The sequence below is a fragment of the Asterias rubens genome, chromosome 4, assembly GCF_902459465.1.
Source record: "Asterias rubens chromosome 4, eAstRub1.3, whole genome shotgun sequence".
Lineage (NCBI taxonomy): Eukaryota > Metazoa > Echinodermata > Asteroidea > Forcipulatida > Asteriidae > Asterias > Asterias rubens.
The window spans coordinates 15,625,846-16,118,645 of record NC_047065.1 but is presented as its reverse complement, the minus strand read 5'-3'; the positions used below and the strand labels follow the sequence as shown (position 1 = coordinate 16,118,645).

Sequence of the window (492,800 nt, the reverse complement as noted above, 5' to 3'; positions counted from 1 at the left end):
GGCAGTGTCATTTAGTTAACTGCTGGTATGAAGAAAAAGACAAATCTTAAAACTTAACTAATGACTTTTGTAAAAAGTGTGTTATGGACCCCCCCCCCATATTAAATTAAAATTAAAATTAATGGTAAACTGTTGCAAATTTGGTTATTACCGTACCGCTCGTTGAACGCGCCGTTGTTGACTCAACATCACGATACGAGTTTGAAAGTGTCCTAGAAACACGTGGTTCCTGCGGGTAACGAGCGGTATCTTATAAAATGTGGAAACAAATCACAAATTTCATAAAATGTTTTCTTAATGCTGAATTAGCTAAAACTGAACCTTATTTGCAGTAAATCCTAACCAGTGTTACGGATAGTTTACCCTGCCTGACCTCAGTGATGATAATAAAACCTGAACGGCGTTCAACTTTCAAGTTGTACAACATAATTATTTAATCTAATGGCCATTACCTTAACTTGTTAATGTTGATGCCTTTTACTGACTGATGGAGCATGGAGATTATTCTCTACGATATGTCGTGGGATAAACCACTGGATTATAGCCGTCTGTCTATGATAGGGCTGTAATTCTTAAAGACACTGGACACTATGGGTAATTATTCAAAATAATTGTTAGCGTAAAAACTTACTTGGGTAACGAGCAATGGAGCAATGATGGTATAAAACATTGTGAGAAACGGCTCCCTCTGAGGTAACGCAGTAATTTTTGAGAAAGAGGTAGTTTATCACTTAAATAATACAAACTTCAGCTGAAGTGTTATATTATGCATCTGAAAGCACACAGAATTAATGTGTGCAACATGGGTGTTGATGACCAAAGAGATCAAATATCACAGGTTTGTTATGTTGCATATTGTGGATACACCAAGTGGGAATACTGGTCGTTGACAATTTCCAAACGTGTCTAGTGCCTTTAATAACTATTTCAAGTCAATGTTATTTCTTTTTTTATACGGGGCAGGATAAATAAATAATGCGGCAATCAACTCATTTCGGATTATAGAAGCTGTCACAGCTGCGAAGCTATCATTAATTGCTTCACCTTTAGAGGTCGGGTCGGGGCAGCTTGGCAAGCTACTAAGGAATGACAATGTGTGAAGTGACAATCTGTTTCAATATAAGGAATATGAATATTATATTTTTTTTATGCCGATGCTGGAGCTATTTGAATGCATGCAGTCAGCTTATGGGGCTGTGACCTAATTAAAAGGTATCCATTCATGATAAGTATTGAATTTATGATACTCTATTGTGAACTTAAAACTGTGCCATCTCAGCTCATGCAGCTGTAGGGTCAGAGACCTTGACAGTGCCAGTCTCCTCTCCATTGGGTTTTGACTTGAAACTTCAATGATCAATTGAGTCCAAACTTTCACAATTTTTATTTATTTATGCATATTGTTGGAATACACCAAGTGAGAATACTGGTCTTTGACAATAACCAAAGGTGTCCAGTGCCTTTAAACAAAAAAGGAACACAAGATAATCAATTTCAAGCTTCCATTCATGTTAGCAAGCTAATACTATTCCGTGCTGCAGGCAATGCGTGCCTCCAATCGGATAAAGATATCAGACAAACAAACTCTTCAAAATAGACTTTATTGCGCTCCTCAGTCGGCAGTGTGGGTTACTGCGTAGTGCCCCCAATTATAGAATCGCTCACACCACGGGGCAGCTCGTCCTTCCTTTGGATGTGAAGACACTGTACCAAGACGAAACAATTACACTTTCACTTTCTTGCCCAAAGCAGAACCACCGGCGGGTCATTCAACTTCCCGATTCAAGAGCCCATCCTAATCACAGATTGTTGGCTCCTATGTATAGACATTTATCATGCGGCCTCGTCATGTTCCTCGCATCCAATAACAATAATGAATGCTAATAATCATTTTGCAATTAGGAACCATACTATTTTGTTTGTCCAGCCTCGGTTTGGTAACATTGATATCAATGGGAGAAATTCAAGATGGCTGCACTGTGTATTGGTCTGTATACAAGGAATGGTTATTGGTAGTGATGACAGAACCTGGATTCGGCACACAGATTTTATACGGCCTGTATACATCTGACGTCACACTTCTAGGCTCGTGAAATAGGACAAAGATTTGTCATGAGTCAACGTTAATCCCCCCTTCCGTAATTATCTTTGACCTCGAATTCATTTTACATAGAGATTTGCAGTCAAACCATACGTACATAAAAACAAATGCTCACTACTGCATGGCTACGACCGAAAGTGCAGCTACCAATTATCACCTCGGACAAATAAAAAAAAACTGATAAATAACGCTTGTTTATCGTCACTGCACGTTGTCCATAATAAAATCGTTGTATCCGAAGCAATATTGCTCTGTAAAACCAATACCTGCGTTCGATTAGCTTCCCTGCGTCGACCCGATCTTCTCCTGGTGCGTTCGAAAAGCTTTGACGTAATTCCAGTGGCTCACCCGGGTCGGCTCCCAGTGCCCTGCCTGTGGAGTGGGTCACTTGGGGATGGCCCCAGGTGCATGACGTCACCACGAGAGGGTGAATGATCGTTCAAGTATCTCTTGTCAAGGGCTCACCCAGATGAGCACAGCGGGGTAGGGAAGCTAATCGAACGCACCCATTGTAATGAGAGACTTTGGAACGCTAGGTGGCAGCAGACTTACCAGGTAAGTTTTCATTGTTAGTGGTAGTTGTGAGCATGCGCACACAACCAATAACAACTTTACCTTGCAAAGTCTGGATCTGGATCTGGATCAAGAGTGAAAGCAATCCTCCAATTTGGGATGTGGAGGTTGCTGCCATGTAAAGTTCTCCATGGTTATAGATAAACAAAACGTTTGCAACAGCAAACAAATTAAAGGATTTGGATACTTTTTCAAAATGTCCATAGATTTACATTAAACTTACATTAAACAGGGTTTGATGATAATGATAGTGGAAAGCTTCCCTTCAAATCTTACTTACTGAGGTGCTGTAGTTTTTGAGAAATGAGTAAAACAATGTCATGAAAATACGTTTGTAAATGATTGAAATAATTTTGACATTGTATTACTCATTTCCCCAAAACTACAGCACCTCAGCAAATAGTTTTTTTCAGGGAAGCTTTCTACTATCATTATCTTCAAACTGTGTAAGTTTAGTGTAAATCTGTGGACATTGTGTTTTTTGTCCTACAAAAGTTACATAAACCCTTTAACTCAATATTTTTCATGAAACGAATAATATAACTTTTTATATGTAATTGTTACGCAGGCACAGAGGGAAGAAAGATTCACCGCTGGGGCGCCAAGGTAAGATCTTTCTTTGAGCTTCGTTCGATTGAATTTTAAGATGGAACCACATTGTTTCCAATTTTGCATAGGCCCCTATGAAATTAAAGAAAAACGTACATTATTTTAATTTGAAAGCTCAATATTGTCCGTCTGAAATGTGGCAGAAAGTTGCTTCCAGGACTGAGTTTTTCGATTTTGAGTTTGTATTTATCCAATCAGGTGATATGAAGGTGCACAAAATCCTGTTAAGAAAGTGCTGTTTTCACAAATATTGTGATTGCCCACTTCCATAAAATTAAAATCCTTTTGAAATGAAATGTCCACAGGTAAATGTGGTATCTACAACTTGTATTTACCAAATCAGGTTATATAAATGTGCGCAAAACCCTATTAAGAAAATGCTGTTTTCAAAAATATTGTGACCGCCACCTTCTATAAAATTATCCTTTATTGAAACAAACAGTGGGTTCCATACCAAAACGTATACAGGCCCAAAAGTCCCTTTAAATGGATAAAATCCCTTTATCCCTGCAAGCTTTTGTGGCCCAGACCTTCGTGTAGGTCCATCCTACAGTCTGAATAAATTATCGAAGAAGCCAAAACCCAGGGATTGCGAGAGGATATAAAAGGCGGAGTGGGTTATTACCAAATGGGCAGCCGGCTGGAAAAGGGAAAAGAGAACGGTAGAGCAAGACGTGAGCGAAATAAAAGAGGAGAGACTAAGGAGGGTAACGAGACGTGTAAAACAACGAGGGCATCGGAAGTTGATCTGCCCTTGTGCCGTACATCACGACTTGGTGTCCAAGGGAGAGGAAACAAATCTGGGGAAAAAGCCGAAGAAGCGAAATCCCGGTCTTTCTGATGAGCCAGTCGGCATCTTGGACATGACTTTTTCTAATAATAGTAAATGCTTCGTGACTCAGAGTTAACCGGACGAATTTTATCGATGCTTTCTAAGTGTCCCGAGTAATAAGCTCGCCACATGAGCACGGGTCGCCTCGAACTGCCGTGCATTGTACCCGGCCCCGAATACATCTCTCACACAAAAAAAACATGAGTGGTTTTGATGACATATTTGTATCGATTTGGTTTTAGTAAATTACTCGCAGTCAAAACAAAACAGGGGATGATGCTGGTGACAGTGTAGATAGCAATAGGTCTACTGCAAGTGTCACTCATAGTTATTTTGAGAACCGTGAAGAGCTAATTGTATATATCGTGCCATAACTTGCGAACGGTCGATAGGTATAACTTCCGCTCTGGCTATTAAGTACTGATTGAAGCGTATTGCTGACAAATAAATAAAACAGAATATCTCTCTCTTAACATGTACGTACACGATAAACCAAAACCTGTCGTGTACGCACATGATCATTTATTGAGTGTGTGTGATACACGATTTCTTATCGCATACGAACACGATAACTTATCGCGTACGTACATGATAAATTATCGTGTATATGTACACGACAAACTGCAACTTATCAGGTACGTACACACAGTTACGTACACGATAAGAGCGAGATTTGTTTTCAATTCCTGTGGCACGATAGAACCCCCTTTTATACAGGGGATAAATATTATAGGCTTATATAATATGCTATGGCACACGGTGGCTGATGTAAATGGCTGAAAACACCTCGGGATTCTTTTGAGCAGCATGACTTCAAATCCATTTCTGCCCCGTCTTAGCCTTTGGTCATACGTTTTAACTAAAAATAGAGCTTAAAAGACATAGGGGAGAAAGTCAAAGCTTGTTGTGGTCAGTGGCTCAGTTTGAAAGGGAACGAGTCGAATGAATTAATATCAGAACACTGAAGCTTGTGGTTCCCGAGGAGACAGAGTTTTCCCCGGGGCCGCGTAAGAGGCTCGGGATGGGTCCTGTCCTGTCCGTGGGTGTTTTGGAGCGGAGAGCAGGGTTGTTTCTCGGTTCTTATGTGTTTGTCGACTAATCGTGTCCCACAAACCTATCAATTTTTGTCCCTTATGCATTCAGTCTTATTAGTTAATATAATGGGTCTAGTTGTAAACATGTGTCGTATGACTGAGTGATGGTTATGACTGGAAGCTTAAAAGTGGCTGTGGAGTTCTTCATTTTCATATTGCAAATTCATATACAAACCCACGTCTTCTAACCCTGGCTGAAAGCGGAACCATGCAGCCTCAAGGAAACACCGAGTTGCTTATATCATAATGGAGGTACTGGTGATGTAAAGCGTCAACAAGGATTGCCAGGTATCCAGGATGTATTGAATGCAGGTCCCCGGAACACTGACATACAGTTGTTGAGAAAATGGTGGTTGAAACACCTCCCTCATACAGGAAGACTTTGCGGCCAAGACCAAGATCTATAGAGCTGTCTCTGCGGTTGGTGGTCGTGTAACACTTCACATAATTCAACCCCGCCGCGAATACCAGTGGACACTATTGGTAATGACTCAAAATAGTTATTAGCATAAAACCTTAATTGGTAACAAGTAATGGGGAGAGGTCGATAATATAAAACATTGTGAGAAACGGCTCCCTCTGAAGTAACGTAGTTTTCGAGAAAGAAGTAATTTTGCACAAATTTGATTTCGAGACCTCAGATTTGCACACAACTTCGTCGACAAGTGTTTTTCTTCTTTTCTTTTCCTTTTTTAACTCGTAACTTTTACGACCAATTGAGCTCAAATTTTCAAAGGTTTGTTAACGAAGTGAGAAGACTGGTATTAGACAATTACCAATCGTGTCCAATGTCTTAAAGTTAGAACACATTCACTGTCTCTTTATACTGACGTGGTGATAATGTATGCAACATTTAATATTAAAAGTGGGCGAAACATCAAAGCCAGACGAATATAACCCGTGAATCATTCAACGATCCGTCAACTGTTCTGACGATGAATTACTCACAGTTTTCTGCTTAATTGGACAAAATTGCGCCAAAGACATGAGTCTGATTATTAGCGGCCGCGATGTCACGTAATGACAGTGCACATGCTCAATCTCATCAAGAATGAGCAGACGACAAGGGGATATCACTTTCCCGCCCAAAACAAGAAAACTCACAAGCTTGTTTTTCAGCTCCGAGATTTACGAGGTTGTCAGCGCTTCTTTAGATTGAAACACCCCGTCTTACGGAGGAAAATAATCATCCTCTCGCTCGTAATATCTTCTGGTATTATCAAGCTGAGGTATTTTATGGCCATCTTGGGGAAAAGGGTCACTTGTTGTGAGCCGATTGGCGGGGGGGGGGGTGATATAGACAAGGCAATGACTCACAGCGTATAATGGAGATTTTAATCTGATGAGCGAACAGAAAGATAAAGATAAATACAACTTTTTTTATGTTTACGAAGTGTCGGATTTTTACGACCAGTCATCAATTTTGATCAGACTGGATATTGCACCAAACTGGAGAGACTCCAAACTCAGATTGAATCATTGTGAATGTGAGTGAAGTGAAGTTGCGTGTTGTACTATGTGCATTTATTTCCATACATTTTTTTACGTAAAGCCCCGAAAGTCATTCATGCACAGCAAAAAGATGACATCTGTGAACAACTATTAAATGCACTAGTTATGGGCGCTTTTTTTTGGCATCTTATTTTAAGTGAGCTCATCTATATCAGATTCCCTTATCGTGTTTTACAATTCAGATGTCCGTTTTTTCCCTTCAAACTAAAGCCTTCTTACTCACCATCTTCAAACACAAACAGTGAAGTGAGTCTGAAATCGAAAAATAACAGTGCTCCACCTATTTTTATGTAACCAATTTCTGATCATATTTGTGTGTAATTATAGGAACTAGCGAGACTCTAGAAACCCCCAAATCAGAATTGACCCGGATTTTGGGTCTCTGGGGATTGACATATTTCTCGGTTAGGCTGACTGGAATTGTTTTGAATATTTGGTGTTATTTTTCATTCGAACTTTTGCATTTTGATGACCGGTTTCGGGTTAGTTTGACATAGACTATTGGTCACACTGACCCAGAAATGTGACCCGGAAACCGTTTTTTTTAAGAGTGTAGAAGAAGAAGTTAGGTCTGAATTATTCAAAGGGGAGTGAGAGATAAAAGACGGTCCCGTACTTTTCAGAGGGAGAGGGGAGCTTTTGTCGAGTACGCTACTGTTGGTGGCCTATGTGTTGAACAAACACTGAATGATTCCAAAATTGGCCGCGCACATAATTTGAACTAATTCCAGGCCCATGAAACGTCCTACAGAGATCATGTCTTGAACTTACGGATTTTCTGTTGTTTGAACAAATAAGGCTTACAATGATTCTTTAAGAAAAACGTAAAAACCCTATCCAAAAATGGTTTACTCTCCCGTTTTGAGTATAGGTTGAGGGTTTCAACACTAATGTCGCAAACAGTGGGGAGGGGAGGGGGGCAACTTTGGGGGGGGGGGGGCAGAGGAACCCTTGCTCCTCCTCTATAGGTGCTCCACTAATGAGGTTGGGGGAAAGGGCATACAATAGTGAAGAGGGGGAAGGAATGATTTCTTAGCTTTCCCTACTAACCTGCCCCCCTTCCCCCACACATAGGGGGTAAATGGGAACAAAGGAACGTCACCGACCCTCTACAAACGCACCCCATTCTCGTCGCTACCGTCATTTATAGAGTGAAGCTATACGCTAATCCACCTCCCTCATACAAAGAAGACACAAAATTTACTAGTGGTCACGGATGAAATTCACATGGGATTTGACAAAAAGGAGAGCCCCACATTCGCGATGGGAAGGGTTTGACTTCATTCCCATCTACTCCAATCTATTTTTATTCCATGTAATGGAATGGAATTAGTTTATAGTGAGATTACGGAATGGAACCAGAAGTGAATCAGTTTAATGGTTATATGACGTGCGTAAAAGAGATATTCAAGATTGTTGACTGCATGCCCCATCTCCGCCTTTGTCATGAGAACTCTTCCTTTACGTTATGCCCTGGACACTTTTGGTCATACTCACAGTATTTTGTAGTATAAAAACTTACATGGAACTAGCAATGGAGAGCTAATGATAGTACACAACATTGTGAGGAACGGCTGCCTCTGAAGTAACGTAGTTTTTGAGTTAGAAGTTATTTTTCACTCGGTTATTAAAAGACTTCAGGCTTGGAGCCCTTTTAGGCGTCTGAAAGCAAACAAGTTTGTGCAACAAGTTGTTTTTAAAATTATTATTCTCTTTCAGCTTCGATTACCAATTGGGTCAAAGTTTTCACAGATTTGTTATTTTATGCATTATGTTTGGATACACCAAGTGAGAATACTGGTCTTTGACAAGGTGTCCGGCCGTCGATTTCACAAAGAGTTAGGACTCGTCTTATCTCGAGTTAGGACGAGTAACTCTTCCTAACTTAGGATTGATCTTAAGGTCTGCATGCTACAGTGCAGGGTTGGTACTCGTCCCAAGTCCTAAAACTAGTCTTAAGTTAGGAAGAGTTTTGTGAAATCGACGGCAGTGCCTTTCAAGCAATGTGAAACCATCTTACATCATGGACTGACTTACATTCTGATCAAAGAGAAAGGGCTTTGCCTTCCTTGCCTTGATTACTCAGCTTCAAGCTCACTTCACTTTGTTTGCATTGGTATCTCGCCTTCCTTTCTTTTGGGTGTTTTCTTCTCAACAACCCCCCGAATCACGGCCCAGCAAATATTAGTCCATGGCTGAATAAAGCCCTTTAGTCCTCGGCGACATCATTTTGGGCGATAGACATGACACCTTTGACGTCACAGGAGACATGTTTGGAAGTTTGGTAATTCCTCGTCCAACTCACAAGGGTGGTGTTCCCTTACACCGAGCCTGGGCACCACTCCTCGCGGCCCGTGTTTCACGCTCCGGTCCCCCAGGTGCGCTGGAATCAAACCCGGGGATTGGATCCACATCAAGATGGGTAAACAACGGGTCTCTGTTTGCGGTTTGCGGCTTGCGGCCAGGGCTGTGCCAATTTTCTCTCAACGGAACAGCCTCCCCTCCCATTAATATAGTGCTCGCAATTGTTGTGTTTGCATCTTTCCTTGATGTATCTGTGGCAGTACTTTTGACATTTGTTTTTCATCAGGTTGATGTTGTTATGCAGTGGAGAAAATGGTGTCTCCATCATTTTGCGTATAGATAGCCGACATCTTGTTTTTCCCCGGTATGCACAAACTGGTGAATATGTTTTTAGTTTTGCTTTACTTTTAGAAAAAAAATTTGTTAGCATAAAAACTTACTTGGTATCGAGCAATGGATATCTGTTGATGTAAAACATTGTGAGAAACGGCTCCCTCTGAAGTAGCTATAGTTTTTTGGAAATGTAATTTCTCACTCAAATATTAAAGTACTTATTGCCTGAAGCCTTTTAGTAGGCATCTGGAAGCACTCTTGTTAAAAACAAGAGTGTTTTATTATTTGTTTTATTTTCTTGGAACTTCGATGACCAATTGACTGAATTGAGTCCAAATTTCCACATGTTTTTTTGTATGCATAATATACACCAAGTGTGATCTCCGTTGTGTTGTATATCGTAGCCGCCAGCTTGCTTTGTTTTTCCTACACGCAAACATAGTGAATCTGTTGTTGGCTTTGCTTTACTTCTGGGCATTAAATAAAAGAGTTTGTTATCTCATTTGTGTATATATCGTAGTAATCTTTCTTTAAGTTCTTTTTCCTGTGCGCAAACTGCTGAATCTGTTGTTGATTTTGCTCTACTTCTGAACATCACAGAGTTTGGTATCTCCGGTATTTTGTTTATCGTAGCCGCCATGTTTCTTTCTTCTTCCTGTACGCAAACTGCTGAATCTGTTGTTAGTTGTTGCTTTATTTGTTGGTTGTTGCTTTATCTCTAAACAATGAATCAAGAGTTTCCAGTTCCATATTTTGCTCGTCATGATGTTTTTCCATCCAAATAAACGTTGATGATACTCACTGCTGAATCTGTTGTTGGTGCTTGCTTGATTTGTTGGTTGTTGCTTTATCTTTAAACAATAAATCAAGAGTTTCCAGTTCCATATTTTGCTCGTCATGATGTTTTTCCATCCAAATAAACGTTGATGATACTCACTGCTGAATCTGTTGTTGGTTGTTGCTTTATTTGTTGGTTGTTACTTTAAACAATGAATCAAGAGTTTCCAGTTCCATATTTTGCTCGTCAGGATGTTTTTCCATCCACATAAACGTCGATGATACTCACTGGACAAATCAATCAATATCAATCATATTTATAGGTACGATACATCATTGTATTTGTGAAGAGTTCAATCAATATCGACCATATTTAGAGGCACGATACATCATTGTACTATTGAAGAGTGAGTCGATCATTCTAGTCCCCTGCAGGTTTTCAATAAACAACAAATAAGATGGCTAGACAATTTCCAGTAAATGTTTGTGTTTTATTGGGGATATTTTGCACGTTCATGATATTATTTTGTACAAAAAATGTATGTTTACTAGGGAAAGTGTACGTTTTGACTTTTGGGACATTTAAAGATAATGGCAATAAAAAACTTACTTGTTAGCAGTAAATAAGCTTTCATTGTATAAAGTATTGTGAGAATCATTTCACTGACTTTGAGGTAATGTGGTTATATGAAAAAGGGTAGCAGTGTTTATCCCCCAAATTTGACTTACCTCGAAGAGAAATGTTTCTCAAAATGCTTTATACTACCCGAAGCTGGTGTATGGGCTTCTATAACTAAAAGTTGGTATAATAATTGCCATTTATAATTTTAAAGGCAGTGGACACTATTGGTAATTACTCAAAATAATTGTAGGTATAAAACCTTACTTGGTAATGAGTAATGGGGAGAGGTTGATAGTATAAAACATTGTGAGAAACGGCTCCCTCTGAAGTGACGGAGTTTTTGAGAAAGAAGTAATTATCCACGAATTTGATTTCGAGACCTCAAGTTTAGAAATTGAGGTCTCGAATCAAGCATCTGAAAGCACACAACTTTGTGTGACAAGGGTGTTTTTTTCTTCCATTATTATCTCGCAACTTTGATGACCAATTGAGCTCAAATTTTCACAGGTTTGTTATTTTATGCATATGTTGAGATACACCAAGTGAGAAGACTTGTCTTTGACAATTACCAATAGTGTCCAGTGTCTTTAACAGTGACCTTTTGTAGATCAAGTTTTTGGCAATGACATAAATCCCGCCTCACTGTGAATGGAGATGTATGTAATATGTATATAGAAGTTTCAGCTTAATAAGTCGTCAAGTTTTTTAGAAAAAAGATGAAAATCACAGAGCGATCTTTTCAGGGGAGTCGCGTCAGTACCAGTATGCCCTATCTAATGGTAACTTCGTTGTACATGCACAAATAATGTTCGTCTCCTGTGACGAATAATATTTCGTGACATTTAATTTGAACTCATTTCTCAAAGACTACAGCACCTCAGGGGACGCCTTTTACCATCATTCTTCAAACCGTGTATTGTTTAATGTAAAGCTGTGGACATTGTGTTTGTGTCATCCTACAAAAAAAGCACCCAAACCCTTTAAAGAAAACTCTCAACGAAGTTATCGTCCCATCCTTGGTTTAGTGAGAGTAACAGTCTTAAGTCCGGACATTGAATGAAAATGTCAAGACTGTAGCCAGAGGTAGGAGGAGGAAACCTTACACCCTCGTTCTCAAGCAGTTGTTTTTAGCAGTCCCATGTTCGTAATACTCCTCTGTACGTTATACAGAAGCATCCGCCCAAATCCTCAAGGTACAGCCCTTTACATCACTTCCTTGAGCTTCTCAGCCAGAAAAAAACCCATAAATGTCACGAACTGTGCTCAAAATATCCCCGATTGGGATGTGGTATCCCTCGATCGGGCCTTGTCTTGCTGAGTTGTATCAGCCAAAAACACACAGATGTCACAAACTGTGCTCATATCCCCCGATTAAGATGTCGTATCCCTCGATCGGCCTCAATGCCTTGCTGAGTTGTTTCGGCCAAAAACACACAGATGTCACGAACTTTGCTCATTTACGATTGGGATGTCGTATCCCTTGATAGGTCTCTTTCTTGTATAGACCTGTATCAGCCAAGATAGTCTCGTCAATATATGCATAAAAATGGCTTGATCCTGACAAAATTGCAACATTTTTTTTTTCGGCAATTATTTCTTGAAACCCGCCCAAACATAATATAACGGGAAGTAGGGGATATTATCATCATTTGCATATTCATGTAATATTTAAACTGCAGTTTTTTGTCGCCTCGACCTAATATCATCGAGCTGCTTTAAAGCAGATAACATTGTTCAACGTAAGTTTGTTTTATGGAGTACTTTGCTTAAAGCAGCAGAGCCATGGAGTTGGGTTCTGAAGTCATGAACAGTCTCTTACTTTGTATTTGTTTTGTCGGCTAAAACAATGGGGAGGAAATGAAAACAACAATGACTGTCAACAAGTGGAGACTCACGCGTCGGTTTATCTCTTCGGATAAAATTCTTTGTTTACACATCACTTCTTAAGAGTATACCTCTAAAGCACGAAGTCGAACAGTCTTCAGGGAGACGCGAAAGTGTCTCTTCCGATGTTACAGGGATTTTTGTTTATATCAAAACCTAGTTTTAGACAAAAAGGTAAGCTCTGTTACGTTTTACTGTATCACCCAAAGGGCCCTCTTAGATGTAGTTTAAGAGATGAAACGGCGCTGATAAATAACTCTTGAAACGTGAAAACAAGGTGAAGAGCGAGCCGGCGTGCGACACATGATGATCTCTGTACTTAAGGGGTCTGAGTGTTTTTTGTAGGACACAAAACACAATGTCCAAAGATTTACACTAAACTTACACAGTTTGAAGATAATGATAGTAGAAAGCTTCCATTAAAATATTACTTACCCTGAGGTGCTGTAGCTTTTAAGAAATGAGTAAAACAAGTCACTGAAATTATTTTATCTTCGTGACATTGTTTTACTATTTTCTCAAGAACGCTGGTTGCGTTTTTGAGATAGGCCTACTCCTGAACTAATAATAATGTCAAAACAGAAAGAATAATCTATATTGGAATATCAATCTATAAAAAGCGTTACCTTATCCACATTATGGGGATAACAAGTGATATTTTTTCACATAACCGTAGTACTTCAATGAGAAATGTTTCTCAAAATGCATTGCACTGTCCAAAGCAGATGCATTTTCTACCACTGAAGTTTGCTTGCCCATTAAAGACAGTGGACACTATTGTAATTGTCAAAGACCAGTCATCTCACTTGGTGTATCTCAACATTTGCATAAAATAACAAAACCGTGAAAACTGAGCTCATTTGGTCGTCGAAGTTGCGAGATAATAATGAAAGAAAAAACACCCTGGTCACACGAAGTTGTGTTATTCCAGATGCTTGATTTCGAGACCTCAAATTCTAAATCTGAGAAAATTACTTCTTTCGCGAAAATTACTTCAGAGGGAGCCGTGTCTCACAATGTTTTATAATATCAACCTCTCCCCATTACTAAGAAAGGTGGTATGCTAATAATTATTTTGAGTGATTACCAATAGTGCCCACTGCCTTTAATTTTCAGAGTCATTACCAAACGTATACAGACCCTTTAAAGGGATGCTGCAGTGAATTAAAATAAAACAGTTAATTTTGCTGTCATTTATTTCTGATATATGTATTGAACCTCAATAAAATGTGTTTTGTTTTTTCCCCGACATATCTCACTTGCGTAATTAGCGAATAAGTCATACCCCCCCCCTTTTTGTGGATTATTACCGCCCCCCTACCATCGACGTCACGTCGGGAATTCAAACATATCGTCGGCAAAAGAGTCTGGTCCCTAAGTACACGCGCCTAGGTACCAGGCCACACAGTGCACACGTCTCTATATGCACACAGCCAGGGGGTCCGACGGCTCGGGTTCCCGACATGACGTTACGTTTATGCCCCTTTTAGGGGCGGGGTGGGTTCCCCTAATCTCTTGAAAACCATTTTTAAAATACTTGCGCATTTAATAAAAAATAGATACAAATATTTCAGGTTTAAAAAGTCATGTTTAATCGTTTAAATTATTAAAAAAAACACTTCAGCCACCCTTTAAATATAATATGTTACTTTCAAAATAAACGCATCACACAAAAAAATGAGAGATTCGATACTTTGTATAATGCCGGAACTGGTATTCTGACACCAGCGGATATTACGTATTGCCCAAGGAGCGTCTTACTGACCAATCAGGGTCGGTATAGACTCTTTCCCAATGCTCCATCAGTCCTATAGCTAGCCACTGATTGGATCAAATCGCAGGCCCCTGGGGCATGCGCAATTTCCTTAAGCATTATAGACTTGCCAGTGATCACTCTCTCATCCTTGGTTTGTGTTCAGTTGTTCGTCTCTTTTTCCGTATTGCAGATTAAGCCCCGAGCATGCGAGGGGTTGTACTGCAGCAGGATGGCTCTCGCAGATTTTTAAAGGAAAATTTTCACAAGTGATGAAGACCCTAGCACTTATCAGAATCCTTCCATTTGCAGTTGCCATTGCTTATTTAATCCCAAAGAATACACAAGAAAGTCCATCTGAATGCGCCGAGGCAAATGCGCGCTGAAAGCTCTCTAACAGCACAACGTCAATACCGAACAAAATACAACGTGTGGAGAGTCCGGATATTTTGTCCACCAAGCGCGCCAAATGCCCCAGGTGATAAGGCAAGCCTTTCAGGATAAAAATACCTCCTGTGAAAACACTTCATCTTCTTCCTTTCCTCTTCCCTTATAATTGAGATTGACCGGTTGTGAAGAAGAGAGAAGAAGAAGAAGAAGAAAACCTCACGGATTTCTAAAGATTCTTCTGACGTTGCTTTGAGATCGTTCTACGGTAACCACACACGACTGCTCTTTATTCGATACGGCGCAATTGTTACCCCATCTTTGCAATATTTCCCCTTGATGTGTTTGATACTCGGATACAACGAAGTCAGCTTGCGATTTTCAGAATCGACGTTTTTTTGTTGGTGGCGCTTTCTTTCCGGGGGATTCTTGCACTTTTTGGGGATTGTGATCCGAACAAGCACATGAAGGGGGGTCTGTGAGTCCATAGACTCAACCACGTTCCATCTGTTATTGTGGTGGTAAAGTGATATTTTCCAAAATGTAGGGGGACACAATGCAATCTTGGGTAAACATATCATCGGCTTTGTGTATCGTCTATCGGGTATCGATTCTTTGCAAATGCCACAACAAAAGCTGATCTTTTGTCAGCCGTGTGTCTCATCAATGACCCATTGTCCCTGATGAAAAATTGCACCAGAATTTGATATTTTCCCCTCCTAATAAAATAGACATAGACACGTGTGTGGGGTTCCTTTCGGTCTGATAAATCTTCAGAAATGAACTGCAGACACGCCATCTCTCTAATCAACCGGCACTAACCATAATGATACACCCAATGTGCACGGGCCGAGGGAAAAGTGTGATGAAATTCACGTTTTTATAATTTATTTTATGTGCTCTGCCTAAGTAAAGCCTGATCCTGATGTACTAATGTAGGCTAATAGTATTTACATTAATTTTTAAAGTGCGGTAAAGATTCATTTAGCGTGCACGTACTTCATAATTTAGGATTGTTTTAAAGTGAAGGAACCCTCGTACTTATACTTTTGACATCAACTAGTTTTTAATGGCCAATGGTTCGCCTTTTCTGTTCAGCCACTTTGAACATAGCAAAACGTACACCATTGATGACGATTCAAGTTAAAAATAAAAGATGTTAAATTTGCAAATTTGACATCTATCATTGCTGTACCCGTTGACAAATTATATGATTCGAACTGCCTCTAGCTACCGGGCAATCTAGGTAGTTTAGTTGGTAAGACACTGCTCTAGAATTGCAAGGATCGTGGGTTCGAATCCCATCCGAGTATGCCTGTGACAGTTTTTCACAGGACTCGGGAAAGTACTGAGTATACAGTGCTTAAACACACATCGGTGTATGGGTAAAAACCAAAAATTGATATTCAAGTTACTTTCAAAGGATGTTTTCCCTCTTTAGTTTTGAAGTTTCTCTTTTGCAATCTTCCGCATCAATCCGGAGTGAAACCTATGGTATTAGTTTTCTACAACGAATAAGTGGCGTCTCCAAAACAGCACTTTTAAATCCAGCTGCAGCTTTGCGAATCGTTCTATTCCTACATGCAGATGGTCCAGGTAGGCCTGTATGATTGATAAAAATCAATCAACAATTTTGACTATCAATCGCTGATGATAAGTCCATTCAAGTACCAACCCTACGGAGAAAATCGTGATTTTGAAGTCCACCCAAATCACGATTGTTTTTCCGATCAATTGAAATGATCATAGGGGTTATCATGACCCAAAAGTGGCGAAACAAAACTAATATACGTATACTATACATTGTTTACTTCTAGTGTACGTACACGATAAGTTATCGCTTGTGTACACGATAAGTTCTAATGTTTGTACATTATTGGTTTTGCACTTCTAGTTCGTTATAAACGATAAGTTTAAATTGATCGTGTGCGGACACAATAAGTTATAGTGTACGTCCACGATAAGCTATCGTACGAACATTTTTGACGGTAAGTTTAGATTTAACGTGTTTGTACAGGATCAGTTTTGGACTAGTCTCGTACGTACACAAAATAAGCTATATTATACGTACACGATAAGTTTTCGTGTACGTACAACAAGACAAGAGAGATTATTTTGTTTTCATGTGGCGGCAATAAGCTTCCGTAAGTAATCCCCCCCCTAACAACAACAACAACCGAAACACTTTTTAGGACCCCTTCAAAAAGAAAGGCTCTTCTTGGAATGGTCAGGCAATCAATGATGCGGACCAATGCCGTGTATCTCTTTCAATCCATCTCAGAGAGAGAGAGAGAGAGCCATCGGCCTACCGATAGAGACTATCACATTTCCTCCCTTGAACAAAAAAATGGCTTCCACACCACACGATGAAGGGCCGGACCAGGTGCACCTGACGCTTTGCTTGTGTTAGGTAAAGGAGAATGATTGACTGACGATGAAAATATTTGGGATTGCAGCATCACCTCATTTTGACTAGGGGGTGATCACGGATGTAGTCACTTAGACTGGGGGAGTTTGGTGGGGAGGATGATGATGATGATGCATGGCATCTTGGGAGATGGTTCGGTTGTAGCTCCATGGTTTGGGGAAGGCAGCTTTAGTACAATGAGGGGTGAGGAGGAGGAAATGTGGGTACGGTTTGAGTGTCGGCTGAGTGACGATGGGTACGGGGTGTGTTTGTTGGGGAGTGGGTAGGGGCAATGAAGGTTGTCTTACGTTAACGACGAGAGAATGGTGTGGGCCTCGTGATTAGATGCTGGAGCAAGGTAATGGTGGAAATTGGGGATCTTTTGAAATGTTGGCTGAGTGACGATGGGTACGGGGTGCGTTTGGGGGGGGGGGGGTTGTGGGGTGGGGCGGTCAATGAAGGTTGTTGGGAGATGGTTCGGGGAGGCAGCTTCGTACAATGTATGGTAGAAAATGGGGTACGTTGTGAGATGTTGAGATGTTGGCTGAGTGGCAGTGCCTGTGCATGGGTGTGTTTGGGGGGGGGGGGGGAGGTTGTCGCAGTTCATGCACGAGGGAATGAGGTGGGGAGTAAACGAGGGCCGTGAAAGTGTTTGAGGTTTGAGGTGGGAAGTGGGGGCCTGCTATCGTGAACATAACGGTTCATCATGGGAAACACAGAGGAAGTAAAGGGTCACCATGAGGATGCTTGGCATGAATGATGGGGGAGGAGGCATGGGAGCAGATAGGGGAAGCTTTTATATCATTGGATGAGGGCCGCTTATGGTAATAATTGTGGCGACGATGCTCAACAGAAAGGAATGAATAATTAAATGAGCATGAAGGGAATGTAAGAGATACATAATCAGACTGAATGAGCTTGCATGCGATAAGGGGCTAAAAGGGTGGATTGATCACTAGGTGACGGCTGTCTAGTAACATCCGTGCGCAATAAGCTGATACATAAAGGCACTGGACACTATTGGGAATTTACTCAAAAGTGTTATTAGCATAAAAACTTACTTAGTAACGAGCAACGGAGAGCTGTTGGTAGTTTAAAGTGTTGTGAGAACGACTCCCTTTGAAGTTACATAATTTCTGGGAAAGCTTTAATTTTTCACTCAAATATTATTTGTGTTAAAAGACTTCAGGCCAGAAGCCTTTTAGGCATATGAAAATACACACATTTTGTGCAAAAAGGGTATTTTTTATAAATGATTTCTTGCAACTTCGATGACCAATTTGAGTCCAGAATTGTCACAGAGTTGTCTTTATGCATTTTGGGCACACCAAGTGAGAAGACTGGCCCTTGACAAATTACCAAAGGTGTCCAGGTGCCTTTAAGAGAAAGCTACCCGTGTAATAATTAATATCTGAACTTATACAATAATTAAAGAGAGACTGATAAAGTCGGTCTCGCACGACAGGCCAGATGACCAATCACTCTTCATCTATAATTCAGTCTAGAACGTTGATCACTCCATTATTAACGTTAATGGATAAATAGCAAAATGTACAAACCGAGAATGGCATACATAGCGTGGAACGGTTTTTGATAGTGGCTTGTGTTCGATGATTATGAAATGTTCCTGTAAACTTGCTTGTGGTGTGAATTTTTACTACAAACTTGTCCTGTGGTATCCCCCTATCCTACTTGAGCTTGAATGGTGATTTTGCCAATTTCCTACAAACTTGTCCAGTCATACTGTATCCCCTTTTCGTACATTGTCTGCGCACTGTGCCCTTTCGACAATACCCTGTCCGGTTTCCTATACATTTGCCTTTATCTGATGATTATGCCCTTACAAACTTGTCCAGTGATTATGCCCTTTTCATACGAACTCGTTCTCCTCTTGCCAAAATGGCACAAGTAAAAGGGTGTCAATTGGAATAAACAACAAAATAACATAGTCGAAACATAGCCATGGTATTGTTAGGCCTAACGGTGGCGTGAGTGTGTGTCCGGTGCCGCATGCAATAATGTCATCTGTGCAATACTATACGGAGGACATTATTGCATATGACGGTTTTGCATATGCAATCGTGTCCGTCCGGACGCTGCTGCATAACGCAATTGTGTCCGCCCGGACACATTTGCATATGCAGTTGTGTCCGCCCCCGTGCAAAGCCGTCCTTGCAGTAAATTAAACGCCCTTGGTCGACGGAACACGTTCGCCATTTTTTTTTTACAAGCTATATTAAAGTGCATGTCATGAATGACATGTGAAATGTTCGGCCGTTGGGTATTCGCTGCAATCATAAAATACGTGAACATTCATGCTGCATATTATACGTTATATTATACGTTATATCTGCCGGACGATTTTGCATAGCCCGGACACGATTGCATATGCAAAAGTGTCCAGGGCGGACAGTATTGCATGGCAGACATAATTGCATCTGACACCGGCATATACACTTTCTGCATTGCGGTCCCGTGGCTGTATTCAAGCTCTTTTATTACGAACACCCTACAGCCAGAATCAAAGGGTACGGAAACCCCATAAATACTAATATTATTTTAAATGTTTCTTATAGATACGTAGCCTTACTGGCGATTCAGATTGGTCGCAACTGGTTTGATTGATCGCGACATGTTTGATTCAAACCTATACTACATTTTTGACTGAACCAAGCCCTGCCCACTGGTTGTTCACATGAAGGTAAACCCGGCGCGAGTATTATAAAGTCAAGTTTGTTGAACCGCCGCCTGGTCCGTGGTGCATAAAAAAACACGATTTATGTAAACTTGGGACCTGGGAGTTCCAAGCAAATCCTCAAATGTGTGCATCCCGAGCGTGCGTCATTCGAGGGAAAAACTTCCGCGTAGAAAATCGAGCAAAACAAAATTGGAATCAAAATATTCGCTGATAGCCTATATGAGATGAGGGTGGATTAAAGGATCGAATAATTGGGAGCAATTAAAACTTGGGGGATGTGAACATAATTATAAGTAGTTGTTTTCTTTTAAGCAATAATTAGTAACCAAAAAGCCATTTGGTCAATCTGGGAGAAAAACAAAGTTGGAAAGAAACTGATTTCAAATGCGGGTAGGTATGGGTATAATCAGTGACAAGCCCCCAGAAGTAAGGACAGATAGGGGTGGGAGCGTTTATTTACCGGAGGTCCTTGAAGATTGACATAGCTTATGCTCTTAGTATGGCATTGCTGCTACTGTACAACTTCCAGTAGTCACCCATGACAGAAGTACCAATATAAGACTGTTCAAAGTCGTACATTCACAACCACAGAAAATAGCGCCCTCATGCGGTAGTTACTTGTCACTAGTGGGAGGGGCAGCGACGGGAGGGGGAAATCGCTGGCGTACATTGTTGTTTTCTTTAAACCTAACCTAAAACTCACTCGAGGATCCAGTAAAACAACATTAATTGGTGGCAAATAAAATGAAACTAAACGGAGAGGTACAGCGATGGGGTGGGGTGGGAGGGGGGGGGGGGGCGTAGCAAACGGGGGTTGAAGTTAAAGAAACAAAAGCAATAAACTGTCACCCTTGTGCATTAGATTTTTCCCCTCTTATGTCATCGGCGACTGCTCTTTGTACCCCAGTCTGAGTTAAATTGTGGATGAAACTTCATTTCAATTTATTATTTGTTCCCTCATCTTATTCCAAACATTTTCATTAAATTGCAGATGCGACAATAAACAGCAATAACCAACCAGACAATAAACAGCAAATCAAACTATTTGGCTACCTAAATTGCAGAGTGGTTCACTCCTTTATTTTTTACGTCATAAAATATACTTTATATCCATTAAAAAACGTCCCGTCAATTCCTGTTCTCATTATAACATTTTGGCACACCCAGAGGGTGAAATGAACATTCAAATAATAATAATAAAAATTGCACATTTCCAACATTTCCAGAGGGTTTTGCCTTTATCTCCCGCAAAAGCGAAATTGAAAATTCAGAAACGGCAATCCAGACAAGTTTACTTGATGTTAAACCGCCACTAAAATATCCCTAGCCGCGAAATCTGATTTCATTGTTTACAGTGTCTGCTGCGTTCTGGTTAATTCGGTTATAGTTCTTTGCGACACGTGTTTTATGTTCCAATTTTTGTTTCGCCGTCTGCCGAAGTACAGTTATTAAGAGGGGCCGTTATGTGTGCTTATACTCGGGGGAAACACCATTGTCATAACACAATTTGTACCCGTTCTCTGTGTGTGCCGCATTATGACCGCCAGAAACAACGAGACTACCCCACAAGCGAGAATCAGCTGTTCCAGTCGGCGGCTAGTCTCTTCCTCCAGCATAAAGGAAACAATGTCACAAGAGGGCGCTGTTTAGATTATGCAAAGGTGCAACAGGAATTTCTTGGGGTTTTTTTTGCATCTGAATGCCCAATTTCATAGACGGTATTCGAACCGGGACCAGGTGGTCTGAGTTACTGAGACAGTCCCTTAGACCACTGCGCCACGATGTTGGTGATTAAGGACGGGTCTTTACATGGTCTTAACCATGGATTCCAACGGGGCGGGGCAAGCCCAACTAAATGGGGTGAAACGTTCAAACATCAATAATTTGTAGTCCCTACCAATTTTCTAGGTAGATTGATACAAGATTTATTTTAAACAAAATAATGTGAAAGTTAAGTGATATGTTATGCTCAATTTTTAATATGGGGAGTTACAGTTATTCGCCCCTTATTAAAATACCCCTATACCAGTGTAAGTTTCCGAGCAGCAATCTTAAAAAAAAAAAGTCCCTACACCTCCCCCAGGGGACCATTTTTGTTGTACGGCCTATGCCATCCACAATACCTCAAGTCACTATTCAACATTACTATCATTTTTTTTTTTTTTGGGGGGGGGGGGGGTGGAGATATTTTTGTAACTCCACGGGCCTTGTCAAATTGCCCCCCCCCCCCACCCCTCCCCTCAGTTCTGGCACATGGACAATGTGTATCGTGCTATGCTATTTTAATAATGTATTATCTTTATTCATAATATCATGATTATTAATAAATAACCATTATTTTTCATAGCCGGTATTTATAGACATCCAAATGGAATGCCCCGAGCAATAAAAGTGACAAGGAAAAGTTGCAATGCAAAAAAAGAAAGATAAAGAATGACAAGTAAAAATTGGACTGGGGGATGCAATTGGGGAAGTGAAGGTTCAACACAATCAAATCAACAAGGTTTACAGATACAAAACAAATACCTGAACACAAATCGCTAGTTTTTTATGTAGTTTATTAAATGAATAGACAAGCATGCATGAACATTATTTATAAAAGTTACTATATTTACACTGTACATCGTTCATTAAACTGTTAATTATAAAAGGCACTTTGCATCTTTAATCGTGTCACATGATACTATCACCTCAAGAGATAATAAGACTTAAAAGCAGTGGACACTATTGGTAATTACTCAAAATAATTATCATCATAAAACCTTTCTTGATTACGAGTAATGGCGAGAGGTTGTTAGTATAAAACATTGTGAGAAACAGCTCCCTCTGAAGTGACAAGAAGTAATTTTCAACAAATTTGATTTTGAGACCTCAAGTTTAGAACTTGAGGTCTCGAAATTAAGCATCAGAAAGCACACAACTTCGTATGACAAGGGTGTTTTTTCTTTCATTATTATCTCTCAACTTCGACGACCGATTAAGCTCAAACTTTCACAGGTTTCTTATTTTATGCATATGTTGAGAAACACCAACTGTGAAGACTAGTCTTTGACAATTAACAATAGTGTTGTCCACTGTCTTTAAAGGAACATTACAAAATTGGTAAGGAATAAAACTTGTCCAAGATCACAGATTTGACATAAAACTTACTCAGTCTATTGATGATGATAATAGAAAACATTCCTTGAAATATTTCTGTCTGAAATCTCACATTTGACGAGAAATAAATAAACCGACATCCCATTCAGAGTTTATCGCTCAGTGAGTGTTTAACTTTTTTATTTTGTTTAATCAGTGTCATGCAAAAATGTGTTACTAGTTTTTCACAATTTTCTCCTGACCCAGATGGTCGATCAATCTGAAACTTCTACAGGTTGGTCAGTTTATGTATTCGGTGGATTACTAGAAAAACCAATTCTGTAATGTCTCTTTAATTTGCTTCAGTCTTGAGATTCTTCAAAACACCAAGTTGTTTATTTTTAAACTTAACTACCCCAATTTGGAAACATAATCTACCTCAATTGTTAGAATCCTCCGAGGATGTCAGTGGTTTCAGCAGCACATGTAGGGTAAAAATCATCTGCTTTCCTATTTACGCCCATGGGTCACTTAAAAAACTTTTTTTTTTTTTTATGAGAGCCTAACATCACAAGGCCAGACGGCCACTTTAAGGTGAGGGCTACACTTAACTGATTTTGGCTATTGACCCAAATAAATGCAACTTCCTAACTGCCCAAAAAAAAAGGAAATGGCCGATCACACTTAACTTTTGTACACTGTTTTCAAGTTTTCTATGGCACTGTTTTGAAAAGAAAAAGAGGAAATCAGCTGATCAGCGGTAAAAATGTTTATGTGAGAGATCAAAACATCACAAGACAAGATGGCCACTTCAAGGTGAGGTTACACTTATTCTTTTAGCCCTGAGCAACTTTTTAAAATAATTTTCATTAATGTAATTGGGGGGCTTATCATCCTTACTCGCAGCTAGAGCTGAATTGCGAAGGACGCGGCTAAAACGTGTTTGAGAAGCAGGCATGCAAGAGCCCATTCAGATGCCAGCCACATCAACCCATTATGACCACGGAGCACGATCAAGATCGAAAGTATTTGATGTTTTCCTGAGGGAGGAAATCTGGACAGTCTGGAAAACCCTCGTGGCACAGCAGAGAACCAACGCACAACTCAACTCACATATGGCCCTGGCCGGGGATCGAACCGGGGTCACCTTGGTGAGAGGCGAGCGCTTTACGCACCAGCCAACCGTGCCGGCCAGGATTACATTTATGAGTTATTGCCTGACAAACAAGGCTACTTTAAGGGTGTGGTCTACACTTAACAACTGATGCTGTACACTTGAGTATAGACCCAAATCAACTGTCACCAGGGGCAAGCTGCCACCTACTCATGGGGCTGAAACACGGTTACCCCCTTCACAGTCTGAATGGATGTAGGCATGGGTATCATCAACTAGGAGCCTGGCTGTCAGAGCAGAAAGCAATCTTTCCCAACTTTTTGCAAAGCAAATATGGTTAAGTGCATAAGTGTCATTACTGGGATTCAGCCAACACTCTTCTGCTCTGTATGTAAAAGAACCTGGTACACTTTGTTAAGATGAGGTGTTTGCCGTGGAGATTCTGGCATGGTTGGCTGCAGATTTCTACACTGTATATGTATACCTTCTAATCTAAATGCCCTGAAAAAGGTTTCATAGCCTGAATTCTGCGCTTTTAATATGATCTCTTCCAGCCCAGGGCCCACTTTCATGGCTCTCCTTACCGACAAATTCTGCCTATTTGATTTGGACAAGATGTTCCTTTATTAAACACAAATGTAACTTTCTCACTTCAACTTTTGTAGATTTTGCAATCTGTCACTGACTGCTATCACACAGTCTTTTAAGTCTCTCAACAAGCAAAAATAACGTAACATCCACTCTCCGATATATTTATCTATGTGTCACCTTCCCTGAAGACATACTGTGTATCTTCCACCATGGCGTTCTTGGTGTCTGCTGGTCCATTCCATTGACTCTGAAGCTTACGGTTGATCTCACTTAAGACGACGCAGTAATTAAAGGAGTTCTCCGTGGACAGGTTGGAGTACATGTCCTCCTCTTTGTGGTCCTTGGCATCTGAGGTGAATGCACAGAAGGAAAAGAAACAGTCAGTAAAATACAATCCTACTATTTCAAAATGAAAGAACCTAGTGAGGATACAACTATGCCAACCCACCCCTTATTTTTTTCGTGTGCAATTTGATTTCCAAAATGGCAAGCATGGAAGACAACAGACTGCATGCAATTCAGGATTGATACTTCACAGAGGCAACAAAGGCAACTGTCTCCATGCCTCTGGAGGCCCTTCAAATGCTCTAATAGAAATATAACAGTTTCCTCATAGGTGCCCATTACCATAAAGAAAATGCCTCGGTGCCCTTGCCATTTCAAAAGCAAAGCAAAGCAAACAGGACTTACTTAGTTGAACTATGGGCAACGATAACCCTTACATGAACTTAAAGGCAGTGGACACTATTGGTAATTACTCAAAATAATTATCAGCATAAAACTTCACTTGGTATCAAGTAATGGGAAGAGGTTGATAGTATAAATCATTGTGAGAAATGGCTCCTTCTAAAGTGACGTAGTTTTCGAGAAAGAAGTAATTTTTCAACGAATTTGATTTCGAGAGACCTCAACTTTAGAATTTGAGGTCTCAAAATCAAGCATCTGAAAGCACACAACTTCGTGTGACAAGGGTGTTTTTTTAATTTCATTCATATCTCGCAACTTTGACGATCCATTGAGAATAAATTTCAACAGGTTTGTTATTTTGTGCATAAATTTTGAGATACACAAAGTGAAAAGACTGGTCTTTGACAATTACCAAAAGTGTCCAGTGTCTTTAAGCCAATGCTTCAGTGGAGCCGGAATCAGTGACCTTGGTATAGCACCAATACATCAAATCATGAGCACATGCATGACCTTCTTTACAGTCTACAGCCCTTTTCAAAACCACAGCTTCGGCTTTGAATTCAGCTTAAAGCTGTCCTCGCGCCTGAAGCCCTGAGCCCATACTCAAAGCCCCACAATTGTCAAACAACTGCGGGCACCAAGCTAGCCTTAGCCGAATCTGGAGCGGAAGCCATTGATTAGAAAAGGGCCATTGTTTATACTGAGCTGACCTGCATTTGAACTCTCCCCTTTGACCTTTGTCTTGGAGCTTTTATTCAGTGTTCCTTTCTTTCTTGGACGTCCTCTGTGTCTCTTCTTGGGACTTTTAGGGACGGAGCTAGTGCTCCCACATCGTTCAGCCTTATTGGACAACTGTAAGGAGCACAATAAGAAGTTAATATTATTTCCAAAAAATGTTACCACAGTAACTGAACCAAAGAGTAAATTAAGTCATGTTCAATACTTTTTGTAATAGCACAAAGTAATATATTTTCTGAGTTTCTGAAACACATACAAAAGAGGTTACCAGTGGATGTTGGAAGACAGTCGATTTTTACCTTCTGAGCAAACAAATGATCTACTAATTCTTTTTGAATAATAGCATTATTTTGTAATCACTTTTTTTTTCTGAAGGTGTCGTGGTGCAATATGCTACCAAAACCAGCAACACCCGGGCGAACCCCATCTCTTTTCGGAAAGTGCACTGGGTCCAACGGCTTTACATCCCATCCGAAGGACAAACATCATGGTTAAGTGCCTTGCTTAAAGGACACCGGTGTCACAACCGGGACTACAACCCACAATCTGCTGATCAGAAACACCAGAGTTTTAGTCTGGTACTCTTAACCGCTAGGCCCCGACCGACCAAAAAAGATTGTAAAATGACTGAGTGACTTACCCGACGTAGCTGAGTTTCAAACTCACTGGCGCTGTAATAATCTGGCCTCTCCCTCTTCACTCTACCTGTCCTTCTGTTCTTGTTTATTTCTATGGAAACAAACGTCAAAACAAATTATTAAGATGCAAAGCTAAGCAAAGAGCGTCTGTATCCTCTTTACCTCGTGTGACTGGGAAGAGAAGCCCCCACCTGTCTCTCTAGTCTCTACAACACCTACAATTTGAAAACTTGCGGTTTGGATATAAAAGGGGTGTGGTTTTTTTTCCAAAATGGTTAGTTCATGTCTTTCAGTGTAAGATCAATGAAAACATGAAATCAGGAAAAATGGGCAACTGAAAAACTTTCATTGGCCCAAAAGGAAACATGAGGTTATGAGGTTGCTGATTTGAGTAATTTACATTTTGCCGTATTAAAACGACATCATTCTCTAGCAATTTCCATTTCTTAAGTTGAGTTGCTCCCTTTTGCTAGTCGTTTGTTGATTGTAAATCAGGGAGACTACCAAATGTATTGTATTTGCCTGCACGAGACTGGACTTGGATATTACCTGATGATGGTGGGTCTGGTTTGGCTTGGTAGACCCTTCTCTGGAAGAACTCATAGCCACAATAACAAGCCTTACACGCCACTGGTACCTGCAATCATAGATGAAGGAAATTAAAAGATTTTTAAAAATTAATTAGGTGAAGTTTCGGATTTCACCATCCATCTCGACAACTTTCTTTTGTATAGTGTTTGTTCTGAAAAGAACCGGTGGTTAACGACTCAACCTTCTCAAGTATGCTCTGATCGCATTCAAGAGAATGCTGGACTCTGTTGCTTGATTTTGCCCCGAGTACGTTGCACATGCACACTGCACACTTGAACAACCTTTCATTGGTTAACTTTTGATCCACTTCCATTCACAAAAGGAGGATCAATGCGCGATCATACTCAAGTGGGAACACGACCACGATTCACATGAGCAGCTAATCGTTTTGCGGGGTCAGGATCTCGTAATTGTCGATCCCTTGAGCTGGTAGCTGGGACTGACAACACTGGAGCTGGGACTGACAACACTGAACTGGCACTGGCTGCTTTAGGTTTTTTTTTTTTTCCCCATGAAGCATGTGATATTTTTATGATTTCTTTTTACAACAACCATCTAAACAAATTGTCTTAAAACTTTAAGAAAGGGTTAGCCACACAGTGTGTGTCCCTTTCATTTTTTAAGCCTGGTTCATCTCCTGTTGAGTTTGCATGATCTAAATTTGCTTGGCTTTCATTTCATAGTTTGAATCTTCACACCTTCCTCAGGCTTTCTAAATTTGATTTAGTACTGTTAAGTTATTTGTATACTTTTTTAGGTGTTCAGGCAACTCGGTTCGCTAGACAACTAATAGTTCGGACCACTCGACGGTTGAGACAGCTCGACCATTCGGCAACTCGACAGACGTTTTTTTTCAACTGTCAGACAACTCGTCTTAGGACCAAGACATGTCGACGGGAGGATGGCTGTGACGGGGGCCTCAGCATGGGGCTCTGGAAGGGTGCAGGCGGGTTAGGGTTAGGGTTGGGGTAAGGGTTCGTGTTATAGGGTGAGGGTTACTCTGGTTAGGGTTAGGGTTAGGGTTAGTTGCGATAACGTAACCCTCCTCTTCACTGTCGAAGAAGGGTTACGTTGTTGCAACTAGTTTAGGGTTAGGATTTACACTTTTATATCAGGAAATTTGTGTTTACAAGTCAGTAACTGAGCCTTGAGGTCAAACGTTCAACCATCCACTTGTCTTGGCTATCTGTCGAGGTGTCTTAAAGTCGAGTTGTCTGAACCGTCGAGTTGTCTCAAGTCAAAGTCTAGTCTAGGCTGTCTGAACCGTCGAGTTGTCTGAACCGTTGAATTGTCCGAACCATTGAATTGTCCAAACTGTTGAAGTGCCGGACAGTTGAGCTACAACAGTCTCAATATGGAGCTAAATCATGGTCTCAACCATCGGTTTGTCCAAACGGTCGAGTTGTACGACGGACGAGTTGTCTGACTCTAACAACATCCCTCTTTCTTTTTTATGTACCAACCTGTTGGTCACAATCTGGACACTGTTTCATCACCATCGTGCAGCAAGAATTGATCCCCAAACTGCACCACACTCCTCAGGCACCCGTCCGGGGTCACACCTCTGCTGTGTTCGGAATCACAAACTAGCATTGATCAATCTTGTCCATTTCCCCTGATTGTTTAACCAATGAATTAGACTTAGAGTAAACAGTACATTTTTAAAGGACACTGTCAGATGATGATGCAGAGCTGCTAAAGTGTTTTAATCCGCGGTGTGTGTGTGTGTTTTCCGGTTTGATGATTTACGTCTGACCATGGCACGTTTCATTTTTTATAAGGGTAGGTTTTTCGACCTCCATGGTTTTATATACTTCTCCTTTGAAAGTAAAAGCCTATTTGGAGCGTATGCTTTGAATTATATTTCTATTTGAACCTTATGCTGATTGAATTGCTTTATTATAGTTTGCCACATTTTAAAGAAATTATAGGATTCTCAATCATTGATGTGTAATTAATTAACAAAGTTTATAGCAACCCTATTTGTGTATTGGTATGGTCCAAACGTAGCCGCTTATCTAGCATAGCGCCCCCCCTTCCTCTCGCGTCCGCGCACTGCCTGCAGTTTGCTGATTGTTTTGGTTCGTCCCATTTTTGAGCATCCACCAAACGGTAGAAATTGTGTTGTTTTGTCATGTTATGACCACTAAACTACCTCAACAAGCTAGTTCATCAGAAGTGTAGTCATCCTAGATCATATACGCTTCATTTTGGACGTGTACTCTGGCTAACTACCCACTTAAATAGCGTGTAAGAGTTGGAACTGAGCGAGAACTTTCCACGGAGTTTTATTAATTTGTCTACCAAAAGGAGCTAGTATCACGTGCGCAGTGACCCCTACCGACCCGACGGCCATTATATTCACGCGTGTCAGTTCGGTGAATTTCAACGTCATTCGATCCTGCATCCTAAAGAATAAATCGCGCCACCACGAAAAAAAAAAAAAATGCAGCGCGCCATTCATGCCAACCGGCTTGTGAGTGTTATATCACCACCGTACGGCGGCCAAGCAGCATCCTGGACTCGAACCAAACTACCGGCATGCTGTAGACCATTTCTTGTCGGTGCAAACATGATGGCAGGCGGTATAAATGGAAGCCAGCCGCCGAGGCGAAAAGTGCTTACGTTAGCCACTATGAATCCCCACATCAAGGTGATGGAATACGCCGTGAGAGGACCGATTGTGGCCAGGGCGACGGAGTTGGAAAAGGAACTCGAACAGGCATGTGTGCTTAATTTTGTTACATTTTTCACCCCATCGCGTGTGTGTGTGCATACTTCATTTTAACACCGATAAGTGATACCCATCACCATGTTTTATTATTGCATACCCATGCAACTACATTCAGTAATAAACTAAATAAGCTGGTGTGATGTGCGTTTAGACATTTTTTTGCCGGCTCATTAAAACAGATACAGAAATAAATGATAATTAATAATATCTATTTCGTGATAAGCTGTCACTGTTGTGTGTATGTAGACAGTGTACACTGTAATTTAATTACTGAGTGTAAATAATTTAATTATCACAAGTTAAACAACCAAGTCCTAGCTAGAGCATGAAGAGTGTGCAAACTAACTACGATAACATTGTTTCTTGCTCATAATTTTTAAACTGTTGTGGGACACACCTGTTTACAAAAAAGTTAGTAACCAATAATACAATAGGCTACCATAAATACGTAATAATAGTATAGTACTGCACATTTTTTTTTCACGAAGGCCCTTGCCTAGTGGTACCTTACCTGTCCTACCCAACCAAGCAAAGCCAAAGGCACTTAAAAACAAAAATATACTAAAACAAAGTCTTAAGTTGTATTTAGTTACCATATGGAGAAAAACCAAACTAGTTGACACAAATGAATTAATAAAGTGAGATCAGAATTCAAAACAACACTACAAATTAAGCCTTGCAATAAACAAAGCTTCATTTTTTAAACTTGGAAAAATTGTTTTGACATTTTTTTTTCAATATTGGTACACCCGGGTACATTCATTTCAAAATGTTTAATGAGAAAGTTAACAGGGTTGCCTGTACTTTTTCGTGACTAGCCAGCAGAAGTCCAGCAGCTTTTTCACTGTAGAGTAGTATTGACCCCCTTGCACGCGCGTCACACGCCGCGACTGGTGGCACGCTCACCATGTTGGTGGTCAATAGGTTTACGTGTAAACGCCGCGTCGCCTAAAATGGGCACTTCACTGAATAACCATGGAATAACACACGTTGACATTGACCACCAAAATGGCGCATCCAAGATTATTCTGATGATGACGTCAGGTGAAATGGGTCAATACAAATTGCTTCGAGTGCTATGGTAAAAACTATCACGGATCCCGAGGTGATGTCCGTAGCGTTCTTTTTTCCCGAGGCGCAGCTAATGAAAAATGGAACGGTCCGGTCCGGGGATCACAGAGGGAGTCAGCGTTTTAACCGTAGATTGAGTACAAGCAGTCAATGTTTCTAACACACCAACAGAATAACACACCCAACAGACTATTTACCATCCTCGAAATTGTAACGTTTGTAATGTTTCAGATACACAGATGCACAACTGGTTGGGTTGAACTTTTAGCATGTTTACATGATTGATGTATCAAATCCCTGACAACAATTGACAAACAATCATCCAAAGACAATCAAAAATAACAAACAGTTTTTATAAAGCGCCTTATATACAGTAACATGTCAACGAGCACTACAAGAGTGCCCTGATCATTTTGGCCAATAACATTCCTGTAATCTTTATCAGTTCCCTGGAGAGTATACAGCCCAGGTTAAGGGGTAGGGTTGCCATGGCACTCCAAAGGCTTTTTGAAACACAATATATCAACCTTAAGCTTTACCCTCACAGTCACCCATTTATACCCCTGGGTGAAGAGAAGCAACCAGCTATGATATTTGTCCTACTCTTAGTATGTTTTCCGATATATAATTTTTTTCCTTTGGACAAAATCTGAAAAGTTGTGATTTAATAGCCCGAAATGTACATTACCCTTGAGTGAAGTCCTTGCACTCAATAAAATATTCATACTTTTTGCCGAGGACCATGGTCCCAATATCATGCCTGAAGCAATTAAAGTGAAGTGTCTTTCTCAAGGACACTTAGTGTCGTGACCGGGATTTGAACCCACTCCCCAAGTAACTAAACCACCAGATGTTGAATTCATTCTCTGAACTGATGCAAGCATTAATTCTCGAATCTAGAGTAGAACAAATTAGCAGTGGAACTTTCCATTATTTTTTGTATGAACATACTATGAAGTGGCCTTAAATTAATGCAACAACATTCATTATTGTGTGTTATCTATTCTTTTGTTTCTTTCAAAAGTTTTCTTAACAATTTTTTGTTTTGTTTTTCGATGAACCAGGAAGTCTAGCCTGTTGATTGAAAAGTTCTTCAGTTTAAGATTCTATGAATTGTAGCAGTCATAATTATGGAGTTTAATCTCTTGGGGATCAACTTGAAACTGAAAGCTTCTGCCAGTTTGACCAATGATGTTCTTTGATTTATGAAACAGCTATCTTGATAAACCAGGGTTAATCACAAACACAACCTACTCCTTTATTTGGCCCAGACTTGTAAACTAATTAAATGTTTGACATAATGATCAGGCATATTATCACAATCAAGAGTCAGTTTAATATTTTGAGTTACATTACATGCTATATAGTATTAGATGCACAAATAACAACAGATTGCTTTGGTGCCCTTGGAATGGACAATAGAAAATTTTCAATTTCCTCGTAGTCATAGGGTGTCCTTTTCCAAGGAGAAAATGCCTTGGTGCCCTTGTCCTTTCAAAAACGACTCATATACGTACAACTTGACTGCCGGATTTGTTTGGTCTTGAATTTACTGGTCTGATGCTAAAATCACTGGCCTTGGGCCTGCGCTCTTAGTGTTAAAGTTGAGCACTGTGACCCATTGATGCACAGCACGGAACACACCCTCCAAACAATACACGTCTAGTCTACTATCATAATTATTATAGAAATATGTCACGGTATTCAGTCAAAAGAGACTATCATTGAATTGAACTGGTAACTGCTCCCCTTGAGGTGGTCACTATAATTTGGTTGATGATTAGTAGATCAATTCCGTGAACTAGGGCAAAAAACCTTGACCCAAAGTGGTTTATGAAAAAATGATTAATTATAAATGTCCCAGCCAGACATACTGCCCACTCACTACTGGGAATTAGAGTGACGTACTGACTGTGGTGAGTGTACTTGGTTTTGTGTTTGTTCCTAGTGACCCACCCAGCAGACTCAAAACAACCTGACAACGACATAAACGGCACCTACATAAATTATAAAATATGGCACCCAAATGGCACTTTATAAGGTTCTGTCTTTTGGAAAGGTGTCTATCAGACTGACTGACTCAAAGTCATCTCTTGTTTTTCCTAAAAATATTACACTGAGTGTTGTTTTATTATTCAATTGAAAAACACAAAGATTACCGGCTGGACTTGTCCAGTCATGAGTTTACTGGCCCCACACTAAAACCACCAACCCTCGGGCAGCCTGAAAAATGTTAAGCCCTACAGCCTGCTCTCAACTGTTTAAAGACACTGGACATTATTATTGGTAATTGTCAAAGACCAGTCTTCTCACTTGGTGTATCTCAACATATGTATAAAATAACAAACCAACCGGTGAAAATTTGAGCTTGATTGGTCGTCGGAGTTGCGAGATAATTATGAAAGAAAAAACACCCTTGTCACACGAAGTTGTATGCTTTCAGATGCTTGATTTGGAGACCTCAAAAAAATTACAAACTTGAGGTCTCGAAATCAAATTCGTGGAAAATTACTTCTTTCTCGAAAACTACACTGTACGTCACTTCAGAGGGAGCCGTTTCTCACAATGTTTTATACTATCAACCTCTCCCCATTACTCGTTACCAAGTGAGGTTTTATGCTGATAATTATTTTGAGTAATTAGCAAAAGGCAGTGGACACTATTGGTAATTGTCAAAGACTAGTCTTCACAGTTGGTGTAGCTCAACATATGCATAAAATAACAAACCTGTGAAAATTTGAGCTCAATCGGTCATCGAACTTGCGAGATAATAATGAAAGAAAAAATAGCCTTGTCACACAAAGTTGTGTGCGTTTAGATAGTTGATTTCGAGACCTCAAGTTCTAAACTTGAGGTCTCGAAATCAAAGTCGTGGAAAATTACTTCTTTTTCAACAACTATGGCACTTCAGAGGGAGCCATTTCTCACAATGTTTTATACCATCAACTTCTCCCCATTACTCGTCACCAAGAAAGGTTTTACGCTAATAATTATTTTGAGTAATTACCAATAGTGTCCACTGCCTTTAAGTCCAGTGGCCTGCTCTAGACTGTTTAAAAAAAAACATTCAATAAATTATAATCCAAACCGTGGTACACGCATGCATGTAATTGCATAGTTTAGTAGATAATATATCAGTTCTTGTATAACTGTAGTTACGATGCACATTTGTGCCACTATCACAACCCATGCGATTAAATGGTTTCAAATGGTTGGTCAACTTGTAGGAAAATGTTTACCAAGCATGCAAAAGAATGTTAATTGAGAAAAGATGCTCAATAAATTTGTTGAAAAGGAAAATGTTTTTGCGTTGATAACTAAAGTGTTGACATTTTAGTTTTGCTCTGTGGTCGTATTAGCCAGCGTCTAGCAGTAGAGTTCATGTCTGACTCCGATATTAGAACGGTAGTCGTCCAAATTAGTGTGTGCTTTAAATATTGTTTTCAACAATATTGTTTTCCTAGTAGGAGAACAATATATTGTTTTATCAGTCCAGACTAAAATTATAATCATGGAATTAGCATTATATGGAAGCCATGGCAATATGGAGACAAATCATAATAAAGCACACACTAATTTGGACGACTACCGTTCTAAAATCGGAGTCAGACATGAGCTCTACTGCTAGACGCTGGCTAATACGGCCACAGAGCAAAACTAAAATGTCAACACTTTAACAACACGCAAAATCATTTTACCTAGCTGAATTTTTGTGCACAGTGAGCGTATTTGTTATAGTGGTTATGGTACTCTACAAACAGTGTACAGTAAAGTGATTGCTCTCGTGCATCCATCATTTATTATGTCCCGAGTGAACAGTGGATTTAAATGATCATGGGACACATGGATGGGATTGGGACAGACTGTGTGTACATATTGCTGAATTATACATTTACCTTGTCAGATGCAAGACATTAGCAGACACTATCGTATAAATGTAATTTCCAATTCAATACAAAGTTGTGTATTGGTGCAAAAAGGTACGCAAACCGAAAATGTAAAGTTTAAATGGAAGCGTGCGTTTGCTATTCAGCTCTAAAAAGTACAGTGCTCAGACCAACTTGTTCCGTTTTGTGTTTACTGGCCCCACTCATAGGCCTACATGATATGCACCTAGCCTGTGGTCTTGTGTTCATTTTTACCCCTTTAAGATCTTGTGTTCATTCTGGAAAGTGCACAGTGGATCAAAGTTTATTTTATAACTAATTTAACAGTGATAAAAAATTACTGAACTGGTTATATTCAAAATCTGCCTCACCCTAGTTCTTGTGCGTTTGATCCATGACCCCTTAGTTTTAAAAAGCCAAATATTTCTCTTTTAACTTTCAAAGTGAAAATAATCCTATAAAGTATGTGTTTGTAAAACATTTGGCTACAGAACTTTTTCAATTGTGATTTTATCCTCCTAATATATTTACTGGACGCATGTCAGTGTTTCAGTGGGTATATTCAGCTCTGCTTTAATGCATTTTGTACCCAGGTTGAATATTTGAGCCAGATTGAAACCAAATAACTTTCTGATGTTGAACAGGTGACAACTTTTGCCAGCTTATCAGCTGATTTTCTCTTTTTCTTTTCAAAACAGTGCCATAGAAAACTGAAACACACTGTACAAAAGTTAAGTGTGATCGGCCATTTCCTCTTTTATTAGAAAGTTGCATATATCTGATTTAATAAGTAGGCTCCAATACTCCTAGATTATTCAATCCTTTATTAATGTAGATTCTGTTGACGTTTTATTTTGCATTCAAAGAGGTTGTCAGGTTTATTTTGAGCTCTGCATACTTTTTACCCTGAAAATTTGAGTCATAGTCTAGTGAAACAAAATAACTTTCAGATTTTGAATTGGTAGGCTTCAATACTCCTCTTTTTCAATCCTTTACTAATGTAGATTCTTATGACATTTTTTGTTTGCATACAGGGTGCTATCAAACCATTTAAAGACATCGTCAAGTGTAACATCGGAGATGCACATGCCATGGGCCAGAAACCTTTGACCTTCCTCAGACAGGTAAATAAATGATGTAGTTCATCATACATGTAGTTGTCGGTGACGCACAAAGAATTCTATGAGCCTAATAAGAATATGCACAGTATACATACGATAGGGGCTCGGGATTATAGCTCAGAATATTTACTAACTTAATAATCTTTACTGATCCTGGATTTTATTTACAAGACCATAATCAAAAGTGTGAAAAAGGACTAAAATCACAATGAGAACACAGTTTTATCATCTTGTTTCGTTCGAAGAAAACACTAAGATAAGAATTATCTCTTTCTTTTCCTTCCTTTTTAAATTTTTTTTTTTTTTATGCAAGTCACCATACACACAAGGCCTGAAGGCCAACTTCAAGGTGTGGGTACAAATTGTTTTCTGTTTCCAGAGGCCCTTGTCACATACTCAAACAGGGTTACCCCTTTTACAGTCCATACGAATGTAGGCTTGGGTATTATCAGTCCGAATCCTTGCCTGTAGTGCAGAAAGCACTACCCCCCTAATTTTACGTAGCAAGTGTCACCACCTGGACTCGTACCCACACTCTGCTGATCAAACACCAGAGCCTGAATCCGGTGGTCTTAACCGCTCGGCCACGACACGACCTTTTTATGGATGATACTAGGCAGGATTCAACTATATGTGCGAGACTCAAAATCAACATTTCAACATCATTATTTTGAGACAAGGATGTTCAGTTGAGCTTACTGGCCTGACACTGAACTCTTTGGGACCAGTAGTCCGGTGGACCGCGTTCCCACTTGAACCACAAATGCGATGATCGGGATCCCGTAACAAGATAAGTTACAGGCGTGAAATCGCTTTGTATATTTTCGTTAATGGTTGAACGGTTGCTGTTTAACCTTTCGAGAAGTCAGATCCTTGTTGCCGTGCGTTGCTATGAACTGTTTCAGTACGTGATGGGGTGTGACGTCTGCGCAAAACAATGTCAACAAAACGATGCATTCTCCAATGTACCATTCGATATCTTGTGTTGAACGCTTAATTGTTTACTCTGCAAAATGTATCAAAGGGAAAAGTCAGTGATAGCAGTCTATGTCTTCTACTGTAGACACAAATAAACAAAAGCCAAACAGCAGACCTACCTGAGTGATACTTTGTTCCTTCAAGTGAGCTAAGCAATTTGTCCTAACATGATAGTAAAGGGCACCTCTACGTGTAGATATATGTAGAAAAGTGTACTGGAATTGGGGCACCAAGGCAGTGACCCAAATGTCCTTATACTTGGTAGTGACTAGCCAGCCGGACCAGTTTGCTTGTCATTTTCACTAGCACAGCCTTTATCTAGCCCACATGTGGTTGAAATTGAAGGATCATGCTTTTCAACACCGAACTGGCCAGTGGGACCAGGAAAGTGTGACTGGTCCTCAGGTCTTGTTTTTGCCGCCATGATGTATCAGGGCCGAAATTGTTGTGGGGACGTTTTTAGGGTCGCATGAAAACAAAGCAATTTTATTTCACTATCATTAGTCTGTAAGTGACCACAGCAAAAGCACAGGGCACCACAGCAAACGCACAGGGCACCACAGCAAAAGCACAGGGCACCACGGCAAATGCACAGGGCACCACAGCAAAAGCACAGGGCACCATGGCAAATGCACAGGGCACCACAGCAAATGCACAGGGCACCACGGCAAATGCACAGGGCACCATAGCAAAAGCACAGGGCACCACGACAAATGCACAGGGCACCACGGCAAATGCACAGGACACCATAGCAAATGCACAGGGCACCACAGCAAATGCACAGGGCACCACAGCAAAAGCACAGGGCACCACAGCAAATGCACAGGGCACCACGGCAAATGCACAGGGCACCATGGCAAATGCACAGGGCAATACACAGGGCACCACAGCAAATGCACAGGGCACCATGGCAAATGCACAGGGCAATACACAGGGCACTGCAGCAAATGCACAGGGCACCACAGCAAATGCACAGGGCAATACACAGGGCACTGCAGCAATTGCACAGGGCACCATGGCAATTGGTGTGGCTGCTGTGGGTTACTTTGAGGCCTGATCAAGGTTGTCGCTTAAAATCAATTCAATTCAACTAAAGTGGCACGATTCCAAGGAGTGCCACACTTCAGAATTCTGCCAAGGGGACAAATATCCAAATCTCAGTGTGAGAGATACCTATTTACACAATACACTGTCTATGCTCTTATTTATTGTAGGTGACACACATTTAAAGTGTTTGTGTAAGTACTGGTAAAAAAAATATATAAAAAGACATTTGGCACTTTGAACCTTAGACCCTTGTTGTTCATCCATACTACCCTGGAAGGTCCTCAAGTAGGTTTAAACAGTTTTTTTCTTTTTTTCTGGGTGCTAATATATTTAAGTTAACCCCCCTGACAAACTTTTGTTGAAAGTCAAAGTCAAAATAAATACAACAAAATGTAGCATTTGAAAACCCCATTGATAAATCTCTTTTGGTTATTTTGATTGCTGAAATCTTAATAAGCCTACAGTACTATGAACGTGCTCTGTTACATTATTACTTGAAACCTATATTGGATTTTTATGTGGATATCACTTAAAAGGTAATCCCCTGGCTGTCGCTTGCTCCCCAGGTTGTATCTTTAACTTGGGTGTGATCCCCAGCTATATGGCAGCAGTAAACCTTTGTGACTGGCTCCCCAATAGGAGACTTTCCAACGCTAGGCGGCAGCAGACATACCGGGTAAATTTCCATTGTTTACGTAGTTCTGAACATGCTCATAATTCTGAGAACAATGGATTTACCCGGTAAGTCTGCTGCCCTCTATCGTCCCAGAAAGTCTCCCATTGGGGAGCCATGCAGTCAAAACAGTATTTACAAATTTGTTGACAATAATAGGGAGAACGCCAACTAGGGCCACATGTAGATAGCTCAAATAGTTGGGTGCCTGCACGTTAACTTAGAGGTTGTTGGTTTAAATCACTTTAAAAAAAATACTGTTGAATGCTGTGTTCTGATTAAAATAGTAGAAGATTGCCTTTTTTTGGCGACTGTGGATAGGCCTAAATTGACTTAGAAAAATTCCAAAAATTTATACATTTAAGGTAACAACCTATTTTTATTTAGTCCAAAATATTTTTTGTAAGTAATTTGTGTATTTGTTTCTGCATTCTACAATGTTGAACTAGTGTAGTAAACATTTGCACAGCTATGCAGATTCTATCAGTAATTTTCCCACGTACTTGTAGTTGTACAGTAGGTGTATGCAGACCGTTGTAGGATTGCATCAGTGATTCGGTGCTATGCAGGATGATGTTTACCAATTATTGATCGCAGTAACGGTTAACTACACAGCTGCTGACGTGGGTACCGTTGATTATTCATCAGATGATGTCATTGCATCCTTATTAAGTAAAATAAATACAGAAACGGTTCATGTATGCACATGCTTGATACTTCACAGAGGCACAGGTTCAAAGGTGATTGCCTCCATCTGGCAGGCATGAAACTTTTCCTCAGATCAGCTGATTTTCTCCTTTTTTTTATTCTCACTTTTGTCATTCAGAGTTGAAAAACACTATACAAAATCATTGACATTTTGTAATTTCCTTTTTTTGTTGGTAAAGTGCATGCCTGGTATGGTCATTGCCTTGGTGCACTTGAAGTTCTCTCCCAGTATAATTTCATAATTTCCTCATACACTAGGGTGCCCTTTACCAAGAACAAAATGCCCTGGTGCCCTTGCCCTGTCAAAAACGAAGCATACAGGCATGTATTCATACTCAGCACATGCATGTACATGTACATGGATCTTATATGAAGCAACTGTTAGTTTGATTTCCAATTGGTTTAGGCCTTAAAAAATCTGGGGGTTTTTTAAAATTAAATTTCCTAAAATATTTATTAGCTTCTACACTATGTGTGCATGTATTCCAGCCAAATACAATATTCCTACCCCCCCCCCAAGGACCAAATACAGGGCTGTATGCTTCATTTTTGAAAGGGCAAGGGCACCAAGGCATTTTCTTCTTGGTAAAGGGCACCCTTGGTGAAATTGCAAATTTGTACAGCTCCTGAGCGTTTCAAGGGCACCAAGGCAATGACCAGGGGACACAGAGGCAATCGCCTTCGTTGCCTCCGTGAAGTATCAGGCCTGCAAATATCATACCAGTGCAAGACTTGTAAACAAAAAGCAAACGATTTTGCTCGCGCTGTTTTCCCTGGCAGCAGTTGCTTTATATATTTCATGGTTTCCGGTTGTACTACCAGCACAAATTTATACAGTGACTGTTTTAGCTTCTTCCGATGTTTGTTACATGTACGTGCAGGTCTTATACTACAAGTTTGCTTTCAGTCAAGCTTTTTCCAGTTTACCTGAATGGATTAACATCTGCCAAATTTAAAAAAGTATTTTTTCTTTATTTTTTTTTTTATTTTATAGAGTGAATGAATGTTTTGTAAGGATTTTGTTTCTTGTGTCAACCAAGGTTTTAGCCAAGATTTGATAAAGGGGTATCCAAATTTGCCGAAAGTTTTAAAACTGGGCGTCCAAAGTGTTTACTTGTGTACATAATTTACATGTAAATGACAGATAAAACAGGGTGTCAAAAAGACACCCAGACAAATCCTCAGGCTAACACAGACATGACAGATGTTGTCAACTGAACCATTTACTTGATCATTATTTATGCACTGCCACAAACAATTATGTGCAGCAACTGTTGAAAATTGTTTAGGCATCATGATAGTCTTCCTACTTTAACCTGATATCTGATTTGTTTACCCTTGGGGAAAATCAGAAAAATTTATGAAATGTGAATGAAAGCCTGAAATGTCTATTAAAGCCTACACTGTGTGCAAATGTAGGTCAACCCTTGTAGGCCGAGAAAAAAAAAAAACATGTTTCACGTCCGGGTTTTTCAAAAAAGGAGGAAGAGGGGCTTTTTATTTTTTATTTTTTATTTCAAGATGGCCGCCATTCTTTGTTAAAATGTCAAATATCCATTGTTTTTTCTACTGCTGAAATACACAAAACATAAATGAAACAATTTAGTCGAGGCATTCAGACAAGACATTCAGATTGTTTTTGCTGAGATCATTTAAAATAACCCTATTTAAAAAAAATAATAATATGCATGTGCATAAAAAAATTAAATAAAAAATTAAATAAAAAAGGAGGCGGCCTGTAAAAAGGAAGCGGGCGGGGACGCGAAACATGTTTTTTTTTTACTTGGCCTAATGTACTTTATAAAATACTCCTACTATTTTCCAAGGACACAATATCATGCCTGTATTGTGCATTCTGAGCAAGCTATCTGTGTCTTTCAGAGTTGAAACCAACGGTTCTTTTCAGAATCACCCCAACTCATCAGGGCCCAATTTCATAGAGCTGCTAAGCACAAAAATTTGCTTAGCATGAGATTTCTTCCTTGATAAAAACAGGATTACCAACCAAATTTTAACGTGATTTTCAGGATGAGCAAACAACAGCTGAATACCAGTGGTTGGTATTCCTGTTTTTATCAAGGAAGAAATTTCATGCTTAGCAAATTTTTGTGCTCAGCAGCTCTATGAAATTGGGCCCAGATATAGTCATTACATGGTGTTACCGCAAACCATTCTATATCGTATAATTTCCACCAAGCAAAGTTTCAAATCCTACTTATCTGTGTCTCATTAAAAAACAGCGAATCAAACTGAAACATGAAAACAATGTTGGCATGTTTTGCAAAGCAAGATTTGTGATTTCTGTTGTAACTGTCCGTTATACTTGAATCAATTTGTTCTTGATGATCTGTGAACATTTGTTTACAGCTTGCTGTCTTTTGTGGTTTGGGGATTTAAGGCAAGCTTTCAGTAAGTACTTGGCCAGCCAAGCAGAGAGATGTCTACAATGAGCTGAATGCCATTGTGTTGATGTTCCCTTCCATAGATTGCATGTCCGGGATGCCTCAATTGGAATGGTTTTGTGGGGCGGGAAGTCAATGGTATTCCTGGAAATACCATCAACCAATGTTAAAAGGGAAATACCAAGGGAAGGGAAGATCCTTTTGCTCTGCATTGTTATCATTTCTTGTAGCCATATAATGGGTTTAAGGAATTGTAAACCCCACAACACAGGTAGCTAAAAACATTCATCTTGAATATTAAGAGTTATTCATAAATACCCCAGACAGTTTCGCTATTCCTATTGGTTGAGAGCGTGTCACGTGGGGGCTATTAAAGGGCTGATAAAGACACAGCTAAGAGCTGTTTGAGACCGGCTGGGTTTGCGTGTTGGGCACGCAAGCTCATGTACGCCTACTTAACTTGCGGGAACACAATTGATAGCTATTAGTATACGTCGCGTAATGTGTGTGTACACGCGCCTATTCACACCATCCTATGCACATAAAACATTTTCGCAAAAGATTTCTTCGCAAACTTTTTTTTTAAATTTGCAAAGTTCGCCAAATAGCAAAGGAAACAAGTGGCAGATTGTCTGAAATTGTGAAGCTGTTTCACCTTTTAACAAAAGGGCATTTATGAATGGGAGTAAAAGAGTTTAAAACATTGCAGGGTCTTAAAGGCCCTCGCCTTCGGCTCAGCAGCCGATTTCAAGAAACTTAACGCAACTTCGTAAGTCCATTTGCGCAACGTTTATGTCAGAAGTTGCGCCATAAACGTTGCGCAAGTGGACTTATGCAGTTGCGTAAAGTTTCGTTAAATCGGCTGCTGGCCTTTATCACCGACCACGACCCTGTTTGAGAACTTGCCGTTACCCTTTTATTCCCTTATTTGTATTTGGAAACAACTGTAACAAAAGTTGCATGGCAGGCATTTCATCTGGCAATAAGCAATTTTTAGTTGAAAATACTTTTTGTTCATCATTGACACAGCGATTCTCAAACATACACAAATAACTTTTAGATAACTGCTACATCAGTGGTTTTCAAGCTTTTTGTTCTTAAAGCCATTATACACTTTCGGAAAAAAAAAAAAAAAAAATAAGTTCACAGATTTACAAATTACTTACAGGGTTTACAGAAGGTAAATGAAATATTATTCCATGAAATGCTTTAGGCCTACTTTTTGAGAAAACATTGAAACAATTATCAATTCTCGACATCGAGTATTACAGATTCATATTAAACACATGTCATGACACGGCGAAACGTGCAAAAACAAGAGTGGGTTTTCCCGTTATTTTCTTCAGACTCCGATGACCGATTGAGCCTAAATTTTCACAGGTTTGTTATTTTATCTAGAGAGAATAGTGAAAAACCGATTACAAATTTTGCATTGCATCGATGCTAAAAAAAAAAATGAATAAAACGCTCACTGAGCGATAAACAGACAGAAATATTTCAAGGGTTGTTTTAAACTATCATCATTAGACCGTGTAAGTTTTATGTAAATCTGTGATCTTCACGATTTTTGTTTCTTACCAATTCTGTAACGTTCCTTTAACAAAAAAAGTTTGTTGACAATTTTTGTTTCATTTCCCTTTTTGCTCAGGTGGTTGCCCTTTGTACGTACCCCAAACTACTTGAAGATAAGAACTTCCCTGAAGATGCCAAAGAGAGAGCCAGACGAATCCTTCATTCTTGCAAAGGAGGAAGTATAGGTATGCTGTGTGTAAGAAGTCTAATATGCCTTCCCTAGTTGGTTTAGTGGTTTCTTCCTCTGCCTTTCACCTCTGTGGACCCCAGTTCAAATCCCACCTTAGACCGGACCCTTGCAAAAGTTATTTGGATGTTCAGTCCCAAGGACTAGTGATTTTAGTGTTGGGCCAGTAAACTCAAGACGGGACAAGTCTGCAGCCGATTTCACGAAACGCTAGGATTAATCCTATCTCGAGTTAGATCGACTAACCCGTCCTAACTTAGGATGGGTTAAATGCGTCCTAACGTCTTCGGATACGGAACTGAACTCGGCCTAAGTTCTTCAGATTAATCCTAAGTTAGGAAGAGTTTGGTGAAATCGACGGCATGTGGTCTAATTCTCGACACAGAAATTCAATTTTGTCAAATTCTTGGTTTGTCATGTTTGTAGCTTTGTCATAGAGCTGATTTAAAAGTAGAAAATATTGCTTTCAAGACACAATTCTGCTAAAAGCAGATATGAGCAGGATACCAGTCACAAATTGTTCTATGTAACATGGTCACGGTGTTTTGGCTGGTACATGCAACCTTAGGGCCTTGTCACACGAGGCAATTTTTACAGGCAACGTGGAGGCAACCATTTGCAGTGCATGATAGCGCTACAGGACCACTTTGGTGGGGCACAAGTCTCTTTTCAAATATTGTCTTACGATCAACGAGAAAAATACGTGAATGCCTTTCCTTCTTGGAGATTGCCTGGAACTGGTTGCTTGTAAATTGCCTCGTGTGACGTGGCCCTTACTCTAGTAAGTAAGCATAATTTTGTTGTGCTTAGTTGCTTTTTGTGATAAGCATAATTTTGTTGTGCGTAGTTGCTTTTTGTGATAAGCATAATTTTGTTGTGCTTAGTTGCTTTTTGTGATAAGCATAATTTTGTTGTGCGTAGTTGCTTTTTGTGATAAGCATAATTTTGTTGTGCTTAGTTGCTTTTTGTGATAAGCATAATTTTGTTGTGCTTAATTGCTTTTTGTGATAAGCATAATTTTGTTGTGCTTAATTGCTTTTTGTGATAAGCATAATTTTGTTGTGCGTAGTTGCTTTTTGTGATAAGCATAATTTTGTTGTGCTTAGTTGCTTTTTGTGATAAGCATAATTTTGTTGTGCTTAATTGCTTTTTGTGATAAGCATAATTTTGTTGTGCTTAATTGCTTTTTGTGAAAAGCATAATTTTGTTGTGCGTAGTTGCTTTTTGTGATAAGCATAATTTTGTTGTGCTTAATTGCTTTTTGTGATAAGCATAATTTTGTTGTGCGTAGTTGCTTTTTGTGATAAGCATAATTTTGTTGTGCGTAGTTGCTTTTTGTGATAAGCATAATTTTTTTGTGCTTAATTGCTTTTTGTGATAAGCATAATTTTGTTGTGCTTAATTGCTTTTTGTGATAAGCATAATTTTGTTGTGCGTAGTTGCTTTTTGTGATAAGCATAATTTTGTTGTGCTTAGTTGCTTTTTGTGATAAGCATAATTTTGTTGTGCTTAATTGCTTTTTGTGATAAGCATAATTTTGTTGTGCTTGCTTGGCTGCTTTTTGTGATTTTAGAAGCAGGTTGAGAAATTTGTCAGAAACTTAGCAAGCAGCAATGCTGATGGTAGGCCCTTTACCTGGCGTTCCACGCGCTAGGAAAAAATCCAGACAGGGACCCTATCAAAAGCTCTTGTTCTTTGGACCCGCTGTCAGTAATATTGGCTGTTTGAACTAGGCTCGGCATTATCCTGAGTGTCTAATAGGTCGTCTGGGTAATTGCATTGTGTGTTACGACATAGAGTTTGTTAACAGGTGAAGCAATTACAATAAGGGTCATGACATCCGTATCTTAGATAAACAGATAGATTGGAATCTGTGGTGGTTTAAACCAACCAGTACAAGTTTTAACCTTTATATTACAAATTGTTATAAAATGTTTACCTGCGAAGAGGGGAGTTTTTGTATTTATTTTATTAGATTTTTTTTTTTTAATACTTCTTCACTGGAACATCGTTCCAAGAGAAAAATAAAGGGAAATAATAAGATACCAATCTTCAAAATAATATAGGCATCGAAGTTGCATGATATTATTGGGAAAAAAAACACCCTTGTCTCGCAACTTTCAGGTGTGCTTGCAGGTTTGAAGACTTTTATTATTTGAGTGAGAATTCTTTTCTTTCTCAAGACTATGCTACTTCAGAGGGAGCTGTTTCTCACAATAATTTATACTTCATCAACAGCTCTCGATTGCTCGATTCAATTAAAAAAACAATTACAACAGTAGACCAGCTCCATATAAAGTTATTAAGAGAAATATACAATACACAATAATTTAAAAATATAAAGATTACTTGACAAAGTGAAAAGGCAGATATTTACAAGTAAGTTTCTATGCTAACAATTATTTTGAGTTCAGGTAATTACCAATAGACCCTATGCACCTCGGACAGCGCACATACTCGGCATCTCCTGTCTGCCATTTTGGGTGTCAAAAACACGCATAAAAGGATAGTACACGTGTTTTTACGCATCTACAAACAATGCGCGTCTACCATTTCTGTCTTGTTGGGGGAAATTTGTTACCACAAAATGGCCGACAGGAGACGCGCGTGTATGTGTGCTGCGCGTTGTGCATAGGGTCTATACATTTAAAGGGATGCTGCGGTGAATTAAAATAAAACAGTTAATTTTGGTGTCATTTATTTCTGATATATGTATTGAACATCAATAAAATGTGTTTTGTTTATTCCCGACATATCTGACTTGCGTAATGACCCTTTTGTGGATTGTTACTGCCCCTACCATCGACGTCACGTCGGGAATTCAAACATATCGTCTGCAAAAAGAGTCTGGTCCCTAACTACACGTGCCTAGGTACCAGGCCACACAGTGCACACGTCTCTATATGCACACAGCCAGGGTGCCCAACAGCTCAGGTTACCGACATGACGTCACGTTTATGCAAGCATTTAATCTCTTGAAAACCAATTTTTAAAATACTTGCGCATTTAATAAAAAATAAATAAAACAAATTCAGGTTTAAAAAGTCATGTTTAATCGTTTAAATGAATAAAAAAAACACTGCAGCCACCCTTTAGTGTCCAGTGCCTTTGAAGGATGGAAATCTCTTTTAATAATATAATACGCACTGAACTAGATGTGTTTTTTGTTGTATGTCGTCAGGTTCTTATAGTGACAGTACCGGTCTGGATGTGATCAGACACGATGCTGCAGATTATATCCAGAGGAGAGACGGAGGTATCCCTAGCAACCCTGATAACATTATGCTGTCAGCCGGAGCTAGCGAAGCAATTAGGGTAAGAGCCGTAACACAAACCTAGTATTAGAATTGGAACAATATATCTTGTGCTTATCGTTTAATTCTTTGGCCCAGTTTGATTTGCCCTGTTTTACTCGTGTTTGTGACTGCAAGTGAAGAAGTTGGAAGCTTCGAAAAAGCAGCAGAGTTATAATGGAAGACTTTTTTATTTGAGTTTGGGTGATAGTTTTAGACCTTTGTAATCCTTTACATATTTAAAATCATTTAATTGGAAATGATAATTTCATAAATGATAAAGTACATGTACATATTGGAAAATTGAAATCAGTGTGACAAACTGAATTGTCAAGACCGAAGGGGGGAAGACTGAGTATACAGTGCTCTTAACACACATCGATGTATGGGTAAAACACAAATATTCTCTGTCCCAAATGCAAATTAAAAGTTCTATAAAAATAAAAACAGATGGAAACATGAGTTAGCAGCATGGAGGTTAAACATGCCCTAATTTTATATAGCTTTTTTAGGCAGAAACAAATCTGCAGGATACCATGGTAGTTTGGCTGGTAACCAGTGTGCTTAATTACTTTTTGTTCTAAAGGCCGAGTCACACTGCAGTGAAAACGAAAACTATAATGATCCTGACGTAAAGACAACGCATTCTATTGATTAAATTGCTCATCGCAGAGTACGCACATGCTCATTAAACCAATATAATGCGTTCTCTGTGCGTCGTGATCATTATCTTTTTCGTTTTCGCTGCACTGTGACTCGGCCTTTTAGCAGCTCTATGAAATTTTGCCCAGGCAGTTTGCAAAAATGTATGCTTTGATCATTTCTTGTTTTGTATGCTGTTTTGGGTTTGTTTTTTTCTGGCAGTGTGTGCTAAAGATGCTGGTCTCGGGAGAGGGTAAAGAGAAGAGTGGAGTGATGATACCAATCCCTCAATATCCACTCTACTCTGCAACGTTAGCTGAAATAAATGCCGTCCAGGTAAGTGGGGTGTGTCTAGGATGGGGGGGGGGGGCGGGGTGGGGGAGTTGGTAGAGAAGGGTTTGGATTGACAGTCTACATGTACCTGTAGATGTACAGATGGTGTATTTTTAATTTCAAAATACAAGAAAGACATCAGAAGATTGCATTTAATTTACATTAATTCAATTAAAATTTCAATTAAAATGTACACAAACTTTAACAATACAAAGCAATGGAGGAAATGGACCGTTAGAAGGCACTAGACAGAGTACACTTGTCAAAAGAATAGTCAATCTTAAATCTGTTTTTGAAATTATTGTGATGTTATTAACGAAAGACTTTCTTCCATGTATAATAATATACACCAACAGACAAGATAGTAAAGATATAGTCTGTAGGCACAACAGCTGCTTCTAGTAGTTCGAGATACGCATGTCACTGTACAAAGCCATCAAGTCAAACTAGGCCAGATTATGTTGTGATAATTATTAAGTGTTGTACTACAGAGCAATTTAACATTCAACTGTACACACGGTGTGTTGATTCAATTTTCCATTATTAAAGATATGATTTCAATCTTACTTTTGGGAAGCTAACATCATTCAACATCATTTAAAACAGTACAAAGATATAAAATTGAAAAACACAAAACCGCTGGACTTGTCAAGTCGTGCGTTATAATAAACTGGCTTGACGGTATACTCAGTAGTTTCCCTAGATCTGTGGGAATTCCACAGTCGAGTCACTCGGGTTGGATTGGAACTCCTGACCTTTACATTGCTACATGTAGATGTAAAGCAGTCGCTCACCTCTGTAGTGTTTTGCCCATTTTTTTTTCACTGAACTGAGGAAAGTACTTAATATACATTGCTTAAAGGCAGTGGACACGATTGGTAATTGTCAAAGACTAGCCTTCACAGTTGGTGTATCTCAACATATGCATAAAATAACAAACATGTGAAAATTTGAGCTCAATCGGTCAACGCAGTTGCGAGATAATAATGAAAGAAAACACCACCTTTGTCCCACAAAGTTGTGTGCGTTTAGATGGTTGATTTCGAGATGTCAAGTTCTAATTCGTGGAAAATTACTTCTTTCTCAGAAATTATGTCACTTCAGAGGGAGCCGTTTCGCACGATGTTTTATTCCATCAACCTCTCCCCATTACTCTTCACCAAGAAAGGTTTTATGCTAATAATTATTTTGAGTAATTACCAATAGTGTCCACAGCCTTTAATAATGTATCTATGTAAGGGTAAAAACAAACTTTACTCTTTATCCCCCAATGCAAAAATTAACATCTAATTCTGGAATCGATTCTGAATTGGTTTGCAGATCAACTACTATTTAGACGAGGCCAAAAATTGGTCGCTGGATGTATCTGAACTTCAGAGGTCGATAGATGAGGCAAGGAAACACTGTACACCTCGATGTATTGTCATCATTAACCCTGGAAACCCAACAGGTAAAGTAGTACGGAAGACTCTCTATAAAAATGGCTTGAAGTGTATGAACTTGTTTCTTAAATGGACACGTTGCCTTGGATAGAGCGAGTTGGTCTATGAAAAGTGTTTGTAACCGTTTGTTGTAAAATGCATATGTTTAGAAAGATGATTCATAAATACCCCAGACCGTTTTGCTATTCCTATTGGTGGAGAGTGCGTCATGAGGGATTGTTTAGTCAGCTGATAATGACCAGCTGGGGCTGTTTATTATGGGGTGTTCTCGGAAACCTTTGTGCGGGTTTGCTCACAACTTCGTTCCCAGGGTTGATTGATCTCCCCGTGCCATTTTAGCCCATGGATACGAGGATGCATTACGTGCACTAATGCATATATCCATAACTTAATCTGAGATCTGTGAGAAAAAAAAATCCTCAACGCACAGATTCTCTTGATTTAAGTTTAGTGTGAAAGGGGCTCATGTTAATAACTCTTAATTATTGTAACCCTTTCAGGTCAAGTTGTTAGTAGGAGCAACATTGAAGATGTCATCAAGTTTGCTCACAAAGAGAATCTCTTCATCTTAGCTGATGAGGTATGTATACGAGGAGAACAGCAGTGTTTGATTTTCTCGGGAGGGAGGACAACAGTAGTGCCCAGAGAAAACCCTTGTGGCATTGGAAAGAACCAATGCGCAACTCTATTCTATGGACTTGGCTTATAATCAAACCAAGGCCACATTGTTGAGAGGCGAGCGCACTTAACGCACTTCGCAATTTATGCCACCCAAAACAGGTGCTCCTAGACTTACATGTAGCAAGTAGGCTGCTTACATATGGTTCCATAACGGCCCTTGTCAAGCTTCAATACTGTGTTTCATTATTAATAGGAGACTTTCCAACGCTAGGCGGCAGCAGACATACCGGGTAAATTTCCATTGTTTACGTAGTTCTGAACATGCGCATAATTCTGAGAACAATGGATTTACCCGGTAAGTCTGCTGCCCTCTATCGTCCCAGAAAGTCTCCCATTAGATGTAGATAGAATTTGATTGAAGTAACGCTATTGATATTGTTGTGGCTTGATTCAGGTGTACCAGGACAATGTGTATGCCAAGGGCAGCCAATTCCACTCCTTCAAGAAGGTCTTAACGGAGCTTGGAGACAAGTATTCCAGTCAAGAGCTAGCATCCTTCCATTCAACGTCCAAGGGATACATGGGAGAGTAAGTCCAAGTCTGTTATGTACTTGTTTTTGTTGCACAGGGCTTGAATTTGGGGGGGGGGGGGGGGGAGTCTACAAGACCGAAAGGGATTTTTGCTCAAAACGTTTACTGAGCAAGAATGGTTCTCACCCGAGTAATATGCCTGTGATTGTTTTTTTCACAGAACTCGGATAAGTACTAACACACATTGTATATGGGTAAAAACCAAAATGAATACAGAATTGTTATAATCGGCAATTTCATAGAGCTGCTTTAAACACAAAAAGTAGCCAAGCACAGCAACATTATGCTTACTAGATTACGGTTACCTGCCCAGATACAATGTCACATACAATTTGTTACTGGGACCCTGCTCATTTCAGCTTAGCAGGAAGTTGTTTTTAAAAGCAACATTTTCTGCGCAAGCAGCTCTGTGAAGATGCATATTATTGAGTGCCTTGAGCATCAATGGGTGGCGTATTGTTTACTATATAAGACAGGCCTGGAATTTCATCTTTGAAAGGCCATTGCCCTTTTCGCAGGACCAGGGCATTGGAGGTAAGGGGCACCAAGGCCAAGACCAGGACCTTGGCCTCCTTGAAATTCCAGGCCTTAAAAGAAGCAACAAATCTTAATGTTATTATTATCAAAGCTGTTAAAATACTCAAGGTTTTATTTCTCCCCCTCCCCCTCCTGAAGGTGTGGTCTCCGAGGAGGTTACTGTGAGATCCATAACCTGGATCCTGACGTCAAATCTCAACTCTTTAAACTCATCTCGGCAAAGCTCTGTCCCACAGTCTCTGGTCAGGTAAGAATGAGACATTTGACTTGGAATTTGTAGTACCCTGTTTGTAGGTCATCATGTCACATATTTGCGGCATGTAAAAGGTTTTCATTACTCATAGAGGGTGCGTTCAATTAGCTTTCCTGTGTCGACCCGCGGTGCTCACACGGGTGAGCCCCTGACAAGAGCTAATGGAATGATCACTCACCCTCTAGTGGTGACGTCATGCACCTCGGGCAGCCCTTAAGCGACCCAGTGACCCTTTCCACAAGCAGGGCACTGGGGGCTGACCCTTGTGAGCCCCTGGAATGAGGTCAAAGCTATTTGAACATACTGGGGGCAGACCTGGGTCAACCCGGGGAGGCTAATCAAACACACCCATACATGTACATACATATAAGGCTTTTCTTATTTAAAAGTTATTCTTAAAGCCCTGGAGTCTTTACCAACAAATCTGAAAGGCAAGTCCAAAGTGAACATATACCATAGTGAGTGGTAAAGAGCACTGTACTCTAGCTCTAGCGGAACAATTTTGTTTGGGATTCGCAAACATTGAAACAACTATCTTTGTTCGGATACTGGCTGAGGGAACAATTTTATTTGGGATTCAAAAACACTGTAAAGTAGAAGGAATCTTTTTTATTCTACTTCATGATGCATTTACTATTCCTCTTGACCTAATAGTGAATTTTTGTGTTGATAAGCAGGCCGTGATGGATGTAGTAGTCAACCCACCGAGGGAAGGAGAAGTCTCATATGAATTATTCGCTAAGGTAAAACTACCACTAAGTAATCCTGTATTATTGTATGCAGGGCTGAAAATTGATTTTAACGACCAGTTTTCCCGGGCATGACTTCAGCCACTTATAAAAAAAAACTATTCTGCTTGATTTACAGTGTATTGTTGAAATATTTTAGATTATATGTTGTAAAATTTACCCAAGAATATTTTAAGCTAGTCGAAGAACTCACTTCGAGGTAGTGAAGTTAATAACGAGATATCCCCTCGATCCACTGAGCAAAAGCAGTAGTCCTGGCCATCTGCGGTAGTAGAATATAAAGCACGACAAGTTCTCAACAGAACTAAAAATCTACACATGGTTTAACGGCAAACTAATCACCATGCAACGCCTCAAATCCCATACACTTTCCTTTTTTCCCCATTTATTAATAAACTGCAATTGCATGCCAGCAGTGCATGATTATTTGGGTTCAATCAAATATTATTGTGGTTTTGATTCCTGCAGGAGAGAGCTCACGTGTTATCGACGTTAGCGGAGAAGGCAAAGATTGTTGCCGAGGCGTTCAACTCCGTGGAGGGAGTGACCTGCAATCCGGTCATGGGTGCTATGTATTCCTTCCCGAATATCAAGCTTCCTCAGAATGCCATCAATAAGGCCAAGGTACGTATGAGTGAAACACTATGTGGACTTAAAGACACTGGATACTATTGGTAATTGTCAAAGACCAGTCTTCTCACTTGGTGTATCTCAACAAATGCATAAAATAACAAACCTGTGAAAATTTGAGCTTGATTGGTCAATGGAGTTGCGAGATAACTATGAAAGGAATAAACACCCTTGCCACACGAAGTTGTGTGCTTTCAGATGCTTGGTTTCGAGACCTCAAATTCTCGAAATCAAATTCATGGAAAATTACTTCTTTCTCAAAAACTTTGTTACTTCAGAGGGAGCCGTTTCCCACAATGTTTTATACTATCAACCTCTCCCCATTACTCACAATCAAGAAAGGTTTTATGCTGATAATTATTTTGAGTAGTTACCAATAGTGTCCACTGCCTTAAAGCACGTCCACACAGTTGAGGAATAGCATTTTCCCTAAGTGTACAGAACAAAGGAATGCCCACAGAGTGAATGCAATAGTATGTGCTATGAATGTCCGTTAGTGTAAATTTGGATGCGAGGGCAGGTGGGAGGCGGGCAAGGCGTGTATCTAGGGGTTATAGATGGGTTGTAATATGAGTCAGCAACTGCCATCTTTGATGTAAAACAATGGAAAAGTGTACGTGCTGCGCGTGACTCTCAGCCAATGGTACATGAAGCTCTTCACGCTTGCATAATTCATCAAATATGGCGATTGATGACGCCTATTGCAATCCCTCTACTGCAATCCCCTCTATTCACGAGCCTTGAAGTTTAAGATCACTGCAACAAGCACCTCTGGCTCCCTAGCAAAAGCCACCTACTTTTGCTTCTACTTGGCTGCTTAGGACAATGTGTCCCTTGGCTTCCTTGGATAACCATACCCATTCCAGTCTGCTTGTCGCTAGTTGCTCTGCCTCATGAAGTGGAATTTGGACATCTTCCTGGACTTAATCCTTGCAGTGCAATAATGGGCGTCCTCGTTGGCGTTGTGTATGAAATCATTCAAGTAGACCTGATTAAGTAGCCTGTAGGCGGGCATTATGATGCCATTACAATTTTTGTATTATTTTTTTTGCTTTTGTGAATGCAAAATATTTATTGGTTTTGTTGTTGTGTATTATTAGGAGATGAATAAAGCACCCGATGTGTTCTACGCTGAGCATCTTTTGGAGGAGGCCGGTATTTGCGTGGTGCCAGGATCTGGCTTCGGACAGAGACCAGGCACCTATCATTTCAGGTAAATCACAAAAAAGTGTTGTGCCATATACATTTCTTGTGACTGGTATTTAGCTGTTTTTTTTCTTAGCATAACAAGTGAGTGGAGTATTGTCCGGGAATCTAATTTTACTAAGCAAGGAATTTTTTAACTGAAGCAAATTTTGTGCTTAAAGGATTTGGGTTTTGGAAAAGCGTTTGTAACCGTTTGTTATAAAATGCATATGGGTAGAAAGATGTTGTAAAAGTAGAATACAATGATCCACACAAACTTGCCTCTAAATTGCGCGGTTTTTCTTTTACCTTGTCGTCTAACACGGTTTATGGGATTGAAATTTTTGAATCCCATAAAAAGCCGACTGTGTTAGTTCGCAAAGCAAAGGAAAACCACCCTATTTTGTGGCAGATTTGTGTGGATCATTGTATTCTACTTTTAATTTTTTGTTTCCAACCGTATGCATTGTATAACAAACGGTTACAAAAGGCTTTTTACAGAGCAACTTGTCTGATCCGAGGCAACATGTCCCCTTTCAGGAGCTCTATGTAATTGGGCCCTGATGTTACTAAAAGGTGGAAATGCAATCAATTCAACATACCTGATAAACTTGGATCCTAGTTTTAGACATGTTTTGTTACTAGTGACCCTCAGCCCCGTGCAAATTTATGTCAGTTTTTCTCAGCCAGCTCAAATCCATTTTATTCACTTCGTGATTCTCTTCATAACCATTAACTTATGAACCAAGCTTTATTGAAAAAAAAAAAACGCATTCTTTCAACAACAAATGTTCACCTGGTTCTCTCTCTCTCTCTTGACAGGATGACAATCTTGCCGTCTGTGGAGAAGTTCAAGGACGTGATGGAAAGATTCAAGAAGTTCCATTCCAGTTTCATGGCGAGATACACGGACGAAGACTGAGAAGGCCATAGTAGTCAATCTGATTAAACCACTCTAATGTAAAAACAAAAAACAAAAACAAAACAGACAATTCCAACCAACGAAGGTACCTGTTTAATCTGAACCTCGATTTCGTATAGACGGTAAGCACAAATGCTCAGCATAAAAATAGTGTTAAGCATTTAAGGAAGTTCCACTCCAGTTTCATGGCAAGATGCATGGGTGAGGACTGAGATCTCCATAGTAGTAAATCTTAAAGACACTGTCAGGACACTATTGGTAATACTAAAAACTTATTTTTGCCATAAAAACTCACTTGGTACAGCAATGGAGAGCTTTTGATGGTATAAAACATTGGGAGAACTGGCTCTCTCTGAAGTAATGTAGTTTTTGAGAAAGAGGCAATTTCTCACTAAAATATTAAAAGACGTCACCTGAAGGCACCTGAAACCACACAAACATGTGCAACGAGGGCGGTTTTTCTTTCAATATTCCTTGACAATGTTATGATTTTTTGGTTGGTGACTTAGTTTGTGCTCAGCAAGATTCTTCCATGCTTTGGTTAATAGTTTTGCTTACCAGCTGTATGATTTCTTATCCAAATTGGTAAAAAAAGAGTACTTGAAATGTTCTGAAATGTAGTAATGTGTGTTAAAACAATTTTCCTGAGATAACTGAAGGGGTGTCTTCTCAATATATGTGGAATTGAGTCTGTTAGGGCAAACAGTTTTCTAATCCTGGTGCTTCTTCCATACCATCCACTTGAGGTAATTTTCACAAAATATTTGTTTGGGATCAAAAAGGTCTGCAACTTTTCCAACTTAAGACTTATCTTAGGACTTTGGACGAGTCCCAACCCTGCACTGTAGCAGCCCTTAAGATTAATCCTAAGTTCGGACGAGATACTCAAGATAAGACGAGTCCTAACTCTTTGTGAAATCGACCCCAGTATGTTTTATTGTATATAATGTATTATTTTTATTTTGTTTATTTTTATTGAGTGAAGTAACTGAAATGAAATACACGCTGCACACATTCTGTTATTGTTTTAAAAAACAATAGATCAGTAGTGGTTTTTAAACTTCTATAGCCCTCTCGGGAAGTATGAGGGTTAAATTTACAGATAGGGGCTCAATGGGAGACTTTCTGGGACGATAGAGGGCAGCAGACTTACCGGGTAAATCCATTGTTCTCAGAATTATGCGCATGTTCAGAACTACGTAAACAATGGAAATTTACCCGGTATGTCTGCTGCCGCCTAGCGTTGTAAAGTCTCCTATTTCATGGCTTTGCTTACCGCCAAATTCTGGGTCTATTACGAACTTCACAACTTTTATTAGACCCACAATTTGGGGGTGGTGGCTACTAGGCCTATTGGCTAAAGTCATGCAGAGTGCTGTGTTTCTTCTAATTTCTTTTAATTTTTATTCTTATTATTTTATTTTAAAGTGACTTTGCCCTCTTTTGAGGTCGCATGGTTTGTATTTGTAAACATGGACTTGGATTAGAACAGATAAACTGGAATAGGATTTTGTTGAAAGCAATACTGAATAGTTAATAATTCTGGGTGCTTAAGAGTCTAATGAGTGATGCTACCCCAAAGCCAGGTTCATACTTCCTGCAAATGCACAACGAATTTTGACGTCACAAATTCGGAAGGAATAATTTGCATCAGTTCACTTGTGCTAAACTCCTGCGATACATTCGCTGCGAAAACAGCCCTGTGACCTCAAGATTCGTTTTGCATACCCAGGAAGTATGAAGCGGGCTCTACAGTGTATGTAACTGCAGCATATTTAATATTTCAGTAAACACTGATAAATATTTATTATATGTTTAAACAAATTGCTAATAATTGATAAGTTATGACAAATGATCTCGTGAATGTGCTATCAATTTATTGTGTCAATTGTAAACAAAATGAGCCAAACATTCAATTGTAAATAAGAAGTTTGAAAAGCTCATTTTAACTAAATATTTAAGATGAATTAAGTACTGACAGTATTCATTGAGTTGGTGACCATCAGATTTTAATTCATAGAATTTCATTAGCAATATACATAAGAGGAAAACGTTGCCTTGGATCTGTCGAGATAAAAAGCGTTTGAAACCGTTTGTTATGAAATGCAAATGGATAGATAGACAATTTAAAAGTAGAATATAAAAGTCCACACAAACATGCCTCGTAATTGCACGGTTTTCCTTTTACGTCGCGAAGAAACACTATCAGCCATTTTATGTAGTCAAAACTTTGACTCCACAAAATTGTCTACCGTGTTAGTGCGCAAAGGAAAACCATGCAATTTCGAGTGATATTTGTGTGGATCATTATATTCTACTTTTAACCTATCTTTCTAACCATATACATTTCATAACAAACGGTTCAATTGCTTTTCAAAGACTAACTCGTACGATCCAAGGCAACGTGTTCCTTTAATTTGCATTTAATTTACATTGTCTGTTGCCAGTTTATTTTAATTCTTGTGGTTTATCTCTGTGTCTCCTACTGAGTAAGTTACATGGGATACAGATTAGCATCGCACAAACATATTACATTTTAACTTAATTCTAACAGTGATTTTTAAGAATGGAGTATTTTTAAAACTAAATGCACTGAGAACATTTTATTTAAAGATACATTTAGTTTATTATCAGGTTAATTTGAATGTAATATAATGTACAACATGAAGGGTTTATTTTATTTACTGATCATTTAAGTGATGTATAAATAAAACAGCTCATGATCTTCTGAATAATACATACTTTTTTCTCTTTGATTATTGAGTATCTATGTGGTCTAGTGGTTTGGGCCCAATGTCATACATTAAAAATACAGGGCAAAACTAACAGGTGCAAGACAGAAAATAAAGCCGTTACTGTTTCCATGCTATTTCTACATACAAAAATAGAGTAATTGTTTTTTCAACTGTGTTTTTTGTTGATTTTTGCGGGTTAGACGCTCCATATTTGTGATTGTCTAGCTCCCAAATGCATAGTATGTATTTTCAACCACAGCACGAATAAGAGAACAGACTACGTGTGTCATAGTATAACCTCGTGTGCAGTTGCATTAAAATGATCGATCTCACCTTCATATGTCACCCAACTGTACAGGATCTGGGAACGACGAAAAACTACGTGGAAATTTAGTCGTGTATTTCCCCGTCCCATATGGATAGTGTGTACACTGTTCATTTCATCAACAAAAAGTTACTAAAAAGTGTTGTTGTTGTGTAAGTTTGCTGTTGTGTAAATCACTGAAAAGATTATTTCGTTCGTTGGTTGGTAGGACGTGGAACGATACCTAAAGGTTTGTATACTCATCTCATATTTCTTTTTATTATTAGTAAGTAGAGAGTACTGAATAGGGCGGAACAACGAAGCGAATGCAAAGTTGCATTTTCTTTTTCTTTGCTTAAATTAAAGGAAAAGTTTCCGTATGACGCCACCACTTTTTTATTCGATATGAAATAATACTGTATTTAATTAACCTCAATGAGATATCCCTTTTTGTAAAAATGAGTGAAAAATTGGTGGCGCCATACGGAAAGTTACCCAAATTGAAACTTAATTTATTTATTGACTTGCTTGTTAATTGTTGTATGTTGTGTCAATTTTAAAAAACAAATGTGTGAATTGAAAACATTTGATTGGCCAGGAGTCTGGGAAAAGTTTCCCTATGGCACCACCACTTTTTAATTTGAATCGACGATATGAAAAAATGTGTCTACCTCCTACGGTCGCACTAAATACCGACAACTCACGACCCCTCACGACGACAACTCACGACAACAATTTTTAAATCATATGCACTTCAACAGAATATTTGAACGTAATTCAACCGTTAAATATGTGCACAAGAGTCATGTATGCATCTAAATCACTTTCAAACTGTTGAAAAATTGTATTTTTAACTGTAAAAAAGGTGTTTTTTACCCTGAATTTAGTAACGAACGGAAATATTCGCAACGAACGGAAATATTCGCCATTTTGTCTTTCAACGTACTTGGACGATTCTATTACACCGCAGGGGGCGAGGTAATTTATTCGTTTTGGTTTTAGCTGCTGATTTTTTCTTTCATGTTAGTAACTAAACCGCTATCTGGAATTCAAAGTTAAAAGGGGAAACTTAAATATATTATTTTAAGCTCCATGAAATACATTTTTTAAAAAGGTAAATAATCTTGCATATTGTATCACCCCTGCGGTACAATAGAATCGTCCAAGTGTTTGAAAGACAACATGGCGGATATTACCGTTCGTTACTAAATTCGGGGTAAAAAACACCTTTTTTACAGTTAAAAATACAATTTTTTCAACAGTTTTAAAGTGATTTGGGTGCATATGACTCTTGTGCATATATTTAACGGTTGACTTATGTTCAAATGTTCTGTAAAAGTGCATTTAAAAATTGTTGTCATGAGTTGTCGTGAGTTGTCAGTATTTAGTGCGACCCACCTCCTATATCATGTATGTAGCCCACCTTGTTGAGCTGTAAATGGCTTCGCTTTTAACATCGGTCTCATCACTGTCACCATTACAGCCCACCTTCATACATGTCTAAAACGCTAAGTTTTCAAAGGTCGCAAAATGCGTGGTAGTTTGATTGCAAATTTCACCCATTTAAAAAATTCCTATAAGATACTATTCCAACATACCTCATTTTATTCCTTACATTTGTGGAATTACTATGACACATACCAGGGCTTACTAAATGATGACTTTGTCCAGATGTGATGGATTGAAAATTAGTTTAAAAAAACGTGTAAAAAAATTACATTTCACGTGACTCGTTCTTGGGCGACATGTATCGAAGGTGGGCTGTAATGGCGACAGTGATGAGACCGATGTTAAAAGCGGAGCCATTAACAGCTCAACAAGGTGGGCTACCTCCTATGGTCATGTGATTGTTTTCACTTTCATAGTTTTGGTACAGCAGGAAAATTGTTCACATTCAAAAACTATGATTTTTTAAAATCATCTATGGATAAACTTTCTGTATGGCGCCACCACCTTTTCACTCATTTTTACAAAAAGGGATATTCATTGAGGTAAATTAGATACTATATTATTTCATATCGAATGAAAAAAATGGTGGCGCCATACGGAAACTTTTCCTCATCTATCCAGCCATTGGACACTTTCGGAACAGAAAAAAAAAAAAATCACAGATTTACAAATAACTTAAAGGGTTTACAGAAGGTGGATGGTGAAAGACTTCTCTTGAAATGTTATTCCATGAAATGCTTTACTTTTTGATAAAAAAATTAAAGCAATATCAATTCTCGACATCTAGATTTACGGATTTATTTTAAACACATGTAATGACTCGGCGAAACATGCGGAAACAAGGGTAGGTTTTCCCGTTATTTTCTCCAGACACCGATGACTGATTTAGCCTAAATTTTCACAGGTTTGTTATTTTATATATAAAGTTGTGATACACGAAGTGTGGGCTTTGACAATATTGTTTACCGAAAGTGTCCAATGGCTTTAATGGAGTCAAAGTTTGAGTTCGAAAAAATATGAGGGTCAATAACCAATGACCCCTACGATATCTAATTTACCTTCAAGCTCAATGAGATATCCCTTTTTGTAAAAAAAATTAGTGAAAAACAAAAAGTGGTGGTGCCATACTGAAAGTTATCCATTGTAAATACCAACAAAAGTAAAGAATGTTGAGTACACTTGTAAAAATGTTATCTTTTTTTGTAGAAACTTATCCATATCAAATAACTAACTAATTACTACGGCTCCCCTGTGTCCGCCCGGGTACACCGCCGGTTACTTCTAGAAACTATCAAGGCTCCCTTGAGCCTTTATAGGGGTCTAACATTTTGGCCCTCTACCTTAGGTTGAAGGGCCAAACCTCTTTCCCACTATATCATGTATGTTTTTTAAAAGGTTGTTGATAGGTAAACATTATGCGATCGATTGCCATAAATAATAACTTAAGTTTTCTCCCTTTGTAACTACACAAACAAAACTTTCCCCACATTCTTGATATATACAAACTCTGGTTTTTCTGATCAACAGAGTGTGGGTTCGAATCCCCAGCCGTGACACTTGTCCTTATGCAAGACACTTTTGCTTCGTCCTTCGGATGAGACATAAAGCTGTTGGTCCCATGAGTTGTGTAACGCATGTAAAAGAACCCAGTGCACTTATCAAAAAGAGAATGGGTTCGCCCCGGTGTTCTTGGCTGTGGCTGCTGAATGCGCCGTACCACCTTTTAAACCCTTAGGCCTATAAAGTGCTACATAATTGCATCTCAGAATTCACACTGTTTGGTAGATACGTGCGCTGTATATAAGACTTTGATATTATTATTATACATTGTAATTATTATTATTATTTTTCTGACACATCGCACATTTTTTTGTGCAACGCTTTATTTTTATGGTCACCAATGCTTACTTTTAGAAACTATAAGGCTCACAGGAATCCAAGTCAATTGTATATAAGCCTTATTTTTTAGTATTTTGGCTTTAAATGCTTCAACAGAAAGATGACATCCAAACCAAGTAATGGCTGGCAATAGACCTTATTGCGATTCCCGCCTGGCTGATTTTTCTCAATTGTCGGAAGGCATCGTGGGAAAGAAAAAGGGGCTTAAAAGTCTCTATTTAAGTCAATAATTATTATCAATAACTGATCTTGTACATCAAAATATGATGGGTGTTAAGCTACCCCCCCCCTTTCCAACCTTACATTGGAAACCAGTCAACTCGCCCCCCTCCCCAGCAAAGTCGCCCACTACAATGTCGCCCCTAGCAAATTCGCCCTGTCACTTACAAAGTTGCCCCATCTCAAAGTGGCCCCTGTCAAAGTCGCTCCTTGACAGAGTGGCCCAAGGGCCAAATTTGAGCCCTGTTGTGATTGCATCTTGCCAGGTTACACTCGATGATAGATTTGTACTGAATCTGTGGCAGCCAAAACCAGTTCTCCATTGGGTGTGAATGTGATATTAAGCGGGGGTCTGCAATCCTTGATGATGCACTCCATGTACTTGCCACAAGGAGTGAACCGATGTACGCTTCCCGATGCCCAGTGATTCACAGCAACGTAAATGCTGCCATCTGTATCACAAGAGACACCCGTTGGGGAAAATCGAGAAGGGACGTCAACCGAGAACACCAACTTACCGTTGTAGTTCACCGAAACTAACTTCTTCTGTTCGTTTGTATAGATGAAGTGCTGCCTGCAGACTGTCGCAAAGTCGCCCAGCATCGGAGCCGGAAGTTTTCGGATGAGGTTTCCGTTTGCGCTGTGCAGGGAGATCTCGCCCTTGTTCTTGTATCCCACTGCTATGGTATCTCTGTCGTCCACAGCAAGGCATGATGGTACACCGTCGGTCCCTTTGCATGGTGTGAACTGACGTAGGAGTTGGTAGTCCCTGGTGAAAATCTTCACATCTGGACTGTCTAGAACGACGAGATTGTTATTCCCACTTGTGGTGATCCTAGAGGGATTTGTCAGACCATTGATGTGCAGCCGTCGCGGGAAGTCGATGGTTTGGTCCGATGAGTTGAGAGAGATCAGAATTTTAAACTGAGCTTCTGATATGACTATTTCGTTGTCGGAGAAGGCTGCAACATTGCATGCGTGGCGGAATTTTGTCTTTTCAAATCCGAACGTCTTCACATCAGTTTTGAGGGCCCACTGTTTGCTCAGACACACAAACCCAGGGCTAGGGGGCAGGGCCCCGGGCTTCTTCCCAACAACCAGTACTTTTTTAATAGATGTTGCCAGTCGTTGTATTTCTGGTTTAATAACGGGAGACTTCTCTTCCAGAACCAACTTCCCGAGTGAATCTTCATCTTCTTCAAAGTCCATAAAGAAAAGCATATCTGACACGCCCTCCGCCTTAATATTAGACATTTCTTCAAGGTATTGTAACAGTTTGTTCTTAACGTATTCAAGCATATTGTCGTTAAGATGAGGCATGACTAGTTTCACTTCATCTAGCTTGCTCGTTGTCTGGGTCGTCGTGTTGACGTTTTGAGTAAGGGCCTGTTTAATTGTCTTGACTCTGTGTTTATAACTCTCCTCTGCTGTTTGTTTCAGTTTTTGTTCCTCCTCTCTGATCCTTCCAACTGCCTTGGCAATCTCCTTCTCAGCCTTTCTTGAGATTTTTTCATTGGTGTCGGCGAACATAACGTCCATTTTCTTGCAGGTTTTTTCCAGCTCATCACAAGCGTCATTCAACTCCGAGTTGTTGTTTTCTACCTTGACAACTAATTCAGCGGCCTCTTGCTTACATGTTTGGAGAGCTTCTTTTAGATTGACCAGAGAGTGCAAGGGTTTGACGTGATCTGTACTGCTGCATTTAAAACATGCCAACATCTGACATGTCTCACAGAAGTAGGTGACGTCTTGGTTGGAGTGTGTCTTGCATTTCATTGAGGGTTTCCTCTTGATGCCTGTAGGTTCCCCTGATTGCAAAGGAATGAGTGTGTGGTCCTTCATCAGTTTCATGCGCTGATGCGCACGTTGGCATGCTGGACACAGATAATCATCGCAGTCTACACACTTTGAAACTGCCACGATTTTCTCAGTACACGCTTGACACTTGATACTTGACCCTTGACCCTGTGTTTTCCCCTGCATTCTAATCTGCTCTGCCAGTTCGCTAAGTTAGTCTCCGCCACCATCCAGACTGGACGTCTTCGCACAGTTAGGACAATGAAACTCAACGCTCCTTGGGTCTTGCTTATCTTGCAGCCTTTGAAGACATTTGGAGCAGAAACTGTGATGGCAGTCCATCTTCTGTGGATTTCTGCAAGGTTGTTGGCACGCTGTACACCCAAGACAGTCTTGGTCTAGGGGTGCGTATACTTTTTTATGTGAAGCCATCCTATTGTTGTGGTTGAATGTTGTGTCTGGCTGTAGATGTAACTGTAAAGGGAAAAAGGGTTTTAAAAAGGTCAATCTTTTTGAAAATTTTTTTCACACACTTTTAAAAACTGTTGACTGACGAACTGAAAGTGTAGGCTATAGTTAAGCTGGCATAATCGTTGTACAAAGTTTAAACATGAACTAATCTTTTTTATCTTAAATTTATAACACAAGGCTAAATTTTAGCTCTTTGAAATTTGAACTGAGACGTGTCTTACTTGGGCTGTTCAACATAAACGTCTAAATTCTCGACTGTTTTCTACAAAGGTTGTTTGCACTTTGTACCCCCCAAATAGTCTTGAGCTTGTAAGTGAAATTTTTAACATGAAGCCATCCTATAATTTCAGAGTGGTTGAATTTTTTTGTCATGCTTTAGATGGAACTGAAAAGTGGTTTTGAAGGTGAATTGCTTAAAAAAATTGTTTCACACACTCCATAAAAAAACTGTACTCGGCGAACTGAAAGTGTGCATCAGATTAGTTTATGTTTAAACTTAGTACAACAAGTATGCCAGCTTAACTATAGCCTACACTTTCAGTTCGTCAGGTAACAGTTAGCCATCATGGCTATAGGAAAGCTGGCATAATTTTGTAAAAAGTTGTAAATTTAACATGAGCCAATATTTTATAAAGTTTAAAACATGAGACTAATTTTTAGCTCTTTGAAATTTGAACTGAGGTGTGTCTAACTTGGTCTGCCTTTAACATAAGTTTAAACAAATCTTGACTCTTGACTGTTTTACTGTTAAATTGTTCTTTTAGGGTCTATGTATGTACTTTTTCCTAACACAAAACACAATGTCCACAGATTTACATTAAACTTACACAGTTTTAAGATTGTGATAGTAGAAAGCTTCCCTTGAAATTTTACTTGCTGAGGTGCAGCCTAGTTTTTAAGAAATGAGTAAAACAAATAAAAATGTTATGTCTCCGTTTTAGCAATATAAAAACGCTTTAAAGGCAGTGGACACTATTGCGATTACTGAAAACAATTATTATCATAAAACCTTTCTTGATTACGAGTAATGGGGAGAGGTTGATAGTATAAAACATTTTGAGAAACAGCTCCCTCTGAAGTGACACAGTTTACGAGAAAGAAGTAATTTTCCACGAATTTGATTTTGAGACCTCAAGTTAAGAATTTTAGGTCTCGAAATCAACTATCTAAAAGTACACAACTTCATGTGACAAGGGTGTGTTTTTCTTTCATAGTTATCTCGCAACTCCGATGACCAATCAAGCTAAAATCAGGTTTGTTATGTTATAATGCATGTTGATATACACCAAGTGAGAAGACTGGTCTTTGACAATTACCAATAGTGTCCACTGTCTTTAACCAGTTATGCTATGATTATGGTATTATGTAATATCATAACAGTTAACTGGTTAATGAGATTTTACACGCTAAAATAATTGTTGTCCCACTGAGACGAAAATTATTTTGTGACTTGTTTTACTCATTTTTCAAAAACTACAAAACCTCAGTAAGTAATATTTGAAGGCAAGCTTTCTACTATCATTATCTTCAAACCCTGTAAGTTTAATGTAAATCTGTGGACACTTTGAAAAAGTACCTGAATCCTGTACATAAAGTTTGCAACTCACCTGAATCAAGTTGTACTTGCTGTTCTGTAGAAGCTGTGTAGATGTTATGACTGCTTGCAGGAAGTACATAAAGTACCCCAAATAATACAGGCATGAAAACTGGTTTTTCCCAAATTTTCATTTAGATCCTTGAGGCATTTACAAGCACAATACATTTAACGAGACACAATACAACGTCTATTGTACAGACACTTGGTATACATGTAGTGTGACTTTTTTTGGAATACCTGTTATTGTGTTGATATGAAGGTCATAGTTAAGGGTTAGTGCTTTTTTATTCAATTTCAACAGAACACAGAACATGTAAACGTGCAGATTTCTGCATCGTTGACTTTGAATGAATTAAAGAAAGCATTGAAAATTTGTATGTCTGTAGCAAACAAATTGACAAGCGAATGTATTTAACATCAAGAGAAATGTTTACCTTCCAGGTTCAATTTCATATACATGTAGCCGCTTGAAAACAGAAAATATTGCTTGAAAAGTTTCTGTTTAGTGAAATGGATACAGGATACCAGTCACAGATTGTAAATGAGAAATGGCATTTTGGCTGGTAACCATATTCTGTTAAGCATATAGGTATGTAATTGTTTTTATAGAGCCTACTTGTTGTGCCCTGGCTTGTGATTACATGTAGGATTGGCAGATTGTGAAAAAAAAGCCTGAATGTTGGTGTATACAAAATCTCTGACTTAAAGACAGTGGACACTATTGGTAATTGTCAAAGACCAGTCTTCTCACTTGGTGTATCTTAACATATGCATTTAATATAACAAACCTGGGAAAATTTGAGCTTAATTGGTAGTCAAAGTTGCGAGATAATGAAAGAAAAAACACCCACTGTCACACGAAGTTGTGTGCTTTCAGATGCTTGATTTCGAGACCTCAAAATCTAAATAACTGCTTTCTCGAAAACTACATTACTTCAGAGGGAGCCGTTTCTCGCTGTGTCTTATACTATCAACCTCTTATTTATAATGCTATGATTATTTTGAGTATACAAGAATACAATAATACTATAAATCTATTTGTATATTTTTATGGCAGTGTAAAGCATAATTCATTTAAAACTAAAACAAGAAAGGAAATGCATATAAGAAGATTGTTTCAATGAGAAAGAAGTGTCTGGGAAAAGGAGCCCCTTTGTCATTAATCATTCATTTTTCAATGGTTTCATATTCTGATTACCTGTCTTTCTTTACAGACGTCAACGTCACTTCTGGAGCAATTAGCATCAACTCCACTTCTTGATGGTCAGTCCTCACGATGGACACATGTATCCATGTCTAACTTCAAGGAATAAAGGATGGATCCTACACTCAAGACGTTATTGAATCAAAGTTCACTCAAAGTCCTGTGTTGAAAACTTTTAGTGCTGTAGTGTACTTACGATAGCTGTGTGTAGACTGCGTCTCGTACGGGTATTCCTTGATATACCTGATTTGAAATCCAAGACGCTAGTGGTTTAGAAAGAACAGTCACCATGGTTGGGACATTTCGGAGCCATGTGTGGGACCCTCTTCTACTGATCTCTCAGATCCTCTTCATGCAGTGCACATTCTACATCTGCTATGGCTTCTGGCTGGTCTTTGTGGACTTAATCCTAGATAATCCAAAACTCCTGGATCAAGTATTTAAGTATGAGGTAGGTTTGCCTTCGTATAAGTAATTTTCTAATTTACTTATTTGCCGGATGTTTGCACTACATGTACCTGAACTTTAGTTATAAAACAAGTAACAAAACATAACATCCTAACATAACAATTTGATGAAAATGAAAATTTTGTTCCAGCAATAAGCCATTTGAATTAACAACTTGCTTCAAGTCACAAGTCACGACTAAAGTATGAATTCCTCAAACTGTAGAGACAGTTGCCACATGTACATGTTTGTCAAATGATTCAGGGTAAGCTTTTATTATAGCAACCTCAAGACTTGGGCCCAATTTCTTAGAGCTGCTTAAGCACAAAATTCTACAAAATAATCCATGCTTAGTAAAATCAGAATACCGGCCAAGACTCCATCCATTGGCTATGGGAGTGCCGTGGCCGAGCGGTTAAGAGCACCGAATTCAAACTCTGGTGTTTCTGATCAGCAGAGTGTGGGTTCGAATCCCCAGCCGTGACACTTGTGTCCTTTTAAAAGCAAGACACATAACCATTGCTTCGTCCTTCGGATGGGACGTAAAGCCGTTGGTCCCATGTGTTGTGTAAACGCATGTAAAAGAACCCAGTGCACTTATCGAAAAGAGAAGGGGTTTGCCCCGGTGTTCCTGGCTGGATTGGCAACATATTGCGCCACAGCACCTTGTAAACCATTACATGGTGCTTAAGGATTAGGTCTTTTATCTCAAAAAATTCGCCCCACTCCTGCAATATAATACCTGGCGCTTTGTATCCTTTGGCAAAAGGCGCGTTATAAATACGGTTATTATTATTATTATTATTTTTGCTAAGTAAACAATAGCTAAATACCAGTCACAAGCAATGTATATGGCATGAAGTTTTGGCCAGTAATATATATGTGTAAAATTAGCAAGCTATTTTTGTTGCTTTTAAAAGGACAATTTTTTGTTTAAGCTCCTCTATGAAATTGGCCCCTGGTGAGCAAACCTTGGTACCGTTGTGCCATACAATTCATTCAGAATTGTGTACAAGTATTCATACATGGGTGTAACTACATGTAGGCAAAAGATTTCTTGAATCATGTGACAGAGCAAGTGTCTCCAAGTCTGAGGAATTTAAAGTTGAAATCTTGTGATCAAGCACGAGAAATGGCTAATTAGTTAGACAAATGACTATTTAGTTTTTTTTTTAAATCATCTCTTCATGTAAGGAGTTTCACTAATGTTAGAGTGTGACAATTGATTTACATGCACTGTGTTCATATTGATGACAATTGTTTCATTCCTGCAGTGTCTGGAGTTTGGCAGCTCAAAAGGGAGAACAATTGTCGCAGTTTATGTCTTGAATTCTTTAACATGGTAAGTTTACAAGCAGCAGAAACATGTACATGTATGCTTTATAATCTGTTGGTGCCCTTCTCCACATGAAATTGGGCCGCGTCTTGGCCGAGCGATCTACATAGTTTACCGGACTTGAGCACTTGGTGTTAGCAGCAGAGTGTGGGGTTCGAATTTCAGTCATGACACTTGTGCCTTTGAGCAAGGCACAATTATGTAACAGGTTTGGAAGGTAATGCATTTCGCTCTACCAACCAGGCTCCTTATGGATAATACCCATGCCTACATGTACACATCCTTACATGTTGTAAAGGGGGTAACCCTGTTTCAGCCCCAAGAGTAGGTGACAACGTGCCCTTTGTGGCAGTGAATTTTGGGCCATAGCCTAAATCAGTTAAGTGTATCCCTAACCTTGAAGTGGCCGTCCGATACCTTACCATGCAATGCCTCAAAAATCACATAATCTTAGTGTATCTTAGTGTACTTCCTACTTTTGCGGAATTGGAAGACAAGTCGGATTACTATACCTCATACATATTCATGACAGAGAGTCGAGTTCTCATTGGTCCAATCATCATCACGTGCCAGGTGTTAATTCTGCTAACTACCAAGCGCCCACGTGAGTATTCACGCAAGTGGTAAATGCACATGACAAGTAATAGTTCCGCGGTAGCTATTCTACTTGTCATGCGCACTACCATTGCGCGACGTCATCCCCGGGCGCTATTGATCGTGGCACCGTTTTGTATACACGCACGAACAGCGCTCTCTTAGCGACATATAACACATGAACAAACTTATCATGTGCATTTTGTTTCACAGTAATAATTTTCTGTTGCTCAAAACTCATGTTCTGGTAACTGAATATGTATGAAGTATAGTAAAACAAATATTACATGGTTTATTTCGGGTGACTAGTCGATCTCCCCTCGGTATTGGAAGTTGGCAAACTAGTTCCCTCGGCTCCTCGGCTTCGCCTCGGGAACTATAGTTTGTCAACTTCCAATACTTCGGGGAGCTAATTTCGACTAGTCACCCTCAAACCATGTTATATTTGTATAATATCCACTGATCAAATATTGAGAGAAAACACCCTTCTCCAGCTCTATTCAAGCCTACACTTTGTATACATGTGTATTATGTAAAAGTGGCGTTTCGCATACAATATAGGTTACCAAACATGCCAAATATGCCTAAGTTTACTCTGCACCCAAGTACATGTATGCTAAGCTTCAAGTCTCCGTGTTAACTGTTGCTAAAACTAAAGTAAACTCATACATGTATATTTCTCAAACCTTCTTTCTGCAGTGCCTTAGGATTGTGGGTTGCCGTCCAGAGGGCAAAGCAGTGCACAGATTTCGCCGTGACCGTCCATGTGATCCACCTGGTAGCCTGCTGGGTGTACAACAGACAATTTCCCCACACGTTATCGTGGTGGCTCATCAACATCATCTGTGTGGCGCTGATGACAGTACTCGGAGAATTCCTGTGCATGAGGAGCGAGATGAAGGCCATCCCGCTGTCAGTTGCCGCCAGGTCGGACTTATGACCTAACCTATGACCTTTGACCCCTGCCTTCCACATGAAAAATCCACAAGCCAATGAACCCGCTTCAATTTCATAGAGCTGTGTGTAAGCAGAAAGCACATTGCTTAACAGTTTTTGGCTTAGCAGAAATGAGCAGGATACCAGTCACAAATTGTACACACGTGGTAGTTTGGTTGGTAACGTTATTCTGTTAAGTATAATTTTGTTGTACTTAGCCACTTCTTGTGCTCATCAAGCAGCTCTAGATGAAATGGTGCAGGACACCATCTTATAGGTACAACAATGGTGAATGCACGACACAAAGGATGAGCAACCTTCCTGGGACCTCTAGCCGAGGGCGCCCTACTCATGTAACCTCAAGGATAAACGTGTCTGTGAGAAGTTGCGGTTGCTTTTACTATGTGTTGTAAATACTGAGGGTAGATTTTTCTTAAAACAAAGTCCATTATTGCTATAGCAATTGATGGTGCAAAGGAGTGAAATACACAATTCTTTACCAGTGTTAAAAGCTGACTGTGCAGACCACAAGTTGTGAACATCATGTACATGATGGTTATTATTACATGTATTGTACATCACTTCCGAATAAAACTTCCACTTATAGCACTCCGCACTAATGATGCACTTTTGCTCAAATCTGGCGGTCAGACAAACATTTACCAAGGGTGTCCAGTGCCTTTAAGGACACAAGGGTCACGACCAGTAGTCGAACCCACACTACTGATCAGAAACACCAGGGCCCAATTGCATGGCTCTGTTTATGGCCAAATTCTGCGCTTAGGATCACCATCCTCGGCTTGCACAGCAAGAATCAAATTTCTGCGCTAGTATAGCGTTGGTAGCATAGAATGCCTAGTAAAAATCCCCGCTAACCCATGAAATATGCTTGATGTAAGCGGTGATTCTTTGCTTACGGTAAGCAGAGCCATGAAATTGGGCCCTTAGCTTGTGTACTTGCTTCATGAATTCCCTCAATTTGTTAACATTAAACCTCTGCAAGCATATTTGTTATTAGCACACACCAGTGCCCATAATTATCTGTATTAAAGTGAGTTGACTAAGACTTCATTAGTGGGTGGGGGTTATGGGGTCCATGTTTTTTCCCCTTGAGCCCGCAGAATGAGTACAGGTTTGTACTTTAAAGCCTTAACATTAAGAATTTTAAAACACTATTTTTGTTTTACATGTAAGTAAATGAAACTTGCATACAATGTCAGTGTAATTTATGTTGTGTAATTATGCTTAATTATGCTTAAGCATAATGTACACGCGTCAATGTTCATATTTACTGCTGATCACAGTACAAACATATGCCTTGCGTTGTACTCGAGTTGTACTCTAATTTATCTTGCATGCTTAGTTCCATAAAAGTGGTATATATACGATATGTCACGTAATTTTTATTTTACTTAAAAGTTATGACTTGGGGGAGGGAAAGGCATTATCATCTCCAAGCTTAAATTTCCACGCACTGAATGTGGATATATTCACAGACATATTGTATGGGTACATAATTTGCTGTGGCAATCTGCTCACAAACCATAAGGACCTGGTAAAAATGTTTAAAATAGTCAAAGGCACTGGACAATTTTTGTAATTAATACTCATAACATATTAACATTTATCAAATTACTTGGGCAATGAGCAAAGGAGATACTACAACAAATATTGAGATAGGACGAGTCTCTGAAGTTACATCGTTTTTTGAGAAAGAGGTAATTTCTTACTAAAATATTTGAATCTGAAAAAAGGCTTCAGGCCTGATGCCTTTTTCAATCATCTAAAAATCGCACACAATTGTGTAACAAGGCCCGGGTGTTTTTTCTTTCATTGTTCATTGTTTCATTGTTTTCTTGCAACTTCTTTACCAATTCATTATTGTATGCTTATACTGAGATACACCAAGTGAGAATACTAGTCTTTGACAATTACCAAATTTGTCAAGCACCTTTATTGGTCAACGTGACAAAGTAAAAACTTGCTATGATAAACTTAATTATCTGAACTTTTTATTTTGCATAAAAGCATGCAGTACAATATAAGTTTGTTGAAAAGAAAATAAAACTGCCTTTATATAAACCTCTTATAATTCAAGAGCTGCACAAGTTGGAATAAATAATGAACTATTTTGATAAATGAATGCACATCTTTACTTCTACAAACTGCTGTTTAAAAAAAACCCCATTATTAATGCAACAGTGTCACAGCTGCAATACCAAACATGTTAATGCAAAGATGCAGTATTTAAAGGAACACGTTACCTTGGATCGGTTGAGTTGGGTCTTTGAAAAACGTTCTGTAACAGTATGTTATAAAATGCATATGGTTAGAAAGATATTATTAAAATAGAAGACGATGATCTACACATACATCTCGAAATTGCGTGGTTTTCTTTTTACCTCGGCGACTAACACGGTCGGCCATTTATGGGAGTCAAAATTGTAACTCCCATAAATGGCCGATGGTGATATTAATAGACCAACTCGTGAAAGGAAAACCGTGCAGTTTTGAGTGATACTTGTGTGGATCATTATATTCTACTTTTAAAACATCTTTCTAACCATATGCATTTCATAACGAACGGTTTCAAATGGTTTTAATAGACCAATTTGTCCTTTACAAGGCAACATGTTCCTTTAAACCATTGTTTAATGAATCATCCAAAATGTACAATACTGTTGAGTTCTGGGATCATTATACAATAATATATATAAAAAAAACAGGTTGATTGGATTAAAAAGTGTGTAAGTGTGAAATATTAAACTTTATGTATAATTTGATGTTCCCAAATTACCACCAATCAGCGATATTCTACTTTAACTACTTACCCCCAAACAACCTGGCAAGAGGTTATTCCTCATTTCATGTAATAAAAATGGACTTTGACGGACGCAAGGAAAAAAGGAATACACTGTCCGAGTACAAGGTTTGATTTACATACATGGTGTTTGTCATCCAATTTGGTTTAAAATTCATAAGGCAGCCTTGTGCATTTTGAGACAAAATTTGACAAATTCACAAGGCTTTGTGCATTTTGAGACAAAAGTTGCTAAATTCATAATATAAACCTTGTGCATTTTAGGGCAAAATTTATAAATTCACAAGGCCTTGTGTATTTTGAGACAAAATTTGATAAATTCACAATGCCTTGTGCATCTTAAGACAAAATTTGATAAATTCACAAGGCCTTGTGCATTTTAAGACAAAATTGGATAAATTCACAAAGGCTATACATTGTATATATATAGCCTTGTGCATAGCCTTGTGCATTTTAGGGCAAAATGTTATAATTCACAAATTAAAACATTCAAACGGTTAAAAACAAATCAAAGGTATACCTTTCCTTTAATAACAAATTTGCAGATTTGTATATTAAGGCCCCCCCCCCCATAGAAAAAATAAAACATTAACAAAATAAATATTTTAAACCAGAATCAAATGGGAGGAATATCATGACTAACCAATACCAAATCTCCAGCGAAATGTTTACGTCTGAAATACTATCAAAGTTCAGACCCAACACTTAATACTGTTTCGTTGTATGAAACCAATTCAGAAAATAATTCCACCATTAGAGTATTGCTATTTTAATAGTGAAAGATGAAAATTACCCAAAATATTTCACAAAGATTTAAAACATATTTACATATTATATTTAGCACAACTACAAAAAAGGTGTACCAACAAAATATCAATAAATAATACACCAAGAATACAATAGTGCTGAAAAATAACAACATAAAATAACGTTGGTCTTTATAGTTGTCTTTGTTTAAAAAAAAAAAAAACAGAATTTTTTTTAGTTTCAAGGAACAGAGTAAGTTATGAAGAATACAAAATATTCAAATGTACCCTGCAATATACAACAGTGAAAGTTATATAAAATAAAAACATAAAGTAAAGGGTTTCATAAAATATAATATAAACTAGCCTCGAGCGTCAATACAGAGATAATACTAAAAAAATAACGTTATTCAAATGAAGAAAAGAAAAAAGGCTCAATAAAAAATGAATATAATTTGGTTTTTACCCTTATACACCGATGTGTATGAAGCATTAAATACTCAGTGGTTTCTGAAGAAGGAAAAAAATCCGCAGGCAAATCACTCGGGTGGGAAATATTGAAACTGACGAAGTAAACGTTGTCAGCGAATGAAAAACTTGTGCCAAATAACAGGATAGTATACTATTGACCCCTTGCACGCGCGTCACACGCGGCGACTGATGCCACGCTCACCATGTTGGTGGGAAATTTGGTTTGCGTATATTAACGCTGCGTCGCATAAAATGTGCACTTCCCTGCATAACACACAGCATAGAGTTATATATATAAAAACGTACAGTGAAATTGCCCACCAGTTTGGCGAATTCCAAATTTTTCTGATGATGACGTCAGGTGAAATGGGTCAATAACAAGAACTTTGCATGAACAAAAACCGACAGAAAGGCAACGGTGCAATTTGCTGTTGATAAGTTTCTAATGAACAAAGGAGCAAATCACCAACTCGGTGAGATGGTGAATACAAATCAAAGGCACTCAATGAGTTACTTCATCAAATGTAAACTCAAATTACAAGTTAAAAGGCACTCCCACAATAAGGCACTTCTGTTTTATATCTACATGTATATGCGGCACTGATATGTGAAAAAAAAACATTGCAAAAAAAATTACTTCATAGTTACAATTAGTTCAAAAGTCTGTCAGTCTTGAATTTGTCAATTGAATAACAATACCTCACTGTGTTACCAAGCAAAATGAGTCATTTGTTGACCCAGGTCATTTAGGTTCTAAAAAGAGCATAATCTATGCTTTAATAGTGTTAAAATCCCATAATGATACCATCTTGGCTTAAATGTCGAAACACAGAGAATTGCCAGGCAATAAAACAACTGTTTCTAACAATTACAGTTCAGTCACGCCTTCACGGACAGATTGCATAACAAAGATATCCTTTTTAACTGCATTAACATGAATCTGCATTAACATTAAACTGACTATACAATACATTACCCTTACAGCCCATTTTCACACAAACCCTTGTTTTGGACATCTGGGCCCACTCTCATGGCGCATGCTTACTGCAGACTTCTGTGCTGTCAGCACCCTTTAAAGTATGTAATTCTACGAGCTGTAAGCCTAGGTCAGAAATAATAATAATGGACATTTGTAGTGCGCTATATCCGTCAGAAAGACACTCCCGGCGCATAGAAAAGGAACTCTGCTGATGACTGTTCACTTAGAAGGCAGTGGACACTATTGGTAATTACTCAAAATAATTATTGTCATACAAAACAATGTGAGAAACGGCTCCCTCTGAAGTGACGTAGTTTTCAAACAAAGAAGTAATTTTCCACGAATTTGAGTTTGAGACCTCAGATTTAGAATTTGAGGTCTCGAAATAAAGCATCTGAAAGCAAACTACTTCGTGTGACTATATGGAGTGACAAGGGTGTTTTTTTCTTTCATTATTATCTCGCAACTTCGAAGACCGACTGAGCTCAAATTTACACAGGTTTGTTATTGCATGCATATGTTGAGATACAACAAGTGAGAAGACTGGTCTTTGACAATTACCAATAGTGTCCAGTGTCTTTAAGCCCAGACTGAACAAGTGAGATTTTAAGTTAGTTTTGTAGCTGGAAAGAGTGTCTACTTTGGAAGAGCATTCCAAATAGATGGTCCAGCGTGTGAAAAAGAACGGTCTCCCAAAGTGTGTTTAGTGTGTGGGTATTATTTTTAGGGGACATTCTTTGTGGCAGGACGGCTTTGTAGAGGTGCTGGTCCCCTGTTCCTCCTCGCCACTCACTGGCTTGGTATTTTTTAGCTATTTTGCTTCTTTGTTTCTTATCTTTATGTATCGGCTTGTTTATTTATATTTTTTTTGCCAGTGTAAAGTCTAATAAAACTAAAATTATAACAAGGGATGTTGAGGAACATGGTGTTTGTAAAACGAAGCTGCCTAGTAGAAACGCTTAGCTGTGATTGATCCCCAATATCAGCTGTAATTCTGCAGTAAGTAGCACCATGAAATTAGGCCCAGGCTTCTTTTGCTCTCAGTAAACAGATTTTTAATCAGCAATTAATACCAGGGTTTGTGTATGTCAAAAATACCACAGTAATGAATAAACTAAGCAATTACTAGAGGGCTTAACTTTCTGAAACATCTCTACAGGACCAACAATCTTCCACTTTAAAACTTTTCACTGGACTGAAAAATTAAACCATCTTTTGTGTATTATTGCCATTTGATAATTTTTTTGAAAGCTGCATGGACATGAAAACTTAATATATAAATAAATGATCCTTAAAAGGTACTCGCTTATGGAAGGAAAACACTTCATGATAAAATTTGTTGGGCCATGAGGTAACTGTCATTCCATTTTAACACTATTTGTTGATGTACATGTTGCACCCCCAAAACAAGTGTATTTGTCCAGGCCTGATACTTCATATAGGCAATGGAAGCAACAGCCTCCATTCTCCATTACCTTGGTGCCCATTGAAATGAATAGAAATCCAATACTGCCCCTGCACAAACAAGATAGAAGTATGCCCTGCACAGGAACAAACTTTTTATAGGCAATGATGGCAACGGCCTCCATTCTCCTGCTCATTGCCTTGGTGCCCATTGAAAAGTTCAAATAGAAATACAATCTTACCTCATACAGATGTCCTTATATAAGATAGAAATATCAGGCCAGAAAATGTCTACAACATGCCACCGTTACTGGCAGCTTGATGTACACTGTTGCTGTCTTGGTCTTTGAGAAGGCCCTTCAACTGACTTGAGGAGTTCTCTGGCAAGAAGTCTTTGGCACACATTCCCTCCTGGTTAGCGAGGTGCAGAGTTGCTGAATTCTGGAGAAGGAGCTGGGCCATCCTGTGGTTGTTGTCCATCACAGCAAGCATCAACGGCGTGTTCTAAGTGTGTTGTAGATAAAAAGATAAGTTCCAATGAAAAAACGTTCGATGAAAATGTCTAGCGATATTCCATGAGTTGAACGCAGTCTGAATTCTTTCCTTCTCTATCGTTCCTTTTCAAGTTGTTTTCAGTCTACCAACTTCCTTCAGCCTTTGGGCTGCTAGGTTAAGATGGTTGCACACTGGTGATTTGTTGGTTTCCTGAGGACATTGCCGAACCAGTATCTTGTTTTATTTTCACTTCTTGTCGTATGTTACAAGTTTGAGTTCAGTTATAGCTGATACAATAATATGCCAACATCAGATTTGCATTATTTGTTTAAAGCATCTAGTCCAATCAATATTTTGAGCAAAACTCCTTGCGGATTTTCCCTCTTAAATTTGTAATAAATAACCAACCTGTGATATCTCATCTCTGATATCTGGATCAATCTTAGCCTCTTGTAATAAATATTCTGCCACGCTCATTGCGTCATGATGCACAGCTTCATGTAATGCTGACGTCTGCCTATACATGAAACCCAAGCTGACACACTGGTCAATGTGTAGACGTTTCACCTATTGACAAAAATATCCAACAAAATACTTAGAATTTCTCTTTTGAGGAGCTGTGGTGGTATGTTCTAACAACTCAACATTTCCATTCGCTCATCTTCACTATGCTCTGATTGATGATAGAGTCAAATGAAGATGATCAGAGCATCACTGGTTCTGTTCAGAATCTTTAATGGCTCAAATAAGACATGGGGCCAATTTCATAGAGCTGTTTTATAAGCAAAAAAATTGCTTAAGCACGAAAATAGCTCGTTTATTTTACACATGTTACTGGCCAAAATTTCATGCCATATACATTGCTTATGACTAGTATTTAGCTGTTGTTTACTTAGCATAACAATTGAGTCTTGGCCGGTAATCTGTTTTTATTAAGCAATGAATTTTTTGCTTAAGCAGCTCTATAAAATTGGGCCATGGTGTCACCATCATTGGTCTTCAAGATTGTTCTACCCACTATGCACAGTCCAAAAATCTACTTTAATAAATAATAAATAAAAGCTAGTGCTTATGAAGCACATTATGTTCAGTAAGGTCTCGTTGCGCTTTCATTGGGCCAACAACATTCCTGTAATCTTTCTCATATCCGTGGGGAGTATACAGCCCGAGCTGCCGTGCGCTCAGAAGGCTTTTGCAAACAAAATATCAACTTTTTACGCTTAAGCGTTCTTTGAAATTGGGCCCAGAACTGAACCGCTCACCCATAAACTTTAGAAATAGCCTAGTACCTGAGCTAAATCATCTTTCTGTACAGCTCCCCACAAACATCTCATGTCCTCATCATCAAATATAGAAACAAACGAGGAGGAAGGTGACGCTATCTCATCGTCATCGTCACCATCGTCATCGTCACCATCGTCATCTGGACTTGGAGATGAAAACGTTGCATCAGAAACTATTACCTCCGGGATCCGGTTCGACAGGGTTTGGGGGTAGGAGTCTTCGGCTGGTTAAAAAATTAAAGAAGAAAACAAAATGTGGAGTAAGTTATCATGAGATGAATTGTACAAGATTTTATACAATTGATTCGGGGTTGAACAACAACAAATCGACCAGAGCGGGAACTGGACCATTGACCTTCAGATTCCATATTGGCGTTCTACCAACTTTTAGCCTTCTAACCTTCTAACCCTATGTTGGTGGTCTCCCTAGTTTGTCAATATCTTTTTTTTTCAGGTGTGCCAGTCAGAAGCCATATAACTCTCGGCTGCCGTGTAGCAATGGTAGGGAGGGATCACACCCAAGTTACAATACAACTTGTGAAGCGGCAGCTGGGGGACCACCAACATAGGGCTAGACAGCTCAGTTGGTTGAGCGCTGGTTCATTAATCCCGAGGTTCTGGTTCAAAACTCACTCTAGTCAATTTATCTTTGTTCAACCCCCAAAAATGCCTATATTATGAGAGACTTCTGACCTACCAGTTTGACACATTTGAGAGTTATTGTTGTTGGCGAGTTGCATTTCCACTTCTTCCTTGTACGCTTGTAGGAACTGCGACTGACGTTCTTTTACCAGAGGGCGCTGTTCGTCTGGGAGATGGAAGATACGTCCTTCCACTACGGGATCCACAGTGCACTGAGCTCTCTCTGCCAGGTCTAAGTTTGCCTGCCGTAGTAGACTGTGACGCCTGCCAGAGATACATAATGTGACATGGTTATTTACAATTATCATAACAATTAAAAGTTACAAGGTGCTATTCCATCAAGATCATAGTGCACTTGAAAGCAATTAACATGGAAAAAGGTGAGACAGTAGGAAGATTGTTCCAAATCATTGGACCAGCTACACTGGAAGCTTTTTGACCTAGAACTTTGTTTGCTCGGGGCGAATGATGTCAAGTGTGGACCGAAGAACTAGTGGAGGAGTGTAACGTGACAGTAAACTGGGGTCGAGTTCACAAAGAGTTAGGACTAGTCCTAACTTAGGACTAGTCCTAGGAGATATACAAATTGCATGGATAGTCCTAAGTTAGGACGAGTAACTGGTCCTAACTCGAGATAAGACTAGTCCTAACTCTTTGTGAAATCCACCCCAGGAAACATATCAAGGAGCATTTTAAAAAAGCAATCTTGAAATGGTAGCAAAAGTTCCCTATTAGGGATGGGATAATATGTTCTCTCACAGCTGTGGAACATATTAAATGGCCTGCACTATGGTTGATGTCCATGGGGAAGAGGTATGTTTAGTTTCACATGACCCTGGTATTTTGTCCGTGATGGTTGTTGTTGACCGATAGACTGACTCTTCTACTCTAACATACCTGCTGAGACTAATAAGGCTCTGTCTATGTCCCGAGTGACACGGCTTGAGCCCCTTGACTATGTTGATGGAGAGGAAATGATTCTGGACGACGGTGGAGAGGACGGGACCTTCCTCTGCTGATGAGAGCTGTCTACAAACCCTAAGGGTGTCGTAGCCATCTTTACCCTGGGCTATGTAGTCCTTTGTACAGAGTCTGTACACCTGTGATGAAAGACAAGGTTGTGACAATCAATCAATCAATCAATCAAAGGTCATTTTGTAGAGCGCCAAAATCAAGAGTTTGTTCTAAGGCACTGGGGCACATTTGAATGGTTAGTTAAGCCTGCTGGAACGTGAGCTTTAAGGAGTGTCTTGAATGAGGTGAGTGAGCTGGCATATCTGATCTGGGTAAGAAGCTTATTCCACATTTTGGGGCTATTAACCCATTTCACCTGACGTCATCATCAGAAAAATCTTCAATGCGCCATATTGGTGGGCAATTTCACTGTGCGTTTTCATATATAACTGCGTCATGCAGTGAAGTGCGCGTTTTAGGCGACGCGGCGTTAATACACGTAAACCTAACTGCCCACCAACATGGTGAGCGTGGCATCAGTCGCCGCGTGTGACGTGCGTGCAAATGTATATGAAGATCTGGTCTGTCATGGTTTCTTTGGGCCCTGGTTCGAATCCAGCTTATTACACAATGAAACACAATGTTACATGTATTATTGAACAGAACTGGAAAACACGTGATCAACGAGCTTGTCCGGTAAAGCCGATCATACTTCCTGTGAATGCGAATAGGAAGCGAATGTTGACGTCACAAATTCGCAATGAACAATTCGCAGCAGTTGAGCTCTGTTCGACTCAATTACGAATATCGCTGCGAAAGGGGGGTTGTGACGTCAAATTCATGTCAAATTTGCTTCGCATTCGCAGGAAGTATGAACCGGGCTTACTGAGCCCAAAGCTAAAACCACTGGCCTTGAGTCTGTGGTCCGGTTTTATTTGGAGCACTGCCATGTGAGTAACGCTCATTTTGTCTGTAAGCAATTACAACCTCAGGTCAGAATTTTCTGTCAGCCCAGAGTCGTCTTCAGTCAATTTAACAAGGATCCTACCTTACTCGGTGAGATTGGTTGATCCCCAATACTGATTGAGTAAGGATCGATTCTACAGCCAGGTTCTGCATCAGGATCGAATCCGAACTTCATCCCGCTGACTTGAGGGAAGCGGCCCTCTTTCTTTGGATGCTGGGAGACGCCATTCTCCAAAGTTTGCCACAACTGCACACCTGTAAAAAAAATAATAACAACACGCAAAAAGTCAGAAATCAGTTTTAAAAGGGAAGAATATCATGGCAGAGATTCTCATTGATTTAAAGCTCCATTCAAGAAAGAGGCCAGAATAATACATGTTTTTCATCTTTACCAACTCACACCTGTTATCTAAATGCAATTCCTTATCCAAATAGTGGACCCCAATCTTTTAATTGGATCATTTACAAACCAGCAGTGCTGCTGACTGCCCCAAATAATTTCTGAGTTTTGGCAGCCAAAGTCTGAATTTCTTTATTGGAGCTTTCCTGTGATGCTGACTTACAATTAGTTTGGAGCAAGTCACATGACGTACACGCTATAAAGTTTAAAATTGTGCAAATCAGAGAAAGAATCTCTCTTGACATTAATATGTCTGCGTGATTGCATAGGAAAATATAAATATATATTTTTTTTAACACCATATGATATCTACTTTGCTGTGTGTTCTTTTGAGAACTTGTCTTGCTATTTTAGTTTACTGCCGCGGAGTAGATTTTGGGAACTCAGTAGACCTCTCAGTACTGCTTATAAATTCTGATTGATACCTGTTATTTGAAGGACGACTAAGACGTCTATCATTGGAAGCAGACACATTAAATCTCTCTTCTTGAAGTCCCCAGCCTGGTGGATGGTGTCTGATCGAAACGTTCCCGAGTTCAGTAACGCTATGTCTGCATTGCTGGTCGCCAGCATAATGTCAGTCACAAAGTTACCTGCAAAACACAATTTGTTGTGTATATAAATATATATTTTATGACAGAAGACGCCTTACTCAAAAGGCCACAGACGGTCACTTCAAGGCGAGGGATGCACTTAACTGTCACCCAGGCACCACAATCCACAAGCAAATCACGCGGGCGGGAATCGAACCCGTGGACCTTTACACTGCTAGAGCAGACGTCTTACCACCAGACCACCAGTTTTTATGCACAAAAATTTGAATCTAGAACAACGCTTCTCAGATGGTGTGTTTCTATCTGGGATTATTCTTCCTGCATGAACATATTTGCTCTGGATTGTTGGCTTTGTATCAAAAAACGTGACCGCCTTTTGAAATGTATACGTGTACATTTGCATAGGATTAAAGCAATCAAATGGTCCAAAAAACCAAAGGTACAGTTTGCTTTTAAGATACTCTTTGAAAAAACAATTATTGCTTAAAAGAGATGAGGGATACAACTGTACGTGTATGTTCAGCCTTTACACTGATGTAAAAGCAAACTAACAACTACTAAATATGCCCCCAAATAATTGTTGTTTTTTTAAGCTTTTTTTTCAAAAGTGTTGAAAATATGCCCATAACCCCCCCCCCCCCCCCCCCAAAAAAGAAAAAAACCCCAATAATATTAACTATTTTTTTATTGGTTTTTAATTTTTCAGAAGTGTCACTGCAAGACATAAGTTGTACCTACCAATGTTTGTTTCCTGAGTTCTGATCAAGGCGAACCTTGCATCCAAGTCCACTTCAAGGGTCCCTAGTTTGTCCTCTAATTCCTTGTTGATAATCTCTGTGTTGGTATACGCAAAGTACCGTAAGAAACATGAAACAACCAAAGTATACAGTGTAAGTTTTATTTTTAACTAAACCCAAACCCTTCACTGACTAAAATAGACATAACTCAACTCCTCTTAGGAATGATCAATTTCTTTCATTTTTTCCCCATTTTTTTTTTAATAAGCAGGAGAGAGTGATTGTTGAATATAAACTTCACTGAACTTTTGAGTGTCACTTGTTTGTTTTGAAAAACATCACCAATCCCTGTCAACTTCTTTTTGACTTGCCCTGTATTTCTGATAAACTGCTCTTTAGACTGCCAAGTGGCATGCTGTGGCTGAGTGGTTTAGAGCACTGGATTCAAGCATTTCTAATCACCAGAGTGTGGGTTCGAGTCCCAGTCATGACAATTGTATTTTTGAGCAATATGCTTTAACCCTCTAGTCACTGCACCGCCCGAGTTTCTGAAAACCAATTTTTCAAGATTCTTGCAGTAAACAACTGGAATCGTAGTTCAATTTTTAAAAGATAGCTTAATATTTATGCACAATTTTTTACCCTTTCGGTAATGTTTGTATAAAAGTACAAGCTCCCATTGGGAACAATAATCGGCTCTCGAATATTTTTTTGTAAAGATAAAATGGACACAATAGCTTTTCAAGGCTTTTATCTGGCTCAATGCTCATACTAATTAAATGCGAAGGCGTTTTCGACAATATCATCATTAATGATGAATAAATACAGTTTCCGTTGTGTTTACTAATTGGTATGAGCTAAATTATTTCATCGAAGCTAATGACGATGAAATAATTTAGCTCATACCAATTAGTAAACACAAAGGAAAATGTATTTATTCATCATTAATATTGATATTGTCGAAAACTAACGCCTTCGCATTTAATTAGTTAGATAAAAGCCTTGAAAAGCTATTGTGTCCATTTTATCCTTACAAAAAAATATTCGAGAGCCGATTATTGTTCCCAATGGGAGCTTGTACTTTTATACAAACATTACCGAAAGGGTAAAAATTTGTGCATAAATATTAAGCTATCTTTTAAACATTGAACTACGATTCCAGTTGTTTACTGCAAGAATCTTGAAAAATTGGTTTTCAGAAACTCGGGCGGTGCAGGGACTAGAGGGTTAATACCATAATTGCTTTGTCCTTTGGATGAGATGGGGCATAAAGCTGTAGGTTCTGTGTACTAGGGTTGGTAGTATACAAATATTGACTGCTTCGAGTGATATGGTTAAAACTACGACTCCCGAGGTGATCCCCGGAGCGTTCTATTTTCCCGAAGCACAGCTGAGGGAAAATGGAACGGTCTGGGGATCACCAAGGGAGTCATAGTTTTAACCATAGCCCGAGTTAAAGCAGTCAACATTTGTTTTATTACTCCCCAACAGACTATTTATCATCTTCATACACGTAACATTCGTACGCGCATATCAGATACACAGATGCACAACTAATTGGGTTCGAGGAGGGTGAAAAGACGTCTGGGTACTGCACGCCGTGTGATAGTCGTCGGACTATCACACGGCAAACGATGCACTACCTTACGGCCGCCGGCTAGTAAAACTAAGACATATGATGTGACGCGCTTTAAACCAATGAAAAGGCAGAATATTTGTAAGGGGTGTTAAAATACACATTAGCTGCACACTAAAACTTCCTTCATTGTCTTCTCTACATTGTTATTGGCTTGTACAGTGATTCAGTTCGCTTTTCTTTGAGTACTTGGCTTCATAACCATAATATGAAATGAAATGACTACACCCCACCCCAAACAGAAAGAGGACTTACTCTGGTATTCACTGACAATCTCTTTCACCTCGGAGTCTTCTTCAATCTCTGATGTGATATCAATTTTCTCCACCTTGACACTGGTCCTGTCAAAGTCAGTAAAGGTCACTTCCAGCCTTGATAGAGTCCTAAAGTCGGATCCGCTCTTGATGATATATGTACCATTCTTCTGCACAAATGAGATATGTTGAATTAAGTGTCACTTTAAAACCCTTGTCCTTATTTGCAATGGGCCCTTCCCATGAAATATATAAACTGCACATAGCGCCTGCGCACTAGTATTTTGGTTGGCAAAATGAGGAAACATCGGGCTGTTTTTAACACGGGTAATGGCTGCGTGACGCAGACGCAATTGTGCAACATATGGCGTTTGCCAATTGTAGATTTACAGGCCTTAGGACATGTAGGACATTGACCACAGGGCAAGTGCCACTCTTCACAATATATTTACCGTTCTTCTGCACAAATGCTACATTATAAAGAGTCCTTTCAAGTCCTTGCCCCTATATACAATAGACCTAAATTGCACATGGCTTCATTTTAGTATGGCGCCCTCGCATAAGCGTCAAAAGGAGATTGTTCATAGGCCATCCTGTGCACCTTTAATAAACATCAGTGCGTATTTTTATTGTTTCATCGTTGGTTTACCTCTAAGATGGCGGCTGGATGGATTCAATGCATTTAAGGTTCATTTTACTGTGTCCAATAAATCTGAATTCTGTATCCTGTGGCCAATGTCCTTAGGCAGGGCTGAAATTCATAGATCTGGGTGGATTTCACACAGAGTTAAGACTTGTTTTGTCTCGAGAGGAAGAGTTACTTGTCCTAACGTTGGACTAGCCTTAAGTTTTTGATATCTCCTAGGACAAGTCCTAAGTTAGGACTAGTCCTAACTCTTTGTGAATTCGACCCCTGCTCTTTAATAGAGATATTTCTCTGTATGACATAGAGCATTAAAATCGATACCAATAAATTTGTGTTTTTAATAACTCCCAGTATAACAAAGTACATTTAGATTAATATCATAACGGGATGAATATTTCATTACTAACCAGCATGAGATAATGATTTTTGTGCATGTGAAATTAATTTATTAACGAATATCCTGCTGGTACAGTTAATTACAGGATTTGAGCTGGCCTCAATCGTCACCGACTGAACAATCAATGATCTAAGGGTCCAGACATATGGGCCAAATTTCATGGTTCGCTTATAGGTAAGCAAAGAATTTGCGGTTCTGGAAGCAGGAAATAGCGTGAAGCATATTTCAGGAGTAAGCATGGAATGTTTGCTTGTGCGTACTCTAGGTTAGTAAGCTTACACAGGTAGCGCAGAAATTTGGCACTTGAACATCAGTAAACAGAGAATGGTGATCGTTAACACAGTATTCGGTGGTAAGCAGAGCCATGAAATTTGGGTTCATGGAATGCATGGCGCTATTGGCTTTCCCTGCCAGGGTTCTTGTCTTTTGTTTTGTCTCCAGTGTTTTGTGTTCCACCCCCACTGGAGGTGTTTCCTACACAATCCTTGTATCTGCCCACGGCCAGGCCTGGTTTCTCAGTAATTTGCTAGTGTTTTTACATATTTGTATTCTTATTATAACCATTGCTTGTTCTTGTAAATCTTTGATGTGCAATTTTTTAATACATGTGTTTGTTTTTTTTGCTGGCAAATAATATTAAATAATAATGAAATGAAAATGCAGGTTTCAAACCTTCCCAAACTTGCCAATGGTTGTTACTTTGTGTCTGCACTATAGATTGTACCACATATTAATGTCAGGATAAAAGCAAAATACTAGAAATCTGTTACTTACCTCAATGGCTTCATAATCGTGGTCGTGTCCTCCGAGTATCAAGTCAATATCCTCTACATTCTCTGCTAGTCGTATATCATTAGGCATCCTCATGTGTGTTAGAGCTATCACATAATCAGCCCCCTATCAAGAATACAATCAATTCCAGTCCAATTTACAAATGGGCAAGATCAGATGAGGTTTGTATATAGTAGGTTTCATATAGCTCATTTTAAAATAACGTATTCAACGCACTAAAGTGTGCCATTTGTGCCCTGGTCATTGGGCCAATAACATTCCTGTAATCTTTATCAGCTCCCTGGAGAGTATACAGCCCTGAGCTGCCTTGGCATCCTAAGACTTTTCAAACACGATATCAACCGCTACTCATGCAGGTACCCATTTATACCCCTTGGTGACAGGAAGAAATTGTAGTAAAGCATCTTCCCCAAGGACACCAAGACATCAGAGCTTAAAGGCAATGGACACTATTGGTAATTATCTCAAAATAATTATCATCATAAAACCTTTCTTGATTACGAGTAATGGGGAGAGGTTGATAGTATAAAACATTGTGAGAAACAGCTCCCTCTGAAGTGACGTAGTTTTCGAGAAAGAAGTAACTTTCAACGAATTTGATTTCGAGACCTCAAGGTTAGAATTTGAGGTCTCGAAATCAAGCATCAGAAAGCACACAACTTGGTGTGACAAGGGTGTTTTTTCTTTCATTATTATCTCGCAACTTCGACGACCGATTGAGCTCAAATTTTCACAGGTTTGATATTTTATGCATATGTTGAGATACACCAACTGTGAAAACTAGTCTTAGACAATTACCAATAGTGTCCACTGTCTTTAAACTGGAAGCTCTAAACCACTCAAACATGATACTCTTTCTGCACTGCAATTTCCACTAAATATTGTTCAACGGCTGCAGCCCTTGAGTTTCATTAACATGTGAGAGGTCAATGCCTTTTTCATTTGGATCAAAGCACACTTCAAGTTGAAAACCTCAAAGTCTATGGCAATATCTGAACGGGAAGGGCAGGGAAAGACCGGGGCATCAAAAACCATGGCTTTGTGTGATGCCAGACCTGCTGCTAAACATCATAAGAGTAAATATACCACCATAGCCAAGTTGTTTTTGTACGTCAGCAGCCTCATTAAAGTCATTTCTAATTGATTCAATTTTTATTGGTTGCAGAATTCCTTGTAAATGTCAAGGACAAGATTTCATCTTGGATTATTGGTGTTTCTTCCTTTACACTCGCTTTTACAGGCAACTTAGAGGCAACTTAGAGGCAACCAACTGCATACTGCATACACAGACTGCATACACAGAGAACACTTTGGGAGAAAATGATATATTTTTCTAATCATCATTCAGCATAGACTTGCGTCCGTGGCCGCCTAATCCTCAGGTTGTAATGGTGGCACACTCATGGAGTTGCCGCCATCACCTGGTGTCTTTCAATCGCTGCACGTCTCAGTTCTTTGACACATCTTCCACTCCACTTTGTGACGTTGTCTATCCAGCGCAGCTTAGGGTGGCCTCTGCCTCGAATTGTGCCTGTAGGCAGACCATCTATAGCTGCGCCGGGTAGGCCTCCCTGTCTCATCACATATTTTTCTAGCACTGCCTTACTAATCCCAACAAAAATTACATCCAGAAGAAAGTAGGTATGGTTTCTATTTCTAGACTGCATGGGACGGGTTGCCTGTAAGCAAAGACTGACAATCATTTAAACTTGTACGCTAGTTCCTGCAAAAAATTTTCACTTACCTGTTGCTTGAGGACTTGTGCAAGTTTATTGCCTTGTGTGACATAATCAATGTATGTAAGATTCTCTCTGTCAATGGTTGCTAAGGTTACGAGCCACTCCTCTTCCACTAGACCAATTAATCCAATCTAATAAAGAAAAACAATTTTCATACACTTAACACAATTATGGGAACAAAGAAAAACTGACTAGGACAGTGGCTTGAACCTGTGACCTCTCAATTAACGTACCAGAGGTACCCTCTGCTAAGATATAGGATTCAAACTGCCTCTAGCTACCGGGCAATCTTGGTGGTCTAGTTGGTAAGACATCTGCGCTAGAATGGCAAAAAGTCAGGGGTTTGAATCTCACCGGAGCTGTATGCATGCGATTTTTTTTTGCACAGAACTCGGGAAAGTACAGAGGATAAAGTTATGCGCCTTGAACACCCAGCAGGGTGGATGTGTGCGCATTACAAGTCTTATTATTATTATTGTTATTACAATAACCAGGGCTTTTCACACCCAAAGGGCATATCAAAGCGCTTCCACTATTATTACCCCTGGTCACTGGGTCATGTAATTTATTCCTGAAACCATCTAGGGTTCCTGGAGAGTATACAGTCTGTGCAACATGCACTTCTAAGCAATTATCAATCACAAGAACCATCTCTGCCCTCACAGGTACCCATTTACCCCTGGGTGGAGAGAAACAATTATAGTTAAGTGTCTTGCTCAGGGACAAAAGTGTCACGACCTAGAGTTGAACAGACACTCTGCTGAACAGAATCACCAGACTAAAGCACTAAAGACTAAAGTACTAGAGTACACACATTGGTGTAAGGGTAAAACCAAATAATAATTTGGGAAAACTTATGGATTATTCCAAGATGCTAAATAAAACGCCTCACCTTCTTGCCCTGGCACGTGATTGTGCGCGTGACCAAGCCATCAGCCAATGGTTGTCCAGTAAAGTTATCAATGACGTTGCTCATCATCCAAGGGAAGTTAGTATCACGGACAATGTCTTCAAGCTCATCCACGCCAAAATCTTGAGGGGAAACAAATAAATAAATAAATAAGTATATATTTCTTTCAGTTTTCTATCTCTGATAAACAAGTTTTCATAAAACCAGCAATGTATTCTTTCACACAAATACATAAATTTATAATTTCACTGCTGTTATGTTAAGTGTACAACAAATTAATAACTGTGGCTTAACATAATTGAATTTATACAGTTCTTTATAATGAAGCAGTTATTGTCAATTGTTGGGCCTGACAACTTTTAGGTTTTGGGTTGACGAAGCGTACAGCTTTTGAACCCAAGGCAAGACTAACACACTAGGGAATAGTTGGAAGTTGAACGATTTTTTGATTTGAAATCTCTTTGAATTGGGATTATTTTTCTATATACCTAGTATTAGAGATGGCCTTACATTACAATACCAAGAACGGCCACTTCAAAGATAAGGGCTCCAATGAACTGATTTGGGATATTGACGCAAAGCAACTGTCACCTGCCATTGATTCCATCAAACTCTTCCTAAAACTCAGGATTAATCTTAGGTCTTAGAACGAGTCCCAGCCTTGCATTGTAACATATAAACCTTAAGATTAATCCTAAGTTAGGACTAGTTACTCGCCCTACCCTAGCATTTCGTTTAAATCGGCTGCAGGGGCATGTGTGGCTGAAACAAGGTTACCGGCTTAACAGTCCTTAGGGATGTAGGGCATGGGTATCATCCAGTAAGAGCCTGGCTGGTAGAGCAGAATGCACTACCTTCTCAACTTTAATCCACTCAAACTTTCCTGCGTTGTATTTAGTCATACATTTGTACCGTCACAACGCTCCTTAAAGCCATTGGACCCTTTCGGTACAGAAAAAAAAAAAAGTTCACAGATTTACAAATAATTTACGGGTTTGCAGAAGGTAATGGTGAAAGACTTCTCTTGAAATATTAGTCCATGAAATGCTTTACTTTTTGAGAAAACGGTTAAAACAATCCAAATTCTCGTTAGCGAGAATTATGGATTTGTTATAAACACGGCGAAACACGCGAAAACAGGAGTGGGTTTTCCCGTTATTTTCTCCCGACTCCGATGTCCGATTGAGCCTAAATTTCCACAGGATTGTTATTTTATATATAAGTTGTGATAAACGAAGTGTGGGACTTGGACAATACTGTTTACCGAAAGTGTATAATGGCTTTAATTATTCTGAGTTATGAACTCGTGGAATTCTCAAATATTGAGCTAGTTGCCTCTATGTGTAAGTAGGTATGAAGAGAAAAATAATCGATGCGGTAAACAAAACATCTAGGAAGACAGTTCTGGGAAGATGTGTTTAAATTAGACAGTAAAAGACAAAGAAGAAGAAGAAGCACACAATAACAAGAAATACAACAATGAGAATGAAAAAGAACAAAAAAATACAAATTTGTAACTTTAATATGATGACTGTCATGTCATATAATGATTATTGTTATTGTTTATTACCAAAGTCGTGGTTGCCATAAACTGCAGTGTTGACTTTCATAGCATTCAAAACTGGGACCATGTGTTGACCTCTTGTGACGTTACTCACTGCATAAAAATGAGTTAAAACAGATCATAATAGTGACTAAAACCAATCCTCAAAATCATCCTTTACCCTTTAAAGGGAAGGTACATGCCCTTGGTAATGACTCTAAATTAAGGGCCAGAACTAAACTTTTGGTTAGATGCCTTCAACAGCACCTTTCAATATAGTATAAAGCATTGAGAAACATTTTACTTCGAAGTAAGTGGTTATGTGAAAAGATACCAGGTTTTACCCAAACATTTTTTGAGTCTGAGATATGATTGTTCCTGTAGGGGTTATTCTTCCTGGGTGGACATATTCGCTCCGGACTTTTGGCGATATCTCAAAAGTGTGACCACCTTTTGAAATGAAATGTTCATGGGTTACTTTGATTGTATAAGATATATAGGGTTAAACAATCAAAGGTTTACGTTCCCTTTAGCCAATTTTGATAAAAGTTAAACAAAACAATTCTTACTGATGGACGGATTCAGGGCGTCTCCACTGAAGAAGACAAGTGGGTTCTCCGGCAGGAAACTCTTGATGATTGTAGCAAAGCGCGCCGCCCCACCCACTGGCTCCCTGTCCTTTGGCTCTACGTTATACACATCATTGAAGTGCAGGATGGTTATGGTTACCATTGCATGGGTGGTGTACATTGCTTTGATTTCGGCTGAGAGCTTGCGCTGGTAGGAGGACTTGCGGCTGAGGTTTGGCGTCGAGTCGTCTATACCTTTTTTTCACAAATGAAAATGTGTACTTATAATAATCGCAATAATAATAATGGACATTTGTACTGCGCCATATCTGTCAGAGAGACATTCCTGGCGCATAGAAAAAACTCTGCCAATGATAGTACTCAAAGCTAAGACTAAACAAATGAGTTTTCAAGTTAGTTTTGAAGCTGGAGAGGTTTGTCTACAAATCTGAGGTTCAAGGTTGTATTTGAAACTTTACACGATGGAAGTATTTACTTAAAGAGGTTTGCGGTAACACAATGTGATAATCTCTTTTGAGTAGTGTTGGTTCTGAAAAGAACTGGTGATTAATAACGCAAAGTTTTGATCAGTATGCTCTGATCCTCTTCAAGAGCACGCTTGACTTGTTAGATAAACTGAAAATAGATTTCATATGGTGTTACTGCAAACCACTCTTAACTATCAAGGTTTTGGCCAGAATTTGGTAAGGGTGTCAAATAGACACACAGACAACCCTAATGACTAACAATATGGTAAGCTCAGTAGTTCATGATCCGGTGTTTGTTATCAATGCACTGGAATACCTGTACAATTGGGGCTAGACAGTTTTTATTTTAAAAAAAGTCTTCCCACAAAAAGGACCGAGTTATAACAGTGTACAGTTTTTACACACCATGGTTTTTTTTCCTTGGATTTTTGTTCAGGAAAAAAACTTAAATCATTACTTGCACTAAAAATAAAACTAGAAATTTATTTAATTATTTTTTTTTATATTTTTTCCTTTTCGCCCAATGTTTAGTTTTATTGGAATAAAAGCTACAGCATAATAATTGGAATACTGTAGGCCTATTTGTTTAAATAACACTAATTATTTTTTTTCCATTTTTTACGACTAGCCTTTACACCAAGAATGGCTAGTTTTAAATTGATGCATGGCTTCTCATTTTATATGCTGACTCCCCTTCATAAACTGGCTAACTTATTGATCACCCTTAAAGGCAAAGTGTAACTTTTTGGAACCGTTTGATTGTTTTAATCTTATTTACTGTAACAGGTTAGTTTTATTCCAGGAAAAAAAAAATCTCCATACCAATCAGATTTGATTTAGAGTATTTGTTATAGTTTACTTTGCCTTAAAAAAATGTATCATACACGACTGAAATTTTAATTGTCCACAGTCCAGTGGATTTAACATTGGGTCATCACTCATCACTAACCCCACTTGTTATGCAGACCCTAGCAAAATATAGTATACCGTATAAAATTATACACACAAATTAATCATGTTTGTTTCCAAATGCATGCACCATTTCCCATAAAACAACTGTTGTTGACAACAACCGCTGTTGGTGACAACTATTGCTGCCATGGTAACAGTCATGGCTCCTCTCCCAATCTAAGTGCCATTATGAATAATTAAAGTCTTGAATTGACTCATAACGAGATGGCTAAAAATTAGTCAATTGGTATTCGTTTAGCTTCAATGGCTATTGACAAGATCATTTATAAACATTAATATACTTGCCCCCCCCCCAGTCAGCAGAACATTGTGTAAACGTGCATGAAATGCTACAATGTAGGCAATTACCTACTTCACTGTGCATTGTTTCTTGAAAAAATACAAAGGGTCATGTGCATAAAGACTAGTATTTTCTTTTACTTGAAAATTTCAAGTGTTTACTACCATCCATATGAATATAAGGAAATAAAAGCTTTTACTGGAAAGTATTTACTAAAATGCTAAAAGTATCTACTTTTAATGAAAAGTAAATCCTTTTCTTTTTAGCACTTACTTACTTTCACATGAATAAAAAGGAGAAAATACTACAAAATGCTAGTAAGTACTGGTCATTTTTCAAGGTAGCTCCAGAGCTACCTTGGACACAGAAGTAAAAGGCTTATCTGAAGAAATGACGGTGTTTATGAATGTTCCTCACAGGATAAATGTTTTAGTCCAAATGAAAGACATCACTGAAATATTAAATAGACACATGCACAGTGTTTCACAACAGAAACAATGCACACAAACTCAAACTGCTTTTAAACAAGTTTGTTTATATTTTTGCTGAGGATAAAATAAAACCGTTTGTAAAAAAAACGTTTTGTATCAGTAAAGCAAGCATTTTTAAAGATATAAAGCAATTTTTTTGGCTCAGAAATGAATGCCTCGGTCATTAAGGCTCAGAAAAGGTAATTTTTTAAACAATTAAATGCATTTCAATAGAATGTTGTTCATGTTACTATTAAAACTTCTAAGTTTAAATTAAATAGCTATGCTCATATCCAGCTCTCATCTTCTGTATATAGCACTGTAAGTTTCAAAACCTTAACAAAAACGTTTTGATTCTGGGTGTCCAGATGAGTCGTCTTCATCAAAATGTTGTCAGAATAAAAACCTCATGGCTGACTTGAAGATTTCTATGTTTCTATTAAATCAAATGCTGCTTAAGCTGTGTGGGTGTGTGAGCGCGTACGTAGACGTGAATAGGAGTTGTAATACAAAGGAAACCTTTTGTTAAAGAGCCATTCAGCCATGGTATATCAGAAGTATTTACTCCAAAGCATTAAGTGACTACTTTGCAGTAAAAGAATAGGTTTATTCATACGGAATTCAGAAGATGCTTTTACTGAATGCTTCTTCTTGGAAGTTTATGCTTTTACTTTTTGCTAGTACTTGTCAGTAAATAGGTTTCTAGGCTCAAATTAAGCAGAAAATTTAACAAGACCGCCTGCAGGCATTCTAACTCAAAGTGTGTACTGAACCAAACAAATTATTTTACAAGACCAGGGGTCGATTTCACAAAGAGTTAAGGCCGAGTCACAATGCAGCGATAACAATAGCGATCACAATCAAGATGCAAAGAGAACGCATCGTATTGGTTGAATTGCTCCACGGAGAATAAGCACACGCTCATTCAACGAATGGACTGCGTTCTCTTTGCGTCGTTATCGTTATCGTTATCGCTGCAGTGGTACCGGGTCTTTAGGACTAGTCCTAACTTAGGACTAGTTCTAAAAGAGATATCAAAAAGGTACAGCTAGTCCTAAGTTAGGGCTAGTAACTCATCCTATCTCAAGATAAGACTAGTTCTAATTTTTTTGTGAATTCCCCCCCAGAATCTTCATGAGAGAGAGCTTTATACAGAATTTTTAATCACGTTATTTTTTTCTTTTTTCGTTTCCTTTTAGCAAGCACTAAGAGAAGATTATCTCATTTGTAAACTTTGGTACTCATCGGAATTGCCAGAAAAAAAAGTCAACATCTGTTAATTTTCTTTTATTCAATTGAAAACCACCTTGAGAATAATCTTGCACAAACCAAATCTAGCCTTATGTTATGTTGACATTCTCCCTATGAAATATAGGGCTACAGTTTAGATAGCTCAGTTGATAGAGTTCTGGCATGTTACTCTGGAGGTCTTTCGTTCAAATGCTGCTCCAGTGAATTTTTCTTCCCCAAAAATACCATTAAAAGTTGTCCACAGCCTTTTACCTACCCCTTATATCATTTGTGAAAATTCGAAAACATCTCAATATTTTTTATTTTATTAACTCTCTTTCAACTTCTATGACCAATTGAGTCCAAAATGTGCAAAGATTTGTTGTTATTTTATGCATGTTGGGATACACCTAGTGAGAATACTGGTCTTTGACAAAAACCACAGGTGTCCAGGGATCTATTTCACAAAAGATAAGACTTGTCTGATCTGAAGTTAGTACCAGTAAACGGGCTTAACTTACATGACTTAATACTAGTAGCAGGCCTGATACTTCGGGGAGGCAACAAAGGCGATTGCCTCCATGCCCCCTGGTTACTGCCTTGGTGCCCTTAAAACGTTCTGTTAGAAGTTTTTCTACATTATTTCCTTATAGGGTGCCCTTTACCAAGGAGAAAACGCCTTGGTGTCCTTACCCTTTCGAAAACGAGGCATACAGGCCAGGGCCCAATTTCATAGAGCTGCTAAGCACAAATATTTGCTTAGCATGAAATTTATTCCTTGATAAAAAAAAGGATTACCGACCAAATGTTTTTGTTTGTTGCATGCTGGTTAATGGTATTCAGCTGTTGTTTGCTTATCCTGAAAATCTCGTGGACATTAATTTGGTTGGTCCTGTTTTTATCAAGGAAGAAATGTCATGCTTAGCGAATTTTTGTGCTTAGCAGCTCTATGAAATTGGGCCCTGGACTAGTCCTATCTCTATTAGCATTTCCAAGGACTAGTCCTATAGGAAGAGTTTTGTGAAATCGACCCTAGTGCCTTTTTTACACAATGGTATGAGGGTTGAAAAACAAAACTATATTATTACCATTTCCGTAAAGAATGTGTCCCCTCCATCTAGCCACCTCTTGTTCTTGATCTTTGACGGCAGTTGACCTCAGTGAGCAGGTTGATCCCATACCACCCCCGGCAGCAGAGACTTTATACAGTCACTAGACTCAACATGTACATTGTACACACACTATCTAACCATCGTCAGCCTGTTGTCATCTTTGTTAACTACATAGTGTACTACATGTTGACACCTGTGCAGATAAATGAGAATAAAAAAGAAAACTGTATTTTAATGTCTGGTTTAGGTCTACAAATCTTCAAATTTATGAACTCTTTATCAAAATTACACTTTTTGCACATAATGGACAATAATACAAATTAAGAAACAAATCCAGATTGAGAGAAAACAAAAATCCATCAGGGCTGCTGATCTTCAAAAACATTTTGTTTGATTCAGGTTTGATGTATATAAATAATGGGCAATAGTTTCAGGGCTTGACTTTGGGTGAAGACTCCACATATTTGCAGCTTAGCATTTTTACTTATTAGAATTCTGTTTACAAACCCAAATTCAAAAGCAAAACGAGAGAAGATACTGAACTTTTGTTTGAACAAGCAAAAAGAGAAGATTTAACTCACTTACGAGGTCACATCCAAAATTGCTGGAAATTTCAAAACTGGATGTCTAAATTGTCTAAAATTATAACAGGGAGTCCACAAGACAGACTAACACCCCCTGGCTAACACTATGAGTACAACAACAAAAAACCTGAGGAGATTCATGGGAAATTTTGTATCGTTTGAATATTTATTTAATTCAGCCCCAATTGTACATTTACATTATGAACCATTCATGTAAACTGTACAATTGGGGCTGAATTCCAAAAATATTCAGAATTGGTACCAAATTCCATCTGCTTTTAAACACATCAAAATTATGCTCACCAGAATAAGATTACAAGACAAACTACAATGTCACATCATGTGCAATTTGTGAGTGGTGTCCTTCTACGTGTAATTTCTGCCCCAAAATAGCAGACAATTGTTAAGTAATATATTTCTGTTGAAGCAGCTCTACGAAATTTGGCCCAGGTGTTAAAACAGGCTGAACAGTAACACCAACCTAAGCCAACCTAAAACACAAAACAATCAAGCCCTTTCTCGTGTTGGGAGTCTCTCACAGCAAATCCTTATCCTCTACCCCCCCCCCCCCCCAAGACCCTTCATCTCCTCTAAGAAGTAAGGAGCCCTCCGCTCTATAACACAATCCTCCCCACCAAAGGTATTCTTTTTCCTTGTTCTTTGAAGTGACCCACTCATCACCATGGAGACTCACACATCAAGCTCCCTCTTGATGACTAATTCTAACTGATTAAACTCTTGTGATGTCCAATCCATTATTTTTTAATCCACCCTTTTCATTTCATCAATTGGTGATGGGGTGGTTTTTGATGTCTGATGAGAAATTTTGCCTTGAGTCAGCCCATTGAGTGTACAACATTTAAAAACAGCCCACTGAAGTCACTAGGTATAATTATTAGAAACATAAGTCAAGAATACCGCCAGGCATTTACAAAATCAAGTCAAAAATGCTCACATGATATTTAGACTTATTTTAAATCATTCTAAGTAAAAATTTGCATGTCCATGTACGTACAGGAGTTTGTTGTTCTAAAAGCAAAATAATCGGTTTTTTTGCAGCATTCTCCAAACAATAACAGATATTCTCTTACCGGGCTCGAAATGTACACTGGACTATAGGCCAGAGGCAGGTGAGACTCACACATCGAGCTTCCTCTTAGCGGCCAATTCTAACTGATTCTCTCCCGATGTCACATCCACTATTTTCTAATACACCCTTTTTATCAATTGATGATGGATGGTTTTGATAAGAATTTTTGCTTTGAGTCAGCAAAGTGACAGTACAAAGGGTTTAAATAACGGTGGTAGAAACCTCCTGAGGTGCGGTTGTTTTTGAAATATTACTAAAACACTCACACAAATAATATAGTTGTTTCTGTCTCAGTGAGACAACAATTATTTTAGCATACAACGTGACTCTTCTGAAAACATTGCTCTGTGATTTCCACTTTGTTTTCTCAAAACCCTGAAAACAGATGAATCTGAAACTTCTACAGGTAAATTTAATTGCATTATACATCTTTATTCACAGTGAGTAGGGATTCATGTCATGGCCAAAAACTTGATCTACAAAAGGTATCAAAACCCTTTTAAGCCTGATACTTCACGGAGGCAACAAAGGCGATTGCCTGTACTTGTTGCCCTTGAAGTGCTCTAGTACAAATTTACAACTTCCTCATAAGGTGCCCTTTATCAAGGAGAAAATGCATTGGTGCCCTTGCCCTTTCTAAAAGAAAACAAAGGACGCCCTTTAAATAGTCACTCGTTACTAGCCAGCCATAGTAAAAACACAGGTAAAAAATGCTCTGCAGGATTTCCGGATTTGCTCCTTTTAAAAATGAAGTCAAAATTGTTGAAATCATTCTGTAATATTAATAATGTAAACATTCACAGATGATGTACAGTAATTCATTGCTTTAAAAGCAAAATAATTACTTTTTGCAGCTTTCTCCAAACTTATGGATTGCTTACATAGACAGTAAGCTCAAGTCCTGGGGTCTTGCCTTTTTCAATTTTGATATCTTCATCTAAGTTTTAAAAAATGATGCTCAAAATTTTGATTTTGGTAAATCATTAGATAGGCCTATCTTTCAATCCTGGAAGTCTACTGACCCATAAACAAATGAACAAAAAATCTATAAAAAAAACACCCACCAACAACAGCAACAACATCAAACAACTGTGATGTCGTTTTAACTATGAGCTACAATTGAGCTAAGCTTGTGAAATTTCTCCCCTAAATTCAAGTTATTGGGTAAACAACAAAACTAGGTGGGGCTAGTCTAAATGTAATGTTTTTGTTTTTAATCACCTACAAATCATGCTGACATTTCATTCATGTTGTTGTTGTAACGAAACAAAGGCAGACACTAATGAGGAAATTTTACACTCTAATTGAACATTTCAAGGGGCACCGAGGCCAGTGGCAATTACCGTTCTTGCCTCCATGAAGTATCAGGCCTGAAAAGTCAAAGCATCCCTAATTGGAAATCCCCCTAATTAATACCAGCACTGGTCTATTCCTGCCATCTATGTAATGTATGTAGGATAGTACGCTAAAAGAATTGTACTTGAAAATTCAATTTACTTGTTCTGCCCAACATACACTCGTGATGGAATTCACTGTGGCCTCGGAGAACTTACGGAGGGCTGAAGGAACGGACTATTTTTTCCCAGCATGCCTTTCTGCTCACACCCCCTGGTTTAAAAAAGGGTCTTTGGCCGATTAACTCTACACCCCTAAATATAATTTTTTTTTAATTATATGTGTTTTTGTTTGGTGAATCGGCAAGAACTAGTGTGTATCGGCATGTAATAGTTTGCGCATACCAGCTCCAGCCCCCATGCTCGATTGTGCATGGGGAAAAACTGAATACAATTATACATGACATGCTTGATCAGTGTATTCCTTTCCAATGTCTTGTTGTACATGTACTCAAGCCCAGTAATGAGTAGACTGTAAAATAAAAATAATAATTAATTCTGATGAAATGACCTCCCTTTCCGAGCCAAATTCAAGCCTGGTAGACACTTTTACAGTAAATAATTAATTTTTAATGAATGCCACAAGGGGGCCAACACAAATGGACACTTTTCACCATGACCACGCTAATGTGTTGTGGTTGCTAACTAACTGCACCTGTCAAGATTACACCTTCAATATGTTTCTCAAAAAGTATCTCAAAATTTTGTTGCACTTTTGAATCGAATTCACCTGTCTATAGAATCCAAATAATATTAGTGTTTACATTATATTATGGCCTTGGTCAGTTTGAATTATTGGCCAGTAGTTAGGCCGTGTAAAAAAAAAAACATGTTTAGCGTCCGGGGAGGAGGAGGGGCTTTTTATTTTTAATTTTCAAGATTTAAAAAAAAAGGAAAGGAAGAGGACCCTTTTTCTTTAATTAATGACTGCCCGACACATTTTTAACGTAAAAGTATTTTCTTGATGAGACCGTTGAAATACATCTCTTTTTATCCATTAAAAAAACATCATTAATTTTTTAAAGGAGACAGCCTCTTAAAAAGGAAGTGGGCGGGGACGCTAAACATGTTTATTTTTTTGCTTGGCCTTACGGTGTCGGGTCAGTAAATTGTTGACTGGACAAGCCAGCACGCTGTCTTGTGTGTGTTTTTATAATGAAATAATTTATATATTATACATTCTACACAAACATCTTGAGCAAAAGATAGTACATGTAAGTTCAAATGTTGCCTTTGAATCTGATGAAATACCACTTGATATGAAGTACTCAATACCCCTAAGGACAAATCTTTTCTTACCTAGTGCCTCCTGTTCACAATATTAAGCTGGGTCAGAAAGTTCTGTCTTATTTTAATTTTGGTCTTGTACAAAGAGTTTTTTTTTTTTTTTTCAGGGACCCGGACACTAGACTCATTTTTTTTTTTACTCTGCATAATTTCTTTGAATACCTCTCATGTAGTTTGTAGTATACATTTTAAATCAGAAAATTAAAAACTCATAATCTGACAACAGTGAAATATATGTTATAAAAATGTTTGTTATCAGGTATCCACCTGTCTTGCTTTGTAATATTAAGACGGGATCTCCACTAGCAGTAGTAGCATCATCGAAACCAACCATCCTCCTACTGACAAGTGAGGATTGAGGTTTACGATGATCACATTTTAGTTTTTTTACCTTCAAAATTACACAAATATTTGGGTGCATGTCTGCGTTGGCAAACAAAGTTAAATTTCAAGAAAATTTGTTCTGTGTGGGAGAAATTCTAATTGAAGGGAAACTCTAATTGAAGGGAAAACCATTGCTCGTGCTCAGTAAAATAAAATCATTGCAAACTTGTAAAAATTGTAAACACACAGAAAAACATAGCATTAAAATAGTTATGCTCCAAAAATTGTAAACTTTTAACTTTTGTACATTAGTTGAAACTTTACCACTAAAAATGTATATTAATTAATCTTTATTTATTAAACTATTTCTGTGACGTCAGTCTATTGTTGAAAGTGTAGAGTATTTTTACGAATTTGTAACATAATCGTAACATAATAATAGATTCATTACAAACTTTAGTTCAACTTGAAAATTACTCTTTCCAAATTGAAGGATAGCATGAAGTGCAACAAAACATAGCTGAAAATATGTTATCTTCCAATTTAATTAGATGGAAATTAGATAGACAAACTAGTGTTGTTGCTATTGAGAAACCCAGCTCATTGAAACTGTTACACAACCCATGGGGGAAATAGAATAGACTCCATAAAAGTGTAGATTCATGAATACAATGTACTCGCCTTCGGCTCGTACATTCTCTTCACGAATCTACACTTTCTCGTCCATTCTCCTTCACATAATAAAAACAATGGACATTTTTAGTTTAAATTTACTCTTACTCTAGTAACAACCAATCTTAAAATACAAGCAATATTTTTTTTTTTTTTTTTTATCTTCTAAATCTAAGTTTTAAAATAAAGTAGAATACCAAAACAGCTTTATCAGGTAATTACTAAAATTAGGACACCGTTAATTAGTAAATTACAATCATAATTCAATTTTCTAATGACATTTCTCAAATAAAAAACATTGCAATAAAAGCAGTTTATACTCACAAACAATCCAATGAATAATATGCACAACCTAGTGTGAAGGTACGTCTGTTCAGGCTGGCCGACTGTGTGCAGACGTGATTTGTTGCTTTTGATGTTGTGCGGTGTGTGTGTGGTGATGATGTGACTGCTGTAAAAGTGTGAGCGAGAAAAGATCCAAACACCAAACGAAAAACAACTCGTCTCACGACTAGGTCAGCCCTTAAATTCACAAAAGGGTGAACATCCGGTGATTGTTTTTGCCCTCCATGAGTGCTTTGTCAACATACAAAATCATTGTCAGACTAGAAACAGAGAGAAAGGTGAAATTTAAAGGGGAGATCAAAAACAGTCAGCAGACGACCAAACGTGCGTGACGACCACCGCAGCAGAAACTAAAGTGAGCGAAAAAGTTTGTTTGATTCAATATTAGGGCGCCCTCAACTGGCAAGAATTTGACCCTTTGAACAAAATCACGGGGGGGGGGGCGGTGCGGGGGGGGGGGATTCAAGCTTTGTTCAAAGAACTGCCAAGAGGTAAACAGCATTTCTCATGTGGGCCAAAACCTTTTTTTTTTTTTAATAAAAAAAAAACAGGTGCATGAAGTGATTAACAAAAATATACTAAAAAACATTTAAATCTATCAAAACCAAAAACCATAGAGCTATAAAAACATATCAATATGCCGTAGCGTGCTTTTATCGAGCGCCGTTGTTATCCACTATCAATCACTCCGTCTACTATAGTGGGTCAAGCTCCTTCCAGCCCCTTGAAAATCGTATCAAAACTATTTTCAGGCCTGGGTCAAGCTCCTTCCAGCCCCTTGAAAATCGTATCAAAACTATTTTCAGGCCACAAATAGCAAAGGGCTAGACCCAGTAACTAGGGCGCTGTACTCATTTTTTCGAAGTTTTGACATTCTCGAGAATGTCAAAATTTCGAAAAATGTCAATTTGAAAAAAGGAGTACAGCGCCCCCCGACTGGGTCTAGCTTTTGCATACAGGCACTATAGATTATCTTTTCCATTTTCGGCATTAATTTATCAAATCTCCACAAAAGTTTGTACACAGCGCCCACAGTTTGTAACATACTCTAAATGATCACCCAAAACGTTATTGTAAGAACATAAAATTGGGTTTACAAAAAAAAAAAAGAACACAGCGCATGTCGATGTTTGTTGACCGCGCCCACAAACTTTTTTCCCGATAGCAACCCCCCCCCTCCCCCCTCCCACCCCCCCCCCCCCCCGGCCCTTTGTTGACCTTTGTTGAACCGAACATAATGTTGCGATGCGGCGTGCAGGGGCCAGACACACTTTAACCACGTTATCTATCGGAAATGTTGGTATGGTGCCATTGTACCGTATTTTGACGACCATTTGCTCAGCACCATTGCATAATTGAATGGCAATTCAATAGTGTTTCGTCCTTCTTGTCCTAATCTAAATCCAGTTAATTAGCAAAATATTGTTTCTTTTACTTTGTTTGTCTTTCTTTCTTCGTGAGCCGTTGGATCATGTGTCAAGTAGATGATGGGAATTTTCCAGTGCTGGAAAAGAAGTCAGTGATTGGGTATGTTCGACTTTGTTCTCATTTTCAATCGACCATGGTCGGAGGTAGCCCCACTTGTCATGTGGCCAAGGACAGCTGACCCTTGGCCACACAAGTGGGGCTAGGTCGGAGGTAGCTCAATCAATCTCACAAAATTTGTTTACTTTTTATAAACTACCTCAAAAATGGACAATGTAACAAAACAATGTTCGGAAATGTTCAATACTTGGCTGGTTAATAATTCTTAACCAAAGTTTGGGGAAGTTTGTGTCATGTATTCACTGGGGTCCTACTAAAAGCCGACAACTCGCCGACAACGCCGACAAGAAGTCCAGAGCGCCGACAACTCGCCGCCAACAAGTTTTAATTACCTCGAAAATTGCCAATATACCATAGAGTTGTCGGCGCTCTGGACTTGTTGTCGGCGTTGTCGGCGAGTTGTCGGCTTTTAGTAGGACCGATTCACTGACTATTTCATTTGTATTGTAGTAATGTAGACAGTGTATTTGCTGTGTTATTTCGGGCCTATTGATTCTATATTTGTATTGTAAAGTTTTCTGTTAATCTGTTGTATTTTTGTATACTACAGTTTAAATTATCAAAATTTTTTTAGAGGGCGCACTGTGTTGATGCTGCTTGCACTAACGCGACGAGACCGCAAGGAGACACGAGCTACACATTATTTTTGTAACTAAATGGCGCTTTATTATATTTTTTTCATGTCATTGTTTTTGTTATTTGTTGTGCCTCGAGGATACTGCATTTGCGCTAAATATCTCGATAAGTTACGATGATAATTTTAGGGAAGCATACTTATTAATAATCTTCTTTTTCCCCCTGTTTCTTCAGACCTAATGCAAGAGACTGCATGAAGTGTGGGGAGAAGGCTGTGGTCATTGCACGAATCAAGGATGCTTTCTGCAGGTACAGAGTCAGATCACAGTCAGATTAAAAAGAGATGTTAAATTTGCATTGGGGATAAATTATATTAATTTTGGTTTTTACCTATACCCCGATGTGTGTTAGCACTGTGTACTCAGCACTTTCCCCTGAGTCCTGTGAACAAATATCACAGGCATGTTACTCGGGTGGGATTCGAACAAGGATTCTTGCAAGGGTCGTGGGTTCGAATCCCACCGAGTAACATGCCTGTGAATGTGATATATTTTCACAGGACTCGGGAAAGTACTGAGTATACAGTGCTAACACACATCAGTGTATAGGTAAAAACCAAAATTATCAATCAGATTAGTTTAAGAACTTCTACAAGACATATCCTCTTTCTAGTAAATCTTGACTAGCTTCTTCTCTTTTAGGGAGGGGAGGGTTCATATTTAGGAAATACTAAACAAAATAATGATCATAAAAACTGACTTGATTTAGAAGAGGAGGGCTGCTGATATTATAAACATTGTAGAAAAGACTCCCTTTGAAGTGTAGTTTTCAAGAAAGAGGCTGAAAAAGTGGGTGAGAAAGGCATTCATCTCAGTTTAAATCTGAAAACACACAATTCTTTCATGCAACAAGGGTGTTTTTTCTTGCATTATTTTCTTGCAACTTTAATAGCCAGTTGAACCCAAATGTTCACAGAAAAGTAATGTTATAAATGCATGATATTGGGATACACCAAGTGAGGATTTTGGTTCTTGAATATTACCAAAGGAATATCTTGCCTTGAAAACACAGAATGAAAGAAAAATGCCTGTACAATGATTTACACAAAATGTTGTTTTTGTTTTTTAGGTCCTGTTTCCTCACATACTTCACTCACAGATTCAGAGCAACATTTGGCAAGGCTAGGTTGGTAAGGGATGGAGAAAAGGTATGCATTTGGTAAATCCTTATCCAAGGCGGTCACGTTTTTTATATAAAGCTGAAAATTTGAAACGATTATGTCCAAGAATAATAAGCCGTAATCGGAATACACAATTTGAGCAAGGTATCTAACAGTAACTTTTTCTCAGATTAAAGGGAAGGTACACGTTTGGTAATGACTCAAAACAAATATTAACTTAAAAACTGACTTGGTAGCGAGCATTGGAGAGCCGATGATAGTATAAAACAATGTGGGAAACGTCTCCCTCTGAAGTAACGTAGTTTTTGAGAAAGAGGTGATTTCTCACTAAAATAATAAAAGACTTCTAGCTTGAAGTCTTTTATTCCTACCTGAAAGCACACAAATTCGTCCAACAAGGGTATTTTTTCTTTCATCATTTTTGCGCAACTTCGATGACCAATTGAGCCATAATTTTCACATGCTTGTTACTTTATGAGTATATCAAGTGAGGACACTGGTCTTTGACAATATTTCCAAACGTTTACCTTCCCTTTAAAGCTTGTATCTTTTTCCATAACCACATTACTTTGAAGTGAAATTATTCTTAAAATGCTTTATATTATTAAGTTTCATTGTCGTCAGTTTTATGAGAACCAAACTTTTACCCTCCCTTTAAGACAAGACTGCGTTGCGATAACTTCTGAATCTAAAACATTGTTTCTGTGGTCTTCTTTCCTCTAGGTATTGTTTGCTTTCTCTGGTGGGCAATGTTCAAGTGCAATGGTGAACCTTGTAAAAAGGGTAAGTTACCAGGCATGCTTGGTGGTCTCATGGTTCAAATAATAATAACAATAAGAATAACAAATTCTTATATGGCGCATTTCATATATGGCTACGACCACGGCTACGGCCGGATCGCCGCACCATCATGCATTGAAGTATAGGACGCCCTTAGCCCCTGGCAACGGTCGTAGCCGCAGCCGTAGCCACCAATTCGGACACGGTCTTAAGTAACTGCTCGACTGATACCCAAATACTATTCTCTATCCACATGTAATCCAAAATTGTCACAATTGTTGTACATTCTGCTTTTATGCAGGGTCTGGATCAAAGCACTCACAAGAAACTTAGATTTATCCCTGGGCTTATCTACATTGACGGTGAGTAAGAATTCACTACATTTCATTTGCCTTCGAGAAAGCCTCTGCTATGATCGAAACTTTGTGCCTTTAACTTCTTTCCATTTTGTTGTTCCCAACATAAGATCTTCATTAGTTACAGAAATGGTTTGTTTTATTGTATATTGTATTTGTAGAGGGTGTGGTCACTGGCCAGTCTAAGGAAGAGCGAAGCACTACCTGCAAAAGAGTATCCGACATGATGAAAGAGACTGGTTTCCCATGGTGCATTGCTACCTTGGAAGAGGTACATCACGATTCGACAAATTTGTAGTTGTTGCTGCGCTTCATTTTCTTAAACCATAAATTGACATTTTGTACTATTGTGGGGGGTTTTCATGATAAACACAGTATCATATTTTTTCAGAATATAACAAAAGCATACATGCAAGAGGAGAGATTCTTGACCTTTGAATAGCAATCTGTGCGCCCATTTGGTTGTCGGTGCTGCATACTCCAAAAGAGTTGTCAGGAAGTTTTAGACTAAATGCCAACTGAACAGGGGAAGTAATGGTGTTAGTAGGGCTTGAAATAACCAGCGACACCCTGTCCTTTTGCTGGGGTACCCTTTGCAAAGTTCAAGTGACCCTTTCCTGTTGGAAATTGCTGGACCCCTTCAAGCGGGAAGTTCAAGGCCCCTTGTAAGACACTTTGATCAAAATTGGTTTAAAAATACCTAATAAATACATATAATTAACCACTACCATACCATGTATTTACAGTCGCTAGACGTTCCTCCAAAGACATCGCCATCTCATCCCGAGGGCGATAACACCGGCAAGGAGGGTGACAGTTTCCATAGTAATCAAACACTGACAACAGATGAGCTTTCTGGGAAGCTGGATGAGATAAGTCTAGATACCAGACGGACGCAAGAATGTAAAGACTTGCTGGAATCTATGACCTCTCTCACATCCAAAGAGGATCTCGTCAGGAACTTGAGGTGGGTTCAAACCAAATTATACCGTTGGTTTTGCAGACCGTTTCATTGGTTTTTAAAAACTTTCATATCGTGGTTGTGTTTTGGAGATAATGCTAAAAATCCAGAGAGAATAAGTCCAGACAGGAATATTATCCCTAATAGGAATAGATGATCTGAGAAACGTCACTGCAGTAAAACTTCTCAGATTCATATTTTGGGGCATAACAGCTAATATTCTTTTACATAGTCACTTAACTTCAAAGTGAAACATTTCTCAAAATTACTTGTACTATCAAAAGCTGCTGCCCTTTTAAACAAAGTAATTTTTTGCCATAAGCGATGATCGTTGGAATATGGCACCATATTAAAGATAAAGACGATGGACACTATTGGTAATTGTCAAAGACCAGTCTTCTCACTTGGTGTATCTCAATATATGCATAAAATAACAACCCTGTGAAAATTTGAACTCAATTGATCATCGAAGTTGCGAGATAATAATGAAGAAGAATAAAACACCCTTGTCACATGAAGTTATGTGCATTTAGATGGTTGATTTCGAGACCTCAAATTCTAAACTAGAGGTCTCGAAATCAAATTCGTGAAAAATTACTTCTTTCTCAAAAACTATGTCTTCAGAGGGAGCCGTTTCTCACAATGTTTTATACCATCAACCTCCCCCCCATTACTCTTCACCAAGTAAGGTTTTATGCTAATAATTATTTTGAGTAATTACCAATAGTGTCCACTGCCTTTAATGTTACTAACTAATTGATTAACATCAGCATTTTTGATTCATATCTAGGATCCGTCTACTGATGCACAAGGCTCATCAGATGGGATATCACAAGATAGCTGTCGGCGACAGCGGGACCAGGCTGTCGTCAGGTATTCTTACCGACCTCGCCAAGGGAAGAGGGGCAGCTATACCCCTTGGTATGGCCTTTGCTGATGACCGGTGCGGGGACGTCACGTTGGTCAGACCCATGAGGTAGGTCAAGACTAGTTTTACTGATACAATAATTGAATACAATTACAAGGGTGTTGGTTGGAATCCCCAAAGCTAACCGCTGATTTCACATTGACAATCATAAGTGTTTTCGTCTATTTACTGACTCATAATTTCTTGATTTGTTCAATTCATAATCAATAGACACTCAAATCAATGTTTGTATGAGAGAGATCAGCTGTTGCTAACTTAGTGTTTATATCCCATTCTGGGATTTTCCGAGTTCCCTTGATGGGAAGATCTTCTAAACAAACAAACAAACAAACAAACAAACAAACAAACAAACAAACAAACAAACAAACAAATACAGAAACTGATTTTCCTCCCACCATTTGTAAACCCACAATCATCTCTATTCTAGTGCAGAAAGCCCCGAAAGCAAAGACTGGTACAAGTCAGCAGATGAAGTAGTAGTTGCTGCTGTAAAAACTTATGCATTTTTTTATGTAAACGGGAAGTCTTTATGTGCTCCCACTACCTTCCTTGTTTTATCCATCAGACCAACACAGCTATTTTATTTTGTTATTATCTTTGTGTGCGTATTACTAGGGAGTTCACAACCAAGGAGATTGTGATGCATAATTCCTTTTTCAATGTGGACTCCTTATTTCTGCCGACTCTTTCAACGAAGGCCGGAGAGTATGCCAGCATCGACACACTCACGGAGTCCTTCGTCAACAATCTACAGACTAATTTCCCTTCAACTGTTAGCACCGTGTTCAGGTTGGTCAAGTTTATCAAATCCAACTTAAAACCGATTTTGAAAAAAACATGTGATACCTTGGTTATAACTTTATGTCATTTAGTCCGGTTCATTGTTTAAAAGACACTAGACAGCTTTGATAATCGTCAAAGACCAGTATTCTCACTTGTTTGAGCATTTTTTTGCGGTATGTTTGTTTATTTTGATTGGAAGGAGATAGAAAGTGGGGAAGAAACTAAGGGGTAATTATTACTAATTGTACCTGTACTTCTTTCCTTTTGTGACACAGAACTGGGGAGAAAATGTGTGCTGCTGAAACGAGTAACTCTGAGCCAGACCAATGCTGTAGCATGTGTATGGTATGTTAGTTGCTTGCTTTGTCAAGTGGCTAAGTACTCAAATATAGTATTGCTTTACACCAAAGAACATTGATAAATCAAATTTTCAATTGAATGTTTTTGCCTTTTCTGTATAATATGTCCCAGTGTCACGAAATCCACAGGTTTCCTGATATTTCTAATTAGAAATTAGTCGTGAGTAGTGTCGAAGGTGCGACTATTTGAGGCGCGAGTAGTCGAGTTTCAAATTTCACTAGCCGCCAAGGCCTACTGTTTGGTTTGGGTGTATTGACCCCTTGCACGCGCGTCACATGCGGCAACTGATGCCACGCTCACCATGTTGGTGGGCAGTTAGGTTTACATGTATTAATGCCGCGTCGCCTAAAATACGCACTTCACTGCAAAACGCACAGCATAGAGTTATATATAAAAACGCACAATGAAATTGCCCACCAGTATTGCGCATTCAAGATTTTTCTGATGATGACTTCAGGTGAAATGGGTCAATACAGACAAATTTTCCCCATTGTAATTAGTTATGTAGTATTGTGTCCACCATACCTCAAAAGGGCTTATTTGGATTTGTCCCAATGGGCGTTAACTGGCCCTTTACTAAAAACCACAGGCCTCGGGCCTGGGGTCGAGTGTAATATTTGATTCCTGTAGTTTGTTGTTTTGTTTGCAGTCGGTATTAGACACAGCCGTGGGAAAGTCCTCAGCACTCAGTGCAACCAGATTTTCCTTACGGATGTCAAGAGAAGGATCAGTTGGTAAGAGTCGATGTGGAGCAGATGAGACAGACGATGCAACCTGCAGTGAGTCATCTTCAAGTCAGTGTTGTGGACAGGGGGATGGAAGTTGTCACAGCAACACAAAGAAAGGGTACTTTTCTATTTTTGTTTTAACTTTTAACTGCCAAGGACCCACTTTCATGGCTCTGCTTACCTTTAGCAAAAAATAGGCGCCTAATGAAGGGAAATCCACGCTTGCTTCAAGTGTATTTTGGGGGTTATCTTGTAATTTTTTATTGTGCGCATGCAGGACTTTATTTTTTCTTAAAATGATCTGTGTACAAATCATGCCTGCAGGAAGTCCAGGCTTGTTGATTCTTTTGTAAATAATGTTAAGTCACATTGTCTGTATGTAGCACCTTGTAATGGTAGTATGAAGCAATATGTAGCCAATCAAACCAGAAACATCGGGGTGAGCATTTTTTCGTAAAGATAAAGTATTCCGGGTTCGATTACACGCATTAAAGGCACTGTACACGTTTGGTAATTGTCACTTGGTGTACCCCATCATAAGCATAAAATAACTAGCCTGTGAAAATTTGGGCTCAATTGGTCATCGAAGTTGCGAGAAAATTGTGAAATAAAAAAAACACCCTTGTTGGATGAATTTGAGGGATTTTAGATAGGAATAAAAGACTTCTAGCTAGAAGTCTTTTATTATTTTAGTGAGAAAATACCTCTTTCTCAAAAACGATGTTACTTCAGAGGGAGTCGTTTCCCACAATGTTTTATACTATCAACAGCTCTCCAGTGCTCGTTACCAAGTCAGTTTTTAAGTTAATATTTGTTTTGAGTAATTACCAAACGTGTACCTTCCCTTTAACACAACACACAGGACCTACTGTAACAGCTATACCAAATCCAAAGGATGAAGCAATTAATAGGTCATGTGTTTTGATAAAGGACAACAGTGCCATAACCAGGACTCGAACCAACACTCTAACAACCCCAGAACTTGAGTCCAGCGCACCTCACCACTCAGCCACTATACCCTGTTTGTGTGCCTTGGATATCAGAGTCTAGTTATTATTGCTGAGAATAACATGTCATTTCCCCGTGGTATGGTATTTTTGTTTCAGTGTATCTTTTGAGAGCCTCGGTAGAACTTTATGCTACGGATGCCAAGTCACAGTAAGGGACATGGTAAGTGAAAAGCTTCCTGATGTTGAACTGTACTTTCTTTACAGGCACTGGACACGTTTGGTAATAAGGGAATAAAAGGGTAACGAGGGCGAGGGCCTTTCTCGCACGGCAACGACCCTGCAAGGTTTTAAATGGACGCTTAAGAATGAGTCACTACCCTTTTATTCCCATTCTTAACGGCCTTTTTGGTTAAAAGGCGTAATAAAGTAAGAAACTCTGTAAAACTTTGTTTCCGATGTGCTTGAGCTCTGAACATCAGTGTGTTGTGGCGTTATGACTGAGACAACAGTTTCGGAATCCGTTCGTGCGCATATAGTCTTGGTGCAAGACTTTCTCGTTTTCCTCTCACACACAGCGCGGCCAACTCACCGACAGCGCCTGCATCGCCCAGAACAAGAAATGTCTTGCACCAAGTCTAGCGTGTGATATCCAAAAACAACCAGTTATAAACAGAGCTCCAGCTGGTCATTATACACCGTTTAAACACCCCCACATGACGGGCTCTCCACCAATAGAAATAGCGAAACTGTCTGAGGTATTTATGAATATTGTACAATATATTTTGCAGTCGTGACGATGACATTAATTTTAAGAGTTTGTCTTCTTTTGCCAACAGAAAGATGTTAGCTTACTCCCTAGTCATGTTATAGACGAAGCAGAAAAACTTGATAGAAGGTAATAGTGTAACATTTCATATGGAAGGGGTACAGCAGGGATAATGTCAAATTTCTCTTAAAGAATTTTTTTTGTGTGTTTTAAAATGGTTTGGAATATTTGTGAATTTTGATCAACTCATGAGGTGATTTACTTGTTTGATTTAAAAAGCTTATGACTGTTAAACAGTATTGACTCTGGACCTGGATCTGGTTGGATACTACGTAACACTCTTGGTGGAGTCGAGTACGTAGGGTTGGGTGTGCGCATGCAGTTATTAGTAATGCTGGGTGACGTGCTCGAGAGCATCTGTTTTGAAGGCTTTGTTGTCTTGGATGGTAGTTATGTTGTACGGTAGATTGTTCCTGTGGAAGATTGTTCCAGACTCCTTGTGGCTTGGTGTGGCCGAGCTGTCATGTTCACAGGACCTAAGCTTTGGGTTTGTCAGCAGCTGAGTGTGGGTTGATACCCAATCATTACACTTTGTGACCTTAAGCAAGTAACAAGTTGGGAAGGTAATGCATTCTGCTCTACCGGCCAGGCTCCTGGTGGATCACACCCATATCCTAACAGACTGTGAAAGGGGTAACCCGGTTTCAGCCCCATGAGTAGGTTGCAATGTGCCCCTGGTGGTATAGTTGATTTGGATCAATAAACTAATCAGTTCAAGACGGTGGACACTATTGGTAATTGTCATAGACCAGTCTTTTCACTTGGTGTATAACAACATATGCATAAAATTACAAACCTGTGAAAATTTTAGCTCGATTGGTCGTCGGAGTTGTGAGATAACTATGAAAGAGAAAAAACACCCTTGTCACATGTAGTTGTGTGCTTTTAGATGCTTGGTTTCGAGACCTCCAATTTTAAACTTGAGGTCTTGAAATCACTTCTTGGAAAATTACTTCTTTCTCGAAAACTATGTCACTTCAGTGGGAGCCGCTTCTCACAATGTTTTATACTATCGACCTCTCCCCATTACTCATTACCAAGTGCGATTTTTATGCTGATAATTATTTTGAGTAGTTTCTAATAGTGTCCACTGCCTTTAAGTGTAGCCCTCACCTTGAAGCGGCCATCCATGATGATCTCTCATGAAAAAAAATTGAAAGGAAAAAAAAAAATTTAAATTTAAGTACCTAGAGTTAAAATTTCACCGAGTGGGCAGTATTTGTTTTAGTATTATTACATCAATAAAATATCGTTTTCCATAATTTGTTTGTTTTCAGATCCAGAATGCGCGATGAAATCAGTGACTTCTTGCTGGGTGAAGAGAGTTGATAAATGTATACCAGCCAACCATCTCAGAGGGCCAACGAGGGGTTGACAACTTTAAAAATTTGAGAAACCTGAAAATCGGTTGAACCCTTTAAATTTGCCATGCCAAGCTTTAGTATGGTCATCCATCTCTTCCTTTTAACGTTTGTGCCAATTTGTGAATTCCATGTTTTACTTTGCAAACTACTTTGTTAAAAATCTTCTGTATGGTCCTTGACTCAAAAGTGCCTCAAATCTAAAATGGTTAAAATTCGGGGGGGGGGATTAACAAACACCAAACTAAAAACAAAACGGAGAAAACATATCACCAGTTTTCTTAAAGGCAGTGGACACTATTGGTAATTACTCAAAGTAATTATCAGCATAAAACCTTACTTGGTGACAAGTAATGGGGAGAGGTTGATAGTAGATAACATTGTGAGAAACGGCTCCCTCTGAAGTGACGTAGTTTTCGAGAAAGAGGTAATACAAACACAATATACAAATACAAGCGAATAGGATGTTACAAGACTGAAAACTGTATGGAGGCATGGCCCATTAAAGCAAAGCTTGTAGGCTGGGATTCCTTTACAAAACAATCGAAAACAATAATAAGATCATATAAATTATAAAACTTGTCTTTGACAATTACCAAAAGTGTCTAGTGTCTTTAGTGTACCAGGGTTTTTAAAATATCGTAGACCAGCTGGAAGCACGTTTCAGTTGAAAATTGTTGATCAGAAGCTTACTGCTAGAAAATATATAAACACACGAAACAATCTGTAGACATTTGGTAGCAGAACTTAATGTGATCAAGAGGATACCCTAACATTTTAAAACTACTGGTGTATTTTTCATGAATGTGTTATATTAAACATTCCTGATGTTTTGAAAGTGATATCTGTTGAATGCTGTGCAGTTTCAATTATTTGGTCAGTCTGTAACTTTTCACTACCATCAGGGCCCAATTTCAAAGAGCTGCCTAAGCAGACAATGTTAAATGATATTCTATACTACAAGAATATTCTACTATAAAAAAAAGATTTAAAAGCAATATAACATATCATATATTCTACTAAGCAAATATTAGCAGAATACCAGTTAAAAATTATATTTTGGTTGGTAACCTTACTCTGGTCAGCATCATTTTGTTGTGCTGAGCTACTTTTTGTGCTTGGGAAGCTCTGAAATTGGGCCCAAGTTATAACGGTTGTAATATCTTACGACAAGCATACCAGTGATTTTAAACTGACTGGGTAATGAACTTATAAGAAGTGATGTTTGATTAAGCCTCATGGTGTGGAAATTCAGATAAGAATTTACACCTAGGCTAGTAACTTGTGGGGGTACAATCATGGAGGTAGAATTCTTCCTCCGTGGTACAATCATGGAGTCATAACATCATATTCAGAGGAGTAATGGCTCTGAAAAGAGTTGGTTTCGTCCGGTCTAAACCTTTATATTTATTCAAAAAAGAGTTGTGCTTTTTATCGGTGATGCACTCATGAAGGCAACTTTCATGTTTGTAACGTGATGTTTATAATAAACAGTATTGAACAGTAGCATACGCTATTTACTGGCTCTTTTAAGAGCCAGCACTTATTCCAAGAGTTATTACACATGGTTGTACCAGCAAGTTTATTTTTTAATGGTTAATTCTTATCTTTAGGACTCACAGTGTTCAAGGAAAGTACAAAGCCATGGGATTTTAAATACATAAATATAATTGAATTGCTGGTTTCTCATAATTTCCTGAGAATGTCAATGCTACACAGGATTGGTGATTATTTGTCTTGTCCACGGAGAGGATCATTTTGGCAATAAACTTAATGCCCAAAAGAATTCACCCAAATACTACAATACTGTAACTATCTTTCCTTGAGCCAGAAGGTTGGCCATTTAGGAAACAAAATAATTGAAGGACACTGATGTCTGTAGGCTTTGGGCCCGTGTGGGTATAAAAAAAAGACATAAAGAACTTCATGTCTGTGGTAAAAAAGGGCCACTGTTTACTGGACATGGCCACGCAAAAGTGGGCGCTGTTGCAGTTGTTTTTTCCATGACCTTATCGTGACCTCACCAGCTGTCATCACAAAAAAGGCATGGGCCGGCCAGCAGTGTGTGTGAGGAGCAGATCTGATCAGAGAGCCAGACAACAGAATACACAATCAGCTGGCGGGCTCCCCTGTCTATACTGTACGTATTTATGCGGGGAAATCATCAAGCTGGCGGTTGTTCTTTTGCTGAAACTAGCTCACTGATTTACCATTTTGTTGAATGCTAGTCAGCAGTGAGTCAGTCAGAGTTCTTTTCAGACTTCGTTTTCAACCGAGGAGTGCCTGATCGCATCCAGAGATTTGGGGATTTTGGAATTTGAGAATCGAAGAAGACGGAAGTCTGGAAGTAGCCGGAAGTTTTGATGATCAGGTATGATCACCACTACATTATTATTGAATTTAAAGCCATTATACACTTTTGGAACAAGAAAAATAAATAAAAGTTCACAGATTTACAAATAACTTACACTTACAGGGTTTGCAGAAGGTAATGGTAAAAGACTTCTCTTGAAATATTATTCCATGAAATGCTTTACTTTTTGAGAAAACATTAAAACAATAATATCAATTCTCGACAGCGAGAATTACGGATTTATAGTAAACACATGTCATGACATGGCGAAACGTGCGGAAACAAGGGTGGGTTTTCCCGTTATTTTCTCCCGACTCCGATGACCGATTGAGCCTAAATTTTCACAGGTTTGTTATTTTATATATAAGTTGTGATACACGAAGTGTAGGCCTATGGACAATACTGTTTACCGAAAGTGTCCCAATTGCCACTCTATCTGAGACCTTAATATAATGGGAAAACTTAAGCATGTATGATGTTTACCACCAGGGTTCAAAAATTTGCTTAGCATGAAATTTCTTCCTTTTAATTATAAAAACAAGATTGCCAACCAAATTTCCACGTGATTTTCAGGAAGCAAACAACAGCTGAATACCAGTAAACAAGCAATGCTACAAATGGAAATTGAGTTGGTAATCCTGTTTTTATCAAGGAATAAATTCCCTGCTAAGCAAATGTGTGTGCTTAGCAGCTCTATGAAACTGGGCCCTGTTTAGTGGTGACTCAATTCAAACTGTAAAGGAGTACATAAAAAAAAAACCATACTGCTAAGAGTACAAAGATATTCTATTTTTCCATAACCAAAGTCAATTCTAAGACATAACCAATAACCATAGCGTTATACAATGTAAACTATGTGCACTGGTTTTATCAGCCTGTCTCTTTCTTTTTCTTTGCTCTTCTTATGAATAATTGTATAGCTTTTTCATATCCAAAAGCAACATTTTTATAGCAATACTGGCACAACAAACACTTTATGGTGGTGTACCACAGCTACATGTGTGACAATAATTTATGTCTGTTTTAAATTTACAGTAACCGTTAACACACAGCATAATCATGGAGTCCAACAACAGATCAACTGACAGCGTAGAAAATCAAAACCAGACACTTTTCCAGGACACCGGTCAATCCACTAGTATCCTGATCAACCTGAACAACATGCGAAAAAAGGGTCTGCTTACAGACACAACAGTTCATGTTGGTCGCCAAAGGTTCCCCTGTCATCGTGCAATACTAGCTTGCTGCAGCGAGTACTTCCTTGCGATGTTCTCCAGTAACTTACGCGAGAGCGGGGAGGGAGAGGTGTACATCGAAAACATCAACCCAAAAGTTCTGGAGATGTTGATTGAGTACGCATACACCTCGACGATCGTCATCAATGCTGCTAATGCTCAGGAGCTATTGGAGGTGGCACATCGTCTGCAGTTCGAGAAGATCGTCAGAGCGTGCTGTGATTTCATTGAGAGCAATCTTGATCTGTCCAACTGCCTCGGGGTGCTCCGATTTGCCGACAAGCATTCCTGCAGTATGCTCTATAAGGCTGCATTGAAATTCAGCCTGGAAAGGTTTGAGGAGGTCTGCCAACAGGAGGAGTTCCAACAGCTGTCGTTCACTCAGCTTGCAGAGTACCTCTCCCGCGATGCGTTACACGTAAGAGACGAAGAGGCAGTTTATCGCAGTCTGATGCTGTGGATGGACTCTAATAAGGATTTCAATTCCTCAAGTCTGCATCTTCTGTTGAGATGTGTTCGTCTTCATTATCTAAGCCCGAAACTACTTCAGTCTCTTGCGGACATCCCAGAAGTCTCTCAATGTCAAAGTAACCTTGACTTAATCCGTGAAGCTATAGACACCCAAAAGAGATTACAGAATGGTCTGGATGATGTACAGTGTGTTAGTTGTGCAAAGCCAAGACTTTCCACCATGGAGGAGGTGATGGTAGTCGTGGGGGGTTACGGAGCAAATCACGGCTGCATCACCGACGTGAGATTCCTGAACCCTGTTGCCAAAAAGTGGGAGACCTTCACCAGGATCCCAGAACCCCTGAGCGGTTTTTCGGTCACAAACCTAGACAGCTCCATTTATGTCATTGGTGGCAAACTGAAAACCATATTTTCCAGTTCTGTGTACAGATACGACTATGAGAATGACAAATGGCACACGATGGCGGACATGAGTTGTTCGAGGCAGTACCACAGCTCGGCCGTGATCGGGAAATCCATCTACGTCGCTGGAGGAGAACAAAAGTTAGAGTTTGTCTCTGAGGTGGAAAGCTTCAATGCCAGTACTAACAAATGGACAACCGTCACTAACCTACCGCAGCCCGTTAGTGGTCCGGCTGTGGCAACACACCGTCTGAAATTATACGTCATCGGTGGTCAAGAAAGCCAGTCCACCACCTACGGTCACATTCAATGTTTCGACACCGAGAAAGTGCAGTGGTCAATCATTAAAACGGTGCCCATTACAAGTCGCCACTTTCCCGCCCTGACTCTTAACGGATACATCTATATTCTCGGAGGGTGCGGCCGCAACGGTATTCAAGTCTACGATCCTGACACGGACTCGTGCCTACCACCGATGAACATGAGCAGCACGGAGAGGCATCTGTTCGCCGCCGCTGCAATCAAGAGCCGGAATCTGATTCTGGTGGCTGGGGGGATGCGTAACTACCAGGCTCTGACCACCGCCGAGGCTTTCCATCCCTTAAGTAACTCCTGGTCGAGCGAGACTGAAATGCCACATGCTCTCAGGGTGCATGGGTGCGGTGTGTCTATTCGGAAGTACTTAGGACCACCTTTTTACTGAGGAATTGCCACTAAGAACTAAAACCATCTGTTGAGCTCTGACTGTTATCTTCAAGCAACACACTGAAATCCACACTAAAAATGAAAGGTGTATGTTAGTCCTAATCACGGACTCATTTCGTTTGATGTAGGCCTACATGATTGTGTAGTGTATACAAAAAAATAATTCTGTGATAAGGGCTAGTGGGAATCCATATTCTATTTATTAGACTCAAAAGTCAACATTTAAACGCGATATTACACTGAAGAGTTGTTCTATTTCAACTGGAAAGAAAATGACAAGACCTCCTGACTTGTCCACTCAAGAGTTTACTAGCCGACACTAAAACTACTGGCCCGTGGTCCAATTTCAAATTTGAGCCCTGTATTAAAGCACATTGTATTGTAAGTCGCATAACGTGTATGGATAGTATGTAACATGCCATATAAGCTTGCAGTACCTTGTACAGGTATTTCATAAGAGAAGTTCATTAAAAATCAAGTAAATATTTTGCTGGCTTGCATAATACACAGGGACTAGAGCGTACACTCTTTCCATAAACAGTTTTAAGAAACCTTGAAAATCAGTAGAGCCATAATGGTATAATAGGGATACATGTTCTCGGTTGAACTACCTGAGTAAATGAAGTTAAGTTTTTTGTGAGATATTTTATATTATTTGAAAAAAATTATTCCAAAATATTTATTGAAAAATGAGGTTCTGAGAACCAATTCATATGACGAAGCCCCCTTTTAAAAATGTATTCTAAATATGTATCAAGCTTAAATTAAAAACCTGGTTCTGTGATCCACAATTATTTATTAAAACAGTGGTAACTGCATCAGGGAACAAACCCCAACCATTTTGGTAAATATCTTTTTGCTAGATACATACTGACTAGACTAGAGTGCTTAAAAACTTGCCTTGCCTGTTGAAGTTGAATAATATTTACATAATGTGTGAATTATATTGATAAAAGCTTGCAATATAATTGTGTGGCTGTGTGTATTTGGCAATGCAATGCAGTATCAATTCAAGTAATTAATGTAAGTTACTAATTCTTAACTCTATAATCTAAAACACTGTTATTGACAGCGTGTATGCATTTGTACCATCCATTAATTTAAAGGGAAAGTACACATTTGGTAATTACTCAAAACTCATATTAACTTAAAACCGACTAGGTAACGAGCATTGGAAAGCTGTTGATATTATAAAACATTGTGGGAAACGATTCCCTCTGAAGTAACATAGTTTTCGAGAAAGAGGTAATTTCTCACTAAAATTCTGGCTAGAAGTCAATGAGCCCAAATTTTCACAGGCTTGTTATTTTATGGCTATGATGGGATACACCAAGTGAGAAGACTGGTCTTTGACAATTACCAAACGTGTACCTTCCCTTTAAAGGCACTGGACATTGGTAGCCTAAGAACTCAAAATAATTTTAAACATAAAAACTTATCTGGAACGCGTAATGGAGAGCTGTTGATAGTATAAAACATTGTTAGAAACGGCTGAAGTAACGTAGTTTTAGAGAGAGAAGTAATTTCTCACAAAATATTTGAATCAAATTCGAGACCTTAGCTGAGTTTTCGAATTCAAGCATCTGAAAGCACACAACTTGTGCGACAAGGGTGTTTTTTCTTCCATTATTCTCTCGCAACTTTGACAACCAAATGAGTTCAAGATTTGTTATTTGATGCATACATGTACATTGTATGTTGGTGATACACCAAGTGAGAAGACTGGTCTTTGACAGTAAGATGTCAATTGCCTTTAAGAGCTTGCAATATAAGTGCGTGGCTGTATGTCTTAGGCAGTGTGGTGTCAAATCAAGTAATTAATGCAAGTTTATGATGCAAAATACCGATATTGACAGCACATTGCATTTGATCCAACAATGATGTGCAGCTTTGTAAACAATTCTTTGAAAGAGATTTAAGTGCAAATAAAGTGCCATGAAAGGATACATTCAATTATCATGGTTATTTTAAGGGATTATGCAAACTATGTAAGAACATTGTTTTCAGATTAGAATGAAAGTAATTCTACTGATTTTGTGTGTGTGTGTTTTTTTTTTTATCTTTCAATACAAAACTTTCAGCAGTAAACTGATTTAATAATGTTATCCAAGAAATATGATTTCTCTGTAAATTTCAAGTAAGTGCCTGATGTACTTAATTCTGAAAAAAATATATGTAAATCATGCTGGTAGTAACTTATCAAGTAATAATAATTATATGTAATCATTTCTTTTGAAATAAAACTAAATCTACGCAAATAAAATAAAATAAAAGTATTAAAAATGTATGTAGGCCTATAAATTTCATTTTCAGTTAATTACATCATTGGTTTTTGGAAGAGTAAATTTTAACTTGGCAAGTTTTCAATACGCACACCGTTATCAATATTATGGAAATGTGGAAATTTCACTAATATTGTAAAATGATCATGGTTCTATACAGGATTGGTAGAGCTTGGAAATTAGTGGCAGACAGTGTTTATGTTTTGTGTGATTATGTGACAAAACACACATGGTGAAAATTTCAGCACAGAAACACATTGATCTTGTAAAAGATGTTAAATTTACACCGGGGATAAATGATATTAGTTTTGGTTTTTTATTCAGACACCAAGTGTAGTAGCACTGTATACTCGGTACTTTTTCAATGTTTTCAATTCCAACTAGAAATTGTGGGGTTTTTTTTTGCTTATTTTAATTTTTTTTTTTTTTTTTTTTTTGGGGGGGGGAGGTTTTCAAATTCTATTCCATGAATTTGAGAATATTTTATATGGATCTCTACTCTGGTTAATTGATACTAGTTTATACTGTTACATGTATGGTTTTCAAATTCAATGAGCTTTCAGATTACAGTTGATCAATTATTTATTTTTTAATCTATAAATCTACAAAATTTCTTTCACATTAAAAATTACAATTGATTTATTTATATAGAAATGACCAGAACTCAACCCCACACTCTGCTGAACAGGAAGCCCTGTTAACAGCAGTAATGTATGGCACAGCACTGTTTGATACACATGTACAATGTTTAAAAGTGCCTTCTAAATGCACTAGGTTGTTTATTGAGAGGTCTTCAAACTCTTTGTTTTTATTTTTTAAAGATGACGGTGAAAAAATGATATGTTAGTTATCTCTCCCATTGAACTTCAACAATTTGTGCAACTCAAATACTATATTAATTCTATATAAAATTGCGTATTATGTTTTGTATCCCTGATAAAAACCTTTGAGAAAGGCCATAAACAATTTTGCAGCTATTTTCATTTACAAGGGCAACCAAACTTTGAAATGTATTAATTTATGGGAACATAAATTTGCTTTTACTAATTTTATAATTCATGATAATTTCAGATGAACCTAGATACTTTATTATGCAATTAAAGACATGTGTTTATTTGTTATTGTCTATCATCGTGAAATTAAACTTGAACAAAGAGCAGCTAAGATTAAAGATTTCATAAATTCTTTTCTTGATGTAAGCGGACACCCCTTCCATGGCAAATCACCCTAAAACTCAACAAATTTCATTTTGAGAAAAATAAGTACAAGTTAGAGCTGTTTTGCTTTTAAAAACAAGATAAAGTGTAAAAAGAGGCCAATATGTTATATTCACATCCATGCATACATGTATAATGCTTTTAAAACTTTGAAATGGAAAAAAACACCCTAAATTTACTCAGAAATGATCTTGCACCCCCCAATTTGTTTTTTTGAGTTGGGGTGAAAAAATTAAACATGCCAAGTTTACTTCCTTGTCTAAAGAACTCAATAAGCCTTTTTGAGATATGGCGGACACAATGCTACAACATTATAAAGGTTTGGGTAAATTTGTGTGTATACACCCAAACAAAACAGTACACTCCTATCACGTTCGCGCCATACCTCAAAAAGGCTTAATGTACAGTAAAAGAGTAGAGTCTAGCTTTGTCAAAACATGTCGGCTATAAGGGGGCCTTTATAATACCTATAGGAAATGTTGAACACTGGAGTCTGTGGCCTAAGGAACTTTGGTGCCTTGGACACTTGATCCAACTTTGATACAGCCAGTATAATTTTTAAGTATTCTGATCCCTATCAAAAATTGATAGCATTTCCATTCTTTGTACAAATATCTACCCTGTAGTATGATCATTGTCTGTTACTTATCGACAGCCAGCATAATTATAATTTTCTGGAGTCTCAATGTCTGGTGCACGTTGAACTCTTTGATTTAAAGGCACTGGACACTATTGGTACCGGTAATTATTTAAAGGATTTGGGTACTTTTTGTAATACAAAACACAATGTCAACAGATTTACATTAAACTTACCAATTAAAGATAATGATAGTAGAAAGCATATCTTAAAATACTAGTTGCTGAGGTGCTGTAGTTTTTGAGAAATGAGTAAAACAATGTCATGAAAATACGTTTTTTTGTCTCATGATCACAGAGACAACTTTTTTTCTCATGACACTGTTTAACTCATTTCTCAAAAACTACAGCACCTCAGCTACTAATATTTTCAGGGAAGCTTTCTACTATTATTATCTTCAAACTGTCTAAGCTTAGTGTCATTCTGTAGACATCGAGTTTTTTGTCCTACAAAAAGTACATACATGTATATAGTCCCTTTAAAATGATTGTTAGCATAGAGAAATGGCTTCCTCTGAAGTATCAGAGTTTTTGAGAAAGAAGTAATTTCTCACTTGAATATTAAAAGACCTCAGGCCCGGAGCCTTTTATAGAGAAAGCACACTACAATTTGTAGGACTACAATGGTGTTTTTTTTCTTTCGTTATCCTCTTGCAAATTTGATGACCAATTGAGCTCAAATTTTCACAGGTTTGTTCTTTTATGCATGTGCTGGGATACTCCGAGTGAAAAGATTGGTCTTTGACAATATTACCAAAGGTATCCTTTGCCTTTAATCATACAACACAGTTGGGGGAAAAGCACAACTCCTCTAAAGAATTTATATTATATGAAAACCAAAAAAAGTGTTCCCTTTGTGGCAACCCTCAGATAAATGAATGATTATTTTTTATATATATATATATTAATTATTTTTCTTTTCTCAAGTGATATTACATACAATTCAAACACATTTAAAATGAAATGGCGGAACTGAACATAATTTGCCTATAGTTTTAAAGGGAAGGTACAAGTTTGGTAATTGTCAAAGACCAGTCTTCTCATTAGGTGTATCCCATCATAACCATAAGATAACAAACCTGTGAAAATTTGGGCTCAAATGGTCATCAAAGTTGCAAGAAAACGATGAAAGAAAAAACACCCCTGTTGGACAAAATTGTGTGCTTTCAGATATTAGAATAAAAGACTTCCAGCTAGAAGTCTTTTATTATTATAATTAGAAATACCTCTCTCTCAAAAACTACGTTACTTCAGAGGGAGTCGTTTCCCACAATGTTCTATATTATCAACATCTCTCCAATGCTTGTTACCAAGTCAGTTTTTAAGTTAATATTTGTTTTGAGTAATTACCAAACGTGTACCTTCCCTTTAAGAGACACATTATATTTTTAAGTCCTTGCCACAGAACAAGAATTTCTTACAACTCATCTTAAAAGATTAACTGTTTATATGAAACCCATATTCTTCTACTTGAAAGCAAGACTTGTGCTCTTTCAGATAATTATTTTACACTTGTTTGTACCACTCCAACAAGGGGTAGGCATGGATGCAATAGTCATTGATTAACAGAGATTATATATCAAGGTTCAATCAAGGCTAGACATTGTACCTTTTTTCTCTCTGATTAAACATGTCTTCTCTTTCGCTTCTCATTTTCATTTTACCATATAGACATCTGTTTTATCAACTCATAGCCATTACTATCTAACATATTGTTATTATTCATCTAGCATCTTGTTACAACAACATCCACAGCTGGCCCATATCAAAGGGATCGTGTACGGAAATTGGACCCAGTGTTTGTTCCAATCCCATGTTGCATATCTCAACAGCTATGGGCACACAAACTGCCTCTGAAATAAAAAGTCTCGACAGGGTTACCAACACCACGTTGTACAACATCAGCCACCAAACTGCATTAACTCAGACCATCCAAAAACGAGAACTCAGATGGGTTGGACACATCCTACAGAAACCAATGAGCCACCTAACATTGTGCTCAATACCCCCCCCCCCCCCCCACTGCATGGCAAGCGCAAACAAGGTCGTCAGCACCTACTTGTACCCTTTAATAGATGACATGAATTTGTTAAAGAGAACACGTTCATTTAACAAACATGTTTTTTGGTTGCTTAGGAAAAAAAGTAGAGAAATGTTATCGAGTACGAGGCCTGACCTACATATTTGTTCACATGGTTTAGGCTTTCAAAGACTCCATAGACATAGGAGCTTCAAATTTTTCCTAAGGGAAAAAAAAATAAAATTGAAAATTAGACTTAAGTAGGAGGATTATAATGGTGCTATGGCTACACCTATGGCTACAGCTCCAGCTGGATTGCAGTGTCATAATTAACTAAGGGACCACCTTAACAGTTTTGGCTGTATATCAGTCACCAATTCGGATACAGCTTCTGTTACAACACTGGGGTCAAAGGTGAGGAAAGATACACAGATGCCAAAAAGCAATTCCATTTCTGTCACAGCTTAAAGCTGGATTTATTCACACGCACAAAAAATGTCAAACACTCCTCTAGCGGACTTAATACGTAAGGCGATGAGCTGGATCTGGTACACATGGCATACTGGCTAATATAATGCAGACAAGGAAAGTGTTGCGAGGGTGGGGGAGGAGGACGAGTGTGTAATAAGAAAGAGCAGATATGCAGGCTTGCTTCTTTCGGCGTGTCGAGCATCGGACCCAAGTTCTGATTGTTAAAACACCCGAGTATGGGTTCAAATCCAAGTCATGACACTTTTGTTCTTGAGCAAGGAACTTAACCATAATTGCTTCTCATCACCCAGTTGGATGAATGGGAACCTGAGAGGGCCGAGATAGTACTGCGTTTTATAAACCCCTTAGAGCTAATGTCAGCAGCTTGGGGTTGTATATTCCACAGGGAGTTGAGAAAGTTATACAGGAATGGTCTAAGAATTCCCGGTAGACAGGGATAATGTTGTAAAGGATAATATTCTAGTTTGTATGATATGTGGGCTATAGCGCATAGATATGAAAACCACATAAGCCCTTTTCACACGGCCAAAACGTAGCAGGGTCCCTTGCTACAAAATTTACGAGCGTGGATTTTTAATTTGTTATCACCGTGTGTGACTGATTTTGTGAGCTTTCCCACTGCAACGTTAAAAACTAACAACCCTTGTGCGACATGAGAGTGATATGACGAATTGGTAATCCTGATCACCTTAGTTGGACAAGATAGCACTCACAATAGCATGCGCTGTATGGGCATTTTCACCTAGGACGTCGTTCAATAAACAAGGATTCCTTTCACACGATGATGTAGCCCACGTCCTTGGTCAAAACTTCCGCTAGTGTAAGATTTTGTCGTAGGTCCGGACCTCCAACAAAATGTAGCAATGTTGGACAAGATTTGACAATGGACCCTGGACACTCCAAAAAATATTGTCCTTTCACACGAAGTGCATTTTGTAAAATCTTACAACCATGCTACAATAGCAAGGGAACCTTACTAAATTGCTCTCGTGTGAAAGGGGCTATAGATGTCATAGTAGTGTTATTACACTAAAAAACAACATTGCTCATTTTCGCTTAGCAGAATTGTTAAGCAAAGTTTCTGCTAAAGCAGCTCTACAAAATTGGACCCAAGTTTAATGATCTAGTTTCAGTGCTCTTCTAGCAAATATTTCTGAAACTTTGGGCAAGATCGATTGCAAAATGAAAATAGCAAATATAAACTACGTTATTGTGCACAGAATGGTATTTTTCACTTGAAATGCATAAAATATGAGCAAAATGGCACTTAACTGAACCAGCAAAAGCAAAATTAAGCAAAATGTGAATTACTAATATAATAACTTTTTACATCTTTGAAGTTTCTTCTGATAGGATAATTTACACATTTACACAAGTACTGACTCTGATGTTGACAAAATCTTAAGAACTTAGCATGCAGCATTCAACATTGCAAGAATTGTATAAATGCAGGCATGTTATATTTTCATCCTTGAAAAAAGTAGGAAAATTGTTTAGAGTAAAAGGGCTGACCTACATGAACATATAGTCTTTTCGTCAGTCTCAGGCCGTGTCCGAAACGACGACTTCGGCTACAGCTACGGCTAGATCGCGCGCGTCTGCCTATTCTTCAACACTGGTAGACGCGCTGATCTAGACGTAGCTGTAGCCGAAGTCGTCGTTTCGGACACGGCCTTATTCAGGGTTGAAGTTGCATAGAAGTTTTAAGTATCACCAAGACTTCACTCCATCAAGGATCCCTACTGCCAGGTCTCAAGCTAGAGGCGCCAGACTTTCCTTTAGATGACAGACTTGACACACTTGTTAGAGAACTTCCAGAGGCACCTGATGGTTCAGAAAACATGAAATTTATGTATGTCCGCATCATTAAGAACAATTGCTTGTTAAATTACTTGTTAAAAACACCCGTTTCAGACAGGCGCTCCACAGTCGCGCTGAACCAAATTTTGAATTTAGTACTAGAAAAGTTTGACGTCTGAAACAGTTATTGGCAACCGGACGTGCTACAAGTACAAAGATCTCTGGAGCTGAAGCCTTTTATTGTTAATCTGAAAGCACAAAAAGTAATGCAACAATTGTGTTTTTTCTTACAGTATTCTCTTGCAAATCCGCTGACCAATTGAGCCAAAATGCTCACAGATTTGTTATTGCAAGAAATGTTTGACGTCTGAAACAGTTAAGAGCAACCGGACGTGCTACAAGTAAAAAGATCTCTGGAGCTGAAGCCTTTTATTGTTAATCTGAAAGCACAAAAAGTAATGCAACAATTGTTTTTTTTCTTTCAGTATTCTCTTGCAAATCCGATGACCAATTGAGACAAATTTGTTATTTTATGCATATATTATTGGGAAACACCATGTGAAAAAACTTATCTTTGACAATTAAAGCCCAGTGTCTTTAAGATTTAAAAAAAAAAGAGTTTCTGAAATGAGTTTTTTGTAAACTCACCTAGATCTTGCTCTTCCAGCTCTCGGCTCCGTCGCTCAGCGGCGAGTTTCTCCAACCCCTCCGTATAGAACCCGTTGAAGTCCAGCCTGTGTATGATGTTGGTCATGTTGTGTTCACAGTCCGTCGTGCTGAACAGGCTCAGCTGGTCCAGCAGGCTCACCAGCAGAGTGGAGAAGTTACTGTCAAAGTTGCCGATGGTGCTGGCGAACTCCTCGCTGCCGATTAACTGGTCCACGTGCTCTGAAGCGACCTGAGTTGTGGAAAGACAGAGAGGTTGACAGAATGGACAACGGTTTGAACGCCATTTGCTAAAAACTCACTTAATCAATGTGTTTTATTTAACCATCATACTGTCTGACCTTTCAATATCATCCACTATGATTTTGAATGATAGCTGAACTTTGCCAGTTTGAAATGAATGTCAACCCTCCTACAACTTATTTATACATATCAACCAATAAGGTGCTCAAGGCGCTTGCACAAAGAGAGACTCTCTTTAAGAGGTTTTGAAGTTTTTATGATCTACCGGTATGAGACATAGTCACAGAGCAAATTATAAGGTTTTTGCAAGGTGCTGCGGCGCATTCGGCAGCCACTGCCAGGAATGCTGGGGCGAACACCTTCTCTAGAGATAAGTGCACTGGGTTATTTTATGTGCATTACACAACGTACGTAACTATGGCTAATTGCTTCTCTTCATCTAGCAATGATGTTTAAGTGTCTTTGGTTAAGGACTAAAGTGTCATTAGCAAGACTTGAACTAGCACTCTGCTGACCAGAAACACCAGAGCTCAAGTCCGGTGTGCGCGCTTGACCGCTCAGCCATTAGTCTTTTTCCCAACATAAAGTGGTACAATGGTACAGTACCTTGGTAGCAGCTTTCCATTTCTTAGACTCTGTCTTATCCTTGTCCTTGCCTTTAGGATCTGTAGTATCCACCAGGAAGCTGGCCTCTCCCTCTACGTTCATCGTCTCCGTCATTCTCTGAACATTGAGAAGAAAAGGAAATTTTTTGCATTTATTTGCAAAAATAAAAGTAATGAGTTTTGCATCAGGGTAAAGAATATAAACCAGTTGCAAATTATGAGGTTAAAGAACATAATATTCATTTGTAACCTGATACTGATCGGTTGTATATGGGTAAAAACCAAAAAATTTATATTCTTTATCCCCGATGCAAATTTAACATCTATTAAACACAGTATGTTAAGTACTTTCTTGGGTTCTGTAAGAAAATCCACAGGCAACTTTTAAACCCCAGGATAAAAACAAGCTATAGTGATTTTATATGGTATAATTTACCTGGATGCAATTGGCAAATGTGACACACACGAGCATGAGTTTACTGACGATCTTCAATAACTCTGGGTTGGTCAGCATGCAGTCTTTTAGACATTTGTCTAAGAAGTCAGTGTGAATGTCCAACACATCATCAATGTTGGATATCTGGATGATAGAGAACCACAAACAGAGAGTAATTAATAGGAGTACAAATTGTGCACCATTTTAGAAAGACTATATGAAAACTGTACTTAAACATTTAATTGTTTTGGGGGCAAAAACAAGTGTGTAAAAAAAAAAAAAATCTCAACAAAGTTGATCATGTGAGTTATTTTGATTGATTGAATTAATTTGAATAAAATACAGAAAGAGCATGAACAAAATACATGTACAAAAAGCAAGTAAATAACATAAGCCAAAAGAGAAAACCAGAAAGAAAAACGGCACAAAATTATGCAAGGTAATTATGACGGGACGATTACCTGTACATACAAACAGACAAACAAAACCTTCTTAAAGGCAGTGGACACTATTGGTAATTACTCAAAATAATTATTAGCATAAAAACCTACTTGGTTACGAGGATTTGGGAGGGTTGATGGTACAAAACATTGTGAGAAACGGCTCCCTCTGATGAAGTGACGTAGTTTTCGAGAAAGAAGCAATTTTCATCGAATTTGATTTTAAAACCTCAGATTTAGAATTTGAGGTCTCGAAGTCAAGCAACTTTGTGTGACAAGGGTGTTTTTTTTCTATATTTTATTATTTGGCAACTTCGATGACCGATTGAGCTCAAATTTTCACAGGTTTTATATTTTATGCATATGTTCAGATACAGCAAGTGAGAAGACCGGTCTTTGACAATTACCAATAGTGTCCAGTGTCTTTAAAGATACAGTAAACAGGTACCTGTCTGAGCTTGGTCTCCATGACCTGCCAGTTTGGCTCCACCACCTCAAACATCATATAGTACTGGAGGTTCTGCACTAGATGGAGCATGCGTTGCCGAAGCGCAAAGGCTGCTGCGTACCACTTGGACGAGTGTAGTGTGTACTTCTTAGCAGCCTTGTTCAGGACCCATAGACTGTGGGAGGGATAATGACAGTTATCTGTGTACGGTAGTCTCTCACAATGATATAAGGGTCATTTTGTGCCAAATCGGCGTCTCAGATTTTACTTACTGTTTTTTACTTACCGTTTTTCAAAAACAATCCACTATGGGTAGCATGAAGATACACAAACTTTTTGGAATCCTACTCCTTCACATTTTTGAGATCAACTCGAATCTAGTATCAAAGTAGCACAGGCCATTTGGATATCAAGGTAATAGGCCTTCATAAAAACTGAAATTAGCAAAACCTTGGTGAGTTGGCATGGACTGACCCATAACCTTTGGCCCTAAATCCACTCCAAGTACAATTTATTTAACCCCTTAAGGACCATAGCTGCCAGAAATGGCTCGTACCGAATTGCCCATAGTTAGCGGACACAAATGGCAGCAAGACTTGACCTTCTACAACTCAAACAACAAGGTCAGAACAATCATGTCCTGAATTTACATTTTCCAATGTTTCCCATGTTACCATAGTATCTATGTTTCTGCAACAATACCGATGTCATAATATTATTTTAGACACTATTACAAACCAGAGAAAGCTTTTACAGAAAAAGCAAGGAAGGGAATGTTTACAATGAAACTAAATATAGTGTGTATAAATACTCACTTGCATAGTATTCTCTCGACGTGCTTGCAGTAAAACAAGTGTCTGAACAGCATTTGGTATCGTGTTAATGCCTAAAACAGATGGAAATGTAAAGATTGATCAACTGAAATGCTTTTGATTGATTAGACTTCATTCACTTTTTGGAGAATAAATGAATAAAATTGTTTATAACTAAGCATTAGCTAAAGTGAAAAGTGTGGAAACAGTTTTAAAATCATCTATATATCAATATAAGCAATCTAAACATTGCTTTTTTGAATGCATAATTCCGCCTGATGGACAGCAAAATACCGGATTTGGAGTCGCGCTGAACCAGATTATTGAACTAAGTGCTTGAAAGGTTCAATGTCTGAAAGAGTTAAGAGTGACTGGATGCGCTTGTAAGTTGTTGTGGTCAAACTCAGAAATTCTTTAATGGAGCTTTCCCTTATTAATGAGGTTACCAGCCAAAAAAACAGGGGTGGATTTCACAAAACTTTACGCAACTTGGTAAGTCCACTTGTGCAATGTTTATGGAGCAACCTGCGCCATAAACATTCCACAAGTGGACTTACGCAGTAGCATAAGGTTTGTGAAATCGGCTGCAGGGGTGGATTTCACAAAGAGTTAAGACTAGTCTAGGACTAGCCTTAAGTTTTTAATATCTCCTACGACTAGTCCTAAGTTCCGACTAGCCCTACTGCTTTGTGAAATCGGTCCCATGTTACACACATTGTTTGTGACGGGTTAATTTTTGCTTAGCAATAGTTTTACTGCTCTTATAAAGCTCTAGCAGAATCCTACCTTTCTGCTGAGAATGAGAGATTCCGGCCACCTGACAACGTAGTCAAAGGAAAAAGCTTCCAAGCATGAGATGTGGATCTCTGTTGGGTCAATCTCCTGAATGATAGCTGCGAAAAAAAGAAAGAAAAAAATTGGTATATACTATTATATTACTAATAATGAGTAGGGTAGATGGCCTTAGCTTGCGATCCAAACCGGACCTTCTTCAGAGGCATAAAACAAGTACAAACAAATACAATCCCTTTACAGAAAAAAGAGGGGAAAAGGGTTCAGGGAAGGATCCAGGAAAAAGCGAGAAAATATTTTATTTCTAATAATATTTTTCCAGCCCTCCCTTAATCCTCTGCTCTTCTGTTTGCTATAAATGGATATGTTATTGATTGTGCTTGTTTATGCCTCTGATAACGGTCTGGTTTGGATCGAAGCTAAGGCCATCTACCCTACAGACCGTATTGATAATAATAATAATAATAATAATAATAATACAGTATCCCTTAATTTCTCGATAAAAAGAAACACCTACTTACATTTCTCAATTCTTGATTCAATGGAGAGAATTCTGAGGAGCTGTGTGATGAGATCATATGGAAGCAGCTCCACCCTGCAAAGGTACATGTACATTGCACAAATAATATCAATTAATAGACCTTAAACTATTATCGAAATCCGAAGCAAGGCGAAGGACAATGCAAATTTCTGATGAAACTTTCCAAAAGACATCACTGCAAAAGCAATAGGCACCCATGGTTTTGTGGTCTAGCAATGCAGAGGTAATTTGCATAAATTCCATCCAAGTGGTGTGACTGGTTTTCGTTTTCACAGGTTAAAAAAGTACTGAGTATACAGTGTTCAATACACATCAGTGTAAGGGAAAATACCAAAAAATACAAAAAATATTTTGAAGCAAAATTGAAGCAGCATGCAGATTTATTGGATCAAAGTAAAATCAAACTGCCAATGACAACAACAGTTAAACAATACAAGTTTTACTGATCTTCCAGCATTTTACGAGGCAGTACATCATAGTATGGTCCTAAATCACACACAACCTTCAGATTATCATTACCTCAAGTCATCCTTGAAGGCATGAGAGTTGGCCTAGCTGGTGCGAACAGCAAGCTCCAGGAGAGATTAAAACTGGCTGGGGGGGCTTGGTCAAGCAACATTTTTAACCACAAGCCCCGCAGTTGTGTGGTTCCACCCCCAAAGTTGGCACTGATCACAGCTACATGTTTGTAAATCACAGAAACCTCATCTTACCTCAAGTCATCTTTGAAGGCGTCAGAGTTGGCCTGGCTGGTACGGACAGCAAGCTCAAGGAGTGATTCCAGCCGGCTTGGGATGATCTCATCCACTTGTTTCTTCAATTCCTCGGTCGTTATGTCCATCAGATGGACAAAGAAGTCTCCTTGCTCTAGCAGGAAATATCTCTTGATGGACCTAGTCAGATTCAGAGAGAAAAAAGAAGCCCTTTAGATGGATCCCGGTCCAACTTCATGGCTCTGCTTACCGTAAGCAAAGAATCAGGTTAACAGAAGCAGGTAATTTCACGCTTACAACGACAAGCGAATTGCACAGGTTAGCAGTGGTTTTGTTCTTGTTCGCACTTGCACACTCCACGCTGCTAGGCATTCTTCCCTTACCCACATAGCGCAGAAAATCGGAGGTTTGTGATCGCGAGTGCAGAACTCAGCGGTAAGCAGAGCCATGAAATTGGGCCCTGGTTGACTTCAGTGGACTTGATGTCTTGCATGTGGATGAGCAACCAGAATAAGATTATAAGCTAAAATACCATGTCACACGTACAATTTGTGACTGGTATCCTGCTCATAATTTGCTAACCAGGAATTCTTTAAGCAGTATTTTCTGCTTGAGCAGCTTTATTAAATTTGGCCCAGATATCAATTATTTCCATTTACCTGAGCCTTGGCATGAGGTCTCTGTCCTCCATGATGTGATCCAGTAATACCTTGCTAGCGTACTGATAGGCATGTTCAATATGATCTACATACTGACGCTCCTTCAATGTGTAAAGTATCTCTTCAGCCTGAGGACACTTGGGATCACGACCTTGGCAGAAGAAAAAAACAATTCACAAAAAATAATTCACACTACGAAAACCTCAAACACCTCAAATCTCTTTCTATGTGTAAAGTAATGTGTGAAGTAGATATTCAGCTAGAGGGCACTTTGGATCACGACCTTGGCAGAAGAAAAAATCATCAAAAACAATTCATGTTATGGAAATCTCAAACACCTCAAAACTATTAAGAAAAAGGGCAGACTATTTACCTTTATATCAGTATGACTGAACAGGTCTGGAAGGGCCCAGGTCAAAATTCCAGTTGAACCTAGTTAACTGGGGTCAACTGGTTTAACTGGATAGTGATCAAACTCGTCCATTTTCCATATTAACCAACTGGTTTGGACTAGGTTTAACTGTGTTCAACTAGGTTGAAATTATAAACCAGTTGGTCTCTGTCCATTTTCCATATTAAACCAACTGGTTTTAACTGTGTTTAACTAGTTTATCAACTGGTTTCAACTAGTTCCAGTTAAACCCAGTTTAACTAGGTTCAACTGGAATTTCGACCTGGGGGGGGGGGGAGATGCTGTTGATATTGTTGACTTTTGATTACCACTGGAGTTATAAATTTTAAGGAGCTTTTAGGAACAGTATCCTAAGTACTACATAAGTAGACAATTACGACTGATTTTCCTCACTAGGCTAACTTTAAAAAGTGTGGATCCAGATAATAGTGTACAAATATTGACTGCTTTGAGTGCTATGGTTAAAACTACGACTCCCGAGGTGATCCCCGAGGCGTAGGGAAAATGGAACGGTCCGGGGATCACCGAGGGGGTCGGAGTTTTAACCATAGCCCGAGTTAAAGCAGTCAATATTTTTTTGATAACACCCCAACAGACTATTTATCATCTTCATACACTTAAAGTCACCTGGAAGTGGTTTATTGTCAAAATAAAGCTTTTGTCATTAATATATGTGTTTTGATGAGTGGAATGTGAATAAACAGTTAACTAAGGTTTTAAAAAATCAGTTCTTATGTTATTTACAAATTTAAGAGTAGACCCCGACCCGAGAGGGCGCTGTTCGTGACGTCAATCGAGGCAGACTTTGCCTGTAATGCGTAGAGTAAACACAATTGCAAAGCACATGTACGGACCAAGTCGTGAGTTTGTACGTTTCAAAAAAAGATTTTTGGGGTTTTTTTCCGGCAATGCAGACCAGGTGTATTGCTGCTGAATGCAGAAAAACACTTTTTGAAACGTACCAACTCACGACTTGGACGTACATGTACTTTGCACGTGTGTTTACTATACGCATAACGTACCAACTCACGACTTGGTCGTACATGTACTTTGCACGTGTGTTTACTATACGCATTGCAGGCAAAGTCTGCCTCGATTGACGTCATAAAAGGGGTAGGCGGAGTCAGCCCCCCAAACAACTTTATGTATTTTTTAAACATATAAATCGTGACAAACAATTACTAAAAAAATTGTTTTATTGTTCATAAGCATATACTCTTATGTTTGAAAGAAAAAAAATTCTATTTCCAGGTGACTTTAATGTTTAACTGATTGCGTTCGAGGTGGATAAAAAGATGTCTGGGTACTGCACGCCGTGTGATAGTCGTCAGACTATCACACGGTGTGATAGTCACACGGCCGCTGTCTTGTAAAACTAAGACATATCATGTGACACGCTCTAAACCAATGAAAAGGCAGAATATTTGTAAGGGGTGTTATAATCTAAAATGTCTCATCCCTGGTTATTGTAACCAGGGTAAAGTTCTACACAAAATGACCAATATAAGTGTCAAAGATTGGCAAACACCACACTAAATTCTTTTGAGTAGCGGAGGTCTGGTGGTTAGACTGCATCCCTCGAATCAACAGGTTGTGGGTTTGAATCCTACCAAGCTAATTGCTGATTTCACAATGAACAGAATAAGTATTGTCATCTAGTTTAACGAATCACAATTTCTTGATTAATGACATTCAAAATCAAAGACACAAAACCAATGTTTGTATGAGAGAGATTGGCTGTAGGTGTTTATATCCCTGTGACGAGATCACTTAACAGGAATATCATCTAAACAAACAAACAAACAAACAAACACAAAGACAAACATAAGGATGTTCTCACCACACTCCCTGATGACGTTGAGGTATTTCCCCGTCCGTAGTATTTTGTCGGCGACATTCTCCAGGAAGACCGGTATCCTGTCTCGGCAGACGGTGTAGTGCTGCTCCCAGTAGGCATCGTTGTATTCCTGCTGTAGTTTCTCCTTGCGGTATGCTTCGTGCTCCTCTATCATGAACTGGGAAAGATAAAAAATAAAAATATAAGTTTTGTTAAATCGTTGCAGTACTAGCTGCTAAGGATTCAACAATTAGAATAATGACAACTATAGTTCTTACAAAGTGCATTTCACAATAATGTCCCAATGGACTTTACATTACTGCCCTGAACCCAATTTCATAGAGCTGCTAAGCACAGCAATTTGCTTAGCATGAAATTTCTTCCTGGATAAAAACAGAATTACCAACCAAATTTCCATTTGTTGCATATTGCTTGTTACTGGTATTCAGCTGTTGTTTGCTTATCCTGAAAATCACGTGGAAATTTGGTTGGTAATCCTGTTTTCATCAAGGAAGAAATTTCATGCTAAGCAAATTAATGTTTGTGCTCAGCAGCTCTATAAAATTGGGCCCTGGTTATTGGGCCAATAAAATGACTTTCATCTTTCTCAGCTCCCTGGGGAGTATACAGCCCTGAGCTGCTGTGAGCTACCCTCGCAGTACATGTACACCCATTTTCTTGGGCATCTTGCTCAACAAGTGTCATGACCAGGATTCGAACCAACACTCCAATGACTTAACCACCAAAACTTGAATTCAATGCTCCTTACCATAACACCCTACAACCCTGCCTCTACACCTGATCTGACAACATTCAAACGAAACCTTATCTTTTCAATCTTTTCAATCTGTCGTTCGATCAACCACCACAGGGACTTGCTATCAACCAGTGCCTTTGAATGGTCTTCAGATACTGTGAACCTCATAAATGTTAGTTATTATTATTATTAAAGGGGTAGAGATAGTGGGAGTATACGTACCTCGCAGTATGGGTCTTTGATAATTCCCTTGTAGATCCACTTCTCTAAGACTTCAAAGTAGGGTGCACATGCTGACTGAGTGAGGAACAGGCATAGGTTCTGCGCCCTGGTGTCTCTATACAAAAGAAACAAAATGACAGTCTAGACACAGCACAGAAAGGACTGTACGTATTGTAAGAATGAATCTTGGACAGCATAGCAATTGGCCATATATTTGCACAAGAACTTTATCAACTGGCAGCAGATGTTGCCTGGGCCCAATCTCATAAGAGCTGCTTAAAGGCAGTGGACACTATTGGTAATTACTCAAAATAATTATTAGCATAAAACCTTTACTTGGTGACGAGAAATGGGGAGAGGTTGATAGTATATATAACATTGTGAGAAACGGCGCCCTCTGAAGTGAAGTAGTTTTCGAGAAAGAACAATTTTTCCTCGAATTTGATTTTGAGACCTCAGAATTAGATTTGGAGGTCTCAAAATCAAGCATCTGAAAGCACACAACTTCGTGTGACAAGTGTGTTATTTCTTTCATGAGTTACCTCGCAACTTCAATGACCAATTGAGCGTAACTTTTCACAGGTTTGTTATGTTATGCATACATGTATGTTGAGATACACCAAGTGAGAAGACTGGTCTTTGACAATTACCAATAGTGTCCAGTGTCTTTAACCAGACAATTTTGCTTAAAATTAAATTAAATTTCAATTCAATTCATTTTCAAGACATTTATTTCCATTCCAACATACCATTAAATATAAATGAACAGTATTGAGGTTAGTCGGAAATGGCAGCATAACCAGAAAAGCCAAAGCTTGTGGTAGGCATGTCCAGACAAACAAAAATACAAATGGATTCACATGACCAACAACAAGTATAGCGAGAGTATGGTAAGATATTTCAATAGCAGGATACAAGTCAGAAATGGTGCACGTCACATGGTATTTTGCCTGGTAACCTTATTCTGGTAAGCATGATTTTGTTATGCTTAGAGCTACTTTTTCTGCTTAAGCAGCTCTATGAAATCGGGGCCTGGTACTCAACACAATGTTTTTGAGCATGACTACCAGATGATATCAACCGCCAGTCGACAAATGATCATTGCGCAAACTTGACGCTGGACATCTCCTCCCTAGTTTGATACCGAGCATGGACAGAAATTCTCTTACCCGATCATGGTGACCGTCCTCTCATGCAGTAAGCTGAGAACAGCGCCCCCTGTTGATGCCCCTCGGTCTATGGATAGTGCTATCGAGGAGAGGATCTCCATAGTCTGCTTGCAGGGCTGGATGTAGAACCAGAATCTCTGCAGCGGGAGTTGGCCCTGTCGGAACTGGTGCTCAAGCTGTGCTGTGAGAATGTAGTACTCCTACAATGAAGAACATTGTTACACTTATAGGATTTGAGGCATTGCATGGTGAGGTATCAATATATATTTGGTTTGCGGTAACACCATGTGTGTATCTACTTGCCAGGTAGAGTTGTTCTTAGTGAACTGTCTTGCTTTATTCTACTGCCGCGGAGTAGATAATCGGAGGTTCGGGAGACTTCTCAGTTCTGAAAAGAACTGTCCTGCTTTTTAACTATTACCAGGGCGGATGGTATAGAAAATAGACTGGACTGCGTCTTTGGCTTATAGGATCGTAATTAACTGTACTGCCGCGGAGTCAGTTCTGAATAGGTCTCAACAGTTCGACTAGCTTGCTCTAGTCACTGCAGGAGGCTGTAAGCCAAAGTAGCAGTCCAGTCTATTTTCTATACCATCCGCCCTGGTAATAGTTAAAACGCAGGACAGTTCTTTTCAGAACTGAGAAGTCTCCCGAACCGCCCATTATCTACTCGGCGGCAGTAGAATAAAGCAAGACAGTTCCCTAAGAACAACTCTACCTGGCAAGTAGATACACACATGGTGTTACCGCAAACCAAATATATATTGTTACACTTGTGACAGGGATTAATGAAAAATGATAACAAGCCTCAAATTATTAACCAGGGCACCCACAGCAATTGCAGCGGTGCACTGTGCTTTTGCTGTGGTGCCCTTTGCAAGGTTTCAGTACAAATTTATATTTTTCACATAGAAGTGACCCTTACTAGAGGGAAAATAAATACATTACTTTGAAGTGAAATGATTCTCAAAAGTCAAGTTCTGAGTGATTGAGAGTGATTAACAAATGCTTATCATCCCTTAAGGCACAGCTTCGGTAATTGTCAAAGACCAGTATTTTCACTTGGTGTATTCAGCATATATGCATAAAATAACAAATCTATGACAATTTGGACTCAATTAATCACCAAAGTTGCAAGAGAATATTGAGAAAAAACCCTGTTTGCACAACTTTGTGTGCTTTCAGAAGCCTAAAAGATGCTCTAGGCCTTAAGTCTTTTATTATTTGAAGGGTAAATTACTTTCTCTCTTGAGGGATTTGTTTCTCACAAAAATGTTGTATACTATCAACAGCTCTCCAAGTAAGTTTGTTATGCTAATTATTTTTTTGAGTAATTACCAAAAGTGTCCAGTGCCATTAAGACAGAACTTACCTTTATAAGGGTCTTCATAGCTCCACACAAGGCATGGTTCACCACGCCGTACTCAAATGAAGATTTGTCCTCAATGAATCGTACCACAGAAGAGTACATAGTACATACAGGTAAAATGCGATTGGCTACTTCCCGCAAAGAGATGTCCAGCGATTGGTCGATGATGAATGTGCGGCCTGACGATTGGTCAGTGGGTGGGCGAAGCAGAATATACTTTCCCTCTGTCCCCTAAAACAGAAACAATATAAGAAATTAATTTAAAATTTGACAGAGTAGGGTTTGAAACTTTGCATGGTGGGAATATAATTAGGTGAGGTTTGTGGTAGCACCAAGTGTGAATTTCTCTTAAGTAGTGAAACACCAAAGATGGAACTGTCCTGGAATTAATACAAAATCTTAAACTTTTTAAAAACCAACCCAGTCACCGGAGTGTGGCTTTGAATCCCGTTCATGACACTTAAGCAAGATACTTTAATATAATTGCTTCTCTTCACCCAGGGGTTTAAGTGGATACCTGTGAGGGCAGAGATGGTTCTTGTGATCGATTTAGTTTAGTGCGCTACATATTTGGTAGCACAGGCTGTATACTGCCCAGGGAGTTGAGATGGTTTAAGGAATGAATTAAATGGCTCAGTGACCGGGGGAATAATGTTGGAGTGCCATGAGCATCACTAAGTGAGGGACCTCATAATCTTCAAGTCAAGCGCCAAGCCATCCTAGTGATATTTGTCCAGATGTTTCAACCCAACACGCAGGAGCCTAGTCCCTCAGCACTGGCCAAGCCGATGTCTTGTTTCAGGGTGTCTCCGAAGGAAAGACATCTTCTCCCACAAGAAGCCTCGCCTTGTGCGGGCTCCCCACAGGAGGGTTAGGCAAGCGACAATCTCCGAGTGGCTGACACAGTGACCAGCAAAAACTTGAGGCGGGGTTCTCTGTAGCCTTCGGCCAGCCAGCCTACAGGTTGCAGTTTCTTAAATGATGGACCTGAGCGCTATAAATGAAGTCAATCCTATACATCACAATGAATTACAAGTCCATCAACTCACCGTCATGACCATGAGGAGATCCTGAACAATGGCCATTTCCTGCACTCCTAGAGGTAGAGTCCCGAGGGCCACACCAGGCTCCGAGGCTCCAGGACTCGTCACAAAGTCTCCCGATAGGTTTGGCCTCTCAAACACCCAGGCAGACAGCTCCGGCAACTTGAGAGACACTGAAAATGGAAATGCAAAACTTGAAGCATTGGTTTCTTTTTTAGCCTTAAAAAACACAGATGAGGCAAATTAGTATACCTTTGATTTTTAATCCTATATGAATGTACATGTATACAAATTTAACAATTTAACGTTTTTGAAATATCGCCAGAGCATGTCCCTGCAGGAAGAATAATCCATAAAAGGAATACACAATCTGAGAAGCGTTACTGACAGTATGATTGTGTGAAAAACAAAATAGTGATATCTTTACCACATGCTAATGTTGCTTACAATTTTTCCTGGATTGTTTTTCCCTCATCATTTTCTTGAAGACTTCAGATGCTTGACTGGTGGTAGCTCCACTGCTCGCTAAAGTTAAAAGCTGGTTCCGAAGCTACAAAGAAATAAAACAAGCTTTCACGTTTTTTTTGGTTTTTTTTCATAACTAAATTAGAAGCTTACTACAGCATCAGCATTAATGAACAGTAAGGATATGTAACTTGTTAGGTAGTTTTGGGGTTGGACAAAGAAAAATTGACTAGAGCCTGCAAGATCTGATTGAACATAGCCCCATGTTGGCGATCTCTCGTATGGTGTATTGCTCAAAATTTGCAACAAAAATTCACGACCCCTTATGGTGATGCCTCTGCTGTCACTACCTAGGTTGTATCTTAAACGTGGGCGATATCTCTGGCTAAATGGTAGTTACAGGTTGCTACATGTATACAGTAGTTAAAAGTAGTGGGACCCCTCAAACAAAGATATTGACAAAGTAGGGAGACTAACAACATCAGGTTATAAGTTGGTAGAGTGCCTGCATGTTTATCTGGAGGTTGCAGGGTTAAGTCCAACCCTAATAAAATTGTGGTTTTTGACTTAATTCTCTTGTATGACTTTTTAGGAAGTTGTTCTAAAAATATAGGGAGAAGTCATCAGATTATGCTTACTACGAACGCAACTCTCTAAAAAACTAACACAGGCATGAAATGTTCAATCAATAGATTCAGAGTAAAACTTCCAAAGGAATGAACAAACAAAAATAGGTGAAAAAGTTTTCATCCTACAAATAAAGAAAGCGTTACCTCTGAAACTTCTTGTTCAGACATTTTGGAGCCAGACGCCGGCAGAACAGCCTTGTCCATTGCCATCTGCATAGCCTGGGCATTCTGTTGTAGTATGTCTACTGTGTCTTTGTCCTCAGATAACTTGGACAACAGGTAGACAAAGGCATCCAAGTCTCTGACACTGTTGGTAAAAGCATACTCAACGTTTGACTTGAGAACAATCACACATCAAAATCCTTCTAAATATGGTCGGGGAAAAAAACCACTGAGACAATGAACCGATCCGGCCTGTCAATCAAACTGTGCGCGTTCACCCATTTGACCAATCACAGCGATGATTGTGGTCGGACAAACTCGGTCATGCGTGCGCGTATATTTGGCACGCGCGGCAGAATCGTGCAGAATGTCATTGGGAGTGCTCGTGCACGTGTCTTGCTCACGTGCGCGGTGGGCGGAGCTTAGTAGAAAGCCGGAACGGTCCATTGGAACCAGATAACCTTTTAGTGCCACCTCTCATGTCAGTAAAGGTTAGCTTATAATAGTTCTGTTGAATCAACTTACTAAACTCTGACAATTTAAGGGTGTGAGAATTTTGGTTTTGGCCACACTTGGCTACACTCAGCTTATTAAAAGTTTAGTACTAGTTTACATGAATCTAATGTGACAGGTCACACCATGATCTGTATTCCCAGGAATAGTGAACAAAATGATTTTTTGTTTCCAGTATGGCAGCCCCTTTGAACTGTGTGTTTATTTATCATCTACAATCCCACGCGTCCACCAAGAGTACTCATTTTGGGGAGGAATTGTATTTGATCAAATTAATGAAAAGTCCCTTTGAACTGTGTGTTTATTTATCATCTACAATCCCACGCGTCAACCAAGAGTACTAGTTTGGGGGAGGATTTGTATTTGATCAAATTAATGATGCTATGTCAGATTTTTTGCAGATTTGACCAAATTTTGATTTAAAATTCAATAGGAATTTGATGGGGGGTCGAGAAAGTTACAAGCTTTTATTTGAGCCATTGCTCGAAAAAAGTCTGCCAATTATTAGTAGCAGTGAAATAAAGTGCTCAAAATTAGTTTTTGTCGGGATCCCGACAATACATCACGACGTGAACAATTCTTATGTGTTTTATAAGAAACGATTTAATTTTTTGTCATAGTTCCTGACCATTAAAAGTAAAAAGTAAACTTTTTTTCATTAGAGCGGGTGATACTCTTTGAAATACCATTCACTCAAAAAAATCTATTTTTTAATGTTTGGGGCAAAAAATCTGACATAGAATCTTTAATAAAAAGTTCCCCCCTAGCAGCTTATTAACTTATCCTCAGACAGTTCATCGGGCCCTAAAATGTAATCTTGAAGGGGCACAGCAATTTTTCCTCTAGCAAGGGACACTTCTATGAGGAAAATGTAACTTTGTATCGGAACTTTGCTAAGGGCACCACAACCCGAGCACAGGGCAACACAAAGATATAATAATTGGGTCTCAGAATTCATCACTGCAATTTTTACCTATCTTTCTGAAGGTTTGTATATACTCAGCGCTTTGAGTACCTTGTTAGGTAGATATGTGCGCTATATAAGACTTCGATATTATTATTATTTTTATAATAGCAGTGGGTGCCGTATTTCCAGGCCTGAGTCCTTTTCCTTGCTAGCCAACTTTGCCAACAATAAAAAGGTGCTTATCCTCCAAACAAAACTGTACGCTAGATATTTCGCACATTTCGGTAACTCACTTTTTTGACTTCAGCTCATCATATTTCTGGAGAAAATCCACTGGGGTCTGAGAGAACTCAGCAATCTTGCGCTTAGCGCTATGTGCGGACACCTGGGTGGTCACATACGGTGTGCGGTTCTTCACCAGTAGGTCTACATACAGCTCGGGGCCATCCACACCATGCAGACTACATTGGGTGGAAAGTAAAAACAAAAAGATGGTTTAGTGTTTTTATACTCGAGTCATAAACAATAATGAAATGCAAAGTAAATTTGAATGACCCATATAATAACCACTACTGTAAAAAGAAAGAAAATACAGAATGCTCAGCTCTATCTCTCGATATGGAACAGTCCAGAATCAGGGGCTTTAAATTTCCCCCTCCACAGGCACACTTTGTTTCTGTTTTCTAAGAATAACAAACAAAGGTAACAGGGTTTTATCTTACAATGAATAAGTGTTACAAATATACGCCCTTTTCGTACTACATCTTTTATCCCTAGGGGAAGGCCCCGGAAATTGTTTTCCCCTTCGTTGCCCCGTCACACTTTCACCCTGTCCTCATCTAGGTTCCTAATCCATGGGTTCCGGTTGCAGGTTTCAAGGCGTTTACCGCTTATATGTATAAATACCTCTACTCCAGAACAGGGGTGGCTATTCTTCTTCCTATCTAGTGCAGCCTTCATGATTGAAGATAGTCGCACTGCGAGACACATCGGGGCGAACCCCTTCTCTTTGCGATAAGATAAGTGTGTACTGGGGTCTTTTACGTGCGTTGATATCTGTTTATAACAACACACAGACCCTACAGCTTTACGTTCTATCCGAAGGACGAAGCAGTGGTTAAGTGTTTTGCTTAAAAGGACACAAGTATCACGACTCCCGAAGTATCACGACTCCCGAACCCACACTCCCCTTAACAGGACAGAGTATGAGGTCAGTGGCAGTGCTCTTAACGGTCTGCCACGACATTTACCGGGGTAGATCCGGGGTAAAGTGATCCGAGTATGAAAGGGCTCGTCATTTAGCCCCCGGGGTTGCCCCTGAGGAATAGAGTAGTGTAAAAAGGGATGTCCTTCTTATAAATGCAGTGTAAAAACAATGGCAAAAACCATACCCCAGAATCTTGATGAGTTCACTGACTTGGTGATGCACACGGAACTCACTCATGTTGAAGTCCTTTTTATAGAATCATCTGACAATGAAAGGTTGCACCTTGACAGAGATTGACAAAAACAAAATCAAAGGTTTTATTAACAAACCCTTTGCATGCTTTGCATTTTTTGCATTAGTTATAGTTGCGATAACGTAAACCCTCCTCCCAGAGGATGGCTTATGTTATCGCAACTACCCGCGCATATGTTGCACAACGCAAGCCTAAACAGCGCCCTCACAGTGTGGTCAAAAAAAGACATATCACTGGCTTTGCCTGTACATCTGTTCAAGGCTCGTGATTCCATGAATAAGGCCAGATATCAGGTCCAGATTTCTAGAACCTGGCGAGGGTTGAAGACCCAAGTTTAGGTCTTTGACCCTCGCCAGAGCAGAGCTTTAATTAAAAAATAAACAACATTATTTATAAATTATTGTTAACTAGTTCTTTAATCTTTTACCTCATATTCCATTCTAGTTGCGATAACGTAACCCTCCTCCCGACGGCTGCCCGGCCTTCCGGAGGAGGGTTACGTTATCGCAACTAATCCCATTCACACTTGAGGAGGATAGAGCCCCTTGAATTTGAATGATTTATTCAACTAAAGGAATCAATGTGTGGTGAAGAGGTTTTCAACTAGTGATTTAATCCCAACCAGGCTTGGTTCTTGATAATTTTACCTAGACGAAGTCGAGGTAAATTATCAAGAACCAGGCCTCAGCGGGTTTAAACCACTAGTTCAACACACACCGATTCAACACACTTTGATTCCCATTCATAAATACCTCTTCGGTCAAAAAACATCAACACTTTTGGTCAAAAAGTAAAATAAATGCAAAAATTATAATTGTTCAATGATTTCTTTCAACACAACATCCCTCCAGCTATGAAATGGTATGGCCCTCCGCCGCCCTCGGGTAAACAACTCCTTATAAGGGAATGCTGAGCGCGTCGCGCGTATCGCGTGATGTGGCACAACTGTTTAAGCCAATACTCTCGAACAATAGGAATGAAGAAACTGTCTTATAAGAACAGGTGCAAGCTCACATGTCACGCCCATGAATTAACACTTTTTACCGGTCATAAACAAAGGTTTATTTATACACACCCACATGACGTGCTCTCCACCAATAGGAATAGCAAAACTGTCTGAGGTATTTATGAATAAATAATAAAGCTACTTACTTGAGCCCCCCAAAAGAAATTAAGCACAACCAAACAACACGAGCCACCAACAAATGATTATTGTGTTGTATTGTAACAGCTGTTAGGTTGTTATTTAGTTAGTGTAATTCAACATTGTGAATTTGTTCATTGTTGCTTGTGTTTTTGTGTACTTGTAAAAAAAATATATACATCATCACATCCTCCTCTTACCAGTTTTCACGGTATTATGCCTTTTTCTTTGAATTGGGAAAAAATAATGATGCCATATATCAACCGATGCCCTAATTATCTTCATTTGTTAATATGAAGTATGCAAACATATATTAAAACTTGATGGACATTGAAATGTTCACACCACACACCGATCTTCGATGACTTCAACTGGCCCCATTTGTTTTTAGTTTTTCCTGTTTTCACGGCAAACAAGAAAGTATGGTTTCCCGGTGAAGCCATACATGCATGGAAGAAACATCTGCAGTGACTACAAGTGTTCTTTGAGACTCTGTCTATGACTCTATAGCCAGCAGTTGTCTTCATTTTATTCAAAATATTTTTTTATTAAATTTTAAAAACTACCATGGTATTAACTTGCAAAAAATTTTAAAAAATTAAAAAATAATAAAAAGTGTGAATAATTACTGGCTTTCAAATCTGATTTAATTTTTTTTTCTTCTTAATATAATAAAGCATATAAATAAACAGTGATAATTGAATCAACAAGCTGATGTTTATATTTTAATATTAATAATAGTATTGGTATGATTGTTAAAAAATAAAAATCATCAAAAATATTAGAAAATGATATAAGGCACATGGCTTCTTTAAAGTTATGAAATTTTTCCTAACAAAAAGCACAATGTTCACAGAGTTACATTAATCTTACACAGTTTGACGACTATGACAGTAGAAAGCTTCCCTTGAAATTTTACTTACTGAGGTGCTGTAGTTTTTGAGAAATGAGTAAAAGTAAAAATGTTTGTATCAGTTTTAGCATGTAAAAACGTATTAACCAGTTATATGCTATGGTTTTGGACTTTGGTATAATATCACAACTGGTTAAGAGGATTTTACATGCTAAAATAATTTTGGTCTCATGAGACCAAAATTATTTTGTGACTTGTTTTACTCATTTCTCAAAAACTACACCACCTTAGTAAGTAATATTTGAAGCGAAGCTTTCCACTATCATTATCTTCAAACCCTGTAAGTTTAATGTAAATCTGTTGACATTTTGAAAAAGTACCCGAATCTTTTAAGCCTCTGTATTTTTTTTCCAGAATGCTCAGCAATATATTCAGTCACATGATTTGATCATCGTGAATTGTGAATTGAAATAGTGTTTGATGAAACTTTTTCGGTGGGCAAATATTTTTATAATGCCTAAAATACCAAACTTTTTGCATAATTACAAGTGCAAATAACCAGTGGAGCCTTACGTGTTTCTAAGTTTTGGTCAAGGGAGAGGAGACTCTTTGCTTAGCAAATAAAACCACACAATTTTTATCTAGGGTAGGGACTGTTTACATCGCACACAGAGAGGTAAAAGATTTGCCACGATTTTAGGGACACCTCGAAAACAGGACCTCCTACGATATACTAAAATCTTTAGTATACTACATGTATGTAATACTAAATAGTAAAAAAAACCTGTTGCCTGGTTGGTTTCCTGTCGGGACAGTATGGCTTGCCATGCTTACTTACTGTAGGCCTACTCTAGTACGAAACTACACTAGTCCATTTATACTAGTTAGACGCTTAAGCCTTAGGAAGTTAGCATAATTTTAACAGCTATTCAATAACAAATGCACTTTTGTTTGTGGCTCAATCAAATGTCATATTTTCCCTTGATTAATTTTAATGATGGCCGTATGTTGTGTTATTGTTCAATATTTATCGAAAGCAAAGCTGATCCACTAACCTGATGGTGTAGTGTAATTTACAGCAAGTTATGTTTCTGTTGTGTCCAGGCAGCAGTCGAAAGAGCGCGCCCTATTTTTTATATGATCTGTCCAGAAAAAAAAGGTACGCATGCGTGTAAACAGTACTCTTTCGATATTTATAAATTGTATAAAGACAAAAAATATCCTTATTTTAAATTTATCAAGCAATTTAAGGTCTTAAAATAATATTTTTGTACAACAAAATTATTTTACGAGGGTTAAATGTAGACTAATTATTTTAAATATGTTTTCAAATGTGTATGTTTATTTTGAGAATATTGACGAACCAAGCTTTCACTGTCGCCATTTTTGCAGAAAATTGTTTGCGAAGTTGAGGAGGTAAAGGAAGGTAAGCATACGATAAACAGCCAACAAGAACAACGTGAACATCTACTTTCATCTGTTACATAAAGTTTAGATATTATAGCACAAATTATGCGATAACAGAATAAATAACAACGATTTGTTTTGCATAAAAATGGGTTGGAAAACAGGGATGTGTCGGAGAATTTGATCGGGCTTCCAATGAGCGAGGGCTCGGGAGGATCGTGCACAAACGAAGGGCTCGATCAGCCCATGGAGGTAGAATTAGCGTCGTGTGGTGCGGTAGTGTGGGCGCACACGTGTTTTCCGACGGATGACAAAACAGTCAGTGGTGAATTTACTTTTCCAATAGTTTGCCTTGCTTGTGATTGTAGTTTGTCCCAGTCAATTTTTTAAAATTCTGGTTACATATTTTTTGGGACATGTTGGAGGAGCAAGTTTTTTGCTGCATGCTGATCATTTCTCAACGTCTGCCGCTAGAGGGCGCTCTGCATGGTGGATTTGTTTTAGGTTTTAAAATCCAGCTTTTTAAATGGCAGTCAGCAGCATGACACTTGGCTAGCTGAATACACATTTGATTTAAATTGGTTTTGGAGATTCTTGATGAAAGAATTTGTCAAAAAAAGAAGTAACTCACACAAAAGACTAAAGCTACAAACCCCGAGACGGATGATTAGACTAAATTTGGTTAACCATTTCGACCCTACTAACTAGCAGAGTCTTTTTTTTTTTTCTCTCTTTTTTTGCATTTATAGTACATTGGTTGGTAAGTCGTTTGCAACAGCTTATTTTATTTTCTAAATTTGGTTAGTGTAAAAAACTTGAAAGCCGTCTCATTATTTTGTCAACCTTGAATTGAAACTTTCTAGGTCCATTTCTCTAACTTTTAAACCTTTGTTTCTGTTGATAATGAAAAGCAAAATTTTTCATAGAGAAGAAGCAATATTTTTCATAGAGAAGATACTTCTGGAAGTAAATGATACTTTGAATTTGAATTCTCTGCAACCAGGCATTTCTCAATAAATGGATAAATTTGTAAATTAGGCTAAAACTGTATTATTAAATGGGGCAAACGTCTTCTGAAACTTTATATCCCAAACTTGGCTGTTTGATACTGCCCTGTTTCCACAACCTGATTCAACGAAAGGAGATGTATCTTTTACAGCCGTTTTACCATTGTGGACACGGTAGGCCTACATGTTAACTATGTACCTTACCTCAACCATCTGACATACACAGGCCTACACAGCCAGTTGTTCTTAATGCGAAGGGAGAATCATAACCAATTATGCTGACTGGTTTAGCCTGGATGCTGGATGCAACAAGATCAATAGATTGAACAAAGCCTTTTTGCTCTCTGCCAAGAACAAAATCCAACAATATTTTATAGTTGGTTGTTGGGTTTTGTTTTGTTAAACCAACCTTGATACAATCTTTCCAACTTCTCAAATATTAAGGCAATGTTCTCAATCAACAATTTAATAGCACACTAAACTTGCTTGTGCCATTCGTGGTCCTTTCTCTATGCTTATGCTTAACAAATCTGATGTTTTAGTGTAATGGCCGGAGCATCATGAAACAAACCTCAAGGAAAGGGGCAAGTCAATTTATTTCAAATAAAAAATATACTGCTGCAGTAGAAGTAATTCAAGACAAAGACACAGGAACAAAACAAAAATGGCCTCCTAGACCCTGTTAGCTTCGAGGCCTACAAACTTCTGGATCTTTAGGAAATAAGATCGGCCTAACTGCAAGCTGGTAGAGATATACATACAGACAGTTGCATTGGAGGCGTTTCAAGAATAGTTATGCAGATCTTTTTAGGAATTACACACATAAATGTCATTATAAGCTATGAACACTGCATACATTACGTACTGAACACAGCACAAATACATAAATACAGCTGAACAGAAAATCATACTAAGTTCCAGCAGATTGCAAAGAAGTGTGACAGCTTCCGTTTAGGTTTTGTTTTGCACGTAAACTCTACACTTAACTAGTAGTGCAAACGATACAAAAGTCTGTTAGAGGTTTTGTTTTGGATGGTCAGGGTTTTTCTTTTCTGTATTTTTTCTTTATCATCCAAGAGATTTTCCTAAGTGCTGCAATGCTTATAGAATAATACATTCATGGAGGAGAGTGGTGTTAAATTAGACTGCAATTTTCTTCAATCTGTAGTGTCCCGAAATCATTGCAATATAATGGATTCAACTTTATTAAATAATCTGGAGGAGGACACAGTGAAGTCAACGAACAAGGATGTATTTCGCAATGTTAAGCAACAATTAAAGTATTGTATTTGACCAAGGAAGATAAAAGAATATCTGACATTGACAACAGACATTTCTCCAATGGCAATGTTAAAATACAGTTCAGTGGAAATGCAGTTAAAATTCCAGCTTGTGATCGATTGATATGCCCCCAACGAGTGTCCGTGCTGATATCCGTGCCGATATCCTAATTGCAGTTTGTCAATCTTGACTAGTTTCATTTAAGAGAGAGAACTACAACAGGGTGAGTAGTGACAAGACCAATTTTCTGTTGTTGATCGGAACACGCCATTTTGAGTTCTGAATAAACCATAACTATCCTGTTGGTAGATGTGACCATCGCAACTTACCGCTTCATGCAGACGAGCTCTTCAAACAGGCCTGGAATTGAAACTTTGAGAAGGCAAGGCCATCTTGCAAAGGGCACTTTTTATTGGTGATACGTAAAAACTGAGGGAAAGTTGTGAAGGGACACCAATTGAACAGGGGCAAAAAAGCCATAACATAATATGTGGTCTCTGTGTGATTCTAGGCCTGCCCCAATTGGTGTCATACCAGACTGAGGCTCATGTACAAAGAAACACAAATTCTCCAAGCTTGACATCCACACTAAAATTTATAATTCTGTATTGAGACTACCGTCTTTCAGGGCTGTATGCTTCGTTTTTGAAAGGGCAAGGGCACCAAGGCATTTTTTTCTTGGTAAAGGGCACCCTATGATGAAATTGCAAATTTGTACTGGAGCATTTCAAGGGCACCAAGGCAATGACCAGGGGACACGGAGGCAATCGTCTTCGTTGCCTTCTTGAAATATCAGGCCTGGTCTTTAAATGATAAAGAAAACGAAATAGGCAAAGTTATGCAAGCGTAAATTATACCGCAGTAATTATACCAAGTTACAACCAACAGGATAGATAGATGGTGGATCGCTTGACAACTGACATCACATGTTTACAAAAAAGTCTACAAGGTAAACTTTAATCTGTAGCAGGCAGAATGTGTGCACAAATGGGAGCAACAGTAGTACCATGTAATCAGTGAGCAGCTCTTAAGTTTTAGTCAACTGTTTCACTTCTGCAATGTACTACTTAATTGCAAAATGCAAGAGGGAAATGACAATTGTCCTAACCTGCACACGGACACTTACATTAGCTGTGATCTGAACAAGGCAAACTTATGTAAACTGTGAAGTCAATGTTGTCATTCGTGAGTTGCTCCAAATCCAAGTTACCTAACAAAACCTACAGCACTATTGTCATTAGCCTTGCTCAAGGCAGTCGCATTATTCGCTCCGAAAAGACGCCGCTGTAAACCCACCCGTATACCCTGTACGTGGTGCGTGCGATCACACCGCATGACCCACCCGTATACACACTGTCACATCGTACGACTACTGTGCACACAAGTCATCCGCACTCGAACCACTAACCGCATGCGGAGGCCGTCAGGCTGATGGCCTTGTCGGGTCTGTGACTTACGGGTTTAATGTGTTTCATGAACAAATTTCCACTAGTGGAAAAAATGTGGGGGCTCTCGGATATGCTAGTATGCAGCCCATGAATATGTATATCTTTCATCAGACCTATCAGACAACACAGGATGTGAGGCAAATGAGTTATTCATTTTGACGTCCAATCACGCACTTCCCTTATCACGACCTTTGAGCGTCCGTGGTGGTGATGTGTGATGTAAACATGTCTCGTCTTTTCGCGGGCATTATGGTAATGAGCTGATCCTGGGAACTCTTCGCTTATTATATAGTAATGAGGTCAGTGGCTTCAACACAGACCCCACAAGGCTGACGGCCGACACATGCGGATAGTGTACGGGGGCATCGTGTCGTGCGATGTTACTCACAGTGAATACGGGTTGGTTTTTCTACAGCGGCGGTCTTTTTTCGGAGTGAATAATTCGACTGCCTTGAGCAAGGCTATATTGTCATAGCCTATCGTATCGGACTATCATTAAAGAAGCCAGCAATTTCCCATCCCTCAAACCCACATTTTAGATTGGGAAGTTTGCAAAGGGGTGTGCATGAACATCATGCAGGCCATTGCCAAACAATAGACTTGTCCACAAGTTGTGATAGCCTAATGCACTCAGATCACTGCTTTCGTATATGTGTACATGTATGAATGCTATCACCACGACAAACGTTTTACAACTTTACCAGTTCACTGCTATCACCGAGTTGTATTTATGTATATTGAAGACCTATTTCTATTTTATATTATGTTTGGACTTTGATTGATTTGAATAATGGATGTATCAAACCATTCATTTATGCATTTTGTTCGACCTCCCGGAGTTTTTTTTTTGGGGGGGGGGGTGGTCTGGTTACTTCACTGGCCAGAAGATTCCTAACATTCACCTTTTGACTAATGACGTTCCACACTTGCAATGCACGCAACTGTACATTATTCTGAAAAATGTAAAGGTTCATTTTGCAGGAGTGTGTGAATTTAGTGGATATTGAAAAGGCTATTTTTCCACATACACTCGGCTACTGTATTTTTTAGGTTGTGCTTCTTGACTGTGTAAATAGAAAAATTGCAGGTGCCAAATTTATAGTGGCTTCTTATATAGACGATATGACCTATGTTTACATTCAAAGCGCCCTGTGTTGACAAAACACTGTAGTCATCACGTAGTTGTGGTAAGATTGCCCGGCGGTATGCGCGCGAATCATGTTATGGTTTCGAGCCCTCAAATCCATCACTCTGTGACGCTTACCTTGTTATAATTTATCCTGCAAGGTACATTATTGTAGCACCATGTAATGGTTTACATAGTGCCAGGTGCTGTGCACAATATGCAGCCATTCAAACCAGGATGGTCAAGTGCCTTGCTTTTAAAGTCTAATAAGTGTCAAGCAGGGTTGTAGCTAGACCAATTTTAGTGGTGGGCAGTGAATCCAATTTTTTTTGGAAGTCCACTGAGGGCAAGGGGATCAACAAAATTATTCATGTTTAATTATGGGACCATTGTTGCTGAAGTGGGGGCAGGTTCCCAAGCTGTTCGTGTTATGGGGCCATGCAATTAGTTGAATGGCCTTTGGATTGTGTTCTTTCTCCTTATCAATAGCTGTGTCTCAGACCAATGCAAAGTGGACAATATTTGAAATCTGTGCCGGGCGACATAATGTATTTTTCTCAGAGTACTGGGCAAAAATTGTGAGTCCTGGCTCCTGGGCAGGCCCTCCCAGCACTGCCACCGTGGCTACAACACATGTGTCAAGACTTGGACTCAAACCCGAACCCACAGTCTGCTGATTAGAAACCTCAGCGCTTGAGTCCGGTAATCTCATCCGCCTCCGTGTAGTATACCAGTCAGCAACACAATCTGATTCAATGCTCCTTTAAAAGGCAACAAAATCTACTGAAACCTGTCACCACAAAGATCAGTAAGTCACAGTGTTGGAAGAAGTCAGGCGTACCTATGATACAAGAATCAACAGATTTTTAATCAAGTAGCCAAATAAGACTCAAATTTTTTAGATAGAAGGAGGTGAAGATGCTGAGCCTTTTTAACATTCTGGACTTTTTCGGGAAAAAATGGCTCAAAGGAGTTTGCATTAAGGTGAATTTTAGTTGGATTTATCACATAGATAACTATAATCATTCGCAACAGAGTAATTAAAGCAATGTAAATTCTTAAACGTAAAGGTAACCAAAAGAAGACTCAACCTAGTTTGCTGTTGTCTAGATCGGCGACGTTCATTTAATTAGCGTCAATTGCCGATATCGCAACACAAATTACCGGAAAAGAGATGTCTGTTTCACGAAAACATCGGGATCAAAATGGACGTCTTGACATTGATGGCTCTAGGACCCGGCCTCATTTGTGAAATGACGTAAAGAGCCTGCATTGAACAGTGAACACCTGTGCAAGCCGAACAACCCGAACATGACAACTGTCGTTACCAAACCAACTCGTCCAGATGGTTATAAGCGCTTTACCCATAATACAATACATACACTGTACACAGTTCCAGTAAACATCACTTAACCTCAGTGTAGGGCTAAATGTAGGTACATGGACCATACACAAACTCTGTCGCTGAACACTTCATTATATATTTTGCAAATTAGCCTCGTGTTGATCTGCCTGGTCTTTTTTTCTGGGGAGCAAGTGCAAAATCGTCAAGACCCTGTTTGGATCCAGATACATGTATGTAGATTTGCCCAGTCCTTTTGAGTCAGCCTCCAAAACGGCAAATGTAACGCCCTCTTTAGTGATTTGAATATATGTAAAAAACAGAGTCGCCAATCAGAATTAGTTTGCTGTCGATGTGGTTGATGTGCTTGGTTTAACTGAATTCACTGTTATGAGAAGTTTTGAATGATAACCATGCTGCCATGGTGTGATCTCAGTCATGCTGTTTGGATTTACGCCATATACAGTAGACGTTTGCGTTTTAAGTTTTAAGTAGACTTTGCAAAACCATGGGGTTTTAGCGCCCCATGGTAAGGAGGTACATGTAACTGGGCTAACGTTATGTAAGCTCATTGTTTTATCTCAAATACGGCTGAAGATGTGCTTTCACTGTGACCTGAAAATGTCTATTTATGTGTTGAAAATCTATCATCACATTTACATATTTATGGCTCAAATTGGGGTGGGGGAAAAATGCCTAAGACTTCGTAACTCAAAAAATTGTCTGGCCGGCCTGGCCCTGAAGTTATTCTACAAGATGCGTTGAACAAGCACTAATACATTTGTCTTATTGTAAATATTCAGATTCAAAGAAAAAAAACTTCCATAAAGATATTCCACAATGAGGTGTTATTAATTAGTTGAATAAAACCCCACCAGACTGTCGGTCGGACTTCTCCGGTCATGAGTTTAATGGCCAGGTCCACGTGCTAAATTCACTGGCCTCGGGCCGGTGGTCAAGTGTTAATATTGATACCTAATATTGTAGTGGTTCAGTGAGATGAAGCTTTTCAGCTTTTAAATCAGTAACACACAAACATGTTCAGAGTTGCAACAGTCACTGAGCAGGAGCATCCTTAACGAACACTATTACATGCATGGCAGATACTTTAATTACCACATATTTGGTCTTGTTTTTTCCCACACACAAAATGGAGCATATTTAGCAATCTCGTATGCACTAATTAACCAAACAATTAACAATATGTCCTATTATTAAATTTGTAATAAGACTGCTTGATTCAACTGTGAACAAGTAAAAACCTTGATTATAATCGAATCACATCATTCCCTGTGGATATTAAATTAAAAATTGATGTGGATTTAATTTAATTTAACTTAATTATGGCTTCTTATTTTGTGCTCATAACTGTCACTTAGTGACGCTCAAGGCGCTTCATTATTCAGTATTTTCCTGCAAGTTATTGTGGATCTCTGCTTTTAAAGTATCATTTATGATTTACAAGGTGCTGTGGCGCAATATGCCGCCAATCAGACCAGGAACACCGGGTGAAGCTCTTCTCATTTTGATAAGTGCACTTGGTTCTTTTTATTTGCATTACACAATACACAGGACCAATGGCTTTACGTCCCTTTCATGATGGATGCAGCAATAATGGTTAATTGTTTGCTTAAAGACACAAGTGTCACGACTGGGACTCGAACCCACATTCTGTTGTTCAGCAGAACACCAGAGCTTTGAGTGTGGTGCTCTTAACCGCTAGACCATTACACGCCACACTGTTCCTTCACTATAACTGTTCCAAAGACCAATATTGTGAGATATTCAACTAGCTGACTCACACTGAGTTCTTCGTGCATTACACAACAGCTTTACGTCCTATCTTGCTAGAGGACACAAGTGTCACAACCAAGGTCGAACACATACTCTGCTGAACAAAAACACCAGAGCTCGAGTCCGATGATCTTATCCACTCGGCCGCGACACGTCATGTGTGATACTCAATCGAGGGGGGATATGTTTCAAAATCAAACATGTAAGGTTTGGAGTCTTGGAGAGGGTTGCAGATCAATAGAGCACTATTATACTGACCACAAACATTACAAAGAAGACACACATCAATAGTCTGTTCATTGTTTTTTGATTTTGCTTTTTGCCTTTTAAGTCAATGGAGGACAATTACAGTTGTAAGTTGGCTGATGTTAAAACTTGACTTAAAGGGTCTATGTAACTTTTGTAGGACAAAAAACACAATGTCCACAGATTTACACTTAACTTACACGGTTAAAAGATAATGATAGTAGAAAGCTTCCCTGAAAATACTATGTGCTGAGGTGCTGTAGTTTTTGGGAAATGAGTAAAACAATGTCATGAAAATAATTTTCGTCTCATGAGACGAAAATTATTTGAATAATTTACAAACGTATTTTCATGACATTGTTTTATAACTCATTTCTCAAAAACTACAGCACCTCAGTAAGTAAGATTTGAAGGGAAGCTTTCCACTATCATTATCTTCAAACCCTGTAAGTTTAATGTAAATCTATGGACATTTTGAAATAGTACCCAAATCCTTTAAACGAAAAAGAGAGCCTTGATCAGGAAATGGAAATATAGAAATGTAAACTCAATATCTGAACAACACTTCGATACATAACTTGATACTTGTTTATAGTTTCTCAATTTAAAGACAATTTTGATATGTGACCAATAGATCACTAAAGGCAAATTTTGAATGGAAAAAGCACACTCTTGAGAACCTGATCTGACAATTTAACACTAGCACATACATGAAGATGCATTGTACAGAAACAATTTCTACGTTACACCTAACTGATCAGAAACACCAGAGTTGAATTCGGTGCTCTTAACTACTCAGCCACGACACTTCCACACACTTGTTTACAATCTGACTACATTCTCAGAGTCTAATCAAAATGTAATAAGCAAGGCTCATCTTCTAATGCTGTGGGCTATATTGAATCAAGCTTCTCAATCACTCCTCTCATCTCCTCATGATGGTAATAACAATACTGGCTTGGCTTCTTATCTAGAGCTGATATGTGAACTCAGTGACGCTCAAGGCGCTTCAGTATTAAGTATATTTTCCTGCAAGTTATGGCGGAGCTAGGTTTTTCATTAATGAGACCAGTTTCTTCTCATAGCACCTTGTAATGTTTTTCAAGGCGCTGTGGTGCAATATTCTGCAACTGGCCTATTGGGAAATCTGTGTTGCATTGGGTTTGGAGTCGGAGCATTTTGATATGTCTGGAGTATCAACTTTTAGTGACCGAACTGTCATGTAGCTAAAGAGGAAATAAATTTTTGGGTGGCGAGACATTCTCTTCTCTTGAAAGTCGTTTGATTCTATAAAAAAAAAGGCACATAGCTTGTTGTAGATCTTGTGCATTATTGATAACGTTGTGACAAGCCTGTGAAAGCATACGGGCCTGTATGCTTCATTTTTGAAAAGGAAAGGGCACCTCCTTGGTAGAGGGCACCCTATGAGGAAGTTGTAAATTTCTACTAGAGCATTTCAAGGGCACCAAGGCAATGACCAGGGGGGCAAGGAGGCAATCGCCTTCGTTGCCTCCTTGAAGCATCAAGCCTGAGCATATTTCATTCTTTCTACTTGCGTTTTCAAACTAGTGGTATAGTGATAAAAGGAGAGTTTAAAGAATTTAAACATCTTTTGAGTGTTAAATCCAGTTCTCCCAAAGCATGAAGGCCAAGTCATGCTACAGCGATAACGAGAACGATAACGATCACGACGCACAGAGAACGTATTGTATTGATTGAATAGCTCCACGCAGAATACGCACACGCTCATTTAACCAATAGAATGTGTTCTCTTTGCGTCGTTATCATTAACATTCTCGTTATCGCTGCAGTGGGACCGACCGGGCCTTTAGTTTATCTGTTTTACAACTGTCCAACACTTCATACTCGCTTACACTTTTAAATCTGCCACATCAGAATTGACTTGGAACTATATGTAGGCGTCATGGGATTTGACCCATCGAGCCATGTTCATACTTCCTGTGAATGAAAAGCAAATTTTTACATCACAGTTTTCGCCGCGAATATTTTTGCTGGAGTTGAACTGTAGTCAACTGAATTGTTTGAGGCACATTTGAGACGTCAAAATTTGTATCGCATTCGCAGGAAGTATGAACAGGGCTTTACTGGGTCAATTTGAACTGGACGTTGTGTAAAGCTTACCCTGAAATGGGTCGAAATGACTCAGAATCCTAACTTGGAAAAAGATCAGACCCCTTGGTCGCGGAATCTGAGTCAGTTTTGACCTGGGAGTTTTTAGAGTGTAGAGTTTTAACATGTAACTCTGTTATTGTTGAAACTGCTTTACAGTGTTTTAAGTATTAACTAATAATAATAAAACACAGCATTTGTAAGGCGCACTTTCTCTGTAAACATTCAAAGGCCCCGGTCCAGGTCAATAGAAGAGATCTCAACTAGGCCCTATGTAATTAATCATTTACTTTTTCCAGAAGAGTAATAACAGTTTGCATTTTTATGAAATACACAAAAATTATTGGCCGAAACTTTCACAGGCATTTTAATTATGATTTGGGGTTGAACAAAGACAAATTGACAAGAAGTATGCTCTAATAAGTGAGTCACATGTATCAAGCCCTATTTTGACAATATCTTTGCTCTAGATCTCAGTGGTGGGTGGGTTGGTTGGGTGGTGGGTGGGGAGGTCAGGGGGGTTGTTATTCAGAAGCCATTCAGTCATAAACTGCCATGTAGCCAGGGTTCACACCCAAGTTTTTGCGATGGGGTATCAGCAGCCAGGGGATCAACTTAAAGGGAATGCGACTATGTTTCAAATAACAAATCAGAAGGGAAACGGACTTGATAAACTTGAAAATTTATGTTTAGACAAAACAAACAGACTACAGTGGGATTTGAACCAACGACCTCCGGATCAGCGTGCTGGTGCTCTACCAACTGAGCTATGAGCATCTCTTGTAGTTAATATAGACAAGAATAGAAGTTATCTCACCAATTTGACTTATTTTTTTAGAATAAGTCAACTTCTATTGATTTTGTACTTTGTTTTTAAATTCTTTAAGACTCGCAATAAGTCTATCTCCGGTGACCATTTGACAATACCAGAGGGTATTGTCAAAAGGTCACGGGAGATAGACAAAATCTGTTGTCAGCAGTAACAGACATGCGCAGCTGCAATTCCGAATAGGCTTATAGTTATCTGTCCCTCAAAAAACGTCTCTGAGACCTGACACCCCCCCCTCCCTTTTACATGATGTAGAATGGCCCAGCTTAGGATTTCAATGAAAATGACTCCCCAGGTCATTGCACTTTTGAAAAATGATTAATTTAGTCATAAGAGGCAAATTTATTATTTGGTAATCAATGGATGGCTAAATAATATCCTTTTCAAACTTAAACTAATGGAACAGTGTAGCAAGGTTGGAGCCCTGATTTTAAAGAGAAACAGAAACAACTATTATGGACCCCTTGCATGAACCAACCAGTGAACTTACACACGCCTATCCTGCCTGCTATTTTGGGTGTCAAAATGCGAAAAGGAGCCTCCCAAAATGGATGAGGCGAATTGTGCGAAGGTCTTTTCTTGAGTTTTATAAAAAGTCAACCTCCGAAAAGGCACTAACAATTTTCATCATTTTCGGGAGTCTTTCTTGTGTACATTTCGACTCCCAAGAATGACTGGCAGGATAGCATAAGGTGCGAAGTAATGTGCTCTTACTGCTAAAAATTTGTTGACTGCCCAACATTGTCTTTTGAGGTTTGGGAGGGACGAGTTATTTGTTGCATATAATAGAGGTTTTTGTGCTCTTAAAGTAAGCCAATGTTATATATTTCATCTTAACTTTGGACGCCACCTTTATTATCAACAATCAAAACTCTGCCATTGAAGAGAATGTAAAAAAATTTGTGGTTATTATTATGTGGGCCATTTAACATGGTCTAGATGCACAAAAACGACGGGATACGTTGGCTTGTGTGCCTTTTGGTGTGAGGTGAGCCTGCAGTACCCTCTGAAAAGACTGATTAACTTTGGCATACTGTACCTGAAGAATAACAGATTTGTGACCTCGCATTAATAATTTCACCACAAAAACAGTGGCTTCATGAAAAGAAGACCTGCCATTGGCCGATAGTTATGTGATGTGTACACATGTATGAGTTTCCATTGTTCTACTTCTTTGGTTGCGGCCAACCAAGGAGTCTGTACGCAAATTTCATCGACCGTCTCCATTCAATAGGATGACTACAAAAAAAGTGGGCACGAGAGAGGGAGGGTTGTTCTGAATGAGTATCACTTTTCTTTTTCCGAAGCATTTACGCAACCACCACTGACCAACTTTTTGCAGTCTGATTTTTTTGTAAGTGTCAACTTCGCCGTCGCTCCAAGGTTTCAAAATAGTGTCTGTGGATAATCTTTAACGTTAGCATTTCGAGGGAGGTTACGAAGACGAGTAGAATTCATAATCGCCTAGTGTGGAAGCCGACAAATAGGCACCATTTACAAAATAACTACAGATGTTGGGTTAGATTGGAAGATCAAACCTACCTAGCTTTTTGTCGCGTCTAGAAGTATTTTTAATTATTTTTGGCTTCACCTCTTCAATATCCTTCCAACCTGATTCTACAAAATATGCTCAATCTTTATAAGCTTTTGGAACAAAAGCAACTTTTAACTAATTAGTTGTGGACCATCTAAAATCAACAAACAAATTTTTTAGAGGATCACCTCATTTATATTGTAATGAATGGATATTCTACAAAAGCCCAAAATGTGCCACTGAAGTAATAATTATCAGCAGGTAATTGTTTCAAATTAGTAATCCATTAAAATGAATTAACTCAGTATTGCGAATTATTAATCCATTAAAAAGATCTAACCATTTTGTTTAGGTAAACAAAATGACTAAATCGTAATTGTGAATAAAGAAATCTGTTGTTACAAATTAATGAATCTGTGCTAAGATTCATTAATTTGTTTAAACAAAATACTATTTGATATTTATAACAAATTAACAATTGGCCTACCTCCATGGTGTGATTGTATGTCCATGTGTGAATTCATGACTTCGGCAGTATCTATGGCCAAAAAGTTATGGCGGGCTATAATGCCGGAATGCTGAAATGACACTCTATAATTCACACTGGTTGAAGTCATAGCAATCGCCCTAGCCGTACAGTCGGACCATGGAGATGGGTCAATTGATAATACATCAAAACAGAATTGAATTTAAAAAAAAAAATTGATTATTTTCCATATAATGCTAATCTGAAAAATCAAATAAATAATTCCTTGATTCAATGATTCAATATAATGAATAACTAAATTGCAAGACGAACTAGTAGTTCGCTGTATTAGATAACTACTTCATAACAACAGATTATTAATTCGCAATATCAACTTAGTGCCTGCAGATAAACTTGAGGGGCTTGATTGGACTTTCGTAGATGAGCTTTTGCAAAATGCCTTGAGATTCTGTGAAAAAAAAATCAATTGTGCTGCTAATTTTGTTTCAGAGACCACCTTATGTTATAAATTATTTTCCATAAAAAGAACATCGTCGTTTGTCTGCATATTTCTACAGATTTCCTGAACCACATTTCCAGCTACCTACCATCATGACAATAATTCTCAGGATGCAGAAGCTGCCATGGTCGGCAACGTCCATGGACATCCGGCGATATTTCAACGGACTTAGTATCCCTGATGGCGGTGTTCACATAGTCGGCGGAGAGGCGGGCGATGTCTTCATCGCCTTCTCATCGGATGAAGATGCCCGCAGAGCAATGCAGACACAGAACCGGCCTCTTTGCGGAAACAAGATTGACCTGATGCTGAGCAGTAAAAATGAGATGCAGGAGATAATTGCCCACAATAGAGCCGTAGCCCAAGTTAAGTCAGATCCGTTCCAGCATTCTCAAAGCCCTGCCCCTTCTAATCAGCCTGCGATGCAATCTGTTGGAGACTCCCTTAATCCGACCAGAGATCTTCCAGGTTTTAAAGACCCCTTGGAGACTCAACATCATTCTAAACTAACCCTCCCAAGTGAACTTGTACTCGCGCTTGGTCAAAGTTCCCAAATTGGAGAAATTTTCCCCGGTGGTTCTCCACTTCCAGGGAAAATCTCTGATCTTTTATCTAGTTTCAGCAGGAAAAGGGATGATGTTCCCCAAAATGAACAAAGGGAGCCAGAAGGTATTCAGCGTGGAACACCAATGCGCCATGATGCCAGGCCATTTGTTGGCGATAAGGATGTGCAATTTGCAGACCAGGCGAGGGGAAGCGCATTTAGAAACCCTGAAGAACTTCAAAGGAACATGGAGGGCTCCGGTGACATGGATTCACGTATTCCATCAGAGAGAAGGCCACCTCTTCTTCGTGAACCTGGCAGGCCATCAAGATTTCAGCAAGGCCCTGATGATCAGTCGAAAATATCTAGGCCACCATATGGACAATACAATGAAGAAGAGGATGATCGTCGCAACAAACGATTTAAGCCGGGAGCTGAGCATAGTCCATCACCACGTCCTTTTGATCAGGGTCTTCCACACCTTAAAGAAGCACTATTGAGTGACCCAAACCAACCACAGGAAAGATTCGGGGACAAGAATTGGGACAGACCATTTGATAGACCTGAACCAGGGTTTCAAGATAATTTCAGAGAAAATGCATACTTAGGAAATTCTGGGCCAAGTGATCACAGAAGCGGCTTCGGTCCAGGTGACCAAGGAAACCAGAGAGGTCAAATGTTCGAGGATGGCGGTTTATATGGACCAGAGGGTCGCCGAAATCAGAAGGACTTAGGTGTTGAAGGGGGACGACATGCTGGAGATCCATTCGGCCTGAATGATCCTTTCAATGTTGATAATTCCAGAGGAAGTAGTAGAGAAAAGGGTAGTGTGGAAGATTACAAGAGGGACAGTGGACCTTTTGATGGTAATGATCGCAATCGGAAATCAGCAGTAGGTCAAAGGGATAACAGACATCCAGCCAACATGGGTATGGGAGGTATTGCAGGCCCTGAACACCAAATGGGTACAAGAGATTATTTGAGGGAAAGCAGCATTTCATCTTCAGTTGAAACTCGAGGAGGCTCATCAGGGCGTATTGGTCGAGATGACCGCAAGTATCCTTCAGATCCTATGGGTTTAGGGAGTCTAATTGGACCTGGTGAGAGGAGGGCTCCTGATGATCGCATGGGTCCCAGTGATAGATGGGGTCCAGGTGATCCCATTGGTGTTGATGGTCGCCTGAGTCCAAATGGTCGCATGAGTCGAGGTGGTGTAGATGACAATGGGACAGGTAGACTCATGGGTCCTGATGGTGTTCATGGTCTTGTTGATAAAAGAGCTCCCAACGACCGTAAAGGTCTTGAAAGTCTGATGAGTATGGGTGATCGCATGGGTCCAGGAGATCGCATGGGTCCAGGAGATCGTACGGGTGATTGCATGGGTCCAGGAGATCGCATGGGTCTAGGAGATCGCATGGGTCCAGGAGATCGCATGGGTCCAGGAGATCCCATGGGTCCAGGAGATCGCATGGGTCCAGGAGATCGCATGGGTCCAGGAGATCGCATGGGTCCTGGAGATCGCATGGGTGATCACATGGGTCAAGAACATCGCATGGGTGGTCACATGGGTCCGGGAAATCACATGGGGCCTGGAGATCGCATGGGGCCTGGAGATCGCATGGGTCCAGACGAGCGCATGGGTCCAGGAGATCGCATGGATCCAGATCGTCCAATAGGCCCAGGTGGTCCTATGGATCAAGGAAGTCGCAGAGGTCCTAATGAACGTATGGGTCCTGTTGGTGATATGGGTGATCGAGGTCTTATGGGTCCTGATGATTACATGGGTCCGGATGGTCAAATGGGCATTGATGATCGCAGGGGTTTTCGTGGTCGCATGAGCCCAGATGAATTTAGAGATGTTGGTAATTACATTGGAGCAAAGGGGCCATCAGATTTCAGGGGATCAACAGAGTATGGAGATCTAGTTGGAAACAGAGGACCAAATGATCGTAACGACCATAGGAGGAGGCCAGGGCCTGAGGGTCAGTGGGAACCAGTTAGAAATAGTGGTCCAGGAAGGTTGGGACCTGATGGACGCTTTGAGCCAGAAGAACGTTTTGGTCCAAGACGTCCCTTGGGTTCAAGGGAATATCAGGAATTTGGTTCAAGAGATTACATGGAGCCTGAAAAGAGACAATTTGATTTGGAAAAAAGAGAAGCTATTGAAAGACCCTTTGAAGAACGTCCTGGACCCCATGATAGGATGGGAAAAGATGAGTTTATGAGATCAAGAGAAGGTGTGGGACCCGAGAATCACTTTCAACGACAGAGTCGTTTCGCACCTGCAGAGGGTCAAATGCGGCAAGAGAATCTAGGTCCAGGAGGGTTTAGAGGAATGGATGATCAAGCAAGGAGAGGTGATGACATGAGAAGAGGTGAGCGTGGCACACCAGGGCCATATTCAGATGAACCAAAACTCCCTTCTTTGCTTGGTGACAAGTTACCTCTGTCCAAACACAGTGAGGAAAGAGAACAGCCTCATGATAGAAGATCAGGTGATGACTGTTGTGTCCGCGTAGTTGGTATGCCGTTGGGTGTCACAGTAGCTGATGTTGTCACCTTTTTCAGTGGTGTACGCATTGCTGATAACAGCATACGGTTAGTTGTTGATAACTTGACCAACAAGCCAAATGGTAACGCTTTTGTTAAGTTTGCCAGTGCAGAAGATGCAACCAAAGCATGTAGACTCCCTCGAAAATTTATGGCAAACAGATACATTGAAGTAGGCCGATGCAAAGAGTATGACTGGATCAATGCCAAGGGTTACAGAGTCCAACCTGAAGCTCTCCCTTCAAAGTTAGAAAAACAAGGAATCCATAGGTCTCGTTCCCGCTCACCACTTCGTTCTACCTGTGTTGAACTAAAGGGGATACCACATCACACTGAAGTCCATGGCATCAAAGACCTTTTTTATGGCACTATTTTATCAAGTGACAAAATTGTAATTTTGACAAGTAGCGATAACACATCTTTAGGAAGTGCATTTGTTGAATTTCCGGATCATCAGTCATTTGATAAGGCACTGCGCAAACGTGATTTGTATATTGGTAGGCATTCAGTGGACATTAGACCAGTCGCTAAAGAAGTGATGAACACACGTATTCTTGAACACAAGAAACGAAACCCAGACAAACAGACAAGATCAGCTTCCAGTTCGAGAGACCCAAAAGATGGCAGCTCCAGAAGTAGAAGTTCTGCATCATCCAGAGACGCAAGGAGTTCTGGAGCAAGAGACCGCGACACAAGGGAACCCAGCTCCAGAGATAAGAGCTCACGCGACCAAGATTCAAGACAGTCATCTTCTAAGCATGGCAGAGACAGTCAAAGGAGCAGTGATAAGGAGCCGAAATCTAGAGACCAGGATTCTCGACAGTCTACACCCAGAAGCAAAGACAACAAAGAAACTGGATCAAGGGTCTCAGATTCTCGAAGTCGTTATTCAGGAGAGTCAAGCAGCTCACAGAAGCGTGATAGCGATCCAAAAAATCAGGACACTAGAAAGTCAGGATCAAGCTCAAAATCAAGTCAGAGAGACTCTGACCAAAAGAACCTGGCAATGTCCTCAAAATTACCAAGTTCTCAACCAGCCATGAAATCCCCGCCAGTCCAGTCAGGACACATTGTTAAGAATGTGACTCCAAAGAAAGAACCCCCTAAGGTACCTGATCACGTTATCCCTGTGGAGATTCCCATCATTCCTGCCAATGAAATGAAAAAACCGAACCCAGATGAGAAATGTTGCATCCACATGCGTAACATGCCGTACAATACATCCGAAGATGAAATACACAGTTTCTTTGATGAGATGAAGCTCAGACCCCTGATGGTGCATTTCTTAATCACACCGGACGGACGACCAAATGGACAAGCCTACGTAGAATTCGCAAATGCTGCTGATGCACACAAAGCCATCGCCAAAACAGATGCTCGCATCCAGGACCGTAGCATCCTGATGGGCATTTTAACAAGACGCCACCTAGAAGAGTGCCTCGCTCAAGGTAGACCTCCACATCCACCTCCTCAAGGGCCACCTGCTGGACCAAGAGGACCACCATTTCACCATCGTTCTCCAGGTGATTACAGACCACCCCTCCTTAACACCCCGGATGGGCGAAGGGATGGACCACCATTTGGAATGAGAGGACCTCCAAGAGGCCCCCGACCTTCTCTACCCCCTATTGAGGTCCTCATCGGACGAAGGTGTGTGGTTGGGGCCAGTAACCTGCCCTTCGATATCCCAATACCAGCCATTATTGATTTCTTCAGTAACCATAATGTTGTGCCTGAAACTGTGAGACTGAAGACCACTGAGCGAGGAAGGACTACTGGAGAAGCCATGGTTGCCTTCAGGACTGCAGGGGATGCTAGTCGGGCCATAACAGATCTGAACGGCAGTGTCATTGGAGGCAGGACACTTCGCTTGCATTTGATGTAAGTAATATTTGTATTCCTCAAACCACCGTATTTTTGACCTCATGAGGGTGCTCTCAAACATGTTTGTATCACTTTCTGGGGTATATTCATTCATACCCAAATTAGTTATTAAAGACCGGAACACATTACCACCACAGACCTCATATCCATTACAGACATGTAGACCTGTGCAGGACTGTGCAGGACTAAAACTGTGCAGGACCAATCGCGTTTACCCTCGGAAGTGATAAAAATACTATTGAGAAAAATACAGCGCATTGCTTTGATTTAACATCATTGTGGTAGACTTTCTTATTAGCATCCTATATCACACAGTAGAGGCTCCATAAAAAAATCATTCATTTCTATGCCATTTGGGTTTGATTATGCATCCACAAGGTTTGTAAGATATGTCATTGGTGCTGTTTAAAGCCTCATTTAAAGCCATTATACACTTTCAGACCAGAAAAAAAGGTCACAGATTTACAAATAACTTACAGGGTTTAATGGTAAAAGACTTCTCTTGAAATATTTTGCCATGAAATGCTTAACTTTTTGAGAAAACGTTAAATTAATTCTCGACATCGAGAATTACGGATTTATAGTAAACACATAAAAACGTGCGAAAACAACGTGGGTTATCCCGTTATTTTCTCCCGACTCCGACGACCGATTGAGCCTAAATTTTCACAGGTTAGTTATTTTTATATATAAGTTGTGAAACACGAAGTGTGGGCCTTGGAAAATACTGTTTACTGAAAGTGTCCACTCGCTTTAATGGGGTTGGCAGGTGTTTTGTAGCTTTCTTGCACTGTCATCATGAAAATACAGTCATCTATCTTCAATTATGCAGATGCCCTCATTCAAATGTGCAGCAAAAAAATAGATAAACACCATCTGTCATGGTGTTGTATTTCGCTATAAGGAAGTTCTGTGAATTGTTGGTGTAAGAAATGTTAACCCTTTGTTTTGATAATATATCTGTACACCTTTGGGATGTTTAAAGAAAATGGACACTATTGGTAGTTGTCAAAGACTAGTTGGTGTAACTCACCATATGCACAAAATAACAAACCTGTGAAAATTTGAGCTCAATCGGTGGTCGAAGTTGCGAGATAACTATGAAAGAAAAAACACCCTTGTCATACCATGGTTGCTTTCAGATGCTTGATAGAGACCTCAAATTCTAAATCTGAGGCTCTTAATCAAGTTCGTGGAAAATTACTTCTTTCTCGAAAAGTACATCACTTCAGAGGGAGCTGTTTCTCACAATGTTTTATACTATCAACCTCTCCCCATTACTCATAATCAAGAAAGGTTTTATGATAATAATTATTTTGAGTAATTACCAATAGTGTCTGCTGCCTTTAACCAAAAAGTACAAATAATAATATTGACTGAAGCTTTAAAAACATATCTCAATCTGCCATCCATGTACATGTACATGTATGCATGGCCTTTTTGTTTTTCTTTGTTTTGTCTTTTTTCATATAGATCATAGTTGTTCTGTTTTATGTATTCAAATGTTATGTTCACATCCCACAGGAAACCATAATTATCTACGCACCTGTTGCGATAGTGAGCCTGGAGCTGTAAAACGGAGAAGAATGCTCAAGTGAAAGGGCCACTCTTTCCAGTGAAATGTACTCGTCGTTTAAAACTTTCATTTTTTTAAAGTACTTTTTTAAAATGTGATTATGGGATGGAAACTTTATCCAAATCAACCCTTGCTCTCTAAAAAAGTTATTAAGTTAAACCATTGCCAAATGCTTCACTGTAAACAGTTGTTTGCAAATTCAATGGTTAAAGCCATTATACACTTTCGGTACAGAAAAAAAAATTCACAGATTTACAAATAATTTACAGGGTTTACAGAAGGTAATGGTGAAAGACTTCTCTTGAAATATTATTCCATGCTGTACTTTAAAAAAAACATTAAAACAATATAAATTCTTGATAGCGCGAACTACGGATTAATTTGAAACACATGTCATGACACGGCGAAACGTGCAGAAACAAGAGTGGGTTTTCCCGTTATATTCTCCAGACTCTGATGACCGATTGAGCCTAAATTTTCACAGGTTTGTTATTTTATATATAAGTTGTGATACACGAAGTGTGGGACGTGGACAATACTGTTTATCGTCAGTGTATAATGGCTATAAATCGTTTACTTTAAACGTTTCAGCTTCCAAGCTCTTTGGTTATTCTTTTATAGCATACATATATGTACATTCTTTTAGAAACATAGGTGCTTCAACTTTTTGCTTACCCAATATACCTTTTGTATAAAGAAACAAGCTTTCGATTAATGTCATTGCAGTAGTGCTGTACAAAGAATTTTGTTGTAAGACTTACATGTAGTAGTTTAGCTCACTTGTATATTCTAGTTTTGGCTTCTTTGTATGACTCTGTGAACGAAGTAGTTAACGAAAAAGAAATCATATTAATAATGTAGTAGGGATTCCGCTGACATGTGCATGAAAGCTGATTCCACAAAGTGATATAGAGTTGGGGTTCAAGTTGGAGTAAGTTTTTAATTCCTTAATGTGGGACAATTTTGTCCTGTTTTTTTTGTTTGCTCATTTACATTCAACTTTAATAGAAACAAATATTCATGTTTTCAGCTAGAATACTACACATTGATGACACTTTGCATTATATCTTCCTACATGTACTTGCCGGTATGTGTTTTTGTACAGATACTTTAATGAGTGTAAAAAGCATTCTTTGTTTTATAATTTTGCAGGCAGGTTGTCTTTTTAATTTGTTTCTCTTTGCCTTTTAAGAAAAAGTAACAGAAATTCAGTTGCACCATGTTTACAGGTGAAAACAACCATACAGTTCAGCCAGAAGTAATGATAAGTTTAATAGTTTCCTTTGCCTTTTAGGAATTCTTTGTTGAGGTTTAGGATTTTCAGTTGAAACTTTGAAACAGACAATCAATGTAGAGAAGGTAATTTCTTTCTTTTTAAAGCTGGAATACTAATTTGATGATCCAAGTCGAGTCATACATTTCTTTATTTTGTACATTATTTTCACTAAATATGAGAAATCGTTTTTCCTCCACACTTTTATAAAAAGGGGAAGGTGAACTTTGCTCTCTATAACATATATCATAACGTCATCATAACTTTTTACAAACATACATTTAGTGCATGTTTTTTATTTTACTCATGTAATTTTTTCAAATTGTTATCGCCATACTGATGCAATGGTTACTGCTCTATATTTCGACACCTCTATGGCAACAACAATATTATGTTCTGAAAAAACGATTAGTTTCACGCTAGGGTTAGGGTTTGGGTTAGGAAAATACACTTGACAGGAGAGGGGTGTCAAAACATAGGGTTAGGGTTAGGGTTTCGGTTAGGAAAATACACTTGACAGGAGAGGGGTGTCAAAACATAGGGATGTCGAAACATAGGGGTGTTACCAATGTAATGACCTTTGACATAGACATTTTATAACAAACCTGGTATAATGGGTGCGTTCAATTAGTTTCCCTGGGTCAACCCCGGTCTGTCCCCGGTACATTTGAATAGCTTTGACGTCATTCCAGGGACTCACCCCAGTCAGCCCTAGGTGCCCTGCTTGTGGAATGGGTAATTGGGAGAGGCCTGAAGTGTATGATGTCACCACGAATGGGTGAGTGATCGTTCGATTAGCTCTTGTCAGGGGCTCGCCCATATGAGCACAGGGAAGTTAATCGAACAAACCCAATGTTGTTTATGATAAAAGGTCGATGTACTTGTTAAAGTTTTACAAAGAAATAAGTTTTATTTGGGTTATTTTTATAGTAACCAGGCGTGATATTTGGCCCATTTGGAAAAAAAGTAGTAACATTTTATTTAGCACAAGGGCTAATATGTTTACATGGTGTAGTCTTTTAGCAAGTCTTTTAGCAGTATGACTGGCAAAAATCACCCATAGAAGTGTAGACATTTTTCTTTGTTAACATTTTATAGTTGGCAAAAATGGCAGGTCATAATATGTTTTACATTGCAACATATTCACATTCATTTGTTGTTTTGTCCAATGTGGCATCTGAAACCATTATTCCTAAATTGTTTTTTATTATTTAGTTGAAGTGATTCACACAAATTTAAAATTAAAAAATCATTTGGTATGGATCTTTGCATACTTCATTGTGAAATCAATAGATTAATGACTGTTTAGGTTAAAAATGTGCAGGGCCAAATTCCAAATACATTTAGCTATTATTATGACAAGAAATCATAATGCTTTTGTAAATTCTAGCAAAGAAGTTTTTGTTTGAAACCGTCAAATTTGGGAGCTCAGCTCAAAAAAAGAAGTAAAGCAAGCAGTTGGGTGCTAGTTGTACCGACTTGTGTTCATGGTAAACATTTGTATCGTTAAAAGTTTAGATGTTAGCAATAAATCTTAATTTGTCTTGTTGAAAACAAGTTGTTGATTTGATTTTGTATTTAACGATGATTCTTTGGCCGCTATGATTTATTAATAATAACATTATTAAGAGGTTCTTATTACCCCTTTATCACACCCCCCTAGGGGTGTATCAAAGCGCTTAGTATATTTTCATGCAAGGTATGCGGAGCTACTTTTTGAAGTATATGAGACATATTCCTTTATATCACCAGGCAATGAATAACAAGGTGATGTGGCGCAATATGCTGCTGATCAGATCAGAAAAACAGGGACGAACCCCCTTCTCTTTACGATTAAGTGCACTTAATTTTCTTTTACAAACTGTTTTAACAGAACACATAAAACATAAAGGACCACCGGGGCTTTACCTCCCATCCGAAGGACGCAGCAATATTGGTAAACATACATGTCGCGACTGGGACTCAAACCCACACTCTGCTGATCAGAAACACCCGAGCTAGACTTCGTGCTCTTGTATTTGCAGTCTTCTGGCGGGTAGACCTTTGAAGAAATACAATATATCTACTAACTTTTCTCATTGCTGAAGAAAGTGAAATCAGTTTAGAAAAAATATACCATTTTGTTACTGGGGAATTTGTGATCAGTTTAATTCAATATTCAAATTCCACATTACACCAAAGTCACACATACAACACTATAGCTTAAAGGCACTTAAGTTGTTTTGACAATTAAAACTAGGTATTTTAATACCATAAGTACATTTCTTACAGATGGACGGTTTCAGCAAGTCATATGTCAGAGCCATGATTCAAAATACAGGCCTAAACATTTTAAGTACTGTGCAAGAAAAGACATTCATGAGAAAATTTTAAAGTATTTTGGGAATTTGCTGATTGAACTAGAAAATACATACATCAAGGCATATTTGCTAATGAGGCAATTTAAGCATATAATGAAAGCTTGTGAATTTAAATCCACTTTCCATCTTTGTTTGAATACTCGATAATAGTTAATCTACATTTGGAATACACTGCTTAAAATGGTTGTGCTGCAGCCTGTGCAAACTATATAACTCTATCCAAACTACTGTACATGTGAGTATTTTAAGTTTAAGATAAGTTGTCAATTTTCTACAAATGCTCAAGACAGCATGCTACAACAAAGACATACCATGCAGTGAACATTTTAAAGGATGAATACATTTTAAAATAAAGAGTAATCTTTTGAGGATTTGGTTTCTATCATAAATTGGAATCAATTGGACCAAAAAGACATTGGTTTGTGTAATCTTCCACATCCCTTGCTAAAATAGTACTCGGCAGAAATATTAAATTTATTTACAGTTTTTATCACAGTTAAAAATAAATAAGAAAAATGAAAATGGATAAATAAATTGATATTTGGAAAGAATGTACAGCAATAGTTCATTCATATTTTGCTATAAATTTGAAATTTGAAAGCTCCAAGAATCAACCCCAGAGAAAAAAAAATTAAAAATTGTGTTTCATGTTCTTGCGGAAAGATCGCAGAGTGGTTATAGTGATATGCCTCAAGTAAAGGCAAGAAACACAAACAAACTCTGACCAAGGAGCAAAGTATGTAACCCTCTCATACAAGGGTTCTACATACACTGGGCGGAAGGCCAGAGACCAGTAATTTCAGCACTTGCCTAAAACTTCGCTTTGATCTTTTTGTAAAGGCGCTATATAAATACCTATTATTATTATCATTAAGTACAGTGGTAAGTTCTTTCACACATTTACTTTAGTAAAACTTTATACCTTTTCACGTCATTCATAAACATCGGCAAAAGTGAGGTTACAGATGCTACAGCCAGGTTATCCTGCTGATGAAGATCGTAGTATCGGTCGGAAAATTATAGGTACGGAAATATGTCCAGTTATGATGAGATCAAAAGTTAAACATTGAATTGTATCGAATTACCAACACAGATCAATTTCTATACAATCATCATTCATATTCATCTTCATCATCTTCATACTCGTCATCATCATCGTCTTCTTCATCATCATCGTCATCATCATCGTACTCCAAGTCCTGAATGCGACTGGTATCCTGTCGTCCGTTGCCCGTCGTCTTCTGCTTGGTGGAGGACGATGACGAGGAGGCAGGCTTGCTGCTCCTGCCCGCGGAGTTGAGAGACGTCCTCGAGTTGGCCAGTACAGAGTTACTGCTCCCAAGGGTGGCATTGAAGGGGCGCAGACTGTTGCGGAACTCCTAATGCACATGAATTATGCAAATGTGAAAAAACATTAAATCACTATAACAAACACACTTTTGGTACTGTCAAATTTGCCAAACTCTATTCATATTAAAAGATGCATCTTAAAATGCAAAGCACTTAATATAGGGACTCACCCGAGTCAGCCCTAGGTGCCCTGCTTGTAGAATGGGTAATTGGGGGGGGGGGCCTGAGGTGCATGATGTCACCACGAGAGGGTGAGTGATCGTTCGATTAGCTCTTGTCTACAACTACTGATGATGGCTTACCTCGAGATCGTCTTCATCACTGATAGCATGAAGGTGTTGCCAAGCCTCGGTGTGGACCTCCAGGGCCTTAGCATGAAACAGCATCTCAATCTTGACAAACTCTGATAACATATTCTGTGAAGGTAGAAAGACCACAAGCCTTGTATAAAGACGGTGAAATTATGCTTTGTTAATATGTGATTTTTCAAAGCTCACCACCAACCAAATACTATTAGTTATGATCTTCCTCGGCCTGTGTCATCTTACCTTGAGGTCTTGGAGTCTCTTCCTCTCGAAGGAGTCCATCTGATCCTCAAGGTTTTTATTGGAGCGCGATGCGTCTACGTTGGCCCTCTGTAGTTTAGATTCTGCTTGTGCCTTCAAGATGATACCATCAGTCAAGGACATCAAACAGTACATGTGCTCACTAATTGTTAACAATCTTTTCACTCGCCTGCATCTGTTACACCAGTACACTTCTTGATAGCCCTTTTCACGTGTTACCCCTCTGCACTTTCACACTGTGTCATTATTATTCCATGGGGTTCCAGCTGCATGTTTCAAGAATACCAGGGGTTAAGGCCAAGTCGCACCGGCCCCGATAACGAGAACGAAAACGATATCGATACAAATGCACGCCCTCGATTGGTTGAATGAGCGTGGGCGTATTCTGCGTGGAGCATCTCAACCAATCGAGGGCGTGCATTTTTGTCGTGATCGTTTTCGTTCTCGTTATCGGGGCCTGTGTGACTTGGCCTTTATACTGCTTAATACATACACCGGAGAAGGGTTGGCTATACCCCATTTGTACCCATTTATCGGGGCAGACTGTTGGTAAAGCAATTAAACTGTGAAAAGGCCGGCCAATATTCTTGCCGTCCTGCCTTGTGCAACATCTGATAAAACTACAAATAATTTTGTTTAAAACAAATCCAGCCCATAATGTTTCCCTGTATAGACCCCTACAATATGACGCCGCACACTTGAAACGCCCTCACTGAGGCCAAAAAGCACCATCCCTGAGTCCAAAGGAGTCAAATCATTGGACGAACTTAGCTGTTCTTTGTGCATAAAAACTTGCGCAGACATCAACATCCCTGTAGCGTCATGCAAGGGGTCTATTAGTTAATTTCAAGGATACAATCTGCTGTCTGTTGTTGGGATTCTTCTTCTTAATATTCTCTAATCTCTTCTGCTGGTTGATCTCTTTGGTTCTGGCTGCAAAAGTGGCTTTCATGTCTTCCTGGCAAGCAAATAAAACGCACAATATTTTCAGCTACCATGTAAGGGATTGTGTAAAGTTGTCAACCAAAGTTTAAGATCCGGGACACTTTTGGTTATTACTCAAAAGTAGCATAAAAAGTAACTCGGTAATGAGCAAAGCAGAGCTGTTGATAGCTTAAACATTGAGAGAAAAACACAGTTTTTGAGAAAGAGGTAATTTCTCACTGAAATATTTGAATCTGAAAAAGCCTTTTTCAGGCACTGAAAGCACACACAATTGTGCAGTAAGGTTTTCTCTTTGTTATTTTCTTGCAATTTTGATGACCAATTAAGCCTGGGTTTCAATCAAGTCTGGACAATAACTTACCCGTGTATGTTTGAAGTTCTGACCATACAGTGTCAGCGGATGAACAACCCTTTGGGAAAGTCGATCAACCTGTTGGGATAAAGAGAAGACAATGTAGCTGACTGAACCATTCATAACTCACATGGACATTATTCATCCATCTCATTTCTAGAAGGCCTTGAACCTTGCTCTTGCAAGGGCATGGCAATTGTCCTTTGGAGTAGGGGTAAGCAGTAAAAACCTGGGGTATTCTTGAAACGTGCAACGGAAACCCAGTGAAATAGGGTCCTAGACGTAGACATTGTTAAAGTCGGCTGGGATAACTGTGAGGTAAACAAACTTTTGGGGCCTCCCCAAACCTGTATTCCATGGGGACAAGAGTATACAGTATGTCAGGAACCACTTCTTGCAACAGTGAAATGCTGCAAGCTTGCCTGCCAGGTGAGCTTGCAGCGTTTCTGGTGTGGTCATGTGTCCCATTACGACTCCAAGGAACAGTTGAGGGCAAGCGTCAGAGGGGCGGACATAGGAAGTCCTGGTCTGACAACATCCGAGACTGTACAGGTCGAAACAATGCTGCCCTTGTATGTATGGCGGAGGACAGAGAACTGTGGTGATCCATGACAGCAGCTATGCACCCATTATGGTACCCCAAACACCAGCTTGACAGTCTCGGAATGAGTGAGAGAGTAATTTGTTACAACACTAATCTTGAAGAGGCTTGGCTTAAGTACCCACCAGATCTAGAAATCTCATAGTATTTGCTATCTCACCATTGCTTGTCTGTAATCCTGCACAGACGACAGCCTCTCAGCAAATCCAGTCAGACCTGACTTTGTAGACGACGCTTCACTCTCTGCGTACGCAAGGACACCCTTGGCAAGCTGGTCTCCCTTGTCTCGTAGCCTGGCAAGCTTGCGTGAGTAAGCACCAAACAGTTGGCACAGATCGGAAAAATGCCTCTCGACATTATTAATTCTCTGCTGGATGAATTTGGCTTGATTTTCTCTGCAAAATATAAATTGTTTTATATTTTTAAAAATATTTAGTTACACAAACTGTAAATCTGCTAGTTGCGATAAGGTAATTCTCCTTCCGCTGTCGAGAGGAGGGTTACGTTATCGCAACTATAAATCTTCAAGTTATCGCTGTTGTGGGTATTTGTGATACATATATAGGCCCTACAGCATGTTTTGTTCAATTTTCAAGGGGGGGGGGGGGCGGTTGGGGGGGGGGTTGTGAACTAGACTGCAGTCGTTTGTTTTGGTTGATATTTGTGTACAGCCCACATACCAAAGACCTTTTCGCAAATACCATTGCGGAAGCGCAAACTGTTGAGTGAGGTGCATTGTGGGATAGTAGCTACGGATCAATACTCTGATACTGATCACCAGCTAGACCACCATGCACCTTTATCCAAGCTTTACTTTACGCGCACCCAAGACCAAGACAAATTTCAACACACCATGAAGTGTAAGTGTTATTGTTAATAAATTTGATAGATGATTTGAAAAAAAAAAAAATTAGTTTTTGATTGTGAACAATTTTCCTGTTATCCTACTGAAAACAAATGACACCAGGATATTTGCGAACCGGTGCCTACCCCTACCCGTACCACCGGGATTTAAACTACTGACTAGAAAAAAATAGAATGTTGCTTTCACAGTATGGCACGGAACGTCTACTGGAAAACAAAACAAATCCACGTTAATAAAATGAATCAGAATTAATAAATATAAATGACTTTGATTTTGAATTGGATGGTCAGGCATGTCATTGTCAATGTCAGGCATGCACTGCAGTAGGAAAATAAGAAATTCAATTTGTCCTTGTTCATTTTTGGGAAACGTTTCATTTTCAAAATTTAATTTATTTACCTTGCTCGAGCGTCTGCATTCCTAAGACTCATGATGATTGAGGGTTGGCTGGGAGGACAACAAGGAACACTGCCAACTATCGGAATGATTTAGAACACCATTGGCATTTACCTCCATAAAGTAAACTATTAAGGACGTTTGAATATCGCCTGATAAAAAAACTTGTTTACTGCAAAAATGAAATTTTATACGACGATGACAGGAACAGCGCCCTCTGTTGGATTGACCAACGAAGTTTTATTTTTATTTTGTATGTGTATCGACCCCAGAATTCGCTCTCGCTCATTGCATGCTGAATGAACACTTTGTAAACCTCTGGGGACGAAATCGTGTCGTAGCAACATTCAGCATCAAAGATGGCGGCGTACATTTGACATTGGTGATCTAAAAAAACTGTTCAACGAACCGGCTGGGGTTGATTGAAGTTCATTTGTGCAACACTTCGACCGTCAATTTAAGAATACAATTAAGGGTAACAACTTGTCAGTATATTTGTTCAAGTATCATGTATGGAATAAGTTGTATTGTTGTGGAAAAGGTTTTATCAATATCATTCATGTTTATTAATAATAATAATTTAATATTATTAAATATTATTATTATAAATATGGCCTAACCAGTTTTAATTAACAAACAGATTTTACGCTGGGTCGCGCGCTGTATTCAGTCATATAAAAAAAAAAAGTTTATTTTAATTGACAAAAAAGTCATTGCAATGCTAAATTTTTGAATGTTGTTAATGTTAATTCAGATTTATAATTATATAGGGCCTAGAAATTTCAGAGTGATAACTTATTTAATAATAATATAGGCCTATGTAATATACTGGCCTACACAGTACACAAATTAAGTCTTTGTTCGGATAACTTTCCGTATGGCGCCACCACTTTTTCACTCATTTTTACAAAAAGGGATATATCAATCAGGTAAATTAGATACTATATTATTTTATTTCGAATGAAAAAGTGGTGGCGCCATACGGAAACTTTTCCCTTTGTTTAACCCAATACATAGGTTCACAATAAATAATTAATTAGATTTAACAATCTCGTCATAGAAAAGTGTTATGTCAATGTTTATTTTACAATTTTCCAGCTACTTCTAGAAACTAAAAAGGCCCTCCCGTGAGGAGCCTTTTTTAGTTTTATAGTTTCTAGAAGTAGACTGTGACTAAGTGTTGACAAACATAACAAATAAAAGTATCTTGTTTTCTGTTACCCTTTTACAGGTATGGCTAACCCGGATGTAAGACCATCAGACCTTCAGAAACCTTTGGCTAATATTCGCCTCGTCCCAACAGACTACAACCAGTGGGAACGCACAGGGAGTTCCAGACGTATTGCACAGAACACTTCTGCATCCAAGCAGAAAGATGGAGCCAGGATTAATAATGACACAACAGCTGGGCGTGAATCATGTAAGCATTACAGATGCATTCTGGTTAGACCTATAGCACTGGGGTGTCATGGCTGAGCGGTTTAGAACATCGAGTTCAAATTCTGGTGGTTTAGTCATCAGAGTGTGTGTTCAGATTCCAATCATGGCACTTTAGTCCTTGAGCAAGATACTTTACTATGTTGCTTCTCCTCACACAATGGTATATATGTACCTGCGAGGGTAGATGTTGATATTGTGTTTAGAAAAGTCTTTGGTGCGCCACTGCAGCCCGGGCTCTAATAGAATGAAGGAAGTTATTGCCCCAATGACTAGGGCACTTATGTATTCAGCACATTGATACATTATCGTAAAATGCGCTATATATGTATACAATGTATTCACTAGTTATTGTTACTATTGTTATGACTAGCTGTTGAGATGAATAAAGAGCATATTTTCTTCTTTTGTAATGCAGCACCGACCGTCGGACAACGTCCACGAGAGTCGTCAGCGAGGCAGTTCCATCACTTTGCAGGCCCTGCCTGTCCCCATCACCACAAGTCCAGGACGAGAGGAACACCAGCTGAAGAGACAGACGAGAGCATCAAGGAGAAACTGAGGGAAAACAAGGTGCTGGAGCTCCTCATCAAATCAAGGAGAAAAGCTCTCGCCAACTATAAAAGCAGACAGGAAACACTGTATCCTTTGTAGAAGTTTTTTTCTTTAGTAGTTAGTTTTTTGAGGAAGTTGTTTGTTTTGTAAAATGTGAGGGAACCTTTGCCTTCAGTGTTCAACTGTCTAACTTAAGCATTATTTACTATGAAAAGTTCAAATTGGGTCGCAACCTTTAAGATCCTGCTCTTTTCCATTTTAATCACTCCTTATTTTATCAGAGAAATATTTTCATCTTTGGGGTGATTGAATCATTGTCAGTTTGTGTGTGGACGGCCTTGTGTCGTGTTGACCTTTCACCGCGTCATGTACCATAGATTGGAGCGAGTTGATGAAGTGCCCTAAAAGTGAAAAGAAAGATTTTGAACTGAATTCTGGGTTGTACGGGCAGCCAGTGAAGTTGATAAAGTATTGGTGTAATGTGCAGGTCTTGAACTTCACTCTTGAAGGGGCTCAACAGTTGTCCTCTCATAAGGGGCACTTGTATGAAAATATTTAAATTTGTACAGGAACCTTGCACAGGGCACCACAGCAAAAGCCCAGGGCGCCATGGCAAATGCTGTGGGTTATTTTAAGCCCTGGATGTGGTCATACTTCTTGGTTCCAGAAATAATAATTCTGTGATATTTCTTGTAATGTAAGGAAACAGAGGAGTCGTCAAAAGTGTCTTACACTGGAGTCTTAAGGTTCTGTCTGAAGAGAGGACAGACATTTTGATTTTTAGTTGGAGAAAACCAATTATATTACTGAAAAGATTTCCTTTACACAAATCTGTTCAGTCTTGGAGAGAATACCAAACTGAGAGGGGAGATTGAAGGCAATGAGAAAGAAGTGGTAAGTTTTGGGTGGCGTCTTACAGCTGAGCGGTCTGTGGCGCATCGGACTTGAGTTCTGATGAGTCGTCAGACTGTAACCTTTTTGAGAAGACTATGTTCAAATCTCACCAGTCAGTTTGAATTAAAGGCACTGGACACTTGTCAAAACCAGTATTCTTATAAAGAAAGACTTAAGGCCTGTTGTTGAAAACTAAAAGATGGGATTCACTCTACTCTTACAAATTGCAATGAAGTACTCTCTAATGTTGACTTGTGATTTGTTGTGATTTTATCTTCAATCCTTCAGCATGATGAGGTGAAGTCACTCCTACAGAAGTATGAGAGATTCCGGGTAAGTTTAAGGAAGGTTGATTCCGGTAAAGTTTTTTCATTAATTTCAGGGAGTCCCCATTCATCTAACCAACCAGAGAACCATAAGTGGTATCTATCTCACCTTCCACCTCTAGAACCCCAAGTTCTAATCCAGTCGGGAGCACTTTGTGGATAAGGTTTCCAGTCCTTCTTACCGGACTGCGTGGGTTTTTCCTGGAAGAATTTTTTTATGGTTTTTTCCCTTATGCATATGAAGTCGTTTGAGTATTGCGCCCTCGGCTAGGAGGTCAACAGAAAAGAGCTCATTGGCCAATCCTGTGCGCCTCACTTATGTAGCTCTATGTTTTCCATTGTTTCATTATTGATTTACCTCTGAGATGGCTGCAGGATGTGCATGTAGTCATTGCATAAGGTTTATAAAATAATTGTATGCTTGATGGTCCATTGCTTTGTCCTTTGGATAGGACGTAGAGCCCTTCGGTCCCATGTGTTGTGTAACACCTTGTAACTGCTTGGTAGACATGTGTGCTGTATAAGACTTTGATATTATTAACTGCTCTCATTGTGTATTTTTGTCAGGGGGCTGTGTCTACGTTGAGTGCGAAGTTTGAAATGGAGAAGACGCTCGCTAAGAAAGCCTATGATCAGGCTAAGGCACTGCAAGCCAATGAAGTGGAAGGTAAAGTTAAAGGGTAGTGTCAAATGCAGTGTTGATGGTTCTTCTACTGTCACTGAAAAGCCATTATTCAGGAACTTCCACATTCAAATCTGATATAGTCCTACTGTTTTAAATAAATCAATAGGCATGATATTCTTCCTGCTTAAAGGCAGTGGACACTATTGGTAATTAATCAAAAATATTTATTAGCATAAAACCTTACTTGGTAAGGAGCAATGGGGAGAGGTTGATGGTATAAAACATTGTGAGAAGCGGCTCCCTCTGAAGTAACGTAGTTTTCGAGAAAAAATAATTTTCCTCAAACTTTATTTCAAGACCTCAAATTTAGAATTTGAGGTCTCAAAATCAAGCATCAGAAAGCACACAACTTCGTGTAACAAGGGTGTTTTTTCTTTCATTATCATCTCGCAACTTCGATGACCAATTGAGTTCAAATTTGCACAGGTTTGTTATTTTATGCATATGTTGAGATACACCTAGTGAGATGACTGGTCTTTTACGATGACCAATAGTGTCCAGTGTCTTCAAGTCGGATTTCTGATTTAGTGGCCCAAAGTTGCTATCAAACAGCCTGATAAGTCTATAAAAACCCTATACCGTAATGTAAATATAGATTAGCCCTTGTACTCAATAAAATACTACTTTTTTTTTCCAAGAACCAAATATCATGCCTGCAATGTGTTTACTGTATGCAAGCATTTAATGAATTACCCTTTTGGGATCTAATACAAATTGATTGAATTGAATTGTTTTATTTTGTTTCAATAGTTCTTGAGAAGCAAGTTGGCGTCTTAGATGACAGACTGAAAGAAAGACAGACGGAGCTTTCGGTTTTGACGAGCTATAAAGACAAAGAGTATCCGGTCAGGGCCATGAAGATTGCTGAACTCCAGAAACAAATTCAGTATCTTACTGCTGAGTATGAGGTAAGAGTTTGTCTGCAGCTGCATAGTATTTGTTTCCGCCCAACTTTATGGCCTTGTTACATATACACAAGGTAACTTGGAGGCAACCAACATTTGAAATAAATGTCTAAATAAAAAAAATAAAAAAAATAAAAAAAATTAAAATTAAAATTATGCTATATGCCACTTGGGTAGCATGAGTAATTTTCCCAAAAACTGTTTTCTGAACTCCCCCCCCCCCCACCACCAAATTTCTTCTTGGAGATTGCCATGGTCCTAGACTCGTCTCAACTGTACTTGGAACCGGTTTCAACTTGACTGTTACAGTTGTGTGATTGTCCACAAGTGACAGTGATAGTGATGTACAGTTGTAGATATAACCACAATAAGTCAGGCTTCTGAAGTGATTGTTGATACTCTCAAGTTTATCTCAGCTTACATTGTGGATTATGTAATATTTTTGTATACACAATATTTCTCATGCATATTCTAACCTTTTTTTCCTCCAGATAAAAAGAAAGGTTAGGAGATGAAATGGGGGGGGGGGGGGGGTTACTTCGGTACAAGAGGTACAGTATGGCTACATTAGGGAGTTCTCTTTGCCCCCATATCGGGTATGGTTTTACATGTGAAGAAAGCACTGGTTTCCTGTCACTGCTTTCAGATTTCTATCTTGGGGGATCTCATCCATCCAGGATGACCAAGAAGGCATCCATTTTTAAACGCTGTACCTGGTTTTGTTTTGCAGGAGGAGATTACTGAGCTAGTGAGTATAACAGCGATAGAGAAAGAGAAATATCAAGAGGACAGTGCGGAGAGACTTCATGACATCAAAGCTACAGTTACAGATAATGCTATAGACTCTATGCACAGCAGCCTGAAGGAAATGGCCATGCAGAACATCGTCATGAGAAAGGTAAGGCCGAATCCAAAATGACGGCTACGGCTACAACTGTTCGTAAGGGCAGGCCTCGAAATAACCCACAGCACCCATAGCAATACACCGATCCATTAGGCTCCACCCATAGCGCACGTGTGAGCAAGAACACATGAGCCTCTCCAATGCTTTTCTGCACAACTGTGCCACGCGGGCCAAGCATACGCGCATGCATGTTGGACCTTAACTTGTCAGACTTTTGGCTGCGCAATGGGTTGTGATTGGTCAATACGTAATGGGGCGGGGCCTAATGGATCGGTCTATTGCCAGTTGTACCCTGTGCCTTTTCTGTGACAAATGACAACTATGACAAAGGTTTTGAATGGTCGAACTAAGGGGCAACGTAAGGGGCAACGTTTGCCCCCTAAAAATGGTCCCCAGGCCAAATGCCAGTTAAGAGGCAAAAGAACCGGTTGTAATTCTTACCAAGTGGCTAGTTTAGTGTTGAAAAGCATCCCTATTGAGTGTGAAATACATTATGGACTTGAGAAAATGCTGACCAACTGGTGTGAAGTAAAAAGCTAACTTGTCCTACTGGCCAGTCACTGAAACTAAAAAACTATGGGCAAATCTTGAGGGGCCCTTCTCACTCAAAACTTTGAATCCAATCTGAAACCTTTCCCATTCTGCAGGAGATTGAAGAACACGAACGCCTCCTTGAAGAACTAGTTCTGACCAATAAGGAGCTGACGGTCGAGGTGAAGGAAATGCAGCACGATCCAAAGACCAACCCGCGTCACGTTATGTTTCCACATTTATTCAAGGAAACAACCAAGTAAGTACCAAGTTTGTTATCAAACTTTAAAATAACCTCATAACATTTTCAAAATTTACACAGTCAGTTACCCTTGTAGTTTTTTATTTGATATCTAAAACACAAGGCGCATCCCCTTCAGGTGATCTCTCTTCTGCTGCTTCCCGTGTTGTATCAAAAACTTGGGTGGGTGGGATCACTGGCTACCGTTACTTAATAGTTACATAGCTTCTGACTGAACCAAAGATATTGACAAAATAGGGAGACTGCCAACATTTGGCTAGGTAGATAGCTCAGTTAGAGTGTACCAGCACTCCAATAAGCCTTTGTGAGATATGGCGAACACAATGATACAACACTACTGCGGTTTATGGCGTGTATGTACGCGCGGCCGATCTAGGTACATGTATTGTATTCTATATCTATGAGTTGCTCCCGTTTGGGGCGCACACGTAAAACATTGTATGTCCGCCATACCTCAAAAAGGCTTACGTGGTGGTCGCTGGTTTAATCCCTCTCTAGTCAATTTTTCTTTGTTCAACCTAAAAGCTGTGGGGTCTTAATTTGTACAGTGCCTTGGATTTGAGGCGCTTTGTAAACATAGTTTATTATTATTAATAACTTGTGGTTCAAAACTTGATGCAAATGTCTTAATTTACTCAGATGCACACCAGACATGGATGTAGTTCTTGATATTCCAACACAAGAGTGGCTTCCAATATAAATGCTTGGCGGATCGACACAACCAGAATGTGAACCTTCTACCTCCAGCTGGACATTGTTGACCACCAAGCTCCAAAATGCAGTACTTCCAACAGCTACAGATTTGTACTACTGTGGTAACTTCTTTTGACCTGTGGGCGGAAAGTCCGGAGACATTATATCCAACCAGGTCTATTATATCATGGAACGAGTTTTTGTTTTTAGATGATGTTGTTTGATATCCAAATACTCAAAAGGATCGGTCAAAACATAGTCATGTTTGAGGGAATTATAATCATATTTAAAGACTTCCTTCGTATTCATTACGGAAATCTGTTAATATAAATAAACAAATTGTACACAGTCAGTGCTATTACTGACATTTTATTTTGTTGAATACATGTATATGTGTAAATAACAAGAGTTTTTTCGTGATTTTTATTTACCATACAAAAAACCTGTGGTCTGAATGAATAGCTGGGGCAGTGGGTTTGGCTAGAAAAAAAACACAGATCTTTAATGTAGTCTTTGGACATTTGGAAAAAGTACACAAGTGTAGGCACTATGGGGGAGAGTAACTTGACATACCCCGGGATTCCTCATATCAAATTGGGCAGCGGATAACAATTAAGGGGTCAGGGGATAATTCCAAGTATTTGTATTAGCATTTTGTACTGTATGCTATGTGAGTTTATTTAGTGGGGTGCACTGTACCTATACCTCTGCAATCAAGTTGACACCTGGATCGTTCTGCACGATTGCAACATTGTCTGAACTTCTAGAACATGAGAATATTATGGGCAAGGGCATTTTGAAACGGACTGTTCTGGCGTTTCAACAGACCAATCCATGTTCACCTCTTATGTAGTTGCTGGAATATTTTAAATCTATCCACGGAGGCTGACATCGTGGATCTTCCAAACATGATTAGGGATAAACACCTCTGGCGTGACGTGCAAATTTTAGCTCAATTGGTCGTCGCAGTCGAAATTGCAAGATAATAATGAAAGAAAAAATACCCTTGTCACACGAAGTTCAGTGCGTTCAGATGCTTGATTTCGAGACCTCAAACTCTAAATCCGAGGTCTCGAAATAAAATTCGTGGAAAATTACTTCTTTCTCGAAAACTACTCCACTTAAGAGGGAGCCGTTTCGCACAATGTTTTATACTACCAAACTTCCTCCATTACTCGTTACCAAGTAAGGTTTTATGCTACTAAATATTTTGAGTATTTACCAATAGTGTCCATTGCCTTTAAGACGCTCCATTAGAGCAATGGATTACCCTGGTGAGTCTGCTCCCACCTAGTGTCCCTAAAAGTCTCCCAATTCAAGTTGTTTCTGTGATGTACATATTACTCAAATCTTATTGTAAGAATAAAAGTAACCTATAAATCATGAATGATCGATTCTCTGTTTTGTTGGTTGGTCCGAGATGGAATAAATTAATCTAATTTAATCAGTGGGACACTTTCTAAAATAGGGACGCCATATCATGTGTCTTGGCGCCATTTAAAAGCACTACTAACCATGCAATATTTTTGTATGGGCTTTTGACATCAAACATGCAAGGAATCTATAGGCTTCTGGGGATCCCAAGACCAATCGACACACCTAATATGCCAAGTCCTTCTTGAATTCTCACCTGGAAAACATTTCTCATGTTTTAGCTCAATGACATGAACATGTGACATCAGGGGTCAGTACAAAGGCTTCAGGGGGATCCTGGACGCATCTACACACCAAAGTTGGATTTGATAGGCCAAGTACACACACACCCTTACGTTCCAGTATGTGAGGTCCGGCTATTGTTCAATTACTCCCTTTTCTGGAGAAATTATCTGTGGGGTACAACTTAAACAAAGAAAACCTCATTGGGTAGCATTGTTCCATTGTTAAACATATCCCATAAGTTGACGTATGCAAGGGCACATTGCGCACACACACGCACCTAAGAACAAGGCAAACACTATGCTCCTTTAGCTTTGCTGGCGTTGGGGGGCATAACAAGATTTCGAGTGCAACAGAACAGACAAAAAACATCTGTACTCATTAACAACCCACTGGGCCACTGGGTTGTTAACCCAGTGCAAGTACAGACAAGAACAACTTGAATCCAGAATAAACTTTCAATCTTTTAATGAACACTGCATACATACATAAATACCTTCATTTGATTTGTAGAACCACTTCAGTATTAATTCAAAGGACTATTGGTACAACAATAATTTGAATCTACGATCTGCATAGAGAGTGGAATCCAAAATTATCGCACTGTGCCTATAACTGTATGTTATTGTTGCATTGACTACTCAGTATTCATTTATTGAAAACAAAATTAACACATTCAAAATATAGTGCAAACTTAAAAATCACAACTTGATTTGCCTATACTAGTGTTATTCCTCTACTTTTTAAAAACAAAGAATGACATATTTATCGGTTTAGTTTTGTGATCAAGAAGAACTTTTAAGTATCCAATTAATTAGAATATATCAACAAAAGTTTTAAAACCAGAAGTTGTGATTGTTGTCCTCCGTTGTAGTTCATGTGTATATACATTCTAATGGCCTGTGTATAATTATGCGTCAATTTGTTAACAACGCACTAGCCTGGGCCCAATTTGATGGCTCTGCTTCCGCAAGAAAAGAATAAGCGCTTTCAGAAACTTCGGCGCAAACGCCAAGCATATTTCACAGGTTGGCAAGAAATGTATGCTTGTGTCTGTGCATACTCGACATACTAGGCATTGTTTGCTACACAGCTAGCAAAGAAATTTTACAGAGAAAGGCGATCGTCGGCACAAAACTCGGCAGTAAGCAGAGCCCTGAATTTGGGCCTCGATGAACCTTCTCCCAATAACACAGCCATTCGCCTTTGTACATGTTTGCAGGAACTTTGTCATGACTCGGCGGAGAAACAGATGAACCAACATTTGCAACAAAGTCACGCATAAATATAAACAGGCTTTACATCAATTACATCAATACCAAGAGGTTCTACACAGCAGCCCACAACTCCATTTCCAATTCCACTTTCTGTATTCAATTCTTTTTCTTTTTCCCCAATTTGTAATAATAATAACAACCGAGTAATAATAATACTTCATGCTTCACACTTAATAGGACCTAAAACTGAAACTTAACTATGACCTGACGGATAGAGTAGCAGGATGTCCCTTCATCACTTCTTCCATTCGTTCTTTTCGTAGTCGTACTGGGATGCGATGCCGGTGACTGGGTTATTGCGGATAGCGATGTTGTACTTCACTGCCGCCTCTTGCCATTCCTTGGACATGGTTTCGGGGAGTGGTGGGGCTACTACATTGGGGGAAAACATAATGAATGTAAAGGAGTTAGACAAATATCCATTAATCTATGTTTACCTGGATCTTATCCTGCGATGTGGATTAACAGCTGGTGCAAATGCAAAAAAGCTGAATCAGACCCAGTTCAAGATCCTGCAATTTTAATCCACCTTTTGAGGAGGGTGGATCAGATCTGGCAAAGTGGATTCCGGGAACAAGTTCTACTAATGCAAAAGTTGATCAGACAATGCAATTCACTGTGGCAATTTTCGGTTTTGCTAGGAATGGCAGGGAGTTTTGCTTGTGTTTTTGTGCGACTGCTGTGATCATAAAGTGGTATCAGAGCTGGATCAAGCACTGGTGTAAACATGCCGTCACAAGATCTTGATCTGTGGTTGTAATAGATTATGAATCTCAATCCATCTGCCTGAATCAAGTGTTACCTCAGTGAAAGTATGCTGGCATTAATACACAATGTGCAGTCAAATTGTTTACATGTGCTCAATGTATTATTTTATGCATGAACATTAGCCTACTTCCAGAGGCAGTCATATACTTACTAAATTTCTTTTGGAGACCATAGAAGAAGATTGCAACGGCACAAGCGGCAAAGACTCCCCCAACGATATACTTCCACTCCCCGGTAGGTGCCCTCATCTCTGAATAACTCTTGTCGAAGCTCAATCTGTACACTGTTTCCAAACAAAATATAATAACAAAATTTAAGAATAGCTGAAATACAATCATTATGGTAAGAGCAGCGGCCTTAAGCTCTGGTGTTTCTGTTCAGCAGAGAGTTGGTTCGAGTCCCGGTCGTGACACTTGTGTCCTTAAGCAAGACACGTTGCTGCGTGCTTCGCATGGTACATAAAGCCATAGGTCCTGTGTGTTGTGTATTCATGTAAAAGAACCCAGTGCACTTATCAAAAAGATAACCCACTTGCATCGGTGTTCCTGGTTAAATTGGCAGCATATTGCGCCACAGCACCTTGTAAATCATGGCATGGTGCTATGCAAAGGAATTGGTGGTCTCATACTTCAAGATTGTAGCTCCACAATACCTTGCAGGAAAAATACTGAATGTTGAAGCACCTTGAGCAATACTGAATGACTGACATGAGCGCTATATATAAGGAGCAACTACATGTATGAAAGAAGGCCAGAGTGGTCCAAATTTCATAAGGTTGTCTAGCAGAAAAATGTGATAGCAATTCTTTCTGCTAAGCATAATTCAGCAGGGAACCTGTTGCAAACAAAATACATCACATGCTGTTTTGGCTGGTAACTCGTTTCTGCTAAGCAAAAAGAACTTCCAGCATTTTTGCAATGCAATAAACTTCATGAAAACAAGCCCTGCTCTGAAGTCCTAGCAAAATTAAAAACCTGAAGACGTTCAGAACATACTTATCAAAACATTGAGGGGGGAAATGAGTAGTTAACCACCGCTTCTTTTCAAAACTGACACTACTCAAAAGAGATCACATGGTGTTAGTTACCGCAAACCTCTCTTAAGGAAAGATTGTACAGGATCAGGGGTAGTCGTATACTCACAAGCTACTTTTTCGTCTAACGAGAGTTCCTTCCAGTCACCCCCTTCCTTAGTTTTCAGAGCTTGCATATCAGAGGTCAGGTCAGCCTCTGTGACAAACCGGCATGGTGGTGCTGGATAGTCAAGTCGGTCAGCGTAAACTGTTATACCCGAAGATCGCTGACATGAAGTGGAAATCGCTCGCCTGCTCGTGATCCTCAGCATATTGACAGCCATGGTTATTGAGACAAACACACTGTAGAAAGAAGATTAACAAACATTTCTTTTTGAGATCTCATCTATTTTAATATTGGCGTACAAAAACTTACCCATAATATATCCCGGGCAACACCAGTTGCGATAAACGTAACCCCCAGGGCTAAAATGTTCCATTAGACCACTGACCCGAAGCCTGTGATGTAATTTCTAAAATTCAGTGTTTATTTTCTATGCCTTTCTTTGTCGATTTAAAGTGTGTTGAATTTTTTTATTAATGGTACCATCTGTATGGACCTGTGTGTTGACGGTAGTTATTAGTTTTGTCCTCGTGAAAAAATGATCGTGAAGTAGCAAAGCCGTCGGCTGCCATCTTGCTTTTTCACAGAGGTTGTACAACACGGACAACAGAGGTCGCTTTCCGGAAATTGGAATAATCTTAGCCCAAGACGTTGATTATCGGTACCGCTTAGTGTATTACATGTATGTACTGCGCTTCGTGTATTACATGTTTGTACTGCGCTTCGTGTTAATTGATCGCTAGTGACTTGGGTCAAGACTAATCCATATCAGTAGCGGTTGAGTTGACAGCGAGTTGACAGCACAAGTGAGTTGACGGCGAGTTGGCGGCAAGGAAGTAGTAGGACCCACATGACTCTTTTACATATATTTGACAGTTGACTTTATGTTCAAATGTTCTTTTAAAGTGATTTAACATTTGTTGTCGTGAGTTGTCATTACGTTAGGGGTCGTGAGTTGTCAGTATTTAGTGCGACCGATTTGTTTAATGTTTTGTTTACTAAATTTCTTACTTTAGTTTATTCTTAAAATTAAATTATAAACTGATAATAATACCAGGGAATTTGTCTTTTTTATTACGGTTAAATAAACAGACAAAAAAGCTGACGATTGCTAATGTCTGACCAGACGAGTTATCAAATTCTCAACAGCGAGTTGACAGCACAAGTGAGTTGACGGCGAGTTGGCGGCAAGGAAGTAGTAGGACCCACATGACTCTTTTACATATATTTGACAGTTGACTTTATGTTCAAATGTTCTTTTAAAGTGATTTAACATTTGTTGTCGTGAGTTGTCATTACGTTAGGGGTCGTGAGTTGTCAGTATTTAGTGCGACCGATTTGTTTAATGTTTTGTTTACTAAATTTCTTACTTTAGTTTATTCTTAAAATTAAATTATAAACTGATAATAATACCAGGGAATTTGTCTTTTTTATTACGGTTAAATAAACAGACAAAAAAGCTGACGATTGCTAATGTCTGACCAGACGAGTTATCAAATTCTAAAAAGACAAGCATTTATTACTAATAAGGCAAGGGCCTTACACTTGTGGTCCGCCAGCCATTTTTTAAAATAAGGGAATTAACGGGTAGCATCGAGTTCTTTAACGGCAGTTTAAAACCGGCAGGGTTGTTAAAGGTCCGAGTTAACGGCAGTTCAAAACCGGCAGGGACGTTGCCGTGTGATAAAGACCCGAGCCGAAAATGAGGGCCTTTATCGCATGGCAACGATCCTGCAAGGTTTTAAATGGACGTTTAAGAACGAGTCACTACTCTTTTATTCACATTCATAAATGCCTTTTTGTTAAAAAACGTTAAAAAAATACAATAGACCTTATGCATTGACGTCATCCAACCGCCATCTTTGAGGTCAAACGGTGACGAAACAATCAAAACGAACATAGACTGGCCAATGAACAACCTCCTTTTGACCTCAAGGCGAGGGCGCCGTACTGAAATGATGTCATGTGCATAAGGTCTATTAATCCTATAGATAGATACTATCTATGACAATTGAAAATTTGAGAATTGAAGTATTTTTTTTAAAAACTTAGTGAAGAATCTGTTTGATGCGCATGGGTTGTGTGTACGCGCGCGCGCTTAGAAATAGATTACGTGCTGTTTTTACTAATAAATAGCTAGGGTGTCATTATTGCGCATTCCGCATGATAATATTGGCGTACGCGCGCGCCCGACACGCGGAAGCCAGCCGGTTATATAAACAGCTCCAGCTGGTCAATCAACCATTGTCAACCGTTTAATTAAACACCCCCACGTGACGCGCTCTCCACCAATAGGAGTAGCGAAACTGTCTGGGCCCTGGGGTGTTTATGAATGAAAATTAATGGAAAAGTTTCCGTATGGCGCCACCACTTTTTTATTTGATATGAAATAATATAGTATCTAAATTTACCTCAATGGGACATCCCTTTTTGTAAAAATGAGTGAAAAGGTGGTGGCGCCATACGGAAATTTATCCAAATTAATTAACCTTTTACTTTCCTTCCTATCATTTCGTTCACATGTTAATCATAGACTAGAGGTAGAATATGTTCAATTTCAATAATTTTTCAAGTTTCATTTTCTTTTTTTGCCTCTCCATGCTAATCATAATTACTAATCATAATTACTAATCATAATTACTAATCATAATTACTCTATGAACTAAATATATTTTCCTTGCTCACCTCAAGCAAGGAAGAGTCAAGCCACTGCCAAGCTATCAAAAAATACACCAATCCGATACATTTACAATCATTGGTGCTATTTATGATATTTTTAAGACAGTTGTTTACTTAACAAAAATGTTTCATATTCATAATTCTTTTTTCATACTCTTTACAAAAATGTACGAAACTTACCAAGTTTGGTTAAACCCGGCGAATTTTTCTTGCGTGTTCCCAACAAAATGGCGTACGTGCTGACCGGCGGAACCCTGCAACCGTCAAAAGAGGGCGCCCTATCCGTTTATTGGTCGACTAATAATTATTTTGTGTGAAGAGTGAGGGAAGCACCGCACCAAAATTAATTTGGTTCTATACCAAATTTTGCAAATCTGTCAACGACCGTACCCGTCAACGAACGTCAAAGACAGTGCCAAGGGATTTAACTTATACCGAATTATCTTGTTATTACCTAGCTAGCTCCACTTGTGTGCCAAAGGCTAGCTGAATCCTACCCTTGGCCACACAGGTCAGGGGATATGCCTATGTTATTACCTCGTTCTAAATTGCAACATTTTCATTAAAAACGTGAGCAATTTTATTTTGTTTCTTAAAACCATTTTAGCCACTGTACCGCCCAGCCGCCTATAGCGATGCACTGTATGCGGTACGAGGAAACCTCGCTAGCTTGTGTTTGTAGAAAAAAAGGAACATCAAAAGAAAACTCGATAGTCATTGTAGGTCTACGCATTTGTTAATATATCTAGTTGTTATAGATCGTTATTAATTCTCCCTTCACAGTTGACTTGTCGAAGCTAATGATGATGAAATCATTTAGCTCTTACAAAAAAAAAACGCTCATTAGTAAACAGGAAATTGTTCATCATTTATGATGATAATTGTCGAAAATTAACGCCTTCGCATTTAATCAGTATGAGCATTGAGCCAGATAAAAGCCTTGAAAAGCTATTGTGTCCATTTTATCCGTGCACAAACATATTCGCCATAAAAATTACCGTAGCCGTTTAACGAGAGGCTTTTATTGTTCCCATGAGAACTTGTACTTTTATACAAATATTACCGAAAGGGTAAAAAATTGTGCATACACATTAAGCCATGGCTATCTTTTAAAATTAATTGAACTACGATTCCAGTAATTTACTGCAAGAATCTTGAGAAATTGGATTTCAGCAAACTCGGGCGGTGCAGGGACTAAAGGGTTAACAGGATGGAGGATGCTCATAACTCGTAGTTATTTGGTTCGTGCAGCAGAACCGATGAAACTATATTAGCTCATGAGCTATTGCGCTGCTGTACTAACCCGCGTATCAGGAATACAAAACCAACGACAAATTTTACTCCACAACATACCCCTGGCTAGGTCGGCACAGAGCAGTGAATAATGTAGATGATACTAATAGGGCAAGACTTTTTAAATTAAAGTTTTTATAACTATATTATAACTATAGTTTTTTATTTCAAAGTTATCGGGTGCCGACAATTGGAAGGGTAACAACGCAAAGATAATGATTTCAAGAAAAAACACATAATGATGTAAAAAATACATGAACAACTTGTGTGCTAGTAAAGGAGCTATAAATCAAATTTTTCTCATAAAGGCATAATTAGTCACTTTTATTTGAATGCAAAGAAGTTGAAATTCGTTAGGCCTAAATGAAAAAAAAACGCAAACTAGCAGAGCAAAATCATGTTCGAAATGTGGTTAGTAGATATTCAATTTAAGAGTGGTCAAAAGTGTAGTCTCGAATGACCCAATTGAATGCATTAATAGCTAAAACGAAACCCTAGTTTGAGAGGATCAGGGGAAAATGCATGAATTTGAATGCATGTTAATGAAATTTAATGATTTATTTAGCTGAAATTGGCCGGGGAAAACCTGTATTGTTATTATTATAAGGACTGTAGCTGGTTTTAAAAATTTAATCATAATAAGTTGTAAGTTGTTTTTGGTTTGTTTGTTAGTTTTCTAATTGTTTGTTAGTTGGAATCAATTTTTTTAAAATTGTATTACTAGGCCTACTTTTTTGTGTGTGGGTGGGGTGGGGGGGGGGGGGGCTTGGGCTGGGTGGTGTTGGGTGTCTGTTTTTGGTTAATTTGGTACTTTTAATTTTTAATGCTTGTTCAGCTCATATACTATGCCTATGGTAATTTTATTTTTGGATTATGGTAGTTTCTAGTAAAATGTTTACTTTTTTCTTTCTAAGTTTGTGCAGTAAAATGGGGACCATGGCACCGACAAGGCCGATTGGGATAATTAATAAGAAGGGGAAGTAGGGACAAGGTGGGACAGCTGTGGGTTTACATGTCAAGGTATTATGCGCAAAGGAATTTTGTATTGTTTTCTAAGATATCGTTTATTATTATTTATTTGTTTAACCCAAGGGCCTTTTAACTAAGGCGTTTTGCCCTCCCTCGGGCACAAAGTGATCGATCTTTTGATAGAGTGATGCAGATAGCTGCGATAACGTAAACCCTCACGGATCCTCCCGACATCGTAGCCTAGCCGGAGCGCAATGCAGAATGGCATGCTTTGTGCACATAAATTTATTATCCGTGCACATCGTAGCTCTATGGTGCACATCAATAATTTATTATCCGTACACATCACTGGTGCGTACCGTACCTAACTAGATGTAGACTCTTGGACAAGTCGTTAATGGCTTGCCGCGGTGAGATAGTCGAGTTGTACCGCGGGAATCGCGGGGAGATTCGGAATAGAGTCGCAACGCTATCATCGCCGCAGATATTAATGACTTCTTCACAAGTCTACCCTAGATGTTATGTTGTTGTTGTGTACGTAAGGACGGCGGCGAGGACGTCACACAGACCACAGACGCAGCATGGACATCACTGATCAGTTTTTTTTCATTTATCAACAATAGCATGAAAGTGTCAAGAAAGATTAGAAAACTGAACAAACTACGTCCGTTATCACACACATCTGATCAGCTGCAGAGCTAGCTGCACACAGTGAGTTTAAGTTTGTGCAGCAGAAAGCCTGTGCTGGCTAGTTAGTTAGTTCGGAACCATTGGTGGACCATCTATCTGGAGATTCATCTATCTACACTGTGGAGGAGGGGTACTGTCTGTTTGGGAGGCCGACGCGGCATCACTATTTACCGGCCACACTTTTGCTTTGATCTTGATCATCATACCAATTCTACCTCCATGATCATACCGTCCGTATTGTGATGTTTCCCTAGCTAGTTAGCTAGGCCCAGACTGAACCTACCTGAACGAACTGGGACAGAACAACCCATATCTCGGCCATCATCATGGGTATGAAAGGGCGACAGTTTCGTTTGCTCCTTTGGAAGAATTTTGTTCTGCAGGTATGTTCTCAACTGTTTTAAATTTATATCAGAAAGTAATAAAAAAAAAATGTGAGTTTTTATTATTGAGAAATTTGTGTGGGAAAGTTTTCCGTGACGCCACCACTTTTTCATTCGATATGAAATAATATAGTTTATAGTCTCTAATTTACCTCAATGAGATATCCCTTTTTGTATAAAAATGAGTGAAAAAGTGGTGGTGCCAAACAGAAAGTTACCCAAAATACCTATCGAAAAGGCTTTTATTTTCCCATCTTTGCAGGAGGTTGATGATTTTGGTGTCATAAGCCCCAAGTAAGATCCCCATCAATTCACACACTTCTCTGCCAGTGTCCGCTATAATACAAATAAATTACTTTCTATACCAGACAGCCCCCAAGGAGATGAAGAGAAAATTTAAAATACTCTTTAATAAAGGCAATGACTTTTATTACTATTGATGCACATCTGAGCTACATACAAAATACGGTGTCTAAATTGTAAGTCATTTGTGAGTAGATTTGAATAATGTCTGGTACAATGACTTGCTTAAATCTTAAGTTACCACTTACATTTGAATTCCTCACACTACAGTAGACAGTTGCTACAGTCACATGACTCGGGAGAAGCTTTTGTATAGCAACCTCCAGATGAGCAAACCCTGGTACCATTGTTCTATACACATCCATTCAGAATTGTGTATGGGTGTTCACCGTCTCTTCCGTAACTACGCAAAAGTTTGCCCCGAATCATGTGACAAAGCAACTGTCTACTATAGTCTGAGGAATTCAAACTTAAGTGGTGACTTGTGGTGCACAGCTTGAAGCCTCGTTCATACACGTTATGTACTTCATGCGAATCCAAAGCAAACTTTGATGTCACAGGGCTGTTTTTACAGCGAGTGTTCCACAGGAGTTGAGTACTAAGTAAACTGGCGCAAATTATTTGTTGCGAATTTGTGAGGTCATAATTCAGATTGCATTACTCACAGTCACAGCCTAAGGAGTGAACCGGCCTTATATCAGCCCACCCTCCCTACTTTTGGAACCCCCCCCCCAATCACACACACACACACACACCCCCACACAGAGATCTTCTCTGATATTAAAACAAAAATAGTTTACATGTTATTCAAGGTCTCCTCTCCCCACTTACATTGTGTGCCACTGGGCACTAATAGATATGTGTTTTTATGACTGAACACTGTCACTGGAAACTTCAGAAGAAACGTGTCTTGTATTCTGTTACCATAGCAGCAAGATAAATTTGTTTTGAAGAAGTCCTTGATCAACTGTAATTTATGTTTTTTTACTCTGTATACCATGGGCAGTAGTGGGCGTTGTATTCAAGAACTCTTTGTTGCTGTTCTCATATGTAATGGCCATTACGCCTATTTTATGATTTATCATAAAGCGCTCACATATTCAGCACTCTGGCCCTGGTTCGATTCCAAAGGTGTGCGAGGTTTTTTTCTGGGCCTGCAGTTTTCCTTTTCTGGAACAATCTTACTCTTTCAATCTTATAGTAGAATCTATAGACGATGTGACCTGTGACATCACATGTTTACAATAGAGCCACTAAGCCTGGACTTCCTGCAGGCACGATTTGTACACAGCTCAATGGAAGAAAACATCAAATCTTATATTTTATGGAGATTGCACTGTCCAATTCTTTTCAATATTTGATATGATGTAAGGGGGCACATCTCAAAACTTGTCCAGCTTTTACTTTCATAACTCTTGGATTTATGTGGAATTTATGGCACAAAATGTCAACTTTCCCATAGGACCAGTGCAGTATCTTGCCTGCCAGACTAGCCAAGAAATGTAAAAGGTTGTGTTTATTGTAAAATGAAAATACCTCATGCTGTGTTTGATCTGTGGTCGTAGTATTAGGTTTTTATGTGGCTTTGCTGCGTTCGAAAGCCTCGTAGGGACACGCCCTCAGTTTACCTTCTCGGCTGCAAGTAGGGATTTGTAATCAACCAGGGAACAATTTTGTCTCCCAATTTTTGGTAGCTAAATATTTAGACCTTTACAATGTTGTGTGAATGGCAATATAGAGTAGAAAATTAAGATTTTTGAGTAGCAACTGATACATTTGTGTAGCATTTTGCTCTGCTAATGTAATAAAGGGAACTCGTTCGCTATCAACCTCCCTCATTACAATTTACATTGTCCCTTGATTGTCAATGTAATGATGGAGTAAGCAAAACTATAAGAGTAATTGAGATGAATTGTCAGTCACCATTAGTGATTTGTATCATGACATCACGCTTTGTTTTCTCAAATAGCAATTTAGATCAGTCGGCCTTAATAAGATCTTTGTGGAATTCAGCCCAGATAAATCACAGAGACAATGCAGGCAAATTGCCTTCCTGTCCACAACCAGTCAGAGCCGCATGGTCAGAGCCTGATGTAATGTGCAATATAGTTTTACTTTCATTACAAGTTATTGTAGGCCTACTGTGCTTCAATTTTGTTTTACTGTACAGATAAATTTGGGTGAGCATTATAGTCAACTTCCCCCCCCCTCCCTCAATGATATGTAAACGAAAGTTAAAGTTCATACACATTTTGTAGTTCAGATGGCTTTGAACTATGTAGAAGTACGTACGTATGCCCCATATGAATGGGGCCCCGTGTAGAAAGTAATTTAATGATACAACTTTTAAAATAAAAGTGCTTAATAAGTGCAGTGCTTGAACTTTATACAAATGATTCTAAAGTCGAGCCAGTAAACTCATGACTGGACAAGTATCATTGGTATTGTGGTTTTCATCTGAGAACAAAAACAATTGTGTAGTTTTTATTATCAAAAACCAATTATGCTCAAATGTTGACTGTTGGTCTGATATTCTCTTTTAACTTTTAAAAGCAGTATTATGCATGTTTTAAAATGTTTTATTTTTACTTAGGAAAATGGTATCTTTTGTGGCAGAAACTGTCTGAAATTCTCAATAATTGCTTTTGTGTGTGATAAAGTGAACAATGTGGTCAACTGTCATACAATGTTTATGTTTTTTTTTTATCCATTAACACACTTTTGATTTCAATTAATACAGATCCGACGTCCTATTGGAACCATTATTGAACTGCTGCTTCCGTTTTTTGCGACATCCTTGCTGCTTATGGCCAGGTAAATATGCACTTAAAGGCAGTGGACACTATTGGTAATTACTCAAAATAATTGTTAGCATAAAACCTTTTTTGTAACAAGTAATAGTGAGAGGTTGATGGTATAAAACATTGTGAGAAACGGCACCCTCTTAAGTGCCATAGTTTTCGAGAAAGAAGTAATTTTCCACGAATTTGATTTCGAAACCTCAGATTTAGAACTTGAGGTCTCGAAATCAACAATCTAAACGCACACACCTTCGTGTGACAAGGGTGTTTTTTTCTTTCATTCATATCTCGCAAGTTCGATGACCAATTGAGCTCAAATTTTCACAGGTTCATTATTTTATGCATATGTTGAAATACACCAACTGTGTAGGCTAGTCTTTGACAATTACCAATAGTGTCCACGACCTTTAAATATTCAACCCCTTGTTTAAAATTCAACAACAACTTTTAATAATTATTCCGATCCTATTTTTCTGGTTTTTATCACGTGTAATTTTAACATTTTGATACTGTTTCTTAAAATGAAAAATGTGGAAAGTTTCTACAATCTTAACTGATTAGTTTCAATCTGACACTTGATTCGATTGGAATTGTTCCAGTGCCAATCTTCCAGAGAAATATTGCAATCTGATCTGGAGAAATAAAATTTAAAGACCCTACAAAATATTTTTGCTTTATAAATGATCGCCAGAATGTAATGGCTGGGAATTAATACTGTACTTATGTACCACAGGTTAAAGATGCTATGTCAGATTTTTTGCCCCAAACATTAAAAAAAAAATTTTTTTGAGTGAACGGTATTTGAAAGAGTATCACCCGCTCTAACGAAAAAAGTTGAACTTTTACTTAATGGCCAGGAACCATGACAAAAATTTTAAACGATTCTTAAAAACACATTAGAATTGGTCCTGTGATATATTGTCGGGATCCCGGCAAAACTAATTTTGAGCACTTTAGTTCACTGCTACTAATAATTGGCGGACTTTTTCGAGCAATGGCTCAAATGAAAGCTTGTAACTTTGTCGACCCCCATCAAAACACCTATTGAATTTTAAATCAAAATTTTTGGGTCAAATCGGCAAAAATCTGACACAGCATCTCTAGAGGCCAGTGAAAATGGCATTGGGTCAGTAATCTCACAACTGCAATGTAGAAAAGTCTGGCAGGCTGGTGTTTTTCACTTAAAGAAAGTAAAACAAACATTGTTGTTCACTTGTTGTTTTTGAGGTTCATCAATACAGTATCTTCCTTTTGTGTAAGACAAACGAGAAGAATTCACAATGTGAAAATGTGTTGATGATTTGATGATTTTGTTCTTGCATTGTATTAAATTGGTCTTGTAAAATAATTTCTGGTCCATAGAAAATCTTTGAGCTACAAACCATGATTTAATGTAAGTCCCTAAGCCTTAAATGTCAGACCAGTGTGCGTTTTAGTCGCTGAAAATACAAGACAAGCAAAATTACCACTTCATGTTTTTGTTTTTCTTTAATATCTTTCCATTTTTTGCCATTTATTTAAAATGCGATTGAATTATGGCATATATTTATAATAATTGAAAAGTTCTGTGAGTATAATTGGAATTGATCCATTGTATTCAAAAAACAAAAGAGAGATGTGATTGAACTATGATATTTAAAGATCTGACAGACTATGGGCAAATTCTGGTCTAACCTTTACAGAAAATTTTAATAATTTATTTTTCTTTTCTCCCTTAGACTTCTCATACAATCAGAGGACCTCTGTTTCAGTAAGTATTGCTCGTGGCTTGTACTTGTTGTTTTTGCCAAAATGTGGTCATAATGAAATTGTAACAGTGTCACATGTACATGTACAGTGGTGTTTTCGAGGAAGTACAGTGGTGTTTTCAAGCAAATCACTTGAAGCAACTCAATTACCACCCTTGAGTCCGAGCGAGGGGTGTCGGTCGGGTGTTACATTGTACATCATTTTGTCCCCCAAAATTCCACCCAATCAATGCCTTGTGAGGAGTATTCATGCATAAAATCTGACCTCTGGGATTCAGTGTCAAAACCCAGTTGTAGTTGCCTGACTGGGAACTCAGATATTCCGCCCAGCCAGCACAGAGGGCTGATGATAATGAGTCTCAGTCATGGTCAACAGTGTACAGGTACATGTATTGAAAACAAGAGGATGGAACTTTTTTCAGAGAATGCTGAGAGGCGGGCTTGATAATTCATCGAGGTGTGGGCGTACTGTAGTTACCTTCATGCCCCTGGTCATTGCCTAGATGCCCTTTGGAAAGTTCCTGTATACTAAATTTCCCCCAGAAGTCGCCCTTTACCCATAAGGAATCAGGCCTGAAGAAGTGAGATAAGTCTCCATCTTTCAACAAGAGACTCTTAGCCCAATTTCACAACGTTCAGACATGCTTACCACAGAATTCTGTGCTTACAGCTATCTATGAAGCGTGTGGCTCTAAGAACTGTAAGCGCAGAGCTCCAGGCTCAGCAGTGCCATAAAATTGGGCCCTGTTTTTCGTTAAAAGCTACTTCTCATGAAAGCGAACAAAGCGTGCTGTTTGAAATGTATTTCTCAGAGCCCTCCTCCCTGCGAGAAATAATGATTACACAACTTCCATCTATAATACATGCATTCAGGGTTATTGAAAAACAATCCAATTTATATGACGCACTATTTACTGAGACTACATCACACTCTATAGATTGGACTGTTGACAGGTACATGTGGCTGGGCAAATGTAGGTCTCATGGGGCCAATTTCATAAAGCGGCAGCGGCGGCGGCGGCGCCGCTTTATGAAATTGGCCCCAGGAGACTTACATTGTAAAATAGATGTTTACATGATCTTTGATGCACTAGGCTCAGTAAATTAAATGTTTCTTTGAAATTTTGGTTGTACACTCTGTTAAAATATACTTTGGAACTGCCTCTAACCATCGGGTTATCTTAGTGGTCTGCTTTAGCAAGGCAAAGATTGCAGGTTTGAGCCCTACCCTGACGCGTCAGGATTTTTACACAAGACTTTGGAAAGTACATACATGTACTAAGAATACAGGGTTGCTTTAAAAAAAATACATTATGTAATCAATTGTGTAAGGGCAAAAACAAATCAGTCATGACTGCCACATATTTCAACATTTTGCAATAAAATCATGCATTTTTGCCGAGGCTGAACATTAGAACATACAGTACATGGCTTGCAAAGTTTATTGTCATGCTGGAGCAATGACATGTTGCTGTTTATTTTGTACACTTGTGTACATTATAACAAGTAGCTTCTAAATCATATTGACGCACACATATTTTTATAAGCAAATTGTACCAGCATAAATTAACGACTCTACATCTTAAGGGACCCATTAGTAAAACCGATACAATAGTTGCGTTGAGTACATCACTCAGCATGGCATCAGCAGAACACAACTCCTTACCAGTTACCGTGCCGTAGGGCCTAAGGCTTCTGTGTCAGATAGCTTCCCTGTCATTTCCAAAGCAAATTGGACTAATGACATCCCTGACTAGCGGAAATGTGTAGTACGTACATGTAGGGCCTACATGTACAGGTAGCCTTGTCCAAGGCTCTTTACGCAAGCACTGTCCTGTTTTGAATTCACGTACATGTCATTTTCAAGGAAACTGAATCTGAAAACCTTAAACAGCAATAAGCTGATTTTGGTTGTTAAAATTAAGCACATTATGCTGAAAATTGTGCACTGTTTGTCACTCTTTTCTCCTGACTCCTGGCAATGGATTCAGCTCGCATTACCACAGGTTTGCAGTTTTTTTGTAGGTCTTTGATACATACATGGTTGATTACACAAAAACCTCTGTCCGTGACTGTTTTGTCAGCTCATACCAATCTTGTGTAATACCTTTCAAAAGTGTATGGAGCAGTCATTCAAGGTTCTCTTTTTGTCTTTTGGGGAGGGGGGGGGGGCTAATTTGATTTCTTTACATACCATTATTTGTAAATTGACCTATTGACACATTTCATCAGACATTGTGCTTTTTGAGGAGATGGTGTGTTACAAACATTGTTGTGCAACAGGTATTTTCTGTGTGTGTGCTACACAAATGCACGTATACACGCTTACAAAATGGTGCAGTGTGTCTTTCCCCATTGTTGGGGTTTTTCCCTCCCTCATCTAAAACTAAGCATTTCATCTTGATTTCTATTCATCCTGTTATTAAATGGTGTTTGAAGCTCTGCATGGTGTGGAGAATAAGAGCAACTATATATATAAATATTAATAGTAAATTTGCAGGTACAACCATGGGTAAAAACTCTTTTGAAGGAGTGTTGGCTCTGAAAAGAGCAAGTTTGGTCTCGACGTTTCGAACAGTATACTCTGCTCATCTTCATTCTCCCATGGTTGTTCCGCACGTTTTATATTAATATTTATGTTTATAGTTGCTTTTAATCCTGTTATTGGCGCTAATTGTATCTATACTATAGTTGAATGTAAATGAATTAGGTTATACCGCTAAGAAATCAGCATACAGTGTTGTGCAAATTTTACACGATTATGCACTCTACACAAATGTTTACACTAGCTCCCAACATGTTGGGCATCGAAGCATGCAGAAGTTGCCCATGATGTTGGTGCTTTGTGTTACCCATGGTTTTGGGTACTTTTTCTTATTGGTTTGAACTGACTGCATGCAATTTGTCAAGATGATCCGACTTCAGTGATTTGCTTGAACTTGTCTTTTCTAACAAACATTTTGTATGTTTTGTAGTTTTTACCAATGTAAACACGTCAATTTAAGTCTTTTAAAGGCAGTGGACACTATTGGTAATTGTCAAAGACTAGCCTTAACAGTTGGTGTATCTCAACATAAGCATAAAATAACAAACCTGTGAAAATGTGAGCTCAATCGGTCATCGAACTTGCGCGATAATAATGAAAGAAAAATCAGCCTTGTCACACGAAGTTGTGTGCGTTTAGATGGTTGAGGTCTCGAATTCAAATTCGTGGAAAATTACGTCTTTCTTTAAAACTTCAGAAGGAGCCGTTTCTCACAATGTTTTATATCACCAACCTCTCCCCATTGCTCGTCTCCAAGTAAGGTTTTATGGCAATATTTATTTTGAGTAATTACCAATAGTGTCCACTGCCTTTAAATTTTGCGTGTAATTTTGGAGACATTTATTTGGATTGCGGTAACACCATATTGATACCTCACCATGCAATGCCTCAAATTTTTGAAATGTTAATAATAAAACCTAATTGAGTTGAATTGAACTGAATTGAATCGTGTTCCTTTTAAAAACAAGCCATAATTTCATTCAATATTTATCTGAACTTTCTGTGACAAATAAAGCCAAGCATAAGTATTTAGCATTTTACTTTTTCAAAATACATAAAAAAAAAAGAAATACAATGATTTGCACTGATTCCCTGAATAATGTCCAGTTTAAATCTAAAGTACTTTTCTGTTTTGTTTGTTCACCAGCAACCTTTGAGCCAGGATTCTCCAGTCAAGAAACGTTGAGTACTGCGGAAATCCAACAGCTACAGTCATGCTTTGTTAACGGCACAGACTGCCCGGAACTGGCTTACTTTCCACAAAACAATCTTAGTAAGTACCACTGCTGGTCCCCTCACTCCAACTTGCTCACTTTTACTGACAAGTCAAAGAATTTTGATAGTGATTTCAGACTTTACCTAGAACATTTGAGACTTCACCTGGAACATTTAAGACTTCACACAGAACATTTCAAACTTTACCCGGAATATTTCAGTCTTTACTTGGAACAATTCAGACCTTATTGGGAACATTTGAGACTTTACCAGGAATGTTTGCTACTAGGAACATTTGAGACTTTACTAGGAACATTTGAGACTTCACCTGGAACTTTTGAGACTTTACCAGGAATATTTGAGACTTTAATAGGAACATTTGAGACTTAATATGGTCTTGGATCCAGTGTAAATTTTGAGCCCGGTCAGGCATTTCATTCAAAGTGCTGACCAATGTTTGACTGTGTTGTTTTTTCAGCTGATTTGTTAATGGCAGGAGTAGCACTACAGGTGCAAGTTCCTCTCTCACCCTCGAATTTCACCTCGGAGGAAGAACTGGTCAAGACTGCAGCTGAGGATCTCAATCTTTACTATGCAGGTAAAGATTTAATTTTTTAATATTTTTGGAAGAGAAACAGCCTGGACAGTAAAAACATTTCAGTTCAGTGATTTTCTGTTTGGAAATTCACCAAATGTTAAAGGGAAGGTACTCGTTTGGTAATTACTCAAACAAATATTAACTTAAAAACCAACTCGGTAACGAGCATTGGAGAGCTGTAAATACAAAACATTGTGGGAAACGACTCCCTCTGAAGTAACGTAGGTTTTGATAAAGAGGTAATTTCTCACTCAAATAATAAAAGACTTCTAGCTTGAAGTCTTTTATTCCTATCTGAAAGCACACAAATTCGTCGAACAAGGGTGTTTTTTCTTTCATCATTTACTTGCAACTTCGATGACCAATTGAGCCTTAATTTTCACAGGTTTGTTATTTTATGCCTATGACGGGAAATACCAAGTGAGAACACTGGTCTTTGACAATTACCAAACGTGTACAGTGCCTTGAAACTGGTTCCTTATTTCTCAGCCATTATATTTGACCTTCCAATGGATGCAACGACGCTTCCACCAAATGTGACGTACAAGATTCGTCTGGCGCATGACCTGGTGAGTAGAGAGACATGGTACACTGAGCGAACCTACCCAAACTTTCAGCTGGTCGGACCCAGAACGTACAAGTGAGTATTGAACAGTAGGGCAGTTTTGATTTGCCAGTCATGCTGCAGTAGTTTAACCCATCCCTTACCATAGATAACTACACATCCCTTACCATAGACAACTTGAGGTTTAGTTGACCGCTATCTTCCCCCTTTTCAGTACTATAGGTGACTTTAGTCGACTGCATTCATACCCCCTCTTCCTTACCATTGATGACTTTAGTCGACTGCATTCATACCCCCTCTTCCTTACCATAGATGACTTTAGTCGACTGCATTCATACCCCCTCTTCCTTACCATAGACAACATTAGTCGACTGCACTCATATTTTCTATTCCTTACCATAGGCCACTCTAAAAAATTACCTTCATACCACCTCTTCTTACCATAGACAAATTTGGCTTTATTAACTTCCATGCTAACTATCAATGCAATTTAACATAATGTAACTTCCTGCTTATATTTTTTCCCTTGATGCATCTCCAGCATGTACAAAATCCGCTTCCTAAGGCTGCAAAATGCTATAGATTCCATCATTGCTTTCACTCACTTAGTAGATCTGCAGGGAGCAGTAACCGCTTTTCTGCTTGCTCAGACAGTTCAAGTACAGTTACAGGTAAGAAATGATCCAAACCTTATGGAGCTTCTTTACAGAAATTAGCTTAGCACAAAAAAATTATGCTCAACAAATAAAGGTTAAAGGCAGTAGACACTATTGGTAATTACTGTAAATAATAATGTCAGCATAAAACCCCACTTGCTAAGTAGTAATGGGGAGAGGTTGATAGTATAAAACATTGTGAGAAACAGCTCCCTCTGATGTGACGTAGTTTTCGAGAAAGAAGTGATTTTCCAGGAATTCGATTTCGAGACCTCAAGTTTAGGTCTCAAAATCAAGCATATGAAAGCACACAACTTCGTGTGACAAGGGTGAGTTTTTCATTTATAGTTATCTCGCAACTCCGACGACCAATCAAGATCAAATTTTCACAGGTTTGTTATTTTATGCATATGTTGAGATCACCAAGTGAGAAGACTGGTCTTTGACAATTACCAATAGTGTCCATTGTCTTCAAGACATGACATCGCATCAGATATGAATGCTGATGCTTTAGTTGTATTCGATTCTAACCAATGTTCCCCTCATTTATTGTGAAAAGCATCAATGTTTTTACTTGACAAGCTGACAGGTAAAGGAAGTGATTTGAATTGCTCGTTGGCGACTGCTGGTTTGAAACCCTGTGACTTATTTTAGCTTTTGGGGTATCAGAAACATTTGCCATAGCTTTTAGCAAGTTCTCTTTTTCTTGTTTCTTGTCAGATTATATTTTTTTTTAAGCAGTGTTTTTTTCTTTTGCAGCAATTTCCTCATCCGGGCTACTTATCAGACAGTTTTCTGCTAAGTCTAGAGTTCCTCATGCCATTCCTCATCTGTCTCAGTTTCATCTACTCCGCTGGGACTGTCGTCAGGGTATGTTTGAATTGAAAATAATTAAGAATGATTGATGACAATAGCGGACAAAAAAACACTACACCACAGAGAGAAAGTTCAAGTGCGCTCCATGTTTAACTTAAGTTTGACTCATTTTGACTCAAACCCAGGCTGGTCGACCATTGGTTGACTACTGTGGTCGACCATTTGGAACCAGCCTCATAACCATGATTTCTTCCATGGTCCTAATAGCCTGTTCCATGCTTACATGTGTGCACTTAAAGGAACACGTTGCCTTCGATCGGTCAAGTTTGTCTTTGAAAAGCGTTTGTAACTGTTCGTTATAAAATGCATATGACTAGAAAGATGTTTTAAAAGTAGAATATAATGTTCCACACAAGTTTCACTCTAAATTGGGTGGTTTTCCTTTTACCTCGTCGACAAACACGGTCGGCTATTTATGGGCGTCAAATTTTTGAGGTGGGGGGGGGGGGAGAATCCGCTGGTGTAATCATTGCTAGACAATTTCCAGGAGGACGAGTTGTGGGCTGCCAACATTGGTGAACAATATTACAAATATTTTGCCTCTGGTTGATTTGTTTATTTTAGGAGCTTGTGTTGGAGAAGGAGAAGCGATTAAAGGAGAGTATGAAGATGATGGGTCTAGCTAACTGGCTTCACTGGTTGGCATGGTACATCAAGAACCTCGTCTTCCTCATCATCCCGGTCCTCCTCATTACTATAATGCTCAAGGTATGGCAACATCAATTCTCATTGTCTAAAGGGAATGTTATACAATTGAACGGTTCCATAAACCTTCCACTATTAGCTGTACTTTTCCTTTAACTGTGCAAGTAGTTATACAAGTCGTATTTTGTCTCTTGTAGTTTTCTTTAAAGGCAGTGGACACAATTGGTAATTACTCAAAATAATTATTAGCATAAAAACTTACTTGGTAATGAGTAATGGGGAGATGTTGATAGTATAAAACATTGTGAAAAACAGCTCCCTCTGAAGTTGCATGGTTTTCGAGAAAAAAAGTAATTTTCCACGAATTTGATTTTGATACCTCAAAATAAGAATTTGAGGTCCCAAAATCAAGCATCGGATAGCACACAACTTCGTGTGACAAGGGTGTTTTTTCTTCCATTATTATCTCGCACCTTCGACAACCAATTGAGTTCAAATTTTCACTGGTTTATTATTTTATGCATAATATGTTGATAAAGTTGTTGTTAATCAAGATGTTTCCGTGCTTCGCAATTTTTCATGCTTTCAGGTTTTAGTAAATTGGTCCTCGGTTTTTAGTATTGATCAAACTGTTCAATATGTGAACAGGTTTGTTTAATTAGTGTGCATTGAACAGTGGAAAAACCAATGGTTGTTCAAGATTTTGAAAAGAAAAGCCCTTCTGTGCTTCGTTTTTTTACAGGACGAGGACGCTAAACATGTTTTTTTGTTAACTCGGCCTCAACTGACAATGATGGGTTTTGAATGAAGCCATTTCTCACTGCTGTTGTTGTTAAACCTTGTATCATGACTTGCTATTTAAGTGTGTACAGAGGTCAATGGGGCCTTTCACTAGGTGATAATCAATACATGTTTTGTTGGGGTTGTACATGTACATGGAGTTTATGCATGCTTAATGTGCTTTTTGAAATACAGTCTGGATGGGCAGTCCAATGTGGCAGAGGGTATCAAAAATAAAAAACTTGTTCAACACAGAAGATATTTTACTATCGTAAAAGGTTGCACATACGATCTATTTTACATGTATCAGAGTCCAAGGAGATTTTATGAACTCAAGAATTGTCATGAATTGTAATGTTGTGCACTCATGTCACAAAAGAGGGCATTATCACTCAAGAAATATTATGGGGTGAACCAAATGCCGCACAAAATCAGCAAGATACACCTAGGTTCTTAGAAAGACTTTTTGAAAACAAATTTTTACAGAAAACCCCCCCAAAACTACAATTCAACAAGCTGGGCATTTTTAGGTTGAACCCCTGCCCCCCCCCAACAAAAACTGCATTAAAAGAGTAAAACCAAAGCATTGGAAGAACATCAGAATGAAACTCAGTATGGTTGTGACCAACTTTGTCCCGGAAGTTTAAATATACGTAGAGACTTGCATTTAAGTCAACTACATTTTTTTGTAACATGTGGTTATATACAGTCTCCAGTCTCCATACACATGATGTGCATGTAGTTCTTGTCTTTACTGGTTTTAATAAAATGGCACTCCCAGTACATTGTAGGTTTTTATTGATGTTCAATAAACCAATTGATTTTGAATTGCTGTATTATGTAACAGTGCACATATACAGTGTCTGGCATGTTAATACATTATTTAATGTTTAAATAAAGCCAAGTCATACATGGGTGCAAGGTTTTCCATGTACTTATTCAAACAATAATTTTTTGTTCTCGAAACACGCACACTTACATGTATGTTTGTAACCCACTCTGTGAAAATGAGTCAGATGTCGCCTAATGCATTAGTTATGGACAGTTTAATGTGGAAACTATCAGAGATCTTTATTTGCATGGTAAACCTTTATAACGCTTACCTTTAGGCAATAAAGCTATGAATACAACAAATTTGTGATCGTACTTTTGCGCGAAATGGTAGTTTAAAACCTCACTTTACTTGTAATTCGTTTTTCACAAATAATGATGTACGTATACCTAGTGGCTAATTTCAAACGGAACTAACTCAGCAACGCCGTACACCCCAAACCTTAGACATATAGGCCCCTACAAAATAACTGCTGCTGGTGTGTTCTTTCCAGCCATGCATATAACTCAAATCGTTAAATTGTCAACATCTGACTCATTTTTACAGAGCGGTTCACATATTTCATTGTTTCGAGAACAACACATAGACTTTTATTGGATTCACCTCATTTTTGTTTTTAAAAGGTGATGGCTTCTACATGTACATAGTACTGTTAGTTTTATTAGTTTTTCCCCTCTGCATTTAAATTTGTTTGTGATATGTGCAAAAGACCTTTCCATTATTGATTATAAACAAAGTCCGGTTTCGCATGGCCGGCCGAATGTTAGAAAAACAATCAATTGTGTTAACAGATAATGTAACCAAGTGAAACATTTTCTGTAAAGAAATATCTTTTACATGTTTTTATTTATTTGTTTTCAACAAATTCAACTTAATCTTGAATTTTTTTGGGGGGGATCATTTTCACAAACTGTAGCTATCTGTTTTTGATCTGCATATATGGCTTTTGTGGTTTTCTGTCCTCGGTTGGCAAAAACTTGGGCTGTGATCGTTGCAATAGAGAAGGTCTTTAGAGTACGTGTATATTCCCTGTAAGTATTGCATGATATACATGTCCGAACTTATTATGATGGAATTGTGGACAAATGCACATGCGCCACACTCTCAACCAATGGTAGATGTAGGTCTTAATTGACATTGCCTCCATGATAGCGCTGTGGGTCTTGTGACATCATACATACATGTACATACAAGGGGTCTGTTAGAAGACTGGCTCACCTGCGAATGCCAACAATGCGATACAAATTTGTTTTCGCAGCGATTTCAGCACAGCTTAACTGATGTGAAATATTTGATGCAAATTTGTTGTGAAAAATCATATCAATAGGCATTTGGTTTGCGGTAAAACCATGTGTATGCCAATATGCACATGTACTTGCCAGGTACATGTTATGTAGATTGTCTTGCTACTGCACGAACATTCTACTATCGCGGAGACAATTTGTGGATTTTCTGGAGACCTCTCAGATCTGAAAAGAACTGTCCTGCTTTTAACTACTACATGTACCTGGGCAGAAGGTAGTAGTAAAATTCATTTTGCGTTCGCTAATAAGTAAACTGACCATTTTCTTCCCTATGTCCCAACAGGTAGGCAAGGTGTTCCCAAACAGTGACCCGACCGTCTTGTTTGTCTTCTTGTTGCTGTGGATGGTTTGTAGTATCGCCTGGGGCTTTACCATCAGTGTCTTCTTCTCCCGTGCCCTTCTTGGTCTCATCTTTGGCTTCGTTGCATGGTTTCTCAATTATCTTCCTCTGCTCTTCTTGGATTACGACAGCTCCACTTTGTAAGTGTTCTCCAAATAGACCGATCCATTAGGCTCCACCCACGGCTAGTCTCCAATGCCATTCTGCATACGCGCACGCATGTCAGACCTTATTTGTCAAGACTTTTGGTTGCAATGCGGGTTTTGATTGGTCAATATGTAAGTGGGCGGGGCTTACTGGATCGGTGTATTGGTGGTTCATTCTTTGAAAAGAAACGTGGTCTGATGGGGTCGTCAAAAGTTATTTTATAATGCTATTTTTAAGTGTTCTCCAAATTGATTGTCCATTCTTTGAAACGGGATTAATTAAGAAACTTGAGCTGATGAGGCCATCAAAGGTTATTTTCTAATGCTATTTGTAAGTGTTCTCAAAAGTGACTGTTCATTTGAAATGGTCACCCTCAAATAAGAAATTGTGGCTGTTGCCTTGGCACACAGGTTAATTGTAGTGCTATTTGTAAGTGTTCTTAAATTGATAGTTCATTCTTTAAAATGGTACTCTTAAATAAGAAATTTGGACTGGTCTGCCAAATCCTTCATGAGCCTAGAAGAAGTAAAGCAGTATACCAAAAGGGAGAAAAGACAAGTCTACATTGTGTCCAAATTTGTAGTTTTGTCTTCCCTTCTTTCTCCAGAAGACAATCAGAGCATACTGATCGAAACGTTGAGTTGAAACCAATGGTTTGTTTCAGAACCACTCCAAGTCTTTAGAGATAGTCATACCATGTACATGGTGTTACTGCAAACCTTTCCATATCGTATATCCACCAAGCAAAGTTTTAAATCCTACTTCCCTGTGATACATGTAATCTGTACGCCTCCTTATTATATAACATCTGGGGTTTCGGACCTAGAATAAAGACGTACATTGCACACCCAATCAAGCAAGCTATTTTCAAGCATTTGTACATTCATTTAATCTCATCCCTGTTGATATAAAATTGCTGACATTGCCTGTCATTTTACATGCACAAATTAGCAATAGCCTACAGCTAAATATCTTTCCCATGTCATACTCTGACTGTGTGGGAAATTCCAGGCTTGTATGACCAAAGACACAGTCCCATCACCTTTGAAGTGTGATACTTAATGAATTATTGTGATCTTTGCAAACAGTTTGTGCAAAGTTTGCAATAGGTTTATTTTTGAACCTGTAACAAACTATCAAGCAGGATCCTTCAGCATTTATTGTACAAATGTTTTTGATGTCTTTTCTTCTTCCAGGGAAGTTAAGACAGCTGCATCGCTTCTGTCCAACGTGGCATTTGGTTTCGGCGTCAAGGTGATGGCCTTGTACGAAGGCCAAGGTGTTGGTCTGCAGTGGTCAAATCTGGCAACATCGCCTTCTCTTGACGACCCCTTCTCCATGGGAATAGTCTTTATGATGTTCATCCTTGACACCTTCATATACTTACTTATAACTTGGTAAGTGCTTTGCAAATCTTTGTTGTAATTTTTTCCAAGGTGAGGGCTAAATGGAAATATAGAAAATTTAACGGGAGATGTTTCTTCACATTTTCTTTGAACTAGCGTGACAAGAATAGATTGTAAGAATGTTTAAGACACTGGACACTATTGGTAATTGTCAAGGACCAGGCGTTCTCACTTGGTAAATCTCAACATGCATAAAATAACAAAACTGTGAAAATTTGAGCTCAATTGGTCGTCAAAGTTGCGAGATAAAAACGAAAGAACAAAACACCCTTGTCTAATGAAGTTGTATGCTTTCAGATGCTTGATTTTGAGACCTCACTTAAGAGGGTGCTGTTTCTCACAATGTTTTATGCTAAAAATTATTTTGAGTAATTACCAATAGTGTCCACTGCCTTTAAAAACAAGAATTTTAATGTAATTGTGAAAACTGTATAATATCTTATATCACTTTTGAATTGTAAAAATAATAATAATAGTGATGATAATAATGATAATAAAAATGATAATAAAAATGAAGAGAGCGGGGAAGTGCCTAATGCAAAAGCCTCTTAGCGAATAGAGAGAATAATAAATTACACAATGAATGAAAGATACAATTACAAATAAGCAGCTTCGAACAAATGAGTTTTGAATAGAGATTTCAAATGTTGTAAAGAACTAGCTTGGCGAACATGCACAGGAAGACTATTCCAAAGAAACCGTGCTGCGTAAAACAAAATGATATGTGGCATTACAAAAATGGAAGAAGCTCTTGTAGTTGAAAGCAAGGATTGTAAAGTCCGGAAGAGGGGGGGGGGGTGGGGGGGGGGAGTGTTCAGATAAATATCCAGTAGATTGACATGCAAGTACATGATATATTTTGTCTACCAGGAAGTGTGCTTGGATGCATGCAGTCACTCCTGTAATTAATGTTAGAATGTTTTGAATAGAAACTTACATGTAACATACTGTATCTGCATGATTTGTTTTGCCCAGGTATGTGGAGGCCATTTTCCCAGGTTCGTATGGCATTCCCAAGCCACCGTACTTTCCCTTCCAGAGATCCTACTGGTGTGGACAGTCGGCTCGGGGAGCCGGTGATATTGGTACAGAGATTGAGGTAAGGTTCAGAAAGGAATCATTATTCACTTGAGGCATGCATAATAAGAGGCGATCAATTACTCTGGGGTTTTAAACATATGAACTAGAATTTGCAGTTAATACTTCAAAGACCTCCAGCTTAGTTTTCCACTTTTATCATCTTTCACTTTTTCGAAAAGCAGCTCAGCACAAACAACTGCTTACCGGAATAAGGTTACCAGCCAAACTGACATGTTACATGTACAGTTTGTGACTGGTATCCTGATAATTTCTGCTTAGCAGAGATGTGTTTTAAGCAATGAAATTGGGCCCGACATATTTTATTTAATTTATTTATTTTACAAAAAAAAAAAAAAACGGGAAAGAAACCCAACAACAATTCAACAAGCGCAGGTTCAGGGAAGGGCAAAATAAAAAAAACCTGTCATCTTGTGACTTAGGATCCATCCGCCAGTATGAAGCCCCAATTCCCATAACACAGGTTTTCGCAATAAATTACATATATTCTAAGCTTGAGCTCAAGCCAAAGGTGTGGTTTGGAAAAGGACTATATCTCTGCACACCTTTCATTAAAATAATAAGTATTCTGTGAGGCCCATAGGATGATTAAAGCACTGAATAATATTATCCTTGATGATCATTTGTTTTGGTTCCCTCCCTACTACATGTACATGTATATATAGATGGGTCTGACTGAGAATGTAGATTCTGCAAACCATGAAGCAGACCCAGCAGGCGTCCCTGCAGGTATCAGGATCAAGGACCTCACTAAAGTCTACAAGGTGAGTTAACCCTTTGGCACGCAAACTGCCTGCAACCGCCCTGCCTGGATCTCCTCAACTGCCCGCAATCGCCTCGCCTTTTTTTCCTGAACTTGCCCACAACCGTCCTGCCTGTTTTTAACTCGTCAAACTGCCCACAACCGCCCTGCCTGTTACTGCTCAAACTGCCCACAATCTTCCTGCCTGTTTTTCACTCCTCCAACTGCCCACAACTGCTTGCCTGTTGGTGTTACTGATCAAACTGCCAACAACCGCCCTGCCCGTTTCTCCTCAACTGTCTACAACCGCCCTGCTTGTTACACTTCAAACCGTCCCCAACCATCCTGCCTGATACTCCCAAAATCACCCCAACCACCCTGCCCAAAATGCCCAAAACTGCCCTGCCTGTTTCCTCTTAAGTGCCCTGAACTGCCCTGCTTGTAATACTCCTCAAACTGCCCCAACCACCCTGCCTAATACTTCTCAACCTGCCCACAACAGCCCTGCCTGATATTCCTGCCTGCAACGGCCCTCAAAAATGAATTAGCTGTCGTTCTAGGTTTTACACATGCGATAAAATGCAGCAAACAGCCATTGATACAATCTCGAATATAAAAGTTATTACACTGTAATTGTCACCAGAGTTCTGTCGGAAACAAGCTGGCCGTAGATGGTCTCTCACTCAGCATGTACCAGGGTCAAATCACAGCTCTACTGGGACACAATGGAGCCGGTAAGACCACTACCATGTCCATCTTGACTGGACTGTTCTCACCATCGTCCGGCACAGCGTACGTCAACGGCTGCAGCATCGTCAACAACATAGACGGTGTGAGAAAGAGTCTGGGTCTTTGTCCTCAGCACAATGTGCTGTTTGATCGACTCACTGTGAAGGAACATCTCGAGTTCTTCATTTCACTGAAGGTCAGTTCAGATTTTACATATTCTGACAGTAAAAAAAAATCAAAAGTTCTTTGTTAACCTTTCTTGAACTCTTTTGAGATTGTTGGTGTTACATTTTAGTACACTCAGTACTTTCTCACGTTCTGTGAAAAAAAAACCACAGGTATTTTACAAGGGTGGGATTCAACCCGATGACCTTTGCATATCTAGAGCAGTCTTGAATTACTTTAGTATTGTTACTTTTTAAGGAATGAACCACAAGAGAAACTTACTGGGTAAATTTCAAATCATTTGGGGTTAAAGGTACATGTATTATTAAAAAATGTCCACAGATTTACATTAAACTTACACAGTTTGAAGTTGATAGTAGAAAGCTTCCCTTCAAATATTACTTACTGAGGTGCTGTAGTTTTTGAGAAATGTGTAAAACGATTCACAAAATAATTTTTGTCTCAGTTTTGGCTGCCTCCTTCCCTCCCCTGTGGAAGTATCAAGTGTTTCTGTCCAGGAGGATTTGAACCTGTGACCACCAGATTATCATGCCGGTGCTCTACCAACTGAGCTACATATCAGCCCTAATGTTGGCGGTCTCCCTGTTTTGGTGTACCAGTTGGCAGCCATTCATGTACTTTAGGGTGTCGTGGCCGCGCGGATAAGGGCATCGAAATTCAAGCTCTGGTGATTCTGTTCAGCAGCGCGTGTGGGTTCGACTCCCAGTTGTGACACTTGTGTCCCTGAGCAAGACACTTCACTTTAATTGCTTCTCTTCACCCAGGGGTAAATGGGTACCTGTGAGGGCAGAGATGGTTCTTGTGATTGATTTAGCCATTCATGTACTTTAGGGTGTCGTGGCCGAGCGGATAAGGGCATCGAAATTCAAGCTCTGGTGATTCTGTTCAGCAGCGCGTGTGGGTTCGACTCCCAGTTGTGACACTTGTGTCCCTGAGCAAGACACTTCACTTTAATTGCTTCTCTTCACCCAGGGGTAAATGGGTACCTGTGAGGGCAGAGATGGTTCTTGTGATTGATTTAGCCATTCATGTACTTTAGGGTGTCGTGGCCGAGCGGATAAGGGCACCGAAATTCAAGCTCTGGTGATTCTGTTCAGCTGCATGTGGGTTCGACTTCCAGTTGTGACACTTGTGTGCCTGAGCAAGACACTTCACTTTAATTGCTTCTCTTCACCCAGGGGTAAATGGGTACCTGTGAGGGCAGAAATGGTTCTTTTGATTGATTTAGCCATTCATGTACTTTAGGGTGTCGTGGCCTAGCGGATAAGGGCACCGAAATTCAAGCTCTGGTGATTCTGTTTAGCAGCGCGTGGGTTCGACTCCCAGTTTTGACACTTGTGTCCCTGAGCAAGACACTTCACTTTAATTGCTTCTCTTCACCCAGGGGTAAATGGGTACCTGTGAGGGCAGAGATGGTTCTTGTGATTGATTTAGCCATTCATGTACTTTAGGGTGTCGTGGCCGAGCGGATAAGGGCACCGAAATTCAAGCTCTGGTTATATTGTTCAGCTGCGTGTGGGTTTGACTCCCAGTTGTGACACTTGTGTGCCTGAGCAAGACACTTCACTTTAATTGCTTCTCTCCACCCAGGGGTAAATGGGTACCTGTGAGGGCAGAGATGGTTCTTGTGATTGATTTAGCCATTCATGTACTTTAGGGTGTCGTGGCTGAGCGGATAAGGGCACCGAAATTCAAGCTCTGGTTATATTGTTCAGCTGCGTGTGGGTTTGACTCCCAGTTGTGACACTTGTGTCCCTGAGCAAGACACTTCACTGTAATTGCTTCTCTCCACCCAGGGGTAAATGGGTACCTGTGAGGGCAGAGATGGTTCTTGTGATTGATTTAGCCGAGTAGCGCATTTTTTGCACAAGGCTGTATACTCCCCAGGAAGCTGAGATGGTTTAAGGAATGATTTAAGGCCCAGTGACCAGGGGTAATAATGTTGGAGCTCCATGAGGGTCACTGCGTGACGGACCTGAGAAGCCATTATTGTTATTAATATTATTATTAGACTTAAATACTGGCCTTATTAAATTTGAATTATTGCATCTTGACATGAATTTTTTGTGTAGGGTAAGTCTGGTCCGGAGGCTAAGCAAGAGGTGAATACGATGATTGCTGATCTTCAGCTTGTCAACAAAGCAGACTCTCAATCGACTAGACTGTCAGGTGGAATGAAACGAAAACTAAGGTACACTTAAAGATCACCCTTGCTCCCAAGGGTGTATTCTATCTTGCTGCATTATCTTATCCCAGCATGCCATGTTCAGTCATTACCCCCCCCCCCCCCCCTTAGAATTATTCAATTCAAACTCTGGTGTTTCTGATCAGCATAGTGTAGGTTTGAATCCCCAGCCGTGACACTTGTGTCCTTAAGCAAGACACTTAACCATTACTTTGGATGGGACGTAAAGCGGTTGGTCCCATGTAGTGTGTATTGCATGTAAAAGAACCCAGTAAACAGCTCCCTCTGAAGTTTTTGAGAAATCACTGCAATAGCCTATCTTTCTGAAAATTTGTAAATACTCGGCCCCTTGAGTACCTTGTTTGGTAGATACGTGTGCTATATAAGACTTTGATATTATTATTATTATTATTAAGTAAGTGCTTAAAGTTTACTCTGTTGGTTTCACAGTTGCGCCATTGCTCTGATCGGAGGCTCTGAAGTAGTGATTCTTGATGAGCCGACGTCCGGCATGGATCCATACGCTAGACGAGCAACCTGGGATCTTCTCTTGAAATACCGTCAGGGCAGGACGATGGTTTTGACTACACATTTCATGTAAGTGTATGGGACAGAAACTGATTATTGAGTGCGCCACCAGTTGTTTACCTGAGGATAGGCCACATTGCGCAGTCATGTTCCCTACAGCAAGTTTGTGTGCTCACCTTTTGACAATTTGTGATTAAAGTCGAGCGTGCATTGTCCTGCATGAAGGCATACTGTTTTTCACTCATACTCATCTGGTGGATCAACTAGTCAATTCTATCAGAGATAAATTCATGTCATTTTAAACGAAATCTATAGTTTTATGGTTAAACTACATATTAAAATGTTAACTGTGGAAATTTTGTTTGGATTATTGCACTATTTAACATTTTCGTGGCGTCTTAAAAAAGTGGCTTCATTTGTGAATTAAAATCTGGAGAGACTGTGCTTCAGAGCTAGGTTAATCCAGTAGGTCTGGGACCCTGTGATGGTTAATGTTAGAGATATGAAACATTGTACACAGATTTATTATTAATATTACCATTCTCCTTGTCGAAACTATGTCTTGACTGTTGTATTTACTCCTACAGGGACGAGGCTGATCTTCTTGGTGATCGTATTGCTATCATGGCCAATGGGCAGTTGCTATGCAGTGGCTCCTCTCTCTTCCTCAAGAACAGGTCATTCAACTATTAAAAAGCAAACAATTAAAGGGTCTATGTACTTTTTCCTAACACAAAACAAAATGTCCACAGATTTACATTAAACCTACACAGTTTGAAGATTATGCTAGTAGAATGCTTCCCTTGAAATTTTACTTACTGAGGTGCTGTAGTTTCTGAGAAATTAGTAAAACAAATAATTTTCGTCTCACTTTTATTGTGTAAAAACGTGTTAACCAGTTATGCTATGGTTTTGGTACATGTATAATATCATAACTTGTTAATGGGATTTTATAAATAATTTTCGTCTTCCGGAGACAGAAATTATTTTGTGACTTGTTTTACTCATTTCTCAAAAACTACACAACCTCAGTTAGTAATATTTGAAGGGGAGCTTTCCACTATCATTATCCTCAAACCCTGTAAGTTTAATGTAAATCTGTGGACATTTTGAAAAAGTACCCGAATCCTTTAAGGCATTACAAAAAAGCTCCATTAAAGGAACTGGACACTATTGGTATTTACTCAAAATAACTGTTAACATAAAAACTAATGTGTTAACTAGCAATGGAGAGCTGTTGATGGTATAAACATTGTGAGAAACGGTTATGGAAAAATATTTTATTCTGTCCCCTAAAAGAAACATTTCTACTGTCGGATATGTTCCTCAGACTGTGTATTCCTGTTTGGGATTATTCTTCCTGTATGGACAGAGCTGCCATGCATTTTCTCAAAACCGCTACTTTCTTTAGAATAAAACTTTTCAGACGTCATTTTGATTGTACACTAGATATCTAAATCCTTATAGGATTAAAAAACAATTGAATTAAAAAAAAAACCAAATGTATACTTTGCCTTGAAAGCATTTTGTCAAATTTATCTTGTTCACTGCAGATTTGGAGTAGGGTACCATTTAACACTGGTGCGCAATAAGGATTGTGATGTCGATGTGGTGCATTCATTCATCAAGAAACATGTAGCACAGTCCGAGCTTGAAAGTAACGTCGGCAACGAGTTGGACTTCATTCTGCCAAGAGAGGACAGTGCAAGTTTCAAGCAACTATTCGCTGACCTTGAATGTATGTTCACTTCTTTTTCCTTTGGGTGTTTGTGTGATAGATTTTGTTTTATAGTGGATAAACTTGAGTAAAATTTTAACACAGAGTTGCCGTTTTATTCTGTTGTTAAGTATTTATTTTTTGTTATACAAGTGAACCCCAAACACAGCTAAAAGCTACTTAAATATATTAGTATTTCTCAATATTCTTAAAGCCATTGGACAATTTTGGAACAGAAAAAAAAATTTAAGTTCACAGATTTACAAATAACTTACAGGGTTTACAGAAGGTAATGATGAAACACTTCTCTTGAAATATTATTCCATGAAATGCTTTACTTTTAGAGAAAACATTAAAACAATATCAATTCTCGAAATCGAGAATTACGGATTTATTTTAAACACATGTCATGACACGGCAAAACGTGCGGACACAAGGGTGGGTTTTCATGTTATTTTCTCCCGACTCCGATGACCAATTGAGGCTAAATTTTCACAGGTTTGTTATTTTTTATATAAGTTGTGATACACGAAGTGTGGGCCTTGGACAATACTGTTTACCGAAAGTGTCCAATGGCTTTAACAAAGAAGATTTTATGACATCACATTACCACATTGGTGTATTGGCTGTTGATTCCATTGTCTTTCATTTAATTGCTGTTTCACTGTTTCCAAGAAGCGTCAGATTCGGGCATAGGTTGCCACATACATGTATGATGTTACATGTATAAGGCATTATTATTGTCTCATTACACTTATAGATTCAAGGGGTCCACTGGGCATCGACAGCTTTGGTGTTTCCATAACAACCATGGAAGAAGTCTTCATGAAGGCTGGTGAGATGGCCGAGGATGAGCTGAACGGAAATGCCCAGACCCTCGGGAACGGAGGAGCGGCTGCTGACGCCTCTTCAAGAGAACAACTCACACCAAATGCTGAGATTCAAACCAATGGAATAGTTTCCTCTGAAGCCTGGCTGGAAACAGGAGGTTTGTTCCCACAGATAGATAGATAGATAGATAAAATGGTTCTCACAACATTAATTTAAAATTTGAAATTAAATAGGAGGCAAATACTCTCAGAAAGTACTAAGTACTGAAACACACATCGGTTTATGGGTAAAAACCAAAATTAATATTCCTTACCCGCGATGCAAATTTGACATCTGTTATACCGTTGCGGTACCTGCTGGCAAAACATAGGATTTTAACTGCCTCTAGCTAGGCAAACTCGGTAGTCTAGTTGGTAAGACACTGCTCTAGAATTGCAAGGGTCGTAGGTTCCAATCCCACCACAGTAAATATGCCTGTGGTATTTTTTCACAGGACGTGGGAAAGTACTGAGTATACAGTGCTAACACACATCGGTGTATGGGTAAAAACCAGAAAATATTCTTTATCCCGATGCAAATTTAACATCTATTAAAAATATTCTGCTTGAACGTCTCCATTATTCTTCTAGATGTGCACACCGGTATCAGTTTGAAGATGCACCAGTTTGTTGCCATCTTCATCAAGCGATTCCTGTACAGCAAACGAGACAAGAAATCCATCGTCACTCAGTTCATCCTTCCGATCGTCTTCGTCATCTTCGGCCTTCTCATCATTAAGACAAGCGATGGCCTGGTCAGTGACCCCGCCCGCATCCTGAACCTGATGAATATCTCAAGCTATGACCCGTCAATCTCGCCCAAGGTGTTCTATGCTGACCTTCGAAACATGACCAATAACGAGGACTTGGTAGAGGTTAGTGGAATCAATAGAAATGACACTTGGCACTATTGGTAATTGCTCAAAATAATTATGAGCTTAAAACCTTACTTTGTAACGAGTATTGCAGAGTCCCGATTGTATGAAACATTGTGAGAAGCGGCTCCCTCTGAAGTAACGGTGTTTTTGAGAAAGAAGTAATTTTCCACGGATTTATTTTCCAGACCGCATAATTAGATTTTGAGGTCTCAAATTCAAGCATGTGAAAGAGCACAACTTAGTGTGACAAGGGTGTTATTATCTCGCAACTTCGACAACCAATTTAGCTTAAATGTTCACAGGTTTGTTATTTTATGCATATATGTATGTTGAGATACACCAAGTGAGAAGACTGGTAATTACCAGTAGTGTCCAATGCCTTTAAGTGGAGGTCACTAGTTCTGTTAATCAGTTCAAGCAAATTAACATGTATGCACAACCCTAGCTGGGGGTCTTATTTCATAGAGCTGATTAGCACAAAGTAGCCCATCATAAAAAAAAATTTTAAAAAATCAATTTCACTGTCACTTAGGGGTATTCCTTATCCAAATCTAATACGGTCAGCAGAAGTGCTATATTTTTATATATTCGTTTGCTTTTGTGTACAAAATGCATCCATCATTCAATCAGTGTTGATTTTCTAAACTATTTTGATGCAGATTCCTGCAGATGCCTTTGATCCTTTCCTCAATGTATCGGCAGACGACCTGCTCTCATTCTTAAACATATCCTCGGATGCGATTGGTAATAACACACTCAACGTGACGGATTTCGGTAATAATAGCTTCCTGTTTAACGTGACGGATGTAATTGGAGACCAAGATTTATTACAGGTAAGGGGGAATAGTGTAACAGTGAGGTTGTGTTTGAATTAGTGGCTGTGGCTTTTGCTAAAGCGATATCTGAATTGGTGGCTAGGCTGGATCGCTGCACCATCGCGCATTGGAAGTACCAGGTGTCCTTTGCAACAGTCTTAAGCCGTAGCTGTGGTCGCCAAATTGGATATTGTCTAAGTGTAATGCCAGGGCATCCTATACTTCCATTTTATTTCAATTTATTTTAATTTTATTTTTTATACAACATCTAACGGCACAAGCACCAATTACAGGACGGATACAATTATTAATATTAAACATTATAAAAACGGAACAGTCTTAACCGTAGCTGTGGCTGCCAAATTGGATATTGTCTAAGTGTGTTGCCAGGGCATCCTATTCTACCATTTGATTTCATTGTATTTTAATTTTATTGAACACAACATCCAACAGCACAAGCGCCAATTAAAGGACGGATACAAATGTTAATATTAAACATTATAAAAACAGTAAAATTTAACAATAAGTTGAGGAAGTAACCAAAACATAAAAATACACATGCAGCAAGTCAACATGCTATGCTCGAGCTGTTTTGCTTTGAACAACTTTGAAAAAAACGTTGGTTTTCTTTGCCCTTTTAAAGCAAAAAGTTTGCTACATTTCTTATTTCATTCATTCTCCTTTTGTCACTCGTCCTATGATCATCTAGAGCCACTAAACTTGTTGAGCCACGCTCCAAGAAGTTTTGGGACGTGGCATTTGCTACAGCTGCTCCTCGTTTTTGAACCCTAGTTACCACTGCACATACAAATATTTAGTTCCGTTCCTTAAGTACTTTTAAATCTCTACTCAAAGCAAATTTTTGCTGACTTTTGTCTTTGCTAAGTGCATTTTAATTGTTATTTTTTCATAGACGAGGCCTTGAAATATATCAGGCCTTGGCATCCACAGCATTTGTCGTGGTGCCCTGTGCTTTTGCTATGGTGCCCTGTGCATTTGTCGTGGTGCCCTGTGCTTTTGCTATGGTGCCCTGTGCATTTGTCGTGGTGCCCTGTGCATTTGCTGTGGTGCCCTGTGCTTTTGCTATGGTGCCCTGTGCATTTGTCGTGGTGCCCTGTGCTTTTGCTATGGTGCCCTGTGCATTTGTCGTGGTGCCCTGTGCTTTTGCTATGGTGCCCTGTGCAAGTTTCTTGTACTAATTTACATTTTTCTTCTTAGACGTGCACCTTATACCATTATAAATTTTGTGCCCGTTCAAGAGTGACATTTTAGACCTTATGTATTTTAGAGTTTTTGTACAGGAACTTTGTACTGTATTTATGCTATTCTTGTGGGCACATAGAGCATTCTAAGGGTTTAGATGGAAATGTGCATCGTGAATAAAAAGCAAATCATTTGGTTATTATGTGAAATTGTTTGTCTCTTATCCTTCCAGGTTGGACTGACACACCTCTTGGTGACAGTGCAGGCACTTTTTTCAGTCCTGGCAAATCTGGATTGTTGTTGTCTTTCTGTTGTCCTCAGTCGTGTAGTACTTTGTCTTTTCTTTTACTGCCTGTCCTCCTTTTTTATATCTTGATGTGACTCCCTTTTTTATGTTTTCCAATCCAGATTTATATATTTATATATTTAATGTTTTTAAGAGTTTTATCCTTTATGTATACAATTTTTGTATTTTTGTATTTTTATGTGAATTGCCAAATAAATAATAATAATAATAATAATAATAATAATAATAATAATAATAATAATAATAATAATAATAATAATAATAATAATAATAATAATAATAATAATAATAATAATAATAATAAACACCAATGTGTGTTAGCACTGTATACTCAATACTACTTGGGGTGTTTTCTGTGTGTGCAAACTTTTCTATTATTAGAAAACACTGACTGAGAAACCCTTTTTGAACATAATTATAAATCCTGCAGTTTGTACCGGTTGTCCTGGATGAAGTGCCCATCGCATCGATTAATGTGTCGGCAGCGGTTGGTACCCTCGTCAGTGATAACACCGGTAACATGATCAATGGTGTAGCTAAGACCAGCGATCACGATTGCTGCGACTACTCCAATATAATCCTCAACAATGAATGTGCCAACTTGGTAAGTAAAGGCTGTAGAAATAGAGTAAAGGGAGTGTCAAGTGAGGATTCAGTTTAACAACCCAGTTTTTAGAAAGTTTTATGGCATTACGCCGATCTTCTATTAAGCCAAGTTCTCGATTCATGCGTTATTTCAAAAATTGGGTCAAAGGTCACGATAACATATTAAAGATCATAGTGACTTGTACAAAAATAGTCATAAACTTGTAAATTTTGAAGAGCCCAACTGTTTCTTAGTGGATTCTGATAGAGGAAGACATGCTCTATCAAATGATTTTTATTTCGTTGATTTTTGGAATGATACATTTTTTCAAAAACATTTCAGAAAATTTATTTTTGATGAAAGAATTGATTTGAGCATGCAATTCTCATCAATTTGATACCAAATTTGCATATATGTGATAAAAATTGACATGGTTATGACATATTTTTACCAAAAAGGTGGTATTTTACCCTAAAAATGTCAGATTTTAGTGGTTTCTGCCCTGACCACATGGAAAGTCCGATCGGGCTGAAAATTGGTGTGCATTCATTGCTCATTAGGACCTACAAGCACAGCAATTTTTATCAAAATCGGAAGACATGAGGTAAAAAAGTGCGTTGGTCTGACATGGAATGACCCTATAGCTGAAGTAGTAGACCAGGCTGATTTTCTTCTTTCCACACAGGTAGCATGTAGTAGTTAAAATATAGGACAGTTCCTTTTCAGAACTGAAAAGGCTCCGAATTCCGAAAATCTACCCTCTACTCATTGCTTCGTCCTTTGGATGGGCAGAAAGCTGTTGGTCCCATGTGTTGTGTAGCGCACATAAAAGAACCCTGTGCACTTATCGAATATAGAAGGGGCTCGTCCCAGAGTTCCTTGTTTGATTGGCAGCATATTGCGCCCCCAGCACCTTGTAAACCACTATGGTGCTATGTAAAAGGAGTAGATCTCATAATTCAAACGTAGTTCTACATACCTTGCAGGAAAATACTGTATGCAAAAGCGCCGTGAGCGTCACTGATTGACGGATATCGGTTATAAACGAAGCCACTATTTATTATTATGATATTATTACTATTATTATTGATGTTGTGATGTGTTTCTTTCTACTAATTATGACAGCTGTACAACTCCTCAATGGGAAGTGAACTTTGTGCCGACGTGGAATCTTTTGGGTACTACAGCTGCCAGAGATGTCTTACCAGCACCAGGTACTGATCAAGTTGGCCCCTTTTTGAAAAAGTCCAGTTTTGCCTTTGGCTCTGACTACAATGAATAAAACAAGAACAAAGCAAAGAAAAAAAGATGAACAAAACAGCAAAGGATTTATGACGAGGCTGACTGAAAAAGTAGGTTTTGAGGTGTTTTTTGAAAATGGCAGTAGAAGATGATTCCCTGATGAGTTTGGGTAATTTGTTCCATTCCTTCGGCCCAGCCAAAGAAAAAGACTTGGAGCCGGCAGATCGAGAAGGCCTGTGCTCAAAGAGAAGGGATTTATCAGAGGAGGAGCGCAGACCTTCTCTGCCAGGTGTATAAGAAGACAATAGATCAGAAAGATAATTTGGAGCAAGACCCTTGGAGCATTTATAGACATAAAGAAGCAGCTTGGGAAAGTTGTTAATTTTAATTCAATTTGGGGTGAGCAAAGAAACATTGATGAGAACAGAACTTGGAATTGCGACCTTTGGATTAATGTGAGGGTACTTTACCAACCCTAGCTAAGCCGTAATGATGGTGGTCTCCCTATTTTGTTGATATCTTTGTGCGTTGTACCAGTCAGTAGCCATGTAACCTCATTTACACAAGGTACCTTTTTTATTTTTTTATTTTTTAATTTTTTTTATGCAAGTCGCCTGACACACAAAGGCCTGAAGGCCACTTCAAGGTGTGGGCTACAATTATATTTTCCAGAGGCCGTTGCCACCTACTCCTAGGACTGAAACAGGGTTACCCTTTTTACAGTCCATATGAATGTAGGCTTGGGTATCATCAATTCGAAGCCTGGCCGGTAGAGCAGAAAGCACTACCTCCCCAATTTAATGTAGCAACTGTCACGACCGGGATTCGAACCCACACTCTGCTGATCAAACACCAGTGCTTGAATCCGGTGCTCTTAACCGCTGGGCCATGACACTACCTGTTACAACAAGAGTGTTCTCATTATTATACATGTATGTTGTGTCTTAACATATTCATTTGTAGTGTGAAAAACCCTTGTATTGTTTTGTTTTATCAATTTCTAGTTTTGAGGAGAGAATCAGCTACAATGTCACCAAACCATTAACAGGGTAAGTTATGAACATTTCTTTCACTCACATATTTTCATCTCAAAAAATGTTTGTGACTCCCATAAATGGCCGACCGTGTTAGTTCGCAAAGTTAAAGGCAAACCACGCAATTACCAGGCAAATTCGTGTGGATCATTATATTCTACTTTTAAAATATCTTTCTAACCATATATATGCATTTTATAACAAACGGTTACAAACGCTTTTCAAGGACCAACTCGACCGATCCAAGGCAATGTGCTTCTTTGAAATCCATCTAAAGTCTTTGTGAAATTGGGCATGAACCCATTTCTTAAAAACACTTTGTTTGGCAACTACAAGTGAATAAAAGTTCTTTTCAGAACTGAAAAGTCTCCTGAACATCCGATAAATCTACTCCGCGGTAGTAGAATAAAGAAAGACAGTTCTCTAAGAACAAACTTTATCTGGCGAGTAGATACACACATGGTGTTACCGCAAACCAAATATATAATGATACATGTACCTCACCATGCAATGCCTCAAATCCTATCCAAGTGATTTGCAGTTAAAATCCATCTCAGCTCTTTGTGAAACCGGGCCCTGAACCCATCTCATAAACATGCCAAGAGCTTGAGTTTGGTGCGCTAGACCGCTCCACCTCAACACTCAAAAGCTGACTTTTCCATTCTCCAAATTTCTCTGATATAGAACTACAGAGGAGAGCATCGATTGCCCAATCGGCGCAAACACCATGGTCCTGGCGGATGTGAATACCTTCTTCCAAGACTACGTCCTCAATCAGAGTGAAGGTGACAATTTGTTCTTCAATAAGTATGTGGCTGGTTTCACCCTGGCAGACACCAGTGCAGGAGGTATCTTACTAACAGGCTGGTACAGCAATGAGGTGAGCTCTCAGACACTTAAATTTCAAACCTTAAAGAGAGGCACCTTTTTGGGTGCAACTTCCTTTTTGTACATGTACATTGTCAGCAGTGTTGTAACAACCATAGTGGGCAGTGCCGGGCAGGCCTGCCCAGAAGTATCAAAGTTTGCCCAGCACTCTAAGAAAAATACATATGAATGCAACTTTCTTGTGGTACATGTACATTGTTAGCAGTGTTGTAGCCACGGTGGGCAGTGCCGGGCAGGCCTGCCCAGAAGTAACAAAGTTTGGCCAGCACTCTGAGAAAAATACATATGAATGCAACTTTCTTGTGGTACATGTACATTGTTAGCAGTGTTGTAGCTACCATGGGCAGTGCCGGGCAGGCCTGCCCAGAAGTAACAAAGTTTGCCCAGCACTCTGAGAAAAATATATTTGAATGCAATTCTTCATTGTGGTACGTGTACATTGTCAGCAGTGTTGTAGCCACGGTGGGCAGTGCCGGACAGGCCTGCCCAGAAGTAACAAAGTTTGCCCAGCACTCTGAGAAAAATATATTTTAATGCAATTCTTCCTTGTGGTACATGTACATTGTCAGCAGTGTTGTAGCCACGGTGGGCAGTGCCGGGCAGGCCTGCCCAGAAGTAACAAAGTTTGGCCAGCACTCTAGAAAAATACATATGAATGCAACTTTCTTGTGGTACATGTACATTGTTAGCAGTGTTGTAGCCACGGTGGGCAGTGCCGGGCAGGCCTGCCCAGAAGTAACAAAGTTTGCCCAGCACTCTGAGAAAAATATATTTGAATGCAATTCTTCCTTGTGGTACGTGTACATTGTCAGCAGTGTTGTAGCCACGGTGGGCAGTGCCGGGCAGGCCTGCCCAGAAGTAACAAAGTTTGCCCAGCACTCTGAGAAAAATATATTTGAATGCAATTCTTCCTTGTGGTACATGTACATTGTCAGCAGTGTTGTAGCCACGGTGGGCAGTGCCGGGCAGGCCTGCCCAGAAGTAACAAAGTTTGGCCAGCACTCTGAGAAAAATACATATGAATGCAACTTTCTTGTGGTACATGTACATTGTTAGCAGTGTTGTAGCCACGGTGGGCAGTGCCGGGCAGGCCTGCCCAGAAGTAACAAAGTTTGCCCAGCACTCTGAGAAAAATATATTTGAATGCAATTCTTCCTTGTGGTACGTGTACATTGTCAGCAGTGTTGTAGCCACGGTGGGCAGTGCCGGGCAGGCCTGCCCAGAAGTAACAAAGTTTGCCCAGCACTCTGAGAAAAATATATTTGAATGCAATTCTTCCTTGTAGTACGTGTACATTGTCAGCAGTGTTGTAACAACCACAGTGGGCAGTGCCGGGCAGGCCTGCCCAGAAGTAACAAAGTTTGGCCAGCACTCTGAGAAAAATACATATGAATGCAACTTTCTTGTGGTACATGTACATTGTTAGCAGTGTTGTAGCCACACTTGACACTTGACCATTGCTTGGTCCTTCGGATGGGACGTAAAGCAGTTGGTCCCATGTGTTGTGTAACGCATGTAATAGAACCCAGTGCACTTATCGAAAAGAGAAGGGGTTCGCCCAGGTGTTCCTGGCTGTGGCTGCTTAATGCGCCGTAGCACCTTGTAAACCCTTATAAGGTGCTAACTAATTGGGTCTCAAAATTCATCACTGCAATAACCTATCTTTCTGAAAGTTTGTATATACTCAGCGCCTTGAGTACCTTGATGGTAGATACGTGCGCTATATAAGACATCGATATTAGTATTATTATTATTATTAGTAGTAGTATTTATGCCCTAAAATTTGAATCTGAAACGAGTTACTGCCAGGTGTTGCCTTGGTTAACTTGAGTAAATTATTGTTCGCTGAAATAATTAAGTTTTCTAGTTTTCGTTTCATCTGCCATTTGCATACCACTGACATGTATGTACAGACATTTTTGGTTGCCCTCTTTTGACCAAATCACCGATCCTTTTGATTGACAACCCCTCAACTATGAGATGCCCAGTTTGTACCATCTGTTCAAAATAATTTGTTGAAAATAATGTCGGCAAGTGCTGACAGTGGCCCCTCCAGGGTTTCGACATCACATGCATAATGACATCACTGGTGTATTTTGTATATGGGTAAAATTCAAAATAAATGCATGTATTCTTTATCCCCGATGCAAGTTTAACATCTATTAAATCACTGGTTTGTTCGCGGATTTACTGAAAAACAACACTGGAGAAGGATGTTCAGATTTACTTTTTTATATACTTCAATTTACAAACGGTTTCATTTGTGTTTAACTCAATTTCTTCATTGATTTAACACTTGTTAAAAGAGTTTTAGCAAAGATTATTTGTTGCAATTTGTGTTCAAGCTGGTATTCATAACTGATCCTTTTTTCCCCCTGTAGGCTTACCATACTTCCAGTGAAGTTCTGAATGCCATGTCCAACATTGTGCTGAAGTACTTCACCAATGAAACGTACAGTATAACAACCATCAATCATCCACTGCCGAATAGTGCTGTTAATCAGGTAAGGACAGTTGGCTATTGTGAATCCATAGTCGGTACGCACGCATAAGGCTTGGTCGCTAGCTAGATTGAAGGCGAGGAAATAAACCACTACGCTAACCTGACAATCTTATGTTGGCTTTGGGTGTCACAATTGTGCTGTTGAAGGCTATTTGGGATGTTCCTTTATGGACGCCATTTTACTGCAGTTCATTAAGTTACATCCCAACTTTTTCTTTCTCTTGCAGGTTGAGAATGCTGCAGAAAGTACAGACACCTTTTCCTTATCTCTGCTGATCCTGTACGGTATGTCCTTCTTATCGGCCAGCTTCATCCATTTCATCGTCACTGAGAAACAAAGCAAGGTCAGTAACAGATGATAAGCTTATCGTGTTGACTAAGATTTGTTGTAGCATTTTAAAACCAGTGATTTTCTCAAAGGCAAGTTCAAACGCTATTGTGGGATTTGGACTTTGCATGGTCGTAATAAAAGAATACATAGATTCGTTTGTTGAGAACTTGTCTTGCTATTTAATCTACTACCATATAGAGATTTCAGAATTCTGGACACTATATACTTAGTTCTGAAATGAACTGTCCTGATAATGAAGTGCTACCTGGGCAGGAGGTAGACATTTTGCCAGTACTACTACTTTTGCTTAGGCCAAATAAAATAAAAATACCAGTTGATCGTCCGTATTTTTCAGAAAAGAGGAGGATGAGGGCCTTACTATTTACTATTTGCTATTTTTTGTCAAGATGGCCGCTTAGTATTTCAATTCAAACAGGCCACCAATTCTTCAGTTTGAACCCATTGCAAGCTTATTTTACGCCTATTTGTTGCATGAGGACCTGTGTTAAAACTGTTAGTATTTTTTAACAGGGTCGGATGTGTAAAAAGATTTGCTGGTAGGCAATGTTCGAGAGCATCACGTTAGATTCAGAAAAAGCTAATAGGCCAGTCTTCCCCCCCCCCCCACAAAAATCTAAAAATAACAAAAAGTTAAAAAAAGGATGCAGCCCCAAAAAAGGATGCGGGTCGGGAAACGATCAACTGGTATTTTTTTTTATTTGGCCTTAGTCGACTGAGGGGACTTGTTATTAATTTCAATGCTACGGAGTGAATTCTTAAATGTTCTCAACATTTCGACAAACTTGTTCTAGTCATCGCCAGGAGACTGACATATCCCTGTTGAAGTCCCAGCCGAATTCCTGCTTTCCCTGATTGTAGCCAATAAATATGACAGTTATTTTCAGGACTACTGTGTTTTGTCTCCAGAGTTCAGAAGTCTACATCAAGTTATGCAAATTGTGTTGATGTAAACTAAATATATTGATACCTCACCGTACAATGCCTCAAAACCCATCTTATTAATGACCTGTTTTCACACTCGCAGGCCAAGCATCTTCAGATGGTCGGAGGGTTGGATGGCTTCACCTACTGGGTAGCCAACCTCTGCTGGGACTCCATTAACTATTTCCTCGTCTACATTGTCATACTCATTGTCTTTGCTGCCTTTAACGTGGCAGCGTTTAGTGGAGAAAATCTCGGCACGGTGGCAATTATTTTGGTGAGTGTCTTTGCTTTTTGCCACGGCTTTTAGTCTTATTGAAACTGTAAATGATACAGACCACCTGCACAATTTGCAACCCACCTATTCTGTTTTTTTGCATCCCTATGGAAACATCTTTTGTTCTGTCCTTTGTCCCTGTAGTTAAAACTCCTACATTGATTTTGACGCACCCATCCTGTCCGTCAATAAATGTGCATAAAGGAATCGACTCCCAAAAAAGCAGAAATGGTAAATGCACATTGCTTTGAGTGCGTTCTGCATTATACAGGGGGTCTATAGACATCATGCCTCACCCCATTCATAAATACCTAAGGTAGTTTATCCATTCTGATTGGTAATTCTGATATTTTAAGGAAGACTTTTAACTATCATTATCTCCAATCGGTGTACGTTTTATGTGAATCTGTAGACATTGTGTTTTGTCTTACAAAAATTACCCAGATCCTTTAAGAAAAACAGCTGCTATTTTTCCCATTTTTAAAGAAAGCTTTTTGGTGTCATATGAAAGTTGATTCCAAAAGCTATCCAAACATCTAAACCTTTCCCCCCAGAATCATGTATTTTTATTCGGCAGCCGTTTCAAAAGTGTTTAGTTTTGTTGTGAGACACACAGTCCTATTATTAAACTGTGATTTGTTTTTCTCTTATTGCAGCTGTTATTTGGTTGGGCAGCGGTTCCATTTGTCTACCTGCTCTCATACTTGTTCAAGACTCCCGTCACTGCATACGCCGTGACAGTCACACTCCTGTCAATCTTGGGCTTGGTAAGAAAAAAAAATGTTCCTCGGTCATATTTTTCCCCACTCAAAAGTCTGGTAAAGAATTAACTTTTATTTGATATGATTTTGCATGATTTTCTCAAAAGTAATTTTCTTGAAGGAAATAAAGCAATCAATGTTGTTTTGTTTTTCGTTACTGTTTGTTTTGTCCCCATGTTTGTATTTTGTCTGTCTTGGCTGTCTTCTTCAAGCCTATGCTTACCCTGACAGCCTCATACTCTATTTATTTTGGGTCTACATACACACTAGATGAACTATTTTGCTCTCCAGTTTCTTTGCTTGATTATTTTGCTTATCTATGTAATATTTTATGCGTATAAAAATATGTTATGTTTTGAGAAGAGAAGTATGAAATAAATGTTGACTTGAATGAATCAATGAATCACCAAAGAGAAAACTAAAAAGTCCACATTGTGTCTCAACCTGTAGTTTTGTATTTCTGGCGATGATGCACAGAGTCTGTTAACCTCCTGAATTGTAACATCTGGAAGATTCCAGGGGTCAATTTCGAAAAAGAGTTAGGACTAAGTTAGGACTAGTCCTAGCTAGGAGATATTAAAAACGTATGGCTAGTCCCAAATTAAAACAAGTAACTTGTTCTAACTCGAGATAAGACTAGTAGAGTTAAGACTAGAGTTAAGACTAGTGTTGACTCTTTGTGAAATCGAACCTAGGATCCAGACTAAATTGGCCCCTACCCATTTTCATATATCCATGACATTCAATAACAGCACTTATCCTTGCAGTCTCATTTCGTTGATCCCATTCTTAATCCATCTATAAATCCTATCCAAATCTCTTTACCCCACAGGGTACCATCATCACAGTGTTTGTCCTTGAGATCATAGGGACCTACGAAGATGAGGTGTTGATCGTGGATCATGTATTCATGGCTTTACCCACTCATTGCTTAGCAAGAGGACTCATTCAACTAGCAACCAATGTCGCTATAAGGTCCACCTGTACTGCTTCAGACTTGTAAGTCATTGTAGATTAATATAAAAAAAAACTGTATTTACATGCACTTCAGAGGAAAGTCTCTAAGCGCAAAATGTGAGTTGGTGGTAGCTTGTTTGATGTGTAGAGGGAGATTGTTTCATAAATTAGGTGCAGCAAAGTGAAAGCTATGTTCACCATATGTGACCTGTCACCACAAAATGAGCTGAAAGTCAACATTTAAAAAAAATTAGCTATTGTAGCTATTGGTATTTTCTGAATTCTGCAGATCAAGAGCTTTCCAGTGGTATATAACACTTGGGGGTAATAATAATCCTCCAAACCAACAGAGCTTGTGGAAACAAGAGAGTTCTCACTTATCTATTGAGAAAGATTTCACTTCGACCGGCTGTAATGGGAAATGGTACAGTGCGACTTTCAGCTCATTTCTCGTGACAGGTCACATATGTTTTGAATGCAATGTTTTTAATGACAAGGGTGTCTTTGTTTAATGAACGGAGGTTTCTTGTATGGGGTGAGTTGATCTTTCAAGTAGGTTGGACCTCTTCCTCGACTGCATTGAAATGTTTGGAGGAGTTTTTTGAAGATGAGGCAGTAATAGTGTGAGGAGTCAGTCTTTACTGTGGGATAATGACCATGGGTTGGTGGCTTGCTGTTGTTTACTCCTTGAGTACCTGACATGGTTATACGTTTTGAACATGAAATACCAATCTTTCAGTTTTTCTCCCCCGAAGTTCTGTATAATTTGACGCCAACAACAACTTTCGGAAACAGTGTGACATTAACTATTTAGCAGATTTAAAGAGTGGGATTTTTGTCTCCATTTTCAAATGATCCATCTCTCGGGCTCATCTTACTTCATTATAATCTTTGCCATTCTATTTCCACAGGGATATGGAGTTCTGTAAGGCTATCAATGTGACCTATTTTGATAACAACCTGGATTGGGATCAGCCTGGCGTTGGGCAGCATTGCTTCTACCTAGCTATGGAAGGAATCATTTATTTTGCCCTCACTCTTCTCGTAGAGGTTAGACTTTTATTTTGAATGTACAACTTTTTATTATTTTTAAATTTTATTTTGTTTTTTGGGAAGACCAATTTTATACCCTTCCTCCATAAATGCTTATTCCAATTTCTGCAATCAAAATTGATCTCTTGTCACATTAGTATTAATAATAATAATAATAATAAAAAATGATAATGATAAGAAGACGAATTATACATTAGGCGCTAAACAAAGAGCAGAGCGTCTAACAAGGGGAGGGAAACAAATAAGCGAATACCAATATGAAAACAACCTAATGACTAGCCAAGGAAACAAAACATTTAAAGGAGCATTAACTGTATAGATAGTTCCCACTTGACGTTACTCTGGGGGTAATATTAATTGATGTTTTAGTGCAAAACTTTGCACTGTGCAAAAATATCCTGTGTGACACGCCGGAGTTTTATCAACCTGATTGGTTGTTGTGTACCACTTGGCTGCATCGTGACATTCTTGATGGAGGTCAATGCCTAAACCGAAGTTGTCTATAACTATCTATACAGGGTGTTTAAAAAAAGTATACTGATAAAATCCTTTTACTTTTGAGTGCAAGCCAATTAAAATCTGACAAAAGTAATTAGCTAGTGCTCACTCATGGATTTGGTAGAAATTAAAAAGCTATGACCTTGGTCCACCAATTCTTAGAGCGAAATTGTTGTAAACTTCTAAAAAATACAATAGAGATACATTTTTATAAATGTATACTTTTTTTTAAACACCCTGTTTACTGGTATTTATAAACATGTGTCACGGATTATTTTTCACTGCTTTTAAATTTTTTTGTTCTCTCTTCAGATGCAATTCTTCATTCCATCTCGCTCGGCTAAGTATCTGAAGCATCATAGCTCGGCTCCAGAGGTAAGATATTAAACCATACTAAACAACAATTACCTTAAGGTCAATATAAACTTGATATGAGTCCTCTGTACAAAAGTGCACAGACCATATTTGAAATATGGAATGTTTTGGATTGTAAACAAAATTACATTTGAAGGGTATTAGACACAGTAGCATTTTACACTATTTAAACCCGAGGTATCTTGTCCCTCTTATATACAATATAAGACTGTCATATTGGAAATTTAGTGGATCACAAATCTAAAGTTGACCTTGTAGCCCTTTTGTAAATTAATAAGCTGGAGAGTTCTTTCAGAACTAAGTAGTTTTCCGAAGTCTGAAATCTACTCGGTGGCCGCACCAGCAAGACAAATTCTGAAAGCACAAATCACAAAATTAAGTTGATAAATGCAGGTAAACTGAATTTACATTGACCCCTCACTTTTCAAAGCCTTGATTAGTCAGTAAAGGATCTTTTGCAGTTTTAATGGCAGGACTATTTTCACTTGCAGGATATTGATGTTGCCGCTGAGAGGAAGAAAGTGGAAGATTTGAATCATAGGGAAGGTGACTATGCTGTCATTCTTAAGAACCTCTCCAAGACGTATCGAAGCAAACCCTCCCCCGCTGTGGACCAGCTCAACCTGGCTATACCCAAAGGAGAATGCTTCGGCCTGCTGGGTGTGAATGGTAAGACACATCAGGACAATTTTTCATCAGGGCCCAGTTTCATAAAGCTGTTTAGCAGAAAAACTCTGCTTAGCAAATTTCCTTGACTAAGCAAGAAATGACTAAAGTTGCAGCATTGTAACTGTATGGTGTTCACTCTCTGTTAACTTATGCAGGCGTCAATTTGAAGCGTGGACCGACCCTCCTCAGAGGTCGCAAAATATCGACGCCGTTTCGATGCCGAAGCCTGAGGTCAATAATTTGTTGTTATAGTGAAGCCGTAACGTTCTTTTTTAATAATTGGGTGAAGTGTTACCTATAAAGGTAATGAAAAGGGTGAAGCGTTGACAAGCCTTATTTGTGTTTGGTGATGTGACATCGAATCCACGGCATCGGCCGAAAGTATGTCGAAGTCGTGGCGTTTCAAACAACTGTAATTGTGATGCAATCTTTGAAGATGGCCTGTTTTGAAATTCGCGCAAGCCAACTTGGAATTTGCATGCGCGCAATTTTTGAACTGAAGTTTGCCCACACAAATACACACATTCTAACATCGCGCGCCGCACCACCTTGCAAACTGCATCCTGTGGTGCGTTCCACTTGTGAAAACGTTGCCAAGTTTGCGCACGTTTGCTACCGATCTCATTTCGAGTGGAACGAGCTGTGCGCGCCGCCAACGTTAGCAAAAGTTAGCAACGAGGCGAACTAGACTGGTCCCCTGTCTATACCTTATCAGCAAGGAAAGACGTCAGATGTTCAGGCTAGCGATCGCGAACGTGTATGGATGTGTCCGAATTGGCAACTTTGCCTACAGCTACGGCTAGATCAGCGCCTCTGTCAGTGTTGAAGAATAGGCAGACGCGCGTGCCCTAGCCGTAGCTGTAGCAGAAGTCGCCAATTCGGACACGTCCTATGTATATAATAATGTGTGTTGCATGGTGGTTTTGACATGGCTGAAGGCCGGTTTATAGTCGGTCGCGCGATGGTCGCGCGATGGTCGTCTTGCGCGCAATCCTAAGACTGAGGCCTAAAAACCGTGTGTCTTTATGATCGCGTGTCAAGATTTCCGACGCCCGACCATCGCGCGACCGACTATAACTCGGCCTTGACAGTGACAGTGCAACAATAACCGAACGGTAAGCCGATGATATTATTAATATGGTGAAACAGTGGTGAAGCGTCAGACCTGGCGAAAACTGAAAAAGTGAAGCTTCACCTATGGAAATAATTCAAAGGGTGAAGCTTGGACTAACACATTTGCTTATAGAGTGAAGTGGTGGTGAAATCCTGACCCTATACATAATTGGCTCAGGTGAAGAAAGGTGATGCATGAGGAGGGTCGGTCCACGCTTCAAATTGACGCCTGCATTAACGTAGAAATGTATGGACTCTAATAAGATTGGTACATGTATGCCTGCCCTCGTGCTACATTGTAGGAGTGGGTGGCTTTGGTTACACTAGTAATAAGCATCAACTTCAAGCAAAGCCATGTGATGTACATGTACATGTGTATGTGAGAGGACATTGGTTAATTGTTTGTGAATTTGTTTCACAGGTGCTGGTAAAACAACCAGCTTTGGTATGCTGACTGGTGATTTGAGTATTACGGCTGGTAAGACGTACATGGAAGGATACAGCATCCAAGCTGACCGTAGAAAGGTTTGTTTGAAATGTTACTTATTATCTAGAATCTGAACGAATTCTTGATTATATTACTTCTTTAAGAGGCTTCTTTTAAAGGTCCTTGGCAGTTCTCGCCAGTAGTGTGCATGCTCAGACCTACCCGCATGCTCAGAGCCGCAAAAAAAAAGTTACATGTATGTCTAAAAAATGTCCCATTGAGTTGAAGTCAATTACATGGGAAAGCATACCCAGAGTTGTACGCAGGGACTTATAACAAAATGGAACAAAGGTCCCTATAAAATTTTGCTTTGTTAAACTGGGTTTCCACAATGCGATTCTTTAAAAAAGTGAACAATAGAAAAACAGTAGGAAGTCCCTGCGAGTCTCTGTGCAAAAGTAATCGACTCCACACACTGTATTAACATAATGTTTGGTCTGTCTCTTCTGCTTTATTATAGGCTCAACAGAAAATGGGATACTGTCCTCAGGTGAGTTTGGTTCTTTTTTCCCTTCTGTAAAAGTGTTAGATTTTGTGTTCATCCTTGTTTGTACTGCACATATAACTGAACCCTACGTTGTACATGTACTTCTAGCAAGTAGTGTCTCATATTAATAGCGTCTGCTGAAAATTGCAGCTGCAATCCTCTCCTTGGAACATATTGACATCAACAACTAACTGAAGTCCTCAACCAAGACAGCTCTCATCCAGATTCGGAATGACATTGCACAAAGGTCAATTGAGGTCATGAGTCTGCAGCACACCAATACAAATATGTTAGGCCACATAAAATAAAAAAAGTTGTTGATCCTCCCCGCCAGACCGTTCAAAAACCCCCGACCCCCCCTTTTTTTCTTTTTTAAATCATAAAAAACAACCTTTTCAATGATATTTTCGATCAAATGGTTGAAAAAGCAGGATACTAGGCGTGGCAGAAATGTTGTGCAGTAGTGTCAAGGACTGGTGCTGAGGTCATGGTCTGACATTGTGATCCTATATTTTTACCATGGCTGGATTTCTCTTTGAACTTTTACTGCCCAGATTTGTCAGCTGATATTTGTTTTCAAAATGTACAGGTTTGAATAGATGTTTAAAGAAGGTTTTTATTCATGTTGGCAAAGAAAGAACAATTCTTCAAATACTTACTTGGGCTACACTGTGCTTAGTTGTTTGAAAAAAGATTACAGAAAATGTCACCTAGGAGTTGAATTTGTTTGACAAAACTATTGAAAACATCAAAAAAACAAAAACCATCTGTTTTATAGTGATTGTGATGATTCTTTATTCTGGATTTCATATTTGGCATGTCAACAAAACTTATTAAAAAAAACAAAAAAAACTCACTCCCTCCCCATCTGCAAAAAAAAAGAAGGGCAATCAAATTTTTTAAATTGTATGTGGCCTTATAACTAGGGCTCATTTTTTAAAGCCTGATTCATACTTCATGCGAAAGCGATTGCAAGGTATTATTTGGTGACGTAATTATTTGGTGTAATTGGTACACCCCCTTTCTCCAATTGTGACGCGAGAAAATTTGCTTCTCTTTCGCGTGAAGTTTGAGCCAGGCTTTAGCTGGCCCCAGTCTCGAAATTGGGACCAATCGGGGAGCTGCTAGGGCAGAGATGGTTGTGTTGTGACCGTTGTAACGTGACCTGCGTCACGCTTATATTGCACACTCTAAGGAAATAAATCATCTATTGCATTTCCAAACAGTTTTTGTGAAATTTTAGAAAAATTATGGTGTTTTTGGAATTTTTTTTGTTGTGGCTGTGAAAGCCCTTGTCCAAAGCATGCCACCAATTTATATTTATGTTTGAATGCAGTTTGATGCGTTGATTGACCAACTGACCGGTCGTGAGCTTCTGATGCTATTCGCTAGACTGAGAGGTATCCCTAGACACAATATCCAAGCTGTAGTCAAGAGTACCATCACTCATCTTAATCTGGATAAGTGGGCAGATAAGCTCTGTGGCACCTACAGGTAGGTCATCTCGTTTTGAATCTTGTGTTTCTTATTTATTTTCAAGGTTTCATTAGATGTTAATAGATTTAATAGATTTTGTTTCTGATCGGGGATTATGAATATAGATGTTTTACCCTTAAACCGTTGTGTATTAAGCAGTTTATATGTATACTCAGCACTTTCCCCGAGTTTGGGTACTTTTTTAAAATGTCCACAGATTTACATTAAACTTACAGGGTTTGAAGATAATGATAGTGGAAAAGCTTCCCTTCAAATATTACTAACTAAGGTTTTGTAGTTTTTGAGAAATGAGTAAAACAAGTCACAAAATAATTTTGGTCTCATGAGACCAAAATTATTTTAGCATGTAAAATCCCCTTAACCAGTTATGATATTACACCAAAACCATAGCATAAACTGGTTAATACGTTTTTACATGCTAAAACTGAGACGAAAATTATTACTTTTACTCATTTCTCAAAAACTACAGCACCTCAGTAAGTAAAGTTTCCAGGGAAGCTTTCTACTATCATAATCTTCAAACTGTGTAAGTTTAATGTAAATCTGTGGACAATGTGTTTTTTGTTAGGAAAAAGTACATATACCCTTACACACCAATGTTAAGGTAAAAACAAATAATATTCTTAATCCCCCCCAAGACAGCTTTTTTTTAGAACTTAAGTAGCGTCTCGAAATCCAAATTAGCCACGCGATTCTAAGATATATAGCAAAGACAGGTTCTCAAAAACTATCTTCACAGCTAAGATATATACACGATGAAATGCAATGCCTCAAAAATTATTTTCTTGTAGTTTAATCTTTGAACCAAGACTGACAAATTTGTTGAAACACTGATATGATAGTGTGTTGTGGATCAAAAGTAATTTTACTCGGCCAATAAGCAAATGATACTTTTTCCAAAAAGAAAATAAAAAAAATCAAATATTTGATTTTGTTTTTTTTCTTAAGTGGAGGGAATAAGCGTAAGTTGAACACAGCCACGGCTCTGGTAGGAAGCCCACCCATCGTTCTTCTTGATGAGCCCACATCAGGAATGGATCCCAAGGCAAGACGTCATCTTTGGAATGCTCTGACTCAGGTCATGAAAGACGGACGCTCTATCGTCCTCACATCACACAGGTAAAACAGTTGCAAACTTTTAAATAAGACAAACTGTTTTTACTGATGTGTATTAATCACTGTATACATGTACTTTCCTGAGTTCTGTTAAAAAAAATCCACAGGCAAATCACCCGGGTGGGAAACAAACCCACCACCTTTGCATTGCTAGAGCAGATGTCTTCCACTAGACCACAGAGCTAGCCCGGTGGCTATGAGGCAGTTCTAAAATGAACTAACAAACAGGAATGGGAAATAATGTGGTTTTTGTCCATTTCATGGAGTTGCTTATTAAAGCAGAAAATATTCATGAATTGGGGTGCGTTCCACTCGCGCAAATGACTCGCAACTGTTCGCGCAAACGTTTTTATCTTTGAAACGATCGGTGCGCATTACGCGATGTCAATATGACGGCGCCCTGAATGCTGTATGTAGTCCTCTTTTCTACATCATTTCTTCAACTAATTAACTTTGTTACTTTAAATCTTTATTATAAATCACCGAAAATACAATGTTATTATGTTTGTGACATAAAAATAATACTGTATGCTTGTCCGCCATTTTAAAAACCACTCGCCAACACCTCAGAATTATGTTCGCCTAAAGTTGCCAACGTTCGCCAACGGTGGCAGCACACAACTCGTTACACTGGAAATTGTTGGCGAACGTGCGCAACTGTTGGCAACGTTTGCGCGAGTGGAACAGACCCCAGGTTTCTGCTTATAGCAAAAATGTGCAGGATACCAGTCAAAAATGGTTACATTTTATTTTGTCTGGTTTCTTATCTGGTAAGCGTAGTGTTGCTGGGTGCGGTTTTGTGGGTTTGCCTATTTGGGGTTTTCCTCCCACATTTATAACTGAGCATTTCTTCATCTTTGAGAATCTTCAGGCCTACGGGTCACATGGCTGAGTCACTTAGTAGGGTCTCTTAGTTTCATTACCAGAAAGATTTAAAGGCAATGGACACTATTTATAATTACTCAAAATAATTGTTAGCATAAAAACTTACTTTGTAACAAGTAATGGGGAGAGGTTGATAGTATAAAACATTGTGAGAAACGGCTCCCTCTGAAGTGCAATAGTTTTCAAGAAAGATGTAAATTTCCACGGATTTGATTTTGAGACTTCAGATTTAGAATTAGAGGTCTGGATCGAAAAGCACACAACTTCGTGTGACAAGGGTGTTTTTTCTTTCTTTATTATCTCGCAATGTCGATGATCAATTGAGCTAGAATTTTCACAGGTTGAGATACACCAAGTGAGAAGACTGGTCTTTGACAATTACCAATAGTGTCCAGTGTCTTTAAGTGCAAAAAATAGAGGATATAAAAAGACACCCCACGTTTTACATCAAGCATGCTGTATAACTGTTCTCTATTATTGCGATTTACAGTCCGATGTGATATTTTTGTTTGCAGTATGGAAGAGTGTGAGGCGCTGTGTACTAGGCTTGCCATCATGGTGAATGGGCAGTTCAAATGCCTGGGTAGCACCCAGCATCTAAAGAGCAGGTAAGGACCAATGGGTAGACAGGGCTGTTGATCGGGATACCTGCTTTTTAGCAATTTATCATAACAGTGAATTCTCTTTGATGATTTTGTTTACGAGTATTGTGAAAGGGGGCACAAATTGTTCAGGATTTTTTGAATTACAGTTAAAAGAAATATCATTGGAAATGCAGATGCTTACTTCTGTTGGTAGTTTTCTGTGAGTGTTTATCTTGTCTGTCAGTTTTTATTCTCCAAAATTGGAATGAGAGAAGCGTTACCGTCAGTAACAGTTTTGAGATTGTGTATTCCAATTGTGGATTATTTTGACTTGGTGTACATAACCGCTCTGAATTTGTCACTTGTAGTTTTTTGTTGTGTGCATCTGCATTTATATAGTATTAAAGCAATCAAAGGGTTCCAAGAGAACCAATTACGTGACGTGCAACAAAAACGCATGTACCATGGCTAAGGATGCACGGTGCACGTGCGCGGCGGGTAACATGAAAAGTGATGTACATGTACACCGGTGTGCATGTACATCACCTTGATCGTTCCCAGTGTTGGTCGATTTCCAGCGCTGTGTACAAAACACCCCCGGGTTCGAGGGAACAGTCGGGAATTGTTTCTTGTTCGTCTATTATACAATGAAAACTCCGTCATAATAATGTTTGAAGATTACAACGGAACTTCGAGAAGAGGAATATTAATGTTACCAAGGTATAACAAAACAATTGTTGCGCGCTGTGATTGGGGTCCATGGGTTTTGTACACCCTTGGGGGAAAATGGCACGCACAGCTTCGCGTCGGGTGCCATTTTCCCCCTCGGGTGTACAAAACGCCTTGGACCCCATCACAGCGTGCAATAATTGTATAATGTACTTTGCCTCTACATTACTATTTTGATTTTTGATTTCTTTTTTGTTATCAGGTTTGGTACTGGATACACCATGATGATCAAAGTGGATCCTGCCTTTAACCTCCAAGTAGTCAAGAACTTTGTTCAGAGTGTTTTTGCGGGTTCCATCCTACTTGAAGAGCACCAGGTAAGTCAAACTTGCAGTTGTAAATATTATGACTACTGTGATTTACAGTTATATATTAATTTACAGTTGAACAAACAAAAGTTGAGCGGAACTAAGATGGCTCAGTTGGTACAGCGCCTGCATGTTGATATAAATGCTCAACCCAAAACTATTTATTATCGTTGTTACTATTTATTTGACTTTTAAAATAAAATAAAAAGGGAAAAAAAAGACCAATATCAAGTTGGGGCCATATCCAGATACCCATATCAAGTTACCAAAAGTGTACTCAAACAGCGAGTCGGCTAATCCAAACTAGAAAATTGGAATATCACTGTTCATAAAATTTTGTTTAGCTTAATTTTATTAGTATGTTCAAGATTCATATTGCTCATATATGAACGATGTATTAGGCCCGTTATCATGAATGTGCTTGGAGTTAATGATTTGTCGTTAAAAGTACTTAAAACAAAAAAATTGGGGGTGTGTTTTCTCCTTGCAGAGCTTGCTCCATTACCAAGTAGACAATGAGCAGTTGAGCTGGTCTTACATCTTTGGTACCTTGGAAGAAAGCCGTGAAGGCTTGGGCATTGAAGACTACAGCGTTAGTCAGACTACACTAGAACAGGTAGGGCTTATTCTCTGCTGTTCTCCCATTGCCTTTCCAAATATTTAGCAAATTTTGTTGCACTCCTGTCCCAAACATTTCTTGTCCTGAACATTTTCTAGTTCTAAACATTTTCCTGTTGTAAAGTTTTACCTGTCCTAAATGTTTTCCTATCCAAACATTTTTTCTCATAAACATTATCCTGATAACATTAACGTACTGCTGTCCAGTTTGGGCTTTTATAAACTTTTTTTTTAAGAAGCTACATGTACTTGCAACAAGGTTACCCTGTTGAGTGTTGGACTGAGTGTTCTAGTGGTACACCATATTCAAGTCCTGTCATTCACAGGGTATGGGTTCGAACCCGGGCCTAGCTGGTGGCCAGCACCAGATGGGACATGTAGGGTCCACAAACAAGGATAGGTAGTACATGTGAGAGATTTACAAACTCTTATCGTGGAAGAAGAGAACTTCAACTGCTACTTGTACTTCATGTACTTGGCAAAGATCACAAATTTGCAAAGTACATAAATTTGAAGTAGACATTGTCAAGCAGCAAATACAGTTAAGTGTCTTTTTCTACTAAGGACACAAGTTTCAGGATGGAGATTTGAACCAACATTGTGATGGCTTGTCCTCCACAACTTGAATTAGGTTTGCTATATTTGTATAATGTCCATGCCTCTATAAAGAATGCCAGGACCTGCTAGAGAAACAACACAAACCTGAAAATTTAGTTTTAGTGTTTAGGGGCTTACTTCAGTGTTTCTGGTTCATTGCAAGCCCCCTTTTTGTACAGGTTTCTTCAGGTTTCTGAGTTAAGGTAATTAATTTTTGCTTTTTTGTCCTCAAGGTGTTCATCAATTTTGCCAAGGAGCAACACTCTGAGGAGTCCGGTAAAGGACGTCAACAGCGCCCTCCTGCGCCGTACAATTCCACCACTACAGGTCCCATGCCTGCCGTCATTACTTAGGGTAATGGCAATGTGTCTTCAACACACCCAATTCAGAATATTCACAAAACTGGGTGAAACATATCAGTGATTACTGGGTGTTTATGAAAGACCCAATTAAAAATATCTACTCGCCTGATTGAGAATAATGTTATTGGTATTATGGTATAAAATGTCACCTGTTCAAACAAGCATCATACTCGCACAATCCTAATCCTAATTTGTCTTTTGCTCTCAAGAGCCACCTGCGGCTTCTTTAGGCGGATACCAGCGCTCTACAAAAGTGTTCTTTATTATTATTGTTTTTATTATTATTATAAAGGTATTTCAGTAACACACCTTGATATATTAAACTATTTATAAATCAAAGTAAAAATGAAGACCATATTTTTTCAGTTATACTGTAACAGGGTAATGGCCAACTGGGAATGTTTTCCCATCTGAAACTTTTATAACAGGGTGACACTTATTATTACAGCATGTACATGTATATTGAAAACAAGCAACTGGATTTATCGTACTACGTGTACAAACAAGCAACTGGATGTATCGTACTACGTGTACAAACAAGCAACTGGATGTATCGTACTACGTGTACAAACAAGCAACTGGATGTATCGTACTACGTGTACAAACAAGCAACTGGATGTATCGTACTACGTGTACAAACAAGCAACTGGATGTATCGTACTACGTGTACAAACAAGCAACTGGATGTATCGTACTACGTGTACAAACAAGCAACTGGATGTATCGTACTACGTGTACAAACAAGCAACTGGATGTATTGTACTACGTGTACAAACAAGCAACTGGATGTATCGTACTACGTGTACAAATTTGAACAATTCTAAAGAACTTTGGGTCTCTTGAAAACCAGTGGCTATAGTAAGGATTTATGCAGCACTATCTTTATGTAATATGTACACTTTGTCATTTTAAACGTATTTCTAATGTATTTGTAATAAATTGTATTACAAAATAGATATGGGAACAAAAGTTATATTTTAAATGGCTGGTTGTAATCACAGTTTGTAAAATTTCACTTTAGTGCTTTCATTCTTAAGAACTAAATACTGAGGAATATTTTTAATAGATTTAACAAGTATGGGATATATTTTCAACCAATATCTTTGTACTATATGTGTGTGGCTTCATCGTGGAAAAATATTTGAAAGTTTACTTGAGTGTGTGATTGTACTTTATGTTCAGATATACAGGTATATATATATATATGTAAACACACAAAGTCACATTGGTGACTCTGTTATTAAACAAATTTATTGTGCACCATTTTTCGGCATTCTTGTTCAAGAAGACCTGAAGTGGAACATGCGGGTTGGAAGTGATGTGTAAAAAAAAAACAAGAAACTTTTCCGAATGCTCAAATGTTGTAATCTCCCATTGGCTGACCTCGTTACAATTTATTTACAGTATGTCAGGCCCACTCTGGAATATCGCCTCCCCTGTGTGGTTTTGTGGTTTGACAAAATCACAAAGCGAGTGCCTTGAGAGGCTGCAGAGGAAAGCTTTTCGCATTATTCTTTCCGGTGACGTCGTCAATTCTAAACCATACAGTGACAGGCGTGCAACTCTTCAGCGGAATTCCGTGTTTTAAAAAGGATGATCGGCGCTAAAATAATATAAATATATTTTTGTTAAGCCTAGTATATGCCTGGCAACAGCAATGTACAACTACAATCATGTAAAATAAGCCTAGTATATGCTTACCATGCACCTTAGAGCATAATAAACCTCAACATTTTCTAGGGTACCATTGTGGGTCTCGTGTCCCATGGCGTTACGGCTGCCTCGCTCGGCACTTGCGTTGTGCCTTTGAAAATTGTCCTCCTTTTTTTTCAACGGGCAGTTGCATGCCTGAGTGATTGTCTGCCAGACACTTCAAATTCAACCTGTCTTTGTCAGGCTTGAAATGCTGAGCCTTAATTGTGGGTACGCTTTGTTGAAATCCAACATTCAACCTCCTAGGAGCAATAATAACTTAAGAAATTCCGACCGGTTGTCATCTACATGTATGTCGCACTAACTGTTACAAGACCAGCCTTATTCCATCCCTGGTTAATCTTTATCAACAAAACAATATCTTGTATTTTTTGCTGTCCATGTTTTTTTTAAAAACTGTTGTGCAATGTTTTCCTGATCTGTGTAGGGACAGTATTGGGATAAGTTTGTCTTTTTGTGTAATTCTGTGTCATTTGCCCTTTTATCTTGGGGGTTTGGGTTCATATGTGCATTTTATCGTTTACAGTTTTTATCATATCAATACCATATTGCACACTAGAGACCATTGTTCAGTATGTTTACTGCAAGTGTCTTTTTAATCAGTAGTGATACAATAAATAAAAGTAAACCATTATAGGCTAGAAAATAATAATAATACAGCACTTTTAAAGCGCACTTAATCTGTAAAACATTCAAAGGCGCTGGTCAAAGAACAAGAAGAAAATTTCACTCAATGCATAGGCTAATCTGAAGAGATGGGTTTTGAGAGAATGTTGGAATCGAGAGATGTCATGTGTGTCCTTGAGATGTTGATGTTGAGCTCAGTTGGTAGAGCACCGACACATTACTATGTAGGTCGCAGGTTTCTGCTAATTGTACAATTTTCCTTGTTCAAACCAAAATCATTTAACAATTTACCCAGTCAGTTTTCCTTGTTGTTAATTTTATTAATCACTATGATATGAACAATTTTCCATTTGGTAAAAAATGTTTTCCATTTTTAATATATTTTATCCAAGAGTGATGTGCAAACAATTAACTTTCATATTTTATTTTCGACCAGACTTTTACAGTGGTATATATTTATATATTTATGTATGGTTAAAAAGAATGTATAAAAAGTGCCTCGTTTAAGATGTTTTTTGGTTCAAAATTAGAAATAGCCGTTAGAGAAGACAAATGTTGGAAACTAGTGTTAACCACATAGGATTTGTGGCATCATATACATATGTTTTTGGTTTGCGGGAAACACCATGTGTATCTACTTGCTAGGTGGAGTTTGTTCTTAGAGAACTGTCTCCCGAACACCCGAACAATCTACTCCGCGGTAGTACAATAAGAAAGACAGTTCTCTAAGAACAAACTCCACCTGGCAAGTAGATACACACATGGTGTTTCCGCAAACCAAAAATATATAGTTTTAATCAGTTCGTTTTTGGAAGACTCAATAGTAAACAAAATTATTTTGAACACTCAGCGGTGGGCTTATCAACTGGCCTTCCAGTTTCTGTGCGTGTTTAGCGGTGGTCATGTTAACAGGACACGTGTTGGGAGATACTATAGTGGACTGCATGAACACAGATGACTGTTTTATGGAGTCACTAGGGTCATGCTTTGGTGACCACAGTAAAAAGGCACGGCAAACAACAAACAGATGGATTTGTGCCTCGTGCCTTTATTGGACACCTGTTCCTTTCTCATACCATCCAAAATTGTGTACAATATACAGATTATACTGCACTGTCATTAGTTATTTCATCTCTGGATTAAAAACTCTTTTCATGTAGCCATGCAGGATTGTTTTCGTTCAAAAAGGAGCATTTCATACAAAGTATTATTTATCGTACAATACAAATTATTAATGGCTAGAATGGCTACTTTTTCACTGAAAATAATCCTGCAAGGTTACAGGAAAAGAGTTTTTAATTCCAAACTGAACTGGTTAAAGGCAGTGGACACTATTGGTAATTACTCAAAATAATTATTGTCATAAAACCTTTCTTGATTACAAGTAATGGGGAGAGGTTGATAGTATAAAACATTGTGAGAAACAGCTCCCTCTGAAGTAAAGTAGTTTTCGAGAAAGAAGTAATTTTCCACGAGTTTTATTTCGAGACCTCAAGTTTAGAATTTGAGGTCTTGAAATCAAGCATCAGAAAGCACACAACTTCGTGTGACAAGGGTGTTTTGTCTTTCATTATTATCTCGCAACTGCGATGACCGATTGAGCTCAAATTTCCACAGGTTTGTTATTTCATGCATATGTTGAGATACACCAACTGTGAAGACTGGTCTTTGACAATTACCAATAGTGTCCACTGCCTTTAAACTGCATGTAATAAATCTTACTATTTTTAATTAATTATCAGGGACAAATAAGCGGAAAGCCTCTTTTGTGCAACTTCACTTTCAAGGCTAGATAGATTTTTATAAACCTCTTTGAAACAATTTAAGGATTTGTAACCCTTTAACTTTATACAATTTTAATTATCAGGGACAAATAAGTGGTAGGCTTCTTTTTGTGCAATTTCTTACACAAGGCTGAATAGATTTTCTATACCTCTCAAAACAAAGAAAGGATCTGTACCTTTTAAATTTCTGAAAATTTTTAAACATTGTGAGAAACGGCTTCCTCTGAAGTAACCTAGTTTTTGAGGAAGAATTAATTTCACACTAAACCAATATTTTAATTGAATTTGACACGTAGGCTGAGGTCTCGAATTCAAGCATCTGAAAGCACGCAACTTGTGCATCAAGTGTGTTTTTTCCTTTCATTATTCTGTCATAACTTAGGCGACCAATTGAGTTCAAATTTTCACAGGCTTGTTATTTTATTCTTTTTTTGAGATACACCAAGGGAGAAGACTGGTCGTTGACAATTACTAAAGGTGTCCAGTGCCTTTAAGAAACACTCCTTACGATGTTTACTAATAAATAAACTACTTGCACTGGCTGCCATTACCAAGGTCAAATGATGGAAGTGTGCAAGTAATCAAAGCTGTAGAACTCATACATGTACTTGCACTTGTTCATCACAAAAATGAAGTCAATACAAATCTAGGGTTTTATTCAATCGTGTTGATCTAGAAGCTTGAGTGCCTCAATCTGTAATACTTATAGTATATGTTATTTGTAACGCACATAACATTCCTCAGTAATAAAGTTTATGTACATGTAGAAGCACTTTTTCACTTAAATGCTTGGCTCATGTTTTTATTAATGGTTATTCTAATGTTAGTCCATGGCTACGTCATATCATGGCGTGTTGTCCTCAAGTGGTGAAGCTCATTGGATGGCTTATTAACCATCAAAATGTCGTTATTAATTCTTTGTCATGACAGTTGTGTCCTTGAGCAAAACACTTTACCATAATTGTTTCCCTGTAACTAGTAGTTAAAGGAACATTACAGAATCAGTTTTGCTCGCAAACAAGTTGCTTGAGATCGATTGGCCATCTGGGTCACGAGAGAATAGTGAAAAAACGACTACAAATTTTGCAAACAAAAAATAAAATGCTCACTGAGCAATAAACTAGTTATTTATTTCTCATCAAAATATGAAATTTCAGACAGAAATATTTCAAGGGATGTTTTCTTCTATCATCGTCATTAGACCGTGTAAGTTTTATGTCAATCTGTGAACTCCACAATTTTTGTTTCTTACCAATTCTGTAATATTCCTTTAATTGATGTGCACACAGATTTTCTTGGGATGGATCTGGGCCCGAATTTTACACTGGACCATAGGCCCAAGGTTAGTGGTTTTAGTGTCGGGGCCGGTACACTTAGGATTGGACAAGTCTGGTGTTCCTGTGTTTTTTTTTATTAAATTGAATAACATAAACCTCACAGTGTAACACCCACAAAAACAGATGAGATAAATATTTTCTTACATCTGTCTTTAGAGCATATAAAAAATGCATTTTTTTTAGGATTCATTGAGTTTTTTACTCATCTTGGGTCTGGTCTTGTTCACATATTATTTCTGGTCGAGTAACTATTTGAGTTTCACGTATATGTACTGTGTTTATTTTGAGTTTCATGTACAAGTACTGTGTTTTTTCCCCCCCCCTAAACTCAAGCACTGATGGACATGTCAACTCATCACTTTTTCTCCCATCTTTTATATAAAATATTCACAAATAGATTTACACTGAAATGAGTAAAATATAATGATTATGTGACCTCATCAGGCGTTGGTCCAGCCGTCAGCTGGGTGATCTTCTCTAGGTTGTGGTCGACGGCCTTACTGAGGAACGTAAGCCATGTGCTATCCTCATCTTTGGTGATGTGGGATGTCTTGGCTCGGCTTAGGAGTTGTAATAAAACCTCGGCTAGCTTGTTTGCCTGTGGAAGAGGAAAAGGAATTTTAATAAATGTTACCACAGTTTTCAATTGAAAGGAGCAGGGGCATCTAGGCGTCAGGACCGTGTAGGACGGAAAATGGGGTGCCAAGGCCAGGGGTACCAGTGCTTAAACCAATGGACAATAGCACGACCAAGGGCACCAAGGGCACCAAGGCCAAGAGCAGGGGCAACAGTGGCCTCCCCAGCCTCAGTATGATCCTAGGCCTCAATCATATCATGCTTAATAAATGTTAAATTCGCATCAGGGATAAAAATAAAATAATTTGGTTTTACCCCTACACTGTGTAAAGCACTGTATACTAAGTAATTTCCCAAGTACTCTTTCCCGAGTTCTGTGGAAAAAATTCACAGGTAAAATACTTGGTGGGATTGGTACCCACAGGCTTTGCCTTTTTAAAGCAGATGTCTCATCACTCGACCATCAAGATTGCCTAGTAGCTGGAGGCAGATCAAATCCTAAACAATTTCCTATTTAATATCATAATGACTCGCTAGTCCAACAGGTTTCGAGTAGTAACATCTACTCACATTCTGTCTGACATCGGCATGTCTGATTGGTGGATAAAGACACATGACCATCTCGTCAACGGCAGGGCTGATCCGCTGACTGATCTCCCCCAGGTCATCCAGCTGTGCAATGGATTCAGCTTCCTCCCACTGGCCATTGGCTTTTAATGTGCTGGATACCTTCTTGATGCATGATCTGGAGGCCTTGACTAGGCCTGTGCAAGGAGGGAGTAGTGCTTTGTCCTGGGGGTTCCAAGATTCCTGCGAGTCCGAAGAGGGTTCACCACTGATCCTGTCTAAGTCTTCCCAACCACCTTGTGATTCACCGTCCATTGCCTGAAGCTGAACGATAAAAAGAAGGCAATGAGAACACCACCAAAACGAGATTCAGGCAATAGGAGAATGTTCAAAAAGACCCTAATTATACAATGATTCAGGCAATAGGACTATGTTTTTAAAGACCCCAACTTTAAAATAATAACTTTATATAATAATAATTTGGGGGGCTAATCGTCCTTACTCGCAGCTAAGAGCTGAATTGCGAAGGACGCGGCTACAACGTGTTCGAGAAGCAGGCATGCAAGGCGCATTCAGCTGCCAGCCACATCAACCCATTATGACCACGGAGCACAGCCAAGATCGAAAGTGTTTGATTTTTTCCTGAGGGAGGAAAACCGGATAGTCTGGAAAACCCTCGTGGCACAGCAGAGAACCAACGCACAACTCAACTCACATATGGCCCCGACCGGGAATCGAACCGGGGTCACCTTGGTGAGAGGCGAGCGCTTTACGCACAAGCCAACCGTGCCACTCATTTCTGCTTGGTGGACAATTTTGAAGCAGTGTTTTCTGCTTAAAGAGACTGGACACCTTTGGTTATTGTCAAGCTCACATGGTGTATCTCAACATATGCAAAAAAATAACAAACCTGCAAAAATTTGAACTCGATTGGTCGTCGTATTGCGAGATAATAATAGAAGAAAAAACGCCCTTGTCACACAAAGTTGTGTGCTGTCAGATGCTTGATTTCGAGACCTCATGTGTGAGGTCTCAAAATCAATTCAAATACTTACTGAGAAATTACTTCTTTCTCAAAAGCTATGTTACTTCATAGGGAGCCTTTTCTCACATCAACAGCTCTTCATTGCTCGTTACCAACTAAGTTTCAATGCTAACAATTATTTTGAGTAACAACAAATAGTTTCCAATGCCTTTAAACAGCTCTTTGAAATTGGGCCCTTGATAGATGCGTCAGCCTGTCCACTTCTAGATCATTCAATCACCAATCCTATACCTACCCTAGCCCCGCTGTACACCCTAAATGAAGTATACACCAATTCAGGTGCGGAGTGTTGAGCACCGTGCGCCATTGCTGAGGTGTACATGTGCTTAGTTTTGTGCACAGAGACATGAAGAAATCATGTTTCTTTTCACTCTTTGTGGACATGAAATGTTTTCCTCAACGACTATCACATTTTCCTTAACAGGAGATCATGATATACTAATGAAGATCACGTGAAATAGGGGGAAAAGACTCGGAAACTGCATGAAATAGTCACTAAAATGAGATTTTGTCAGAATTTCAGTATTTTCCTTTGAGCTTAATTTAAAAAAAGAAATAGCAAGAATGTAGTAAATTGTCATATCATGCAGCCATGTCAGAGAAATCGCATAGATTGTCGAGAAAGACATTAAATTTCCATAAAAAGAGAAAAGAAACATGATTTCCTTATGTCTCTGTGCACAAAACTAGGCACATGTTACCTCAGCAATGGCGGCCATGCTCAACACTAGCGCGCCGGGTGCGCGCCTGAATTGGTGTATAGTTTGATCCCCACCTCTTCTATTTCCTCTAATGCATCCTTCACCAATCCTCCTGTTGCTCTCATCCCAACTAAGACTGCATCTTGGTTGTTCCTTGGCAGGGTCTTGAATACATCACAACGCTCCCATACATTCCCTGTTGAGCGCAACTGACTGTCACTACTGCAAAGACGCAAAAGTAGTAAAACAAAAGTACGATAGTCACTTCTCAGAGTAATAGAACAAAATGCACTAGTCACTTCTAAATGAAAACAAGTAGAATATGTCAGCAGTTTTATAATAACTACATTTTTCATATTTTAGGGTGACTTTACTTTAAACTTTGGCGCACTGAGGCTGAGCGGTTTAGGTCACCAGACCCAACCAAGCTCTGGGTGTTGTCAACAGCAGAGTGTGGGTTCGACACCCGGCCATGACAATCAGTGTCAATCTTGTGCATTTTTTTCCAGCAGTAGCGCAAGGTTGAAATTTGTTCAATTATTTTTTTAATTTGTTTTACAGGCCTTGTGAAGTGAAAAATAAAATAAAAAATAGTTGAACAAATTTCAACCTTGCGCCACTGCTGGAAAAGAATGCACAAGATGCTTTTCTTCCCTCCCTCCCTCCCCCAATTTACTTCGTAGGTAAAACATTGATTGACTGATGGATCGAATCATGCATTATAGAAGATTACCTTTGGTAGTGGTCTTGTTTTATTTGATGTGCCAGACTTCGTATTCCTTCTATGGCTCCAATGACAGTTTGCCTTGTGCCTTTACGAAGTGTTAACCCTGATGAGAGAATTATATAATATTCATTAATCTTGTTTTTAAGTCATGGCCAGGTAGTTAAGAGATGTTGGGGCTCTGGTGTTTCCGATCAACAGAAGCAACTTGCTTTGAAAGGACACAAGTGTCACAACTGGGACCGAGCTTGAGCTTGCATGCTTCCCATGGATTTGAGAAAAGTTGATGATTGGTTCAGCGATTGATGAACTGGGGGAATATTGTACGGACGGCCAAACCCCTGGTTTACAATTTGGTATAGGTTACCACCAATGGTATAGGTGAGTTCATCAAACTGTGAGAGAAAAAAATCCTGCATCCGGAAGAATGGACTATATAAATAGACTGATCAACCGTTCTTTTCGTGTTAGCAGGGAGATGCTGTCTTGGAGCCAAGAATTCACAGATTGCATTGTGTTATGTGCATGATGTACAATGTAGGCCTAGTTGTGTTCTGACAGACCACATACTGAGTTCAGTGAGTGAGCATTGAATAAGTGCATGTAGTTAGAGAATTGAGTTATTTCGCACAAACAGCAAACGGTTAAAGGCAGTGGACACTATTGGTATTTGTCAAAGACTAGCCTTCACAGTTGATGTATCTCAACGTATGCACAAAATAACAAACCTGTAAAAATTTGAGCTCAATTGGTCATCGAACTTGCGAGATAATAACAGAAGAAAAAACACCCTTGTCACATGAAGTTGTGTGCGTTTAATAGATGGTTGATTTTGAGACCTCAAGTTCTAAATCTGGGGTCTCAAAATCAAATACGTGGAAAATGATTTTTTTCTCGAAAAACTATGGCACATCAGAGGGAGCCGTTTCTCACAATGTTTTATACCATCAACCTCTCCCCATTACTTGTCACCAACAAAGGTTTTATGCTAATAATTATTTTGAGTAATTACCAATAGTGTCCACTGCCTTTAACCATCGCTACCAAAATAGTATAAAGGAAGTAAAGTAGTCTTCTTCTTTTATTGTCTACTTAGGTTAATTGTTGCCATAAACACCCCCAGCATGTCAGACATGTCGACATTCCTTGTTCATGCAATTCTATGGTCAAGTGGTTTTAAAGATGAACTGTCCCGAAGTTTGAATTCAGTTTGAACCAATTTTGTTCTTCCTCTTTTTAAGCCCTACTCACAATCTTAATATTATTATTGTTATTATTATTATTATTAATATTATTATTATTATTTATTCGGCCAAGATACAAGACAATAACGTTCACAAAAATACAGTATTATACTACAAGTAAACAGAATCATGAAAACTAGCATATACAATATTTTTAAAGCCTTTATTTTTTTTTCATTTTGCAATTCTTTTTTAGATTTTGTTTTAACAAAATGCTAAATTGTAGCCAAGGTGCATTTAATAAGCCTTATATAATTACGCACATAGGGCCTACCTTTTTCTTTTGGCAGACCATAAAATACGGACACCAGAGCGATAGCGGACATCTCCACACTGGCAATGAGTGACTGACATTCTGTCGGTTTAGGCAGTGGTGGTTTACTGAACCACAGTGCGAGTTTGGTTGCTTCTGCCGAAACCGACTCAAATACAGCACCTGAGAATAAAATAAAGGGAAAATTAAGTGTACACGAACAAAACTTGAAGGAATATCAAGTAATTTCATTGTGGGTATCCACTCACGTAAATGATAGGAGTAGAATAGCAGAAGTGAGGCTACAGCAAGGTTAAAACCCATTTATCTCTAGAACCAGAAATATAAATCTTTCAAAAGGTCTAGCATTCAGCCACTTTCAAGTGTACGACTCAAAGTCATACATAAGTTGGGACAAAAATGCCAGGGAACAAGTCTTGTTCAAGGACACAAGTGCATGAAGTGTAGGAACAGAGATTCAAACCCACAACTTGATTTGGGTGCGCTAGACTGATCGCCAAAGGCACGCTATGTATGTACTAGTTGCAATTACGTAACCCTCCTGCCGACGGCGTAGCCTGCTACGGGTGAGGGTTACGTTATCGCAACTATGTAGCTGGTGATGTTCTTTAAAAATATACAAACCAAGTTTCTTCCAAAACTCTTCCAGACTGAAATCTGATGATGTTGGTCGTGGAGAGTCTTCCTCTGTGTAGGAACAAAATCGAAAAAATATAAACTCTGTCTAGTCTACTTAAAGCCATTGGACACTTTCGGAACAGAAAAAAAAAAAAGTTCACAGATTTACAAATAACTTACAGGGTTTACAGAAGGTAATGGTGAAAGACCTCTTTTGAAATATTATTCCATGAAATGCTTTGCTTTTTGAGAAAACATTAAAACAATATCAATTCTCGATATCGAGAATTACAGATTTATTTTAAACACATGTCATGACACGGCAAAACATGCGGAAACAAGGGTGGGTTTTCCCGTTATTTTCTCCCGACTCCGATGACCGATTGAGCCTAAATTTTCACAGGTTTGTTATTTTATATAGAAGTTGTGATACACGAAGTGTGGGCCTTGGACAATACTGTTTACCGAAAGTGTCCAATGGCTTTAAAAAGGCTACAAATATTTTTCCGCCAACAAGTTCGAAGCTTGTCTATCCCCATATCTTCCTATACTATTAGTATTACCTGAATACGCTGGACTCCCAACAAGGTCAAGGAACATGAGCAAGGTCCCAATTAGTTGTGATAATGTACTAAGCCGGCTCGATCGATCGCAACTACTGACTGTACTGGTCCCAACCCAACCAAGCAAGGAAGTCAAGAAAGAAGAAGTGAAGGGAGTCGACCTTATTTTGTTTACCACCCTATTCCAAGGGCTACACATTGTTATGACCTTAAATATAACCAATACAGCTCCACGTTATAACAAAGCTTGACGTATGCTGTCTGTGCAGCTGCAGTAGTAGCCCACCTTGTAGCCCACCTTGTTGAGCTGTTGATTGATGGCTCCGCTTTTAACATCGGTCTCATCACTGTCACCATTACATCGGTCTCATCACTGTCACCATTACATTGTAATAGTGACATCACTGTCACCATTACATCGGTCTCATCACTGTCACCATTACATTGTAATAGTGACAGTGATGAGACCGATGTTAAAAGCAGAGCCATTAACAGCTCAACAAGGTGGGTAGTTGCGATAACGTAACCCTCCTGCCGTCGGCAGGACGGCAGGAGGGTTACGTGGAAAAGTTTCCGTATTATGGCGCCACCACTTTTTCATTCGATATGAAATAATATAGTATCTAATTTACCTCAATGAGATATCCCTTTTTGTAAAAATTAGTGAAAAGGTGGTGGCGCCATACGGAAAGTTAGCCAATGAAAATATTACAAGATTATTACCTTTTAGTTTGCTGACCACTAGGTCTAGATTTTCAAGAAAGGTCTCAAAAATATTGTCAAGTTGTGAAGAGGCCATGTTGTTACCGAGCTATGAACACTTGGTGGCGCTGTTCACCCATCTTGCAATCTTCTTCAATCGAATCTTGCATGTTGCAGCTTGCAGTTTGGTTGGGGGAATTCCAACAGAGCATTTGAGTCTACGGAATGTACAGAGAGAGAGAGAGAGAGTAGCCGAACGACAGTATCTTTTGTATTGAACATTTTGGGAATTGTTTGTACGATGATTTAAGACACTTCTCAAATTGTGTGGGAAACAATTTCATTTGATTTGATTGACTTTGATTGATGACCGGCGGTGGAAGTTGCAAGTTGTCTCTGCCGTGTTTGTTTGTTTGTTTCAAAAGTGTAAACAAGAGAGACGGCCTGAGTTGATTGAGTGGGATTAAAATGGCACGGACGTACGTACGTCTGATGGTGGACGTCTGCCATATCTGCAACATAATGCGGTGCACGAGAAAAGAGTAGAAAACCTTTACCATGGAAAAACTACTTAATAAACATAGGAGTGAAATTGAAGTTTAAAGTGTTATGTGAATGTGAGAATGATGTCAGCGGCGAAGCCATGAACTTCTGGGAAGGGGGTGGGGGTGGGGGGGGGGTAGTTCGGTCGTTGGAGGGGGGGTGTAGTTCGGTCATTGGAGGGGGGGGGGGAGGGGGCCGGGGAGGGTTGTTCATGTTCTTTTCCTTCAGAATCTTCAAAAAATCTGTATGAAAACGCCTTGAAAAAATGAAAGGCTTTTTAAACATACATTTCGTCTAGTTGCGGCCGTCGGGAGGAGGGTTACGTTATCGCAACTAGCAGTTTGTCAGAATTATCAATTTGAGCTGGCGTACAAACATAGCGCAGATTGCGCACGCTTTTGCTCTCGCAGCCGAGAATATTTTTGTTGTATTGTGAATAAACCATCCAAAAATAAATCAAATCAATGCCAAAAAGATGCATTTTGTCAACGTGAATCGCCCCCTTCAGATAGTTGAATGTAAAATATACCAGAGTGCTGATGGAGGCCAGCCAAATACCGCACCACCCTTGCCGAAAGCAAGTCATACATTTTGCTAAAATCCCAGTTCCGATTTGAACAAAAATAATTTGTTTTCTACAGTGGTGGTACCGTGATGTGGTAGGTAGTTGGTAGCCATGTCCACGTCCATACAAAATAAATAATGTTTCGCAATAAGTGCGGCCTCAAGAGTAAAACTGCAAAGTCTTTTTCCTTCCTGAGCAAATTTTCCTCGATGTGCACCTTCACCTCCGTCACCCATCCAATTTGATTGTATAGTGCATCAATGGACTTAAATGCACTCAGAGTTAATAATATCTGGCTACGACACAGTTCAATGTTTGGAGACCAGTCGGCATGTTTGAATTCATATGGATCTTTGTTGTTTTAACAATTGTTGTTTTAACGAATTCAAATTCGTTCGTATTTTTCTCACAGTATCGACCGGCGTTGACTTGCTATATCTGGAGTTAATATTATGTGCTTGATGTAATTCATTGTTTTACCAAATAAAATACTGAAAGAAAACCTTCACCAAATATTTGTCTATCAGAGAAAAACCAACTTTCTCGGTTACAAACGTGCATCTGCTGTTGCGAGCAGACGACGCGTTACCAACAGAAATAGTACTCGACATGGCCGACGGCGCGCACAACAAACTTTTTGTGGGGTCACGCAACCTCTCTATAGGATTTGAAGTAGTTTAAATTAGTTGTCTCTTTCACATGTCGGCTGGTATGAGCTTCCGATCTTTTAAAGGGGTAGGAAGCCATTTTGTGGCAGCAATGTTAGCGATCGTTAACTTAATTTGTTTAAATACAAAACTTCATTTTCCTTTTGTTCAACTGTTCATCTGTTCATGAGCAGTGAGCACTGTCACAAATGTTTCCAGAGGGGGGGGGGGGCCTCAATTTTGTTGGGGTGGGGGTGGAGAGGGGGATGGGTACTTCTAGAAACTTTAAGTGTAACTGTAAGGCTCCTCTGTGATCTAGTTTCTAGAAGAAGGGGGTGGGGACCAGCTAAAACTATGATGAGGTTCATTCCGCTATCTCTTGTCTCCCGCTTTCTCTATCGTCTCCACGAACATAATCCCCCCTCCCCCCCCAAAAAGAAAATAAACCCTCAAAGTAAACAGTTAGCCAGTAACGTTTCTATTTTAACTATTCATTCACAGGTTGGGAAGAACCTCGTCTTCTATATGACATCCGATGTTGGTCTAGACTCTAGACATGGCTTCTTACAATCCCTCATCCATCAGTGACTTTGATGAAAATGACGGTAAGTGAGCTATTTGTTAATAGCATTTTTCTACATCAGACTGTTTGTAATGGTTTGACATTGCAGGCCTGTATACTTCATTTATGAAAGGGCAAGGGCACCAAGGCATTTTCTCCTAGGTATAAAGGGCACCCTATGAGGGGATTGTAAATTTCTACAGTAGCATTTCAAGGGCACCAAGGCAATGACCAGGGGCAACGGAGGCAATCACCTTCGTTGCCTCCGTGAAGTATCAGGCCTGACATTGGACTGCTCTATAATAATAAGGGTAAAGTGCACTATACAATTCTTGGGAAATATGTATAGTCAACTGTAGGGAAATACTTACAATGTATGTGATGGGAAAGAAAGTGCAAAAAATAAGTGATGATTTAAAGGAACACGTTGCCTTAAGTTGGTCTATAAAAAGCATTTTTAACCGTTTGTTATAAAATGCATTGGTTAGAAATATGTTTTAAAAGTAGAATACAATGATCCACACAAATTTGCCTCGAAATTGCATGGTTTTCCTTTTACTTTGCGAACTAACACGGTTGGCCATTTATGCCCGAGTCAAAAATTTGACTCCCATAAATGGCGGACCGTGTTTAGTCGACGAGGTAAAAGGAAAACCGTGCAATTTTGAGGCATGTTTGTGTGGATCATTGTATTCTAGTTTTACAACATCTTTCTAACTATATGCATTCGATAACAAACGGTTACAAACGCTTTTTCAAAGACCAACTCGACCGATCCAAGGCAACGTGTTCCTTATAACTGTTTGCCTCTCCTTTAGAAAGTTCAAACCAATTATTGAGACTGAATTTAAACTCTGCCTAAGGGAGAGGAACAAATATTGGGATTCATTTTATTTTAAATGATTCCAATTGGCGTCATCGAGGTCTTTATTCCTTTAGATTGACATAGTCTCCTTAAATGTTTTGAACAAAGTTAATTTGTAATATTTTTTTTGCTTCAAGGAGGCGTATGTGATTTGAGTGACATATAATGTGGGCCTAACAAACATTTTGCCATTGTTGTTAAGCTATTACTGATTCAAGAAAACGCCAGATACAGGCGGTTGAAAAGAGATGAATCTGTAAAGGCCGGTTTATAATCGGTCACACGACCATCACGCGATGGAAATGTTGACGCGCAAAATAGTTTATATAGTTAACATTGAGGCCTACAAACTGTCAAGATTACCATCGCCCGACCATTGCGCAACCAACCATTAACTGGCCTTAAAATTGTGGTGCAATCAAGTTTCCACAGGCTGTAAAAAATTCAGTCAATTGAGTTTCCTCTTTTTATTTACTGTTTGTTTATCAAAATGAACCTGTGATACTCTTTCACTTTCCAGGAAGCTAGAAAAGAAGCAGACAAACCTTACCCAACGGTTCCTTGTTTAAAGGGTTTTGATACCTTTTAGTAGATCCATTTTTCAGAGCAATGTTTTCAGGAGAGTTGCGTAAATATGTAGTCGCGTGAAGTGAGACAAAAATTATTTTCCTGACATTAAGATAGTTACTCATTTCTCAAAGACTACGGCACCTCATCAAGTAATACTTTAACTGGAAGCTTTCTACCATCATTATCTTCAAAGTGTAACTTACTGTAAGCTTTTATGTTAATCTGTGGACATTCTGTTTTGTCAGTTTGTGTCGTACAATAGGCCCGCCTGTGTAATTAAATTGTCCAGAATAATTTGTTCTTGTTGTGTGTTTTTATCGTGGCAGATGAGGAGCTGCAGTCAGTGCAAGTCAGCAATGGCACCATCCTGGATCCTAACAACATGGTTCATGCAGAGATGTTCAAGTCTCTACTGTACCAGGTCTGTGCATCAAATACCAAGAACACTAAGGAGAGAGAAAAAGTGTTCCACTTGATCTGTCAGAAATTTTCTAAGAACAAGGTAATGTTTTGATTGTTGTTATTGTCTATTGTGATAGTTAAAGCCATTATACACTTTCGGTACAGAAAAAGGAAAAAAAGTTCACAGATTTACAAATAACTTAAAGGGTTTACAGAAGGTAAAGGTGAAAGACTTCTCTTGAAATATTAGTCCATGAAATACTTTACTTTTTGAGAAACAATAAAGCAATATCAATTCTCGATAGCGAGAATTACAAATTTATTTTTCCTGTTATTTTCTCCCGACTCCGATGACCGATTGAGCCTAAATTTTTACAGGTTTGTAATTTTATATAGAAGTTGTGATACACGAAGTGTGGGCCTTGGACAATACTGTTTACCGAAAGTGTCCAATGGCTTTATGCAATAAACCAGTCGGGCGTGACCGGTGGCTGGGCAGCACCCTGCGGCCTGGCCATGCGGCAGTCTGTTGTCAACCCAAGCGTGCAGCTGACGTCTATTTATTAGCTCTCCAGTGTCGACAAGTCCAACGGGACTCACCACTAGATTTAGGTTAGGACCTAAATTACAACAGTAAAATATTTTTCCCTGCCAGGATGATTCGTCTTATTTGCCATTTGATTTGTTATTGCTTAAAGGCACTGGATGGACACTATTGGTAATTATTCAAAATAATAGTAAGCAAAACTTACTTGGTAACGAGCAATGGAGAGCTGTTGACAGTGTGAAACATCTTGAGAAATGGCTCCCCTGAAGTAACTGAGTTTTTGAGACAAAAAGTCATTTCTCACTCAAATAATAAAAGACTTCAGGCCGCATGCCTTGTATTTGGCATCTGAAAGCACACTATTTTAGTAAAAATTTGACATGCCACTTATACCTTTCTTACCCCCATGTACATGTACCCATTCCCTTTATGGCAATCAGAATTCAAACCGCACATGAATAAGTGGCAAAATAGAAGTTCCCACAAGAAAGTCATTGAAAAAAACCCAGGGCAAACCTTCAGTTGGTTGTAAAAAAACTGCTATAATATTTTTTTTGTGATTCTTAATCTTTTTTCCTTTTTATGCTCAAATTTCTCCTCCTCCAGCTTCTGCCACCTCAGGAGAAAACGGACATGTTCAGCTCTGTCCGTTTAGCCTACACCAATGCCTTCACAGCCATGTTTAAGACTTCCTTACAGAATGTCCAGGATGTTGAATCAGAGGTTGGTGCCTTTTCAAATAAGCTCCAATCTTACTTAAATTTAGTATCACCATGTGGATCTACTTGCTGGGTAGACTATGCTAATTGAGAACTTGTGTTACTTTAAATTTTGAAATTCCAGAAATTTCTCTACCTCTGTGGAGAGATTTTTGGGAATTCTGGAGACTTAACAATTCTAAAGAGGTTTAATAATTTCTATAGAGGTTTAGTTTATGTTCAAATGTTTTGTAGTAGTGGAGTCTGCCATCTTCCGAACACCTGCGTTTTAAATGTGGGCACCTTGTTTTTAAAACCATTGTAAATTTCTTTTGTAGGAGATTAGCTGGAAAAAAACCCAATGTTGTCTGTGTATTTCAAACAGTATACTATGCTCCTCTTCATTTTTTGTCAACTCTTTTGGGGAAAAAATGCATTTCCGGGGTGAGCTTTTGAGGGTGCACTTTTTTCGTAACACCCTATTATCAAGATCATGGTTTATTGAGGATGGAATGTCATTTTGATTAGTTTTTTGAATGAATCCTTGATAGACAGTAATGGCTCAATTCACAGGTGCACTTGCGATCACTGCCAGCCACAGAGCGTGAACGGACTGCCGTACTACTTCAAATCCAAAATATCCACCGGCAACCCAAGATGCCGCCAGAGGAGATTATCTACAGACACGAGACTCGCTACCAGACAGAGTTCAAGGAGTTACACACACTCGGCAAAGGAGGGTTTGGTCAAGTCTACAAGGTTAGTTTATTACACAGAAAAGGGCTATTCAGAAAAGTGTTTGTTAAAAATTGTTTTTTTACCCACCCATATACCAACCCAAAATTTTGTTGTTGTAATTGCCATGTGTACTGTCAATGGTTAAAAACACTGAACACTATTGGTAATTGTCAAAGACCAGTCTTCTCACTTGCTGTATCTCAACCTTTGCACAAAATAACAATCGGTCGTCGAAGTTGTCAGATAATAATGGAAGAAAAAACACCCCTTGTCACACGAAGTTGTGTGCTTTCAGATGCTTGATTGCAGGACCTCATAATATAATTCTGAGGTCTTGAAATCAAATTCGTGGAAAATTACTTCTTTCTCAAAAACTACGGTACATGTAATTTAGAGGGCGCCGTTTCTCACAATTTTTTATACTAGATCAACAGCTTCCCATTACTCGTAACCTAGTAAGCTTTTGTGCTAATAGTTATTTTGAGTAATTACCAATAGTGTCCACTGCCTTTAAGACTCTTGCTTTGAAGGATACGATGAGTGCCAAGACCAGCTGTTGATTTCACCAAAATCTTCCTAGGATTAATCTTCGGACTTGGGATGAGTTCAGTCCCGTACCCAAAGACATTAGGACGCATTGAACCCATCCTAAGTTAGGACGGGTTACTTGTCCTAACTCGAGATAGGATTATCCTAGCGTTTTGTGAAATCGTCTGCAGGACTTCTGATAAGGTCTCCAACAACAGTAATTTTTAATGGCTTTTCTGACATTAATCAAAGAACTTTGCAGTTAATTCAGGAATGATTCTGATTTTGGCCAGCTGTGTTTTTTTCTTTTCTTCTTTTTTTCTTGTAAATATTTATACATTTTGAAACAAAAATGTTAACTTGATTTTCAGTTATTTCTTTTGGAATATCCACTCGCCCACCGTAGTGGCTGTATACTTCCCAGTGAGTTGAGATGGTCTAAGGAATTAAATATATGGCCCACTGACCAGGGGTGATACTGGTCAAATTGCATCAATCAATTTGTTTTATTGTTGTGCTGTAATTTATTATATAATAATTGTATTTTCTTGGTGGTATTTTTTGTTCAACCAGGTACGCAGCAATCTTGATAGACAGCATTATGCCATAAAGAAAATCAAACTGAAGCATAACAACTGTGACCAGTCATTCAAAGTAAGTTTCAGTGTGGAGTGTATCAGTCAGAAAAGTGACAGAAATTAGTATATATATTTAGATGTCAACTTTGGGCGCTTCAACATTGCCCCGGGTGCAATTTCATAAAGTCTGTAAGCATAAAACTTGCTAAGCGCAGAAAAAACTTGCTGAACGGTAACTGATTACCAGCTAAAATTCCATCAAGTTTACATTGTTGCAACTGGTTCCCCATACAGTTCCCCGTGGGATCCTTAAAAATGTTTCCTTGACCTCGCTTTCGATTTCACTTGAAGATTCACAGTCAATTCACAAATACATGTACACATAATGTATTACACGGATATGGAAAACTCGTGTCACAGCACATTCATCCAATGAAATCATTGGGCCTTAAGACCTGGGCCCAGTTTCATAGAGCTGCTTAGCACAAAATTTTGCTTAGCATGAAATTTCTTCCTTGATAAAAAAAAGGATTACCAACCAAATTTCCATTTGTTGCATATTGATTGTTACAGGTATTCAGCTGTTGTTTGCTTATCCTGCAAATCACATGGAGATTTGAATTTCATGCTTAGCAAATTTTTGTGCTTAGCAGTTCTATGAAATTGGGCCCTGTATGTCTTTATCCTTGCGAATAAAGACATGGGACAAGTCAAGGTTTTAGTTACCCATAACTTTGCTGTGACAAGCGATCATACTATGTAACGTGTACACTTGACCCTATCTTGTCTAACATCATCATGTTGTTCGACAGACTTTTTATCAACTTAAAGGAACGCTACCAAAATGGTAAGAAACAAAAATCGTGAAGATCACAGATTTTCATAAAACTTACACAGTCTAATGATGATGATAGTTGAAAACATCCCTTGAAATATTTCTGTCATGAAATGTCAAATTTAATGAGAAGTAAATAATCTTGAAGTTTATCGCTCAGTGAGCGTTTTATTCATTTTTATTTTGGCTTTGATGCAATGCAAAACTTGTAATGGGTTTGTCAATTAGGCCTGGGCGAATTATTTGAATGTCCGGTTAATGGCGAATAGGTTTTCCTATCCGTAACCGCGAATGCCTTTTTTTTCTTAACCGGATATCCACATAGGGCGCGAATACCTATTTATAAACCGGATAGTTCTGTAATTACAACCAAGTAACCGGATATTCTTTTAATATCCGAATATCCGCAGACGTCGGGCGACAACTGATAGGAATGTTTTGTCTGAGTCCTTATGAAACTTCTATTAAGACAGCATAAAACAGCATAAATTAAGTATTTAACTATGCTCACCTCCGTGAAGAGTTAAAACAATGACATTTCTGACGTAATTTGTTCAAAGATTACGAAAGTTTTCCTTCACGTAGAGTCAATCACGATCAAAAGAAAAAGCATATCGCCATCTTTAAATTAGATCCGGTTACTTTTATGAATGAACCGAGTGACACTGTCTAAAACTAAACTCAATCTAAAATTTATAGCGCCCTCTAGCAGCGAAAAAAACTATTCGAATATCCGGTTAATTTCGGATAGTTGGCCAGCGGTATCCATATATCAAAATTTCACTATTCGCCCAGCACTATTGTCAATATTCTCTCGTGACCCAGAAGGCCGATCGATCTCAAACTTCTACAGGTTTGTCAGTTCATGTTTATGGTGCTTATTACATAAGCTGCCTACACTGCCAACAACGGTTTTGTTAGCAAAAACCAATTCTGTAATGTTCCTTTTAACTATACACGTTCCACCACTAGAAAAACATAACAATTGTAAATGAGTAAAGCTTTCTTTGCACTTTTTTTCTGAATGCAGTTGGTGAATGAAGTGAAGGTATTAGCTGGTCTGAAACATCCAAACGTTGTTGGCTATAATACATCCTGGATTGAGCCTGAGCCGATGAATGCAAGCAACTACCAAGAAAGTAAAACAAGAGGTCTGAAGTGTATAATGCCCTCCTCCAGCGAAAGGTAAATACAGAATGAACGGACTTCTTAAAGACACTGGAAACTATAAGTAACTGTCAAAGACCAATCTTCTTACTTGGCGTATCTCAACATACATTGTGTTCACTAAATAACAAACTTGTGAAAATTTGAGCTCAATTGGTTGTCGGAGTTGCGAGATAATATTGACAGATAAAACACCCTTGTCACACAAAGTTGTGTGTTTTCAGATGCTTGTTTTCGCCATATCCTAAAAAGGCTTATATCAAAAGAAAAGTTTGATTCAGGGAGGGTGGGGCCAAGTTATATCCAGGTAGTTGTTCTTGTGTGGAGGGGGTTGAACAGAAAACAAGCAATGTTTGAACAATTTGTGACTGGCTCTGGCACAACCTTGAATGTTGACTCAAAAGTGAGATTTTTGCATTTATAACTTGTCACCTTCAGAATCTGTAGAAATGTTCTGTGTGGTGGAATGAAAGTTTTTTTAAACATTTTTCTGACTGTTTTCACATAAAGGTAAATGCCAAAAAGTTTTGGGTTTTGGCAGTAGAGCAGGTTTTGATTTATAACTACTTTTTTGTTGTTGTATATATTCAGCCCAAGAAGTTCCAGTGAACACGAGAACTCAACGCAAGACAGAAATAGAGTTTCTCTAAAGGATCTAGAGTATGAGCAATCCTCTACAGGAAGACTGACGGAAAATATGAAAGTGCCTGAATCTGACCAAACCCAAATGAGTTGTACTCCAACTAAAATGGGTAGAAGTCCAAGTGACTCATCAAGCACTATAGTTAATTCTTCGGTTACTCCCAAGCAACTTGATATGTCATTTGATGATAGTGACGGGTTACCGGCCTTGGCAAGTACCACTCAACAGTCTGGTGTTACACATTCATCAGTATCAGTTTCATCAACGACATACAGCTCATCACGATCGTGCACAACATCAAGTTCAAAGGTTGCAGGTCAAGCAGTTACATCTACTCAGACGACTGAAAAGTTGGTTTATTCAAAACACGAATCCACCAAGCAGACATACCAGTCAAGCCAGACGGCAAAAATAACTGAAATGACTGAAAACTATGTTAACGACTTTTCCGCAGAAATTAATGACTTTTCCACAGATATTAATGAAAATCTTTCGGATGAGGAAGAAATGTATGATGATATTTCAATACACTTTGAAGATGAGCCCAACGATTACCAGAGTAATTTTAATGACTATGCCTCCGGTTGGAAAGAAACTGTACTGAATAAAATCAGCGATCCGGAAACTAGTTCTGATAGCAGCCAGTCAAATGCAGCTAGTTTCAACGGCAAGCATCACAAGCTTACAAGCAAAACTGATAACAACAACTTCACCTTCGAAGACCAACCCTGTATTCCTTATGATCCTTTCAGCAATAGTTTAGACGCACTGGTAGGAAAGCTACCCATGGTCAAAAGCTCCGGGAAAATCATTGATTTGGACATGGATGCGCAGATGAAACCAAAACGTGAACGTGAGCGGATGCGCCATCGCTCCAAGAGTCAGGATGGTACAGAAACCAATGCCCATGCCGGGAGAAGAACACTGAGTCTGGAACCTAGCCTACCTTTCCCAGGCTTCTATGTGATTCTACACATTCAGATGCAATTGTGTTCAAACACCTTGGCAGACTGGCTATGGGAACGGAACATGGACGAGAAGGCACAGAGTAAGTATTTCCTTAAGATGTGGTTTAAATCATCAACTCTCTGCTCCTTAATAGCTTTTTAGGACAATCTAAGTCCAACCATGACAAACTAAGTTTCATTCACATTTACAATTTAACATTGAGCTAATGAACTTGGAAATTACTGAGTGTACAGCGCTAACACACATCAGTGTATGGGTAAAACCAAAATAACTATTTGTTATCATTGCGGTACCCGCTGCGAAAATAAAGGATTCAAATTGCCTATAGCTACTGCATTGCACTGGGCAATCTCGGTGTTCTACTTTGCAAGACTCCTGCTCTAGACTTGCAAAGCTCGTGGGATAGAATCCCACTCAAGTAACCTGTGATTTTTTTTTCACAGAGCTCGGGAAAGTTCTAAGTACACAGTGCTTACCCACATCAATGTATAGATGTGTAAAAGCAAAATGAATAATAGGCAAAATCACCTTGATTGTAATTACGTTTGCACTTAATTTGGGGTTGAACAAAGACAAATTTATAAGAGCAGGATTTAGAGACGGATTAATGTTCTTGAACTCTACCAACTGATCTATTTCGTTAATAATGTTTGTTCAGGGTGCCAGTCAGAAGTCTTGTAATAGTAGCCAGGGATCACACCCAAATTTATAATAAAATCTTTAAAGTGGCAGCCAGGGGATCACCTCAAGGGGATGCAACCTTTCAAATATCAAGTAGTAAACATTAAGGGATACTTAATTATTTCATTCAAACTTAATAAAAGTTGACCTTTTTTTCCCCTTCAATTTTGAATCTCTTTCAGATACGTTTGATTTGGTTAATCTGTATAACAACATGGACATCTTTCAGCAGATTCTGCGTGGGATTGAGTACATTCACTCACAAAATGTTATACACAGAGATCTTAAGGTAAAGGCACTTTATACTGGACACTTTTTACTTTTATTTTAAAGGGTCTGTACTTGTTTGGTAATGCTTGTGTTATAAAACGGCAATGAAAACTTACTTGGGAAAAAGTGCAGCCGCTTTTGACAAGTTTGCTTTTGAGGCATGTATGTCATGTATGTAGTTGCATTGCCAGAAACTAATAATACTATAATGAAATAATAATATGCTGATCTAGTGTTTCCTCACTAGTATTTTTTAATAAGCAGTGTTGAGTTAAATGTATTTTACATGATTTGTAAGGATTGAAAACATTGTTTAATTTTGGTCTGAAAGCTTACTGACTGTGAAGTTCACACTGGAACCATTGTTTCTGTGAAATATGTCCCTCTGAAATGAAGTTATTTTCATGAAAATTGTATCTGCATATCTACAATTTTTTTTTACAACAGCTGAGTTTGATTGTTACAACCACTTTTAAAGACAATGTATTTACATGTTGATAATTCTGCATGGTTTTTCATAAATTTCTCCTGACTCGCACAATGGATTAAAGACACTGGACATTATTGGTAATTTTCAAAGATCAGTCTTCACACTTGCTGTATCTCAACATGCATAAAATAACAAAAAAGGCGAAAACTTGGGCTCAATTGGTCATCGAAGTTGCGAGATAACAATGAAACAAAAAAAACCATTGTCACACGACGTTGTGTGCTTTCAGATGTTTGATTTCTAGACCTCAACTTCTAAATCTGAGGTCTTGGAATCAAATTCGTGGAAAATTACTTCTTTCTCGGAAACTACGTCACTTCAGAAGTAGTTGTTCTCACAGTGTTTTATACTATCAACAGCTCTCCACTACTTGTTACCAATTAAGATTTTATGCTATTAAATATTTTGAGTAACTACCAATAGTGTCCACTGCCTTTAATGAAAAGCAGTGTGTATACTTTGTTGTAATTCTGAAAGACCAATTTCCTTACTATGTTTACCCCAATATTAATATGCATAAATACAATAACAAATCTGGGAACATTTGGGCTCAGTTCTTGTCAGCTCTACCATGTACCTGTAGATTGTTTAGTGAATTCTTGACTTTAATTTTCAAACACTCCTTTCAACTTTTCAGCCAAAGAATATTTTCTTGGAGAACACCGGTAGAGATTTGAAAGTACTTATTGGCGACTTTGGACTCTCAAAAAAAGGTTTTATGCCGGAGCGTATGGACCAAAACAATGCATCAAATCTTAAGTATGGGCGATGGGGTAAGTGTTTGCTAACCATTGTGTTCTGTTGAAGGTTTTGCTGAGAACAATTTTGTTTGCACACAATTGGTCAGTCAGTTGAATTCTTTACAAAAAAGACCATGTATGACAGCAATAATAATAATAATAAAAGTGGCTTCTTATATAGAGCGAATACATGTCACTCAGTGACGCTCAAGGTGCTTCAAACATGCAATATTTTCCTGCAAGGTACGTGTATGTGGGACTATGTTTGAATTATGACACCTATCAACAGCACTAGTAAAGCCCGGTTCATACTTCCTGCGAATGCAAAGCGAATGTTGACGTCACAAAATTTGAAAACGAATATTCGCAGCAGTTCAGCTCTGGGCAACTCACTTGCGAATACCGCTGCGATGGGAGAGTTGTGATGTAAAATTCACGTCAAATTCGCAAAATCTGCAAAATGATTTGTACAGTATACTATATTACTGTTAATTAATAACCCAAATTAATATTTTGTTAACCCGATGCAAATTTTCATCTATTAAATTTCCATCTTTTATTTATTAACTTGATAAAGTTACTACAATACCATGACAACATAGAGTTATATAATTCTACTATATTCACTGCTGTCCCAAATTTGAGGCTCTACACGCAAATGGCTGACCACGCAAGGGGCGAAGTGTAGGCCTGCCACTTTTCATTTTTTTTTGTAATTTTATTTTTTGTAAAACAGACAATTTTGTACCAACGAGTCATACAGCAAATGTTGGTACAACAACTTACGCATCACCGGAGCAGCTTAAAGGGACCAAGTGTGATTATAAGGTAAGTGACCACCTGTGTTACTGGGTGCCCTATGTTCTTGTGTTATAACCAAGTTAAAGGAACACGTTGCCTTGGATCGGACGAGTTGGTCTATAAAAAGCATTTGTAACCGTTTGTTATAAAATGCATATGGTTAGAAAGATGTTTTAAAAGTAGAATACAATGATCAACACAACATTGCCTCGAAATTGCGTGGTTTTCCTTTGCAAACTAACACGGTCGGCCAAGTAAAAAAGTTGACTCCCATTAATGGCTGACCGTGTTAGTCGACGAGGTAAAAGGAAAACCATGCAATTTCGAGGCATGCTTGTGTGGATCATTGTATTCTACTTTTACAACATCTTTCCACCCATATGCATTTCATAACAAACGGTTACAAATGGTTTTCAAAGACCAACTCGGTAAATTTTCACAGGTTTGTTATTTTATATAGAAGTTTTGATATACGAAGTGTGGGACTTGGACAATACTGTTTACCGAAAGTGTATAATGGCTTTAAAGGCAGTGGACACTATTGGTAATTACTCAAAATAATTATTAGCGTAAAACCTTTCTTGGTGACGAGTAACGGGGAGAGGTTGATGGTATAAAACATTGTGAGAAATCGCTCCCTCTGAAGTGCCATAGTTTTCGAGAAAGAAGTAATTTTCCACGAATTTGATTTTGAGACCTCAAGTTTAGAACTTGAGGTCTCGAAATCAACTATCTAAACGCACACAACTTCGTGTGACAAGAATGTTTTTTTTTTTTCATTATTGTCTTGCAAGTTTGATGACCGATTGAGCTCAAATTTTCACAGGTTTGTTATTTTATGCATATGTTGAGATACAGCAACTGTGTGAAGACTAGTCTTTGACAATTACCAATAGTGTCCACTGTCTTTAAGCCTATGTTTCTAGGCACTATGGTGCTGGTGTCCTTGAAGACTAAAGTAAACCAGGGCAACATAACCAAATACACATGACATGAAAGGAAAAGTATACCATTTGTTTTTTGTACCAATTGATTGTTTTAATCCTTTATAAGTGTAGATGTACAATGTACATGTATACAATAAAAGGAAATTTCATTTTAAAAAGTGGTCATGATTTTTTAGATATCACCGAAAATTTGGAGCGAATGTGTCGACGCATGAAGAGTAATCCCTAATAGGAACACACTATCGGAGAAACATGACTGCAGTATCGCCTCTCAGGTTTCAAAATTTGGGGCATAAAACTGATATCATTTTACATCATCATATTACTTTGAAGTGAAATGTTTCTAAAATGTTTTGTTGGCTTCCCCCTAAACCATTGATTTTAAGAGTGATTACCAAACGATACCCTCCCTTGAACACATTCCAAACTGAGCCAGTTTTGTCGTTCTTTCTAGTCCGACATGTACAGTTCAGGTATCATCCTGTGTGAACTGTTCCATCCCTTCGGGACGAAAAGTGAACGAGCCAAAGTGATAATGGACGTCCGTAAAGGTGATGTTCCCCAGGAGATCCACACCAGATGGCCTAATCAGGTAGGACTGTGCTTTGACAACTTCTTGAGGAAAAAGGAGCAAGAGAAATTCTCTTAAAAATGTTCTCGTTTATGAACGGTTAAGAGTTATTTGTAGGGTGTCATGGCCGAATGGTTAAGAGCATCAAATTCAAGTTCTGGTGGTTAAGTTACTTGAATATGGGTTCGAATCCCGGTCATGACACTTGTGTCCTTGAGCAAGATACTTTACTACGATTGCTTCTCTTCGCCCAGGGGTATAAATGGGTACCTGCGAGGGTAGAGGTTGATATTGTGAATGAAAAAAGGAGCACTGTAAAATGGTAGCCCAGGTTGTATACTCCCCATGTAGCCGTGAAGGAATAAAGGGATGCTATTGGCCCAATGACCAGGGGACTAATGTGAAGCGCCTGGAGACGGTTATTGTGAAATGCCCTATATAAGAATGTGTTATTATTATTCTTCCTTCACAAGCCAAGGATTATTTGAACAGTCTACTAGCTACCATAGAACTCAGGGAGAGAACTTGGTATACAGTATTTGATGGACATTGGTGTAAAGGCAAAGTCACATAGGCCCCAATAACGAGAACGAAAACGATAACGGTAAAAATGCACGCCCTCGATTGGTCGAATGAGCGTGGGCGTACTGTGCGTGGAGCATTTCAACCAATCGAGGGCGTGCATTTTTATCATTATCGTTCTCGTTATCTGGGCCTGAGTGACTTGGCCTTTAGGGTGAAAACCAAAGTATAGTTTGTTGGTAGTTTCTTTGAACAAAGAGAATTTGAATAAACAGGTTATTCCACTGAATTATTGATTTTGGCATTGTATGAAGTTTTCTGTATATTTATGAAATGAGAGAGAGCGTGATATAGAATCCTTTGGTTGATATCTGACAGTACAAAGCTATTGAGGAATTGACCCACAGCGAGTGTTGCCATCGACCCAATGCTGCACAGGTTCTGAGAGGCCCACTGTTTCAGTCCAAAGAAGAGGTAGGTTTAACTATTGAGACTCAATTAGATAGACTTGTAAGAAACCGACATTTTGTAAAACCACATTTTTGACTCCACAAAGTTATTGAACGTGTTGTAGTTCATGAATTAAAACGAAAACCACTCGGTAGTGAGGGATATTTGTGTGGGTCATTTAGTCACTATGAAAACAGTGCTTTTATGACCCCAAAGCTCCAAGTCTGAAGGCAGTGTGTCCCTTTAAAGGCACTGGACACTACTGGTTATTACTCAAAATAATTGTTAGCATAAAAACTTACTTGGTTTGGAGCAATGGAGAGCTGATGATAGTATTAAACATTGTGAGAAACGACTCTCTCTGAAGTAACATAGTTTTTGAGAAAAACGTAAGTGTTCACTCAAATGTTACGGTAAACTGTTGTCCAAGGCCCACAACTTATATATAAAATAACAAACCTGTGAAAATTTAGGCTCAATCGGTCATCGGAGTCGGGAGAAAATAACTGGAAAACCCACCCTTGTTTCCGCACGTTTCGCCGTGTCATGACATGTGTTTACTATAAATGCGTAATTCTTGTTGTCGAGATTGTTTTAATGTTTTCTCAAAAAGTAAAGCATTTCATGGAATAATATTTCAAGAGAAGTCTTTTGCCATTACCTTCTGTAAACCCTGAAAGTTATTTGTAAATCTGTGAACTTTTATTTTGTTTTCTGTTCCAAAAGTGTATAATGGCTTTAAATTACTTCAGGCCTGAAGCCTTTTAAGGCACCCTTTGCAACAAGGGTGTTTTTCTGCCATTATTCTCCCGCAACTTTGATGACCACTTGAGTCAAAAGTGTGACATATATTTTATTTTATTCATATGTTGGGATACACCAAGTGAGAAGACTGGTCTTTGACAATTACCAAATGTGTCTAGTGCAAATTATAAAAAATAAAAGGTACGCAAATCTTCAAAATAATTTGGTTTTATTTAACTATTTTGTTTAAAGGGAAGGTACACGTTTTGTAATTACTCAAAACAAATGTTAACTTAAAAACTGACTTGGTAACGAACATTGGTGAGCTGTTGAAAACATTGTGAGAAACGACTCCCTCTGAAGTAAGTAACATAGTTTTTGAGAAAGAGGTAATTTCAATCTGAGAGCACACAAATTCGTCCAACAACGGTGTTTTTTCTTTCATCATTTTCCCGCAACTTCGATGACCAATTGAGCCCAAATTTTCACAGGCTTGTGATTTTATTGTTATGATACACCAAGTGAGAACACTGGTCTTTGACAATTACCAGTAGTGTACCTACCCTTTAACACGGGTTGTCCTTCTTGTTTAGGTGATCAGCAATCTACAGGCCAAGCTCTCTGAGCGAGATGAAGAAGTACGCCAACTCAAACTACAAATAGCTGAGCTGAAAACACAGCTAGGGAGGTGACTGACCACATGATGAGGTCAATACGCAAAAAAAGCAAGGTGGCCAAGCCACCACAAATAAATTTCCTGGGACTATATCTGAAAGATACCAACATTTTTAAAAGATTGTTGTTAGTTGTCCACCCTCAGACAACTAACTGCCATTGTTATCATAAAAACCAAAATCTACAACTAGAACTGGGTGCTATTTGGAAAGCAGTTCAGTTCGCAAAAGATCATGCTACCAGAGAAAATAACCAATTTCACTTGGTACGAAGTGTCCATGAAAGGAAAAGGTAATTTTGGAGTCGGGTCGGGGGGGGGGGGGTGTTGGATTTTGAATTCCTGATAATCTTGACATTTTTTTTTTTTTTATATAATAAAAGCATAGCTTTTATGTCGTGTTTTATTTATTTATTCTTGTTGGAAGAGCTGGGATGGTTCTACATTTCTGTATTCTCATGTACATTGTTATTGTTTACTTTTAACTTTATTTGTTGTTGTTTATGTATGTCCATATGCATGATTTGCCAGAAGCATTCGAATCTAATTTTAGATGTCGGTTACTATTTTTCATGAAATATTTATGCACATTTTTAAATGTTTGTTTTTGGACAAGGACCATGTTTCATAAAACAGCTTTAATCTAAGTTTCTGAGTACCTATTGACGGTGATAATGAGTCAAATTTTTTCAACAAAAAATGTCAACAAAAAATGTACTGATCCAAAAGGACCCATGGTTTGCATTGCAAGCACCAGGCAGTGGAAGTCAGGCTGAAGTGTGCTCAACAACTAAAAATGTTTACTAGTTGGAAATTTGCATCAGGTATAAAGAATATATATTTTGGTTTTACCCATATACATTAAAGCCATTGTACACTTTCGGTAAACAGTATTGTCCAAGGCCCACACTTTGTGTATCACAACTTATATATAAATTAACAAACCTGTGAAAATTTAGGCTCAAGCGGTCAACGGAATCGGGAGAAAGTAACGGGAAAACCCACCCTTGTTTCCGCACGTTTCGCCGTGTTATGACATGTTTTTTAAATAAATCCGTAAATCTCGATATCGAGAATTGAGATTGTTTTAATTTTTCTCAAAAAGGAAAGCACTTCATGGAATAATATTTCAGAAGATAAGTCTTTCACCATTATATTCTGTAAACCCTGTAAGTTACTTGATAATCTGTGAACTTTAATATATATTTTTTCTGTACCGAAAGTGTACAATGGCTTTAATGTGTGTTAGCAATGTATACACAAACTGCAGGCATATTATACTCGGGTAAGATTCGAACCCAAGACCTTGTTTATTTGCTTTTTGAAATGTGAAGTTCATGCCAATAAGGAGGGGAAATGGTATTATGTAAATTCAGTACTCAGTATAGTATTATGTAAATTCCTGCCGTATTTAATGGTTGAAGTTTATTTAAACAGCCAATAAAGGATGATCTCAAATATATAGATATTACAGTTTTCTAACAGCTGCAGTCCATCCAGGAAACATAAAAAATATAACGAGCCTCTTACCTAACGTTAAACATGGTAAAAATGGGTTTTTCCAGAACGCTCCATCAAGCCAAATTTCTGAAAAACGTGGGGTCAAACAAGCCCGCGAGACAAAGGAATCGTGACGTCAGTGGCGGCTATTTGGTGTGGAAATGCCAAAGCTGGAGAACTGTGTTCAAAACCAATAGGGGATAATCGTCACTGGCGTCCAGGGTCATTATAATAGATAAGCCGTTTTTGACTCTCGGCTGAAAAAGCCGCGCGGCCGGGTGCACTTTTGACTCGAGTTATTTATTACTAAATGCAAATTTTGAGAGCAAAATGGTTATTAACCGCATCTGCGATGTCTATTTGGCCATAAAAAGGTAATAGTTGACATATTGAGATCATCCTTTAATGGCTCTTTAACCCTTTAGTCCCTGCACCGCCCGAGTTTGCTGAAATGATATTGGGTTTTCAAGATTCGTGCAGTAAGTTACTAGAATCATAGTTCAATCAGCCAAGGCAACTAATTAACTCAGCAATAAGCGTTCAGAAGTTATAAGTCCAAAGGGAACAATGAAGAGCCTCTCGTTAACCATTTAGCCACTGTACCGCCCAGCCGCCTAATCAGTATGAGCATTGAGCCAGACAAAAGCCTTGAAAAGCTATTGTGTCCATTTTATCCGTGCACAAAAATGTTCGCCATAAAAATTACCGTAGCCGTTTAACGAGAGGCATTTATTGTTCCCATGAGAACTTGTACTTTTATACAAATATCAAGGTTCAAATTGTGCATACACATTAAGCCATGGCTATCTTTTAAAATTTGAACTACGGTTCCAGTAATTTACTGCCAGAACGTGAGAAATTGGATTTCAGCAAACTCTGGCGGTGCAGGGACTAAAGGGTTAAAACAAATGAAATGAATATTTATTTAAGGATTTATAATGTCAAATTGCTACAAACTGCTATATGTAGTGGAAGTCAATAATATTATTATCATATTGAACTGTTGTGAATTGTATGTTTGGATGTAAAAGTTACTGTATCTCACATTGCAACCGTGAATATAAAAAATGAATAAAATTAAATAAAAAACATAAAATTATATTTACAGTTGGTGTAATTGTGAAAGGGAAGGTACACGTCTGGTAATTACTCAAAACAAATACTAACTTAAAATCTGACCTGGTATAACTAGCATTAGAGAGCTGTTGATAGTATATTTTGGGAAACGACTGCCTCTGAAGTACCGTAGTTTTTGAAAAAGAGGTAAATTCTCACTAACAAATGCATATGTTGAGATACACCAAGTGAGAACACTGGTCTTTGACAATTACCAATAGTGTACCTTCGCTTTAAGGGCCAGTCTTTTTATGCTGTTCAACTTTTGCATGTGAGCGAATCTCTTACACAAATTTAACCATTCCTATGAGCTTTGGAAATTAACAGCACCGTACATTGAAATACTGTTGGTGATAGTGTTCTGCTTTGCATTGGATTTTGCATTAGTTTCGTGCCCTTACCAGTTACCTTAATCGATGCATTGTCTTTGTGGTGTGTGAGTGAAAGTACCCCCCCCCCTCCCCCCCAAAAAAAAAAAAACAAAAAAACACACACAAAAAAAAACACACACAAAACGCAGTGCGTATAGAACTTACACTCAACGATATGCTTCTTTATAAATAAGAAAACATTTTTATGAGCTTTGAAAATTAACAGCAACATTGTAATACTTTCGATGGTATATATTATGCGCTAGTTCACACAGAGTTCAACTTCCAAAGTAAAATATTAAGTGATAATGTCGATATTTAATTTTTTTTTATTTAATTTTTCTTCACATTTACCCAGTACACAGACAATGTGTTTGTTTTAACATACTAAGGCCTGATTGTCGTTTACTTAAAAGTAAATTATACGCAAAAGGGGCGCTGAAAATTGGCTTATTACAAACAAAATACGAAATAAAAAGAGACAAACGGCAACGTGACAAGATGTGCCACTTAAAAGACAAACATACGCACCCTATGCCCCCAAAACGTTGTCCTAGTATGGCGCTGAGAAAGTGGATCATGTCCTGAGTATGGTGGCCCTATATTCACGACTGGCTGTGTCCCTTCAGGGCCACCATACCTGAGCCTTCCCAAAACATTTTGAGCAAATTGAGCTCAGGATACTGTAGCAATAATTAGCCTAACTCAAAATGTCTTGCCAAAGCGCTTTGAAACGCCATTCTGCAATGATGAACATGTCCCTATATGAATCAGTACATACCTGAACATTTGCCGTGCAAATCATCAGACTATATAAATGTATAGAAGTGAACAACAAGGAATGACCTTCCTTGAACAGTCTACTTCAGCTAGTCGATTTAAGTCCATTAGCTTAACCTTTGTATCGGTGATAATTAGTCATGTACATGTACCACTCTCGCTTTCATTATGTAGGCCTATACATTCTAAAGATAGAAAATCACAAGGTGATTTGTACAACAAAAATCAACTTAATAAATTAAAGGTAATTATATAAATCATTTGTTTTTGAAAAAAATATCCTTCTAAAAAACCGGTGAAATGTGTTACAGTCCATGAGGTCGAGGTGATTTTTTGTTATAGGAATTTAAGCGTGGTTTATGTTTTGGGAGTTTTTGTGCACACCATTATTTTGTGCACAAGGATCGCGATTATGATTGATATTGATAGCGTTATTGCTGAATGGTTCCTATATTCCAAATAGAGATCATCTCTTTTTTATAATGCATAGGCCCTACTATTATTATTATTTGTTATATCTATAATATATATATAGGATTTGAGGCATTGCATCGTGAGGTATCAATGTATATTTGGTTTGCGGTAACACCATGTGTGTATCTTGCCAGGTAGAGTTTGTTCTTAGAGAACTGTCTTGCTTTATTCTACTGCCGCGGAGTAGATTATCGGAGGTTTATTTTATTTATTTTTATTTTAAATCTTTAGACATACACAATAGTTACAAGATGTACAGGGGCTGTCAAGGTTAAAACAAAAGTATAAAACTGTCATCAAAAGATGTGTAAAACCAGACCCCTGCCAACGATAAAAATATAATTATACAATATAAAAAGGAGATTACACTGAAACATTTCAGAATCACACAATAGAAATCATTAAAACACAAGCAAAACCAGACTATTGAAAACAAAAAACTACCCACAACAAAACACCGCAGCGATAAGAGGAAGGGACAACAATTGAAAATAAAAAAACATAGAATGGACTAAAAACCCTCAGAAAAAAAGAAAAAGCAGAGAGCCTCCCCAAACACCACCCAAAAAAGTACAAAGACCCCTTAGACAATTATTAAAGAAAACAACAATTAAAACCACTAGCACTATTAACATACTAAAAATTCCCCCCTCATTGGTTCGGAGGAGAGACCAATTCAGAACTGACTCCGCGGCAGTACAGTTAACTACGATCCTATAAGCAACAGCAGTATACCGGCCTATTTCTATAAAGCAGGACAGTTCTTTTCAGAACCGAGAAGTCTCCTGAACCTCCGATTATCTACTCCGCGGCAGTAGAATAAAGCAAGACAGTTCTCTAAGAACAACTCTACCTGGCAAGTAGATACACACATGGCTTTACCGCATACCAAATATACATCTATAATATACCTCTACTCGATCATGATATCAATAGAGATTATATCACTTTTGAGATATTGATCATGGAGATATCTATTCCTTATTTTGAGATATTGCGAGAGATATATCAATGACTTTATGAGATATCATTATTAATATCACTAGAGTTATATAAATTATTGGTTTGTATGTTTGTGTCAACATCGTATTTTGTGTTTGTGTCGACACTGTGTTGGTGTTTATAATGTCGATCTTGTGATGTTTAAGTTAATTTTTTTTTTAAAGTGTGTCAGGTTTCACATGGCAAAGTATAGCACATTGCTTTATATTACCTCTTCATTGCAACAAGTCTCCACTTTAAAGCCGTTATACACTTTCGGCACAGAAAAAGAAAAAAACCCACACAGATTTACAAATAACTTACAGGGTTTACAGAAGGTAATGGTGAAAGACTTCTCTTGAAATATTATTCCATGAAATGCTTTACTTTTCGAGAAAACATTTAAACAATTATCAATTCCCGTTGTCGAGAATTACGGATTTATTTTAAACACATGTCATGACACGAAACGTGCGGAAACAAGGGTGGGTTTTCCCCGTTGTTTTCTCCCGACTCCGATGACCGATTGAGCCTAAATTTTCACAGGTTTGTCGATTTTTATATCAGTTGTGATACACGAAGTGTGGGCCTTTGGACAATAATGTTTACCGAAAGTGTCCAATGGCTTTAAAATAACACGCTATAATTGCATGGCACACATGCTAAAATTGATTTTCATCATAAGGCAAGTACGAGCGAAATGGAGCGGTTAAAAAAAATATAGGAAACAAAAGCCCGCCCCCCCCTTTTTTTTACACGGCGAGGTGAAGGTATACAAAATTGTGAACAAAACGTTCCGCGTTATATGCATGTCGGCCTTTGCGCATGTGAAGGCCTACCGTGTTAATATTATTATTAGACATATTATAACCATTTTTGTGCTCAGTTAATAAGGATTAAGCTAAAGCCTACATGCCAGGATTTTGAAAATTGAATTAATTTGTTGCATCTGACTTTGCTGTGAGGACACTAGCCGGAAACTTTGACCTTTGTATAATAAGCGTAAACTGTAATCTTTAAAGCGTAGATTTTAATCTTTCTTACAGGGAAAACAATATAATATATTTTATCCTTGACCAGCCTCCATCACTTGTACCTTCACTTAAAGGAACGTTACAGAATTGGTGTTTGCTGACTAAACAGTTGCTGGCAGTGTAAGAACTTTATGTAATCCACAATATACATAAACTGACAAACCTGTAGAAGTTTGAGATCGATCGGCTATCTGGGTCACGAGAAAATAGTGAAAACCGATTACACTTTTTTTTTGCATGACATCGATGCAAACAAGAATATGAATAAAATATTTCAAGGGATGTTTTCTACTATCATCATCTAAACCGTGTACGTTTTATGTGAAATCTGTGATCTTCACGATTTTGTTTTCTTACCAATTTAGTAACGGTCCTTCAATAGAAGCAACCTGTGATATTATCAAGACCTTCGATGATCATTTTTACAAATAATGAAAACTATTAAAATGTTTAATTAATTTTGTTTAGGTTCATGTACATATTTCGAAACACGGCAACCTAACACATGGTATGTTTCACAAGTCTACGGATACCCACATACATCGATACGTCGACACTTTGTGTGTTCACGTGACGCGTATCCGCGACTATCGTATTTTGCACACATTGGCAACGGACACGGGAGCTCATACACGTTGTAGAAAGACGGATACAGTTTTGCAGACTTTTAGTTGTATTTTTGTCCCAGATCAAAAACATTTCCCACGGAATTGCTTTCACTGGTATCGTGCTTGATTTAGATGGAAAATTGTTAGTCATTTGCAAGAAAAACGATACAAACATGCAGTGTATAAAACACGGGGGTCTCCGGTCATGTTTGTCTGAAAAACACTCGTGATGAATGCGAGCGCACTCAAGTGAAACATATGGATTCCGAAACAAAATTCAACACGCGGCTGACGTGAACGGATACGGTTATCATATCCGTATCTGTATCTGTATCCGCACGCTTGCGAAACTTCTCTATTAAGTCGTCTTCGACGGCTGCAGTCCAGATGAGAGTTTGAACGTATAATCAGTGATCGCTTCAGTGATCACATTGAAATGACATCCCCCCCAGATTTCTTTCAATTTCTTACCTTTTACTTGACCGATTATTTTTACATTTTTGTTTACGGTTTTGTTTAAGAAACACGTATCAAATTTTAATGTGATTTTGATATGTGTACACTCATCTGAATTTTCAAGCCCTAACCTAATGGTTTTGAAAAACTAAATACACTTTTTGAGAATGGTTAGGCCTACGTAACGGAGCTTTTTGCAACACTCTCACAAAAGCGCTGGATAAGGGTATTCGAAGTTATTGTTTTTTACACAATTGAAATCTATTTAAAATCATATGACTCGATTTCCTTATTCATTGAAAGCATTTAAAATGAAATTCAGCAAAGTTCACTACTTGACGTTTTCGTTCAAGCAGGTCTTTAAGCTAATCTGAAAGTGTACAATCGCACGGTGCCAAAAACGAAAGGCAAACTTTGCCTTTAGATTATAAAATTAACAATACAGTTAGTATAAACCATTCGCTGTAGGCCTACATAAAGAAAATACCAGACGGAGAATCTAACTGTTGCATGTCTGACATGTTGTGATAGCGGTATTAACAGATCATGGAAGGTACACGTTTGGTAATCACTCTCATACACTTTCGGAACAGAACAAAGATTTACAAATATTGGAAGGTAATAGTAAAAGACTTCTCTTGAAATATTATTCCATGAAATGCTTTACTTTTTGAGAAAACATTAAAACAATTTTCAATTCTCGACATCGAGAATTACGGATTTATAGTAAACACATGTCATGACACGGCGAAACGTGCGGAAACAAGGGTGGGGTTTTCGCCCGTTATTTTCTCCCGACTCCGATGACCGATTGAGCCTAAATTTTCACAGGTTTGTTATTTTATATATAAGTTGTGATACACGAAGTGTGGACCTTTGGTCAATCTTGTTTAAATCTTGACTTGGCTTAAGTAAAGTAGCTTTCAAAAGTAACAAACATATTCAGAATAATTTCACTATGAAGTTGGTTGGTAACTCAACAAAACTGAATCTGAATCTGACAAAATGACAGTACCGTTTTTTATATTGTGTATTTCAATTACGGATTATTCTTCGTGCGTGGAGTGATCGCTTCAGATTTTCAGCGATGTCTCACAAACGCGACCATGAACAATTTGTATAAAATAATCCAAAACATTTCCGAAAAACCAAAGGTATTACCTTGAACCGGTCTTGGTTGCTATGGAGATGGTTGTGTACACGCTAGCAAGATATTGAATAGCAACCAATCAAACTGACAATAACAATAGACAACTACTCTACTCGCTGGAGTCGTCATACATACATTGGACGACTACTCGAATACTCGCTGGAGTCGCCAGTCCTTGGCCAGCTACAGAAAGGTCACAAGATGGACGCGGGTAGATGGTTTACTTTTAATATCATTTTCACGATTGTGATGTTGGGTTGTTGGGTATGGCCTTCTTGTTGTTTATCGGGTGAGTATCACGGTGATATTTTGCAATCTTGAATCTGTTTTACCTTTTTGTTCTCCCAATTAATAATAAAGGAAAACACACGCTCCTTTCAGTAAAAAAAGAAATACCTATTATAGGTATTTCTTTTTTTACTGAAAGGAGCGTGTGTTTTCCCCTAATCATTTACTAATTTGTTTTTCTAAATCACACAGCATAAATTAAATTGTTAAGAAATAAATAAGCAAAGTTTAGAGTAGCTTGATGAAAAAATTAATTCGGATTTTCCCCAGTCAGTTTCCATTGTGGTTATTTGTATTACGACTTTCCCTAAAAATACTTATTAGTGTAATGATTCCATAATAACGCAAACACACCCCTACGTGAAAAAAATGTTGTTCCCAGATATGGTGAATTCCTATGCACTCATTTTGAACCCCTTATGTGTTTTTGTTCTTCTTATTTTTGTGAATGAAATTTAATACAAATGTTGGGCTTACTGTGTACTTTTGCTCCATTTAAAATAACAAAAATATGATACAAAATGTTAGCTTATGCTTCTGAAAGCACACAATTCATTATTCTCTTAAAACTTCGATGACCAAAAGGGGGGGATGAACCCAAACTTTCAAAGACTTGTTATTGTATGTTTTTATTTTGGGATACACCAAGTGAAAATACTGGTCTCTGCCAGTAGGTACCAAAAGTGTCCAGTGCCTTGAACGACACTGGACACTATTGGTAATTGTCAATAACGGCCTAATTTAGGGCGTTATAACGCCGTATAGGGCGTTATAACGCCCTACTGAAGTGTTTATTTGTTGGCGGAGATCAGCCACCGTACAAATTACCCTAAAATGCTGTCAAACTTCTTGTTTGACTCGCCCTGTATAGAACTGCTGAGCGAAGGACGACCTAGGAACCCACGTTGTTCGCTATCAATGACCCTAATTAGTAGGTGTCAAGTGTAGAGTGGATGAATCAGAAAATAACTAGAAAATAATGCTATTCCCCATGCAACTGCTTTTTTATACATATTTTTCAAAATAACGTACTTTTGGTTTTTTGGTTAGGTGTTTCCGTAATTGGAAAGCCCGCATCACAGAGTAGCATGTTCCATACCTACGACGCTAGCAGGGCCATTGATAGTGATCTCAACACATGGTCTGAAACAGGTAAGTCAGACTGTATCGTGCAATAACATCCGACCCATCAACATGCTGAAATTTTGCTTTTCTTTTTACTGATGAAAACAAATAAGAACATTAGTTATTTAGATTAACTCACCTGATAATAATATAACACCCGTAAATGTGAACGAAGGCAATCAAGTTTACATATAGAGAAAACGGTGTTTAATATATTGTTGTGGTGCATACAAAATGAATCATAACACATGAAATGATAAAATGTGAAAAATTCAGCTGAGTCCGTTTTGTAAGTCAGGAGAAATTAATGAAAAATACATGCACAAAAAACCCCGGTTAAAACTTCATGACGGGGCGAATGCGATTAGCATTTGACTTGAATTTGACGTACAGGGGTTGCCTATCGCATCGGAAGAAAATATTTCACACACAAAAATGGTTGTTGTATTTAAGAGCGTATTAGCCAGTTAGCATTCAGACTAAAATGAAACAATGATCCTTTTTATCCTTACCGATGTTATGGAAAGGTTTGCGGCAACACCATGTATATAATGACTACCTCTAATGGGGGTGGTTCTGAAAAGAATAGTTGGTTTCAACTCGACATTTCGATCAGTATTCTCTGATCGTCTTCTGGAGAAAGCTGATTGTCTTCTATCTGGAGAAAGCTGAAAGAAGACGATTAGACCATACTTATAAGCTATCAACAAACTATAAGCTATCAACAAAAATCAGACAGAAAAGGATGCGTTTTTTTGGCCACTGCTACAGGAGCAACAACGAACCAATGTCCAATATCGTTCTGTGGACCCCTAGAAGTATGGGAGGAGGAAACCTGGTAGACCGGCAATAACTTACACTGACATTCTCAAAATCGACACAGGACTTGAATCAGCAGATTTCATGTCAGCAATGGGGGAACCATCGTGGTTCGAGGACATCACTCGACTTATAAGCATACTGATCGAAACGTCGAGTTGAAAACCAAGGGTTCTTTTCAGAACCACCCCAACTCATTACCGCAAACCTTTCCATATCGTTTTTCCACCATGCAAAGTTTCAAATCCTACTACATGTATACCGGTGTTATTTTTCACTCAGGTTCTTCAGACCCACATCCATGGTGGCAAATGGACTTGGGTGACAAACACTGTTTGGGTCGTATCACCATCACGTTATCATCGTACTGCTGTGGTAATTATAAATAAAAACAGAAACTGTTGATACATTTTGCATACGCACGTGTACAAATTCTACGCTTACCTGTTTTGGGTTTCAAGTTGAATCTTGCAAAGTGCAAAAGATAAACTTTGGCGAATACGTAATATATGATCTAAGTCTAATTTTTAAAAGAAATGTGTTTTTATTTAAAACAAAAACGAAAAGCAGATTGTATAAATACATGTATTTTATGAAGTTTTATTTTTAATGTAACTCTTTATAGTTATCAAGATTTCGAGAGTTGACAAAATTACATAGTTTTAATAGTTTGTCCTTTGTTTCAATTGGTAAGAGTGGTTGTCTATTTCAATTGGTATACGGTCAAATGACTATAGCTTTAGTATTGTAAACCGTTTATTAGTGCTAAAATTTAGCAGCCATGTCTTTCTGGTATACTATTGATTTGGTTTTAAAGAATACGCTCTTCAAGAGGGCATAATCACGTAACACAAAACCATTTTTCTGAACTTGTGTTTTCATTTCTAAATGTGTAGAGCGGTATTTCATCGCTGCAGTTGTAAGAGCTGGTCTCAGCCCAAACTTCTCCGACAATCAGCAATGTGGTTTACCAGCCACAGAAGAGCAGTCACAACAGGGAAACACTGTGGAGTTCATATGTGACCCACCGGTGTTTGCGAGGTACGTCAGTGTTGATATGGACCCCACAAGGTCTGGTGCAGACAGTCCCCCTCGGGTTATGGTCACTGAGTTGACGGTCGAAGCGTATACATCCGGCAAATGCACCCCGACAAGTGGTAAGTCATTCGTTAGCAGTTTTTTAAACATCCATTTTGAGCAATTGCAAACATATGTTAGTAAAAGTCACAAACAAAAGGCTTCTTCCAATGCGTCACGGTGAACTATTAACATTATACCCAGGGCAGGTAGGCCTACTTGATGGCGCACTGTATGACAATCTGTCCGTTTTCATAGGGAGTTTTTGTTTTGGACGACGGATGGTTAGTCGACAGGAAAATTTACACCATGGCGGCGTCTGTTGCCTCATTTATCCGTTCCGCGAACAATCCATTCCGATTTTTTGGGACGATGAACTTGAGTTGATCACATGATCAGGCGAGTGCGGCTTTAATGCGCATAAAAATATGCATATTTTATCAGTAGGTTGAATCGATCACTAAACGTCGGTTTTAAGCATAACGCAGAATCATCCCATACTGTCGTAGACATTGAGGGACAAACGTCCTCAAAGTCGAAGCTTGCCTAGATAACTCGATGTGTCGTTTTCACCGTCGCAGAACCATCCGTCGTCCAGAACGATCGCCCCCTTTATAACGCACCAAAATCAAACGAACCTGAAACTAAGGTTTAAACAAAATGCCATGTAGAGAAGAAAGATCTTAACCTTTTATCGATTATTCTTTTTCTTCCTTTTTGCTAGTCTCTGTTATTGGAAAGCCTGCATCACAGAGTAGCATGTTCCATACCTACGACGCTAGCAGGGCCATTGATGGTGATCTCAACACATGGTCTGAAACAGGTAAGTCAGACTGTATCGTGCAATAACATCTGACCCATCAACATGCTGAAAATTTTGCTTTTTTTTTTACTGATCAAAGCAAATAAGAACATTAGTTATTTAGATTAACTCACCTGATAATACCCGTAAATGTGAACGAAGGCAATCAAGTTTACATATAGAGAAAACGGTGTTTAATAAATTGTTGTGGTACATACAAATGAATCATAACACATGAAATAATAAAATGTGAAAAATTCAGCTGAGTCCGTTTTGTAAGTCAGGAGAAATTAACGAAAACACATGCACAAAAAAACCCGGTTAAAACTTCATGACGGGGCGAATGCGATTAGCATTTGACGTGAATTTGACGTGCAGGGGTTGCCTATCGCATCGGACGAAAATATTTCACACACAAAAATGGTTGTTGTATTTAAGAGCGTATTAGCCAGTTAGCATTCAGACTAAAATGAAACAATGATCCTTTTTATCCTTACCGATGTTATGGAACGGTTTGCGGCAACACCATGTATATAATGACTACCTCTAATGGGGGTGGTTCTAAAAAAAAATAGTTGGTTTCAACTCGACTTTTCGATCAGTATGCTCTGATCGTCTTCTGGAGAAAGCTGATCGTCTTCTGGAGAAAGCTGAAAGAAGACGATAAGACCATACTTATAAGCTATCAACAAACTAAGCTATCAACAAAAATCAGACAGAGAAGGATGCGTTTTGTTGGCCACTGCTACGAGGAGCAACAACGAACCAATGTCCAATATTGTTCTGTGGACCCCTAAGCATGGGAGGAGGAAACCTGGTAGACCGGCAATAACTTACACTGACATTCTCACAATCGTCACAGGACTTGAATCAGCAGATTTCAAGTCAGCAATGGGGGACAGAAAGGCTTGGGGAACCATCGTGGTTCGAGGACATCACTCGACTTATAAGCATACTGATCGAAACGTCGAGTTGAAAACCAAGGGTTCTTTTCAGAACCACCCCAACACATTACCGCAAACCTTTCCATATCGTTTTTCCACCATGCAAAGTTTCAAATCCTACTATACCGGTGTTATTTTTCACTCAGGTTCTTCAGACCTACATCCATGGTGGCAAATGGACTTGGGTGACAGACACTGTTTGGGTCGTATCACCATCACGTTATCAACGTACTGCTGCGGTAACAATATAACCATATTTATTTTAATGTTTTATATAGACACAGGTGAATTATAATACAATAGGTCTGTTATTTGTTCTACAGGTTAATTGGTGCAAATCGCAAAGAACTGTTGTCAAAGAGTACATTGTTGTTCATCTGGTCCATTTAGACCTTTTGTTTTTATTTTTTATTAAAAAAATATTAGTTTCGATTTTAAGTCTTGGTACAACCAAGATAAAAATAATTTAGTTTGTCATTTTGTTTCAATTGGTAAGAGTAATTATAAATATTAATTCACACGGACATAGTAAGTTGTCGTAAGTTCTAAAGATTGGCAGCCTGTCTATCAGGTACTTTTTGGTTTGGTACGTGAGAAAAACACCACCCTCAAAGGCATTGTCGCTTTATCACTCTAAAACCAATTTTCTGAACTTGTGTTTTCACTTCTAAATGTGTAGAGCGGTATTTCATCGCTGCAGTTGTAAGAGCTGGTCTCAGCCCAAACTTCTCCGACAATCAGCAATGTGGTTTACCAGCCACAGAAGAGCAGTCACAACAGGGAAACAATGTGGAGTTCATATGTGACCCACCGGTGTTTGCGAGGTACGTCAGTGTTGATATGGACCCCACAAGGTCTGGTGCAGACAGTCCCCCTCGGGTTATGATCACCGAATTGACGGTCGAAGCGTATACATCCGGCAAATGCACCCCGACAATTGGTAAGTCATTCGTTAGCAGTTTTTTAAACATCCATTTTGAGCAATTGCAAACATATTTTAGTAAAAGTCACAAACAAAAGGCTTCTTCCAATGCGTCACGGTGAACTATTAACATTATACCCAGGGCAGGTAGGCCTACTTGGTGGCGCACTGTATCACAATCTGTCCGTTTTCATAGGGATTTTTTGTTTTGGACGACGGATGGTTAGTCGACAGGAAAATTTACACCATGGCGGCGTCTGTTGCCTCATTTATCCGTTCCGCGAACAATCCATTCCGATTTTTTGGGACGATGAACTTGAGTTGATCACAAAATGATCAGGCGAGTGCGGCTTTAATGCGCATAAAAATATGCATATTTTATCAGTAGGTTGAATCGATCACTAAACGTCGGTTTTAAGCATAACGCAGAATCATCCCATACTGTCGTAGACATTGAGGGACAAACGTCCTCAAAGTCGAAGCTTGCCTAGATAACTCGATGTGTCGTTTTCACCGTCGCAGAACCATCCGTCGTCCAGAACGATCGCCCCCTTTATAACGCACCAAAATCAAACGAACCTGAAACTAAGGTTTAAACAAAATGCCATGTAGAGAAGAAAGATCTTAACCTTTTATTGATTATTCTTTTTCTTCCTTTTTGCTAGTCTCTGTTATTGGAAAGCCTGCATCACAGAGTAGCATGTTCCATACCTACGACGCTAGCAGGGCCATTGATGGTGATCTCAACACATGGTCTGAAACAGGTAAGTCAGACTGTATCGTGCAATAACATCTGACCCATCAACATGCTGAAATTTTGCTTTTTTTTTTACTGATAAAAGCAAATAAGAACATTAGTTGTTTAGATTAACTCACCTGATAATAATATAACACCCGTAAATGTGAACGAAGGCAATCAAGTTTACATATAGAGAAAACGGTGTTTAATATATTGTTGTGGTGCATACAAAATTAATCATAACACATGAAATGATAAAATGTGAAAAATTCAGCTGAGTCCGTTTTGTAAGTCAGGAGAAATTAATGAAAAATACATGCACAAAAAACCCCGGTTAAAACTTCATGACGGGGCGAATGCGATTAGCATTTGACTTGAATTTGACGTGCAGGGGTTGCCTATCGCATCGGAAGAAAATATTTCACACACAAAAATGGTTGTTGTTTAGCATTCAGACTAAAATGAAACAATGATCCTTTTTATCCTTACCGATGTCTCTCGCAACTAATGCTCTTGTATAAGACTACTGCTTTGAGCATAGACTACTATGAGCTCCCGCACAACGGCCCGAGTCCAACGAGACAGTATATAGTTGAGAGCCAGCAATACTATCGCAAGAGCAGTAGAATCGCTTGAAGCACCACGACTAACATTGAACGACCTGTCCACAAGTACAAAAAAAACAAAAGAACGAATTTCAAGCAAAATCTTGCAGATAGTGAACAGAACTGTGGTCCAAGAAATGCACATTTTTGTCAAAAAACGAACATGAATTCAGAAAAACAGAAAAAAAGCTAAATATTCCAAAACAACAAATTGGCCTACATGTATCATGCTAGGATAACGCTATATCGAATATTATAGAATATCGAGAGTAAGCAAAACAAATTGACGCAGGGATAAAAAAAAAGGGGAACATAGATTCGAAAGGAAACAGTGGAAACCTAGTAACGTTATCCAATTTAGAAATCAACTTCAGAAATATAATGGATAATACAAAATCAAGCAATTAATTGCATTCCCTGGATATGCTTGCAACTTCGAAGAGATACTTTTGGCACTCGACAAAAATTGTGCAACTTATTTTAGATAATAAGCCAAATGAAAATTATAACCGTTGGCCATTAATTTAGTTAATTGAAACCTATTTGTAATTATGAGGCTTACACTTGGGAATTGTTTTAACAAACAATCCAAAGATTGACAATAAGTTAATGATTTCATAATTGTCTTTTAAATGTTGTAATATCACATGTGAAATTAAGATCGTCTATACTTTCACGTAGATTCTTCAGACCTACATCCATGGTGGCAAATGGACTTGGGTGACAGACACTGTTTGGGTCGTATAACCATCACGTTATCAACGTACTGCTGCGGTAATAATATAACCATATTTGTTTTAATGTTTTATATAGACACAGGTGAATTATAACACAAAAGGTCTGTTATTTGTTCTACAAGTTAATTGGTGCAAATCGCAAAGAACTGTTGTCAAAGAGTACATTGTTGTTCATCTGGTCCATTTAGACCTTTTTTTTTATAGTTTCTATTACACAAATATTAGTTTCGATTTTAAGTCTTGGTACAACCAAGATAAAAATAATTTAGTTTGTCATTTTGTTTCAATTGGTAAGAGTGATTATAAATATTAATTCACACGGACATAGTAAGTTGTCGTAAGTTCTAAAGATTGGCAGCCTGTCTATCAGGTACTTTTTGGTTTGGTACGTGAGAAAAACACCACCCTCAAAGGCATTGTCGCTTTATCACTCTAAAACCAATTTTCTGAACTTGTGTTTTCACTTCTAAATGTGTAGAGTGGTATTTCATCGCTGCAGTTGTAAGAGCTGGTCTCAGCCCAAACTACTCCGAGAATCAGCAATGTGGTTTACCAGCCACAGAAGAACAGTCACTCAAGGGTGCCAGTGTAGGATTTCTCTGTGACCCACCGGTGTTAGCCAGGTACGTCAGCGTTGATATGGACCCCACAAGGCCAGGTGCTAGAAGTCCTCCTCGTGTTATGATCGCCGAATTGGAAGTCACAGAGTACGTATCCGGTGAGTGCAGTTCCTCTTCAAGCACTGACGTCACTGGTGCTTTTCAGCAAACTACGGTGTCTACACCTGCCCATCAAACGACAAAGGATAATAAAGGTTAGTCGTTTATACATAGTGTGGGTTCCATCACAATATCTTGTGATAGGCATTTTTTGTTGGGGGGGGGGGGCGGGGGATCTTCTGACCTAAATCAGTGTAAATAAATTGAAGGCAAGGCAAATATTTGCCTGGCACTAAAAATAAAAAGGTAGAAAGCATGACATATTGAGCTACTCAGCATTTAAAGGATGTGGCTTGTGAATGTTAAGCACTGAGTTGGTCGTATAGGCATATGCATCGTGAGGTGTTTCATGGAAATATGTCCCACCCCCATGAGCCATCATGTGCTGGAGGAGGAGGATTCAAAAGAGGGCGCTATATCGAAAGAAATGTGTACACTGTTCGCCGGATTTTTATTTTTTGTTATTTTTTGGGTGGGGGAGGGGGGGGGGAATCCAGCCACACTGGAGCTAACGCCCGTTTCAGACAGCCGCTCAAGAGTCGCGCTGAATCAAAATTCTGAATTTAGTATATGAACAGTTCGACGTCTGAAACAGAATAGGAGCGCCTGGACGCGCTTGAAGTCGAAAGGTCGACTGTCGCAGTCGTTCGGAACGACTCCGGGAGCGCCTTGGTTTGAGGCGTTGCTTTTGTAATGAGCCGTTTATTTTTAGTTCGCCTGTCTGAAACCAAGAAGTAATTTGGGTCAACCTAGAGTCGCTCCTAATCTATGCGTACGTTCGTTTAGCTTCCCTGGGTCGACCCCGGTGTGTGGAATTTTTTTTTCTTTTCAGGACGAACGTGGGTAATTATCTGCGCACGTTCGTCCTGGGAAAAAAACCGCCATACACCGGGGTCGACCCAGGGAAGCTAAACGAACGCACCCTATTTGGTTCGGCATGACTCCGGCGTGCATGTCTGGAACGGGTTTAAGCTTGACCTGCTGACGTGGAAATTAAAAATCAGCAAGGAACCATTTTGTATTTCTTCTTCTCTCATAACAGAAATGCAAACATTCATACAAACATGCCCCAAAGGCGCTGTTGCACCATCGGCTATGTTCAAGTTGGTCCATGAAGGAAGACGTATTTCAACCAAAGGCCCTCTCGTGACAGTCTCTGCAAGCGCTATCATGGACTGCACAATGATGTGCAAACGGTGCGCAAACTGCTTCGCATTCGATTACGTCACATCCACTCGTAGATGCAGGCTGTTTAGTCAACAGGTACAACTGGATACAAACCAAACTGTTCTTGAGCAAGGGTGTCTGGTGTACATGAAGGTGGAGCAGACTAGAGTGTAGACCATTGTGTAACCGTCAATAATATGTGCCACCAAGGGAGGGTGCTCAACGAGATATGGCCGAGATATTCTGATTTTGTTTTCAGCGGGAACTTTTCTTTCAAACATTCCAAATCAAGGCTTTAAAAAGACTATAAAATTGGGCCGAAAAATGTAAAAAATCCTCAGGTGGAGGCCTGTTAGCCCAGCAAATTAATCCAATTTGAATCCATGATTTAAAAAAAGTAACAAGAGAAACACTTACTCACGCACACACTCAGTCAGTCGGCCCAAGTTGGCGCGTTGGTCTTGGTGGGTATACCGTGGCCGCCCCTGAGTGGGCTCCCACACTATAATTATCAAATGTTAGCATAATTATCAAATTTGGGCCGAATTTAAGAAAACCGTAAGTGAGTAGTCCAACAATGTTATCCAATTTGGGCCAACAAATTCAAAATCAAAAGGGGGTTAGGCCTATAAGTCCAGCATTTTTATCCAATTTGGACCAACAATTAAGAAAAACACAAGGAGTAAGTCTACCGTTTACAGTGGACAGTTCATGTATTCTCCCATTTTTTTTTTGGATTTGTTGTTTTATAATAATGTGTTGAGGTTTTTAGAAAGATACCGTTTACTTGATTTCTGTATTCTGATCGTTGACGAGACAAGGCAGCTAGCTCTATGGTGGCATAAGACAATTGTAAGTTGGTAAAAGAAGAAATTGAGCTATAAGATATAATTTGAGAAATAAACGTTGTTTCAATAAACCAGTTACACCATCTTTCAGAGGCTTAAAGCCATTATACATTTTCGGAACAGAAAAAAAGATAAAAGTTCACAGATTTACAACTAACTTGTAGGGTTTACAGAAGGTAATGGTGAAAGACTTCTATTGAAACATTATTCCATGAAATGCTTTATTACTTTTTGAGAAAACATTATAACAATTATCAATTCTCGTTAGCGAGAATTACGGATTTATAGTAAACACATGTCATGACACGGCGAAACGTGGGGAAATAAGGGTGGGTTTTCCCGTTATTTTTTCCCGACTCCGATGACCGATTGAGCTATGAACTTCGTGTTGGGAGACTGTTGATATTGTGTTCCCCACCATTGAAAAGTTTGGGGCGACATGTACCCATGTACCCCTCCCCAAACCCCCGAGTGACGCCTATGTCAAAGCTCGATGGCTGAAAGCCTGATTTAACTAAACCGCATCTGTTCAAGTAGTTAACCACTCATTCATCTTTTCATAAAAACGTTTGATTTACCCGCATTATGATGCAGTGATAGCCAATGATACAACAGCCGTCTTGTAAAGTTGCGGCGACATTTTCATTGCACGAGCATAACGATGAACAGTCATTGCTATGTGTTCATAGCGGTTTGTGACTGCCTTTTTTATGTAGCTCCACTTGTGGTTCTATTAAAGGGAAGGTACACGTTTGGTAATTGTCAAAGCCCCGTCTTCTAACTTGGTGTATCCCATCATAACCATAAAATAGTAGCCTTTGGAAATTTGGGCTTAATTGGTAATCGAAGTTGCGAGAAAATGATGAAAGAAAAACACCCTTGTTGGGCGAATTTGTGTGCCTTCAGATGAGAATAAAAGACTTCTAGCTAGAAGTCTATTATTATTTAAGTGAGAAATTACTTTTTTTCTCAAAAACTACGTTACTTCAGACAAGGTCGTTTCCCAAAATGTTTTATACTCTCAACAGCTCTCTGATACGCTCGCAACATACAGCACTTACCTGAAAACGATTCATGTGCCATTTTACCTCATTTGAAGATGAGTACACTAGCTGTCACAAAGAAAGCTGTGAAACGGCACAAACCTAAGAAAAAAGCCACCGTGTCCAAAGGATTTTTGGTATTCAATTATTATACAGTAACACTCTGGACGCCATTTCTAATCTAGTCAAGTGCAGTCTAGCCACTCAACCAATGTACAGTCTAGTCTGGCACCTTGACGAGTGTGCCAACACATGTTTTTTCCCCTTTTTGGTGGGGGGGGGGGGGGTTGGGGTTGTCGAGAAAAGGATAGTATAACAAGTTCCGTACACAGCTGGGGTGGACAACCGTCACATTTATTATGGCTTGGTATCGCTTTGTTAACAGTTCTCCGGTAATTCTGACGGGAGTTCTCACGTGACCAATCATTTCTGGTCGATGTTGCACGCACAGTATCTGCGCATCTATCCAGTATCATGGAAAGCAAATTTTTGCTGTATGCGCTTTGAGGTATTAGGATGTGAGTAAAGAAACCAGGTGTTTAAAGACACTGGACACTATTGGTAATTGTCAAAGACCAGCCTTCTCACTTGGTGTATCTCGACATATGCATAAAATAACAAACCTGTGGAAATTTGTGCTCAATTGGTTGTCGCAGTTGCGAGATAACTATGAAAGAAAAAAACATAATAATTGTCACACGAACGTTAAATCTGAGGTCTCAAAATCAAATTGTGGAAAATTACTTCTTTCTCGAAAACTATGGCACTTCAGAGGGAGCCGTTTCTCACAATGTTTTCTACCATGAACCTCTCCCCATTACTCGTTACCAAGAAAGGTTTTATGCTAGTAATTATTTTGAGTAATAACCAATAGTGTCCAGCCATTACAGCCATTATACACTTTTGGAACAGAAACAAAAGTTCACAGATTTACAAATAATTTACAGGGTTTACAAAAGGTAATGGTGAAAGACTTCTCTTGAAATATTGTTCCATGACATGCTTTACTTTTTGAGAAAACATTAAAACAATATCAATTCTCGATAGCGAGAATTACGGATTTATTATAAACACATGTCATGTCACGGCGAAACGCGCGAAAACAGGAGTGGGTTTTCCCGTTTATTTCTCCCGACTCCGATGACCGATTGAGCCTAAATTTTCACAGGTTTGTTATTTTATATATAAGTTGTGATACACAAAGTGTGGGCCTTTGGACAATACTGTTGACCGAAAGTGTCCAATGGTCAATTGATGTTTTCCTTTTTCCCGTGTCAAAAAGTATGCGGATGTAAAGGTTTTTGAAATGTCCTACTGTCTTACACACCGGACACTGTAATGAATTTAAAGTTTAGATTAATATTGGTGAAAGTACATTATTATGCATGGAGTAACATCGCTCATCAATAATAATGTCAGCTTGTGCCCCAAGTCGTATAGATGTAACTATTTTCACCAATATTTACCCTCAACAAATTACACAACTTATAGACGATGTGACCCATGTTTACATTCAAACCGCCCTCTGTTGACAAAACACTGTATACGTCATGTTTCGCCGGGCAAAAAGACGCGTAGTCATGGTAAGATTGCATACACTTTCTAGTTGGCTGCTGCCGAAACACAACGGTTTTGCCCGGCGGTATGCGCGCGAATCATGTTATGGTTTTCGAGTGACGTCAGAGGTCACAATCGTCTATAGTTACGATTTATTTCTGAAGTCGTGACTACTGTCGCTAAGTTTCTCTGCATTATTCGGGAGGCTGTGCACAAAGTCGTGACTCATTACTTCGATTTTTACGACAAATATATCTCGACCAAATGTACAACTTGTATCCGAAGTCGTTATATTGTCACTGTCGTGGATATTGACACCTTGGTGGATAAGTTAAATCATTTTGTGACATATAAGTCACTGGTATGCTTGTTAACTTCATGAAATAGATACCAATAATCAAATAGCCCGTTATTAATTGACAACTGTAGAAACACGGCATAGACACCGGTCCTCCAATTAAATAACGAGCTTTCAGCAACTTACACAAAATGCAAAATCCAGCGAAAACGTTCTAAAATCTAAAGTGATCACCCGAACTTGAACTGATTTCAATTTCCCATATAACAGCACCTTGTACACAATTTAGTAGCATTAACTTAAAGTCACCTGGAAGTGGTATTTTGTCAAAGTAAAGCTTTTGTCACTAAAATATGTGTTTCGATGAGTGGAATATGAATACAAAATTAACTTAGGTTTAGAAAAATAGTTTCCATGTTGTTTACAAATTTAAAAATAAGCCCGACCCGAGAGGGTGCTGTTCGTGACGTCAATCGAGGCGCGATGAATCGCATGCAGTGCCAGAACAAGATGGTGACGCTTGGCGCAAGCTACAAACATGCCCTCAAAGTTGAAACAAAACCTGATTTTTGTTCACGTTAGGCAAATGCTCCTTTAGGTTCGTTCCGTCTTTCAGGTACCTTCTTCGACTTACCCACTAGCTGGACAAATTGTTGGGATGGCGTCATGTTTTAGAAAAGAACTTTTCTCTTCATGTTCTAATGTGTAGTGTATTCCGTACAGATTCTCGAAGCACGACGGCTCGAAGTGGTTGCTGCACAGCGCTGGAATAGACTTGCAAACTGACTCAATCTTTAGTTGTTTTGCTGCATCCAGCAGCAATACACCTGGGGTGGATTTCACAAAGGTAGTCCTAACTTAGGACTAGTCCTAGGCAATGCTAAGAGATAGGACTGGTCCTAAGTTAGGACCAGTAACTCATCCTAACTTAGGACTGGTCCTATCTCTTAGCATTGCCTAGGACTAGTCCTAAGTTAGGACTACCTTTGTGAAATCCACCCCTGGTCGACATTGCTGAAAAATGCAAGAAACAAACTTTTTCGAAACGTGCGAACTCACGACTAGAACTTGAATGTACTTGCACGTACGTATACGATGTTCGATCGAGGCAAAGCTTGCCTCGATTGACGTCACAAAATGGGTAGGCGGAATCACCACCCACACTCAACTGTATTTATTTTTGTAAACATATAAATCGTTAAAAACAATTACTCAATTTTTTTTTCCCCCAGAAACATATACTCTAATGTTTGAAAAAAATAAAATATGTTTCCAGGTGACTTTAAAGGGCTAAAAGTTAACCATAAACAATGGGAGACTTTCTGGGACGATAGAGGGCAGCAGACTTACCGGGTAAATCCATTGTTCTCAGAATTATGCGCATGTTCAGAACTACGTAAACAATGGAAATTTACCCGGTATGTCTGCTGCCACCTAGCGTTGGAAAGTCTCCTATTCATGGCATACACAAGTTTACAAATCCGAGCAGATTTGCCATTTGATTGGAGGATTGTCCGTCACATGATAGCAAATAAAAGTACCATTGAACGCTGAGTCACTCACCTCGCTTTTTCGTTCCATCGATGGAACGAAAAAGCTGAGTAAAAACGTCACTGCGTGCGCGTGTTTTTGGTAACGCAGCAGTGTTACTGCAAGGCATATTAGTAAAATTACTAGCATTCGGCTTCTACAATTAAAAATTGTAAGCCTACGCTTTGTTTCTTTTGAAAGTTGTTACATAAAACAAATAATGAATGTTTTTCATTCGTGCAATGGTGCGAATATGTTCATTCGTTGAAAGTTGGAATGTTCTATTCAACTCGGCTCCGCCTCGTTGAATAGTATTCACATAATTAATGTTTATGAGTGCAATGGTGCGAATATGTTCATGAGTTGAAAGATGGAATGTTCTATTCAACGAGGCGGAGCCGAGTTGAATGGAACATTCCAGCTTTCAACTTTCCAAGGAACATGGCAGCAAGACTTTTGGTAGTTATACACAATTTTAGGGCTACTTGTGTGGAATAATAGCAAATATTGCCAAAAATAATTATAAAATCACTACCTATAGCAGCCGCCACTGCGTATGAAAGGCAATTTCTTACTATAAGAAATTCAATTCCAGAGATTGTTGCTAATTTGCAGAAAGGAGCAGGATTACTAGACACAAAATTAGTGGTACACGGAATATGTTGTTGTGTATGGTAACATTTTGCTGTGCTCAGCTCATTGTGTGCTTAGTCTGCTTTATGAAATTGGCCAGGTAGCAACCTCACTTGCGATTTTACAGCACAGTTTTTTTGTATGGCATTACGTCATAAATAGGTATAAATGTAAATTGATGTTTTACTTTCATTATTCTCTTTGTGTATCTTCAAAACTGTTTAGTGCAACATACTGGCTCTAAAAGTCAGTTAGTGATTAGAAGAAATTATTGTTATCGTTATCTTTTTTTTCCCAAGTGGAACTAAGTGGTAAACTGGAGATGTAATGCTTTAGTCAATTTATGTGTTTTATTATTGCCGTACCTTGGAAATTATTCAGATTTTTTATGCAACAAAGGTGCAGCCTTTGGAAATATTGGGTACGTTGAAATATTGAGTACCTATTAATCAACAACCGAATACACGACGCTATTGAATAGTTTGTAAAGTTATTCCTGAGGGGGGGGGGGGGGGGAGGTATTAATGCATGAACATAATGGTAAATGAATTTTTTAGTTTGAATGTTGCTGATGTCATTATTTGCATTGACAGTTCATGGTATAATGATTGTATTAATTTGTCTTTAAGTATAAAGAGGGAGTATAATAACTCCAGTCGAAAAACAAATACTCAAATTGTATAAAATAGTGTTGTTTCCGAGAAATTTATATTAATAGGCAGCCGGTCAAATAAGCAGCTAGTTTAAACGCCACTATAATCTAATTCCCATTAAAACTAAAGCTCCGCAAAACAATGAAGAATCGGTTATTAACTAAATAAGCAGTCATGCTTCATGCGATACGCAGACAAATTAACAAACCACTCGAACAACAGTCAAAAGCTTTTTTTCATTAGCTGAGCCCTTATCTGCTAAAATTTAATGTTGACTTCACATAGCTAGAACGCCTCATGACTTTAATTGAGTATAGTGCTTTATAAAAAAAAATACCTGCCTCAAAGTATATAGAATAGACGATTTCGCCGGATGCGTGTTCATGGTTTAGTAAAATAGCCTGTGTTGTGCCTAAGAATAATAAGGAAACATATTTTATGGTTTGAGTCATTGGTCCTTTTTTTAAATATATGGTGGCTTTTGGTGTTGTAACAGTAGCCTTATTAAGAATTATAATAACGATGCACAGCATTATCCAAACTGATCGAAGATGAAGATGATGTACTATTATTATTTGTTTTTACCCATACACCGATGTGTATATAAGCACCTCAGTACTTTCCAGAGCCGTGTGAAACAGATCACAGGTATATTACTCGGTTGGGATTCGAACCCTCGGACCCTTGGAATTCTAGCACAGTCTCTTATCAACTAGACTACCGAGATAACCCGGTAGCAAGAGGCAGTTCGAATCCTGCGTTTTGGCAGCGGGTACCGCAACATCTATTATAAACCTGTATTTATTATGTAGGAGGCAGAGTACTTAATGTTGGTGACGATTGAAGGCAATTGTAAGCTCATAGCTTTGAGGGTATAACGTACGATATGTTCGTTAATTTGTTTCCAGCTAACTTTGCCAAACTGATCTTATGTTTTGAAAATACCCCGCGAAATAATAGGACATGGGCTCAATTGAAAGGCTCTACAAGGCAAAACATTACACATGATAATTGCCGTTTTTTGGCCCTGTGTTGTTTTTGAGGCATCATGGGTGCAACCTATGGATGTATGGTCAACTATACAGTAGACAATGAGTCGACAACCATACCTGACCTATATTTCTACAATACAATTATAATAAATTACTTTTTGAGTTTGCACGTAGTTTTATTTTGTCTTTGCACAACAGTTTTTATAATATGCGTGTAGTTTAAACCCAAAGTAGACAGAGTTTAAGAAACTAAACAAAATAATTAAAGTCTTAAAAGTGTAAACATCCGTCGAATTAATATATGTTTCCTGGTCAAACAAGTGGTCAGTTTAAGTCCGACGTATTCTCTTTCTCGCTAATTGCTTAAAGTGTAGGCAGTCGCTCATGCGTAATGCGATTAAAAAATGATACAAAATTACAAACCACTCGATTACAGTCAAATTTGCAGCAGTTTTTGTGTTGTTGTTAAGTCTACTCGCAAACGGCTAAACGCCACATGCGTTTAATTGCATAAAATGCTATATAAATGTGTATGCCTCAAATTGAAACCGAATGACCTTTTCCACTGAAGTAACGTTTTGCTTCAATATGAATTTATAAAAGTGAAATAGGTTTGTTGTGCCTAAGAATGACCAGGAAATCTATATAAATGGTTCGGCGTTATTATTGGTATAGCTATTTAATGGCGTATTGTTATAGTAAAAACAAAATTGAGGTGCACAGCTTGATCAAAACTGTAAAACGAGGATGACCCCATAATGTCATGGAAATAGTAAAAAAAATGAACAAAATATGTTTTGAGGGTGATGTCGTTTGGATAATTTAATCTATATGTGATAGTTATGCTGTTGGCTATACTGAGGTCAGTTGCCAGCTAAACTTTCAACCTTTGAAAACATGTTTGTCAATTTGTCTTCAAATGTTTCCTCCTGGAGGCCATCAGATTACAATGAGCGAAACCTGTGGTTCTTTGAAGAACCATCAGGAACCATGGAAGGAACATTATTTATTGTTTTCAATTTAATGTTTCCAAACTGGTTTTCCTTTTTGAACAAACTCGCGAAAGATTACAACATGAGGTCACGTGCAAGGCTTTACCAAACGTAAGCAAAGAGTTGCAGCTACGGAAACCTTGAGTTTGGTGCTGATTACGTCATGAGTATTTAGGGGGGGTTTAGCAAGGAATTTTTGGTACAGCTACCGCACAAATATTGGCGCTAGCCCTATAAGTGCGTTCATATGCCTTAAAGATATTACAACACTTCAGGACTGAAGCCTTTTAATGTTTGAGTATGGAATAATCTCTCTCTGACAAACTATGTGCCGCAGAGGGAGTCGTTTCTCAAACTGTTTTCTACTTTCAACAATAAGATGTTATACTACCATTTAATTTGATTAATCGCCAAAAGTGTTCACTGCCTTTAGGCTAAACCATATAAATGTGATATTAATCATGTATGAATTCTGCTCAATCTAATGATGAAAACTGAGTCTAGATAATACGACTTTGTACTCATAACAAGTTAATTTGTTTCAGTTATTTTCTTCGTTTGTTTCTTATTAACGTAATGCTGTTGAAAAATTAGGCAAATTGTCTGGAAAATCTACAATAAAAGTCGCCTCGTGAAAAAAATAGATGAACACAAGAAAGTCTAATCATTTACGTTTAATTTATACTTTTGTCGGGAGATAAACAAACATCTTCCAAATAAGGGGCGCCAAACGAGGCAACTTCCATAAAAATTCAAATGTTCAAAAAATGCCTGCTTTTTGTCGTAGAATGACAGGAACAGGTTGCGTGTAAATGACCTCGTGTGACATCGCCCTTATTAGTTTCATGAGAACTTCGAATTAAATCATCAACGTATAGGTACAATCCTGGCCTTGTCTCGTTGCCCCCCGCCCCCCCCCCCCCGGTTCCCATTGTTGCACGGTCTTTTGCATTGAAATCAAGTCTGAATCATGGGCATCACTGCGCTTGAATAATTGTGTAAAAATAAATTCACTAGACAATTTTAGACAATCCCGGTAACGGCGTTGCATGCCTTCCCCTTTTTATTGTTCATCTTTTGGCTCGATGGTACAAAATGCTCGACTTACTCCTGATGATTTTTTCTCCTTCAATTTTTGGTTCAAATTGGGTAAAAAATTCCGCCTTAATTTGATGTAAACGGTAGACTTACCCCTTGTGTTTTTCTTAATTGTTGGTCCAAATTTGATAAAAATGCTGAACTTACCCCCTTTTGAATGTTTAAATTTGTTGTCCCACATTGGACACAAAATGATAGACTAACCCCTTGTGTTTTTCTTAAATTCAGCCAAAATTTGTCAATATTGATGGACTTACCTCTTGCTATTCTTCCATTTATGGGTTCAATTTGGATACAATTGCTGGACTTCGGTCTTCTACTGAAGATTTTTTTTCTTCTTCATTTTACGGCCTAATTTGATAGTCTTTTTTAAAAGGCCCCTATTGTATTGTTTAAGAGATAAATTCACGCAATTTTTTGATTTTTTGAAACCCACCCCGGCCATATCTTGTTGGGCCCCCCTGCCCACTTTCGATAAGGGAATAACTGTCTTAGGTATTTGAATAAGGGAATCAATGTGTGGTGAAGAGGTTTTCAACTAGTGGTTTAAACCCGCCGGTGGGGGGGGGGGGGGTCAATGCTTATTGTCAGTGGGAAGTGGACAGGGAATGATTTATGTAACGTTAGGAATGGGTGGCCCAAGCATTGTGGCCGGGATTGTAGTTGATGACATTGGGTACCAATCGTATCTCTTGAAGTGAGATTGGAGTAAGAACAAGTGCGAGAAGTCAGTCACTTATACAGTTTTTCTTATTTTGTTTGCGGGGGTTCTTTGTGGCAATCTCTTATGTGCAGAGGCAGATCACACGGCAACAATTAATGTATTATGTTGAATCTGAGGACAAACTCAGGCTCAGTGAAATCCCGGAGGAAGTCACCAAAGTCAAACGACAGAAATGCAAAATATCTTACTGTCACAATATGTTTAGCTCAATTATGTCTTAATTTTGTTGAACCGCAAAATCAACGAACAATAGTCAAGGAATGCAGCCGTCGGATTGTTGCATGCATCAGTACGAACTCGTTTACTTGCAAAGCACGTGTACAACATATCCAGGCCCAAATTCATGGCTCTGTTTACCTAGTGTGTTCTATAAAGCACCGTGCTAAGCAGAGCCGTGGAATCTGGACCCTGGGTTTTCTGCACTGACACATTCTTTTGAAAGTCCGTGACATTTTTTTTCTTCGAATAATGATACCACAAAAAAAACAAAAACAAAAAACACTAATGTTTCCTAATGGATGGATATACCAGTGACGTCAAGCACAGATATAAGGGTGTGTCAATCACGTGATCACGTTTCCCAACCCATTCGTTTAAGCGTCAGTAGCCAGAGGTGTTCATCTTTGAAGCTGCGTTGTTTTTACACCACTGGACACAAACATAAAACTTGCTGCTTTCATTAAGGAATCTTGGTATAAACATAGCGGGTTGTCTGGAGTAAGCTCTCTGCTATCATGATCACCCTTCACCACATCAGCCATGTTTTGCCTCCTCTGATGCTGATGACATTCATCGTCTTGTTCGGTAAGTGACTTTATATTTATGATCAAGAAAGCTTAATAATGTTAATGCCTTATTACGGCAAAATGATCGCTGAAGATCATTCTGTTGGATGATAACTTGTGACACTCTTATAACATATAAACAATAAATAAAGCAAATTAAATAAACTAGACATTCAATTTGTAAGAAATCACAAAAACAAGGTTTTAGTTTTGGTGATCCTAGATTTGAGTTTTAGTCATGTCTCATGATTTAAAGGAACACTTTGCCTTGGATCGGTCGAGTTGGTCTTTGAAAAGCGTTTGTTATAATATGCATATGGGTAGAAAGATGCTGTAAAAGTAGAATACAATGATCCACACAAACATGCCTCGAAATTGCACGGTTTTCCTTTTACCTCGTCGACTAACAACGGTCGGCCATTTATGGGAGTCAAATTGTTGACTCCCATAAATGGCCGACCGTGTTAGTTCGCTCAGTAAAAGGAAAACCACGCAATTTCGAGGCAAACTTGTGTGGATCATTGTATTCTACATTTAAATTATCTTTCCAACCATATGCATTTTATAACAAACGGTTACAAACGCTTTTTTATAGACCAACTCGTCCGATCCAAGGCAACGTGTTCCTTTAAGACCTGATAAGTAAATAATACATAGGCCTACTCAGATGAAAAACAAAACTCGCTTCATGAGTCACTGTGTCTATTCAAACGGCTCTTCAGACTCGATTGTCACTTTGAATTCATAAGTTAATGTTGTGCCTTCCCGCCACGTCTCATTAGTTTCCACGTAATATTTACCCCAAAACCTACTTATTTTATTATTATCGGTTTATTATACAACATTTTGTTAAACTTCGCAGCCAAAGGCTGAATTGCGTTTAAAATACAGAGCATTAGAATAATTTTGTTTCTACAGAACAACATTAGGAAGTACAAAATACAAACCAACCCATGACTATAATACAAATAATACTGTCAACTCAAGAGGTATGACTTACTTCTTGCTATACCTACTCGCAAACAATTACGTATTGTTTTTTTCGTTTTTAAATCCTGAAGCCTCCAATAAAGAAGGTATTATTGGTAATATCTAAATGTAATATACACCTTTTGTAATTTTCAACACCAGAATCCTAGTAACGTACTTGGTTTATTCCAACATAATAATGCGTAACTTAAAGGCAGTGGACACTATTGGTAATTACTCAAAATAATTATCATCATAAAACATTTCTTGATTACGAGCAATGGGGAGAGGTTGATAGTATAAAACATTGTGAGAAACAGCTCCCTCTGAAGTGGCGTAGTTTTCAAGAAAGAAGTAATTTTCCACGAATTTGATTTCGAGACCTCAAGTTTAGAATTTGACGTCTCGAAATCAAGCATCAGAAAGCACACAAATTCGTATGACAAGGGTGTTTTTTATCTTTCATTATTATCTCGCAACTTCTACTGCCGATTGAGCTCAAATTTTCACAGGTTTGTTATTTTATGCGTATGTTGAGATACACCAACTGTGAAGGCTAGTCTTTGACAATTACCACTAGTGTCCACTGTCTTTAACATATCCGTCAAAATGTGGAATATTATTGGTTTAACAAAATTGCAAGAGAAAAAAAAAAAACTTCTAGGCCTGAAACCTTTAATTTGTTTTGTGAGAAATAAACGTGTTTTTTTTTTAAAAACTATGTCACTTTAGACAGAGCCGATTCTCACAATATTATTATTAATGGCTTTCAATAGTAATTTGCGTTCAACATTATCAAAATTTTGTTATATTTAGCTGTTCCGACCTACCGTCGGAACAGGTATTGTTTTCGTCGAGATTTTTATTATTTTTATTATTATTATTATTCTTTGTTTCCGCCTAAAACCCCTTAGCGTTTGTACAGCGTTTTTGTTTAGGCCCCTACTCCTTAAGTATTAGGATAAAATAGTTAAATCATATATCAAATTGAAGCTTAGAGCCTAAGCTTTACTCGAATAAAAAAGTGTAAAAATTCTTCATTAATTAACCACGTGGTCTTCATTTGAATTTTTAATTTGTAAACTTGATGCAGTCACTTTCATGTTATTGTGAAATATTCTCTTTGGTAAATGCCATACAGTATGTACCTATCATGAGTTGTGACTTCTTGAGATGAGTCTAGGCGTTTGAACATAACTGGATGCAGTCACTTCCATGTTATTGTTAAACATTCTCTATGGTAAATGCAATTCAGTATGTACCTATCATGAGTTGTGACTTCTTGAGAGGAGTCTACTCAAAGTCTCTTTTTCTTCTTTTTCTACATACGTTCTGGACCACAGCGCAGTGTCTGTTTCTTCGTTTCCTAACCGAGTTCTGGACTAATATGCTTTGTACACGAAGGCTTAGGGTTTTCGTTTAACGAACGTGCGTATATAAATAGGGGTTTTTGACGACGACGACATACCATGGTGTCCACAGAATTACACTAAACTTAAACAGTTGGAAGATAATGACAGTTGAAAGCTTCGCTTAAAATATTACTTGCTGTGGTGTTGTAGTTTTTGAGAAATGAGTGAAAAAATGTCAAATTTAGACTCCGAGGTGGCGTCCTCCGTGGACGAACGTGCGTAATTGAATAGGGGTTTTTGACGACGACGACGTCCTCGTCAAAAACCTCTAAAGGCATCTAATACTACATTTCAACCCTACTTTTAAAATAGTTAAAGGCGTTAGCAGTTCATATTTAGTGACAATGTTCGCAAAATCATGACACGAGAATGATTTCGCCGGATCATAATCCCCTCTGTTGATATACATACATGTAAACCCTCGAGAAATGTACTGGCCCTCATACTCAGTGGTCATCAGTCGCGCTTACTTCACTGATACATGCGAGTTCGAATCTGCGCACGGGAACAATATTTTTGTTATCCCCCAAAACTAAAAAAATATTTCTTTTTGTAATTCTTAAGTTAGATTCTTATCTTTATATCGATAGTGTTGCCTTTTCTTTTTTCTTAATTGTTAGCCCAAAATAACATGTGTGCATGCATGACACGATGATGTTTGAAAAACACAGTAAGCGGAAAATGGTGATCATAAGCGCAGAGTTTGGTGGTTAAGAGTTCTGTGAAATCAAATCGTACTAGATCGAACATCAAACCACCGACCCCCAAAAATGTAAAAAATCGTAATTAATTAACCACGTGACCCATATTTGCATATTTAATTGGGAAATCTTTGTAGCACCATATCTCAAGAAGTACACTGCCGTTTTTTAGACTGTTTGTAGTTAAAGACTCCTTGGGGATTGGAGATTAATTTTGAAAAACCGTGACCTCAAGTTGACCTCTACTTCCGGGTCAACCCAAAGTGTGGCAATATCGATTTTCAAACTGTTCTCAGTTAGAGACTCCTTGGGATTGGAGATTAGCCTTAGGTTACCATGACCCCATGTCGACCTCTACTTCCGGGTCAACCGGAAGTGGCACCATAACTCATTCAGCATTTTCTTCTTTTTTTCAATGATAGACTCCTTGGTCATTTTAGCTCATAATCCAAGCAAAAGAACACGGAACAGCTTTGTGTTTGTTCACAAACACCTAATGTCTAGTTATTATTATTTTTTTACAAAAAAATGAGGTAAAATGCAAGCCTCTCCTTATACATTATTCTTGCGACTGGTGTCCGTTCACTGTTAATTAACTACTTTGCACAATGTTGACGTTATTCCCACTCGTGCTACGCCTGTCCTTCCAACATGCCATGCCTTTTGTCCACTACTCTATCAACATCAACAGGTTTTCACTCCCTTTTACTGGGTCATCCATTCAACCACCGGAAGCAGCAAGCGATCTTGAACTGACATTTTTAATATCGTCATAAGTCTATACGGTAGCGCTGATGAAATTTCCCCAAATAATTGTTGATGTTTTGTTAAAAATGGACCCGGCAGTGTAAATAACTCACTGTTCCAGTCGTTTGAGTTGTTATGACAGCACCAATGATACAATATCGATTTTTCTCAGAGGGAGGCTGCCGCAGCTTGTGTCTTTGGTTCGAAGGCCGGCTTATAAATTGTTTCACTACCAAGCCCCTTTCACACTAAAGGTATTTCCTGGGAAATTCCCGGGAACTTTTGGCCCATCTCCCCGGGAGTTGCCCGGAAAATAGCGTTTCCTGGGGAAAAAATTAACCCTGCTCAGGGGTAGGAAGTTAACCCCGGGCTAAAACGTTTTTCATGAAACGACCGTGCATATTCCCGGGGAATAGTACTCCAGGGAGTTACCAATATACACATATTGACTGGCAATGAGGTAACTAGTGTACGTCTATTCCCCCGATGGACTTGGAGTGACCAGAAGAGGGACCTATTTCCCGAGGCCGAACTCGCAATTTTTTGCATAGTTCCTTTGCAATGACACTTTCAGGGATCGAAGGTTATGGTGCAATAATGATCCTAAGGCAATGATGTCATGATGACGTCATCACCGGTAACGTGACGTCATCTTAAAGGTGTTTTATGTTAAATGTTTGAAAATGTATATCAAATCAGCCAAAAGGGACTGTAGGTTTCTGTTTGCGGAATTGGGTAGGGAAAAATTAGGTCTTCATTTTTTTTTATCGTGTGGTGGTTGACCTAACATGACATCTACTTCCGGTCGAAACGGGCCAAAAACGTAAGTGCCCTGTAACTCAAAAGTGGTAAAAGTTATGAAGTTGCTTTCCAGGACGTAAGTGTCTAGCAAGGGTGGGCAGTTCAAACAAAATATTGATGACGTCACAAATTGCAACAGCGCCCTCCAGCGGCAGGTTGAAAACTCTTCAAAATTGACTTTTTGAAGATGTCTGTGGTGAAATTTGTTGTAATCACTTTAAATTTTACACACACGTTAACTGTCAGGCATGCATCATATGTGTGAAGTTTCAGATCAATGACGTCATCGGGGTCACGTGACGCGGCATTAAATGTGAACTTTTTGAAGTCGTATAACTCTCGAAATAATGACGCGATTATGTTGAAACTTCGTGGATTGTTAGATATTGGCAAATTCTCGTGAATTGTAAAATGACGTAATGATGACGTCATCACATGTTTTTTTAATTTTTTTTTCAATTTTTGCGCCTGTAACACATCAATTGCTATCTGAACATGGTATAATCCAAATTATTTTTTTAATAGCCCGGATTGGTCATAACTGCTGTGAAAAAATAAATAAATAAATTTCAAATTCAGTTGAAAAATTTAAAATGTTATTAAAGAAACATCTATGCTTTTGTGCACATATGCAATTATGTCTTGTTTATATTTATTTTTACTTAAAAAAAAAAAAATTGCCTAAGAGAGTATTTTATATAATTGTGTGTGTGTGCCTCCCTATGTGACTGGATTAACAGGCTTTCGAGCTCCAGTGTTTAATTAGTGGTTTAATCCCAACGAGGTCTGTTTCTTGATGATCTTACCGAGACGAAGTCGAGGTAAATTACCAAGGACCAGGCCTCGGCGGGTTTAAACCACTAGTTGAAAACCGATTATACACACTTTGATTCTCATTCATAAATACCTTGTTGGTAAAAAAATATGAACACTTTTGGTCAAAGGTAAAATAAATGTAAACATAATAATTGTTCAATGATTTCTTTCAACACAACAGCCCTCCAGCTATACAAAAATGGTAAGGCCCTCCGCCGCCCTCGGTTAAACAACTCCTTATAAGGGAATGCTGTGCGCGGGGCGCGTATCGCGTGATGTGGCACAACTGTCCCGGCCGTTGCTCTTGACCAATAGGAATGAAGAAACTGTCTTGTGTAAGCACAGGTGCGAGCTCGCGTGTAACGCCCATGTTTCAACACTTTTTACTGGTCATTAAACAAAGGTTTATACACACCCACGTGACGCGCTCTCCACCAATAGGAATAGCGAAACTGTGTGGGGTATTTATGAATATACTTTTTCTTGATCCTTGCCATCACATTCGGGTTGTTTTGTAATTTCCTGTACCCTTACTGTTTGTCTTGCTTTGTATTCACGTGTGTATTTATATTATTTATTTTACATACTGTATGCTTGTGTTTGTCATTTTTTAATGGCAAACAAAAAGAATAAGAATAAGAAAAAACATTGTGCAGACCCAGACTTTCTAATATAGGTTTTTTCGGTCAATTTCAACAAAAATCCATTCATTTAAACTCCTGACTCATTCATTTTCGTTTTTAAAATGAATGCACTTTGAATCAACATTCGAGAGTCAAAACGAATTATTCAATTTCAAAAGTTAAGCATTCACTGGTCAAATAAAATCATTCAATTTCATTGGGGCGCAATACTCATTCAATTTTTTTTAAAGCCAGCAGCAAGAGCTGGTCAACCATTCAATTTCATTAATTGGCAAACATTTTCCAAATGCATTGTTTGCATTCAAATTCAATGACGTCATCGGGGGTCACGTGACGCGGCATTATAGGTTCACTTTTTGAAGTCGTATAACTCTCGAAGTAATGATGCGATTATGTTGAAACTTTGTAGATTGTTAGATATTGGCAAGTTCTTGTGAATGTGAAAAGACGTCATGATGACGTCATCACATGATTTTTTTAAGATTTTTTTCATTTTTGCACTTTTTACACATAAATAGATATCTGAAGCTATGCATTTGTGCACAAATAAATGCAATCATGTCTAGATGCAATTGTATCCTCCATGCAATACTGTCCGCTCCGGACACTTTTGCATATGTAATCGTGTCCGGGGCTATGCAAAAACCGTCCGGTGGACATGACATGACTGTACATGTATGTGTGTGCGTAAGCGAGCGTGCATGCACTTAACCTACATACTAATGCAGCATGAATATTTACGTATTTTATGATTGCAGCAAATACCCAAACGGCCGAACATTTCCATAGCCATTCATTACATGCATTTAGCTTGTACAAAATGGCGAACGTGTTCCGTCGACCAAGGGCGTTTAATTTACTGCAATGATGCTTTTGCACAGGGGCGGACACAACTGCATATGCAAATGTGTCCAGGGCGGACACAATTGCATTATGCAGCAGCGTCCGGGCGGACACGATTGCATATACAAAACCGCCTGGCGGACATTAGTGCATATGCAATAATGTCCGCCGGATAGTATTGCATAGAGGACATAATTGCATGCGACACCTATCTTAAAAAATAATTAAAAACGTACACTTATGGTTTGCGAGACCATAAAAAACAAAAATCCACACCAATTATCTGGGAACTTTTTTTCACATTAGTCACCTGGCTTATGCAATTTCATATTAAATAAAATAAGCATACGCTTCAGCAATCTACAGTTTGGGGGAGCTGTTGATAGTTTAAAACGGCTCCCTTTGAAGTAACGTAGAAAGAGAAATAAGTAATTTTCCACGAATTTGATTTGGAGACCTCAGAATTAGATTTGAGGTCTCGAAATCAAGCATCTGGAAGCACACAACTTCGTGGGACAAAGGTATTTTTTCTTCCATTATTATCTCGCAACTTCGACGACCAATTGAGCTCAAATCTTGACAGGTTTGTTATGTTATATATATGTTGAGATACACCAAGTAAGAAGACTAGTCTTTGACAATTACCAATAGTGTCCAGTGTTTTTAAACAAATACCGGTCAATATTAAGATCATTGAAATTCACTAAGTTGTAAAGTTCAAGTTTGCCTTTTGTCAGCCATATTTCATCAACATTATTGTAAAAAGCTTTTTTGTTTAAAAGAAAACCCCTCAATATGTGTTTTTCCTATATGCGCAATATTTATTTAGATACGACGAATCGCAACACAGCACATGCCAATCACCCCTGTTTCAGATGCGTAAAATCCGTCGTATCATACAGCAGCGGGCCATGGTAGATTCGCCGTTTTTAGATTTGTTTTAAATAAATTTGAGCTTTAACGGCACTGAACAATACTAGTAATTACGTTAAATAATTGTTAGCATAAAAACTTAATTGGTAACAAGCAACGGAGAGCTGTTGGTAGTATACAACATTGTGGGAAACGGCTCCCTCTGAGTTGTTCTTATGAATCTCACAGCACGCAACATAACGCAGTTAGGCTGTTTGTTCTTTTATTCGATGACCTTGAGCCCAAATTTTCACAGAATTGTTATTTTAAACAAATGTTGGGACACACAAGTTAGCATACTGGTCTCTTGACAATAACCAAACGTGTCAAGTGCCTTTACTCGTCATTGACAATTTTAAAATGCTGCCTTAAAATCTTATTTTGTCAGCTGTACATTTTGTCGGCTGAGACTTGTTTGATTGTTAAATACAAATCCGGGGTGCGTTTTGAGAAAATCTTGGAGTTAAGATATCATACATTTCTGAATGTTAAGTAAATTGTCTAAAGTTTTCAAAACATCTGTCTATTGGCCATTGACAACATGTGCCCCGTACAATGTAATACCATCGCTCATTATAGTTTGTAACCCGAAGGGAGGTATAGTAGTTACACAAAAAGCAGAACAGTTATTTTCAGAACCGATGATATACTCCGCGGTAGTAGAATAAAGAAAGACAGCTCTCTATGAACAAACTCTACATGGCAAGTAGATTCACACGTGGAGGCAAGACCCTAAATAAGGCAGGTAGCTTGTAGCGGCTTGCCTTTATATAACAAATGACATAAACTAAAGGTCCATGCTTATGACAAAACACAGACGAAACATAAACTATGAAAAACCGGTACCCCAAGTTGACCTTTACTTCCGGGCCAACCGGAAGTGGGACCATCTCAAGAACTACACAACCGATTATCAAACCAGTTTTTCAGTTATAGACTCATTGGGCATTCAAGATTAGTATGAAACAACTTTGACCCCACGCTGACCTTTACTTCCGGGTCAACCGGAAGTGGGCCCATATCTAAAGAAAAGTACAAAGCCAATGTTCAAACTTCAGTTATAGACTCTTAGACAATAAATATTAATTTTGGAAAACTGTGACCCCATGTTGACCTCTACTTCTGGTTCACTCGGAAGTGGGACATATATCAAGATCTACACAACCGAATGTTTTAACTTTTTCAGTTATAGACTCCTTTGCATTGCAGATTAGTCTTTGGTAGCTGTGAGCCCATGTTGACCTTTACTCACGGGTCAACCGGGAAGTGTGACCTTATATCAAGAGCTACACAACTTTTTGGAAACCTTTTTTCAGTTAAAGATTTTTTGGACAATGAAGCACATAATCCAAACCAAACAACACGGAACAGCTTTGTGTTTGTTCACAAACACTTTATGTCTAGTTTAGTTTGTTTTGTATTTTAAGATTGACGATAAGATTTGTAAAAAGTTAGATTGACAAAAATCCAAATAAAGCACTTTTGAAATGGTACTTTTTTACGTTATCCTTTAAAGGCAGTGGACACTATTGGTAATTACTCAAATTAATTATTCGCAAAAAAACTCACTTGGTAACGAGTAATGGGAAGAGGTTGATAGTATACAAATATTGACTGCTTCGAGTGTTATGGTTAAAACTATGACTCCCGAGGTGATCCCCAGAGCGTTCTATTTTCCCGAGGCGAGCGTTCTATTTTAGAACGCTCTGGGGATCACCGAGGGAGTCATAGTTTTAACCATTGCACGAGTAAAAGCAGTTAATATTTGCAATATCACACGGCCGTCGTCTAGTAAAACTAAGACATATCATGGGACGCGCTCTATACCAATGAAAAGACAGAATATTGGTAAGGGGGTGTTATAATATAAAACATTGTGAGAAACGGCTCTCTCTGAAGTAACATGAAAGTGACAATCATTATGCTACAACGACTTTGCAAACATCCCTTTTTAATAATAAGCTGTCATGAAACAGAATCCCGTCATTATTTTCCTTTTTTTGTTTTTTCGAACAATATCTTCTTTAAGGCAGTGGAGACTATTGGTAATTAATCAAAATAATTTTCAGCATAAAACCTTATTTGGTAACGAGTAATGGGGAGAGGTTGATCGTTATGTATAAAACATTATGCGAAACGGCTCCCTCTGAAGTGGCAGGGGTACTTTTTGAGAAAGAAGTAATTTTCCACGAATTTGATTTCGAGACCTCAGATTTAGAATTTGAGGTCTCGAAACCAAGCATCTGAAAGCACACAAGTTCGTGTGACAAGGGTGTTTTTTTCTTCTTTATTATCTCGCAACTTCGACGACCAAATGAGCTCAAATTTTCCCAGGTTTGTTTTTTATGCATATGTTGAGATACAGCAAGTGAGAAGACTGGCCTTGACAATTACCAATAATGTCCACTGTCTTTAATAATATCTTAATAAACTTAGTAAAAAGGTTTGAGTATGCGCCTATGAATTGTGTTAGACAGCAACAGAACCAAACCTGCATGGTAATCTAGGGGGCATGAGGATGGAAAAGGGGGGGGGGGACACACAAAAATATATAACTTATTTCTGTACTGCAGCAAAGCATTGACTTATCACTGTGATCTTGTCTAAGCCCTTCACACCTTCGAAAAGTCCAATATTTCAATGAAGCTTTCATTATTTTGAGATGTCTCTCCTTCCATATGACCCCTTTGTGCAATGTTTTGGACGGCCGCTAATCTCCGATGATGTATGCCGTTAAGGTGTTTGTGCGGCGTCATAATGAAGCCCGAGCCCTAAATGTAGCCTGCCGGGCTACATTTAGGTACATGTTTGGGGCTACATTTAGGTCCAGGCTACAATTAGGTACATGTTTGGGGCTACATTTAGGTCCGGGCTACATTTAGGTACATGTTTGGGCTACATTTAGGTCAGGCTACATTTAGGGCTCGGGCTACATTATGGTGTCGCACAGGCGTTCTCGAATCATCATTTGTTCAAATACTAAACTAGGAATAAGTGTATTTCAATAACCGATGACGTGATCATGACGTGATCATGACGTGATCATGACGTCATTCAACATATCTAACTGTGTGTAAAGTTTCAAGTTCGTACGAGTTAAGAAAAAAATGTGTTCATGTTAGCGGACAAGGACCGCTGGGAAGAAGATGTATCGGGGGGGGGGGGGGGAAACAAAAAAGAAGAGGTGTTCCGGGCTGAATGCCCGAACACCTAAAAGAATACAAAATAAAAGTGGGTCTGGGCTGAGTACTCGAAAACCTAATTGGTAAACTTACGGGTACTACCGTGTGTAAGTCTCTATTTTTTTTCTTTTCTTTTTTCTTCTTTCTTTTTTGCTCTCAAAATAGCCGGGCTTGTTGTCATTTATATATAGTTTCTTCCTATTTATCCACAACACTCAAAGGTTCAAATTTGGTATTTCATAACTACACAGTATAAGCAACTGTTGTTCTAATTGCTGTATTTTAACCGTTTAAATACCTAGGTTTACGAATTGTAAACACTAGTGTATATACATTACTAATTTCAAAACTAGAGTTGTGCAAACTCGTTTAGTCAAAACAGTTGCTTAGGTTCAAATATAAAACGGAGGCAAAACTTGTACACAACCACCATAACAGTGTGAATTAGTGATATTAAGCTATTAGTCATGGTCAAACCGAGTACACGATTAGGGATAATTATCAAATTTGTCTCCAGTATCGCCACCATGCCTCTTAGAAATCGACAAGACCGGGATATTGATTCTGCATAACCAGCATGATGAGACGTGCTTGTTTGGTATAAAATTATTTCGGTGGCTGTGTTCTCAGTTGCCTAATAAAGAGTGTGGTGTCTATGACAACAACAACAACTATATTTTGTCCCTCGTTGTGTATGAATAAGGCAAACTGGTAATTGTGGTGTTCTCTCTGGCAAACGGAGACGTAAGTTAATTACCTGGTTCTTGCACAAGCCCCGTCAAAGTGTTTCGTAAAGTGGCTACGAAATTGTATTAAAAGTTAGAATTTGTTTAGAGGCAGTGGACACTATTGGTAATTACTCAAAATGATTATTAGCATAAAACCTTACTTGGTAACAAGAAATGGGGAGAGGTTGATAATGTAACACAATATGAGAAACGGCTCCCTCTGGAGTGGAGTAGTTTTTGAGAAAGAAGTAATTTACCACGAATTTGATTTCGAGACCTCAGATTTAGAATTTGAGGTCTCGAAATCAAGCATCTGAACGCACACATGTTCGTGTGACAAGGGTGTTTTTTTCTTTCATTACTATCTCGCAACTTCGACGACCGATTGAGCTCAAATATGAACAGGTTTGTTATTGTATGCATAATTATGTTGAGATACATCAAGCAAGAAGACTGGTATTTGACAATAACCAAAAGTGTCCAAGGTCTTTAACCAGTGAAATAATACAAAGGAATACCTTTTTTTGGGTCAATTCCGGCACCTTTACCTTCAATGGCTATATACATATTGGGAACTTCTTTTAAGATATCAAAAAACATGCTGCTCATTGTGTACAAACCTAAAGTTTCCCCTTGTCAATACAGCTACACAATGTTTAAACAGCTTAAAGGCTCTAGACAAGTACAAAAATTGTCAAAGACAAGTATTCCCAACTGGTGTATCAAAATATCTGGTAATTGGTTCATTTGGTAATCGAAGTGGCAATAAACAAAACCAGGGGGAAAAATCACCCTCGTTGTACAGGAATGTGTTTGCTTTCGGATTTTAAATAATAGAATGCTTCGCGGAAGTCTTTTCATAATTATTAGTAATATTTTACCGCTTTCTCAAAAACTATTTAACAGCGAGTCATTTTTCACAATATTGTATACCATCAACAGCTCTTCGTTGCTCGTTGCTCGTTGCCAAGTAAGTTTGTTTGTTATTATTATGTAATTTGACTATTTATTAAACGTGTCAAGTGCCTTTAAGATACCAAGACTGAACAACTGTTAAGAAACTGTTGCATTTAACAACAATATCAGACATCACAGATACAGAATACAGAATACGAAAAACACCGTCAAAAGTTCAGCTGTTTAGCGGAGGTTTTTCTGTCCTAACTTAAAATACAGCAGCAGCTGTTATGCAAATGACATGCAAATGACCCCAACCGTCCTCAAACGGCAAGATTGGCATCATGCTAAAAGTAATACATTATGAAACGGCATCATTTTCAAAGAATACCAACATGAAGTTAAAAAACCAGGATTACTGTTGCAATTTTTTGTTCAATAAAGACTGAATTCTCGAAATCACGGGAGAATTTTTTGGAGTTTGTAATAAGACCTTACCGGTGGTGGCCGACCAAAACACAGTTCCACCAACGAGAATGTTCACACGATGTCATGTGTTTGTGCTTAAAGTGTGGTTTTTGCTGCCAACATTTTCACTGAAAACCTCCTGAACAATCTAAAAAAAAAAATTTTCACCTTCAAATTGTTTGATTAGAAAGGGTGCTGTCAGAGAGTCGGCCGACTTCGCGGTCTCCCATGACACAGCCCGATCTCACGCCGTGCACAACGCAAAATCCACGGCGCGTGAGCTCGCTCAACCTCAGTAATTTACGTCGGCAACGCGCAGACAAAATAATATGGTCATGTCACACCAACTGAGAAATCTTGCGCCTGCGATTGGTTCCCGACCGTCGGGGGATCACGTCGTACAAGATGAAATTGTTCTACTCTTGCGACTGTTTTTTTTTTCGAGCGGCGCGACTGTTTCAGATTGTCTTAAAACCATTGCAGTTACCCTCGTAAAAAATCACCGATTGAAAAGTTCCCGATGCTCTAAAGCTCAGGCGCAGTATTTCCTGAAAAGTTAGTTGCCAACTGTTTGTTGTTGACGCAAAGGTCGACCTCAGGCCGGCTTAAGACAACGTGTCAAACTTAGGGAATTTTGTTTTGTGCAATCTAAGGCTATTATGGGAAGAAGCCCGACTCGGGGAGTTATTGGCGCAAATGAAAAAGGTCATCTTTCCCATGCGATGAAATAATAACCATAACGATAATGTTTATTTTGTTTGAGGCAAACCAAGTGTAATCTTAGTTGCTATGTTCGTTGAGAACTGTCTGGCTATTCCACTGTACTGTGGTCTGTGGAGTAGGTTTCGAGACGTTTATAATTGGAGCAAGCCTGTCGACAGGTTAAGATCAATGAAGAACTCACTCCGCGGTAGTGAAGCTATTAACAACAAATCGCGTTTTTCATGAGATGAGGGTAAATTGTGTCCGATGAGCTCACTGGTGCAAATCATTGTGTAAACCATTAATGGTTCTGAAAAGCTTGATCGGTTCGATTATTGAGCATTACCTATTGACCATTCATAGACAACAGTAATTTTGGCACATTTGATTTGTGACTTCGCCTCATTGTTATTCGTGTAGCCAAGTTCAGCAACATGTAATCATTGCAAATGTGGTATCATTTTAAAGAGGAACAGTTCAGCTTTGCATTGATATATACCATATACAAAGAGAGTATTAAACAATAACAAATATACTGGATTGAAAAAAGTTTCCTTACTTTTTGTGAGCAGTTACATCAGAGGCAAAAAACAGTGAAGCAGTTCTTGCCACGAAAGCTTCAGCATTTTGTATGTTATAAGTTGGTCTTCAGGAGCTACTTACATACCTTTTTATTTTATCTATTCAGACTTGCACGGGTATTTTTAAGTATAAAAAGGCAGAAATAATAACCCTTATAAAATCTAGTCTACTCACTTTGGGTATCTCAGCACAATAAATGCACAAAATAACAAGCCTGTAAAAATTTGAACTCAATTGGTCGCCGAAGTTGCGAGATAATAATGGAAGAAAACACACCCTTGTCACACGAAGTTGTGTGCTTTCATAACGCTTGATTTCGGGACCTCAAAACCTAATTCTGAGGTCTCAAAATCTAGTGTAGGTATTCGCTTAGGACAGGCCTTAAGATCGAATGATTACATTTCTCATACCTTTTTGTTTTAGGTGTTTCCGTAATTGGAAAGCCCGCATCACAGAGTAGCATGTTCCATAACTACGACGCTAGCAGGGCCATTGATGGTGATCTCAACACATGGTCTGAAACAGGTAAGTCAGACTGTATCGTGCAATAACATCCGACCCATCAACATCTGTACTTGCTTTCTATACTCGTTTGAAAACCAATATTTTGTATTATATAACACCCAAGCAGATCCTTGCCATTTGATTGGAGGATTGTCCGTCACGTGATAGCAAATAAAAGTACCATTGCACGCTGAGTCACTCGCCGTGCTTTTTCGTTCCATCCGAAAAGTACCTTTGCACGCTGGCACGCTGCCAGCGTGCAATGGTACTTTTCGGATGGAACGAAAAAGCTGAGTAAAAACATCACTGCGTGCGCGTGTCTTTGGTAACGCAGCAGGTGTTACTGCAAGAAGGCATAGTAAAATTACTAGCATTCGGCTTCTAAAGTTGAAATTGTTTGTTTTGAAAGTTGTTTCTTTCAATCAAAATGACAAAGTTCTACTTGGATGTTATATAAAACAAATAATGAATGTTTTTCATTCGTGCAATGGTGCGAATATGTTCATTCGTTGAAAGCTGGAATGTTCCATTCAACTCGGCTCCGCCTCGTTGAATATAACATTCCATCTTTCAACTCATGAACATATTCGCACCATTGCACTCATAAACATTCATTATGTGTATACTAAGTGTCACTTCTAGAAACCCATGATATTGTATGATGCTCAATGGTACGGAACAGAACTAAAAAAGCAATACGTCGTTAACATGTTTCAGCTTTAAGGTTCTCTCGCAACTAATGCTCTTGTATAAGACTACTGCTATGAGCATAGACTACTATGAGCTCCCGCGACAACGGCCCGAGTCCAACGGGACAGTATATAGTTGAGAGCCAGCAATACTATCGCAAGAGCAGTAGAATCGCTTGAAGCACCACGACTAACATTGAACGACCTGTCCACAAGTACAACAAAAACAAGAGCACGAATTTCAAGCAAAATCCTGCAGATAGTGAACAGAACTGTGGTCCAAGAAATGCACATTTTTGTCAAAAAACGAACATGAATTCAGAAAAACAGAAAAAAAGCTAAATATTCCAAAACAAAAAATTGGCCTACATGTATAATGCTAGGATAACGCTATATCGAATATTATAGAATATCGAGAGTAAGCAAAACAAATTGACGCAGGGATAAAAAAAAGGGGAACATAGATTCGAAAAGAAACAGTGGAAACCTAGTAACGTTATCCAATTTAGAAATCAACTTCAGAAATATAATGGATAATACAAAATCAAGCAATTAATTGCATTCCCTGGATATGCTTGCAACTTCGAAGAGATACTTTTGGCACTCGACAAAAATTGTGCAACTTATTTTAGATAATAAGCCAAATAAAAATTATAACCGTTGGCCATTAATTTAGTTAATTGAAACCTATTTGTAATTATGAGGCTTACACTTGGGAATTGTTTTAACAAACAATCCAAAGATTGACAATAAGTTAATGATTTCATAATTGTCTTTTAAATGTTGTAATATCACATGTGAAATTAAGATCGTCTATACTTTCACGTAGATTCTTCAGACCCACATCCATGGTGGCAAATGGACTTGGGTGACAGACACTGTTTGGGTCGTATAACCATCACGTTATCAACGTACTGCTGCGGTAATAATATAACCATATTTGTTTTATCGTTTTATATAGACACAGGTGAATTATAATACAAAAGGTCTGTTATTTGTTCTACAAGTTAATTGGTGCAAATCGCAAAGAACTGTTGTCAGAGAGTACATTGTTGTTCATCTGGTCCATTTAGATCTTTTGTTCTTAGTTTCTGTTAAAAAAATATTAGTTTCGATTTTAAGTCTTGGTACAACCAAGATAAAAATTTAGTTTGTCATTTTGTTTCAATTGGTAAGAGTGATTATAAATATTAATTCACACGGACATAGTAAGTTGTCGTAAGTTCTAAAGATTGGCAGCTTGTCTATCAGGTACTTTTGGGTTTGGTACGTGAGAAAAACACCACCCTCAAAGGCATTGTCGCTTTATCACTCTAAAACCAATTTTCTGAACATGTGTTTTCATTTCTAAATGTGTAGAGCGGTATTTCATCGCTGCAGTTGTAAGAGCTGGTCTCAGCCCAAACTACTCCGAGAATCAGCAATGTGGTTTACCAGCCACAGAAGAACAGTCACAGCAGGGTGCCAGTGTAGGATTTCTCTGTGACCCACCGGTGTTTGCCAGGTACGTCAGTGTTGATATGGACCCCACAAGGTCTGGTGCAGACAGTCCCCCTCGGGTTATGATCACCGAATTGGAAGTCACAGAGTACGTATCCGGTGAGTGCAGTTCCTCTTCAAGCACTGACGTCACTGGTGCTTTTCAGCAGACTACGGTGTCTACAACTGCCCATCAAACGACAAAGGATAATAAAGGTTAGTCGTTTATACCTAGTGTGGGTTCCATCACAATATCTTGTGATAGGCATTTTTTGTTGGGGGGGGGGGCGGGGGGATCTTCTGACCTAAATCAGTGTAAATAAATTGAAGGCAAGGCAAATATTTGCCTGGCACTAAAAATAAAAAGGTAGAAAGCATGACATCTTGAGCTACTCAGCATTTAAAGAATGTGGCTTGTGAATGTTAAGCACTGAGTTGGTCGTAGGCATATGCATCGTGAGGTGTCCCACCCCCATGAGATATCATGTGCTGGAGAAGGAGGATTCAAAAGAGGGCGCTATATCGAAAGAAATGTGTACACTGTTCGCCGGATTTTTATTTTATTATTTTTTGGGTGGGGGAGGGGGGGGGGGGAATCCAGCCACACTGGAGCTAACGCCCGTTTCAGACAGCCGCTCAAGAGTCGCGCTGAATCAAAATTCTAAATTTAGTATATGAACAGTTCGACGTCTGAAACAGAATAGGAGCGCCTGGACGCGCTTGAAGTCGAAAGGTCGACTGTCGCAGTCGTTCGGAACGACTCCGGGAGCGCCTTGGTTTGAGGCGTCGATCTTGTCATGAGCCGTTTATTTTTAGTTCGCCTGTCTGAAACCAAGAAGTAATTTGGGTCAACCTAGAGTCGCTCCTAATCTATGGGTACGTTCGTTTAGCTTCCCTGGGTCGACCCCGGTGTGTGGCGGTTTTTTTTCTTTTCAGGACGAACGTGGGTAATTATCTGCACACGTTCGTCCTGGGAAAAAAACCGCCATACACCGGGGTCGACCCAGGGAAGCTAAACGAACGCACCCTATTTGTTCGGCATGACTCCGGCGTGCATGTCTGGAACGGGTTTAAGCTTGACCTGCTGACGTGGAAATTAAAAATCAGCAAGGAACCATTTTGTATTTCTTCTTCTCTCATAACAGAAATGCAAACATTCATACGAACATGCCCCAAAGGTGCTGTTGCACCATCGGCTATGTTCAAGTTGGTCCATGAAGGAAGACGTATTTCAACCAAAGGCCCTCTCGTGACAGTCTCTGCAAGCGCTATCATGGACTGCACAATGATGTGCAAACGGTGCGCAAACTGCTTCGCATTCGATTACGTCACATCCACTCGTAGATGCAGGCTGTTTAGTCAACAGGTACAACTGGATACAAACCAAACTGTTCTTGAGCAAGGGTGTCTGGTGTACATGAAGGTGGAGCAGACTAGAGTGTAGACCATGTAACCGTCAATAATATGTGCCACCAAGGGAGGGTGCTCAACGAGATATGGCCGAGATATTCTGATTTTTGTTTTCAGCGGGAACTTTTCTTTCAAACATTACAAAACAAGGCTTTAAAAAGACTATAAAATTGGGCCGAAAAATGGAGAAAAAAAAAATCCTCAGGTGGAGGCCTGTTAGCCCAGCAAATTAATCCAATTTGAATCCATGATTAAAAAAAAGTAACAAGAGAAACACTTACTCACGCACACACTCAGTCAGTCGGCCCAAGTTGGCGCGTTGGTCTTGGTGGGTCTACCGTGGCCGCCCCTGAGTGGGCTCCCACACTATAATTATCAAATGTTAGCATAATTATCAATTTTGGGCCGAATTTAAGAAAACCGTAAGTGAGTAGTCCAACAATGTTATCCAATTTGGGCCAACAAATTCAAAATCAAAAGGGGGTTAGGCCTATAAATCCAGCATTTTTATCCAATTTGGACCAACAATTAAGAAAAACACAAGGAGTAAGTCTACCGTTTACAGTGGACAGTTCATGTATTCTCCCATTTTTTTTCTGGATTTGTTGTTTTATAATAATGTGTTGAGGTTTTTAGAAAGATACCGTTTACTTGATTTCTGTATTCTGATCGTTGACGAGACAAGGCAGCTAGCTCTATGGTGGCATAAGACAATTGTAAGTTGGTAAAAGAAGAAATTGAGCTATAAGATATAATTTGAGAAATAAACGTTGTTTCAATAAACCAGTTACACCATCTTTCAGAGGCTTAAAGCCATTATACATTTTCGGAACAGAAAAAAAGATAAAAGTTCACAGATTTACAACTAACTTGTAGGGTTTACAGAAGGTAATGGTGAAAGACTTCTCTTGAAACATTATTCCATGAAATGCTTTGTTACTTTTTGAGAAAACATTATAACAATTATCAATTCTCGTTAGCGAGAATTACGGATTTATAGTAAACACATGTCATGACACGGCGAAACGTGGGGAAATAAGGGTGGGTTTTCCCGTTATTTTTTCCCGACTCCGATGACCGATTGAGCTATGAACTTCGTGTTGGGAGACTGTTGATATTGTGTTCCCCACCATTAAAAAGTTTGGGGCGACATGTACCCCTGTACCCCTCCCCCAACCCCCGAGTGACGCCTATGTCAAAGCTCGATGGCTGAAAGCCTGATTTAACTAAACAGCATCTGTTCAAGTAGTTAACCACTCATTCATCTTTTCATAAAAACGTCTGATTTACCCGCATTATGATGCAGTGATAGCCAATGATACAACAGCCGTCTTGTAAAGTTGCGGCGACATTTTCATTGCACGAGCATAACGATGAACAGTCATTGCTATGTGTTCATAGCGGTTTGTGACTGCCTTTTTTATGTAGCTCCACTTGTGGTTCTATTAAAGGGAAGGTACACGTTTGGTAATTGTCAAAGCCCCGTCTTCTAACTTGGTGTATCCCATCATAACCATAAAATAGTAGCCTTTGCAAATTTGGGCTCAATTGGTAATCGAAGTTGCGAGAAAATGATGAAAGAAAAAACACCCTTGTTGGGCGAATTTGTGTGCCTTCAGATGAGAATAAAAGACTTCTAGCTAGAAGTTTATTATTATTTAAGTGAGAAATTACTTTTTTTCTCAAAAACTACGTTACTTCAGACAAGGTCGTTTCCCAAAATGTTTTATACTCTCAACAGCTCTCTGATACGCTCGCAACATACAGCACTTACCTGAAAACGATTCATGTGCCATTTTACCTCATTTGAAGATGAGTACACTAGCTGTCACAAAGAAAGCTGTGAAACGGCACAAACCTAAGAAAAATGCCACCGTGTCTAAAGGATTTTTGGTATTCAATTATTATACAGTAACACTCTGGACGCCATTTCTAATCTAGTCAAGTGCAGTCTAGCCACTCAACCAATGTACAGTCTAGTCTGGCACCTTGACGAGTGTGCCAACACATGCTTTTTTCCCCTTTTTGGTGGGGGGGGGGGGGGGGTTGTCGAGAAAAGGATAGTATAACAAGTTCAGTAGACAGCTGGGGTGGACAACCGTCACATTTATTATGGCTTGGTATCGCTTTGTTAACAGTTCTCCGGTAATTCTGACGGGAGTTCTCACGTGACCAATCATTTCTGGTCGGTGTTGCACGCACAGTATCTGCGCATCTATCCAGTATCATGGAAAGCAAATTTTTGCTGTATGCGCTTTGAGGTATTAGGATGTGAGTAAAGAAACCAGGTGTTTAAAGACACTGGACACTATTGGTAATTGTCAAAGACCAGCCTTCTCACTTGGTGTATCTCGACATATGCATAAAATAACAAACCTGTGGAAATTTGTGCTCAATTGGTTGTCGCAGTTGCGAGATAACTATGAAAAGAAAAAAACATAATAATTGTCACACGAACGTTAAATCTGAGGTCTCAAAATCAAATTGTGGAAAATTACTTCTTTCTCGAAAACTATGGCACTTCAGAGGGAGCCTTTTCTCACAATGTTTTCTACCATGAACCTCTCCCCATTACTCGTTACCAAGAAAGGTTTTATGCTAGTAATTATTTTGAGCAATAACCAATAGTGTCCACTGCCTTTACAGCCATTATACACTTTTGGAACAGAAACAAAAGTTCACAGATTTACAAATAATTTACAGGGTTTACAAAAGGTAATGGTGAAAGACTTCTCTTGAAATATTGTTCCATGACATGCTTTACTTTTTGAGAAAACATTAAAACAATATCAATTCTCGATAGCGAGAATTACGGATTTATTATAAACACATGTCATGTCACGGCGAAACGCGCGAAAACAGGAGTGGGTTTTCCCGTTTATTTCTCCCGACTCCGATGACCGATTGAGCCTAAATTTTCACAGGTTTGTTATTTTATATATAAGTTGTGATACACAAAGTGTGGGCCTTTAGACAATACTGTTGACCGAAAGTGTCCAATGGCCAATTGATGTTTTCCTTTTTCCCGTGTAAAAAAGTATGCGGATGTAAAGGTTTTTGAAATGTCCTACTGTCTTACACACCGGACACTGTAATGAATTTAAAGTTTAGATTAATATTGGCGAAAGTACATTATTATGCATGGAGTAACATCGCTCATCAATAATAATGTCAGCTTGTGCCCCAAGTCGTAGATGTAACTATTTTCACCAATATTTACCCTCAACAAATTACAACTTATAGACGATGTGACCCATGTTTACATTCAAACCGCCCTCTGTTGACAAAACACTGTATACGTCATGTTTCGCCGGGAAAAAAGACGCGTAGTCATGGTAAGATTGCATACACTTTCTAGTTGGCTGCTGCCAAAACACAAAGGTTTTGCCCGGCGGTATGCGCGCGAATCATGTTATGGTTTTCGAGTGACGTCAGAGGTAACAATCGTCTATAGTTACGATTTATTTCTGAAGTCGTGTCTACTGTCGCTAAGTTTCTCTGCATTATTCGGGAGGCTGTGCACAAAGTCGTGACTCATTCGATTTTTACGACAAATATCTCGACTAAATGTACAACTTGTATCCGAAGTCGTTATATTGTCACTGTCGTGGATATTGACACCTTGGTGGATAAGTTGAATAATTTGGTGACATATAAGTCACTGGTATGCTTGTTAACTTCATGAAATAGATACCAATAATCAAATAGCCCGTTATTAATTGACAACTGTAGAAACACGGCATAGACACCGGTCCTCCAATTAAATAACGAGCTTTCAGCAACTTACACAAAATGCAAAATCCAGCGAAAACGTTCTAAAATCTAAAGTGATCACCCGAACTTGAACTGATTTCAATTTCCCATATAACAGCACCTTGTACACAATTTAGTAGCATTAACTTAAAGTCACCTGGAAGTGGTATTTTGTCAAAGTAAAGCTTTTGTCACTAAAATATGTGTTTCGATGAGTGGAATATGAATACAAAATTAACTTAGGTTTAGAAAAATAGTTTCCATGTTGTTTACAAATTTAAAAATAAGCCCGACCCGAGAGCTAAGTAAATGTACCCTTCATGATGTAGAAAAAGTGGAATTTTATTACATAACCTGATAGACCATACCTCTGGGCACACTTAATTTTGGAGGAAGCTAAATCGGTTCACTATTTAGTACCTAATTAGCCAGTTGAAGACACGCCTTTTTCTACTATACGTTAACCGTATAGCACCTGCACAGTCATCTTAATTTTAAGACTGTCTTCACGGTAAAGTAAATGTACCCTTCATGATGTAGAAAAAGTGGAATTTTATTACATAACCTGATAGACCATACCTCTGGGCACACTTAATTTGGAGGAAGCTAAATCGGTTCACTAATTAGTACCTAATTAGCCGTTTGAAAACACGCCTTTTTCTACCATACGTTAACCGTATAGCACCTGCACAGTCATCTTAATTCTAAGACTGTCTTCACGGTAAAGTAAATGTACCCCTCATGTTGGATAAAAAGTGGAATTTTATTACATAATCTGATAGACCATACCTCTGGGCACACTTAATTTGGAGGAAGCTAAATCGGTTCACTAATTAGTACCTAATTAGCCGTTTGAAAACACGCCTTTTGCTATCGCGTTAACCGATGGCTCTTGTATACAGTAATCTTTAACAGCGGGTACAGTTCTCCCGCTTTGGCCAACGGAGGGCGCTATTTTCCACATTAAACAAATTAATAGTACAGTGCCGATGACTTCACGATTCCTTTGTCGCGCGGGTTTGTTTGACCTCACGCTTTAAGATTTTTGGTTTGGAGTGTTTTGGGGAAAAAACATTATACCATGTTTTAAGGTAAGAGACCCATATATTCTTTTCTTCTGTTTCCTATGGACTGCACAATATTATTACAAATAATGTAACAACTCTGAGCATTCTCTAGCCGCATATTAAATTTTTGACTGCACCCACTGTGCATGTACACTTTGTGTTGCGTAAAAGATGAACTTTTATTCCATAATCTGATAGATTAAACCTCTTGGCAGGTACGTGTACGTGTACAAAGCTCAGCCCAGTTAATATAATGCGAATAATAATTTCACGAATTCGTTGTTGACGTTAATATGCAGTACTAAGTACACGCGTATAACGTATGGGCAAACACAAAGCCAATAGTTACATCTTATTGGTAATTAATAAAAAAAAAAAAAAAATCATGTTGATTTAATTCGTTGTCTTTTATTTGACATACATTATTGGTGTGTTCAGCATTGCATAACAACGATAGTACGAAATTATGAAATCTTCCATGATTAAATTACTTGGGCTGAGCTAATTAGCCAGAGTCGGGTGCTAAACTGATCCAGCCAAGGGTGTGTGGAACAGATTATATGAAATAAAAATAATGATATTTTTATACTTTCAAATTTATATGGAACTCTTGGCTTTGTATTTGCCCATACATTAAGCGTGTCGCTGTTGCCTTTAGGCAAGTAGCAGTCTCTGACGTAGTTGGTGTTGGGCCCATATTTGCTCACTTCAGTCTGGTGCTCATTCATAAACCAGTCCCTGCCCTAACAGATACCCACTTTACCCCTTGGCGGAGAGAAGCTCAAGTTACTTTCTCAGGGACACATAGTTTCATGACCGGGGTTCGGAGCCACATCCCACTGGCTTAACGCCCAGAACTTGAGTCGGATGCTTTTTATATCCGCTCGGCCACGACATCCCATTAAATGCAACATAATGGGTGTCGATTAAAATATTAATAGGGCCTATTTAGATTTCACGACATAGCTGAGCCCAAAATATTGATTGGAAAGAAAAGCGCTTGTCAATTTTAATTCTTCAATTCAACTCACTTTATTTACAACATCTTTCAAAATAAACCACCAAAAAAAGATTCAGATGAAAACTAATTACACGCAAACAATGAGTATTTTTTTTTTTTTTTTTTTTACATTCAAAGCAAATTGAAATATGATTGTACCTTTCATTAATTTGTTTGTAGTTTTTGTTGCGTTTTAATTGTTAATAAAACAAAATTTAAAACTCCAAAGTACAAAGCAAATAGTTATTTACAAAGGTCACATACTGAAAGACAAAAAGAAAAACGAACGCCGGGGTCAGTCCCGCATGACAACAAATCCATCTCGAAGATCTCCAAAATGTAACTTAGATCTTGTTAGTTTTTTAGCCTCTTAATGCATCTCTCTCAATCAACAACAAATTTAAAGTAAATCAGGTATGTCCGGGACCTACAAGGCGAAAATAAAAAGAAACCCAAACATCATCTTCTATGACTGTTTAATTTATGAAACCTGTTGCCATGATACACCCCTCATAACTAACATAAAAAGTACAAAGAAAGTTCTTCATAGCTATACATTTTTATTTTTCCTGATATTTCTTGTTGACATTTTAGAAGAGTATCGAACACTACGATGATTTTGAAAATCCAATGCAATTTGTTTTTTCAAATAAAAGACCCTATCGAGTACATTAGTATATAGCTGCCGAAAAACTGTCACTTCAGCTCATTCCAAAAACAAGTGCAGTAACCTTTCGGCTTTCCATTGCAGTGGAAGAACTTTGTTTTCTTCTTTTTTTTTCTTACTAATTTAAATAGTTGTTGAAAGAAACAAGATTTTGAACTCGTTTGAATTGCCAATACTGCAATTATGGGTGCTCCTGAAGACACAAATGGAGCTTCATAATAGGCACTAGTGGTGAATATTAACCAAAGTGAGTAAACGTCTCTTGACACTTTCTAAGGTTGCTGTCAAACTGATTGAGCCATGGTAGTACAAACCATACTTGAAGGTCTGGGTGTATGTTACATAATTTTAATATTAAAATATCTTTAGACTTGCATGTGTACAAATTAATTTATAGAGGTCTGCGGCTCAATCAAACGCCTTCTGACCATCATTTTAGACTTTGTTGAATACAATTCAAGTCTGGTTTTTATGATAACCATTTTCATTCCTAATAATCAGGATCTTGTCACATTCGCCATTCAAGATAACATTTTAGACTATAGTATTCACTTTAAAGATGCATTTTTTGAGAATGTTGGTTAGAATTTTAGTTAACTAATAAGGTGTAGTATTTTAAGGTTTTAATCTTACTGATTTGTTTGTGTAGTTACAGTTTAACTGTTCCAACTCCTTTTCACTATGAGATGACACCAATCATTCTAAGCGTTGATGTCGTCCATTATTTTATATTAACAGGCGGCACCACATTTCATTTTAAATTTAAAGAACAATCTCCAGTGCTTTAGATTTAAAAAGGTTATTTTTCAATACATAAGCCATAGAAAATATGTCTAGAACAAAATGAGGCATAAATCATGCCTCGCTATCACCGACAATTAAAAATGTTTTGCATAACTAGGCTACTAATTTATAATTCAGTTTCACCAATACTTAAGCCTGAAGAATTTGTTAGTACAACAGTTGCCATTATTTCGCTTGCTAAAATAAAGAGATGTAGAGCGAGTATATATACACCCTTGAGGAACACCTCTTAACAGTATTATAATAACAAATTAATAGGGTGAAGCATTGCCATTATGAATCACACTACTAATATCATTACACACTGTTAAGTACCTCCTCAGTCCAACTAAACGCAAATTTATGAAACGCTCCTTCGAAATCCTTAAATGATCCCTTGAAAAATTTCCTCTTTCGATTACACGTCTATTATCTAGAACCAAACAAACCCTTTCAACGATATATCAATTTGACATAAAACTGGTTTGGTAACAATACATTAAAATGGCAACACTCTTTTATTTTATAAGCGATAGCTTAAGCACATAATTTTGAAGTCAACAGTTAACAACAAAATTGGTCTCCAAGGTTAAGGAGTTACGTTAGTGACTCCACATTAAGATAAAATTAAGAATCATACAAAACATATAGTATCACCTTTGCCTATAATGAAGTAAACCTGCTTTGCTCTAACCTGGGTCGCAAACTATATATAGACCGAACATGCGGTTGAGACCAATTAAAATTTAGGTTTAACGTGTTACTACCGGGCCTAATATATATACTTGATATCTGATATAAAAAGTCGCATCCCCTTAAGGTGATCCCCTGTCTGCCGCTTCCCAGGTTGTATCGTTACCCGGGTGTGATCCCTGGCTACACGGCAGTTTGCGGTTTAATGGCTTCTGACAGGCACCCCCGAACAAAGATATTGACAAAATTGGGAGACCACCAACATAGGGCTAGATAGCTCAGTTGGTAGAGCGCCGGCACGTTAAACCGGAGGTCGTTGGTTCAAATCCCGCTCTAGTCAATTTTTCTTTGTTCAATCCAAAATCATTTAAAAATGTTCCCAGTCAGTTTCCCTTGTGGTTTATTACTTGATATCTGATATAAAAAGTCGCATCCCCTTAAGGTGATCCCCTGTCTGCCGCTTCCCAGGTTGTATCGTTACCCGGGTGTGATCCCTGGCTACACGGCAGTTTGCGGTTTAATGGCTTCTTACAGGCACCCCCGAACAAAGATATTGACAAAATTGGGAGACCACCAACATAGGGCTAGATAGCTCAGTTGGTAGAGCGCCGGCACGTTAAACCGGAGGTCGTTGGTTCAAATCCCGCTCTAGTCAATTTTTCTTTGTTCAATCCAAAATCATTTAAAAATGTTCCCAGTCAGTTTCCCTTGTGGTTTATTACTTGATATCTGATATAAAAAGTCGCATCCCCTTAAGGTGATCCCCTGTCTGCCGCTTCCCAGGTTGTATCGTTACCCGGGTGTGATCCCTGGCTACACGGCAGTTTGCGGTTTAATGGCTTCTTACAGGCACCCCCGAACAAAGATATTGACAAAATTGGGAGACCACCAACATAGGGCTAGATAGCTCAGTTGGTAGAGCGCCGGCACGTTAAACCGGAGGTCGTTGGTTCAAAACTATTTCCTTTTCATCTTTTCCCACTTCCCACCTGTTCTTCTCAGAACACTTTTAACATTTTTCCTTCCTCTCTTTCTGGATCCTTTCCTTAATCCCTTTCCCCCTCTCTTTTTCTATAAATGGATATGTATTTGTTTGTACTTGTCTTATGCCTCTGAAGAAGGTCCGGATTGGATCGAAAGCTAAGGCCATCTACCCTATTCATTATATATATATATATATATATATAATGAATAGGGTAGATGGCCTTAACTTTCGATCCAATCCGGACCTTCTTCAGAGGCATAAAACAAGTACAAACAAATACATATCCATTTATAGAAAAAGAGAGGGGGAAAGGGATTAAGGAAAGGATCCAGAAAGAAGCGGGAAAATAACAGCCAATCAAAGTTCCTATTTCAGAAACAATATTGGTGGCTATGAACCAATAGGAGTGAAGTGGCGAGGACAAAGGATGTATAGAATGAAAGGAAGGGTTACTGGACCATAAAAGTGGTAAATGTATTGTTCGACAACAATGCAGGGAGACATGAAAGGGTAGGATTAGAGAGCAAGTTGCATCATGATGCAACTAACAATAGTCAATTAATAAGAATAGCAAGATCAAAGGTATGATGATTTTCAAAATAGGTATGAGGGACCTGTGGAAAAAAAGGGGGGGGGGGGGTTACTTACATCAGATAGTTACAGTGATGGATTTATAAAAACAACTTTAAACTAGGTTAATTTATACTTTATGTACAGAATATATACAACATATAAGTTCTTAGGCAGAAGTGAAGTGGAGGGTAATGAGAAGTTATTTAACACCAGTGTTTATGTTAAGTCCAAAGGGTTTGACTGTCTTGATTTGGTGAATCCAGTGTGATTCTCTATTCTTGCGGTGTGTGTCATCACCATTGCAAGCTTCAATCACCAGAAGTTCAACATCAATGACACTATGATTGGGGCTGTTGAAGTGGATAGAGACTGGGTACGGTTTCTTAGTCTTTATGGAAGAGACATGATTCGCAAAGCGAAGACTAAGTTTGGTCTTAGTCTCTCCCACATATTGTAGCCCACATCTCTTACATGATATGACATAGACTACATTAGACGTGCTGCATTCAGAGTCGGTCTTGATGTTGTATGAAGAGCCAGTGGTATGACTCTTCACCTTAAGTGAGGGCTTAATGTGCAGCCACGTTTTGCATTTGGAACGGGTACATTTGTGACAGCCCAGTATATCTGTCGGGGGTTGTGTTTGGACTGTACCTGGGGGAAGTTTGGCCCTGACTAGTATGTCACCAAGGTTCTTAGGGCGGCGGAATGCAACCATGGGAACCTCAGTGATTGCTGAGTGTAACCTGCTGGAGGAGTGAAGTATAGGCATGTTATTATTGAGAATTGAGGGAAGTTTGGGTAGTTTGGGGTGGAAGGTGGTGACCAAAGCAACTCTATTGGTAGGAGCTTTTTTAGCTCCCGTGTTAGTCAACAGAGTATGACGAGGTACGTTGAGAGCCCTGTTGATAGCAAGTTGGACCCTACGTTCGCTGTGTCCCCTAGATACAAGGTGTTTCCTTAGCTCTGATGAGCGCCTCTTGTACAGGGTATCTGTGGAACAGATACGCCTGATACGTAAGGCCTGACTGTAAGCAATTGCCTTCTTACAGTGACTAGGGTGACAGCTATTGGAGAGAAGGTACTGGTGGGTGTCGGTGGGTTTACTGTAAACATCTGTGACAAGGCCATTAGGAGACTTGGTTATTGTCACATCTAGAAAGTTCACACTGGTGAGAGATTGTTCGGTAGTGAACTTTATGGTGGGGTGAAATGAGTTGATATGGTCAATAAACTCATCCAAGCTGTCTTGGTCACCACACCAGATGGAGAAAATATCATCAATAAATCTCCACCAAACTAGTGGTCGGTTGGGGGCGGAGGACAGGAGTCTGTCCTCCAACTGAGACATGAATAGGTTAGCATATGAGGGTGCCATTTTGGTACCCATGGCAGTACCCTGTACCTGTAGAAAATGCCTGTCAGAAAATGTGAAATTATTCTTCATTAGAATGTGGCTCATGAGTTCCTTAATATGACTCACTGAGGGGCGGGACTGATTACTAGCATTGAGGGCAGAGACACATGCACTCATGCCTTCATGATGGGGTATGTTAGTATACAGTGATGAAACATCAAAAGTAACCAAAATAGCAGAGTCAGGTATTTGGTGCTTGACCTCATCTAGTTTGTGGAGAAAGTCTTTGGTATCCTTGATGAAGGAAGGAATACGGCAGACTAAGGGTTTGAGGAAGCTATCGACAAACTCAGAAATGCGCTCTGTGGGGCTACCATTCCCAGATACAATATATATATACGTTTTTTAAGAGGCAAGGTTCTTCTGTTGTCATTATTCATTTAAAATTCAAATCAAAATATAGTTCGTTCTTGAACAAACGCATGAAGCATTGTGTAATAGCCAATCTGACTCATCGCCCTAAGGCCGCGATTCCGTAGTCGTTTTTGATGCGGGGCCTGATGTACTGCAGCCAATCCAGTTGCTTTTCTCAAATTTCGTTAGGATATTGATAATGCCGACTCAATTAAATAAATTCAGGTTTATTTGATGTTTCATACCCCTAATATAATGGACGTAAATCAAGTAAGTAATAAAGTAAAAGTTGATAAAGGTTGCGCGCAAGTAGCAAACAAATGAAAGAAAGAAGGTAACTATAGGAGTATATTGGGGGGGGGGGGGGGCTTGTATAAGACTCATGAGACATAATTATTTACCACCAACGCTCATTCCACCAAACAGTCCCATAGACACAAAGCCTGTCAATTTAATTTCGCAAATAATTGCACTAGTGGCTGATGCGTAAAAGACAAACTTAATTTCGATGACATATGATGACGTCACAAACAAAACAATCTTAGATTCAGACACCATCTACAATAATGTTGTTAAATGTCATCAACAGAAACCAAACGTGAGGTATGTTATGTTCCACTTTTTCGGTATCATGAAGGGTACATTTACTTTACCGTGAAGGCATTCTTAGAATTAAGATGACTGTGCAGGTGCTATACGGTTAACGTATGGTAGAAAAAGGCGTGTCTTCAACTGGCTAATTAGGTACTAATTAGTGAACCGATTTAGCTTCCTCCAAAATTAAGTGTGCCCAGAAGTATGTTCTATTAGATAATGGAATAAAATTCCACTTTTTATCCAACATGAGGGGTACATTTACTTTACCGTGAAGGCATTCTTAAAATTAAGATGACTGTGCAGGTGCTATACGGTTAACGTATGGTAGAAAAAGGCGTGTCTTCAAACGGCTAATTAGGTACTAATTAGTGAACCGATTTAGCTTCCTCCAAAATGAAGTGTGCCCAGAGGTATGGTCTATCAGATTATGTAATAAAATTCCACTTTTTATTCAACATGAGGGGTACATTTACTTTACCGTGAAGGCATTCTTAAAATTAAGATGACTGTGCAGGTGTTATACGGTTAACGTATGGTAGAAAAAGGCGTGTCTTTAAACGGCTAATTAGGTACTAATTAGTGAACCGATTTAGCTTCCTCCAAAATTAAGTGTGCCCAGAGGTATGGTCTATCAGATTATGTAATAAAATTCCAGTGCGGTGAGTGAACTAAAGTCAGGTGAGTCGGCGCGCGCGCTGTCGGTGAATGGGAGACTTTCTGGGACGATAGAGGGCAGCAGACTTACCGGGTAAATCCATTGTTCTCAGAATTATGCGCATGTTCAGAACTACGTAAACAATGGAAATTTACCCGGTATGTCTGCTGCCGCCTAGCGTTGGAAAGTCTCCTATTGGCCGCGGTGTGCGTGAAAAGGAAACGAGAAACGTCTTGCACCAAGACTAGTGTATCTTCTGGGAGCCGTCTGACATGACCCATGGAGGCCCCAAAGAGGGAATGACGTCTCCGGGAGATAGTCACACGGATATCATCAGTAAGTAGTATTTGAAGGGAAGCTTTCTACTATCATTAACTTCAAACCGTGTAAGTTTATTTAAGTATGTGGACATTTTGAAAAGTACCCGAATTTGTAAGCAACATTATCTGATTAAGCATAATGTGGAATTGGACCCCTAAGAACTTCGAGTAAGAAACTACGTTTCATACGCAGTTGTGGCTGCTATAATATTGGTTCTTTTCAGCGGCTGAATGGTGCATGTAAATAATTTTCGATTGCAACCATTGCTAAATCCAAAAACAATATCTTACATTATCAAAGCTTAATTTGTTTTCTTTCTTTCCTCTGTAATCGTTTGTAGTAATTGTTGATATTGCCCCCAGCACTGTGTGGCGTTTACCTTTTGCCCTTAGTAAATTAATACTTTTTGTATCAGTGCTATATGAATGTAAAATCGATATCAGTTCCCGTTCGGGAGATCACTTTAGAATTTGGATTTTGCTTTTGGTGAAAGTTGGTGAATGCTCGACCTGTTTATTAGAAGGACCGGCCCTTCCCGTGTCGTTAAATACAAATATACAGAATCGTTAGTTAATAATGAACTGTTTTATTAATGAGACCTTTATTCGAAAACTTAAACTTATGCCATTGACTGATGAAACACGATACGATTCATCTTCAATGTTTTATATACTTCCATACTTTTTTTTGAGAACAAATTTAGCGACAATAGTCACAACAAGAATAAGTCGTACATTTTAGTCTTAGTTTTGGGGGATATTTTTGCGAAATTAATTCACTACTCACAATTTGTGACATTTGTTGTAAAAATCAGAGTCGGAATACTACGACATAGGGAAAAAGCTACCACAAGAGGCTGGCCGTGTTAGAAATACGAATAAACAGATAAACTGTATAATGACAACCGTTTCGTACCTTCACTTTTAAATCGAGCGAACCTTATTTTCTTTATTTTATGTTTCCAGTAGACTTTACCTTGGGTCCCCAAGGGTTGTTTTCTTCTTTATTTTTTCGGGAGACCTTCAATGGTTAACTGACCAAGACCTGACATTTGAATGTGTTTGAATTTGTTTTTGTTTTTTGTTTTTTTTATAAATATTTTTCCAGTTGTTGGTTTTTGTAAATATTCACCAACCATCTGTTGGTGGGCCAGACATCTTGGCATTATTATGTTTAAGAGTGCCAACAAATTAACCGCATGCCTTTAACATTCGTATATGGAAACAACAAGTTAACCAAGCGTTTTTAAGACTGCACAAATCATTTAATGTTCTCGTGTGACATGGCCCTTAGTTTTCTAGAGAACGTCGAATCATCAACGTATAATAGGTACAATTCCGGCCACATCTCGTTTTGCCCCCCCTGTCCCCTTTTAATGTTGATTCTCATTGTTGCACGGTCCTTTGCATTGAAATTAAGTCTGAATCGTGGGCATCACTGCGCTTGAATGTGTGTGTAAAAATAAATTCACTCTGAACAAATTTCAGACAATCCCGGCAATATTTCGTTGAGCGCCCCCTGCCCTTTAATGCTGGTTCACATTGTTGTACGGCGTTGCATGCCTTCCCCTTTTGATTGTTTATTTTTTGGCTCGAATTGTACAAAATGCTGGACTTACCCCTGGTGTTTTTTTTCTAAAATTTTTGGTCCAAATTCGGTAAAAATTTCGGCCTATATTTGATGTAAAAATGCCGGACTTACCCCTAAAATTTGTTGTCCTACATTGAACACAAATGTCGGAATAACCCCTTGCGTTTGTCTTAAATTCGGCCCAAATTGTTTAATAGTGGTGGACATACCTCTTGCGATTTTTTGCTAATATGGGTTCAAATTTGATAAAATTGCTGAACTTAGGCCTTCTACTCAGATTTTTTTTTAAATGTTCGGCCCAAATTTGATACCTGTGCTTGATTTACCCCTTTTGAGTTTGTAAAATTTTCGGCCAAATTGGATAAAAATTATTAGACTGCTCCCTTGTGTTTGTCCTAAATTCGGCCCTAATTTCATAATTATGCTTGTGATTCTTTCATTTATGGGTACAAATTGGATACAGTTGCTGGACTTAGGCCCTCTACTGATGAGTCTATTTTCATTTTACGGCCCAATTTTTTATTGTTTTTTAACCCCGGCCATATCTTGCCTCCCCCTCCCTCCGCCCCTTTCAATGTTGGTTCTCATTGCACGGTCTTCTGCGTCAGTCAACATTGAGCGGAGGGCGGGGGTTGTTTATTGTTGGGGGGGGAGGGGGAGGGGCGATTGGAGAGGGAATGATTTATGTAACGTTAGGAATTGGTGGGCCAAGCATTGTGGCCGGGGTTAGGTGATGACATTGGGTACCAATCGTATCTCTTCTAGTAACACCGCGTTTACACTAGATCCTCCTACAAGGATCCTATGAGGACCAGAACCCGAAAGCGAGATCAAGCATTTTTGTGACTTATATGACTTCTAGTTCTTATATATAACTCTATGGTCAGCCCCCAGTGCCCTGCTTGTGGAGTGGGTCACTTCGGGCTGGCCCTCGGTGCATGACGTCACCACGAGAGGGCGAGTGTGATCGTTCGATATAGCATGGCGGCCTTACATTTTCGTTACCAAGAAAGGTTTTATGCTTATAATTATTTTGAGTAAATACCAATAGTGTCCACTGCCTTTAAACTAGAGGTCGCAGGGGCTAGCTAACCAGTGACGTCCTGGACATCAGGGTACATTTCTGGGGCGGACAATTTTCACAGCTTCATAACTCAAATCTTACCTGCAACAAGCCACTAATTTCTACAGATTCACATTCCATGGCAGCATATATTTTTCTGCGGTGGGTTTGGGTCGTCATATTATATTCTTCACAAATCCGTCATTTTCATGAAATAATGCAGCTCCCAACGTTAATAAATTCAAATATTTGTTCGTATTCTCACAGTCTGCCGTGTTTACGCAAGACAAAACGCACAACGCGCAAATCTTGCGTTGTGGTTGCGTGTTAACGCTGTGCAGTCAAGATACGGTGACCAAGAATTCTTGCGTCTTGCATCGTGCGTCTGTATACGCGAATGTATACGCGTACGCACGGCAACAGACAACACTGTGAGAAAACCATCAAAACGGGAACTTTTTTAACATTGGGAGCTGCATTATTTCACGAAAATGACGGATTTGTGAGGAATATATGAGGACCAAAACCCACCGCAGAAAAACGTATGCCGCCATGGAATGTGAATCTGTTGAAATTAGTAGCTTGTTGCAGGTAAGATTTGAGTTGTGAAGCTTTGAACATTTTCCGCCACAAAAACGGGCCTTAGGACTCTGTATCTGTGTACATAGGAAGAGTCCTATATAGGGCTAGGGCTAACCCGAGTGAGCAACGCGGGGTCGACACAAGGAAGCTAATCGAACACACCCAGTATCAACAGCTCTCCATTGCGCATTCCAAATAAGTTTTTTAAGCTAATCTTTACTTTGAGTAATTACCAATATTGTCCAGTGCCTCTAAGCAGTTGAAGTTTTGAAGAAAAAGATAAAAACATCAAAACTAAACAATATAAATAGAACATTAAAATTCACTTGACATGTCTAGTTAACCACTTTAAACCACTTAATTTCGTTTGAATAATTGCACTTGTAATTGATTACTGTCTAGCAAAAAGATTAACAATGATTTATTCTATTAACTCACTGACTTTATGAGCTAGTAAGTTATACTCTTAACAGTTTTGAAGATACACTATGATTGAAGATAATAATGAAAGTGCTTTAAAACATCAATACTTAAATGGTTAATGTTAATCACTTTAAGTTCAATCCACTATGCTGTAACATCGTAAGTGAGGTCGCTACCTGGAGTCAATTCCCAAGAGCAGACTATAAGCACACAATGAACTAAGCACAGTAAAATTATGCTAACCACAAAAAGGGTTTACCAGACACAAAATTATATCCCGTGTATCATTAATTTTGTGTCTGCCATCCTGCGCCTTTCTGCTAAGCAAATAATTGTTAAGCAACGTTATCTGGTCAGACTTTGACAAGTCAACCAACAGCCTTGCCTCGGTCTTGACGGACTTGGCCTGCACGTTCTCGTCATTTTGGACTATTATTATTTTGGAAATGTCTGCTACCAAAAAAGTTGATAAAAGTCTTGCTGCCAGATTTTGTAAGCATCCCTCAAATCCCCGAGTTTAATATCTAATAGGTTTTCTCGGTCAATTTCAGCAAATAATAATAAATAATAATAATAAAACGGACATTTATATTGCACAGTAATTTACCTATATAAATAACTCTACTGCGCACTACAAGGTATACAAAAAAATGCAGAGAAAAAATGAACAACAAATACAAATACACAAACAGAGCAAGAATGAATTAAATGGATGAAGTAAACAAATGGGTTTTTAACTTAGATTTAAATAAATTAAGTGAAGAAGACTGTCTAATGCAAGGTGGGAGATTGTTCCACAGATTTGGAGCGGCGTATATAAATGCCCAATCACCTAATGTAGGCCTAGATTTCCTAGATGGGTGAGATAACAATGTGGGATCTTGAGAACTCCTGAGACGGTAGGTTGATTGAAACTGAGAGAGGGATTGCATGCTTATGAGTACTTGGATGTATGTTGGTGCTAAACCACGGCTATTTAGGTTAATATAGGGTTTCTCGGTCAAATTCGGCAAATGAGCAGTCAATTTAATTTTCATGCGTTCGAATTAAAGCTGTTTTGCGTCTCCAGTTGTTACTGCGTTTCAAATTCAGAATTCGGTCATACAATTTCGTTTTGGGTCGAGTCAAATTCCTTTAGCACTCTGTTCAATTTAGCGAAGCGTCATTCTTTTTCGTGACACACACGCCTCAAGAAGCGTCTGCGAATTTGAATGCTGCTTTGGTGAAAATGTTAAATTGAATGATTGTTTTGTTAATTCGAATGACGCAACATTACATTTGACTAATCATAAAACGAAACCGAATTACCCTTTTGAGTAGCATTTGATTTTGCGCGAAATAGAATAGCTTGGTGGTTAAATTGGCTGCTCATTTTCCGAAATTGACCGAGAAAACCTATAAGAGAACTTTAAATGCTATTCTAAAGCTGTTTTGCCTCTCCAGTTGTTTACGCGTTTTAAATTCGGAGTTCGGCCATTCAAATTCGTTTCGAGTCGAGTCAAATTCATTCTTTTCGTGACACCGACGCCTGATGAAGAAGCGTCTGCGAATTGGAATGCTGCTTTGATGAATTGTTAAACTGAATGATTATTTTGTTAAAATCGAATGACGCAACGTTGTGTTTGACTAATCATAAAACGAAATCGAATGACCCTTTTTAGTAGCATTCGATTTCGCGCCAAATAGAATAGCTTTGGTGGTTAAAGTGGCTGCTCATTTGCTGAGAAAACCTATATACTACCAACTTTATAGCCTCAACTTATCTATCCTCCTTAAAAGTTGAAGCACAGAAACACATGATATAATAATGTACAAAATTCATTATTGGATTTTTTGCTAAGATTATTCGGAACAAAAGGTTGAGAGCCTTCACAATTTGTTGAAGCACGAGTTTTGTCTGCGTAGTGCCGTGCACCCTTCATTTCAGAATGGAATCGAAAATACAACATCCGTAAAATGCCACGACAGAATGGTTTGGTATTAAAATCACCCTAAAATATGCCAATATTCTGCAGTCATACATTCTATTTCGTGGATCGTTATCATGTTCAGTGGATTTTGATGCGCCATAACAATGCATTTATAGGGTGGCTGATTAAGGATCATTAGCAGAAACAAGACTCGTTAATGTTGAGAAGCCAAGCGCGCCCTCAATGTTCAATGTCTGTTTCACTAGGGTAGCGACCTTTCGTCGACCAAGGGCGCTGAATTTACTACGAGGAGTTTTGCACTGCGTTTCAAATTCAGAATTCGGCCATTCAATTTCGTTTTGAGACGAGTCGAATTCCTTTAGCACTCTGATCATTTTAGCGTCCGTCATTCTTTTTCGTGACACACGCGCCTCAAGAAGCCTTTGCGAGTTTGAATGCTGCTTTAATGAATACTGTTAAATTGAATGATTATTTTGTTAAATCGAATGACGCAACATTACATTTGACTAAACATAAAACGAAATCGAATGACTCTTTTCAGTAGCATTCGATTTCGCGCGAAGTAGAATAGCTTGGTGGTTAAATTGGCTGCTCATTTGCCTAAATTGACCGAGAAAACCTATATTAGCAACAAGCCGTACACATTCACGACTAGTAGACAGGGGAGATTTTAGCATATTTTAAGAGGCTGTATCTCGGAAACGGTATGGAGTGTGGATTTAATTTTTGGTTTGTGTTCATTTTAGCCATAGTGGAACAGTTAGACAAAGTTTCATGTAAATCTGAGCTAATTTGACAACTGGTTAATTTCAACCCATAGGTTTGTACACTAAATATTTGGGGGAGGGGTGTCTGGCAGGCCTAATGCAGCAGAAAATTTGTCTGGCGGTTGACTTTGTTTACTTAGTATCATGGTAATGACCATTTCCACTTGGTTTCATGTGGTACCTAGAATGTTTGATCCAGCCCGTTATTTTGCCTCTTTGTTGGGGGTCCATGCGCTACACGTAGCGGGGGGTCCCCGGCAGACACCCATTCTGACTATGTCAGGTTATCCACTAAACGTTCGTGTACTCAAATATTGGTACCTCGTTCCTTTAACCAAAGTGCTCTTGGCTGCCGGTCTATAGGGGTACAGGTCCTAGCTAGTGCTGTAATCATAAGCGACAATATCATGACTTCAAACACAGGGCCCAATTTCATAGAGCTGCTAAGCCCCAAAATTTGCTTAGCATGAAATTTCTTCTTTCCTAAAAACAGGATTACCAATCAAATTTTCATTTGTTGCATATTGCTTGTTACTGGAATTCAGCTGTTGTTTGCTTATCCTGAAAATCACGTGGAAATTTGGTTGGTAATCCCGTTTTTATCAAGGCAAAAATGTCATGCTAAGCAAATTGTTGTGCGTAGCAGCTCTATGAAATTGAGCCCTGGTCGTGAGTTGTAATTTTAGGGGGTAAATATTGGCGTAACAAACCCACGACTCACCATAGTTGGAACTTGTAGTTAATATCAGAGTCGGTGTTACACAAATTGAGGGCTAAGTTGACCGTTATGTTGACCATGGATGTCCCTCCCTAATTATTTGTTATCACCAATTTAAATATAATCTTCAAATCCATGACGGTGTCTGTTGTGTAAGAAAGTAGGTCACAAAAACCCCTGTTTTGTTAGCTTGAATACTTATTTCAATGGAGTCGATCGGTCGTTATTTCATTCATTTGAAGGCAGTGGACACTATTGGTAATTACTCAAAATAATTATTATCATACAACCTTTCTTGGTGACGAATATGGGAGCGGTTGATGGTATAAACCATTGTGAGAACCGGCACCCTCTGAAGTGCCATAGTTATTGTGAAAGAAGTAATTTTCCACCAATTTGATTTCGAGACCTCAGATTTAGAACTTGAGGTCTCGAAATCAACCATCTAAACGCACACAACTTCGTGTGACAAGGGTGTTTTTTCTTTCATTGTTATCTCGCAAGTTTGATGACCGATTGAGCTCAAATTTTCACAGGTTTGTTATTTTATGCATATGTTGAGATACACCAAGTAAGAATACTGGTCTTTGACAATTACCAATAGTGTCCAGTGTCTTTAAACACCTACTTACTTTACCGACATCCTTTCACCTCAAAGCGCATACAGCATCGGGACATTGCACATGATTTTGCATTGATGCGCAGATACTGTGCGTGCAACACAGGCCAGAACGTCTGTGTCTTGTGAGCATCGCCATCAGTATTACCGTACATCTGTCAATAATGATACCAAGTCATAAATTAATACAAAACGATACCAATATTGCCCAAATTAATCATGATGTTTGTCTAGCCCACCTTGTTGGACTATCATGGTTCTCTTTTAAACAGCTACATGGGCGGAATGTTTTCAACGGAAATGGTATTTTAACTTGTTTATAATGCACTTGTTCACCATTTTAATGTTATTTTTTATCTGTGTACACTTCTGAATTTTTCGTAATTATCGATTAAAAAATCAGGCCCCAACGTAAAGGTTTTGAAAAACTAAAAACACTTCTGCCGTTGACTGCGCACGTCAAAGGACAATGCCGCTGACGTCATGTCTGGGAGTTTACTTTGGGTGCGTTCGTTTAGCTTCCCTGGGTCGACCCCGTCGTGTGGCGTTTTTTCTTTCTAGGACGAACGTGTGCAGATAATTACCCACGTTCGTCCTGGAAAAAAAACCCGCCACACACCGTGGTAGACCCAGGGCACCTAAACGAACGCACCCATAGTTATACCTCCACGCTGCAACAAAGCGGCTTTACAAATTGGAACTCCCAACTATGACGTTTAGAGAGTGATTACGTAACGGGGCTTTTCGCAAATCTCCCAGAAAAGAGCTGGATAAGGGCATTCGAAATGATTGTTTTTTTTACACAAGTAATGAAGTCTATTTATAATCATATGACTCGAAAACATTTTAAGTGAAATTCATCAAAGTTCACGACTTGACATTTTCGTTCAAGCAGGTCTTTAACATCGACGTTAAAGGTCTTTCCATAACAGCTAACCTGAGATGTCTAAAACGCAAAGTTTTCAAAAGTCGCAAAATGCATGGTGCTTCGATTGCAATTTTCTCCAATAGGATCCTGACGGGCTGTCTTTATACACCAATTTAATGAGCAAGGGACTTGGGTTTAATGAGCACTTCGACCAGGGCGTGACCTCTTGTGTGCTGGCATATTCATGATTTATGTAATTCTTTAAAATCCGCTGGGATCCATATTATGACATGATACGTGTGCAACATATTCGTAATCGGTATTTATACGTCGCGGTACTAACCACTCGAATGGATCCAGTTGTAGTGCCAGTTCTCCAGTATGTCAAAGATGATGTAGAGTCGCCGTACTTAATGCTGTAAGTTTCAACATAGTGGTTGTCACTGAATCCCTGTATTATCAGAGTACTGATGTACACCTTAACGTTAAGGTTGACTTGTATCCATGGAGTCCGGTCGGAATCTGATGCGCACCACCCACCTTGATATTGAAAGAGATGAGCATCAAGCATAGTATACAAATATTGACTGCTTCGAGTGGCATAGTAAAACTAGTCACTCGAGGTGATCCCCAGAGCAGCCTATCTTCCCGAGGCGAAGCCGAGGGAAGATAGGCTGCTCCGGGGATCACCGAGAGTGACTAGTTTTACTATGCCACGAGACAAAGCAGTCAATATTTGTTTTATAACACCCCTTCCTTTGATTCTATCTGTATACTTTAATACAAATTTATTCACACAGCACCTTTATTCATGTGATCCACTATCTCCAACGTTGTGTTGCGTACAGAACAGTACTGTTGAACAATTCTTTCGACGTATTTTATGCTGCTTTTAGTGTTCTTTGAATCTGCTGAGCTATAAAATCTCGTAATTCATCTTCAGTAAGTAAAACAAATCGCGGACGGGGCTCATTGTCCACCATGTTCTTGGTAGAATCGCCAAAAAACAATCAATCGTGCGTTGAAACACCGAGTTTTAACAAAATAAGAGGGTACCAGACTACTGCTGTTACGTTCGTTCTCTAAACCGTATTTCAAATGCACATAATTATGTTGTTCATACACCGGGTTCGAGGTTGTCAAGCAGCTCGTTTAAATCAATGGTAGTCAATGTAGACTGGGTACCAGGGTATCCATGCACTAGTACATCGGTTGCTAGGCTATCATTGAATAGTCCATTGAGTAGTTACTTTGGTCGGTGAACATGTACAAGAGTAAAAACACACAACACCATGTGACACGCTCTCGGCCAATCCACAGATAGAATCAAAGGAAGGGGTGTTATAAAGTTATATATGAGAACTAGAGGGCGCACGAGTGGTGCTTCGTGCACAAACGTCACGGGACCGCAAGATGACAAGCGCGTCATTCTGCACGCGCGTTGAATATGAAATACACGTTTGAGTTTTTCTTATTTTGAACGCTCACACAAAGCTGTTTGTTCAACTTACAAAATGGCCGCACAAACACACGCTGTGAGATGCCAGTTTTGTCAACTTAGAAAATGGCCGCCTGCGCACATGCCGGAGCGCGTATATAGGCCAGTGCGCCCTCTAGTTCTTATATATTATATATAACTCTATGGCATCAAGATATTATACAAATATTGACTGCTTCGAGTCGAGTGCTATGGTTAAAACTATGACTCCCGAGGTGATCCCTGGAGCGTTCTATTTTCCCGAGGCGAAGCCGAGGGAAAATAGAACGCTACGGGGATCACCGAGGGAGTCATAGTTTTAACCATTGCACGAGTAAAAGCAGTCAATATTTGTTTTATAATTAACACCCCAAACATTTCTAAATACTGTACTATTATTATTAAGTTACAGACCTGAATGCTACAATCCATGGACGACGCGAATACAGATTGCAAAAACTTTTACTGTGCTGCATGTAGTGTCATGTAATCAGAAATGATTACAGACTATTAATTTATCATCCTCGTACACGCAACGGACGTCTGGGTACTGCACGCCATGTGCTAGTCTTCGGACTAGCGCACGGCAAACCGACGCACTATCACACGGCCGTCGTCTAGCAAAACTAAGACATGTCATGTGACGCGCTCTAAACCAATGAGCAGGCAGAATACTTGTAAGGGGTGTTATAAGTCACAATATACAGCTACTTCTCTGTCAAAAGGCGACTGGTTTTGGAGTAATTTCTTCGAACTTATAAACTCGTGTACGGACAAAAATGATTCCGCGTTTTTCAGATTAAGAGTTGCATTCCTGCAACGAAAATCTTACTCCTCCATGACAAAACATGTCATCTTCTTCGGATCACGGACGGATGCGGGATTTAACCGAGTCGTCGCGTCCGCATTGGACTTTCTGGCTCGGTTAAACTAACCTGGTCAATCTTCCTTGGCACACCTTTGGCCCGGTTAAACTACTCATTCGGGTCGGGTAAGTTATACTTGGGAGGACAACTTCCTGGGCTATTCGCATTGGACTTAAATAGGATAAGTTACCCATTGGCTCGGTTAGTTTACCCAAAGAAAGTCCAATCCAAAAAGGGCTTAAGACATCACTGTACGAGATGTTTTTCAGCCAAACTTGCAAAAGTTGTAATGCGTGACACTAAGTGTCCTTCAGCAAGACACTTAACCATTGCTTGGTCCTTCGGATGGGATGTAAAGCCGTTGGTTCCATGTGTTGTGTAAATGCATGTATAAAAGATCCCAGTGCACTTATCGAAAACGGAAGGGGTTCGCCCCGGTGTTCCTGACTGTGGCTGCTGTATGCGCCTAGCACCTTGTAAATTATTACAGGGCAATGACCTATCTCTCTGAAAGTTTGTATAAACTCAGCACCTTGAGTACCCTGTTTGGTAGATACGTGCGTTACAAAAACGATATTATTTTGTTTTTATTAAAAATTAGGTGCTTCCACTCTCTACTTCTCTTTTCTGTTGTAATAGGAACTGTACCTTGGAAGTCAAGTCTTGCATTGCTAGCTTTAGTGAAATTGCTGTCGACCGTCGATGCAATGATATTGTCATCTGGAATTTCTCCGCTCTTCATGCCAAAAGGTTTCTGAAGTTCCTTTGGACAAACTACATTAGAATGAAAAAGCGATTAGTTATAGTAAGATAGCTTCCTTGACCAAATAAACATGCTATCAACAAAAAACAGAAAGGTTGCCGGAAGGGAAAGGTTGTAAAGGCCAGCAATATTGAAATCAACAAAATCTGGTAACAAAACACTTGTTATTACATCATGATTCGATAAAAGGCATTGATAGTGTATCTCATTTCTGGATAGAAAAATGTCTTGATATCTACAAAGTATATCCCCAATATACTGTTAAATTAAAGGTAGACACTATTGGTAGTTAGTACTCAAAACAAATAATATTAGCATAACACCTTATTTGGTAATGAGCAATGAGGAGAGGTTGATAGTATAAAACATTGTGAGAAACGCCTCCCTCTGAAGTGACGTATAGTTTTCGAGGAAGAATTCTTTTTCAACTAATTGATTTCGAGACCTAAGAATTAGATTTTGAGGTCTCGAAATCAAGCACCTGAAAGCACACAACTTCGTATGACAAGGATGTTTTTTCTTTCATAGTAATATCTCGCAACTTCGACGACCAATTGAACTCAAATTTTCACAGGTTTGTTATTTTGTGCATATGTTGAGATGTGAGAAGACTGGTTTTTGACAACTACCGATGTGCCCAGCGCTTTAATCACAGACAGCACTCCCCCTGGCAAACCATCTTGAATGTCAACCATGCAGAATGAGATACAGGTGTTTGATCACCATCATTACCACTATAAAGCGTTTGCCTGCGCTAGCACAACAAAGTGGTTTACAGGACTACAAAAAACTTACAGGGTTTACAGAAGGTAATGGTGAAATACTTCTCTTGAAATATTATCCCTGGAAATGCTTTACTTTTTGAGAAAACATTAAAACAATATCAATCTCGATATCGAGAATTACGGATTTATTTTAAACGCATGTCATGACATGGCGAATTATGCAGACTCTGCTTCAGATTGATTAGGGTTAAAGGCTAAATCAGTCAGTCGTCAGAGATTATGATTGTGTTCAATTGTTTTAGGACGTAAAATGGTTCCCGGTTAAAAAAGCTCGTAATAACTATTTTTGTTAACTCATAAGCAGACTGAACTCAAACTATGTTTTCTCTTGCGCTATTAACCCTGGCGCAGAGGCATCACACAGCATTGTAAACTGTACATTGACATTAATACCGTCACAAATAGCGGATTTTGCGATCTAACACGGTCGGCCATTTTTGCGTAGTCACTAAAAAGGCAACGTGCCCCTTCAATACTCATTGATATTATTTTGTGTTCTACTGTATGCTTTAAAAATTATATGAATGAACGAAATATAATTGTAATTCTATGAATAATAATGAAGTACAAGTCGAAGAGGGTCCCGCCCGCTGCTGGGTTTTGAACCCTCCCAATACTGTTTGATCAAAAAAATATATGACCTCAGAAAAGATGGACCTCGTCGCCCCATGGACTTATTTGAATAGCAATACAACCTTTGAATGTATTGTGTGATCCACATGCCATCACGTAGGAAGGAATGCAATCCCTCTGAAGACTTGTACGAATGTTATGAAATAGAATTAGTTGTTATTGTCGACATGGAAAATAAATGTACATTGATTGATTGATTGACTTCAATTCATTGTAAATAATCCTAAAACTAATTGTTTACCTGATGAGCAGGTGTCACCTTTGTAGTTGCCAGTACAGTTACAGGTAAAACTGGTAACATAATCAATGCAGGATCCGCCGTTTAGACACGGATTAGGGCTGCAGAATTCGATAACTAAAATAGAAAGAACGTGTATAAATGGAGGTAAAGGAGTTCATTTATTTATTAACAAAACCAGCTTCTCAGTGGACAAGTATAATGGATAGACAAGGATACTCACTTGCAGCATGTCAAGGTTCGCAAGACAGAGTATGGCTTATTTTTAATCACTGATCTCTTTGTTTAAACAACAGCTACAGGATGCTCAGAATTATTATAGTTGTAACGTTTTTGTAATAGATGCAGTCCACAGGAAACAGAAATAAATAACGAGTCTCGTACCTCACGTTAAAACACGGTTAACATGTTTTTTTTTCCCGAAACACTCCAAGCCGAAATTCTGAAAAATGTGAGGTCAAACAAACCCGCGCAACATACGAATCGTGATGTCATTGGTGGCTATTTGATGTGGGAAATAGCGCCCTCAGTTTGCCAAAGCATGGAGAACTGTGCTCAAACCCAATTAGGGAAAATCGCCACTGACGTCAATGGGTCATTATAGATAAGCCGTTTTTGACTCTCGACTGAAAAAGCCGCGCGGAGAGGTGCATTTTTTACTTGAATTATTTATTACCAAATGCAAATTTTAAGCGTAAAATGGTTATAAATCGGTATGTACGATGTCTGTTTGGCCCAAAAAGGGTAAAAGTTAAAACATTGAGATTATCCTGTAGCCGCTGTTTAATCTGTCAACCTGCACGGAGCAGCCCCTACCCTATCTACACGTGGAAATCTTACATCGGACGCTCTCATGGGCACCCCAACCCGTACAATGCCCGACCGATGCCCCACAATAGTTTCTGGATGGAGCAGCTGTTTCAACAAGCGCATACGCAGAGGTCACCTCATTGACGGAGCACCAGATCATAGAGCCAAGCCTTTTAGTTTTCTTGTTGATTCCTAGTTATCTTTGCTTTTTTTCTGAAGGAAGCGTCTCCCTAGCGGAACCGGTCCCGTGTGTTTACTGCTTTGGGTCAAGCAGAGTCATCAGAGGAAGCCAGTAGAGGGCGCCAGCACAGCTCCGCGGTGGGGCTATTTGCTGATCGGACCCCCTGCTAAAAGATTGGGAAACCCGCTCGCCTAGACATGTTTTCTTGTTGTCTATTCTTAACGAAGAGATGTCTGGAATACAACGGTCAGAAAGTCAAACAGTAACACTGGTTTTTAGTGTGTTTTATTGCTCGATACTGTTATTAACACGGGGTTTTTGTGTTACAGTATGGACAAGCCCCGGTACTCACTTTTCTGGCAGGTCCTCCCCTTGTAGCCTGGAGCACACGTACACTTAAATCGGTTCACACCATCCACGCAGTTACCTCCGTTCAGACATGGATTGGAGTTACACTCATCAATATCTAACGCAAAATGTAACTTGTTAAAGGTTGCTTTATTTATTCTACAAAAACAACTCACAAGTCAAGAAAAATGTCTCAACCTGGTACTCACACCATGGAGGAAGGAAGAGAAGGAGACCGACCCGTGGTACCGCGGTCGCTTAACGACACCTCGTAATCACCCACATACCTTATACAAACAATGGGCGACCTGACGTCAGTGAGTTTGCGCTTGCGCACTTGGTTCCTCACTCAACTATGGTGTCGTATGTCGTATGGATGTAATAAAGAAACAAAACTGTTTTTTGAGACCTGATAAAATTTGTACACTTTCGCCCACCAAATCGAAACACACAATTGAATACCAACCACCCTCGTTTGCTAATACCCAAATTTTGAACCACCGCTAGTGACAGGAAAGTCGCACATGCTATGATATTTCCATGTTAACACCACAAACGGTAAACGAAAACGTGCATATTCACAATTCTTGTCTCCAATGATTCAACTTTACACGACGGCAACGGTGCAGAGTGGCAGTACCACGGGTTCTGTACAAAGAGATCTCAAACCGCTCGTTAATCGGCTGTCCAGCTGGAGGTCCCCTAGCTTTTTCCACTGGTCAGATAGGGGCATTGTCAGGGTATTCTGTTGTTACTCTGCGGTTTTGCGGGTCGTTTAAACTGTTTTTCTTCCTTCCTTCCTCCATGCTCACGCGGCACGTTCCTACTTACCTCCGTTCAGACAGTGTAAAATGACACTCAATGAAAGGTTACTAGTTATTGCCATCATTTTATTCGGCATAAAAACACATACAACAAACAAACATAAACAAAACAAAAGCCAGGGACATAAATGCCTAGAATTTAAAAAAAAAAATTGACAAAAAACGGTAGCCCGAAGGTCTTCAATTTCCAAAATCCCTGAAAATAGTCTTATTTCTTCGACACGAACGATTTCAAAGTCAACAAAGTACGGATTAACCCTGGTACTCACTTGTTTCACAGGTACTCCCCTCGTAGCCTGGAGCACACGTACACGTAAATCGGTTCACGCCATCCACGCAGTTGCCTCCGTTCAGACATGGATTGGAGCTACAGTCATCGATATCTAAGATAACAAAGAAAGTGTATACAAACAGATTTATAGTGTTATTTCCTCAACAAAAACAACCTTTTTAGTCCATTCAGACATGGATTGGGGCTACAACCATCAACATCTTAGACAACAAAGGCACAATAATATTCAATGTCATCAAATCGAGAAACAAGTCGGACCGTTTAAATAGCGTAAACAAAAAAAATGAAAAAAAATGTAAGAAACTCTCAAATGAAAAGCAGATGAAACAGCAACGTGTCCATTTAATACTTCAAATTATTCATTGTAGATAATCCTATAACTAAACTTTTTACCTGATGAGCAGGTGTCACCTTTGTACACGCCAGAACAGGTACAGGTAAAACTGTCAACATTAAAGATGCTATGTCAGATTGTTTGCCCCAAACATTAAAAAATAGATTTTGTTTGAGTGAATGGTATTTCAAAGAGTATCACCCTCTCTAACGAAAACAAGTTTAACTTTCCAGTCCGGAAACTTTTGCATATGCATTCGTGTCCGTGGCCTATGCAAAAACCGTCCAGGGGACATGTACATGACTGAAATGTATGCATCGAACCTACGTAATGCAGCATGAATATTTACGTATTTTATGATTGCAGCGAATACCCAACGGCCGAACTGTTTCCAATGTCATTCATGACATGTACTTAGTTAGCTTGTAAAAAAAGACGTGCTCCGTCGACCAAGTGGGTTTAGTTTACTGCAAGGAAGGTTTTGAAGGTTTCTACAAGGACAATTGTGTCCTGGCGGACACAATTGCATTATGCAGCAGAGTCCGGGCGGACACGATAGCATAATGCAAACCGTCCGGCGGACATTATTGCATATGCAATAATGTTCTCCGGTTAGTATTGCATAGAGGACATAATTGCATTCGACACCGGCCTCGTGGTATTATAGGCGATCTCTCAAGTCTTTAAACAAAGGCGGTTTGACGGCTCGGAGTTTGGCTTATTGAGACAGGGGACACTATTGGTAATTGTCAAAGACTAGTCTTCACAGTTGGTGTATCTCAACATACTCATACAACAACAAACCTGTGAAAATTTGAGTTCAATCGGTCGTCGAATTTGTAAGATAATAATGAAAGGAAAAACACCCTTGTCACATGAAGTTGTGTGTTTTCTGATGCTTGATTTCGAGACCTCAAATTCTAAACTTGAGGTCTCGAAATCAAATTCGTTGAAAATTACTTCTTTCTCGAAAACTACGTCACTTCAGAGGGAGCTGTTTCTCACAATGTTTTATACCATCCATCTCTCCCCATTACTTGTAATCAAGAAAGGTTTTATGATGATAAATATTTTGAGTAATTACCAATTACACAAAGATTTCACAAAGATCTAAGATTGATCGTTACTGCTATTCAAATCAATCGTAGTTGCTAAGTAAAACATGATGTCACAATACAAATCACTATGGTGAAACTTAAAATTTGTCTTGCGATGAATTGTATTGCTTTGTGAAATCGGCCCCATCAACGCACACAACTTCGTGTGACAAAGGTGTTTTTTCTTTCATAATGTTATCTCACAACTTCGACGACCGATTGAGCTCAAATTTTCACAGGTTTGTTATTTTATGCATATGTTGAGATACAGCAAGTGAGAAGACTGGTCCTGACAATTACCAATGGTGTCTAGTGTCTTTAATGCCGACATCCATGGTAAATCGTACTATATACTAAATTTATAATAAGGTACAGTCATGAATTTATCTGTTTTCCTTCTTGTGTTTTTTTTCGTTTTTGTGTAATTCTCAGAATTTGCGGTAAGACGTTGATAAAAGTTGGGAAAACAACAGAGAATGAGAAAATCCTTTCGGGTATGATTTTGAAGAAGAAATACATGTTGGTACTTAAAGTTTTTTCAATGACAATGAGAAAAAAATGACATTATTTCTTAATCAACGTTCCCATTACCAGTGGCAAGAACGTACGTTGTTGACTGACGCAAAATTATTAATTTCAAGTAAAGGGACACACCGGCCGAACTGGGCTATTTGGGCTACAAAATAGACTAAGATATGACTTCAACGGTCTTCCAGGAATGAAGAAGAACAGTCCTTTAAAAAAAATCATCACATTTAGCCGTTTTTGAGCATTTTAAGGCAAAACCGCAGGTCGCGTGATTGTTCTAACCAAAAAGTGGTACAAACAATCACGTGACCTTCCGGGTTAGTTTTACTTCCAGCCGTCTAAAAGTAACTTACTTAATCAAATTGAAATCTTTTTTTTACAAAATTATTAACGAATAATTGACGAAAAAGATCATGTATTCAAATTATCGCGACAAAATGTAAATAATGGTGAAAAATCTAACGTAAGATTCGCATTCAAAGAGTCCGTGTAACGGAAGCTTTTTATATGGCCCCACGGCGCGGAGCAATCAGAACGTAAGCCTCGGGCATATATACCGTACCGCACATGCCGTGTCTCGTGGGGGGGGGGGGGGGGGGGGGCTGGAGGTGTAATCCCAGGCGCTATGAACTCCAAGCGTGCGGGTCTCGCCGTTAGCTTAGGAGGGGTTGGGAGCCAGACATCAAAGTACATGTTTGTCATCGTGGGTTTGTCAGTCGGTACACCTCGTGTCGATTCCGTTATTTCTTATCATTGCATAATGCTCTGTTTTAATTAATCAACAACAAAATGGTTGCTGTCTAGGTACAATAGTAAAAACATAAATGCCGGGTCAGTACCTCCCTTTGTGTTCAGTGGGCATCCGCTTTGAAGCTTCTCCATGGCTGATTTCACCCAGTGGTATTTGTTATAGGGCTGACCGGGATCCGGCTCGGGTACTGGACCGTAATAAGACGACATCTGACGGCTCTCAACGATGTAGATGTTTGCTAAAATACACACATGAAAACGAAAATTAGTGTAGACAATCTGTTAACCTGACATGACATGAGTAAATTGAGGTTTCCCTAGTGTAACTTTTTTTTGTGGAACACCAACAAATATATGTTTTAAAGACACTGCACACCTTTGGTATTTGTCTCAACATTATGCATACAAAAACTAAGAAATTTTCGTAATTGTTCGTCGAAGTTGCGAGATAATCATGACAGAAAACACACCCTTGCTACACGAAGTTGTGTGCTTTCAGATGCTTGATTTCGATACCTCAATATCTAATTCTGAGGTCTCTAAATCAAATTCGTGGAAAATTACTTCTTTCTCAAAAAGATGGTGTTTTGTTGGTGTTTATTCGTTGGTGTTTGTTGTTGGTGTTTTTGTCTGACAAGGAGTCAGTGATTGGAGGTTCAAGTTTAAAACAAATGATGAGGATTTGTGCCGGGAGTTTGTCAGTAACAAAATTTGAGTAACAAAATTTTACCATAATCGATTCAATGATGAACTGAATTTGGATAGCTGCCGCGTGTTGTTAGCTTAAAGGCAGTGGGCACTATTGGTTATAACTCAAAATAATTATTAGCATATCAACTTACTTGGTAACGAGTATGGGGAGGTCTTGATAGTATAAAATATTGTGAGAAACGGCTCCCTCTGAAGTAACATTGTTTTCGAGAAAGAAGTCATTTTCAATGAATTTGATTTCGAGACCTCAGATTTAGAATTTGAGGTCCAGAAATCGTACCTCATATCTGGATAAAAAAAGTGCCTTGATATCTACAAAGCATGTCTCACATTCCTTGTTTTGAAGTTAACTATACTCCCAAAAGCAATGTAAAATGATCAAATAATTTCTTTCTTGTTTTTATCCTCCATTGTTGATGCTATCTTATACAGTTTTGTTTTACTTCTTGAAATCCTTGCGAATTACAAGAAACCTTTGATGATCAAATTGAATTACATTTTATTATACAATCCAACAACGGATACACACAGACTAGGAGACTCAAAAACAAAGACAAGCACACGGCTATGTCCCCCATTGCACAAACGTTTGTTGCGAAACCACCCACATATTTTTCGGGGGAAAAAAACCCCAAAAAACAAAACAGGTTCAACACATTTACCCGGTACAATGAATCCACCTATATATTCAACTGAAGATGAAGCGAAACAGACTTCTGACAACAGTTTATTGCCCGCTAAAGGATACTACAAAAACATCTCAATCTCGATAAAACCCGTTCACGGTCGACCAATTTGGTCGCATAAAGGTCATAAGGCAGAGGACACTATTGGTAATTGTTAAAGACTAGCATTCAAAATTGGTTTATCTCAACATATGCATAAAATAACAAACCTGTGAAAATTTTAGCTCAATCGGTCATCGAAACTGCGAGATAATAATAATGAAAGAAAAATAACCCGTGTCACCCGAAGTTGTGTGCGTTTAGATAGTTGATTTCGAGACCTCAAGTTCTAAATTTGAGGTCTCGAAATCAAATTTGCCGAAAATTACTTCTTTCTCAAAAACTATGGCACTTCAGAGGGAGCCGTTTCTCACAATGTTTTATACCATCAACCTCTCCCCATTACTCGTCACCAAGAAAGATTTTATGCCAATAATTATTTTGAGTAATTACCAATAGTGTCCACCACTTCCCAGTTAATATAACGAAAGTGTAAAAAGTCCAGCGCAAAGATATACTTGAAATCGTTTTATCATTTATCAAGTCAAGATTTACAGCGTCACTTGACGATACTCTTTCCAAATTACTACAAGTCTAGAGACACAGCGTCACTGAACGGGTAAGCACCAATAATTTTATCTTTAAACATGTCACAAATTTCCCCTTTTAGAAAACAAAAAAAAATTATAATGAATATCAAACTTACCGATGCCGATTGATATCCACATCATATACATGATCAGGTCGCTGTTGTCACCGAGGATGGCCATGGTGCTCTTAGGTAGACCACGTTAGACCCAACTGACTACTTCGGGTAGATGATTCGGCAAGTCTTCCAGTTAAATGATTATAGGTAAAGTACTGACTTTGGAAGCTGAGTAGTTTTGACGGTGGACCGGCTGTTAACTGTGAGGTACAAACGTCTCTCTGTTTGTATGGTGGCCCAGAAGGGACGTCGCACATCGCGAATAATTATGTGTGCATACGTGTGCGCATGTATTTACAATAACTGGTAACTTTATGGCATATTGTTTTCACAAACCTTTGGACAATTTGTCATTGACTAGGTGTTATTATTAGAAAGCAGTTTCTTTGTACTATTTGTAAACAACGTGACCTAAAGCATAAAGCAGCATTTTTACAATTTTTTTACCACAAATTTAGAAAAACAAAAGGGGTAAGTCAAGCATTTATATTAAACTTGAACCTAAAATTTAAAAGTAAAATTACATGGGGTAAGTCCAGCATTTTATCCAAAGTGGGCGTAAAGTTTGAAGATCACAAGGGGGTAATTCCAGCATTTTTATCAACTTTGGGCCAAACATTCATAGATCACAAAGGGGTAAGTCCATCATATTAAATTTGGGCCGAAAAATAAGACAAACACAAGGAGAAGGTCCACCATTTTCACCCTATTTGGGGCGAGAAAAAAAAACGACTAAGTCCAGCAACTTTATAAATTTTGAACTGACTCCAGCATTTGTATCCAACTTGGGACAATTTTTGAACAATCACAAGGGGTAAAAAAGCATTTAAATCAAGTTTAGGCCGAAAAACTATGAAAAACACAAGAGTTCAATCTAACTTTTGTATCCAATGTGGACCAAAAAATTAAACAATCACAAGAGGTAAGTCCCGCGTTTTCATCAAATTAAAACCGAACATTTAAGGGGCTAGTCCGACATTGTATTCCAATTTGGGCCGAGTTGATCAATCCTGATTGGTAATTTCAGCATATTTATTGGATTTTACCTACCTACAGAGTGAAAAATAAACGGGGTAAATTCAGCATTTTTAACAGATTTGGGCCGAAACCTAATAAGAAAACTCGAGGAGTAAGTCTATCGTTTTTATCCAATTGGGACCAAAGTTGAATCAATCTCAAGACTTGAATCCACCATTTTCATAAAATTTGACCCAAAAGGTGAAAAATTACAATGAAGTTGTGTCTAAAAAAAGTCGTTCAGAACACGATCGGCCATGCTCTTCGGAGACCTGAGGTGCCTCTCGCTACCTCTCGCTACTTTCGTAAATCCACGAAACCAGACATCTGAACCCTTTCGACAAGGTGGAAGCCTCCGCTGCACCTACATATCACAGCTCATAGACGACCTCAACGCCATCGGCCTACAATAAGATCAAGCTATTCAAGCTGACCAGGATCGGCCTGGATGGCAGAGACGAATTTCTAACATTGGACAAACCCATGGTCACAACGTCTCGAGCCGAGTTCGGCCCGAGTAGCGTCAACTATATATAGTATACAAATCGTAAGGCTTAATAAAATTGAAGTAAATTTGTGCCGAAAGTTAGTCGGAGTGAAGACCATGCATTCAGGGTACTCAAAGTCTGGTTTGGTACAGGAATAAGATTCGAACCGGATGTCCCAGCTCTGGATCACCCGCAATTAAACTGTCCAGTGCACCGTTGGTGTTTAAGCTGGTTTTAAATACTACTCACTATATTATATAATTCACTGGCGTCTATAAGCAAAAGAAAAATAGAAACACACGCGGGTAATTGAACCCGGGTCACGTGGCTTTAAGCCTATTCGCACTTCGTGTAACTGTGGCGCCACCTCACTGTAATAATATGATATTTACATTAAGACCAAATTTAAGCAATTTAACCAAATGTAATACTATAGACGGAATTACAGGTCATGATTTATACTTCTGTGTGCTTCATGCCCCCCCCCCCCTCCCCATTTTATATTTCCACTGCTGCGGATACACTAGAATACCTTTGTATGTGTGCTTCACTAACCCTTCAAGGAAGACTCTTCTAAAAAGGTCGAAACAAGTTCAACCCATTAGCTAATGTCAAACAATAACTATGGGGCAGTTTAATTTATATTTAGTTGAACCTTTTAAGCTCATTTTTAAATGTTACATAGATAATATGAGTTAATTTTCCTTAGTGCGTTTTCCAAGCATTTTCGCAAGCGGGAATAAATGCCTTATCAATTCAGCCTCTCAAGGTTCTTCATCATTTATATGATGGGAAACTATTGTAATTAGCAACTAACATGCTTGTTTAGACGATGTGACCTGTGACATCAAATGTTTACGAAAGAGCCACAGAGCCTTGACTTCCTGCTGCAGGCACGATTTGTACACATCTCAATGGAAGAAAACATAAAATCTTATATTTTATGCAGATTGCAGTGTCAAATTCTTATCAATTTTGATATAATGAAAGGTGGCACATCTCAAAACCTGTCCAGCTTCTACTTTCATAACTCTTAGATTTTTGTGGAAGCTTTATTAATTTCCTTTTAGTTTACCACACACAAGAAAAGTGATATTTGTTATGACACAAAATGTCAAGTTTCCCACAGCTTATGACCAGTGCAGTATTTTGCCTACCAGAATACAATAATGCTTCAAGCACTAAAGAATGCCCATAATAATTATACTTTGAAAATTATTATAAAATGTGACCAACCGTCGTTTGACATCGTATTCGAAGTTAGAGAGACTAACTAGTGTTGTTACATTAGTTTTTCTTTTACAAAGTAAGTTTGAATGAATGCTTGAATGAATGGAAGAAACATCATGGTTGATGGCGTAATGCTTGACTGCTTGATGCATTAATGCTTGGCTGGTCGTACAAGGCTGAATATCCAAACTAATCCAAGCTAATAACTGTGTGTAAAATATGAGAGACATTGTGTCTACGTAAAATAAATAAGTCATTTTCTAATTGCCTTAAAACATTGTACCTCAAATGAGACACCACGCTTCCAATTAAGTTACCAAATGAACATGGGCGTTAATCTGTCTTGTAAGATGAAGGGGGCGTTGATAGTCATTGCAATTACGGCGTTGGGTCCGGGCCCGCTTTAGGGCCCCGGGAAAAGACGGCGTTTCATCCCGATCGTCACCATCATTACCCATGGGATACATGGTTTCGTCGTACAACGTGCAATAACGGAGAGGAAAAAAACATGGGAGGGACATTTCGATACTGTGTCCCCCAGCCCTTGAAGAGTTGGGGTTGACACGTCCCCCTGTAACCCCCCCCCCCCCTTATTGACGCCCATGTCTCAGCTCGATGGCTCAAAGCCTGTTTTAATTAAACGGCATTTGGTTAAGTAAACGAAACACTCATCATCAACTCATTGTTTGTTTTACCCGCATTTGACGCAGTGATGGACAATGATACGACTTCTGTCATGTAAAGTTGAGGCGACGTTTTCTTTGTATGTGCATTTAAACAATCAACAGTCGTTGATATCAGTAGCTTGTGACCGTTTGATGTACCTCTGGTGGTTTAGACTTGATTTAAAGTCTTAGATAGCGGTTAGTCCTCTGAATCTCAGCTACGAAAACACCCTTCATTATTAGCTATCACGCGCCTAGCCTGAACATCCGACGTCAGAATTCGAGGGTCGTGAATAACGCCAGAGACCGGTGTCGCATGCAATTATGTCCTCTATGCAATACTATTCGGAGGACATTATTGCATGTCCGCCGGACGTGTTTGCGTATGCAATTGTGTCCGCCCGGGCGCTGCTGCATAATGCAATTGTGTCCGCTCGGACACATTTACATATGCAGTTGTGTCCGCCCTTTCAAAACCGTCCTTACAGTAAATTAAACGCCCTTAGTCGACGGTACACGTTCGCCATTTTTGTTACAAGCTAACTGCATGTCATGAATGACATGGGAAATGTTAAACCGTAGGGTATTCGCTGCAATCTTTTAATACGTGAATGCTCATGCTGCGTATAATACGTAGGTTCAGTGCATGCATGCTCACTTACGCGCGCACATAATGCACATAATGTACATGTACAGTCGTGTACATGTCCACCCGACGGTTTTTGCATAGACCCGGACACGATTGCATATGCACAAGTGTCCGGAGCGGAAAGAATTGAATGGCGGACACAATTGCATCTGAGAAGCCGGTGTGTACATTATACAACTTGTTGCACGCTGTGACGGGGTCCATGGCTTTTTCGTACACCCGAGGGCAAAAATGGCACCCGAGGCGAAGCCGAGGGTGCCATTTGCCCCCGAGGCTGTACAAATCCATGGACCCCAAATCACAGCGTGCAACAATTGTTTTGTTATACTTTGGTTACATGATTATTCCCCTTTTCGAAGCTCTGTTGTCATCTTCAAACATTGATTACGACGAGTATGCAGAGTTCAATAAAGCAGACGAACAGAAGAAACTATTTTCACTGTTCACTCGAACCCGCGGCCGTTTCGTGCTAGCACTGGAAATCGACGACCAATGGTAGGAACGATCAAAATGATGTACTCCGGTTAACATCACCGGTTAAAATGCCATTCACAATCAAAGACTTGGAACCAAGTCTACTGGTGTTTCCATTCAACAATACCATGGACAGTTTCCAGTATCTAATTGTTCAAAACCCGATCACGTGGGGATGTATCAACGGTAAAGGACCGGCTTTGGAAAATAGTGTCGCATGCTTATTCATCTTGTTTCAATGCCGCTGAAGAGTCATCAATTTTTATGTAACAGGTGCGCACGTATAAACCCATGTCCATACAGGTCTTGCTTACAGCGACACGTTACATGCATGGACGCTAGCTGAGCTCATGCGCGCGTTTTAACACACACAGATTAGCTATCGTCCAATCATTTGCCTCATATCGAACCATTGCATGGGATCTCATCCATGCCGAGAAAAATCATTGCGGTCCACAGTTGATCCTTTTTTGTGTAAAAGGGGGCAGGTTTTGGGACAAATTTTTGTCCGTGTGAACTGTAGGTATTTGGATAAAAACAACAATTATCGTAATACTTTTAATGTGCTTAACCTAATCGCAATAGACCCAAAGTACAAGTGACGTCACGCTGTGTTCAGATATCAGTGTGCTTGAGCCTCGAGTCTGTAGTCAAGACCTGATAACGATGGGTGCGTTGGATTATTGGGTCGACCCCGCGGTGCTCACTCGGGTGAGCCCCTGACAAGAGCTAATCGAACGATCACACTCGCCCTCTCGTGGTGACGTCATGCACCTCGGTCACCCCTAGACTTGTGGACAAGTCGTTAAATCGGCCCCATTCGCTGAGATAGTGGTCTCGCGAGATCACTGCTCTCGCGCGAACTGATGGCTCCCCGATTTAGGTCACCCCAAGTGACCCACTCCACAAGCAGGGCACTGGAAGGGGCTGACCCCGGTGAGCCCCTGGAATTACGTCACAGGTATTCGAATGTATTTGCTTGTCTAGTTTCTAATTTCTGGTTTTGGTTTTGTTATTTGTTATTTTAAATTGTGCTTTGTGTATACAGATTATTTATATTGTTATTTATTTCAAATTATGATTATTTTCCAAAGAGAGTATTTTATATAGTGTGTTTGCTTCCCTATGTGACTGGATTAACAGGCTTTCGAGCTACAGTGTACTTATACTTTTGTTGATCCTGGCCATCACATTAGGGTTGTTTTATAATTCCCTGTGCCCTTACTGTTTTTCTTGCTTTGTATTTACTTTTGTACATGCACTTATATTATCTATTTGACATACTGTCTGCTTGTATTTGTAATTGTTTAATGGCCAAATAAAGAACAAGAATAAGAATAAGTACCAGGGGCAGACCGGGGTCGACCCAGTGAAGCTAAATAAACGCACCCAATAAGAAAGTACACGTGTCAACAATTCGTGACGTCAGCAGCACATTGGGTCTGTGTGTGCCCAATATTATAGAGCTGCTGGAGCAGGCGATGTTGCTTAACAAACTGTTGCTTAGCAATTGATCAGTCATATCATGTACAATGTATGGGCACGTAGTAGTCCAGCTGGTAACCTTTTTCTGGTAAGCATAATTTTGTTGTGCTTAGTTGCTGTGTGTGTATATAAAGTGGATCCTGTTGCGGTATCCCATCTTGCGACGACACGTTACTTCAGGCCCCAATTTAATAGGGTTGCTGGAGTAGAAATTGTTGCGGTTAGCAGAAAGAGTTTCCCCAAACTTCGCTGTTACGGCAACCCAACAAATAACATTTTGTTTCTCCGGCTTCGTCAAGGGTTTGACTGACTTAAAACAATAAACGATGTATATAATATTCAATCAGCTTAATTGAAATGGAAATCTATTAAGCCAAGCAAACTGAAGATGAAAATGGCAAGTGTTCCCGCCAAACGTTTAATAAGGGTCTTGAAAATAGTGAAAAATGCACCACAACTCGAGAAATGAAAATATTTTTAATACAGTACAAATAAAGGTGGTGATTAAGAAATAATAATCCATTAGGAATTGTGATTTATACAAACTTCTTGACATACTTTACTCAGAGAAAATCTCTTCTAATTTAAATTAATTAAAAATAAAATTCACTCAGTAATAATATATTTATATGCCTCTATGAGTAAATGAGGTTTTATAGAAAGACTTTATATGTGTTTCATGTCGTTATAGCTAAATTAAGATGGCGTTTGTCAAGCTTAGGCAAAATATTGAAGAAAGAACAAATAAAGGGGCAAGTCCACCATTTTCTCAAATTTGGGCCAAAGTTAAAGGAACCACAAGGAGTATTTATGTTGGCCAGTGGTTTAAAACAACAAGGGGCAAGTTCGGTATTTTTTTAATAAGCTTGTGCCATATTAATTGTGGTTTTCACCCATACACCGATGTGTGTAAGCACTGTATACTCGGTACTTGTACCAATTATTTGAAAAATCACTAGTCCAGCTTTTTAATAATTGCAAAATATTAAAATAAAATTATGTGGGAATAGGTCCAGCATTTTTTTCAAATTTCGGCGGAAACGTTAAAAATAATCCTAAGTAGAAGGCTTAAGTCCAGCGATTGGACTTGGGGCGAAACTTAATGGTTAACCCATAAGGGCAAAACAAAATCACAGAGGGGTATTAAAAGTACAGCTTTTTTCCGACTTGGGGCGAAAGTTAAGAAAACACAAAAGGTAAGTCCAGCAATGTTATCCAATTTGAACTCAAAAGAAAAATAAATAATCAAAAGTGGTAGCATAAAGCAGCATTTTTAAAAAATTTTTACCACAAATTTAGAAAAACAAAAGGGGGTAAGTCCAGCATTTTATCCAAAGTGGGCGTAAAGTTTGAAGATCACAAGGGGTAATTCCAGCATTTTTATCAACTTTGGGCCAAACATTCAAAGATTCACAAAGGGGTAAGTCCATCATATTAAATTTGGGCCGAAAAATAAGACAAACACAAGGAGAAGGTCCACCATTTTCATCCTACTTAGGGGGAGAAAAAAAACCGGCTAAGTCCAGCAACTTAATAAATTTTGAACTGACTCCAGCATTTGTATCCAACTTGGGTCAATTTTTGAACAATCACAAGGGGTAAAAAAGCATTTAAATCAAGTTTAGGCCGAAAAACTATGAAAAACACAAGAGTTCAATCTAACTTTTGTATCCAATGTGGACCAAAAAATTAAACAATCACAAGAGGTAAGTCCCGCGTTTTCCTCCAATTAAAACCGAACATTTAAGGGGCTAGTCCGACATTGTATTCCAATTTGGGCCGAGTTGATCAATCCTGATTGGTAATTTCAGCATATTTATTGGATTTTACCTACCCACAGAGTGAAAACTAAACGGGGTAAAATCAGCATTTTTAACAGATTTGGGCCGAAACCTAATAAGAAAACACGAGGAGTAAGTCTATCGTTTTTATCCAATTGGGACCAAAGTTGAATCAATCTCAAGACTTGAATCCACCATTTTCATAAAATTTGACCCAAAAGGTGAAAAATTACAATGAAGTTGTGTCTAAAAAAAGTCGGTCAGAACACTTTAATATATAGATGCTTGTAATCTCGCACATGCATAACACCTGCCACAACAACCCTGCTGAGAAGTCGTCTTCGTTTGATCGGCCATGCTCTTCGGAGACCTGAGGTGCCTCTCGCTACTTTCGTAAATCCACAAAACCAGCCATCTCAACCCTTTCGACAGGGTGGAAGCCTCCGCTGCACCTACATATCACAGCTCATAGACGACCTCAACGCCATCGGCCTACAATACGATCAAGCTATTCAAGCTGACCAGGATCGGCCTGGATGGCAGAGACGAATTTCTAACATTGGACAAACCCATGGTCACAACGTCTCGAGCCGAGTTCGGCCCGAGTAGCGTCAACTATATATAGTATACAGATCGTAAAGATTAATAAAATTAAAGTAAATTTGTGCCGAAAGTTAGTAGGAGTGAAGACCATGCATTCAGGGTACTCAAAGTCTGGTTTGGTACAGGAATAAGATTCGAACCGGATGTCCCAGCTCTGGATCACCCGCAATTGAACTGTCCAGTGCACCGTTGGTGTTTAAGCTGGTTTTAAATACTACTCACTATATTATATAATTCACTGGCGTCTATAACCAAAAGAAAAATAGAAACACACGCGGGTAATTGAACCCGGGTCGCGTGGCTTTAAGCCTATTCGCACTTCGTGTAACTATGGCGCCACCTCACTGATATTTACAGAAAGACCAAATTTAAGCAATTTAACCAAATGTAATAATATAGACGGAATAACAGGTTATGGTTTATACTTCTGTGTGCTTCATGCCCCCCCCTCCCCATTTTATATTTCCACTGCTGCGGATACACTAGAATACCTTTGTATGTGTGCTTCACTAAGCCTTCAAGGAAGACTCTTCTAAAAAGGTCGAAACAAGTTCAACCCATTAGCTAATGTCAAACAATAACTATGGGGCAGTTTAATTTATATTTAGTTGAACCTTTTAAGCTCATTTTTAAATGTTACATAGATAATATGAGTTAATTTTCCTTAGTGTGTTTTACTTAATTGGACAAGGCAAGCATTTTCGCAAGCGGGAATAAATGCCTTATCAATTCAGCCTCTCAAGGTTCTTCATCATTTATATGATGGGAAACTATTGTAATTAGCAACTATAACATGCTTGTTTAGACGATGTGACCTGTGACATCAAATATTTACGAAAGAGCCACAGAGCCTTGACTTCCTGCTGCAGGCACGATTTGTACACATCTCAATGGAAGAAAACATAAAATCTTATATTTTATGCAGATTGCAGTGTCAAATTCTTATCAATTTTGATATAATGAAAGGTGGCACATCTCAAAACCTGTCCAGCTTCTACTTTCATAACTCTTAGATTTTTGTGGAAGCTTTACTCATTTCCTTTTAGTTTACCACACACAAGAAAAGTGATATTTGTTATGACACAAAATGTCAAGTTTCCCACAGCCTATGACCAGTGCAGTATTTTGCCTACCAGAATACCCAAAGACTGTACAAGGTTACCTTATTGTGAACAAAGTCCACATGCGGTCTAAAATAACCACAGATAGAAGTTATTCATTACTGTTGGGATCCAAAGTGCTGAACTTCTAGAAAGTTAACTTCAGGGGATATTTGTACGTGATATTCACTCTCTTTTTTCCATAGCTACGTTCTTGAAAGAGCAACTTATTTTGGTTCTGTATTTCTCTCTATTATTATTAATAATAAACCCGCAGCATTCACTTTGGGGTGTTATTTGACTGTCCCCTTGAGTGTATATTATTATTTATTATTACCGTGTATGTATCTACTTGCCAGGTAGAGTTTGTTCTTAGAGACTGTCTTGCTTTATTCTTCTACTTTTCAAGTAGATACACACATGGTGAATACTGCAAACCAAATTATACGTGTACATTGATTGATACATCACCATGCAATGCCTCAAATCTTATATTCCCTTTAGCTAAAAAGGAGAAAACTCAGTTTGTCAATATAATTTTTTTCTTTTTTGTACAACATGTTCATTGTTCTAACATTTAGTGATGAATTTTGTTTTAAATTTATTAAAAAGGCTGCTGAATCCACTTGTTTTTACATACGAAGTGCTACTCTGTATTAAGTTACGTATTTGTGTGGTTCTTACAAGACAAATGAAGCTTTTGTGGTTGCTAACTTTGTTCCTAAAGTCAAAGATGATTTTGTAAATCACCCCCTGACAGTGCCACTCTATAGACAACATTCTTACTATCAATGATCAGGATATGTCTGCAGAGATCCTTTATTCGGTTATCACTTTTCACGGTGACTCCCTTTTGTCTTGACAACCCGGCCTCTGCTCATGTCACAAGTGACATAAACTACAATCGGTTCTTTCACTGTATACATTGTCAATTTGGAGTGGGGTGAAATATATTTATCTTTCAATTTACTAAAACATTTTCCCGTATTGAAAAAAAAATCACTAACATAATTTATTGTAAGCTGAGCAAACTGACGTTGTTGTCAATAATGCTTCAAGCACTAAAGAATGCCCATATTATACTTTGATGAAAATTATTATAAAATGTGACCAACCGTCGTTTGACATCGTATACGAAATTAGTTAGATAACTAGTGTTGTTACATTAGTTTTTCTTTTACAAAGTAAGTTTGAATGAATGACTGAATGAATGGAAGAAACATCATGGTTGATGGCATAATGCTTGACTGCTTGATGCATTAATGCTTGGCTGGTCGTCAAGGCTGAATATCCGAACTAATCCAAGCTAATAACTGTGTGTAAAATATGAGAGACATTGTGTCTACGTAAAATAAATAAGTCATTTTCCTAATTGCCTTAAAGGCAGTGGACACTATTGGTAATTACACAAAATAATTATTGGCATAAAACCTTTCTTGGTGACGAGTAATGGGGAGAGGTTGATGGTATAAAACATTGTGAGAAACGGCTCCCTCTTATGGTGTTCCATAGAGGACAGTCTCCGTCGTTGTTGTGAGTTGAGCCGTCGGAGTTGTGAGTTGTCCGTCGGAGTTGTGAGTCGAGCCGTCGGAGTTGTGAGTTGTCCGTCGGAGTTGTGGGTTGTCCGTCGGAGTTGTGGGTTGTCCGTCGGAGTTGTGGGTTGTCCGTCGGAGTTGTGGGCTGTCCGTCGTAGTTGTGAGTTGGGCCGTCGGAGTTGTGAGTTGGGCCGTCGGAGTTGTGGGTTGTCCGTCGGCGTTGTGGGCTCTCCGTCGTAGTTGTGAGTTGGGCCGTCGGAGTTGTGGGTTGTCCGTCGGAGTTGTGAGTTGTGCGTTCTGGTTGTATTGTTAGTTGGGCACCGTGGTTGTGATTTGGGTATTTTGTGATTGTGAATTGGGCGTCGCGTTATAGTTGGGCGTCGTGTGATTGTGAATTGGGCGTCGCGCATGGTTGTGGATTCATTGTCGTGGATGTGAGTTGGGCGTTGTGAGTTGGGCGTATTCTATGAAGTTGGGCGTCTTGCTTCTGAGTTGGGCTTCGTGATTTTTAGTTGGGCGTCGTGTGGGTTAATTGGGCGTCGTGTTGTTAATGTCCGTCGTAGTTGTGAGTTGGCCGTCGGAGTTGTGGGTTGTGCCGTCGTAGTTGTGAGTTGGCCGTCGGAGTTGTGGGTTGTCCGTCGGAGTTGTGGGTTGTCCGTCGGAGTTGTGGGTTGTGCCGTCGTAGTTGTGAGTCGGCCGTCGTAGTTGTGAATTGTCCGTCGGAGTTGTGAGTTGGCCGTCGTAGTTGTGAGTTGTCCGTCGGAGTTGTGAGTTGGCCGTCGGAGTTGTGGGTTGTCCGTCCGAGTTGTGAGTTGGGCCGTCCGAGTTGTGAGTTGGACCGTCGGAGTTGTGGGTTGTCCGTCGGAGTTGTGGGCTGTCCGTCGTAGTTGTGAGTTGGCCGTCGTAGTTCTGAGTTGTCCGTCGGAGTTGTGAGTTGTGCCGTCGTAGTTGTGAGTTGTCCGTCGGAGTTGTGGGTTGTCCGTCGGAGTTGTGGGTTCTCCGTCGGAGTTGTGAGTTGGGCCGTCGGAGTTGTGAGTTGGCCGTCGTAGATGTGAGTTGTCCGTCGTAGTTGTGAGTTGGCCGTCGTAGTTGTGAGTTGTCCGTCGGAGTTGTGAGTTGTGCCGTCGTAGTTGTGAGTTGTCCGTCGGAGTTGTGGGTTGCCCATATTATACTTTGATGAAAATTATTATAAAATGTGACCAACCGTCGTTTGACATCGTATACGAAATTAGTTAGATAACTAGTGTTGTTACATTATTTTTTCTTTTACAAAGTAAGTTTGAATGCATGACTGAATGAATGGAAGAAACATCATGGTTGATGGCGTAATAGTGACTGCTTGATGAATTAATGCTTGGCTGGTCGTCAAGGCTGAATATCCGAACTAATCCAAGCTAATAACTGTGTGTAAAATATGAGAGACATTGTGTCTACGTAAAATAAATAAGTCATTTTCCTAATTGCCTTAAAGGCAGTGGACACTATTGGTAATTACACAAAATAATTATTGGCATAAAACCTCTCTTGGTGACGAGTAATGGGGAGAGGTTGATGGTATAAAACATTGTGAGAAACGGCTCCCTCTTATGGTGTTCCATAGAGGACAGTCTCCGTCGTTGTTGTGAGTTGAGCCGTCGGAGTTGTGAGTTGGGCCGTCGGAGTTGTGGGTTGTCCGTCGGAGTTGTGAGTTGTGCGTTCTGGTTGTATTGTTAGTTGGGCACCGTGGTTGTGATTTGGGTATTTTGTGATTGTGAATTGGGCGTCGCGTTATAGTTGGGCGTCGTGTGATTGTGAATTGGGCGTCGCGCATGGTTGTGGATTCATTGTCGTGGATGTGAGTTGGGCGTTGTGAGTTGGGCGTATTCTATGAAGTTGGGCGTCTTGCTTCTGAGTTGGGCTTCGTGATTTTTAGTTGGGCGTCGTGTGCGTTAATTGGGCGTCGTGTTGTTAATGTCCGTCGTAGTTGTGAGTTGGCCGTCGGAGTTGTGGGTTGTGCCGTCGTAGTTGTGAGTTGGCCGTCGAAGTTGTGGGTTGTCCGTCGGAGTTGTGGGTTGTCCGTCGGAGTTGTGGGTTGTGCCGTCGTAGTTGTGAGTCGGCCGTCGTAGTTGTGAATTGTCCGTCGGAGTTGTGAGTTGGCCGTCGTAGTTGTGAGTTGGGCCGTCGGTTTTGTGAGTTGGGCCGTCGGCGTTGTGGGTTGTGCGTCGTAGTTGTGAGTTGGGCCGTCGGAGTTGTGGGTTGTGCGTCGTAGTTGTGAGTTGGGCCGTTGGAGTTGTGAGTTGGGCCGTCGGAGTTGTGAGTTGTGCGTCGTAGTTGTGAGTTGGGCCGTCGGAGTTGTGAGTTGGGCCGTCGGAGTTGTGAGTTGTGAGTCGTAGTTGTGAGTTGGGCCGTCGGAGTTGCTCTCCTTGTTATGTCGAAGGGACAAAATGCATCCTATCTCATCGTACGTATAACCCGCGTCAAAGTAGTGCCGCACCAATCCATCTGTTTTACACTCTGTTAAGTTATTTGACATTCTATCATTTTTTGTTAATAGTGAAAACGCCCATTCCTATTTTCATTTATTTTATAACATCGTATAGAGAACACGTTTTTTAAAGATACCTTACAGTTTAGGCCGGTTCGCAGGAATTAAAGATGATGGTTAGCCCGTATTCCTCAACAAAATGAAAGAACACAATATTTACATATTTTTAACGCCAGGAACTGTAGGTAGAACCATTTTTATCCAGACCATTTCATTCTGATTGGTTGAGCTCCGGTCAATCAGGAGAATGTGCAACTTACTGAATATTCATGACTGTTCGTTTCGCGCACACTGCGAAATTGTCAGCTATAATGTGTCACTTTGTGTACAGAAGTACATAATATTCAAGCACCAGACTGCTGCCCAATGTAAATTATTGAAATTGACGTCATAATACAGGAAAATGAAAAGGCTGATCCAGCTATTCACTGTATTTTGTAATCTTTGAAGTATATATAAAGTAAGTGGCAACAACTCTATATCCTGGGATAATTGCAATTTAACATATTTTGGCCTTCAGATTGTCTAAAAATCTGGCAATGCATCTGTAAATTGCTACTAGTTTCCCGGGGGATCCATAAGAAGTATAGTTTTTCTTTTTGTTTGAACAGCAAATAAACCCACCAAGGATACAAGTCAATAAAACAAACTCAAGGCGTCGTCAGATTTATGTCTATAATTTGTTATTTGGATGCACAGCTTGCATACACACAGGTCACAGCTCGGGTAACAGGAAAATTTGCATAGTTCCGTTGGCTTATGCGTTCATGCGTTCGTGTTTCCGTTTACAACAAACAACATATAAATTATTTCAAGTTAACCAATTAAAACACTATTCATCCATACCTATAGTCAATCTAACTTACATTACACTTTCAAATACTAAAGTTTTAGTATGTGTTTGTGTTTGTTTGTTTGTTTGTTGGGGTGTTTGTTTGTTAACCTGTTCGTTGAGTGAAATTGTTTGTCCTTTTGTCTCTTGGTTGGACTGACACACCTCTTGGTGACAGTGCAGGCACTATTGTCAGTCCTGGCAAACCTGTAGTGTTGATGTCTTTCTGTTGTCCTCAGTCGTGTAGTACTTTTTTCTTTCTTTTTTTTCTTTTACTGCCTGCCATCCTTTTTATATATCTTGATGTATCCCCCTTGTTACTGTTTTCCAATCCAGATGTATGTTTTTATATAATTAATGTTTTAAAGAGTTTTTTCCTTTTCGTATACATTTTTTTAATTTTTTGTATTTTATGTGAATTGCCAAATAATAATAATAAATAATAATAAAGGATGATTTGACCATCTTTGGACTAATTTAATGATAGGCATACACTTTAAATTTTATTTAATTTTTATTTAATGTTAAATTGCTATCGGGTGTAAAAACATATAACGCTTTCATGGTGCCTTGAACGAAAAAGAAATTAGTGAAAGATTAATGCTAGTTCGTTCGTGCTGACTTGCCCTATATATACGTTCAAATTCAACACTTTAATGCTGTTCGTGATTAGTTTTAATATTCTTATAGACCCGCATCCTACCTGCAGTTATTAAAGAATATGTTACAATTCATAAACAACATTTCGAAGGGGCGTAGATAAATATAAAATATCAGATCTGCAACTGACAACATAGTGCTTTGCGAACAAAACATAGGCCTAATTTCCCAATAAAAGCATCGAACACATGGGTCCATCCATTTCATGTAGGCATAGGCAAGCAAAAACGACAACTCAAAAGGATATTGCCTTCTCGGTGACGAATCGATGGATTCAGCAAGGTATAATTCATCACAATCGGAACTCAATCACATGTGTAGAAGAACCCGGAAGTAGGCATACGCCACCTATTGGCCATTGCAGTTTAGTAAACAAATAAAAAGTCCGACGGCCAACTCACAACTCCGACGGCCCAACTCACAACTCCGACGGTTCTACTCACAACTACGACGGACAACCCACAACTCCGACGGACAACTCACAACTACGACGGACAACCCACAACTCCGACGGACAACCCACAACTCCGACGGCCCAACTCACAACTACGACGGACAACCCACAACTACGACGCACAACTCACAACTCCGACGGCCCAACTCACAACTCCGACGGCCCAACTCACAACTACGACGCACAACCCACAACTCCGACGGCCCAACTCACACTACGACGCACAACTCACAACTCCGACGGCCCAACTCACAACTCCGACGGCCCAACTCACAACTACGACGGCCCAACTCACAACTACGACGCACAACCCACAACTCCGACGGCCCAACTCACAACTACGACGCACAACTCACAACTCCGACGGCCCAACTCACAACTCCGACGCCCCAACTCACAACTCCGACGGACAACTCACAACTACGACGGAGGCTGTCCTCTATGGAACACCATACCCTCTGAAGTGCCTTAGTTTTCAAAAAAGAAGTAATTTTCCACAAATTTGATTTCGAGCCCTCAGATTTAGAACTTGAGGTCTCGAAATCAACCATCTAAACGCACACAACTTCGTGTGGCAAGGGTGTTTTTTCTTTCATTATTATCTCGCAACTTCGATGACTGATTGAGCTCAAATTTTTACAGGTTTGTTTTTTTATGCATATGTTGAGCCCCCGAGGCTGTACAAAATCCATGGACCCCAAATCACAGCGTGCAACAATTGTTTTGTTATACTTTGGTTACATGATTATTCCTCTTTTCGAAGCTCTGTTGTCATCTTCAAACATTGATTACGACGAGTATGCATAGTTCAATAAAGCAGACGAACAGAAGAAACCATTTTCACTGTTCACTCGAACCTGCGGCCGTTTCGTGCTAGCGCTGGAAATCGACGACCAATGGTAGGAACGATCAAGGTGATGTACACCGGTTAACATCACTCATGTTACCCGCCGCGCTGTTTTGTTGCACGTCAGTAGAAGGAGCCGTCTGATGGGGACACACAAAGGAAAATAGTATTGGAAATCGATAAAAAGACAAAGGAATGAATGGAATAATTAATGAGGACACACAAAGGAAGGGATTAAAGTTTTGGGGACACACAAAGGAGGGGATTAAGATTTTGGGGACACACAACGGAGGCCGGAAGGAGAAGGGATTAAAGTGTTGGGGACACACAAAGGAAAGGAATTAAAATTTTGGGGACACACAAAGGAGGGGGATTAAAATTTTGGGGACACACAAAGGAGGGGGATTAAAATTTCGGGGAAACACACAAAGGAAGATGAAAGGTTGAATGAAATTTTTAATGAGGACACACAAAGGAAGACGGAAGGAGAGGGATTAAAATTTTGGGGACACACAAAGGAAGACGGAAGGTTGAATGAAATAATTACAATAGGAAGATGGAGTTTCATCATACCTAAATTAAACGTAAACAGAACAAACAAAAAACGAACCCCATAATTTGAGATTACATACATGAAACGCGTACAGTAAATTCGATTCTTTATAATCGAATATTCGGATGTTACTTGAAAAGGAAATATTCCATCAGTTATTTACTCAGTAGGACTCCTACGTGTCTTAAAACATTCATACAGTTAAAGTAGTCCTAGTCAATTTACTAAGTTTAACTGAAGTCATATAATAGTATCGAGTGATAGGTAGACAAAATTAAGACAGTTTGGTTATTTATCTTTTTGGAAGATGGTGGGGGGCTCTGAAAAGAACCGGTTGGTTTTGACGCGTACACATTCAACGTCTATTTGAAGGTGATGAACATTGTGATAGCCTTGATTCGTGATGCACTTGCTTTATCACTTTGTAGATGTAGGTCCTTTCTACGTCTTTTCTTGTTGCCATCTGGTGGTGCTCCCTTAGCCTTACCGGCCTTCTTCCGTCCCTCTCCACTAGGCTTTGATGACATGGTTGTATTCGGTTGTTCGCAAAATTTGCAGAATGACGATTATCAAAAATATCATGGCCTTAAATACTTATCCCGTATGTAAATTACGATCCTGCGAAGATTTTTAGTAATTGTGAGGGGAATTTTTCGCGAGCGAAATAATATTTAAACAGTGTAATATGTCCTTATTTATTTACGAGTTTTCATTACCCTCATACACTTTCGGTAATAATTATAAGCGTGTAAAAACTTTAATTTTCTATTATGGGGGTAACATGTTATTAATTTCTGTACAAAGTGTAATACATTCCGCGATCTTAGAAATTAATTAGATCATATATGTTGAGGGTGACGATAATCTTATCATTGTGTAGATGAAGACCTACTTTAGAATAACAAGGTCTTAAGAATCGAGGGTTTGATAAGAGGATAGATAAGCCGGTATTGGCCAATGGTTTTCCCTGCCTACTTCAAGTCAATAGCAAGGTCTTAAAAATCGAAGGCTTAAGTGGATAGATAAGCCGGTATTGTCCATTGGTTTTCCCTGCCTACTTCAAGTCAATAGCAAGGTCTTAAAAATCGAAGGCTTAAGTGGATAAATAAGTGGTTTTCCCCGTCTACTCCAAGTCAATAGCAAGGTCTTAAGAACCACATTGTATAGAGACTGATGAGAGAAACGAAAAGTCAGTCATTGCCTTTTCCTAAAACTCATTACGTTGGGATAATTAATCTAGGATGTGTCAGACGTTTAGATGTTGAAAAAAAAAAAAAAAGGAACAACAAATTCAAATTGTAGACCCATAACTAGTATTTGTATTCGCTACTACTACGTAACAACCGCTGATGGTGTTGTCAATACACGTATATGTCGAAAGCGTCACTAGCAACAGCTGATAGCTTCGTCTTAAGATTAAAATGAACTAACGATGCTATTTGAACATAGTTTCCATAACATAAAATGGTAGTAAAACGAAACAATCCGTGATGGAAAGTTACAGAGAAAAAAAACCTATAAATAATTATGTATTATTGTGTTGTCCTTTTATTTACCGGTACCAAGTAACGGTTACCATCAACATAAGCGTACCATGCCTTCCGTCCCCCTTATAGGTCTATAAAAGAGAGCGGGAAACTTATTTCCTCCTCTTTAACTTATTTCTTGTTTGTGCGTGGTTAGCTTTCTTGCAAACAAAAATTTATCAAAATGATTTCCAACGTGATGGACCTCTATGAAGCTCTGATACAGATACCAGAAGTGTCACCAGAGCTTCTAGATTTTGTACGTCATGAGATTAACAAAGATGAAGAGCTGATGGGTTGGAACGGGATCCAACCCAACGAAGAGGTGATTACCCCTCGCCAAGCTATATTTTTATGCGTACGAAAGGGGAACCTTACGTATGGACGTTGGTTATTGGCTAACTTCTATATTTTGTTTTAGAAGTTGACCAATAGTCAACACGGCGTGTCACGATTGAATAGGTAAGATCATCAAACTCAAACTCTGCCATTTTTAATTTTTCATTTTTAAATGGTGGAACGAGGGTTTGCGCTTTGGTCGTTACACGTATGTCCTTAAGCAAGACATTTTACCGTAATTGCTCTGTCCTTTCGGAGGGGGACAAAAAGCCGTCGGTCCCGTGTGTAAGAACCATATTGTACTCTAACGCACGTAAAAGATCACAGAACAGTTTTCGATAAGAGCAGGGGCTTTGCCCCGCTGTTCTGTTCATTACATCGCACCCTCTGACCATAAAATGTGTCAACAAAAGAAGCGCACCTAGCAACAAACAAACAAATTCATAATTTTGGCGGGAGAAAAGCAAAAAAACCGTTAACTACTCATTCGTTAAGTTGGGACCAGCTGTGCAAGACATCGTGTTCTTAATTGGAGTGTAAGAAGAAAAATGCACTCCACGCAAAAAACATTATGAATTTTTCACCGGAATTTGCAAGCACTCTTGGAGTAGCCGACATTCAGTTCTTTCTTGGATACTGGTGTCTCTCTTCGGAGGAGACCGACAACTTAACTGAAAGACTGTATCAACTTATTTGTGTGGAGGAAACAACTTTACCCGGACAAAATGATCTACCAGAACCTAACTATCAAGAAAATCACACGGGACAGAACGCAATACTCAGTCAAGAGGAATTCAGTCAAGACGGTCTTCACTATGATATGGACCAGGGAACCGGAGAGATGATTGGCGGAGGGATTGAAATACCGGACGGTATTCTCCAAGACACCAATCAGGAAGTTGACGAACTACACAGTGAATGGTCCGATGACGATGACTATGAAACACCGCTAAAGAGACAACGGGAGGAGACACCTGAAGACTTCTATAAAGTAGTAATGTTAAACAGAAACAGATAAAAAAGTTTCAAGCTTGCACTTATGATTATGAAGTTAAATTTGCTAACTTAAATGATTTAACTTTACGAGAAGCACTACCTAGATTAGGTTCTGTTTTACAGAGTTTAATTGATAGGTTGTGCGAAGGTGTAGACCCCCATGATATGGTTAGAATGATTTTTCACTCTCCCGATCTAGACTTTCCCATCTCACTCCCATTTCTGAAAATGAATGACTTAACGGTAGAACGATTTCTATCCCGTCTTGAAGTGGTTTTACAACCGTACCAAACAATACGTTTTGATCAAACAGCCATGATACATTTTGTTCATTTGAAAATGACTAAAGGAGGGAAATATACTAGGGAAAACAAGAAGTTACTGAAACTGAAGGAATTTTTATTGAGTAAACTGTCGATCGTTCAGATCAATGATCATGGAACGCAAACATGTTGCGCTAGGGCTATTGTTACGGGTATAGCCATTCATGAAAAACATCCTGATGAAAAGTATATTCGAAAAAGTCGAATTCAACAAGAAGTATTGGCGAATCAGTTACATATAAAGGCGGGAATGAGAAAGGGTCCGTGTGGAATCGAAGAGATTCAAAAATTTTAAAACGTGATCGATGATTTTCAAATCGTTGTACTTTCGAGAGAGCATTTTTATGCGTCTATTTTCAAAGGACCACCAAAAGAACGTGTGGTATATTTACACCTTGCTGACAATCACTACGATCTTATAACCTCTATGTCAGGATTTCTGAATAGAAGCAGTTTTTGTCATGTATGTCAGAGGGGTTATGATATGTGCAAAAAGGACCATATATGTAATGTCGAATGCAAACTGTGTTATTCTCAGGGTTGTGGTGAAGGGAAATCAAACACAGATTTTCATTGTAATGATTGTAACAGAGATTTTAAAAGTCAAAAGTGTTATGAGAATCATAAATCTAGAATGATAAGGGGTAAAACCGTATGTCAGCTGTATTTCAGATGTAATCAATGTGATAAATTTATAAGCGCCAATATGACGTTCAAATTTGGAAAACACGATTGTAACAAGGATTATTGTAATCTATGTAAAGAGATGGTGTCCTTTGATCATGAGTGTTTTATAAAGGTTGTACCAAAAGAACTTGAGGTAGAATTGGATGAAGAAGAACAACCAATACATATTCAGGCGGATGTCGGACACTTCGTACCTTTGCCACTTCGTACCCTGGACACTTCGTACCTTCGGGACACTTCGTACCGTACCCAAATTGGTCACTTCATACCGTGGGCGGGGTACGAAGTGACCATCAGATAAGTCACTTCGTACCGTCAGCCGAGTCACTTCGTACCTTCAGTAAAATTATAAAAGTATATAACTGAATACCTCATGAATTGTTATTAATGTCTAAAATGTGAAAGTCCTTGTCAGTGTGAAGTTTAAAATATCATAATTTAATAATTGTAACATTCGTGCGGATCAGCCATTCGTTCCAGTCATCCGATGTTTCCGGATATATAGGAAAAGATGGAATACCAGTTTTTAAGTTAAAAGTATTTATTTTTAAAACGTGTTTTACTATGATTTTTATTACTATGATTTTTATTATGATTTATTTATTTGATATGGACTGTAAAGTGAAGTTCATTAAAAATAATGATTACTGTTAAAAACATTTGTGGAATATCCTTGGGGTTGTGAAGTGTTTGGGTGTTTCTTGTAAGTGTTTTTAAGTTGTTCTTAAGTTACATGCTTTCAGTCGGTATTATGATTTATTTAATAATATATTAATAAGTCTATTGGCGACACTAGCAATGTGACCCTTCAGTTGATGCAGAAATTCAGAAACTATGCAGAAATCCTGAAGGTACGAAGTGTCTCGTCTGAAGGTACGAAGTGTCTCACGGGAAGGTACGAAGTGTCTCACGGGAAGGTACGAAGTGTCTCAAGGGAAGGTACGAAGTGTCCAAGGTACGAAGTGTCCAAAGACACTTCGTACCTTCAAAATGTACGAAGTGTCCAGGGTACGAAGTGGCAAAGGTACGAAGTGTCCTGACACCATTCAGGCACTTGAGCAGAACCCTCATTTAAACATACTCAGAGAAGAAGATGTGTTAAAATATATCTTTTTTGATTTTGAATGCACGCAAGATGGAGGTCTTCACGAACCTAATTTATGCGTTGCTCAAAATGGTCTGTGAACGATGTAGCGACAGAGAAAAAGATTACACATGTGATTTATGTACGGGACAAATGGTGTTCAAAGGAGAAGGGTGTGCTGTAGAGTTCTGTGATTGGTTGTTTCAATCTCCGTATACTAAAAATAGTATCAGTATTGCCCATAATATGAAAGCCTACGATGGTTACTTTATACTCAACTGTTTGTACGATCATGCAGTTATTCCCGAAGTGATTTATACGGGGGCTAAAATTATGAGTATTAAAATACCTCAACTAGACAGAAAGATATTAGACTCCCTTAATCTCCTTCCTATGGCTCTGGCGAAATTACCCAAGACATTCGGTTTGACCGAACTGAAGAAGGGATTTTTCCCACACTTCGTCAATACAAAAGCAAATCAAAAGTATCAAGGGGCTCTTCCCGAAGCAAAATTCTATGGTCCAGATAGCATGAGTCCAGAAAGAAGGACCGAGTTTTATGTATAGTATGAAATAGAAAAGATGCTCGATCTACCATTTAATCTTCAATGCTTACTGCGTGAGTGATGTCGTTGTATTACGACAATGTTGTATTCAGTTCAAACAATTGTTCCAAAGGGTAACATCGACAGAGCCAAGGGATTTAGGAGTGGATCCTTTTAAGAATTGTATAACTATAGCTTCGGCGTGTAACTTGGTTTTCAGACGAAATTTCCTAATCCCAGAAACCATTGCGGTACTCCTGCCAAATGGATACATTTGTTCGGATAAACAATCCCAAAAGGCTATACGGTGGTTAAGATATGTAAGTAAGACAGAGGGAATTCACATTCAACATGCTTACAATGGTGGGGAAAAGAGGATTGGAAAGCACAAAGTGGATGGCTTCTGTAGGGAGAGGCGAACGCTGTTTGAATTTCACGGTTGTTTTTTTTCATGGGTGTCCACTCTGTTACACAAATCAAGAAACCGTAAATCCTGTAAATTTGACACCCATGACTGAATTGTACACACGTACATTGCAAAAAACTGTGTTTCTTCAAATACACACTGATTATGATTACGTGGAAATGTGGGAATGTCAGTTTGATTCAATCTGGAAAGACTTGTCCAAAGACGTAAAAGATACGTTGGATCAGGGAGTACCCAATTTTGAAAAAATGAAATTAGACCCACGAATGGCTTTCTATGGGGGAAGAGTCGATGCCATGAGATTATTTTATGAAGTAGCTGAAAACGAGAGAATTATGATGTTCGATTTTACTAGTTTATATCCTTTCTGTAATAAGAATAATTCATACCCCGTAGGCCATCCAAAAATCATAACTGATAATTTCAAAGATGCGTCCGAATATTTTGGACTTATAAAGTGTGAAATTCTTGCTCCTAAAAACTTGTATCACGCTCTTCTGCCATACAAAACAGCAAACAAATTATTATTTGGTCTGTGCCATCAGTGTATGGTAACCAAACACCAATCACCATGTGGACACACTGATGAGCAGAGAACATTACATGGTACGTGGCCTACCATAGAGGTCGATAACGCCATTGAATTAGGATACCGCGTTACCCGCATTCATTGTGTATGGCATTTTGATCAAAGACGTCAATATAATCCTGAATCTAAAACGGGGGGGGGGGGGGGGGGGTTATTCAGTGGATATATCGACTGTTTTCTCAAACTCAAACAAGAAAGTTCTGAACATCCTCCTTGGTGTGACACCATTCCGGCTTTCCAGAACTTTCTTGTTTGAGTTTGAGAAAACAATATATGCTGACATACGGTTTTACCCCTATCATTCTAGATTTATGATTCTCATAACACTTTTGACTTTTAAAATCTCTGTTACAATCATTACAATGAAAATCTGTGTTTGATTTCCCTTCACCACAACCCTGAGAATAACACAGTTTGCATTCGATATTACATATCTGGTCCTTTTTGCACATATCATAACCCCTCTGACATACATGACAAACTGCTTCTATTCAGAAATCCTGACATAGAGGTTATAAGATCGTAGTGATTGTCAGCAAGGTGTAAATATACCACACGTTCTTTTGGTGGTCCTTTGAAAATAGACGCATAAAAATGCTCTCTCGAAAGTACAACGATTTGAAAATCATCGATCACGTTTTGAAATTTTTGAATCTCTTCGATTCCACACGGACCCTGTCTCACTCCCGCCTTTATGTAACTGATTCGCCAATACTTCTTGTTGAATTCGACTTTTTCGAATATACTTTTCATCAGGATGTTTTTCATGAATGGTTATACCCGTAAAAATAGCCCTTGCGCAACATGTTTGCGTTCCATGATCATTGATCTGAACGATCAACTGTTTACTCAATAAAAATTCCTTCAGTTTCAGTAACTTCTTGTTTTCCCTAGTATATTTCCCTCCTTTAGTCATTTTCAAATGAACAACATGTATCATGGCTGTTTGATCAAAACGTATTGTTTGGTACGGTTGTAAAACCGCTTCAAGACGGGATAGAAATCGTTCTACCGTTAAGTCATTCATTTTCAGAAATGGGAGTGAGATGGGAAAGTCTAGATCGGGAGAGTGAAAAATCATTCTAACCATATCATGGGGGTCTACACCTTCGCACAACCTATCAATTAAACTCTGTAAAACAGAACCTAATCTAGGTAGTGCTTCTCGTAAAGTTAAATCATTTAAGTTAGCAAATTTAACTTCATAATCATAAGTGCAAGCTTGAAACTTTTTTATCTGTTTCTGTTTAACACTTAATACTTTATAGAAGTCTTCAGGTGTCTCCTCCCGTTGTCTCTTTAGCGGTGTTTCATAGTCATCGTCATAGGACCATTCACTGTGTAGTTCGTCAACTTCCTGATTGGTGTTTTGGAGAATACCGTCCGGTATTTCAATCCCTCCGCCAATCATCTCTCCGGTTCCCTGGTCCATATCATAGTGAAGACCGTCTTGACTGAATTTCCTCTTGACTGAGTATTGCGTTCTGTCCCGTGTGATTTTCTTGATAGTTAGGTTCTGGTAGATCATTTTGTCCGGGTAAAGTTGTTTCCTCCAAACAAATAAGTTGATACAGTCTTTCAGTTAAGTTTTCGGTCTCCTCCGAAGAGAGACACCAGTATCCAAGAAAGAACTGAATGTCGGCTACTCCAAGAGTGCTTGCAAATTCCGGTGAAAAATTCATAATGTTTTTTGCGTGGAGTGCATTTTTCTTCTTACACTCCAATTAAGAACACGATGTCTTGCACAGCTGGTCCCAACTTAACGAATGAGTAGTTAACGGTTTTTTTGCTTTTCTCCCGCCAAAATTGTGAATTTGTTTGTTTGTTGCTAGGTGCGCTTCTTTTGTTGACACATTTTATGGTCAGAGGGTGCGATGTAATGAACAGAACAGCGGGGCAAAGCCCTGCTCTTATCGAAAACTGTTCTGTGATCTTTTACGTGCGTTAGAGTACAATATGGTTCTTACACACGGGACCGACGGCTTTTTGTCCCCCTCCGAAAGGACAGAGCAATTACGGTAAAATGTCTTGCTTAAGGACATACGTGTAACGACCAAAGCGCAAACCCTCGTTCCACCATTTAAAAATGAAAAATTAAAACTGGCAGAGTTTGAGTTTGATGATCTTACCCTTCAATCGTGACACGCCATGTTGACTAATGGTCAACTTCTAAATAAAAATATAGAAGTTAGACAATAACCAGCGTGCATACGTAAGGTTCCCCTTTCGTACGCATAAAAATATAGCTTGGCGAGGGGTAATCACCTCTTCGTTGGGTTGGATCCCGTTCCAACCCATCAGCTATTCATCTTTGTTAATCTCATGACGTACAAAATCTACAAGCTCTGGTGACACTTCTGGTATCTGTATCAGAGCTTCATAGAGGTCCATCACGTTGGAAATCATTTTGATAAATTTTTGTTTGCAAGAAAGCTAACCACGCACAAACAAGAAATAAGTTAAAGAGGAGGAAATAAGTTTCCCGCTCTCTTTTATAGACCTATAAGGGGGACGGAAGGCACGGTACGCTTATGTTGATGGTAGTCGTTACTTGGTACCGGTAAATAAAAGGACAACACAATAATACATAATTATTTATAGGTTTTTTTTCTCTGTAACTTTCCATCACGGATTGTTTCGTTTTACTACCATTTTATGTTATGGAAACTATGTTCAAATAGCATCGTTAGTTCATTTTAATCTTAAGACGAAGCTATCAGCTGTTGCTAGTGACGCTTTCGACATATATTGACAACACCATCAGCGGTTGTTACGTAGTAGTAGTAGCGAATACAAATACTAGTTATGGGTCTACAATTTGAATTTGTTGTTCCTTTTTTTTTTTTTTTTTTCCAACATCTAAACGTCTGACACATCCTAGATTAATTATCCCAACGTAATGAGTTTTAGGAAAAAGCAATGACTGACTTTTCGTTTCTCTCATCAGTCTCTATACAATGTGGTTCTTAAGACCTTGCTATTGACTTGGAGTAGACGGGGAAAACCACTTATTTATCCACTTAAGCCTTCGATTTTTAAGACCTTGCTATTGACTTGAAGTAGGCAGGGAAAACCAATGGACAATACCGGCTTATCTATCCACTTAAGCCTTCGATTTTTAAGACCTTGCTATTGACTTGAAGTAGGCAGGGAAAACCATTGGCCAATACCGGCTTATCTATCCTCTTATCAAACCCTCGATTCTTAAGACCTTGTTATTCTAAAGTAGGTCTTTATCCACACAATGATAAGATTATCGTCACCCTCAACATATATGATCTAATTAATTTCTAAGATCGCGGAATGTATTACACTTTGTACAGAAATTAATAACATGTTACCCCCATCATAGAAAATTAAAGTTTTTACACGCTTATAATTATTACCGAAAGTGTATGAGGGTAATGAAAACTCGTAAATAAATAAGGACATATTACACTGTTTAAATATTATTTCGCTCGCGGAAAATTCCCCTCACAATTACTAAAAATCTTCGCAGGATCGTAATTTACATACGGGATAAGTATTTAAGGCCAGATATTTTTGATAATCGTCATTCTGCAAATTTTGCGAACAACCGAATACAACCATGTCATCAAAGCCTAGTGGAGAGGGACGGAAGAAGGCCGGTAAGGCTAAGGGAGCACCACCAGATGGCAACAAGAAAAGACGTAGAAAGGACCTACATCTACAAAGTGATAAAGCAAGTGCATCACGAATCAAGGCTATCACAATGTTCATCACCTTCAAATAGACGTTGAATGTGTACGCGTCAAAACCAACCGGTTCTTTTCAGAGCCCCCCACCATCTTCCAAAAAGATAAATAACCAAACTGTCTTAATTTTGTCTACCTATCACTCGATACTATTATATGACTTCAGTTAAACTTAGTAAATTTACTAGGACTACTTTAACTGTATGAATGTTTTAAGACACGTAGGAGTCCTACTGAGTAAATAACTGATGGAATATTTCCTTTTCAAGTAACATCCGAATATTCGATTATAAAGAATCGAATTTACTGTACGCATTTCATGTATGTAATCTCAAATTATGGGGTTCGTTTTTTGTTTGTTCTGTTTACGTTTAATTTAGGTATGATGAAACTCCATCTTCCTATTGTAATTATTTCATTCAACCTTCCGTCTTCCTTTGTGTGTCCCCAAAATTTTAATCCCTCTCCTTCCGTCTTCCTTTGTGTGTCCCCAAAATTGTAATCCCTCTCCTTCCGTCTTCCTTTGTGTGTCCCCAAAATTTTAATCCCTCTCCTTCCGTCTTCCTTTGTGTGTCCTCATTAAAAATTTCATTCAACCTTTCATCTTCCTTTGTGTGTTTCCCCGAAATTTAAATCCCCCTCCTTTGTGTGTCCCCAAAATTTTAATCCCCCTCCTTTGTGTGTCCCCAAAATTTTAATCCCTTTCCTTTGTGTGTCCCCAACATTTTAATCCCTTCTCCTTCCGGCCTCCATTGTGTTTCCCCAAAATCTTAATCCCTTCCTTTGTGTGTCCTCATTAATTATTCCATTCATTCCTTTGTCTTTTTATCGATTTCCAATACTATTTTCCTTTGTGTGTCCCCATCAGACGGCTCCTTCTACTCACGTCATGTGATTGGTTCTCTCGACCACAAACTTCATAGTTACCGAGGTATAACCAGTACCTTTGACCCACATTCATTTCACCATGGAGGTAGAAATTGGCGGCCGAGATACGAGTGTACTGTTTGGGCTATCTATGGAAAGGTGAAGTCACTACACGTTTATCCAATGCGATCATTGTATAATGGAACCACTTGATCTGAGCATGGAGGAAGGTCTCTTCCTTTCTCCATGATCTGAGTAGCAGGTACCCGTCTTTAACCCTGCAGATAAAAACACCGGGCCCAGCTAATCACGCACCCTAGTCTAAAGTGTGACGTCAGATGTTCAGGCTACACGCGCCCTAAACAAACTCGTAATCGTAGGCTAAATGACGGTGGTATACAAGGGGGCACTGTTTCAGCCAAAATGTAGCGGCGCAGGACGACTAAATGCCATTCACAATCAAAGACTTGGAACCAAGTCTACTGGTGTTTCCATTCATAAATACCATGGACAGTTTCCAGTATCTAATTGGTCAAAACCCGATCACGTGGGGATGTATCAACGGTAAAGGATCGGCTTTGGAAAATAGTGTCGCATGCTTATTCATCTTGTTTCAATGCCGCTGAAAATTTATCAATTTTTATGTAACAGGTGCGCACGTATAAACCCGTGCAATGTCCATTTAGGTCTTGTATACAGCGACACGTTACATGCATGGATGCTAGCTGAGCTCATGCTCGCGTTTTAACACACACAGATTAGCTATCGTCCAATCATTTGCCTCATATCGAACCATTGCATGGAAGCTCATCCATGCCGAGAAAAATCATTGCGGTCCACAGTTGATCCTTTTTTGTATAAAAGGGGGCAGGTTTTGGGACAAATTTTTGTAAAAAACTGTATGTATTTGGATAAAAACAACAATTATCGTTACACTTTGTTTGTGTTAATCCTAATCGCAATAGACCTAAAGTTCAAGTGACGTCACTCTGTGTTCAGATAACAGTGTACTTGAGCCCCGAGTCTGTAGTCAAGACCTGATAACAATGGATGCGTTCGATTAACTTCCCCGGGTCGACCCCGCGGTGCCCGCGGGTGAGCCCCTGACAAGAGCTAATCGAACGATCACACTCGCCCTCTCGTGGTGACGTCATGCACCTCGGTCACCCCAAGTGACCTACTTCACAAGCAGGGCACTGGGGGCTGACCCCGGTGAGCCCCTGGAATGACTTCGAACGTACCGGGGGCAAACAGGGGTCGACCCAGGGAAGCTACACTAACGCACCCAATAAGAAAGTACACGTGTCAACAAATCGTGACGTCAGCAGTACATTGGGTCTGTGTGTGCCTAGACTTGACCCAAGTCAAACTTTCGTCGAGTCCTTCGTCGCGTCGAATTACTCCACTGAAACACTGCATCTAAATCGGAGCTTTATTTCACCGCTTTGTTGTGCGCCCTCACTCGCCAGGAAAATGCCAATTAACTGTTTTCGAAAGTACCCAAGTCACTGGATTGCCAAAAGAAGGCGCATGTTAAAAACAGCTCATCTGCCGCGGCTATTGACTCGACAAGCACGAGACCCGACTTGAACCAAGTCTAGTGTGTGCCCAATAATAGAGCTGCTGGAGCAGACGATGTTGCTTAAAAAATTGGCGCTTAGCAATTGATCAGTCACAGCATGTACGTGGCACGTAGTAGTCCAGCTGGTAACATTCTTATGGCATGGTAAGCATAATTTCATGCTCCTTCGCATGAAAAACAGTTTTACCCCTATGAACAACCAAAATAAGCACACAGATAAGCAGTCAAGTATATTCTACGAATTTATTGAAAAAGATGGGAATAAGGCCGGGATTCGGCCGACTCTGAACTTTGCCAAAGAAAAAACGCAGTAAGTGGGTTTTACCTCGAAAAAGATTATTTTCACCAGAAGCAGCAGAATAATGCTTGTACGAAGACCCATCTTGGGCTTGACGAAAGCTTGAAGACCTTTTCTGTCGCTTCCTTCCTTCCAAATCTTTCAGGGCTGCTTCTTCAGCGATTAGGACTTTTTTTTGCACCTCTGCCGACTGATCTTTCTTGCCGCCGCTTTCCAAGTGCTGGACAGTTACCCAGCCGGCTTTACTTGAGTCTGCGATCTTGATCTTCTGTTTTCGATCGGTAATTAGATCTTCTGCTTCGACGATGGTATCAAAAACTTCTTGTAAGTCGCTTTTTTGTGGAAGTGACTTCTTGATTCGTCCGAGAAGAATCTCTAACTCGCCGCAGAAAGCGTTCTGGGCCAAGTTACCGGGCTTTGAGAGCTCCCGGGCTTATAGTTTGTTCTTAATTACTTTCAATTTAATAGAGTTGCTGGAGTAGAAATTGTTGCGGTTAGCAGAAAGAGTTTTCCCAAACTTCGCTGTTACGGCAAACCAAAAAAATTACAACATTTGCCGAATTTGACCGAGAAAACCTATATGTTTTCACTGCCGTTCATTCTGATTTGTTTCTGTTCACAATTTTATTTAATGTAATCCATAATGTATGCTTTAATATTCTTTCCTAAGATGATTCTATACTAATTGTTAACTTTGTCCAATTGTTTTATTTAGGTAATATGAATATTTGTAATTGTGTGTTATCCTTTCATGTTATTGGCGGCTCGTCCGCTATCGGGTCAATAAATATACATAAAACAGCATGCAAGCATAAACAGGAATTAAATGAACCTCTTAAAAACACCACAAAACCCTCGGAACCGAAGGAGCCCTTAGAAGGAGGGAAATTATAATAACCGAATAGAATGCATAATAAAGTTAGTGAAATATAACACCAAATTAAAAGAGTAATTTAACAAGTAATCAGTAATTGAAAGGAATGTGAATTGGTTAAACACACTAAAAGGATCTGGCTAATCCAGGTAAAAGTAAACAACCTATTGGTTATGAATCACTTAATGACTGAAAATATTATATTATTATAATATACAAAGGGTATTTAAAAATAATAATAACATCATAGTCTTATATAGCGCCAGATCTACCAAACAAGGTACTCAAGGCGCTGAGTAATTGCAGTGATGAAATTTGAGACCCAATTATTTAGCACCTTATAAGGGTTTACAAGGTGCTATGGCGCATACAGCAGCCACAGCCAGGAACACCGGGGCGAACCCCTTCTCTTTTCGAAAAGTGCACTGGGTTCTTTTACATTCGTTACACAACACATGTGACCAACGGCTTTACGTCCAATCCGAAGGACAATTTAAAAATTGCAATAAAAAGGGAGCACATTATACACCCTTTCACAGAGCATCAGCATCTAGCAATGAACAATGTAGGCCAACATTAATATACAAAATATAACAAACAGTAGAGTCCGTGCTGTTATACGGCTGTGAGACATGGACTCTTACTCCAAAACTGGAAAAGCAGATAAATTGGTGCTACACAAGGCTATTAAGAACAGCTCTTAACATCCACTGGAGTCAACATGTGACAAAGTCCTATATGGGAACCTATCTAAGCCATCAATAAAAAATCAGGCAGAGAAGGATGCGTTGTGCTGGCCACTGCTACAGGAGCAAAGATGAACCGGTGTCCAATATTGTTTTGTGGACCCCTAGAAGCATGGGAGGAGGAAACCTGGTAGACCGGCACTAACTTACACTGACATTCTCAAAATCGACACAGGACTTGAATCAGCAGATTTCAAGATGGGGGACAGAAAGGCTTGGGGAACCATCGTAATTCGAGGACATCACTCGACTTAAGCAAGCAAGCAATCATAACATGGTTTGAGGGCGACAAGTCGATACTATAGCCCCCCGAGGTATTGGAAGTTGACAAACTAGTTCCCTAGTCGAAGCAATTACCCGTCACCAAGTAAGATTTTATGCTAATATTTGTTTTGAGTAGTAACCAATTATGGTATAAAACATTTTGAGAAACGGCTCCCTCTTAAAGGAACACGTTGCCTTTGATGGGACGAGTTGGTCTATAAAAAGCGTTTGAAACCGTTTGTTTTGAATCGCATATGGTTAGAAAGATGTTTGAAAAGTAGAATATAATGATTCACACAAGTATCACTCAAAATTGCACGGTTTTCTTTTTACGTCGCGAACTAACACGGTCGGCCATTTATGGGAGTCAAAATGTTGACTCCCATAAATGGCCGACCGTGTTAGTCGACGAGGTAAAAAGAAAACCACGCAATTTCGAGGCATATTTGTGTAGATCATTGTATTCTACTTTTACAACATCTTTCTACCCATATGCATTTTATAACAAACGGTTACAGAACACTTTTCGAACACCAACTCGACCCATCCAATGCAACGTGTTCCTTTAAGCCTTTAAGTAACGCATGTCCTTCAAATTACATATCCTAGTATTTCAAAATACATACAGCAGTTTTCGTTTTGGGACATGTCTTTCCATGAAGTGGGTAGAATACGTATGCCACTCGAGTACAAAGCTTCGTCGAACTTGACGGTCACAGGGCTATACCCATCGCTATTGCCGGTGAACTGTCAAAAGAGCAATATAACGACTCGATTTAATATCTACATTGTCAAATAAATCAGTTTGCAGTCGTTTAAAATAATTGAAGAATATTGCAGAATTAAGTGCTAGAATGCTTGGGGCTCCGACTCTTAAGTTCTACATTAAAGGTAGTGGACACTGTTGGTAATTACTCAGAATAATAATTATCATAAAACCTTACCTGGGAATGAGTAATGGGGAGAGGTTGATAGCATAAAACATTGTGAGAAACCTCCCTCTGAAGTAACGTAGTTTTTGAGAAAGAAGTACTTTCGACGAACTTGACTTCGAGACCTCAGAATTTGATTTTGATCTGTGTTTTTTCTTCCATTATTATCTCGCAACTTCGACAACCAATTGAGCTCAAATTTTCACAGGTTTGTTATTTTATGCAAATTTTGAGATACACCAAGTGAGAAGACTGGTCTTTGACAATTACCAATAGTGCCCAGTGTCTTGAAGCAAGAATGCAAATTGTTGTTTCCTTGAGTTTTGAAGAAGTTTCTTTTCAAACGTAATATAATTTTCTAAAAAACAGCAGGGACATTAATAAAATTAGTTGAACAGAATCTTCTAAGCGTCTTGAGTGTGCTTTAAGCAAATTGACGAAGGATTAAATTGTGTAACTCATCATCGGGCCAATGACCTTGTTTTATAGTCTTGATTTGCAATTCTATTTGTTGTGTTAGTCACCGATGGAGGGTGCACCATGGATAATTTTGGAGGGCGAACGTGGGTAATTATCTGCACACGTTCGTCCTGGAAAAAAAACCGCCACACACCGGGGTCGACCCAGGGAAGCTAAACGAACGCACACTATGACTTTTTCGGAGGGCGCACCATGATCTATTTTTAATTTTTGTTTTACCTCTTGGGGTGATCCATCTTGTGCCTTTACATCGATCCAGGATGGACCATCAGGATACGCAACTGTGTACGTCATGACGTAGTAGGGTATGATGGGGTCAAGATATCCTTCTGTGATTAGGCCTGTGATGTACACGTAGTTATCATTGAAGTCAACTTGAATCCAAGGAGAATCGTCGTTCCATCGTGCACACCATGGCAACACTATTCAGAAGAAATGCATTTTATGGAAGGATTGATTCAGGGTGTTTACCAAAATAGTCAAACTCGTACACTGTGCCGTAAAAAAATACAAAGTCGAAACATTTCATAACCTAATAGACATTAGGCGAACTTTATAGGCTAAATATTTTAAAAGAGAACAAATTGCATTGCGGTTGTGTACAAGACGAATGTTTACGTTTGGTAAACACTAAGAAAATTACTAGGAGGACAAAAAGTACAGCAGCTCTAGTTATAATCAAACTTTGAGAAACTTTTTATTTCGAAGTACCGCTTACGGCAAGCAAAGGCTATCACTTGGTGTCCCCCAAAAACGTTACTATGGGGAAGCGTAACCGCGGGGTAACCACGTACTCTTCCACGATAAGTGTTGGGGTGACCGGTGGATTTCACAAAGAGTTAAGACTAGTCCTATCTCGAGTTAGGACGAGTCGAGTAACTCGTACTTACTAAGGACTGGCCATACATTTTTGATATGTCCTTGGACTCGCCCAAAGTTAGTACTTGTCCCAACTCTTTGTGAAATCGACCCCTTTACTCGTTTACGTGCACTCCCAGCCGAAGGACAAAGACATTATGGTTAAGAAACTTGCTCAAGGATACAAGTGTCAATAACGGGGCCTCGAATCCACACTCTGCTCGGCTGAGCAAAACACAAACGCTTAAGTCCAGTGCTCTTCACCACTCGGCCATAATAAATAACATCAACAATTTCGAAAACAGACCCAAAAAAATGGCAAAAGAAAACACACACAAACAAAAGAACTGTAAATTTGGTTTTTGTGACATCACAAAAATAAAAAGACGTCACCGTTCAGATTCATTTCAACTTCAACCTTCATGCAATAGAGAAGAGCTGGGCAGATCAAGAAAGCGGAACAAAAACAAGCCACATTGATGGCGCTGCCGCACGGACACAAAACACTGGCTCGATTGTACTGGGTTTTTTTTCTCTCTTTAGATATCATCATAAACCACAAGGGAAACTGACTGGGTAAATTTTGAAATGTTTTTTTAATTTTTTTATCAAACTTGTTGGATATTTTGTTTAAAGACAGTGGACATTATTGGTAGTTGTCAAAGACTAGCCTTCACAGTTGGTGTATCTCAACATATGCATAAATTAACAAACCTGTGAAAATTTGAGCTCAGTCGGTCATCGAACTTGCGAGATAATAATGATAGAAAAAACACCCTTGTCACTCGAAGTTGTGTGCGTTTAAATGGTTGATTTCGAGACCTCAAGTTCTAAATCTGAGGTCTCGAAATCAAATTCGTGGAAAATTACTTCTTTCTCGAAAACTATGGCACTTCAGAGGGAGCCGTTTCTCACAATGTTTTATACCACCAACCTCTCCCCATTACTCGTCACCAAGAAAGGTTTTATGCTAATAATTATTTTGAGTAATTACCAATAGTGTCCACTGCCTTTAATGTCTGCAGGAACTTACCGTAATAGTTAAGACGGGCCTGCTTCGGCGGATATCTGGTCAACAATGCTGAATGGTACGATGAAGATGTAATGCTGTCATCGGGGATGCCTCCACTTTCCATGCCCAGCGGTTGGTATATGCCTTGGGAGCAATTATAGGAAACAGTTAGTTAAAGGGAAGATACACGTTTGGTAATTACTCAAAACAAATATTAACTTAAAAACTGACTTGGTAAAAAGCATTGGAGAGCTGTTAATAGTATAAAACATTGTGAGAAATGGCTCCCTCTGAAGTAGCATAGATTTTGAGAAAGAGGTAATTTCTCACTAAAATAATAAAAGACTTCTAGCTAAAAGTCTTTTATTCCTATCTAAAAAACACACACATTTGTCTAACAAGGGTGTTTTCTCTCATCATTTTCTCGCAACTTTGATGACCATTTTAGCTTAAATTTTCACAGGCTTGTTACTTTATGTTTATGTTGGGATACACCAAGTGAAAAGACTGGTCTTTGACAGTTACCGAACGTGTACCTTCCCTTTAACAGGCCCGTTTCTTAAATAACAAAAACAAATAGCAGTTTAGATAGATAAAACAAAGAAAGTAGTGGTAGCACTTAAAATTATGGTGGTTAGCAGCGTTATTCTAGACTAAAAGAATAATGTTATTTTTTCTTCAAGTTCTCTTCATTTAAGTTGGGCGGCTCAGCCCCTAAAAAAGGTTAAATATTGTGCACTTCCTTAAAAATGTCAAACTTGGCACATGGTCAAAGTTACACAATACACAATTTGTTTGCCCCATCACTAAAAATCCAGACATCAATTTAGTCCAAACCTTGAATCGCTTAACAATGTTTTTATTAAACTTTGAAAAGCCAAAAGAATGTTTTTTCCGCCGGGATTCCGGTGGGAAAAAACCTACAGGTGTGGCAGGATTTTGCGGGATACCAACGCGATGGTGGGAATCCCGGCGGGATTTCGATGCGACTCTACTCCAGCGTCTTGGCAGGATTCCATCCAGCGGGATTTTTGCGGAATCCCTGCTGGATTTTTATGGAATCACGATCAATGCAGCCGGAACCCCGGTTAATTCTACCGGATCAAGGTTAAACCGGATGTCCAACCAACCAGGATTCCTGCTTTGTTCATCAAGAATCCCGCCAAAAAAACAACGGGGTTTTGTTTTAAATTCAACATGTTTCAGTTGAATGACATTGTATAAGTAAGATGAACAACAACTTTATTTTTTACATAGAATGGAAATTTGTCAACATCAAAAGAAAAAAGTCGTTCTTCTGTAAATTAAAGCAGACTTATTATCGCTTGTAAAGGTTGTACCTTCTTGATGATTTGTATTACTAGAACTACAGTACATTTCATACATGATAGTACTACAAATTCATAGCTTCTGAAATCATCAAGATTCAGACAATTTCCACCACTGCACGGTGACGCTGGAATACAGGCACCAAGCCAGATCTGTTTTTGCTTCCTCTGCCTAGGGAACCAAACTCATGTGCGATGCATTCCTGACAAGTTTCTTAGATTACAACTTCATCAATCCCTCTATCCAGCTCTTGTGGCGCCAATGTCAAACCAGTGAAATATTGGAACTTCTTGCATAAACTGGGACAAATTTGCTTGATACTAAAGCATTCTGTAGCGTTGCGACCAAGGATTCCATCCATAACGCTACCATGAGTCATCATGTAGCCAAAGATCTGGCGAAAGGCAACAGTGATCGATCTGCCTAAACCTAACTATGCGAAGGATGATCCCAGAAGCTACCATCTCATCTTTCTAACTTGTACTCCCATCAAGTTCCTTAAACGCCAGACACAGTAAGCCCTAGAACCTTATTACCTATTCTATTAATGCATCACTTGCACTTGAATGCATCACTTGCACTTAATGAAATTACTATTGGTAATTGTCAAAGACCAGTCTTCACACTTGTTGTATCTCAACATATGCGCAAAGTAACAAACCTGTGAAAAATTAAACTCACTTGGTCGTCGAAGTTGAGAGATAATAATGAAGAAGAAAAAAACTTGTCACACGAGGTTGTGTGCTTTCGGATGCTTGATTTCGAGACCTCAAAATCAAATTCTGAGGTCTCAAAATCAAATTCGCGGAAAATAAATTCTTCCATGAAAACTACGTTACTTCAGAGGATGCTGTTTCTTACAATGTTTGATAAATCATCAGCTCCCCATTGCTTGTTACCAATTAAGGTTTTATGCTCCTCTTGAGTAATTGCCAATAGTGTCCACTGCCTTCAATCGTCAGCGTTTTATCCAGAACCAAACGGTTTGATAGAGTATGGATAGATATTTTTATTTTTATTTTTTTTTGTGGGGGGGGGGGGGGGGGGGGTGAGAGCACCCTCTGCCCCACATCGGGTCATGGTGTGCGATAGGGAATGCATGGCTGCCTTAGAACACGGGGTACTTTCGACCCAAAATGGTACCTTCACTTCCACCATTCCCATCCGAGCTCGTAGTTTCTGTTTCGATACTTCCTGCATGGGCAATTTCCCCCGATGTGACCCGCTTCGATTGACACCCAGTTTGAAGCTTATCCATGGCTGATTTCACCCAGTGGTATTTGTTATAGGGCTGACCGGGATCCGGCTCGGGTACTGGACCGTAGTAAGACGACATCTGACGGCTCTCAACGATGCAAATGCAAACTATAAAATAAAACAAATGGGGAGATAGTTATTATTTTGTAATCGTGCAATATGAGCACGAAACAACTCTTTTTGATGTAGGTGTTCGTTCAATAAGAGTCCTTCTTGGTTCTGGATTGTGAGTACGTGTTTAGCCAACAGCCGAAAACCAACCCAAAAAAAGCAAGGCGTATCTTCCAGCAAGCAGTGATCAACCTCTTCCACTCTGAACCCATGAGCTCTCTTTAACAGCTACCTGAGCGGAATGTTTTCAACGGAATTGGTATTTTAACTTGTTTATAATGCACTTGTTCACAATTTTAATGTAATTTTGATATGACTGTGTACATCTCTGAATTTTTCGTAATTATTGATTAAAAAATCAGGCCCCAACCTGAAGGTTTTGAAAAACAAAAAATACTTCTGCCGTTGACGGCGCGCGTCAAAGGACAATGCAGCTGACGTCATGTCTGTGAGTTTACTTTGTTATACCTCCACGCTGCAACAAAGCGGCTTTTCAAATTGGACCTCCCAACTATGACGTTTTGAGAGTGATAACGTAACTGGGCTTTTCGCAAATCTCTCAGAAAAGCGCTGGATAAGGGCATTCGATTTTTTTGTTTACACAATTTAAATCTGTTTGTAATCATATTATGACCGATTTCCTTATTCATTGAAAACATTTTAAGTCAAATTCAGCAAAGTTAGCGACTTGACATTTTCGGTCGAGCAGGTCTTTCACATGAGCAGAAGTTTACCGCATGCCTGTGAATGCAGCATAAAATGGTGATGTCGGATGAAACCTACATTCCCACTAGACTGAAATAGCATCGAATGCACGGAATGGGGGAGATTATGAGCAGTCAGCCTTTATCAAGCACTCCAATATTATTGACCACCGAGTAGTAGACTGGGGTGCTGCAAAATTCATCCCATCTAGGCATTGCACTCGAGACGGATCAGAAAGGCCATTGAGATCTACAATTACGACACGGTTCCTCAAGACATTATGCTTCCAAATCAGTGACATTTGGCTCCCACTCCTCCCCCTGACCACCAATGGATCTCTTATATCCAAAGTCACATCCCTCTACCACTTAGATTTGGGTTATACCCTCAGTCGCATTTTGGTTCCTCTAAAGTACATAGGAAAACCACTTTAGTTATTATTGACGGTGTAATTGTGTTATTTTGCTCATGGTGAAGAAAACAACAACAACGTATAGCCCCCTTAAAAGGTCAGGTTTATAAGAAAACAATTAAAAGGAACAATTATATAATAAAAAAATAAAATACTATTCCATTTCGACCAAAACATTGTTTCCCTCTTGTTTCCCCAAAGACACACAAAATCCGCACAAATATTATTATTCTGTGACCTTATAATACTATTTTTGAATTTTGTGAAGGAAATTTTGTCATGTTTTGTTTTCTTCCTTTTTATAGGTTATGCTTTCCTCTTCGAGATATACTTTCCTTTCCTCAAGATATGCTTTTCTTCCCTAAAGATATGCTTACACTCCCTCGAGATACGCTTCCCTTAACTCAAGAAATGCTTTCAAGACCTCAAGATATGTTTTTTGTTCCCTGAAGATATGCTTTATAGTTGGATCAAGTTACGCTTAGATCTCTCAAGCTACGCTTTCGTTCCCCCGAAATACGTTCAGAATGGATGAATGAACAATTTATAATCCGCTTCCTCATATATTTTAAGGAACAAAATAAAACTTAACAGAGGAATGAAATTGACAACTCGGGAAATAAATAATAGTAGGAACGAACATTAAGTTATTCAGAGGGGAAAATATTTCTTTTAACCATTACAAATTCTTTCACATTACCAAAAGTAGAACATGGTCGTCGCGGAGACCGTCGGAAGGATGTTACGCCACGATCGCAGTGCAACTGGATACATAACGCCACGATCGCAGTGCAACTGATTTTGGCAACGCAAAGATTAGCCTTACACGTTCATCATTCATCTTCGGGTCTATTGTGCCTTTCTATTTTTTTTTCTCGTAGTCCAACCATATTTTTGGGGTAGTTTCTTTGTTTATATGTAGACTTGATTCTATACAAATGCATATAAACAGAGCACCAGTCTACTGACAACAGTGCGCGACAATGGGCCGAAAAAAATAAAAACTAGCAATTACTTATCAAGTTAAAGGTCCAGCATTAGCAAGAAGACTGAAAAGTAAAAGATCAGGCATGAACATTTTTCTCGCGGGATTACCTTTCACTTATAGACATATAAATAAAAACGACATTGTACTAACATACTGATAGCAATTACTTGTATTTTTACAAGCTACTGTATGAGGAGCTTGAGATTTTACTTAACCAACAGTGTTGCATGGCTCGGTATCGGGTCAGTATTAAAGGGTTATTTTTCCCTTGGCCTAATGATCCAGCTATAAATGTTACTTATAAATTTGTTGTGTTTTAACTGCTCTAAAAGTACCAATCTCTGGAGCTCTGGCGTTGAGAGGCTGGCTGTTTCGTCATCGTAGCCACTGCCGCCATCAAAAACTTGACTAAGTGGAAACTGCCCCGCCTGCATTTCAGTTAATCGCTATTTATCTGCGAGTCCAATTCGCTCGCGAGAGTCCCTTCAGGCATTGCTTTTACCTATTATAGTTCGACCAATTACTAGCAATATTACGGCTTACCTTTATTTATAAGGATTTAAGTAAAAGGCTAGTAAAAGCAAATGCTAGTTTGTATTTATTCGGCCCAATGTCATGTCAGTTTTTGCAGCTTTGAGAAGCGTACACGCTAGACCGCTGTGGGTTTAAAAATGGCAATTTCGGGATACTTTGATGGTTATTGAAACGTATCCACGCTTTTAACATAATATGAAAACAAATGTTTACCAAGGCGTTCATATCAGATTGCACAAACTTAACAAATGACTGCCCCAAAATAAATATGAATGACTTAACACACGCCTCAAAAAAAAACAAATTTGAATGCTGTTTTGTTGAATTGTGAAATATTGAATGACTTTTTTTTAATCGAGTGACGCAACAGTACATTTTGACTAATGACCCTTTCCAATAGCATTCGTTTTCATGCGACATAAATTAACAGATACAATTAACCTATATTACATTCTCGGTTGCTTAGATAAGGCAACAAAAAAGTATTTGTGTCAAATTCACCATTTTGTAAGCATAAAATATTCATGAAATCAAAATTCTGGAGAAAAAAAGGGGAAAAAGAACCGAAAATAAAAAATAAAATAAAAAACTTACGGTCGGTCGGAATAGGGCAATCCAGCAATTTTTGTTAGGCCTAAGTATGCACTGCCCTGGACAACAGATACGTTCTTAACGTTCCCATTGTGTAAAATTATCTGCTAAATTAAGCGGGTGGATGGTTTCCCCGGCGAACTGCGACGCAATTTAATTACGTTTCAACAAGTGAATAAAGCTTGAAAAATTATTCAATTCATTGTCAAGGTGGAGCAAGGTTAAGCATAACTTCAAATTGTTCCCATTGTGTACATTTCTTTGCAGAGTTAAACCGGTGGATGGTTTCTCTGGCGAACCGCGACGCTTTTTAATTACGTTTCAACGAGGAAAACAAAGCTTACAACGTTATTCACTGTCAAGGTGAAGCCCTTGGCCGCCGCTCTTAAAGGGACATTACAGAATATTGGTTTTTGCTGACAAAATTATTTTGCTGGCAATGTAGGCAGCTTATGTAATAAGCACCATATACATAAACTGACAAACCTGTAGAAGTTTGAGATCGATCGGCCTTCTGGGTCACGAGAGAATAGTGAAAAACCGTTACAAATTTTGCATTGCATCGAAGCCAAAATAAAAATGGATAAAACGCTCACTGAGCGATAAACTCCAAACGCGACGTTAGATTATTTTGTTTCTCATCAAATATGACATTTCATGAAAGAAATATTTCGAGGGATGTTTTCAACTATCATCATCATTACACAGTGTACATTTTATGTAAATCTGTGATCTTCACGATTTTTGTTTCTTACCAACGTTCAAACACCTTTTTAAAGGGAAACAATAAGTTTTTTGAAACCAAATTAATGAAAGCAATTAATAACACAGGGTAGTTCCAGTTTTTTTATCAAATGTTGATAATACGTTGATAACAAAGAGGGTAAGTCAAGCATTGTATAAAGTTTCATTCATTTTTATCTTTTTAGTTACACCACAAAAGGAAAGTCCATCACTTTTATCAAATTTGGGTCAAAAATAGAGGAAAACCCTATAGGGTAGTGTCCAGCAAGCTTGGGTAAAAAAAAATGGAGAAAAAACATTATGGTACGCAAGCATATCGCCATAAAACGTGTACACGATGCTCCGTAAGGCCGTGTACAAAATAACTGCATAGGAAATTCCAAATATCCCGGGACAAAACGGAATTAGTTCACGGTTTATTTGCGTTATTTTGGATTTATGACAAAAACGAGTTTTTAAGGGAACGGAAAAACGAGGAGGAAATGAGACAGTAAGTCCAGCATCGTTTGCAAATTTGAGTTAAAAATAGAGGGAGAAGAGCCAGCATTATTATCGATTAAGGTAAAAAATAAAATATGGAAAAACACAAGCGGTAAGCCCGATTTTTCATAAATACAATATTTTTTTTTTTTTAATCTTGAGAAACAAGGGTCGGCCTATACACTGCAATTTGTTCAACGTTTTGGCTCAGATAACATCAAAATGCTGGACTTCCCTGGCGATGTTTAAGTTTATGGCAAAATATAATAAAATATGCTGGACTTGCTTTACCCCTCCGAATTGTTCAAGTCTTTGCCCGAATAGGATTTTTAAAAGATGGACTTTGGATACCCCTTGCGATTTTTTTCCAAATTGGATAAAAATGTTGGACTTACCCCGTTGTAATTCTTTGAATGTTAGGCCAAAATGTAAAAACAATGCCAATAAATCTACCACATACAGTTTCAAAGTTTATGTGCTAACATTTGAAACGATTAAAACAAATTTCTAAACACAGACCTTAGCATTTTATAAGAGTCGATTTCAAACTCTTTTCATAGACCAACGCGACCGATCCAATGAAATATCCACAACACATGCTTTACTTGACATTGCTTATATCGCTATGTAATCTGCTGTGTCGCTTATGTACAACTTATTGGTAACGAGCAACGGTAGAGAGCTGTCGATGGTAAAAAAAAACAAAAAACTGCGAGAAACGCCTCCCTCTGCATCAGTGTAATTTTTACTCACTCAACCACAGTTTTTTTCCATTATTAAGAAGCCATTCTTAAACCTTTGTGACTTTTGACAATTTGTCTTCCATTGTATTGTCTTCCATTTGAGCTCATTCAGCCATGAAGTCGTGGCCATCTTTCATTTTTCAACAACACTAAGGTAACATGCCATGGGATTATTTCTTAATTAGTTGCATTTGTAAAAATGTTTTACCTTACAATGTTATGACGAATTGTTGAGGGGGGGGGGGGGAACTTACTTTTGTTGATGCGTTTATTTTAATCTGACAAAAGACTAGTTTGATGTTTACCCCGTACACCGATTTATGTCAGAATTGTATACTCAGTATTTTCCCGAGTCATGTACAAAAATATCACAGGCATATTACTCAGGTATGGGATTCGAACCCATGACCCTTGCAATTCTAGAGCAGTGTCTTACCAACTAAACTACCGAAATTGCCCGGTAGCTAGAGGCAGTTCGAATCCATGTTTTTGCAGCGGGTACCGCAGCGATGTAATATATGTTAAATTTGCATAAGGGATAAAGAATATTATTTGTTATCCCCGATGCAAATTTAACATCTGGGCCCAATTTCATAGAGCTGCTTAAGCACAAAATTTTGATTAAGCGAAACAATCCTTGCTTAGTAAAATCAGATTACCGGCCAAGAGTCCACTCAATTGTTATGCTAAGTAAACAACAGCTAAATACCAGTCACAAGCAATGTATATGGCATACAAATTTGGCAAGTAACATGTGTAATATAAGCAAGCTATTTTCGTAAGCAGCTCTATGAAATTGGCCCCTGATAAAAGACGTTCAGGCATATAATGTTGGGACACACCAAGCGGGAATACAGGGCCCAATTTGATAGTGATTAACGGTCGATTTTGTGCTCAATGGGCTCACCTGGAAAATTTTCCATCTCGTGGCCTTGCTTCAGATAGGTTTTTTTTTCTTAAAGCGGTAAGCTATAGCCAAAGGGTCATTGAAGCCCCAATTTTCTACTAAAGCACCTTCGTACGCATGCAAATGAAATTGGCTGCTCATTGGCCAATTTTGACCGAGAAAACCTTAAAAGCAAATTTAATATTATGCATCTCCTTATCATAAAATTGGGCCCTTGAGGAAGAAATTCAGTCGATATTATGGCAAGAACATGGTGACTGTAACCTCTCAAATTACTCCAAGGCGATCAAAACACTGATGACAATCAATACAATGACACAAACTATAAAGATTATAGCAATCGCTTTAGTCGCAAGCAACATGTTGATAATACGTTGCCGTTCCATAATGCGACTTACCCATTACTAAAAGTACTCTTAAACCGGATGCATTATTTACAAAGGCTCATTAAACATGATCACCAGAGGTAGATTCAGTTCTTATATAAACTCGTTCTTGAGTAATATTATATAGATTGAGCCAAGTGTGATGACAAATTTTTCTCTGCCATATTAGTGTCTGACCTCACGCGGTGTAAAACCTCTCGGATATAGGAATTTGTGTATATATTAAAAATATGGAAGAGTGAAGTGAAGACAAATCAAGAAATAAGACCAAGTTTAACCACAAAAAAAACATTTTGATAATATTCGATATAGTATAGGGGAGACAATTTAAATGGACACAAGTATGCAGAAAAAAAGGAAAGGCCGGAATGCACCCTGGATGCTCAAAGCTTTGGGTTTGTCTTGTATCAGAAAGTTTTCTGGCTGAGTATATAGGCGGACCGCATATTAAAGTCAGGCTGTTATATGGTTTGAAAATGTGATTTTAGCATGGATTCTCCATCAGTTTTACCAATTTCTTGGTAATTGACAGAGTTTCAAGGTCAACCTGACAAAGACAATAGGCCAGATCCCTTCCTTCCCACATATCCGCCCTGAAACGGGTAAATTCTGCGAAATATGTTATTTTCTTTCATTCATCTGAGCGCTTGGAGACAATTCCTTACGGAGGTGTAGGACGCTATCAGTTGTTACGCTTATGTTTACTGAACCCTCCTCATATGTCACCGTGAACAACATGTGAGCAGTTTTGAATGGTTATTTATAAATATCTAAGACAGTTTATTCATTTTGATTGGTTGAGAGGGCATCACGAGGGGTTGTTTGAACGGATGATATAACACTTTGTCTAGTAAAAAAAGGTTATAACATGGACGTGTCACGCGAACTTGCACCAGCTCTGATAAGACAGTTTCTTCATTCCTATGGTCGAGAGCAACGGCTTAAACAGTTGTGCCACATTCCCTTATTTAAAGGCATTGTATACCTTTTGTTTTTCCCAGCTTTTGTTTATCCCAAATGTAAATATATAGTTGTATAAAAAATAAAAATTAACCTGTGAAAATGTTATTTCCATGGTCGCGTTTTTTTTTATAGATTTCGCCGGAACTCGACGTTTAATTACCGTTGGGGAGAATCCATAAGAATATACAGGCTGATAATTCCGCGGTAACACTTCTGAGACTCAAAACTTGGGAGTAAGAAGTGATGTCTTTTTCCATAAGCGTCATACTTCTACTACTTCTAACAGAAATATTTCTTTAAAGGCAGTGGGCACTGTTGTTAATTACTCAAAATGATTATTAGCATAAAACCTCACTTGGTAACGAGTAATGGGGAGATGTTGATGGTATAAAACGTTGTGAAAAACGGCTCTCTCTGAAGTGACGTAGTTTTCGAGAAAGAAGGAATTTCCCACGAATTTGATTTCGAGACCTCAAGTTTAGAATTTGAGGTCTCGAGATCAAGCATCTGAAAGCACACAACTTCATGTGACAATGGTGTTTTTTCTTTCATTATTATCTCGCAACTTCGACGACCGATTGAGCTCAAATTTTCACAGGTTTGTTATTTTATGCATAATGTTGAGATACACCAACTGTGAAGACTAGTCTTTGACAATTACCAACAGTGTCCACTGCCTTTCAATTGCACTATAGAGTGTCCAAAGCTATGTGTTCAAAATGATTTCCTTTTTGTTTATAGAAAGGCCTCTACAGTGATGAATAAAATTATGTACAACATGCACTCCGATCTATTTCTATCCTGCGAAACCTTCCTTGGGCAAACTAATCATTTCCCAATATCCACAGTCTTTGCCGCAGAAGCTGCTTAGCCGATGTGTGCATAGCCTTTAGTCAAGGCGCACGCGGCACACCGGATGGCACGCACAGCCCCAACAATGTAACGCACGAAAAAAGACTATATCACCGCGAGCGGCGAAGCCGCGAAGCGCCTTTACCAACTCGTTTTGGGGGCCTTATGTTTTTCTTTACATTTGCCAACGATTTTGGTGGGAGAAAATGTAACGAATTTGCATCGAACGTTCTTGTGACGTCATGCAAGTAATTGTGGCTTCTTATTGGCCAGCAAATTCACCACGCTAATGCATTGTGCATTACATTTTCTCCCACCACAATCGTTGGCAAATGTTAAGAAAAACACAAGGCCCCAAAACGAGTTGGTAAAGGCACTTCGCGGCTTTGCCGCTCGCGGTGATAGTCTTTTTTCGTACTTTACATTTTTGGGGTTGTGCGTGCCATCCAGTGTGCCGCGTGCGCCTTGACTAAAGGCTAATGTTTGAATTGATTAGTGTCGAGGTGTTCCAACACAACAGCCTACAGACACAAGAACAACACATGGTCATTACTAATCGGTATAAGCACCGTAATCGACACAGTATCCATTGCATTGATTTTCACTATCAGTCATTCATGGTCATACAGTCAACACTTTATTGGAAAAATATACCTCTGGTGTTTTTTTAACCGTTTGACTGTTTTAATCCTTTATTAGTTCATACAATGAAACTAAAACACGTGAAAGTATCATTTCAAAACGTGGTCGCGTTTTAGTGATTTATATGCCGAAAATCCAGAACGATTATTTCCACTCATTGAAGAATAGCCTCCTAGCAACCCTTAAATTCGTTTTTTTAAACTGCAGAGTGGCTTCCCAAAATAGGCACTACTTTGCCTCAAATGAAACTCAATTGATCGTCGAAGTTGCGGGAGAATAATGAAAGAAATATCGCCCTTGTCTCATAAATTATGTGCTTTCAGATGCTTGAATTCGAGACCAGAGCTGAGGTCTCGAATTTGATTCAAATATTTTAGTGAGAAATTATGTCTTTTTCAAAAACTACTTTCCATCAGAGGGAGCCGTTTATGATAATTTTGTAAACCATTAACACCTCTCCACGCAATTGTTATGCTTAAAATTATTTTGAGCTACTACCAAAAGTGGCCAGTGCCCTTAATGTTATTATATATAGAGTTTTTTACTGCACTGTAATAATTGCAGCATTTTCTTGTTTGAAACAAAATCGAAAATTTTAAAACGTCGACAAAATATAGCCCCTTATCTGTACATAATCTATCTCTACAATAAAGCACAAAGTGCTCGATCATCTTTAAATTGTTTTTGTTTTTTGACTCATTTAGGATATGGTAAAATATTAAACCATTTGGCATCTCCGAGGAGCTTTAATTTTGAAGGCTGACATTATATTGTGGTATTTTGTGGGTATGGTAATACTTAAGAAACATATATAAGAAACAATCATGCATTATAAACGCCTTACGATGCAAGTTCTTTTGATTTTAAAAAGGTTCCGAGATACACTTGAAAGCATCGAAGGATACACCTGTAGGGGCCTATACGCACAAAGAGACCGGCTGGGTAAAATGCAAGAGAGTTTCACTGGTGACATAAACGGGGGGTAAAAACAAAAAATGTAGCTCTTTCAATCGTAGGAGTTGAACAAGAAATAATGTTTTACTAGCTTACCTGTAAGTAAAACCACTACACACGACGTCAACACGAGGATGAAATTATGTACATTGAACATTTTTTTCTAGCCAACTTCTCTCTGAAGAACCGGCCTGCTGTTAAAACCTAAAAGTCACTCATTGGTGTAACCGTTTGAATAGGCCTACCGTCAGGTAGAAGGTATTCCAGTGGTATCTACGAGAAACAAACGCAGGTATGGCTCCAAAAACCTGCTGCGTGCATCAGTGATTAAACAGAGGACACACTGATTGGAGGGGGCTCGTCACGTGTGATCAACACAGATACACTGATCGCCTGTAACACTGTCTACTTGCTGGGAAAACAACACAAAAAAGGTCGCGGTTTGTGTTACAAGAACGTTGAATCCATGCTCGTTTTTGCGAGGTGACGGCGCCGATACCAACCCATTCATTCCCTGGGCGTAGCAATCGCGAACGAACACCAACCATAATGCATTATATCTCAATTTGTATAATGTTCGAGGTGAAAATTGATTCCAACATATTACTTCGAATGGAGTCCTTTCTCAAACCAGCAAACACCATGAACAGCTGCATTGTTTCTCAACGAGAAGTCCATTAATTTTGTTATTTGTTTTGACAAGACCCTACATATCAATGAGTTATGACAAGGTGTTACTTCTGTGGCGTTTAGTACAAAAATCATCGTTTTTATTAGTTTCGGCCTATCTACACAACGCAAAAAATAAGTATTATTATGAAAATAACAACAATCGGTTTACATTCGCTTTTCACATCCGAAGAGCTTCTCAGGGTGCTCCAACTTAATTACCCCCTGGTCACTGGGTCATTCAATTCATGATTCTTTAAATCATTTCAGCTCTCTGGGGAGCCTTAGCAAAGCCTGTGTAACCTGAGCCAAATCAATCACAAGAACCGATTTCACGAAACGCTAGGATTAATCCTATCTCGTGTTAGGACGAGTAACTCATCCTAGCTTAGAATATAGGTTCATTGGTCCTATTGTATATGGATACGGATAGTAACTCATCGCATGTCCTACAAGTTTAATTCTTAGTTAAAAAATAGGAAGAGTTTGGTGAAATCGACGGCTGTCCTCACATGTGTACCCATTTACCCCCTATGGAAGTGGTTATATAGCCACGACAACCCTCCCCATAAAATGGCGCATGAAAAAAGGCCTCTTGAACCATCGGCCCCCACTCTCCCCCTACTTTCGGCACTTAACCCAGGCTGATAATATAATTATGCGGTGGATCAAAGATGCATAACCGTGATGGAAATTATTGCATTTGTCGTGCGGGAAATAGGTTCCATTACGGGCTTAAGTACCGCTTTTTCCGTGCTCATTATAGTTCCATTAAAAAGCCATTTTTGTTGTTTACTACGAACCTTATGAATAAACAAATAGGGTTGGACACATAAGTGATACGTTTTTATAACAGGCCAAGTGTCACGCCAAAAGGAAACGGCCACTTATTCCCGAAAGCAACCAACGTCTCGTATTTTGCGATCATCGTCTACCCCAACCCAGACTCCAACCTGGTCCTATTTCCCCGCACTCGCTACGGAGAACGCACCTCTCTATTGCAAAACCAACACTCTGGAACTACCTTCATATCCACTTCTGCACCTCCATTAGACTCATTAAAGACTGCTCTCACAACCCACTCATTTAGTTTCGTCAAAGCTTGTTACAGTTTCAGCTACTTCATCTCACTAAAAATTAAGATGTCTTTATTTTATTATACGCTTTCTTTGTGTTTGTAATTGTATAGCGCTTCGGGCTTAGAAACCCCGTACTAAGCGCTATGTAAAATACACGTCAATATTATTAATGGCGTCCATTTATGCTTGTACAACTGCACAACACATGTGTGATTTTGTGAGGCTATTGACTTGAAATTTTGTGTGTAGCAGAGCTTGCATAAAGAGACCCAATCGCCATTTTTTTTCTTCTTAACATCATAAATAGTCATGAGCTTGTTTCCTTATTGGCATCGCTCGTTGAATGGAGGGTTTACTCTCGCTGTGCGTATGCAGTGCAATGTGAAGAATGCTTTCGTTTTTACTACCTTTATGGAGACCAAGGACAAAACAAAAGGACTCCATGGGGAAGTTCTACAGACCTGGGTGCTCCACAAGAAATTTTATGTACAAAGTCTATGTGAAGATCTACAGTACAGGGACAAAGGAAAGAACAAAAGACGTCTCCACAGGGATGCAAAAAGGGAATGTGTGTATCTGTTGTGTGTTTTTAGGTCGCAGAACTGACGAGCAGAGCAGTGTTTTGTCGTTGAGGACATCTTTAGCCCATATGTACATAATATACAGAACAGGTCTCAATTTCATAGAGCTGCGTAACGGTCGATTTTGTGCTTAACGGGCGCACCTTTTTCTTTTTATAGCCTTGCTTAAGCAAGGTTTTTTGCTCTATTTTTTGCCTAAGCACAATGTTAGAGCACACAGCGCATTGTGCAACATCATTGCAACATCATTGCAATACGTTGTTAGTTTGGCGCGTACTAAAAGTCATATTGCACTTTCTGCATTTAGCTTTCAGTTTCACAGAAAAAAAAACCTCCGAGACATGCTCAAGACGATTGAAGAAATCAACTTCGACTAGGTATCTTGTGACTCGTTCAAGTGCAGAGGGTCATCAACGAGAACCGTTAGAAGTTTAGGTTAACCACAAGCTATTCTGGCGCATGCATAGACTCTGTCCTATATAACCAAGATTGAGTTTACCCGAAAAGAAGCAGATCTTCCATCGCCAAGAAGCTGAACTGAGGCGCCACGAGGAGGAGGTCGCAAACAGTTTCTGTGTGCAGAAAAGGATTATGCTATGGCGCAGGCAGAAGCAGGGTTCATGGAACCAGCTGCCATGAAAGAACACTCCCTCTGCGTTCAAGAAGATTTGCAGCGGTCTACGACCGAGTCCGCCACTCAGAAAAAAAACAGACAAAGTGTGACATGTCAAAGTGTGACATGTCAAATGAAACGATGCCACAAGACAAACGGAAATGGTCACTGATGATGAGTTGAAGTCATACAAAGAAAATACGAAGACCTCCATCTGAAACCCTTCCAAGAGATGAAGCTCGTCCTAGATTATCTCGAAGGGAACGCTTAGTCCCTTGTTCAGAAAATTTACGACATACATGTCGACAAGCCTGATTTGGGTCTCACAAAGGATATGAACATACCTAGACGAGAAGCATGTCTCACGAAGTCATTGAACGGCACTTGATGAAGAGAATGGAACAGTTCAAAAAGATCCCAAAGGCCATGCACAAAACTTGAAGAATTTGGATGTCGTCTTCTGGAAGTCTAATACGAGATTTCAATCAGTATCCATGTCTACTACTTTTGGATGCTTAGGGAGATTACAGCTTTTGGAACAGAAACTCCAAGATTGGCTTCAAATAGAATGGCGTCAGAAGGATTCGCCGAACAAAGAAATGCACTCTGTGATGTTTCCACCATTTGAGGTATACGTGAAGTTTGTACAGGGCACCGCTCGTGGTCAGAAGGATCCGAGCTTCCAGTTTACAGATGTCAAAAACGCTGGAGACTGCACACCACATCAATCGGCATTCACAGTAAGAAAGACTGGAGTGAATGACACATTCCTAGTGGAAGAGACACCTCATTGCCTCATCTACAACAACAGCGCGCATCATTGACAGATCGTTATAAAAGAAAAGATTACAGTTCTAAGGGAGAAATATATCGGCTTCCGATGCCTTCAACTCAACCACCGAATCAAGAACTGCAAACATGATGTGAGCTGTGATATGTGGCAAGGCCAACGTAACAGACAGATAATTTACATGTTTTGAAAATTGTTATGTTTCTTTATATAAGTGGTCATTATTGTGTGACCTGTTTGTTGTCATATTCGTCCTGATGTTTTTGTACTGATATCTATCGTACTGTACTTCTGTTGTAGTGGTACATGAAGAGAGAACCCCATGTCCCGGAGAGAACTAGGAACAGAGATTCTCCACCTCAAAACGCGTTATCAACCAATAAGCCAATGAAGGATGATGTACAGAGTAGAGTCAAAACAATGTGGTCTGAATGTCGCCTAGGGTGATCAAGCAAAGAAAGGACAAGTCAAGAAATATTGTACAGAGTGCCCGAGGATCTACCATTGGATTTGTCCTCCTCTAGTAAGAAAGCACCTTGATAGGTAGTGACTTGCCCGACCCCCAACGTGCAAAGATGCCTGAGCAACTGTCTGCGAATGGAGACCCGATGATTGGACTTACGTATTCTACAGGGAGGGAAGAGGTACTCACGGTGAGAGATGATGTCCAGCTTGAAGTAGAGGGGCATGGTAAAGAACTTGCACTTTAATAGGTCTGTCTCCTGCAAATATGGACTGGGACCTCGAGGGCATACCTACAGACAAGGCACCTAGAAAGGTGGTGAGTGTAAAAGCAGTTGGCACGATGGATAGGACAGGAACAAGGGTTCGGTTGAGTCTGAGGACAACAAATCTCCATAAGGAGAGCCCATCCCGCCCTGGCTACCACCAATGCTCCCTGAGAAGCTCCTACCTTGGCAGACGGTTCGCAAAAGAGAGATCCGAGAAACGTACATGTATGGTAAGGAAGGGAAGACCATCAGCGATAAGATAAAGTGAGACCAAAAGGCAGTGTTCTGGCGTCTAATCTATAGTGTGCAGGGGGGGGGGGGTGAATCTTCATGTTGATACAGGCGACACAGACACGGTTCTGTCGTCTACATTCTTCTATAAAATTGAGGACCGTGGGCTACAGAATGCGAACAGCCGGTGGTAGCCTTTTGCTGACCAGTGGAAACATCTTTGTCGAATTACAAAGTGGGCGAATAGCTCTCTAGATGGACATTATGTTTGGCAACATAAAGGACAATAAAAGGAACCATGGGAGTGGATTCTTGGTCAAAAGTCAAGACTGTCTTGATCCGACAAGTTGCTTGTCTCAATCACATTTGACCACGAGTGTTTCCAGCCCAAGCAACATCAAACCATTTGTTTACCTGTAGTAGCAGCATGTTGAAGAACCCTCACATTGCCAGTAAGAGAGCTAAAAAGGATCATGCTGCCGGCTTTTTCTAACGGCCAAGCTTTTGTAGAAAATTTTGTTGCATGCTAGGTTTGTTTGTCTATAGGAGCCCTGAACAACTGCTTTCATCCAACAATAACTGGTTTTATTTTTATGTTCTCTCTTCTGTGTGAATTGAATCCTGAAGTATTAAATCACGTCTGATGAACCCATCGTTTGTATTTTGGTATACATATTTATTGAGTGTTCCTGTTAATTCGAGTTTTGGTGTTTTGCTAAATATTATGTGTTTTTTTTTTGTTTAGTTGACGCTTTTGGTTTTGCCATGGCAGTTGTGGGCAACTGTCTCCACTGCAAGACAGGAAGGTGTTACAATCATGAACGAAATGGACAGACGTGTCTCCGTGCAAGAGCCTTCAGCCACGGCAGATATATAGAAGTAGGGATGTCAAGTAGAAGTAGCAGTAAAGAAAACTCGAGCCTATTTTTGTGTCGTCTGTCTCACAGAAAGAGAAATGGGGGAGACAAGAAGAAAAAGACTGGATCAGAGCCACAGGAAGGGTCCTGAATGTCAGATGCCGATGCTCAAGAAGTGCCTTGAACGTCACGCGAGGAGAGTAAATAGCCCAAGACTTCGCTACTGGTGTCTTCGGTGTCCAAACAGATACACATGTACAAGAGAAAGGACCATCTTCGAGCACACTACCGAGAACGCCACTCAGGTAAAGTGGAAGAAATAGAGTGCAATCAAGACGAGACATATGGAAAGCGGGACCAGAGAAGGCGCAGTGATGCTGGCAGCAATTGTCGTCACACGAAGACAGCACTCCAGGTCACCTAGGTACCCAGAGAAGAAGCAGGAATAAAAGAGAATCTCCACCTTTGAAGACGTCATCAACTAGAAAGCCGATGAAGGACTTTGTACAATGTGGAGAGCCCAGGAAATATTGATATGAATGCTGCCGAGGGTGATTGAGCAAACAAAGAGGTCAAGAAACCAGCACCTTTTGCAGTGTTATGAGCACCCAAGGATCTACCGTTTGATTTGTCCTAGTCAGTTTTAAAGCATCTGGGCAGGTGATGACTGGCACGACCCCCAGCATGCAAGATATATCTGATTGGGGACTAACCAATAGCTGCAGGAGATGCAGAGGTATTCACGGTGAGAGATGAAGTCCTGCTTGAAGTACAGGGATAACGTGTGGAAAGCTGTGGTCTAGCTGTGTTAGACTTGTTTCCCACACATATGTACTGGGATCTGGAAGCATGATGGAGATGGTTTGGGACAGGAACAAGGGTTCAGTTGAGTCTGAGGAGCCCACCGGGAGAGAAGCCCATCCCGGCCTGGCTACAACCAATGCTCACTGAGAAGCTCCATCCTGGGCAGACGATTCGCATCAGAGAGGTACGAGAAACCTGTATGGTGAGGAAGGCAAGACAATCTGCGATGAAGTAAAGTGAGACTAGGAGGCAGTGTTCCTGCATCTTGTACCAGCAGAGAAAACGAAGGAGTCTAGTGCAGTAATCAATGTAAGCCGTATTCTTTCCCTGGCTCGATGTCAAATTTTTTAACAATAAACAATCAAACCCTGTTGTATATGTTTACGTGTAATCACCTGATTTTGCATGAGTAATTCCACATATATAGGGGTCATCCTTATTTAAAGGCTACTTTAGTAAAGTCAAGGTTGCAACTCTTGTGTGTGTGTTGAGTCAACCCAGTAATTGGTTCCGAAGGGTGCAATGAAGTGCATTAGGTATGTAAATGTATGTTAGAGTGAGCTCAGAGCACCTGGTATTGGAATGCACAAAAACGATGTCCTACTCAACTGCCACTCAATGAGTCGACTAAGGGCAAGCCGTCAAGAGTGAGATCACCACAATACAAATATTTTACATGAGAGGCAAATTATTCCAACTAAGCACAGTAGCTCTCTTGATAAAAACAACTAAAAGTTCATACCATTACACAGTAGATATATTTGATGTTATACTAAACAAATAAATCATTAATTTCTAAAATAGTTTCTGTAAAAATCCTATCAAGGGTGATAATCCAACGTTACTTCTAGAGCAAAGCATGAGGCATACTGTCCTTAACACGGAGACACCAGGATCTGTACTCATCACACTCAGCACGGAAAAGGATAGCAACATTGGCCGATAAACGCTGCACAGGTCTAGTCAATGATCGCACCCGCGTCACCCAATAAATGAATGGTGGGCAGATCTCCTCGATCCAGTCCCCATCGCTAAGACTCTGACCGATGACATCATCAATTCCATTGTAGATTTGCATATCTTCTTCCGGGACGAGCGCAACTGTCCCATTGGTCGTGTACTGCCTGCCGCTCTCATTCATAAAGTCCAAAAAGAACCTAGAACGAGGCCCTCTAGTGCATATGCGTGTGAATCCAGATGATGGAGAGCTGTCCTCTCTCTCAAGTACTACCCTGCTTCGTTTCTGCATGCTGTCTTTCTCTGCAAAGTACTGTAGAACATCTTCATAGCTTGTTTCTACCTGTTGCACCACAACATGGGTGTTAGTTGCACTATTGGAGGCCGGGTGAAGCACTGACAAGGGCGAGTTTTCGGGTGACAGTGAATCCAAGGGCTCAAGGCTAATGTAGTGCCTCTCAAATATGTGCCCCAAGATTAACTCTTGTCCTTTGGGTGTTTCCGCGATGGGGGTCACTATGTAGTTATAGTTCTCCCCAAGACTTGAAATAACGTGGATGGTCGCCTGGTATAGACTTGAGAAGGCTTGAAGAATGAACTGGTCTCCCCACTCATTTTCTTCCATCCTGTTCAAATACTCCTCCCAGGTCATTGCATACAGGAAGGACTGCAGATGCTCGCCATCTGAGTTTGTGGGATTCCGCCTGAGGTGATCAACTAACTGATGTCTCAGCTGCCTGTGGTCCAGTCGACTGTTGACTTTAGCCCTGCTCAACTGATCAACAAGTACATGAAATAGGCAGTTGCCGTCTCTAGGGGTGTCTCCTCGTTCAAAATATCCCAACTCCATTGCATGTGTAATGAGATCGTCCCTCATTTTGTTGACAGAGTCTTTTGAGGTCGATAGCTTCAGGTGAGTGTTTATAAAAGCGTGTAGTGCTTTGCAGTCACTAGAGCTTTTAGAACTGATTCTCTGAAGGATATTCTCCATGAAGTGGGTGTTAGCGAAAGTATGCACCGGTGTCCCAGATGATTGCTGTGTTAATTGGTCTAATGCTTCATGGCTGAACTCATTTTCTAGTTTCATGCTCACATTGGCCATATCTACTTCAGAAGAATTTTCACCCAAGCACATTTTACTAGGGAGTGTATTAGAAGTCCGTCCGAAAAACAATTCGAATGGGTTTAACATTCCCAGTGATTGGTGCCTTTCTTCATTAAGGCTTTGTTGGTAGCTCGGGAGATTTGCTACCCAGTTCGCATTACTGTTTGCAAACTGAAACAAGTCTAATGTCATTTTCTCTTTCCAAAGTCCATCTGAACTGTCACTTGCTTCACATTGGCGTCTTGTCACAACACCGTTAATACGCTGAATTTTTAAATCAACACACATTTGTTTAATTGTGTCATAAAACTTTTCTTTGTGGTCAAATAGTAGTTCTTGGGGTGGCCCGTACTCACTATACAAAGCCATAAGATGGTGGGTTATCTCAACACTGTCTTTTTTAGTGACAGGCCTCAGCCATACGAACTTGGAGAACACATCCTGGACAACCAGTACACAGGTCTTTGCTTTCTGCTTGACAGTCCCTTCTAGAGACACAATTTCAATCTGATGGCGCTCTTGTGGCTCCTTAAGCACCTTAAGAGGTGGCTGAAAAGTGGTTTCCACTGATGGCCCCAACTTGCGCTCCTGAGAAACTTTGAACTTCTTGAGATCACTCTGGATGCTCTGCCTACTGCATCCAATGAAAGAATCCTTCACAACGCCAAAGAGGCGACGAGCTCCGTTACCCTTGTGGTTCTGGTGGTATTTCTGTGTAACGATAGCTCGTTCACTCTCCCTCAGTATGATCCTCGCATCTTTCTTGGATATCAGCCGCTTCTCCTTCTTCCCAGTTAGGGGATTGTGGACTTTCGCAACCTGCAGGAGTCCTTTGTTGCGCCATAGACGCATAATGGCTGCCTTCTGGGCTTTAGTGCGTTTGCTCTTTGAGATCGAATTCAGCTGTATGTGACCTTCTAGAATACCAATGATGAAGTTGTACTGATCATCTGGAATAGCCGACACAGATCCGAGTTTACGTCCTTTCTCTTTGACCTGTACCAAGACAGAGTAAGTGCAAAATGTGATGTGGTTTGCAGAAACTTTAATTACTCATAATATTGTAGAAATTGTATTCCACATTTGCAAACCACAAAATGAGTAAAACCCTCATATCATCCTGTTTCGCAATGCGGTCCTTTTTTTTAAAACATAAACATGATAGTGCTTTGCTGCACCTGATGGTGCTCAAAGACTTTTCAACAAGGTATGCAGAGCTATGTTCGAATTATAAGATGCATTTTATTACATATCACCATACCATCAAGTTTAAAAGGTGCTGTAAGGCAGAACCAGCCGCAAACCATGCCAAAAAAGTCAATGCATGAGGACACAAGTGTTAAGACTGGTAGTCCAACCCCATTCTGCTGGTCTGGTCAGAAACACCAGAGTTCGAGTCACTTGACCGCGCAGCCATGACAAACAACCGTTAGGCTTTGGCTCAGTGCAACAAAGTTGTCTCCAAGTCTACGTGCTCCTATACAACTTGCTAGTAGATTCTGTATCTCATTACAACATTTTGAAGCTATCTACTCACTCATAGACGTAGCTAGAATTTGGACTCTGAATTTCCAATGAAAAATTTGAAATTATAATTAACACCTGGGACAGTTTATCCTTTCTTAATTGTCAAAAGGAGATCACATGGTCGAGCTTAAAAGTGCGATATAAATACAGTTCAAAGTGATTAAACATGACCCGACCATGTTTAGTCAACAGAAGGCACTTTCACCTTTATTTAAAACCTCTTGACTGTACTTTAATTCCCTTATTATAAAAAATGTCAGAATTGGTCCAAGACCTACTGCCTTTGTCAGGCAGCAAGTTGTGTCGTGTACGGTCATGTAGTGCTGGGCGAATAGTGAATTTTTGGTATTCGGATACCGCTGGCCAACTATCCGAAATTAACCGGATATTTGAATAGTTTTTTTGCCGCTAGAGGGCGCTATTTGTTTGTGAATGAGATCTTATGGGCGGATCAAGATATTAGTTTTAGACAGTGTCACTCGGTTCATTCATAAAAATAACCGGATCTAATTTAAAGATGGCGATTTGCTTTTCTTTTGATCGTGGTTGACTCTACGTGAAGGATAACTTACGTAATCTTTGAACAAAATACGTCAGAAATGTCATTGTTTTAATTCTTCACGGAGGTGAGCATAGTTAAATACTTAATTTATGCTGTTTTATGCTGTCTTAATAGAAGTTTCATAAGTTGTCGCCCGACGTCCGCGGATATTCTGATATTAAAGAATATCCGGTGTACTTGGTTGTAATTACAGAACTATCCGGTTTATAAATAGGTATCCGCGCCCATTGCGGATATCCGGTTAAGAAAAAAAAGGCATTCGCGATTACGGATAGGAAAACCTATTCGCCATTAACCGGATATTCGAATAATTCGCCCAGGCCTACTGGACAGGCTGAAACATTGCTGCCCTTGTAGGCATGACAGAGGGCCGATAACTGTGGCAATGCCCGACAGCAGATGCATCCATCAAGGTACCAAAGACCAGAGCCCAATTTCAAGGCTCTGCTTACCACCAAATTCTGCGCTTTTCAGGCGCTGAATTTCTGCGCTGGCCTTGTATGGTGAAAATGCATAGTAATATGGAGTACGCACGCGCACAAGCCAAAATTCCCCACAAACCCATTAAAAACGCTTGATGCCAGCACAGAATTCCCTGGTTCCGTAAGTGCAGTTTCCTTGCTTATGGTAAGCAGATCCGTGAAATCGGGCCCAGCACGGCTGTCTCGGGATGAGTTAGCGATGAGTAGGCCTTAGTAACACCCAGATGTACTTACGGGTTGTACTGGAACGCCTCCCTGACTGTCTGACGTGTGCTCATCAGCTGAAGGTTTGTCTGTTTCTTTGTCATGATGCTTCTTTTCTTCACAGTTTACACTCTGCAAAAGTGTGAAAACTAAATTCCATTAGTGAGATTTAGATGCTAATGAAAAGCTTAAAATGCACTGTAAAGAAGTCGCTTATAAAATGTTTTCATGGTGCGGTCATCTTGGTCTTCTCCTCCCTTCAAATCAATGTTACCAAATAGAGGCAAGATGGTACAATAGTCTGGTTCGTTCCTTTCTACTGAGCAGTAGCATTCATTACTGTTCTAAGAACAAGAGACATGACCAACTAAAAAGGCAGTAGTTAACAGTCTATAAACTAGAACCTCTCATTTCGATTGCATGTACACAATGTACTCACCCAAAATACTGGTGGGTGGAATGAGAGACATCTCGCCTTATTGTACAAGGCTGATGGTAGTACTCTCATAGGCATTGAGCACTGCCTAGTAGTGCACAACCTTATGGCGTTGCACACCAATAGCATACGTAGCCATGAATGAATGTAAGTAGCGTATTGCATGGGAAAAGCTAAAGCTAACTAACATAATAACAAACATACACAGAACGCTTAATGGGGATGGGTAGTGGACTTCGAAATCCAGCTTACTTGCAACCAGCGTAAAACAAATGTCTTGAGAGCCATTTTAAAAGGGGCATAACAGTACAATCTCTTAGAGGCAGTGGTGCTTTTGGTTTAATGAGCCCCGCAAACAGGCCAAAAAGATAACAAAACATATCCTAGAAAATGCTTGCATACTAAAAAAAAAAAACGTTTTTATAAATGCTTTAATAACAGAGGAAATTAACAATCTCTGCATAGCTCGATAATAGTATAAAGAACAGATGGTTGACAACTCAACAATTTTATCAGCATGCTTTGATCGTCTTCAAGTCGCACTGATCAAAACATTGATAAAAACCAGTTTTTTTCACAACACACACTACTCCAAGAGATGTACACATGCTGCTACTGCCAACCTCACATAATTATACTCCAACGGAAAATATTAAAAACCTACTTCATATTGAATTTTGAATCCCACAAAATTAATTGTTAGAATGAGAAATAAAACCTCACCATATCATCACCAGTAGTTGAGTTCTCCATGTTGGACAAAATAAGTACGGTCGGTCTTGTCTGAAAAAAAAATATATATATTTAAGGTAAATATTAAACAGCTTGATGATATCTTTTACACATTACTTTAAATATTGTATTAAACAAAAAGTGCACACTGAACATGTAGTTAAAGCAATGGTCCCCCTAGGCCCCATTGTTTTTCATATCTTGTTTGTTTGTTTGTTTGTTTGTTTGTTTGTTTGTTTAAATTATCTTCCCATCAAGGGAACTCGGCAAACTCCCACAAGGGATATAAACGCCAAGCTGGCAACAGCCAATCTCTCTCAAAAACATTAGTTTAACGTCTGTGTTATGAATTACACAAATCAAGAAGTTGTGATTCGTTAACTAGACGACAATATTTATTCTAGTCATTGTGAAATCAGTTCAATCGTAGAAGTGTTTGTTATTTTGTTCTTTCCTTTGTTTCACCTTCCGTGTTTGTCCCCTCCCATCGACAATTCCAGCCAGAATTTAATACTTTATGAACTACAGGAAATTTGTATGAATTGTGCTTTTTGAAATACAGATAGATGTCATTCCATCACTTGAACCCTGTGTTGTTTTTTTTTTTTTTTTTTTTGGGGGGGGGGGTTATTGCAGATGAGTTTCTGCATATTTGTTCAATTCAATTTAATTCAATAAATCTTTGAAATGCTTTGAATGTTTGTTATTACTTAAAGGCAGTGGACACTATTGGTAGCCTTCACAGTTGGTGAATCTCAACATGCGCATAAAATTGGTAATTACTCAAAATAATTATTGGCATAAAACCTTTCTTGGTGACAAGTAATGGGGAGAGGTTGATGGTATAAAACATTGTGAGAAACGGCTCCCTCTGGAGTGCTATAGTTTTCGAGAAAGAAGTAGTTTTTCACGAATTTGATTTCGAGACCTCAGATTTAGAACTTGAGGTCTCGAAATCAACCATCTAAACGCACACAACTTCGTGTGACAAGGGTTACTTTTCTTTCATTATTATCTTGCAACTTCGATGACCGATTGGGCTCAAATGTTTACAGGTTTGTTATTTTATGCATTTGTTGAGATACACCAACTGTGAGGCTAGTCTTTGACAATTACCAACAATAGTGTCCACTGCCTTTAAGTTGTTATGGTCAAAATGATAGGCCCTTACGAGTTGCGTGAGTACTTTATACATGTAGATAAAGGCCACTGGGGCTAGCCCACCTTAAATGTAAGATCAAGACCAACCGCCCAACAAAGTTAGCTGTGTGTGTGGGGGGACAGGCTCTCATCGTATAGGCCTAGTGTGACATGTGGTGAATAGGCATGCCTTACGAATGTTCACAACCTACTACATGTACCATCATGCTAGCATCCATACTGCACACGGTATGTATTGCTGTCAGAGGTCAGCATGTCATGCGACCTTTGCAATGGATTACAATGCGGCGCAGCCTAACACTATTCAGGATTACATTATGGGCATTATAAAGCTCCGTGAAGATCCATATCGTACATAATTCCGCAATAACTTCAAAGACTACATTTCGCTTTAATGGCCAACATTGACAATAATACTTACAGATCCTCTGTGTGGTTTGGACTGAGAAGCTTCTATTTCCAGCCGACTGACTCCCTTTCGGAATCTGCAGCCCGCCTGACGGAGACACACATCATACAGCAATTGCTGTTGCATGCTTGCTCACTGCACGGTTTGCATTATAACGTTTTGTACACTGCACAATGGTATGCAACTATCAATACACAATGACCCACGTGCACTATACTTTAGCTAGGAACATAGCGATTAGACTTGCTTCTAAGTCGCCGCACTTTAATAATCCATTCGTGGAGAAATCCAGTATTTTTTCTAAAGTTTTCACCTCTTAAAAATAAAATGACAGTATTTTTCCTGTAAAGATAAAGATAATCGCTCCGGATTTTCGGTGATATCTCTTCAGGACCGCGACTACCCTGTGAAATGAAATGTAGTTTTACATTAACCGTTAAAATGGCAAGCGGTTCCAAAAAACAAATGCAAACCTTGCCTTTAAATCTATGTCTAAAGGAGTTCTCGTTGATTTATAAATAATGTACAATGCTCTTGTAAATTTGTTCTCCTTTGTTTAGAGTACCAGATTTAACACAAGAAAAATTAGAACACGGAAGCAAACATGCCAACTTTTAAAAATCTTTACTCTCATTTCAAGATATAACAAATCATTCTTTTTATTGAACACTATGTACAATTCTCATGAAAACATTATTAACAGAGCACATCATTACATTCTGTACAATTTTTGCACAGATTCTTTAATAACACGTCGCGCGTTGTGTAAATATATAAATTGGATTTTGACACGGATTGAAGTTCAATTATTTCTGGGTCATAAACTGATCCAGCCGGGTCAAGCCCGCGTGACCAAGATCTTGGTCAAGTCTGACCCAGAATTTCTTACAGTGCAACTTATTTTGAAGTTTAGTTATTTTTGCGAAACAAACAACTAGACAATCCCTTGTGTAGAGCTTTATGTAAAACATAAATTGCAATAAGTAAAATAGATTGTAAACTTCAATGGAAATGACAACGTTCTTATTTGATAACAAATTGTTTGTTAAGATGTACATGTATAGGCTTAGTAAGTATGTTTCGGATCTGTAAGCTCCTTTCACATAGAAGGTTTACCGGTGTGTGAATACTTGTAAATAATGCGCACGAGCATCGATTTAATTATTTCGTTGATGGGAAGAAACAAAATAATGGTTGCACCATTCTGTCAAACATAATAATCTGAACTTTTTGATAGTTTTCAAGGCACAAACTATTCCAATTTGGGATAATATAGTGATAATGCCAAGTCCAAATAGCATGGTGCATTCAAGCAGAATTGGAGTCACATCCGTCATTTAATTTCAAAAAAGAAGTATAGCACACTGTCAGCGAAATTCTCCGAAAGAACAAAACATAATGGCTTCCTAAGCTTGACACTCATCCAATCCCACTTCGCATTCTCCCCGCTTAAAAGGGACAGAGTCCAACCCTACCCCCACCCAAATAAAAAAAGTTATGTATACTTCAATACCCGCCCCATTAAGATTGCTGTGCCCGATCGTCCCAAAATGAAAGTGGCTGGATACACCTCTGCCCCACCCCCCCAATTAAAACGTAATAAGTGACGTCACTGTCCTGGCTTATCTGTAGCAGTCACTGGCAATGTTGCGGCTGTATTGTGGGAAGGTGTCTCTGTATCGGCTACTGCTCGTGCAAAAAAGAAAAGAAAATGAAAAGGGGAACAATAATTAAACAGAATACAGAGCTTTCAGATGAGTTTATCGCAGTGCAACAGGTAGAGTGGTCCCCTGAAGGTACTTGCTTTTCAGAATCTATGATTTAATTGGAAACAATAAATTCATTGAATAAACGTGCAGTGACGTAATGTTTTCCATCTGTGTTTTGATAGGTCGGATGTTGGTCAATGTGACGTTTGGCAGCTGCACTTGCGGTAGTCTGCATATTAATCGAGGTGAAAGGTGAAGATGGACGGGACTGACCTAGGCTAAAAAGGCAATTCTCTTGCTTAATATTCACGAGCCACGAAGTGTGAAGCTATTTATAAGTTCATGCTATTTATATTAGAACCTTCCTTAAAGGCAGTGGACACTATTGGTAATTACTAAAAATAATTATTAACATAAAACCTTTCTTTGTGACGACTAATGGGGAGAGGTTGATGGTATAAAAAATTGTGAGAAACGGCTCCCTCTGAAGTGCCATATTTTTCAAGAAAGAAGTAATTGTCCACGAATTTGATTTCGAGACCTCAGATTTAAAACTTGAGGTCTCGAAATCAACCATCCATAGGCCTACGCACACAACTTTGTGTGACAAGGGTGTTTTTTTCTTTCATTATTATCTCGCAAGTTCGATGACCGATTGAGCTCAAATTTTCACAGGTTTGTTATTTTATGCATATGTTGAGATAAACCAACTGTGAAGGCTACTCTTTGACAAATACCAATAGTGTCCACTGTTTTTAATAGAACCTTCGCACACTTGAGTATGGGCGCCCTCACCTTTAGGCCATACAGAGATTTCGCAGTCGATCACACTTGTATGTACACAACAAAACACTAGTACTATTTATACAATATTGAAAGCTAAAATCTTATCACCTATCCAATGAAATCATTTTGGCCTGTAACACCTTAAACAGAAGATTTGCAATTGCCAGCAGTTTGAACGAGCTCGACCTTTTGTTGCTTTAAACAGGGATATGTTTTAGCATACAGGAAATATTGTTAATTGTTTGTGAAAACTAACCCAATCAAACAAGCAATCCCTTAGCAAAGAGGGTAAAATTAGGGCAAATACTTACAAAATATTTGCAGGCACTGGACGTTGTCCGTACTGGTCTAACTTGGGCTCTTGTTTGAATGTGTACTGTAGGAAACAAAATAAAACGAGATATTTATAGAGCATAATTTGACTAATCCAGTCCTCATTAACTTTTATTTGAAATAATAATAATTTGAAATGCAGTATCCCCACCTGTGGAGGAATCTTTATCGTACTGTCTATGGAAGATGTATTCGAGATTTGAAATAGATAATTTGAAGAAAGAAAATAAGTCATTGAATTGCACTTCCCAAATTTTCAATATTGTGCTAACAAAACCGACCCAATGTATGTTAACCTAAATTCAAATGAACATTCAGTGCTTTCTTTTTATTAATTGTTTATTCAAGAATGCAATTCAAACCTCAACTAAAAGAACTTAACCGCCACAAAATAACAAATGCACGAGTCTTCTGTTGAATGCGTTTGATTGGATAGCGCGTATCACGCAGCAATGTTTACATCTTCATATAGGTGAATATATTTACATTATCAGGTGACTGCGGCACCGTCAAGTCCCTGTCCATCGTGCGGAACAGGTTGGGGAATGCAGAGCATCACAAAACAAGTTTTCTGGGGATGGCACGGGATTAGGACTTGAGTCAAGTGTAATCTTGAGGTTATTAAAAGAAGCTATGACCCACACCTGTTCATATGGCAATCGAACTTTTGAAACTAATTGAAGATGAATGAAACCTAAAACACTTACCCTCCATGATTCTGTAATACTTGGTTTAAGGTATCGCACAGCATAACCCGTAAATCTCAGATCACCTATCCAATAAAAACATAATAAACAGTTTATAAAAGTTAAACTGAAAATCAAAGTTTTTTACTTGGCCAAAAAATTTGTGGAATATTATTCGCCTACAACTCAAAATCCCTAACCTTCACAGGATGTCATCATGTAGTTTCTTCTTGTACAACGTCTACTAAACATGGATCAATTAAACTCTGTAGTAAAGTTTAAGTGAAAAGTGGCCTTTGGCTCCGGTCTTCCAGCGAAAGTTCCCCGCCGGAGATTTGTCCCCCGATTCGAAAATAAAGTGGGCTGAAGGACGATGTTTCAACAGAGGGCGCTATCAGAAGTGGTTTTTACACAGTTACCATACTGTGATTATATCGTTTCTATCCCTTCCTATATTATGCCCAGCAGATTTTCAGCATCAGTTTTACAACAAGTGACGAATAAGACTTCTTTGTTCTTACCCAAAATAAGTATTCATTTTGAAGAAAAAAAAATAATAACACGTAATTGTTTGGTTTGCTCTTACCTTTACTTTTAAATGTGGGCAGTTGTTTGATGTCTTTTGCGTCCTCCCAGTTAATTTTAAGAGAGCTGGAAAATTATGTCAAGATTTTCAATTAATTAGGTTGGTTAACTCGTCTTGTTTTAGGAGGTACGAAAATAAATCCATTGATGCATTAAACTGCGATCAAATTAACCAGGCATACAAGCACTTGTGCTAAGCACACAAAAAACTCTTGCTTTAAAATATGAGTAAAATTCCACAAGGTGAACATTGTCAATTGGTGCACCACTAATTGTTTTGCTCAGTAAGGACATTTGCTAAGCAGCTTCTCTGAAATTGGACCCAAAGGTCGCGTACCCTTCGAAACTTGAGATCAATGTTTATTGTTTGGTTTAGGGTTTTGGCTTGTTTTATTACATGTTTGTTTTGTACAAAAACAATTCTTATTGCCTAAAACATTTAACTGTGAACCTCCTTACCCGATATCGTCTTTAAGAGTTTCACGAAGATTTCGTCCTGTGTCCGTTACGTTCTGAAATAAAGAGTAAACATTTAACAGTCGCTGTTATTATTCTGGCTTTATTTGGAAATGATTAAGTGGCGGTGCTAACACCTTGTTCATTGGTTTCTTCACATCATCTCACTGTAACAACTCTTTTGCCATTTTATATACCAAGGCTGCTTATTGAGCTCGTGATGTTTGCAGACGGGACAAAAGGTGATCCGTTTTTGAGATATCGCACAAAATCCGGAGCGTTTAAAGGCAGTGGACACAATTGGTAATTACTCAAAATAATTGTCATCACAAAAGCTTTCTTGATTACCAGTAATGGGGAGAGGTTGATGGTATACAACATTGTGAGAAATATCTACAACCGATTGAGCTCAAATTTTCACAGGTATGTTATTGTATGCATATGATGAGATACACCAAGTGAGAAGACTGGCCTTTGACAATTACCAATAGTGTCCACTGTCTTTAAGTCCCCACAGGAAGAATGCATGGTAACATCATTATAAGAATAAGCAATTGAGAAGCGTTACTGCCAGTAACGCTTCTGATTTTGTTTTGTTTTGATTTTTTGATGTTTTTTATTTTATTTTGGGGGGTATAAAACAATATCTTTTTCCATAACCACATTATCAAAATAATTCTTAATCGAAAGCTGATGATTTTGTTTTATTGCCAAACGCATACATCCCTAAATGAAAGGCATCCCTTTAAAGTAAATTGATGTTGCATTTTGTTAGTTTGGTTGCTATTGTTGTGTTTATACTGCTATTGTTGTTTGGGGGGTTATAGACCTATGGATCTAGTTTCTCTATTCATGTGCCCTTGAACGTGTGTATACCCTTAGTTAGTCTTAGTATAAGACACTGTTTGTTAGAATCAATCAACTAACGCGATTCACCGCTCCACGCCGCGCACAATACTATCAAACAGTAGCGGGCGCTGTTTGGGAAACGTCCAGAACGCCTGGCACTAAGACTAGTGTGTAATTGGCCACCTCGGAGTGACCTAGTTGACTCCATGCACTCGATCCAGTCTAGACTTTAGGGATCCCCCACGATGGAAACTAAACCTTGTGTAATTAAATAAATCAGTCTGTGATTTTATATTGGTGCCCAGATCAGATATTGAGAGCGAGTTACTTTCGAAGAAATTCCACTGCTAAACATGACATTTTAAAGCTTTTACTGTGGAAAAAACAGAATTTTTGTTATTAAGTTTGGAAGCTGACTGTAATGTTTTAACTGTAAAAAAAATTATGTGAAACTTTAACTCTGAAAGAAGGTCATTAATCGATAACAACGATATTATCTAAAACCCTTTTTTTCTTGTACGCAAAGCTGACTTCGGTTACAATAAAATTGAGGAGAGTTTGTTTACAAAAGTTTGCATGGTTTTCTTCTCCTCACACACGAATCAATAAGCAAATTTTGCACTTTTCATCAGGGCCCAATTTCATAGAGCTGCTAAGCACAAAATTTGCTAAGCCAGAAATTTCTTCCCTGATAAAACAGGATTACCAGCCAAATTTCCATTTTTACATAATGCTTGTGACTGGTATTCAGCTTTTGTCTGCTTATCCTGAAAATCAGGTGGAAATTTGGTTGGTAAGTCTGTTTTTATCAGTGAAGAAATTTCATGCTAATATTGTGCTTAGCAGCTCTATGAAATTGGGCCTAGGGTGATCACACACAAAACATGACCAACTTCTGCGACTATTTTGTCAGTTCTACCAATCCTGTGTAATAAACATTTTAGTTTTAAAAAGGCCGAATGTAGAACTTGATCTCCGCCAACGCATTACTGCAAAAATGAAGAAAGAAAAAAAGGGGGAAAAAAGCGTCCGTGTTTTCCTCTTTGGGTTACTTTTTCCACAGATTTACATCAAACTTACACCGTTTGATGATAATGATAGTAGCTGAGCAAACCTTAAAATATTAGTTGCTGAGGTGCTGTAGTTTTTGAGAAACGAGTAAAACAATGTCATGAAAATACGTTTTTACATGCTAAAATAAGTTTCGTCTCATAATCACTGTGAGACAAAATTATTTGGACATTGTGTTTTTTGTCCTACAAAACAACATACACCATACACCATGGCGCCCAGTGCTTCGGTCTTTGCAAAGTTTGAGTGAACAGACCAAAAGTCGATCGGTAAACACGCGTAAGTTATCGATTACATTTTATTCATACAGCTCTGTTGCAACATCTTGTAACAGCGCAAACACCATAATGGAGTCGGGTTTACTCATGCTTGATCCAACCAAACAAGGAAAGGTGAATTTGAAGTGCTTTGCAAACATGGTGAAAAACATAGAGGATGCTCGTCAACATTGACTTCTTGTCTTTTCAAAATATTGAATGGTGTGTGCTCGAGAATGATTGACAATGCTGGTTCTAGTGCGTGTACATTTTTATCGAGATATCGATTCGTCAAAAAAAACAACCACATCAACTCCTCATTAGTAAATATGTTAACATTTTTATACTGTTCTGGTATTTTCTTCAAAAATGCTAATAAAGGGAAAGCTTATCTTGGGCCTTTGGTGTCGTTTGATTGTTTTAGTCCTATCAAGTTGGATAGTTACAATAAAACTATACCTGTTAAAGTTTATTTCAAAAAGGTGGTCTCGTTTTTAGCTCAGAAAATCCAGAGGGGATGAGTAATCATGGAGTAATAAACGCCCGAGAACATAATTATCTGAGCAATGTGTATGTAAGTCACTCGCTTCTCGGATTAAAATATTTGGCCATTATCAAAAATCACCGTCACTACAAACAAACCACGTGGTTGTTCATGTATTTTATAGGCACAAACTCAAAAACAAGCAATACTAATCTGCCTACTTCTTATGATTAACATAATGATTTATTCACTTGAACTTTGACATTACTACATTTATAACAATGGATATTGTCAAAAAGTTGCACGCCGCAATAAAAAAAAGTCAACTTCATTCATTTTGAGGATGATTTATTACGTGAGCCGTTATTTTGCACCTGCGATAAGGCCATGGTTAACTTTGATTGAGTGCAGTCAGAGACCTGCTGTACCCGCATTGAATAATAAGTGAACAATGATTGATCAACTGTGGTGATGCATATCACTTATCAGTTCACACAATAATGCTCTCATTAGTAATTTTGTGTGAAACCGTAAAAGGTAGACCTGATATGACAGTTTTTGAACTGTCATTATTATCAGGTCTATATTTGGTACGCTATACCACGCTTTAAGTTTTGTATTTTTCTTTCTTTTTCTTGTTTGGCTCACGCCGTTCTATTTTAAACTCGCAGGTCTCAGTCAATCAGAATCAATCATAGTCAACAGGTATTTCTCGTCTATTAATGCAAGTTTTTTTTTTTTTTAGTTTTCTCGTGGTTTTGTAAATTCTGTAGTTGCCAAACTAGGGAAGATTTACGTTTTGGCAATCTTAAAATGAATTGCAATACAAACTTATTTGTTTGTAAGTACATAATTGCTTACAAATTCTTCTTCTTGTGTGGACATAGGCCTAATCGCCTCGGATTTCCAGCGATATGAGAGGTAAATGTTGAGAGGTAAATTCTATTGGATAATTGTATTATGGGATTAAAACAATTGAACGGTTCCTTAAACAAATAATTACTTTCCCTTTAACGGACTTGCCCAGCATACCATTGTGCTTGGTTCGGCAAATCCGGTGTCGGGTGTCAGGACACTTCGTACCTTTGCCACTTCGTACCCTGGACACTTCGTACCTTGGACACTTCGTACCTTCTTACAAGCATAGATATCGTTATAGAAACATGACTTAGTGGTATACATGTACTTACTGATCCAGCATAGCGGGATGTAGGTGGGTTGAAGTACGTTACAGTGGCACCACGAAAATCATCTGAGGAGGAAAGTTGAAGATTATGATAAATCGATTTTTTTTTATGGGAATCTTAGTTCCATTATTCGATAATAATATAGGAGTTGGAAGAAAACTAGTTGACACTAAACAGATACAAAGCATCAAATTCAAGATATTTGTGTGTTCTTCCTTGGTGACCATTGTTTGGACATCATTAATTCTATTTTGTATGCACACAACACAAGTGCACACCAGCCTATGACAGGACACCATCAAATTACACGAAGGCAAGTGATAAATACAGAAGACCTACACTTAACACATTAAATTAACATTGCCAAAGTTCAATCTAATAACAGAACACAGAATCGTGTTTAAATCCTTCATAATCGTGACTTCAACTTTATAAGAAAAAAAAGCCACTCTGCACACTTTTTAAAGTGTTGAATTTAACGATTTGTTTAAGAAGAGTGTTATCAAAAGATGTTTACTATTGTAGGCCTCTAACTGTTGTGACGGTGGTGACTTGATACTGCAGTTTTTTGAGAGATTTCCAAGTACAGGCAAAAGCTGCTTTCATTAACTAATATAAACATTTTAATAGCAGGCCAGTTACCCGTTAAGAATTTAAGGGCAGTACTAACAAATTATATTAATTCTTTAACATAACAACCATGACCAGCCTCACTTGACATGCAATTTCAAGTGTGTTTTGTTTTATGTTAATCTATTTACTCTCTTTTAACCTTTAGCTGTACCTTGTTATGTTATGTTCCATTGTTTGTTTTGTGTTATAGACTTATTAAATGGAATTAAGTGAATTGAGTTAAATTCATCAATAACACCTTATAAAGTTGTTATCTACCAAACTACCGTACTCCCAAGAGTCAACATTGAAGTAAAATCGCAGAATAATTATGGCAGTGATGTTTGTTTTACCGCGATGTAAACTTACCTGGTCCGCAACCACTTGTTGTTCGGCAGTGTTCGTCCGGTAACCTATGGGCAGCCGTGTCCATGTCCATCCGTCGAAACGTGGGTAGCTTCGGGTGGTAAAGTCCTTCCTTCACGGCGGCAAGCTGGACCCGCCTCAGCGTCGGGTAGTTGGCTACATACATAGGCGCGGCAACTGGCATAGCTCCGGACATTTTTAAAGCAATTTTAAGGGGTATAATTCAAGACAAACTGGAACGTTGTTTATTTCCTTCAATGACTGCCAATGGTTGTTATACGGTGTATGTTCTCTGGTCTTTCTCTATGGTAGGATCACTGCAATACACACCGGTAGATAAGCTAATATACATGACAGTGGAGTACCCATCCTATTTAGCGTTGGCCAGGCAACGGGGACGCCTTTGCCCGCGTGACGTTATGCAACGTTAGATAGATAGGGGGTACAGTGTGTTTGTACCGATTGTGTGACGTCACAGAGGTCCTTGTCTGTTGTTGTGGCTCCCCTCCCGGGGGAGCGCGGTGGAGCGCCCCCAGGACCGTTGTGTCATACGCGTTCCAATCAAAGCCTATTCAGCAAGTTGGCCTAGCCATAGAACTATCTTCCTCTATGGTGTACACGTGTTTATTTTTTTGTGTTTTTTAGATACATTTATTTCATGTCATCAATCAATGCAACAATGATAATATTGTTCATTGAAACACTTACTTGCTCTAGTTAGATAATAATGTATGGTGAGATTATCATGCGAGAAGCAAAAAATATACTTTTTGTTCCCCTTCCCTGGCCTTATGAAGTCAAAGATAAAAGAAACATAAGAAAACAGTACAAGCGCATACAAAACAATCGGGGACACGGACATGTTATGTGTGAGTGATGAGACTGGGTAATAATTACCAATAGGTGAATAATAAATAAAAGAGATACAAGGTCTTTGGTAGTATACTTATTTGAATCCTCGTTTATCGAAATTGGTTGCCTCTTTACGAAATTGAAAATGATTAAATCAGCAAAATCTGAGTGTGCTGGGAACTTGAATGCCTCAAAACGAAATTGAATGACCGAATTCTAAATTTGAAACGCAGTAAAAACCGGAGAGGCAACAAAACCTTTAATTCGAATGCATGAAAATTAAATTGGCTGCTCATTTTCCGAAATTGACTGAGAAAACCTATGATTATGTTCAAGAGTGCCAAAACATTAACCTTAACGAAATTAACATTCGTAAGGAAACAACAAGTTAACCAAGCGTTTTAAACATTGCACACATTCCTGAATTGACTGCCCCAGAATGAAATTGAATGACCAAACACACGCTTCAAAAAACTCCCGCAAATTTGAATGCAGCTTCCATGAATTGTTAAATTAAAATAAATGATTATTTTTGTAAAATCGAATGACGTAAAAGTAGTTTTTTTTTACAAGTCTTATAAAAGAAATCAAATTACCCTTTTCAGTAGCATTCGATTTCGTGCGAAATAGAATAGGCTGAGTGGTTAAATTGGCTGCTCATTTTCCGAAATTGACCGAGAAAAACTATATTAAGCACCAATTAAAGCGTGTGTTTTGTGTATTTTCAATTTGAAAACAAAATAGCCTAATGGGAATTCTAAATTCTACCTGAATTTGATGACTTAGACAAAGATTTAGTAGGCTACGATACGACTTTGCAAAATAAGAAGAGTGAATTCAAACAAAATTTCAAAACGCGCGAAAGCCTATACTAAATGAAACAAATAAAAGACATAAACATTCCAAAACTCACATATTTTTTAGCAATTTTAGACTTTTTGTAAATTCATAATATAGGTTTCTTGGTCAATTTCGGCAAATGAGCTGCCAATTTAATCATCAAACTATTCTATTTCGCGCGAATCGAATGCAATATTCGATTTCGTTTTATGATTTGAATAGTCCAATGCAATGTTGCGTCACATTCGATTTAACAAAAATAATAATCATTCAAAGTCATCAAAGCAGCATCCAAATTCGCAGACGCTTCTTGAGGCGTGTGTGTCACGAAAAAGGATGACGATACGCTAAATTGAACAGAGTTCTAAATGAATTTGATTTGACTCAAAACGAAACTGAATGGCCGAACTCTGAATTTGAAACCGCGGCTGTAACAACTGGAGAGGCAAAACAGCTTCGAACGCATGAAGTGAAATTGACTGCTCACTTTGCCGAATTTGACCGAGAAAACCTACAATACCCCCGATGTGACGGTAGGCCTATAGCTACTCCGAAAACTGGCCAGGACTCGGCAAGACCTTACTTGGATTTGCTTACCTGTGAATATTAGTATCATTTCCACAGTAGTGTCAAGAATGTGACAATCTAATCTTGATTCCAAAAAACAGACGATCCAACAAAACAAACCCACGTGCTTTTTCTTCAATTATGTGATACCGCCCTCAAGTGACGATAAACCGAAAAACAAAACATTGTTTTTTGTTGTGATCGCTACGTACACGGACTTTTCGCTCTCCCGTAAGTTTTGAGACTTTGTTTGACATTCGCCATGATTCAGTCAGATTGTTTATCATAGAAGTGTTCGATGAGGGTAAAGGGACAATTATGAAATGACTGTATGCGGTTGTATGCAGACGACAAGTAGTACAATTAATGTGCAACAAACAACGACAACGTAAAACTAATTCATCATTCACTGCGTAGTGCATGCATCACGCACGTCGTATGCTGTTTCTAAATTCATGCTCGCCTGCAGGATCTGCACAAAGAACATTATTTGACAGCAATGGCAACTATTTACGATGTGATTTTGATGCTGGTATCTTTCTTGACTTCACTCTTTGTAGTCCTCATCTTTATAGTCCTTGGTGAGTATATCAATCATTTTGTTTCTTAATCGCATTTTATAATAAAAAAATGAATTTTTTTTTTATTGAAAAGTGAAGTAAAATATTTTAAAAAGTATAGATAAAAAATTAGAAGATAATAACAACATTATTACTCTTTGTTATTGAACAAAGCTGTGGCTGATTAAATTACCCTGTGTTGGTGATCGTACATGTAGGCGCATGTTTTGTTTCTATCAATATAACATCAGTCATAAAAGACATGTAAAAATTGTTTATCATCAACAATGTCGTTAAATGGTAAAGAAATTGTGGTATAAACAATGTAAACAAAAAGTATAGGCCTTACAACACATGCACTGTGTTGACTGTTGTCAACAAAGCCTGAATAAAATTCCACTCACAACTGCAACGATGTTTTTTGCGTTTGCCATTAAGGCCGAGTTATAGTCGGTCGCGCGATGGTCGGGCGTCGGAAATCTGGACGTGCGATCATAAAAAGACACGGTTTTTAGGCCTCAGTCTTAGGATTGTGCGCAAGATTTCCGTCGCGCGACCATCGCGCGACCGACTATAAACCGGCCTTTAGACCTCCCCATTAAAATCGCCCATGCGACCATTTTGCGCCTTCGTTAAAAAAAATAAAAAAATGTATTTTTTATTGGTGAATGTATAAGTGTTCAGAAAAACATGGTTTCATATAAGTTTCATCGACTCCTGATGTGTGTATTTTGGAGTTTTTTAAGTAAAAAAATGGTAGAAAACTGTACCTTTTTTGGCCTCTTGCAAACAGTCTTGTTAAGGAGTCACCACATTCGCGAAAGTTGGCATGTCACACATCAAACGAAAGAGCTTGCTTTCTTCTACAAAATGATGACATCATCTATGCAAACCCCCCTAAATCTCGCGAGATCTAGCCTAAAACGCGAGTTGGCATTAGGACCAGAAATCAAGATGGCCGCGCCCAAGAGTTGACGCATCGTAAGTCAGTGCTGATTAAGCGGGATTTTCTTGAAATAATCCATCTCATAAATCATACCCATTGGGACAAAAAATAACACAAATGAAAAGATAAATCTTTCATCTACTGAAATATTGTTTAAATTCCTACTTTTGATGAATGAAAAGGTCAACAAACGCTGATTATAAATTTTGTTTTTTACACGCTTACAGATATAAATCTGAAAACAGTCGTTTCACTGGCCTCCCTACTATAGAGCGTTCAGTAAAATCCAGTCAAATTATATTTTATTAGGGGATTGTGCTGTCAACAAGTCTTTCATTTGGTTGATATGTTATTCTACCAAAATCATTTGATCAGCGCATACTGTTTGAAATGTTGAGTTGTCAACTGACCCTTTTGAGACTCAACACAACTCAAAAGAGATTTTTACATGATGCTACCGCAAACCTTAACTAACCAATTCATCAATCTTAATTTTTAAGACTGGCCATACGTTTTAATATCTCTTGGGACTAGTCTTAAAAGGACTGGTCCTGACTCTTTGCGGGATCGACCCCTGATATAATATAATTGTAAGTGTATTTCCTATGGACACCTATTTAAAGTATTGTAAATTTAACTAATCTTTTTATAGTAGTGCTTTTCCGTAACTTTTTAAATTTTGCGGTTTGTGGTTTTAATTATTGGCCGGTCCATTTTTGTGGTTTATATTTTTAGAAATTGTTTATGCTCTTTAGTTATTTTTGCTCTTGTTTGCAGCTATTTTTAATGTGTACAGCGCCTTGGGGTCCATTCATGGATGTAAGGCGCTTTATACGCGTTGTTTATTATTATTAATATTATCATCATGTTCTGCTTTCATTCCCTGCAGGTTGGTACATTGTGTGGGTGGCATTCCTGTCTCGATTCAAACTCATGAGGGAGCTATTGTCCATCAATGATGACGACGCATCCAAGGGCAAAGAAGATACAAAGGGCCTCCAGAAGGCGGATCCTTCTGTGTCTAACACTAACAGGAGAGCGAGACAATACACAAGCCAACGGACATAGATGTGATGGTTACTGATCTTTGTGCCCCCCAGTTCGATCAGCTCTTTACATTAGGATTTCACGGAGGCTGAACCTGAATTTATTTATGGCTTCATTGAAGCGCTCATATCCCTCACCCAGTGACGCTCAAGACGCTTCAACGTTTTTTTAAAGGTTTTGTGGAGCAACGTTGTATTCCTTTTTAGCACTATGTTGTAATGATTTTAACAAAGTGCCATAGTGCGATATGCAGCCAACCAAATCATGAACAACGGGGGAACCCCTTCTGTTTTCAACAAGTGCACTGTGTTATTTTACGTACATTACACAACACACGGAACCAACGTCCCATCAAAAGGTTGCAGCAATAGAGGTTTTACATGTAGTGTTTTCAGAAGGACATAAGAGAATCACCAGAGCTTGAGCCCAATTCTCTAGTCTTATCCGCTAGGCCAAGACGCACCACAGAGGGGGTGTTGGTACATAGGGGCATCAGAACATACATGTAGGAGTGGCGGAACATATTACAAAGGGGTGGTGGAACACGTAGGTGTGTAAACCCAACGGTAACATGAATTGAACTTCCAAATTGCTGCCATGGCCCGCATCAAACAAATTTATTTAATTACCATCCAACAAACTTGTATTGGGAACTGGATTTTTATTTGTTTAATTGTGAATATCTTTGCCAAACTTGGACGGAACTTTTAAAACCAAGATTTGCATGTTTGCACTACACAAGTGAACCCAGTTTTGTAGACCCTTCGCCATAGGCCTACTGTGTCGGGCATTGTTTCCACTTTGTTGAGTTCAGGCTACTTTGACAACAACATGCTCGGGGTTTCCATAGGTATCATTGTTTACTGGAAGGTGGGTGTTCGTGGGTCGATTTCACAAATAGTTAGGACAAAGTCCTAGGACTAGTCCAAGGAGATGTTAAAAACTTAAGGCTAGCCCTAACTCGGGATAAAGGCCAAGTCACACTTCAGTGATAACGAAAACGATAACGATCACGACGCAAAGAGAACGCGTGAATTTTTAAGTATCTCGTTTTTGTTCTCGTTATCGTGGCCTGTGGGACCCTGCCAGTCTTAACTCTTTGAGAAATCCACCCCTGATAACTTTTGATGCGTTTTTACTGTTGTGTGTTTCTGAGTGATGAGCGATCTCCGTCATTGGAAGGATGCTATGTGGTTTTGCTTGCACTGCTTGCACTTTTTAAAACCACGGTTTAAAGGGAAGGTACACGTTTGGGAATTGTCAAAGACCAGGTCTTCGCACTTGGTGTATCCCATCATAAGCATAAAATATCAAGCCTGTGTAAATTTGGGCTCAATCAGTCATCGAAGTTGCGAGAAAATGATGAAAGAAAAAACACCCTTGTTGGACGAATGTGTGTGCTTTCAGATAGGAATAAAATACTTCTAGCTAGAAGTCTCTTATTATTTTAGTGATAAATTACCTCTTTCTCAAAAACTAACGTTACTTCAGAGGGAGTTGTTTCCAACAATGTTTTATACTATCAACAGCTCTCCAATGCACGTTACCAAGTCAGTTTTTAAGTTAATATATTTGTTTTGAGTAACTACCAAATGTGTGCCTTCCCTTTAAGCTGGTTCTTTTAGTTACACATGGTTTTAGAATAGGCCTACAGAGCTGTGAGGGCATTGGGGTAGAATGGTTTGACCAGTACAGCAATTGTTCAGAATTGTAAATAATGAATGATTATTAAAGGCAGTGGACACTATTTTAATTAATCAAAATAATTATTAGCATAAAACCTTACTTGGTAAGTAGACATTTAAAGACACTGGACACTATTGGTAATTGTCAAAGACCAGTGTTCTCACTTGGTGTATCTCAACATATGCATAAAATAACAAAGCTCTGCAAATTTGAGCTCGATTGGTCGTCGGATTTGAGAGATAACTATGAAAGAAAGAAAAAAAACATGTCACACAAATTCGTGGAAAATTACTTCTTTCTCAAGAAATACGTCACTTCAGAGGAAGCCGTTTCTCACCATCAACCTCTCCCCATTACTCATAACCAAGAAAAATGTTATGATAATAATTGTTTTGAGTAATTACCAATAGTGTCCACTGCCTTTAAATAATAGACCTGTCATTGACACAAGATAAGAAAACTTATGTACAGAGCCTCATGGTGAGTGTTGAAGGTATCAATGTTATTTGATTGGTAGGTAATAAAAATAACATCGTAGTTTAACAGCTTTCTTATTAATTTAAAGTTCAGACCATTTTTCTGTGAAACATAAACTATTTTAAAGCTGACATTTTTCAGTGTCCAGATCACGTCCGAAAGACTATCTTTCACAACTCATTTTTATTGGACACTGTTTTACTAAAAGTTTAATTTGTACAAACATTGTGTAATGATACTTTAAACAATAAATAAACAGATTTGAATGAGAGAAAAAAACTGTAAAAGTGACTTTTATGGAGTGCTTAATTTCCAAGAATTTAAAACCCACAAAAGGCCCAATCCAAGAAGGAAAAAACAGATCGTTTCTTTTAATGAAAGGGTATAGGCCTTACATTACTTTGTTAATTTCTCCACAATTTAAATGACCATAAAAAATTACTTGGTAAAGAGCACTGGAGAGATGCTTATCTATGAATACATTGAAACACCCCCCCCCCTCCCTTTGAAGTAATTTAGTCATCTATGCCATCCAAGATCACCAGCATCCAACACAATTCATAGCAGTTTATTTTGAATAGCGCCCTCTTGAGAATGAATATGGTTAACCAGGACAAGGGGCTGGGCTATGCTTGCCAAGAGAAGTAATTTTACAACGACAAGTTCAAGAACTAGGCCAACATATACATATTATGCATATTTCCTCTCTTTGGGTTGGGGTAGGAGGAGGGGCTGAGGAAGATGTCAAGGATTTAAAAAAATGTATTGTCTTGCTGTCCATTTTGGACTGGTTTCCACCAAATAAAAATCTGTCAAATCCACACATCTGTCTTGGAGTAAAATCTGGTAACCACAAATTAAAGGCAGTGGACACTTGGTAATTACTCAAAATAATTATTAGCATAAAACCTTTATGGGGAAAGGTTGATGGTATAAACTTTGTGAGAAACGGCTCCCTCTGAAGTGCCATAGTTTGTGAGAAACAAGTAATTTTCCACGAATTTGATTTTGAGACCTCAGATTTAGAACTTGAGGACTCGAAATCAACCATCTAAACACACACAACTACGTGTGACAAGGGTGTTTTTCTGTCATTATTATCTCACAACTTTGATGACCGATTGAGCTCAAATTTTCACAGGTTAGTTATTGTATACATATGTTGAGATACACCAACTGTGAAGGCTGGTCTTTACAATCCGAATAGTGTCCACTGCCTTTAAGCAATGAGCAAGTTCAAACAAGGGACTATCATTGTGACTGCTGTCTACTATAGACCATGTGAACCTTGTTTACAACAAGTGTAACCTTGTACATTCTTTAAGTATTCTGGCAGGCACTGTACTACACTGGTCCAATGGGAAAGTTGACATTTTGTGTCATAATTTCCACGTAAAACCAAAAGTTATGAAAGTAAAAGCTTGACAAGTTTTCAGATGTGCCCCCTTTCATCATATCAAAAGTTGAAAAGAATTAGACAGTGCAATCTCCATAAAATATAAGATTTTATGTTGTCTTCCATTGAGCTGTGTACAAATCATGCCTGCAGGAAGGCCAGGCTCTATGGCTCTTTTGTAAACATGTGATGTCACAGGTCACATCGTCTATTGGTACCCAGGATGTATTTCATACATGTTCACCCTGGGACATTGACTAGTGGTTGACAAATAATGATCCATTATTGAACTTGCACCATGCTGAAAAAATGTGCACCTAAAAATATGTACAAAAGCAACAGATAAAAATACGAAAGGCTCGTCCAGTAGGTTTATCCATAGGTTTATTGTAATCAACACGATTCATTTTTTAAAAACATACATGTAATGTTTAAATTTGTACAAAATATGCAATTTTCAAACTCATAAATAAAACAACCTCAGCACAGGCCAAGTGAAAAGTAAGACTCAACGACCCTTTTGTCATGCATATTATTTTCAAGGTAAAATATGAAATTCTTAACTGGAAAGAAAACCAGAAGTCCATCACAGATGAATAAAAGCAGTATTCAAAAAGTGGTTTATAGGCCTACCATTCATGTAACCTTTATTTACACAACGATGAACCTTGTACACTCCAGTGCCATTCTGGCAGGCAAGATACACTGGTTGCATGGAGAATCTTTTACAATTTATTGTTAAAATGTTCACATCAACACAAGAGTTATAAAAAATAACAGCTGGACAAGTTTTAAGATGTGCCCTGTAAAAATATAACATTGCGTGTTTTCTTCACTGGGCTTTGTACGAAGCGTTCTTGCAGGAAGTCCAGGCTCGCTGTGGCTCTTTTGTAAATGTCAAAGGTTTAGTCTTTTAAATACTGTTTAAGTTATCCATTCAATGAGAAATATCCTCATTTTTATACAGAGAAACTGCATAATTATAGTATAAACCATTTTTGTTAAATAAAGAAGACGTCTTTGTAACATACGGTCCTCAAGGAAAACACATTCCTCCTCAATATTGATATTTAATCGATATCGAAAGAGAAATTTCTGTGATACAGGCCCAATGCTTGGCTCTGTGCTTATACCGCCGAGTTCTGCTCCTACGAATGCCATTCTCCGCTTACTGTGTACCGTTAAGCGCCAAATTTCAGTGCTAGCTGTATACATGGTATCTAAGCAAATAATGCCGAGTAAGCGGAGGGCACAACCAACAATTCCCTTCTGACCAGTAAAAAAAGCTTGGCGTAAGCACAGAATTCCCTGCTTCCTTTGTTTCTGCAGAGCCATGAAATTGGGCCCACCCTAGTAATCAATGAAACATGGTTATAAAGCACAGACGATGTAATCAAATAGCACCCTGTTATTGTTTTTTTCCCTTTTTTTTTTCAGAAATGTTTTGCCAAGAATTCTACTACTTCACAAAATCATAAAATGTTTGTATAAAACCAATGGATGACTTGGGGGAGATAATACTTATGAGTTGTGTAATGCACGCACAAGAACCCAGTGCACTCATTATAAAGAGAAGGGATACACCCCAAGGTTCCTGGTTTGAATGGCTGTATATTGCGCCACAGCACCTTATAAACCATTACTTGGTGCTATGGCAAAAATAAGGTTTCATACTTCAAACGAACTGATCAAGTTCACTGGCCACTGTGGAGCCTGGTTTGTAGATGAGCTTGGACACTTGCCAGTTCATCTCATCCAATGAGGCACTACATCTAATCATGGAGGTGTGCGACTCTTTCACACAGTTAACAAGTTTCATACTTCAAAACATAGCTCCACAACATACCAATCACCAAAGACTTTATGTACAAAACTGGATACAGGGAAGAAACATTCAAGATGCAAATTCCCTTGTCAAGAACCAAATCATGAATACTCAAATCAAAGAGGATTTCGTGGAAGGGAAAGGGTTATATCTCAGCATTACAGTGAATTCCTACTTGCACTTTAGTCACAAATCTTTACAAAAAGAAAGGCAAGGAAAGGGGTAACTGCCCTCAAAAATTGGGCACATCGTCAGTGAAAAAATGGGCAAAGCAAGAAGTGGACAAATTTCACAGAGAAAGCGAGCAAAACTTCCTACCAAGTATGATTGATGTCTTCATCTATTTGTGGGTTGAGTAAAAGAACAACTTACTATAGCGGGACTTGCACGCACCACCTCTGCATAAACGCTTGACCCAACTGAGATATCGAGCCCTAATAATAGCAGACTCCCTATTTTGTCAATATTTTGGTTAAGGGGTGTCATGTTTTAAACTTTGTAAAATTTTGAACAAATAAATGACTCTGCTCGCCCCTTCTCGCTCTCACCATAAGAGTCCCTAACCATGAATAACAAGCACAATTTGAGACAAAACTCACTGATCTATTCAGCCAAACTAATGAAAACCACCAAACAAAAACAAAACATCTGTATTTGTCATTCTTTTGTTTTACTTTTAAATATAATCTCAGTTGGTGTCAACAACAACAAAAAAACACTAATTTTTTTACAGTTTGAATGACAGTTACGTTAAAATGCTGATTTTTTTATAATAATGGAATATCTACGTATTGTACAACGTATATGTATGGTACAAAATTATACAATTTAAAAAAATAAAGGTTATTGGTTCCCTTGTGCATAGACAATCCGAAGTTCAGATTGAGGGTTTTTCTGCATAGGGGGCAGTCAATGCATTAGATTGGAATATCATACTTAAGGTATCAGCTTCACAGTCAGGGGCATTATTTGATCACACAGGCTTGTCCTTTAAACCCAGCCAACAGTGTACTTTGTCTAATAAAGATCCAGCGGGCTAGTAAAAACTATTTTTTAGGCTCCAATAAAAACAAAACATGGCATCTACCTGTTTAAAGGGTTTTGCTACCTTTGTACACTGTAGATCAAGTTTTTGGCCATGACATGAATCTCCACTCACCGTGGTTGTGAATGAAGATGTATGTTATATAATTTACCTGTAGAAAGTTCAGGTTCACTTGTCGTCAAGTTTTGAGGAAAATGGTGAAGATCACAGAGCAACAGTTTCAGGAGAGTCGCATAAATCTGTTGTATGCTCAAATTTCGCACTGAGACGAGACGTTTGTGAAATTGTTTACCCATTACTAAAAAACTACAGCACTCAGCAAGCAATACTTTAAGAGAAGCTTTCTATCATGATCTTTAAGCGTGTACAGTTTAAAGTAAATCTATGGATGTTTGTGATTTGTGTCGTACAAAAAGTACCCAGCAGAATGCAGTTTGTTTTACTTTTCTCATTTCTATGTGAAAGTGAAACCCAACGACGATCACAACAAATAATATATTTTGAAGTCAACTTGACGACAATTCAAGTTTCAAATCTGGGCTAATAAAAGCGTTGTAGGGGGCAAGTCAAAAGCAAAGTTTTGCTACTCGCCAAATGGACTTCATTTTCAAAAACACAAATTTAAAAGCCCAAGGCCTGCCTGCATCATAATTCAACAGCCCTCATGTCCGGACCTAGACAATGAAAACCTTGACCTCTATAACCTTCCCTCTGTAATCACAAACCTCCAATACAATTATAAATTATAAGTCAAGGTTGCGAACAAGATAATAAACACTGTAAATTTTAAGTACATACAAACCAACTTGTGTAAAATTTTGCCATCTTTAAAGAAGGGAACCGAAAACATGCCTTTTTGGTCGGAGTTCAGGTCACCCACGTTCAATCAACTGTACTGTTGAAACAACGCCAATTTGAAGTAAATGAACATGCAATGAAATTTAATGAACAGAGATAGTATATACAAAAAGAAAAATAGTTTGGGGTTTTTCATTACAGAGCAGCACACTGCAAAATAGCGGCTTTCAAGTCCTGCGTGGCATTTGCAGCATCGGTGATCCTGTCTACCATTTCCTGTAGCGGCTGCACGCCTGGATACTGCAGCGCCGCAGACTTGGTGGTGTTCACAGCAACGTTCAGGCAATCACATAAGAAATCGCTGCAGCGAATGATCCGAGTGCGCACCTCCTGGTGTTGTAAATTGTGGTGGAGCGTGTCGCCGATAAAAACCAACTTGTGTCCGACGAGGATAATGTGCTTACTGTGAGCAACAAAGACCTTGGGTGGTTGGTTGGCCTCGATGCAGGTGAAGAACACATCAATTGCATTACTCATGGTGTTCACTAGCGACTCGATGTCGTTGACATAAAACTCCAAGATTTGTTTGTCATTTGGGAGGAGGACCGAAGGCTGCTTGGCGTTTGGGTCTGTAACAATGATCTGCCTGTTCACAAGGGGGTCTTTCTTTGTTAAATAGCCATAATCTGCAGTGCCTTCCTTTCTAGGGGTGTGGTCTAGATCATCAGCCTGTCCTGGAGAAGGGGCGTCACCAGGTGGAAGCCGAGGAAGGGGTCTTGCCTGAACCCCTTTCCTCTGTGCGGTCTCCTTCTCTGCAGAATGCCAGTTTGCGTTGGAAGACTTAAGAGGAGGATTCGGTAATGGACGCTCCTGGGGGTTACTCAAGTTTCTACTGAAGGAGACGCGGAATAGTGAAGCTGCATTCTCCTGAATCAGGACAACAAACCTTTTCATGTCATCACTGACGCTTCTTGCGGCGAGGGCGAACTGATCAAGTTCGCTGGCCACTGTCGAGCCTGGTTTGTAGATGAGCTTGGACACTTGCCAGTTCATCTCATCCAATGAGGCACTACATCTAATCATGGAGGTGTGCGACTCTTTAAGACAGTTAACAGCTTTGCTAAGGCTCTCATGCCAGGTTTCTTCACTGTGTCGTACGGCACCTGTCATACATGTGTCGGCGAACTCTAGGAATTCCTCCAAGGCAAGCTTTAGCTGTTTACAGGCCGACTGGATTTCACGGATTCGCGGCTCCAGGTTGGACTGATGACGCCATGTGCTGCTTACGTAGCTCATCAGGTAAGCGATGGCAGTCTCCAACACTTGCTGCTTTTCGCTGAGTAAGTCCATGGCAGAGTTTATGTCCAGTATTCCTGACCAGTCATCGAGACTGTCTGCTGATTTTGTAAGCCTGGACATTGTCAACAGATTCATTTTACCTTCAAGTTCCTCCGTGGATCTGCCATATACCGGGCTCGACCTTCCCGACCGGGGCTTGTCTCTTGTGACCTGTGGCGGAATATCATAAACATTGTCCGAACTGTGTAGACCGTTGCCAACACTTGTGATGTGAATTTTTGTTTTACCTGGGCTATCATACAGTCCCTCGGATGATGGTATATTGGATGGACTATTGTACAGATCATCCTTACTGGTTCTGCCTTCATTCTGAAGGGATGGTCTCTTGGCAGACAGTTCATGAGCTGGTGGTACATCGTACACGTCTGTTGGGTATTTCTGCCCAGGTAGAGTGTCATACAAGTCCAATGAGTTAGCTCTCTGAATGAGTTTCTCATTCGAATGTGGAAGAGGCTCAGGCGTCAAACCCTTCTGAGCTCCCTGCAACAAGCTCGGTACATCATATACCTCAGTCGGGGACTTGGGCGGACTGGGACTGCCCACACCTCTCCCTTTCATGGGGGGAGTATCGTAGATATCCATGGGTACTTTGGGATCCTTAGCGGCAGGCAACACATCATAAACGTCCTGCTGCAGCTGCTTCTTCGGCGAGTCATACAAGTCTTCGCTCGACTGTTTCCGATGGTTCGCCGGAGAGTCGTAGACGTCCGTTGGCGAAGGTGATTTGGAAGCGAGAAGGCTCGGTGGCACATCATAAGTTTCATCTCCAGAGAGCTGCTGAGTAAAATTATTCTGGGCGACGGGTACCGCAAGGGGGGCAAGCTGTTGAGTGTTGTACCCCGTCCCCGGGTTCCTTGGGATGTCGTAGTCTTCATGGCCCCTTGATAGGGGGTTACGGGCTGCACTCGGACTGTCGTAGATGTAGGATTGTCCAATCAGCTGTGGGGTCTTTATCTGTTGAATAAACAACGGAAACTTAAAAATGTGCAAAGAACATTGTCTGGCTTCCTGGTGCCATGTTTATAAAAACAACATTAAACTATGTCAACATTGCCTCGTTTCCTCAGCGGATGTCTCCAGAAATGTTCACTTTAGAATAAAAATAACAAGAAGATCAGATTACAGTTCATAACTAGTTTTCAGGATGGACAAAATGTATGACGTAAATTGACATGTTTATCCCTTCTTCTTTTTTTGCTACCCCAGATGGAAGAATGGCCTTTTTTTTTCGACCACCGTAAACGGCAGAGGGAAATAGTAATATGAATTCTGATTATTGATGATATTTCAATTCATATGAGATTGAACAAGAGTGGGATTTGAACTAACTACCTACAGTTTAACATGCCAGGTCTTTATCAATTGAGCTATCTAAAAAAATATATAAAAAGACCTCCAGTTCAACATGGCAGGTCTTTATCGACCAAGCTATCTAGCATTTGCTGGCGGTCTCCCAATTAATACAATATTTCAATGAACTTATTCATCATTCATAATAATGAATATTTCAATTGAAAGTTATATTCTGTCCAGAACAATATTATAAATCAGTCCCACTTATTAAATTCAAACAAGCGGATTCCAATGCACAGTCACAAGAAAAAAATCTGAAGCCTTATTAACTTCTTGGAAAGGAATCTTAAGAACAAAATTAGCATTTTCTAAAGATCTGATGTATTTCCCCTGCAGACAGTCAGGAGACAGCAATGTATAAAGCAGTTATAAATCAATAAAGCTGGTGTGAAGTAATAACAGGATTGACATGAAAACAGCTGGAACAACTGGAATGCCAGGCCAAGGCTGGTACCTTGACCTCTATAGATTGAGTAATACTGATGACACATAAATAATAATCTCCTGACTAGCGTGCAATAAGGATCCAGATATAGCCCAGACTCTGGTTTTAGACCTTTTTGAAACCACTGCTGCGACTAGGGAAATGTCATTCCTAGAGATTCCCTAACATAACAACCCACAACATTTGAGAAGACATTGGACAAAACTGCACACAACTTAAAGGGGACATTGCAACAACAACAAAAAACTCAAAGTTTGAAAAGAAACTTAATCATTTTAAAAACATTCTCTTTAGTATCGCAAGCTAATCCAAAAAAAGTCAAGTATCACAAAGACAATCGAAACACAATTTTTTATAAAATTAGAATAGCAAAAGTAAACATTTTTTTTAGGTTTTAGGTGACAATGTGAAAAATGTACACAAAGATACTTGCTTTCAAATAAAATACTTGGTGTTTTACAACACTTAAAAGAGTACATTGCAAAGGATGTACAAGCCACATGAATAATGATTCACTTGTAAAGGTTAAAGGAAATCAGTCTTTGTGTAATCTCATGTTGTGAGCTGTTGAAACATTAGGATGTGCCGTGCGTTTTTGTTTTCTCAAGATGGTGAACTTTTGTGTGCGTGATAAGGACGGGTCACTGAGCTCCATTACAGGAAGCTCAACCTTGCTCCCAGGAAATTGAATTCTCTACTCCGCTTCCTCTTGTACCCATTGTACAGTATACAATGTACAACAATTTGTACAGGTAACATTATACAATTGTTGCACGCTGTGACGGGGTCCATCGCAATTGTACACCCGAGGGGAAAAATGGCACTCGAGGCGAAGCCGAGGGTGCCATTATGACGGACATTCATTGTTTAACAAGCAGATGAACAAGAACAAAATTCCCTCAAACCCGCGGTTGTTTCGTACACAGTGCTGGAAATCGACCAATGCTGGGAACGATCAAGGTGATGTACACCGGTGTACATCACTTTTCATGTTACCCGGCCCGTCGAGCCATGTAACATGCGTTTTTGTTGCACGGCACGTGATTGGTTCTCGACCAATCAAACTTCACAATTTGTACAGAGGTATAACAATGTACATTGTACAATACATGTGCATGGAAACTTAAATGTTAAATGCAAACAGTTACAAACTTGGTAGTTTGGCTAGTGTACGGCCTAATTAAAAATTGAAATGCATGAACCGGTGATGAGATGTTGTTTGAGTTTGACCCCAAGTTCTTCTGAATCCTCACTTTGGCAATAAAAGAATTATGAACAGACATGCAGGGTTTCGTATCTGTAGTAGATCTTTGCACAATTTTCATGAAGCTCATTGAAGAAAGTAAAGAAGACAACAACAAAAACGGTGCAACTTTTAGGGAATATGTTCAAGCCTCCCCCCCCCCCCCCGGCCTGTCCCCCACTTCATCATAAATTAATGCCTTGACTGAATATTTATTTAAAACTGCCAAACTATTCTGTCTTCATGGCCTTTGCTTGGTTGTTCAACATCTGTTTTCATTTGAGAAAAAGATGGCTGCACCACAATAAAGCAAGGTTTAAGCCAGGATTTCGTCAAAATTTTCTGGAAATTTAAAACTGTTTAGTCAAATTAAAGATAAAACGGTGTCCACAAAATGAAATGGTGCCCCAAAGAAACCCTCTGGCTAGCATTATGCAATAAATGGTTTGTAAAGTAATGTAAGACATGTTAAGTATCAATCTAAATTTAGTAAAAGACCCACCTTTTGTGCAGTCTGAGAGGGAGGCGGGCTGTGTGGACTCTCATACATTCCTGCTAGTATCTTTAGCCGGTTACCGGGAGCGATACCCTGGCGACCGTTGAGTGAGCATAGCCACCATCCTTCTAAGCCGCTGGTGTTCTGTTCCAGTACAGTCACTATGTCACCCCGACGGAAGGACAACTCGTCCGGGGCTTCTGCATTGTTGTCATACAGCGCTTTGGCTAGCACGTGCTGTGAGAGAGAAAAGATTCAAAGAAAACTATGTTTAACATTTTTGCTTCAAATCAAGGAATTTGCGACTACCTTGGAGTTTAAGACAAATCATCAGAATCTGCTGAGTGAAAACTTTTCCTGTAAAATCAATGAAAGATTTTCACTGCAGATAAAAACACAAAGCTAAAATAACTACAAGCACACTCTTGCTTGAGTGAGATGTAGAACAAAGAGCCATTCCAACAGCTTTATTCCACGAACTGCATCTTTCTCGAACTTCTTGCCGAGTGCAGATCTAGGCTTTTTAAGTGGAACATGTGTAAAACCATCCTCAACTTGATCTGTAGCTGCCTTGCATCAAACAATAAACCCAGACATAGGCATGATATTTGGCCCGGGGGGGGGGGGGGTATGTATGAACATTTATAGAGTACATTGAGGTACAAATGTTTATCAAGTACAATTATGTACAGGCTTGAATACACAATGCAGACTATTTACTAAAACAATTGAAGATTTTTTTATAGGAGCTAAACCAATTATACATCAGATAAAGATAGGAAGAATATCATGGCTATATACACAACACTATGACCATAATCATTGGTAATCTGAATGCACAATGATCAATGAATGACTTATATCATCAATAACAGCCTTATCATCCCATACACTTGACTCAGCCTCACCTTAATGACATCTATAGGACTTATCTGTACTTTTTAAACTAAAACTCTCCATGTCTAGAATCCACCAGGATCACATAATTCAACATTACAATTTTATAAGATATTGGCATGAATGGTGGCTCACTGCCAAGCATTGATGGCTCACTTCTGCAGATGACACTACCTATTCCATCTATTGCAGCTCTATAGGCCATCCAAACTGATATAACTGAATTGAGAGGATAGGAAAGACAGAGTTAAACCTTAGTCCCGCATCTTACCGTTTCATCCGCCCCATCCATATGCTCATAATCTGGCTCATCTTCTGCTACACACATTTCTGCTGCAATAGAGCAAGTTAACCTACACCTCATCGTCTCGTATCCAACCTCAGCAAAAGCTACGTTTTCCGTGACAACATTGTCACCTCCGAAGGTCATGGTTTCGTAGCCATTCTCGGAGACGATGCTTTGGTCGTCCATCAAAAAAGGGTCCATATTCCGAGGGAGTTTAGAATAATTCTCCTCCTGAATGTACATGGTTTATTGTACCAGCAGTAAATTTTGACAAACCCTGTTGATTACAAAATCATAACAAGCGAGAGAAAATCTTATGTATCTCTAATAGAGTAGATCCAGTTAACTTGGCCGCAAGTAAAAACCAATCATGAAACAGTCGTAGACCGATCTACCTGAAGATCCAGCACAGGAAAACACAAGCCGTTGATTTACCAGCAGTGATTGTGGTTTGATATAGAAAAACTAAAAACACGTCTGAGCATCGGCTCGTTCAGAAGACACTGAGGCTCTGTATGATTTACTCTGAGGAGAAAGTCACTTGCGGTGGAAGAGCTATTTATAGCACCATGAGTTATCTAGCATCAGTAGTAGTGTAGGAGAATGTTATGCCGTGACGTCCAAGCGGAGAATTTATGTATCATGGGTGTGAAGTCAATACAGTTGTCGTTGTAAATGTCAATCGATTGTGCTCTGAATGCTGCTATGCATTACAGGTAGTGTGTAGCTCATTGACGGCATAAAATCATTGCAAATGCACATGTACATGATGTCACTTTTAAACCATTGTGAGCTGTAGAAAATGCTCAACACCATCTGTTCGTTTCAAAGTCGTTAAACGTTGTAGAAAGTCAGCACCAAATACTTGTCTTCAAGCCACCAATGTCGTGGAAATAAAGTAACTAGACATCCAGTCCAACTAAACAACAAGATATGAAACACAATCCATGACATTCAATGCCTTAGATCTGATATTAACCGGCTAGGATTTCACAGAACATCTACACCACTGATATCAGATGTCAACTGTGCAATGACCTAGTTCAGCTCTTGGCTATTTAACCGAACAAGGGACTCGCCTTCTTTCTGTCCAGGATGTGAGTCTGGACATCACAGTGCTCATTCTATGAAGCTTGACGGCGTAGGCATAGCAAACCACTCAACACAATAGTTGTGTGTTGATTCCACCGGAACCACTCGTCCCCATATCCCAATACGACTTCCTATCAGTGCAAGTCCATGTACACACTGCACCTTGCCAAACAACAGCCTGTGGTTACTATGGAATGCACCAATAAGCTTCTTCCTGTGATGTCATGTCTGTCTGGACCAATCAGCTGTCAGAGATGAGCTGGCGGTTTCCTTTAACATTCTGGTTTGTTTCTTCAAGGAAAGCAGCTGAACAAAAGATTGTTAAGTACCTGGACTGAATTGATCAAGTATTTAATAGGGACCATGTTTTCCCTGATCCACAACCAGGAATAGATCCTCTTAAGTCACTGAATCCACCTTTTGTTATTGAATTCATTCACCCGTTACTTTCTTGTTTGTAGTTAGCTTGTTCTCTTTCATTGCATCAGATGAAGACCTGGTTCCTATGAAAGCTCATGCAGTTTTCTATGTAATTAGTGCTACCACTTCATGAAACATTACTAAACAGGTAGGGCCTAATAGGACAATTCCAATTTTGCGAGCTGTTTGTCTTGGAGATTGTAATAAATTACAATCCTTCCTCTATGTCTTTAAAGGCAGTGGACACTATATACATGTCATAGTTAGCATAAAACTTAATTGGTAACGAGTAATGGGGAGCTGTTGAGATATAAAACATTGTGAGAAACAGGCTCCCTCTGAAAGAAAGTAGTTTTCGAGAAAGGAGTAATTTTCCATAAATTTGATTTCAAGACCTCAGATTAAGAATTTTAGGTCTCGAAATCAAGCATCTGAAAGCACACACTCTATGTGACAATGACAAGGGTGTATTTTCTTTCATAGTTATCTTGCAACTTTGACGACCAATTACGCTCAATTTTTCACAGGTTTTTTATTTTATGCATATATGTTGAGATACACCAGGTGAGAAGACATGTATTTGACAATTACCAATAGGGTCCAGTGTCAAGCTAGATCCTAGTTCTGCTGGCCAGTCACTGGAAAAAAAGTATATAATTATGGGCAAACCCTGAACAGGAAATATCAACACAGTGTGACTAGAATGTGATACAGGGAACCTGACGAAGTCATCCACACCATGATTACATCAAAGGACCTCACTGGAAATTGAGGAAGTTTGACAGGAAATCATTGCTCTACGGCAACAAGGGTGGATAGGAATGGGTGCCTTTCAGCCTAGAAGTTTAACACTAACTGGAGTATAGTGTAAATCAAAATGTGTCTCTGTACAAGGGTTAAACAACATTGTGATTTACCGGTGGCTATTTGGGATGGTTGAAAAACCATCGGACTTTAACCATGGAGTTCTACCTCCATTCTTCAACCTCCAAGCTTTAACCAACTGAGTTCTAAAAAATGCTAAAATTAACAACAGAGTTTTGGGGGGTTTATTCGTGGGCGGATGTTTGTGGCAATAAGAGGTTGGTTTCCTTTGAGCCAATTTAATAGTTTTTGCCTACTAACTGAGCTATAGCCGTTATGCTGGCAGTCTCCCTATTATGTCAGAATTGTTTGTGGGTGCCTGAGTCAGAAGTCATTCAACTCGCACATGTAACTGTCCTGTATAGCCCAGGCCAAGTTTACAATACAACCTTCAGGGCCTAATTTCATAGAGGTGCTAAGCACACAAATTTGCTAAGCATGAAATTTCCCTTCTTGATAAAAACAGGATTACCAACCAAATTACCACATGGCTTTCAGGATAAGCAAACAACATCTGAATACCAGTAACAAGTAACAAGCAACAAATTGAAATTTAGCTGGTACAGCTGCTAAGCTAAAAAAATTGGCTAGAATGAAATGTCTTCCTTGACCCAGACTATTTGTGCCATTTCCCTGGTTGTAACTTTAACTGGGGTGTACGTGATCCCTTGTTTTACAGCAGTAAACGGTTGGAAGGCTTCTGACTGGCACCCCCTTCTAAACTGAGCTGTTGACAAAACAAGGATACAATACAAAAACACCAAATTCCAAACACACCAAATTAATCCAGTGTTCATCATAAAGATACTTGTCACAAAAGTATTTCTTGAAATATTTCCTCCATATGATATCTGAAATGTATATTGTTGTTTACCACAACTTGGTAATGAAGAACAGACCCAGCTCGCTCCATGTACCATGCGACGTGGGAAAGCTTTAATTACTTCATTGGAGAATTCAGCGACATATGTTTGTTAGATTTAGTTTGTGACAAATAATATCTGAATGCCTAGGCTTATCCGGCAGCCCTGTTTCATTTACTTTGGAATTTACAAAGGGTTTGACACAACCTAATGAGGTACGTCGTTAATTTAAACAGTAAACATATCCGACTTAAAGGAACACGTTGCCTTGGATCGGTCGAGTTGGTCTTTGAAAAGCGTTTGTAACCGTTTGTTATAAAATGCATATGTTTAGAAAGATGTTTAAAAAGTAGAATACAATGATCCACACACATTTGCCTAGAACATTACATGGTTTTCCTTTTACTTTGCGAACTAACAGGGTCTTCCCATTGACCTATCATTGACATTATGAGTCTGTTGACAATGAAGAGTCACTTATCATTTCTCAGTAATCACTCTAGGTCAATGACATTGAGATCCTTAAACACAAACAATATGGACATGATAATAAAAGTACATGATTGACAACAATGACAATTGCCTCAAAAGTCCATAAAGTTTATAAATCTTCGTATCTTCTCCATTTTTAAAAGGTTTTGAGGAGATTTATAAATAAAAAATAAATAAATAAAGGTGCAGGCCTAATAGAGTAAAGGGGAAAGCCTCCATGCCCCCTGGTTATTACCTTGGTGCCCTTGAAATACTCAAGTAGAAATTTACCAATTTTTCATGGGTACATTGTAGATGCCCTTTACTATGGAGAAAATACCTTGGTACATGTACCCTTCCCTTTACAAAAACAAACATACAGTCCTATAGGTGTTTATCTAACACTGAATCCTTATCTTATTTATACTTTTTTATCTGTGAGTACCATCTCTTCTTGAACTCTGTTTTGAACCTTGTGTTGTTTGGCAATCTTCACTAGCAACATACAACATTTTGTATCTCAAGTTCCCATTATGAGTCAAAACACTAACATGAAGTCAAAACATCAAGTGTACCACAGTCAATGTTTTGAGGAAGTCAAACATCACTATTATAAAACAAACTTTATACATGCACTGTGTAAGTTAACATGGTTATAATTATCACTTGTAGAAAAATGTCTTGAGGAATGTCATCCTTCAAAATGTGTGAATGAAGGGCACCACTTATTTAAATTAATCTTGAATATTTTATGTTTCATTTTGTTATTGTAGAGATAAAAAAACTATCATTGCAAGATGTCTTTCTGTTCCAATCTGTTTCTTCCATCTCATTTTTTTTAATGAACCACATTCTCCAAAATGCTAGATAGACAAAGTAGACAGACAATTACTTGCCAAATGGCTTATTGAGACGTATATTAATTCAAAGTACATTGCAAAGCACCAACGATCACAATGAACAATTCTTCTCTTGTGCAGCTTCCGCATGGTCCCCCATCCAAAAAAATTAAAAGTAAATCAATCAATCAAAACACTATGACAAGTATTTCCGCTCTCTACAATTAATTTTATTTTGTGTACAAACGTTATTTTCATCATCATCTTCGCCAGCACCATCTTTGAGAGACAGGTAATCAGCCAGACGTAGAATCGATTCACAACATGCAGGACTAGCTAACCTAGATGGTAAATGACACATTTCCTCTTTCCTAAACACAACCAGTTGAGTTTTTGTCACGGTCAGGGATAGCATGTACAAACTACCGCCTCGATGATAATGACTATTGCAGGTAGACAAACAAGTCTACATCAGCGTTCTCTAAAACACAAATGGATTCACCACTTGGGCTGGAGGGTCTGTGGTAAACAGGAGCTTCTGCTCGTAGGTTTTAAATGGTCTCCTTCTTTAAAAGTTGATTTACATTGAACATCACAATGTAATGATAGAATTCTAATTGTCTAACACAGCTTGCGGCTGGCACTTGAAATAACATAAATTTTATTTTGGAGGGTCTTAACAAACGGGTGTTTATAATGTGATGTCTTGAAATAAGAAAACTTAGAAGGGTCCGGACCTGAGGACAAACTAGACTTGTGGACAAGTCGTTAAATGTTTGTCATGATGAAAGCATTCCAACTTTCTCCGTGAAGAATGAGACACTACCGACTTCCACGCGACTACTGTTCTTGCAGATAATATGGTTTCATAATGAGAGCAGTCGGGATCCAGCAGCCTCGCGAAAGCTGTCTTCTATCGTGGAGAGCTACTAGCTACTGAGTGTATTACGCTATCACGACATTAAAGACACCAGACTCTATTGGTAATTGTCAAAGACCAGTCTTCTCACTTTTGAGCGTGATTGGTCATCGGACTTGCGAGATAACTATGAAAGAAAAAAACACCGTTGTTACACAAAGTTGTGTGCTTTTAGATGCATGATTTGAGGTCTCAAAATCAAATTCGTTGAAAATTACTTGTTTCTCGAAAACTACTTCACTTAGGAGGGAGTCGTTTTTTACACAATGTTTTATACTATCAACAGCTCCCCCATTACTCGTCACCAAGAAAGGTTTTATGCTAATAATTATTTTGAGTAATTACCAATAGTGTCCACTTCCTTTAACGACTTGTTCACAAGTCTAGGTCATGATGTGAGGTCAATAGTAATCCAGCGGGTCACACAAAACAGGGAGGAGAGTCTGTGAAACTTTGAAAACACAGCCTGCCCCCCTACCCCTTACTTTCAACCTAGGGAATCTCCCAGAATTGCAGACTCTGTGCCAAGTACCTTGAATTTCCATGGGGTCACTGGTCTTAAAGTTTTCAGACCACTGAACTACACTGGAACTATACTAAAATCCATAATACAGTACTCAAGTTTCCATCATTGCACATCCTCTATGATAAGCCACGAATTGAACCCTTTGCATTGTTGTTTTTGAATTCTTTACAGAATATGGTCATGATTTGATCCTTGAACTCTCTCCCATAAACACAGTACTGCGAGGTTTCATGTTTCAGTGACACATTCACCAGGATGAGCAGGAGACAACTACCTTGTTGAATGCGTCCAAAAACCTTTTAGGATGTGGTATCAGTCTGTTTTAGTGAAGGCATTGCCAGTTAATTACTCATAATATATTTATAAAATGGAAATCAAATCTGTTTCACTTTTACTCTTCAGTTAGATGGAGATACATGACAAAATATCTTGACCAAGTCTGAACAAAACATACACCTACAATGTACAAGGACTTGAACTTTGCTTTTGAAGAGGCCAGGCAAGGGGTTCTTCTGTCAAGAAAAAAGCACAGGGCACCACAGCAAACACACTGGGCACCACACCTTTTGCTTAATGAGTGGGCGGGTGTTATTGTTAGTGTTAAGTTTGAGGACTGGGCCCAACTTCACAGAAGTAGGCTATAATTGAGATAAAGAAATGCATAGACCAGTCTGGCATTTCATTTATCTTATTGAAATCACAAATAAGAAACCATGTAGGGAGTTCTTGGTTATATGAATTATCACAAGGAAATAAATTAACCTTTTACAAAAAGGAGCACAGCTGAAACGACCTGATTATGCTAGAATATTTAAAAAACTAAAGTAAATATTGAAGGAACAAAAGTTCTCTTTATGTAGGACAATTCTTCGAGTTCAGAACAAAAAATGTCTAAAAACAAACACAAAGCCTATTGTTATCTGAAGAAGAACGAACAAATAGAGGTTAAAAACACAAACCAAACTAAAAAATAACACTCCAAGGCCAAACAAACTTTCCACATTTCTCATACCTACTGACTTTTACAGGGTTGTTACTTTTGGCAAACAGTTGTTTGTGTAACAAACAGGAAAGTGATATTTTGGTCCACAATGTACAAGAGAAGTCCCGGGGAAGTACGTAAAATTGCTGTGGGAAATTGAATTACCGCAAAAGTACATGTAAACAACCTCAGCCATTTGCCGTTTACAAAATCAAAAGGACGACCACTTGGAACAACAAGTAGCTACCAAAGTCAATGTAGAGTGTGAGGTGTTTTTTAACCGTATGAAACAGTATGGGGTTCCCCAAAGCTCTGCGGTTTAAAAAAAAACAAAAAAAATGTGGGTTCTACAAACCACAATATTTTGGTTTAACAAGAAAAAACTTGTTGTCTTTGGAAGGTCTTTGGATTAATCTGGAAATGAGGCAAACCCATTGTCAATAAAGTTGAATTCTACAACGTTACAACAAAAAACTATTGAGGTTTTACTATAAACCTCATAGTTTTACAAAACAGTGACTTTATGGGTTATACACCACAACAACAAAAAGGTGTTTTTTTGTGTGTTTTTTCAATTAAAAATACTTAGGAAAAAAAACATGATCTGGTAATTAATTTACAAACAAAACAGTTTGTTGAGAAAAATATTAAGGGTAGAGATTACAAACAACCTTTCACCAATCTTTAAAAATTGTTATTCTGCATCTCATCAGACTGAATCCAAGGCACAAATGTACAACTATGAAAACTCAGAATTTATTTTGAAGAGTTCAACCCATTTCTAGTCACGCAAGCAAAGAATAAGCATGTTGTTGATCCAACCAATTGTCTGGTATCTAAGCAGAGGAAATGAGCACAAACACACAGTCAGATTGAAAGCAGATTTCCCAACGTGTGTACACAGCTACATAATTTAATTTATTTGAGGAGCCATCACAAGAGGGCGCTGTTAAGTCAAACCAGTCCTCATCTCCAGCTAGCTCCAAACAAATAACGACTGATGTAGTTCACATTGTACACTGACTCTCACAACGTTCATGGTTTGTATACAAACTTTGTACCTTTTGTGAAAGATACAATGAACATTACATGAATCTGAAATTCTCGTTTCAAATGTCTGGTACCCCATGTGTTACAAGAACATAATGTTGAAAGTCAAACCGAAACATGAACTGCTGAAGACGAGCAGAGTACTGATCGAAACGTCGAGACCACACCGGCTCTTCTCAGAGCCAACACGTAAACTGAAGAGATTCACACATGGTAGTACCCGCAAACTTGCTATTTATTTATTTATAGTTTCTTCCTATTTCTCCACACCATGCAAAGCTTAAAACAACACTTAGAAACATTAACCCTGCTGTGCGTTTATGGTGAGTAACCGTTTCTGAAACGGTCTGTTACACAAGTACATAAAACTGTCTGTTTCAGAAAAAAAAACTTAAGGTTAAACAAAACTGTTTAAACAACCAGTTAGCCTTGCCGGTTACCTGAACCATAAAAATGTAAACATGTAGCCTGATGACTGGTCTGTTAACTGTGCGACCAGCACACAGGCTTTGAAACAACGCCTATTTGAAGAAAGCAAATGTCTTACTTTTTTCAGGAGCATTCACGATTGCTCATCAAAAACCAATATTTTCTATGACAATATTTCTGCCTTACCGCACAATTCTCCGCACCACAGCTTTACTTTATAACTGGACAACCATTAAAGACCTCAATAAATATTGATATAACAATGATTTATAAATCTACATCTTACCTACCTGTGTATATTCAGCCATTCCAAGGAATAATCTCAAAGTAAAATTATTTCAAAAATAACCAGAAATAACCCAGTGATAAGCATCAGCAACCCAGACATGTACTCAACCATGTCTCCCTTTAGAGTTCAAATGGAAACCAGTCTTCTCATTTCATGAATGGATGGATTCTGATATGAATAATTTGACGACAAAGGTCAAGCCAAAGACTAAACACTGGAACAAAAGAAAGAATCCTCATATACAGCTGGAAAAGTACCCCACGCTGCCACAGTAACTAAACAAAGTCCATTCGAAATTCCAAACATACATGTTCATGATTGGGAAATTCCAAATAATTCAAACATGGCCGCCTCATATCAACTTTTAAGTAAATATTTGCAATGGGTTTTGTATTTGGACAAAGCAGATTTGTTTGTACTACTAAAACATTAAACTTTGCTTGAGTCGTTCAGCCTGTGAGTTGGACAAACTAGTTCAATGTTTGGCTTTATAAAGCTCAGCAACTTGGAAATATAATGATGTAATTTTACAAAGTTGCTTTGTTTGTTTCTGACAGGAGAAACAAGAAATGAAATAAAATGGATGTTCGAACAAAGACCAATCCATTTTAGTCTGATTTCATAAGAACTTGTCCGCAATTTCTGGGGCACTCTAGAACGTTTGCTTACGCAATACGCGCTAGGCTTCAACTCGCGCCAAGCTAAAGTTGCGGCAAGACTCAAGATCATTGATCGGAAATGCCTGTGGTACATAAAATGAATCTATATACCTTTATCATGCTGTCATTATCTTGGTCAAGTTCCTTGTTTCTAATAACAGTATTGAATGCTAACATTCATTGCGCAAGGCACCAGACTACTATTTTGTCCAGCCTCAGTTTGGTTACAATGAGTTGGAATGGAGTTAAATCAAGATGACCACACCGTGATAACGGTCTATACCCAGGCTTATTTGTGCCCCAGCAACGGTGAACAACAGTCCTACAATGTCCACAATGGATTTGTCATAAAGTTGAAGAAAATAGCTGGTTCAAACCCATGGTTCAAACATGAACCTATTTTGATGAAGATATCTCTCAGTCCATATCAATTACATGTAACTGGGGCTAGTATGGTTATGCCCGATGGTCTCCGTTCAAGCAGTAAGTAAGCATTCAGTCTGTTTTGTTATTATTAAATATCTGACCATCTGTCACTGGTTTTCTTGGCTCAATTCTCTGTGAACTCAGTGCAGACATTATTGCAAAGTAGAGAACTACCAATCCCAACTGTTATTTATGTGGGAATACAAATCAGCTTAGATTTACTGCATGTGCGTGCTTTAAGCGCTAAATGTTTATATTTAATCCTTTGCCGCAGTTGAAGATTTGAACGCATTTGGCATCTTTTAGTGCATGTGTCAGCCAAGGATTTATAAGATGATTATTTATGATGTTTGAAGACCCTACAATGCATAAAAAATAAAATAAACAAAAGTCTGACCACTGAAAGTGAAAGCTTTGCACTTGATGTAAAAAATAAATTGATCATGTAAGTTTAAAAAAAAATGTTTGAAAACTTTAGGGCAGGGTACACTTTTGGTTGTCAAAGACCAGTGTCCTCACTTCAGTGTCCTCACTTGGTGTTTCCCAGCATATTGTTGTATGCATAAAAGGACAGAGATGTGAAAATGTTGGCTCAATTGGTCATCAAGTTGCAAGAAAAATGAAAGGAGCTAAACATCCTTGTTAGAAATGTGTGCTTTCAGAAGCCTGAGAAAAACTTCATGTTGGAAGCCTTTCTCGAGTTCATTTTGTTGTTGTTTCAGTAGTAACCTCTTTCTCAATACCACATTCCTTCAAAATAGACAATCTGATTGTTTGAAAGAATTTATAATATCAACAGCTCTCCACAGCTGTTTACCAAGTAAAAAAGGGGGGTAATCTCAAATGTGATGTGAAAAAACCCAAGGATAGTTAGTTGCAGTGTTTGCACAAGAAGGTTTTTGGTTTTAATATGCCTTGAACACACAGCAGGTTGTTTAATTACAAGTGTCTCTATGTTATTATTATTATAATAATTATTATAATTTATTTTATTAAGAAAATGGCCCTTGATGGCGCCTCAGTTTTCAAAGAAGTGCCTTGAAAGACGAGTACCTTCTTTCTTACAAGAGAATCATGGGTTAACAAATTTATTAGTCCTTTGGTTGGAGAATGATATATTTTACCAAAACCATAATTTCATAGTCCGACCTTCTAATCACCTAAATCCACATCTGGAACTGAGCGATTCCACTGGAAATCAATAAATTATGTTATTTTGAACAAGTCATGGCCATTTTGAGATACTGAAACTGCAAGACAATTTATGAGTAAAAGCTCTTGGGTTAGTTTAAAGCAAGTTAAAGGGTAGACCTTCCATAATGTCAGTTTGGATTAGTGATACAGGAAACAGAAATGTTTTTTTTTATGAAACCTTAAGGTGAACATTATAAAAACAAGTTCTGAAGCTCTCAACATTGGAAAATAACTTTTCTAATAATCAATGTAATAAATTACATTTTCACATTTTCAAAGTTTCACAGAAATTCTCTTGGCAAATGGGTAAAAACAGGTTTCATGCCAAAATGGCATGGAACATATACAGTAGGGCCCAATTTTGGCTGAGCAAACAAGTGTGCCATTAGTAACATTTACTGACTTCCGTGCAATTTGGCACATACTCCCCTCCCCTTTCCTGACCACAAATGAGTATCTTGGGAAATCCTGAAAGGTGAAAATGACAAGTTAATGCAACCTGTGACCATGACACTGGGTTGGTCCTTGAGTTGATCCTGAACCAAACTGCTTTAAAGAGAGGGTAGGCCTATACCTTTGATAATTACCCCAAGCATTAATGGCCATAAAAACTTACACAGTAAAAAAGCGCTGCATCTGTTCAGAATACATGTACATTTTGAGAAATGTTTCCCTTGAAAGGAATGTGATTTTGGAGAAGATTTTTTTAAACATTTCAATCTGAGAAACATTTTTGCATGAAATGTTTCTCAGATCATGTATTCCAATTTCGGATTATTCTTCCTTGAATCCAGATATTCAGCAATACCTCAAAAAGGCTTCCACCTATCGCATTTAAGTGAAATTTTCACAGGTTCGGTTAATCGTACATTTATTAATTTCTTTAAAGGGAAGGTACACGTTTGGTAATTACTCAAAACAAACATTACCTTAAAAAACTGACTTGGCAACGAGCTTTGGAGAGCTGTTGATAGTATAAAACAGTGTGGAAAACAACTCCCTCTGAAGTAATGTAGTTTTTGAGAAAGAGGTAATTTCCAACAAGTGTATTCTTTCATTCACCATTCTCTCGCAACTTTCTCGCAACTTTCTCGCAAGCCCGAGTTTTCACAGGTTTGTTATTTTATGCATATGATGGGTTACTAAGTGAGAAGACTGTTCTTTGGCAATTACCAAACATGTACCTTCCCTTTAAAGGATTAAAACAATCAAACAAATCCAAAACCAAAGATCTTCTTGGAAGTAGAAGTAAAAGTCACCCCAGGGAAACCACAAAAGTACAGTTGTAAATAATGTACACTGTTCGCCTAAACTTTGTTGTGTTTCTAGGCCTATATCAATAGATGTAATTCCAATTCTTGGAAGTAGAAGTAAAAGTCACCCCAGGGAAACCACAAAAGTACAGTTGTAAATAATGTACACTGTTCGCCTAAACTTTGTTGTGTTTCTAGGCCTACATGTATATCAATAGATGTGTACCATGTTGGTTTTGTCCCATTGTGACAAATGAAAATCAAAACTACGGCATTACAGTCCGGTGAGAACCTTTCTGTTAGAGATGAATCAGAATTACCGGAAATAGTTAGAGTTCTCTAAATCAACATTCAAAACGATTGTTACTCATCACAATGTTACAGTTTGTTTGTTTGGTCGCTTTGGAGTTCGTTTGCTTTTTGAGTGGGGGAGGGGCGGTGAATTTTCTAGAAAATTTGATTGATTTTAAAAGTCATCAAACAAAAATACCTTCCGACACATAGGCCCTAAAATACAATATGTCAAACATAGGTAGAACTCTACCTCCATTGTCAAACGTTCCCCATTCAGTTTCGGCAACTAAAGCTGAACATGAAGAAATTATCCTGAAGTACTGATGCCTTTAGAGAGAACCTGCTTTGGGCTTTAGGGGTTCGTTCTCACAGCAGCAGCAAAGTGAATGGTTGACTTTAAGAGAATATGGGTCACCCACTCCATGTTCTTATGTCATGCTTGCGGAATGTTTCCATGCTGAACAGCCACATGACAAACCGGAGTTTTAAAGGAACACATTGCCTTGGATCGGTCGAGTTGGTCTTTGAAAAGCATTTGTATTCATTTGTTATAAAACGCATATGATTAGAAAGATATTTTAAAAATAGAATAAAATGATCCACACAAGTATCACTCGAAAATGCGTGGTTTTCCTTTTACCTCGTCGACAAACTCGGTCGGCCATTTATGAGAGTCAAATTTTTGACTCCCATAAATGGCCGACTGTGTTAGTTTGCAAAGTAAAAGGAAAACCACGCAATTTCGAGGCAAATGTGTGTGGATAATTGTATTCTACTTTTAAAACATCTTTCTAACCATATGTATTTTATAACAAACGGTTACAGAACGCTTTTCAAAGACCAACTCGACCGATCCAAGGCAACGTGTTCCTTTAATGTTCGACATCCCCAAATGAAACTGAAACTGGAAAGGGGTGCTTGGTTGGGGTGCTTTTTGGGGGCAGGGAGGTTGCCTTTTGTAAACCCAATAACACCTGTCTGCATGTTACTGAGTTTTATTTATTTATTTTCCCAGATGCAATATGTCAGTCATGAATTGACTAAGCTCCACATGACTTTATTCTCTCTTTTTCATTGTTCAGAGTGAAGTTGTAGGCCTAAGAAAGCAGGCATCAACAAATTATCCCACGCCACTGTACTCACAGCGATTGCTGTGGTGTGCTTTTGCATACTAGTGGTGCACTGTGCTTTTGCTATGGTGCCCCTTATGAGTTCCAATTTACAAATTACAATATTTTCCTCATAGAATTGTCCGTCCACAAAACATGCATGCCATTTGTTCCTTGGGGGAAAAAGTCTGAATCATTGTCAAGTACAAGGGCTAACCTACCTTAGATGTTTTGGACTTGGTGCCCCTTCGAAAAATTCTGTAAGTTTTTGCAATGGAAGTGCCCTTTTAAAAATGAAAATGGCCTTGCCCTTCCAAAGCTGAAATTCAAGGCTGATCTTTACTACTCTGATGTACCAATACTATTTAAACTATTGCAAGAGAACATCCAAAAGGGTTTTAAACCGTAAAAAAAATTCCATCAGAGACGATTCGAGAAAAGAGGGCAATCCACCATCCAGTTGCCATTCAATTTAAAGCCCCTCTAAATGGTCCTCATTGCACTTGAACAGTGCAACAAGTACAATGCCATAGTAAGATTACAATCTAACAACTGGCCACACATCAACTATACAACAATACTTTCTCTCAAGCAATCCTGTTTACAATTATACAAAATGCTGCGCTTTTGCCCAAAGCCTGCTTTGTCCGAGAACTTCAAGCGTTCACTCCATAATCCATGCCTCGGAATTCTTTCAAACTCCTGGGAAAAAAATTGCTGAGCCCTTTTTGGCTTCTTCCCAGCTTTTGTCAAGGGTCATGGTTGTTTTTAGGTTTATGGGTCTGGCCCCCGAAGGGGAACACCATCCAGAGACTGAAGTTGAGAGGGAAAGGATTGCAGGAGATGACCCACGGCAGGTTGTGACTGTTTGCCAAGGAAAACCAATTCAGCCGCCACTTGTAATAATGTTGAAGAGTTTGAACAAATGTTCTTGCAAGTTTCTCCAGATTGCGCATAGTGTTTTGTTTACACAGAAAGCTTGACCTTGTGCATTCCAGGGAATTTCCTGGCAGGCAAATTAGTGATGGGAAAATTTCTAGACCAGCATCAAGAGTATTAAATAAGGCCTTACATTTTGTGTCAGTATTTCCCAAAAATCAAAGAGTTACAGAACTGAAAAGTAACAGCTGAGCAAGTTTCAAAAGGGCCCTCTTTCTTCAATCAGAAGTTAATAATAACACATTATACAGTCTTCATTTTTATAGCAATCTCCATAAAATCATCAGATTGAAATGTTTATTTTCAATGGGCTAAGCGAGGACAAACCATGCCCTTGCAAGAAGACTCTGTGGCTCTTTTGTAAACATCCAATGTCTCCCAGTTATATGGTCTTTTATAAGAACTAGACTTAGGCTTTATAGTGACTATTAGAAGGTATGGAATTTCCATGTGGTAAGAGAAAGGTGGATTTTCATGAGAGTGCAATGTCTCATGGCCACAAATTATAAGGCAAGACCTCTGTGATTATTGGCCTACAGTATACATAGGCTAGGCCTATAGACATTGTACTTAATTTGAATGTTTCCTTTATGTTTAATACTCCTTTTATGTTTTACGATTGATATCGTCTAGCCTATATCAAGTACAACTACATGTAATAGGGCCTACCAGTTGAAACTAGAACAAGGTTACACACCTTCATGTTCCAACACCCCTAACAAATTGTCTTAACCCTAGCCCTAACCTTAACCCAACCCCAATCCCAACCCTAGTGTGTAAATCATGTGGGGTTATCAGAGGTAGGGTTGTTGGCAGTTAGAAGTTAGAACATGGGTGTCACAACATACATGTAGAGCAGTCATCTTCAAATAAATTACATCCAAGAACAAACTTTGTTATGCCTTGTTGTTCATTATCGCACACATAACGGAACTTAGCGCTCATTTGCATTGAGCGTTGTTAAAATTAAAATAGACTTTTAAAATGCATAATTTCTAACAAAATCCGTAATAACTCGAGATTGGTTCATCAGTATTTTGAAGAGGCACTTACTCTTTTTCAATTCATGTACGTTGTTTAGTTCTATATAATAGGGACCTTGTTGCCATTTTTACTTAATCAAATTGACTTTCTTTCTCGCGCCTATAGCGGGGAGTGAAAAACTATCGAAATTGCCACTACTCGTTTTACATAACTTGCCATAACTCGTGAACTGCACGCGCAGTTGCCTGGATCAAACGGCTTCTTGAAGCTGGACAGTTTATTTGTCCATTCATGTAACAATTTTGATGATTGGTTAACTGTAACCTGTTGCCCTAGAACGGAACATACTCTGTCCATGGGTCTTGTAGCATAATCCTTTCCGTATGTTGTGTGTGCGAGCGCGTGTTAACGTAAAAATATGGCCATTGACTTAGTACAGGGACAGCTCTTTTTGGGAAAGTGGGGTGTCCATATAGGAAAAAACTGTATAACGGAATCGTTGCAAAAGTTGGATCTGATAGTTAATTATATAAGCTTTATCTCACGCTTTATTGTCTTAAATCACAATGGCTGCGTAAAACTTTTGAGTTTCACAGTAATACGCAACGCCCATTCTTATGATTATTGTACTCCACCCCCGTATCAAAGTGGTACAGCCCATATATGACCTACATCGCGCGCGCTCTCCCTGTCAGACGCACAGTGGGTGAATGTTTTTTTTTTTTATCGCTCTGTGAGTACTATGTTCCGTTATGAAACATCTATAAATAAATAATCTAAAGCCTTGCTTTAAGGTTCAAAATACTAAAATATTAATCAATGGCATCTTAATTTTCTCGAACAATCAACTTTGACCTCTTCCTATGGCCTTGCAAGCAAAACATTGAACGTATTAGCGGGAGTCCAAACCTGCCCAGAAGCACAAAATGTACCAAACAAAATCCATTGACTGGTGAAACCCATCAGAAAACCTTGACTTGGTAGTGTACCTTGCAAACACCATCACCCCATACAAATACTGTGTACATATTGGGACCCCCTATGGTTGTCACAAACTCAATGCAAGACAAAAACCCACATACTGACAATTCAAAGAAATCGTCCACAATGGCATATGTAGTCCTGAATTTGGACAAACACGTCAATTAAGTTATACCTCAATCAATCATGTCGATTTTCTTTTCCGGAAAGTCATAACAGAAATCAATTCTTCCGACTGTTGACATCCAAGAGTTACAAAATTATTCCACCATTGACGATAAACACAACATGGTGGGGAAGGAAAACACAACAAAAGGTCATCTCAAATTAGCTTTGACAGGTTCCGTGGATATGTTATTCATAGAAGAGCCTTCGCTCCAAATCAACAAGAAAAACAAACCATGGCAGATAAACTTCCTATTTTCATTCATAATCAATTGCGTCAAATGTAACCGCAGGAAATTCAAATCTAAACATTGAGTCTTACCAAGGGTTGGTACATGTATTGTGAATCATTGGCTTTGTCTTTTAGTCTTCAAGTTAGACAGCCTTGGATTTGCTTTACATTTACAACAATACCCTGGTATTTTCCTTCAGATGGGATGTCTATTTTGAGAACATTCAAAATACAAGGGTTCAGGGGAGAAGGTTACTTGCTCCCCTTTACTCTACATTTTGTTACTTTGATATTCTCTTTGCACAGACTCCCTTATTCGTGAGGTGAGAGAGAGGCATGCATTACATAGGCCTATGCTATTTGTTAAATTCATGGCCGCCTGACGAGCTGAACAAAACAATAATTGACAGCAATGCAAATTGTCAACTTATAAAGATGTGATTTTTATGGCGGTGTCGATCCTGAGTTCACTGTTTGCTCTATGGGTGAGGTTTGTGGTAACACCGGGTTACTCAAAAGAGAGATTGGATCAAAAAAGAACCAGTGGTTGAAACTCCACCTTTTGATCAGTTCGTCTTCAGAAGAATGCAGTACTCTGTCCTTGACTCACTTAGCACAAAACTTTTTATCCAGACACCAACACTGCAACAGCAACATACACAGAAATTGAATGCACTGCTCGCTGTGCTTAGCAATTTCAGACAAATCCTTCCTTCAGCTTCTACTAAGGAATGCTAACTTCTGTTTTTATAGATTTGGCACAAGGTTGTCAAATACCTTTTGTAACTGTATTGTGACATGCCTGTAGCTGTAGACACAACTCATCTGACTGGTGGCTCCCATAGCAGCCATGATTTGCCCAGCAGAGCACACACATACAGTATTGATTACTGTATTGACATTTCAGTTGAAGGCCAGACACATCCACAACAAAAGCTGCTATAATTAGCAGTAGCACCTCATTAAAATGTCTGTAAGGTTAATCAACTTACAGGTAGATCTGAGATGTCTATCGTTGTAGTATCATGAAGTGTTTACACTAATGAGCAGGCAAGACTATCTATTGTCCTTGCTCTGGGAGTAGCATGTTCACTTAGACCTCCCAGGCCTGTGCCTTAGCAACTTATCATCACAAGACAGTTAAATGTATTTCACTTTAGAACTACTCCAGACCGCGGAGGAAGTTCTTCCTCCATACATGCATCTCTGTCCTTGCTCTATGCAATGGGTATGGTGCAATTACAGCTAGACAGGCCTTAGAGCTACATGTATAAAGCAATTAATGTTCCTTGAACTAGCTTGGCAGTTACAGTCCTGTTTCCAACCTAGTACCAAGACTCTGGAGTTCACTTCCTGAAGACCTTAGACGAGTGCACAACATCACTCTCTTCCAGCAGAAACTTACAAAACACACTTGTTCCTGCTTGCTTTGCTTACAATTTCACACTGCTTTAGCTAACTTTTACTGGACCGGCGCCTTTGAGTGGTTTACAGGAAAGTCGCTCAGCAAACAATGTTGTGTTATTATTATGTACACCAAACCCAATCAAGGCATACACATTTAAACCCTCCCATATGTCTTTTACTTTTCAGAGACCCTCCCGAATCCTCAAAGATCCTTCACTCTATGGTAACTCAACACCAAAATTTTTGGACTTGAGACTTACATAAGAGTTGCACTCCTGGCTGCATAGTTTTTGTTTACACCGCACTGATGGAGTTTTGTATTTAAAGCTCCATGGTATTCATGTGGTGTAAGTAACACTGCCAATTTCTGTCGTGAGATGAGACTACATTATAGACAAAAAGCCATTATGCACAGTTTCCCTGGAGGATGATTTCAAAAAGGGAAAGAATTATTTCAGAAAGAATTGCAACGTAGTCTCCAATTCAAGACAGGAATTGGCAGTTTACAGTACAAAACCAATCACTGCGGTGTAAACAAAAACAGGCACATTCCTGAGGGTTAGATTTTGTATAAAATATTGATTAACTAGTCCGAGACCCACTGTTCAGACACAACAGTTTAGGCTACCAAGCTAATCCTGGATGATTACCTTTTTACAAGGATCATGGGCATTCCACTTCTTCATTCACTGACAATAATTCAAGGCTCTTCATACTTTTTGTAAAGCTTCACTTCGTTCTGACCTATTCCCTGGCGCCACTGACAGGAGCGCCACAAACTTTTTTCTTTCTTCTTTTTTTAATACAAGATTCCCCAAAAGTGCAACCAGCACTAACATAACCAAACCAGGGGTAAACTTCATAGCGCTGCTGCTTTTAAAACGATAATCCAATTTTCGTGCGAACTTTTAGGAGAAAAAGTCCTCTTTGTAGGGTATTTCACAGGTTTGCAAGAAAATAAGGTGGTCAGCTTACGTGCTCATCGTGGTTTTACATCGTTACATCATTCATTTTCATACAGTAGCACTGGAAGGCTAGGTGCCTTTGTGTACTACGGTTGTATGCTTACAGTTAGCAGCGCAACGGAAATGGAAACTTTCACAGTAAGCACAAAATTAAATTGGGCCCTGTTTAAATGTTACTTGATAGCCACACTTCGTAACTTTAGCTTGTCCAATTTGTGCCCATACCAAAGAATTCTCTTCATTTTCAAGCTTTTCCCATCCAGTTCTCTACAATCACCAAGCATTTCTTGAATAATTTCTCGGTCTCAATTCTCAAGCAGGCTTTTCTCAAGAACTCCAACTCCCCAAATTCCCTCAATTTTATTGATCAATGGACTTAATTTTCTTTGATTGATTTCTCTGGGTTTGGTTGGGTCAGTTTTCTTTTTGTGTGTAGGCTGTCCAGATTTTGGCCAACCGAAACTACACCAATGTTACAAAAGAAAGGTCTGTGCTATCCTAGCTCTATGGTGCTATACACTATAGCAATTTTTTCCGCAAGAGGCAAAACATAAATAAAAAAAAACAAGCACACAAGAACCAGCCAGGAGAACTAAACATTATCTTCAGCTGTGAAACCTTCCCCAGATGCCCTTTCCTTATCAATTACATGGTATCATGGTATCCTTGACTAGTTGATAGCTTTATCAGGGTAATTACTTCCCTGTGGTAGACCCCACTCTTCTCTTGTGAGGTCCATGCCATCTTGGGACCTTACAATTGATAACTGTTAAATGCTGCCACCAGTGGTGGTCATGTTTATTATAGTAGGAGTTATCCACTTGAAGAGATTCTGTTGTTTTTGTAATTGATCATCAGGGACATGTTACTGAATGGGTTTAAGTCAGCAGAAGTGAAGACCCTGGATTTTATAGTGTCCTTCCAGTTTTAATGAGAGGGAAAAGTCTGGTTGGTGGTGGAACCATTTTCTCTCTAGAGTGAAACCATACAGCAATAATGGAGTCAGTAATCTCCCTTACAGTGGTCCAATGGCTTAATGCTATACTCGAGGACCAGTCATGGGCTGGGCAGCTCAGCATTAGAAAGCTCTTCTTCTGTGAAAATGCTGGCAGACCATATAGTGAAATGACTAGTTTTACAAGTCCCGCTGGCTAGTCACTCAAAATAATGAGCAAGTAGGTAAACTCTCTAAGGCCGAACACATTGAAATGAACACAATGTGTACTTACTAGAATGTACCACCAGCCAATTTTTGAGTTGAGGAAGGAAAGACATTGAGAATTGTGTGTGTATAGTATTTGTTTGCAGTTTGATACAAAGTGTACATCCAGATGTGAAAATAAAGCCTTCATACTTCTGGTGTTGTAGGACAAAAATAGAGCTTCAAATGGGGCAGGGTGAGATATTACATTTTCATAACAGACTTCGGTTTTGGAATTTTATAATTTTGATTCAAAGGATATCTTGTTGACCTATGGTCTTACAGTCCTATCACACACTGTTTATAATAAATTTCACCCCAAAAAATCCTCACTCAGTTTTATGTTTGGACAATGAGGAAAACTATATGTGCATCCAAACATACACTTAAGTGCAATAAAATTGGACCAAGCGTAGACCATGGGACTAGACCAAGACTTTGTATTTACTGTGGGTTAGGCTTTTCAAAGGTGTAGGTCTATGGACAAAAAATCTGAATAGTAATAATATGTCCTGTCTGGAATCCCATGGGCCCTATTTGGTCTACACCCTACCCTGTGGAGATATACCATAGAGCTGTGAATGACAAGGGTACCACCCACCGGGAACCAAGCTGTCAACTCCAATAATGGACAGACCTAATCATAACCCTGGCCAAGTGTTGGAGAGGCTGTGTGTTGATCTTTCAACTGTGTGTGTGTTTAGTTATGGTACAATCATGACCCACAGATCAAAGTGCATATTGCAATTATTATAAACTTATGACCTTGGGTATCTGGATTGTGGTTGAGGAGTGGTTTAGAAATGCTTTCCCACATGTGGGAACTGCTTACAAAGATATTCTTGTATCCAAAACGGTTTTTATTTAATTTATTACTGATTTTGATCTGGAAATTCCCAACCGATATTTGGCTGATGTCTTACCCACACAAAATGGTTTTCAACCGTAATGAAATCAATTTTATTTGGAAAAAAATTCAATAGATAGAGCAGGACTTGCCTTTGAACCGTAGGGTTAAAATGCGACACTCTATCAACTGAGCTAGATATACCGAGCCCAATATTGGCGGTATCCCTATTTTGTCAATATCTATATTTTGGCAGTCGCCAGCAAGAAGCCACTTAAATTAACATACTAAAACAACACAGCTACATGTGATGTTATATGCAATAGGCCTTAGGCGTATACCTTAAAAATAAACTTCTTGTGCAGTTTTGTTCCTTAACAAAGTCATCATAATTGCAATGGTTAACAGTTTGTATGCCCTGGGACTAATTGTATTGTCCTACTTACAAACTCAACCAATATGACCAAGTGCCTTCTTAAAGAAGTCATCGGGCCCACAAGGAGTTTGCCAACACTGCTCTTCAGTCTGGAGGATCTGTGCATAGCCTTTGGGTAAATCAGTTACCATATCAACAGTCAATACATGTACATCTACTCAGTCAAACCTGTAAATGGCTCACTCAGACAATCTGTAAACTCTTAGGGCCATGTCACATGAGGCAATTTTATACAAACAACCAGTTTCAGGCAATCTTGAAATGGAAAGCATTCATTGAATTTCAATCTTGGCACAGCTTAGCTGGGTATAACTTATAAGTGGGACAGTTTAAAGAAATAAAACACTTTTTTTTTCTACCAAAGCGTTACTTTGACATGTACAAGCACTGTGCAGTGCCCTTTGTTGCCACTCAGCTCAGATGTCTGTCAAACAAATTCCTGCGTGACAATGGCTGCTTTTATGAGATTATTCAAATCAGTTCAGATTATGAAATCAATGTAAATTTATCTTTGTGTCACTCATAAATTGATGAGAAAGAATTATAACTTAGCAGACATTGTCCTTGATTTGATAACCAGACCAGGGGTGGATTTCACAAAGAGTTAGGACTAGTCTTATCTCGAGTTAGGACCAGTTACTCGTCCTAACTTAGGACTATCCATGCAATTTGTATATCTCCTAGGACTAGTCCTAAGTTAGGACTGGTCCTAACTCTTTGTGAAATCGACCCCAAAGTACTATTAAGAGCCCTTTCACACAACACTTTAATCAGGAGAATTTAACATCAGAGATTTTCAAGGTTTAGTTAGCATTCACACTACACTTCTCATGGGGAAATCTATAGATCCTACATAGGTTTTAACCAAAACTGGCTTTATCCGTGCTTTTTAACCCTGCCCAGGACCAGGGGTTAACCTGGCACTAGTCTCAGTGTTAGTATGAAACTGGGTTCTCTGCCCCGGGTCAGTTTTACTCCATGTAGCAAGAAGACTTTTTATAACGGTGGTCGCCAATGACACAGATCAAAGGTAGAGTGTGAAAAGGGCTATGGGTGTTTCATGTGGAGTCATGTGGGTGCATGGCCCATCCACCCAACTAAACCAGACAAGTGCCCCCATTGATCACTGACAATAAAGATAGACTATGGATGACCCAGAGGTGAAGACATTACAGGGGTTTTACTGTTGCATTATGAGGCTACCCTGGGGAGTTCATTTGGGTGGTGGAAAGTGATTGAAATTACACAAAATCCTTCAAAACCAGAAACTGTGTTTAAAAACCATATCCAAGAATTGGCAGTTTTACACTGGAACACCAAGCTATGGCTGAACTCATCTTACATCCTCCAGATAAATATTTCTGTCTGAAATCCTGTCTCAAAATTTGCTTTAATTTCAGTTGCCACAATTGAAATAGGCTTAATTAAATAGACCCTTCCCATGAAATATGTAAATTGCACATAGCGCATGCGCACTAACATTTTGGTTGGAACATCGCGCTGTTTTGTACACGACTAATGGCTGCGTGACGCAGACGCGATTGCGCGTCTGCTCAGTGCACAATTCTATGACGTTTGCCAACCAATAGGGTCTGTACGCATGCGTGAATGTAATTAGCATATTTCATTGGGACGTGTCCATTGTAAACTCTCAAAAAGTCCCTCACAAACCGTTTTGTTTTTACTGTTTCCACAAAAAACTTAGGCCTAATACACACCAACTTTTGTCCAAATTTGTACAAGTAAACAAGTGTGCTGTTCTTACCTGGTTGTACCCGCAAGTTTTCTATTATTTATAGTTTATTCTTGTGCTATTCTTATTGAAAACTGGAGGAAGAATTAATCCACTCCTCCAAACTACAAGATCATAAAGTATCATCGGTTCCCTACTAAACTAAAAAGGTAGATTTAAAATTAAAAAAAGTGGACAGTGGCGCCAGTCAGCAAGAGCGAGATAATTGACACGTTGACCATACAGACCTGTACAGACCTGTATCTTAATAGTGCCAATAACAGGTGGGTCACGCATCATCAATATTGCTATCAATACTAAGCACTATCCACAGGAAATAACACCCCGACCGAAAAAAGAGACCGCCCTGTTTATGACAACATTTCAACACATTAGAGAACAGCGGAAATCTTTTGAATCACATTTTTAGTAGACCATAAAAGTTTGTCAGTTTGTATTCAAAGCAAAACTGAAGTAAAAAGATTATTTCATCATGAAACTAACTTTTGGAAATGTTTACATTAGAGTCGTTAAAATTTTTGTTAAAAAGTTTTTAAAAGCTGTTCATACACATTTTAAAAAGGTTCGGAGTCTGCGAGTGCGAGGCTCAACTATGAACTCTAAACGTTTGAGGTATTATTTGATGATGGTACAAGTAGCCTACGTGTACCTACTCCAGAAAGTACATGGCTGTCTTTATATTAGAACATTTTCTCATATATAACATTCGAACGCCTTCGTTGTTTTCTTGGGGGTCTCAGGAATTCAGGAATTCTTTAGAAGATTTATTGTTGGGGTAGGCCTACTTCTGTAATTGTAAGAGGAAAATAATGTACTCAAAAGTATGGGAACATTGGAGGTGGGAGTACACCCTCTGCTTCCATATCGGGTATGGTAATAAGTCTATGGTAATGAGTTCCCTTTGGTCTGGACATTTTCATCCCACGTCTGGCACTATTTTTACATTTAAACATTTTCTCAGATACATTCGAACACCTTCATTGTTTTCTTGGGGGTCTCAGGAATTCAGGAATATATATATATTTTTTTTTCTGTACTTAAGAGGAAAATAATGTACTGGGTACTCAAAAAGTATGGGAACATAAAAAGTCCCCTTTGGTCTGGAAATTTCCATCCATCCCATGTCTGGCTGATGTCTTACACCAACACAAAAAAATCCTTCAACACAGCACAGCAGGACCTCAGTCAGAGCATGATTATCGATTCAACAATACCACAGCCACCACACCACCAGCAAATCACATTCCATACCAGCCATTATGGAACACTGCTTGCACTTATATTATGCAGTCAGATGCGAAATATGCCCCCATTCATAAAGTCCCTGCTCTCAGCTCTCAGACGGGCATGCCTGAGAAGTTGATACAGCCTTGGCCCACTATTACTATTGTGCATGATCTAAAGGTATGTAATACCTTAGAGAAAAGGATGGTAAACACCATGGACAAATCCATCTCAAGTGGTGCATGGTTTTACAGATGGAGTTGTAAACAAGTGGAAGAATAGGTGAACTCAGGGGCATTGGGGGAGCGTAGACCGCCATTGAATTTGCTTGCTCAGCATGAGAAATCCCATCATGTATCCATGATCGGTACCCATTGCTTTGAAGCGAGAGCAGCGTTCTGAGAAACAGTTTTAAAGGCACTGGAAATGTTTGGTAATTGTCAAAGCCCAGTACTCTCACTTGGTGTATCCCAACATATTCATGAACATAACAAATCTGTGGAAAATTGCCAGGGTTAGTTGGTCACCGAATTTGCAAGAGAATAATGAACAAAAAATACCCTTGTTGCATTCCATGTTACTAGAGGGAGTCGTTTCTCACAATGTTACATAACTATCAACAGCTTGCCATTGCTCGCTACCAAGTAAGTTTTTATTTTGAGTAATAACGGTACCAATAGTGTTCAATGCCTTTAATAAGATGACATGACCTCAGAGCATAGCCTACACACTGTAGCCTTACATTCAGCAACATTGATACTCATTGAAGCAAAAATTCTGTTTGTGAACTCACTATAACATTCTCTGAATCGCCCCAACCTATTTATTTGCGTCATCAATGATCAACGTCCTACATATGTATGTACGTGGAGTTGCAACTCACTGTCATTATTTTATAGAGCTTTTATGTTGTAAGCAACTCATTGATATCAAGGCTAATGTTTTAACATCACTTTTAATTCCATTTAAGTGGAATGGAAACTGAGTACATTCAAATACTTGATTTAAAAAAGCAACTCAAAGCTATCAAGGATAGTGTTTGAACATCACTTTAAATGCCATTTACATGAAATGTGTTTAAGCTTTTATGCTTTAAAGCACCTCATAGTTGACATTTGAAATCAAGGCAATGCTGATATCACTTTCTCGCCATTGTACGTATTACCAAGAAATGACTGTTGTTGGCATGGGCATCATGCGCTTGTTCATGTCTTCAAAAGGTTCTGCCCATGCACAAGGGAAGTGTAAAGTTTGGTAAAAATCATCAAGAGACTGCACATGTTTGTTTTTTTAAACCAAGATAAACACCAATTTGAAAACGTTCCTGAAGATTTGTTTCAATTCAGCATGCTTCGGCCAAAATTCCAAAACTTGCATCAAGAATGCACCACAGTTTTGAAAATGCCCAGAGAGGACCCTGCATATCATATTGAAATCTTAATACTATTAGTATTACTGGGCACAAGTAATTTAAAAAACAGACAATGTTCACCTGAATATCTAAGTCAACAAATTTATCAGGGTTTTTTTTGGCCTGATTTGATTAGTAGATTGCCATTTTAAATTTACAAACACTATCCCGACACAACTGTCAACTCGCTGATACAGGTACTATCAACGAGTTGACAATTATTGTTCGGACAGGTTTGTCACAACATAACTGATACATTTCTGTCAGAGATTCTGAATTTTAAAATGTCGTCGCTATCAAATTATAGACTCCAAAGCAAACTGCAGCAGATGTGCGCAGCATTTGATGATTTCCATCTTGTGAACATGAACATGTATCTAGCAGCCAACGGGCACGCCTGCAACGACGGTATGTGTAATGGAAATCAATAAAATTTCTCTGATTAGCCAGATGGTTGGAGTACATCATAAAATAAAATTGTAATCTGAAAGCAGAACTCCAAATTGTCTGAACCCTGAGTTTTTTATGAATACTGATGACGCAGTGGGGGGGGGGAGGGGGAATGATAGGTCATCATCCCTTGTACAACGTATGTAAGGTTAGAGATTGAAAAATATTTTTGAAGAGAGGCTTCATCTTGAAGGGCAAAAGTAAGGAATTTAATTAATTAATTTGCTCACATCAAGGTTCTCTCCACTCAGGTAATTTTCACAACTGTACTATAGGGCATTCTGTTGGACGTTTAGCCTTAGAAGCTTTTTAAATTGGTGAGAGGTCTGCAGATTTTTTACGTGGTGTGAATCTTTGGTTTGAAAAGCCCCTACTGTGGAACATGGGGCATTTAAAAACACTGGACACTATTGGTCATTGTCAAAGACCAGTCTTCTCACTTGGTGTATCTCAACATATGCACAAAATAACACACCTGTGAAATTTTGAACTCAATTGGTTGGCGAAAGTTACGATAAGCACAATGTACAAAATGTAAGTTAACACTTGAAAAATGTTTTTTTTTTTAAAAGATGACCTGTTTAATAACGTACTTCAAACAACAAGCATCCTCTTTACTGTGAATTGAGATACATAGATCTCTGATTAGGTCTATCTAAACTGATACTGGATGACAGAAGTTGCCGACTGCACTTGATTACTTTACTAGGAATAATGATGTTATCTATATGGTATGAACAGATTGCCAAAATGCCATCAAGTATTTGAACTGTACTCTACTTGAAAGCGTTGAGTTTTTTTTTGTAGTAAGTAACACGCCATAATTGTTTGGAATAAAAGATTATATTTTCTGACACCACTGCATTATCTGGCTTGCTTGTAAAACAGCATCACATCGATGTTATAAACAGGAATGAAATTTGCCACTCGAAAAAAAAAAGTTTAAAAATGTTATTATAAGAGCAAAAGAGCTGAGACTTGTATCGACTTTTCAGGCTACTTCATAACAATTTTTGCAAATTTTTCTAAGCAAAAAAAAATGTGAATCCTTTTAAAGACACTGGACACTATTGGTTATTATCAAAGACATAGCCTTGACAGTTGGTGTATCTCAACATGCATAAAATAACAAACCTGTGAAAATTTAAGCTCGAAAAACACATTTGTCACACGAAGTTGTGTGCTTTCAGATGCTTGATTTCGAAACCTCAAATTCTAAATCTAAGGTCTCGAAAATCAAATTCTAGAAATCACTTCTTTCTCAAAAACAAAACTACTTCAGAGGGAGCCGTTTCTCACAATGTTTTATACTATCAACCTCTCCCCATTACTCATTACCAAGTAATAAGGTTTTATGCTAATAATTATTTTGAGTAATTACCAATAGTGTCCATGCACTGCCTTTAAAATAAGAAGAATACCATGCACATAAAGATGAAAGCTCACCAAGAAAAAATGGTTCTCCATTCGGGATCAACCTCTCCACAACATTGAGCTTGGATTTGTAACCACTTAAATACCTTCCTTCACTCTATGCTTTACTTAAGTCATGAGCCAAAACCTTCCCCTTCCTGACTTCCGTTATTTCTTCCCCTGTCCTACTTGTGTCCCAGACACAACCAACCTTAGACAAGTTGTATTGGGAGGGGGGAGGGGAGGGGGGCAGGACTGATAATAAATAACAGCGTTCATGACATACCTAGCTTCTCTAGTTATAAGCTGGTGTTGCAGGAGATTCTGTGTCCCCTCCCCCCCCCCCGAGATTTTGTCCCTCCATATGCCGAGATGGGTACAAACTTCCTCTATAGCGCCCTCTTTTGAATCTTCCTCCGGTGTGGCGGTTTCAGTCTTCCGCCGTGTTCAGTTTTCCGGGTGACGTAGTCGGACATATCAAAACGCTGTTCGAACGGTTTTAGCTTTCCGGCGTGTTCAGTTTTCCGGGTGACCTGTCAGATACCGCCGCGAGTACCCTGGCAAGTACTGTAGTTCTCTCAGCAGTGACCCCCAAATTGTTTATATTACGATTCTTTTCTGTGTAGTCACGTCACATAATCTTGCCCCATCTTTACATGTATTCATTGGTACAACTTTAGGCAGGTCACACTCTGCTTGCATAAAAAAACAATTCGTACGATCCACGCGTTTGCCGCTAGTTGTACTCGACTCGTGGACGCCGCCATGACAGCTACCGGAGGGTAACAGATAACTCAATACGGCACTAAAAATGGACTACTTTCGCTTGCTGTGCGCAGGCATCGCATGACGTAATGCTACCGTATTTGGTCATTCGGAAAACTGAACACAGCGGAAAGTTGAAACCGCCACACCGGTGTTCCAGGGAAATCTGTAATTCCTTCCTCTGGGGGACAGAAACTCTGGCGGACAGATTTCCCTGGAACACCGGGATCCGGGAAAAAAAGAGGTTTCAATATCAGCTTGTCCAAATTGATCACCACCAATGATTCAGGAGTGAATAAAAAACAAGGCAAGGTGATCATGATCAAACTATATTAGAATATTTTTGACCCACTGAAAACAAGACCTGGTGATCTATGAATTAGAGATTAAAGTTCCAGCACTGTATCCCTTTAAAATATGTTTCAAACTTGAGCCTCCCAAAGGTATCTGTATAATGTTTGTCAGACATGGGAGTAGAAATATTTAGACAGCTGGAGAAATATATTTTTTCAGTATGCAAGATACCGACACCCCAGGGTCTTAGAATTACAAAATATTACAGTGATTAAAGATGTCCCTCACCAGACGATGAACATGTGAATCCATAATGATAATAACAAAACTCCATACTTGAATGATAGTATGCTAGTTTACATGTTACAGGGCTATTTTACATGTACCAGGGTTTTCCCTTATCTTTTTCAGGGACAGTGACTAGCCAACTGAGTAGCTTATCATTCTAGTAGTCTGCCAGCTTGTTCACTTAGTCCAAAATTTAAGGATATCTTTCATCATTAGCATGGGGTTGGGACAAACTAAATGAAGTGTTCTACACATGTAGCGATGGGACTCCAGCAATCAAACATTGGCTAAAGTATGACTTGTTTAAGAGAACTCGGTCTCGCCTTCAAGCGTTTTAAAACTAGCATTTCGTCAGCGTGGTCCACTGTTAAGGGAGAACAATCAAGTGAAAACGAAACCTCAAGAAGACATCCATCAGTTTCCAGATGTTCACTGTAATAACAACATGTAATCCAAACTACCTGTCTCCTAGTTACAGGCCCTCACTCTCTCTACGAATTTCCCACCAAATTCCTGGGAAAATTCGTTTGACCTTCTCGTACTTGGCACATGTTGCAATTGCAAACTCCTCAGAAATAACCCATTTCCCGGGTACATGTAACTGCTTGAGAGAGCCAGTTAACCCCTGGGGTAATCTTTCATTCCTACACGATGATCAAATTATGGAATAAGCTTGCAATTCATGTACATGTACAGTCAAATAAAAAATGAAATCAACCATGTTTTGTACATCCTGCACAGTCAGTCCTTACAACCACAACCTGAAATGTCAAGAATGAATGTTCCAACAGACTTCCTCCAATGATCCTTGTACCCACAGAATAAAAAAAACAGACCTCACCGTGGTGTACCCTTATGCAATGCAAGTCCCCCTAAACTTTCCCCGAATTTTAACCACTAAAGAAGTACTTACCATTTTTATATACATGTATTTCTCCCTTGTCAGCTTCCAATATCAATGAACTTTCAGTAACTCTCACGACTTGTAAAACTTCTCATCCAATGTTTATTATTGTAAACTCAAACACGGTGTTCCTGACAATCATCCATTTTCATTTCCTATGCTATTATGACGACTATCCTAGCAACAGCAGATCCTGTAGGCTTATAATTTTAAGTCCTGGAGTTATGTAACCAGTTAATAACAGCAAGTAAACATCAAAGTATGATATGGTATTATAAAGCAGGATGTGCATACAAGATGTGGCGAGATAGCTGTGCTAATTACTGCATGGTGTAGTCAGGTGCTTCTGATGTGTCAATGTAACTCAGACACAACATTCATGTACTCCTTCGAGATGTCTCAACTGCAGAAGAAAATCAGTTGCAGTGGATTGGTGATGCAGCAGGCGAAGCAAAACAACCCTGAACTGAAGATGTTTCTGAACGAGTTAATACTTTATCCTCCAACAAGATTTCCGAGTCCTTGGTTGAGACTGTGAGAGCACTGAAGTACCCTCTTGACCTTAAAAGTTTGAAGGTAGAAGACCAAAATAGGCAGTACAAATAGTGTTCCTATCACGAAACCGTTCCAGTTCGGTTTCTATAGAGTCATCCAAACCTCCTACCGTCACGCTAATCCCTCAGCATGAAAACAATGACTCAGATCTTGTAATTATCAACAAGAAAATGTCTCCTGCGAAGCACTAAACTTCATCACACACACAAAATGAAACAGTCTTTTGAAGAGAGAGGATCAAGATCTTCAGAAATAGGACACCAAGGCGTGACGTTACAAACAGCATGCATGGGGCGTCTGATGTTGGATGCAAGCAGTACTATACGGACTGTACTAATATTGTTACCACGTACTGCACCAATACCACGTACTGGACTACTACTGTCAGAGTGACAGCACATGTATATCGGACATCAGCGTTTATAGTTACTGCAGAGTGTAATCCTCAATTACTTCTCCAGCATAGAGAAAGGTATGCTTCCAATGCCCCCTCTGTGTGCAAATGCATGAGTCACACAGTACCGGATGCACTTGCAATGAATAGGGAGTGAAGTATTGGAATGTACACGTACACACACAGACGTATGCGCACTATACACAAGGGGTATGGACTGCGTTCTGCCTGTTGGGAAATACCATTTTGGCTTTGCGGGGGTGGATTTGTTTATGGGGGTGGGTCTCAGGAGGCAAGATTTTGGGTCATTAGGTTGATGAAGAAGGCATCAAATTACAGATTTGAAGTTATGATTCATGAATAATTGCACATATTTCAACATGTTTTTCTTGACCTGGTGAAATTTGCTTCAAAGCTGTATTTTGAATACATCCCGATCTCTTAAATGAAATTACTACAGTATTAAATCAAAGGACTACATGTAGATGGTTGTATGACAAAAACTACCCAAGGTTTCCATTCAAGCATTTTCATTTAGACTAGAGCACACTTGGACTTTTGTCGAAAACTGAATGAGCAAAATGTATTACAACTACAAGAAGGAATTAATGGTTGGTTTGGAAAGTTGGCTTGAAAGTTTACAGGAAAATATTCATAACATTTCCTTCATTAGCCTTATACTTCACAGAAGGTAATGTACCTGTTCCACGCGCCTCTGTGGCATTGCCTTGGTGCCACTTGAATGTAAGGCATAAACTAGCCCTTTACCAAAGAGAAACTTCCTCTTTCTTTCTTTCAACAAGTGATTCACTCCTAAGGCATTCACCATTCTAAATCCGAAGTCTTCCCAAAATTTTGCGACTATTTATAAGCCACCCAGAATACGTCAACCTAAAACAGCAGCACCGAAAAGTCTCTGAAAAAAAAGGGTCTTGTTATATTTATTATATGTGGGGTAAACAAAATTTGTAAAATATAACCACAAGCCCACATTCTGTGTTAACCTTTGAAGAATAGATTGTGTTGTTCCCTACATGTACAGGTTTACATCTTCGCTGTAAATCACTTTAATCAAGTAGCACTCAAGAGCAGATCACACCATGTTGAAAGTTTGGAATGTCAATATTGGAAGGCAATACCCGTGGAATTCTAGAAACAGCTATGTCAATAACTGCTGTACCCTAATGTTTGACAAACTGAAACAACTTAGTACTTTTCCAGCTACTGACAACAAAATCAAATTGTCTTTTGCTTTTTACTTCCCCCCCCCCCCTCCTTGAGACCAAGGCCAAATAGACCGATCCACTGAGCTCCCCCCCCCCCCCATTGCGTATTGAACAATCACAACGCAACGAAGGTCCGACAAGTAAGGTCCGACATGCGTGCGCGTATCTTGGCATGCGCGGCAGAGTTGTGCAGAAAGGCATTGGAGAGCCCAACGTGTTCTTGCTCACACGTGCGTCATGGGCGTAGCTTACTGGATCGGTCTGTTTCATTATGCCCGTAAGCACAAAAACTTGCTAAGCACAAACAAATCTTGCGAAGTAAAAATGGGTAACCTGACAGAATACCATAAATTTACCATAAAGCTGCGAGTGGTACCCCCTTTATATTTGAGCAACAAAATTTGCTCACCATTTTTTTTTCTGCTTACATTTTAACAACAGCTCTGAAGTTGGGCCCAGAATATTTGTGGGAAAACAATTCACATATAAAGTTTGTGGATTTGTATCCCACTCGAGATACATACGAACTGTATGTGTTGGTTTTTTTTGTCCACAGATCTCAGGAAGGTACTGAGCTTACACTGTGCTAACACACATCATTGTATATTATGGGTAAACCAAAATTAATATTCTTTATCCCCGATGCAAATTTCCATCAATAAAAAAGAAGTTGTCCTTTTTTTTCTTCTCTCTTTTTTTTTTGTACAATGTTATTGTAAGATCTGAAATCAATACCTGAGGATAGGCTTCAGACAGTGGCAGTCGTTAAGCAATACATAAAGCCACACAGAGGATGTAACTAGAAGACAAGCAGATCCCAATTTAGAAATGCCTTAATAGGTTTTAGGCAGGATGGATGAGTGGAAGGTCCTGATGAAACCACAATCTACCAATTAGACATTCCATATTACACCCACTACAATAATGGAGGTCATGCACCTCTAGTGTCAATGATTCAGCAACTTTTGGGCTCGAGTTACATTTCAAGTCTATCATTTTGTGACTTGGACATGTCTTATCTGTAGGGTCATTTGGAAATAGTCAAAATTGAGTTAGTTTATTTCTGAAATGTTTTAGTTTTATTTATGGGAGATTGTTTCAAGTGAAAGTGTTTAAGTCGTTTAAATTGAATGGTTTAAATTGAATAGCTTCATATCTATACATTGAAAGAACAAAGTAATGTCCCAAATAAACCAGATATTTCAGATCTGCTATCGATAATCTTAAGACTTAGGAATAGTTAAGGTCCGTATCCATAGACGTTAGGACACCTTGGAGACAGGATTAATCCTAGCATTTTGTGGAATTGGCTGCAGTAGTTTCCAATGGCTCTTCCCAGTTAAAAACAAACTTTTATCTTGTAGTTTTTAGGAATGAAACTGATGATCTTGGCCAGCTGCCATGCAATAGTGTAAGCCTACATTTTGGGCGTAAATTATTTCACAAAACCCTGAATACCTAAGAATCAGAGCGGCTGGTTCTATTATGAGACTGGTGAAAGACCAGCTGGAATAATACATAGGTTAACACAGAGGTTACGGGTATTGGCATTGGTGTCCATTAAAAAAAACATCCTGTAGACTTTAAGATTTTCCAGTGGAAGTGCCTTTTGTAAAATAAAAATTGCATTGCCCTCTCAAAGATGAAATTCCAGGCCTGATGATTTTTTTTTTTACAAGTTTGGGTTTCAAGAACAACAACTTTTCTTATTAAAAACAAATTATAGAAGCTGTGGGATAGTGTAAGCTGCGAGGCTATCCAATTACATGCACGCCCTTTGAAAGAAATTAAGATCATAACCCAGCAATTCTCTTCGTGCTCGGTTGCACACTTTACAGAGGACCAATAACTTGGTCCATATCAAACGAGAGATCGGACTTTTATAATTCAATTATTAAAAGAGGGTAGTCCTTATGGTTTTTTTTTACCAATAAGATTAATGACTCTGCGAACGCAGTTTGTCGGTCTGCAAGCCTGGCTTTGTGAATCACTGCAGTGACTGGATGAAAACATCTGGTTTTCCGCTAGTTATCATATCTGCCAGATGGTAAACTCAATAATTACGCACTGTTTCATAGCTTGAAACATTAGTGTTTCCTCATGAGTCATAATATGGACAATGTAAACAGTTTTACTTGCAATTCATCTACCGGTACTTTTGAATGTAGATTTAATTGCGGACTGATTTGTTTGCGTACTTGCCGTCAATCAGGTCACTTAGAAACATGCTACAGTGATGCCATAGATGTACTAGTTTCAAAAAGACTTGACACTACAAATTTCAGTCTATCATTTGTTTGTACTGCTTTGAATAGGTTTCTCCTTGATGAAAGTCATCAATTGGTTTTAGAAATATAATCAACTTTGAGAGAGCATACGTATAGGAGAAAAATTTATACTGCACTAATTCAGAAATAGTTGTGAATTTGGGGGTAAGCGCATCACCCCACAACCACTAAAAGCATTTCCTATGATACAGATTTACTTTGTTTTCTGTTGTTATTTACGCATTTTTTATTTACCAGGCAGACTTAAAAAAGTCTGAATTGAGATAAAGTCTGACATTTCTTACCCCTCTATTTTACATACTGTACAAATTTTGGTTCAGAAATAGCTCCACTTGGATTGCATGAAATCTGTATATTATTTGCAAAGTTATCACACACAAAAACAGCTGGAACTTACTATCTTTTAATCCCCCAAAATGTTGTTCCTTTATGAATGGGTTCTTTCTGGATGGCTCCCCTTGCCGTTCCACATGAGTGCAAACCAGAGATGTCATGCATTGAAAGAAGAGAACACGACCAGTCAACCGCAAAACCACCGGAATGTACTTTTCAAAAGAGGAAAACCTTTATTGTAACATGTAACAAGAAACACTGAACAAGACCCACAAGAGGACAACACAAGTTTCTTCTTTTGTTATAGGGTTCATAAACTGTATCACAAAACAGTTTGTTGTTCAATATTAAAGGCACTGGACACCTTTGATAATTGTCAAATACCTGTATTCTAACTTGATGTTCTATGCATAAAATAACAAACCTGGGAAAATTTGGACTCAATTGTTCATCACAGTTGCAAGAAAACAGTCAGTGAATGAAAGAGAAAAAAAACACCCTTCATGCACAAATCTGTGTACTTTCAGATGCCTATCAAAAGGCTTCAGCTGTTAAAGTCTTTTATTATTCGATTGAGAAATTCTCAAACACTACATTACTTCAGAGGGAGCCGTTTCTCACAATGTTTTATACTTACTAATACAACTCTCCATTGCTCCTTACCAAGTAGGTTTTGATGTTAACAATTCGTGATAACTCCAAAAAATTATTGACCATACAAACTTGAACACTTGAGAGCTGCAAATGTTAGACACACACCTTTTGAAATTAGTTGTGGAAAAAGAGGTAACCTTCACCTGAAAATTTTAATCTCAGGCATCTGCAAGCACCCAATTCTATGCGAAAAGGGTGTCTGTTCTGTTATTTTTTTTTCTTGCACTTTCCATTACCATTACAGGTTGAATTTCAGAGTGGCCCTGTCGAGCACTTACATGTTAATTCAGGCATTATACAACTCACTGATATGATATGAACTAATATGTTCAACGAGAAACACTTACTGCAAATCAGCCTTGCTATTGAGGCCAAACAATTATCTGAAGAAATTAACGGCAATTTTTGTTTGAAGGTTTTGAGTATTTTATATATAATTGGTTTGCGGTAACACCACACGGTATAACTAAATGGGCTGTGAAGATTGTTCTTGTAAGAACTTGTCCTGCTGTTATGACTCTACTAATATATCTAAATTCTTCACAGGGATTTTTAAACTCTCAAAAGCATTTCGTTTGTCCGCAGAAAGTATCTTACTCATTTAAGAAGTCTGACATTTCTCATCCATGCATTAGAAGCATGACTGGAAACTGTAAAATGTTGTTAAATATACAAGGCCCCTCAAGTTTTTAATACACATGCTGTATACAGATTTTTCCTCTTGCCTGCCCAGCCAGGAGATATGTGTTATGAAAAGGACATGCCATGTTCATACTGATGAACTGAACCATCATGTATCACATTACTTGTGGCTGAACAGTTCCTGTCTGGAACTTTGGCTGCTGGGCTGTCTGGAGACAAATTACACAAACCTGCAGCAGAGCAATAATGTTTTCTTTAACACCTGAAGTTATCCAGGGGAATGGAAAAGTTCAACCACAAGATCTACATTGTACAGTAACTTTATTGGCAAGCGCTGAATGATGGTGGCTTAAAGGAACACGTTGCCTTGGATCGGTCGAGTTGGTCTTTGAAAAGCGTTTGTTATAATATGCATATGGGTAGAAAGATGCTGTAAAAGTAGAATACAATGATCCACATAAACATGCCTCGAAATTGCACGGTTTTCCTTTTACCTCGTCGACTAACACGGTCGGCCATTTATGGGAGTCAAATTTTTGACTCCCATAAATGGCCGACCGTGTTAGTTCACAAAGTAAAACGAAAACCACGCAATTTCGAGGCAACTGTGCGTGGATCATTGTATACTACTTTTAAAACGTCTTTCTAACCATACCTTTTCAAAGACCAACTCGACCGATCCAAGGCAACGTGTTCCTTTAATTAATAACAACACAGTCACATGAGTTTGATCATGAACCTCTCCACTCATGTAGGCAGCCCTGCATGGATGGGTTATTAAAATGTTTGAGTGCATGAAGTCATGAAAATGCTCGCAGGAATCATTAAGATCAACACCAAATAGTGTGCATTTACCTTCACATATAAAATTGTACTGCGAAGGCCTAACTCTGATTATAAGTTTGACATTTATAACAGTCAAAATGAAGATTTCAGAAAGAATCTTGCAGGCTTTAAGTTTTTCAACTTTAAAGGCACTGGACACCTTTGGTACTTGTCAAAGACCAGTATTCTCACTTAGTGCATCCCAAAGTATGCAGAAAATAACAAACCTGGGAAAATTGGGACTCAATTAGAAATCAAAGTTGCAAAAGAATGATGAAAGAAAAGAAAAAACACCCTTGGTGCACACATTTTGTGTGCTATCAGATGCCTAACAAAGGCTTCAAGCCTGAAGTTTTTTTATTATTTGAGTGAGAAACTACCTCTTTCTCAAAAACTGTGTTCCTTCAGAGGGAGTCGTTTCTCACAACGATTCATACTATCATTACCTGGTAAGTTTTTAAGCTATCAATTATTTTGAGTAATTACCAATACTAGTGTCCGGTGCCAATAGTGTCCAGAGGGCAAGGCAATTTGTATTTTACAAAGAGCACTTCCATTGGAAAACCTTAAAGTCCATGGGATGGCTATCAAATACATGTAGGCACCAAGGCCAAAACCAGGGCAACAGAGGCCATAGGAATCTGTGTCGGCCTTATGACTAGTAAATTGTGCTTTCTGGATTACTCAAAACCACATCTTGGCCTTGGCAAAGTTGGAGATAAAATATTAAAAAGCAGTTCATCTTTCACCCGTTAGTGATATTCATTCAATTAGGTCACTACCATGCACCACTAGCCTTGGTGTCAAATCTTGCTTCATTGGAGACAACAATGACATTATTCAGGCTTGAAATTAAATTCTCGTTTAATAAAACAGTCAATTTATTTTTTAATGTAGTCTGTAAACCCCAAAATGTACAATGCACCTCAACAAAAACATAATTTCTAATTCTTGTCTTTATTCTCTCAAACCTAGTTTACTCACAATTTATAATGTCTTTAATATGCCTGTCACACATAGTTCAATTACTGCTCAAAACCACATTTTTCCTGTTGACAACATTCAATGCGCTGTAAATGACTGTCATGTAGCAATTAGTCCCTTTATGTGGCGGCACATTTTCAAGGACAAAACACCAAGTGCTGTTTGGTTGTAATACATGACTCCTACATCCTGTTTTCGCAGTACTTTTTAGCCTTATACTGTAGTCATCAAATGAAGCGCCAAATCAACTCACAGGCGACAGGCTCATGTCAGGCTCATGTCACCAGATGGCATTTTCAGACCTTAACACTCTTTAAGTTCCTTCTTGTACACAACTGTAGGCCTAAGCACTTTTATGATTCCCTGAATAAAATTTTGTGACTTGGTGTGGCCGAGAGGATTTATAAGAACACCGGACTCAAGCTCTGGTGTTTCTGATCAGCAGAGTGTAGGTTTGAGTTTCAGTCTTGCTCGTGTCCTTTAAAACAATTTTAAAACAAAACATTTAACCATTTGTTTTGTCCTTCGAATGGGCAAAAAAACAAACATACTTGTCATTGTAGGTCCCATGTGTTGTGTAACACACGTAAAAGAACACAGCTACCCTTATCGTGTATCGCTTAGCCTATTTGATAATTCAAAAAGCGAACATGATTAAACCCCTCAAAAGAGCACCTGTTTGGGACCTGCATGCTAAGTCGACATTACATGGTATTTTCAGCAGGTTATAAGAGTTTGTTTTGAATGTTTTCAAAGATCACTTTACCTTGAAGTGTAATATTTACACGCCAGGTACTTCCTGGGAAATTTAAGCTAATTTGTTTGCTTTAAAAACATTTTTAGAACTTGTTTTGTCCACCATTGACAATTTGACAGGCCGATTTTGCACACTAAAGGATGCTGCCAGAGTTTTGTCTCTAACTCAATATCTGTCCAATGTTGATTGACAGTTAACATCCCTCAAGGACTAGTGGCATGGTCCAGCTTAGGACATCAACAAGGCCTATAAGCTGACCAGTGTTAAAATATGTCAAACAGAAGCCATGGCTCTGTAAAGGGCCAGGGGTCGATTTCACAAAGAGTTAGGACTAGTCCTAACTTAGTCCTAGGAGATATACAGATCGCATGGATAGTCCTAAGTTAGGACGAGTAACTGGTCTTAACTCGAGATAAGACTATTCCTAACTCTTTGTGAAATCCACCCGTTATCATGTTCGCACAACGAGAAAGCAATCATATCTACTATGTAATCTAGAATTGCTTGGGTAAAAATATGACAACACATGGCTCTGCAATACAAGTTTTCTGCTCCCTTGCAAAAGAAGAGTGTTTTTTTTTTAAGGCCACTTCTCAGTGCTCAAAATTAACATTGGAGATCGGGGCTAATAAAAACCTCATTGTGTAGTTTTTCTGTAAATTTTTTTAACAATGAATCTAGTAATATCTTTCGTTGAGTATTGGAGTAGCATGACAAATGAAATTCATAGATCTTCTTAGCGCTTGTTCAACTTTAGTTACAACTCATTTTAAATCTGGTCTTGTAAAATAAATGTTGTTCCAGTAAAAACTTGGAGCTACAAGCCATGCAGTTTTTTGTAGTTTCCCCCTCCATTTGAGCACTTGCTCCTTCTCTATTGTTACCAAATGTTTGGTTTTAGCTCTCCTGAACAAGGAAACCAAACTTGCTGGAGAAAAAGCGTCTCTGGGTGATTTGATCCCAGAGAGAGAGGGAGAGAGAGAAAATAAAGAACCAACTTGTGAAAAGCCTGGTGTGTTGACTGGTGGAGTGGAGTGTTTACTCCACATCTAGAATGAACAGTGCGAGGGCAGCCAGGGACAAAAGCCATCAGGTAATGTGACTGGTGCCCAGTCTTTGGGACCAGGGGTTGACATGTTTACTAAACCGCTTTTGTAATGGTTTTTTACCAACTGTGATTGACAGGAGCTGACTGTTCAAGTGTTGCCAAACACCCTCAGATTACACGCTCAGAGAGTTTCCTAAGCAAAAGAAACGATCTTGCAACAGTCTCACTTGGAGAAACAACTTGAGGAGAAGGTCATTAGAAAACAGGCAAAAGTGAACACTACTGAATCTCAATGATGTAAAATTCTTTTAGGTTTAATTACAAAATCTGAGTTAAAGGCAGAGGACACTTGGTAATTACTCAAAACAATTATTAGCATAAAACCTCACTTGGTGACGAGTAATGGGGAGAGGTTGATAGTATTGTGTGAAACGACTCTCTCTGTAATGACGTAGTTTTCGAGAACGAAGTATTTTTCCACGATTTTGATTTCGAGACCTCAAGTTTAGAATTTGAGGTCTTGAAATCGAGCATCTGAAAGCACACAACTTCGTGTGACAGGTGAGTTTTTTTCTTTCATAGTTATCTCGCAACTCCGATGACCAATCAAGCTCAAATTTCCAAAGATTTGTTATTTTATGCATATGTTGAGATACACCAAGTGAGAAGACTGGTCTTTGACAATTACCAATAGTGTCTTTAATTACAAAATCTGAGTTAACATGCTCAAGGGCTTGCCCCAAACCTTCCCAAAATGCATTAACCGTTCAACGTTGGATCATCAATCTCAGATTGAAACTACATCCATCAATTTTAATTCAGGTAATGCAAGGTGCCTTCCATTTGAGAATCTTTGGGAAATTTCGTAAGGGACACCAAGGACAAGACTATAGACAACACAGGCCTCCTTCATATCCGGGTAACTCCAGGCTCGTTGTTATTTGGATGTCGGACACTTCGTACCTTTGCCACTTCGTACCCTGGACACTTCGTACATTCGGGACACTTCGTACCATAACCAAATTGGTCACTTCGTACTGTGGGCGGGGTACGAGGTGACCATCTGCTGAGTCACTTTGTACTCATTAAAATATGTATTCCTCATAATTTAATATTTGTTGAGATAAAAATTAATAAAACATAATGAACTATAATTTTTGTTTGAATATGTGAATGTCATTTTTAATGTGAAACTAATTACCACCAAGGACAACATCTTCCGCCAATATTTTTGACAAATATTTTCAAGTCAAACAATCAAGCAATCGTCAAAATGGCTCCTTGGTCCCAACAAAATAGTAACAGTTGCTTTGATTTGCTTGTATTTCATAATCATCCAATCACAAAGCACAAAATAATCATAAACGATGCAGAAACCCCGAATTAGTACGAAGGTAGGAAGTGTCTTGTGAAAAGGTACTATTAAGTGACTCGTGAGAAGGTACGAAGTGTCTTGTAAGAAGGTACGAAGTGTTTAAGGTACGAAGGGTCCAAAGTCACTTCGTACTTTGAAAAGCTACAAAGTGTCCAGGGTACGAAGTGGCAAAGGTACGAAGTGTCCTTACACCTAACAACCCTGTAGTTGCCAACCCTGTACCTAGTAGGCCTATTTGTTTTGAGTACGGTACACCGTCAGCAGATCACCAAAGGAAACTGCACCAAAGGAAACCTCAGGACTAGAGCAGAGAGTAAAGAATCCGATGTCAGACATATCTCAGCTGGGAATAACAGGATGTCTTCTCATCTTCCAGTCATAAAAAACCAACAGGAAAGATGGACATTACAAGTTAAAGGGAAGGTACCCGTTTGGTAATTACTCAAGACATGTATTAACTTAAAAACTGACTTGGTAACGAGCATTGGAGAGCTGGTGATAGTATAAAACATTGTGGGAAACGGCTCCCTCTGAAGTAATGTAGTTTTTTGAGAAAGAGGTAATTTCTCACTAAAACAATATAAGACTTCTAGCTAGAAGTCTTTTATTCCTATCTGAAAGCACACAAATTCGTCCAACAAGGGTGTTTTTTTCTTGCAACTTCGATGACCGATTACGCCCAAATTTTCACAGGCTTGTTATTTTATGCATATGATGTAACGTCCGTCGATGTCGGTTTTTTCCCATTATCGATATATCGAAAATTTAATATCGAGTATACTCGATATATCGAGTATTTCCCGCGCGCAAGATGGAAGCCTAAAAACAGCACTTGGTATACTCATGGAGGTAGAAATATTTATACCATAGACTGACAGTTTAATAGGGTTACATTTCAACTTGTTTATGTCTGATCCCCCGAACTTGTTTGTAGTCCAAACAATTTCAGATTGCGTAGTCCCGCCCCGATTATTTCTGGTTTTACAACAAAGTATGATCGCCGCTACCGCTGGCTTGGCCAATTGGTGAACGCTCACCACAATTCTCGATTTGTGATTGGCCATGATTGGCCGTCTCAAAATGACACAGAGCCTTTGTGAGTTGCGTGACTCGCCGACATCAAGGTGTCAGTTGCCGATGCATTGACGTCAGTTGCCGATGCATTGACAATCAAGTTGTCCGACGGGCGCGCGGACTACCTTTACGGTTGAAAATGGTTGAGATAATCATCGAAAAAAAATCACTAGAAAGTCCCGCAAAACACAGACCTACCACTCAGCGATCACAATATACAACGCACGCAGCATGCAGTCACATAGTCTCCAATAAAGGCTCGTAGTCTTTTTACTTTGCATTCTATAACCAAGGCAAGAAACATTGAATGCTAGAACGCCCTCTATTGTCGAAATAACGCAGTGCATCACGCGATACCGCCTTGACCAAAGACTGCATGTGTCTGCGCATGCTTGGGCAAACGGGTTTTCCCCCCGAATTGCAATAACCATACACGCTGGTGTGCACGTTTAAACCGTACAACAGCATAGTCTTCGCTGGTACGCACGCAAAAGCCGCCGACAGCGTGGTCTGCGAAGCATAGTTCCTCGGAAAGATTATTGTAAGATTGTTTTCTTCCTTGTTTTGTTTTGTCTTGTTGATTCGGGGAAGTTTTTGCGGGGTATTTTTGCAAAGTCAATAATGCTGTGATGAAGACGCATTGATTTTGATCACATGCACAATGGGAAGTTGCATCTTAAACAGCCGATAGGCTAGGGCAGCAGCGGCGGTTTCTTTTGAGGTTTTACCGTGCGCTCGCCGCGGGGTCGTGAACTTCTGCGGCGGGCCGGCGGCTGATGGCGAAAACGCAAAGAACATGCAGACATACTTGCTTGTAAAACGTATTTTATTTAATAGGGCAACTCAAAATGATGAAACTACATAACGACGACGACTTTTCTAATACTCAAACACAGATTTCTTTTAAATAATCGGACACTCTTTTGGTATTTTCGATATCATTTAGGAACATCGAAATTTTCAAAACATCGAAATTTTTTCGATATATATCGAAAATCCGATATTACGATATGATTATAAAAGTGACATCGGCGATTTCGATGTCAAAAAAATATCGAGTTTTTGAGTATTTTCGATATATCGACGGACGTTAATATGATGGGATGCACCAAGTGAGAAGACTGGTATTTGACAGTTACCAAACGTGTACCTTCCCTTTAACTGTAATAGATTATGTACCAAGTCAAACAAAACAGTTATAGCACCGCTTCTACATGTACATGTACGTATCTAAATGTAAAAAGATTGTTTCTTCTTGAAAATTGTCAGACAGTAGGCCTACATTGAAAATTCTAAAATTGTTTGAATATCCTGGGCTCTCATAGGCAATGGAGGCGATTGCCTCCATGCCCCTTGATCATTGCCTTAGTGCCTTCGAAATGTTCCTGGAGAAATTGACAATTTCCACATAGGGTGCCTTTTACTAGGCAGAAAATGCCTTGGTGCCCTTGCCCTTTTAAAAACGAAGCATACAGGCCTGCTGTACAGTATCCTGACATACAAATTGTATAAACTACTGTAAGTTTGTGCTTACATGTACAATTGATAGGCACTGTGGGACGATTTGTATGCAGGATCTTGGGATGTGTTTCTACCTGGTAGAGTGAACGCAACAATGTTTTTTTAAACAGCAAAGATACAAGAAAAGGGATCAAAAAACAAAACCTGGGGAAAGCCCACAAGGTTACTCTTAGAGTACAAAACATGTCTGATTTGAGGGCTCACTGCAGTGTCTTAAAATTAAAAACGTAAAGAACATATAACAGGGGCCCATGTACATAACAGGGGGCCGCTCCACTGTCTGCAGGCCTTGAACTTCGCTCTTGAAGGGACGCAGCAGCAACCTCGCTACCATGGGCAGCGCGCCATATCACGCTTGCTCTGCATACGTCTCTAACCCCTGGGAGGGAAACTCAGATCTGTGTCTTTGATTGGCTATCAAATACGCGCAAAATTTGAAACGCCGTGCGTCTCCAAAAAGCTCTATACGACGGATCGCGTGCGTGTAAAGATGTACGTATTCAATTTTTTTTTCCACGCAACACTGAACGCCAAGGCAAGTTTATGACTCTATTACACACAGCTCATCCAGCGTGTGCGCGACTAACGCCCAACACAGAACGGATCAACCACAGGACGGATCAACCACAGGACTAATTGTAATATCCCTTTCATTTGGATACTTTGGAGTTACACTTCCAGGGGTTATGATCGAGCAAGGCATGCTGGGAAAAAAATGGCGCGGCGAGATCAATCACCAATGGGAACAAGGTTGGCACAGCAGATTTTCTTATGGACAAGGTGACCTCTATGGGAAAAATTATAAACACAGTCTAATATTTCAAGTTCAGGTCTCTCATACCACGTTTTATTGTAAAAAAAAAAACACAAGTCTATTGTTGGGCAAGAGGTCTAGTGTACAGTTTGAGACTTGCAGTTTGACTTAAATAAGATCAACTGCATGATCTTATTCTAGTGATGTAGTATAACAAAAATGTTTTAAGCTTCTACAGAGAACTTAGTGAATTTATTTTTAAAAAGGTAAATAAAAGCTTACTTGGCCTACAGTCAGCTTTCGATAGTACTGTATAAAGTATTTATGAGAAACATTTCACTGCAAATGAAAAGTACATGTAACATTGTATCAGTATTTATCCCTCCCCCCCCCACCCCCAATTTGAATCTTAGAAATATTAACTGTCTTACTGTCAGAACTGTTTCTCGGATTACTTTTCCTTCAGATTTTCAACAACATCTAACAAATTCCTAAACCACCTTTTAAAATGAATTTCAACTTTAAGAGAGACGAAAATTATTTTAGAATAACACAAAAAACATACTTTTGTGACATTGTTTTAATCTATTCTACACCACATCAGCAAGTGATATTTGAAGGGAAGCTTTCTACTATCATTATCTTCAAATAGTGTATAAAATGTCAAGTTGATGTAAATCGGGTGACATTGTGGGGTTTTTTTTCTTATGAAAGATGCCCATGGTACTTTGCTCCTCTAGGAATTTGTTCAGGAACTTATTTACACGATCCAGTGCCATCTGGATGTTTTGTTTTCATTTTTAAATCAGTCTCTCAGTTCCAGCGATATATGCTGTTTCTGCGATTCGAAAAAAACCCCCGATGTACATGTAGTTCTCATCTCCGCGTCAAACAGTACAGAAAAGTTGCGTCATGGCTTGTCCTTAGTCTTTCACTATTTATCAAGGTTTGTTGCGGACTGCTGTCGTGACTACAAGTTATCAAAGTTATCATAGTGTCACACCTCGTCTTTGATAATCAACTGGCCCACATGACTATCAACAAGTTGCGTACGACCACACTGACACATTACAACCTTTTGTGGCTTAGGGTGAAGACACAATCCACCCTCACCATCCACAGACATCCTATTGCGTTGCATGAAGCGAGCGCACCAGTTTGATCCTCCAATGAAATTTTTTAGGCCTTGTTTCTTGGCCATTACCATCGCATGCTGTCCTATTATCAGATTACTTAAAGGCGTGCCGCTAGAAGCCTCTGATATGACAAATTCCTTCAACTTCTTCTCTAGCTTAGGCCAGTGCGGCTTCCCACCTCTCATGGACAACTTCTTTGCCGGTTGCTTGGCCATCATCTCCTTGTCCTTCTTCCACCGTCGGACCATTGATTCGTCTACGTTGAAATCTCGACCTGCCTTGCGGTTGCCGTGGATCTCCGCGTATTCAGCAACCTTTACTTTCTCTCCCATAGTGTAGCTTTGTCGCCTCTTGGTTTTCTGTGACATTTCATAATGAAATTGAGAGTCAAGGATTGCATGATGAACGCGTACCACTCAATATTAATATGGTTAAAAGAGGAAGCTACTGGCCGAAGAAGGTAAATTATAGCAGTGGCATCATGATTCCCGAAAGGCTTACATGTACATTTGTAAAAAAAAGAAATTGTGTGTTTTTTTTTCCTTCAAATTTTAACAATGTTTAGTTGTGTTGGCCATTATCTTATATAAACTACCGGTTGTGTTTACGAAGTGACTCAATCTTATGAATTATGAAACGGACTTTAAACATCACTCAATGCTCAGTTGTAATAACTCATGAGTAACGTATATTTTCTTAAAAGCTCTCTTTCTTACATTTTATGCCATAAAGATAAATTTACTTAACTCTAAGATAGATTATTTATTTGGTACATATTGAACTCATGTCCAAATCTTATTTCAATGTTTTCAAGTTTCTGTGGCTCATTTCTGTGTGGCCCGCCGGCCCATACATGCACATGAATGTACATTGTTTTTAAACCGCTCGGTGTATTATTTTGCATGTAGGTTTTTTTGTGTGCTGAATTTACCCATTTAAGCAGAACATGTTAGTGTAGCTGTTTGACCAGGTCATACATATGTTCAGACCATGGAGTGTTCAGACACGACGCCCCTCATATCTGACACCCCTAATACATGAATCTCCCTAATCATATTATAACACTAACACCAACCCAGGAGAAAGTCATCAGGTTGTCAGAACATAAGTAGAGGTGTCGGGACACAGATCATTCACCCTCAGTCTAAAAAGTAATACGTGTTGGTATTGGTTTACTCACATCCTACTCTTGGCCCTCGGACCAAATTACTAGAACATTACACACAAAAACAGTATAAAAACAATGGAGTGTTACACAATGTACAATGTACATTATATGCACTATGATGTACATACATGTACACTTTGTAGATGGCTTAAATACTTGGTAAAGTGAAACTCCTCAAAATACAATATTGCTTGTGGTGGGGGCACATCAGACCACAAACCCTTGACACAAAGGACAGCCAGTCCAACAGCTCAATCATCTCTGCTGGTTACATGGTCTAAAGCACTCTATCACCACAACAATGCCCGTGTATTTGGATTGGTAAGACAGGGCTACACTCAATTGTTGGGCAACACAAACAGACCCTGTGTTTTCCTACTGCACAGTTATAAAAAATAAACAACACCTCCCAAAATAATTTGATTACAGAAGACTTCTAAGCAACTTTTTAACTATGAGTAAATGAGTTGCTTTATTGCCATTCTTTGCATAGGAACACAGTGAGACTTCCCCTTCTAAACAGTAGGGGCAGGAGATGGGGACTGGTTGGGGGAGCGGGAGGAGCTAAGAAGTAGGAGGTACAAACATATTACATGTAGCTTAAAGTTTGAGGAAATCACATTATTTTGAGAAACACATGAAAATGTGTCTGGTATTTCGCTTTTGACAACAGGTGGACATATAGGGTTCTCCCTGAAACAATGGTCCGACAGGCCAAATTGCCAGGGCCAAACACCCAGTTAGTATTCTCACAAAGTGGTCGAGCTGGCTAGTTTAGTGTTGGAAAGCATCCCTATCTAGTAATGAATGGACTGGTGAAAAAGCTGCTCACTGGTCCTGCTGGCTAGTCACTGGGAAAGTTAAGGGCAAACCCTGGACAACTGGAAAAAGCAATTACAATAATGACAACAATGGTGACTGATAAATGTTTCTTTTTAAAACAAAAACAAAAAGCCACTTGTTTGTTAAATCCTTTCTTAATCTTATTACACATTCCGAACTCGCTTTCCATTCTTAAACACATTTGATTTCCCTTTGAAAGGAAATTATGGTTGTTATTGCAGACATTTTGTTTGCGGTTAGGCAATTACTTCCATCCACAGTGAAATATTACACTAAACTTCCCATCACTTCCTGTACTACCTAAAGCACTGCTACTGGTGATCAGATGCATAGACAATGTTACAAAATCAGGCACAGAGAAAAACAGGTCTGGTCCCAGTCATCAAAGTAACTGTTTCTAACACAACACACAATGTCAGTGTCTACAGATTTACATTAAACTTACACAGATTGAAAATTATGATAGTAGAAAGTTTCCCTTGAAATTTTGCTTGCTGAGGTGCTTTAGTTTTTGAGAAATGAGTAAAACAAATAATTTTCGTCTCAGTTTTAGCATGTAAAAACGTATTAACCAGTTATGCTATGTTTTTGGTATAATACCATAAATAGTTAATGGGATTTTACATGCTAAAATAATTTTCATCTCACTTTAGAAGACAAACATTGTTTTGTGACTTGTTTTACTCATTTGTCAAAAACTACAAAACCTCGGTTAGTAATATTTATTATCTTCAAACCCTGTAAGTTTAATGTAAATCTGTGGACATTTCGAAAAAGTACCCAAATTCTTCAAACAAATTCTGCTCAGCAAAATTAAGCAGGATACCAGCCAGAGACAGATACATGTTGTACATGTGAGATCGTGGTTTGGCTGGTAACCTAATAACAACAATAGGCCCTACTCATTACTTATTATTTTGCACATTTTTACAATAACCTTCCACTGCGCTTCACATTAGCGCCCTAGTCATTGGTCCAATAAAATTCCTGTAAATCTTTCTCAACTCCTTGGGAGTTTAGCTGCTACAGCCCCAGGCTGCCACGGCGCTCTGAAGGCTTTTTCAAACACATCAACCAATACCCTCACAGGTGCCCATTTGATACCCCTGGTGGAAAAAAGGCATTTAAAATGAAGTGTCTTGCTCAAAGGAGACAATGACCTGGAGACGAACCCACTTCCCAATAACTAAACCCACCAGAACTTTAACTCGGTGCTCTATACCACTTGGCCATGACACCGCCGGATAGTCTGGTGGGAAGCATTATTTTGTTGGGCTCTTAGCAGGTTAGCTACTTTTTGTGCTTTTAAAGCAGCCCAATCAAACTGGGGTCGATTTCACGAAGAGTTAGGACTAGTCCTAACTTAGGATTAGTCCT

At 39.0% G+C, this 492,800-nt stretch overlaps 20 protein-coding genes across 28 annotated transcripts; 8 read left to right on the top strand and 12 right to left on the bottom strand.

The window, feature by feature from the left end:
- Positions 1 to 23,899: 23,899 nt before the first annotated feature.
- Positions 23,900 to 29,045, bottom strand: LOC117289222 (UPF0547 protein C16orf87 homolog). Its single transcript, XM_033770237.1, has 5 exons — positions 28,787 to 29,045; positions 27,282 to 27,369; positions 26,735 to 26,823; positions 26,067 to 26,208; positions 23,900 to 25,017 (listed from the first exon to the last, which is right to left on the bottom strand). The coding sequence occupies exons 1-5, from the start codon at positions 28,820 to 28,822 to the stop codon at positions 24,836 to 24,838; spliced, it is 537 nt and encodes a 178-aa protein (XP_033626128.1). The 5' UTR covers positions 28,823 to 29,045; the 3' UTR covers positions 23,900 to 24,835.
- A 343-nt stretch (positions 29,046 to 29,388) lies between these two features.
- On the top strand, positions 29,389 to 55,204 carry LOC117289220 (alanine aminotransferase 1-like). The gene is made up of 13 exons (XM_033770236.1): positions 29,389 to 30,045; positions 36,050 to 36,139; positions 43,593 to 43,701; positions 46,885 to 47,018; positions 47,861 to 47,974; positions 49,292 to 49,421; positions 49,914 to 49,993; positions 50,489 to 50,622; positions 51,301 to 51,409; positions 52,093 to 52,158; positions 52,633 to 52,788; positions 53,895 to 54,007; positions 54,802 to 55,204. The coding sequence occupies exons 1-13, from the start codon at positions 29,770 to 29,772 to the stop codon at positions 54,899 to 54,901; spliced, it is 1,611 nt and encodes a 536-aa protein (XP_033626127.1). The 5' UTR covers positions 29,389 to 29,769; the 3' UTR covers positions 54,902 to 55,204.
- A 2,041-nt stretch (positions 55,205 to 57,245) lies between these two features.
- On the top strand, positions 57,246 to 70,030 carry LOC117289022 (protein SYS1 homolog). Its single transcript, XM_033769928.1, has 4 exons — positions 57,246 to 58,190; positions 66,587 to 67,027; positions 68,298 to 68,365; positions 69,653 to 70,030. The coding sequence occupies exons 2-4, from the start codon at positions 66,866 to 66,868 to the stop codon at positions 69,891 to 69,893; spliced, it is 471 nt and encodes a 156-aa protein (XP_033625819.1). The 5' UTR covers positions 57,246 to 58,190; positions 66,587 to 66,865; the 3' UTR covers positions 69,894 to 70,030.
- LOC117289021 lies at positions 61,642 to 65,698 on the bottom strand. Its single transcript, XM_033769927.1, has 2 exons — positions 65,383 to 65,698; positions 61,642 to 63,778 (listed from the first exon to the last, which is right to left on the bottom strand). Exon 2 carries the CDS (start codon positions 63,488 to 63,490, stop codon positions 61,775 to 61,777), a length of 1,716 nt encoding a protein of 571 aa, XP_033625818.1. The 5' UTR covers positions 63,491 to 63,778; positions 65,383 to 65,698; the 3' UTR covers positions 61,642 to 61,774.
- A 5,388-nt stretch (positions 70,031 to 75,418) lies between the features above and the next one.
- LOC117289715 (mannosylglucosyl-3-phosphoglycerate phosphatase-like) lies at positions 75,419 to 101,404 on the bottom strand. Its single transcript, XM_033770972.1, has 16 exons — positions 101,055 to 101,404; positions 95,356 to 95,572; positions 90,828 to 91,082; positions 90,286 to 90,372; positions 88,698 to 88,837; positions 87,811 to 87,936; positions 86,049 to 86,171; positions 84,233 to 84,401; positions 82,343 to 82,438; positions 81,476 to 81,643; positions 80,733 to 80,905; positions 79,628 to 79,830; positions 78,786 to 78,994; positions 78,095 to 78,312; positions 77,214 to 77,372; positions 75,419 to 76,814 (listed from the first exon to the last, which is right to left on the bottom strand). The coding sequence occupies exons 2-16, from the start codon at positions 95,444 to 95,446 to the stop codon at positions 76,602 to 76,604; spliced, it is 2,430 nt and encodes an 809-aa protein (XP_033626863.1). The 5' UTR covers positions 95,447 to 95,572; positions 101,055 to 101,404; the 3' UTR covers positions 75,419 to 76,601.
- A 1,016-nt stretch (positions 101,405 to 102,420) lies between these two features.
- LOC117289282 (cytoplasmic tRNA 2-thiolation protein 2-A-like) lies at positions 102,421 to 112,642 on the top strand. Its single transcript, XM_033770334.1, has 14 exons — positions 102,421 to 102,602; positions 103,431 to 103,505; positions 104,325 to 104,403; positions 105,100 to 105,159; positions 105,458 to 105,518; positions 105,674 to 105,783; positions 106,259 to 106,479; positions 107,264 to 107,449; positions 108,017 to 108,190; positions 108,460 to 108,529; positions 109,194 to 109,390; positions 110,379 to 110,442; positions 111,059 to 111,117; positions 112,326 to 112,642. Exons 1-14 carry the CDS (start codon positions 102,547 to 102,549, stop codon positions 112,375 to 112,377), a joined length of 1,464 nt encoding a protein of 487 aa, XP_033626225.1. The 5' UTR covers positions 102,421 to 102,546; the 3' UTR covers positions 112,378 to 112,642.
- A 1,836-nt stretch (positions 112,643 to 114,478) lies between these two features.
- Positions 114,479 to 118,738, top strand: LOC117289660 (kelch-like protein 25). Its single transcript, XM_033770881.1, has 2 exons — positions 114,479 to 114,780; positions 115,798 to 118,738. The coding sequence occupies exon 2, from the start codon at positions 115,822 to 115,824 to the stop codon at positions 117,571 to 117,573; it is 1,752 nt and encodes a 583-aa protein (XP_033626772.1). The 5' UTR covers positions 114,479 to 114,780; positions 115,798 to 115,821; the 3' UTR covers positions 117,574 to 118,738.
- A 7,094-nt stretch (positions 118,739 to 125,832) lies between these two features.
- LOC117289566 (gamma-tubulin complex component 2-like) lies at positions 125,833 to 146,470 on the bottom strand. Its single transcript, XM_033770723.1, has 20 exons — positions 146,375 to 146,470; positions 143,254 to 143,351; positions 142,156 to 142,323; positions 140,425 to 140,587; positions 139,634 to 139,736; positions 139,193 to 139,359; positions 138,147 to 138,374; positions 136,775 to 136,974; positions 135,606 to 135,720; positions 134,630 to 134,804; positions 132,378 to 132,528; positions 131,719 to 131,898; positions 130,986 to 131,059; positions 130,459 to 130,565; positions 129,676 to 129,746; positions 128,861 to 129,035; positions 127,973 to 128,116; positions 127,538 to 127,654; positions 126,671 to 126,920; positions 125,833 to 126,046 (listed from the first exon to the last, which is right to left on the bottom strand). Exons 2-20 carry the CDS (start codon positions 143,304 to 143,306, stop codon positions 125,952 to 125,954), a joined length of 2,736 nt encoding a protein of 911 aa, XP_033626614.1. The 5' UTR covers positions 143,307 to 143,351; positions 146,375 to 146,470; the 3' UTR covers positions 125,833 to 125,951.
- Positions 146,471 to 146,709: 239 nt separating this feature from the next.
- Positions 146,710 to 167,280, top strand: LOC117289144. 2 transcript variants are annotated; one of them, XM_033770137.1, is made up of 3 exons: positions 146,710 to 146,745; positions 160,508 to 165,424; positions 166,952 to 167,280. In XM_033770137.1, the coding sequence occupies exons 2-3, from the start codon at positions 160,542 to 160,544 to the stop codon at positions 166,959 to 166,961; spliced, it is 4,893 nt and encodes a 1,630-aa protein (XP_033626028.1). In that variant the 5' UTR covers positions 146,710 to 146,745; positions 160,508 to 160,541; the 3' UTR covers positions 166,962 to 167,280. The 2 variants fall into 2 exon arrangements, with proteins under 2 accessions (XP_033626028.1, XP_033626027.1); XM_033770136.1 differs by lacking the exon at positions 146,710 to 146,745 and adding an exon at positions 146,962 to 147,044.
- Positions 167,281 to 170,394: 3,114 nt separating this feature from the next.
- Positions 170,395 to 175,885, bottom strand: LOC117289730 (protein FAM92A-like). The gene is made up of 7 exons (XM_033770986.1): positions 175,715 to 175,885; positions 174,611 to 174,845; positions 173,859 to 173,927; positions 173,409 to 173,510; positions 172,535 to 172,645; positions 172,289 to 172,402; positions 170,395 to 172,015 (listed from the first exon to the last, which is right to left on the bottom strand). Exons 1-7 carry the CDS (start codon positions 175,744 to 175,746, stop codon positions 171,749 to 171,751), a joined length of 930 nt encoding a protein of 309 aa, XP_033626877.1. The 5' UTR covers positions 175,747 to 175,885; the 3' UTR covers positions 170,395 to 171,748.
- Positions 175,886 to 176,081: 196 nt separating this feature from the next.
- Positions 176,082 to 183,890, top strand: LOC117289090 (uncharacterized protein C20orf96-like). The gene is made up of 10 exons (XM_033770045.1): positions 176,082 to 176,186; positions 176,943 to 177,131; positions 177,567 to 177,789; positions 178,543 to 178,597; positions 178,886 to 178,930; positions 179,491 to 179,590; positions 180,359 to 180,516; positions 181,244 to 181,411; positions 182,065 to 182,207; positions 182,850 to 183,890. The coding sequence occupies exons 2-10, from the start codon at positions 176,945 to 176,947 to the stop codon at positions 182,908 to 182,910; spliced, it is 1,140 nt and encodes a 379-aa protein (XP_033625936.1). The 5' UTR covers positions 176,082 to 176,186; positions 176,943 to 176,944; the 3' UTR covers positions 182,911 to 183,890.
- Positions 183,891 to 185,003: 1,113 nt separating this feature from the next.
- LOC117289089 lies at positions 185,004 to 190,683 on the bottom strand. The gene is made up of 4 exons (XM_033770044.1): positions 190,600 to 190,683; positions 187,747 to 187,979; positions 186,756 to 186,887; positions 185,004 to 186,208 (listed from the first exon to the last, which is right to left on the bottom strand). The coding sequence occupies exons 2-4, from the start codon at positions 187,958 to 187,960 to the stop codon at positions 186,072 to 186,074; spliced, it is 483 nt and encodes a 160-aa protein (XP_033625935.1). The 5' UTR covers positions 187,961 to 187,979; positions 190,600 to 190,683; the 3' UTR covers positions 185,004 to 186,071.
- Positions 190,684 to 193,256: 2,573 nt separating this feature from the next.
- LOC117289086 (ATP-binding cassette sub-family A member 3-like) lies at positions 193,257 to 244,351 on the top strand. Of its 2 annotated transcripts, XM_033770034.1 has the most exons (41): positions 193,257 to 193,754; positions 196,798 to 196,871; positions 198,577 to 198,608; positions 202,299 to 202,424; positions 202,845 to 202,964; positions 203,454 to 203,604; positions 204,071 to 204,200; positions 204,945 to 205,055; positions 205,626 to 205,769; positions 208,906 to 209,102; positions 210,306 to 210,506; positions 211,491 to 211,614; positions 212,279 to 212,377; positions 212,999 to 213,280; positions 215,343 to 215,461; positions 215,906 to 216,052; positions 216,571 to 216,660; positions 217,537 to 217,721; positions 218,461 to 218,688; positions 219,161 to 219,444; positions 220,107 to 220,280; positions 222,203 to 222,376; positions 223,484 to 223,572; positions 224,605 to 224,649; positions 225,319 to 225,514; positions 227,904 to 228,026; positions 228,253 to 228,369; positions 229,402 to 229,575; positions 230,232 to 230,342; positions 231,169 to 231,335; positions 232,205 to 232,343; positions 233,157 to 233,219; positions 233,711 to 233,888; positions 235,423 to 235,526; positions 235,949 to 235,978; positions 237,312 to 237,469; positions 238,421 to 238,591; positions 239,989 to 240,081; positions 240,989 to 241,103; positions 241,585 to 241,710; positions 242,543 to 244,351. In XM_033770034.1, exons 1-41 carry the CDS (start codon positions 193,698 to 193,700, stop codon positions 242,660 to 242,662), a joined length of 5,568 nt encoding a protein of 1,855 aa, XP_033625925.1. In that variant the 5' UTR covers positions 193,257 to 193,697; the 3' UTR covers positions 242,663 to 244,351. The 2 variants fall into 2 exon arrangements, with proteins under 2 accessions (XP_033625925.1, XP_033625926.1); XM_033770035.1 differs by lacking the exons at positions 193,257 to 193,754; positions 196,798 to 196,871; positions 198,577 to 198,608; ... (1 more) ...; positions 202,845 to 202,964; positions 204,071 to 204,200 and having other exon boundaries at positions 203,534 to 203,604.
- Positions 244,352 to 247,996: 3,645 nt separating this feature from the next.
- On the bottom strand, positions 247,997 to 255,245 carry LOC117289088 (cyclin-D1-binding protein 1 homolog). Its single transcript, XM_033770043.1, has 7 exons — positions 255,168 to 255,245; positions 253,888 to 253,950; positions 253,264 to 253,425; positions 251,755 to 251,851; positions 251,096 to 251,243; positions 249,279 to 249,599; positions 247,997 to 248,730 (listed from the first exon to the last, which is right to left on the bottom strand). Exons 1-7 carry the CDS (start codon positions 255,241 to 255,243, stop codon positions 248,560 to 248,562), a joined length of 1,038 nt encoding a protein of 345 aa, XP_033625934.1. The 5' UTR covers positions 255,244 to 255,245; the 3' UTR covers positions 247,997 to 248,559.
- An 84-nt stretch (positions 255,246 to 255,329) lies between these two features.
- Positions 255,330 to 273,213, top strand: LOC117289087 (eukaryotic translation initiation factor 2-alpha kinase 1-like). 6 transcript variants are annotated; one of them, XM_033770037.1, is made up of 14 exons: positions 255,330 to 255,442; positions 257,403 to 257,506; positions 259,225 to 259,400; positions 260,454 to 260,570; positions 261,119 to 261,304; positions 262,385 to 262,465; positions 264,255 to 264,409; positions 264,983 to 266,082; positions 266,867 to 266,973; positions 268,082 to 268,217; positions 268,918 to 269,012; positions 270,387 to 270,524; positions 271,404 to 271,499; positions 272,813 to 273,213. In XM_033770037.1, the coding sequence occupies exons 2-14, from the start codon at positions 257,458 to 257,460 to the stop codon at positions 272,909 to 272,911; spliced, it is 2,535 nt and encodes an 844-aa protein (XP_033625928.1). In that variant the 5' UTR covers positions 255,330 to 255,442; positions 257,403 to 257,457; the 3' UTR covers positions 272,912 to 273,213. The 6 variants fall into 6 exon arrangements, with proteins under 6 accessions (XP_033625928.1, XP_033625930.1, XP_033625933.1 ...); XM_033770039.1 differs by having other exon boundaries at positions 255,330 to 255,673; XM_033770042.1 differs by having other exon boundaries at positions 255,330 to 255,763; positions 268,921 to 269,012.
- A 68,277-nt stretch (positions 273,214 to 341,490) lies between these two features.
- LOC117288971 (EGF-like repeat and discoidin I-like domain-containing protein 3) lies at positions 341,491 to 354,503 on the bottom strand. Its single transcript, XM_033769850.1, has 8 exons — positions 354,440 to 354,503; positions 352,387 to 352,536; positions 349,566 to 349,679; positions 348,477 to 348,590; positions 347,137 to 347,250; positions 345,363 to 345,488; positions 342,715 to 342,911; positions 341,491 to 341,658 (listed from the first exon to the last, which is right to left on the bottom strand). The coding sequence occupies exons 1-8, from the start codon at positions 354,501 to 354,503 to the stop codon at positions 341,518 to 341,520; spliced, it is 1,020 nt and encodes a 339-aa protein (XP_033625741.1). The 3' UTR covers positions 341,491 to 341,517.
- Positions 354,504 to 386,719: 32,216 nt separating this feature from the next.
- LOC117289241 (discoidin, CUB and LCCL domain-containing protein 2-like) lies at positions 386,720 to 402,429 on the bottom strand. 2 transcript variants are annotated; one of them, XM_033770269.1, is made up of 5 exons: positions 402,176 to 402,429; positions 391,954 to 392,175; positions 389,503 to 389,625; positions 387,831 to 388,033; positions 386,720 to 386,946 (listed from the first exon to the last, which is right to left on the bottom strand). In XM_033770269.1, exons 1-5 carry the CDS (start codon positions 402,234 to 402,236, stop codon positions 386,791 to 386,793), a joined length of 765 nt encoding a protein of 254 aa, XP_033626160.1. In that variant the 5' UTR covers positions 402,237 to 402,429; the 3' UTR covers positions 386,720 to 386,790. The 2 variants fall into 2 exon arrangements, with proteins under 2 accessions (XP_033626160.1, XP_033626161.1); XM_033770270.1 differs by lacking the exon at positions 402,176 to 402,429 and adding an exon at positions 395,412 to 395,471.
- Positions 402,430 to 402,702: 273 nt separating this feature from the next.
- Positions 402,703 to 416,135, bottom strand: LOC117288970. The gene is made up of 4 exons (XM_033769849.1): positions 416,022 to 416,135; positions 414,431 to 414,490; positions 413,302 to 413,403; positions 402,703 to 411,492 (listed from the first exon to the last, which is right to left on the bottom strand). The coding sequence occupies exons 1-4, from the start codon at positions 416,133 to 416,135 to the stop codon at positions 409,282 to 409,284; spliced, it is 2,487 nt and encodes an 828-aa protein (XP_033625740.1). The 3' UTR covers positions 402,703 to 409,281.
- Positions 416,136 to 417,599: 1,464 nt separating this feature from the next.
- On the bottom strand, positions 417,600 to 425,574 carry LOC117289729 (testis, prostate and placenta-expressed protein-like). Its single transcript, XM_033770985.1, has 7 exons — positions 425,394 to 425,574; positions 424,416 to 424,477; positions 420,568 to 420,620; positions 420,110 to 420,174; positions 419,545 to 419,609; positions 418,816 to 418,880; positions 417,600 to 417,695 (listed from the first exon to the last, which is right to left on the bottom strand). The coding sequence occupies exons 1-7, from the start codon at positions 425,572 to 425,574 to the stop codon at positions 417,632 to 417,634; spliced, it is 555 nt and encodes a 184-aa protein (XP_033626876.1). The 3' UTR covers positions 417,600 to 417,631.
- Positions 425,575 to 434,128: 8,554 nt separating this feature from the next.
- Positions 434,129 to 444,635, bottom strand: LOC117288973 (breast cancer anti-estrogen resistance protein 1-like). Its single transcript, XM_033769852.1, has 3 exons — positions 443,494 to 444,635; positions 442,332 to 442,562; positions 434,129 to 439,742 (listed from the first exon to the last, which is right to left on the bottom strand). The coding sequence occupies exons 1-3, from the start codon at positions 443,749 to 443,751 to the stop codon at positions 437,625 to 437,627; spliced, it is 2,607 nt and encodes an 868-aa protein (XP_033625743.1). The 5' UTR covers positions 443,752 to 444,635; the 3' UTR covers positions 434,129 to 437,624.
- Positions 444,636 to 492,800: the final 48,165 nt, after the last annotated feature.

What these genes read in the sequence shown, in the direction of transcription:
- LOC117289021 (XM_033769927.1), bottom strand. Translation starts at nt 63,490, where the DNA reads ATGCAGGGGAAAACACAGGGTCAAGGGTCAAGTATCAAGTGTCAAGCG.
- LOC117289660 (XM_033770881.1), top strand. Translation starts at nt 115,822, where the DNA reads ATGGAGTCCAACAACAGATCAACTGACAGCGTAGAAAATCAAAACCAG.
- LOC117289089 (XM_033770044.1), bottom strand. Translation starts at nt 187,960, where the DNA reads ATGGCTGTCAATATGCTGAGGATCACGAGCAGGCGAGCGATTTCCACT. An exon ending in GTTAGACGAAAAAGTAGCTT is followed by an intron (nt 186,888 to 187,746) that starts GTGAGTATACGA and finishes GTTTGGAAACAG; the next exon opens with TGTACAGATTGAGCTTCGAC. An exon ending in TGGTCTCCAAAAGAAATTTA is followed by an intron (nt 186,209 to 186,755) that starts GTAAGTATATGA and finishes CCCCCAATGTAG; the next exon opens with TAGCCCCACCACTCCCCGAA.
- LOC117289729 (XM_033770985.1), bottom strand. Translation starts at nt 425,574, where the DNA reads ATGCCAGTTGCCGCGCCTATGTATGTAGCCAACTACCCGACGCTGAGG. An exon ending in AACAAGTGGTTGCGGACCAG is followed by an intron (nt 424,478 to 425,393) that starts GTAAGTTTACAT and finishes TTTCCTCCTCAG; the next exon opens with ATGATTTTCGTGGTGCCACT. An exon ending in GTATTACAGAATCATGGAGG is followed by an intron (nt 418,881 to 419,544) that starts GTAAGTGTTTTA and finishes TGTTTCCTACAG; the next exon opens with TACACATTCAAACAAGAGCC.
- LOC117289241 (XM_033770269.1), bottom strand. Translation starts at nt 402,236, where the DNA reads ATGTTCAATGTACATAATTTCATCCTCGTGTTGACGTCGTGTGTAGTG. An exon ending in TGTAGTGGTTTTACTTACAG is followed by an intron (nt 392,176 to 402,175) that starts GTAAGCTAGTAA and finishes TTTATTTTATAG; the next exon opens with TTTGCATTTGCATCGTTGAG. An exon ending in GGCCCGTCTTAACTATTACG is followed by an intron (nt 388,034 to 389,502) that starts GTAAGTTCCTGC and finishes TCTTCTGAATAG; the next exon opens with TGTTGCCATGGTGTGCACGA.
- LOC117289090 (XM_033770045.1), top strand. Translation starts at nt 176,945, where the DNA reads ATGGCTAACCCGGATGTAAGACCATCAGACCTTCAGAAACCTTTGGCT. An exon ending in GCAAGCCAATGAAGTGGAAG is followed by an intron (nt 179,591 to 180,358) that starts GTAAAGTTAAAG and finishes TTGTTTCAATAG; the next exon opens with TTCTTGAGAAGCAAGTTGGC. An exon ending in AGAACATCGTCATGAGAAAG is followed by an intron (nt 181,412 to 182,064) that starts GTAAGGCCGAAT and finishes CCCATTCTGCAG; the next exon opens with GAGATTGAAGAACACGAACG.
- LOC117289282 (XM_033770334.1), top strand. Translation starts at nt 102,547, where the DNA reads ATGTGTCAAGTAGATGATGGGAATTTTCCAGTGCTGGAAAAGAAGTCA. An exon ending in TGGGCTTATCTACATTGACG is followed by an intron (nt 105,519 to 105,673) that starts GTGAGTAAGAAT and finishes TTGTATTTGTAG; the next exon opens with AGGGTGTGGTCACTGGCCAG. An exon ending in GCATTGCTACCTTGGAAGAG is followed by an intron (nt 105,784 to 106,258) that starts GTACATCACGAT and finishes ATGTATTTACAG; the next exon opens with TCGCTAGACGTTCCTCCAAA.
- LOC117289088 (XM_033770043.1), bottom strand. Translation starts at nt 255,243, where the DNA reads ATGGCCTCTTCACAACTTGACAATATTTTTGAGACCTTTCTTGAAAAT. An exon ending in TGGTCTGCCAAAAGAAAAAG is followed by an intron (nt 251,852 to 253,263) that starts GTAGGCCCTATG and finishes TTCTCTCATCAG; the next exon opens with GGTTAACACTTCGTAAAGGC. An exon ending in ATGCCGATGTCAGACAGAAT is followed by an intron (nt 248,731 to 249,278) that starts GTGAGTAGATGT and finishes CCTCTTCCACAG; the next exon opens with GCAAACAAGCTAGCCGAGGT.
- LOC117289730 (XM_033770986.1), bottom strand. Translation starts at nt 175,746, where the DNA reads ATGAGTCTTAGGAATGCAGACGCTCGAGCAAG. An exon ending in AGGATTACAGACAAGCAATG is followed by an intron (nt 173,928 to 174,610) that starts GTGAGATAGCAA and finishes TTATCCCAACAG; the next exon opens with GTTGATCGACTTTCCCAAAG. An exon ending in GTGATGAAGACGATCTCGAG is followed by an intron (nt 172,016 to 172,288) that starts GTAAGCCATCAT and finishes CATGTGCATTAG; the next exon opens with GAGTTCCGCAACAGTCTGCG.
- LOC117289022 (XM_033769928.1), top strand. Translation starts at nt 66,866, where the DNA reads ATGGTTGGGACATTTCGGAGCCATGTGTGGGACCCTCTTCTACTGATC. An exon ending in ATCAAGTATTTAAGTATGAG is followed by an intron (nt 67,028 to 68,297) that starts GTAGGTTTGCCT and finishes TCATTCCTGCAG; the next exon opens with TGTCTGGAGTTTGGCAGCTC. An exon ending in GTCTTGAATTCTTTAACATG is followed by an intron (nt 68,366 to 69,652) that starts GTAAGTTTACAA and finishes TTCTTTCTGCAG; the next exon opens with TGCCTTAGGATTGTGGGTTG.
- LOC117289222 (XM_033770237.1), bottom strand. Translation starts at nt 28,822, where the DNA reads ATGGTGATGAAACAGTGTCCAGATTGTGACCAACAG. An exon ending in ACCAGACCCACCATCATCAG is followed by an intron (nt 26,824 to 27,281) that starts GTAATATCCAAG and finishes TTGTTTCCATAG; the next exon opens with AAATAAACAAGAACAGAAGG. An exon ending in TTGAAACTCAGCTACGTCGG is followed by an intron (nt 26,209 to 26,734) that starts GTAAGTCACTCA and finishes TGCTCCTTACAG; the next exon opens with TTGTCCAATAAGGCTGAACG.
- LOC117289087 (XM_033770037.1), top strand. Translation starts at nt 257,458, where the DNA reads ATGGCTTCTTACAATCCCTCATCCATCAGTGACTTTGATGAAAATGAC. An exon ending in ATGCCCTCCTCCAGCGAAAG is followed by an intron (nt 264,410 to 264,982) that starts GTAAATACAGAA and finishes GTATATATTCAG; the next exon opens with CCCAAGAAGTTCCAGTGAAC. An exon ending in ACACCAGATGGCCTAATCAG is followed by an intron (nt 270,525 to 271,403) that starts GTAGGACTGTGC and finishes GATATCTGACAG; the next exon opens with TACAAAGCTATTGAGGAATT.
- LOC117289566 (XM_033770723.1), bottom strand. Translation starts at nt 143,306, where the DNA reads ATGAGTGAGTTCCGTGTGCATCACCAAGTCAGTGAACTCATCAAGATT. An exon ending in AGGACGGTCACCATGATCGG is followed by an intron (nt 135,721 to 136,774) that starts GTAAGAGAATTT and finishes TCTTTTGTATAG; the next exon opens with AGACACCAGGGCGCAGAACC. An exon ending in TGAATCAAGAATTGAGAAAT is followed by an intron (nt 130,566 to 130,985) that starts GTAAGTAGGTGT and finishes TTTTTTTCGCAG; the next exon opens with CTATCATTCAGGAGATTGAC.
- LOC117288971 (XM_033769850.1), bottom strand. Translation starts at nt 354,503, where the DNA reads ATGGCCATCCTCGGTGACAACAGCGACCTGATCATGTATATGATGTGG. An exon ending in AGGTGACACCTGCTCATCAG is followed by an intron (nt 345,489 to 347,136) that starts GTAAACAATTAG and finishes ATTCTAATGTAG; the next exon opens with TTTGTCCAAAGGAACTTCAG. An exon ending in CAACTGGATCCATTCGAGTG is followed by an intron (nt 341,659 to 342,714) that starts GTTAGTACCGCG and finishes CATTATTGACAG; the next exon opens with ATGTACGGTAATACTGATGG.
- LOC117289715 (XM_033770972.1), bottom strand. Translation starts at nt 95,446, where the DNA reads ATGGGATCAACCTGCTCACTGAGGTCAACTGCCGTCAAAGATCAAGAA. An exon ending in GATTGTCAGTGAATACCAGA is followed by an intron (nt 82,439 to 84,232) that starts GTAAGTCCTCTT and finishes ATACCAACACAG; the next exon opens with AGATTATCAACAAGGAATTA. An exon ending in TCAGAGATGAGATATCACAG is followed by an intron (nt 76,815 to 77,213) that starts GTTGGTTATTTA and finishes CAACACACTTAG; the next exon opens with AACACGCCGTTGATGCTTGC.
- LOC117289220 (XM_033770236.1), top strand. Translation starts at nt 29,770, where the DNA reads ATGCAGCGCGCCATTCATGCCAACCGGCTTGTGAGTGTTATATCACCA. An exon ending in ATGCCATCAATAAGGCCAAG is followed by an intron (nt 52,789 to 53,894) that starts GTACGTATGAGT and finishes GTGTATTATTAG; the next exon opens with GAGATGAATAAAGCACCCGA. An exon ending in CCAGGCACCTATCATTTCAG is followed by an intron (nt 54,008 to 54,801) that starts GTAAATCACAAA and finishes CTCTCTTGACAG; the next exon opens with GATGACAATCTTGCCGTCTG.
- LOC117289086 (XM_033770034.1), top strand. Translation starts at nt 193,698, where the DNA reads ATGGGTATGAAAGGGCGACAGTTTCGTTTGCTCCTTTGGAAGAATTTT. An exon ending in ATATACTTACTTATAACTTG is followed by an intron (nt 210,507 to 211,490) that starts GTAAGTGCTTTG and finishes TGTTTTGCCCAG; the next exon opens with GTATGTGGAGGCCATTTTCC. An exon ending in GTCACCAAACCATTAACAGG is followed by an intron (nt 224,650 to 225,318) that starts GTAAGTTATGAA and finishes TCTCTGATATAG; the next exon opens with AACTACAGAGGAGAGCATCG.
- LOC117288970 (XM_033769849.1), bottom strand. Translation starts at nt 416,135, where the DNA reads ATGCAACAGCAATTGCTGTATGATGTGTGTCTCCGTCAGGCGGGCTGC. An exon ending in CCAAACCACACAGAGGATCT is followed by an intron (nt 414,491 to 416,021) that starts GTAAGTATTATT and finishes TTTTTTTTTCAG; the next exon opens with ACAAGACCGACCGTACTTAT. An exon ending in GAGGCGTTCCAGTACAACCC is followed by an intron (nt 411,493 to 413,301) that starts GTAAGTACATCT and finishes GTCTTGGTACAG; the next exon opens with GTCAAAGAGAAAGGACGTAA.
- LOC117288973 (XM_033769852.1), bottom strand. Translation starts at nt 443,751, where the DNA reads ATGTACATTCAGGAGGAGAATTATTCTAAACTCCCTCGGAATATGGAC. An exon ending in TGGATGGGGCGGATGAAACG is followed by an intron (nt 442,563 to 443,493) that starts GTAAGATGCGGG and finishes TCTCTCTCACAG; the next exon opens with CACGTGCTAGCCAAAGCGCT. An exon ending in CCTCTCAGACTGCACAAAAG is followed by an intron (nt 439,743 to 442,331) that starts GTGGGTCTTTTA and finishes TTTATTCAACAG; the next exon opens with ATAAAGACCCCACAGCTGAT.